We start from the raw sequence: 576,716 nt of genomic DNA on the forward strand, positions 1-576,716 counted from the left end.
AATATTATATTGACAGATGGAATAATATTTTGGTCAATGTATAAAATTGTATTATTTATAAACCTATCAGGGGATTCGTTACATATTTAGAGCAATTAATGAAGAGTAAAGAGTGAAATTAGCCTGGATATATATATATATATATATATATATAGAGAGAGAGAGAGAGAGAGAGAAAGATTACATGTGAAAGGAAAAGTTATAACAAAACAAGCTCGTTGTTTATGAAGTTCTTCAAGTAGATCCATGCACATATAAACAAATTTCTTGTTTAGTTGGAAGAATTTAATGGAAAACAATGGATATAGATTTCATGCTAGTTGGCAGTTGTCGCCAAGGCGCGTTTCCAATGACACTCTTGGAGTTCAATTTCATAACATCCAATGTTATGATAATATATATTCACAACTGACCTGTCTGAATGTCTATACTATTATCCGTGACTGGTTACAAAATAATGTTTTGTTTTTTAATTGAATTCTATCGATTTCTTAACAATATGACTAACTTACTTACTTACGCCTGTTACTCCCAATGGAGCATAGGCCGCCGAACAGCATTCTCCAACTCACTCTGTCCTCGGCCTTCTTTTCTAATTCCATCCAGTTCTTGTTCATTTTTCTCATGTCTATCTCCATTTCCCGACGTAATGTGTTCTTTGATCTTCCTCTTTTCCTTTGGCCTTGAGGATTCCATGTGAGGGCTTGTCTTGTGACGCAGTTGGGTGCTTTCCTCAATGTGTGTTCTATCCACTTCCAGCGCTTCTTCCTGATTTCTTCCTCCGCTGGGATCTGGTTTGTTCTCTCCTACAGTACGTTGTTTCTAATAGTGTCCGGCCAACAGATCTGAAGTATTTTGATTTGATATTATATGAATCAGAAATTAATGTTATGTAGCTTAAATTATTTAGAAAGAAGCTATAAATACAGTTTTTATACCCGTAAAAATCATCCACCTGAGCTACAAATCTTCTCCACCAGTATATCTTTGAATAAGTATAATTTACAACATGATAGAAAGATACTATCATCCATTTAGATTAGAAACCTGTTCCCTACTACTATTATTAAGTATGATATCATTATGTAAGTTATCTTGTCTCTTATCGTTCAAACTATATATACTTTTGCCTTAATTATAACTGGAAACTTATACAGTTACGTAAGAAAGAAAAAAGTGAGAAATTTTCATGTTCTACTTATCTATGGCATGATTTATATATTTTTTTTTTAAAAAAAAGAAAAAGATCGATGAAAAATGAGTTCTTTAATACTTTCTACTCAAAATAGAATCATTATGGCATTTTGTTATATTCATTTGGGGTTTTATTTTTATTTTACCTTCCCCCCCTCCTCCACCGAAAGATAAATTTGTATCAACTTTGTTAAAATTTTCTCATTCAGTCATTCTTTGAGATTTTCATTTTGCCTTAAATATTTCAGAACTAATTTTGAGCAGATTAATCTTTATATATCTGTGGAAAAATAAATGTAGTACACGGTGTAATTCGTTACTGTATCATTCATGTGTGTGTGTGTTTTGTTTGTTTGTTTATATAAATTGTCGAAGAAGGGTGAAGTGTAGTATGGTCTGATATGATAGAACTAAACAGAATAAGAAGTGGATAGAAATAATATAGATATAGATGTGAAATATGTCAAGTCTATAAGTGACATTTCTGTGACTAAAAGACAAGAGATGTAATACGTGTAACCTTTGTATTTAAATATTTTGTATAGTTTAAAGTTAGTATAAGACAATGATACAAGGAAAATTGAACTTTTGAATGTTCAACTTGGTGTTCCATATTTTTAAAGTGACATATAATTCCCATTTAAACATTAAAAACACAACGTTCAGCGAAGGAATTTCTTTCCAACAAATATGTTATGAAGCTGTTCAATCGTATATATTGTATATGTAAAAATTTTGTTAATTATTAATTCCATTAGGACATAAGAACAAAGAGGTGAGACTATAATTTATGGACGATCTTGAGAATGTTCACCTACTTACTAGAGCTAAATGGGGGTTATAAATCAGTTTGAAGAATAAGGATTATAATTTACAGTTGACGGTTAGGGTTAGGAATTAGATTTAGGGTTTTCATCATGAACTGACATCAGCTATAATGTCAAGACTCTATTTCACCAAATGGGTGAATGAATTTTGTGCCAATATCTCAGACCTGTTATCGTAAGTCTGATTGGTTCGTCCATAAATTATAGTCTCGCCGAACAAAGAATATATTTATATATGTTTTGACTTCGTACACACTATTAACTGTCTATATAGTAGATCAGTTAAGTGAAACATGAAGGCCCAAGTGTGTTTTAAAAGATGCGAATAACTCTAGTTTAGCAGTAAGAGAGATCACCTTTCAGAGCTAAACCATTTCACTATCTCTAACAATAAGACAGATAGAAAAACGTTTTAGAAAAAAAGCAGTGAATGGATAATAAAGACTAAAAAGTATGTCCTTTTGAGTGATTATCTATCTCTCCGAGTAGATGTAAGAGTAATTATTTTATAGAGGTTACTGCTGTTATACATTATTCTACAAATTATCCATTAATTTGACTACAAAAATTTCTGATTGTTTTGAGGATGTCATCTTCAGTCGACCATAGATTTAACAATAACGATATTACATATTGTATCTTAAGCAGATATCTAGGTTAATGTTTAACACGGGGCCGAATCCATCAGGGGACATCAGTTCCCTCAAGATTACAAGTAAACCTAGTTGACGAATGACAAGTAGCACGAAACCCGGGTCCAAGGTTTCCTGTTGACTACCTCCAACCACCATGTCATCTCAACATAATGCACGCAGTGTCGAGTCACCTAGACTGGTGACCACATTGCATCATGGTCGATAGCATTCGATCTGGACTAATAAAGACTTGACACACATGACATTGATCACCACCCAGTGATCAATCAATTGTGATTACATCTCATTCCCACAGGAGGTCGGTCGCGGAGATCCCGGATAGCTCAGTGGTGACGTCTCTGACTATGAAGCTGGGTGACACGGGATCGAATCCGTCGGGGAGCACCGGTTTCCTCAAGATTACAGGTACACCTTGCTGACGAATGCCAAGTAGCACGAAACCCGGATCCATGGTTTCATGTCGACCACCTCCAACCATCATCTAATTACTCGACACTCTACAACATAATAGTCACTAATAACCATACATAAAATTATTGCCATTTAAACAAGGATCTATTTTAACTTTGAAGTTAAACTTCTTTGACTAAATACTATTCAGTACCGAATAATTTTCAATATCAATTTAAACTCAAGTTTAATTTTATTATTACCAAAAACATAAGTGATTGATTACAGTCAAATTCAATAAAATATAAACATATATATTCACCTTTGATTATCATTGAAATTGATAGATTAGTCTTGATTGTTGACCACTATGCATCAGTAGCCTGTCTTTATTTAATTGAATTTGGAGACTAGATCTTTTTTCTTTGATTTGGTTGTTTGATAAAAGTTTAAAATAAAACAATTTTTGTAGTCTATTTCACCTGTTAAAATTGATTAATGGACAAGCGATTCAGTGAAATTGGTACTATAATCAATAATATACATTTTTATTTTTCCTTTGTATTTTGATCAAAGTGAAAAATGATTATCATTACCAAATTTTCAAGAATATGTATATTTCTCTTTGGTACTTAGAATTCTGAAAGGAATAGGAAAAGAAGACGAACAAAAAACACAATGTGTCGGGGATAAAAAGCAGACATCAAAAAAATGAATGGCAACTGGAAACAACTGGTAAGGATTGCCGAGGACAGATTTTGTTGAAGAATTATGATGGTAGGCTTATGCTCCTCCGTGAATGGTAACAAGGGTAAGTATATATATATAAGCCGTAAGAATTAGAAACGATAGAGATTTGTATATTTGGTATATATTTCTGTTGGTGTTGAAAACTTTAAGTTGAATTGTTTGATTCTAACACTTTCACATTATTGTTCTGAGTAACATGATCAGTATGTATATCAAAAGGCAGCAAAAAATCAATGATTTAGTTCAAAATATGATATTTTAATTACTCGAAGGGTACTTCATGTAAATCTTTGTTGAAACATGTAATTTGTTAACCATATAAGAATTTATTAGAGGAATAGAGTTTAAAGAAAGTTTAATCACAGTTAGAAGTAATTATTTTCAATAACAACCTTCAAGGGACTAATGCTGTCCCTATAAAATTAATTACAGGTTTCCTCGAAATTAAGATTATCACTGGGAAACTTAGGGATCAATTTAACTACTTACAAGATTGATATTTTTAACCTGGTCGTTAACTTTTAGTGGCCCGGGATCTGACTCCAATTAGATCGTATGAATGATTGCTATTGAAATATATATGTCACCTATCCTTGTATATAATCATCGACTTAAATCGCGTTAGTCAATAACGGAATTAAATAGGTCAAACACGAGAATGAATTTCAAATACGTGTATTTCATACGATCGTTGATCCAGACAAAATTTCGGAGAAGCGAAGAGAAAAGAGCGGAGCGAAATGATGCGAAGTGGAGAAGGCATGTGAGCCAACTCCATTTACTCAAGCGTTAATCAATATTTAGTCACACAGAAGTAAGTTACAAACATGTGGTGAGTAGTATGGGAAGTGTATACATATATATGCGCTCATATAAAAACAGTCAAGGTTGATAAATGAATAATTAACAAGGTCAAGATGTGACTCAAGTATAATGAATAGATTGGCCTGTCCGAAAGCTAGAATAAGGTGTATGGGATTAGCATAATAACCGACTCTACAAACTGTGTAATGGGAATCAGTATCTTGTTATTTCAGCCTAGGTTCCGATAAAATTCCATCTATACTTGGTTAATGAGTCCTACTCAGTACGGAACCTAGTTTGAGAGTTTATAGTCAATTATTTCTATCCTTTCAACACACATGATGATCGAGGTCCTTTTACTCATTGGCTATACAGTAACTTGACGTATAAAATTCAATCATTACAAAGCGCTAGATAGTATCCAACTGGTTACTACCGAACAGTGAAGAATTAGTGTGTATTCAACCAAATATATTGCGTAATCCCATGACTACGTAGCCTAACACCTAACATCTTCATTGAAAAGAGGTCACATTCAATACCTAATGAAATACATTATTATTGACATTTATTGTTTTACTAATCATGATTTAGTTAGTAGTGATGTGGTGTGCACTAGTTATACAGACAGACGTATGTAGTATGTAACAGGAATTGGAGATGAAATGCTTACCAGCAGAACTGTGAAATAGACGAGAAATGAAAACGAAGAGCGATCAGAATAACAACAGATTTGAAAGAATAATGAAGTATGTAAAGGTCAACTCAAAAAAGATATACAAATGTTGTATTTAATGTATGATTTTCCAATTTTACAAAAACATTGTGTAAATATATATAAGAATAAAATACTGATTTTCTCCACAAAGTTTTCGTTCACTACAGTGATATGGATTAATTATACTTCCCCATTATAACATAAACTAATATCAAGTTCAAATATTAAGTTTGCAATCGAGCAAAAAACCTTTACAAATAATTATTTCAATGGTTGAGATCATGAATCAATTGAAGCTAGACCAACATAAAATACCTGGAAGCATTGGACGACCGTTTCGTCCTATTGTGGGACTCCTCATCAGTGATGAAACGGCCGTCCAGTGCTTCCAGGTTTTCCATGGTAGTCTAGCTTCAATTGACTCATGATCTCAACCACTGAAATGACTATAATATCCACAAAACCCTTCTGATATAAATAATTATTTCTTGACATATCTAGCAAAATCAATTTTCGAAATGATGAATAACAACAAAAGAAAATATGCTTATTGCATGAGAAGTATGCGTACATCATCATTTAGATTAATATGACATTTATCTTATTATTTATAAGTACGACTTGAACAGAGTAATACTCGGTGTTGCATGCCAATAATAATTAAGCAACCATATAAGATATTATTATTATTATTATTAATGTTTAAGAAAATGAGTGATGACTGAAATGACTGAGCAAGCTTAACTAGGTAATCGGAAACGTTTTGAATAGGTATTGTACAAATGAACAATAAATATGACTGTTTCCCTGAGAACAATAAATTTCATTGAACTATGAAATATTAGAAGACAAATGTGGTCTGTGACTAAGGGAAGTACATGTTTTAAAGAAAAATACCATTTTTTTATAATTTAAAGTCACTTTGTAATGATTATTAAATACAATGAATGTCATACTGAATTAGGTTTTGAATGATTGAGAAAATTTGTAACTCAAATGGATGTTGTTTAGTTGTGTTGTGTTCTTCAAGTTGGATGTGAAGCGTTTGTTATCGTTCTAGACAACAACATTAGCGCTTATTTCAAGTAAGTGTGAGTTGTTTAACTAATCCGCGAGTGCTAAATCATCAGCAAACTGTTCTGATGGTCTTGTCTGGGAACGATTTATTTCAGTAGCTTTGTTAGCATTAATCGTCTCTGTATTTCTGTTAAACTCTGACCATATGATTTGTTGACACTTACCGTACAGATTCCATGTTGATATGCTGACTACTTAAATTTTGACCTAGATGCTATGCTTCCAGAGGTTTTCTAGTATTTTTTAAAGTTCTCTTGATTCTGAATTTTAATGTTTTCCCAATAGAATTCTTGTCCGGAGACGAACAATCAATATTTCCACTGTTGAAACAAACAAGACATAATAATCTATCCGTTTCACCAAATCATGTTCATTTCTTGTTGAATATTTCTATCATAAATCTCTTCTGTCATTTGTATGTTATTTTTCTCTTTTTCCTCATCTGCATAACTGAACTGGATATTCACATATTTATAATCACGTAATTTAATTATTATAACTATAATACTATGGATTAACATCACAAACTTGTTGCGTTTTGGCAACTAATGAAAGTCAGGATTCATTGGAAAAGTGTTTCGTCTCGGTATGAGGCTCCTCAGCATTATGTATCCATGACCCCGTTGTTGATCAAATCCAAAACATTTAGGATTTATGGCTAATGTTCAACGGTTAGATTACCGAGTTGTTATTCAGTAACTCACCTTTCTAACTTTAATCACTTCACGGTATTTTCCAACTATTTTTCAATGTCATTTTGGGAGGAGCTTTACAATTAAGATCTGACCGTGATGTAAACTATTATCTTAATGTTCATTTTCTTAAGTTCTAACCGATTTCCTATGTTAGTGTATACAAGTTCATGTTTTCATGCTGTTGATGAGTTGTAAACTTAGTACTACACCTGTCATCTAATAAACATTTTGTACTTTTTACTTATTATGATAATATTTTGTTTATTATTATCATTGATGATTCACTGAAATTACCTTGATTGGTTTAACATATAACATAAATGAACGTGAATTTCATTGTATAATTCACAGTGAATTCTGATGAAGATTTGAAGGAAAGCAATATTGTTCAATACATGTTGTTCCAACTACTTTATTTACATAACTTAATAGTATTATTTTTGATTTTGTTAGCCGGTTCGGTTTGATTCATCATTTTAGAGATTTTCGTTTAGTATTACTTTTTCTGTTTTTTATAAATAATCATGAATTAAATCAAGGATTGATTTTAGTTACATCGTCATTGGAAATCGGGAAGCACTGGGCTGTCATTTCATCCTGGTATGAAACTCTTCAACAGTGTGCATTTGAGATGTTCGGTCTCATGCCCAAAAGCTTAGACTATAAACCAATAATTTGAAATCTAATAGTGTACCTACCGAACTTTAACCAAGTTACGATATTGTTAGACCGCCTTTCATTGTCTCATACCCGAAATGGTTGCACTCCATAAGTCACAGCTTCATATCAGAATTCCTGTAATTGCAACTAAACTTTAGTCACTATTGAGCATAAGATTATTACTAATATTATGATTCAAGCTTAGTAGTTTGTAGAATAAGGATTCATATCTGAAACCGGAAGGCCTGTGTTCAATCTCCAGTAGTGAAATCGTTGCTGCACACTGACGGTGGATCTGGTGAAAGGTAGAAACTGTTACTCGATCCTTTCAGGCTTTCAATGGTGTTTAACGCCAAGTATTATATTAATACAGTATTACATAAGCGATTTCGTCGTGTATTACTCCTGAATTATTAACTATGAATTTTCATATCCCTCTTCAATTTTTTCCTATAGTAATCAGATATTATTCATACTGTGTAATAAAACTGTTGATTTGCCTACTTTCTTACACAGTGATGATTCATTATAATCATGAAAACAATATCATCTTTAATGTGAAAAATTGAATTTCAAAGTGATATTGTCTTGAAAATAAATGTAATATAATGGTAGTACAACTTACTATTTGTTCAATACAATAGTGAATCAGCATAACTATTATGATTATTATAGTTAAAATACCTGTTTAGTTCATTATACACAATAATTACAGTATTAATGAGGATATAAAATGAAATAACTAATGTGTTTAATGCAAATTTATCATAGCAGTAAGTTATTACTTAAAATTTGTAATTGCATCTGAAAGTATAAGTCCCATTAGTCCAATTAGTAAATATATCTGTTAATGAAAAATACCTTAGTGAACGAGAATACAAGTGATGACAACCAAAAAACTCATGAATTAGAAATAATTTTGATTGAAAATTTACTACAAGGATATTAATAATGTAAAGTGAAGAATGCCCCCAAATGCCCTGGTATGGCCGGGAGTGGGGTGGACTCGCCCTCCCTCTCAAAATGCTCTCACATGGCCACCCGTTTATAGCCTCTGCCAGGGAAGTCCTACTCACTGCCTTCTCGTGGCGGGAGTATTGTTTACGAAAATGAGAGGACTAAAAGCGAATGTCCGGCGCTTTAACCGGATTCCAAACCAATGGTGCACATGGGCTCCAGTATCCTGCGGGAACAAATGGAGTACGAACCAATCGTTGGTCACCGGCTACCATGGGACTCCATCTCCTCACGATGCTCCACTGCCTTGTGGGTCAGACTTTTAGGTCGAAGGCTCGGGGTGTGGCCCCCTAAGAAAACCACCTGCTTCGGTCTGGGCACCCGGGCAGTATCCCAGCCCGCACACAAATTGAATGATTCATGTGGCGCATATCTATTTGGTGCCTCCTTGTACCAGTGTTTATGTGTTTAAATAAAATAATGATAAAATAAAGTAACTAATGGAGACAAACAAATAATCTCTGGTAATAGAATTCCAGAGTACAGAATTGTTATCAGAGCAAATATCTTCAGTCTTGTAAGAACAGTATACAGTATCACCATCAGCAACGGCGTACTGTAGTAGAGAACAAACCAACTTCTAACTGAAGGAAAAATTAGGGAAAGACGTTGGAGGTGGATAGGATGTACATAATCAAACTGCATCATGAAGCAAGCGCTAACTTAGAATCGTGAAGCGAAACGGAAAAGTGGAAAACTAAGGAACACATTGCGTCGAGAATTGGAAACAAATATGGAAAGAATTAGTGGCGACTGGAAAGAACTGAAAAGGATTGTCGAAGACAGAGTTGTTTGGAGAATGCTGATGGTCTGCGTATTCTCGTCGACGAGGGATAACAGGCGTAACTAGGCAAGGAAGGAATTATAATGAAATAACACTCATGTAATTGGGCTGAAGGAAATGGAGTATGATGATATTTTGTAAGCGTCATACCAGCGACGTAACAGAGATACATATAACAATACAATAATGAATCAGCATCATCCAATATAGGAGTTGAAGAAATTTAGCAACAGTCAAACTCAAATTTGTCCTTAGTTCATTATGATACTGTTTATTAGATTAAAGCATGTAGATAAGTTTAGACAACCTGGTTAGGATGAGCACAAATATCATAAATAGCGGTTGGAGACTTTGAATGACATTAATCAAAATCCTCTTGAACGACGAAGAAACATTCATCTGTTATCTTCCGTTAGTCGCTGAATCCGAAAGCCTTCCTATACCTTTTCCATTTTTCCTTTATCTAATATTTCTCACTTTCAACACTAATACTATTGAGATTGTTATTATTTATACTACTCTTTCATTAACGAAACCTCACTCAGTCTCTAATAACAATTTAATTTTGTATTTTGAAAAAGATTTATTCATGCAAAGAAAGAAGTAATGATGGGAACGCCGAAACACAGAATTTAATAATTCTGTTTTATTTATTAAAGAAAGCATCTTCAGGTCAAAATTTGGTTGACAGAGCCATTATTATTATTATTATTGTTATTATTATCATTATCATTAAACCCGATTATAACGGTAAACGATCACACTTTAATGATAGTAAGTTTTGTTTGCGATCACATTTATAGTACTTTTTTAAATAAATATCTTGCGAAATTCGAAAGACAATTTATTGGTACGGTTCTATTAAAATATAAACACTTCAAGAACATTTTGATATCAAGACAAGTTGTTTACGTTCAGAACTATAAAATCGGTGATATGTTTGTTGTCTAACATGGGTTAGTCCATGACATAAAACAACAAATTCAACAATTTTTACAATGCTGTTATTTATTAACTATTGGCATATTCTGAAGAATATTCACCGGAATCCTAGTTACAAAACATAAACAGTGAAGTTTAGCAACTTAGAACGTTAGATAAACTTCGGCAGTTACAAATGATAAACATCCAGCTACATCGTGAAATGACTTAAGTTAGAAATGTAACTCAATGAATACCAACTAAGTAGTCAGTAAGCCAAGCACTTGCCCACAATACCTGAAATTCCTGGGTTCGATCCCCGGTGGGATTGTGGTTATTCACCATTGGGGAATTGCCTACTAAGATGGGACAACTAATCAGTACTTCTTGATTTTCTAAGGTTTTATAGAAGTGTCAGTTCGTGATGGAAAACTTCAAATTCTACAATCTTCATAATGCCTTGTAGTAACAATGAATCTTTCTTCCTATATAATACTCATGAACTTGATATATCTGCGTCCAAATGTTAGTGTCTACACTGTGACCTGATATCAGTACTTATCGTTTTAAATGCTCAGTAAATCCCAGAGGTCATATAGTAATGAACTTATCTAATACATCTGATTGCATTAATTAGGTTTTGTAAGTTCTTGCTGTAGTTTATAGCAACTCACGTGCAATTGAGTTTGTTCTCATCTAATTCGGTTAAGCGCTTTTGTTAACTTATTTAGTGGACAAAGTCATCCATACTATAACAATTTATTGTACCTTTATTATTGTTGTGCTTGTTTGAAATTTGTATGCTTGAACATTGCTTACCGCCTTCTCATATATCCATTCTGCTAGCTTTATTATTAGCTGCTTAATTGATTCGATGATCCATTCATTTCCCTATATATATACATTTACATTTACACTCTACACACTCTACACTCTCGGTTCGCTGACTCACTCATTCGTCTCACGGTTTTGTGATCTGAGTTATCTGCTAATAAAACTGTAGTCGCTGCTTCTCTTTTCTTTCTGATTTCAAACACCGTTGAGGATTATATGATAACGGTTACGAGGGTGATTGGCCAACGAAGCACAACCACTACAAGTTAACCTTCAAGACTGTACATGATTAGTGTTCACTAGTAACCGACAAAGGTATTTCCACAACTTCAGAACACAGTCCTAATTAATCAAATTTATTTTCGAATTATTTTTAATCCTACAATTTAAAATTCTCATTATAAATCTTTACTTTTAATTAAATAATTAATAAACAATATTGATTTTTGTTGTTGCAAAAAAGAGAAAAATTAAATAATTTTTTTCTCATCTTTCTATCTGGAAATAAAAATTGGGAAACAAACAAATTATATAATATGAAAATTAAATTAAATCTCGTTAATCCTTTCTCATGTATAATACAATTTACTTATGATGTAAACGACTTAGTAACAAGCCAGGAACATACATACATACATACATACATACATACATACATACATACACACATTCACATACACTCATCAAAACACACACACAAATATACATATGTATACAGACAGTAAATTATTCAATTTGTTCAATTTTTTTCACAAAAGTGTCATGTACATCTTCAATTTTTCAATTATTCCATTTTCATTCCCTAACAATTAATAAAGTTGAATATTTTTTTCCTCATTTGATTGAGCATGATAAAATAATTGACTTTTTTTAATAAAAATAAAAAAAGAGAAAAAACAAGAGAAAATATTGATAAAAACTGATTATAATGAATATTTCAATGGTTGAGATCATGAGTCATTTGAAACCTTAAACCAGATTTTCCATGATGGTCTAGCTTCAATGGACTCATGATCTCAACCATTAAAATGACTACAATATCCACAAAGCCCCTCATGATATAATATACGTTAAGAAAATTCAACGGTTAGTATCAAACATATTTGAGCGCCTGGAGCAAGACTGATTGGTCCTGGGTTCGAATCCCGCGAGGCGGGGTCGTGGATGCCCACTGTTGAGGAGTCTCACAATAAGACGAAACAGCCATCCAGTGCTTCCAGGTTCTCCATGGTGTTCTAGCTTCAATTGACTTATAATCTCAACTGTTCAAACATATTTGTTTGGGAATCTTTTATTATTAATATTATTATTATAGAAACTATCTATTACCAATTAGAACTGTATAATTTCAGGAATATGTCAATGTTTTAAATGAAGTTTTAATCTTATTAAACATTTAAACACTTACTTATATGATAAATAGAAATCGTTTAAAGGTAAATCAGATAGGTTCTTTGACAAATCTTATCAATACTTGTTAATCTTTTAATTCTTTTATCTTTTAAATGATCAGTACTTGAAAAATAGTGAAAATTTATTTGTAAATTATAAGGAATCATTGAAATGAATGAATTAGAGATTTCGTTTTCTTTCTTTCTCTTCTTTTTTTAATAGTCATGAATACGAATAAATTAGTGTAGAAGACCAATAACTCGGTCTTTATAGTGTTGTACAAAAGTATAAAGGGGCATATACTAAGGCTTATCGGTCTTAATCATAGGAAAATTCATACCTCCTCTGTATATTCAAAAACAGTTTGTTCTCACCTTAAATCTATCCTGATAATATAAACTTGTTATCCAGAGTGATGAGGTCTCAAATTGTTTTCACATTATTTTCTTTATGATCCTTTTCACCTATTGCCCTTCATTTCCAGTCTAGTTGATCTTTTATTTTCATATATAAATGTTCTTAACAAGTATATGTGTGATCAGATTGTTCGAAATGTTTTTGATTGAGATCATGAACAAATTGATGTTAGACTACCATTGGAAACCTGAAAGCACTGGATGGCCATTTCATTCTAGTTTGGGACTCCACAGTAGTGCACATCCACCATCCTGCCTGCGCGAATCAAACCCGGAACCTTAGATCTCGTGAACGTTTAAATTATAGACCACTAAGCCAGCATTCAACGGTGTTGGTGTCCAACTTCAATCAATCCACAAAATTTCGCGATCATCTTCCATTGTACTGAGGTAGATACCTGTTTCTACCTGACATGGAGTAGGTCAACTAGTCATGGCTTCTCATTAGAACTCTGAGGAATCCCTGATGAAGCTAGTCACTAGTGAGTACATGGTGATTATCAGTATGGGGTTGTGGAGATTATTAAGTTTTTGACTGAGATCATGAACCGATTACCATTGAAAACCTAGAGGCGCTAGACGACCGTTTCATCCTATTGATTTTAATTATCGACTTTTGATTTAAACCACACACAAAAACAAAGCGAATTTTCATTGATAGTTTATTTATTAATGATAAGGAACCAACTAAATAATTTATTCGAAGATGAATCCGTTACTAAAGAAATTTTCCATCCAATTGATTTTTTCTTCATTACAGATCATCTAAATGTATATTAATGGTATACTTAATATTGACTAGATCTGAAGTGAATTTATGCTAAGTTTAATTGAAGAAACCAAGTTGTTAAAAGTTATCCATAATTCCTTTAAAATATTTTGTGAAGCCTGAAAAACTCTAAAAAAATTACTTCGACTAACTAGTATTATTTTGAAATTCACGAGTAATTTATAAATAACAATCGATCATATTTTCAATTCCGGATCGCATGATTATTGATTTTGTTATCAATGTTAACACCCATTTCAAGGGGTTTCTTAAGTCTCGGCGTCAGATATACATGTTAGTTAAGTGTAAACTAATCTGCGATACAAGGATTATACTACACCTCCAACCATTTCTTGTTCAAATTTGAAGAGTAGTAGATTTCTAGGGAGAAGAGAAATAGAAAACGACTAAGAAGTCAGTGTTTATACATTCATCTAATATCTGAATTAGTGTTATACTTGTGATGATGTAGGTTTAATCTAATTTACAGTTATCAGTGTACACTGCTACGCAGCTCCAAACTAAAGTTAAACAGATAATCCTGGTTTTTAGTTCTTCTTTAATTAATACCAGTCTTTGGTGGAAATCAGCTTTAAGTCACTACAAACTACATATACTTTAATATAAATATCCAGATGGTGAAATTTAACAAATAAAGTATTCATTATGATAGTTAAAAAATGCAATAATATGCCCTGGGTAGTTAATTTTCTAGAATATTGAATAGTGTTGTTTGTGTAAATGCAAAGTAAATAATTGATTGTCTACATATAAAAAAGAAAATAGATACAATTATCAGCACATGTAGTAGACATCACTATACTATCAATTAAGTACTTACATTCTATCTTCAGTCACCTAATGTTATTATTTTTTCTACCTCCATGATATGTACATTATAATTAGAAAAAAAGTACAAAATATTCTAGTCGACTTGTTACCATAGCGATTCGACATGAATAAAGTATTGATTAAAAAAAGATTGTTATTAAAAACGCATTAATCATTGTATTGTTAGGTAATTGAATATAATCAGCAGGAGCTCCTGGATCTATAATACATTATTAATTAGCCAAACAATACCTCACCATCAAATTATTCAATCAGTAATTCTTCATCTATAAAAATGAAATATTTCTACTTATTAATCAATAAGTAGTAGATAGTCAATATGAATTAAATAGTTAAAATCTATACATGATTATATTCATTTAATAGTTGAATTCATAAATCAGTTGAAGCTAGATCATCATGGAAAACCTGGAAGCACTGAACGGCTATTTTATCCTAGTGTGGGACTCCTCAATAGTGTACATTCGCTATCCAACCCCACTAGATTTAAACCAAGGACCTATTGGTCTCGCGAGCAAATGCTTCAATTGACTCATGAATTCAACTATTAAATTACCAGAATCTCTACAAAACCCTTACCGGATTACGTTTATTTGTCAGTTTATTCACTGTACACTTGACTAATTAATAGAATCCAGTTATTTATTTAGTTCATTATGTTGGTATTAATAATAAATTTTTTATGTAATGAAGATTTCATTGTTATGTAATCGATAAAATTTGATCAGATCTAAAGAATAGACAAATATAATATTTATTTATTCCTTAGTGAGTAATCATTTTATTTCGAAGGAACAGGGTTTACATTTGCGTAATATGCTATTTGTAATAGGTCTGTAATAAATTAAAACTAATTAAAATTATAAATATATTAACACCATTGAAATCAAGTCGAAACAAATTACGTAATATTACCCTACAAATAAATTATGTAAATTTCTAGACTAGATATGAAATAACAAGATATTTGATCTTCCACAGAAAACACTTTTGTGAAATATGCGGATGATCTCACTGTATGTATGCCTATCTCTTCCTCTTTACATCCCATAGAAATGAATGAGTTTTGTCTGGTATTTATTGCTGGTCTGTTGGTAATGGTCTTATACTTAATCCGTCTAAGTGTCAAGCTGTTAACTTTAGCATGAGACATGAACGGAATCTAAACACCATTTTGAGATCCCACAATGTTTGTGCCATTGCAGACTCTTTGATAAACACAGTGTCGAAGGTCAGTTATCTCGGTGTTACCTTTTCCTCTGATCTCTCTTGGTCTTCTTATGTTTTATTGTCATCGAAGAAGGTTTTCCGTCGGACCTACTACATAAAGAGATTGCATGCTCTTGGAATTACTCGTCATTTACTCTTACAATTTGTCAATTCTTGTATATTACCTATCATTCTTCACTGTTCTCCATTATTCTTTCCCAGGCTTTTGAGAAAAGACTTTACTGTATTGCGGAGAGTGCTGAAGGCAGTTAGCAAGATGTGTGGTGAATCTTTCGAGGCCATAATTAATATGTTTGTGGATAGACATCTTGGTTTTACTAAAAAAAAAACAAAATTAGTCTTAATATATATAGCTGTACAACACTAGGGAAGGTCTTCATTGTATGACTGTGGTTATTATTATCATAAGAGTGGTTGAATTGAAATTTAGAAACTAGTTTGTAAAAATAAATAACTATATCCGCTGTATTTTAATGATGAAGACTTGAGAATGTAAAGTTTTTTTTCCTCCACATGACATTGTAAAATCTTCAACTCGAGAGTGTTTTCGGATATGATTGATTTATACTTATGTCATTAAAAATAAATCAGTTCTACCCCAATGGATGCTCCGATACTGTAAGATATTTATTCAAGCACATTATATTCATTTCATTGATTGTAAAGATGAATGATCCCCTGTGTAAACGTAACCATTACTTACACCATCTACGCAACTTAGTGTCTCTTTAAATAACGTTCAAATCAAATTGTAAAATCAAGTGAAACCATTACATTCTCAATATGCTAGACTAGACTGTACACACTACATACTGTCACAGAATTATATAGTAGGTGGATAGTGTAATTATGGGCGAGTTATTATAAATAAATCACTTATTTACCCAATCGTGGCCATTGTCTGGAAAAGTTCAGTGAATGATGCAAATAGGTATGAGTTATATATGTAATTGCTTAGATACACCAATAAGGTTTCACAAGTATTCTTCCCGTTCTCTCCTCGTATATCGGACTGGTAAAACTACTGGGAGACTGTATTAGTGACTTAATCGAATTGAAGAATATAATAATCCCATCTAGTAATTTTTTGTAAATATGAAACTATTCAGATCGTATAAGTCAAAATTAATCCAACAGATTGGTACATAATGTTTAAGCAGATAATTATCCTAATCTGATTGAAATGATTTTCGAAGCTAATCATTTAAGCATAAATTTAATGTTAACAGAATAAATTTATATATCGACTTGTACATTCGAAACGATCCACACTTAGACAATTCATTATTTTATGAAGATACTAGATGACAATAGAGGCATATCACAAATCATTTAAAGTTGACAAAACATAAATCGTTATTGATTCCGGAAGTTTTGAGTGATGACTCTAGTGCTGTGAAGAATTCCAGCTTTGAGGCGTCGCTTGTATTGTAGTTTAATCTTTTTTGGAGTAGGTGTTCTTCCGTATTTATTAGTGGTTGTTTTGACAGATTGATCACGCAGTTGTTTGTGTTTTCTTCCATGGGTGGTTTTGAGATCTTGATTAGTTTTTTCTTTAAGGTGTTTCTTCTTTGTTCTCTATGTCGTTTGCATGATATCTCGATGGCTGTTGTCAAGATTTCCAAATGTTCTGACGTGAATGTCCTTTGTAGCTTCATCTTTTGATCGTTAATTGACAACTGTATCATAATGGAATTATACTCTTAGTAATACTAATATTTTTGCTATCTAATCACTTGATATATTATAGGTGTGGGAGATTTTTAGAACTAGAACTAAACATCTATTCCATATATATTATTCGATTATAGACATTTATAATGAACTGAATGTACTATCTCATTATATGAAACGATAATCACTGATAGAGTTGATCATCTTCTCATTGCTCTATTGAAATTTATGAAAAAAAAGGGACTAATTACTTTAAAGATAATCACTGAGGAGAAGAAAGTTATCCTTAATTTATTAAAATATTTTAGCTTTATATTATACAGTTGATTGGTTTAATATCATTTTTCTATTTTCTTCTATATAGTTTTGTATATGAAAAGTTTTTACCGCACATACAACAAGAAAAAAGAAGAAAAAATATGGATATAAATGAGAAATTTGATCATATCTATATTTTGTTCATTCTGTTGTTGTAACCATTGTTTCATCTTAATTCTAATCCAATCGAGAGAATATTTTTAAAAATGACCAATTTAATTACTATCCTTTTTGTTCATATCATAAACCCTGTTTACAATACACTGACAATCTGATTTATTCCATATGCATTGATGTGTGTTTTTGTGAGGGTGTACGTATGTGTGTATGTGTGTTTGTATGTGTAGGCACAGTGACACATGTATGAATAACTATACAAACAGCTTTAAATGTACATACTGTTTTATTTTTCTTAGGGGATAATATTAGTGAAGTCTTGACATCATACTTGTTTGGAATTACACCATGAAATGTATACACACCTATATATATATATATATATATATATATATATATATATACAGATAAATGTAGCCATTACTATTCAATTGAACAACTTAACAAAAGGTTAAAAGATAACTTTTTTAGACCGACATATGAACACAACTACTTATGCAACAAATCTTTAATAAAATGAAACCACATTACCTAAACAGAATTTTTATTCAGAGTTTTAGTGTGGTTGCTCTAGTACAAACATACAAAAATACACACACATATTAAATTCTGTTGAAAGTAGTACAAACCGCCATTACTTCTTCTTACCATAATCATCATCATCATCATCAACATTATTATCATCATTTATTGTATTACCTAGCTATCACAATCGTAAAAAGACATAGGAAAAGATAACAACTTTATTTATATTATGGATAACTATTCACATCATTAAATAATTATCTTTAACAGTGAAATTAATCAAAACTTGACTTGTTTTCTTTTTCTTCTTTTTTAAAGAAAAAAGAAAAAAGAAAAGAAAAACAACAAACAAGCACATATTAAGCAAGACAAATAGACGATTAACACCATAGACTATTTATATTGAGCAAAACTATCTCAATTATTACTAACAGAGACTAAAAGTGTATTACATAGTTAATTGAACATTAAATAATTAAAACACAAACGAACAAACAAACAAACAAAGATTCTATCCTAATGATGACTGTTTCTAACGGATTAAATATGGAATTATTTATTTCATAATGATCAATAAACAATTTTTTTAAAAAAAAATAGTTTAAAGGAACATAAAAATATTCTATTTTCTAATTAACCTATTCAAGTCAAGTAAGTATTGAAGTCAGTATTGGAATAAGTTTTATGCATGTAAAATAAATTTTATTCATTTATATTTACTACTGATAAATGCTACTAATTATAATGATAATAGATAGTAATGATAATGTATTTCGATAATGTAATGAGAAGATGAAGTTTATTAGAATTATGTGATATATTTGCATAATACATTTTGCTGATTGAAATCATAAGTCAATTGAAGCTAGGCCACCATCGAAAACCTGGAAGCACCAGTGGAGTTCAACTAGGTCTGTTGTAAGATATCAACTCACTGAAAACAATGATGTACGGTTGAGCAATTTCGTGGATTGGTTGAAATTAGACATTAACACCGTTGAATGGCGGTTGGCTCAGTGGTCTAGTTGGTTAAGCGCTTAGCGCGAGACTGATAGGTTCTGGGTTCGAGTCTCGCGGGGTGCGGGGCCGTGGATGCGCACTGCTAAGGAGTCCCATACTAGGACGAGACGGCCAGCTGTCCAGTGCTTCCAAGTTTTCCATGGTGGTCTGGCTTCAATTGACTCATGACTACAATCAGTGAAATTTATAAAATCTCCACAAAGCCTTTCTGACAATACATTTTGAACAATCTGATCACACATAATATACTTGTACGGACGGCTTACCTTTAAACTGTCTAGTTGACCTTTAAATTTTCATATAAAAATATCTTAAGAAGTATATTATATGTGATCAGATTGTTTGAAATGTATTGTTGAAATAGATCACATCATTTTGGTAATCATCGTCTTCTTATTACACTATCGAAATTTATCAAAGGGACTAATTGTTTTAAATAATGTAGTTCATTTCAATCTAATTATTTAAATTCACTTGGTATTGATGTTTAGGGCAACTACTGATCAGTCACTTATTGGCATATATGTATCGCATACGGTTTATCTCGATATTGTCTTAAGTCACAAGCATTATCCATCTTTGCTTATAATTTTTGTGAATTAAGACAATATGTAGACAATACACACAGTAGACACATATGCCAATAAGAGATTGATCAATAGTAGTCGTAAACATCAATCGGAAGATTGAAGTAAACAATACTAAGTGAATTTAAAATTCCCCATCGTTACACAAGCTAGTGGCTGTCAGAACTTGATAGCTAATTGGATAACACCATGAAGTTTGAAGCAAACGGTACTGAGTTCGAGTCTCAGAGTGAACTTCAACTTTGAGATGTAGGTATATCCAACTGGCGAATCCCAAATAGGATGAGACGCGAGTCCTGGATTACACTGTTAGCTACTAACTATCTTTGTTTATACGCTAATTATTTGTTTTCAACTGTCTCAGTCAACTATTTTAAGTGTATAGATAAATTAGACAAAAAATGGCTCTATATATGTCAGGTTTAAAATAAATTAATGGGAATATTTAATTTTCTGATTACTGATTCATGAATAAGCATTTATGTCATACTGTCTAATCTCTTAATGAAAAATAATGCCAAGAGAACAAAATTGACAGTATAGCATAAATTCACTGTCTTTTTTTTAAAGCTTCTCATCAGTTACAAAAGGGGATATCACAAAGGTGTATAAAATAATTGGAAATCAGTGAACACTGCTTTTACTTCACTTTGCTGAAACCATTGCCAGTAAACATTTTTGACTTGACTTATGTATAGAGAAATAAAGTGTGACATAACCCTCCTTTCCATGGTAAAATGATCATATTATTTCATAATACTAGTCAATTTTAAAAAATCTCACTGACATTCACTCATGAAGTTAACTTTAATTTTGTCAGTCAGGTGTATGGATCACTGGTCCTTTAATAAAAATCTTTCCATGGATAGTCTCTTTATTATTATTATTATTTCACCATCATTCCCTATTTTATTTGATATTATAATTGCCATATAAATACTCAATAATCTTATCTATTATTGAAACCATGAAGTAATCTAAGTTAAACAATCATCGAAAACATGAAGATACTGGACGACCGTTTTGTATTAGCATGCGAATCATCGAAATTTTATATCCACTACTTTGTGACCGATTTTCAATGGTTGTCTTACATAGATCAGTTCATGATTTCAATTAAACTCAATAATTTATAGATATTCATGTCAAGGTTGAATTTGATAGTTTTAAATAAATTGAACATTGACTAGAAAGTTAACAATAAATATAATTTATTTTGTTATATACCAACGAATAGAGAAATTGTGATTATTACATTTCGTCACTTAATGTACGCCACTTCTTCAGGATAAATAAACAACTGAATTAAATGAACATAAGTTTAAATAGTACTAGGAAAATAACATTGGAATAGAAGAAAAAAAATATTTTTTTTATAAATTCAACAGTTTGTACAGCCATATAGTGACAATTTAACTGTTACGTTTAATATGTTGTTTCTTCTCACTTATTATTTCTTATGTTTTTTATCTGTATCGTTTTGAACTCAACTTTATTGATTAAAGCATGCAAATGTATGTTTACAATAGTATAACTAATTATAGCCTTAGGTTGTTTGGAATTGATGAGAAGCATTGAAATGATATAAGCGATTCTTGTTATTTCTGAAAATGTTGTACTTTTCGCTTTATTTTGAATGTTATTCATCAGTAAATAATTTATTTTCAGAATGAGTTTTGTGGAGATTTTAGGAAATTTCACAGGTTGAAATCATAAGTCAGTTGAAGTTGGACATTAACACCGTTGGATGCCGGCTCAGTGGTCTAGTGGTTAAGTGCTCGCACGCGAAGCCAGTAGGTCCTGGGTTCGAATCCCGCGGGGGCGGGTTCGTGGATGCGCACTGCCAAGGAGTCCCATACTAGGACGAAATAGCCGTCCAGTGCTTCCAGGTTTTCAATGGTGGTCTAGCTTCAACTGACTCATGATTTCAACCTGTGAAATAATTTATGTTTTATCGAAATCCGATGAAGTTGTCTTTTGAACGTTTAGGAATTAAATGTTAACTAAGGATTTCTTGCATATCCAATTAGTAAGTGACGAAAGGGTGTTTTAATTATATATATATATATATATATATATATATATATATATATGACTAGTACTGAGACTTTGCTCTAATATGTAGTTCTATTTATGGGGATACATAAATAATTATTGAAACCAGTAAAGGGAATCTGTGACTTATAGATCATACTGGTGTAGATTATGTAATTAGTCATGATTGTGAACAAATAAAAACTTATAGTTTAAATGATAGCGAATATTTACAAATTCAGTGGTTCCTTTTAATACTTCTACAATCTCTAGGCTTGGTAGTTTGGTTGATGAAATCTATGTTAGTATGTCTACCGATTACTGATTAGTATGAACAACGGTTGTAGTGTCAGATTACTTCCAGAAGCATAGTCACATTAGGTGTTATTGACTAGTATTATGAAAACAGGGAACAAAAATAAAAACTAATTAACTTCAATTTATCACGTAGCTACTAAATTTAATGATGTTTTTGCTTACAATTTAAGTAAACACATGTTACCTCAAATATCAGGAAATTATTGATTAGGTCGGTAAGTCACCGTAATCATCAGTTTGCAGATGGAATTTCTTGGATATGATCATATGACAACAGAAACTATCAAGATCCAGTCCCGAGTATTTGTGATAAGAAAATGTAAAGAGCTTTACATGGAAATAATTATTTTGCAGATTTATTTATTTTGTGTTGCATATTGAAAAAGTCTACTAAAAACGTTTATAAAGACAAATTTCTCTATTCGAAAAGAAACAAGTTTTTTTGTTTGTTGTAGAAGTAGACGAAAAATACATGTTTTATTTTTTTAAACAGTTTAAAACAGTTCAACTGACTTATGATCTCAACTATTGAAATTACTATAATATCCATAAAAATCCCTTCTGATACTAATCAGTATATGCTCACTAGTGACAGGCTTCTAGAGGTATTTCCTGGGGTTCTAGTGAGAAGTAGAGACAAGTGGAGTTCAATCGGGTCTGTTGTGAGATAGTAACTCACTGAAGATATTAGTGGATGTGTCGCTCAATTTCATGGATTAGTTGAAGTTAAACATTAAAATCATTCGATGCCGGCTGGCTCAGTGGTCTAGTGATTAAGTGCTCGCGCGCGAGACTGATAGGTCATGGGTAAGAATCTCACGAGACGGGATTGTGTATGCTCACTGCTAAGGAGTCCCACAATAAGACGAAACAGCCATCCAGTGCTTCCAGGTTTTCTACTCTTGTCTAGCTTCAATTTACTCAACTAATCTCAACTAATAAAATTACTATAATATCCACATTGTAATTAGTTTGAATGTCAATCTGTAGAGGCTGGTACAATTCAGGCCCACATAGGTCAAACTAGCCTCTGGACAGACCAATCTTTTGATTCTTCTCAAGCCACATTTTTACCCTGTCACTTGTTCTCTTATTAATCCTGACTGTTTTTTTATATGATCGTATGTGTGTTAATTACTTAACCTACTCATTACATATCTGTAACTTATTTTTATTCATTCATAAACATAGATTCACACTTAGTTAAATTTAGTTGGTTCACTCTCCTCCATTGATCATCATTTTGTTTTGCTTCGCTTTCCGACCAACGATTGTACGGAATATACGTGTTCAAAAATCCATTCTCGTATTCGACTTATTTAATTCCGTTATTCATTAACACGATTTAAGTTGAAAATTACATACTAGTGGCATGTATATTTCGATAACCCGATGACAATCCAACTGAATTCAGATATAGAGCCACTAAAGCTCTATTCTAATGTAAAATTTCTTCATGGTTATCACAATCCCATACACTGATCTCATATTACCATTATTTTGTTTAATTTGTCACGAGACGATTATCTTAAACGATAAAGCATAGTTTTAACAATAATATGCTCTGAAAACATCATAGTTTGAATGTCGGATGTAATGTCCATAGACAAATGTGAAAATAGTATTATGGTTGAGTTAAATGTTTAAACTCAGTTGAGTTTGATTCATTTTGGATAGTCAACTAGTTATTACTAGATTTTAAAAACAAAAGAAATAATGACTGATAAAGGAATACATAGATTTGTACTTGGTTAATGAATTAAACAATCGAGTTTTTATTACATTTTTACAACTGAATATTTTATATAGGTTTACAAACACTATCTGTATACATTTAATCAATTAAAAAAAGCAAAAAATATGGTTATACCCTTACCTGTAACAAACTAAGTTAATTCGTGAAATACTATAGAGAATCCATGAACATTGGCATTCATATGAGGCAAACATAACCAATGACAATGTAAGTCATATGAGACAACGAATTAACTGAAGTTATCAATGTGAATCATTGGATACTAACTCAGTGGTCTGAAGGTGAAGTACTATCCGCTAGGTCTGACTATTCTGAATTCTATCACTGATGGAATCGTGGATGTACACTGTTGAGAAAGTGTTTTCAAAGATGAGAAAGTTGTACAATACTTCCTGGCTTTTAAGAATCCTTTAAATAAAGTTATTCAATAATATAAAACTAAAAGGAAAGTTTGCTTATCAATTCACTTACAATCATTTATGGGATTATTGCACAGTTATTTAAATAAGCAAGTTTTGTAATTAGGTAGTATTTCTTCCCCAAATGAATATTATCTGTATTCTATACAATACTAATTATTATAATTACTACTATGATATTCATTACTTCTGTTTTATTATTTATCTACATAATTTTAAAGAGAAAAATTAGTCAGCTGTTCATTTTTCATTACTAAATGATTTCCTATAGTTATCTTTTACGGATTTTTTTTCTCTATTCCACTAAAAATAATGCTGTTTCACACGTATTTCAAACATGAATATGCGCATATAATTCCTGTTCCTCTTCGTTCGTTTTGTTTTAATATTTAAAAAGAAAAAATATTTGATGTGACTCAATAATTTTTAGTTTACTACTAATGAATCTAAACTGTAGACTGTACTTGTTACAAACCATTCTCAGATAAAGTATTATCGAGGACTAAGAAAGATTGAACTACTGTTTCGTCCCAGTATGGGACACTTCAGCAGTTTTCGTCCATAATTAAATGAGGGATCGAACCGAGGACATTTAGATCGATGTCTAGAACGACTTGAACCGATCACTGAAGTTGATTATATATTGGATAATGTTTAGTAGTAAGAAGAATCAAGTACGTTTCTTCCAGTTAAGAATTGTTAGCTGAATATATTACCATTCCTCAGTTTATATTTATTCTGAAACTTGGAATATTTCAAACATTGATGAGTGATTCATTAGATTGATGAATTCAGATAGTTAGTAACTTATTTAACGGATTCGATACTTATTATTATTTATAAGCATTTGCCAATAATTTATGTCAAACTGTCAGTTTCAACTTTTTTCATCGGAACTCCATATCAACACTTTTATCAACTACAAATAGACGTGAATACAGTAGAAATGTTATTAGAAATGACCATATATCTACAAAACACTTTATCTAAAGCTAATCTCGTGTATTATTACTAATTTAGAAGTGAACCTTAGTGATATTATTATTCTGTTACAAAAATTAGGATTATGTTCAATTATATTGTTGATTAGTAAACTACACTATTTAGTAGATTAAAAGTGTTTACAAAGTTGAAGTCTTCAAGATGACTCAACCTTATTCTGAATGTTATACAGTTAAAAAGTTATCTTCTTTAAGTTCACAATACAAATCCCTTTATTAGTTTGCGTCATGAACCGATATTAATTGGGAAAAAAAATCATTGAAACTCAAAAAGTATTGGTCGTCTATTTGTAGTTCAGAAATCAATTCAACAATATGTACTTACAAATGTATACACACGATCGATTCAATAAACTGTAAACTTTATAAGCCAGAATAAAATTGTACGAATATTAAACTTTAATCAGATTTTATGACGTAGTGAAATATTTTCATAACAGCATACTAATATCGATTAAACAATTACTGAAAATGTATAAATCTCTTCACAAAACCTTTTAGTAAATGAATATCAAAAGTGGTACTTGCCATTCACTTTTTAGAAAACTTATGTCTGTTTAATACAGTGCTTTACCTAGAGCTTAAACATCTTTGCATGAAAATGTAGACTTTATAGGATACAGTGGAACATAATGATTAGACTTATCAGATAGTTAGAAATAAAGTACGTTTTTGAGTATTCTCTATCTCCATCCACATAGTGAGTTTCAACCTGTATGAAGTCGAGGTCTAGGATATCTTATCAATTGCCTACAACTATTTAACATCAAAATATAGCACAGGTGTTGTGAAGTCACTTAAACTAGTGATCACACTGAAACCTGATCGATACAATTCCGTCAACATGAAATAAATAGGCGAAAATTATTCTGATCCCTGCTCATTGATCAATTAATTTAACTTATATGCTTAAATTTGATTTGCATGATAGTATAAGCGGTTGGAGTTTTGTGTATCCGCTTAATTTATATCTATTAATCTTATCATTTCCGATAAGTCATGGAAAACAATCTAATTGTCTTCAATTACAAAGTCTTAATTAATTTAGTCCCAAGAAAGGCTAACTGTTGAGATGGTGGAGAAGATTTGTAGCTCAGGTGGATGGTTTTGATGAATTTTTGTTCTTTGAGCTGGATATTTTGGTTGTGAACTTTTGATCATTCTTCTGAACTAAATAATCAGCACAAACTTCAGGTAGAAGTGAAGTGTCCGAATTTTTCCACATATGGCTCACAGTTTACTCTATCGACCTCGATGATGATTGGTTCTTGTTGACCTCTACGACCAAATCACCCAGCTCAGAGAACAAAACTCTATCAAGACAAACTGATTTTTTCTACTAATCTTTCATTGAAATAAACAATTTTAGGTTAGCTGGTTAATAATCTTGTATGACCATCAAGTTAATAACTTATCTGAGCACTTGATACTAGTAGGAATAAAGATAATTAAGAATTGAATCTCGGTTATTGAAAATTGTGATAATTCGTTTTTGATTTACAATCTGACATATTTTTATTATCACCAAGACAATTACTCATAGTTTCGAGTTCTTATAACTAATCTGTATCTATCAAGCTTACGGATAAATCGAATACCTGAAAATTTACTCAAAAATCGTTTCATTAAGTAATAACAATACATAATGCTTATTGAATATTAGAAATCAGTTTAAACTTTAAATGTACCACGTTTTCATTTTTAATTTAATTAGCAGTTGACCTAGCTTACATTCTTCATAAGGCATTCACTTATCGATTCATCTATTATTTTCAGTATTTTCGACCATTCTTTTCATGCATTTACCTGGTGAGTACTAGATGTCATAGTGTAATTCTCATCAGGGGGTTAATTTCAAACAACTTGATTTATCTTCTACTGTCTTTCCTAAATCTATCAGTAAAGCACAATCAAATATACTAGATGAAAAACATAATTATTGTTAAAGTTAGAGATTACAACGAAATATATTATATTACTTTCTAATGCTAAACCTACATTATAGCGACGACTTTTGGGTAACTAATGAAATTTAAGGTAGTGCCTGTGAAATTTCGCGAAAAATCGAAAACTCTGTGTAAGATGGCATCTACCTTAATAAAAAATAGATGCAACTCATATTTAATTTGTTTCTAAAGTGCTTAAACCGGTTATAACTGAATTTTGTGCATCCATGTAGGGAATTTGTTATAGTACGCAAGCTCAATTACAGAAATGTATATCGACTGTACCTAAGTGTGAATGATATGTTTCAGGGTATAATTGGTGATATTTTTGTGATTAAAACATGTTCTCTAACTTTAACAACACATATTCTTACTTCAATACTACTAACCCTCACATCTTAAACCTGACACTCCCATTCCAAATTTTTAAGTAATAACAAATCTAACCCTGACTTCTAAGCTAAATTTCTTACACTAACCGGATTTCTAATCCCTAACCATAACCTTTATTTGTCTATTTATCATATGGAAACTATTTGCCCACTATAATATTACTGTACTTTTTTTAATTAAAAAATTGTTTCATAACCAAATACTCTTTTCTAATTGGATGATACACCTTCCAGGTTTGTTCCTGACATATAGACTTACTCTTTTTCTCATGAAACATCCATCCAAAATTACTAGAGAAAGTGTTAACATTAAACATTGAAAACAGTATAATTATTTTTAGCTATTTATTCTGTGTTATTAATTTATCTACTAACAGGTGAATACTTATTATTATTATTGTTAGATGGTGGTTGGAGGTAGTCGACAGGAAACCCTGGACCCGGGTTTCGTGCTACTTGGCATTCGTCAGCAAGGTGTACCTGTAATCTTGAAGGAACCGGTGCTCCCCGACGGATTCGATCCCGTGTCACCCAGCTTCATAGTCAGAGACGTCACCACTGAGCTATCCGGGCGGTGACTGACCTCCTGTGGGAATGAGATGTAATCACAATTGATTGATTACTGGGTGGTGATCAATGTCATATGTGTCAAGTCCTCATTCAGTGCAGATCGAATGCTATCCCTCAAGATTACGGGTACATCTTACTGACGAATGACAAGTAGCACGAAACTCGGGTCCAGGGTTCCCTGTTGACTACCTTCAACTACCATCTAATCTCAAAATAGTACACGCAGTGTCGAGTCACCTAGACTAATGGCCACACTGCAACATGGTCGATAGCATTTGATCTGCACTAAATAAGGACTTGACACACATTTCATTGATCACCACACAGTGATCAATCAATTGTGATTATTATTATTGTTATTGACGTGTATATCACTATCAGTAATAATACATTTAACCAATAACTCTTATTCGCATTGATTTCATTCCTTTTTTCAATTCAAATCCATTTTTAGTATCTAACGTCATATTTAAAATGTATCAAATTAACTCATTTATTATACACTTACTACATAGTAACATGGTCAGGTATTGATTTAATGATAAATATAAAAATGCACAATCTTACTTTGATTGTTTGTTGTGATTTTGTTGTTGTTTATTTTTGTTGTTGTTGTTGCAAATATTTCCTTTTTATGAGTAAATGGAAAAAAGTAGAAGTGAGTCTTTGAAGAAAAAAAGAAAGAAATTTATTGTGTTTTTTTAAAATTTTTTATTAACAAGAAATATTTTATGGTATACCGAAGAAATATGTCTGTTTAGATTTAGAATATCGGCATGCAAAATTAATGAATATTGATGAAATAATCTGATGTTTGTATTGGTATTATGTTCAATGAATTAGATTATTGAATTCAAAAAGACTTTGAATAAGATTATCAATGTCGAGTTTTTAGGGGGGTCCTCTACTTTGTCGTCATTTAGGTTGAACGATGTTGTCGAAAGGACTCTCCACTTTAGTGGCCCAAGATCTGACTCCAATTAGATCGTAATGAATGTTTGTTATTGCTTATCCTCGTATATAATCATCGACTTAAATCACGTTAGTCAATAACGAAATTAAATAAGTCAAATAAGGAGAATGGAATTTTGAATACATATATTTTGTATATAAAGTGAATGGAATAGAAAGAAGAGAAACGAAGCAGAGTGGAGATGGCTGGTAAACCAACTCCCATTTAACCAAGCGTTAATCAATATTTATAGTTACACAAAAGTAAGTTACAGACATGTGATGAGTAATGGGATAAGAGATGTACACACACCTACGCGCTCATATAAAAACAGTGAAGATTGATAAGTGAATAAATAACAAGGTGAGAATGTGACTCAAGTAGAATGAAAAGAATGGGTTGTTCGAAAGCTAGAATAAGGTATATGGGCTTAACATAATAACCGACACTACAAATTTAACGAAATTAAATCTTTTATTAATATTATTATTGAAATCAGGAATCGATCACTATTAGATCACCATTGAAAACTATAAAGACTATTGAAATTAGATATTAAAACTGTTGGATATTGGTTTAATGATCTGGAAGTTAGACGTTCGCATGAGATTGAAGATTCTGAGTTCAAATCTCGAGTGCAAGATCATGGATGCGCACTACTGGGGAGTTCAAAATGAAACGGTCGTCCATTTATTCCAGAGTTTCAAAAGTGATTCAAAATTGATCGATTCATAATTTTAATGAAATTTAACAATTTACACAACCCGAAGCTGAAGATTTAATTTTACTTAGACTGATAATATTGTTCAGAATGATAATAAAAATTTCATAGTTAACTTGATCCTGATTAATAAACATAACACTGGCAAAATATTATCTGTTTTAGTTATAAATCTTCTTTATCATTTCAATAAGTTATTTTATTCGATTTAAGATTTACTAGAACACAATTACGTTAATCATTTTAGTCAAACTAAACGGCTAAGATGGTGGTAGGAGGTAGTCGACCTAGGAACTAGGTTTCGTGCTACTCGACACTCGTTAGCAAGGTGCACATGTAATCTTAAGAGAACTGATGCTGTTTATTTGCGATGTCAGACATTGAATTTGGAATAGGCAGACAAATAGTTTCTTTGTTGAGAACATCTATTAAATCGATCATATGTGGGACATTTATTTTTACAAAATATTTGTTAAATATAGAATTGTAACAGTTAAATTCATAAATCTGTCTAAGATAGACTACCATTAAAAACTTTGGAGAAGCACTGAACGGTCATTTTGTCCTGGTATGAGACTGCTGTGCAGTACACATCCACAATCCCGCACACGGGACTCGGACTCAGGACCTTCGGCCTCGCACGAACGCCTAACCTCTAGACCACTGGGCCGGCATACAGCGGTGTTAATGCCTCACTTTGATCTATCCATGATTTTACGCAACCCTTCATCTATTATCTGAGGTGGATAACTGTTTCCATCCAATACGGATTGGACTCCGCTGGTCACGGCTTCTAACTAGAACTTCAGGAAATCCATCTTGAAACTAGTCACTAGTGAGAACATGATTGTTATCAGTATGGGAATTTGTGGAGATTATAGTATTGTAACATTAGAATTCTTGAATATCATTCATAATACGATCATAAAAACTATTTTTAAATTTATTATTCTAATCATTTCTATACTTATTTTAATGGTGATATATTTTTTTTTACTTTATAAATCCAAACTTATTTGAAACAACTAGTCAGAACTTACTGTAGATAGATGATAAACTAAAATTAAACTGGTAACAAAGGTTTTCAGAAATTCTCTGACTGCAATCAATCCGTGATATAAACGGACTTCATACATGAGTTCCCATTAGTATTAGCTCATATAGCAATCAAACGACAAATGAATTATCATGACTTTATTTGTACTCATTACATAAAACATTTCGAATTAACCATTAATAATGTTGGACATCAGTAAATTATATTTTGAATATTAAAATATCCTTATAAAAATACAGATTATTGCTGTAAAATTGAAAAATCTATGATATACCAGACATAGTGAGGTTGATTAAGTCTTTTAATATAAAGCTAATTGGCATTTCTTGTTTGAAAATCGTTCTTCAAAGCATACATTCCTGTAATATGAATGTGTTATCTTTTGGGGGGTGAGGTGGGGTGGGGAGGGGAGGGTAAATCTAGAAAATTCCTGGGTCTTAACACGCTAGGCTTGCACTTGAGACAAGTACACTTTACATGTATACCGGTAATATATATAGATTTATACTGTCACAAAGTAGTTACAACGTATCTTATTGAATAATTTTCAGTTATATTTTAGGAAGTTCACATATTTTTAAATTATTTGTTTTTTTATCCTATTTCAGTTTATAAAGTAGGGTAGGGAGCTAAGGGAATCAATTAGAGAATTTATGCTTTAAGTTGTCAAATTATCCATAGATTAGTAACACGTAAAACTGAAATGTGAACAGTAAAATTCGCTCGTCTAGACGAAGTATTTTAATAGAATGTTCTAATCATTGTGAACAATTTTAGGGAATTGAATCTGACTCAATAATTCAATTATACAGAAATATATATAATCTTTTTAATATTACTGAAAAATTATGATAAATTCCAAGAAACTTAAAAAGGTAACAAGAAATGATACATTTTAAAAACATTATTTAAAACAATCAGTCCCTTTGATAAATTTGGATATTGTGATGAGAAGATGAAGGTTATCAGAATTATGTAATATATTTGCGCAATACATTTCGAACAAACTTGGTGGGGTTTTGATTTGTGAGCTGGATGGTTTGGTTGTAGAACATTCATTGTTCTTCTGAATAATATCATTAGCACAAACTTCAGGTAGAAGTGAAGTGTTCGAATTCCTACACATATGGCTTACAATTTGTCCCGTAGACCTTGATTTTGATTGGTTATTATTATTTTTTAACCTGTCATTATCTACTTCTTTATTTTGATTGTATTTTCCATTAATTTGATTCTCGGTCACATATTTGTCCATGAGTTTTCTGATTAGTTGATAGATTGGATCGATCAAAGCTCCATGGATAAATCATCTAGCTCAGAGACCAAAACTTCATCAAAATCATCTAGATGGGATTCAAATCTCTATCAATTCGAGCAATCTAATCACATATATATTTGTACTTATTATCTCACATACTTATATTAAATGCTGATAATGTTGCCTACAAAACAATAAAAACTTTTTGAATAAACTATTTAATTCAGAAAACAAAATACCTTCAAAAATCTTCATCTTGTAGTATTATTTGAGACTGATAAGTCCTGGGTTCGAATCTCGTAAGCGGCGAGGTCGTGAGTGCGCACAGCTGAGGAGTCCCATACTATGAAAAAACGGCTTTCCAGTGCTTCCAGGTTTTCCATGGTGGTCTAGCTTCAATCAGCTAATGATCTCAACTGTTTAAATTACTACAATCTCCACAAAACCCCTTCTTATTTATGTTTATTGGATTGAAATCAATCAGATAACCAATATTAACTACAATTCTATGGTTAATTGTTTACTTAATAAATTCAAATCTATAAACTATGTTGACATATACACCTGATAGGATAGAATATTTCTATTTTCAAATTAATATCACAACATTATTCTTTTATTGATTTACATTACACTTATATTGCAGTTAACTTGTAGTTGTTTCCATATAAATAAAGTAGAATAATGTATATTTATTGATTTTATAGGGTATCTTCAGTTGCTCATATTTTGATGGAGTTTTGTTCTCTGAGCTTCATGGTTTTGTCGTGGAGCTTTCATCGTTCTTCTGAACAACATCATCTTTCTGAAGTTTGTACTGATAATGTCGTTCAGAAGAACGATGAAAGCTCCACAACCAAACCATCCAGCTCAAAGAATAAAACTCTATCAAAATCATCCACCTGAGCTACAAATCTTCTCCACCATCTAAATAGATATGAATATTAACTTATTGAAATCATTTAGAATAATCAATAAATTAAAAGTTTTCAATTTATTTCACTTTCTTGAAGGTATTACCACAGAAAGATTTAAAATTTAATTTCTATATCTAAAAAGGAATAACTTACTTTGTTTTTATTGATTTCAGTTTAAAGAACTCATTATGTAATACTTTACCTCCGGCCATCATTATGATTTCTTATTTCATATTTGGGTTCTACTCAGTTCCTTTTTTTTCTAAAAAAAATATAAAGAACTGCTCAAACCATGAAATCAATTTTCCATTTGTGAAAAAGAAAAAGGTTTCGTTTACATGCTCCTCATAATTTTCTTTTTGTGTTACTCTAGAGCATTTATTTGTAGTTTACTTGTCAACAGAGAATCATTTGAGTAGTTCTTTTTTGTTGTTGTTGTTGAATACTCCCAAATTAATTTAAGCCAAACTTAACCAAGAAGGAATCTCGCGGGGTGCGGGATCGTGGATGCGCACTGCTGAGGAGTCCTGTACTAGGACGAAACAGCCGTCCAGTGCTTCCAGATTTTCCATGGTGGTCTAGTTTTAATTGACTCATGATTTCAACTATTGAAATTTCTTAAATCTACACAAGACCCCTTCTGATAAAGAATAAATATTATAGCAAAATAACATGAATTCATTTATTTTATGAATTCTCTTTAGTTGCTTACAACGTAGAACCAAAGGATTATTCATTGAAAAGACTATAAATTGACATATTTTATATCAGAACTATTTAGAATAAACTGAGTTAAAATGTGGAGACAGAATAATCTTAAGAGACTGTAGTATGGAAGAATTCGAATTGTTCAAATGTTCACTTATATATCGGTTAAATATTGGAATATTCTAGAAGAGTATGGAAACAGAAGATAGATTATGTAATATAGACTAGTTCAGTCAACCTCAAAAGTAAGGATTAAGTTTCTAGAATATTGATTAAATTTTATGAAAAAATAAAAAACATAGTTCTAGGTAATAATCTCACAGAAATAAGATCATCAGGGTAAAATGAGATTTTTTGGGATACATGAACTTAGTTTAAATCAACTTATTGTAATAATTTCTATAAAGTGTAACAGTTTAGGATTCTTTTGTTTATTAATTGTTTGGAAAGATCTCTTAACTTCAACAATATACCCGCTATTGAGCAAAATGATGAGCAATTGCACTGTTAAAAGTCTATCGGTATAGTTTCAACTTTTGTGAAATATGTTAGGAGATGCAAACACAAGCTCTCCTTTCTGTTCTTTCAATGTATGTGCTTTGACATGTACACATAAACTGGTGAATATAATTATAGTTAATATAAGACTGATATTTGTTCATATTTGGTTTGGTATAAGAACACCAACTTGGTCTTGGGATGTTTTTTTAAACAGTATCTCCTTTAGTTTAAAATCAGTCCTTCCAGCTAATTTATTACCTTTGAAAGCAAGTTTTAAGAAGACAAGCTTTCTTTTTGAGATTGTAGAATATCCCATTTCCTTTATTATAATCATTTCGTATTTACTTTAACCATACATTTCTGATATTCAGTATATATATATACCAATATTCTTACATTTTAATCAAATGAAGTGAATCAACGAAATGCCTAAATTCATCTCATTGTTCCGGTAAAATCATGGTTACTGATTTAATCTGTATGAAAGAAAAATTGCTTTTAACACTAAACAAATCTAAGTGAATTATTTGTTTAAAAGTAATGATTGTGTATACTTATTTGAAATTAGTTCAAAGAAGTCAATGAATTCAAGAATGAGATATATATCACTGATAATGATAACAAATGTTTATTGTACTATATAACATTTTAAATTATGTAGTTGGTTTGATTACATCCAATATTGTTATTATGTATCGTTGATTAGTCCAATAATTTAAAAAATGTCTGTTGTGAGGCAGTTACTCATTGAAGGCAATAATAGACGGTGGAGTAATATTGTGGAATGGTTGAAGTTAGACATTAACGCCATTGTATGTCTGCTAGCTCAGTGGCCTAGAGGTTAAGAGTTTGTGGACGACATTGAAGGTCATGTGGGTTTGAGTCCCATGTGTGGGATCATGGATGTGCACTGTTGAAGAGTCTAATAGTAGGACAAGACGGCCGCACGGTGGATCCAGATTTTCAATGGTCGTCAAACATTGATCCATTCATGATATCAATCTAAAGTAAAATATCTGTCTGATTCTCTTCAGCTTTTATAGTTCCTTCAAGTGATATTAATCCTTGCTAGAGGTTATTTCTAGACAATTAATTTTAGAATTTATTTATTAATGAATTCGCTTGATTGTTGCTTCCTGATGTTGGGACAATAGATCTACTATATAAACTTTAGAAATAGCATTTTGTAAACTATGGTAAACATGATAATGAATATGAGAGAGAGAAAATTTATAACTCAGATGGACTCTTTCAGTGGGGTCTTATTCTCTGAGTTAGATGGCCTAATCATGAAACTTTCAATTTCTAAAGATATACTATCTGAAAAATTGGCCTCCTTGTTCAGATTCATCTCCTTGAACATCAGCTAGCTATCAAACTTTACAATTTATGTTTGTTTATATTAATTGACGTCGATAATTGTGGATAGATATTTGGTTGCGAATGAGTTGAAATATTTGACAGTATAAAAAGGAGCAGTGAATTTTTGGAAGCCTAGCACTCGTATCAACCACCGCTTCATTCAGTTTATCAATCGATTCGAAAAACCATGTGCAAATGTTAAGACAAAAACTAACCCCAAAAAGATGACAATCAAATTAGATATTTAGACAGGATAATGATCAACAATAACGACCAATAGAGACCTAGGTAAACGGAACGAGCTATCGATTGTATGTGAAGATATTTGAATAGCTTATTTCTATCTGAAGTTTGTGATAATATTATCATGAAGAACAATGAAAGTTTCAAGAATAAACCACCAAGATCGAAGAATGAAACTCTACTAAAATCTTTGTACATTGGTTACAAACTATTGGAGTAGGTTTTAATGTATATTACTAACAACAACCCATAGTCTGAATTAAAAAATTCTTGTTTTATCCACCAATTATAAATGAACTAGTAAAATTTACGATTAATTTATTATGATGTTCTTAGCTATACTTTTCATATTGATTTAATCAGAAGTAAAGTTATGACAATTTAGTTATTGTTCCTGTTGTAACGTGTGGACTGCAGGTTAGATGCGCAGCGTATTTATCGACCGATTCAGTGACACGTAAACACGTAATGAACGACTTAGAGTCCCGATTGGCCCTGTTTTCCTGTCTAGCCCAGCTAGTTGAGTCCAGAACACAAGTCACAGCCTTTGAGATATGAATCATTATATATCAGATATACTCTATTTATATACCAAACAAACAAACCACATCGTACCATAAAATAGAAAACAACATTTACACAATATTTAAGAAGTGAAACAAATATCGACCAATAGGGAGTGTATATTTAAAGTCCAAGGTCACCGTTAGACTTAACATGATAATTATTGGTATATTCCTCTGCATCCCTAACAGTTCCAACAAACTAGAAACACAGATAGGGACAACCAACAAAATTACAGAACCTGTTGCTAAAATATAAAAGCCATACACTGAATACTTTATTTACACATTTCTATCGTTTATCCATCACATTATGTTTAATTCTTTTCTATTTTTCTCTTCCATTCTCTTCAACATGATCTAATTAGCCTTCTACTGTCAGATTTTCCTCTTCTGATTAATGTTACATACTACTTATGTCAATAGACATAAGTAGCACATATCATATTACCATTAAAATTACAGAATATTTTTCTTTAAATCATTGTAGTTAATGAATTTATTCAATATAATTTCCTGATATTTAGAAATTTTCTCTCATTTCATTGCACACAAATTTTTTATTCATACACCTTGAATGCTTTATTTAATAATCAATAGACATGATTTTGCGGATAACAAATTCAAAGCGGCATAATTGATTTGAAGTGAAATCATAAAGTTGGTCTACTAATATGTTGAATACTCTCATTGTTACTTGTAAATCATCGTATCCACGGTGGATGAGATATAATAATAATAATAATAATAATGATAGTAATAATAATAGTAATAATAGTATTATAATTCATAGCAATAAGAATTAAAGTTGTTCCTGTTTGTTTTATTATCTTCTATTTATTTTAAATTAGTTACAACAAACAACAGGAAATTGTATGTATGTATGTGTGTGTTTCACTCAACCAGGTACTCCATTCAAATCAATATCAATTTCTCAAAATTGAGAATAAAACAAAATAAATAAATGTATCACATCAAATATCATACAACAATGTATAACCACTGTTTGTTGAAATTACTAAGAGAGAAAATTTATATTCCCCTTAATCATAACTTATATGTATATAATTGTATATATAAAACTTATATCTGTAATACAATTGATTCATGATTTCAATCAGTGAAATTTCTAAAATCTCCACAAAACCCTTACGGATAATAATCATTTGCTAACTAGTGACTGACTTCAAGAGATACTCCTGGAGTTCTACCAGTGGAGTTCAACCAGGTCTGTTGTGAGATAGTAACTCACTGAAGGCAATGGTGTACGGTGGGGCAACTTCGTGGATTGGTTGAAGTTAGACATTAACACCGTTGAATGTCGGCTGGTTCGGTGGTCTAGTTGGTTAAGCGCCTGGCGCGAGACTGATAGATCCTAAGTTCGGATCTCGCGGGGTGCGGGATGATGGATACGCACTCCTGAGGAGTCCCATACTAGAACAAAACAGCTGTCCAGTTCTTCCAAGTTTTCCATAGTGGTCTAGCTTCAATTAACTCGTGATTTCAATCAGTGGCATATAGAATACTAAATATGGAAGGATATTTATCTTTTCAAAAGCTTTTGTCTTCTTACATTGACTGATATCAGTTAAAACAAGTAATTATATTGATCAACAGTGAATTAAAACGATAATTTGTAAAAATCGTAAAAAGAAAAGAAAGTGATTACCACGATTCTTTATGTAACAAAAAAGAGGTTTTTTAAACCTAGTTGTCTGTTTATGTATTCATTTGCTTCCTTTTAATCCTTTTGGCAAAGTTTGTTAATTTACATCAACTCATTTTAATGAATAGGTGATTACTGCATATATGTATGTATGTATGGTTGTATGTGCATTTAAACTTTCCTTTCAACTAATATGTATATATAAATATAATAGTAACGTTACTCTATATTTTAACACAGCACCATTTTTCTTCATTTAATTGAGGATAAAAAGCAACTATATTGATTAGGGATGATATATAATAAGTATACTTATTAATTTATAAGAGTAAATTATCTAGAGGACATTCTTTTTTGAAAAAAGGATAATATTAAAATGGATATTACTAAAGAAAGGAGAAAAACATTATCAGTACTGGCTCACAGATTGTGTCTCTCTGTGTGTGTATGTGTGTGTACAAAAACTCACCAATGCTATTGTTTCTGACTTAGTGTCATTACTAATGATACTGTGGTGCATGCTATTTATATTGATATAAGTAGTATATGACACGAGTCAGCAATGTAATGTCTGGCAGCGGAAGATGGGGACGATCAAGAGAGGAAGAGCGGGAATAGAAAGCAATTAGTATGGAAATGCAAGAACAACGAAGTTCAAGACAATTATTGAACATTTTGCAAATTAAGTATTATAGTATGATTTTTCTATTGTACCAAGTAACTCCGTAATTTTGTGCTAAATATAATCCGCTTGTCCTCACCCGTGTTCTCCTTCACAGATTGTGTCTGTGTGTGTGTGTACACAGACTCACCAACGCCATTATTTCTGACTTAGTGTCATTACTAATGATACTACTATTAATAGTATTGTTCGAGTGACTTTTTTCATTTTTGTTTACAATGATATTCATTATGTAATCATTCGTATTGTTTCAGAGTTAAAGTGTCTGATAAAAACTATTTGCATGAATGTAAACAGTGATTATTAGTTAATTAATTCCTTAATAATAACATTAATGACCATAATCACTATTATGTGCTTATTATTATTGTTATTAATGGCTTTATTCAATATTATATTTTTGGTAAAATATAGAATTCTCAGTGCAAATTATTTTAACAAGTTTCCTTTCCTTGTTTCATTATCGATAATGACGATAAATATTGAGTGATTTCCAGTTAGTTGTTAGCAGTTCAGTAATCAACGTCTAAATAATGTTCATTTATTTTAATGTACATTGCCATGCATCACGATGTCTCTGATTGTACTTTTCATAAACGCACTTGAATAGATTATGCGATTAATAGATATAATGATGTGTTAAAATAAACATGAAAACAGATAACTTTTTGAAATATCTAAGAACAGGTAGCCCAGATATTCAAGCAGGTCGACCAAAGTTCTCTAAGTATCGATGAATATAAATATAACAAAGATTTTTAAAACAATTAGCCGATAATTTTCTTTCTATGGATGAAATTTGAATATGTACCTTTTCATCGATTTTCAGAATGTTCATAAATTTGTAACATTTTGCTCTAAACATAATGGATACATTGGATTTATGTTGATATTGTTCATTTCATTAGCATACTTTTAGACGTAATCTAGTATGAAATCTCATTTCTATCATAAAAATGATCAAGGCTTTATTTGAATGATATCACATTATGAAAAATATTCACCTAATAGTTAATAGAACATTGTCATCAGAAGGGGTTTTGTGGATATTATAGTAATTTCAACAGTTGAGATCATGAATCAATTGAAGCTAGACCACTATGGAAAACCTGGAAGCACTGGACGGCCGTTTCGTTCTAGTATGGGATTCATGAGCAGTGCACATCCATGACTCCGAATACGGGACTGGAACCCATGACATTCGATCTCACATGAACGGTTAATATCTAGACCACTGAGTCTGGATCTAATGGTGGTGATGTTTAACGAAACGGCCGTCCATCACTTCTAGGTCTTCAATGGAGGTCTAACATCGGTCGGTTCATGATCTTAATTAAAACTCAACGATCTCCACAACCTTATACTTTTAACTAATATGTTATCTGGGATGTAGTAAAACTTAAGAAAACAGATTCAATACGGTTTTTATAATTTTTTCAGTGATAACCCTAACAAATTTCAATTAATTTCAATGCTTATAAAGAATGACACAAAAATTTTAATTAAACACATTAGATTGTAATTACAACTGATTTTTTTAAAACAAAAGAGAGGTCAAAATGTCTATTTCACATCTATTACCAATGTAGTTGAAAGTTGAATACTGATTTCTTTTAAGTACAGAAGACCAAGTCAAAGTCTTCTTACTAAAGTAGCTTCTACAAATTTTATTCAAAGAAAGAGTTTGATTAATTGTCCACTACTTCGAATACATTCACTTCAACCACATTATACCCCATGTCAAATATGTGATGTAACAATGAACTAAGAAATTCATTTTTTCCACAAAGGATTAGGATCTTAAGAATATGTATTCAGTAGAACAAATAAAAGTTCACTTTTCTGTCATCCCACTGTATATCTGGCTGCGTTTATTAGAACCAGTTTCAGTGAAAATAATATTTCATTTTCAATGCTATTTTTATACGTCGTTGATTAATTTTAATCATTGTAATTTTTAATCATTATCTAATTTCAATGATTGAGATCATGAGTCAATTGAAGCTAGACCACCATGGAAAACTTAAAAGCACTGAACGACCGTTTCATCCTAGTGTGGGACTCCTCAGCAGTTCGCATCCATGATCCCGCTCCCCCCGAGATTCGAACCCATGATGGTCTAGCCTCAACTGATTCATGATCTCAACCATTGAAATGACTATAATATCCACAAAACCCCTCCTGACATTATTTAATTGTCAATTATAGAAAAGAAAAACATGTTCATTTTCGAGTTTGTAAAACTTCCATCTCCAAAAACAAATGTATACAAGTGAAGAGAAAGCAATGAGATTGTAGTGTCGGTTATTATGTTAAGCCCATATACCTTATTCTAGCTTTCGAACAACCCATTCTTTTCATTCTACTTGAGTCACATTCTCACCTTGTTATTTATTCACTTATCAATCTTCACTGTTTTTATATGAGCGCGTAGGTGTGTGTACATCTCTTATCCCATTACTCATCACATGTCTGTAACTTACTTTTGTGTAACTATAAATATTGATTAACGCTTGGTTAAATGGGAGTTGGTTTACCAGCCATCTCCACTCTGCTTCGTTTCTCTTCTTTCTATTCCATTCACTTTATATACAAAATATATGTATTCAAAATTCCATTCTCCTTATTTGACTTATTTAATTTCGTTATTGACTAACGTGATTTAAGTCGATGATTATATACGAGGATAAGCAATAACAAACATTCATTACGATCTAATTGGAGTCAGATCTTGGGCCACTAAAGTGGAGAGCCCTTTCGACAACATCATCCGATCTAAACAACGACAAAATTCACGGACCTTCACAAGATACATCATAAAAAAAACATATTTTCTCTCAAATATTGCCTTTCTTGGCTTATTTCACAAAAAAAGAACAGTCATCATCTTAGAAATCTAGTTTCTATGTTATTCATCATTCCCTTATCTATAGAAATCTTTAAAAAAACTTGTATTAAATAAAGAGCATGATTTAACTACATTACTGTACATTTGGATGTTTCTTTTCTTTACTGTTTAAGAAGAGAAAATAAAAGTTTCAAAACAGTAATTTTTGGCATTTCGAAAAAAAAAATTTTTTTTAAATTTTTATTTATTTATTTATTTGGGGGTTTAATTCATTAAATTGATTAAATTTAACTAATTTACAATAAACATGCTTATGATTGAGTCAATAAAACCATTTTTCCAAACAAACAAATAAACAAAAAATACCCATTGAGTTTTATGCTTCAAATGACAAATAATTTTATTTTAATTGGTCAAAATTAATAATGAAGAAGGAAAATAGATTAATTTGATCAGTGATAAATGATAATAATAATAATGATAATACAATTTGAGGGAATCTAAAAAATAGCATTGATTTTATTCATATTCAACTAAACTATGATTAGTTGAGATCATGAGTCCATTGAAACTAGACCACCATTGAAAACCTGGAAGAACTGGACAGCTGTTTCGTTCTAGTATGGGACTCCTCAGCAGTGAGCATCCACGATCCCGCACACCTCGAGATTCGAACCCAGAACCTTCAGTCTCGCATTAAGCGCTTAACCAACTAGACCACTGAGCCAGCCGGCATCTAACGGTGTTAATATCTAACTTCAACCAATCCACGAAGTTGCTCCACCGTACATCATTCTCTTCAGTAAGTTGATATCTCACAACAGACCTGGTTGAACTCCACTGGTAACGGCTTCTCACTAGAACTCCAGGAGTATCTCCTGAAGTCAGTCACTAGTGAGCAGATGATTATTATCCGTAGGGGTTTTGTGGAGATTTGGTTGATGTTAGACATTAACACCGTTGGATGCCGGCTCAGTTGTCTAGTGGTTAAGTGCTCACGCGTGAAACCAGTAGGTCCTGGGTTCGAATCCCGTGGGGTGCGGGATCGTGGATTTCAACCTATAAACTATGATTAATTGAGAGCATGAGTCCATTGAAATTAGACCACCACTGAAAACCTGGAAGCACTGGACGGATGTTTCGTCCTATTGTGGGACTCCGCAGCAGTGCGTATTTATGACTGATAGGTTTTAGGTTCGAATCTCGAGAGGTGGGGTCGTGGATGCACACTGTTGAGGAGTCCCACGATGGGACGAAACGCCCGTCCAGTGCTTCCAGGTTTTCCGTGATGGTCTAGTTTTAATTGACTCATGATCTCAACTGTTAAAATTACTATAATATCTACAAAACCTCTTGTGAAATATGATTAATTATTTATTTGTAGTTTATCTGCATTAAAAGTTTTTTGGATTGATTTACTTACCTTCAGTCTTAGCATTTCGCTTGGTGCATCACATCTGAATTGTAAGCGTATATACAGAGGCTATTTTATTCACAGTTAGGCAATCTCTATGCTCTCTTTTATTGGCTATGTTTTTATTGATAAATATCTCATGATATACATTTTCTTTCACGGTCGTGTATAATTCCTATGTTACATCTTCGACTGAATCTAGAGAGCATATGGTCTTCATTCTGTGATGCAATGTCTTAATAATTTTCATTTTGTATTGCAGAGGAAGAAAACTGAGCAAGTTTGTATATTGGTCCATCCAAGTAGTTTTCTTGTTTATGTTTCTTCTTATTGATCCGATTTTTCTCCTTGTAAATAGAACATCCAGAAAGACTATTCTACCACACATTTTCCTTCTCACATGTGAATTTTATGGACGAGTGAACTGTATTGAATCGCTCAAGTGTTTCATAGAAACATAACTCTGTATATTATTATTAGAAAGTTAGAAGAACTAAATATAAAGGATGTTGAAAGTACAAAATAGAATAAAAAGTTTTGAAATTGTGTCATTGATTAGTCATGATGATAAAGAGACAGAATTTTTAAAAACTTAATAGGAATGGTAATCAAATAAAAATACGGAGGATGTAAGAAATACTATTCGCACAAAAAGTAGATTAATTAGTAGGCTGGTAAAGTAAATTCAGCAATATTATTTTAAGGGAAACCACTAAGTTATTGGTCGTGGTTAACACTTATGCTTACGACTGTTATATCTCGTAGAATATAGGTAGCCGACCAAAGTTCTCCAACCAATTCTGTCCTGAATAATCCTTTCCAGTTTCTACTTGCTCTCTTGATGTCTGCTCCCAATTCTCGACGCGATTTGTTTCCTAGTCCTGCTCTTTTCCTTTCCCCTACAGGATTTCAAGTTAGGGTATGATTCGTGATGCAGTTTAATGATTTGTATGATACATGCTCCATCCACCTCTTATGCCTCTTCCTAATTTCCCCTTCAGCTGGAAGTTGGTTTGTTCTCTCCCACAGTAGATTGTTGTAGATGGTATTTTGCCAATGAATCTGAAGTATCCCGTGTGGACAATCGTTCATAAATGCCTATACTTTTCTGATGATAGTTGTTGTAGTTCTTAAAGTTTCATCTCCGTATAGAACTGTTTTGACATTAATATTGAAGATTCTGACTTTGATATTAGTTGACAGTTGTTTTGAGTTCCAGTGTCGCATTTGCTTTGCCAATCCTCGCCTTTACGTCTTCATCAGATCTTCCATGTTCATCGATGATGCTCCTAACCAGATACGGGTAAAATCCCTCATCTTCCAGAGCTTCTCCATCAAGTGTGGTTGAGTTATTTTTCTCCGTGTTGTATATAAAGATCTTGCATTTTCCCTTGCATGTTGAGGCCCTTTTGCTGTAGAGGTTTCTGCTACACTAATTGTCTTCATCTGCATTTGTTGGTGTGTATGGGATGGAAGAGCTAGATCATCTGTGAAGTCCAAATCATCTAGTTGCATCCAACTTGTCCATTGTATTCCGTGCTCCTCGTCATATGTAGAGGTCTTCGTAATCCAGTAAACCAACAGAAGGAAAAACAAAAGTTGGGAAAGAGTAAGCATTCTTGTCTGACTCCAGTTCTCACTTACAATGCGTTTGTCAGCTGTCCTCCATGAACGATTTTGCACTGTAGCCCGTCGCATGAATTCCGCATGATGTTGACGATCTTCTCAGGTACACTATAGTGTTGAAGAAGGTTCTATAAGATTTTTCTATCCACGTTGTTAGACACTTTCTCATAGTCAAGGAAGTTGACGTATAGTGACGAGTTCAATTCAAGTGATTGAGCATCAATGATCCGTAATGTCACGATTTGGTCTGTGCACGACCAATCCTTATGAAATCTAGCCTGTTGACCTCGAAGTTGAGTGTCTACCGAATCTTTCATTCGGATCAGCAACACTCTGTTGAAAACTTTGCCTGGTACTGATAGTAATGAAATATATCTGTAGTCTCACATTTGCTGAGATTTCCTTTCTTTGGTATCTTAATGAGGTATCCTTCTTTTCAGTCTGCCTATACGTGCTTTTCTCCCCCAACCTCCATGAATAGAACGTGGAGCATCTTGGCAGTTACTTCTGTGTCTGACTTTAGTGCTTCAGCTGATATGTTATCTGATCCTGATGCATTCCCACTCTTGATTTATCTGATAACCATGTTGAAAGTTTCGATCTTTGGTGGAGTGACATCTATATGAAGGTCTGTATGTGCTGCTTCGGTATCCGGTGGTGGATTCATTAAAGCTAGTCTATTTAAGAGTTCCTCAAAATACCCTTCCCGCATACTTTGCTGTTCAAATATGATTAATTCGGTTCTGTGTAGTGTGATCCGGTGAGACCCATGTAGCTTTGCGCATGCGTTTATGGGGAAATGTTGTGCCGCCTATATTCATTTTGTAGAATACATATAAGTTTGCAAATTTGTCACCATTCTCGTTCCCTTCTCCTGTTCAGTTCATATCGTACCATGATATCCTCATTCCCAGCGTTTTCCATTCTGACTTTAGCGTTTAGAACTCCCTGAAGGACGGTAAGGTCCTTTCCTGAGCACTTCGCTATGATCAATTTCAGCCTCTCGTAAAACTGGTCTTTATCGTCGTCACTGCTATAATTGGTGGGTTCATAACACTGGATAACATTCATTGTGATTCCCTCCTTCTTTATTTTGAAAGATGCTTCGATGATTGCGAATTCATGGATCTAATCTATGCTGTCATGCGTGAGTTCGATGGGTTTCACTTGTTCCGGGCACCGCCACGTTATTTCGTTTCATCTTCACTGCCATCTGGATGGTCCTCACGATTTCATAAATTACGCAGAGATAATGTTTACCTATTTTCATTGTTGCTCTGGTTGTCAGAAGGAGTATCGGCCTCGTGACTTCCAAAGAACCCATGCTTTCACCATGAGGTGTCATATAGATGGAGACCTTTCAGCTAAAAGGACAGCACTTATGTAGTTTGAATTATTATTCTGGTTGGCGTTATTATAAAGGTTCTTTATTAAGGGATGGGATTTCTAACCCTATGTCCAACCCTCCTTCTTTATTCGGTCTTGAGATAATCCGTAACCGTAGAAGGGCTGCAGGAGGAGTTTGGTTAACGGGTTAGTTTAATAAGTCAGACGAAATGCTACAAGACGATTCATTTTTTCTTAACTTTATTGTTCAAGGCTTGCTATCAATTAGTGGTTGAAAGACATGTTGTCTTCTAATTAGATGGAATGTAATTTACTTGCAAGACTAGTCTGAAAGTGTAGCAGTTTTCATAGGAATATATTCCATGTTCAGCTGATATACATTTTTCAGATAATTCCATACTCACAAAATCTGGAAGATCATATAAGTAGTTATTTGTCGTACAAAACAAAACTGAATTTTCACACTTTTAGTTAACTTTTTGATAACTTATCACTTTTAATTGATGAATATCAATTAAACGAAGTAATAGTTAGTTGGAGGATTTGATATCATCCTATAAAGTCTTTGTCTGTTAGATGGAGTCGTACTTTTACGCTTCTGATATTCATAACCAATCGATAAGACATTCGGATTTTATGACTCAGAATCTGTGAAAATGGTGCAATTACGTTCACTATAATCTCTTCCCTCTGATTTTCACTTTCTAAGTCATCTTGGGCTGTTATATCCTAGTGAAGAATACATTACGAGTAACGTCTGAGACTTATTAATGGACTAATATTATTTATATATTCTCACGGTATAAATATTCAGTAACTAGATTATGTATATCTATATTCCCCTTGTTATAAGCTTTATTCAGACCTATTTATCATTATTGTACTTTTTACTGTTCTTAAGCTATGTTCAGTTTATTGACTACGGCCTCTCACGTTCACAGCCACTTTTGGCTTTATTGTGTATGAATGTTATTTCCTATTTTATGGTACGTTGCGATCTGTTTGGTTGATAATATAAACTCAGTATGTCTGAAATAAATTATTCGGTTCGCATAGTGGGAGCTGTTGTTAGTGTTCTGGACTCAAGTGGACGAGCTAGGCGGACATAGGACCAATAAGGACGCTAGGCTGCTCATACGGGTCGAACGTCGTTGGTTTGACACAGTGCTAAGATTGTATAAGTCGTATTTTGATCGGCGGATAAATCATGTGATAACTAGCCGGACATAAAGTCATAACATGTGCTTCTTTTACTCTTGGACTTTATCAATTCTTAAATCATATTTTGTCTATACCTAATCTTTTCTACTACCACTGATATGTTTACAACTGCTTCTTTAACATCTGCTTTAATATTAAGGTTTTCATTGTGCTGATCTAATAAGGTGACTTGAATCAATGCACATATATGCCAGGTTCAATGTTACTGACGACTGACTAACTAATACTATAGTTTAGTTGTTAAAAAACTATAAAACTGACCATAGATTAGTTATTTATCTAGCCCGTATCAAATGTTCTTAACAGAGGAAGAAACTAAAAATCGCTCACATTGGACACAGTGAATTTAATATTACCCACTGCTAAATATTAACACTGAGAACAATTTTTTATTTTTGTGTAGTCTATAAACTAAGCCAATTGTTCAATAAACAAACTTTAATATTTACTCTTTTTTTCTCATTTTATCAAAATATCCAAATTTTAGGATGGTTATTAGAAAATCCTGGATTTAAGTTCCTTGATAATAAGCACTAGTCACAAGTTATATCAAGTTGTTCAGTGCTAATGTCGCAGTTTTGTAACTTGAATTTAAATTTCAGTGTCTTCAAGGTTCCTTGTACGCTTTTTTGAACAGTACTAGATAGCAAGACATCTGTATCTATGATTTTCAACTAGACTACATTTAGCCATATAACTTCTCAGAATACTACAAGCATCTTTGAATCATTTAGACTAATGAACAGATTTCAAACTTTCAGTAAGAGATAAAGCTGTATTAAATAATGAATATACATAATCATGGTCATTGTTTAATATTTAGTTAATTTCAATAGTTGAAATCATTAGTCGGTTGAGGCTAGACCACCATGGAAAACCTGAAAGCACTGGACGGCCGTTTCGTCCTAGTATGGGACTCCTCAGCAGTGCGCATTCACCCGCGAACTTCGAACCCAGGACCTATTAGTTAAATAATTGTAAAATCTAAGAATTTCCTTACATACTTTTATCATATTAATATTTTTAATGTTACTATTTTCAGTTCAACTAAAAAGAAAACATCTATAGTACCATTTTAACCGTCTTCAAATGAAAATTAATTGTTTAAAAGTGAAAAAAAAACGACAGAAGGGAATATAGTAGTAACAACTTGATATATGTGCTGATAAAAATTGACATGTTTGTATGAACAATTCAACCCAATTACTTGTCATAGTTTTGAAATGTAAATGAAAAATTCCTTCTTTTTACAATGACATAAATCGTAATTAACAACTTGATATATTTACCATATAGAACATATTGAAAAACTACCTACCCATCTATCCACATATCTATCTATCTACCTATATATATATATATATTACTTGGTTAATTATAATTAATTACTTGGTCAATTGATTAATTAGTTAATAAGTAAATAGGTAAGAGTAATATTACCTTTTAAAGTGAATTAGTTAGTAAAGTAAGCAACTAGATAAAGTTATCAGTTTACTTTTTCATTGATTCTTTTTCTCTTTCTTGAATTGCCAAAAATAAAAAAAAACAAAAAGAAAAATCCCTATATAGATTGAATGTATAATATAAATAAATATATAAGTAGTATATTTTAACTTTCAAAGTTGATAATGAAAAGTATTCATGAAATGGAACCCCCCCCCCGAAAAAAAGCATAACGGATCCATGGAAAGTCAAAAATCAAGGATCAGTATGATTATTTATTTCTAAGTCAATATGATGGAAAAATACTAAATTCGTATTTTTAAAAAAAAATTTAAAAAATAAAAAAATAAAAACAGACAGAGATTATTAATAATTCATATGGTTACGTAAGGAGACAATGAAAATAATGACAAAACTGAATGAGTTAAAATCACTAGACCGGTAAGAAATAAGAAAAAAAAGGAATGGAACTACGTAATGTATGTATATATATGTAATTAATTCTGACTTCCGTTATCAAGACCATGAAATTTCATCAAGGTTCGTTTTTTTTTCATTTATATTCTGTATGGATCACATTAATAAAAAGGTTATGGTGGTAGCTTATAGGAAGCAACTGTTAAACAAAAAAACAACAACTCGATTTTCTATTTAGATTAATCTGATTCAAATGATATTATGATTTCACATACTAACTGTACTAGTAAAAGGTTCGCATTACTTCACTTAGAAATTCTTAAAGTCTTAGTAAATTGTAAAGATATTTATTCATAATCTTGTACAACACTTCATCTATTGTCTGAAATGGATAACTGTCTATATCCGACACAGATTGAACTACATTAGTTATATCTTCTCACTAGAACTCCATGAAATCTATCTTGAATCTGGTCATTAGTGAGCACATGATTATTTATCAGAATGGGAATTTGTGAAGTGTGTAGTATTTTAAAAGTTGAATTCATGAGTCGATTCAAGTCAGACCATTGTTGAAAACCTAGAAACACTGGATGGTAAATTTGTTTTAGTATAGGACTCCTAAACATTGCGCATCCACGATCCAGGACATAGAACTAGAAGCCAGGACATTTAATCTCCTACTAGAACGGTCATCCAGTGCTTCCAAGTTCTAGGTGTTTGTTTAGCTGAGATCTACTCATGAACCCAATTATTAAAATTACTACAATCTCCACAAATCCCCATCCTGAAAATACGTTTGTGTATATCTGAAGATGTTATAATTATTCTACTAATGAATTTCTTATAAGATCAAACATTAATTATTTTCATATATCATGATAAGTCAAATTTCAATAGTTTTCTTCAAAATCTTATCACTATCAGTTTCATTCTTATCTGGATATGTAGCAATTCATGTGCAATTGGATTTGTTCTCATTTAACTCAGTTAAGCCCTTTTGTTAACTTATTTAGCAGACAAAGTCATCCATACTATAACAACTTATTGTACCTTTATTATTGTTGTGCTTTTATGAAATATGTATGCTTGAACATTGCTTACCACCTACGTATATATTCATTCTGCTAGCTTTATTATTAACTGCTTAATTGATTCGATGATCCATTCATTTCTCTCTCTCTCTCTCTCTCTCTCTCTCTCTCTATATATATATATATATATATATATATATATATATATATATATATATATATATATATATATATATTTACATTTACACTCTACACACTCTACACTCTCGGTTCGCTGATTCACTTATTCGTCTCACGGTTTTGTGATCTGAGTTATCTGCTTCTCTTTGCTTTCTGATTTCAAACGCCGTTGAGGATTATATGATAACGGTTACGAGGGTGATTGGTCAACGAAGCACAACCACTACAGATATTGCTTTATTTTGTTAATCTATCATATCTTATAATAGTTTCGTTAAACTAAAATTTTCTATATTTATGACATCTATCAATGTTAACATACCCTACTCATCAGTTTGATATCCTCATTAAATCAATAAATCCTTAATTGATCAATCAATAATCAATAGTGTGGTTTTAAACTTGAATAATTTAATAATAAATGTCAAATTTTTATTAAAAGTGAAATGTTTCATAATTGTTTGTTTGTTCAACCTTTCCATGTCCATAAATGGATGAAATGCACTTTTTTTTAAATTCCACTGTTAGCTACTATTATTATTATCATTATTATTACTATTGATTTGTGGTAAAATCTTTGTTTCGTTTTTTTTAATGGGATTCGGGTCAAAGAAAAATTTAGCGAGGTAACAAGAAAGGAGAAAAAAAAACTGACATTCAATGTTTTATTAAATTATTATCTCAACAGATTGATTATTTCTCTCTAATACATTTGGCATATATGATGTGTGTGTGTGTGTGCGTTCTTTTTAGGAGGGAGGGGATCAATACGTGTTTATGTAATAGAAGTGGAATTGTAATAATAAGCTTTCCAGTGAAAACATTTTATAGTAGTAATATAGACATTTGAATAAACTTTTGACATCCTATAAGTAATGCAATCTACTTTGCCTTTATACATAATTATTTTATTATATTATACTATAGATTATTTTTTCTGGTTAGCGTTTTTAATAATAACAACTAATATCAAAGTGAGAATTTTCAATACCAACATCAAGGCAGTTCTACTGTATGGAGCTGAAACTTGAAGAAATGCAACAACCATCATCAAGATGCTACAGGTATTTATAAATAGCTGTCTACGTAAGATACTCAACATCCATTGACCGGATACCATAAGCAACAGCTTACTGTTGGAAGGAACAAACCAACTTCCAGCTGAAAAGGAAATTAGGAAAAGACATTGGAAATGGATAGGACATACATTGCGGAAATAGTCAAACTGCATCTCGAGGCAAGCCCTAAATTGGATTTCTGAAGGGAAGCGGAAAAGAGGAAACCCAAAGAACATTACGGGAAATAGAAGCAGATATGAAAAATATGAATAACAACTGGAAGGAGCTGGACAGGATTGCCCAGTACAGGGTTGGATGGAGAGAGCTGGTGAGCGGCCTATGCTCCTTCACGAAGAGTAACAGGCGTAAGTAAATAACACTATAAATTAAATTGTTGTTAGAGAATTAAAACCAGAGTAAACTGACTAACTATCTAGGCAATAGGTGATGCTTTTCAATCATATGGAACAATGAACCGGAATATTTAAATCTCGAATGTGTTACATTTCTTGACATTTCTTTCATAACAGTCAATCGTTTATTCGAAATCAGTATATTTCGTTACAGCTGTGCCAGGAATAGAAATAAAATTTAAAAAAGGGAACTGATTTTTAATCTTGATTATCTTTCTAGTGAATAAACATGGAAAGAACATTAAATTTCAAATGAATAGTCTAACAGTAATAACTAGTATGAAAACTTTTCATTTAAATGTTAAATGAGTTTAGTGATGATTAATTGTAATAAGTCTTGGATAAAAATAAGGAATTATAATAGTTGAGTTCATGAGTCGATCTAAGTTCGTCACTAACACCATCAGATGCAGGCTCAGTGGTCTAGAATTTAAGCGTTCGTGCCAGATCGGAGGTCTTGAGTTCGAGTACCGTGTGCGGGATCATGGATGTGCAATGTTCAGGAGTCCTATATTAAAACGAAACTATCATCCAGTGTTTCTAGATTTTCAACAGGGTTCTAGACTAGAATGATTCATGAACCCAACTATTAAAATTACTTCAATCTCCACAAAGCCTCATTCTGATAATAAAGAATGATTTAAGTATTTTATAATAATTCTAAAACACGTACTTTCTGGTGTTCACTCTAATTTACTCTTAGACTTTCGATAATCGACAATTGATAATGAAAAATAACTTTCAGTGATTTTGATATAAATCCTAAAATTTTGATAAAACAAAATCATTTTGATTTTTACTAGTTTCGATTTATGATCATCGTGTTCAGCTAGAGGATCTCTTTTCAATTGATTTCTTATCATGCTGTTCAATCATATATATATCTTTTGGTGGAGACTTTTTCTCTCAGCTGGATGGTTTGGTTGTGGAGCTTTCATCATTCTTCTGAATGACATCATTAGCACAAACTTCAAGTAGAAGTGAACTGTTTTGAAATTCTCCTCATATTACTCACAGCTTGTCCTGCAGACCTTGATCTTGATTGTTTATTGTTGATCATTAACCTGTTATTGTTTATTTCTCTATTTTGATTATATTTCCCATTGATTTGATTCTTGGTCCCATATTTGCCCATAAGTTTTCTGATTAGTTGATTGACTGCATCGATTTCAATGTATTTGTTGATTTCTGATTGATCTAAGTGCCAAGCCTCTAAAACTTCTTTGGTGATTTTAAAATCTCTTCTATCCAAGATCTTAATATTTTTTCAGTCGAACGTATGTTAACAGTTGTTCACATGCATTCGCTATAAGCGAGGATATGTGATAGTGCTTGACCGCTAATTGATTTCTGTGCAGGTGAAAATGAAGAAGGCGTCCACTTTGTCCGATGTAGTGCTTTTCTCAGTTGGAACAATTTATTTTGTAGATGATGTTCGGTTTTTATTCTTTTGTCATTTCATTCTTTGGTTTGCATAGGATTGATTAAAATGATTTTGTTGGTTTGTGTGCTACACCTATTCCAGATAGCTCCACCATCTATATATTCATTGGTAAATTGTCTTTTATTCCAAACTTATCCATATTTTTTACGGGATAAAAATATAGTTGAAGTATGTACAACAGATGATAATTATCACTGATGATGAAAGTACAGCTTAAATTGTGCTTTTTATAACTTGTTATTCAAACATCTGTATGTTGATAATTATAAAAATTAATGAAATAAGTTACCTGATTAAAAGATTTTAAAGTTTGGATATTTTCAAGTCTTATGTAAATATTAAATACTATTGATGGAGATCATGAATCGATCACCCCCATTGAAAACTTGAAATCACTGAATCGCCGTTTCATTCTAGTATGGTATTGAAGGTTTCGGGTTCGAATTATACGTACAAGGTCATGGATGTGCACTGCTCAGGAGTCCCATACAAAGATGAAACAGCCATCTAGTGATTCTAGGTTTTCCATGATAGTCTAACATTGGTCAATTTATGATCTTAATCAAAAACTTAACGATCTTCACAAGACCATACTGTTAAATTATTATTCATTGAACACAAATAACATAGAGTTAATGAAATTGAAATTTCGAAAACTAAAAAACCATCGTTATGATTAAACTGTATTATATCAAATTCTTTAGATATATGTAGCGGTTTGTATTATCATAAAAATGATACATTACCTGGTAATTTTGCTGTATGTTAAGACAATAAATTATATAGGGGACTTACTAATTCCTATGATTAGTTATTGCAAAAATGTCTTTAATAATACACTAAAAAATAGACTCAATTCTTCTTTAATACCAGCTGACAAACTGACCAGTTTAGTTGTTTCTTTTTTTCCCAACTATAAAATAACATTAAGTTAAATCCCATATACCCGATTAAGTTACTGAAATTTGATGATATGGTCTACTGATGAATACTACTTTGTATAAGCGTGAGATTAAACTTGTCTTCTAATTGTGTACGATTGTCTAACATGGAATACCTGGAAGCACCGGACGGCCATTTCGTCCTAGAATGGGATTCCTCAGCAGTCACGATCCCGCCTCACGAGATTCGAACCCATGACCTATTGGTCTGGAGCCCGAACACTTAATCTCTAGACCACTAAGCCGGCATCCAACGGTGTTGATGTCTAACTTCAACCAATCCAAGAAATTGTTTTCCGTCCACCGTTGTCTTTAGTGAGTTACTATCTCGCAACAGACCCTGTTGAACTCCACTGGTCACTGCTTATCACTAGAACTCCAGGAAATACATCTTGAAGCCAGTCACTAGTGACTGAAGAATAAATTTACAGCTTATGAATATGATGATGTTTAATCGTGGTGCTAGATGCTCTTTCATATATCAGGTGTTGTTCTAGAATCTCAGAGCTCAAGAGAAAATAGACATATGTGTTAATTGTGAATTCTTATTTATTACAAATTAAACAGTGTCCAAGTTTATTTTAAGTAGATGGTAGTAGTATCCACTATAGATTTTTATGAGCGTTTCAAAAGAATTATATTTCTAAAATAATTATCAGTATAAGGTCGTGGAGATTGTTAAATTTTATTAAAATCATGAACCGATCTAAATTAAACAATCATCAGAAAATTGGAATCACTGAGTGACCTAGGGGTTAAGCGTTTGCGCGCAAAACCAAAAGTCCTGGGTTGGACTTTTGGTTGGAGGCTCTTAATTACACCCTGGTGATGAGTCTCATACTGTGACGAAACTGCCATCTAGAGCTTCCAGGTTTTTAAAGGTTGTCCAACATTGATCCATAATTTCAATGAAATTAAAAGGATCGATTTAATTATTTCACTTCAGCTTAAAGACTGTGAAAATTGTTGGTTTATTCATTAAATTATGTTGACGCTAGTTTTTATCTTTTAACTGATATACCTTTGGAGCAATATTAGCGAGTTAGTATCTGTAAAGAACATTTTCTATAGATTCATTACTACATTATATTATTAATCAGTTCGTTTCGTCATCTATATATACACGTTTATAATTTATGAAGTAAACAATCAGTGATATTAGTTAGTTGCAGTAGTATTCCAGTTCAACTAAGTAGGTGATTACTTTTGGCCCTTCGGGAATAGAGAAGAACCTTGTAAGGAAAGTGTGACTGAAGCACTGGAGAGAGTAATGTCAACGGACACGTTACAGTTCACTCTGCATTTTTTAAAAAGTGGGATTGGGGATTCTCGATATCGGTGATTGTAGACAGACAAGTTACAGTCTAAACTTTACAACCAATTTCGAAAACTTGTAAAACATCCTAAATACGTTTAAAGCCATAATGAATACACCCGTATAGAACCTTGAATTGAGAGTGCGATATTAGTTAGTACAATAATGTAATATAAAAAGTGAGTAGCTTAATTTGTACGTAATAATTTCATTTTAGACATCTTTTTACTGATAATATAAGGTTTTGATGTCATTTGTAACTTAACATTCAACATGACATCTCTGATTTCTCCCATATCTTTAATATAAAACTTCAGGTAACATATGATATAATATAATCATCTATCTACACCACATACTTCACTCACTTGGTTCCTTTTACGAATTCGAATAAAATTAAAGCAGTAGCTGAGGCAGAATATAATATGAATTCATCATGTTTTGTAGTTTCTCAGCTGTTTATAGCCATATATGTATTGAAACGTAACATTGAGGTAAAATATAATGTGAAGTAATTGACATTGATGACTGAAAAGATTAGAACAGCGAATACTATCAATATTGATTAAATGTATATTTGTAAGAATAGGTGTGAGATCATTTGGAGATAGAATTCAGAAACAGGGGGGCAGGTCAGATGGTAATAAACTTCAAGCCTAGAAACAGATAAGATAGATTGTGTGAAGAAGTTGCAAACAGTTTACATAAGTTTCAAATCACTTGAAAATTGACATAAAAGATATAAAGTTATGAGTTGAAAATTGTCTAGAATTAGAAATTGATAAAACGGGTTACGTAACAATTAAACATGATTTGAAAATAAATAAGAACTTTCATCTAAATTTGATGGAATAGTTTCACAGTGTTTGGGTGCCGAGTTAATCTGAGTCTGATGAAGACCACAAAATAAAGACTAATAAAATGATAATAATAACAATAAAATAATAGATTACATATACTGAATGTGCTAAAGTGTTCAGTGTTATGCTTACAGCACAATGAGTATGGATCACCATCCTTCCTGTAAATACACTTATTATATTATTTGTTCATCAAGGGATTTTGTTATCTCAGACAGATTCATCGAATTTTTTAACACACCATGATTGTAAGTTACAGATTTTCTCTATGGATAGTTATGTTATCAAACAAAGAACAACTATTCACAAATGTATATTCATGCTTAAATTCATACGGTTTTTCTTTTAGTACATTTGTATATGTATATAGTTACCTATCGATCTGCCATTTATCATACTATCATTTTTAAAGTGGCCTTTTATGTATAAACATTATTGTAGCTCCATAATAAATTATAATAGTTTTCACTTTTCTGGTTAAAGAGTTCATCGGTTGCTGACTATGGGCAGTAAATAATAGTCTGGATTTAGTTGCTATAATCTTTTATGTTATCTACCACTCATTTCTTGTAATAGAATAATAAGGAGTATCATTTCAACTTAGCACTTTTATAAATGACATCAATTGTTAAATAGTGTGACTGGAAGGTGGTTGTACAATACCACAAGTTAGACTTGTAAATCATTGGATGTTGGTTTAATGATTCTCGATTCGATCCTCGAAATAGTTGTTTATAAACATTGTCGGGGAGCCCCATACTAGAACGAAACAGCTGTCCATTGTTTTCTGGGTTTTAATGGTTTTCCATTTTTAATCATTCCGTGAATTGTTACTGATAAAGATTAATTTCAACCCGATAGTGTAAATTACTAGATCATTACCAAAACAAAGATCTGATTTTAGTTGATATTTTGATTATTCGAATACATTCATGTTTTATGATGAATCGAATCAGGAAATGTCACAATCTTGTCATTATATTAGTTTCCAATGGCTCACATGCAAAGAATACCATTTATTTGTTTAAAAGGTGGTTAGATTATGTAAAACATTTGTATTCGCTTATAATTGTTCAAATAGTATTTGAGGTTACCAGGTCATAATAAATCAAAGATGTTTCCCAGTAAAACAACATTTGTAGTTGCCTGTACATTAAATTATTAGGAAGAATAAGTAATTTAATGAATCGTTCAAGACGATGAAAACCATATACGTAAAATTTATTAGTATGCTGTTGTCAAAATTATGGAATATTGTTGAGGTCACGAACCGATGGATTAGAAAAATATTAAAAACCAGGAAAAACTGGACGATCATTTCGTTCTAGTATGGGAACTCTCAGTAATGCTCATTAGTAACCCTATCACGGGAGACCAGGCTCAGGACGCTGGTTTTTGTGTGCAAACGTTTAACTTCTAGACCAGTGATCTTTGACAAGTGAAGTTCAAACAAGTCGAGTGTAAGAAAGGCACCCACTGAAGACGACGGATAGAATTGAATTAAACTTGAACACTATTAAATTCCAACTCGGTCGTTTATAGGTTAAGCTCTGGCAAGTGAGACTGAATTTCCTGGGTTTGATCACCTGTGATAGGGTTTTGAAAAGTCTGATTCCAGGATGAAACAACTGTTCAGTTCTTCTTGGTTTTCAATAGTTTTCTAAGATTGGTCGGTTTATAATCTCAACAGTATACGTAGTAACGTGACTTGAACAGATATTTTAATATTTAAGCATCGAAATGTAAACTATAACCAAAAACACTAAATCATCTCAATAATTATGAAATAAAATGATAAAGACAAAGAATCATATTCAATTCATCAAATAAAGTTTTTTTTATTCTTTTGATATTAACTCATATCGAATGATTCAAGTGTTTTGTATTATTAAGTTGATGATTAACTACTTCCATGAATTTGGTGTTCATCCTGTTGTGCTAATTAGGTATGACAACTTGAACTGATGCACATATGTGCCTAGTCCTACTTTGTAGCTGATTGACTGACTGACTTGAAGAGGATCTAAAATAGTTCTGTCAAACTATACAACTCCAAAAGATATTTTTAAAAAAATCTGGAGAGATTTTTCTAGTTTCGAAATTCTTCACATATTACATTCATAACTCTACATAAGATCAAAAACATGAACTTCTTCTTGTTCTCTCGAATAGTTAGATCTAAATTCAACAGTTTATGCTTACAATATTCACATTAAGACAATTGTGTCGGATATCAAAGTTGTTAATTGTCTTAATTTAGACTTTAATAAATCAATAATAATATTATAATTACTAAGTGAAAATCTATAAGATCCATTTTTTAATAAGTTGTTACTATGCTCATTTCATAGTGAATGATTTCTATGAAGTTTATTCAGTTTATTATGAAAATTTCTAATTATAAATCTCTAATCAATATTAATCCATGATGAAAATGTTTAATCATATAATGTAAATTCATTCAATTTATTATGTAACCATTAGTTAGAAGTACTTAATACTACTACTATATTCCTATTAGTATTATTATTGTTTCAGTTAAATACAAACAATTCTATACGGACAAAAGGTTTCATTTGTTTGTCACTCAAAGAAACCAGAATAGACTATATATATACATATGTGAGTAAGTAATGAATGAAATGGATTGTTTAGGCAGGCAGGTAGGTAGGTAGATAGGTAGGAAATTCGGAAGATTGAATGCACAGTATCTTATCAGTAATACAGAAGAGAAAGAGAGAGAGGAAAGGAACATTAAATTATAAAACCTCAATTCATCCGTCCTTCAATATTATCATGAAATTATGTCAGAATTTATCAATCAAGAATTTAAAACAAAATGAAGAAGAAGAAAAAAAAGAAGAGATGAGACCAAATCAGTCTCATTTTAGAAATCACGAACAACAATCTAGTGGAACGGTGAAAGAAGCAATATATATTCGTCTTATTTTTTTTATATCATTTTGATAAATGAAATTGATTAAATGTAGATTAGATAAGAAATGAGGATTGCGTAACAAATACTTATGAATGAGGTCACCATAATTGAAGATTGTTTAAATGATAATGGTTACTTTTGAGAATTTATAATCAAGTATGAGAAGATAAAAGTGAAGAAAATGGAATATGCTTTGATTGAGAAGTCTGTCGTCTTAAGAATTCGTTTCAAGGGTGGTGAAATAGCTGGAAAGATTGATTTCAGATTAAAGGATATCATGAAAAGGATGGATCCAGCTACAAAGCTGATTTCTTTGTATTATACAAATTACTCATGTATGGGTAAATTTCCTTCTAAATATTACCTCCAATTGTATCTACCAGTTTATATCTATTTCCCAAAGCCAATAGGTCAGGAGAATAGAAAAGAAGGATAGTGTCCGGATCTCTACAGAAGTTCGGGCTAAGAGGACAACACGTTTTCAGTATTGCAATTGCACACCGTCTGCTTCACCGTGGATATTGTGTTAATACCTCAAAGTCCTTCGAGATAATTAATTGACAAAGAAGACTGAACTTACTATAGTTAGCTGAAGTGAATGCCATAAAAGATTCAAGCCAAGTATATGCATCTAACAGGATCCAGTTGTCAATCTTGGTTTGCCGTGGTGACCTCATTCATAAATGTTTGTAACGCAATTATTTGAATGACACATCCTCACTTCTTGTCTGATCTGTACTCAGTCAATCAATTTTGTCTTGAAGGTTATATAACTGAAACGTTAAAATCTACTTTTCATTTATACATATATAAATCTAAATAATAAATACATGAAATATACGACTGTATATAGCTCAATGTATCGATGAAAACAATGAATATATTTGATGTTCTCCACTGTCGATTGCCGATTCATCATCTAAATGATTACTGATAAATGGGACTTAGGGAAACCGCCCATACGCATGATTCCAAAAAAATCGTTTGATATTGAAAATAATTTTACATGAAAATTGTTCCAAAATTGCTAACAGCTGATAAAAAGTTGAGTATGTTAGACCGATTTTACAAATATGATCTTGAGGTGAAATCTATAGAACGTAAACTAAATGATAAAATGTGAAATGATAAGATATTCGAAGAGACCCATTTTTAAGAACTTTCAGGTATGTATTGAACAATTGCAACAGAATGAGACAATCATATTGTTGAGAAATATGAATTGATGAACATTTATTTTTTTATAGAAATTTTCTGACCTTCATGTATTTATTAGAATAACTATCAACTCCATTAAAGAATACGTACAGATTCCTGATCATTACGCAATTAAAGGATCATTTAATCACAGTAAATAAATGTACAAATATCAAGTTGTTCCTGTAACAACTAATTAATTAGTCGTTTAGTTGAATATATTATCGAATAATAGATGATTATGCAAGTGACCATCATTGAACGCTAACCTCATTTTTGACTTGATCTGTAAGAATTACAGGTCATAGTTTGCCATCAGAATTCTAGGATTTCTGCATTAAACATTAATAGGTCATTAATAGATACTTCAATATTATTTAGTGTAGCAATTTCTGTGCATAATCGTTTAATATAGAAAAAACTATCACTGTTAACAATTTAATTTGATTGAATACAATTATTAACCTGATAAACGCATAAATGAACGAAGTTTAGAAGTCATATGATAATCTCACTAAAATCTGAGAACCATATGGTAAATCGTTAATTTGCAAACTATCAATCCATCATCTCAAACTCGACCGTTCCTATTGCAAGCATCAATCCATTGTCTTAGATTTTATTGTCCATGCGTTTTCATACCAACTGCTTTCCGTTTCCGTTCTTTTTTCATCGAACTTCTACTGAAATACATTTTATGCCTGATATAAGTAACCCACACCACAGTATCATATAGTTACATTTTGTATCAGACAATCAGTTATCATCAACGTTGGACCTGGAATAAGCGTGTATCGGTTCGTGTTAGAACAAATGGTATAAATAAGTAAGGTAGAGTAAATTAGTAAGATGAGATGAAAAGGAGATAAGTAGATCTTAATCACAACGGAAACATTTTATAGAAGCCTTTCATTCTGATTGAAACCTATCTACATCCCAGTGCTAAGTAACACTAAAACTTTAACACAGTCTCTATCAGTTCAAACCTCAAGGCGTTATCCACAAAGCTTATGAGTTACAGCGAACATAAACTCATTCAGTGGTCAGTCAGTCAGCTATATATATAAAGCAATTTTAATCTAAAGGTTTAAGGGAAGACAGGGAGTGTATACACCGACGCCATTGTGATCGATTCTGAGCCATGTCACCAAGTCTCCAACCATTGGTTACGACAGCTGCGCGGACCCCAACCAAGTAGTTTGCATTTACCAACATGGCTCAGATCATAAGGTAGCGACTTCAAGTACCGATGCCACGTTTTGGTTTGGCCACCCCTAACTTTCTTCCAACCATCCCCTACATCAGTCAGCATTGTGCGTCGTGGTAATCGGTGTTCAGGCATACGTAACACGTGGCCCAGCCACCCCAGTCGATGAAGATTCACAACCTCATCAACTGATTTACCATCACTCCCTAATACCCTAAGTCTAACCTCACTATTACTTACCCGGTGATCCCCGCAGATGCGAGCAATATTTCTAAGACATCTGTGGTCAAATACTAGTGGCCTACGAGTATCTTCTAATCTTAATGGTCACATTTCGAAACCGTAAAGTAGAACAGAACGAACTGCCGCACAGTATGCTTGTCCCTTAATTGATAGACTGATATCTCGCCTTCGCCATAGGTGACGTAAGTTGACGAAGGCCAAACGAGCTTTTCGAATCCGTGCTGAGATTTCGTCAGACACCAACACATTAGGGCTGATCAGACTTTGTCAACGCGTTCGAGTATTTCATTCCCTATCCTTAGTTCCGATGTTGACGCAGACCAGTCCTGAAGCAACAACTCGCATTTAGAGGGAGAGAAGCTCATTACAAACATTCTGGCATTGTTGTTCAGTGCTACCAAAAGACTGCATTTTATCAGTGTCTTCACCAAACAGGACTATATCATCTGAGTATTCTTAACCGATAAGTGGACTTCCTGGAAGGAGATCAACATCCGAGAATTCAGTCGACGAGAGCGTTATTTCCATCAATAGGTCTATGATGAAGTTAAACAGGAATGGTGATAGTGGATAGCCTTGACGGACACCACTTGACGTTGCAAAATGAGATGATAGTTCGCCATAAGCTCCGACTCAACTTGTAGTGTTCGAGTAAAGAGCCTTCACAATGTCTACGTACTTCTGAGGTATGCCTTTCTATGACAGACACTGCCATAGAACCTCTCGGTCTACGGAATCAAACGCTGCTTTTTAATCAAGAAAAACTATCATTGTCGGACGCTGACAAGCATGCCTGTGTTCTAGAACCTGACGAATGGTGAATATGTGGTCGATGTAACCTCGACCAGTTCTGAAGCCAGTCTGATTCTCTCGTGTACGCAGTTCACAAGTCCTCACTAGGCGGCCGATAACTATCGATGCTAGTATTTTAGAAGCTATATTAGCTAAAGTAATCCACCTATGGTTGTAACAGGATGATCTCGATCTTTTCTTATATATTGGGATGATAAGTGATTGTGACCAGTCAGATGGGATAACGTCCAACTCGCAGATTTTGGCTAAAATATTAGTCAACCTAATAGCTAAAACTGGACTATCATACTTAAAGACCCCTAGAGCCAATCCATCTGGACCAGCTGCTCTTGCTCGGTTCAGACTAGCTAGAGTCGAAAGACCTACTTCAATTTTCCATTCAGCTTGTTTGGGAATGGTGGGCGGTAGTTGTAGAGTAGCTCATGGCCAGCTGAACTGCTATTTAAAGTGTTCCGCAAATCGTTTCAAACGTCTGGGCTGAGAGCAGATAAGTGTGTCGTCTTTTTCCGAGATCGTCTCACTTACATTTGACTTCTTAATTCCGGTTTTTTTATTAGTCAGAAAAGCTGTCTGGTGTTCCCTACAGCCACTGCCTCTTCCATCTCTTTTGCTTTCGATGCCCACCACTGCTCACGGTCGTTCCTTAGACTTCTGATTAACCTAGATCTGATTTGTTTTCGTTCTTCATCGTGTTCAGAGCCTGATGAGATGAGTTTATAAGAATCCATCAGTGCAATAGACTTAGCAGAAATTTACTGGTTCTTCTTAACCCTGTGGTTCAAATCACTAATAGATGTCGCTGCTGTTTCCGCAGCCGTTTGTGTAACTTTCCAAGTAACATCTGGGTCAGCCTGGTTTTCAGAACTGCCCGTATGTGTGTTTTGGAGACACAGCATACATCAATGGCAAGAGATTCTAGGGTCTTCTCTAAGGAGGCCTACTGGCCGATTTGACATGGGGTGCGTGCGTTGAAGGCTTCAATGTGTAGTTTGGAGCAAGGTTTCAGTAGGACCGGGGCAGTGTTTCACTCACTAGAATCGTTTAGAGTTGAAAGTCGATCTAGGGGGGATATTAAGAATTGAAGAGGGAGATTGATTATGAATACAGTGAGCTTGAGTGTTGTTAGGGGTATGAGGGCCGTTATCACTTTCCGGCTGCCCACACCGTGAAAGGGTTCTTCTAGAAATACCTGAAAAGGAAATTGGGTAAGGGTTGGTTTTAGTGACCGCAGTGCCCAAGGGCTGGTCACATACGACTTTTTGTAGATAATTTTTATGTTAACTCCGTACAAATATTGATTACAAGTAGTGGCTTGGCTCTATCTAGGAATACTAATCGTACAGATTCTTATGTAACTTCAGTGAATAATCAAAAGTCTTTAATAGATGAAATGAGCTATTAATTTTTTTGTGCATGAATAATTGTAAATTTCATTTTAAACTGGTCCAAATTAAGAATAAAAGGCATAAATGGTATTCTCATTTCTCCAACGCATAAAGTCTTGATAAGTTCTTTTCCACACATTATTCAATATTAAGATACAGTGAGACTCATATATTCTGAACCATTTTCTTCTCCATTCCTAACAACTTTTTAAAAAATAATGGAAATGAACAAGAAAAAGAGGAAACAGTCACGTGTCATGAAGTAACTTGCAAAATATTCGTAATACTAGTGATGATTAGCTTAAAAGTTGTCTTATTACATTTCTCTCTCTGTCTCTCTCAAACGACCACATACACACACACACACACACACTATTTATCGTCAGTATTAGCTTTGTTAGTTTATTACCTTGTACTAACATTTTTTCTCTTCATCTTATGGTTATTGTCTCTTCATTGTGTTCCTTTTCTTTCTCCTTTCTGTTCTAAATAATAAAGATATGAAAATAATACTTCAGTGAATAGTAATGACATCATTACTATTACCACTACTAGTACTACTGATAATAATAATAATAATGGCAATAGTAATGGCAATAGTAATGGTAGTGATAATAGTAACAATCTTTACATATATACATATATATATATCATGACAGCTACAAAATTAACAAGTAAGATAGAGAATTCGAAAGAAATGAAAAATACAGTAGTCTAAAGTATGAAAGCAAAAGGGGAGAAAAAGAAGAAAAAGAAAGAAAAGAAAAAAAAGAATGTTTAGTTTTGATAAACATTTATCAAAATATTCATATTTGCAACTAATTGAAGTGGTAATGTAGTACAAAACCATTATATTGCATAGAATCTTGTTAATTTTTTTGTCAGCTTATCAATCCATTATTGGATAGTCTTATTGTAGATTATACATAAAATACATGTGAATATATATGTATATATAGGCGACTAAGGGTATACTGTATAACATTATCTTTACTTTTTCTTTAACATTTTATTTTCGTTAAAACATTTTTCAAAGCTAAATGTCGAATATTTCAGGCAGAAATGTTTTATTCAATGGCTTACTTTAGTATAAAGATATATTATTTGTCTAGGTAAAGATATACGTAAGTTGTATTATTATTAGGTGAATGTACTCTTATTTTTTTATTGTGATCATTAATCGATGAATGTTAGACCATTATTGATGATCTGGAAGCACTGGATGGCCGTTTTAGCTCAGCTAGACATTAACACTATTGGATGTCGGTCTAGCGGTTTAGAGGTAAAGCGTTCATGCTCGAGACCGAAGGTTTTGGGTTTGAATCCCGTGTGTTGGATCGTAGACGTGTACTGATGACGAATCTCATACCAGGACGAAACGGCCGTTCAGTGATTCAAGGTTTTCAAAGGTGGTCTAACATCCATCAATTCATGAACTCAATCAAAAATTTAACAATATCCACAACCCCACACTGTTACTCTAATTTTTTAAACCATAAATGTCCTTGTGATTAATTACAATCGGAACATAAATATAATCTAACGATAATAAATAGTTTGCGTATGATTATTATAAAAGATGTATAGAATTTATTGAGTTTTGTACTTTAGATCATTCACTAATTTGAAGTAAGAAATTACTGAAGACCGGAAAATATATTACGCTCGTTTCGTCCTAGCTGGTGACGCCTCATCAATGAACACACACGATCTGATTATGGATCGGACACAATGACTTTATAATTAGCTAAAGCAAATGATACCTTTAAACCTCTGAGTTTGGTATTAATTGGTTTCATTTTCAAATTACATTAAATGAATATACCATACAATTAATATCTAATGCCTTCCATAACTGTTATTTTACTCCCGGTTTGGCTGAACCTTATCGACTACGGATTTCCACAAGAAATTTAGGAATTCCTCCTGAAGTTATATAATTATATATTTATATATATCAAAAGTATTTAGCATATTTTCCCCCTACTTAATTATTGTAACCATGAATAAAATTCTACATTATTACCATGCTGAGAATCAAAATAAATTCGTTCTAAGCTTATTGACATTAATGTACAATTTTGACTGACCTCCCTGCATGAAAGTGTATATATATGAAAACAGTATGTCGTCCGTTAGTGAAGCACTCTAAAAGAACAATCACTTACTTATCATCACATGATAAACATTTCACTAACGGTTATTTTTCTGTCAAGTTTGTATAAGTTATGTAAATCTTAATTTAAATATATCGTGGTGAGAGATACACAAAATGAAATAACATATTTGTTTGTAGATGGTGGAGAAGATTTGTAGCTTCAGATAGAAGTTTGTGCTGATGATGTCGTTCAGAAGAACGATGAAAGCTCCACGACCAAACCATCCAGCTCAGAGAACAAAACACCACCAAATATTTGTTTGTAATTGATTTTTATTATTAATCAATAATTGTCGGTTAAACAAAATGAGAACCAGAGGGTATTGTTTTTGACTTATCTTTTAATCTATAATGAAACATTTCAGTATAGTACACTTTTCTTATCTCACACAAGATTGAACTTATAACTTTCAGTTCATGTTGCAAGAACGATGAATTGGAAATTAATGATCCACACATCATCTATAGTATAGTCAGATTACTATCTATTTTGTAATGAAAATTATATTTCTTTTTAGCGATTTGTATCTAGCCAAAGAATAGTTTGTGCACCAGGGGAGTATTCTGAGTGGCGGGAATAAACAGAGCTGGAAAAGAGAAGAACAAAAGAAAAGATCAGTAGACGATCCAGTAAATGTACACACTGTATTTACATTTACTACAGGAAGCGATAGACAACAGTCAGTATTAATACAAGCCTCTGATTAAAACAATATTGTAATCGTAACTAGAAACCCTCTACGTATTGACAAAACCAAACAAATCAATGATGATGAATCGATAAAGTGTATTTAAGAATAATGATTATGTACAAAATAATACCTTATACTAACATATCATAGTAATATATTGATGTAATTGTTTTTATTTCATACATAATGTCGTAATAAACATTATGATTCTTTACAAAGAAATCAATATACTTCTTTTTTTTCTTCTTCTTCTCCTTCTCCTTCTTCTTCCTCTTCCTCATAAATATTCCTTGACCGGTTTTCTACATAAACATTAGTTGGTTGTAAAATAAATGTAATGCAAGACAATAAAAAGCAATTGCATCTATTATATTTTCCTATAGAAACTGATAATAAAAAAAACATTTTTCTTTTATCATAAATTACAACGTTCTAAATCTTTTATTTGCATGTGTACTAGTAGTCAGTGATGGTTGTTTATAGGTTCAATGTTTATTCATTGTTCAATTTCACAATAAGCATCATTATTTAGATGTGTTATAATAAAAAGAAAAAAGTGGGATGAACAAAGTGATGATTTGGTTCTGAAACAATAATATGATTAGGAATTCAAGATTTACTTTTAATGTTTTTCGTTACTAGATCTTTGTCTTGTTATTGGCTGATAGTTTTTTTGATAAACTGATTTGAATAATAGCTGAATTCATAAGTCGATATAAGCTAGAACACTATGGAAAACCAGATAGCACTGAATGGCTATTTCATCCTTGCATGGGACACTTCATTAGTACGTATTTATGATACCACACATTGGATTCGAACCCAGGACCTTTGGTTTCGCACGCGATCGTAGATACTCACTACTGAGGAGTCCCACATTAGAGACTAGATTACATCGAATCATGAATTCAGCTAATAAAATCACTACAATCTCCACAAACTCTCATTTTAATAATCTGATTAACTCAGTTAATTTTTTATATTCTCTTAGACTAATCTTATCTTAGAACTAAATGTATTCTGAAAAGAGAAATGAGACGTATGATACAGAAGTTTAGAGAATAAATTTATTTAATGCATCACGAATCAATGGATTAAATTTGAGAACCTATGGAAACAGTGTACGTCGTTAATTCATGTCATAAATAAAAAATCGACTACATTATCCAAACATTCAGTCAAATATTCAAATGTGTATTAAAACAATATTTACCATCTTTTTCTGGAATATCATGATGTTATTTGCTAAAGGTTAAAATCCATAGTACTAACTAATACCAAAATATAAATTTAAATATATTTTAGTTCAGTCTTGCATTATCACACTATATGAATGCCGAAAGTCTATAATGAACTAGCCTGAACTGAAATTGCTCAGTTATGTTTACTGACCAATTGTCTTTCAAACAAGATACTTTATATAAGCAATGATGAATAGTGGCTAGCAGTGGAATCCAGGACGCGCGTTTCGTCCTATTTGAGACTTGTCAGCTTGATGTACTTGCACCTCGGAGTTGATGTTCACTCTGGGACTCGAACCCAGTACCATTCGCTTCAAACACCATCGGGTTATCCACTCAGCTACTGAGTCCTGATAGCCACTTGCTTGTGCAATGGGGTGAATTTAGACTCACTTGATATTGTTTGGCTTGTATCTTCCCATTGAGGTTTAAGACTGCAATTGATCAGTCTGTTATTGGCACATGTGTATACTGTGCGTATGCTTCGATATTGCCTTAATTCACAAGCTATTTGTAAGAAATGATGGATAGTCGCTAGCAGTGGAATCCAGGACGCGCGTTTCGTCCTATCTGGGACTCGTCAACTTGATATATCTGCATCCAAGAGTTAATGTACACTCCAGGACTCGAATTCAGTAACATTCACTTCAAACACCATCACATTATCCATTTAGATACTGAGTCCAAATAGTCATTAACTTGTACAATCGGATGATGTTTAACTCATTTTTTTATTGGTTATTTGAATTTTCTCAGTCTAAAGACTGGGATAAAACAACTATCCATTAATAATATATCTCTACTATAATGAACATTTTGTAAAGTCTTTATTAATAAAATAGAAATAATAATATTGAATTAATTATTCGTCAGTAAGTGTTATTGTTTAACATTAATAGATAATTATGGTAATAAACTTTCATTTTTATCATGGTATATATGTGAATAAATATGTAGATACTACTTATAAGTTGATTAGTCCACCTACTTACACATAAACTGATTTATTATGATTATTTATCATCTCAAGCATTGTAAATCACAAGTTGAATTATTTACTTTATACCTTCATGGTATATGACAATAAATGATAGTATTATTTATGTATTGTTTCTTTTAAATGTGCCAACGAAATTTCATGTTAACTATATTGAAACAGTTTTACAATGTTATAGTTTTCATTTATTAATAGGGTTTATGTTACATTTCTATGAAATGGCTAGTAAAGATAATTTTGCATTTTGTCATACATGAGTGAAAAGATGTTGTAAGGTAATTTAGGCTTACTAATTCAAAGGTTAAATGTTTGTCTGTGAGACCCAAGCTCTTGAGTTCGAGTCCCGAGTACTAGGTCGTGAAGACCCAGTGCTGAGTAGTTTCATACTGGAACGAATTGGCACACAATGTTTCTATGTTTAGATGGTGAACCAGCTAAGAGAAATTGGTGATTTAGAATATGAAAACTCGTGACGCAATAAACATATTCGAGCAGGATATAAAATAATCATTGAGTTTGAAGAAATGATTCCAAGTCACCTGAGTAACAGATCACTATTTATCTTGTTCGGTGCCAATTCACCAGACATATATTTATTGACCCAGTTAAGAACAACAAATTTCCAAATTATTTCGATATGAAAAGATTGTTAATACTAAAGAAGACACAACTTTTTTGTTAGATTTCTGAAAGTTATTTCTAGGCAACACTAAACCTAAGTTTTATTCTAGTTGGTAATCATCAACGGTACATATTTACAATCTCAGGGCAGCTGAAACTTCTCATATAAGTCAAATAAGAATTATCCAATATTGTAGTCACAGAAACCGTTAGTCTCTTGTCGAATATGGATGTTAACATTAATTTTTCACTGAATGTTTTTCAATATGATTGTGATCTTGACCTTATTACTGATCGAATTCTATCTATTAGAGCATTTAATTTGGTTTATGTTAGTCTTTTGTAAAACATAGGGTATACGTTTTAATTGTTTCTGATCACTTATTATCAAACAAAACGTATTGAAATGTTAAATTACTTAGACTAGTATTTATATTGTAAATTAACCTGTTGAATTCATATGCACATAAGTTTAAACAGACATTACATTTTTTAAAAATTATACTTAGTAAAAGATTGAGCCATTGAAAACAAACACCTTTCAAGTTCGAGTTCAGTAATCATTACTTATCATGGTATATGTTACTATACTTGTCTATGTAAATACGTCACGCTAGCCTATATATATATATATATATAAGTAGTTGATTATTATTCTGTATTTCGAGAGATTCGAAAATTTATTTTGAAGGATATTAGTTCTACCGAAATCGATTTTATCTGTACTTCCTCCTAATAATAGTATCAAACTGCCTAGAGTTTACTGAAAATTTAGAAATATGTTTTTTTGGATGGAATCAGCAATAAGCTACAAATAGAGAGAATCGCATTAGTTTTAATAATTGAATTTGTAGTGGCTGTGCTTTGTCGACCAATCACCCTCGTAACCGTTACCATATAATCCTCAACGGTGTTTGAAATCAGAAGGCAAAGAGAAGCAGCGACTACAGTTTTATTAGCAGATAACTCAGACCATAAAGCAGAGAGGCAAATGAACCAGTCAAAGAACCGAGAGTGTAGAGTGTTAAGTGTACATGTATATATATAGAAAAATGAATGGATCATCGAATCAATTAAGCAATTAATAATAAAGCTAGCAGAATGAATATATACGTAGGTGGTAAGCAATGTTCAAGCATACATATTTCATAAAAGCACAACAATAATAAAGGTACAATAAGTTGTTATAGTATGGATGACTTTGTCTGCTAAATAAGTTAACAAAAGGGCTTAACTGAGTTAAATGAGAACAAACTCAATTGCACTTGAGTTGCTATAAATTCATGAGTTGATTGAAGCTAGACCACCACTCCAAACCTGGGCGCGCTGGACTGCTATTTGGTCCTATAGTATTAGCCATCCAGCGCTTCCAGGTTTTCCATAGTGGTCTATCTTTAATCGACTCATGAATTCAACTATTAGAAATTACTACAATATCTACAGACCCCATCCTGATAATTATATTATTATTTATACTTTTGACTTGTCATTTGATCAATTCGAACTGTTATTATTGTTTAGAATGGATGGAGTTTAGTAGCCATGAAATACAGGATGCCAATTTCATCTTGTTTGAGACTTGTCATATCTTTATTCATGTTAATGTTAAATTTCAATCCATATAAATTGTTTGTTTAGATCCTCTTGGTGATGCACTGGACTGCAATTAATTAGTCTCTTTCTGGTATATTTACATCTTGTATGGATTGCTTCAGTACTGTCATTAAGTTACAAGCATTGTATGAAGAGATGAATTGTAGCTAGCACGCCATCATTCATCTTTGCTTAAAATGTTTGAGTGACTTAACTGGTTTATTGAGGCAATCCGCATAGAATGCAAATATGTCAATAAGAAGGTGATCATTTTCCGCCTTAAACATCAATAGGAAGATCTAAATAACCTATGTATATTACTTAAAACATATAAACAGTTTTCAATTAAGCTATTAAAATCCGATAATTACTAGCTTGTTTTATGAGTATAATGCTAAGATCAGTATCATTAGAAGTTTGAGTTATCCGATTGTAAATTTTTAATCAATACTAGAATGCACATACATCCAGCTGGTTAGTCGAAAAATCCATCTTTTCGACAGAGTCCTGACAGTATAAACATATTTATTTATATAAAGATTAGTCATAATTCAGTCTTGACTAAAAACTTAAGAATAACTCTCAAACCCTTACTACTCTTGATACATTGTTAACAATATTAGTAGTATATAAATATATTTTTTTAAAAACCCCACCGAAAATCATTAATAAAATCGTCACAGTAACAAATTTTAAGGCATTCAAAGAAAAAAATCCACACTATTGTCATTATGACTGTTGTTTTTTATTCAAGGGAGAAAAAAAAGAAGCGAAAGAAAGAGAATAAACGTTCATTATCTGTTCGAATTTTTCAAATAATGAAATATTGACATGACAAATAAATTTGAACGGTATTTTATCCGTTTGTTTGTTCGTTTCTTTTTTTCTTTTCTTTTTTCTTTCTTTTTTTTTGAAAGTGAAAACAAAATAGATTCATTCATGTCATAAGTTTAATTAAACTTAAAATAAAGAAAGAAGGAAAGTTTTAAATTATTGTATGTAAATTATAATTTATGAAATTAAAACAAATGTACTCTAGTTTTCTACTTTTCTGTCTATATCATCTATCGTTTTTTTTCTTTTCTCTGTTTTGTTTTCTTTCATTCACTAAGTTACTACACTTAATAGAAAGTTCTTTAGAGGTATCAAACTCTTATATTTAGATAGAATCATCTAAGTAGACGTGTTTAAAATGAACATTTGAAAAGGTTAGAAAAAAAATAATAAATTTATTTTGCATAAAGAAAAAAAATATAAATGAAAACAAAACTAATGAAGAAAGGTTAAGTTCATTGGATTTTCTTTTTCTTTTTTTTCTCGTTTTTCTTGGTTTCTTCTTAGAATAAACATGAAAGTTGTGAAAATATCAAGATAAATCGGAAAATAGATAATAAGCCATTACAGACAAATTTGTACTTTACATTTAAGATGTATGTATGTATGTATGTATGTATATGTGTGTGCTCATGTGTATCAGCCAAGATCTTCCATAGACATAGATGTGATGATGTGTGTATATGTGTGTGTTCGTGTTCGAGTTTGTGGTTATGTATCATTGTGAAAATAGTGTATTCTGAATGTTTGTCAAGAAAATGGAAATATTGTTATAATGTGTATTTCATAATATAGACAATATTGGTTTGTGTATGTGCGTGTGTATATATATGTGTGTGTGTAAAAAGTATATGTAGAATAAGGATAAAACTACCTAGAAAAAAAATGACAATAATTAATCATAAATAATGTTTTATTCACTTAGAATTTTCTAGGTTACTGTTACACTGTTTACTCTTTAATTTCTCTAATATTATTTACATAGCCATTTCTATTTGCATGGGAAACAATAATGTAAATTCTGATAAATATTAAACTAACACAAAAGCAAATGAATGGTATTTAATATATAAATATATGTAAATATGGTAGCAATGGAAATTTATTTAAGTTATCTGAATGTAAGAGTACACTGTGCTTTGAATTTTAGCGATCAGTGAAGTCCAGAACCCATGTTAAGTCCTACTTAGAACTCATCAGCTAGATATATCATTTTCCATATTTTGATATTCGTAACAAAAATAAAAACCAGAATCTATTATCGTAAGTACCAATACATAAACACAAATTTGATCGGTAAATATATAGTATTCACTATTTATAAGTGTTTGTGCTTTCCTGTTGTTTTTACCCAGTAATGAGTTTATGTTAGGCATAGTCATCAAATGAGCTTTTTGGGTTATCATCTTAATATTTCATAAAGTTACAAATTTTATTTTGGACTTGTATTGCACCATGACTAAATGTAATACCGAGTCAATCACTTAAGTAGGATGCATGCCAAATAACACTGAACACAATTCATTCATAAAAACTAACAACAGGAAATTGTTCTTGTTTCCAGTGAGTTTCGCTATAAACACTCAATGCTTTTATTGAGAACTAATTACCATGAAGATGATTTATATTTTAAAAAACACTGTTTAAGTTGAAAACGAAGTACTGTTATCTTTAAAGAAAAGTAATATGTCTTCTAAAAGATTATGTAAACTACAAAAAAATTGACATTTTTTTTCTTTGAAGATGAACTAGATAATCAATAGGTTTACAAGGAATTATTTTTTATATAAACATTAATATTTCTGTAGATAGTTGCCAGGACTAATATAAACCCTACATATTGAATAGACAGTATATTCACATTTGAAAAACGTTTCAATGCATTCAGATAGATCAAAGCATAAAACATATACACAACATTGAGATTATTTTCTATTAAACTTCATTTAAATGTTTATTTGAATTTATCAAACTATATTTAATATTTTTGGATTGAGATCATGAACCGATTGGTGTTAGACCACCATTGAAAACCTGGAAGCACTGGACGGACGTTTCGTCTTATTGTAGGACTCTTCAGCAGTGCGTATCTACGATCCCAGGGCCTTCAGTCTCGCGCGCGAGTGCTTAACCGGTTCATGATCTCAATGAAAAACCTAAAAATCTCCACAACCCCTAGACTGATATATTTAATATTACTACGTCGGTGGTCTAGAGGTTAATCGTTAGTGTATGTGACCGGTAGGACCTGGGATTGAATCTCATGGAGCGGAATCATGAATACACACTATTGAAGAGTTCAACATTAGGACAAAACAGTTATCTCATGCTTCTTGATTTTCCATGGTGGTGATCTATTTTCAATGGACTCACAAACTTAACTATTAAAATACTATAATATCTACAAAAATAACCCCTTGCTGTTAAATATTACATAATTATCAACAACAAAAATCAATAAATACCAATTTTTAATTCACCTTCAATGATACATAGAACTTGTGCTTATTAAAGTACTTACATTTTAAAATCATAAACTTTCTTTTGAAAAAATACACTAAGTTTAACAGTTGATAATATAAGTATACAAGTTGAACTATTTTTAAATAAGCATTAGAATTATCAATTCAGTCTATTATATAACAATATTCTTATGATGACTAGATTATCTTCAGCTGTTTTTCTTTTCAATTATTTTTTTCTCTCTCTTTTTTCACTATCCATTATAATGGAATCACTTAAAAGAAGAAGAAAAAGAAAAAGAAGAAGAAAGAAAATAAAAATAAATTTACTAGATTTGTTCAACTATATGTTCATAATCAATCACTTAATTTTATGTAGACTAAATTAAGTAGTTAGGGTTGTTTCTGTTTCGTTTTGTTTTTGTTTTTTGTCTTTTTTTGCTTGTTTTGTTTGTTCGTTTTCAATATTCAATATTACATTTCATAATGGTATTATAAATATCACTAGCTTCATTATTGATACTGTGAAGTGGAGTAAAACTACTTTCTATTATGACTATAGTTTTAAGTGTTTATTTTTTTTTTAAGTAGACAATAGGATTGTATTCATTTATTTCCTGTCTATTAGACAAGTTGTAATTTGGATTAACTAAAATAAAATAATTTTACTATTAAAAGGGTTGTGGAGATTATTGAGTTTATGACTGAGATCATGAACCGATTGATGTTAGACCACCTTTGGAAATCTGGAAGCACTTGACGGCTGTTTCGTCTTATTGTGAGACTTCTCAGCAGTGCGCATCCACGATCCCAATCAAAAACTTAATAATCTCCACAAACCCATATACTAGTAATTAACATGTGCTCACTAGTGACTAGCTTCGTGAGGGAATTCTCGGAGTTCAAGTGAGAAGCCGCGACCAGTGGAGCTAATCCATGTCGGGTAGAGACAGGTATCTACCTCAGTACAATGGAAGATGGTCGCGCGATTTCGTGGATTGGTTGATGCTAGGCAATGTCGCCACTGGATACCATCTCAATGGTCCAGTAGGTTAAGCGTTCGCGCGCGGGACTAAAGGCTCTGGGTTTGAATCCCGCGAGTGGGATCATGGATGCGCACTGCTGAGGAGTCCCACAATAGGACGATTTGGCCGTCCAGTGCTTCCAGGTTTTCAATGGTGGTCTAACATCAATCGGTTCATGGTCCTAATCAAAAAATAATTTTATGATTATTTCATTTTTTTAATAATTAAATAATTTATGAATGAATTAATCAGGTATAAGATAATAGGTCATGGATTTTGGTGTAAAATTCACTCATAGAGTTCTGGTATTAGAGTTGATGTTAGTTCGTGATGAAAATCTTAAATGTAATTCTTAATCTTAACCATTAATTGTAAATCATAATTTTAATTCTTTACACACGTTTATGACCCTCATTTGGTACTGGTTGTTAGGTAGACACTCTCAAGGTCACTTGAACGTCGTTTAAAGGACGTCCATAAATTAGTTTCATTGACATGTTTAGTAAATATATGAAATGATCTATGGATATTTATGATTGAACTTAAGATCTTTCGAAAAATCCATTTTATTGAAGATTGATTATTACTCTTCGTGAAGGAGCATAGGCCGCTCACCAGCTCTCTCCATCCAACCCTGTACTGGGCAATCCTGTCCAGCTCCTTCCAGTTGTTATTCATATTTTTCATATCTGCTTCTATTTCCCGTAATGTTCTTTGGGTTTCCTCTTTTCCGCTTCCCTTCAGAAATCCAATTTAGGGCTTGCCTCGAGATGCAGTTTGACTATTTCCGCAATGTATGTCCTATCCATTTCCAATGTCTTTTCCTAATTTCCTTTTCAGCTGGAAGTTGGTTTGTTCCTTCCAACAGTAAGCTGTTGCTTATGGTATCCGGTCAATGGATGTTGAGTATCTTACGTAGACAGCTATTTATAAATACCTGTACCATCTTGATGATGGTTGTTGTAGTTCTCCAAGTTTCAGCTCCGTACAGTTGAACTGTCTTGACGTTCGTATGAACGTAGTTATGGATAATATGGAAGGGAAGAAATAATATAATATTGTTAATAGATAGATTCTACAATGATATTCACTGACATTTTTCTGGTTCACAAGTTATTCAATACTTTTAAAATAGCGTTGTTTTAGTTATTTTAAGCGATTGTTATTATAGTGCATATTTTCCCTAATTCTGACCTACTTCTTATACTGAAACATTGATCTGCTACTTGTACACCTGACAACTTATCAATAATTTGGACTTTTTATTTAATTATGCAGCCTTTTTCATTTTTTTCATTAAAACCTAAACTGCCTAGATTGATTTTTTTTCATATTTTCATATATGGATATAAATATATACTAGAGAGAAGTTGAATTAATATCTAATTTCAAAAGGGGTCTTCGTGGATAATATAGCAATTTCAATAATTGAGATCATGAGTCAATTGAAGCTAGACCACTATGGAAACCCTGGAAGCACTGGACGGCCGTTTCGTCTTATTGCGGGACTCCTCAGCAGTGCGCAACCACGACCCCACCTCGCAGGATTCGAACCCAGGGCCTATCAGTCTCGCACCAGGCGCTTAACCAACTAGGCCACTGAACCAGCCGGCATCAAACGGTGCTAATGTCTAACTTCAACTTATCCACGAAATTGAGCGACACGTATATTTACTATAATAATAGCCTCTATTAATAACCTTATGGTATTTATTATCTTAGTCAGTTATATCTGTGTGTATAAATTAAATATGTATATAGATTTAGAAAAAATATATACCCATATTGGCGAACCATTCCTGGGTTTACGGAATAATTATAGAGGGGGGGGCTTCTTTTTTGTAAAGAAAAAATTCATTATTTTTTTCTGAATAACAAAGATATGAAAAAGGAATAAAAAAAATTATGATTGATTTGTTCTTATATTTTTATCTGAAAAATATCGTAATGATAGTAATAATAATAATAATAATAAATATTATTATTATTATTATGTAATGAATGTGGTATGTGTACAGGCTTCCGATTTATTCTCTATATGATTTGTCCATAGAAAACAAACTAGTAAGAAAAGTACACCAAATATGTATATTGATAGATTGGAATTTATCTTCGGTAATTTTCAATATTGTTAATATAATGCAATTACTCAAGAAATCAGTTTATGATTGAATTGTAATTACAACTGATTTATAACTGATAATGTATAGAATAGTTTGTTTAAAAATATACTAGAAATTGATGAAATATAGTTTGCATATTTATGCATTCACATGCATAGAAGTTCAGTTTTGTAATGTATTTCATGTAGTTATATGTATGTATGTTTGTTGAAGTCTCATTTTCTTTTCCCTTTTTTTTAAATAATAAATTTCCATCAATGTATAACATAAAGATAAATCCTCAGTAGGAAATGTATCTGATCGACGGATGAATAAAATGTTTGTTTATACTTGTATAAACACATATATTTACATAATTGGAAGGAATTTCGGCATTTTTCGTAATATTCACCATATATATATATATATATATATATATATATATATATATATATATATATATATATATATATGAAGTTAATAATTACCGCTGATTGAGTACTGAATAGTAACCAATGTTTGTCTAGTTTTTTTTAGTACTGATTAAATCATATCAATCAAGTTCCTTTTTGACCTTTAGTCTAAGATAATTGACATCGTGAGTAATATTTTATGATATTATATTGGTTATAGATTGTCTTCAGAAAATACTAGTTTCGTGCAAGTTAGCATTCGTCAGTAAGGTATATCTGTTATGTTGAAAGGGATCAATTTTATCTGTGGAATATGGAACCATCTCAGCCTGGTGCATTATTACTGAGCATTTGTTAATTATGTAGTATATATCTTCTTGCATAGTTTTGAGTGTACTGAAATGAATTATTATTGTTATAACTGATTATTTGGTATTATAATTTGAAATAAATCACCGAATTCTAATACAATTTTTACTTGTTTCGTGTTATTCGTTTGTTTCTATTGTGACTTCATTTTCATCAGTCTTGGTTAGTACAGATTTACAACTTGTTTAGACTTTGTAATTATAGCGATTATTGTTATATCCCGATAAGAATAATGAATGGTAACTTTTGGGATCCATTTATGGACCAATACTATGAGTATATTGTTATCGTGTAATTGTTATGTAACTAAACTGTTCATATTCATGTTGCTCATATTATAAACTTTAATTTGACCCATAGACTATTATTATACGATTTACCATTCATGAGTTATAGCCTGTCTATTAATTACTATCTCCCTCATTCACAGCCACATTTGGCTAATTCTTGTACAAATGTTGTTTCATATTTTATGGTACATTGTGGTCTGTCTGGTTGGTAAATAAAGCGAGTATGTTTGAAATAAATGATTCATGTCGCAGAGGCTGAGATTGGTGTTCTGGACTCAACTGGCTGGGTTAGGAGGAAAGCGGGGGCGATCAGGACTCTAGGTTGCTCGCACGTGTTTTATGCGTCACTGGTTCGACCCATAATTCGCTGCTCTCTGATTGGCAGTATCGTTGATTTGTACAATAAACAGGGCACACAGGTTCACAAGTTATAACAATTATGTGACAAGTTAAGATTTGTTCATCAGTTGAATCCAGGACATGCGTTTCATTCTATATGGACCTACTTGGATAGATCTACCTACTTAATAAACTTGTTGTTTACTCCAAGTTTTCAACCCATTATCTTTAGCATAGAACTTTCAAAGTGTTATCCACATCCATCTGACAAATATTAAATAGAACAGAACTTGCATTTTTGGATTTTATCGCCAATCACTTTCCATCTAATCCATTTTCTTGCTAGTTTCAATTGTTTTAGAAAAAAAAACAGATGATATATACTACTACTACTACTACTACTACTACTACTAGATATACTACCAGTTTTGTATTCAAAATTCCTTATTGAACCGAATGTGAATAATATTTTTTTGATACGAAATAACAGTTATCACAAATCTATTTGGTGTTGTTTACTTACATCTTCTCATTGTTATTTATGCATGCTATTGATCAATCTCTTGCTGGTATATGTGCATCCTGTGCGAACTGCCTCGATATTGCCTGAAGTCACAAGCTTTATAAACAAAGATAGATAGTGGCTAGCAGTGGAATCCAACACATGAACTTCGTCCTATCTAAGACTCATAATCTAAATGTACCTGAATCTCAGAGTTAATGTTCATATAGGGACTCATAATTCACTAAATTTAATAGATTACATAGATTACGTAATTTCAAATATTTTTAATGTAAGATTTACACTTCATATAAATATGTATATAATCTCTTGATGATTTAAGTTTTTATTTCCTCTTTATGTATTCAAATAAATCTGTCATGAAATACTTCTTTAATGTTACAACATCAAACTTAATTTATTTTACAGATTGACTATACATGTTAAATGTTGCTTTAATTTACTTAGATTAGCAAATCAGTTAAAATCAAATTTATTTATTCATAGAATTTTATATCATTAAGACAAAAAGAAATTCATTGATGAAAGATATTCAATCAGAATAGGGATTTGTAGTAATTTCTAATAGTTGAATTCATGAATCGATCTAATTTGGACCACGGTTAAGAACTTGGAAACACTGAACGACCGCTTCATTTTAGTATAGAACTCTTGAGCATCCATGACCCTGCACAACTAAGGAGTTTCATACTAGGATGAAACGGTCGTCCAGTGATTCCAAGTCCATAGTGGTGGTTTAGCTTGTATCGACTCATGAATTCAACTATTTATTAAAAAAAATATTTTTAATCTTACAATTTAACATATCATATTTGTACAAGATCTATTCACATTCAACTAAACTGAATAAAAAAATTCTTGAAGAAGATCTATTCTGATTATATAAGACATTTTATTTCAATTTATTCATATAAGTATTTTAGCAACAATAACCATTTAAAGCAATTAGTCCCCTGGTAATATTGACTTATTATCCAGAGTGATTAGGTTTCGAATTGTGTTCACATTATTATTACTCTTATTGTTATCCTTATCTCCTCTTACCCCACTTCCAGTCATAACAAGTATATGTGTGATCAGACTGTTTGAAATGTATTGCGTTAATATATCACATAATTCTGATAATCTTCGTCTTCTTATTACATTATCGAAACAATAACCATATTAATTTATCTGAATATAGTTGAAAATTCTTAGAAAAATTGTCATAGCAACTATCCTACAACCAATTTCGATTATGGTTAATTTTGATTAATCCCTTGTATTAGCATACTTAATAGACAATATTATTTGAATAATAACAATTCGCATATTTTTTTGTACCGTTATGATCACCACAGCATATGACAGACTCTACGTAAAATGTTAATTGTTTAAATATCACTCAATGATTCATCCATCTCCCCATATGTATATATGTACTCAAATCATATTATTAGCTTTTGCTTTGCCTTGCTATACCCTTATGTGATTTGACTATAAATTTGCCTATGTAACTGCTCTCATATACTTATTCACCTCTCCGCTCAAAATCCGCTCGATGTGCTTACAGCTGCGTAATCTGCCCTATCCGCTAATAAACTGTAGTTGTCGCTTCTCATTGCCTTCTGATTTGAAACACCGTTGAGGTTTATATATTATAACGTTGTCGAAATGATCGATTAATGAAGCAAAGGCACTACATTTTTTAAAAATCAATATTTTATCTGAAAACATTTCGGACTACTGAAGTATACTACTACTATTACTACTTAAAAAGTAGTAAATAATAGTTACTTCAATTTAAATTTCTATGGTTTGTGTTTAATTTAGTTTATATAACATAACATATTATGTAATATATTATGGTAAATGAAATATTTCAATGTTATATATTTGTTTATTCTAGTTAGCGTTTTGTTTTAGCAAAATTGTTTCCTATGAGATGTGGTTGCCGACACCACGCCCAACCCTTTTCCTTTATCCGGGATTGAGACCGGCAGTAGCCCTAGAAGAGCTACTGGAGAAGTTATATGTTATATATACACAAATGTAAACGTACTCGCATCTCATTTTATACGATAAGAATAGAATATACCAATCATTAGGATGTATCCGTCTAGGCATTGTAATGATTAACGCGTTAACATATAAATTGTAAGCTGTTTGTAAAATCACATGACTAAATGATGTAGTTATTAAGCTTTGAATAAGTAGTTAGAATAAATCGGAAATGCTAAAACTGTTGTAATATTGACACAGTCAGAGAATAGTTAAACCAGTCTCAGTTGTAAGTTTTAGAATTAATCACATGGAAAAGAAAGTAAAGTAGATGAAAGGGAGGTGTCGTTAAAATGATTTTATAATATTCAAAGGCCACAATAATAAATATATATAACTTACTATAACTACATTATAAATGATGTAAAGTGTAGTGTGTAATAGTAATTTTCATTATGGACTGACTTTAACTGGACAAAAAGGAATGGATAACTATTATATTCTGTCCTAGTACTGATAAAAAATAATAACAATAATGTACTAGTGATTGAACTAAAGGAAAATGACCATAGTTCTAATGAAAACTCATAATTTTTACACTTGATTCATGTCGAAAGTGAGACAATTCTTATCGATAACAGTGGATGATGGTTCTACAATCTCACGAACTGACTAAAGTCTAAAGATTCTGGATTTGGATCTCTGATTATGTCATATGTGAAAATTGTTAAAGATTCCACAACAATATATCAATTAACCAATGTTCTTTGGTTATCAATGATTTTCTAGTTAACATCAGTCCTCAAAAAGATCATTTTAATTTACGAGTATACTTTTGTTCTTAAATATTTTATTATGTAATTCACTAAATAAATTATAATTCGGAAAAAATATCCAACCTGTTAAACAAAAGTATCAGTGAAACAAATCTATAAAATAGATTGAATGATGCTTTAGTAGGGCCCGTAATTTTGTCCTCATTTAGATCAAATGATGTTGATGAAAGGGCTCTCCACTTTAGTGGCCCGTGGATCTGACTCCAAGATGATCGTATGAGTGATTGTTATCGCCTATCCTCGTATATAATCATCGACTTAAATCGCGTTAGTGAACAACGGAATTAAATAAATTAAATAACGAGAATGGAATTTCGAATACATATATTTTGTATATAAAGTGAATGGAATAGAAAGAAGAGAAACGAAGCAGAGTGGAGATGGCTGGTAAACCAACTCCCATTTAACAAAGCGTTAATCAATAATTATAGTTACACAAAAGTAAGTTACAGATATGTGATGAGTAATGGGATAAGAGATGTACACACATCTACGCGTTCATATAAAAACAGTGAAGATTGATAAGTGAATAAATAACAAGGTGAGAATGTGACTCAAGTAGAATGAATAGAATGGGTTGTTCGAAAGCTAGAATAAGGTATATGGGCTTAACATAATAATCGACACTACAATGCTACTATTTACAATGAAATAATTATCTATACTATATAGAGTAAAAAATATCTATTAGTTGAATTCCAGAGTTGATTAAAGCTAAACGATCATGAAAAACCTGAAATCACTGAACATCCGTTTCGTCCTAATGTTGAACTCCTCAGCAGTGCTCATCCACGATCTTGCTCTCTGAATTTGAATCAAAACCTTCCAACTCGCACATAAGCTCTTAACCTCTAGACCAATCAGACGGCATCCAGTAGTGTTAATGCCTAAATTCAACTAATTCCCGATATTGCACCACCGTACAGTGATACTAGGTTTTTCAATGTACTTACTTACTTAATTACGCCGCTGACCAACATTCCCCACCCTTTCTGTTCTGAACCTACCTTTCTAGTTCTATCCAATTGTTGTTCATTCTTCCTATATCTATCTCCATTTCTTGGTGTAAATTGTTCTATGATGTTCCCCTTTTCCTTTCACCTTAAGGATTCCAATTGAGTGCTTACCTTATGACATAATTAGATGTTTTTTTTTTACAAGATGGTCTAACTTTAATCAACTCATGAATTCAACTATTAAATATTACTATGATCTCTACAAACTATTTATTTTTAAAAACAGAAAAACAAAACAAAATTATTCACAAATCACTTTCTTTTTGTTTAAATGAACACAAACAAATATTTTATTAAATTGAACATGGATCCATTATAATTGTCACTAATATAATTCCATTGCATAAATATATATGAATTTGTTTTGTTTATTTGCTTATTTTTGATTATCTACCGAATTTCATAATTAATCGGTTTGTTTATTTATGAATAAAATTCAAAGTAGATTATTATTATGTAGATGATGTGCGTGGTTCTTTTGTTTGTTCGTTGTTGTTGTCTTGTTTTGTTTAACTATTCTGTTTACTTTGTGACAGTATATCATATTTGTTTGCATCTTCTTCTTCTTCTTCTTCATGTCATGAATTAGTTCATAACAGTTGAGACTATATTTTGTTTTACTTTAATGTTTAAATTTGATTGTTTTGGATAAGGGTTTATAATCAGTGATCGATTTCAAATAAGTATGAACCATAAATTGGTATCATTAAACAGAATAATAATAATGATAATCTCGTTATCTGAGATTTACATAAATATACAAGATTGAATGAAGATAGTTTTATTAGCTATAAAAAGGATTGGATAGTTATTTAACCTAAGATACATATTTTATGAGTATTTAACCACGGTAACAAATCGAACATACAACATTTTAAAAAATCAACCGAAATTTTTGAAATAAATCTTTAGATGGTAAACATAAAACAAACTTGAATTGTATTAGTTAAGAATAGATAGTATTTGATAATAATTCATCATAACTTTGCTGAATAAGTTAGATAGTTTGGTGTAAGTTGGATGTGTGTTTTTTTTAGTGCAATGGTATGCAATCTTGATACGTGGTAAATTATTATAAGCAATGATGGTTAGTGGCTAGCAGTGGAATCCAGGACGCGCGTTTCGTTTTAGTTGGGACTCGTCAGCTGGATGTACCTACATCTCAGAGTTGTTGTTCACTCTGGGACTCGAACCCAGTACCATTCGCTTCAAACACCATCGCGTTATCCACTCAGCTACTGAGTCCTGATAGCCACTTGCTTGTGCAATGGGGGGTGAATTTAAATTCACTTGATATTGTTTAGCTTGTATCTTCCCATTGATCAATTGCAGTCTTAAACCTCAAATAGCACGAAACCCGCGTCCTGGATTCCACTGCTAGCGACTATCCATCATTTCTTACAAATAGCTTGTGAATTAAGGCAATATCGAGGCATACAAACAGTATGCACATATGCCAATAACAGACTGATCAATTGCAGTCTTAAACCTCAATGGGAAGATACAAGCCAAACAATACCAAGTGAATTTAGTAAATTATTGGTAATTGCATTATAATGGTGAGCTTGAAAGAGGGATTCCGGTGATGAAATTAAGAGTTATATACCCTTTGTTAACTGATAAGTACATAGGGAATCAAAATTAATGATTTATTGTATGAAAAATCTAATAGAATCTCTGTGTATTTGATGGTTTCATTTAGATCAAAAACGTTTGCCTAGTAAAAATGAACCAGGGCAGTTCAGTTATTCCCATACTGATTTTTAGTTATTACTTATAATTAAAACAAATGATTCCCGGGTTCTTATTACAGATATCATTGTCATTATCATATATACTGTCTAAAGAAATCTTCAATAATCAACTTTTCCATTTTGTAAAATTATTCAATGAAACAATTCTTTCATTTTGAATCATATTCACCATGATTAAGCTGTTTCACTGTCTGTGATACTACTACTATCACTTATTTTACCACTACTCTAGTACTCTTAATAAATTCATCTCAGTAAGATGATGTTGTATAGTTAGTCGCATTGATGAACATATGTACAAGGTTTAATACTGTTTATGACTGACCTCTTGACTCTCATGAATTGACCATATTAATCGAATAATAATAATATGTAAACCATTTGTATCTTTATTATATCCTTATAAGCTGGATAATATTTCAATAAATACGATAAACAAAACTGTTCATCAGGACACTAATTTCCATTGTGACGAATGAGAACACAAGTGAGGACAATCGAATGTATTTGAACACAAAATTACAGAACTTTTTAGTAAAATCTGAGAACCATATAGTAAATACTTTATCTGCAAAATGTCAGTCGATCGTCTTAGATTTCACTTTTCTTTCATTTTCACAACAATCATTCTCTTTTCTCACTCTCTTTTCTCCGATCTTCTTAACCTTCTGCTTCCATGCTTTTCAATTTTGACTGATGACATATATTATTTATATTTTTCGAGATCAGTAACACACCACATCATCTTAAATAAAACAGCACTTTCATAAAAAAGCTATCAATTACTAGATCAATAGATTGAAGTTATTCTCGTTTCTTTTTTCATTTCAAATACGAGACAAACAACACTTGTAAATATTTATCTACATTATGATTTATCAACCAACAAATAAACAAGTTATAATTGAAAACTATGTTAGACATAGAGCTTTCGAGTTAGGCAGGTAAATTATGTGTAGAGAGATAAAGGATGGTGTAGATTATTGAATTTGATTGGTATCACAAACCGATTAAAGTTAGGGATCCGTTTAAAGCTGGGAAGCACTAGACAGCTGTTGCGTTCTAATATGGGGATCTTAAGCAGTGTACTGAGCCCTTTCGCACGGGCGTTCAAATGCCACTGAGTTCCGGCTCAGTGGTCTAAGGAAAGGAAAATAATTTGCGATAAAATTTCGAGAAGTATTCATTGTGATGGACAATATGTAAGCTGTTATTAACAGCTTTTTTTTCCATATCTATAAATGAGAAATTATCAATTTCCTACTGAAAATAAAAAAGACAGTTTTATTAATATCAAACTTAATTTTTGTTGCTCTTACGGCAGGACTACAATTCATGGACGAACTTAAAGATAGTAAGTCCTAGATTTTCGGCGAAATTCATTTATTCTTATGATTGAATAGTAGTCTAACATTATAGCTAATAACAATTCGTGATTAAAATCTTAACTCGTATTCCTAACGCTGACTTATAATTTTCATTTCTAATCCTAATTCTTCACACTAATTTATAACCCTGCTTAGACCGTAGTAAGTAGGCAAGTTTTCTCAAGATCACTATGAAGTCACTTGAATTATTATTTTCTGATTAGCGTTTTTTTAGCGAGTTAGTTTTCTACAGAATGGGGTCGCTAACCCTATGCCCAACCCTCCTCGTTTATCTGGGCTTGGTACCTGCAGCGGCCACATAGAGGCTCCAGGTTGAGTTGAGGTCACTTAAAAGTTGTCGATAAATTAAAAAGGTGTTGTTCACTCCAAGTTTGTAATATAAACTTTTGTTTCTGATAAAAATACTTTAATTTGAATTACGGATTATCTTATTTATGAAGATTGTTGAATATGGCAGTATTAATGTTATCAAATCGAGCTTAATTTGATAAGCTTTGAAAATTGGGAAAATGTCCAGTGCTTCGTGATTTTTAATAGTTGTCTAACTTTAATCGGTGATGTAAACTGTGTTAGATTATTCTTTAATACAATGAAGAGTTTAAAATTTGAACGGTTTATTTACCTTTGTTGTATCCTTTCACCTTTCAAAAACGGTAACACACCAATAAGCAGAGATAAGTGGTAGCTAGCAGGCGAATCTAGGACACACGTTTCATCCCACTTGGGACTATTCAGTTGAATTTATCTGCATCCCAAAGTTCTAGATTCCAGTGCAAGCCACCATTTATCCATGTTTATAATACTTGTGACTTAAGGCAATATTGAGACAATCCGTACAGCATGCACATATGTCAATAAGAGACTAATTAGTTGCAGTTCTAAACATCAACAGAAAGATTTAAACAACCAATACAAAAATGAATTAGGTTACACACCTATTGTGTACACTTCTTTCACAGTATTTAGTATATTTATCCAATTCATCATAAGTTGATAACTAATAAGCACTTGTTCAACTCAGATTTATTTTGATGAAGTTTTGTTCTCTGAGCTGAATGGTTTGATCATGGAACTTTCATCGTTCTTCTGAACGACATCATCAGCATAAACTTCAGGTAGATTTATTTCAGTTTGTTATAAATCAGGTAAATTCAAGTCACACAATATATATTAATGTCAACACTACGTTTCTCAGTGATTTTAATCGAATCTATTTTAGTAAGATCTCTCCAAAAATTGTTTGTTTGCATTTGTTTATTTAAGTTAATCAAGATTTGGGGATTTATGACATTTCACTATGTTTAAATTATAGTAACAGTCCAAACTTTCATATAACTGTCAGAGTTGATTGTCTTAGTTCAGGTTATTATGTAATTCTTTATGATTCGACAGCATTTCTTCTTTTCGTTTATTGTACTTTTTTTAAACAAAAATGTAAGATAACTGTATACCTTTGGGTACTTGTGACAGATTGAACATATACTCAGAAAACATACGCCTAGAAAAGTGATAGTGAACTTTTCAACACATTCCTTTATTATGAATTGTAATATACACTTCTCATAGGATTTTAATGCCTTCATTGTAGAATACAATGCCAATAAAACTGTTCTCCTAAACTTTAAGTCATCACCGTCATTATAATGTACTTCTCAATATCGTTGTGTATTATAGGTACTATGGGACAATCAAAGTACGTTGACTAAAATTATCATTATTATTATTATCTGCTTTATTCAATATTATATTTTTGGTACAATATAAAATTCTCAGCGCATAGTATTTCAACAAGTTTCCGTTTCTTTCTTCTTGGTCGGTCCTGGCGATAAATACTGAGTGATCGCCAGTTAGACGTTAGCACTTCAGTGAATGAACATCTGAATAATGTACATTCTTTTCGTTGTATATTGCCAGCAACCACATTGTCTCTTATTGAGCTTTTTGTAAGTTTGACAACGAAAGGTTGTACACTTTTCAGAAACGCAGCAGGATAAGTTATGCGATTCATAAACATAATGATATATTAAAACAAACAAAAATCTATAACTTGTTGAAATATCAAGATGGGAGGAACAGGTAGCCCAGATGCTCAAGCAAGCCGCCTATACAAACTGACTTTTTTCCTTACTTACTAAACACTTGCGCTAATTTTAATTTGGTTATTTATTTTATCTGAAGAACTGACTTATACTGAGTCACGAAACGTCGGAAAATCTAATTTTTCTACATATTGGGATATTAGAAATATATAATTTTTGTTAATAACGATCTACTCAATTTAATAGTTGAATTCATGAGTCAACTGGAGTTAGATCAGCCTGAAAAACCTAGAAGCATGGGACAGCCACATTGTCCTAGTACGGGACTCCTCAGCAGTGCGCATCTACAATCACACTTCGCGAGATCTGAACCCAGGCCCTATCAGTCTTGCGCGAGAGTGCCTAACCACTAGACCAATGAGCCTGTATCCGATGGTGTGAATGTCTAACTTCAACTAATTCACAAAGTTGCGCCACCGTCCACCATTGTCGTCAGTGAGTTACAACAGACCCGGTTAAACTCCACTGGTCACTACTTCTCACTAGAACTCCAAGAAATACCTCTTAAAGACCGTCATACTATGACGAAGTGGCCGTTCAGTGCTTTCAGGTTTTCCATGATGGTCTAGCTCCAAATGACTCATGAATTCAACTTTTATATTGCTATAATATCCATAAAATCCTTCTCTGATTATGTTGAAGATGTTAGATCCCCAGAACTCACCTGGAAAAGAATCTAATTTTGTAATTTTATTTAGAAAATTTGAATTTCTTTGTTTTTACGCCAAAGGCGCTCTTTTCACCTTCATGTCGCATTTCCCACTTGGGAGAATGTTAAATGCCATTGGTTCGTTGTGTCTTATAATATGCTATTTTGTAACTCTGCCCAAGGACGGTTTTGTGCTGTATATATACGTTTTGATTTGTGTCTGTTGTTATCGCTCGTTTCTGGTTGTTTGCAGAATATACTTCCCCATTCCCAGCTCGGACTTCTTCCTCTACTTAGCTGGTCTGGAACGCATCGAATAGCTAACTTTTCGGTTTGTGATCACCGAGTATTTATTTCATTCGTAGTCTAAGTGAACTCATAACCACTTCAAACCTAGCAAATTATAATCTATTCAATGTTCAATTTATTCGAAATCATCAAGTCAAACCTTAGTAATGATACTTATTCTTCTATATTATTTAAAATTTAAAGTATATTCATCATATTTTTTTAGAATTATTGTTATTTTAACTTCTTATGACAATTAGAGGTCAGTTATTATATTATTTGATGTTTACGGCCAATGGAACCTTCATGTATTATCTTTTACAAATATCTTCATACTATAAAATATGAAAAGGGTAAAATAACATTCTTCTTGTTAAGGGTAACTATGCCTATTTCAAGAAGAAAAAAAAGATTATTCTTTTCAACAATCAAGTGACCTTAACATATTAAAAGTAATACTTAATAATCTTTTCCTCAATTTAGTACATTAATTTTAATCGTTAAAATTATGAGTTAATTAAAGCTAAATCACCATGCAAAACCTGGAAAAACTGAATGATTGTTTCGTCTTAGTATGAGATTCCTCAACAGGGCACATCCACGATTCAAACCCAGGACCTTCAGTTTCTTAGTTTTTAATAAACTTTAAATAATTTACCTAAACATAAATTCGATGTTGCATTCCCTATGTAGTTAGAAATGTTTAACAGCAAGTTATAGAAATACGTTTCGTGCTAGTTGAAACTCATCAGTAAAGTGTATCTGAAACGCCAAAAGAAAATATTCCGCATAGGTTTATACTAAGTACTAATAGGAGACCATATCACTGAGTTTTTTGAATTAAGACTGACTTTTATTAGCAATAAAATGTTGGCTCTTTGCATTTGTTTATATCTGCACTACAGTTTAGTTTATATTATGAATCCTTAATTTTAATACTAAATCGTTTATTAGGATGTTATTCAATTACTATAGTTTACATGATGTTAGAATATTTGTTAATGATTATGATAAGCTTTTATATTAAAACTGATAATGTATTTCAAACAAAATGGTGCCAGATTAGTATGAATATATAGTGTTACAGTACAATTCAGTGGATTCTATTGAACAAACTGAACAATTGCATCGGAGAATATTTATGTTAATGTGTTATCTAACCAATTCGTGATTATATTTCCTTATACCACTATGAATAGTGTGTTTAAGAATACTGATGTTCTTGATTTTTATTAACTGTATGCTATAGTCCTTCATGTTCACCAAATGTATATATATTGTACACACCACCCGTCGCTACTACCGATTGAATGGTTTGGTGAGGTCGTTGGATTGATGTCGTTGTAGTGACTTTGCTTCTCAACTGATGCTGAGAAGATGGTCTAATTTGACTAGTTAGAGGAAATAAAATTCGTTAAAAGGTTTACGTAGGTGAACCTGTGGAAAGATCATTATCATGACCCAAAAATATATGAAAGAGCATACACCTGGCTTCGTGCTGGACTGCATGTACGCTGGCTTAGTGGTATTTACTATAGGCTTCAGCGCTTATTAACTAATATGTATATAATTATCCAAGAGGGATAACTAGCATAAGGCACAAATCTAATTCTTCATATCGATTGTTTCTGATAATCAAACACAGGAAGAACAGGCAATCTACTGGAGAATTTAATAAAGTCTATGACTTATTTATTTTATTATATATTAATGATTTGGTTTACCACTACAACTAGTGATTTTGGTGGAGTTTTGTTCTCTGATCTGGGTGGTTTGGTTGTGAAGCTTTCATCGTTCTTCTGAAAGACATCATTAGCATAAACCTGAAGTTTGTGCTGAGCTACAAATCTTCCCCATCACAACAAGTGATATACTAATACTAAGATTAAATAATATCAATGTCATAAATAAGAGGACCTCAAGTGCTGTCAGAGGTATGAAAAGTCACCACTTATTCGCGAAATGAGAATGACGTACAGTTGTATTCTCAGGTACATCATTCTCATTTCGCGAATAAGTGGTGACTTTTCATACCTCTGACACCACTTGAGATCCTCTTATTCATGGCAATTCATTCTATCAACGGTCAGTCAAATCCGGATCACTCAATAACAATATCAATGTCAACAAATTGCAGATATTCATGTTTAATTACATTTTCTATGTAAATATTGCATCACTAATCTTTACAATAATACAGCTATTCACCAGTATAAACTATAGTTTAATATTATTTGTACAGAGTTTCTATTTTCCTATTTGCATTATTAGGGACTATAGTTGATCAGTCTGTTTTAGCATAAGTAAATCATGAACAAGATTACTGGATTATATCATTTAGTCACAAGTTTATTTTTAGTTATGTTCAACAGTGACTAACAGTATCTCCATACTCACTGAATACATTAATGATTATCTAGATTCAATAAATCTAGAAATAATCAGTTGGTGTTGGGAGGACAATGTACTGTGCCTGAGTTTTAGTGTGAACATCAACACACTCTCTCTGTTTTTTTTTTTTTCAATGAGAAAATAGCTTTCATGAGTGTAATTCGAATAGTGTTAAAAAGTATACATCCTATAAAGAATAAAGTTTATTTATTACAGTTTTATTTGGATTGGCTACTATGACGTTACCTCATGTTAGTAACTAATTAGTTGTTAAATGAATTAAATCGATAAAACAAACTCTTCTAGGTTTTTCATGGTGGTCTAGCTTCAATTGACTCATGATCTCAACTGTTGAAACTCTTAAGTTTTGGACTGTTTAATTACCTCATCAACAATCATAATTTTGCACATCCTAAATCTTAAAGAAAGAGAAAATTATAACAGTAGTATGATGAACGCTTTAATTAGTAATTAGTTGTTAGTTTGATTAAAAGGGAAATTGAAGTCATAAAGGGTTTAACAAAAAATAGACGGAACTATATTATAATACAAAAGACTAATAGGGATAAAGATAGCAGGTTTTAGCAGTTTCTTCGAAACAGAAAAAAAATACTGACTGGCATTTGCCTTATGAATGTCATCAATTAATTAAAATTAAACATTTAAACTACTGGCTTTTTAATCTGTAGTCCAAAGATTAATAAGCTCATACCCAAAATTTCTAAATTCGATTCCTAGTGAGATCGTGGCTGCAAACTGTTGAAGGGTTCAACACTGAGATGAAACCAATATTCTATGGTTTCTAGTCCTTAATGATTGAAAAACTAACATTATTCCATTATTATAGCCACAGAAAATTGTACAGGACACCTTTGTTAAGTGTTCAAATCACTTCAAATCGATAAGGAACTATTTATGAACACGAAATGAAAGTGACATGATGTGGAAGGGGGGGGATTGAACTAAACATCTATTCCTTATCACGTAGGTTTTTACCGATAACAAATTTTTTAAGATCTCGTCCCTTTTGGTTTCAGTGATAGAAAACTCTCAATAAAATGATATCATTACTGACATTTTTATTAAGTAATACTTTCCTTTTTTATGTATTTCTTAGGAAAGTCAGTAATTACATTTGCATGGTTTTAAGATCCTTATCTTATGACACTGTTTCCCTCACCTTTGAAAACGGTTCTGCATATAAATATCATGAAGCTCTTGAGTAATTTATTATCAAAGTATTTATAGTATGGCTTGTGCTACTGATGTCAACAGATACGAGTAGTGTGTATCGTCAATCGAAAGTGAAAAAATTAAGAAGATCGAAGAAAAGAGAACGAGGAAAGCGAATGATTGGTATGGAAACGAAAGAATAGACGATTGATCAAAATTTTCAAAATGAAGTATTTACCATATGGTTCTCAGATTTTACTAATATGTTCTGTAATTTTTTATTCAACTATGGTTGATTGTCCCGACTGATGTTCTCGTTCACTAAAATAGTTCATAAAGGGCCCAAACATGAATCAATCTTTTAGGTGAATGAGCTTTCAGTAAAAACTAATCCGTAACCTCACAAATCTTGTTACTTGAAATTGTCATTTGACGGCAAAATCTTGATTTTAATTATATGAGCATTCATTAGCTAATGTATGACATAAAACTGTAAAGATTATTTCCAGTGTTTCTAGATAGTATTCTGAAGTTCTACTAAAGATGATCCATTTTATGAAGAATATAGATATATGAATTGTTTCTTTAAACAAATTATATACTTTAGCAATAAAATCAAGTTTTAGTCATTTTAAACAGTATCAAATGATTCATTCACCAATGGGTTATATAATAGTATTTTATCATTCATAATTTTTTCACCGCTATTTGAATGGTCCTTCACGTCTCTCTTATATTGTCCAGACATTCTATACATCTACGATAATTATTGTTCTGGCTGTGAAATGGAATGTCAGTTTTATTACTTCCAAAGAATCTCAGCTTACATCATAAGATCTTTTATATGAAGGTCTCTTAACTCTCAGTGCAGAGTTTAAATGGATTTTTAGTGGCTTGGGATCTGAATTCAGTTATATTGTATGAATGATTGCTCTCGAAATATATATATCGTCAATCCTCGTATATAACTCGCATTAGTGAGTAACGGAATTAAATAAGTCAAATACGAAAATGTATGTTTCAATACGTATATTTTGTACAGTCTTTGATTGGAACAGGCAATCAAAGAATCGTAGCGAATGAGGTGAAGAAGAGAGAGCAAAGTGAAACAAAAAGACGCACAGTGGAGAAGGCATGTAAGCCAACTCCATTTAATCAAGCGTTAATTAATATTTATAGCCAGTTAAATATAGATAACAGACATGTGATGAATAGGATAAGATGTACACACGCATACGCTCATACAAAAACAGTCAGGGTTGATAAATGAATAATTAACAAGGTCAAAACGTGACTCAAGAAGAATGAATAAATTGTCCTGTCTATAAGTTAGAATAAGTTATATGGACTTAACATAGTAACCGACACTATAGATTAGGAAATACTTTTTATGTTCTTCATATTGAAAATAAAATGAATCAATGAAATGCAGAAGAATAGTCCCTTTTTTTATTGGTTTTTTTCAAAAGATAAAACGGCTTATTCTTGAACTTTTTACAGAACTCAAGTAACATACTTACTTACACCTATTACTCCCAATGGAGCATAGGCCACCAACCAGCATTCTCCAACCCACTCTGTCCTGGACCTTCCTTTCTAGTTCCATCCAATTCTTGTTCATTTTTCTCATGTCTATCTCCGTTTTCCGGCGTAATGTGTTCGTTGATCTTCCTCTTTTCCTTTGGCCTTGAGGATTCCATGTGAGGGCTTGTCTTGTGACGCAGTTGGGTGCTTTCCTCAATGTGTGTCCTATCCACTTCCAGCGCTTCTTCTTGATTTCTTCCTCCACTGGGATCTGGTTTGTTCTTTCCCACAGTTGGTTGTTGCTAATATTGTCCGGTCAATAAATCCGAACTCCGCCTGGAGTCCCTCCGGGGGCTTCTGCTGGTCCCAAACCCGGATAAAGGGGAGTTTGGCATGAGGTTAGCGACCCCATCTCGTAGAAAACTAACTCGCTAAAAATACGCTTACCAGAAAAAATTATTCCAGTAACATAGTATTATCATTATTATTACTATTATTATTATTGGTGTTATATCTAGAGCTTATATTCTTGATATACCCCGTATAACTTGAGCATTTGAACGCTGGGACCCTTCTAAGTTGCAAATGAGAAGACAGATGGGAAGTGAAAGGAATGTTATTGCAAACAGTGTCAAATTGTTATTATTATACTTTTGTACTATATAACGTAATTGTCACAATGTATATACTAGTTGTGTTTTTTTTGTAAATTGTTGACATTGAAGAAATAAAACGTAACCGTATGAAGCTGTTAAATAATGAAATTTCTTTAAATAGTAGTCAGTAGTTTAGTTTTTCTTACAAAAAAAACAAACAAACGTAAGGTCACCCTGTCAATGAAGTGATTTTATTTAATTTTTTTTTAAAAAATAAACAGTTGCGTTTCTTTTTCTTTTATTAAAAGAGTCTAAAGTCAAATATCTATTGTTATAATCTTTTTATACAAATTTACATTGAGTGTATTAAGAAATGTCGGTAAGTAACCATGGAAACCATGGAAAGGTTAATAATGTTTAGTCAATCAGTACTTTTTTGAAAAAATTTTAGAAATCATGTTTTGTTTTTGTTTTGTTTTTCAAATCAAATTAATCTAACCTACAATTCACCGCGAATTACAACTGTATTCATATTAAAGTGTAACATATGGAGACACAATATAACATAAAGTTATGAACATTTGTAACGGAGAGAATTGGAAAAACAGTGATTGTCAGAAATTACAATATATATATATGGATGTGTTAGGTCATTTCAAAATGAAACTTAAAAACATGTGGAGAGGTTAATGCAATGATTGTTCGGTGTCCTGAAACTGATTAGATGAATTTTTCAATAATCGTAGAAGATTTGAGTAATTTGTATAAATTTAAGATCATTTGAAAATAGACATAAAGGTGTCATATGGTAATTATGTAGAATTCAAAGTAGATATGATGGAATAGGTTATAATAATTCTTATTATATTAACAATAATAATGAGGAATTTGATCTGTTTTTATTAAGTTATGCTAGTTGTTTTTGAATGGAGCGAAGAAAATGTCACATTGAATGATCTACTTACCTTATAGTTAATTAGTTAAGACAAATTGTCTTTCATATGATGACCTATAAGATTAAGGTTATAGTGGGCTGTTTGAAAATACTCTAAACGAATTTGCTTATATCATTCTCTTCAAAATGATAAATAACTGATAATTACCATGTGCTCACTAGTGACTAGCTTTGTGAGAAAATCCTCGGAGTTCTGGAGAGAAGCCATAACCAGTGGAGCTAATCCGTGTCGGGTAGAAACAGGTGTCTACCTCAGTACAATGGAAGATGGTCGCGCGATTTCGTGGATTGGTTGAGGTTAGACATTAACACCTTGGGATGCCAGCTGGCTCAGTGGTCTAGTTGGTTGAGCGCCTGGCGCGAGACTGATAGATCCTGGGTTCGAATCTCGCGGGGTGTGGGATCGTGGATGCTCACTGCTGAGGAGTCCCATACTAGGATGAAACGACCAGCTGTCCAGTGCTTCCAGGTTTTCCATGGTGGTCTAGCTTCAAGTGGCTCATGATTTCAAACAAAAAATAAATAACCTTCAAAATTATATTTCTTTTGATTGTAGTGCAACTCAGTGATTAAATGTCAATATAATATTCATAGTATGTTTGGATAATTCATTTTGAATATGTATTTGTACAGTTGAGGAAAGTTTATATCACTAACAAGATTTCGGTTGACAACTATTCAGAACCAAAGATTAGTAGATATATATATATATATATATATATATATATATATATATATATATTTCATATTTGATTATAACTCGTCAATAGTGCTCATTTATGTCTCAGGTCAAATAGGATTAGTTTATCATCCAGTTTACATTTTACTCAAAATTTATATTTTCCATTTTCTTTTGAAATATCTTTTCTAAATATAACAACAACAACAACAACAACAAAACATCAATATTATAATTATGATACTTACTTATCTACTATTTTCGTAACCGGGTCTACATTCAAATTTTCCTTCCTTAGAAATAATATACAGATATCATTCATATTTGAAAATTCATTATTTCGATAAATATCCGAGAAAAGAGACAAGAAACTATATTATTATTATTATTATTACTATTATCGTTGGTAGTAGTATTAGTGGTAGTATTAAACGTATTATTCTTGTAAAAATTTGAGTAATTTATCCATTTTTTGTAGCGTGAACAAAGTAATTTTATTGGAAACAAATAAATAAATAGATAAAGAAATATTATATGAAGATACCGGTAGGTTATTGTTAGTTTTTTTTCGTTTTTAGTATCTGACTAGTTTACCCGAACGTCCATACAAATAAGCATACACATATGTATGTATGTATGTATGTATGTATGTGTATAGGTTTCTTAATACAATGATTATAAAGTGCTGGTGTATTTTATATTCTAGTAGAGTAAAACCTTTTCTTGTTTTGTTTTTCTTTATAAGAAAGGAAAAAATAGGAAATAATTTGATTAAATTAATATTGAAAATGTTCATTAGATGTAATATTACTCTTATTAAACAAAATAAAAGTATAGGGAAGTTAAAAATGAGTATCATTTTCAATGTGCTCGTCTGGTGTGTGTGTGTTTCGGGGTCTGTGTGTGTGTGAGTTTATTGGTGTTTTAACTAAATCATTTCTAAATTTAACTTATCTTACTTGTACTACTTCATCAGTGAAATGTTAATATATTCAACATCCTCAAATTTGAATTTGTTTTTCGTGATATTTCAAAACTTGACACTTAAGATATTCTGTCAGCTACAAATTCATTCTTGTTTTCAACCAAAAAAAGAGAAAAAAAAAGAAAAGAAAAGCACACAACTTTAAATGATTTGAAGTTAGTTGTTGAATAGCTTTTTCTTTATTTTAAATAACAAATTTAAAGATCTTATGTAATCAGCTCTTTTTTTTACGAGTCCCAAATAAGAAGAAACGCGCGTCCTGGATTCCACTGCTAGCCACCATCCATCATTGCTTACAAATAGCTTGTGAATTAAGGTAATATCGAGACATACGCACAGTATGCACATATGCCAATAACAGACTGATCAATTGCAGTCTTAAACCTCAATGGGAAGATACAAGCCAAACAATACCAAGTGAATTCAAAATCAATTTAGTTATATAAATTAAAGTAGGATCAAATTATTTACTTAACGTTTAAAATGGTCTGTTTTTTAAAATTCATTGAATTTAAGAAATGATCTAAGTTAGATAATCAATGATAATCAAGAAGAACTGAATGGCTATTTCGTTCTAGTACAGAATTTCTTGGAAGTTTACAACTGCCAACTCCATTTTAGAGGATCGAAACCAGAACATTGATTTTTATGGGCGAACACTTAAACTCGAGATCATTGAGCCTTGACAAGTTAGGTTTAGTTGTGTCGAGTTTATGGAAGGTATCTTTTGAAGACAATGAAAGGTCTCCTCACAGTATTGTGATTTGACTAGAGTACTTATTGTAAACCGTCAGATTCTGGTTCAGTGGTTCGGTTGTTGAGTGTTCGCACATTAGATCGATTGTGGGGTTTTGGGTATGCACTATCAAGTAGTTTCACACTACGATGGGATGGCCATCCAGTTCCTCCTGGTTCTCAGCACTTGACTAATCTAGTCCGAATCTTCATTTTGAGCTATTTCTATTCATTTGTATGACTGCACTTAGTACATATTGTCAATAGACTACAAAAACAAAGGGCGTACTTCATTTTGAAATAAATGTGAATTATTCATTGTATAGGATCCCTCCTCGTTATTGTCAATAAAAAAAGGTTTTAAAAGTTCCCACTCTTGAGAAAAGCACAACTTTAGCTCAGGAATATTTTTTTTCCAGTTAAAATCACGAGTCCATTTAAGCTAGACCACTATTGAATACCTGAATGCACTAAACGGCCGTTTCATCCTATTTTGAAACCCCTCTGCAATGCTCATCCACAATCCTGCACTTGAGAAATAGAGAAAATTGAGAACGTCAGAACAAGTTCAAACTCTATACAACTTAGTACTGTAAAAGCATCAATGCATTTCAGATTTATTCATTTTTTTTTTACAATTGAGATGTACCAGTAAAATAAACTAAGATTGTCAACTGTTAACTGTATGGAGTAATAATCGATAGCAATGATTGTATATGATCACAAGTACTTTGTATTAACACTGAAATCACTCTTCAATACACTAATTAACATAGTAATCCAGCTTTCTATGAAAGAAAATACAAGTTCCCAGCCTGTGCTTCACATTATTATTTATTTATTTATTATTAGCATTATAATCCTTGTGATAAATGTATTTCCTTTCAAAACAATTCATATATCATATCTTTTTAAACAATTTAACCATATTCCATGTAACATTCCATCCTGTATCAACTTTACTAAGATTGTCTTATGACTACTAATAAAATCCAGGATGTGCAATTTATTTTACATGGAACTTACAGGTTCGACGTATCTGAAGTAATAAATCAAATCCACTACCTTTATCTACAAACATCTAATGTGTTACTCATTAACCTACTGAATTCAGATAGACATTAACTTATTCAATCGATGGAGATTGATCAGCTACAGTCATTAACATAAAAATATGGAAACTCAAACCCTTAAATGTATCCCAATTTTATATCCATTGTCGATTGCATTTAAAGATAACAGTTATGAACATTTTACTTTTCTTTAAGGATAGGCCTTTTGAAGGAATGTATTTTACAAGTAAAAGAGTTGTTGAATGAAATCTGTTTTTGTTATAACTTGTGGCCTGTGTGCCCTGTTAATGTATAACGTAATGATACCTCCAATTAGGGAACAGTGAATTATCGACCAGGCCAATGACGCATGAAACTTGTACGAGCAGTCTAGTGTCCATATCGGTCCTGCTTCCTAACTAGCCCAGTCTGTTAAGTCCAGAACGCCAATCTCAGCCTGTGCGACATGAATCATTTATGTCAAACATACTCAGTTTATTTACCAACCATACAGATCACATCGTACCATAAAATAGGAAACAACATTTGTACAAGAATTAGCCAAATGTGGCTGTGAACAAGAGAGGTAGTAATCGATAGACAGGGCATAACTCAAGAATGGTAAATCGTATAATAATAGTTCATAGATCAAAATAAAGCTTATAATGAGAGTAACACGAATATGCATAGTTGAGTCATTTATCAACTATACGATAAAAATATACTCATAGTATTGGTCCATAAATGAATCCCAAAATTTACCATTCATTATTCTTATCCGGATATAACAATTTTATTCTGTAAATCTTGTTGTTTAGGCTTAATTAAAAATTACTTGTTATTTAGAGTAAAATTCGATGAGACTATAATTTATGAACGACGTTTGAGCGAAGCTAAAATAAACTTCCGAATTTTCACCTACTAACTAGAATCAAATGATGGTTATAAACCAGTGTGAGGAATTAGAATGATGATTTACAGTTGATGATTAGTGTTGAAAAATAGATTTAGAGTTTTCACGAAATGATATCGATCAAAATGCCAAAATGCTATTTAGCCAAATGGATGAATAAATTTCGTGCCAAAAACCCAAGATCTGTTTGTTGTGAACGAGAACAAAAATGGGGACAATTGGATTATTTTAATGCCACATTACAGAATTTCTTAGTAAAATCTGAGAACCATACGGTAAATATTTCATTTGTAAATTGTTTCAGACTTCATTGTTCCTTCATTTCCATAGCATTCATTCTCTGTTCTTGTTCTCTTTTCCCTGATCTTCTTAATCTTCTATCGTCAGGTGGTTCACTTTTGATTAGTGATAATGACTACTTATATCTATCGACATCAGTAGCACACACCACAATGTTATCTTAAATCTTATTGGTTCATCAATAATTTATAGTCTCATCTAAAATTTTATATACATGATATTAATTCATTGTTGTCTACTATTCTCTTTCAAACTTAAATACATTTTTCCACTAAATATACGTAACTAACTATCTAACTATTTTGATTGAGATCATGAACCGATTGATGTTAGACTACCCTTGAAAACCCGGAAGCACTGGGCGGCCATTTCGTCCCATTGTGGGACTCTTCGGCAGTGAGCATCCACGATCCCACTCGCGTGATTCAAACCCAGGGCCTTCGGTCTCTCACGCGAACGCTCAACCTACTGGACCACTGAGCCGGCATCTAATGGTGTTAATGTCGGTTCATGATCTCAATTAAGAACTTAACAATCTCCACAACCACTATACTGATAGTTACTATGTGCTCACTAGTGACTAGCTTCGTGAGAAAATCCTCGGAGTTCTGATGAGAAGCTGTAATCAGTGGAGCTAATCCATGTCGGGTAAAAACGAGTGTCTACCTCAGTACAATGGAAGATGGTCGAGCGATTTCGTGGATTGGTTGGGGTTATACATTAACACCATTGGATGCCAGCTGGCTCAGTGGTCCAGTAGGTTAAGCGTTTGCGCGCGAGACTGAAGGCTCTGGTTTCGAATCCCGTATGCGGGATCATCGATTTGCACTGCTAAGGAGTCCCACAATAGAACGAAACCGTCATCCAGTGCTTCCAGGTTTTCAATGGTAGTCTAACATCTATCGGTTCATGATCTTCATTATTAAAAAAAACTTCTTTTGTTCTCTACACTTATTCATTCATTTTTCATCAGAAATTCCTTGTTGATACTTTTCTAGTTTGTTTATTTTGTTTCTAATCTAACTTGAAAAGAGCAATGATTAACACATAGATACAATGGAAAATAATAAAGTAGAAATGTGTTTTTTTTCACATGAAAATGTCATTACTGAAATAACATTTGTAAAGTAGTAAAGAAAATTCTTATTGAGTTTAATTTACATAACAATATCTGATATAAATTATGTATTTTGATTAGAATAAAACAAGAACAGAAACAAAAAGAAACTTTAGATCAGTTATATTAAACACTTTGGTATCTTTTACAAGTACATAATGTCATGTATACCTTTATATATGTCTGTATATGTTTATATGTATATTCAATTACTGTGTATGTAAATGGGATTATGGGTCGGAATCCATTTTTTTGGGAATCTTCTTTTTATAAATAGCTTGATTATTTGTAAGTACATGTAGTTAATGAATGATGTTTATATATTTCTGTGTACTATTAAATAGATGTAGATTATAGTGTACGTGAATGTCTTTAATATATTCACTTGGAATGATTAGATCATACTATTTATATGTAATATGATATTTATATGGTTAGGTAATATGATATGTATTAGAAAATTGCTTTATTCTTCAAAGTTGGATATTCATTTGTATGATGATTAGGGATGGGGTTTCGTCTTTCTCTTTTTTGGAATAAGTCAGCTGGATGTATCTGGGTTCATGTTGATATCTACTTTGGGACTCGTATCCAAGTATCTTTTGCTTCAAACATCTATAACTTGTAACTGTATTGCGCTATTAAGCCAATCCTCTAGGGATGCCAATAAACATAAAAAGACTAATTAGTTGAAGTGCTTAATTTAAACGACGGATAGATTCAAACTATCATAAAGTCATTTCATACTGTTTTAACACTATTCGTTATGAAACCAAAGAATATTCAGATTTATTAACATTTGATAATACATTATTTAAAGTAGGTATTATTCATATGTGACTATAAGATTATTGTTTCTTTCTCGAATTTCATAGAAAGTGCTCTGTTGAATGAAAGAAAAAAATTTAAATAGCAATGTAGTATTTTTGAGTTGTTTTGTTTGGCGGCCTGCTTGAATATCTGGGTTACTTGTTCCTACCATTTAGATATTTCAGTAAGTTTTAATATATCATTAAGTTTATTAATATACTAACCTATTCCGGTGCGTTTCTGAAAAATGTACAATCTTTCATTGTATAAGTTACAAAAGGCCCAATTAGAGATATCATGGTTGCTAGCAATATGCATCGAAAAAAATTTACATTATTTCGATGTCGATTTACTAGACTGTTAACATCTAACTGGTAACCAATCAATGTTTATCGTCAGTATCGACCAAGAAGTACTTTGTGCTGAGAATTCTATATTGTACCAAGAATATAATATTAAATAAAGCCGCTAATAATAATTAAAAAAAATAATGAATCGATAAAATATCGATCACCAGACAAGACAATAACATAAAATTGGTTCCTACATTCATGAAGACACTTAATCATTACATATCTAATTCAACGTTAATCTCCTTGACTGTAACACCAAATGACATAATTTGAAATAGACTGAGGAGTTCTAGTTCCCTAAAGATTAAAGATAAGTGTATTTTTGACAAGTACTCACTGGTACCCAATCTATGTCTAAATCTTCTTGCTAGATTGTTTAAACTGTCTAACACTAGTATTATATTTGGACTAACATTTTTTAATTTTTAGAATTTTGCTACCCATACTTACTAATATGCTTGAATTTATCCTTTCTTATAAGTGCTCAAATAACATTTTTGACATTGAGAAGAGGTGTAAAATAAAGTTTGATTCTGAATTACTTTCTTACTATATTAATTTTTTCGTAAAATCAACTTCACTAACTACTAAAACAAACAAAATCTTCGTAAGAAATGTTTTAATGTGTAACAGATTAAACAAATTTGGGTTACCATTAAAAACTAGGGAGCAAAGAACACCTATTTTGTTCTAATATGATACTTCTCATTAATGTGTACCCGCGACCATGGAATAGATTAGACCAAAGATCTTTTTATCTCACTACGAGTGCTTAACTATTCAAACTACTGAGTTGACGTCCACTGGTACACTTCCAACTTCGGAAAATTTACGAAGGAGCAAAACTGTTATTCACTATTTAGTTGAAGATAGCTGTTTCTCTTATCGTATAACAGAACTTCACTAGTCACAATTTCATACCAAAATTTCAGAAACATCTTAAAATAAGTCAATAATTAGTTAACTATTATCGTTTCAGAAGGGGTTTTGTGGAGATTGTAGTAATTTCAACAGCGAGGCGGGGTCGTGGATGCGCACTGCTGGGGAGTACCACAATAGGATGAAACGGCCATCCAGTGCTTCCAGGTTTTCCATAGTGGTCTAGCTTCAATTGACTCATGATCTCAACTGTTGATATTATCGTTTCGTGGAAGAGATTTTGTGAGGACTGGTTTCATTTGATCATTGTATTCGAAGTTAATAACCGATCAGTGTTGAACCGTCATTGAAAAGAAAATCTGAAAGCATTGAACGGACATTTCATCTTAGTATCGGACATCTAACAAGTGTACATCCATAATCCCATAAGAACAACTCAAACACAAAACATTCAGTCTAATATGAGAACTTTTAAACTCTAAACCACTGAACCAACATTCAACTGTATTAATGTTTAACTTCAAACTGTTATGTCCCGACAAGAATAATGAATGGTAACTTTTGAGATCTATCATTATTATTATTAGCTTTATTCAATATTATATTTTTGGTACAATATAGAATTCTCAGCGCATAGTATTTCAACAAGTTTCCGTTTCTTTCTTCTTGGTCGGTCCTGGCGATAAATACTGAGTGATCTCCAGTTAGACGTTAGCACTTCAGTGAATGAACATCTGAATAATGTACATTCTTTTCGTTGTATATTGCCAGCAACCACATTGTCTCTTATTGAGCTTTTTGTAAGTTTGACAACGAAAGGTTGTACACTTTTCAGAAACGCAGCAGGATAAGTTATGCGATTCATAAACATAATGATATATTAAAACAAACAAAAATCTATAACTTGTTGAAATATCAAGATGGGAGGAACAGGTAGCCCAGATGCTCAAGTAGGCCGCCTTGATGGACCAATACGAAAAGTAGATTTCTATTTTATAATTATTAAGTAACTAACCTATGCATATTCATATTCCTCTTATTATAAGCTTTATTTTGACCCATAAACTATTATTATACGTTTTACCGTTCTTGAGTTATACGCAGTATATTAATTACTACCTCCCTAATTCACAGCCACATTTGGCTAATTCTTGTACAAATGTTGTTTCATATTTTATTAGTACGTTAAGGTCTGTTTGATTGGTATATAAACTCAGTATATTTGAAATATAATGATCCATATTACAGAGGCTGAGACTGGGGTTCTAGACTTAACAGACTGGGCTAGGCGGAAAGCAGGACTAATCAGGACTCTAGGCTGCTCGCTCGTGTTTTACGCGTCCTTGGTCCGATCGATAAGTCACTGCCCTCTAATCGGCGGTCACAAGTTATAACACAATCAATCTACAATACTATACGATGATCTTCTATTGTCTTCAGTGTATAACTGCTTTACATCTAACATAGTTGAACTTAATTAATCACAGATTCTCACTAGAACTTTAAGAATTCCTCTTTGAATCTAATCATTAGTAAGCATATAGTTATTATTAGTGCAAGCTTATTTAGTTTATTAAAGTTCATTAAAACTTAGATCAGTTTATCATTTTAATGAAATTCAATAAAAGAACATACATAACAACAATCACTAACTGAATTGTCAGTTAACATTTGTTTTTCTAACATTGAAGAAGTCTAATATTTAGAATAAAATTGAAGTTGGATACAGATAAAGCAGATAATTTTAATAAAATTTATTTATTATTTTAATAGAATTATTGAAGAAAAAGAAGAAAAAAAAGAAAACTTACTTGTTAACACCAACTGTGATAATTGTTTCGTTTTTTTGTTGCTTTTTTTAATGGACAATGAATGAAAACGAATGTTTGAACAGAGAAGAAAGGTATTGAATTGATTGAATAATGTACTATGTGTTCAGTCATGATATGGAAATGTTAATCGAAGTAATGTATATCTTCATTCATTGTACTTTGTATCAAGTTTAAAAAATATCCGAAAAACTAGGAACTATCAGAATGAGAACTTGTGAAGATTGTAGTAATTTTAATAGTTGAATTCATGAGTTGATGTAAACTAGATCATCATTGAACATCTGAAAGCATTGGACAACTATCTTGTCCCAGTATGAAACTCTTCAACAGTGTACGTTCACAATCTCGCACTCGGGATTCGAACCCAGTACATTCGATCTCGCTATAAGTCAGTCAGCTACAACATAGGAACAGGTACATATATTCATCGGTCAAAGTCACCATACTTCATTAGCACAACAAGATGAACACCAAATTCATAGAAGTAGTCACTTCAATGATAGTCTTGCAAGCAAACGTTTGACCTTTAAACTACTGAACCGGTATTCAACGATGTTGATTTCCAATGTTCATCGATCCATGAATGACTGCGCAACCATTCATCCATTGTTTGAGGTAGATACCTGTCTCTATCCTACGCGGATTGAACTCCACTGGTCAAGGTCATGAATTCAATTATTAAAATATTAATTATAAATTATTTCCTGTCATACATTATATCAATATTTATGTGCTCATGTAAAAAGCAATTAGGTGGACTGAAATTATGTTAACACTAATATACAAAATAAAGACTACATCAAGCATATTCTCGTCAAAGTACTTCTCAATTATCTCAAGATATTCATCGTTCAAATATTTTCTTCGAAATTTACAAAAGTCATTTTATTTCTTCATTTCATGTTTTATTGTTCAGCATATTATCCTGATAGGATTATTAGCTGGATAAAAATAAGTTATCAATATCAAATTGACTCAAGCCTCTATTGGTTTTCAGTTTTGTTTAGTCTATAACTAAGAAAGTTGATAGTTGTATCTATGGAAAAGATATATATACACAATAGTGCATCTTTCATTATCTTCCTGAACAGAGTTATTAGCTCCTACAAATTCTAGTTGAAGTAGACTGTGGGAAGTTTTTCTATACAACTTTTTATCAAATGAAGCAGTTGCAAATGTTAAGTACTTAGTGTGGACACCTCTGAAACGTTCGAAAGGATTAACAACAAACGGTGTACAGCAATTACACTCATTATTGTTTCAGTTAATGAGAGTAAATTTTTTTGACATGATCATAGTGTAAAAAAGGAAAGTATGATAAAATCCTTTTTATCGGAAGGGGTTTTGTAGAGATTTCTAGGAATTTCAGTGGTTGAAACCATGGGTCAATTGAAGCTAGATCACCATGGAAAACCTGGAAGCACTGTACGACCGTTTCGTTTTAGTATGGGACTTCTCAGCAGTGCGCATCCACGATCTCACCTCCCGCGAGATTCGAACCCGGAACCTCGCGCGCCAGAGCTTAACCAATAAACCACTGAGCCGGCCGGCATCCAACGGTGTTAATGTCTAGCTTCAACCAATTCATAAAGATTTTCAGCTAGTACATATGCTATCAGGCTGTTCGAAATCTAGTATGCTACTATATCATATAGTTCTGATAACCTTCAATGTCCAAATACATTAAAGGGAATATTTGTCTTATTTTTTGACAACGATTACGTAACGCGTTCTTTTCATTATAATTATCAAGGTCTATCTTCTATTTCGTATGACCGGATGTTTACTTACTTTCGGAACATAAATATGGATCGGTCTTAACTATATTTAATACTATATCAAGTGTCTGTTACTTTTTAATGATGATTTTTACTTCCGTATCGATTACCCATTTCAACTTTACTATATAAAGTGTTACAAACGTTTACTTTGGGAATGTTGACTATTTTAACTTTAAACTGTTAACATCTGATGAAAGGCCAAGAAATAGGATGAATTCATTTTATTCTGTAAACTGTGTTCAAATTCATTAAAGGGAAAAAAACTATATAAAATTTACGTGAAGTCATTCAAACTACTTAATAGTAGTTTAAAACACATTTTAAGACTGGGTTCTTGAAAGCTAGATGATATAACGTAATTGCCTCGGGGTAGGTCTTTAGCGAATGGGCGCGTGCTTTTTCCACAAAAATAACTGAAAATTACATCATGTTTGGAAATAATAAATGACACGAATTATCCTTTTTTTTTGTTTTTTAAGTCAAACAAAGTTCCGTTAGGATATTTGTTAAATAATCTATAGTAATCAGTTATCCAGAGGTTTTACATGGTCGTAAATGATCTTCTTAGCTTTAATCACACTTTTGAAACTCTCAGTTTGCATAGTTTATAGTACACGGTCCGGTTTGTTTCTTATTATGGTTCAGAATTTCGGCTAAGTAAATATCCAGGAGAAAATCAAGTCTATGGTGGAAGTTTCGTTTTCACAAGTTGATTAATAAGTGTTTATAACTCTTCATATATTTAGGCTACCAAACTGAGAAGAATACACATATATATAATAGCGTAACTTTGCTTTCTTTTTAATACGGTATTAAGAAAGAATGTCACCCTTCCGGATTTGGTCGACATATTATAATCCTACAATGAAAATTAACGAAATGTATGGCGTTTACTCCCACATTCTGAATGCAGATAATCAGTTGTATAAGCTTTAAACAATATTGTGTTTAAAATATGATACATTCGTTGTAATTTTTGCTTTATACAGAATAATACATTCAATTAGTTTGAAGTGTTAACACGTTACTAAGAAATTAAGAAATGAACAATACTTTAGTGGATAGTAAATTATTTAAATTTCGTGTTAACAATTTGACGGTGTAATTACTTACTTACTCCTGTTACTCCTCATGGAAGAGCATAGGCCACCCACTAGCACTCGTCATCCAAACCTGTCCCGGGCAATCCTTTCCAGCTCTTGTAATTACATATAGTTAGGATAAAATGATTGTATTACCCAATACGAAAAAGGTTTGGTAAAAATATTGGAAGATAAGATAGTAGGACGCACTTTGTATTAAACTATCTGTATTAATATCATAATTACTTTAAGAATGGAATTTAAACATTGCTCACATTGGTCATTTATGTTACCAGTGAAGTAGGACGGTAGAGATTGACAAATATAAACGTCGGATTTTAGTTTTTTGATTGTTATAGCCTCAAAGAATCTGCTTTAAAGTCGATTTGGACTTATTGGAATATTTCACGGTTTATATTAAAATTTTGTATAAGTGAAAAATATATTTATTAATGAAGCATACGATTAGTATAGGGTTGTAGTGACTAGTTTTGAGAGGTAATTCTAGGAGTCCTTGTGAGAATCTGTGATTAGTCAAGTTTAACCTTATCGGATGTGAAGCATTTATTCACTGAAGGTAATAGAGGATCATCGTACAATATCGTAAATTGATTGAAGTTAAACATTAACACAGTTGAATGTTGGTTCAGTGGCTTAAAAATTAAGAGTTCTGATGTGAGACTGAATGTTCTGTGTTTGAGTTGTTCTTATTGGATCATGGATGTGCACTTGTTATGTATCCCATACTAGGATGAAATGTCCATCAAATACATCGTATAGAGAGCTAAATATTGAGATCACTTAGTAGACATCCGATGGTTTGGATGTTTATCTTCAATCAATTCTAGTGCTTTACAACCATCTCTCAATGTCACTGGCAAGTCACTGTCTCATATTCGACATGGTTGATCGTCACTAGTCACGGCTTCTAACTAGATTTCTCTGAACCTCTTCTCGACGGTAGTTACCTGTGAATACATAATTATTATTAGTGTAATGAGTTTGTAAAGTCCAATACTAGGACGAAATAAGTATCTTGTACTTCCTGGATTTCACGAGGTATCTAACTAAGTTTACATCTGTATATTGACCTTTTTTGTCCAATTTTTACTGACCTATGGATTTTATTAATTGATAACAGTTATTTCTCTAAATTATTTAAAACATCTTCTAAATTACTGATACAAATCTAGTAAAATCGCCTTAAGGACTGAATGTTTATGTGAAATATAATCTTCAACTTTGTCATCTTATTAGGTTGTCTTAAAGATTGTACCTCATTATTAACCTTCTAAGCCATTTCATATCAAGACTGTATTTACTTTCAAATTGTATTGGTTAATGTTTTTTCAAATAAAATTAGAAGGCAACTCTGTAATAGAATTAATTTACCAAATTGATTTTATAATCAATCAAGAACATTGATACGCAACAGTTATCTTGAACAAAAAAGTAGAATAAAGGCACTCTTTATAAAAACAAAACATCAATTTTAGTCCATTTAAATAGAGAAAACAAGCTTTAATAGTCTTTAGATAAGCCGAAACTGTAAAAGAAGCCAACCATAAACAAATAAGTAGTTTCAAGTTTTCAGTCACGAAAACACCATTAGATACTCAACTGTTAATGAGTTCAATATTTAGGGTCCATACTCAGAATATGGGTGCATAAAAACGAAGTGTAAATTATAATCCTAATCCTAAATCCTAAAATTTTCACTCTAATTCTAACTTATAGTTCTTGGATAATAAACTGTTCATTTATTTTTGTTATTCTCTGATTAGTTGAACAGAGTCACTCAAGTTCATTTTCATAGTTCATGCTCTATATGCATTTGGATAGATGATCCATTTGTTATTCTTTTGGACGTAACATATGATTAATAAGTATTTCATTAACACAACTCAGTTACCACTGACATATTAAACTTGTTAAGATAGGAATGTTTTTTTTTCAGGTTAAATGTCTAAATATAGAATGTTAGATTCCGAAAAAATCTTTAAATTATTTATATGATTCTGACTACTTATTAATTAATCAATAAGCAGATAAATTTACCAAAACTTTGACGCCATTAGAATAATAAAATAATTCAGACGTAATTGTTTTATGATTATGATTTTTTTAAAAAGATCTTTGCGGTAAATAAATAATCACCAACTAGAGTAAAATATAAGTTTGTTGCTTGATTTCAGCAACGTATTTATCCGAAGTGGCCTAGTAATTATAGTAATGATAATAATAATAATAGTATAATGGTAATAATAATAATAATAATAATAATAATAATAATAATAATAATAAGAAGAAGAAGAAGAAGAAGAAGAAGAAGGACAGGAGCAAGAACAAGAACGAGGAGAGGAATAGAAATATTTCATCACAGTATATAACATGGAATTCTTCATAAATGAATGTTGAAAAAACCTCTTTCACTTCAATTTAACAACAAAATATTCTCAGTTTAGGGGTTATGCAGATTGTGACGTTTTTTTATTGAGATCATGAACCGATCGATGTCAGACCACTACTGAAAACCTGGAAGCACTCAACGGACAACTCGTCCTATTGTGGGACTTCTCAGCAGTGAGCATCCACGATCCCATACCCCGCGAGATTCGAACCCAGGACCCAGCAGTCTCGTGCCAGGCGCTCAACCAACTAGACCACTGAGCCAGCCGGCATCCAATGGCGTTAATGTCTAACCTCAACCAATCCACGAAATCGCGCGAGCATCTTCCATTGTACTGAGGTAGACACCTGTTTCTACCCGACACGGATTAGCTCCACTGGTTATGGCTTCTCTCCAGAACTCCGAGGATTTTCTCACAAAGCTAGTGACTAGTGAGATTTTTAAGTTTTTTTCATTGAGATCATGAACTAATTGATGTTAGACCCGCGAGCAGGATCGTTGATGCACACTGCTGAGGAGTCCCGTACTAGGACGAAACAGTCGTCCAGTACTTCCAGGTTTTCAATGGTCGTCTAACATCAATCGGTTCATGATCTCAATAAAAAAACAAAATATTCAAGTGTAAAATTCAATCATCATAGAAAAGTTTGTCGGATAAAATTCAATTTACATTTCATTCTTTTCTTTAAAGACAGAATTATTATTACAAATAATTATGTAAATGAAGTCATAAGTAAAGATAAACCTTTTTTTGAAGGATTTCCCTGTAACAATTTTGAAATTCATTTACAAAAATAAAAATAATATTCTACAATGGCAAGAATAAAAAAAAGGGATCCATGGACATACTTATCATTATTAGATTATTCAACTTTTGATTGTAATCTAGACCATCATTGAAAACCTAAAAGTATTAGATGGTTATTTCATCCTGTTTTTGAGACTGTTGAAGAGTGCATATAGACGATCCAGGACTTGGGATTTAATTATAATATAATGATAATTTATTGTAAGCACTAATTTTCCATAATGCTGTCATTTATTTGATACACATTTTAATAAGGTTGAATGGTCATAATTTACTGTTTGTTCTAATAAAATGCACATATTAATTTGTTGATTTGTATGATGGTTTGTAGTTCCATTAAGCAACTACTCATATTTGTAACTGTTGACAAAATCATTTATGCAGAAAATAAATACAAAACTTTGTATTGCTAAGGAGTCACACAATAGTACGAGAAGGCAGTCTAGTGCTTTCAGGTTTTTCATGGTGGTCTAGCTTCAATTGACTCATGATCTCAACTATTGAAAACATTCTTGATAAAGAAACCAAATAAAACTTACTGGTATTTATAGTTGGTCAAATTGGTTCAAAAACTAATAGGTCGTTAGTGATCCTGATTATGTGAATAATCTGCTAACATCAGGCCACCTACAATTTTACCTCATTTATCATACTGTTATGAGATATCACTGAATATGCTTGGTTTATTTCGAAATATAATCATCATGTGCCAGAATGTTACTAACTTCGAGAGGTAATTCTCGAAGTTCTAGTGAAAACCCGTGGTCATTCAAGTTTAACTGTTGTATGTGAAGCAGTTATTCACTAAAAACAATAGAAGATCATCGTACAGAATTGTAGATTGATTGAAGTTAAACACTAACACAGTTGAATGTTGGTTCAATGGTTTAAAGTTTAAGAGTTCTCATTTGAAATTAAATATTCTGTGTTTGAGTTGTTCCTATGGGATTATGGATATACACTTATTATGCGTCCTATACTAGGATGAAATGGCCATCCAATGCTTCTAGATTTCCTTTCAATAATCGTTTAATACTGGTTGGTTCATGATGTGGTTGGATCGTAATACTCTTTATAAACCATTATTAATATTCTATATTCATATTCTACATCAGTATGTGTAACAATTTGACTTATGTTGACTCATTATTTCACTGCCCCAAATATATATATAATATGGCATTTCATTATCAATCTGGGAAAAATCAAAACTTAATAAAAGGTTCGACTAGTCAGTGTATTAAGAAATGATTGATCAATAAATCAAAACTATCCCCTTGAGCAATATAACCAGGAGCAAAATGTTTCTTTTTTTTAATGCTTATGAATCACTTTTATTGTTATTGAATAGTCATTATGTTCTCTTTAAGATGATGAGGACTAGTGACCAAAAGATAAATAATTTTAGGTCAGGACAGTTGTCAGATGGTAATCAGTTCATAGATGATAATGTTATTAATCATTCACTCAGTGAAAGATTAATGAATTATTGTATTAAAATTAGGTCAAATGTTTTATAAATGTTGACTAGTTCGATACTTACTTACTTACTTACTTACTTACGCCTGTTACTCCCAATGGAGCATAGGCCACCAACCAGCATTCTCCAACCCACTCTGTCCTGGGCCTTCCTTTCTAGTTCCATCCAATTCTTGTTCATTTTTCTCATGTCTATCTCCGTTTTCCGGCGTAATGTGTTCGTTGATCTTCTTCTTTTCCTTTGGTCTTGAGGACTCCATGTGAGGGCTTGTCTTGTGACGCAGTTGGGTGTGACTAATTCGTTAGCTACTGACAAATTTATTTAGTAGTATAAAATTGTGAATAATGTTATCCCTATGGTAATTTGTTAACAATATCTCAATAATGTTTATTTCTTGTCTCCCCATTGATTATAATTAATTGCCTAACTATTTACTTTCATACAACATTTCTTTCCTTCAATTCATGTAATAGAATACTGGAAGGTGTATTGATAAATACCTAGTCGATGCCAAATCTATAGTCGATGTGGCTTTCTGTACAGAAGCAGATGAACTGATTGATATGCATAAATGTAATTCTACTGAAAAACTTTTAACTCCTTCATATACAAAATGAATTTCAGTGTATCACTAGTGTAATTTATTATTTAGCTAAGTAAAACACTTTCATAATCATTTCTTAATTATATCCGTTGTTTAATCCATTTTAAATTTTAAAAAGGGTAATGAATTATTCAAATATAGACATAAATTAATTGAATAAAATAACAAACCTATCGGTAACTCGTACAATGATCAATCTTTGTTGTTTACATGTTTTATTATTAAGTTACTTTTGATCATTTAGTTATCAAACCTTGGATCATTCAGATGTAAATCAATCTAATCATATACATAATCATGAACAGATAAATATGTTTTATAGTTGAATTCATGAGTCAGTTGAAGCTAGATCACCATGGAAAGTCTGGAAGCACTGGATGGCCGCTTCGTCCTAGTGTGGAACTCCCTCTTGACAGTGTGCATCCCCGATCCCGCTCCACGAGATTCGAACCCAGAACCTAGGGGTTAGCCGTTCGCGCGTGCAAGACTAATAGGTCCTGGATTCAAATCTCGCGACACGGGATCATGGATACGTATGTTTTCCATGGTGATCTAGCTTCAATTCACTCATGAATTCAATTATTAAGTCATTAAAATCTTCACGAAACCCCTTCTGATAAATATTTCACTTGTCAAAAAATGGTAAGAGTTAACATTGAATGAGAATAGGACTTTACCAAGAGTTTAAACACTCTTAAAAATACTTTCGATCAATTCAAATACAAAATGATCGAATTTATACAGTTACTTCTTAACAATTGTGAATTGTTCGTTAAAGTATAGAAATATTCAATTACATTCAAAACACAAGGATTCCGTTTAATTCAATCTGTTTTAGGTTTATGAATTATTAAGAATTACAATGAATCAATGAATTATCAATCATAATTGATGTTATTATTATTTTGATCTCTGAGCTGAATGGTTTGGTTGTCACGACCACGATCAAACCATCCAGATCAGAGAACAAAACTCCATCCAAATCATCCACTTGAGCTATAAATCTTCTCCACCATCTCAAAACCATATGAGTTATTCTTATTTGTATATTTATTTTATTACTATCATTACTGGCTTCATTCAATATTATTTTTCTTTTTTGGTACAATATAGAATTCTCAGCACAAAGTATTTCAGCAAGTCCCCGTTTCTTATTGTTTGATCGATATTGATGATAAATATCGAGTGATTTCTGCATGCGGCAATTTGGAAGACCCTCACGGTCTCCCACATTTTACGAGTAATCCATGTACCTAAGTAAATGGTTGCTCTGGTTGTCAGAAGGGGCATCAGCCTCATGGCTTCCGAAGGAACTCGGCCTTCATCATGAGGCTCATAACTCTCCCAAATGAAGACCCTCTGACTCCCAGGGCAGAGTTTAAGTAGTTTGAATAATTTTTTTCTGGTTAGTGTCTTTTTAGCGAGTTAGTTTTCTACGGGATGGGGTCGCTGATCCCATGCCCAACCCCCTTCCTTTATCCGGGCTTGGGACTGGCAGTAGCCTCACAGAAGCTTCAAGTGGAGTTATTGAGTGATTACTAGTTAGTTATTAGCATTTTAAAAGTCGACATCTGAATTATATTCATTCTTTTCAAAGAATATTGTCAGCCATTACGACATCGCCGATAGTATATTTTTGTAACTCATACAATGAAAGGTCATAAACTCCTCACAAATGCACCGGAATAGTTTATGCAATTAATTGATATAATGATCTGTTAAAACAAAAAAGGAAAACAGATAACTTGTTAAAATATCTAGATGGCGGGAACAGGTAGCTCAGATATTCAAGCAGGCCGCCTTAGATTATTATTATTATTACATTCACGATGTGTATAACTTAATATAATCAACACAAGTGTATACAACAATCTTAATGTTATGTTACTTTCTTTTTATCTTTTCTATCAGATATAAAGTGCACAATAAAGTAAATTCACTTGGATTAATTAACATCTATTATCATATATAGACTTATATAAATACTGATTATTAGACGGTAAGTCATATTCTGATTAATTGTTTCTTCTACAATGGATAATTTTGTTCAGAATGTCTGCAAAAATGTTCTAAGTTAATATAAAACTAGAAAAGTTAAATTACTGTACTCAAGTATTGCATAACAATTTTAAAATTATTTAAGTATATATGTTTATATGTGAGGGAGAGTGAGTGAGTGAGTAAGTAAGTAAGTAAGTAAGGAAAAGAATAGATGAAATCAAGCTTTATGAAAAGCATTAGTACTTCAGACTTTCGATCTCAGCTTCTACTTGTTTTCTTACTTCGTCACTCCACACCTCTTTCTCTCTCTTTCTCCCTCACACACACACACACTCATTTTTTCTGTTTTAGAATGAAGTAAAACAAATAATTAGCATTAAAAAAAATCGAGGATGTTGTATTCCATTCTGTTTCATCCTCTTTTTATTTCATTTAGAAGTATAAATTCACCGAAACAAATTTCCATTATTTTTTTCTGTTACTATTATTATTACTTGATAATTGGGATTAAAGAAAAGAGACAAAGTGAGACAGTACGAGAAAGTTAAAAGTAAAAATAGACTACACTTCTTATTTGTCTACCTGTTGACGTTGTTGTTTGTTTGTGTTTCCACCCTCACAATCATAGAAACTAAATAAATCCAGATAGAATTGATGTTTGTGATTGTATTTATTCAAAGCACAATTTTTAGTCAACTCAGTAATATTGATATTAATAGATTGGTTTATTTATTAAAGAATTTATGTGTTTACATACAAAACTGATCCTTCAATGAAAAGAAACGAAATACGCTTATTCAAAATGTCAATTGTGTATTTAATATCAGAAGGGTTTTTGTGGATATTATAGTAATTTCAATAGTTGAGATCATAAGTCAATTGAAGCTAGAGCACCATGGAAAACCTGAAAGCACTGGACGGCCGTTTCATCCTAGTATGGGACTTCTCAGCAGTGCGCATCCACGATCCCACCTCTCGAGATTGAACCCAGGACTTATCAACTTCGCGCATGAGCGCCTAACCACTAGATCACTGAGCCGGCCATCATACATTGGTGATAATGTCTAACTTTAACCAATCCAAGAATCCCTTTTCGGATTATTTTGTAAAAGTTAATTATTGTTTAATTAGGATTAATTAAGTGACATAGATTGTTATGCATAAACTTTTATGCAAATATGTAGGACGAAGGTTATTGATTAATGTGGATAATGATTTAACAACATGCAGAATAGAGAGGAAATCCGATTCTAGACTAAACATGCTTTTTAGATTTTGTTATGAAAAAATCTTTAATAAACAGGAACATCAAAAAATTCAGTAAGAATTAACAATTTATTTGGAACTAACGGAAATGTGTTATCAGTATAGGGTTGTGGAGATTGTTGAATTTTGATTAAGATCATGGATTGATCAATGTTAGATCATCATTGAAAATTTGAAAGTGATGGATGGTCGTTTCGCCCTAATATGGGACTGTGATATTTGCTACTTATATCGACATATGTAATATATAAAGTAAGTCAGGACTAGAATTTCTGGCATCAGAAGATTCAAAAAATCAAGAAGGGAACAACAGGAACAGAACGTAATTGGAATGGAAATGTAGGAACAATAAAGTCTGTGACAATTAATGAACAGTTTGCAAATGAAGTATTAGAGTACGATTTTTCAATTTTTTTTCAAGTAACTGTGTAGTTTTTTTTGTGCTAGATATGATCGATTATCCTCACCTTTGTTCTCCTTCACTACAAATCTACTTCATCTTACAATACATAAACATTATCAAACCATGAAGAGTATAGTCTACTGAGAAATTTTTGAAGTAACACAAAACAGTTACTCTTCAATTATCAACTCTTATCTAACTAAGATTATTTTGTAAAGTAAAAACAATTCAGGTCATTCACTACAACTATCATCATTCATTATCCTATATACAATATTATAACACTTTGTATGTTTATTAAATGGATATTTAAATGCGAATCATCACAATTTTCTTATGACAAAAAAAGGAAACAAGTTGTAAATATTATCTAATTAGATTTGCTATTGGCATTAATAATTCAGACTGATATTATCTCTAAGTTATGAATTAAAGATGAGAATCTCTGACTCATTAGATGATTACATTTGAGATATGTATATTAGACAAATAGATGGACAGATATCCCTAAGGTTATATTAAATTGAGTAATATGAGTCACCAAGATAAACTGTTGTATCTGACATTTTGTGATAATAATCTGTTAAAATAAAATGAACAGATTACTAATTAAATAGTTGAATTCATGAAACAATTGAAGCTAGATCATTATGGAAAACCTGGAAGAATTGGACGGCCGTTTCGTCCTAGTATGGGACTTTTCAGCAGTGTGCATCCATGACCCCACCCCTCGAGATTTGAACCCAGGACCTATCAACCTCGCATGCGAGCGATTAACTACTGGAAAATTTAAAGGAAGTTTGGGATCATGTTAGAGTGAATGACTGAACCTGTGATTGTGTACATAGAAATCAGGCTTTAATTCTCTGGATTGCTTTAGTCTCTAAGTTATACAAAGATTTTACTACACATGTTGAGTCTGTCTTTATGAAAGTATAGGTTCTTTTCACAAGGCCGAATAGACTTGTAGATACACAATGAGGTAACTTTAACAGGGGGTTCATCCTTTAAATATCTACGAAGCGGGAGCTTGATGGGGAAGCTAATACCAATTTTGGTAAGACAGAACATTTTTCCGAAAGATCTTGAAAGTTTAGTCATAATGATCTCAATCTCAATATCTCCTTTAAGTTTAATGTCCAAAAATATCTTATATGATGCTCCAGGGATTCTTCCATGTTATCGTTTTGACTTCACAGTTTTTTCTATATCCCTTGGAGGAAATTAATTGTCTACAATCACTTGTTAAATTCTACTTAGTTCGTCATCAATTGTGCCACCGGTGGATATTCACCTATTCCTCTAAGTTATAAAGTGGATGTAAATTTCTGATACCACCTAGTAAAACATAGCTTTAGAAGTTTTTACACTGTTTTGTTTTCTAAGTTGCCTTTCCGTAGAATAACTTTAGCATGAAACAATTTACCCCCGTCAAAAATTAAGATTTCAAGTTTAACTTTAATTTTAGTATGAACTTTCTTGATTGGTAACAAACATACAAAACATATACACACAATGGAAAGTCAGTATATTTCCTTCTCTTATTATTGATATCTATCAGATTTATTAATACACGTTTTTAAAGTACTTATATCAGTAGTCTGTGCAATCTTGTTACAATTTGTAACACTTACATTTAAAAATCGTTATCATTTTTTACTGATTGATGATGACACAGTGAAATAATTAACCAACGAAAATATTCAGTAAAAAAAGAAACAGACAAACCTACTTTTGTCTATTGATGACTTAGGAAAATCACATGTTTACTACTGAAAAAATAATAAGTAGTATTCCTTGGAATGTTTGAAATAATATCGATAAAAAAGAACTTGTTTTCATCATCTCTATCAGATGTATCAAATGTAATTAGTTAACATCAAATATTCATTGATGGCAAATTATTAGTTGTTAGCGCGATTTTTTTTAAAAATCGTTTATCAACCGACATCATGTCTGAAAGTGTAATACATACTTGCCAGATAGATTTTAAAAGCAAAAAAGAAAAAAAACTAGAACAGATCACGTTGCATTGATTTGACGTTTTGTAGGAGATTTACTTATAATGGATAGTTACTGTTGATGAATCTTAAGATAAGGACAACAACCGTCTTTAGTACTTAGTGATTTTCGATTATTCTGATGTGATTCAACGAGGGTTTTTTTAATTGACAACTGATCTAAAACTTAAACTGACCGAAAAATCTAAATAAGAATACAGATTGTTTTAATGTTCCAATATATTTGACCTGATACAACAAGATAGAACATGTTGTATAATGAAATGTAATTACATTGTATTGTTTTCTACAATCTGATAAAATTCAATAAACATACGATTGTTTGATGACAAAAGACAAAACAAACAAACAACCAAATCAATCCATTACATTATTTATTTCAACTATAATTCTTAATAAAATAACGAGTAATGTAAAGTTTAGGACAGTTTTAATTTAACTGTGATCTCTCAATAATGTAACACAAATTGAAGTCTAGAATGTCAGTTATTATTACTGTAGTGAACGAGAACACAATGGGAGGCAACCAAGTTTATTTGTACACATTGATGCATTCACAGAGTTAATTGGTAAAATGTGAATACCATACGTTCAATTCTTGATTTACAAAATGTTCATCAATTGTCTCAGACTTTGTTGTTCCTTCATTTCTATACTAATCACTCTCTAGTCCTATTCTCTTCTATTAGATCTTTTGAAACGTCTGCTGCCAGACACTTCAATTTCTATTGGTGTTACATACTACTTATATCTGTTGATATAAGTAGCATATATCACACTACTAATATTATCATCATCAGTATTGTTTGTTAAGATTATTCCGTGCCGATTAATTTCAACGTTGACTTTCTTCCTAACTCATATTTTTATTTTCCATGTTCAGTACTAATAATAAATATTAAAGAATAAATATTGACTTGTATTTATTGCGATCATAGCCGCTATCATGGTTGTGGTTGTCATTATCGTCAAGATAATTTAATATGCTTGTCTTCCCTTCAAAGCTTTCTCTCTAGTTTATCAATAAACATTATTGTCTTATAATAGTCTCTAATCGTCATTTCCTTTGTTACTTATCATATTCTGTTCGTTCAAGTCAATGAAATCAACTCACATATGGATATATTGGCATGCATATATGTTGTAGAAAAATTTGAATTATTTCTAAGAATGAAATTCACGACCCATATTTTATCCTAATTGAGATTTATTAACCTACTTCCCAGGGTTCACATTAACATTAAGAGTGGATTGATTTCAATTCATAATACCAGCAATGACATAACTCAAATCGTTGTATTCATAATTAGAAATAATCTACATATAAATATATAAAGAGAATGTTTGTGAACTCACGTAGCAAATAGATAATAATATGATTTCGCAATTCATCTGAAACAATTGACATGATTAAAAGTCGTTCAGAGTTCATTTTTATCGTAATTTTTGGTTATATGCACATATATATTTATTCACTTAGAGAATTAAAATAGTCTCGTTATACAGATATGTAAGTAGACTATCACTAAAAACCTGAAAAGCACTGGACAGCCTTTTTTTCTTGGTATGGGCCTCTTCAGCAGCGCTCATCCACAATCCTGCGCGCGGGCTCAAACACATGACCTTTGGTCTCACGTGCGGACACTCAACCTTTAGATTACTGAACCACCATCTAACGGTGTTAATTTCCAACTTCAACCGACCCACGAAATTGTGCGAACACCTTCCATTGTTTGAGGTAGATACCTGTCTATACCCGACACGGATCAAACTTCGCTGGTTATGGTTTGTCACTAGAACTCCGAGAATTACTTCTCGAATCCAGTCACTAGTGAGCACATGTAAATTATCAGTATGCGGTTGGCGGATTTGGGTCGGTTCAAGTTAGACGTTAATATCGTTACATGCTGACTCAGTGCCCTACAGTTTAAACGTTCACTCGCGAGACTAACGTTTTTGTGTTAAAATCCCGTGTGCGTGATCGTTAATGATCACTGATCAAGAAACCCATACTAGGACGAAATGGCCGTCCAATGTTTCCATTTTTTAATGACGGTCTAACATTGATCGATTTATGATCTCAATCTATAATTGAACAATCTCCACAACCCCATACTGATTTTCTCTGTGTGTTACAAGATTTAAAAAATGACAAACAAATACATACAAATAGTTAGGTGGAAGTGGTAAAAGTATTCAAGATATTTAAAATAAAACTACAAAACATATACCAATGTATTCTTTCAGCTATTTATGATTCACCTTTATTATTTGGAGGGGAATATTTTCTATTTTATTTTCAGTATTGTATACTACTATTGTAAATACTACTTGTAAATTATATATTAGTAACTATATTATCATTATTATCATGTTTATTCTTTTTGTTTTACAGTGTTTATTTATACATCTACTGTTATTGTTATTGACATTATTGATAATCCTGACCAATGAATGAATTCATCATGAAGTATAGATTTCTCTGTCAATCAGGATACGATTTAATTTTTAATTTCCTAATTAGTCAATTATTCTTATTTAATTGTTTATAGTTTATTGTTTATTATTATTACTATACTAATAATAACATTATAAGTAGTAATGATAATAATAATAATAATAATGGTAATACGTAGTATTAATATGATTATCAACAGTTGTTACTAAAGCGATTATAGATAAATTATTTTGTCATTGCTAGGGATTTGAATAAATATTGATAAAGTAGTTTATTAAAATGATTATTTATATTTCACAGGTTGAAATCATGAGTCAATTGAACCTAGACCACCATGGAAAACCTGCAAGCACTGGACGGCCGTTTCGTTCTAGTATAGGACTCCTTAGCCCGCGAAACCAGTAGGTACTGGGGTTCGAATCCCGCGGGGTGCGAGATCGTGGATGCGCACTGCTGAGGATTCCCATACTAGGATGAAACAGCCGTCGAATGCTTCCAGGTTTTCCATGGTAGTCTAGCTCCATTTGATGCATAATTTCAACCTGTGAAATTTCTATAAAAAAATCTCCACAAAACCCATTCTGATTATTTATATGTTAAAATAGATAATCAATAATTACTACTGAAAAATATACAAGTAGTTTAGCAACAATAATGATATGAATAATAAGTGATTTGTACGATTTGTTAGTTATTGTATGTTGTTTTACATCAACAATTAATAGCAGATGAAGAAATGTTTGGAAATTTGAAGTCAGCGTAGAACTACTTCATAATGATTTGATATTCTCAACGGTTTCCGTGTAGGGATTGAAACCATAATCTATGTATAGATAATAATAATAATAATAATAATAAAATCAACTAATGTTTCATTTCGTTTTTGGGATTGTTGAACAATACCTGTTCGTGGTTAAAACTTTAATGATTTGTTTTCAGATCGATAATCTGAAAATAAACACTCTCTTTGTTCAGTCTGAATATTATGGATTTGAGAAAGAGAACAAAATTTTGTCAACATGAAAAAAGAAATCTACATTGGATTCAACAATGAAGAACATTTGTAAAGTGAAATAACGTGTTGAATACAAAGTCCTAGAGTAAATATCAACTCTGCAATGCAGGTACATTCAGCTGACAAGTCCCAAGTAGGAAGAAACGCTAGTCCTGAATTCCACTTCTAGCTACCATCTATCTCTATATATGATTCAAGGCAATATTGAACAAATCCACACAGGATGTATAAATGGTTGCAGTCCTAAACATCAGTGGGAAGATTCAAACAAACAATATAAAAAACAAAGCAGCAGGTTAACTTTTATCGAAATTTATCATTATGAATGGAGAAGACTACTTACTGCTTAGTATGGATTTAAAGTTTATTTTATATTGTCACATGCTCACTAGTGGATAGCTTCGGGTTGCGATTCCTGGAGTTCTAATGTGCAGCTGTGAACAATAGAGTTCAGCCACGTTCGGTTTAAGATGGTTATCTACGGAAAACAATAAAAGAATAGTATGTAGTATCATAAAATTGATTAAACTTAGACGCATAGACCTTCGGATGCCGGCTCGGCGGTCTAGAGATTAAATATTCGTACACAAGATCGACATTTCTGTGTTCCATCTTATGTGGAATACTTTTGAGTCTCCAATTGTAGTCTAGCTAAGAACAGTTTGTATATTCCTTCAAAAAAATAAAATTTCTAAAGCAGTCACTTGGTACAAAACATTGAAACACGTAGATTTAGAATAAAATAGTTTACTGCCAACTTCACCTATCTGAAATATGGAAAATTATATCCACTTTAAATATCTGTAACTGTAACCTAAAACGAATACAAATAGTTGTTAATTAAGTTAAAATTGAGAAATTTAAAGTTTTATGAAAAAGCCTTTCCAAATGAGTGATATGAATATGGTTTGTAATACTTGTGAATAGTTTTTATACAGTAATTATCTTTTAAGTTGAATGATTCATTGAAATTCTGAAAAATTTCATCAGTACATATGATTAATGCTGAATTGAACTTTGTCCAGTAAGACAATTATAGATTCATCGTTGAGCAATGTAGTGTGAAGGACGTGACATTATGAAATAATTGGTAATGTTTAATAATAGTAATAATAATAATAATAATAATAAGGTTGAAGAAGCTACTGAAATCAGCAGAGGTATGAACCATTAGAGGAAGAGAACATAATGTTTTATACACACATCAACAAACAAATCAACACAAATAGTCACTCATATATCTCAAGGTTAAATTCTAGAAAATACAAAAATGGAATTACAGTGAAAAATTCACTATTCAATTATTTCTCCCTATTATTGTTATTATTATTATTATTATTATTATTAAAAGTATTAGTAGCTTGAAACACAGACATTTCACTGAAACGAATAACATTAAACTAGGATACATCATGATGGTCATGAGAAAATTGAACATATTTTTTTAAGAGCAAAAAGGAAAACAAAGTAAGAGTCATGACATACCCTTTAATAAACATATAGAACAAAGCACATCTCATTGAAGCTATGTTGACATATATTCACTATATATATATATATATATATATATATATATATATATATATATATATATATATGTCCGTTTGATGTCATTGTTGAATTGTGGCTTTTCGACATCATATCAGACCTGTGATGTTCTTGCTTGTTTGTTATTCTTGTTTCTTTTTTCTCCAATTTGATCTGTGATGTATGTATGTATGCCTGTTTGTTTGTCTATGAATATTACTTAAAAGAGTATATAAATACTCCCTTTGTTCTTCATCTTTTATCGTTATCATTTTTATTGTTGTTGTGTGTATTTTCTCTCATTTTTTTTTGGGTGAAATTCAATATAAGTGAGTTAGTTGTGTTTTTCAACTTGTGCTCCTGTCTTTCCACTATTGAGTACTTTGTTATATTTCATCATACTCATCTTTTCTTGTTCAACTTATCTCTCAAAATAAACAAGAAACAGATATATATATCTATACAGAAACACACAAGTACCAAATACATTCTGGGAAATGAACCGTGATATAGATGAACAGACAGATAGACAGACAGACAGATATATGCATTATCATACATAGGACAAATATGATTTACAGACATACTTTTATTAGACATATAGATTTACTTATTCAATTTCCTAAAAATAAATGTCAGAATTAAAAATGAAATGGTTTTTATATGTATTGAAATTTATTTATCATTTACATTATTATAAAAAAGATAAATAATCATAACAATATGGAATACCATTTCTTTCATATGAATAATTGGTATTATGATAGAATTTTTATTTAACCAGGTGGAAACTATTATCATTATCCATTGCCTATCTCATTCATAATAAACAGAATCCTTGTTATATTCATTGATCATCTATGAAATTGGATTATTAAAAGAGAAGAAAAGACTGGAATAGTTCAGTACAAAAAAATTTGATCAGTCAACTCTAATTCTTTCAATATTAGTGAATGAAATAAGAGAAAGAAAGAAAGAAAAAAAAAAAGATAATTCCATTTGACTATTTTCTTATTATCATAGAAACTGTCCATTTTATTATCCTTTTTTTAAGTGATAAAGAAATTGTAACAGATATAACTATTACCACAAGAAAAGAATTGGGTTTAGACAATACTGGAACGTTTACTATTACTATTATTATTATTACTATTTTATCGAATCATTTTATGTACTGTGATCTCCTATTTATAAATATCTATTATCATATCCTATGTATCCAATGGTTATTAATCTAGTTTATTCAAATTTATTGATTTCATTGATTGATTGGAATTATAAACGACAAATCAATTTAAATGAATGCAATATTACATAATCATCATCATTACTTTGATATTATACATAACAACATAATCTATTATCATTAACATTAATTTCTATATTTTTAATAGTATTATATGAATAGGCGAATTCTTGTTGTTGTTGTTGTTGACAATTATGATCTCTTAATTGATTTTAATGGATAATTATTGTTTATAAGTAGTATATGATGCATTTATTCATTTCCGATCCATACAAATTCAATTTTTCAAATGTGTATTCATAAGAAATTTCCATATATATAGTTCCTTTTCTCACAAATCAAAGAACATTCATTTGTATGAAAAAAGGTTTTCATGTTAAATAGATCAATGTTATCTTGGTATAAACCGTTTAATCATCAAGTATTACTTATATTTCAAAAGATTACATAGAAGAAACAAGCAAACAACCAACAAACAAACAAAACATTATTACATAATAAATAATAGCAGAAATCCGGCTTCCTCTAATACAAATAATAATAATAATAATAATAAAGTGATTTTACATCATAATATTTGTATTAAATTAAATGATCATCTTATTCAAACGGACAATATTTGTGGTATTATCATTATCCATTGTTAATATCTATGCAGATTGTTACAATTAGATCAATATAGGTTTACTGAATTGATCGGATTTCCTACTACATTCTAAATAATAATCATAAGAAGAAGAAGAAGAAGGAGAATAACAAAAAAGAAAACAGATAATCAAAAAAGGGACCCAACACTTTACTAAACAAACGGATTCTTTATCCTAAGTGTTTACTGACTTATTATATTATATGATTTATACAGTTAGTTTTCTTTGGATTATATCATATTAAAGAGAATAATACAATAGAAATATAATATTAATATATAAAAATTATATACATAATAATTATCAATGGCACGTGGAGCTGGTGGTTTATTAGATGGTGGATTTGTATTTAAATTAGGCAGATTATTTAAAACTCCATATGGTGGAGAAGGTGTTGATTTTATTGATCAATTAAATTATCAATTTACTGGTGGACTAATGGTTATATTTATAGCAATTATCAGTTTTCGACAATATGTTGGTAAGTGATTTTATTCCCCCTTATTTTTTGTATTTCTTTGATAAATATATTACAATTATGATGATATTGATGGATACATGTTTTCTTTTTTATATTCATTCCAAAACTCAATTTCTTTTTCGGTAATATGAATGTTTCTTTTTTTCAGCGGGGGTGGAGGAATGAAACAGTCTATAGTTTTTAAATACAAATATAATATGATATGAAAATAGAATACAAAATTTTTTTGTAAATTTAATTACTCGTTTAAAGATCCCCATCATATTAAAAGACTAATATTTGAACGAAGAATATTCTTTTCGATAAATTCTTCAGTTTCTTCATTTGGATGACTACTGACAAGGTTTGACCTTATAAATAATTGAAAAAAGATTGGTTTATACTGACACTATGATCAGTTTGTATCAAATGGGTCAATATTGAGCTGTTCACTTTCTTCATCAAACCTTTGTTTAACCACGTTGGGAGGTGTTCACGAACACGAAAATGTAAATTCCTAGATCTTCAACCAATATAACTCGCTCCACAGGAGCAGGCAAACTGATAAATACATTTGACTGAATTGTAATTGCAGTATTACTTCTCTCACCCTATTTGACTCATATTTATTCTGATCATGGATCTTGAACTTCACTTAACATATATCCAGATTCAAGTTAACATTCTATCTGAGTCATATTAACATTAACAATTTTATTGTAGTTTGTTTATCACAATCCTAAATTCATATACTTTAAACGATGTATTTGGCCTAAACCTGGGCATTCTTCGGATTATTAATTTGGATACAGAATTGTAGAACCTGAAGAGAATTTATCGAAAAGAATATTCTTCGTTCAAATTTAGGTACTACTGACATATGCTAATTCATTCACTTTCCTATTTTCTTTTTATTCTTGATAACGTTTAAAGAAACTTGTTTCCTTTTTTTACACTTTTAATGAAACTTACATTCAGTAAAATATTGAGATAATTTTATTTGGTATTTATTTTTTATCTCAAACAAACATCCAGCTTCAATTTTCATAAAATGATCACTATTTGCTAACAGTTAATCCCTATTTAAACATTAAAAACACGATGTTCAGCAAAGGGATCTCTTTTCAACGAATTTATTATCAAGCTGTACACAATCGTACATATACGAATACGAGAACATGTCCTAGTTTGATTCTACATGAGTGAAAGGAAAACAGTTAGGAGTTCTATACTTGAACACTGTAATCATTTTACGGATTCGCATTTTGATTTTACGGTTGTTTATATGACTCGTTTAAATCTACCTAGATTTCTTCGAATCCAACTCTTAAAAGTAGCCGATCATGAGCTCAAACCAAAATTATGCGTACAAAAAAAGTACGTCTTATCGTTATCGTTACTTTAGCCTTAATTAATATTACTATTATTACTGCATTCCCCTTGTATTCTCATTATTTTATCCATAAATACTCATCATATCTCCTTGTTTATTTCTACACCCTTATGACCTTTAATTATTGTAACAAAAACATCTTAATCATCTTATTATATCCACTAAATCGAATGTTATTTTTCGTATTACGTACTCTAGTATAATAATCATTCTATTACATTATCTTGGTTATTCGTGTTCACATTTCCTCATGGAATTAGTACTTTAACAAATAAAAATATTGTCATATATATACAATTGTACAGCTTGATAATAAATTCGTTGAAAAGAGATCCCTTCGCTGAACTTCGTGTTTTTAAACTTACTATTTATGATTTTAACTGAAAGTACTGTCTTAATGATTAATAAATAGTAACAATAATACTGATAATAATAATAGTAATAATAATAATAATTATTATTATTCTATATGACTTTGGTCAGTAATAAAAGAAAGTTGGTTAGGTATACTTTAATTCACTTTAAATGTTTTTTTCTTTTCTTTTTACAAAAGAATAAACATATTTTATACATTTAATTGACATTTACTTACAATAAACCTATATAATTCATAATAAATAACTCTAATCGATCACTATCAATCACTTGGAAACAGGATGTAATCTTCCTTTTAAGTAAAAAATAAACAGGGACTAAGTGAACGAGTAAATGAATGAATAAGTGAATGAATGAATGAATGAATAAACGAATGAATAAACTGAATAAATTAGTATACACGCAAAACACTGGGGAAAAAATGATTGGGAATATAGATGAGTTTTATCAGTATTATTATTATATTCTTTTTTTCTATCTAAAAATAAACAAATTTTCTTTTCTTCATGAAGGATATTTCTGGAACAAGAAAAACTAAAAAAATGTTTCTAAAATACTTTAAATTAAATGGATTGAAAAAAAAGAATCAGTATTCGTTTTTTGTGTGGGGGGGGAGGAGGGAAATAAATTAAAACCCTAAGGAATGAACATCATCCATTCATTGGTATATAAATATATGATACGATTAATACCTTGGTTTATGTATTTATTCAACATTTTACAATACATGACATATAGATATATATCATATATTATATTAGTGATTATAATAATAAAATTCTAATATAAAGTATCAAATAAATTAATGGACATATACCGACAAAAGAATTGAACATATATCTTGAATTATTATTATTACTGATACTAATACTATCTATTTTGTTAAGAGATTTTCATGGATGGTTACAAAATTGATCTAAATTTTGGATTTATTATGGAAAGATAATATTTTGTCCTCCCCCTCTCTCTCTCTCTCTATATATATATATATATATATATATATATTGATTTTTGTTTACCGAATCAAAGATAGTGTGATAATTTAAAGTGAGTTGTTATGTAGATAACTGAACAAGTGTTTATTTATTTATTTGTTTGTTTATTGTTTCAATTACATTCGAGCTGTCCATTTACCATTTTTACTTAAAATAGTAACAAGGACAATAAAAATTATTGACTGAAGTTGTATTTTTTTTGGGGGGGGGAGTTCAAACAGTTTACTTAACTTTTTAAAAAAATCATAGTTTCATTGGTATGATTAGATGAGTTGTTGAGTTCAATAACTTTTGATAACAAAAATTAATTCTAAAATTGATTAGTTGTGGCTTAAATACTTCAATGGTAACATTTAAGTTATGAAGCTGAATGACATTGATTGATATCTTACACAAGCATCAGTTCAATTAAAATTATGCGGTTGCATTGATGTAATTAGTTTAAATGAGCATGGAACCTAGTCTTAGGGACTGATATTAGTCATTTTCAATCATCTGATGTATATAATATAAATTTACAAATATTTTATCACACATTTATCTATCTAGTAAAAGTTACATAATTACTATGAATATGAGTTAATAAATGTGGTGAGTATAGAGGCACAAGACAGTCACTGAGATTGTGGATTGTTTGATCAGTTTCATCTCCCAATAAACTGATAGTTAAAACAATCCGAAATTCATCATCTCTTATAGAAATTAACTGTTTTGAATAGTTTAAATGACATATTTAAACAACTTTTTACACGTGAAACTTCTGGTATAGCATTCTATACATAGATTTACATACAGTTGTTGTCATAGTGACCAATATATATATACGTTTATATAACTTGAAGGAGAGACAAAATGTTTAATAAAGTTTTACTTTCATTGTACCAATAAGTTGGTTAACCAAAAAGAATCATGTTCAACTTATGGTTGACTTGTTTAAATGTAAAGGATGAATGATTAACCTACTACAATAAAACTTATTACCTTTTCAATATATATGTATATATATCCCTACTTAAACTGATCAATCAGATATTTTAAAATGAAGCACTGAAATTGATGAAATGTTTCCATGTCATCTAAATAGATATTTTATTGAACTAAAATTTGGACGAAAACAAACTGTATTGTTTTATAGATTAGAAAATCAGTAATAAAAATTCCCACTCTGACTAGGTATATTGTAATCCTTCAACTTTATGTTTATTTGTTTGCCAATTACTCGTTATATAGTAAAACAAATAAGTGACTGATTGGTTTATACGTTGAAGAATTTTATTCATTGGTGAAATCGATCAATTTCCAACTAGTGGATAACGGTTTCGAGTTCTGTTCTTCTTGTTTTTGGTTTCCACTAGCGTAAAGTTATGTATTAGCACCAGCTGTAGCATAAAAAACATTAAGGTATAAAACTGGGTGCATCATTATGTACTTTATGAATTAGTTACGATGAGCTACATTATTCCCTATTTTATATAGGAATAAATATTTTCAATTTGTTATTTGATAATCTAATAAGTTAGTGATTTTTCTTTTCAGTACTTAACACAATCAGTTAAACAAATGGATAAATTACCAAGAAACTTCAATTTATACATAGAAAACTATAGTGTGGCTATATATTATACTGTAGTGAACGAGGTCTTAGTGGGGATAGCCAACTGAATGCTTAATGAAAAATTACACTATGAGTTTGTAAAATATGAAAATTCTACATTAAATACATATCTTCCTTCAGTTGTCCTTTACCTACTCCACTATTTTTCTAATTCTGTTGTTATTTGATTGCTCCCCAAGTTCCTTTCTGTTCTTTCCAATTCAATCTTCAGTTGACAGGCATTCCATTACCGATTGCTGCTAAATACTATTTATATCTGTCAGCGTAAGCAGCACACACTACAATACCACTGAATCCATCCAACTCCGAATAGTACCTTTTAGTGTTCTGCACCAATATCCGATAAGTACTGCCAGCTGATATTGATTCTATCACGAACTTTATAGTAGGAACTTTCATTTAGAGTTTAAATCATCAAAGATCATACCATTTTATAGTGTTAATGGTACTGTAAGGAAGCTAAATCGCGTGAAACATTTGTTTCTTTTAATATAAATCATGTCATTATTTTTATATTGAATAATAAGCACGGTTATGTTAAACGAATTATTTATCAATTACATGTATTATAAATCACTGCCTTACAATGTTATTCCACTAACATTTAAAGGAGTCTATATTTATCAAATATATGAAGTTTGTTTATGAATACCCATAGGATTTTTAATTTTTACTAATAATTATGTCGAATGAATAAGTATTTTCAAAAAGCGGTTTTGAGGAGATTGTAATAATTTAATGGTTGAATTCATGAGTTAATTAAAGTTAGACCAACATTGGAAACCTGAAAGTATTGGATGGCCGTTTCGTTCTAGTATGGAACTCTTCAGCAATGTGTATCCACGATCCAGCACGCTGGACTTAAACCTAGGACCTTCACTCTTGCAAGCGAAGACCACGGTATTAATGTCTAACATTAACCAATCCATGAAATTACGCCATCGTATTCGTTCCGGAAAAAAATTCATGGCTTAATAAAAAGAAAAATCGAACAACTTTTCAGCTAAGTATAATAATCATGTATACTTAATTTGCATCAATAATATTTATTGATTTATTCAGTAACTTAACCTTCTATGTACTCACTCATTAGTTAATGAAAAGCACTAAAAGCTCAAGATTATTCTCCAGCTTCATTTAAACAGCTTTATTGTAGCAATTAGTTATACCGAAATTATTTTTAATCATTATAAAAAGCAATCGATAATAAAAGTGGCTGATAGAGGATATCGTATAATGTGATCGAGTTTGTTTTTAAGCGAAGAAAAATTGTATACTTCTTGACTAATATTAAAACTTAATAATGATCTTATGCAAAACTTAGTTTGCCCTGTACTGATCATGACAATATTCTTCTTTGGTAGGATACTATATAATAATGTATTCAATTTGATTCGAGGAAGATTACAAATGTGGTCAGATGATGACTTGTTCAATATCAGAACTGGATTCTTGCATCAACCTAATATGTTTACTTTTATCTTGATTCAATTCATATTAATCAATAGTGTTAATGAGAGTAGATGACAAGTTAGTCGGATCATACGAGTGAAATCAACAGTTTATTACTAAACATCGGTCATTCAAATGATACCATATTAAAGATCAAAGTGTCTCTCATCTCCATTTTTAACAAAATTATGAATTATATTTAACCATCTCTGAATCGTTAACACAGTTGTTTTGTACTATTAGTGCATCTGACCTGAATCCAAAGGAGTCAGTCGTAAATTAAAACAAGCTGACTATCTAGTACTTTATTGTTTTTGGTTTGTAAGATTAGAATCTCTGAGCTGAGTAATTGCTCAGTTTAATCAGAGAAATTAATTTGATTAAAATTGTCTTCTTGAATGAAAAGTATGTTTTTCCATCCCAGTTATCTCTTATTTTCAGTGAATCAGCCCAACTGACTTAGGTGTAGTGTAAGAATTATTTTTTTTAAAAAGGAATTCATAATGGTATAGTAAGCTCAACCTTTCTTATCATCTGACAAGTCACTTATATATATATATACTTTGCTTCTATATGCATACTAACATACAAACACACACGTACAGACGTACGTTAGTCATTTCGTTAAGAGGATTTTTCCTTTCAACAACTTAAAAGTGTTTTAACATACCGTTTCTTTTTCACTTAAGTAATTTACTAGTTAACCGGCTGATCAGAGTGTAGATAATATTTATAATAAAAGCAATAATAACTGATGTATCCCTAATACTTTTAATACTGATCGTTATTAGACTGTGAGTTTAGTATTGTTATGAGTTAGTTATCAAAGAAGAATAAAGTTACTTTGACTAAACATTAGCACCTCTGGACGCTGAATCAGCAGTTTAGAGGTTAAAGGTTTACTCGTAAGATCCAAGGTTCTAGGTTCATAACTCGTTGTCGGGGTTGTAGATTCTGGCTGACGTGGTGTCTCACAATAGAACGAAATGGTCATTCAGTGCTTCCTGGTACTCAATGGTGGTTTAATTAAAATCGATTCGTGGTTTAGATCAAAGGAAATTCTACAATATCCACAATCTCTTTACACTGAGAATAAATTCACGAAAGACCAATAGATTATATTTATACTGATAATTGGTTTATGAAATTACTCATGGAATTCAGGAATTAGGACGAAACTGTCGTCCAGTGCTTCCAGGTTTTGAATGGTGGTCTAACATTGATCGATACACGGTCTCAATCAATAAGAACTTATCGTTCAAAAAAAGTGCAAATATTATTTAAAAATGGACTAAATTAGATTTTAAATGGTTGATGAACCTTACAAGATCTATAATCAACTCATTTATTCTTTATAATAAAATATGGTCAATGGATGTGAATATGTCGCTCAATTTCATGGATTAGTTGAAGTTAGACATTAATACCGTTGGATGCCAGCTCAGTAGTCTAGTGGTCAAGCGTTCGCGCGCGAATTTGATAAGTCCTAGGTTCGAATCTCGAGAGGTGGGGTGGTGGATGCGCACTGATGAGGAGTCCCATACTAGGATGAAACGGCCGTTCAGTGCTTTTAGGTTTTCCATGGTGGTCTAGCTTCAATTGACTCATGATATCAACTATTCAAATTACTGCGATCTCCACAAAATCATATTTTAGGCTATTTATACAATGGAATTTGTACGATCTATCACCTTTTAAAAAGATTAGAGGTCACTAATATATAATTATGAATATCGATCATATATCATAGAACAACTGACTGAACAATATTGTGGTTATACGTAGGATAGTTGATAAGTAATTTAAGAACCGATTAATAAAATAAATAAATCTTCATTGACTGAATTGATTATTAACTGTCTACCTAAACATGCATTGTTGACTAGTGTAGAAGTGAGTTGAAAGAAAACTTATGATGGTCAATCTAATATATGACAATGGTTTAGAGTGTCCTTCCTGTATTTATTCTTTACAATATATATATATTGCTTATTGTGTACATTGTTTCTTATATTTCATGCCATTCATTTGACTGACAAATAATCAAAACCTAAAAGTTATTTACTTCATCATGATAGTTTTCTTTGTCTATGAATATGTCTATGGCTTATTGTATGTTTATATGAACCATGTGAAGTGATTACTTAAATTTTATATGTCTGTTATTATTTTTCTTTTTTAGTTGATTGAAATTTTGTTGATTTTACTTGATAGAAGTTTGTTTAACAACTAAAACTCCAACCAACTTAGGGTATGCGTATGCACATATGGGCACATAAATTATCCATTTAAACAATTGACAAGTAAAAAGAAAAACCTTCACAAAATAAAGAGCCATTTGAATGTCAACTTTAACAATGATTTTCATTTGGGATCGCTTTTTTCTTTTTTAGTTTAAAAAAGGGTGGTATATTAATGACAATCAGATTTAGTTAATTAATGGATGAAAACATAGATTGGTGAGACTATAATTTTTGGAAGACCTTGGAGAGACGCTAAAGTGACCTTCAGAATGTCCACCTAATAACTAGGATCAAATGAGAGTTATAAACCTGTGTGAGGAATTAGAATTATGATTTACAGTTGATGGTTAGTTTTAAGAATTAGATTTGTGTTTTCATCACGAACTAACATCAGCTATAATGCCAAAACTCTATTTAGTCAAATAGGTGAATGAAGTTCTCGCCAAAATCTGAGACCTGTTATCTTATACCTGATTGGTTCGTCCATAAATTATAGTCTCGTATATAAATTACTTCAGAATGTTTTTCCTCGTAGTTTTATTGACTGATAGCAATATTATCATTGATAATAATATTACCAGTAATGTTTTCTAACTTTATTGTAACATGAATATAATTACAGTTAAAGATGTAATACTCAGTGAGTCAACATTTTGTTACATAGTGTCTTCGTAAAATACAAAAATCATACATGAAATACATTATTTGCACATCTTCTTTCAGTTGTCCATTACCTACTTTATGATTCTTCCAATTCTGTTGTTATTACAATTATTCTTCAATTTCTTTCCTGATCTCTTCAATTCAATCTTCAACTGATTGGCATTCCACTATCGATTGCGGTCAAATACTACTTAAATCTGTCATCATAAGTAGCATACACTACAATAGTATTATACTTAGAATTATCACGATTTAATCAGATTATTTTCATCACGAAATAATAACAATTAAAGTGTTGTACTCATAATTATGAAAAATTGACTAGGTGTCCTGTTATAAGAAATTCTAGATTTCTTATTAATGCCTTAAAATAAACCATTCTAGAGCGTCTAAAATTGAGTCAAGTTGAAAATGTATATTCAATCCATCAGATTTCAACCAACCAACTCAGTAGTGATATGTTTGTGGTTATATGTTGAGATAGTCAATTATTATCTTTAGTGTTGATCATGAATAGTAATAAGCCAAGTTGAAATAGTAATAAGTTTGAGTTTATAATTTACTATTGTTGATATCTAAGACCTCTGTCATAAAACGGAAACCGTAAACACACATTAATATCTACATACTTGTTGAACAAATTAGTAGCTATCTAAACTCATATAGTTCAGTGAATAACGCGTTAGACATTTAAAGTGAAAGATAGTGAGTTCAAGCTTCAGTGTGAACATAAACAACATAGATATAATTGCACCCAGTTGACGAGTTCCAAACAAGGAGATATGCATGTACTGGATTTTGGTGGAGTTTTGTTCTCTGAGCTGGATGGTTTGGTCGTAGAGCTTTCATCGTTCTTCTGAACGACATCATCAGCACAAACTTGAGATAGATTGGATTTTACCACTAGCTCCTTATCAATATACTAAGATGAAACCGTTGTTTACTATTCTCTGGACTTTTTTTATTATGTTTAATAATGCACTAGTTAATGGTTAGTTTATTGCTAGTTAATTTTAGATATGTTTTTTTAATTTCTCAATGTGTCAAATTGGAAATCCAGAAATGATAGATTAGTATATCATCGAATTAACAATACAGCAATCTAACAAGTTAAAAGTAGGAAAATCGATGTACAACACCAATACAGACAACTGTAGTCACGTACAAACATCGCCAACACACACCCACACATACACAATTACTTAAACTATACACTTTTACGGATATAAAAGTCGATTTTTTAAAATATTTTTGTCAAAACAGCTATGTTTTTTTATTCATTATCACCTAGACAGAATTGATAACAACTTAATAACAAATGTTTCCGGGTTTTATGCGTTAATAATAAAATACCTTTTATTTAACAATTTTATAGTACATAACCCCCTATTAGTATTGGTAATAGTTAAAGAATGAATGACAAAAAATGATCTAACAAGTGACTTATTTTGTATGTATATATAAGTCATAAATGCTTACAAGTATAAGTCATCATACGTACAGATGCATAATCAGAAGTTCCTTATAATAGTTCATTACCAAAGATATTTACATTTTTGTATAATATTGTCATGATGGATCAGCGTAAATGCAAAAAAAAACAACTTGTAATATGTCGGAAATAGGCTATGGCTATTTAGTTTAAGAGTTATCTATTTTATTTACTCTGAAAAACTTTTGAGAAGCTAAAATATATTCCAATTTATTTGTAACCAATCAACGTTCCTAGAAGGTTCTCTAATTTGATTGGTCAATTTTTGCCATCTTTTCTAAAGGTTTTTAAAATATCAAGGTCATCGGTAACCTTATAAGTACCTTTTGTTTTCTACTGCTAAATATATCCTGAAAGTAAAACTCTTTTTGTATTTCCACCTTTTTCTCTCACTTTTCATCGACTGTTAAAATCTGGAAATGTTTTAAATGAGAATCGAAATAAAGGTTTTCAGTGCAATATAATGTGAAGTCATGATTGCATGCATTACTGAGGAAGCACGAGTTAAAACTAGATAATAATCTAGTGGTCCCTAGTCTTTTTGTACTTCACCAAATCACGTTAATGTATTATGGAAATCAACTACAAAATAGTACAGAAATATACTGATCTACAAATGCTTATTAAATTGTTTACGATTAAGTGGTTTTATGAACTGTAAGAAAGGTGTGCTAATTGAGGTGAACAATACAACTGTGAGTGTTACGTATAATTACAATGAAGATGGCATTTAAAAAATTATAAACACTAATTCTGCTATCTAAACGATCTCTTAATAAATAGGAATCAAATAGAAAATGTAAATATTTTTCTTAATGTAACAGAAAAGGGAAACAGTAAACAAACAAAATCCAATTATGACTGTAATAAAAAGCAAGAGTGAGAAAGATCTATTAAAATGTTTTTGCGTATATAAATTGTGGATAACTGATGGTTCTATAGTGTCAAATAGGTTTCAGTGTTTACTATCTAAAATCTTTAATTGAATTTTGTGATTAATATCAAAGAATAATTGTGAAACTTTATGTCCTAGATTCATTGGATGCTGAAGAATTAAAGAAGTGATTGATTTGTATTGTCAAATCATACTAGTGGATACTATCGAAATACGACAAAATATTAGTTTAAACGAATGACCTATATAGCTCCAGAGAAGTTGGTAAACTTGTAAATAAACAGCAAACTGATTGGTTATTGTAATTAGTCTTTTACAATGAAGGCTTATAAGAGGCCGGCGGTAGTAAATTATATGAAAATCTTACTGACAATATCTTCCTTGAACCTAATATTCACAAACAGTGTACTTGCTAAATGAAAGATGCCTTAATGATGGATATTTCGATTCTGTGTTAGTAGATCAGAGTCATTTTAATGTAACACGTACATAAATAAACAGTCTAATGGATAAACAGTCCTAAATCATTATGATCCTTCAGTCTCCAAAACACTATAAAAGAAGTAATTTTAACTTAAGCATAGCTTATTTGAAAATCATGAATTTCATAATAGTTGCGTAAGATATAATTTAAGCTAAAAAAGCAAAGCGATACTTTTCCTCAATTGATGAATGTCTTTTAACTCTAAACATACATTGTGACTATTTAAAAAGAAACTTATTTCAGGTCAACATTGTTGATGTAGGCTTATAAGTAATGACAATTGGAGGAAAATAATAAAAAAATAAATTGATCAACATACATAATTATAAATACGTAATTAAAACAATAAGAGATCAAAATTGACTAAAGTTGAGAATGTCAACTATTTTACTCCGACTCGGTTGATTTAAAGTGAATATGTTCATTACAACATCTGAAATTACAAGTCATTGATTCTATCTTGATTTGGAGTAATGAGTGTTTAATGTTGGGAAATAATTAAATTAGAATATAACGGTTGTTCAAACATCTTTTCTTTAAATGAATGTTAGCTTATGGGAAAAACTATCGTCAACTCAATTGCATACCTATGAAATATAACATTTACTTACTTACGTACGACTGTTACCCCTCCTCGAGGAGCACAGACTGCCCACCAGTATTCTTCAACCAACTCTGTCCTCGACAATCCTCCCCAGTTGTTTCCAGTTGCTATTCATACTTTTGATGTCTGCTTCCAATTTCCGATGCAGTATGTCCTTTGGCCTTCCTGTTTTCTCTTTCCATTCACGATTCCAAGTTAGCACTTGCTTCGTGATGCAGTTTGGTGATTTCCGTAATGTATGTCTTGTCCATTTCCAACGTCTCCTAATTTCTTATTCAGGTGGAAGCTAATGTGTTCTCTGCCACAGTAAATTGACACTGATGATATCTGATCAACGGACATTGAGTATTTTGTGCGGACAATGTTAAATAGTAATAATCTTCAGTTAAAAAATAACTGACATTAAGAAAAACAAATATTTATTGAATAGTTGAATTCATGAGTCGATTGAAGCTAGACCACCATGGAAAACCTGGAGGCACTAGACAACCATTTCGTCCGATTGTGAGACACCTCAACAGTGCCCATCTACGATCCCGCCCCACGAGATTCAAACCCAGGACCTACCGGTCTCACGCGCGAACGCTTAACATGTAGACTACTGGGCCCGCATCCAACGATATTAATGTCTAACTTCAACCAGTCCACGAAATTGAGCCACCATCCACCATTGTCTTCTGTAAGTTACTATCTCACAACAGACCTGGTTTCTTGTTGGTTATCAAATGATATAGATTTAACTTACTTTATTGATTTTTAACGAATTTATGTAACAAAAGACTTTTACTCACTAAGGAAATTTTTAAAAAATCCAGTAAGAAAGAAATTTCAGTTTGATACATTGAAACTTTAAGATAATATTATAATTGATGCTTGATTAGTTTCAAAAAAAACTATTTAGGGTTATACAGAATACATAACATTTACTTAACTGAGAAGTAATATATGAATATAACTATTATATCCCGACGAGAATAATGAAAGGTAACTGTTGGGATCTGTCCATAGACTGATATTATATGTATATTTCTATTGTATGGCTATATTATGTGTGTATTTATGTTCCTTTGGTTGTAAGCTTTTATTTGACTTATTAACTAGTATCATACGATTTACTATTCTTGAGATACTTCCAATTTATTAGTAACAGCTTCTCACAATCACAGCCACTTTTGGCTTGTTATTTTCTATTTTATAGTATGATGTGATCTGATTGATTTTTATATAAGCCCAATACGTTTGAAATAGATGATTCGTATCTCGGAAGCTGAGATTAGTTTTCTGGACTTAACAGGTAGGGCTAGGCGGATAAAGGATAAATCGGGATTCTAGGCTATTTATGCGTCATTTGTTGGTCATATAAGTCAGTGTATCTAAATTTAGTAATCGTATTTTTCCAATAATCATATAGCTAAGGAAATAACAATGACGCCAGTATAAATCCTTATTACATTTATTCTGTTTTCAAATGTAACCAGCCTTTAAATCAAACAGATTTAGTTTTAAATACACTATCTTCTTTGGAACAAGGTAAAAGGAATTAAAGGACTACATAATTTAAAATTGGATTATTTTTCTATTTAGCCAAATCATAATCACTTATAAACTAATTATGTTAAACTTATAAATGGATTGTTGTTTATTGACTCTATATTTGACTCCAGTTTGATCGTGTAATTATTGCATGAATGAAGGTTATTGAAATACACATATTGTTAACCCTCATATATAGTTATCAGCTTAACTTGCTTTCGTAAATAACAGAATTAAAATAAGTCAAATACGAAAATGTACAATCCGTTGATCAGAACAGACAATCAGAGAGACGGAGCGAAGGAAGTGAGGAGAAGAGAGCGAAGCGAAATGATGCGCAGTGGAGGAGGCATATAAGCCAACTTGATTTAATCAAGAATGAATCGATATTCATAGTCAGACAAAAATAAGCTGCAGTCATGTGATGAGTAAGATAAGACATACATACACATACGCTTGCAGAACAACAGTCAAGGTTGATAAGCGAATGGTTAACAAGATCAAAATGTCACTTAAGAAGAATGAATAAGTTGACTTTTCCAGAAGCTGGAATAAGCCATGTGGGCTTGATGTAGTACCAGTTCCTACAGTACTGAGATTTTTGTAAATGAGAAAAGTACCTCACTTTTTTATGTCATTTTGATTTTTAAGAGAAATGTCTACTTGAGTATCGAGTTATTACTATAATCTATCGTATTTCTCGCATTTATTTGTTTTTTCTCTTGTTGTGTTCCCTAGGTGAAAAAAACAGTTTAATTATGAAACTTTTCATTATTATTCTGAGCTAGCCTTCTCAAAACCACTTCAAATAAACTACAACAGTCAGCTAACTTGTCACATAATTTAAAATCTTCTTGAATTTCTAATGCGAATTCAAGACTAGTAGAGTTCAAAGATGCTGAGATTGAAATAATCGTCATCAATGGAATTGAATGATTATACTGTAAAATAACTGAACTTGAAATTACACTAATAAACTACGACCTTCTGATTTTAATGGTTAAGCGTTCACAAAAAGAAATTAAGGTTTTCAATTCATGAATGTATACTACTTAAAAGTATCATATTAGAATGAAACATCCATTCAGTACTCTCTATTGACTAACCCAAGAAAAACGTATTAAGCTGATATTAATTAGAATATACTTACTTACTTACTTACTTACGCCTGCTACTCCCAATGGAGCATAGGCCGCTGACCAGCATTCTCCAACCCACTCTATCCTAGGCCTTCTTTTCTAGTTCCATCCAATTCTTGTTCATTTTTCTCATGTCCATCTCCATTTCTCGGCGTAATGTGTTCTTTGGTCTTCCTCTTTTCCTTTAACCTTCAGGATTCCATGTGAGGGCTTGTCTTGTGACGTAGTTGGGTGCTTTCCTCAATGTGTGTCCTATCCACTTCCAGCGCTTCTTCCTGATTTCTTCCTCCACTGGGATCTGGTTTGTTCTCTCCCACAGTACGTTGTTGCTAATAGTGTCCGGCCAATGGATCTGAAGTATTTTGCGTAGACAATTGTTAATAAATACCTGTATTTTCTGGATGATGGCTTTTGTAGTTCTCCAGGTTTCTGCCCCATACAGTAGAACTGTCTTGACATTTGTATTGAAAATCCTGACCTTGGTGTTGGTTGACAGTTGCTTTGAGTTCCAGATGTTCCTCAGTTGTAAATATGCTGCTCTTGCTTTGCCGATCCGCGCCTTCACATCTGCATCAGATCCACCGTGTTCATCAATGATGCTGCCCAAATACGTAAAGGTTTTTACATCTTTCAAATCTTCTCCGTCAATTGTGATTGGATTGGTGCATTCCGTGTTGTATCGGAGAATCCTGCTTTTCCCTTTGTGTATATTGAGACCTATTGCTGCTGAGGCTGCTGCCACACTGTTTGTCTTCTCCTGCATCTGTTGTTGCGTTTGGGATAGAAGGGCCAGATCGTCTGCGAAGTCTAGATCATCCAACTGCATCTTAGATGTCCATTGTATCCCGCGCTTTCCTTCAGACGTTGACGTCTTCATGATCCAGTCGATCACCAGGAGAAAGAGAAAGAGTGAGAGTAAGCAACCTTGCCTAACACCGGTCTTCACTTTGAACGACTTTGTCAACTGTCCTCCATGCACGATTTTGCAGTGTAATCCATCATATGAGTTCTGTATGATATTGACTATCTTCTGAGGCACGCCGTAGTGTCGAAGAAGTTTCCATAGTGTTGTTCTGTCCACGCTATCAAATGCCTTTTCGTAGTCAATGAAGTTGATGTAGAGTGATGAATTCCATTCAATTGATTGTTCCACAATTATCCGTAGAGTTGTGATTTGGTCTGTACACGATCTATCCTTACGGAATCCTGCCTGTTGGTCACGAAGTTGGGCGTCTACGCAGTCCTTCATTCTGTTTAACAATACCCTTTTGAAGACTTTTCCCGGTATTGAGAGAAGAGTGATGCCCCTGTAGTTATCACACTTGCTGAGATCGCCTTTCTTCGGTATTTTGATCAGAAGTCCTTCTTTCCAGTCTGTTGGTACTTGTTCCTCATCCCAAATCTTATTGAAGAGAATGTGGAGTATCCTTGCAGTTGCCGCTACGTCTGCTTTTAGTGCCTCTGTTGGGATGTTGTCCGGTCCTGCTGCTTTGCCACTCTTGATTTGTCTGATGGTCATGTTGATTTCTTCAATTGTTGGGGGCCAACACTGATTGGGAGGTCCGTGGGTGCTGCTTCGATGTTGGGTGGGTTCAGTGGAGCTGGTCGATTCAAGAGTTCCTTGAAGTGTTCTACCCACCTGTTTTGTTGCTCTTCAATGTTGATGATTACCTCGCCTTCCTTGCTTTTCACTGGTCGTTCTGGTTTGCGGCGATTTCCAGAGAGTTTCTTTGTCGTGTCATACAATTGTCTCATGTTTCCTTCTCTTGCAGCCTTTTTCGCCGTCGTTGCTAAATCTACATATTTACGTTTGTCATTTCTGATGCTCCTCTTCACTTGTTTGTTTACTTCTGTGTATTCAGCTTGTGCCTTGACTTTTTCTGCTCTTGTTCGGCTGGTATTGATCGCTGCCTTCTTGTTCCTCCTTTCTAGAATCTTATCCAGTGTATCAACAGTGATCCATTCCTTGAGATGGTGCTTCTTGTGACCCAGGACCTCATGACATGTTGAAGTGATTGCCTCTTTGACCCCCTTCCAGTTGCTCTCCACAGTAGTTCCTTCTCCATTGAGTAGATCATGAAAGGCCTGGAACTTGTCGCTGAGGACTATCTTGAATTCGTTGAGTTTGTTAGTATCCTGAAGAAAGGCCGTATTGAACTTTTGTGATACTGTCTGCCCCGTTGTCCAGTGCTTCTTGAGTTCCGATTTCATCTTGGCGACCAGTAAGTGATGATCTGATGCTATATCAGCTCCTCTCTTGGTTCTCCCGTCCTCTATAGTCCTCCTGAACGTTTTGTTGATGCAAATATGGTCGATTTGGTTTTGTGTAGAGTGATCCGGTGAAGTTCATGTGGTTTTGTGTATGCGTTTATGTGGGAATATGGTGCCGCCTATGACCAGCTTATTGAAGGCACATAGATTTGCAAATCTCTCACCATTTTCGTTCCTTTCTCCCAGTCCGTGTCGTCCCATGATGTCTTCATATCCAGTGTTGTCCGTTCCAACCTTGGCGTTGAAATCTCCCATCAGAATGGTCAGGTCCTTTGTTGGGCACTTCTCGACTATTGACTGCAGCCTATTGTAGAATTGATCTTTAGCGTCTTCATTGTAGTCGTTGGTAGGCGCATAGCATTGGATGATGTTCATTGAAATGCCCTCTTTCTTTGTTTTAAACGAGGCTTTGATGATCCTTGGTCCATGAGATTCCCATCCTATAAGTGCATTTTGCGCTTGTTTGGACAGCATCAATGCAACTCCTTGTGTATGTGGTGCATTTTCTTCTTCATGGCCGGAGTATAACAGGAACTCTCCTGTAGTTAGTCGCTGTTGTCCAACTTGTGTCCAATGTGTTTCACTGATCCCAAGTACCTCTAAGTTGTATCTTCTCATTTCTGCAGCAATCTGGAAGGCTCTTCCGGTGTCCCACATTGTACGAACATTCCATGTACCTAAATAAATGGTCTCTCTGGTTGTCAGAAGGGGCATCGGCCTCGTAACTTCCGAAGGGATTCGGCTTTCATCATGAGGCGTCATAATTCTTCTAAATGAAGATCTTCTGACTCCCAGGGCGGAGTTTAAAAGGTTTGAATAATTTTTTCTGGTTAGCGTTTTTTTAGCGAGTTAGTTTTCTACGGGATGGGGACGCTAACCCCATGCCCAACCCTCCTCCTTTATCCGGGCTTGGGACCGGCAGTAGCCCCCGGAAGGACTCCAGGCGGAGTTATATATAAGTTAGTGTTAATTTTATTATTAAAAAGACATAACCATAATTTACATGATCCACTAAACCTTAAACTAATGTTAATATTGTCCATGGAGTTACACTGTGAAGTGTTTGTATAGAATTTACAATGAATTTCACTATCTTGTTATTCAGTTTAAGAAAATTTTGTTCACTTTAATTAATAGGTGAATTCTTATTATGAACTGACATAAGTTTGAATAAAGGATACACATTAAATGAGTAGAAATCTGTTTCGTCTTAATTCGGAACACTCATCAATGTAATAGGTGATTGTTACAAATAAATTATTATAATATGTAATTATTGTATAACAAATAAAAATGAGTAATGTAACTATAAACTATTGGATAAACTTAATTAATAATATTCACTTGATGTTGTTTACTTGTATCTGTCTATTGTTATTTAGGATTGTAACTGATCAGTCTCTTATTGGCATATGTGCACCCTATGAGGACTGCCTCGATATTACCTTCAGCCATGAGCATTATAAGCATAGATGGATGGTGGCTAACAGTGGAATACAAAACGCGCATTTCTTTCTATTTGGGAATCGTCATCTGTATGTATTTGCAACCCACAGTTGATTTTCACTCAGATACTGGAATCTAGTACCGTTCACTTCAAATGTCATCACGTTATCCACTTGGCACTGAGTCCTGGGATGCAGGTACATACAGCTGACGAATTCCAATTGGGGAGAAACATCTGTCCTAAACTTCACTACTAGTCACCATCCATCTTTGCTTTCCGTTTCTGATTAAATTATTCTATTATTTATTTTTTACATCCTATTTATTGATAAATTATTACCATACAGTATTAGAGAACATCACAAATGTATAGTTACATCCTATTACTATTTATAGTAGTAGTAGTTGTTGTTGTAATGGTGTTTTCCTGATGTAAATCAACTTTTCTAGTAAAATCAACCAAATGGAAAAAAACAAACAGAATAAATGCACAAACAAACTAAGAAATAAATCTATAACATCAAAAATAATGGCAGAACCAATAAATGGTAATATAACACAGAAATAATGTTACTTTTCAGTAATATAAGTATACTGGGAAGCATGTCATGTTTATGTTTATATATATATGCGCACTTGTGCATTTGTGTCCTTGTACGTATTTGTACTGGTTTATTTATGCTTTTGTCCACTATCTAGTTATATTGATTTCTACTAGATTGAATGAGCTGGACATATGAACAATAGCCGTAACATTACTACTAGTACTCCTACTAAAGATAGTAATAATAATGGTAGAGTATTGTACAAGAAATTAGGTGGGGAATACCAATTTATTGTTTTATGCAAAATCACAGAGTGCCTTGGTAAAATATGAAAACTAAACAATAAATACATTGATTGCACATCTTCCTTTAGCTGTCCTTTACATACTTCATGATTCTTCTAATCCTGTTGTTATTCCAGTTACTCTCCGATTTTCTTCCTGTTCTCTGCAACTGAATCTTCAGCTGATAGGCATTGTACTTCCAACTGATACTACCTACTACTTATATCTGTCAGTATAAGTAGCATACTCAATAGTAATAATAATAATAATAACATTCATACTGATAATCAGTCTTTCCACATTATTTCTGATACGAAAATTAAGGCTTATATGTGACTGTTTATGTTGTTTGTTATTTGTTTGCTCTTGTTGTTACTATTAGTCATTAAGTTCATTTATTAAAAAGGCTAACGTCATAATTTCCCTGAATTGGAGATTTTAAATACAAAATGACAGTATCAGAAGGGGTTTTGTGGAGATTGTAGTAATTTCAATAGTTTAAATCATGAGTCAATTGAAGCTAGACCACAAGGAAAAACCTGGAGGCACTGGACGGCCGTTTCTTCCTATTGTGGGACTTCTCAGCAGTGCGCATCCAGGACCCTGCCATGACAGATAGGAATCAGTATAGTGAAACGTTATTAAATAGTTGGATTGTGTGTCACACCGTTTAGTGATGATAATAATAGTAATAATGCATTTATTTTTCATTTTTTAGTCAATATGTTTAATTAAATTATTTTCAGTACTCAAATGGCTTATTTGTAATTTAGTGTCAGCTATGAAGCCATGTCGATTAGATTTTTTTCTACAGTTCCTATCAGTCGAATTTAGTATGAATGTTTTGTTAACAAATTCATATCTATCATAGTAGTAATAGTAATGTCAATATGGGGTTGTGGAGATTATTAAGATCACGAACTGATTCATGTTAGACCACCATTGAAAACCTGGAAGTGTTGGATGACCGTTTCGTTCTAGTATGGGTCTTCTGACCAGTGTGCACCTACAATCCCAATCATGGAACTTGAACCCAGGACCTTCGGTTTCACTTGTGAACGCTTAACCTGTAGACCATTGAACCGGTATTCATCAGTGTTAATATCAGTCAAAATTATATCATTCATTTCAACTTATCCAACCAACTACTATCAGTTGGTCAGTTGGTGTGTATACGACAACTGTTATATAATTTATTAACTTTATGTTGTTTATGTTCTACAATTAAAAACAAAATCATCATTGTCCAATAGAAAAACAACAGCAACAACAACATAGGAACAGTTAAATTATACAATGAAAATTAAAATATCCAAGTTAATCTTAGTTCCTATTTAATAAGATTTACTGATTCATCACTTGATTTCAGTAACCTTATTGATTGACAGGGAAAAAAAGTGTCTTTGTATATATATATATATATATATATATATATATATATATATATATATATATATATATATATATGAAACAGTAGGAGATATTGTGTTAGTCTTATTTCTTTCTCTATTTCATGAATTCGTTTACAATATTTTTTTGTTAATTTTACAAGTATATTGTAATTATGGTTACAGAAAATAAAATAAATTTAATTATTAATCAACTAACATGTGGTGGTGGATTATAAGAAGGAAAAAACACATTTTATTCTGTTATGTTTCTATGATAAACAAACCTTTTCGCTTCACTTTCTTTTTCTTGTTACTGTAGCTTTACATTTAAATTATACAATTGAGTGTATAATATTAATCGATATAAAAGGTCAGTATATGCAATAAGATGATATGACATAAGTTAAAAGAGAATTGACATAAAGGATATCATAAAACATGTTCCATTTCCTCGATATAGCGATAAAACGAAGAAAGGATGGCACAGTTCAACGCTCAGTTTATAAGAAAGACACATGGAATGTTATTTATCTCAATTTCAACAGCTTTTGTCCAATCAATTATAAAAAGGCGCTTGTCAAAACACTGTTTCATAGAACAGAAAGAATATGCACTGCCGATACAATAGAAGAGGAAATTATGAATGTTAAAAAGTGTTTAAGAAATAACGGATACCCATTGAAATTCATTGAGAAATATGGAAAACGTGAAGATAAAATACCCAAAGAAACTACAGTAAATAAAAAACCTGTTTTTATTCAACTCAAGTTCAAAGGCGATAATGTCACAGGGTCAATCAATATGAGACTAAAAACTGCACTGACAAAAACATATCCTGCAGCTAAATTGATTGTCCTGTCCAAAACGACATGTTCTTTGACACAATCAAAGGTCGACAAGTATCCCTTTCATGTTACCATTAACTGTGTATACAAATTTACATGTATCTGCCAAAGCAGTTACATTGGTAGAACAGAAAGGAGAGCCTACGTCCTATTCAAAGAACATATTCCGAACAGTTTGAGATCGAACGGACTAAAAGCATTTAGCAGCGCTGTCGCAAGACATCTCCTTGACACAGGACACGAAGTCGATATACTGAAGTCCTTCAAGGTGATTAACAAACAATCAAATTCAAACCTTTTGAAATTCGCGGAAGCAATAGCAATCAAACGTTTAAAACCAGATCTTTGTATACAAAAAGAAACAGTAATAAATCTTTCTTTGCCCTGGTAACATTCACCCCACCCCCTTTTATTTTATTTATTTTTATTACGTCATTTCAACTTTTTCTGAATTTCATAATTACATCACTCATAACTGACCAATTTCAATTCATATCTCTCTTTATTAGCATTAATCTATTTTCAGTTACTTCATTACATAATCGTCTAATGTGTTTTAATCCCATGATTTCTAATCACTATTTCAATTTTCTGGAACCTTCCCTCCTAAACTCTATATATTCGAAACAAAAATTTTATGACCTCATTAACTCTAACGAAATCTTTACCACATTATGTTACACATATTCATCCTTCATCGCCCTCTGTTGTATAAGTATGTCAATATCTATAATAACGTTGAATTTCAAATATTTTAGGTTGTAAGCAGCTGATGAGAACCTAACGAAATAAAATGAATTCATATTATTCTGCACCAACCTTTGTTCTTACTCTCTTTAAAATAATAAAGGGAACTATGTGTATGAAAAAAACAGAGACTGTTGTTCAATTATATTTTCTTAGACTTATATCTTATCAACAAAAGGATTGCTGAAGGATCTCATATGTATTTATAATTCTAATCATATTAAAAATGACTTAATAAATTACTGAGCATATTGAATAAGATAGTGGATTAGATTATATTGACTAAAACTGAAAATGTGAACCATATAATTTTAACTAACTACTTCGATGATATCTTGTATATAGTGTTGTGGCGGTAAATAAATCCCCAAAATAAATAGCTCTGTAGGTTTTCGACATTGGATGCTGACCACATTAGTTTTAATGGACTCACCTAGCTGAAAGCGCTCGGTCATGCATCCGCACCAGATCACGAGTGGAAACTCCGTGCTCAACATCTACTGCAACTGCTAGCCAGATTAGATCAGACGATTCTGGATATATTGATAGTCATCAAATATATCTCCCAATCTCCTCGACTCTGTCTTTTGATTTCTGTTGGTGGGTACGAGTTATATTAGAAGGTGTTACTGGTGTGATATAAAGATTCTGAGTTCAATCCCAGGTGGGATTATTATTGAACACTCTTGGGAAATCAAGAATCAAGATGAAATAACTCTCGAGTACTTTAATGATTGATCATAAAAAATTTAGTATAGTTAAGTGAACTTGTTCAAAAAGGATAATAGAGTAATATGTATTCTGAGCACCTTTATGATGATTTGTTTAGGTTTAGTTGTGAACAATGTAAATTCCAACCAACAATACGATATTGTTAATACTGTTTTATGATAATAAATGTTATTTCACATGGAATATATCAAAAAGGATCTTTATAAGAAGATTTCTCAAGTCAGTAGAGGAGAATTACAGTTTCATAAAATCTGTCATACAAACCATGGTGTTTTTTTATATTATAGTGACATTCATTTTCCCATTTGTGATCATGATATTTCTCATTACCCTGATATAATATAATATTCAAAATTATTATTTTTATTTCGTGTCTGGTTAGTCTTACGATTGGTTATAGTGTTTGTCTTTACGAATAACCTAATCAGTGACATAAAATAATCATCTGTTCATTTGTTCATCAGTAGTTTGACTGTGGAGAATTTTTACACCAGATATATTTTGTTAACTTTTTATACATACTGAGGTTGTAGTGATTGTTGAACTTTACTGATATAATAAGTAAATCCAGGTTAAACAGCCACTGAACTCTTGGAAGCACTGGACAGCTGTTCAGTTCTAGTATGGGACTACTCAGCATCATATAACCACCATCTCGTCATAAAGAATCGAATCGAGTACATTTGATCCTGTGAAAAAATACTTAACCTTCAAACCACCGAGATAGAATTCAGTAGTTCATATAATCTAATTTCAATCAATTTTAACGATGTTGTGTAACCATTTGCAATTGTCTTCGATGAGTAACTTTCTCACATCCGGTACAGTTAAATTCCACTGGTCATTCCGGGTATTCCTCAATCAACAGTGAGCCTATGAATAATTAAACAAAACCACAACCATAATTACTAATTACGATACACTCAGACGACTTGATAATGTGGAGTTTATCTCTAGCCATGTAAATAAATATTTACAATATTGTACAATTAAGCATCTGTAATTGTTTTTAAAACGTGAATACATGTCGTACACGACTGGAAAGAGATTAGCCTCATATATCATTCGCACTCCAAATGATCAAACTGTTACCATATCAATTGTATGTCAACATAGTGAACCTTTTGTATTAATTACTGATTAAATACATCTCAGAGTTGATGATCAATCTGGGACCCAAAGCCAATACTGTTCACTACTAACATCATCACGTTATCTACTTAGCTACTGAGTCCTGATAGCCACTTGCTTGTGCGATGGGATGAAGTTTAAACTTTCTTACACTAAATCATTCAACGTAACTAAAAAAAACACATAGTAATAAGTTCACTTGTAGAAGTACAAATTTCTTTTATCTTAATTTTCTTTAATAGCTAATTGATTTTCTTTAAATATAACTGCCAACTATATTTGAAGGATATGTTACGATAGAAATAATCAGTAGACAGTCGTGTTCTTTTCCTTTCTATTCAGCGAAATTCCACCCCTTACTTATTAATTCTATGTCTCTTGCTCATTGAATATCTCCCTAATATTTATAATGAGTTACTAGATAAATTTGTATCCAAACAAAAAAATTTATAAAATATAGGGGAGTTTTTAATGGACGTCATTTTTACTTATCGTCTGGATTTTAACGATACAAAAAATATAATGCATTCTATCTGTCACAGTCAATCTAAACTAGACCACCATTGAAAACCTTGAAACATTCGATAGCTATTTCATCCTAGTATCGGTCTCCTCATCAGTGTACATCTATTATTCCAACATATAAGACTCAAACTCATAAATTCTTAAAATAACCCATAATGTTATTGAATAAGAAAAAGAGAATTCAGCTGATTTGAAAAAAAATGGTCTTGGATATTCACGTTTGTCTATACAACTTCTCAGAAAATTGATTCTAGTATTCACTATGGCAAACTTGACAGAAAAACCAAGAAACCCACTGAGTTCCTATAACTATCACAGGATCTTTGCAGCTCTTCAGATAATTAAAATAACCTGTAATGGTACTGAATTCTCTTTTTCTTACTCAAAAATTATATTGTTACAATACTACAATCTCCATACACCCCCCATTCTGATAAAAGACTATCATTAGTTGTTTTCTAAATATATTTCTATTAAAAAAGTGTATTGTACAAATGAATAGTTCAACTTTGAATAGCCCATAGAGAAAAAATGGGATAATATCGATACCAATAACCTCTTATTCATTTCCTTTCATTAAGATGCATGACATGTACACACACACACACGTACACCTAGATATTATTAATATACATGTATATTTATATTCACATACATTATGTTGATTGGTTGATCTCTATTATAGAGATCATCTATATTTCTGTTATCATACAATAACTTGTTCAATATTAAAATAAAGCATTAAACAAACAATTGTCAAGTAAAAAAATTAAAAAAAAATAAAAAAAAGTGAATGGCAATCATTGAAAACTAATTGACCTGAAAGAAAAATTTAGAGAAGAAAAAACAAACAAACAAACCAATAAAAATAAAAATAAAGAAAAGATGTTATCGTTGATTAATGAATAGGGAAACAAAAATGTGTAATTATGTTTAAATTAAAGTGTACTTAAGCAAATTGATAATGTAGGTCATCATCATCAACTAGTTATCTGTATATATAGAATATTGTTGTCTGATTTTCTTTCTTTTCTTTTTCTTTTTACTAAGGCCTCTACCAATAATACTGAACAAGATTCTTAATGATTGATTATATAAAGAGTTTTAAATAGGTTCATTATATTTAGAAATTAAATGATAATTAAAGAGTGAAAGTGTTAAGGTTTTGTCAATTGTTAAATATTTCGACTTGAGATAATTATGGATACATCAATTGTGAAATTGTGTACAGATGTAATGTGGAATATGAGTGATTCGAATAGATTGATGAATGATAAAAATGAACTAATCATATGATACTTTAATAGAGTATTATTCTTTTACAGATTGAAATCATGAGTCGATTGAAGCTAGACCACCATGGAAAACCTGGAAGCACTCGACGGCCGTTTCGTCTTAGTATGGGACTCCTCAGCAGTGCATATCCACGACCCCACCCCCTGCGAGATCCGAACCCATGACCTACAGGTTTCGCGAGCGAGCACTTAACCAATAGACCACTGAGCCGGCATCCAACGGTGTGAATGTCTAACTTCAACCAATCCACAAAGTTGCGCCACTGTACACCATTGTCTTCAGTGAGTTGATATCTCACAACCGACCTGGTTGAACTCAACGGGTAACGGCTTTTCACTAGAACTCCAGGAGTATCTCTTGAAGTCAGTCACTAGTGAGCAGATGATTATTATCAGAAGGGGTGGATGCGCACTGCTGAGGAGTCCCATGCTAGGACGAAACGGCCGTCCAGTGCTTCCAGGTTTTTTTATGGTGGTCTAGCTTCAGTTAACTCATGACTTCAATCTGTGAAATTTCTAAAATCTCCACAAACCACTTCTGATATTATTGCTTTAGTTGATTGGTATCATTGCAGAGATTTTGTTAGTGTTTTGAGAATTTTGATTATGATTTGTTACTTTTGGAAGTTATGCTGCCTTCTTGTGCATTTATTTTCTCACAAGTTGGGTTTTTTTGGATTTATCTTTGTGCATGAAATTATTGAAACCTGGATGAATCTAGATCGATTAACCTTTTGATCGTGGTTAAGCCTTGAATTTCGCTAACCTTTTTAGAGCTTCATTTTTTAAGAATCAACAAATTTTCTACAGCTCAGAGTTTTTCATAGGGAATGATGTGATTGACAATTTATATATTTATTTAACCTTCAAAATATGCTCATAGATTTGTAGGTAGAGAGACGTTCAGTGTGACAAATTTATTGCTTCTCACATTTATAAATTATGTTTAACCTGTCTTCATTGGTTGCTTTCCGTTGATTTGCATCAAGCGTCGGTATTTTCTCATATAAATTTACTATTCTTTATGATGCTATTAAAATTGCATGATTCAAATATTATCTACTTTAACCTGAACGTTGGGTTCTAGTTGACTTAGTTAAATCATCTAACGTCAGAACAAAGTGCGTTATGATTTCAAGTCATTTAGTCTAGTATAAACCTCCGAATTCGATCGATAGAACTGAATTAGCCTTAGTAACTAAATAATATAATACTCATTAATTCACACAAACTGATTATGCATTTTAGCTTTACAAGAGTTTGGTCGCGAATTAAATAGCTTGGTGATACTGTTTTTATTGAGATCACGAAGTAATCTAAGTCAAACAACTACTAAAAACCTTTAAAAACTAGACGGTCGTTTAGTTTTAGTGTAGGATTACCCAGAACTGTACATCTGCCATCGCGTCACAAGGAGTCGAATCGAGTACATTCGGTCCTGTGAGTGAACATTTAAGCTCCAAACCACTGAAGTGGAATCCAGTAGTACGTATCATCTCATTTCAATCAATCCCATTTTTTCGCCGAGTAACTTTCTAACACCCCATTATTTACGGCTTCTCATTAAAACTCTAGAATTTTCCCCCAAATCTAATCACTAGTGAGTATATGACAATTTTCAGTATGGATTATGAAAACTGTTGAATCTCATTAAAATCATGATTCCATTTAAGTTTTCAACTGTGATATGAGTTCATATTCAATCAATAATTCAGTTCCATTTTATTAACAAGTACCAACTAACATGAAACCTTGGTTAGTTTTTAAACTGAATATACTTTTTCCATTAACATCTATTTATTTCAAATGAAGTTTAGTCACTATATCTTTTCTCTGCTCTCTTTTGTATTAAATAGATTGAATTAAAAGTAACTTATAAACTTATTTGAATAAACCGATTACTTCAATATTATTGGAACAATGAATTGTTACCTCATAATTAATTGATTCAATTACTCTAATTAAGTCTAATTGCAATCAATAAAATTCAATAATCAATTAGGAAATAATATCGATTAATAATAAGAAGTCACCTGTTTTAATCAGATCTTGATATTTATATGTTTATCGATAATTACATGGATTTTATAGACTAAAATGTAGAGAATACATTCTAACACAATAACCGATTGTTTCATCTATGAATGTTGATAATAGATGAATACACATATAGAATCACTATAACAATGTTCAGGTAGAAATATCTGATTATACTACTTAAATATTTCTTGAAATCTGTTTAAATGTCAGATTGTTGAATAGAATCTTGATAAGTTTTATTATTACTATCATTAGTAGTATACTTGTCTTCTTAATATCATTTTATACTTTTCATTTGATTATATGTAATTATATAATCTTTTATGATATGATTATTGACTCATAAATTGACTTGATTGGTATATATTATTTACATTTACCCATATAAATATTCATGTATTTACCAGTTGGTGTACATAATACGGATTGTAATCAGTAAAATGAACATAGATTACGATTAATTGATTAATTAGTGTATGAACATTAAATTTCTACAGAGAAATGTATATAATTATGAAATCTTTCAATAGAAAATCTGATCTTTTATCAACAAAGTATGTTTATGCTCTTGAAGAAATGAATGCGAGTTGTATTCTGTCTATTAGTATTAAGAATTAGTCAAAAAGATATTGGAATCAATCAAGTGATCATTATAGATAGATAGATAGATAGATAGATAGATAGATAGATAGATAGATAGATAGATAGATAGATAGATAGATAGATAGATAGATAGATAGATAGATAGATAGATAGATAGATAGATAGATAGATAGATAGATAGATAGATAGATAGATAGATAGATAGATAGATAGATAGATAGATAGATAGATAGATAGATAGATAGATAGATAGATAGATAGATAGATAGATAGATAGATAGATAGATAGATAGATAGATAGATAGATAGATAGATAGATAGATAGATAGATAGATAGATAGATAGATAGATAGATAGATAGATAGATAGATAGATAGATAGATAGAAATATATGAACAAGACACATTCAGATTTTACCGAAATTTCATCATAAAATTTAGTAAAATTATACAATTTTACAGTATATTACTAAGTATGAGTTAGTTGTACAAACAATTGTGGTTTGCCGGAAGCTGTCAACACCTATCGCTTGTGAAGTTGACAATATTTGAAACAATTCTCGCTTTCTTTGAAGTTGAAACTTAGAATTTTTGTTAGCTTCTATCAATAATTGAACATTCAAAATATAATTATCTGTGAAAATTCTAACTTGATAGTACCTTGTTCGTTAAAAAACATAAACTTTCTGAATTAGTTCTAATATGCGTTTGTAGCTACTTACTAGTTATAAATTCTGTACTAGGGCGAAACAGTTATCTCTAACTGATATCATTGTGACGAGGAATTGAACAAATCTTTTAAGATTAAATAAGTAAATAATATTAATTATACTAATATTGATCTTCAGTACATAGTGTTATGATACGAAGTAACGGTAGTAAAATACTATACTGACGTTCTAGAGTAGACCAGTCACAATTGAGATGGAGCCAGATATAATTTTCCACTAAATTGTAAGCTTATTAACAAATAGCTTGTATTTTCATATGAACTAAGAGAAAATTGAAAATGTTTAGTTCATAAACTGCTTGTAATCGACAAATATATCTATTATGAATCCAATCAATCAATATGACATGGTACTTAAGCTAAATTACAAAAACTACAGATTGTATGCTAGAGTATGTGGTATGATTCAATGCATACTTAATGATATCTGTTTAGTTTGATAATATTCCCCTACTTACTCTTAACTTTTTTTTTTAATTTCATAAACAAATGAGTGATAAAGCTTCAATTCATGACGAAATATTTAATCTTAATTCACAATTCGAAATCACTACTCTGGCTTAAAACTTGATTCCTAATTTTAATCTTTTGCACTATAGCTGATATCAATTGATTGAGACCATCCCTATAAAGTTATAACCTTAACGTATAACACTACTCTGACTCCTAATATGTACACTTAACCTTCTCATTTTATTATAATAATGAATAATTCAACATGTAACAGTTAATTAATCCTATCAAACCTAATGTTTCACTGTAATTCTACTTCATCACTTTGGTTAATTATTAAATAATTAAAAACTGCCTCCTGATTGGTTAATACATCGCCCAAGGTCGTTAAGACAGTATACTTTTAATGAGGTAAATTGTCACAAGGACATTTCAAAGATTAAAAGTGCCTGATTAAGAAAAAGCATGTTATCTGATTACCTGTAATACGTTAATGAAATGTACTTGCTATGAAATGTGAAATCTGAGAAATATTCTTTTCTTTTTTACACACTATTATTCTATATTTGGATTCTACGTCAATACAAGTATAATTGTCTCATTGAAAAAGATGTGGGAATTTTAGCTTAGAAATTTCTCTGATCAATTTTCCTAAAACTTTCAGTGATTAAATCAAGGAAAGTTTCACTATCATCGATTTGTCAAAGTATTTTGAACTAACGTAAAGCAGATTATCATCAATAATTTATGTTAATGATTAGAGCTAGTTGACGAGAAATCGTAGACCAAGGTTTCTTAATATTTGTCAATCACCAGCATGATGTATCTGTAACTGTTGCTTTCTGTTGGATTCGATACCATGTCGTCCAACTTCCTAGTCAGATAGATTACCACCAACCTATTCAGGCCTCGACTGACCTACTGTAGGATTAAGGTATATTTACAATTGATTGATTGCTGATTAGTAATGACTAATGTCATTTATGTCAAGTGCTTTTTAGTGCTGATCAAATTCTACCGATCAATTCGACTTACTTAAACCAGTGGCCACATTACAATCAATTGAACATTTTTTTACAGAAGTCCAAACCAAGTTCTAATTTAATGGTTTGGAAACGTTTTGAGCATTTCGTAAATCATATTTATTATTATTAAAGATTCGTATCTTCCAATGAGTGGAAAATTGTTTACATTGACGTTTCACTATTCAGTGAGAATAGCTTTATCAAAGTATTACTGCTTAAAGGGGATTTAGAATGAGTATCTGTGAATTTTTAGCGCAGTTACTTTTCAATGATCATTAAGTAAGTGGATCCTGAATAAAAAAACATAATTTTCACTAGTTTTTTTCATTTCATCTTCTAAATTCACTTTATTTGCCGATGTTACTTTTTCATTCGATAAGTTACGATACGCTACTCCGTCGTATTCACAGAAGACACGTCTAGATAGTTTAAGATTATTGAAATAAAATTCACTCATGCATATAGTACTGACCCATTTAAGCGAATGAGAAAAATTCATTTCGTATGGTTTGTTTGATTCTTCTCATTGATCTTTAGGATTGTAATTGTTCAGTCTCATATTGGCAGATGTGCATTCTTTACGGATAGCCTCGATATTGCCTTAAGTCACAAGTATTATAAGCGAACGGTTTTTGGTTCGAGTCCCGGAGTGAACACCAACTCTGGGATGCAGATACATCCAGATAATGAGTCCTAAATAGGACGAAACGTGCATCCTGGATTCTACTGCTAGCTACCATCCATCTTTGTTAGATATTACACTTCTATTAAACATTGATAAAAGATTGGTTATCCTCATACCTTATTAGATTGTAATTCATATTTTGCATTCCATATACGCGGGTGGTACTTTTCACTTATTATCTAATATTATATTAAGTTATAACATATTAAGTTCATAATAAGACAGTAAGTTATATCAATGGGTCAATGGTTTAATTCCTAATTTTAGCTATTCATAATGAACAAATAGATTGAACACATAAAGAAATAGCTGAAATGCTTTTGTAATTGTGAGTTTTATTTTCACTATTATTTTTCAAAGTAAACTGATGTTGTTAACCTTCTTGGTTGTATGATCTAATTATCTCTCAGTTATTATTATTATTATCTGTGTTAGTATTCTGTTTCCTCCATTCGCTTTCGTTCAGCATAAAATTTGAATCTAATTATCCACATTATCAGGCAATATTGATAATTAAACTAATAAATTTGATAACAAAATGAAAGATATACACACATACGTAACATAGGTAACAATGTTTTTTGACCTGTTTTGATGCTTCTGCTCTATTACGTCTTCTTCTTCTTCTTCTTCTCCTTCTCCGTTTTCTTTCTGTTCTGACTATTTCTACATTTATTCACTTCTTGGTTGCAAATTTCTGTCCTCAGTTTGCTTTTTCGCATTTTCTTTTGTCTGTTCACCTCTTGTTCTATTTCTTTCAACATTTTATCACTCTCTTTCTTATTGTGTATAGCCTTTTGCTATTTTGTTTGCTCGCTAGTTCACTCACTCACTGGCATCAGTAACATATGCCTTGTTGATTATTCCAGAAAACATACACACATATGTATGTATATACTCACACACATACGTATACCTGAATAAGCATGAAAAGAAAGTGATTACATTCTAAATAATTATTCTGACTTCCTTCTTGAAAGCTACGAAATTATGAATAATAATAATAATAATAATAATAATAATAATAGTAATAACTGTGATAAAGTCAAGTGAAGTAAACAGTATAGTAACAGCATAAGTAATAATAATAACTTTGCTACTGTTTTAAGCTACTAAAAAGAGATTAAACTGAATTATCAGGCTGACCATGTAACTTATTTAATCGCTCAAATAACTGAACAAGTGAACCACTGAATGAAATATGCGTGTTATACATATTTGACCTAAGAATGTATGAAATAACCAGAGGCAGAAATACGATATAAAAGAAACATGAATAAATTTAACGAATAGGTAAATAAACCTAACGAAGAAAATACTTAGAGAACAAGTTGCCACAATGATCAATTAACTAATCGACTAACTAAATAGATAAACAGATATATGTCATGGGAATTAACAGGGTAATCCCAAGAGTACTTTCTATAGTATCCTTCAAACAAGTATTGTCCTAGCAACCCAATCACCACCCTATCTACTGTAATGATTATTTTTGTCTCTTTTTCGGTTGTATGATTATTGTTCATTTGTATTTTCTTGTTTATCGATTAACTCTGAGTATTCTCTTAATTGTTGATGCTTACTGCGTAATTTCTCTACGTAGTTAATTCATTATTTATGTAAATACTTGATGAAAACAATCTAAAAATTAAACTAATCTTCACTAAAAGCACTTTAGCTAAACTATAATATTCAAATAATTTGTCACTTCCTTCAAGACGACTTTTAAACTAGTGGAGGACAACTATGTTAGGAGTAAAACAATTGCCACTAATGTCAGTAGATAATCGTCTTGCTTGATTACAAATGGATTAAAGTTAGTACTAAGCCATTTGTCACTAACTTAGTAGTTATAATGGTTAGAGATGCTCCGTGAGATCTGAAAGGCTTGATTTCAATCCCTAATGTTTGTGTACTGTTGAATAGTCTCATACTAGAACGAAATGAGCATTCAATGCTTCCAAATTTTCAATGGTGGTTTATTTAAGATCGATTCGTGATTTTAGTGGTAAAAACATAGAATTAACATATTTGAAATAGGTTGAAATCATGAGTCAATTGAAGCTAGACCAACATGGAAAACCTGGAAGCACTCGACGGCCGTTTCGTCTTAGTATAGGACATCTAAGCAGTGCGCATCTACGATCCTGCACCCCGTAAAACTCGAACCCAGGACCTATCAGTCTCGTACCAGGCGCTTAACCAACTAGACCACTGAGCCGGTCGGCATTCAACAGTGTTAATGTCTAACTTCAACCAATCCACAAAGTTGCGCCACCGTACACCATTGTCTTCAGTGAGCTGATATCTTACAACAGACCTGGTTGAACTCTACCGGTAACGGCTTCGCGGGGTGCGGGGTCGTGGATGTGCACTGATGAGGAGTCCCATACTAGGACGAAACGGTCGTCCAGTGCTTCCAGGTTTTCCGTAGTGGTCTAGCTTCAATTGACTCATGATTTCAACTTGTGAAACTTCTAAAAATCTCCACAAAACCCATTCTGATATTTGAAATAATCAATTCAATAGTTATTTATTTATAAAATCTTAGGATTATTTTGATATTTCTATGCTAACCTCATTAACTCAGTTGATCCTTTTTCCTTAATTGATGAGTGATTATGACAGATTTGATTATTTTATCAAGTTTTATTTAATTTAAAATCAGATAAACAAATAGGCTATTTCATTATCAGTTTAGAAAAAAAGAACAAGTGTATCTTACAATCATTGATTCTTATAGATGATTCTTATCATGAAATGACTTTAGTTAGGCATACATAAAGTGAAACTTCTCTTAGTAGTGAATACCTCATGAACAATCTACCGAATGAACTTAGGACATTCAGGTCTTATAGAAAGAGTTTTATTATCAGATCAATAGGTCACCATCTTGTAATATAGTTTTCTTTTAATCTTAATTAATCGACTTTATTTTATTACTATAATTATTATTAATATTAATACTAGTATAGTTAATTTCACATTCCCTATCACTCGTAATTCATGTCACGACTGTTTTATTTTGTTACCCAGTCTTATCCTAAATGTAAACTCATTTATATCTTTCTTTTTACATGGTATCAATTAGGTAATTCACAACCTACTGCTTTTTATATACCTTAAAAGAGAGAGAGATAAATCAATAGAGTCGTATATCTACATTTTTATATTTCTTAAAGAAATTCAAATCGTTTATGTAAACCTGTGATTAATGAGGAAATTCAGAGATTCTTTTAGTTCCTCTCATATTTTAACACATACATACATGCAAACATAGATACATACATCCACTTACTCGCTCTTTTTTGCCTTTAGCACTTCTTTTCATATAAGTATTCTTGTTTGTCTCAAGCGGAAAAACAAGAGATATAGTGGATATGAAGATGAGAGAAAGCATAAGAGAAGTAGGGAAGAATGTAACTTTCATCTTAGAAAAATATGCTGATACTACTACTACTACCACTAGTACTCTAAGGGTAAGACAAAATGAAATTATTTTATTGAGTGACTGAAGAGGAAATATTATGTGACATGGGATGGGAAGCAAGTAATTCGATTACATAATTTAATATCATTTTCCATTGTATTTTTTTTCTCAAAGCTTCAATGGGTTTGGAAAATGAGATGACACAATTTATTGCATAATGTATAATTTACTGTTCGTATTATTATCATTATTTTTTTAGTAAAAATGGTGACATAGAAATTAGGTATATGAGAGGGGGATAGGTAAAAATGACATATACGTATGTGGTATATTGTTCTATAGTCCTGTTTTATACTGTTTGTTTTAACTGATCTGTCATTTATCCCTAGAAACTTTTTTTTCGGTTTACATATTCTTACAATGCCAACTAATAAACTTACAGTTGTGCAAATTTTCTGAATCCAGATACATTAGTTTCTTTATAAAAGGAAACTATATATATATCGCACAAATAACATTATTTATATACGACAGTATGGTGTTCGAAGTTCTGAGGTAAATTGCTTTTTTGTTGGAAAGATATGTAGATGGTAAAATGGATTAATTGAAGAATACACTACGAAATAATGGCTGTTCAAATAATTTCTCTAAAAATTATCTATCAAAATGGAAAACAGGACAAAGTCCGACATGGGTGGTAAGAAAACTGCTTGTTTAAAACATAGATTTTACGAAGAACATATAGAGTGACATTTTAACATGTCAATATTAACGATCTGTTGAAAGTAGTATTTAATGCCATCAAGTTACATTTCATCTTCTCAAATGAAGTAATAATTATAAGATAAATCAACGATAGGTCACCGATAATGAAATCTTCCATATATGTATACCAATTCAAGTGCTGCTGTTTGGCTAGTTGTATAGGTTGTACTCGAAGGGCTTTATCCTTGAATGCTTGTGTAAATGTACCAGGATGGTTAAGAAGAGGTATTGTGGTGTGTGCTACTTATATCGACATAAGTAGTATACGATGTTAGTCGTGAACAGAAGGATCGAACAGTAAAGCATGGAAACAGTGTACAATTTGTATGAAAATGCAAGAATAATGAAGTCTGAGTCATTTTGAGACAATTGGTGAACATTTTGCCAATTAAGCGTTTAATTTATGACTGTTAGGTTTTATTAACAAGTCCTGTAATTTTGTGTTAAAAACATTCGATGTTCACTACAGTATTAACAAATCTATGAATAACGCCGTTCCTTCTCACTTGGTAGATAGTGAGTATTATATTAAATCGGATGAAGCTTTCTCTGTTTTGTATCAAGTTTCAGACAATCTACCTAAATGAGCTAGATTACGACTGCTCTGCATAACTGAAGCTATCTAAATCAACTCCAGATACCCAACTTATGCGCTCAAAAGTGGTATGTTCAGCCTCGGTGTTTACCACGGTCCACGAATGTCACCCTATAGCTAAGCTGGATATTACCAAACTCACATCCCCAATCCCTTTTGTGTTCATATCTGTCATGGCTAAACATTTATCTCTCCCAAATCACATGGAACTCTTATCACGATTGTGTTAACAACAACTCTGTTTTAAATTACCATACTCACGACGGTATTATTATTACTCTTATTATAGTTATCTCAGTTATTCAGATGATTTTAATGATTTATTATTATAACATTGATAATAACTTTACACCTTACAATAAATCATCCTAACTTTTCGTAAAGGATCTTTCTAACTTACAAATTACACAATTTTGAAGTATATATGTCGTAACTGATGCAAACGTTCATACTACGCACTGAATCATTTTCAATTGGACTTTAATTCAGGTGTTATACTTTCTCACTGAAGTTTCTAGAATTTATTTTGAAACAAGTTGCTAATGAGCACATAATTACTTTTTTCTGATTAAGAAGTTTTGTAGAGGTTAGTCTAATGTAATAGACACACTAGAATAAATCAACTGTCTGGTTCCTTTTTGATTTCTTATCATATTAGAACTAGTATTTCTGTAAGATTTCTTGAGAATTGAACAGTATGGATTCTCAAATGATCCAAGATTGAATTGATGATTTTCAGATGACTTTATTATTGTGTACATTGTTTAGAAATAGGGTAGAACTATGTTGAATTTCAATAGTTGAAATCATAAGTCAATTGAAACTAAACCACCATGGAAAACTTCGAGGCAATGGACAGCCGTTTCGTCCTATTGTGGGACTCCTCAGCAGTGCTCATCCACAACCCCGCTTCGCAAGATTCGAACCTATGATCTCAACTATTGAAATTATTACAATCTTCACAAAACCCCTACGGATATTATGTTGAATTATTTATTTAATCAAGAAAATGATCGTGTTGCATATATTTGTGAATTTTTTAAAAATTCACTTCAGGAATGAAAGGCATTATTATCATTATAATCAAATACTGTAGTAGTGTAACGTATGATTCAAACTTTATTTTTTTACTCTTTTCATTCAAATTATGTGTTTTACTAACTTGTGTAATATATTGTCTTCATGATATAACATCACCATCATTATCATCAACAACAACTTGTTCGTTTCGTCTAATTCAACCTGTCTATTTTTGTACAGAAATACTAGAAATAGGAGACATACAAACGTTAACGTGTAAACCATATACCCTCTCTCTCTTTACCTACCTACCTACCTACCTACCTATCTATCTATCTATCTATCTTTCATATTTACATCATTTCCTTAAATATTGTCTATTTTATTTTTAAGAATCATCGAATCTGTTGTGTGTTTTTCTTTGCAAATCGAGAGACAAATGAGATATCGAAACAAAATAGTAACATTTATATACAGTATAATCAATCTTTTATAGAGTTTCTTTTCAATCTATGTAATCGTGAAAAAAAGATAGTTATTATCATTTAGTGATAGACAATTATTCAGTGTAACTACTAAGATAAAATAACGCATTTATAAAGTGTCACTTAGTTATCACATTCATTTCATTGTAGAACACGTATTTGCATAGGATACAAGATTTAACTGGACATTGTACAACAAGAAGAAGAAAAGAAATGAAAAGAAATAACTTTGAAACAAGTACAGTAAAAGAAAACCAACATATAGACATGTGATGATGATGTTTTAGTAATAACAGAAAATAACCCAATATAGTCAACTTGTAGGGTATGATGATTAAAATAGTATTATACCTAGTGATAAGTAATTTGAATTTGGAAAACAGTTGAAAGTTATTTTTAGTTGTGAATAGGAAAGGATTGGGTTTCACGTGAAACTAGTTAAAATATTCAGTTATTATTACTTTGTTTTACTTAATCAGTTCTTTGTTGGGTTTTTTCCCCTAATTGGAACAACTTTTATTTTATGCAATTGGTTCCCTTTATGAATTTAAATAGAGCAAGAACAAACATTGATGCAGAATAGTATGAATTCATATTATTTCGAGGTTTCTCGTCAGCTGCTTACAAACCAAAATTGTGATAGAATTTTACATGGAGATAGTGTGAAACAATTGACATTTATACTCCCCCCTATTACCTAATTCTTAAAATAAATTTTATTCACACATTTCCGTCACCTGATCCTCTTAAATCATCTTAACTTTCCAAACCCTATTTAATTATTATTACGTAATCTACCTTATCATTATTTAATTCCATTAATCTCTACAATTATCACACAATTTATGAACTTCACTAAATTATTACACCACCCACCCTGGATTAACCCCCCTCTTTTGACCTCTGACCTGTTTCTAGCATATATATATAGTTATTATTGTAATCACGTTATTTACACTCATTTATGTCAATTGTTTCACACTATCTCCATGTAAAAATTCTATCACAATTTTGGTTTGTAAGCAGCTGACGAGAAACCTCGAAATAATATGAATTCATACTATTCTGCATCAATGTTTGTTCTTGCTCTATTTACTTTTATTTTAATTGATTATCATGTGGTAATCACATTGTTGTGGATAATTTAGTTTTATTTTTTCTCAAAAAAAAAAAAAAAAGAAATCTGTTGTTAATGTTCATTGTGACCATAGATCATTTGATAAACTTGCAAGAATCATGGGTTTATTTGATAGGAGAGAATAAACCAGCTTCCATCTGAAAAAGAAATTAAGAAATGACATTTGAAATGGACGGGACATATATTAAGGAAATCACCAAACTACATCACGAAGTAAGCATTAACTTAGAATCCTGAAGAGAAACAAAAAAGTGGAAAGCTAAAGAACACACTGCATCGAGAATTGGAAGTGGACATGAAAAGTATGAATGGCAACTGGAAAGGATTATCTAGGAAAAAGTTGAATGAGGAATGCTGGTGGGCGGCCTATGTTTCTATACGAGGGGTAACAGGAATAAAAAAACCCTACTGTTTTACGCACAATTGAATCTGTGATATTCACGTTTTCATAGAGTTCATGATAACATGTATGCTACACACTGGGAATGACCTTGACCCAATAAAAAACCACCTAAATTAACATAATAAAAGTTTATAACTTAAATGGTTTATGAAAATTTTATCAATTTCATAGTTAACATCATAGAATGATCTTAAATAAACAACCACTGAAAACCAGAAAGCATTGAACAATCATTTCGTAACAGTGTAGACCTATTAAGTAGTGGGAAAATGTTTCCACGATACTACGAATAAATCGAAATGAAACATGCAAAAAATTGAATGGCGACTCAGTAGTTTAGAGGTTAAACGATCCTACACAGGATCGAAAGGCTTAGTTTCTTTTTCTGGTGAGGTTATAAATACACACTGCTGATTAATTCAATTATAGAGTAAAACAGCAGTCCAATGCTTTCAGATTTTTAGCGGTTGTTTAAGATCATTCCGTGATTTTAACGATGAAGTTTGAATCGTTGGACTTTTGTTTTTGAATCTTATAAAATTAGATAAAACTTTTCCATTCTGTAAAAGTGACTCATAAATATTTGATAGGACCTTGGTTATTTCACAGTGTGCTATTTTCTAATGTAATAATACTTCTCTATTGTTTTAACTAATGGTGTATAGTCATATTGGATACAATTGTTATGTTGGTAATTCTTTTATGAGTTTGTGCGACAATTTTCTATGAAATCTTTAAACTTTTGCGTTTCCCCTAGCAATTAAACAAAATATTTAGGTTTCTATATTATTAATTAGAGAAATTTGTTCTCACTTTTTTTGTTTGAAACAAAAGAGTTATATACAACTATTCAGTATCTTCATTTTATATGATAATTAACATCAAACACTTCAGAGATAAGTTATGGTTCCAAACAATTAGTCATTTCTTCATTGAATATGGTCACTACTCAATGATATTAATTGGCATTCTTCATTCATTTCTCACTGAATCGATTAGATTTTGCCATGAATTTGTAAGAATTATTAATCCACTAAGGTCTTTAGGACGTGTGTAGTTGCTCCGCACGATTGAGTTGTTCTGTCCAGATTGTAGTGCAAAAGCCTGTATAACATCTGATTCACATGGAAACCAATGTAAGATTACCCCCTTGCAGAGTATATTTATATAAATGTAATTGTAAATTGTAACATAATCATTTCTGAATTACTGATTTATAAACATCAAATTTGTATTGGCTTAAATAGTGTAGGAGTTGATCATAAATAAATGTTAGTAGTCTTCATTAGAAGTTTCCTTTAACAAATCAACAACTAATTACATATTCCTGTGTAATAGAGGTGATCTTCAAATCAAAGTTGGAAAATCTAATTAATTCAGAATTTCCATAAATTGATAATGTAACGGTTAATGATGTCGACTTCTATTCACTACATTCCCTGATCAAACCTAGCACTTACTTACAATGAATAAAACAATCTAGTAGAATCTTTTCTGTTTATAGTTAAAGATCTAATCTAGCACAGTTCTGCTTGTTTTTATGCTAATTATGAGTCAGTCAGTCATAAACAACGTAGAATTAGGCATATTTGTACATTACATTGACATAGTGGAGATGAATTTATCAAGACAAATCCCAGAATGATATAAATAGTTAAAAAGATTATAAAACAGTTTTAAAACCTGTGATCCTAGAGGAGAAAAGGACTTAATGCATTTCAACCATTGGGTTCAATTCTAAATCATGTCACCTATTGTCTTCAACCATTAGTCACGAAAATCATATAAATCTTAAAATGATAATCTGTATCTACCTAAATAATTTAGCTCAATAGCTAATGAATCCATAGATTGGTAACCCTCTTTGATTTGATCACAAAAATATAAAACTGCTATTCAATACTATACTGGTATAATTATCAATGTTTTGTATAAATATTCTACATTACACATTTTTGGCTTCAATAGGATTAGATTTATTTTTAACATACTCAATTCGAGGTCATCATCATTAATAGGATAGACAGAGAGAGTATGAGTGTGTGAAGGAGAGAGAGACAATCTAAATAACTGCCATTTAAATAAATAGACTTTAGGGAATAAGAAGAATGAAATAAAGATTTTTCTTCAATTTATTATGAAATCAATCCATCACTCAAATACACATATATATATATATATATATATATATATATTGCTGTAACATTCAGATACGTCTATGTTTATTTTAGTTAAAATTGATTACAATTAGCAGGACAGAGATAAGATATGAACAATTTATGAGGTACTCATACTTTTATGACAGTTTTACCTTTAAATTATGAATAATTAAGTTGTTAAGATGTTCTTAATTGTATATATATAGTTGCATTGATATCTGTCAATATTAGTTAGTTAATTATTTATGCCAATCATATAAAAGAATATATACATAAGTGAAGAATAATCAATCGAGATTAGCGAAGAGTTAGCGTACAGGTTAACTATAAGTTCTTTTTCTCAAACGTAATAGTTGAATCGACTAATCGTAAATAATATTACAAAAGGTGGTAGACTATCATTGTTCTGACTGTACTGGGATCCACTGATCTATCGGTATTAATGATTTACCTTCCTATAAAATTACTCATTAGTTTATAGTTATTATGTTTATAATTGTACTTAAATCCAAGCACCCACTTTGTCAACAAACGATTAGGGATAGTTAGAAAATAAATTACTTGTGAGTAAGGAGTATCTACATGTTCATATGGGTATTATTTTCTATCGACATATCACGACTATAGCAAGGAATAGACCAGAGGAATATTTGAGAAGAAGTGCTATAAATATGCACAAACATCTTTATCGGATATCTAGGGATTTAATGACAATGGAGAAGATGTGTGTGTGTGAGAGAGAGGAAACATTAAGTGCAGCGAGTTGGACATACATTTCATTGACAATAACCAGCATGACATACGTATTTACGCAAGGAATTTGATATGATGATTTCAAAAATGTTTTTCAGTCAGTAACGACAACTATACAGACTGAATCAAAACCACACAAAAAAGAGTATTAATAAGAATCATTTACAAATGAAGTTCAAGTTGATAGCTGATACATAATATGAGTATTATTGGCTATTCTCAGTTTTTACATATACTCAATCATAGCCAAATTAATTAACTCTACACTATGTAATATTCGGTTGCGATTTTCAGAAATTAATTCAATCTGCTCATTAAACTGCTTAACTGAACTGCTTAAATTAACGTCTCTCTTCTGTGTTGAAGAAAGCAGCAAACTCGAACAGTCTCTTGAACATTGTCGTTTCGAATTATTGTTCAAATAGGTTCTGATGAGTCTTATTGGTGAAAATCATCTATGCACATAGAATGTTTGACAAACATTTGAGAAAGTTATTTGCTAAAGTTATTTCAAACTTGCTGACACTTAACAAGAAAAGTTGAAGAAAACTAGAAAAATTTTGTTCATACTGTAGTGACCAAAACACGTGTGAGGACAACCAAATGTATTTAGCACAAAATTACAGACTTACTTCATAAAATAGGAAAACACTATTGTAAATCGTCAGTTTGCAAAATATAAATCCATCGTATCAAACCGGACAGTTCCTGTTACAATCATCAATCCATTGTCTCACATTTCATTGTTCATGCGTTTTCTTACAAATTGCATTGTGCTCTCGCCCTTCCTTTCTTGATCTTCCCCCACGTTCTGCTGCCAGACATTACGTTTTTAACTCGCGTGATATACTAGTTACATCATTATGAGTAGCACGCACCACAATACTTCTGACTAATTTAAAAGAGCGATACATTATTGTTTTATAACCAAGAAATTGAACCTGATTGTTACTAACAATATATTAGACAACAGAAACAGAGATAGGATAAAGGTATTGTCAAATAAACAAATCAGGATTATATAGAGAAAATGTTTTAAAAAATAAACATTTTAGAACAGTTTGTTTATTGACTCAATAGATTTTGAATTTCATAACAGCATAAACACTTTAAGTAGAGGCTAGCGTTGGAATCAAGGATGCATATTTCGTTCTGTTCGGATCTCGTCAACTGGATACCCCTGTATCCCTCAGTTGATGTCCGCTCAGGTATTCGAACCCAATATCGTTCGTTTCAAACATCAAATAGTTACTAGCTTATGGTAATATAGAGAAATTTAATTCATCTTATATTGGTTGTTGGAATCTTTTTATTGACGTTTAGGATAGCAACTAACCAGTTCCTTTTTTTATAAGTGATTTGTTCATACAACATTTTAAGAATACATTACTATTTGAATAATAATCATTTTAAAAGTGACCATGTTATGACTAATACAACTGGTTACATTTCTTTATGATTTATTAAGGAACAATATTTTCCTATTACTGTTTTTCATTTATCCTTCTATTACAGTATTGTGTTAATCTTCAAAATTAATCGATTTTATTTTCTGTAGAAGAAAATTCGCTTAACTAATGAAAGTAGAATAATAGAAAAGATTCTGTATATAAGAAGCATGTTATCGTTATATGGAAATGTATGTATAAATGTATACATTCAATGATTCAGCCTGTCAAACTAGCAAGAATTAAATTTGTAATGCATTAAAATGCAGGTTATAGATTCCAGTGTTTTAGTGAATAATTGAATGTGAAAGATATATATATATATATATATATATATATATATATATATATATATAGGTGTGGATAGATAAATATGTTAATGAATCTGCCGTAAAATAAAGTAAGCTGTACTATGATCTGATTTTGATTAGTAACCAACTTAATTAGATAATGAAAGAAAACAACTGAATAGTTTGAAGATAAAGCGTTCGCTGAAAAACCTGAAGATCCTCGGACTGATCATTGGACAGTCCCTAGATGTACATTGTTAAATAGGATGAAACAGTTGTTGAATCTCGATTAGTTTTCAATCAGTGTCTAACCACATTCAATCTGTGATTTAAAACAGGGAACTCTATCATAGAATAATTACTGTTAAGATTTATGCGTATTTGTAATTATTGGTTAAATCAACAGTTCAGTTACTCATTTGTAACTTGTCCATTCTTATGATTTAACTTTTTTTACAACTCTATCACATCGTATCACTTATTAAGACTTAATATTTTAGTAAAAACGATAAATATTACCGAACAATCTAGTTTAATATCAGTTAAACAAGCTAAGTAATATGTTAGGTGGTTCATGATACTCTGGACATATGTTTCAGTCTAGTAGACATTCACCAACATAACTTAGCTGCAATATCTCAACACAATGTATACAATATCTAGTCACTTTGACCACTAAACATATTGCAACTCTAAGAAGAACTGAACAAACATAACGTTGGTCACTACTTCCCGATCAATCAGTTGTCAACACTATTACATCATGAATAAGTATTTTTATTGTTTGTTGGGTATTTTTTTTCTGATTAGTGAATTATGTATGTTTTGGATTGAAATCATGAATCGATTGATGTTAGACCACCGTTGAAAACCTATTTTGGGACTCATCAGCAGTGCGCAACCCAAAACCTCTTTGCTGATAATTATGTATGTATTTTTTTATCGGTCATAATCATTGTTGATCAATAGTAAACTGCCAGTATGTTGATGATTTAATAAAATCATGGGTGGTGTATATATTTTTTCACTTCTCACTTTCTCCATATTAATTCTAAAAATTAAAACTATTTTGTTCACTTTCACTCACTGGGTTATTTTTTCCCCCAAAAATTTATTAAAAACCATATTGGTAAATTAAGGGATTGAAATTTTCTCCCCCTTTTCATTTTTATGTCACCTTATTATTATTATTGTTGCTAAGATAACTGTGGTTTCTTATGCATAATTAATTTTTTTAAAAATATACGTCTCAGTATAGGGATTTGTGAAGATTATTGAATTTTATTGATATCATGGATAATTAAAGAGAACCACGAAGTCCAGGAGAATGATTTCATATTTAATATTAAACCCTTACCAGTGTGTATCCATGATACAACCAGGGATCGAACTCAGGAACTTCAAGTACCACGGTCAGCTCTTAAACTTTGAACCACTGACCAGGAATCTAGTGGTGTACATGTCTAGTTTTAAATAACTCGTGATTTATACAACTACCTACTATTGTTGTTAATTGGTAACCGTCTTACAACTGAACAATATCTCTTGATTTTTAATGTTTTTATATATTTGAATTATGTACTTTATTGGTGATATGTTCCTTAAGAGCTAAGTGACTTATTGATAAAACTTTTACTATTGTTTTGAATGATTATCCTGTTTAATGATTATGATCTTAGCAAAAGCATCTATCTAAGCTAAAAAAATTACATCAATATTATGAATAGTACATGAAAAGTCCATAGTATTGGATGATATTAAAGAATGAAACACACAGAGTTAAAAATCCTAGGGTATTCTATGATTGGACAAAACATCTAGTTACCATAAGCGGAGATGAATGGTAGCTAGCATTGGAATTCAAGATCCAAGTTTCGTCCTGTTCGGATCTCATCAGTTGGATGTACCTTTATTCCAGAACTTATGCTCACTCACAGACTCGAACTCAACATCATTCACTTCAAACATCGTCTCATTATCCATTTAACTACCGAGTTCAGATAGTTATTAACCTGTGCTATGTGATGGAATTTAATTCATCTTATATTGGTTGTTTGAATATTTCCATTGGTTTGCTATCCTACTTAGTATTTCCATCGCGAATGGTTCTTCTAATGATTTTTATTTACTGATAAAAATAGTTTTCTGCTTAGATAAATAAAAAAATTTTCACTGGTTGAAATCATAAGTCAATTGAAGCTAGACCACCATGGAAAACCTGGAAGCACTCGACGGCCGTTTCGTCCCAGTATGGGACTCCTCAACAGTGCGTATCTACGATCCCACCCCACGAGATTCAAACCCAGGACGTATCGGTTCCACGCGCGAACACTTAACCAACTATACCACTGAGCCGGTATCTAACGCTGTTAATGTCTAACTTCAACCAATCCACGAAGTAGCTTCAAATGACTCATGATTTCAACCAGTGAAATTTCAAAAAATCTCCACAAAACCCATTCTGATAAAAATAAAAATAAAAACCCGAATCAATTAAGCTTCACACTATTCATTATCAAAGATTACACCCTTTTTATTCTACACCTACCTTGATACACCTTCAAAACCTCATTTATATTGTAACTTCAAATAATTATTTAAAAAAATAAGTATAATTCTGATAATAAGATCACATATTCATTTAATATTATTATCAACTTTAGAAATAAATTAATTAAATGAAATCCTGTTCCTTTTTTGATAAAAAAAACAATCCAAGAAGATCAGTTTACCATTTAGTTCATACATATTTGATGAGTTCACAGAAACTATAACTACTATTCAAATGTGTATGTATGTATGCATGTATTTATATGTGCATGTTTGTTTCTATGTGTTATATAAAAGTAGATATTCAAATACATACATAGGTAATTAAATAGGTGAGTAAATTGATGAACAAATCAACAGAATACTCTCTAGTGTATTCTTCTTTCAACTCATCTTTCTTATGGTATATATATATATATATATATATATATATATATATATATATATAGCTTTCCTCTATCATTCCGTTTTCTCTGTTCATTCTTATTCACTCTGTTTTTATTATTGTCAATTTTTGTTGTTGGTTGAAAGTGAACATTTATGTTGTATTAAATAAAAAGCGAGCTGTCCAGAAAAATTACAGAAAATTATATATTTCCCAGGAAAAAGAAATAGCATTAATAATAAAAAAAATTAAAGCATAAACATAATAAGACAACAACAATAACAAAAAAACACAGAGAAAGAAAAGGAGAGGGAGAGAGCATATAACGGTGAGGAGCAATAAACACTGAACATATTCAGTTAAATATCTGTCGTATACGGTTATCACTATTACCACTCACACTACTACTACTACTACTACTACTACTAATGCGGATACTAATGATAATACTACTTCTTATACTAATATCAGTAATATTCCTAATATTACTGTCTATTCTGCTGCAAGTACCTGTAGAAACAGCTTGTCATTTCAACTAATCTGGTCAGTATATCTTCGAATGTAAGCAAATCTTTCTTAAAATAAATTAAACGCCACACTTAGAAATGTTCCTTTTTTTATATTTGTCAGAAATTGGAGTGATGTAGATGAAAACAGATAGGTGAGAATTTTTTATTCGTTTATTTTTCTGGACTTCATATTCTCATCTCAGTTCATTTAAATGATTGGTAAAGTCTACTTCTTTTCTACCTGTTTGTTACCAATCCTATTTTTTTAAAATCTTTTGTTGTTGTCTTTTTACTAGCTTCTATATTTAGCTTTAACATATTCGAAAAGAATGAGAGATGAAAAGAAGTAGGGAGCAGAATAAGATGAAGATGAAAATATCTTTTCAAAAAAATGAGAGAACAGAGTAAATAAAACAGCAACTCGTCAGAATGTTAAATAATTAGTCAAGCATGATGTATTCATACTATTTTTTTAATCCGTAAGCTTAAAAGGTAGAAGGACGAATTCCACTTAGGTGGAGGAAACTAATTTGTTGTTTAATATAAAATTACAGAGTGCCTTAGTAAAATACGAAAACTATGCACTAAATACATTATTTGTATATCTTTCATCGTTTGTCCTTTACATACTTCATGATTCTTTCAATTCTGTTATCATTACAGTTATTCTATGTTTACATTCCTTTTCTAGTAGTAGTAGTAGTAGTAGCAATAGTAGTAGTAGTAGTAGTAGTAGTAGTAGTAGTAGTAGTAGTAGTAGAAGTAGTAGTAGTAGAAGTAGTAGTAGTAGAAGTAGTAGTAGTAGTAGTAGTAGTAGAAGTAGTGGTAGGAATACCAATAATAGTGACAGAATTAATGGTGGTGATCAATACCATTATTAAAATACTAATAATGTAATAAGCATGACATTAAAATATATATTATGCATTAATATTATTCATACTATGCTTGATTGATTGACTGTGTAAATAATGTGCATTTATATATGGTTCACATCATCTACTATTATATTTTTCCATCTCATTTCTGTCTCATATATAGGTATCCATCTGAATAGTTATCAATATTATATAGATATAGTAGAGATCCCTTTATATTTAACTACAAGTAGCCAATGGTTTGTACTAGAATGGGAACAATCATTTTAAACATCCCCTGTCATTAATTCTATCGTTATTGTAGTTAAAGGGTATTCACAAATTTAAACTTCGTAAAATCTTGATTTTATACCTAGTTATCATTAACAGTTATTATTGGAAGTCACTTTTACTCTTCTCTATCCTATTCACGTTATCACCATTTTATCATTAATACCATTCTTTCAACTTGTCAAATTGGTCTTGATTGATTATAAATATTAAAGAAAGTCATCTTATTATTTCATTCAATTCACTATAATCTATTCTTTATTGTCTTATCGCCACTGATAATATCAGTCAATAGTATGATTGGAAGATATATAACCATTTGTTAGTGTTAAAATGAAAAATATGATTAATTTTATGCCAAAGATATAAAGTTGACTTTATTTTATTTGTCACACAGTTGAATCGTGTTATTTATTTTATTTTATTTGAACACATATATATTGATACAAAGGGGCATGGAATACATATGCACCACACAACTCACTTGATTTGTATGTGGAGTGTGATACTGCCCGGGAACCTAGAATGAATTAGGTGGTTTTCATAGGAGACCACACCTGGAGCCTTGGACCTAAAGGTCTGATCCACAAGGTAGTAGAGCATCGTAAGGAGATGCAGTCCCATGGTAGCCGGTGATCAACAATTGGTTCATACACCATTTGTTACTTCAGGATACTGGAGCCCATGTGCACCATTGGTTTGGAATCAGGATTTTCCGACTCCTCTAGGTGGGTCCTCCAAATCCATCAACCTGGGTAAAACGCCGGATATTCGCTTTTCGTTCTCTCAATTTCGTAAACAACGGTAATGTCACGAGAAGGCAGTGAGTAAGACTTCCATGGTAGTGGCTGTATACGCGTGGCCATGTGAGAGCATTTGGAGAGAGAGAGAGCGGACTCTACCCACTCTCGGCCGTAACAGGACATTCGGGGGCAATATTATTCGCCTTCAATAATGGAAAAGATGAAAAATTATTCAAATTCATAGGTTAATTTATATCTTTATTCAGTGTAAAATATTAAGCAAACAATGAAATTATCTGTAAAAACAAAAAAATAAAAATTGAAAATTCAAGCTTAAAAATAAAATTCTACTTGAATTTTGACATGATATGTCAGTTATGGCATAGAAATGATAATGTTAATCTATTTATCTAAATGAAAGTATACAGTTTTGACAGTTCATTTTATATCATTCTATGTGTATAAAGTATAGATAGTGATACCTTTCATTAGTGAAAGTCCAAGGTTTCATTTTTAGAGAGATTACAAGTAAACAATTCTGAGAAGTAGTAAAATAGAATGATAAGACTATAATTTATGAACGGACCAATCACATTTACAATAACAGGTCTTGAATTTTGGCGCGAATTCATTCATTTAGCTAAATAGAATTTTGGCATTATAACTGATATCAGTCTGTGATGAAAACTCTAAATCTAATTCCTAACCTCAACTATCAACTGTAAATATTAATCCTAATTCTTCACACTGGTTTATAACCCTCATTTATTCGTAGTATGTAGGTAGACACTCTCAAGGTCTTTCTAGCGTCACTGAAAGGTCGTCCATAAATTATAGTCTCACCAAATAGAATTTTTTTTATAAATGCTCTCCAGGTCTCTCTCTTTTTTTTTCAAAAGTTTCTCGATCGATATAATTTTTTTCAATACAACTGAATAACAGCATAAATTAATCTCTATAATCAAAAAATTTTAATCAGATGTAAATATGTTACATTTTATTGGTATTTAGTAACTATCATATAAAGTTTATGTACTGAGAAAAATGAGCTTATTTTCGATCTGATATTAAAACAGAGAACTTCAGTTTAAATAACGAGTATGAAACACAGTTACACATACGCACACACACACACTTAATCAATAACCAATCCTGTCATTAACTATCTATAAACATCGTATAAGGTTGATTCATTTGTATTTTGTTGATAAAGTCACTACAAAAGACACCAGTTTTACACTTACTATGTTAAATCATTCAATATATGTATATGCCAAATATCACAGTGTTTTTGAGTTAAGAAAAAAATCTTAGCAGTTTATAGATCGGACACTTCAAGTTCTCTTTCTTGCTATTAGTTACAGAACTGACTGATTTATGTCGTTTTGTTTGTCATTAGTTGAGTATTGAGTGAGTAATGTAGCAAAAAAATATGGCAAAAACGAAATCAAAGAGGAGAAAATGTGAGAAGTATAAAAGATAGATGAAAGAGAGATTAGAGAGGAAGATTATCTAAAACAGTCACTTACCTAATTGACATAATGTAAAATGGACAGTGCATTTTACATGATGTACAATGAACACATAATTTTTAAAGATTTTTATGGGGCGGATTGAAAGTGTGATCGTATTATTACAAGATCAAGTTTGAGAATATAAAGTAATCGACATTATATAGTGGTATTCGGTTACATTCTGGTTGGTAATACCAATGACCTCATTTCAATTACTCATCTGACCACTTGTTGCTTTCAATTTACATCACTCAGTATTGGATATGAACAATCACTCCTTCAATAATTCACAATTTTTAGTCTCAATCACACATCATGTGATATATTTCAAAACGTTACGTTTTGAGGGTAGAAGCATCCAAACGTGATTATGGTTCACTCGTGTTGTTCAACTCCATCCACTCAGATATTTACACATCACTCCACTCTTGTATGTCATAAACAATCTGACATACTCATCTCAACATTAATTAAACCACAACATCAACCGATTGCTTCGAATGTTTATTCACAATCGGTTCACCCAAATAAGTGGATATTGATATTCAGATGTGTGAACTACGTGTTCGTTCAGTAAGCTAATTCACAATCTGTAATGTGAATTTCATCATTGGTCAATGTCCACTAACAGACAAACCACACATAACATGTTATCACATCAAACCAACACTCACATTCCACTCAATCTGATACTCCACGTGGAAAATCATTGTACGAACATAAATCTATATAGAATGTGTGATATGAGGAATCCACTAGATTGAATTGTTCACTAACACGGCCGGTAGATAATATCTGACATTTCACCATTCAACAATCACTCAATTGGTAAACTGCAGATTCTAGTACATGTCGATTTTAATTCTTCAAAACAATATATCACACACTAACATGTATTCACAACCTCTATTCACACTTCTACACAACATGAGATACTTGAAGTATCATTGATTTGATGTGTTGTTTTGTTCCCTTTGAAAATCAATTTCTAACTTAGTTCATGTTACCATTCAAATTAATTAATTATTTTTGTTTGTATCAAAGTCTTTTAAAACATAAATCAATCGAATTACTGTCACGCACATATATGTATGTATATATACCAACTTTCAGATCACATCACATTCATTCTATCCCTCATTCTATTTCTTTATTATCATCTTCTTTAAATGCTTTCCTTTGAATAAGAAGAAGAAAAAATAGATGACCTTAACAAAGTATATGATAGAAATCATGAAAAAGCTTGGATTTGATTTATGAAATAGTTTTCTTTCTTTTTTTTTGAAATCAATTAAAACAATAAATTATTGATAGAAACTTGATTGATTAAAGATTGTTGATAGTTATGGAAACAATTTTACCAATCATATTTTAAATGAAAATCAAAGTTTCGCATGGTTATGTTTTTTAATTTCTGATGTTTAGTTGTGAAGCCTCTATTCTTCTTCTTTTTCTTTTTCTTGCTATTATTCAATATAGCATCATAAGTATATATCTCAACTAAAAATGTCACCTAGATAGGTTATAAATATTCTCCATATCTGTTTCATACTTTTATTGAAAAGAGCATATTATCATTGATTCTAAATGATATATAACATTTGGATTAGGCAAATTTTCTCTTACCATTTATACTTTATAGTTTAAATCATAAACTGATCTTACATAACCATTGAAAATTAAAATTTACTAGACAACCGTTTTGTAGTAGTATGGGATTTTCAAGCATTGTGTTGTAACATGTGGCTGCAGACTTAGATAGCAGCATTTTACCGATCGGATTAATGACACGTAAACACGTAAGGACGACCTAGCAGCCTAGAGTCCTGATTGGCCCTGTTTCGCTGTCTAGCCCAGCCAGTTGAGCCCAGAACAAAAGTCTCAGCCTCTGAGTTATGAATCATTATATTTCAGACAAACTCTGTTTATATACCAATCAAACAAACCACATCGTACCATAAAATAGAAAACAACATTTGTACAATATTTAACAAGTGAAGTAAACATTGACCAATAGGAAATGTCCATTTAACGTCCAAGGACACCATTAGACTTAACATGATAATTATTGGTATATTTTTCTGCACATCCTAACATATTGCACATTTGTCACTCTGTCACAAAGAACCGAACCTATGAACTTAGGTCTCGCGAATGAATGCTTAATCTCAAGATCATGAAATCGTTGCCCCCCAAATACCCTGGTATGGCCGAGATTGGGGAGAGTTCGCTCTCCATCTCCAAATGCTCTCACATGGCCACGCGTATATAGCCTCTGCCAGGAAAGTCCTACTCGTTGCCTTCTCGTGGCGGGGGTATTGTTTACGAAATTGAGAGGACGAAAAGCGAATGTTCGGCGCTTTAAGCGGGTTGATGGACATGGAGAGTCCATCTAGGGGAGTTGGGAAACCCTGATTCCAAACCAATGGTGCACATGGGCTCCAGTATCCTGAAGTAACAAATGGTGTATGAACCAATTGTTGATCACCGGCTACCATGGGACTGCATCTCCTTACGATGCTCCACTGCCTTGTGGATCAAACCTTCAGGTCGAAGGCTCCAGGTGTGGCCCCCTAAGGAAACCACCTGCTTCGGTTTGGGCACACGGGCAGTACCACAGTCCTCACACATATCAAATGAGATTTGTGTGGCGCATATGTATTTGGTGCTTCCTTGTACCAATATCTATGTGTTAAAATAAATATAATAAATAATGGAATCGTTATACAATGATTTACATGTCACGATATTGCATGGCCAACTTTCGTCACATGTGAGGAATAAGTGTCTCACACTCAACATGATTAATTTCCATTGGTTGAGACTTCTCACTAGAACCCTAGGAATTGTATTTTGAAGCTAATCACTCTGTGAAGGTACATGATTATTATCCGTGTAGGGTCGCTCATTATAATGAATTGAGTGGATATTGACTCATTACTGTTAGTTAACACCTCAATGGTTTAGAGGTTAAGTCTTCGCCTGGGAAATCAAAGGTCCTGGGCTCGATCCCTGGATGCGGACTTGTGAGTACGCACTGATGAATAGTCCAATACTGGGACGAAACAGCTGTTCAGTGTTTCTTGGTTCTCAATAGTGGCCTAAGTAAGATCAATTATTTATATAAACTATCGAAATTCTACAAGTTCCACAAAATGCTTTGTTGATTTATATTTTATACTTAAAACTAAATATTTATAGCTTCATAAACTTTTTAATCGACTTAAGTAGTAAATCTTTTATAGTGATAAAATGCGTATTGCTTCATGGAGTAGGCTATGAATAACAACTATACTGAGAACAATTCAGTCACTTAACTTCATACCGATGGTTAATTAAGTGAAAAGAACTGGTTAGTCAGTAAGTCCTAAGTTTATTATTTAACCAGTAAATGATGTAAATATTGTTTGTAAAAGGATTTTAAGTGAAATCATAATTACAATGTATCTAAGCTATAATTATTAAGTATAAATAAATTCATTCTTTAGATAACAATCTTTTTTCTTCACTTCCTGTTTTAGGTTTTAACATTATAATAAACAAGACATTTATAACTTTTTTCCCAAGACTTAAAACTCCTTAATTGAATTATTGAAACTATGTGACTGTATCTAATATCTTACCATTGTATACTATATTATATTTTAATTAAAACAATGGGACGAGATTTCTATATTGACATATTGTTAAATTTCATTATGAATTCCTAAATCGATTCTTAAAATGGAATATTTCATTTATTATGAGTATAGGGTCGTAGAGATTGTCAAGTTTTTAATTGAGATCATCAACCAATTAATGTTCGATCACCACTGAAAACCTGAAAGCACCGGACGGCCGTTTAATTCTAGTATGACTAGTGAAGCTAATCTGTGTCGGATGTGAGGCAATTACTCACCGAAGACAATGGAAGATGGACGCGCAATTTTGTGGATTGGTTGATGTTAGACATAAACACCGTTGGATGCCGGTCCAGTGGTCTAGAGGTTAGGCATTGACACGTGAGACCGAAAATCCTGGGTTTGAATTCTACGTGCCGGACCGTGGGTGCTCACTGCTGAGAAGTTCCGCTCTAGGACGAGACGGCTGTCCAGTGCTTCCAGGTTTTCAGTGGTGGTCTAACATTGATCCATTCATAACCACAATTCTATTTATTTCATGTTTTTTGGCAACAAGAAGAATAATAATCACTTGAAACTTTATTCACAAGATATTTTAAAAAATAACTTATCCAATCTTTTTATCGATGGCCAATAAAGCGACTTATGTCATTATAATAGAATAAGATACTTGGCTTCACTTAAAGTTCATATGTTTTTTAAATAATTATTACCAGATGTATGTTAATTTAAAGCAATAATGCTCCAGTATGCAATTCTATCGATTGAAATGTAGGACAGTTGAATAATGATCGAATCCCTAAACTTATATCTATTCGGCACTTGGTCTAAATGTCACTTAAAAGTTATTCAATTAGGTAAGAGAGTGAAATCACTATTCTTTGCACAAAGTATACAGCTTGAATTCGAATATGTAAAATTCTATTTGATAAATAAATGACGTAAGTCACTTAAAATTAATTATGAGAAAATGGTCTTCTTATAGCTTAAGATATGTGGTGAAAGAGTACTCTACTGACGGATCAATTAAATTTAAGATAGTGGTTGTTGAGTTTTTCTACCAAATTCAAAACAAGATTATGGATAATGTATATCTTATTAAAGGTTCAATGAATAATACTAACATTTAGTTGCTAACTTGGTTAGAATTGGTAGAAAGTAAGAAGATTAAACAACAGAAACTATGATTTATAAAGTTTAAAGATAACTTAAGAGTCACAATTGATTGATCACTGGGTGGCGATCAATGTCATGCGTGTCTAGTCCTTATTAGTGCAGATCGAATGCTATCGATCATGTTGCAATGTGGCCACCAGTCTAGGTGACTCGACATTGTGGGCACTATGTATATACCTCCAACCACCATCTAATCTCAATATACAGTTCCCGCAATGTTGAGTCACCTAGACTGGTGGCCACATTGCAACATGGTCGATAGCATCGGATCTGCACTAATAGGGACTAGATACCCATGACATTGATCGCCACCCAGTGATCAATCAATTGTGATTACACCTCAGTCCTACAGGAGGTCGGTCGCGGCTCGGATAGCTCAGTGGTAACGTCTCTGACTGTGAAGCTGGGTGACACGAGATCGAATCCGACGGGAAGCACCAGTTCCCTAAAGATTACAGGTACACCTTGCTGACGAGTGCCAAGTAGCACGAAACCCGGGTCCAGGGTTTCCTGTCGACTAACTCTAGCCACCATATAACTTAAGAGTTCTTGATTCTAAAAATGCCATAACTAACTACGTAAGTATTCAACATTACTTTTTCTGGTTAGTGTTTTTTTAACGAGCTGATTTTCTACGGGATGAGGTCAATAACCTTATCCCCAACCCTCCTCCTTTACCCGGGCTTGGGACCGGCAGTAACTTCAAAAGAGATACAGGCGGAGTTAAGTATTCAACATATGGAACTTTAAATTATTCATCAACTCGACTTCTTTTCACTACTTCTAATCGTCAATGCAATACTTTCATAATAGTCTTAACCCAGACATAACTTTCATGTACTTTCTTGTAATAAATTACTCATGAATATCAAGTTCATTTTGAGTTGTTGAAAATCCGATTAATTTGTGAAGGCTATTGTAAAATCTTTAAAGATTACATGTTTAGTTTATTCAACCATATACATTAATATATATATATCTTCTAATTTTACAATATTCACTATTATAAACTGATTGGTTCGACTAATGACTTTTAATAGAACAATAAACTGATTACAATCGAAATGAATCTTCGATTTCATTAAACATAAACTGGTATTTTATTAATTGAATTCATGAGTCAATTGAAGCTAGACCACCATGGAAAACCTGTAAGCACTAGATGGCCATTTCATTCTAGTATGGGACTCCTCAGAAGTTCGCATCCACGATCCCGCCTAGCGAGATTCGAGCCCAAGAGCTATCAGTCTCATTCGCGAACGCTTAACTTCTAGACCACTGAGCCGTCATCCATCAGTGTTAATGTCTAACTTCAACCAGTCCACAAAATTACACCACCGTCCACCATTGTCATCAGTGAGCTACTATCTCACAACAGATCCGATTGAACTCCACTGGTCACTGCTTCTCACTAGAACTCCAGGAAATAACCCTTGGAGACAGTTACTATTGAGCATATGATGATGATGATGATCAGAGAGGGATTTCATGAACATTGTATTAATTAAATAATTGAATTCATGAGTCAATAAACTGATATCTATCAATCACTTAATCTATTTATGAATTGAATATTCACTTAAATTGTATTTAATCATAAGTAAAAATTTCAAGTCACTTCAAGTTATTCATTAACGTTTCACTATATTTTCAAAGAAACTCTTTTTTTTTTAAATAATAAATTAAAACATTAATCCATTCATGATATCAATCAAAATTTAATTAAAGTAAATGTGTTTCTATCTTTTATACCTTAAAAGTACAATCAAATAAATTTAACTAAACATAAAGACAATTTGAACCTCAATGGAATTCATGTGTCTTAAATATGTTATTGTTCTATGGAAACATCCAAAAACACAAACACACACACAAAAGAAGAAAAAGAAAAGAAAGGACAAAAGTTAGAAAGAGAGGAATGAAGAGAACTGGAAAAAAGAAGAACAAAGACTCACAAAACAATAGAAAATAAACAAAATAAAGAATTCGCGAGAAAAATATATATATATATATATATACAAGCGATTTGTTATATAACGATGAAAAATAATAAATCATTCCCAGTTGATAATGATAATGAAAACGAGTACAAGTATTCGTGGTTGTAAATAGGTTCGCACACGCACAAAAGAATGTGTAATAACACATGTTGAAAAACTCTTACTACTCACTAGTAAACAATTAAAACAAATATGTTTAGTAAACCTCAAATAGGCATGAAACACATATACATAGTAACTGAGATGTACAATACAACGTACTATTTAACATCTTAATGAGAAGAAAAAATGATTTAAAATTTCTCAATTCTTTATTTATTTTGTTCTAATGAATGCCTCATTAATAATTGTAGTTCTTTTTTCATATACAGATATTTATTATTTTAATTTGTTTTCCCTTGTAAACGAAAGTACATCTTTTGGGGCATGTACTTATGTTTATTGTTATCAACTTTTAATGAAGTAATATATTTTTGCGGGGGGAGGGGGGAATTTTATTGAAACATCATTTGTTTTAAGTAACAGATTCATAATCTATATTAATAGTGGAATTCATGTGTCGATTGAAGCTAGACCATCATGGAAAACCTGCAAGTACTGGATTGCTGTTTCATCCTAGTATGGGATTCTTCAGGAGTGCTCATCCACGATCCCACCTCGCAAGATTCGAAGCGTTGGCGCTTTACCTCTAGACCACTGAGCTGGCATCTAATGGTGTTAATGTCTAACTTCAAACCAGCTAGTAGAATTACTGTAATATCCACAAAACCCCTCTCTGATCACAATTTATCGTTTTTTTAAAATTGTGTTTAATTTAAAGTATTTTTAATAAGGTGATATAAGTTGTTCACTCATAACTTATTTCAAGACAAGTTTTTGAAGTTCTTTTGAAAAATTATGATAAATGGAGTTCAACATAATTAATAATGAAGTAGTTGCTACCATTGTGTTATATCATGAATTGATCAATAAAATTTTTATCATTATACATCATTGTATTGTCTGATGGTAAAGCATTCACCATGAAACTTAAAAGCTCTAATATCGCCGGTAGGCTTTTCTAAATCACCATGCACTGGTATAAAATAGCTGTCCAATCGTCCATGGTTTGGGATGATAATCAAGGGAGATCGATCCATAATGAATATCACTAGAAGACTTAAAATTAAATAATTACAATATTCCATCTAATAATTTGCCTGGAATCCTTGTTTAGGACTACTCAGAATTGGATACTCACGACCCCATATGAGATCGGAATTGAGATTATCTGAATTCGAAATTAACACAAAACAGTTCTTGTCTGTTGGTTTTCATTTTTAACTGTAATCAGCTTGTGATATGACATAACTCTCATCTAATATTATCCATTTCATTTCAGATATTTTTCAAATCTACTTACTGGTTGGCGTTTTTTTAGCGAGTTAGTTTTCTACGGGATGGGGTCGCTAACCCCATGCCCTACGCTCCTCCTTTATCCGGGCTTGCGCCCGGCAGTAGCCCCCGGAGGGACTCCAGGCGGAGTTATTTTTGAAATTTACCAACCACAAATTTACATTAAGATTTCAATATTCTATTTTAGAGTTGATAATTTGTCAGCATAATATTAGTACTAATCTAAGATTTGGAACCACTGAATTATTATATTATTATATTTACTAACAGATTTCAAGGTACTATGTTTAACTAAATGTGTATGGTTATAAGTGAATACCAGATTAGAACTCTTAAACTGGAACAAAACAACTGACCAATTATACAATTGACATCTCTTTGTAATGATGACCAGGATCACATTGATATATCTCTACAAACAAGTTCCTTATCTTAATGAACGTTTTTATATTACAAGTAAGGGGTGGTAGAAGTAGTGGTGTGAGTGGTAATAATAATAATCATAGAAAGAAATGTGTATTTCAACTATTTAGGAAGTACTGAATTAAATTACTATTAACTGAAATAACATTACAATCACAATTCATTTCTAATTCCTTTAAATTGTTTTTTTTTTTTAGGTAAACCAATTCAATGTTGGGTACCACAAGAATTTACTAAATCATGGGAAGAATATGCTGAAAATTTATGTTGGGTATCAAACACATATTTTTTATTACCTAATGAAGAAATACCAACAGATCAAGTAGATTATGAAAAAGTTAAATTTATTGGTTATTATCAATGGGTTGCAATAGTTTTAGCTGGTCAAGCTATGATGTCATGGGTTCCACATTTATTATGGCGTGTTGGTTCAAGACGTTTACCATTATTATTAAAATCAGCAAGAGAAGCCGCTATACCAGATCGTGAATTACGTTTAAAAGCGGTATCATGTTTAGTAGCTACATTAGAAGAACAAGCTGAATCTCAATCAAGATTTCGACGAATTAAATCAATATTAACTCGTTGTTTATGTGGTGTTACACCAAATGCACGTTTAACTATGTTATTTTTATTTGTAAGAGCATTATTTGTAGCTAATTCAGTTGGACAAATTTATTTAATGAAACGTTTTACCGGTTTTAATAGTACCGTATTTGGATTAAGATTATTACAAGATTTATCAGCTGGTGTTGAATGGGAACGAACTGGACATTTTCCCCGTGTTACATATTGTACTATAAAAGTTCGTAAAATGGGTCAAACTAAACCAGCAAGGTAAGTTATATGTATATATATATTTAATACTTTATAAATTGATTCTAGTTTTATGCATAAATACATCATTTATCAGTTTTCTTTTGTTTATTATTGAATATTGAATTTTGATAAGAATGCATCTCTTGTATCTATCATAATCTAAAGATATGTATGAATGAATACCTAATAGGTAGATTTATTAAACGGGATTCTGATAGTTGCCATAAAATTCTAGATAGTTTACGACAGTCTAAAGGTTCATTTTTTTATTATAAACAAACAAACAAACTAGAATTGGTTTTATTAATGATCTTGACTTGAAAATTATTATATTGTCTATAAAACTCTTTGTTGAACTGAAGATAAATAAGAATCATACATCTAAAGAATTAAAACTTCAATCTTCATCCCATAATTTGTCAGTTTTAGACATAAAGTATCGATATTTTTTTATGAAACAACATGATCTCCTAGTTACTGTTAACTTACTTCATTACTTAACCTATTCAAAATTGACTTTTTGGATATGATAATTATAAAATATTGTTCTAGAAAGTTCCCCTCTATTTAGAATTGTCAGGTTAATCTTATATTCTCTTCAACTATCTTATACTATTTGTTACTATCTGATTAAGTCAACTTATTATTTTCTTTTTCAATTCAAAAATCTTCAGTAACTTTGCTTTAACGATCTCTTTAATCTTTTTTATTTTTATTTTTCAAAATGTAATTAATCGATAATGTTCTTTTTCAAGTTTCCTATTGATCATCATGTCTAGGTAAATCATTTTATTTATAGGATCTCTTATAGGATCAATCTAGTTTTGCCTTTTTTCTTTTCTTTGAATACCTAATCTAATCAATATTATGTAATCCATTTTTAACATGATGTTCCAATTCTTTTTTAATTTTATTATGGATTGATTGAAATTAGACATTAATATCTTTGAATGCCAACCCACTCAGTGGTCTAGTTGGTTAGGCGCCTGGTGCAAGACTGATAAGTCCTGGGTTCGAATGTCTCGAGCTGGGGTCGTGGATGTGCACTGCTGAGGAGTCCCATACTAGGACGAAACGGCCGTCCAGTGCTTCCAGATTTCCATGGTGGTCTAGCTTCAATTGACTCATGATTTCATTTAGTGTACTACAGAAATCTTTGAATTCTATAATTATTCTTTTTTGACCCCCCCCTCTTTCTCTATAAAGATCCAACAAGAAAAATTAGTTAGAAATGGGAAAATTATTTTTGAACTTATTCATAAGATCAATAATGATTCTTTTTATACATAGATAGGTATACTGAAAATATAAATGTATGTATATGTTTATCTTTCATATAAAACATATTTGTAGGTGTGAAGAGATTTAAGTTGTATAGTGATTATTCTATAAATTATAAGTTGTAATTAGACATAGAAAAAGAATATTCTTACCAATAATTAATTAGGAGAATAGTTTCTTACTATTATTTTTTTTTCATTGTTTCACATTTAATTATAACTAAGATGAAAGCTTACAAGTAAACTATACTTGAAGACCAACATGACAAATGAATGATTAGAAGGAAGGGGGGGAAAAGATTTACAGTATATATTCATATAATATGAGTATGTTTAGATTTAGACTTTAGTATATTTCATTCTGAATAAAGAATATTGTCTTTAATGAATGATTAAATCGCCAAGGTATATTTAATTATTCATGAAATCTATGGAAGATTATATTAGAAAATAAATGTGTTGTTATAAGTTTATAATGTATAAATGAAATTTTGAAGAACAAATGTGAAGAGATAGGATATTGATATTTAAGTGTGTGGTCGGTACAAAGTTGTATTATAGTGAATAAGAAAACCAGTGAGGACAACGAAGATGTATTTTAATACAAAACTACAGAACATCTTTGTAAAATCTGAGAATTATACAGTAAATACAAGATGTCTACTAATTATCTCAGACTTTGTTGTTCCTTCATTTCTATACCAATTATTCTCTGTTCTCGTTGTCTTCTGTTTTAACCTTTTCAACCTTCTTCTCCCAGGCATTCCATTTTTGATTGGTGATACATACAACTTATATCTGTCGACATCAGTAGCACACACTACAATATCATTTGAAAATAAAGTAAACCAAAGAAAATCGTCTCTATTTTAGAAAAACAAAATTAAACTAATTGAATCTTGTTCTAATGAAGTGGTTGTGATATGCATGGATTGTGTAACATGTTACCAAAACAAAATTTGAAACTTACTTACTTACGCCTGTTACTCATCGTGAAGGAGCATAGGCCGCTCACCAGCATTCTCCATCCAACCCTGTCCTGGGCAATCCTTTCTAGCTCCGTCCAGTTGTAATTCATCCTTTTCATATCTGCTTCTATTATCCGACGCAATGTGTTCTTTGGCCTTCCTCTTTTTCGCTTCCCTTCAGGATTCCAGGTTAGGGCTTGCCTCGTGATGCAGTTTGACGATTTGCGTAATGTATGTCCTATCCATTTCCATCGTCTTTTCCTAATTTCTTCTTCAGCTGGAAGTTGGTTTGTTCCCTCCCACAGAAGGCTATTGCTGATGGTATCCGGCCAATCGATGTTGAGTATCTTGCGTAGACAGCTATTTATAAATACTTGTACTTTCTTGATTGTGGTTGTTGTAGTTCTCCAAGTTTCAGCTCCATACAGTAGAATTGCCTTGACGTTCGTATTGAAGATTCTCACTTTGATATTGGTTGAAAGTTGTTTTGAGTCCCATATGTTCTTCAATTGTAGGAATGCGACCCTTGCTTTGCCGATCTTCGCCTTTACGTCTGCATCTGAACCTCCTTATTCATGGATGATGCTTCCTAGGTATGTAAAGGACTCTACATCTTCCGGAGTTTCGCCATCAAGAGTGATTGGATTGCTGTTTTCCGCTTTGAATTTGAGGACCTTGGTTTTCCCTTTGTGTATGCTGAGGCCTACTGATGCAGAGACTGCTGCTACACTGGCTGTCTTCGTCTGCATCTGTTCGTGTGTACGTGATAGGACTAACTAATGAATGATGGACGCTAACTCAGTGGTTTAGAAGTTAAGCGTTCGCGTGTGAGATTGATAGGTCCTGGTTTCGAATTTCACGGGGTGGGATCGTGGATGCGCACTGCTAAGGAGTCACACACTAGGAATAAACGGCCGTTCAGTGCTTCCAGGTTTTCCATGTTGGTCTAGTTTCAATTGACTCATGAACTCAACTAGTAAATTACTATAATATCCATAAAACCACTTTCTAATAATAATGAATGAGTGACTAAATATTTAAATAAAGACTATAGAAATCGACAAAATATTATAATCCATTGTTTGTCCGTTCTTTATTATTAAGTAAAACTTGTGGAATAGAACTGAGTCTAAAATTCTGAAAGAAAATAAAGATGGTATTTTACCATAGTTACTAGTATTCACATCAACGTATATGGTTTCTAAGGTACAATTCACAATCTCTGAGTGTAAAATCAATGTATTCAACTTATTATATTTGAAATAATCTTAGCGATTGAAATTTAAATAATTCCAACGTTTTGACTGGATTGTTACCCTTGAAGAAGTTCAGAAAAGTATACTGGACAAAACGAAACGATTTCAAATTTCAATCGATGAGATTATCTCAAATATAATTTTGACATATAATGACTTCTTTATACTTGGCCCCCAACTTTCGTCAAACTATTCATTCTAATTATCAGAATGGGTTTTGTGGAGATTTTTAGACATTTCATTGGTTGAAATCATGAATCAATTGAAGCTAGACCAACATGGAAAACCTGAAGGCAATGTACGGCCGTTTCGTCCTAGTATGGGACTCCTCAGCATTGCGCATCCACGATCTCGCCCACCGCGAGATTCGAACCCAGTGATTCCAGGTTTTCCATGGTGGTCTAACTTCAATTGACTCATGATTTCAACCAGTGAAAGATTCACTCGAATATTGATGAATATTCATATAAATTTATTCACCATACTATGAAGATACTTTTAAATCATGAGATAGATTTTCACAAGTTTGATATGATTTATATAATCAGTTAGGTAAGAAATGAGGTTAGATATTTAATACATTATGGTTTGACTATAAAATTGACAAATAAACTACATTAAATTCTTATTTTATTGACTATACAGTATTTTATTCATTGAAGTCATCTTGATTTCCTCGATCTTTCACTAATATAAACTTATTCATTGATATTACAATAACATTAAAACAGTTCACTGTGACGCATAGTTTAAATTCTGTGATCCAACTTTTTAAAACAACAATAATATCTGTATTTGTTCAAACATTCAGCTTAGAGACTGTGACATCACTAGAAAAATTAATCCCTTGAAGTTTCATGGGTAAATTAAAACTACCATTCATTAATAGCCAACTTACAAAGCTTTCTTATATATGTCCTACTTGAGTTAGGAAAAATTTTATCAAATCTATCTTAGATTATATACAAGAATAGTACAAAACTAGATAATATAAGTTATATTTTCATTACTTCAAAAGGTCATTAATTTTTCTTATTATATATCTTCATAATAAACAAAGGGTGAGTGGGTGGGGGGAATATATTTCAAGGTCATTTATGGAAATGAAACAACAACAACAACAGCAACAAAAAAATATGGTTAGCTGAAAGTTAGGCCAAATCTGATGATAACAAGTCATATAGAAAATGTTTACCTTAAATGTAATTTTCCTTGAAAGAAAAAAAACTAAAAAAAAAACCCCACTTTAATCAAATTGATTATCTTTTACAATAAATAAATAAAAAAAATTTTTTAAAAAAGAAAATTTCACAAAAATAAAAATTCCTTCATAGAAATAGTCTATTTACCTCTTAAAATTATGGATGAATGAATGATCAAAATCTTTTCTCTATTTTTTTCTTTCTTTCTTTTGTTATTCAATATTGACAATGAAAGTTTATGATAAAGTACAATATAAAAGTTTAAGATGAAAAGTTTTTTCGTTTGTTGTTTCTTTTTAGCTACCGTTTTTGATTGTACACTTAGATATATTCATTCATAGTAACACATACATACAACTTATGTTATAGGATATATATATATACACATATGGGATATATATAGGGTATATAGATAGATAGATAGATAGATATTAAATGAAATAAAATTCAAGATTATATCTTTCTTATGAAGCAGAACTGAAGACCTATTTCTATCAGTAACCTTGGTAGTGTAACGTTTGTAAAAATTGTGAATTTGATACAAATTTAAGATATATATAAATGGGAGAGTGAAATAGAATAAGAGTTGATCACAAACCTGTACTTTTCTCATCAAGTAATTTTAAGGGCCATAGAGGTCATATCATTTCTGTTTTTTCTTTTTTATGAAAAGAAAATATTTAAAGTATGATCATAACAACAACAAAAAAAAATAGAATGAGGGATAGAATGAATGTGATGTAATCTGAAAGTTGGTATATATACATACATATATGTGCGTGACAGTAATTCGATTGATTTATGTTTTAAAAGACTTTGATACAAACAAAAATAATTAATTAATTTGAATGGTAACATGAACTAAGTTAGAAATTGATTTTCAAAGGGAACAAAACAACACATCAAATCAATGATACTTCAAGTATCTCATGTTGTGTAGAAGTGTGAATAGAGGTTGTGAATACATGTTAGTGTGTGATAAATTGTTTTGAAGAATTAAAATCGACATGTACTAGAATCTGCAGTTTTACCAATTGAGTGATTGTTGAATGGTGAAATGTCAGATATTATCTACACCAATCAAACACAGTATAGTTATGATTGTTAAAAAGCTATATATTTCCCTGATGATTTTGTTTTTGATTATTACCCTGAAGAAGTTCAGACAAGTTAGCTGGACGAAACGTTGAAATTATTTAAATTTTAATCACTGAGATTATTTCAATTATAATTTTCGCATATAAAGACTTCTCTTTACTCGGCGCTCAATTGCTGTCAAACTATTCGTTCTGATCTGGACGAATATTCGTATAAAATGCAGGGCATTTTTAAAATATAAATTATGTTAATGAGTGTAGTCATAATTGTTTGACTATATTAATTGTCATTGTTAGTGATGAAGAAACTTGTCGACACGAATATTTTAAGTAATATCAGTAATATTCGACTGTTGAACAGTTCTCAATTTAATATTCAGTTTTTTTACAATGTGGTCATTAAGAGTATATTCAATTCGATAGTATAAAGTTTTGGGAAAACAGTAGGATTTACATACTTCAAATAACAAAGTGATTTTAGATAAACCACTAATAAATTCAAGAGATCACCACAATTCATCAAGTTCCAGTGAGAAACGATGAACAATGTAGGTCAACTATGTTGAGTGTGAGACAGTTATCCCTCATAGTTTAATGGGAGTTGATCATATGATGTCGTGAATTGGTTGATATTGGAGATGTACACTATTAAATAATGGTTCAGTGATCTAGACGTTAAATTCTCGCACATGAGATTTTAGGCCCTTAGTTCGGTTCCTGACTGAAGGTCATACATATGCACTGGTGCGTTATTCTTATACTATAATGAAACTTTTCAAAATTGTCTGATTTTCAATGTTGATTTAATCTGAATCAGTTCATGATTTACAACTATTAACATTAAACTTAATTCTCTTATGTAGATTGTGATTAAGACAACAAACAAGTTATTTACACAACATTTTCAAGGATTATGACATGGCTAATAATCAAAGTAGGTGTAATATTTGGTAAATATTTAACAGAACAGTAATAGATTAAAAACTAGTTATAAAGTAAATGTTTCTTTAAATTTAAACATTATCTTCCCCATATTATTATTGATGTTTGTGTTAACTTATGGTCAATTTTCAGTTCTGAAAATGATCAAGTTCTGTTAGAATTTTCGTTTTTAGAAATAATAAGTAGTATCAGTTTAATAGTTTGATGGCTATAACCTTTCAAGAGTCCCGATGATAAAACTTTTTTATTTGTTAAAACAATGGCTAATGAATACAATCACTCTCAATATGTACATCTAACATTAGACAATGACACGTTCTAAATAATATAGAACAAGCATTTGAAATTCTGCTGTAAATTAAAGTGATACTATAATTTATGGACAACCTTCGAGTGACGCTAAATTGACCTTGAAAAAATCCATCTACTTACCAGAACTAACTAAAAATTATAAACCAATATGAGGAGTTAGAATGATGATTTATAGTTGATGCTTAGGGTTAAGAATTAGATTTAAGACTTTCATTATGAACTGACATCAAGTAAAATGCTAAAATTCTATTTAGCCAAATGGATGAATTAATTTCGCGCCAAAATCCCAAACCTATTATCTTATATCTGATTGGTTCGTCCATAAATTATAATCTTGCCTAAATTAATATATAAAATATTCATATATATATCTGTATAGTATTTTTTAAATAAAAAGAACACCTAGAACCTTATTCCGACAACTTTCCATATCAACATTAATTTAGAATCATTTCAACTTATTTTAGCTTTATTTTAATCAATAAATAGAGAGAAAGTGAAAAACGGCTATCAACTTTAAAAGTTTTCATTGATTTATTTTTTTTTTATTTTTTTAAATCGTTTCCAACTAAACTAATCGGTTAACTGACAATAGATTAAGTTTATATTCTTTATTAGTGGTTTTTCATTTGCTATAATTGCATTAACTAATAAGTATGTGTACTCTTTATTAAAATCTTGTTAAATCTCAGTTATTTTGATGGAGTTTTGTTTTCTGAGCTGGACAAAACAAACATCATCTACAAAATAAATTGTGCCAACTACGAAAAACACTACATCGGACAGAGTGGATGCCCCCTTCGCCTACATGAACATCAATTAGCAGTCAAACGCCATGATACTTCCTCACCTATATCAATACACGTGGACAATTGCGGACACTCATTCGATTGGAAAAATGTGGAAATCTTAGACAGAGGAAATTCCAAAAACACTAGAGAATTTTTAGAAGCCAGGCATTCAGCTCAATCAGCAATCAATAAACATATTGAAATCGATCCAACTTATCAACCAATCAGGAAAATTATGCACAAATATAGGAACAAAAATCAAACCGATGGGAGACACAACCAAAACAAAGGAGTAAACAATGACAAATTTAAGGTCAATAAAAACTAATCAACGTCGAGGTGTACAGAACAAGCTGTGAAACGCATATGGAGAAATTCGAACACTTCACTTCTATCTGAAGTTTGTGCTGATGATGTCGTTCAGAAGAACGATGAAAGCTCCACGACCAAACCATCCAGCTCAGAGAACAAAACCCCGTCAAAATCATCCGCCTGAGCTGCAAATCTTCTCCAATATCTCTAAATCTCAGTTAATGAGGTGATTAATTAATTAACCGGGTAAGTAATAGTGAGGTTAGACGCAGGGTATTAGGGAATGATGGTAAATCAGTTGATGAGGTTATGAATCTTCATCGACTGAGATGGTTGGGCTACGTGTTACGTATGCCCAAACACCGACTACCACGACGTGCAATGCTATCCGGTATTGGAGATGGTTGGAAGAAAGTTAGGGGCGGCCAAACCAAAACGTGGCATCAGTGCTTGAAGACACTAACTTCTAGTCTGAGCCATGTTGGTAGATGCAGACTACTTGGTTGGTGTCCGCGTGACTTTCGTAACCAATGGTTGGAGACTCTTGGTGACATGGCACAGAGTCGATCACAGTGGCGTCGGTGTATACACTATTTGTCTTCCCTTAAACTAAGAGATTAAAATCACTTCATATCTTTCTTTCTACGAACCAATTCTTTCTTCTTGTACTATATCTCTATATGCAATCTTTCTCTTATATATTACCACCTTTGACCTAACCACTGCTATGAATCCGGTGTTCATCTTGTTGTGCTGATGCGGTATTCCAACCTGGACCGATGCACATATGTGCCTGGTCCTACGTTGTAGCTGACTGACTGACTGACTGAATTGATTAAACAACGATACATTTTACCAATCCTAATAATGGTAATAATAACGATAGTAATAATAATACTAATAGTAATAATGATAATGATAATAATAATAATAATAATAGATTGTTGTCCAACATTTCTGTTGAAATTTATTCCACTTGTCATTTAGAGAAAGAAAAAATAATACGAAGTATGTTTGTAATTCCTAACCGTATAGGATGTTTACTAGACATGTATATGTCTAAGTACATAAATGTATATTCATACAATATGCACTTTAAATAGCAACGGTTTAATTTAATGTTGAATATTTCATTTTCCAATAAGTTATTTTCTTTGGTATTTGTAATCCTTGTTTGTTTGTTTTTCTTCTGTTATTGTAATTGTTATCACTGTACAAAGAGAGTGGAACTTTTGGGGTTGATCAACAAAGACTACATTAATATTAAAAATGACAATAATATCTCAGTAATATATATATATATATATATATATATATATATATTCGGTTGTCGCTGATTGCTGTGCCGGAAAACGCTGATCACTTATATTCGGAACGAGGGACCTCGGCAATTCCCACAATGCGAAAGTAAAAATACAGGACTGGTATAAGTGAAGATTTATTAGCCCCAAACACTATGACGACGACGAATCAAAATAGTCTAAAATACACTCATTTATATATTGATTGTACACCCATTTTGATTAATAATTAGGATTAAATCACATACTCAGTTATAACAAATCATTTACTGAGCATAGTTCATGTCAAGTGAATACAAGAATATCGCATATTATACAGAATAAAATATCGTACGAGAGAACAAAACATACTACATTGAGTAATCATTACATTAAATCAAAACGGATGTAATGTTGAATAAAACTCATAATGAGTAATTCAATCGAAAATTGACTTTTCTTTCCATTATATCACATTCACTATCTAAACTGATTAATTTATATTAGTTACCTTGTCATCAAATATTAATGACTATTTTTCATTTTTCCACATTAATCAATAGATAATCTATGTTTGGTTCTGTCAATATCATCCAGTAATCTCTTCCATGTATTATTTGTATTTTATTCTACTAAGACAACAAATTTATTAATATCATTCTTTATTACATAATTTATGTATGTACTGTAAAAACAAAAGGTAATTGAAAAATTTTTTTTCACAGATTGTAATCATGAGTCAATTGAAGCTAGACCAACATGGAAAACCTGGAAGCACTCGACGGCCGTTTCGTCTTAGTATGGGACACCTCGGCAGTGCGCATCCACGATCCCGCACCCCGCAAGATCCGAACCCAAGACCTATCAGTCTCGCGCCAGGCGCTTAACCAACTAGACCACTGAGCCGGTCGGCATTCAACGGTGTTAATGTCTAACTTCAACCAATCCACAAAGTTGCGCCACCGTAAACCATTGTCTTCAGTGAGCTGATATCTCACAACAGACCTGGTTGAACTCCACTGGTAACGGCTTCTCACTAGAACTTCAGGAGTATCTCCTGAAGTCAGTCACTAGTGGGCAGATGACTTTTATCAGAAGGGGTTTGTGGGTTCGAATCTCGCGGGGCGCGGGATCGTAGATGCGCACTGCTAAGGAGTCCCGTACTAGGACGAAACGGCCGTCCAGTGCTTCCAGGTTTTCCATGTTGGTCTAGCTTCGATTGACTCATGATTTCAATCTGTGAAATTTCTAAAATCTCTACAAACCCCTTCTGATAAAAATTTTTTCCTTAAATTACTGTATAGTATACAATAGCATACACTAGACTAAAAAATAGTCATGTTTAGTGGATCCTTTTAATTATATAAAATAGAGTTATGTTGAAAGTTAAAGCAGTAAGCTTCAATTCACTTATTTGATAGTTTGATTGGTAATCTTCTTTGTTCAGGTTAGATATCCCGACAGTAGTACTTAGCATAATACACAAACAAAATATGGAGTTTTTGACAGAGTACACAGGATTGTGGTTAGTCATAATAATAATAGCAATAATTCGATAGAACAGAGAATGATTTCTGTAGAAATGAAGGAACCGTAAGGTCTGAGACAACTGATTGACATTTTGCAAATTGAGTATTTACTGCATGATTCTCAGATTTTATTAAGATGCTCTGTAATTTCTTATTAGAATATATTTGGTTATTCCTACCTTTGTTGTTCACCACAATAATGAATAACAACACTGAGTTCGAGTTTCGGTGTATACATCAACACTGGGATCTAGGCATTTGAAACTGATAAGTCTTAAACGGAACAAAACATAGATTCTGTATCTCACTGTTGACCAATTATCAAATATTTAAATGAAGATACAGTTTGTCATATGGATTGATTTTAGCTGAACAGTTATTGAAATTAACAGGGCATTTAATAGCTGTCTCACTCTCGTGTGCATATTGGCCAAAGTTTTATATCTGATTTCTTCACGATGAAATGAAATGAACAAAATAGATAACAAATGAATAAAAATAATAACGAGATAATCCATTTAGTGATAAAAGAAAATGATACTGTCAAACAAACGCTCAACATCTAGATCACTGAATCATCATTCAGCGGTTTACATAGTTAATGTCAATCAATTCATGATATCAAATGATTAACTCTAATTGATTATGAGGATAAACTGTCTCAGATTCAACATGGTTGACCTATATTATTCACAGTGTCTCACTAGAACTTGAAGAATTGTAGTGATTTTTTGAATGTATTGGTGATTTAGCTAAAATCCTTTTTAATAGTTGATATCATGAATTGATGTAAACTAGACCACCATTGAAAACCTGGAAGCAATGGATAGCCCATACTAGAACGAAACAGCCATCCACTACTTCCAAGTTATAAATGGTGATCTAGCTAGCTTGCATCGACTCATGAATTCATCCATTAAAACTACTGCAATCTATACATAAACTATCATTCTAATAATAAAATCCTTTTATTATTTGAAGTATGTAAATCCTACTATTTCCATAAAATCTTATATTGATATGATATATTTTAACAAAAACTTGAAAATAAACACCGGTTCTCTGTTTGTTTGTTTTTTCATAGAATCTTCATGATTTTATATCCGCGGTTTTTTTTCTCGTTTTGTATAACAAAAATATTCACTATACAAACTCATACATATAAATAAACATCTGACAATATGTCATATTTCTGAAGTATTTCTTTGAATAAGCTTCGTATTTAATCCTTTCAAAAGTTAATAACAGGTAAACACATCAAGTTTATCAAAATCTTTCTTTTCAACTTTTCACTTTACTGACTCAATGTATCTATGTACGTGTGTGTGTGTGTGTTTGTGGATTAGCGCAATGACAAATTTTCTCAATGAAAATTATAAAGTTAAGCCTTAGGGGGTCGGTTGTTTTTTTTCCTGTAAGAATTTTTAATCTAAATACAGTTATTAATTTAATTTGAATGAAAGTTAATTGAGCATCATAAGTCGATAATAATGATAATAATAATAATAATAATAATAAACAATGTGCCAATTTCCAAGTTATTAAACATTCATCAGTATAAGGGTTGTGGAGACTATTAAGTTTTTGATTGAGATTGTGAACCGATTGATGTTAGACCACCGTTAGAAACCTGGAAGTACTGGACGGCCGTTTCGTCCTATTTTAGGTTTCATCGGCAGTGAGCATCCATGGTCCCGCTCGCGGGATTCAAACACAGGATCTCAGTCCACAACCCTATACTGATTATTGACATGTATGCTCATTAGTGACTAGCTTCGTGAGGGAATTCTTGGAGTTCTAGTGAGAAGCCGTGACCGTTGGAGCTAATCCGTGTCGAGTAGAGACAGGTATCTACCTCAGTACAATAGAAAGTGGTCGCGCAATTTCGTTGATCGGTTGATGTTAGACACTAACACCGTTAACTGCTCAGTGTTCCAGTAGGTTAAGCGTTCGCGCGCGAGACCGAAGGCTCCGGGTTCGAATCCCGCGAGTGGGATCGTGGATGCGTACTGCTGATGGGTCACAAAATAGGACGAAACGGCCGCCCAGTGCTTCCAGGTTTCCAAAGGTGATCTAACATCAATCGGTTCATGATCTCAATCAAAAACTTATTCAATATTTATGTGTTTGTTGTTTGAAGTTAGTTGACATTAAACTTTGGATTTAGATTATTTTTTCTACTGGTTAGAACACATTAGCGTGGTGTACCTGCAGTTTTAATAGACTAGTGCTTCCTGTAAGATTCAAATTTGATTTATTCGATTTCACAGTCTAAGATGTTTATCACTGAGTTATTCTGGCTGCTACTGTTCTATGTTTACATTGAGAAGACAAAATATCAATGAAGTTATATAAGAACTCAAATGAATGTTATTTGGTTCGAAGTTGTTATACTTCAAATTAACACAACAAAATAAGAAAGTAATAAGTAATAATAATAGTAATAATAGCATTATCAGTGATAGTAAGAAGAAAAGCGTAGAGGATAATAAATATCATTTAAAGAAAACAAATGAAATGAACCATTTAAATGTCTTCAAACTGAGAATATATAAACAGTTGAATAGTGAATGGATTTGTGCACTACTTTGACTGATCAGTTCAATAGTCAGCTTTTATCGATGTGAGAATATAACACTTGATAACAAAAGTTGACAGATATCCATCTATTGTTTTCCCAATTGTATGAATTTGGAACACAATATATTCTATGTGGGATTTGAGGCTCCAAGCTTTTATATCATATAGAATCATGAATGTGGACACTGTAGTTTAATATTTTCTGCTTTACAATGAATATCAATCCTTACTCTCTTTTCATTTATAAAAAAACAGGTATTTATTTCAAATTAAATTAAGATCTTAGATCTTAGACCGTTAAAAAACCGGAAACACTGGATGGTTCTGGGTTTGATTTTCGCATGTGGGGTCGTGGAGAACACCACTGAGGAGGCTCATAGTAGGACAAAACGGCCCTCCAGTGCTTCTAAGTTTCCAATAGTGATCTGTCATTGATCGGTTAATGCTTTATCCCATTCAACAATCTCTACATCCCTATACTAAAATTTATGCATACCTTTCTTGACTATGCCATCACATCATTGCACTTAACCGTTTGTTTAGTCAAAAAAATTTGCTGCTGATTTCAATGAGTTGTCACTTTTATTCTTATTATGAGCGTGACTATTGTGTTATAACTTGTGGTCTTAGTGCCCTGTTGATGTATAACGTAATGAAACCGCCAATCAGAGGGCAGTGAATTATCGACCGGACCATTGGCGCGTAAAACACGTGCGAGCAGTCTAGATTCCTGATTGGTCCTGCTTTCCGCCTAACCTAACCGGTTAAGTCCAGAACACCAATCTCAGCCTCTGCAATGTGAATCATTTATTTCAAACATACTGGGTTTATATACCAATCAAACAGACCACGTCGTGTCATAAAATGGGAAATAACATTTGTACAATATTTGGCCAAAAGTGGTTGTGAATGAGGGAGGTAGTGATTAACAGACAGGGCGTAATTCAAGAATGGTAAATCGTATAATAATAGTCCATAGGTCAAAATAAAGCTTATGATAAGAGGGATATGAATATGAATAGTTTACTTACATAACAATTATACGATAAAAATGTACATGTAATATTGATCTATAAATGGATCCCAAAAGTTACCATTCATTATGCTTATCGGGACATAACATACTGCATGACATTTTCTCTGAATCTATTAAACATCAGTTGTCCAAGATCCTGTGGTTATTATTATTATGTCATGTTGTTTAAGCAATTAAAATCAATGTCACACGAACGAGTAGTTAGAAAATAACCAGTTTCATTCTGCAAAGTTTTAATATAGCCACGTTTTGAGTCAATACAACAGTGAAGTACATGTTAATTAATATTCAGAGAATAAACATAGTTAACGCAGACTTCTTGTTTGCTATTACTTGACGTAGTTTGTATAATTAATTTAGTACAAACGTTTTTTATTACAGTGATTAGTGGAATAGGTACCAGTACGAGTTTTTTTCTTTATGTTGGGTAATTAAAGGTAATCAACAGGGAACCCTAAATCTAATTTTCATGCTAGCTGAACCAAAATCATCCAGTCACACAATCTTAGACATTATCACCGACCCATTCATTTTAATGACTGGCCTCCTATAAAACTGAGTTATTTACACTGATTGATCACTACTATGTAATATACCATTGATGACAGTAGGCTAATTACAGTTTTTGATTTCAACATTATAAATTGATTAGATCAATGTTAATAATTGATCACAGTTCTATTTTGTTGGTTAAACATTCATCAAAACGGAAGTCTGTTTGCATCATATTAGAGAATTGTCTCCAAGGGCAATTCAAACCATCTAATCGAATTAGTTAATGCCATAGTAACAACTATATATTCTGTTTGTCTAATTCTTAATTTTAATTGAAGTCTTAGTTACAAAAAAAAAGAAAAACCTTTAGAAAGTTTAACACTACTCTGAATTTTATTCTGATGTAAGATGGTTTGAGACAATATTTAAAATTGTAATTAGTTCTTAGAATTACGTCATTACAATGAATTTAAATCTTCATTTTGATGAATCTTAAAAATGAAAACATAAAGGTACTTTTTCTTTGCTAAAAATTTAAAAAAAATACTTTATTTCTTAACTTATTCTTCACTTATATATTTATCGTTTAAAATGAAATGACAATTTAATTATACTACTGAATTATTGAAATTTTCAATAGTATAAATCTTTGTTTTGAAATTGGTTCAATTCAATGGTTTAATTGGGTTGGTGTTTTGTTTTAGCAAGATTTTTTTCTATAGGATAAGGTTGTCGACCCCATGTCCAACTCTCCTCCTTTACCCGAGCTTGGGACCAACAGTAAATCTAGAAGTGCTACAAGTGGAGTTTACTCAAGTCAACAATAATAATAATAATACATTATATTACATAGATGACTTGGTTGTTCAAACATATGATGCTCCACTATTGAGTATCAAATTTTCATATTGTTAAGCTTAATATAGTCTAAACAATTGGATATTTTCATTAGAATATCCCAGAAACACTGATTCTATAAGCATATATTTGGTTAAGAAACCATATAATGTTAGTCATTTCAAACATAGTGGAAAACGAGGTGAATTTTTGGAATACCGACTAGAAGTACTGAATTATTTTTTTAAAGATAATTCTGTGAAGAATATATTCTTTTTTTATGTTACCATTTATTAAACCTTTGGTCAACATGGTTGTTTAAGTTGAATATTAAGTGGTCAGTAATTATACTATAGAACACTTTGTAACCTCTGGTCTTTTTAGGAACATTTTAAAAATCTTTCTATAAGATTAGACAATCTAGCTCAAAAGGAATACATAATGTAAACCTGTTCACAGAAGAAACTTTGATAGTTCATCAATTCAAACCTGATTTTTTCTAACGACATATCCAAACTGTAATTTTACCTCGGTCTTAAAATTGGATAGTAATAATACTTTGTAGGTTTTGTGGAGATTGTTCGATCTGATAACTTACATTACGGACTAACTTCAGCCAGGAACTATCAGACATCTAACTTCGCCTAGTACAAGACTTCTCAAAACTATGCACTCACGAACTAGAACCTTCAGTTCTCCTGACGAGAGCTTGACCCTTAAACAAGTGGTTGACCACCCAATGATTTAAATTCCTAACTTCAATCACTTCGCTTCATTAAGTAACCATTTTCAAATGTCATTATTAGTTAATGTAAACAGTTTACGAATATACCCCGACAAAGTCCTGGAAAAGGCTGGAATTGTTTTATACAGTTAACATTGAGTAAAAGCTCCGAAAGATCTAGAAAAGTGAAGGATTATTTGTCCCATCATCAATGGATAATTATCTACATTGTTAATACATTTAAATGTACCTCCAGAAGCTATTAGATGACCAACATCACGTAAAGCTTTATGAGTACACTCAATTCTTTTCGTCAATAACCTTAGATTAAAGTTCTTACTCAGATTCATGGCCTTTAAAAATATTCTCAGGTTATAGAAAGCAGTTAGAAAATCAATAACAGGCATTCAAGTAAACAGACTTATCAAGCAGCTAACATAGTTAAACACAACTGGTTCAGTGCTTTCTAGTTTTAAATCATTATCTGATCAATATGAATTCGTGATATATGAACAATAGTATATTCCTTCTAATTTTAGTTGCTATTGTCTCATTCTTAATATGGTGCAAATGAATAATTTATCTTTCATTTATAATCTAGTTTCATATTACCCCTCAATCTGTTACGTAACTTTTTGTTCAGCCTACTTGAAATCACTTGAAATCATCTTTTAAATGATGTAATATCTACTGATCTATCAAGCTCTGTCTTATATATAAACATATATACATACTTACTTAACTATAAATACAATTGTGCAGCTTAAGTAAATAACATTGTTGAATAGAGGAAAAAATTCAACAACAAAAAAACATTCTCTTCACGAAATTATTTTAATTTCTGGTCTTATAAAAAAAATAGAAAAATTAATTAAACAGATTGAAACAGTATGCAAAGCAAATGAATATAAGAAATAGGGGACATCATTCGTTCTATATATATATATAGACAACATCAGGAAATGTAGTTTTCCCAAGTTGCTGTAATTGTCGTCGTCAACAATTATAATAATAATAGTGGTGATGGTGGTGGTGGTGATCAGAATCATCATCATGTTAGCATGATCAAAAGTGTGTGTATGCGCGCGTGTGTGTGTGTGTATGTGTATCCGATTGTGTTAACTTAACTAAATTAAGAAATGAAAGGATAGAAGAAGGAGGAAAAAAAGAAAAAGAAAACAAAACGGAAGTTCCCTTGAACATCATTTTCACTCGATTTAATTTTGTTTAGTGTTATTTATTTTATTTTATTTGCTGTTGTTGTTGTTGTTCATTTGATTCATAGGAGTGAAATGATGATTAATTGTTTGCTTTCTACTCTTTTTTTTGAAAAGAAATTATTTCCTGCGTTCAGTTGATTTAAATAATAATATTAGAAAATACTAATGATAGTACTAATAATGAGATGGTGGAGAAGATTTGTAGCTTAGGTGGATAATTTTGGTGGAGTTTTGTTCTCTGAGCTGGATGGTTTGATCGTGGAGCTCTCATTGATGAGCTTTCAACGATGAAAGCTCCACGACCAAACCATTCAGCTCAGAGAACAAAACTCCACCAAAAAGTACTAATATTATTTTCTCGATTGAATAACATATAATTATTAAGTAGTAATTGAATTACATAAATCGACTTATGAATACAACTATCAAAACTACAACAATCTCCACAAATTCATATGCTGATAATCATAAAAAATATTGTACTCACTAATGACTGGCTTCAAGGTGATTTCTTAGAGTTTTAGTGCGAAACCGTGATTAGTAGAGTTCAACCATGTCAGGTATGAGATAGTTATACACTTTAAACAATGGATGAAGAGTTTCGCAACATTATGAATAGATTGAAGTTATACATCAATATATATTGGATGCTGGTTCACTAGTTTAGAGATTGGAGTCCGTTTGGTGAAGGATCGTGGATGAGCACTGCTCAGGAGTCCCATACTAGGACTTCCAGGTGGTCTAACTAAAAGTGACTCATCAATTCGACTATTAAACTACTATGCTCTCCACAAACCCTCATTCTGATAATACATATTATATTTTTAAGGGACATTTTTAATTTAAGTTTGTTACTCAGTTGAATGACTTAATTGAATGAATTGATTTAAGATGAGTTTTCTTCTTTAATTGGGTAGTATTTCAGTGAGAGGCTAGATTAGAATATGAATTAAAATTAATTAGATGACCAGTGAAAACCAGGAAGAACTAGATAGTTTTTATGTCCTGATATGAGATTCCATCAGTCAGTCAGTCAGTCCGTAATAACGTAGAACTTCGTACATACGTACATCAGTTCGAGTTGCCACACCACCTTAGCACAGAGATGCACTTGTCGATTCAAATCCCGTAGTGGTAGAGGTAGCAAGAGTATAAGCAGTAATAGGGTAGATTAGGGTTTGGAGATGTTATTTAAAGAGTATAATCCAGTGAAATAAATTTGGAAAGAGGAAAAAAGGGACATGAAGAATTCAGAAGATTAGAATTTGAGAGAACACAAAGAGTGGATGCACCTGCGCCATTGCAAACGATTTTGAGCCATGTCATTCAGGGTCTCTAACCATCGGTTGCTATCATCTCGCGGTCCCCAACAGGGTAGTCTACACCTACCGACATGGCTCAGTCCACTTGTCAGTGACTTCATAGAGTTGCGCCATGTTTTGGTCAGGCCGCCCCTTGCTTTCTTCCAGCCTACTCTTACACCACTAAACATCGCACGTCGAGGCAGTCGGTGGTTGTGTTGGGCATACGTAACACGTGTCCCAGCCATCTCAACTGATCAAGTTTCACTACTTCATCAATTGATTTGCCTTGACTTACATGTCTTATGATAAGCTTTTCACCTTCAGATTACTGAGCGCGTATCTAGTGGTTTACTTGTGTAAATTCAATGAATTCGCGTTACTACATAATCATTTTCGAACACAATCTAGCAATGACTTTGAAATATATGAATATTATACATTCACGATCAAATCAGTGATCTCCGCACCCCCACCTCCTACTTTAACGTTGATTTTACGCATGATTGAATAATTTTGAGATTAGTTACTGAAATGCCATAGTAGTCCCTGATGAAGTTCATTTATGTAAAATGTGTAACAAATCAAGTTGATAACAATGGACAATCGACCTGTTCTATTACAAATAAAGAATGAAATCAGTAAATATATAGAACAGTGAATTCCAAACTAGTAATCTAATGGTAAAAGCTTTTAATTTTCTAGTTTTTTAATCTTGTTTGGGGTTATGGTTAACCAATTTCAGTTTCAGAAGGACAGGAGGCTAGATATTCTTAGGGATGAGGTCCCTTAGTTGATCTAACTTTCCTTAGATGAGTCAACAAATAGAGCTTCACTAAGTTATCAGGATAGGTAGTCCTTCTAGCCGATAATTCAATGGTAAAGTCAGTAGTTAGCTGACAAGTAACCGGTCCTGGGTTTGTTGACCTTATTGGAGTTAGCTGCGAGATTAATGCCTGGTAGCTTGAAAACAATGATTAAGTCACCTCTAATTTTTTTATGACGCGGGAAATAGATTTAGTTTGGCCAGTATTCAATCATGCAACAGCTTAGGGGTCCCAGTAATCTGCCTAGTCGGGGTATTTTTAATTTCATCAGTCAGGGGCTGCCTTTGTGCATGTAGTACTCGAGTTTTAGTTGAGCGAACATCTAACACATTTCATAGTGCCTTAATATCTGCGTGGCTGAAGAATTTACATGATGATCACAGAGTCCTAGAACTCTTAAGTCTCAAGTCTTGACTAATAATAAATTTCAGATCATTGTGTGACTAGACGGCGTGTATTTCAGGCTTAATCATCGTTGATGCTCTCATACTTTGGTAGCTAATATACATCATAATGCACTTGAAAACAGTAATTGACAACTTCCAAATACTAGACACGTCAGATAACCTGTTCACGCTTTTCTGAATGTAGAAGCTATCCTCTCTGTGTTACATCGCTCTACGTATTTTAATATTGTCGGTTTATAACTAGACCAATGATGATGAGAGACTATTATGGTCACCTACATACAAGAGGAATAATACTTGTTATAAAAATATACTCTAAGCTACTGTTTTTCAGTTAGACAACTTGATGTGAACCCCTACCGTTTGTTGACATCCAGCAATGAAGATCATTTTTCCACATAAACTAAATACCTCTGATCCCTGGTGAAAAAAACTTTAGGATAAAGGGAACTATTCAATGTTTCCTGATATTCTTCAATAGTTCATTAATTTAGTCTCAATTCATAATAAAAGTTAACATCCAAATATATATATATATATATATATATATATATATATATATATATATTAAGATCAATATCCAAAATCCTCCTGCTTTAATACAAACAATTTCTTTGTTTGTTTTTTTCGCTTAATAATCATGAAGATTTGGAACTATACACCTCTTCAATAACAACAACAAACGAACAAACAAACAAACTTGCATTAGTTTTCTAACTTTATTCACATTTCTTTTCATTTTAAGCCTAAGTTAAAATCTAAACTCATTAGAAAAACAAAAGCTGAACTAATCAAGCAGGAAATGACCTATTTATTAGAAACCATTTGAACTTATTCAATTAATAATCAGTATTTTTAGTTGTACAGTTAGATACCGAGTTATACAAGAGTATATATATATATATATATATATATATATATATATATATATATTCGTTGTTGGCAACCGTTACTATGTATGGTACAATAGAAGTGCCGGGATTTAGTTAATCAATAAATTTTAATACTTTACCAATGTATTTTATCTGATGAAATCAATTAGAAATGTGAAAAGGGAAACTTTATATTATTTAGACTATTATTGTTATTATTATTATTATCATAAATAACATTGTTATCTATTATGATCCTAATTGGCACTTGAAGTTTAGTGATTTCTTTAAAATCTTTCAAAATAAATAAAAATTACGCTAGTTTAAACAAAAAGACCATTTATTATGAATTGTACTGCTAATAAAATAAAGTTTTATACAGTTAAACTAGAAAATGTTACTGTAATGAACGAGAATGCAAGAGAAAACGGCCAGTGTAGCAGCAGCCTCAGCAGCAATAGGTCTCAATATACACAAAGGGAAAAGCAAGATTCTCCCATACAATACAGCATGCACCAATCCAGTCACACTTGACGGAGAAGATTTGGAAGATGTAAAAACCTTTACATATTTGGGCAGCATCATTGATGAACACGGTGGATCTGATGCAGACGTGAAGGCGCGGATCGGCAAAGCAAGAGCAGCATATTTACAACTGAGGAACATCTGGAACTCAAAGCAACTGTCAACCAACACCAAGGTCAGGATTTTCAATACAAATGTCAAGACAGTTCTACTGTATGGGGCAGAAACCTGGAGGACTATGAAAGCCATCATTCAGAAAATACAGGTGTTTATTAACAGTTGTCTACGCGAAATACTTCGGATCCTTTGCCTGGACACTATTAGCAACAACCTACTGTAGGAAAGAACAAACCAGATCCCAGAGGAGGAAGAAATTAGGAAGAAGCACTGGAAGTGGATAGGACACACATTGAGGAAAGCACCCAACTGCGCCACAAGACAAGCCCTTACATGGAATCCTCAATGCCAAGGGAGGAGAGGAAGACCAAAGAACACATTACGCCAGGAAATGGAGATAGACGTGAGAAAAATGAACAAGAATTGGATGGAACTAGAAAGGAAGGAGTAGGTCAGAATGGGTTGAGGAATGCTGGTCGGCGGCCTATGCTCCATTAGGAGTAACAGGCATAGGTAAGTAATGAACGAGAATAAAAGTGGAGACAACCAATTTAGTTTAATACAAAATTACAGAATATCTTGATAAAATATAAGAACAATACATTAAATACTTCATTTGTAAGTTTCAGTCATTTATCTTTTACATTCTATATAATTTACCTGATTCACAATTTCTTTCTCGTTTCATTCCTGTTCTCTTCAAGTCAACCTTTGTAAACTTCTACTGCTAGGGTTTTCATTTTCGACTGGTGTTACATACTACTTATGTGGACAGATATATCATTATTCTAAAAGTTAGTGTTTGATAATATCAACTTACAGGGCAATGAAAATCATTTGAAAATTTCTTATTTCACATGCAAATCATGGTAAATGTAGTTAAACCTATATTTTACATATTTAGATTGACCCTAATAATTTAAAGTAGAAATTTGTAAGAAATATGGGATCATGAATATTTGATTTATGGAGAAAACAGTAGAATGTAGAATAATTTCAAACTTGATCAATGTATTACGAACAACTTATAAAATATCCAAACTTCCAATAGTAATATCCATCATCTATAATGGTATGCTTGAAATATAAATTTGTAAATTGTAGGCGTCACAGACTGATCTCAATCAGAATACTATTGAAAAGCGGAAGAAACTGGACAACTATTTCTACTTCAAATAGAACATCCATTTAGTACGTAATCATAACCCCTTCATTGATCAAACCCAGGATCTAGAATTCTCAAGCAGAACTTTTAGACATTAATAACGTCTGAGTCGGTATCTAATGGTTTAACCCCAAGTTCAACCAATTTACAATATAACGTATCGATTATTCAATGTTCTCGGTGACGAGTAGTATTAGTCTATGACTAATACAACCTACAAATTAAATCATTCTGTACAAAACCACTCCAGAAATTTCTAACTACAAGATATGAATGTCATCTATACTTTAAAATATAAGGAACAATCCTGATAGGTTTTTAAATATATTGCTTACTTTTGATGATTACACGTCTAACTAAATCGTCTTGGACTACACGAACAAACGGATATGAACGTATAAATATGCAATTAATATTGCATAAAATTTAACTAAACGATTTTGCTAATATTTGAAATTAATACTTGTATTTTGTCAGTACTATGTTGTTTTATTTTACTGGATCTTCAAATTAATTGTAATTCGTTATCATTACTCCATGATCTTTAAGGACCTTCTAACTGATATTAGTTTCAAGTTAGAATCACTTTGAATTTATACAAAATTTATTTCTGTACAAAATAAACATGGTTAAAATGTAACTAGTCAGTATATCCATTGGAGACCTTTAAAGTAAACAATATTCGATTAGTATGTGCCTATTAATGACTATTATCGAGAGGTAACTCCTGGAGTTTTAATAAGATTTTGTGACGATTAACAATCTTCATAATATCCTATAATGAGAAAATGTTTGATTGTTAACATTTCATTTTTTAAAAAAAACCGTTCTCATCGGGACAATCAAAAGTAGAATATTTCATAAACATAGTTCCCTTTATCATCTAGTAAGAGGACAGGAACAAAGATTTAAGTAGAATAACATGAGTTCATTTCATTTCATTTGGTTCTCATCAGTTGCTTATAACCTGTAATATTTAAAGATCACAATAGTCAAAATGGGTTCAAAGTCATTCTTATGGTTTAATTGTTTCATTCAGTTTATTTCTACATTTTCGCATTTAGCATTCCGTTCATTTTTCTAGTTTGTTAGTCTTAAGTTTAGGGTTAATTTGTAAGTTTGTGTGTATGTATGTATGTGTGTGTGTGTGTGTGGTAATGTTAAGTTCTTCGTTAACCCTGCTTTATTTATATAATCACATGACAGAAACAGTGATAAATGGCTTTAAATTAATTTTTATCTTACATTGAAATATAGAGGAGGTAAATAAAAAAGAACTGATTAACACTGTTATAAGATACATAAGAATGATTATTGTATAGTTCATAGGTCGAAAATCAATAAATAATCTAATCGATCATCCAATTTTGTACTTTTGTGTTAATGAAGAAAATATTCCATATTCATTTTGATTACCATCACAGTAAGAGAGAAGTAGATGTGGTTTTGATAAGAAGTCTCTTACTATTCCTAGATGTTAAAATTTGGAACAGCTAATCTGTTTACATGGTAGCAACGATGACCTTGTGGAGAAATAGCTAGGTAACAAATTAGAAAAGAAAGTAATCAATCAGAGTGCACACCGCTGAGGAGTCCCACATTAGAACGAAACGGCCATCCAGTGTTTCCAAGTTTTCCATGATGACCTAGCTTCAAATCACTCATGAATTCAACTATTAAATCAGAGAATAGATTAGATAAGCTTAATAATTAGTCAATTTAAGTTATCATCAACCTGTTTACTTGCCATTTCTGCAGATTATTAACAAAATGGATAATTTGAGGTCTGCTTAGCAATACTTTTTGAATAAGACAAGAACATTGTCATGAACATTGTCACACTTTAGCATGACAATATACATTCGTAGAGAATTAGGATGTATTTCGAACAATAATCAAGAAATTTTTTCATTTATGCTGATGGTAATAAACTTTCGAAATAGACATTTAATCAGGTATAGGATCGAACAACTGACTATACAAGTAGGTAACATTTTACTTCTCTTGAAGGAATTAAAACATTCATTGAATAAGAAATAAAATTCATAATGTTAAAATGATCTAGTTTTTCAGAATTATATCGATTTCTTTTATAAACAAACTCTCAACATTTCAAAGAACTAACCATCAAAACTTACTAAATGTTAGCAACATCTCTTATTTAATAAATTCTCATTCATAGTAAGAGTTACATATCCAATTTAGAAAGCAGAGATTAAGCTAGACTTAAGTGTATTTTATCCCTGTTAGCTATATTTGTATACCATCATGCATACAGAAGAGCACTTCTTTGTCCATCACGATATTATTATGCTTTTTTTATTATCTAAACCTGAATATCGTCTTGACTCCTTCTATGGTAGCTAGTTCATAATTTAAACATTTAGTTCTTTCCTTTAAAATTGACTTACAAGTAACAACACTTGACATTATTTAAAAATTAAATAGAATTTTGTATAATAAGCAAAGATGGATAGTATCTAGCAACTTGTCAGCTAGATGTACATATATCCCATAGTTGATGTTTACTCCGGGACTCGAACTCAGTGCTATTCATTTCAAACGCTATCATGTTATCCATTTACCTACCAAATTCTGATAACCACTTGATTATGCAATTTTGTAACGAGACATTTTAATTATATAAAAAAAAGTGTTCGCTAGGTTGGAGAAAAAACCTTTTTTTTAAAATGAAGAATGAAATTGTTTAAAGAATGATAAATGTGTATAGTCATTAAACAAGAAGGAAGTAAAGGAGACAAGTTTTATCCCATCGTAACAACATAAATAAATAAAATGCATAACAAATGAGTTAAATTCAGACTTACTATTCAATGGTTGGTTCATTCATTCAAGGTCATTGACTTGATTATTGATTTACTTTAACTAACTTGAGAAAACTTCATTATCTTATCAGACAATTGACATAATCATACATGAATGTAGGTGGAATTGATCAGGAAGTATTCAGGGCAGGAAAATTGAGCTTGTTAGATGGGAAAATTAATGTATTTTTAAGTCTATTAGAAAATTGAGCCAACTTGTGGTTGTCTGAATTTAGAGAGGGGAAAAAAACCCAGCTAATTGATTCTGTTGTAATCGACCATGCTTGATCGAAATTATTAATAATAATAGTAATAATAATAATAATAAAGAAACATGAGTTTTTATTATTCAGTCTATTAATCACCACAGTTAGTTATTTTTAACGAAGTTGTTTGGTTAGTTGAATCGACATTTTAACATAGTAGAGTTAAACTAATCAATTAAATGTCCATTGTTGTTTCAATGAGAACTTACACTTTAAATTAAATAAATATCTAGAAACCAAGTAGATATTCAATGATAGTACTAACTTGTTTTGGTAGAACCTTATTGATCAATCGATTGATCAATCAAGTTGGTGAGAATGCTGATCCTAATTATTGATTACCAAATAATTACCAGAGGACATTCCTAGTTTACCGAAGCTGATTAATATCGACTGCTGGGTTGCAACTAAGTAATTGGATGGTATTGTACCTGTTTCAAGAGTTGGAGCTTGAGTTCTATCATACATTGGATGGGAACGAGTAGGCTCTTTAGTACTGTATAGTTGGTAGATAAAGACTACTTGGTTAGGGTCCGCGTGACTATCGTAACCAATCGTTGGAGACTCTTAGTGACATGACTCAGAATCTATCACAATGGCGTCGGTGTATACACTATTTGTCTTCCTTTAAACTATGAGCTTAAAATCACATCATATCTTTCTTTCTACGAACGAATTCTTTCTTCCTATACTATATCCTTATATGAAATCTTTCTTTTATATATTACCATCTCTGAATTAACTACTTTTATGAATCTGGTGTTCATCTTGTCGTGTTAATGAGGTATGGAAAATTGAACCGATGCATATATGTGCCTGATCCTACCTTGTAGCTGACTGACTGACTGAGTTTTCTACGACTGAGTGGTCCCTGATAGAAATCAACCACCTCAAACCATCTCTTATCTGCACATAAGAATTTTAAGAAGTCTAAAGTAAGTCAGTAATCGTTTGGAAACTTTCCCAAAAGACAACTAATGATAAAATGTTCCCTTATTGTAAAAACAAGTCTATAATCGTAACGAGAACTGTAATCTTGAGAAATTGAAGCCCTCTTCATCATCACTCAATATAATAATAGAAATGTTACCATAGAAATGTTTTTATGGTAAATAACTCCTCAAAGCAATAAATAGCAAGAGCTAAACGGATAGTATTATTATGATCACCTAACATTATTTTATTTTTGTTCACTCTACTATTCCAATTTCAGACAGATGATTAATCAACACGTAATTCAATAATTTTACATACTGAATTATCATTTTTATGTTAATAAAACTTCGACTTCCTTGAAATGAAGCATCTAAATATATTTCTAAGTTATTATAATCCTTTTTTGTATACTTCACCCATATAGCTAACTAAATCATTTATGATTAACTTGTATTAAAACTCTCCTGGAAGATGTAACCTCTTTTAACTACAATGTATGTTTACTATTTAATGATGGTGATGATGAATCACTAGGGAAACTATTGATCATTGAAATATCAAATGTTAATTTATCTATCGGAATCCGTCAATACAATTTAGCTATAAAGGATCATATTTCTTAAACGTATGTATGGGTATGTTTATTTGTTCATTAATATGTTTATGACAGATAGATTGAGAAAAGTCAGTACTAAGCTAATATTACCGCCTACCCAATAAACAGATATTTGGCATAGATAAACAATAATCATTGTAAACACACATTTATGCTGATGTTTTTTAAAATTTTTTTATTCTTTGGAAAAGAAGATAAATAAGGTCAGATTAATTTAGATGAAAGATTCACTTTGTGAACTTTGAGATTATATGCTAATTATAGTTATCATTCTCTCTTTCCCTCTCTCTTCCTACCTTTGGTCATATAAAACAAGAAAATATAATTAAGAAAATGAAAGTTTTTAGTTAAAATCTATAAATATTCATTACAGATAATGATTGTTGCATTATGACATGATATGATTGAAGTCTATGTTATAACTTGTGAACCTGTGTGCCCTGTATATAGGATAACGCAACGATACCGCCAATCAAAGAGTAGCGAATTATCAATCGGATCAATGACGCATAAAGCACGTGTGAGCAACCTAGAGTCAAGATTAGTCTCGCTTCCTGTCTAGTCCAGCCAATTAAGTCCAAAACACCAATCTCAGCCTCTGCAATGTGAATCATTTATTTCAAACATACTGGGTTTATATACCAATCAAACAGACCACGTCGTGTCATAAAATAGAAAATAACATTTATACAATATTTGGCCAAAAGTGGTTGTGAATGAGGGAGGTAGTGATTAACAGACAGGGCGTAATTCAAGCATGGTAAATCGTATAATAATAGTTCATAAGTCAAAATAAAACTCATAATAAGAGGGACATGAATATGAACAGTTCAGTTACATAACAATTACACGATAAAAATATACTCATAGTATTGGTCCATAAATGGATCCCAAAAGTTACCATTCATTATTCTTATAGGGATATAACAGTCTAAAAAATGTATTACTTGATGCCAATATGGTGGCTAAGTGATTAAACGTTCGCTGTAAACTTGAACATCTTAAGTTCAATCCCTGATAAGATATAGGTGATTATTACTGAATAGTCATATACTAGAACAAAGTAGCTATTCAATGCTTCCTAGTTTTTAATAGTGTCTCAATAAATAAATCTTTACAAAACACCTTCGACTGAAATATTTGCTGTAATTTCAATAAATATGTTCATTTAAAACTTAACAAATCCATTTTGACGACTAATTTTGGTATAGATGTATGATTTTAAGAAGGGGGTAACAAATAAACATTTTATTTTAGAAGGCATCATTTGATTTAAAGAGATGTGGTATGATACAAAGAAAAATGATAGATATTGATTTTTTTCTTTTTAAACACAATAGATTGAATTCTGATTAGTTCGTTATTTGTGAACACGGTGGAAGCTTTAAAGAGTTTCATTGTTATGTGAACCCGTCCAATTTATAATTTTGCATCGAAGTGATGAAATTTGCATAACAGTAGAATATATAACATATGTTCCTTGTTATTTGAAACTTATCATCCGGATGTACTTGCATCATAGGAATGATGTTTATTCTAGGGTTACAATATTAGATGATGGTTGGAGGTAGTCGACAGGAAACCCTGGACCCGGGTCTCATGCTACTTGGCACTCGTCAGCAGGTTGTACCTGTAATATTGAGGGAACTGGTGCGCCCTGGCGGATTCGAATTCGTGTCACCCAGCTTCACAGTCAGAGACGTTACCACCGAGCTATCCGAGCTACGGCTCGGGTTGGTGAACTTTTATGAATCTATATGTATATTTGTATTGTAGTGTACTGTTATTAAAGATTAGTTATGTGATAAAGTTTCGGTAATGAGCTACCAATCGATATGCATTTTTTAAATGTCGCAATGTACTAAAAGTGGTAGATTTCTCAGTGGGATATTCACAACTTGACTGATTAAATTACTTTGAATAATGTAGATCTTCATCTACAGCTAATTAATAGAAGCTTATTCAATAAATAGATAGACGAACAAACTAAATTATACAATATATCTAATGATTGTTAGCAATAATAAAATTAATTTAACACCTGTTCGATAATACACAGTAAATTAATCTGCATTTTATACGAGATTATGTTAGTTGGCTAAATTTAGTTGACAAGGGACCGTGATAAGTGTTCGAGTCCTATAGGAGTGCAGGTACATCCTAATGATAACTCCAAACTACCTTATAACCTCGATGTAGGGTTTCTTCTCAACTACTTTCAACCACCTAACATCAAAACACAGTGTACACTAGATTTAAATCACTTAGATTGATGACCACATGATAAGTTGATCAACAGAATTCTATCATCACTAAGAACCAGATAAGTATGACATTAATCACAGTACAGTAATGAATCAATACATGATAACTTAATATTTATGTTACTAACATGTGAAACAAGCATAAAAACAAAAAGTGTAAAGGATCTTTTAATGAAGTAAACAACATTGAAGTAAACATTTTTTGAAATTTTTATAGGTAACTTATCCAATACCAAATTTCATACACATAGTTCCCTTTATCATTTTGAAAAGAGCAAGAACAAACATTCTAGCAGAATAGCATGAATTCATTATTATTTCGTTGGTTCTCGTCAGCTGCTTACAACCTGTGATATTTAAAATCATAATTAATGGGTTTAAATTACTTACCAAATTAATAAGACTCAAGTATAATTTGAACAAATGAACTCAACTACTGAGGAGTTCCACAATAGGATGAAACGTCCGTCCAACACTTCCAGGTTTTCCATAGTGGTCTAACTTCAATTGACTCAAGATCACAACTATTGAAAAGATTCAACAAATGTCAATCTTTTACTAATTATATTTCAAATTATTAATATCAGTATAAAACTAGGAGTCACAGCTAATCAACTCTCTAGTTTAAAAGATAAAAAAGGATCATTTCAAATCATAGAATAAATCCAAGTTATAAGAGGATAATAATAATAATAAGTCAGGTTAATTGTTTTCTAATTGCCTAAAAAAAATGTTGTTCTCTATCTTTGATGTATATTTAATTAATAAATAGAATTATATTTTGAGTGGCTTTTTATTTAGATCTATCGTATTACTAAAATCTCTTAGACTTTAATAATAATAATAATAATAATAATAATAATAATAATGATAGTAAACATAATGTGGTTTATTTTTAATTGAATTTACTGTCATGATCAGAAGTTTAATATTTCAATCCTTAGTGCTGTCTACCACAATATAAATTATCTGCTTATTTCCGTATGTATGAGAGGGTGTATATATATATATATATATATATATATATATATATATATATATATATATATATATATATATGTGTGTGCGTGTAAGAGTATCACTTTTACTCAAATCTAAGCTTACACATAGATACGTACGCATCATACTTCTCTTATCAAAGCTGACTACTTCCAATCTAATAACCTATATATATATATATATATATATATATATATATATATATATATATATATATATATATATATATATATATCGCAGTCTATAATACAATTAAAATATATATGACCACAATTAACCTAAATTCTATACGTGTATACGAATATGTATGTGTATCAATGACTGTGCATCGTGTGTATGAGAGGGAGAGAAGGAAGAGGAGGAGGAGGAGGAGGAGGAGGAGGAGGAGGAGGAAAGGGAAAATATCAATGCTATTTAATTTCCATTCAACTGAAATAATTTTACAAAAACTCATTCATTCATAACTAATGATAGGTGTACATCAATTCATTCATAATTATTATCATCCTAATCATCATTATCAATAACTAATCTCTGTGTGCTAAATCAAGCTTCTCTAAGAATTATCAGACTATTTCCTTTTTTTTCCAAAAATTTTCACTTTAAGCTGTCTTATTGTAAATCATTGTTATTTATCAGAATATATATATATATTTTGATTGTGAAATATATTTGATTAGAAGAGGTTTAATTAATCATGTAAGGAAATTGTAATAAGAAAGTTAGTTGAACTAAATATTATCAGTTTAAAGTTTTGTGATGATAGTTATCATGGATATTAAATCACAAACCGATCTTAATTAGACCACTATTAGAAACTATTAAGGTTTGAACAGTCGTTTTGTTCTAGTATGAAACTGCTAAGTAGTGTGAAACCATACTCCTGTCGTTGAGAATCAAACCCATGACCTTTGATTTAGCATCCGGATGCTTAACTTCTAGACCGCTGAGTTGGTATCCAGTTGTGTACATATCTAAATTCGATTAATTCACGACATTGCATGACCATCTTCCATTGTATCTGGTAGATAACCGTTTCAAACCCGAAGTGATTGAACTCAATTGACCACGACTTATTAATAGAATTCTGAAAATTGTATCTTGAAGTTAGTCGTAAGCGAGCACATGATAATTATCAGAATAAGGTATTCATGGAGATTGTGGCAGTGCGTAGATCCGAATCTCTTATGTGGAGTCATTGATGTGCATTACTGAGGACTTATCATGGAATTCTTATCAGCCCTAGTGGGTTGGTGTCTGGCGAAATCTCAGCACGGATTCGAAGAGCTCGTTTAGCTTTTGCCAACTTACATCACCTATGGCGAAGGCGAGATATCTGTCTATTAATAAAAGAACAAGTATACTTAGCGGCAGTACGTTCTGTTCTACTTTACAGCTGCGAAACATGGCCATTAAGAGTAGACGATACTCGTGAATTACTAGTATTTGATCACATATGTCTCAGAAATATTGTTTCCATCTACTGGGATCACCGGGTAAGTAATAGTGAGGTTAGACACAGGGTATCAGAGAATGGTGGTGAGTCAGTTGATGAGGTTGTGAATCTTCATCGACCGAGACGGTCGGGCCACGTGCTACGTGTGCCTGAACACCGATTACTACTAGGTGCAATACTGACTAGTGTTGGAGGCGGCTGGTAGAAAGTTAGGGGCGGCCAAACCAAAACATGTCACCAGTCCACAATGTCACTAACTCCTAGTCTGAGCCATGTTAGTAGATGCGGACTACTTGGTTGGGGTCCGTGTGACTAACGTGACCAATGGTTGAAGACTGGGTGACATGGCTTAGAATCGACCACATTCTTAGTCTTCCCTTGAACTATGAGATTAAAATTATTTTATACGAACTAATTCTTTCGTCCTGTATTATACCCTTGTACACAATCTTTATTTAATATATTACTACCACTGAAATAACTGCTTATATGAACGTGGTATTCTTCTTGTTCTGCTAATGAGGTATGGCAACTTGGACTGAAGCACATATGTGCCTGGTTCTACATTGTACTTGACTGACTACTGAGGACTCCCATACTAGAACAAAACAGCTATCCAACGATTCTTGGTTTTTAATAACGGTCTAACTATGATCAGTTCATGATAAGAAATTCATGTAAAAACTAGATTTCATTAAGATAAGAAACTGTCACTTATTATTGTGGAAGGTTTGTGGAGATACCAGTTTACATCACGACTGATGTCATGCAAATAATCATGTGAAAAATGAAAAACCACAACTGTTTCATCATAATTTCGGACTTTATAACTGTGCACACCTAAGACGCATTCAGCAATTCAATAGCTTGGTACCTTTAGAGTATACGACAATCATCTTACCCTCAAATAAATAATTTGGTATAAAAAAACTAATCCACGTCCATTACTATGGGTGATGTCTATGTCACACTCAATATAGAATATAGATCATAGATAACGACTAAGTCACTGAGTAAATCTAAAAGTTTCCAGGTGATTGTATTTCTTATCACAGAGATTAGTTTTATACTAAGTAAAAAATGGAATTCAATAAGGTTTCTAGGAAATCTTAATATATTGAAATAAAAAAATGTATGTTAAGTGAGTAAAATTTTAATGAATTCATCGTATATTACTGACAAATAACAGTAGTTTTTTGGTTATTAGATAGTAATATATATATATATACATAGATAGAACTTCATAAAACAGAAAAAAAATCATCTTACGTAATGAATAGAGTGAATGGTTTGTATGTAGTGTCAATCGATTAAATTATTTCATTATTATTAGTCCTATAGACGGTTTGGTGAGGTTACTAAGTTTAATAGTTTACTAGTAATAATAATCACATACCTATTAGTTACCAACTTTAAAGGGTAATTCTCTCAGCCCCAATATAGAAAAAAGTATATGAACAGTGGAATTAAATCATGTCGGGACTAAAGACAGTTATCAATCAACGAAATCAGATAATGATCATGCAATCTCATTAACATTGACAAAGTTTAAAAATGTCAATTCAATAGTCTAAATGTTAAGCACTCATTACTTGACTGAAATGTATTGGGTTTGATCTTTAGTTGGTTTGTGGATATGAGTTACTGAGAAGAGTGTCATACTAGAATGATACATTTATCCATTGTTTCGCAATTGTTTTATTAATTATTCAACTACAGTCCATGTATAATGTAGATAACTGTAATTCAGTAATTATATCATTTAATTAGACTTCAATATCATCTTTACATTGTTGTGTGTTTTTTTATTATAAAGGAAATAACTCACTGTCTGAAACACTAACTAATTAATATATACATAGTAATTTTTACTGTTATAATGACATCCGATATGATGTTATTAATTAGTGACTGGATCTATACTCAATCTTCTTTACATAATTCATATTATATTCTCTTATTCATATTGATATTAGTATAGGGGTTGTGGAGATTATTAAGTTTTTGATTGAGATCATGAACCGATTGATGTTAGACCACCACCTTTGGAAACCTGGAAGCACTGGACGGCCGTTTCGTCTTATTGTGGGACTCATCAGCAATGAGCATCCACGATCCCGCTCGCGGGATTCGGAGGCCCTGGGTTCGATATTGTCAGTTTATTATAAATAATGTACTCTTCACTTTATCATATAGTTTAATATTCCAAAATTTAATAATCACCATGACGACGAATATCTACCAAATTCTTTTTGATTTAATACACACCAAAAACTATATTCATCAATAGAAAATTCAATATTTAATATTTTACGACTTAGTGTACGCTACTACTGTAATGAACATACAATCAGATGGGGGACAATCAATGTATTTTAATATAAAATTGCATAGTTCTTTCATTAAATGTGAAAACCAAATGTTCAATACTTCATTTACAAATCGTTTATCAATTTTCTCAAACTTTATTGTTATTACAATTACTGTCTGTTTCCGTTCTCTCTGATTTGATCGTCTCAACCTTCTGCTGCCAAGCATTCCACTTCTAACTAGTGTTATATACTACTTACGTCAATATAAGTAGCATACATCACACTTCAGACTAAATAAGTAGGAAATACATTATGTTATGAAATATCAGAAATCTAATTTCCGTGTCGAGTAAGAGACTGTCATCCACCTCGGATAATGGATGAACGGTTGCGCAAGATCATGGATAGATTGAATTTAGGCACTAACACCGTTGAGTGCCGGTTCATCAACATCAAAGGTATTGGGTTCGAGTCCCTATGATACAGGATCGTGAATGAGCACTGCTCAGAAGTCCCATACTAATACGGAACGGCCGTCCAGCGCTTCCAGGTTTTCAATGGTGGTCTAGCTTACAAAGACTCATGAATTCAACCATTAAAATCACTACAATCTCCACAAATCCCCATTCTGTTAAATTAATTTACTTAATGAATGATTTCAATAATTTTAAATAATTAGACGAAAATAGAAACAACTAGTTATGATAAAGAAAGAAAACCAATTTACATTTGTTGAAGAGAACTGGGAAATGTTCCTTGGGATACATAAACAATGAACTACACATTCTGTTATGCGGAAAATAAAAAACCAGACACAATGACCCTTTGGTAATAAATAATTTACGTTCATAATCAAAGAAATCAAATGTCTGTGTTCATAGTACATTTAAACAAAGTTCATCTTGTACAAATTTATAAATTTTACTAAAGTTGTATTTGATTCAGAGTGAAAACGAAACGAAACAAAATAAACAGAAGTAGTGATAATAATAATAATAAGGCAATATCGAGGTCATACGCACAGTATGCACATATGCCAATAAGAGACTGATCAACTGTAGTCCTAAACATCAATGGGAAGATTCAAACAAACAGTGCCAAGTGAATTTGATAATAATAATATTAACAATAGTAATAATAATTATAATAATAATTATTATTGTAGTACTAGTCAGTTTCGATAATGCAATGAGAAGACGAAGTTTATCAGAAATATGCGATATATTTGCGCATTACATTTCGAACAATCTGATCACACATTACATACTTGTTAAGACATTTTTATATGAAAATTAAAAGGTCAATTAAACAGCTTAAAGGTTAGGTGTAATAAACAAAAATAATGATAATAAAGTACACAAAAACAATGTGATTACCACTCTGGATAATAAATCAGTATTACCAGGGTAGGTTAAGGGTAAGGACAAATTGTTTTTGAACGCATAAAGGGGGCTTCAATAAACTTTAGTATATGACTTTGGAGACTTTTGTATAACACTACAAATTCTGACTTGATGTCGACCTTATAACCAGTCTCAATCAAATGTTTCACAATGGAGGTTGATGTCTGTCTATCCTGTGATCTTATTTGACCATTGGTAAATATTCGTAATTACAACTATGTAAGTAATGATATTTAAGGCAGAATTAGTGCTTGTAATACTAAGGGCGAGATTGAGAAAATTGATCAGTCAACTGTTTGTATAACTACCGACTTTGGTAAAACAAACCCAACTTAAGTAACCACGTATTTCAAGATTTTTAATTTAAACTATACTGTTTGTTGAATTATCAATAGAATTTTGTAAACTTATAACAGATGGTTTTCATCAGTTATTTTTTGTTTCTGAAATTATTTTATTTATTCATTGCAAGTTATTTTGTTGATAGGATGGTGGGGGAACTTTTTTCCTGTAATCACTGAGGTCCGTGTTTCACTGTTTGATATATTTTTTTAATCAGAATGGGGGTTTGTGAGTATTGTAGTAATTTGAATAGTTGGATTTATGAGTCAATGTAATCTAGGCCAACATTGAGAACCTGGAAGTACTAAACAATCGTTTCGTCTTAGTATGGGACTTCTGAGCAGTACGCATTCATGATCCCATACCAAAGAGACTCGAACCCAGGAACTTCGGTCTCTCATACTAGGACGAAACGGCCGTCTAGTGCTTCATTTGTAATTACTATTTACTGTAAAAAGTTAATTAGACAAAATTGTAGTTGTAACCAATTATTATTTGATAGCGAACATGAAAATTCAATGATACTTTTAACATTAAGGAGTTGTAAAGATCGTTGAATTAGTTGTTTACTAATAGCAATCATATTCTAACTAATTAGTAAACTTTAATTGTAATTCGAGGAGTTCTAGTGTTAAGCTCTGATCAGTAGGTTAAAATTCACATTGAGAATGAGATAGAATATTGGTCACAAAATTACAAATTTAAGCTATTGATTTACAACTCAGAGCTTTAATGATAAGTACTTAATTTTTGACTTAAGTTTGAGCCTAGGCGACGTTGTGAATACACATTATTGAGGATTGTCATACTATGACAAAACGACAGTTCAGTTCTTCATTATTTTCAACGATTGTCTAAAGTTTAAAATCAATCTATAATGTTATGCTGAAAAAGACTATATTAAATGAACTGATAAAACTTATACGCTGCTAAATACCGTATTTTAATGTATAGATTTAACACAATATACTTATTGAAACATGTCAAATATTATAGCTTGAAAAGTGTATGGAGATTCTGAAGCTTCATTAACTACTAACCGACAGTACGATTAATACTCTGAACTTTAATATAGTTCTTCTTCATCATAAAAATAATCCTCGATAAAGGTGAGCTATACCACTAAACGACCTTGAAATATCAACCCAGGTTAACTAATCCAAAGACAAAAAAGTTTGATAAATGACTTGTTATACATTGACTATAAATTAAAATATGCCGTCTTAGGATCTTTGCATTATAGCGATTGTCAATTTGTGATTAAAACCTAAATGCTAACTTATAATCCTGATTTCTAACTGTAGTTTGATTCATTTGCCTTAATCTTGAGGCCGTCTCTACGTTTAGTAGCTGATACTCGTCAGAAAGATCAGTAATATTCACTTCTCTTACTATAGGACTAAGAGACCTTAGTTCGAATCCTATGCTTTGGTGATCAGTGCCAACTAGTATAAAACCTTGATCTATAGTTACTTCACAATTATTCCCAACCATGTAACACAAACTCATGTTAATCTATACTAAATATTATTTTTACAAAAATCTTCATAAAACCCACTTGAGTAAAGTGATGTTGAAATAATTCTTACAGATTGAAATCATGAGTCAACTGAAGCTAGACCACCATGGAAAACCTGGAAGCATGTTTCAGCATGTTTCCCTTGTAGTATTCATAACAATTCATAGCTTCTTTTTATGTGAGAGAAGAATTCAGTTGTAACATGAGGATAAGTAGTTAATTGTGGAACCATGATCTACTATTGGCTTTAATAGTGTTTTCAAAATTTTAAAGAGGAAGTTTGGGGGTGAAGATAGAAACTTCCTGTTGTACAATTATCAAATGATTTATGGTGATTATTTTTTAGCATTTAATTGAAATAACGAAAGATAGACAGTAATTTATTAAATAAAATACTTTGCTCATTATAAGTTACATTTACATTCACGATATCGGTTGAAGTTAAAAATTAACACTGTTAGATACCGGCTTACTGGTCTAGGGGTTAAGTGTTCGCGCGTGACACTAAAACTCCTGGGTTCGAGTCCAGCGTGTGGGATCGTGGGTACACAATTTTGAGGACCGCCATACTAGGACGAAACGACCATTCAGTGCTTTCAAGTTTTCAATGGTGATCAAACATTGATCGATGCATGATCTTACTCAAAACTCAACAATCTCCACAACCCTATACAGATGGTTATTAGGAACTAGACAATATGATTTATTTGTAACATTGATAATTATATAGTTCTACATCATGAACTGATCTTTGTTAGAGAACTATTGAGAATCTACTAAATAAATGTACATTTATCATCCCACTAAAGAGTAAACTCAGTAACTTTAAAGTATAACGATTAGACCATTGAGTAGATGAAATTTTTGAAGAAACTCATGTTCCCTATAGGATTCAATTTGTTATCAATCAACTTCAAAATCTTACATGTTACTACTAAAGTAAGAAAGAAAGATTAGTTCAGCGAAGAGTTCTCTTTTCGGCGAATTCATTTTCAAAGCTGTACAATCGCAAATATATATATACTTATTTTTACAGGGTGATAATAATACTGATAATAAACTTCTGTTATACATGGTGACAGTGAGGTTAAATAAATAAAGGTATTAGAAAAAAATTTTTTAAAACAAGAAAAGTTTGATAGTTAATGGCTTAAGTATTCATCGGGTATGGATGGCTCAGCATGATAAAATAACATAAAATGTTGAAACAGAGATGAAATGTAATCGGAATGATCGTGGAAATAAAAACAAACCGGTTGGGGGTAGAAGATTTGAAGGGAAGATGGAAGGTGAAGCAGGTGGCTGTAAAAGAACAAGAGTATGAAGAAAGAAAAAAATTTTTTTAATACATTAAGACCATGGTAAAAGAAGAGGTTGTACCAGTCTCTTTTGTACACATAATTCTGGTTTTTCAAAATGTATGGCTATTGCCTCGGCAATGCAAAGAAGATGCAGTCTAATTGTCTTAGGAAGGCTTCTACTTACCTTGTAGATGACTTTGAACGCAGAGTCTGTCTTGATTGAGTGACCTGTGTTCACAAGGTGTTCGATTATAGAACTTCTTATTGAGCCGTTGTCTCCTACTAAAGTATTTGAGATATTTATAAAGAGTAAACAGGGTTTTTTTCCCAGTAAAACAAAGAAAAAAAGAACCTTTTTTACAAACCTTATTTACCACGTTTAAGATTTCAACATTTATAATATGAATATGATTGAAATTCTTCAAAGATCTTTTTTTATATCTATGTATTGTATTCCTTTTTTTTTATCTACGACTGTTATCATGGTAATAATAATAATAATGTATAGAAAGAAAAACCACAACCACTGGTTTGTCGTTGAGTTTATCTCAATATTTTGTTTCTTCACTATGTATGTATGTATGTATGCATGTAGGTAGGTAGGTAGGTAGGTATGTACGTGTATAGTGGTTATGGCTGGGGTATTTTTTTGTTTTGTTTCATCTTGATCCCTTTGTTTTACTGGAACACCTGTTTTTCCATATACCTATTTCATCATTATCACTCAGCCTTTCTTAATATATAGGATTGTATATATATATATATATATGGGACAGTGTGTATGTGTGTTTATGTGTACAAATTCCTTAATCCTACAGTATGGTTATTTACAATCATTTTCTTATCAAGTATCTAAGCTGATTTTGAACTATCTCAATCGATAACATTCATTTAGTTTAAGGTTAGTTAGTCAGTTAATTAATTAGATCTAATAAACTGGGAGTTGACCAAAATATTCACTTTATTCTTAATCTCTTTATTTATGTTATCCTTAAATTTTTATAAAAGAAATATGATAATATTTATTAACATCATGAATATATCTACTTATATGAGAATAAACTTAACACATTTATGATGGTTCATCGTAACTGCAGAGTTAATAGGCTTAATCATTTCATAAGAATATTTCATAATTAATTTATAAGTCTTGTTTTGAAATTTTTTTATTAGTGAGACTATACCTGAAAACATGTTATGCTGGTGTACAGTTTACTGTACACATATATTGTACTCATATTGTATATAAATGTGTTTATACAATAACCATAACAATATAATTTCAATGGTTGAGATCATGAGTCAATTGAAGCTAGACTACCATAGAAAACCTGAAAACACTGGACGGACGTTTTCTACAATTGTGGGGACTCCTACATGATCCCGCCTCGCGAGATTCAAACCCAGGACTAATCAGTCTTGCACGCAAGCGCCTAGCCACTAGACCACTGAGTCAGCCGGCATTCAATGGTGTTAGTGTCTAACTTCAGACATAATGTCTTGCTTTTTACAACAAATAGGATATTACAAATATCGATTTTTTTTAACCATAAGGTGTTCAAATAATTATTCACTTAAGAAATTAGAAAAATTATTACAGAAATAAACATGATCAGGAATGCACACCCACGATCCCGCCTCGCGAAATTCGAACCCAGTACATATGGATCTCGTGCGTGAACGCTTAACATCTAGAACATTGAGCCAGCATCCAATGGTGTTAATGTCTAACTTCAGCATATGCTTACTAGTGACTGGTTTCAAGTGGTATTTCCTGGAGTCCTAGTGAGAAGCAGTGACTAATGGAGTTCAACCAGGTCTGGTTTGAGATAGTAACTCGCTGAAGACAATGGTGGACAGTGGCGCAATTTCGTAGATTAGTTGAACCTCATAAGGCGGGATCGTGGATTGCATTTCTAGGTTGTCCTACTATAGGACAGAATGGCTATCGAATGCTTCCAGGTTTTCCATGCTGGTCTAGATTCAATTGACTCATTATCCCAACTATTGGAATTATCAGAATTGTTTAACTGCCGTTATCAAACCCTACATTATAGGGAGGCAAGTTGAAATAGTTTCGATTGTTCAATGGTTGATAACTGTTGCTTTGCTATTTAATTGAAGCATGATATTGATTTTTCGATCATTTGCACTAAACTCTGATTACTATTGTTTCTTTTTTTCAAGTCGCTGATCGTTTTAAGTATTTAAACTTCTATAGTTTAGGTCAGGAAGTTCGTTAGGTGATCCACTTCTGAAAACCAAGAGGCGACAGAGAGCTATTTCGTTGTAGCATGGGACTGCCTAGCAGTGCCCATCTACGGATTGGTCAAAGAGGGTTTGGGACCAGGACTTTCAGTTTCCTCATGAACGTGTAATCTTTGGACCTATGAGGTGGCATTTGAACTCTAGGTATTGTATCTTGAAGTCAGTCACTAGTGGGAATATGATGATTACTAGCATGGAGAGATTGGTGGACTTTGTAGGATTTCCTTACCTTAAATCATGGACTGATTTTATTTAAACTTCTTTCTAAGTAGTCATAGATACTGTTATAAGTAATAGTGTAGAAGATTGGTCAATTTGTAGTCTATATAACAGGTTGGTTGTAGCTAGACAACCATGGAGAACTATGATCCATCGTTTCATCTTAGTATGTGACTTTTTAACAGCTCGCACTCTGCAACGTTATCAGGGATCGAGCACTAAACCTTTTAATCTCATAGAGTCTGTTGTCTGTCGAGCTACTAAGATGATGTTCTTTAATTAACTCTCATGGATTCTATTAAATTTTAGATATGTATTATCAATGACAGTTAATCATTAACACTTCAAATGACGGAATGATCAAAGTGTGATATTTTGATCTTTAGGTCGTTGAAACATTGATTTATGAAATCTTGTATATAAAAATTTGTAAAGTATTAAACCATAATGAAATTGTTATCTAATTTCTTTTTGATTTGTGATCTTTCCTCTTTTTTTAAAAAAATAAAATTTATGTGTATATTACATAATATTACATTTCAAAATCCTATGACTAACAAATTACATATACCAATAGACCATTAACACATATTTCGTAATAGTTGAATTCATGAGTCGATGTAAGCTAGACCACCATGGAAAACCCGGAAGTACTGGACGACCGTTTCGTCCTAGTATGGGAATCCTGAACAGTGCGCATCCATGATCCCATAGCAAAGAGACTCTAACCCAGGACCTTCGATCTCACACGTGAACACAACTTCTTGACCACTGAGCCGGCATCCAACGGTTTTGATGTCTAACTTCAACCAACACATGATATTGAGTGACAGTCCATCATTGTCTTCAGTGAGTAACTACCTCACAAATCATTTTTATATCGATCAAATATCAAGTTGAAGTAACCATTTTACTTAAGCTAACATACACTTGATTTTTGAATGTAAAGTCTTTTAATTAAGAATATAACACTATTGTAGTTTCATGAAGTTGTTAGCTGAGTATTTTATAACAGCCTTGGAATGCAGTCATTTTACTGGCTAGTGACTGAAAAAAAACTATCCAAATATTTTGACTTAAAGTCTATACTTTTAAACCTACATGATTTTAGCTGTCAATACTTCTTACTACGCTTATCAATTGAATCTGTAAAGACATTTGAAGATTTAAGTTTCCAACCTGATTAAATTAAACATCTAACCATTTTATATAAATCGCTTTCTGAACTTTAATTTCATTGAGCTTTGTCCGATTTTAAACAAAACGATCTGATGTAAAAAAGTCAAAATTATTCTTTTTCATATGTTGGTCGTGTGAAATAAACAAGCCTAGGTAATCTGTAGACTGTTGTCTGCGATTCTATTCTTTTTTTCAGTACTTTTACACTTACTTAAGTGTTTTAGCAATATTAGATAATAGAATATTTTATTGCTCATTCATAAGTTCCACGGAGAAGTAACCGCTTCAAGGTTTAACTGATAAGATTGCTTTTTTTCCAAAGTCATTAAGTTGTATATGAAGAGTAATTGGAAATTCCTATTTCTTATCCTGTCAATTCAGTACTTTTGTCCACCATTTTGAGAAACGTTTTGTTATTTTCGTCTTATTACTCATGAGTAGCTAAACGTTTTATTAAACAAAATGACATGGCTAGTGTTCAGTTAAAGTAGAACTATATTCGAAAGATAATCAGTAACTGTTCTTATAAAGTTCTTTCTTGGTTCACTTTACTGCTTAATTAATCAAGTGTCATTTGTATGGGACACTAAAGCATCTCAAAAATGACGAAACCGTTGATGCAATGGTTACAGTAATATGTTTACATGATTTACATGATTCACTTGAAAGGTGAATGCTTATAAGCCATAGGATTCGTAAATAATCACTTGATATTTGACTGATAGCCCTATTTCGTGTGTGAGGTCTTGTGATACCCAAGTTAGGGTTTGGGCCTAAAACCTCTTGATTGAAAGTCGAACACTTATGATATTAATCCAGCATTCTGGAAACCGTTCGCATCAATTAGCAGTATTATTTAAATCGCAGATCGATCAATGTTAGACAACCACTGGAAACTTAGAATCAGGGGATGGCTATTTCGTCTCAGCATGGGATTCCTCAAAGGTGAGTGTCCACAACCCCTTATGCAGAAATCGAACCCAATACCGTCGGTTTCGTTCATGAACGTCCAACCTTTGGAGCACTGAGTTGGCATCCGGTGATGTTCGAGTGCAACGTTAATCGGTCCACGATAGTGCACGATTATCTCCTAATGTATTTGGTGGGAGCATTCCTCACATGCGATACAGTTTAGCTCAACTGGTAGCGTGCTATCTTGGAATGATTGAATTTATAATAGAAACAATTAGATGCCCCCTCAGTAGTTTGGAGTTTAAACGCTTCCATACAAGGCTGAAAGTCATGGGTTCGGTTACCGCTTGCGGAGTCGTAGATGTGCACCTCTAAACGGTCCTACAATACGATGGGACATCAGTCCAGTCCTTCTAGGTTTTCAATAGTGGTTTGACATTGATCGATTTGTGGTTTCAACTCAATTTAACAATCTCCACAGACAAATTTTGTATTTGTCTATACAGAACAACTTTTAAATGGACAGGTTATCAAACAGAATAGTTTATTGTTGTAATCATAAGTGAAAGATTCATATCATAAAAATTATTATTACTATTATTATCGCTACCATATCTGAAAACTTTTGAAAGTTAATCGACTGAAGAAGTTATATGGAATAACTTTACGCAATACAAGTAAGAAGACTCAAATTTAAAAAGTATCTCGGAATTTTCAAGATCAGTGAATTGGTCTTTCCTTCACTAACATTGTCGACACATGTAGTCGTTATCCACCTTGGATACCGCATTTTGTTTGGTAAGGGAGATTTCAGTCTCATTATAGCTACATGATTTAATGTTATGTCTGTTGAGATTTATCATTAGTGAGTATACAATTACAAAGGCTCAAACTCTTGTCACATACATATACCATTTGACATAGTAGTATCAAGTTTTTTGATTAACAGAAATTCATATTTTCACCTACATCAAGGGCATATATAAACCATGGTGATAATAGATAAAAAGTAAGAGGCTTACATATAAGGTTTTTTAAACGTATATTTCTAAACATCTAATGAAACGATTCTTATAATCGCTTATTCATTTATCTGGTTATTTTCGTCAGTAACTTAATGAAGCTCATAAGTAGAGTGAAAACAAAATTGAAGGTCTTAATCAAGCTGACTACTACTTTGACACTTCACAAAACAACTGTGACTATGTTGGAATTAATTGTATAGTAGGTTTTAATTTAATAGAAGCATAAATGTCATCTAATCAACTTAATGTTCAGTGGTCATGACTATACTCTATTAACAAATTATTTAGTTATCATTATAATTCTCTTTATGCAATTATATATCATTCAAAAGATTTAATGGGTCTGCATTGATAGGGTGATTAAAATCACTGTAATAAGGAATATTTGCTCTAATACTCTGAAAACTACTTACGATGATGTGTGAACGTAAAATTTAGCTATCAGTCTTGAAGAATAGGTCAAAATGCTATAATAGAATGGATGGAGTGTGTTTAGCAATCGAATCTAGGACACACGTTTAGTTCTGTTTGAGTCTCGTCGGCTACATATACGTCCATCCTAGAGTTGATGTTCACTTCGGAACTCAAACCCAGTAACAAATGGTGCTGAGTCAAAATCCCGGAATAAACATTGACACTTCTTTGCAGGTACATCTAGCTGACGAGTCTCAAATAGAACGAAACACGTGTCGTGCATTCCACTGTTAGTCACATTACATCTATTCTATATTAACTTATGTTATAGTGGCTATTATCGAAGCAATGCTCAATGAATGCCCGTATACCAACCAAGACTGATCAAATTTTAGACAAATTACCAACAACTGGATTATTCAAAGCATTTTAAATTGAGCTAAGAAGTTGTTAATTTGTGATAATATTTCATTTCTTTTGAAAATTTAGTTGCATATACTCAACAATTCAATCATTATTAACTTATTTATATTCCTTTTTTTTAATTTTCTGTTTTACAGCTATACCCTACAATGTGTTTTGCCAATTAATAATTTCACAGAGAAAATCTACGTATTTCTATGGTTTTGGTTTGCAATACTTGGTTTATTAACTACATTGAATACATTACAATGGGCATTAAATACAATATTACCATCACGTCGTGTACGATATATTAAACAATATTTAAAAGCATTAAGACTTATATCTAGTACAGAAGAACGTGATTGTGCACGTTTTGTAAATAATAATTTAGGCGCTGATGGTGTATTTATACTTCATGTTGTTTCAAAAATAGCTAGTGATCTTATTGCATTAGATGTAACAGCAACATTATGGAAAAATTATCGACAAGCTAAAATTACAGGAACAGAAGAAGATGTTAATCGATTACTTGAAACAGTGAATCGTGGTTCTTCTGTTGTCTGACCATAATGTGGACGTCGATTTGTTGAATTAATATCATAGACATCAATTTGAAAAAATCAATGAATCAATATTATCATTATTGAGGAAAAAAACAAACAAAAGTGAACATATACATGAACACACGTACATACATATGTTTATCAAAAAAAAAAATTCAAGTTTATTAATCTCAGTACTCATTAGATCGGCGTCCACATTTAAAAATAAATAAACAAATGAAACTCCAAATAACATTTTGATTATATCTGTCTTTCCTAATTCATAGTTTATTATATGTGGCCAATATTATTACTAATAGAATTATACTACTTATTAATGTAATATGTAGTATATATATATATATTGAATATTTTTTTGAGTAATCCATGAGATTTATTTACAAAATCGACTACAGATTTTCAAAATATTAATATATATATGAGGACCAAATTCAAACCCCCTCTCAATTCATGCTTATATATATATACATATATATATAATCATTTGAAACACTGATCTATTCAACACTGTTAATTAGTAATTTTTAATCTTTCAGAATTCATGTTTTTCAACAACAACAAATAACAACTAATGGTTTCTTCATCTCTATCACATTTTGAATGTTTCCATATTATCTATTAAAAGTAACTAAGTGGATACATGGATTAGAAAAAAAATTAACAATATAACTGAACTTTTAATTAAATTTTATGTAAGTAGAAGTTATTTACAAAATAGATTTATTGAAAAAAAAAGAATTCAAAAAGATTGATAGGTAGACAGACAAGTAACCAGTCAGACAGATAGATAGACAGACAGTTAGATAGATAGAAAAATGAACAGATTAACAATAGAAACAGATTAGTATATGAGCAGATCAATAGAAATGGAAAAAAAGGAAATGAACACACACACACACACAGAGAGAGAGAGGGAGGCAGAAAAAAGTTACACAATAAAGTGGAATGAAATCTGATTTGATTTTTTTATACTTTTCTTTCTTCTGTCCTTATTTCTTGATTTTTGGTTACATTTTATTTTATCAATAATTTTTTTTCTCTCCTTTTTGATCTGCTGTACAGAAAAATGGAGACCACTTGTAATAAAAATGTTTTGCCTTTCAAAAAACGGATCATTCTTATATCATTATTATTATGACCTTACACAATATACATTATCTCTTACTTCCTCTTTTATTAGTTTGTTTGGTTAGTTGTTTTTTCTCCTTGTTATTTATTGTTTGTTTTTATTAGAATAATGAAATTGGAAATGATTAATTTTATATTCTATGTAGTATATAATCATATATATATGTCCATATATGTACATGTATTCCTTCTCTCTCTCTCTCTCTCTCTCCCATGCATGTACTAATGATTTAGTTAATATTCAAATTCTTTTTTGTTTTTGTTTGAAAATTCAATGTGATAAACAAAAGATCATAATCACATATTGAAGAGTTTCTAATATCATCGCCACAATTACACCACCATTAACAACAACAATGGCATAGATATTAGAGATTGTTTTCTTATAAGAGTTCAGAATTATAATGAATAAGATGAAAGATAATATTAACAGAAAGTATTCACTCATATACACATTATTGATAAATAAGAAAATGAAAGTTTAGCTGTGGATTTTGTCATGTTGATATTCATTTTCCCCACTTCTTATCATCCTTTGTTTTTTTTATATTATCTCTTATTCCTCATGTACGAATTGTTCTTGTTTAAATGGTAAGATGTGTATGTGTGTGATTATGAAGTGTTAAGTATTTCAGATTGTGTCTGTCCGTCTGTCTGTCTGTCTGTCTATCTATCTATTTGAGTCTGTGGCTGTGTACATATCTGTCTGTATGAAATGATAATATTAATATTATTTATTATATCATTAAACCAACACTTACATATAAACAGATCAAATCAAATACTCACCTTTACTTTCATACATACCTTCCTAATTACCGATATGATTATTGTCTATGAATGTTATCTATTTCTTTGTTCATATTGAATAATGAGTTGTTTTTTTTTTCACACTAAGGTTGTGTAGGGAAGAAAGAGGAAATAATTCTTTTTCCGTAAATTTTTACATACATTACTTACTTTCCTTTAGATATTACTCTCAAGTTATTATATACATATATATATATATATATACATTTAGAAATGTTTTTATAAACTGAAGATAAAAAAATCCACATTCCAAATGATCATATTTCATAACTAAAAATAAGTGTGTTGTGAGAATTAGTCCAGATGTACACATAGGCACACAAACACACACATATATATATATGTGTGTGTGAATAGGATATATATACAAATTGAGAAGACTGGATTGTAAAATGTATGATTAAATCAGGAAAATTAAGGGACCAGTTCCTTAGTGTTACAAGTTATATACAGTTCAAATGAATTTAGATTGTTGTTAACAGTGTATACATATGCATACACATACAACATAACAAAAGGAATCAACAAAAACAACATATACACACTCTATTTGTAGCAATCTAAATCAAATTTGAATATAATATACATTCATCCTTCTCTTTCTCTTTCTCTTTATATATATAATTATGTACAATCACATATTCATAAATATATAGCTACGGATACATATGTAACTAATTTATATTGAAACCGTTATTTGATAGATTCGTTTGACAATCCTTTTCATCTTGAATCTCTTACTTCTATTGAGTGTTTTACCTAAAAATTGACAAAACGTATGAGATAAAATGAGAAATAATAGAATAAGTGAGCAACGATAAGAACGGAGTAATGGTAGTGGATAGAAGACAGTCGAACTACTATATAAAGCACCAATGTTTCCTTTTTATTGATGACTTTTTTTCTATAAAATAGTTTCTCATTCACATGCTCTTTCTCTTTCTGTCTCGTATTTCTCACATACATGTCTTTATGTTAATTTGAGATTTTGTTCTTCAATAGTTTTTTTAATACCTCCCTATCTTGAACATATTGTAAATTACTGGAGTTATCTTTATTTATTTATTTCTCATTAAGTCCATTAATTTACTTGAGCGATATATATATATATATATATATATATATATATATATATATATATATATATATATATATATATATATATATATATATATATATATTGGAATCATACCAGATATATAAGCAAATATAGTAATCACTAATATCTATACGACGAATATATATCTACCATTTATTATGATGATAATTCTTATCAAGAACACCAATACTACTGACAGTAATAATAGTCAATATAATTCTGTGTAGTGTATTTTCTATAACAGAAAATGAATTTCCTTTACCTAAGGGTCCATCATTTAAAGAATTCGTTTCTTTTTTTCTACTGAATTACTAATATTTGTCGTTATGGTCGTTATTATTGTTATATAACATTCCTTTTATACTGTCAATAGCATTGTGTTGTTATGTGAACCATCTCAGTCTTTTTTAAATAGCAGGTTCATTTTCATGTTAGTGATATATACATACAGACACCCACACACATACATGTATACATGTATTTACACATATATGTACATGTTTTGAATTGATTCAACCATTTAATTCTTTTATTTAGCAAAGTATATTATCTAGGTTCACAATTTTAACACACGTCCATATATATGCGTACAAAGTCAATTTCAACCATAGTGAATCAGTTTAAAAATATCATTGTTCTTTCACCCTTCTTTTCCTACCTCTTTCTTTCTATCTTAGCACACATACTTTTATTCAGTTCAAATGTCAGATTGTTATTTAGTTTGAGAATGATCTCCAACCACTGACCATTCATTCCTGTTAGCTCTATTTTGTTGCTGTTTTTCTTTTCTTACAATAACAAAAAACTACTAAAACAAACGACAACAACAACTAACCAGAGTGACAACGACGTCGATAACAGCAATGATAACAGTGATTAAAACGACCACAATTAACAACGAAGAAGACATAGAATAAGATTCGGAAGAAGAAGAGACGATAAACAAGAGAATTTATGTTGTCAGCATTTTATTTTTTTCCCGTGTATGATATTGTACAAATATTCTCTATCCATTTTTTCTTCTTTTGTTCTTTCATGTTTCGTTTGTTTATTTTATTGCTCAAGAAAATAAACAATATTATGATAGTAATAATGATATTAATAATAATAATAATATTAATAATAATAATATGATTATTACTAGTAATGCTACTAATAATCGAGTAGTGGCAACTATGTCATCTATTTGTTTGGTCTGTTTGCTGATTATTTTAAACAGGGTGGAGTATATAATTCTGAGCAGAAGTATTCAAGTTATATTTGAAGAGTCTCTGGTAATCTGATGCATCTGGTTGTGTACGTATGTATGTATATATGTATGCATGCATGTATGTATGTAAGTGTGTATGTATGTATGCGTGTGTGTTAGTGTATTTTTGTGCTTGGATTCATTAACAGAATAAGATTAAACTATAACCGGTTATTGTAAGCAAAGATGGACAGTGGAATCCAGGACACGCGTTTCGTCCTGTTTGGGACTCGTCAGCTGGATGTATTTGCATCTCAGAGTTGATGTTCACTCTGGGACTTGAACTCAGTGCCGTTCGCTTCAAACGCCATCGCGTTATCCACTTAGCTACTGAGTCCTGATATCCACTTGCTTGTGCAATGGGGTGAAGATTATAACCGGAGATAATTAAAATGTTATTGATACTGTTTTGATAACATTTTAATTTATATTAATAAGCATTTAACCCTGACAGTATTAGATTGGTATTTCATCATCATTTTGGACTCTTTAACAATATGTAATAGTGACTACACATATGCCATACACATTTTTAAAATCAGTAGTATTTTTATACATTGATTCAAATATTTTGGTGTCCATCATAGCATCTAAAGGTTAGTGTTGAATACTATTGAGTGGTTCAGAATTAAGTGAAAACAGATTTCAATGACTTGTTAGTTTTCAAATGTCTTTCAATTGACATCAATTGGTAATAGGAAAATCATTTTAAATATAAACAGAAATGTTTAGAAAATTTATACCTACCTGAAAAATTAACCATTGGTTTTACATAATTACGTAGTCCATAAAAATTACCTTATGTAAATAATTCACATAGAAAGGAAATGGTTAGACTTGTTTTTCGTCTAAAAAAGTGATATATCTTGTAGTTGAACGTTTAAACATTGACTTTTTAACCTCTTCTTGAGCCTACAGGATTTGAAAGCTTTTATTTGGGGGTCAGTTTGTTTATAAAAATTGCTGTTAAGTACACTGTTGTATGTGACCGTGAGCTTCTGACAACTTTTAGAAAGCACAGTCCTATCAGAATGAGTAAAGTGTAATCAGTCGCTTGTTAGGTTTCTCTCATAAAATTTTGACGAACATTGATCATTTAATGTATTTTAAATATTCTCCTAACTTCTGATAACCTTTTGAAACAATTATCGAAGGATCTTCGCAAGAAAATGTTATACATTTCAAAGAATTAAGTTTTATAATATAGAAGATACACTGAATTAGATAAGGATACTTTTTGTTGTTATTACTGTTAGCTATATAAAACAGATTTTGCCTAAAATTCTTTGCTAATGTGTATATGAAAACTTATAAGCTCAATTAATCCTATAACTTTTTGTACAAAAAGATATCTATCTATCTATCTATCTATCTATCTACTTTGTAACCTTCACGTTTAGCCTTGGTTATCCAGTAAGTAATCAATAGCCACTAAGATTTCGGTGAATTATTTTATATATTTAATAATATCAGAAGGGGTTTTGTGGAAATTTTAGAAATTTTCACTGATTGAAATCATGAGTCAATTGAAACTAGACCACCGTGGAAAACCTTCAAGCACTGGACGACCGTTTCGTCCTAGTATGGGACTCCTCAGCAGTGCGCATCCACGATCCTGCCACCAGCGAGATTCAAACTCAGGACCTATCGTTCTCGTGCCAGGCGCCTAATCAACTAGACCAGTGAGCCGGCTTCCAATGGTGTTAATGTCTAACTTCAACCAATTCACGAAGTTGCGCCACCGTACAACATTGTCATCAGTGAGCTGATATCTCACAACAGACCTGGTTGAACTCCACTAGTCATTGCTTTTCATTAGAACTCCATGAAATACCTCTTGAAGCTGGTCACTAGTGAACATATAATGATTATAATCAATGCTGGGAGGGTCCCATACTGGGATGAAACGGCCGTCCAGTGCTTCCAGTTTTTCCATGGTGATCTAGATTCAATGGACTCATGATTTCAATCAGTGAATTTTTAATAACAGCCTACAACCCTTAATAGACATTTATAAATTTTCTCTATAGACTGGTATTTCAATACCCTGCTTAAATGGAATTTGTGACAAATTATTAATCGTATCCAGCTAGTTGCATTGTACTGAAATTATTAATTAATTGTTTACAATTACTTGCTTACTTATGCCTGTTACCCTCCGTGGAGGAGCATAGGCCAAACACAAGCATTCTCCATCAAACCTTGCCCTAGGCCATCCTTTCTTTTTCATGTCTACTTCCAATTCCCAACGTAGTGTGTTCTTCGGCCTTCCTCTTTTCCGTTTCCCTTCAGGATTCCAGGTTAGCGCTTGTCTCGTGATGCAGTTTGATGATTTCCATAATGTATGATCTATCCACTTCCATCGTCTTTTCCTAATTTCCTCTTCAATTAGAAGCTAGTTTGTCCTCTCTCACAGTACGCTGAATTATTTACAATTAGTAAGAGCGATTTCGATTTATGTCTTAAAGTATTTGAGATTTTTTTAAAAAAAAAACTGTAAATGGTTAATATTTAGAAACATAACACTTTCTTCATCTAATCTATAACTCATCACATAAATAATAACAACATCATTAAGAACAGAACTCATTGTTTCCAGGTCTAAATCAGTTTTTGATGAATGATTTTTAACTGAATAAAGTTTTTCTATTCCTTATTTTTCTCAACTAATTATGACTGATAATAAATGTAAGTTCTTATTATACTGATTGAGTTTTATTAATGAATTTTCATTATAAATTATTATCAACTATCAAAACTCACTGATTGGTAGATATTGGATAATTGTTTCATTTTATTCTAAGATTTGTCAGTACAATAGTCATTTATCAACACATTTTCATGATTAAGTATAAAGGTATTCAAGCTTTATATTGAATAGTTAGTTGAATGTTTATTAACTTGGATTTGTACTCCAGTTGATGTTAATCTCAAATGAAACGTTTTTTTCATTTGAAATTCATCTTCGCACATCACAACCAGGTCAATTGTGAGATAGTAACTCACTGGAGAAAATGGTGGATGTGTCGCTCGATTTCGTGAATTACTTGAAGTTATTTGTTAAAACCGTTGGCTGCTGGCTCAAAGGTCTAATGGTTAAGCGCTCGCGCACGAGACCGATAGGTCCTGGATCCGAATCCCGCGAGTGGGATCGTGGATGCGCATTGCTGATGCGTCCCATAATAGGACGAAACGGCCATCCAGTACTTTCAGGCTTTTCACGGTGGTCTAGTTTCATTTTACTCATGATCTCGACTATTGAAATTAATGATTCTTTGTTTAACTAGATAGGATAGAGGAAACTTCAGTAAATTTTTAGTTGAAAAAGAAATATTTATATTTTGTCTTATTTAAACGTTATTTTACAGTTTTTGACCAGATTTGTCTGTCATTCTTTGCTTGAGTGTTGCATATGAACTATGAATTTTCAATGAAATTTCCATTTTAAGTCTCTAAAATTATCGGAAATTGTTCATAATTAAATTAGACACGATAGATGAAAAGACAAATACTATAAAAGTTAGAGCTTCAAATGAAATATGTAATATGCTAGGATGGCTTTGAATAACATGATAAAGCCTCCAGAGGCTCTAAAGGAGCCGAGGACATTCTGTTTAGCTGGAACCTGATAGAGCCTTCTAGAATACTTACGTGACATGCTACGATTGGACAATAGCATAGCTTGCCTTCATGTGCATTGGCTGAATTATAATGATGGTATAGCCAATACTAATAACTGTAAATACCAATGATTTTCTGTACATTTTTGATTATTGCTCAATAATCACTTCCCCTGCTTCTTCCATATTCTGAATTGAGACTGTGAGGCTCTACACTTTCGAGTGCCATTAGTTGTATATCGTATTCTGTCGTAATCAAGTAGAGGACGTAAAATAATATACAGCATTTACTCACTAAATGAACGGATAACTAACCGAAAGTACTAGGCAAGATGTACTTCATAAGTACTAAACACTGACTTAACAGTGAATAATTATTAAACTCTCAGTTTTTGGCAATGAAAACGTGGTAAATACATTTTTGTGAATAGTCATTAAAACTTTTAAGTTAAACGGAGTCTTTTCTGATATTTATCAATGAGGTTTATCATCACATAACCACGAGAAAGTTATCACTGTATACAATTTTTCAACTAAATAAACCTATACTAATGAGTTGTAGCTAAGATTCAGATCAAATAATTGTTGGTTCAAGTATTTGTGACAAAACAAAATAAATTTCATTACCTCAATCAAAGTTTTGTGCATTGAATAATAGGGAATATTATATTAATGTAGTCAAGTCCGTGGAAATTGTTGAATCTTATAGTTTACACCAAAACTACCTCTAGTTAAACAGTTATTGGAAGACACAAGGGACTGGATAACTGTTCCAAATTAGTATGGAACTCTTCATGGGTGTGCATCCATGACACCACCAGGGATAGAATCCAAGATCTGCAGATCTAGTGGCTAGCGCTTTAAGTTTCGATCGGTGAGGCAGTACCCAGTAGTTTAAACGTCTAACTTCAATCAATGCACGATACTGCACAATCTTCTTTAAACTCTGTAGAAAGATAACTACCCCACTCGTCGCAAGGTTGAAGCCCATTGATCACAGTTCTTCACTAGAACTCAGATGCTTCTTGATTTTCAATGGATATCTAACTTGAACCAGTTATTGATTTAAAATATGCACGAGGTTTCTATGGATGTCTGTAGAGATTGTCGAATTATTGAAGATTACGTCACAAGAAGCTAATGAAATCCAATACCTACCGAACAGTTGTTTCGTCCTAATGTAAGGCCCATTAACTCTGGCCGCAAGATGTCGAGGCACTAGGTCAGATCCTCAGTAGGGTTCTGAATGCGTAATGCGAAGCAATTTCACACTGGGATAAAACAGCTCTCCAGTTTTTCCTGACATCCAATGATTACTTAACGAATATTACCACTTAATATTGACTGAAAGAATAGATTTTCATGCTTATTAAACATGATACTACTTAATATTATTTATAAGTAGTTCATATTATGTCAAACAGTTTATACACAACATTGCAGTGAGTCATATGTTCTTTTCTCTACGAGTCACCTATTCAAATTCATTTGAATTTCTATTTCGATATCTGATGTCTTGCTATAAACGCCTAATCATTTACAATTGTTTGTGCACATGAGTGTCTGAAACTATGAAGAGTTTATCTACTTTTTAGATAATATCTAATTTATTTCTGTTCCCCGTTTGTTGAAATTCCCATTTAAATAGGTTTTAGACGACGTAATCGTCTGTCTTACAAACCACGGTATTAAAGTTTCATTGTTTTGTCTTTTATTCTGCACAATCTGATTGTATCTTCCGACAATGTTCATTTTGTGATCTTGAGGTTTTAGACTCAGTTCTATCAAAATCTATACCCAGTTCAACCAAAAGTTGCATTAATTTTGTCTATTTATATAGACTGAAAAACTTCATATTCAGTTTCATCGATATTCATCTTCCTTCACCAAAATTTATCATGAGATATTAACCTCTTGCATAATCATTAAATTAGGCGTGAAATCTTTGAATTGATACAATAATTAGACTTACTTCAGGTTCATTCAAGGGTTAATTTGTGTCACTTAATCATTTCATTCCAGATATAAATGTTAGGAATGACTCTGAATAATGGCACCTCTACAGTGAGGGTTGATTGAAGAGTGGATTAGTGAATTCCGACTCATCTGAATGAATGTAAGTAGTTCAGTGCCGGATCTAAGAATTTTGGATCCCATTCATAGTTAGTTTTACGCTGGACGTTGTAACCAGGTTTCATACTACAATATGAAAGAGATCTAGGGCTCCCTAGTTTTAAATAGTTATCTAACTGAACTCATCTAACAATGGACATAATCTCAGAAAATTAAATGCAACATTTTCAAAATCTGCCCAGAAAAGATATGATAAAATATTTTACACATTTGTTCTTACAAACTTTAAAAGGCATTAAAAAACAGAGATTCTGATATAAGCAAAGATGGATGGTGGTTACCAGTGGAATCTGGGATGCGCGTTTCGTCGTATTTGGGACTCATCGGCCGGATTCCACAGCTAGTCAACATCCATCTCTGCCTACAATGCTTGGGACTCAAAGCGATATCGAGATAATCTTCACAGGATGCACATATGCCAATAACAGACTGATCAATCACAGTCCTAAATATCAATGAGGAGACTTAAATAAACAATACAAAATGAATTTATAGATTTCGATGTATCTGTAGGATGAAAGCTGTTTTTCGTCTTCATTTTAATAATACGATGACACTATGAACCTAACTACTTGAAATCTCTCCGAATAAATAATGCTTTGAATTACGTGAGATACAGAGCGAAAAGCAGATTTCTAGCACTCATTACTCTAGTTAAAACGAAGAACTAATTATTAGCGAGGAAGAAGAGTAGAGTTTTGCTAACTAGGCCAATAAAGCTAACGAGAAATAGATTACTTACCTAATTACATACGCTTATAACTCCTCATGGAGGAGCATGAGCCGAAACCAGCATTCTTCATACAAGTCTGTCCTTGAAATTCCTTTTCAGTTCTTTCTAGTTGCTGTTCATCTTTCTCATTTCCGCTCCCAAGTTCTGACGTAGTGTGTTTCTTGGTCTGCCACTTTTTTCTATTCTCTCAGGATTCCAAATTAGCGTTTCTCTCGTGATGCAGTTTAGTGATTTCTGTAATGTATGTCCTATCCACTTTCAACGTCTTTTCCTAATTTTCTCTTCAGTTGGAAGCTTGTTTTTCCTTTCCCATAATACGCTGTTTCTGATGATACCCGGCCAATAGATGTTAAGTATCTTGCGCAGATAACTATTCATAAATACTTGTACCTTCTTGATAATGGTTGTAGTAGTTCTCCACTTTTCAGTTCCGTACAATAGGGCAGTCTTGACGTTCGTATTGAAGATTGTGACTTTGATATTGGTTGAAAGTTGTTTTGAGTTCCATATGTTCTTCAATTGTGGGAATCCTGTCTTTGGTTTGCCAATCCTTGCGTTTATGTCTGCATCAGACGCTCCTTTTTCATCAATGATGCTTGCAAGGTACGTGAAAGTTTCGACCTCTCCCAAAGCTTCTCCATCAGGTGTGATTGGTTTGGTGTTCTCCATCTTGCATTTGAAGGTGTTGCTTCCTCCACTATGTATGTTAAGGTCCAGTGCTTCAGAGGCTGCTGTTACACCGTTTATTTTCATCTTCATTCGTTGGTGTGTGTGTATGTATGTATGTGATAGAAGGGTCAGATCATCTGTGAAGTCCTAGTTGATCTCAATCTGTCCATTGCATTCCGTGATTCCTCTCAGATGTGGAGACCTTCATAATCCAGTCAAACACCAAAAGAAAAAGAGAGAGGGAGAGTAGGAAACCATGTCTGGCACTGGTCCTCACTTGAAATGCATTTGTCAGCTGTCCTCCATGCACGACTTTGCACTGTAGTCCGTCGTATGAATTCCGTATGATGTTGACGTTTCTCTCAGCTACTCAAACCATGCTGTCTAAGAAAGTTTCATAATGTTCCCCTATACACACTGTCAAACGCCTTATCATAGTCAAGCAAGTTGATGTATGATAACGAGTTCCATTCAATTGGTTGTTCAACGATGATCCATAGTAAATAATTTACTTGTCGAATGTAACTACTTGGTGTTGTTTAAGTAGTATAATTATTTTAAACAAATATGCACTCACGTAACTAGCCTAACCAATTTTATCATTAAATAAACAATAAATATAATTTATAGAAGGAAATTTTCCTTTCCGATGACGTCATTCACTTATGCTGCACAGTCATATTTGATGTTCATTTAATAGAAATATCCTTCTATAAGAGAATGGAAAGAAATTACAATGTAAACTGTTCGGAAATTTCAATTATAAGATGTTTGAATAATAATTTAGATATCAACGGTGAATAAATAGAAAGACTAAAGCAATTTAAGTAAGTTAATTTTCCATTTGAAACATATGAGGGGGAAATGGAGAACATGAATGTGATAGTAACGACTGAATAGTAGTTCTGAAAAAAATTATTAAACAGCGATAATAACTGAGTATTAATTAAAAAGTGAAATTAACTTATTTTGATGGAGTTTTGTTCTCAGAGCTGAGAACAAAACTCCATCAAAATCATCCACCAGAGCTAAAAATCTTCTCTACCATCTCAAAATCAACTTATACTAAAAATGTTTTATGCATAACATTGAAAATATATTGGAAAAGTGTATTAGGTCTACAGAAGTATGACAGGTTTTGTACGCAGAGTTCAGACTTGAATTGGCAAATAACCAAAGCATTTGCAGTACACAATTCTTTGATTTGACTTCCCATCAATTTTAGTCGTTTGGGTATGTAATTGATTTCTAATGGTGATTGATGTAGAGTAACCCACTGAAATTTGACAAGATTCTCTTGTATTAGGCAATTGATTATTTTGCATCCTTCTTTTAAAAGTTACTTAGGATAATTTTATCAGATACGTTTAAAAATTGTTCACTTTTTGTGACTAATGTAATTTGCTCCAGAAGAGCAAGCAAACAGATAGATGCCTATTGATATAATTGGTATTTCTAACCGATAACTTATTTTCGATGCTCTATTCTTCCTTAACCAGTAGACAATTACTCAATCTTCTTTCGGTCATTGAAATGTCTGCACAATTTATGATGTAGTCTCTTTCGGTTCATCATTATAATTACAAATTGTACGCTTCTAAAAACATATATCTTCGAAAACAAAAAATTCCTTCAGTGAACTATCTTTATTCCTTATTAAATAAGTAGTCATTATAGACCATTTTTTAGATGTTAAAGTTTTATAAATATATAAAGAGAATTCAGCGAAGAAAACTTTTCTTTTCTACGAAATCATTTAAACATTCATATTTATGGTTATATGGAAAATATATGTCTACAGAAGAATAGAAAAGATTGCATCATAGATTGATACGAGACTCTTATGATCAAACGAGGTTACGCAATAATCGAGGAACATTTAATCGACTATGAACACATTGGTTCGAAAGAATTTTCCTTTAAAGAAATCTACACAGTCAAAGGAACTGGATCGAAGGGAAGTCGAATCAAAATCTTATATGGTGCTGAGGCAGTGGCAATCCACCAACACAAGCCCGAACATTGAGGTCAAAAATGATTCGTACAACCTCTCGTCCTTCCTTGTCTCTAATTCCCTTTAGTGGTATGCTTCGGTTTTTTCTTCCTTTTTTCATTTTTATTTGATTGTTATTGGCTTATTTAAATTAGTGTTTAGTAATTGTAAATTGTAATCAGTTATTATTGTTACTACCTAAAACAGATTAACTTGATTATTATTCAGCTTTTATTATTATGATCTTTATGTTTATCGTTTTTCTTCATATCTGTCAATTGTACAATTATCAGAAGGGGGTTTTGTGGAGATTTTTTAGTAATTTAATAGTTGAATTCATGGGTCAATTAAAAGTAGACTACCATGGAAAACCTGGAAGCATTGGACGACCGTTTCGTTCTAGTATGGGATTCCTCAGCATCGCGCATCCGCGATCCCGTTCACTAAATTCAAACTCAGAACCTGTCGATCTCGCGTTCGAACGTTTCACCTATAGACCACTGGTTCGGTCAGTACCCAACGGTGTTGATGTTTAACTTTAACCAATCCACAAAATTGCGCTCACTAGTGACTGACTTCAAGAGGTATTTCCTGGAGTTCTAATGAAAAGCTGTTGTGATGTGAGCTACTTATATACACAGAAAGCAGTTGGTATGAATATACAGGAACAATTAAATCTGAGATGATTAACTGATATTTGCAAAAGAGACAGGGAAGTTTGAGACAGTGGATTGATATATTCGCAAATTAAGTATTTACCGTATGGTTTTCCGATTTTAGTTAGATATTCTTTGATTTCGTTTTCAAATACTTCCGTTGTCCTCACCTGTGTTCTCCATCACTACATCGTTACCAGTGGTGTTCAACCGGGTCTGTTGTGAGATTGTTACTCACTGAAGATTATAATGGATGTGTCGCTCGATTTCGTGGATTGGTTGAAGTTAACCATTAACACCATTTGATGAAGGTCGGCTCAGTGGTCTAGAGGTTAAGTGTTCGTGCGTGAGACCGATAGGTTCTGAGTTCGAATCTCGTGAGTTGGGATCGTGGATGCGCAGTGCTGAGGAGTCCCGTACTAAGATGAAACGGCGGTCGAGTGCTTGTAGGTTTTCCATATTTGTCTTGCTTTAATTGACTCGTGAACTCAACTATTAAATTGGACAATTATCTGACCCGTAAATTATTGTCACCATTATTTTATTTCCTTACCGTTTGATTATCGCGTAATAGTCCCAAATCAATTTATGATACAATCTTTTCTATCCTTCTATAGACATATATTTTCCAAATAACTATAAACACGAATGTACAGCTTAAGTAAATGATTTCATCGAGAAGAAAAATTTGCTTCGCTGAATTCTCTTTGTTTTTATTCAATGACACATTGGATTACTTCAATTATACATATATCTATTACTTAAGTAAGTCTATAATCAATAATCGCAGCGATTGAAATTTAAAATAATTTCAACGTTTTGTCCAGTATACTTTTCTGGACTTCTTCAAGGGTAACAATTCAGTCAAGTTTACTGGACAAAATGGTGGAATTATTTAAATTTCAATCGCTAAGATTATTTCAAATATAATAAGTTGAATACACTGATTTTACACTCAGAGATTGTGAATCGTACCTTAGAAACCATATACGTTGATGTGAATACTAGTAACTATGGTAAAATACCATCTTCTATTCCACTAGTTTTAGCTAATAATAAAGAACAAACAAACAACGGATTATATTTTTGTCGATTTCTATAGTCTTTATTTAAATATTTAATCATTCATTGATTATTATCATAAAGTGGTTATGTGCATATTATAGTAATTTACTAGTTGAGTTCATGAGTCAATTAAAATTAGACCAACATGGAAAATCTGAACGCACTGAACGGCCGTTTCATCCTATAGTGTAAGACTCCTCAACACCGCTTATCCACGATCAATATTATCACAGAAAATTAAAAACACTTAACAATTTTATAATATACTAAATGACATTTATCAATTCTGAATGAGCTTTATGCATTTAGAAAAAAACAATTGAAACATTTATCATTGTATTTAATTACCTTTTAAATTTATGGATTCGAAACAACAACAACAACAAAAAAGGTTACTAATGTTAAGTGAATTAATATCCAATATGGATAAATGTTAAAATTATAAAATTAATTCTCTTGTTCATGTATCCAACGTTCCTTTCTAAGAGATAAAAAAGAATGTTTGTCTGATTTAAGATATTTATTCTATTTGTGTTTTTAAAATACTAAAATCTCCCTCTATACAATTTTATAATTTGAAATTGGAAATGTTTTACTGTTTTTTTTGTTTTTTGTTTTTTGTTTTTGGAATTTAAATCGTATTTACGATTGGCGGCCTGTTTGAGCATCTGGGCTACCTGTTCCTGCCATCTAGATATTTCAACAAGTTATCTATTTTTGTTTGTTTTAATATATCATTATGTCTATTAATCGCATAAGCTATCCTGATGCATTTCTGAAAAGTGTACAACCATTCGTTGTCAAAGTTACAAAAAGTCCAATAAGAGATAATGTGGTTGCTGGCAATACACAACGAAAAGAATGCACATTATCCAGATGTTCATTTACTGGACTGCTAACATCTAACTGGCGATCACTCAATATTTATCGTCAGGACCAACCAAGAAGAAAGAAACGAAAACCTGTTGAAATACTTTGTGCTGAGAATTCTATATTGTACCAAAAATATGATATTGAATAAAGCTAATAATAATAATTATTATTATATGTGAAAATTATTATTAGAAATAATCTCAGTGATTGAAATTAGAATAATTCCAACGTTTCGTCCAGCTAATTTATCTGGACTTCTTCACGGTAATAATCAAAATCAAAACCATCAAAGAAATATAGAGCTTATTCAAAATTCCAATCGCTGAGATTATTTCAAATATAATTTTCACATATAATAACTTCTCTTTACTTGGCACCCAATTTCTGTCGAACCATTCATTCTAATCTCGACAAATATTCGTATAAATTAAATAAACAATGTTTAAACGAATGTTCAAACAAAATTAGAAATGATCAGTTTTACTAATGAATTTTTAAATATCATGGTTTTATTGTGTCTATTGAATAGTCTGTAAAAGTATAATATAAAGATGAACTTTATATAACTGCAATGAATTTCCAGTTAATTTCTAGCTAATCAGAAAACATGAAGTTCAACAAAGGGATCTCTTTACAACGAATTTATTATCAAACTGAATAATCGTATATAAATATCAAATTTTTTGTCAAAGTACTAGTTCCGTAAGAAAATGTGAACAGGAATAACCAAGATGATGTAATGGATGGATTACAATAATAGATTACATAATATGAATAACAACAATAGACTTAGTAAGTTATTAGTAAGTTTGTTAAAGGAAGGCAGTTAGGAGTTTTCTACTTGAATACTTAATCGACTGTAATCATTCTACGGATCTACAATTTGATTTTAAGATTGTATATATGATTCGTTTAAATCTACCTAGATTTCTTCGTATCCAACTCTTAAAAATAGCCGAAGCTTTTAACATCCATGACCTCAAGCCACAACTATACGTACAAAAGAAGAATGTTCTATCGTTATCATCATATTGGCCTTAAATTATTATTATTATTATTATTACTTCATTTCTCCCTTTACTTATGTCACATATTCTTATTATTTTATTCATAATTGCTCATGATATCACTTTATTTATATTTTACACCTCCATGACCTTTAACGACCTTTAAATATTGTAACGAAGACGTTTTAGTGATCTTACTACATTCACGTTATAATTCGTTACTAACCTACTAAATCTATTGTTATTATTCATATTACGTAATATAGTATTATCATCCTTCAATTGCGTCATCTTGGTTATTCGTGTTCACATTTCCTCACGGAACTAGTACTTTAACAAAAACATTATATATATATACGATAGTACACCTTCATAATAAATTCGTTGAAAAGAGATCCCTTCGTTGAACATCGTGTCATTAATTTTTAATGCTTAAATGGAAATTCTCTGTTAATAATCAGAAAACGAATTTTATAAATGGATAGTTTATAGAAAGGAGAATAATAATATTGTAAAGTATAAACCGATTTTACACAATTAATAGCTTTTACAGGTTAATCTATTGGCTAATTGAGAAAATAATGTTACAACCTCGTTCTAATGGATATAGATTGCCCATCTTTTCAAACTCTTAATAGGATTGAAACAAAGATTCAGAAGTCATATCACTGTTTTGATTAGAGTTAGGTGTTTAGAGTTACAGGGTTAACATTTTCATCATAAATTGATATGTTCTATAGTAAAATGATTGAATTACTGCCGTTAAGAAATAATAGAGATACATTTTGATTACTTCGTTCTTTAAATTTAGTACCACCAGGTTGATGTTTGCTTCGGATTTAGGATTTGAATTAACATTATGAGTTAGTGTAGATTTACCTGTTAGATTTAACTTACAGATATACGATTAAGTATTTCATTCATTGCACACCATCTATTTTAATCTATGACTATAATAAATAAATTTTTGCAATTATTTTAAACGTTCTAAGAAGTCTACAGTTCATTACACTTGATATTTGAACATAAAATGAATATTTTCTGTTATGATTGACTTGTCTCTAGGATATAATTTTACCAAATAGTTAAATCTCATTAAAATAACACACTCATAACTATGTGGTGCGTGCTACTTATATTGATATAAGTAGTATATCATGCGAGTCAGGAATGTAATGTCTGGCAGCAGAAGATGGGGAAGATCAAGAAAGAAAGAGCGGGAATAGAAAGCAATTAGTATGGAAATACAAGAACAATGAAGTTCAAGACAATTATTGAACATTTTGCAAATTAAGTATTATAGTATGATTTTTCTATTTTACCAAGTAACTCTGTAATGTTGTGCTGAATATAATTCGATTGTCCCAACCCGTGTTCTGTTCACTACAACTATTTCAGTAGCATATTCATATCAATTGTCAGGATTCAACCTAAATTAGAACCAACCTTTAAGTGAATACCAAGGGTTCTTTTTTAAAAAAATCTCTCAATCATTTGTATATACAAACATGTGTGTCTTTTGATAAGTTTTGCCCAAATGAATTCCTAATACTACTTCCAATAACATATACAAATCATTAAGTTTTCATTTCCAGTTTATCACCCAAAAGTTGATTATACACTGAATTCATTTCATATTAATAACAAAAATGATTTTCCTAATGAATAATATCTAACAGAATATTTATTTATTTACAAATAGGGAAAACTATCACACACACATACATATTAGATTGTAAATCTTTTTGTTTAGGTTAGTAGTTTGAAAATAAATATTGGTTCCATATTGTTTCTCACTTTATGGAATTAAATCAATTGTAAAATTAAGGATATGTGCTTATCCAAGCACACATATACACAAAAGTAAACAAATACAAAATTAAATAAATATATTTATCAATAGTTGAGATCATGAGTCAGTTGAAACTAGATCAACATGGATGACTATTGAAATGACTAAAATTTCCACAAAAACCCCTTCTGATAGTAATCAGTATGTGCTCACTGGTGACTAGCTTCAAGAAGTATTTCATGGAGTTCTAGTGAAAAGTAGTGATTAGTCGAGTTCAAACAGGTCTGTTATGAGATAGTTACTCACTGAAGATTATGATGGATGTGTCACTCAGTTTCATGGATTGGTTGAAGTTAAACATTAACACCGTTTGATGACGGTCGGCTCAGTGGTCTAGAGGTTAATTGTTCGTGCGTGAGATCGATAGGTCTTGGGTTCGAATCTCGCTAGGCGGGATCATGGATGCGTACTGCTGAGGAGTCCCGTACTAAGATGAAACGGCCGTCGAGTGCTTTGAGGTTTTCCATGTTTGTTTAGCTTAAATTGACTCATGATTTCAACTATTGAAATGACTAAAATCTCCACAAAAATCCCTTCTGATACAAATATATATGTATATAAATAATTGTTATTATTACTATTATTATTATTAATGGCTTTATTCAATATTATATTTTGGGTACATTATGGAGTTCTCAGCACAAAGTATTTCAACAAGTTTCCTTTTTCTTATTTCTTCATCGATCCTTGCGATAAATACTGAGTGTTCGCCGGTTAGATGTTAGCAGTTCAGGAATCGACATCTGAATAATGTATATTCTTTTTGATGCATATTGCCAGAAATCACGATGTCACTGATTGGGCTCTTTTGTAAGTTGTACAGATAAATGTCGTAAACTTTTCACAAACGCATCTGAATAGATTATGTGACTAATAGACATAATGTTGTGTTAAAACAAACAAGAAAACAGATAACTTGTTGTAATATTCAGATGGCAGGAACAAGTAGTTCAGATATTTAGGCAGGTCGTCTATCAAGTTAGTGAAAAGTTAATTTAATTTTTTTCACATGGTTACAAGCTCAAACAACTTGAAGTTGAATAGGACATATTTATAAATGTTAAAACAGAAAGCAAAATAAAATAAATGATATTTACTAACAACTATATCTATCTTGATATGGTTTCATAGAGTTCAATATTGAATGATAGCGAATCAATGAAACTGTACACTTATATTGGAGAACCAATCCAATTTGTATAAAAGAGAATTTTAGACCTGAGCTGGGGATTGGAAAAAAAGCCTACACTAATAATCAATCATTTATATAGAAGATACTTTAATGGATGAAGTGTATTTTATTGAGCTACTATTATTTGGAAATGACGTTGTAAATGTGTACAATGTTTAAATATTTCAATTTATTTTTATTACCAGTGTGAATTAATAAAAAAAATAATTATGATGTTAGAGAGAGAGAGGGAGAGATAATCGATAAAAGGCAGAACAAGTTTTTGTCTGATTACTAACCACTTTTCTCTTCACTTTATTATGTCAACTCTATGAAGATTGTTTACATGCTAATAATATAGAAAATATTTACATTAATCGATTTGTATGAGCTCATATGCCAAAGATATTTTAGTATATAGAATAAAGAGATAATTTAGTGGGGCCCGTTATTCTGTCGTCATTTAGATCGGACGATGTTGTCGAACGGGCTCTCTAATTTAGTGGCCCAAGATCTGACTCCAATTAGATCGTATGAATGTTTGTTATTGAAATATATCTGTCGCCTATCCTCGTATATAATCATCGACTTTAATCGCGTTAGTCAATAACGGATTTAGATAAGTCAAATAAGGAGAATGGAATTTTGAATACACATATTTTGTATATGAAGCGAATAGAATAGAGAGAAGAGAAACGACGCAGAGTGGAGATGGTTGGTAAGCCATCTTCCATTTAACCAAGCGTTAATCAATAATTATAGTTACACAAAAGTAAGTTACAGATATGTGATGAGTAATGGGATAAGAAATGTACGCACACCTACGCGCTCATATAAAAACAGTCAAGATTGATAAGCGAATAAATAACAAGATCAAAATGTGACTCAAGTAGAATGAACAGATTGAGATTGAGCTAGAATAAGGTATATGGGCTTAACATAATAGCTGACACTACAATAATTATCAACTATGGAACATAAAACTTTGTACATGTTAAAATTCTATTATATTTTCTTGGAATAATTTCTTATCGGAACTATTGAAATTTATCATAGAGACTAATTACTTTAAATAGTTTCTTAGTTTAACTTATATGTATATTCATTTGTATATAATGTAGTACGAAAATCTCAGGGATACTTCAGTTTATCGCATAGTTACATCATTATCTTACTGTTTATCAATCAATGGATTCTTTTAACATAAATTATTTTGTTCTTAGTTTTTATCTCCAACATTTAAACTGCAACTCCCCTCTCTCTCTCTCTCTCTATATATATATATATATATATATATATATATATCAGCAGTGTTAATTAAACAACCTTCCATAGTAAATCATACCATAGTACATTTTATTATTTATTTGAATGATATTGTGATATGAGCTACTGATATCCACATAAATAGTATATAACAATATTCAGAAATAGAATATATTTCAATAGGAGATCGAGAAAGAAACAATGGGAACAGAAAGCAATGAATACGAAAATACAGGAACAATAAAATCTAAGATGATGGACTGATATTTACAAAAGAGACCGTGATGTTTGAGACAATGGATTGATATATTCGCAAATTAATAATTTACTATATGGTTCTCAAATTATAGTGAGATATTCTATAATTTCGTGTTCATATGCATTCGATTGCTCCCAGCTGTGTTTTTGTTCGCTACAATATTCGTAATCACTATGTGATTGAATCATTTATATACATAAAATTATTATGAGATGTTTTCTGAAAGAACAAGTTACAAAATGTCTCGTTTCTACACTTAAATATATGCACAATACTAACTCTTGTTTTTTGATAATATCAATATAGAAATCCAAAGTTATTAACATAATTTACTGATTTAATTAACTAAGTATAAGTTGTTAAATAACAACCGTAAGATTTTGTTCAATATTAAATTTGACATTAATTTAAACAAATCATGGAATACTATATACTACTTACTAGTAAGAGATATTATCTCTCCAATAAATCACATATTATTGAGTAATAACACAATAATATCAAACCAGTAAAATCACAAGAGGAAAGCTTTCTTGTTTTGTTCTTTTTTCATGAATGTCATCATTATTACATTGATTCTGTTTATCACATAAAGAAAAATGTATTTGTAGTAGTAGTAGTAGTAGTTGTTGTTGTTGTTGTTGTTGTTGTTCTTGATAGATTCAACATATGTTTTAACTTTTTATAAAATATTAATATACTATAATAAACAGTTGTATTATGTTAATCCTATTTAGTGTTAACCATAAATAAATCTTATTTAAATAAGAATACTGTTAATTGCATTAAGCTGATTCATCATTTCTTAATCTTATGAATTTCAAAACATCCTACAGTATTTAATAGTTGAATTCATAAGTCGAATAAAGCTAGATCACTATGGAAAATCTGGAAGTACTGGACGACCATTTTGTCCTAGTATGGGACACCTCAACAGTGTGCATTCACGATCCCACACCAAAGGGATTCTAACCAAGGACTTTCGATCTCGCACACGAACGCTTAACCTCTAGACCAGTAAGCTGGCATCCAACGGTGTTAAAGTCTAACTTCAACCGCGCCACCGTCCACCATTGTCTTCAGTGAGTAATTGCCTCACAACAGACCCGTTTGATCACTGGTCACTGCTTCTCACTAGAACTTCAGGAAATACCTCTTGAAGCTAGTCACTAGTGAGCAAATGATTATTATTAGAATGGGGTTTGTGGAGATTGTAGTAATTTAATAATTGAATTCATGATTTCATATTTTCAGTATGGGTTTTGTGGAGATTTTTAGAAATTTCACAGGTTGAAATCATGAGTCAATTGAAGCTCCTGGAAGCAGTGCTTCCAGGTTTTCCATGGTGGTCTAGCTTCAATTGACTCATGATTTCAACCTGTGAGATTTCATATTTATTGATTTATTGATTCATCGTATATATATATATATATATATATATATATATATATATATATATAAACGGATTAGTTTAGATAGTTAAGCACTCGATCACAGTTATCCTCAATTCTCAGAACAATACTTCCTATAATAACAATCTTTAGCGAAAATCATCGCTCTCTTTCTCTAGGATGAGATGAGAATGATATCTCAGTAAAACTGTCTTGTGAACAAGTTTCTCACTAGAGAAAAATATCTAGCAAATATATCTAGTAAAGATCGATATGTCTTTTAAATATTTACGAATAAAATGTAGATTAAGTGGAATATATTGCAATATTTTACAGTTTATGTTTACAATTCCCTATTGTATTCAAATATTTAGTACTGATGAAAACGATTATTATTATTATCATTATTACTATTAATTTCAACTCATTTCACCATCTGTATCATAATCACCACGAAACTTCAAAATGTGAAATTCGATCCCACGAGACAGTGCGTTGATACACACGTAGTTAAAACTATCCTCAACATTGCACTAATCATTAGTCCAGTCTTCCTATTTTTGTATCTTACACTTGTTGGTAGAACATACTGAAGAAGACACAGCTCAAAGAACAAAACTCCATCAAAAATCTTCCTATTTTTAAATATCTGTCATATTTCCAGTTGCATCGATTAAATTTTTGTTTCTTATAACCTGGGGATAAAAGCAATAATATTGATATCGACTAAATTAAATGGACACTTTATGTACAGTTTAATAAAAATTATTACAACCAAACAACTACATAATTTATTATTTATCATTTTAGGGATCAAATTCAAGTGTGGAAATTCGAAATCACATGCTACCAACTGTCCCTTTTTAACTTAAATAAGAAAAACTGGATTTTTATATGATTAACTGTGATTTTATTAAACGAGAAATTGATGACATTTTTCTTTGGAAATATTCAATTGGATCTGGACAAATAAGCATCCTCTTTTTAATGTTCAGTAAAAATATAATAATTTAATAGTTGAATTCATGAGTCAATTAAAGCTAGACAAACATGGAAAACCTGGAAGCACTCGATGGCTGTTTCGTCCTAGTATGGGACTCTTCAGCAGTGCGCACCCACCAACATGCCTAGCGACCTATCAATCTCGCGCGCGAACGTTTAACCTCTAGACCAACGAGCTGACTGACATCCAACGATGTCAATGTCTAACTTCAATTAATCCACAAAATTCAGCAACACATTCATCATTGTCTTCAGTGAGTCACTATCTCACAACAGACCCGGTTGAACTCCACCGGTCACGGCTTCAATTGACTCATGAATTTAACTACTATAATATCCACAAAAAACCCCTCTCTGATCATAAAAATCTAATGCCCAGCATTTCTGAGAGTATTTCTATTCATTTGATATGTTGATGCTGTATATAAGAGTGTAAATGTCACTGGTTTTATTTGAAGCATTCCAAGAAATCAACACACGCTATTGTGGTATATCCCAACTTCCTGGATGAAAATAACAAGTAAATTGTAAATTAGAACTTCAAATGAAATCCTCAATAACAGCTACGATTTTACAAACATCATTCACTGTTCTAATAAATAAAAAAAACACTAGGTGTTGTATAAACGTTGAAAATTGATCAATAGATGCTTTACAAATTCACGGACATGTACCTTAAATCGACTGACACAAAACTTATTAATACTAATCAGCATATGCTCACAAGCGATTGTCTTCAAGAGGTACTTCATGGAGTTCTAGTGAAAAGTAGTGACTAGTAAAGTTCAATCAGGTTTGTTGTGAGATAGTTACTCACTAAAAACAATGGTTGATGTGTCATTCAATTTCATGGATTGGTTGAAGTTAAACATTAACACCGTTTGATGATGGTCGACTCAGTGATCTAGAGGTTAAGTGTTCGCGCGTGAGATCGATAGGTCTTGAGTTCCAATCTCGCTAGGCGGGATCATGGATGCGTACTGCTGAGGAGTCCCGTACTAAGATGAAACGGCCGTCGAGTGCTTTGAGGTTTTCCATGTTTGTTTAGCTTAAATTGACTCATGATCTCAACTACTAAAATAACAAAACTTATTAACTGCGTACAATAGAATGTTATTGTAGTGGTAAAAAATGCGTGTTATGGGATTATACTTGCACAGTTAATTAGCTTGTAAACATGTAATGGCTTCTCAGGAAGATTAAAATTATTTATACACAGTTTCTAACTGAACTGAAAATCAAAGATATAATAATGATGTACGAAATAATTAATATGCAAGTAGGCATCACAAGAAATTATTCGTACTATTTTTTTACGTTTATAGAATTAATATCTCCGTAAGTCACTCATTTCTGACATTGTCTGCAACCTTTTCAATGTTCAATAAGTAAATTGTATCCAACAGTTTCGATCATTCTTTTGTTTATTTAATGGGCAAGTACTGCATACTGAAGAGTAATTTTCACTAAGGAATTCAATCTTTTTGAGGTATCTGTAACTGTATACTCTGAGTACATCCATGTAGCGCAACTCAGCAATCCAGTTGAAAAATAAATTTCGAGTAAAGCACGGCCTAGATTAAAATCTCTAGTGAAAATTACCTTTTAAAATCCAACAGTCACCTACTACATCAATGGGAAAAATGACCGGAAATTCTGGATGTAACACATTTATTGAACCTTAATGGTATTAAGGATAAACTCTGTCGTCACTCATAAATCAGTGAAATATACAAATGACAATGTGGTCATACCTATTGTACACCGAAATCGTAATCACTAATGTCATAAATATTGTTAGGGATATGAGAAAAGAGTGAAAAAACAAACAGTGTTTGACAGTAGTTTGTTATTAGTTCAGACTCTTTAGTCAAAAACTCTTCTAATCCCATGCACAGTTAAATCCAAAATTTATCATCTGGTATTGTCTAACTAAATATCTAAAATCTATACAATCATATTTTATCCCATTAACTGAGTGATAGCCTATTTTACATCATGTAACTAAAAGATTATTATTCTATATTCTATAATATGATGAATGTGTCCTACTCAAGAGTTCCAAATTAAGATATAACCACTTTTTTTAGTCTCATATGGTTTCCAATATTGGACCCCTATGTTTTTTAAGGTACAATAATATAAATCTTCGAGATGAATAAATAACCTTCATTTATTATTCACTATTTATTACTCCCTTCTAGGCTTTTTTCCACTGATATAAGCACATGTGTGTATATATCATTCCCGATATAGGCAAAGTATTCTTCCTTTGAAAATTACTTCCTCATGCATTTGAATGTGTAATTATGCATGTATGTGCGTATATTTATATGTGTGTATGCATGTAAAACCATGTGAGCAATTATGAAACAGAGTAGTCGTGTTTATAAACAAAATCCCGATGTTTCGGTCAATATATTTTATATTAGTTAGTCAGTAACTAGGTAAAAAAAGGTTATTACATCACCAATTGTTTAAAATTTTATGATCAATCAAAAATGTTTATTCCTCTTAGTATTTAGCACTTTCAACTAACATTAACATTTAACCAATAGAGTTGACAAGGTGATCAGAACCTGACAAAATTTGTTTTATAAGAATACAAATTAATAATGAATGTAAAAAATATAGCCACTTATTCTGAATAAAGACTATTTTTAAACATCAGTAAAGATAGTGTCTGAAGATAAGCTCAACTAGGATGACTGGATAACTCATTTGTCTTATAAATATATATATCATGGACATGCTGATGGAAACAACGTACTCGTCGACTTAATTTTCAGGAATTGATCTCCTTCCAGGAGTTCCGCTTATCGACTTAGAATACGCAGATGATATAGTCCTATTTGGTGAAGACGCTGACAAAATGCAGTCCTTTGATAGCATTGAGCAACAATATCAAAATGTTTTAAATGCGTTTCTTTCCCTCTACATGCAAATTGTTGCTTCAGGACTGGTTTGTGTCAACATCGGAACTAAGGATAGAGAGTGAAGTAGTCGAACGCGTTGGCAACTTCACTTATCTTGGAAGTCTGGTGTCTGACGAAATCTCAGCACGGATTCGAAAAGCTCGCTTGGATTATGCCAACTTACGTCACCTATGGCGGAGGCGAGGTATACGTCTATCAATAAAAGGACGAGTATACTGCACGGCAGTCCGTTCTCTTTTAATTTACGGCAGCGAAACATGGCCATTAAGAGTAGAAGACACTCGTAAGCTACTAGTATTTGACCACAGATGCCTTAGAAATATTTCTGGCGTCTGCTGGGATCACCGGGTAAGTAATAGTGAGGTTAGACGCAGGGTATTAGGGAATGATGGTAAATCAGTAGATGAGGTTGTAAATCTTCATCGACTGAATTGGTTGGGCCACGTGTTACGTATACCCGAACACCGTTTATCACGACGCCTAATGCACTGCTCAGAAGTCCCATACATGGACAAAATTGTCGTCCAGTGATTCCAGGTTTTCAATGGTGGTTTAATATTCATTCATTCATGATATTAATCTAAATTCAGCAATCTTCACAATCCTATACTAATAATTATTATATGCTCACTAGTGAATAGCTTCAAGATGGATTTATTAGAAAATGGTAAATTACTTGAATATTAAGATTCTAATCGGATTATAACTGAAGATTTAGAAAAGTTTTTTTAATTTTTAGATAAATAATAGTGGTGATAATTTCAAAGTGTTGAATAAAGTAAAATGTTTGCTACTTATTATGATACTTTTCTCTGAAAATCTTCAATTTAAACTTGGTTAGTAGTTCATATTTCAGATAATTCACTGTTACTTTTTATCGGATGAATAATTTAGTAATTAATTTACCTAAGTATGTTACAATTCATTAAGTTTATTAACTTGTAGTGTAGTCAACAGAACACGGGTGGGGGCAATCGAATGTATTTGATACAAAATTACAGAGCATCTCAATCAATCAATCAATCAGTCAGTCAGTCTGCTACTACGTAGGACCAGGCACATATATGCATCTCAATAAGATCTGAGAACTATATATTATGTTTTTGATTGAGATCATGAACCGATTGATGTTAGACCATCACAATTGAAAACCTGGAAGCACTGGACGGCCGTTTCGTCCTATTGTGGGACTCCTCAGCAGTGCGCACCCACGACCCCGCTCGCGGGATTCGAACCCAGGGCCTTCGGTCTCTCACGCGAACGCTTAACCAACTGGACCACTGAGCCGGCATCCAATGGTGATAGTTTCTAACATCAACCAATCCACGAAATTGGGTTCAAATCCCGCGAGCGGGATCGTGGATGCGCACTGCTGAAGAGTTCATTGCTTCCAGGTTTTCAATTGTGGTGGTCTAACATCAATCGGTTCATGATCTCAGTCAAAAACTTAATAATCTCCCCTATCATTAATTTGCAAAATGTCCACCAATTGTCTCAAAATGCCTCAGACTTCGTTGTTCTTACATTTTCATACAAATTGAATTCTATTCCCGCTCTTGCTTTCTTGATCTTCCCTCATCTTCTGCTGCCAGACATCACATTCCTAACCCGCATAATATACTACTTATATCAATATAAGTAGCACGCACCATAGTAGCTACATATGAAAAGTGTGACAAACTACAGTGAATAAACTGTAAATACTGAAAGGATTATTTTCTAATGGATATAATTAGTACTGTAAATTGTTTGTAACATAGATTTCAAAATAACTTAAATAGATCAAACTCAGTGATGTAATAAGTGCAAGGAAGAGTTAGAGAAAAAAAGTTGCAAAAAAATGCAACGAAGGAAAATTTATCACCAAGGTAAGGAAAGATTAGTAACTATCTCCTTTTGAACATATAAGTCAGGTTTTTGATGCTTGATAGCAACTTACTTACGCTTGTTATTCCCAATGGAGCATAGGCCGCCGGCCAGCATACTCAAATCCACTCTGTCTTGAGCCTTCCCTCCCAGTTCTATCCATTTGTTGTTCATCCTTCTCATGTCTGTCTCCATTTCTCGGCGTAATGTATCCTCTGTTCTTCCTCTCCTCCTTTGGCCTTGAGGATTCCATGTGAGGGCTTGCCTTGTGACACAGTTGAGTGCTTTCCTTAATGTGTGCCCTATCCACTTCCAGCGCTTCTTTCTGACTTCTTCCTCCGCTGAAATCTGGTTTGTTCTCTCCCACAGTAGGTTGTTGCTGATAGTGTATGACCGACGGATCCGAAGTATTTTGCGTAGACAGCTGTTAATAAACACTTGTATCTTCTGGATGATGACTTTCGTGGTTCTCCAAGTTTCCTCCCCATATAGTAGAACTGTCTCGACATTTGTATTGAAAATCCTGACTTTGGTGTTCGGTGATAGTTGTTTTTAGTTCCAGATGTTCTTCAATTGTAAATATAATACTGTTGCCTTTCCGATCCGCGCCTTCATATCTACGTCAGATTCTGATAGAAACGGCTTCAGTAAGCTTCAAAAGACTGGAGTTTGGCTGCTTACTAATCACCTTGAAAGATTGCATGGTATCGACCTGATGTCCTGTATTCAAGAGATGTTTAGTGTTTGCACTGTTTAGAGTCTTTCTTTCTCTTATTCTGAGGTCTTTTAGAACATGTTTAAAAAAATCTAGGATATGCTTTCCTTTCTGTTTGGCTAATGTAGCTATTTGATAGGTACACGTAAATTTATAAATACAGTTGATGGTAACATAAAAGGTGTGCTTATCAACCTTTGATTGAGTTATTGAATATGTTTTATACAGTACTTTACTTGATAAGGTTTTCGAGAATTTTCCTGGTAAATCGAAGTACCTGAAGAGAGTATTCTTTACTCATATATATTTATGTGTGTTTAAAATGTCAATTTAAGTTATAGTTGAGAAAATTAGTAAATTAGAAAGAATAAACACTAAACTATAATTCAGTTGTTTAAATTAAATTTTATATTAAAGTGTAAAAATTCAAAAATCATAACCATATTAGTTAGTTTTATTTATGGTTAAATTCATAATCGCCATACGTTCTTGCTTCATTTCCCTTTTCCTCACCCCTTGTGAAATGAATGATTTATTGAAACAGGTGGTTTAAATCATTCAATTGTAAATAGTTGTCAGCCATCAACTATCTGTAATATCGACAAATGATCAATCTAAAAAAACAGGATTTATATCTATGTATGTATGTATGTATGTATGTATGTTTGAATTAAGTAATTTTATATATCCATTCATTACTATGCAGACAAAATGTTTAGTTTGATATTGAAATATCCATCGACTGAATACACTGTTGAATGATAGCTATTGATGAACTCAGTGGCCATGATGATGATGATGATGATGATGATGATGATGATGATGATCTCGAATTCAGTCTCTCTAATGGATCAACAATTAATTTCATTGATAAATTACAACTTCAGTTTTATGAATCTCTTCTTGCTCTATATATGTATATTGTGTATGTTTGTGTATATGTATTACAGATGAAGTAATGTGAATAGAAACATGTCCTATACATATTTACACATTATTGTGTAATATAGTCGATAAGAAAAAAGTGGTATCCTAACAACAAATGGATGAATTAAGATATTGCTTTTAGGTTTAACATGTCGGACAAAAAAAGAGGGGTAAATTCATTTGCTTGTCAAAAAAAGATGTTTTCATAAATACATACATGTTATTATATGTATATCAGACAAGTAGGAATCGATAATAGATGAGAAACAAAGAAACTAAGATTAAGCCCATCGATTACATAGTTATAGTGATACAAAATAAAAATAAACATTTTACTATTTATTGTTTTATCTCGTACAAATTGGGAAATCATTTTTATTTTTTTTGGTTGAGATCATGAATTAATTGATGTTAGACCACCGTTGGAAACCTGGAAGCACTGGACGGCCGTTTCGTCCTAGTATGGGACTTCTCAGCAGTGCGCATCCACGATCCCGTACCCCGTGGGATTCGAACCCAGGGCCTACTGGCTTCGAGCCTGAGCACTTAACCATTAGACTACTGAGCCGGCATCCAATGGTGTTAGTGTCTAACATCAACCAATCCACGAAATTGCGCGACCACCTTCCATTGTACTGAGGTAGATACCTGTCTCTACCCGACACGGATTAGCTCCACTGGTCACGACTTCTCATATGAAGAATTAAACGTGTTACTAATCTTGATAAACTTAATATTTGTGTGTATTAAGAATTATATGAAATTTTAATGGATGAATCGTACAAACTGAGAAAAAAGAAATGAACAACCGATGTTGGTGTGCTACAAATGAGGGAGTGGTGGTTGTAGTTTTAGAAATAAATTGAAATAAACTATGATTGGTTTGAAACAGACAATTTTTGTTATATAATGTTAAATAAGAATAAAGACAGTTTAACAATATAATTGAATTAAACATGGAAATATCTCATTGAAAGAGCTTGAATCAGATTGCCAGGCGAAACGTTGGATCTGCTTCAAACTCTTTCGCTGAGATTTTACAAATACATTCTTCTTCTTTAAATAACTTACTGGATTTTTAGAGATTGGTGAACTTTCATACTTTTTATCATGGTCTGATCTTAGTTAGACAATCATTGAGAACGTGAAAGCACTAGATGAATGTTTCGTCCTAGTAAGGGATTACTTAATAATGCATTAAAAAGCCCGCAACTGGGAATGGAATCTAGAACCTTAGATCTTGTGCACTAACGATTAACCTCTAGATCACTGAGCCGGCATCCATCTAACTTCGATCAATTTGGAATACTGGACGACAAACTTATGTCATTTTAATTAGGTATCTTTTTCACATCAGAGACAGTAGAACTTCTTTGATCACGGTTTCTTACTAGGAGTTCGTACTAGGACTAAATGGCCGTCCAATGTCTCAAGATTTCCCATATTTATCTAAGTTGGATCGGCTCATGATTTCAATAAAGTTAATATATTGACTGAAATTATAGTCAGTTGATTATGAACTTTGACGATATCGAGTATAGACTTACATTTCAATTGATTTTTAAGTTATCAAAGTCAATGATGATCTCTTGTAAAAGTATGTAGGAATCAATAAAAAAACGCTGGTCAAAATGCTTAACCAGTAAGCATATTCTTGAAATTTTCTATGCACAGTTCACAAAACTAAATAATATGTTTATAAAATCTTATGATTGAGATCATGGATCGATCAATGCTAGACCACCATTAAGAACCTGGGAGTACTGGACGACCGTTTCGTCCTAGTGTGGGACTCCTGAGCAGTGAGCATCCAGGACCTTCGGTCACGCTCGTGAACGCTTAAACTCTAGACAACTGAACCGGCATTCAACAGTGTTAATGTCCACGAAAATGTTAATTGGACAATTCACAAACTCATCGACAATTCTAATGTCTATCACCAGAGGTTCTAGAACTTCAAGGTGATAGTAATCTTATAAATTCGCTTATTTTCTGCATATAATCTTATTTTTCGAATATAACTTATTCTATAATTCCGGCTTTATATTTTTGTTTATATTTCAAGAGTCAAAGACTTTGGAAGACTACGAAGTAGTCAGGAATTCAGTTTTTCAGGTGCTTACAATACAGGACGTGTTAAACTTAAAAAGCTTTCTTTCATGAAATTGATCTTAAATTTGTAAATTAAAAAACTACCCATGGCTATATTATATTTTTATAAAAGATATTTATTGATAACATTTGTTGAAATCACTTTAATTACGGTCAAAAACGAGAGAATAATCAGTGTTTTATTGGTTTAACTAAATTTTATTACAGAATGTCTATCGATGAAGTCGGGAATGACTAAAATGAACGGATTTATTGAATGATCACCTAACCATCTATTACTTTAACATAGTGCATGTTATTTTTGAGTCAGTAATATTAGCGATCTTATTGCAACTTTATTGATATAGTTCGACTATCAATAAAAATTTAAACAAAGACCAAATATGTTACTACCTAGTGACTAATCAAGCATTATTGCACACCATTCCTGCAGGATGTTGGCTGCGGCACATTAGGCTCAGTGACAATGTCTGAGACTGTCAAACTAGATGACATAGCTTCGAATTCTATAAAGAGGAGCAATTTCTCTCAAGATTTTATGCATACCTTGATGATAAGTGCCAACTAAATGCGGGAACTCAGTCTAGGATTTTGTACTAACGACTTCCAACCACATCAAGAACTTTTTTATTATTATACAGTGTATTATTCCATTCTTCATAACATTCAAGTTATGTGGAGTAAAGTTATTGAAGAGTGAGGTTTAATTTTTGTTAAGAACTAATGGCTGAAGATAATCGACTTGAAGACTTAGATCTATTTCTTACTTAAGGGCTTCCTGTTCATACCTTTCATTCAAGCCGTCAAAAATGTATAGATTTGTTCATAAATCATTGTATGAGATTTTATTTACCTCATTCAGTTGCCGAAAATGTCACCCAATTCTCCTTGACGTTAGAATCATTCATCAGATGACAGTCTACATAATAATGGTCATCTTTTCTACTTATTGTTAATATCAGCTTTCAAAAACTAATTTTATTTCTTACTTCTACAGTAAAACTTTCCCTCTTGTATCAACTCAAAAAATCTTTCATAAAGAAGAAAAGATATATTAGACGAAAACAATGGAATAATGATGACATTTTAAATGCCCCTGTTTTTCTCCCCATAAAATGTATGCACATAAATGTTGATAATATTGACATGATAAGAAAAAAAGGGGAGCCCTAGTGTTGTGTGCGTATATGTGTATTTTCGCTTTGTTTTGTGTCAACAATCAAAAGTTCATTCTATATTCGACCTGGTTTAATTTGAAATTCAAATTAGTAAGTAAAAGAGTTTATTATTTAATTTATTCGTTTTCTTAAAAGGAAAAAACATCCCCTAAATAATCCCTTTCTCTTTTTTATTTGTTTATTTGTTTATTAACAATATCCTATATTCTGTTTACTAATAACCTTGTCAGTGTGAAATAAAAATTTCCATTCTTCTTACCTCTCCTCTTAGTCTTTTTCTCCTTTTCCATTAAACCTTTATTGTTGTTATTTAAAGCAACCATGCTGTGATAGTGGTGGTGGTGGTAGTAGGGTAGAACAGGGTTAGGGCGGTTACTGACGAAAGCAATTACATGAAGCTTTTAAAATATTCTACATACAGTGGATGTAAGCAATCAATAAAGGAAATGTATCTTATTCATTGTCATTTGCTTACTCGATAGAACTTTCAGGTGTTACATTATCAGTGATGTGGAAAAACAGTTTAAATCGATAGCATACAAATGCATTTCTATACGGAGAAATAATAATAAATATTTAATCATAACTTTACTCAAACTTGTTGATCATGAAAGCGAAATAAATACGGTTATTATTAATAAAGGGTTCTGTGGAGGTCATAGGATTTTCATAGATTTTAATTCATAAACTAATCTTCGTTAGATCATTATTGAAAACCTGGAAGCATTGGACGGGCATTTCATTCTAGTACGGGGTTTCTTAACAGTGTGATCACTAGGGCATAGTTTGTAAGTGTAATTCCAGATGTTATAGTGAAAAAAAACATGACCAGTGAAGTTCAACTATGTCAAGTGCAATGCAGTTATCAAGCTTGTACGTTATTGGATACCCAGTCAGTGGTATAGAGGTTAGGTGTTCGTGTTCGAGATCAAATGTTCTGGGTTGGATCTATGAGTAAGCCATCTTGAATGGGCGAAACAACCGTTCAGTGCTCCCAGGTTTTCAACAGTTATCTGATTAAGATCATTTAGTGATTAAAAACGGATCTCTATGGGAAATTACTAAGCACAGTATATAACTTATTTCATGGTAATTCTACAAAATCCGTATATAATATGATTGGGAACGAGGGAAGGAAAATGAAAAAAAAAACACGAATGATAATTATTCTTTGATAAATTGATTTTACATTTATTATGGTGAATATTTTTTAAACAGTTGTTTGATATTTCGCAGAGTTCTAACTGCAAGCCATTTTTTAACTAGATCATTTATATTTATTCCTATTTTGTTCATCATGCACTATATTCAGCCAACTACATATTGAAATTAAGGCACGTTGTGACCGTCCGTTTTGTCCATATATAATCACGTGAATAATGAGTTTACCCAATATAAAAATAATGCTTGTGAATAACTTTCAGCAATCTTTAAGTTGTTCTTATTACAGGTTTATGAATGCGATTAAGTGGAGTTGGGGTTGAGGAGAAATCCAGTAGCGTTTTGACCATACGACAAAGACCATTATCAGAGTTAATGACGTACATCATGTCACAGTATATATATTTCTGAAATTTAATCAATCTACATTTTGATGAATTCCATTTATTCTGAGAAATCTTACACTTTATTTAATCACTATACTTAATTGTAACGAGTTTAAGATGATAGTTGAATAGATGAATTTATGACACGGGTTCAGTTGTTGTTATTTGTTTAATTGTCTACTGGAAGAAGAATAAATTCGACGTGTTATGACTTACATATTTGGCACTGGTGAGACTATAATTTATAGACGATCTTTGAGCAACTCTAGACTGACCTTGAGAGTGTGCACCTAATAACTAGGACTAAATGAGGGTTATAAACCAGTATGAGGAATCGGAATTATGATTTACAGTTGATGGTTGAGGTTAGGAATCAGATTTAGGGTTTTCACCACAAACTAACATCAGATATAATGCCAAAACTCTATTTAGCCAAATGGATCAATGAATTTCGCGCTAAAATCCGAGACCTGTTATCTTATACCTGATTAGGTCGTCCATAAATTTTAGTCTCGTCTTAGCACCTTATATGAGAGGTTTTCACACAGAATAATAAATTCATTCCATTCCTACTCTGTTCTTATTGATTTTGCTTCACTTTGAATTCACAATTATTTTCTATGGTTTGAATCACTAACTGATCTTGGACAAACCACAACAGAAAACTGAGAAGTGCTACTCGACTGTTTCATTCTATTATGGGACTCTTTATCAATGCATAAGCCCAACTCTACACCTGAGAATTAAACCCAGGACCTAGAGTCTCGTGAGCGAGCACTTAACCTCGAGATCACTTTCCTGGCATAAAACGGTGTTTATTTCTAGCTTCAACCAAGTTACAGTATTTCGAGGCTACCTTTTATTGTCTGTGATGGATAAAAAAAATAGGTCAAATATTAACAACAGTAATTACGTAAACAGATGCGTTGGAAATAGTTATATAGGCATAAATGAGGTAGTAAGAACAATTTGTAAGTGAAGTTGATAGATTATTTGCAAATTATTAATATATTAAGAAATATATATCAAGTGAAAATATAAGCTGTGTTGATGAACGAAATAGTAAGAGTGAATGTATACGTATTTCGTTTTGTAAACAAAGATTCATTTTTGTATTAGTTACTTGAATCTTGTCATTGATATTTAGGATCGCAATTGATCAGTCTCTTATTGGCATATGTGCGTCGATATTGCCTTCAGTAACAAGCATTATAAACTGAGTCCCGGAGTGAACATCAACTCTTGGGTGCAGGTACATCCAGCTGACGAATTTAAAATAGGACGAAAAACACACGTCCTGGGTTGCTAGTCACCATCATTTCATTTTATAAACAAAGATTCAGTTTGTTAAAAATAGATGCCAATGATTTCAGTAGTATTGAGTAAACATCGAATATAAACTTTGTTTTTACAATTGACTGATCACACAATTAAGAGCAATGACATGTTTATCGAGTCATTATTTAAAAGTGATTGAATTCTACCGATCATACTGCAATGTGGATATTAGTCTAAGTGCTTAGACTGATTACATCAATTGCTTTGTTCGAGTTTATTTAATGTTCTATATTTATCAAATGAAACAGTTTACAATTCTTAATTATTCTTTACTTTATTATGAAGAATAATGTTGATGAGCTTGATATTAGATTATTGATCCCCATCTTTAACATATTTCTTCATTAAATTGTTTGTTCTTAATAATAATCGACCACTTATTACAAAACAACAATCTATAATCACTGAAAGTGATATGAATGAAATGAAAAAGAGTTCTTTATTAAGTAGATTCATGAAGTGTATTGATTTCTTGTAGAAAGTAAAAGAAAATAATTAATTATTAAATAAATGAACAGTTTAACAATACACAAAATTTTTCTATTGAATCAAATTAATTTTTGCAAAATTACATAATATTACTTAAATCGAAAAATAAGTAGCACTCTCTGAATGAATGTTAAGTATATTTACATATGAAAGTAATAATAAATTGTATACATTACTTGGATACATTTTACTCCTAGTGAGATATGTGTACTATCGCTGATCAATTGCGATTATTATTATTATTATTATCATTATTATTATTATTACTGTTATCATTGTTAAACCTTTAATGGATCAATATGTATATAGTGATGGACAAATACACAAATACACATACATATAAATGTACGCTTGTAAATAAGCAACGAAACAATTTAGTAATGTATATGAGAACATAGAAAATAATGATTAAATAGATGAGCATTCATGTCTGAAATCTAATTTACGGACTAAAAGATTTAGTCGTTTCTCTAAAGTTTTTATATTATTTATTAATTTCTACAAATATTTGTTTGTTGATATGTTAATCTATAAAAATAAACTAAAGATTTAATCAGTGTACACTTGACGATGTATGTGTGTATTTGTTTAAATGAATCTTCTATATGTATATGTTTATGTATAGATGTAAACACAGTGAGTTGGATTCAAATTTCATTTATTTAATTATAACTTCACTTTTCAATAAGTGTTTAAGGCTTAGTTTACTTCCTGTTTTGTAATCAAAAATAGTTTCCATGATGTAAAACAAATAGTTTTATCAATAAATAAATGTCCATTATTAGGTATGAATTTGTATTCGGTACAATTGACTAACTAAAAAACTATTAGTAAAGAATTGTGAAGATTGTCGAGTCTACATTGACATCATGAATAGATCTATGTTAGGCCACTATTAGAAACCTGGAAATACTGGACGGCCGTTTCGTCCTAGCACGGAATTACTCTTCAGAGCTCATCGGCGAACTCGTAACTAAAGGGACTCCAACGAAGGTCTCACGCGCCAATGCTTAACCTTCAGGCCAGTGAGCCGTCATCCAACGGCGTTAATGTCTAGCTTAAACCAATTCACTCGGCGTCTGCTTCGAGTAATCTAACGAGATTCTATCAGTTTATTAAAGTTGGTGATTCTACACAACATGGTACACATTCCAACATATAACTCTTTAAAATGTACTGAAAGTATAAATTTCGAGACCCAAATAGTATTTAAGTCTTTTTAAATTTTCAGTTGGTTCTTCATTCTGTATTTTCTTATTTATCATCTCCCATTCAGTTCATTTTATTTTGAATACCTTTTGCAATCTCTGTTAATTCTGATTACGAATGGGAGCCATTCGTTTCGTATTATTATTCGAGGAACTCCTGAATAGGCCGGCTCCAATGAATCCACCGAACATCGAAGCAGCACACACAGATCTTCCTATAGATGTCAACTCACCAACTACGGAAGAAATTAGAATGGCCGTCAGACAAATCAAGACCGGGAAAGCAGCAGGACCCGACAACATACCAGCTGAAGCACTGAAATCAGACGTCGAAGTAACCACAAGCATGCTTTATCTTCTATTCAAAAAGATTTGGGAGGAGGAACAAGTGCCGATGGACTGGAAAGAAGGACACCTCATCAAGATTGCAAAGAAAGGAGATCTGAGCAAATGTGAAAACTACAGAGGCATTACACTACTGTCAATACCAGGGAAAGTCTTCAACAGATTGTTGCTGAACCGGATGAAGGATGCAGTAGATGCCCAACTTCGAGATCAACAAGCTGGATTCCGAAAGGATCGGTCGTGCACAGACCAAATTGCAACACTACGGATCATCGTCGAACAATCAGTTGAGTGGAACTCATCACTATACATCAACTTCATTGATTATGAAAAGGCATTCGACAGTGTAGATAGGAAGACATTATGGAAACTTCTTCGACACTACGGAGTTCCTGAGAAGATTGTCAATATTATCCGGAACTCATACGACGGACTACAGTGCAAAGTAGTGCATGGAGGACAGCTGACAGATGCATTCCAAGTAAGGACGGGAGTCAGACAAGGCTGTTTACTCTCTCCCTTCCTCTTTCTTCTGGTGGTCGACTGGATTATGAGGACCTCGACATCTGAAGGAAAACACGGAATACAATGGACAGCTCAGAACCAATTAGACGATTTGGACTTCGCAGATGACCTAGCCCTCCTATCACGTACACGTGAACAGATTCAGATAAAGACAGCCAGTGTAGCAGCAGTCTCTGCATCAGTATGCCTCAGCATACACAAAGGGAAAACCAAGGTCCTCAAATTCAAAGCGGAGAACAGCAATCCAATCACACTTGATGGCGAAACTCTGGAAGATGTAGAATCCTTCACATATCTGGGAAGCATCGTCGATAGACATGGAGGTTCAGATGCAGACGTAAAGGCGAGGATTGGCAAAGCAAGGGCCGCATTCCTACAATTGAAGAACATATGGAACTCAAAACAACTTTCAACCAATATCAAAGTGAGAATCTTCAATACGAACGTCAAGGCAATTCTACTGTATGGAGCTGAAACTTTGAGAACTACAACAACCACAATCAAGAAAGTACAAGTATTTATAAATAGCTGTCTTCTCAAGATACTCAACATCGATTGGCCGGATACCATCAGCAATAGCCTTGTGTGGGAGAGAACAAACCAACTTCCAGCTGAAGAGGAAATTAGGAAAAGACGATGGAAATGGATAGGACATACATTACGCAAATCGTCAAACTGCATCACGAGGCAAGCTCTAACTTGGAATCCTGAAGGGAAGCGGAAAAGAGGAAGACCAAAGAACACATTACGTCGGATAATAGAAGTAGATATGAAAAGGATGAATTACAACTGGAAGGAGCTGGAAAGGATTGCCCAGGACAGGGTTGGATGGAGAATGCTGGTGAGCGACCTATGCTCCTTCACGAGGAGTAACAGGTGTAAGTAAGTAAGTAAGTAAGTAAGTAAGTAAGTAAGTAAGTAAGTAAGTAAGTAAGTAATTGATATTGCCTAGATTAAGTTCATCATAATTAGTTGATGAATGGGAGGTATTCTAACTTATTAAAATCTGAAATATATTTACATATGAGTATCAATTTAATTTAATCATATGGTACATTAATGAAAGATTTTAGTCCAGAAACCAAATGAAATAAAATAGACCACTCTTAAATACCTTGATGGTATCAATCCAAATTATTTAACTGAACTGAATTCAGGATTATGAAATCCTAAAGCTACTATGTTATACTTTATCTATGGTACAATAAAAACCATTATCATTCCTCTTATTACAACCCAGTTACTCCCATTGCTTGATAGTCTTGGACACCAATTCACTGAACAAGTCCCCAAATCAAAACATAGTTCAACAGGAACGAAATTATATTCCAAATAACAAGGGTAGATGCAGGTAGAAATTACAATGAGAAAAACGTTAGTTTATTTATAGTTTTTACTCAAGAAGACTCTCGAGTCTTCTCGATGAGACTATAATTTATGGAAGACATTTGAGAGACGCTAAAGTGACCTTGAGAGTGTTCACCTACTTACTAGGGCTAAATGGGCGTTATAAAGCACTTTGAAGAATAAGGATTATGATTTACAGTTGATGGTTAGGGCCAGGAATTAGCGTTGGGGTTTTTATCCCGAACTTACATGTTATAATGCCAAGACCCTATTTAGCCAAATTGGTGAATGAATTTCGCGCCAGAATCCAACACCTGTTATCATCAATCTGATTGATCCGTCAATAAATTATAGTCTCTCAGTCTTCTCCAAGTATCCACTAGAGCTGGTTGGTTAAGAAATAGTCAATCAGAGTGCTCAAACATAATCCTACACGGAACGTGCTTTAATCCAATATATATTCCGCTAACAAAAATAATACTTTAAAATTTACAATTCTAAATGATAGATGAAGGTTTGGAAGATGTATTCCTTGAGCAGAAAGATTTAGTCGTGAAGCTTTCATTGTAGTCCTAAGATGACGTTATCAGAACATACTTTAAAGAGAAGTTAATTATTAAAATTTCTCCACAACTGAACAATAGCTTGTTCTGTTAACCTTGGATATCGTTAATTACTATGCATAACTGTATAACCGTTAGTCCTATTTCATGATAAATCATTTTCAGTCCTAAACCATATCAACAGAAATTCGTTCTTAATTATTTCCGTTTTGTTTTGTTTATTTTAAATATGATAAAAAACTGATTTATGTCTCAATTCGTATAGAAAGATGAAGACTATGGACGAACGATTTAGTATAAACCAAAACATAATTCAAAAATATCTCTGAATAAACTGAGTTACATATTGAATTCGCTTATTTAGTCAATAATCAAATCTGGATAAATTGAACTCAGTGGTTATTTACTTACTTACGCCTGTTACCCTTCGTGGAAGAGCACAGTCAGACCACCAGCATTCTCCACCCAACTCTGTTCCAAGCAATTCTTTACACTTGTTTCCAGTTGCTATTTATTCTTCCCATGTCTGCTTCCAACTCCCGATCCAGTATGTCCTATGCTTTCCCAGTTTTCCGCTTCCATTTAGGATTCCAAGTTAGTGCTTTCCTCGTGATGCAGTTTGGTGATTTCTTCAATGTATTTCCTATCCATTTCGAGCGTCTTTTCCTAATTTTCTCTTCAGATGGAAACTGGTTTGTCCGTCCCACACTAGGCTGTTACCGATTGCATCCGGTCAATGGACACTGAGTATCTTGCGAAGACAATTATTTATAAATACTTGTACTTTCTTTATGATGGTTGTAGTGGCCTTACCAGTAATAGATGACAATAATAAATCAATAACTTAGTGTCTAAATACAATTCACAAATATTATAAAATTTAACTGCCATAACTAACTGATTTATTTGATTCAATATTTATGATAGCCTTCCCAGCTCTGTTTAATTGGATTCGCCTGCACACATTTTATATAAGGGATCATCATGAGAAGTTAGTTGTCCCTCTTCGTAGCATTTTCCATTCTAGTCCACATCAAGAAAGAAAAAATAATAAACAAACAGACAAATACAGAAAAACTTTTAATACACATATTGGTCATTTAGCCTTGTTAAAGTGGAAGGATAGATTTATCGTGAATATGTACAGTATAAATGATATAATATTTGAATTTTGTTCTCATTAACCATTATTTATTAACTTTTAGAACATGGAAAAATATCAAACTGAAAAATTTCCTGAATAATCATTTAAGTATTAAATTAAATTACACGAAAAAAAAGTCAATCATTCACTTACTAGTTCATTTTCGTATTGCTTGTTTGAATCTTCCCATTGATGTTTAACCCTGCAGTTGATCCGTCCCTTATTTGAATATGTGTATCCTTTGCGGACTGCCTCGATATTTTCTTTAAGTCACAAGCATTATAAACAGAAATGGATGGTGACTAGGAGTGAATTCCAGGATGCGCACTTCAAGTCATGGTGGGAACATCAACTCTTAGATGCAGATAGATTCAGCTAGAGTCCCAAATGAGACGAAACGCACGTCCTGGATTCTATTAATAGTCACCAACTATCTCTGCTTATAATTTACTTACTAATTTAAAATATGAGTGGTATTTTTTACCTTCTCTGTGAGATATTTTTAAAACTAGTGTTTATTGTATATAAGGGAATCTTGTAAAGTGTAATAACTAAGTTGACAATTTTCACTGAGACCACATTAAAACAGTGACAATGTAATGATCTTTCTGCTTTTACGTGAGATGTCTATGAATAAATATTTTACTATCATTATTTTAGCACAATGAATCTGGCTTAATAATAATTCATTTCTTAAGTTGAATAGTATAGTGTTTACATGAAAGACTCCTATATCAATCATAGTTTTTGACAAGAGTGCATTTAACATGAAGTCATTTGTCGATAACATTCGCTGCTGTATTTTCACTTACTTTGAAACAAACTATTTTTTATAAACATAACGTCTTATCATGGTTAGAGATGCTACCATTGAGCTATCCCCCCGGGGGGGGGGTTCGAGCGACGAACTTAATGAATAATTGTGATATTGATATTGAGTTTTTACTAAGTGCTAATCAGTTTCCTATTTGTTTAGACACAAGGTGATTCACATTGAATCCTACAAAAAGCAATATTTCCTTAAGATTATAGAAGCACCTTACTAAGTGGTTCCAGCTTGTGCAAAATCTGGTTTTTAGGTTTCTGTTGGTCAGCCCAAACCTCATCACATCAAGGATTTCAAGTTGCATCTGTCGTTATATTCAACAATGAGGTTAAATATAATTCAATTCCACACACCAACTAATAAATAAATGTGGTAATAATTCACAATGTTTTTTACTGAAATTCAAAGTGTTGAAAAAAATTCTCTAGAACTATCCATTCAACTTCAGTAATGTATAGTAGACCTGAACTTCTGTCGATTTTTGGAAATATAAATCCATTACCAGTTTTAGTTTATTTGACATGTGACTAGTAGTGGAATTCAAGGCATGGAGGTCATGCTGTTTAGGATACACCAGTTGAATATACCTGCATCCCAGTGTTGTCATTGACACTAATACTGGGACATATTGTCTATTCTTTCAAATCCCACTAAGCTATTGAATCCAGATATTCACTAAATTATTTAACGGTTATGATATGTTCTATGATTATTGTTATTAATAACTGGATTTCTATTGGTCTATATCCCTAGAATCAAGCTAGATCCAGTTAATGATTTACAACTAGGGTGAAATACTCATACTGTGTTTTACTACTAGCCACAATGCAACTTTGTCAAAATTCGTAACAAAAAAGACTGTATCGAGACAATTCACTTGGGTTTTACTGTTGTTTGATCACTGAGTAATGACCAGTGTCATTTATGTTAAGTTCCTCTTACTGTTGATAAAATTCTGTCGATCAAGTTGCACTATGGTCACTAGTCTAATTGATTCGATATCACGTGCAATACGTTCAGATGCAAAGTCGTGGTTAACGGTGATCGACAGGAAATCCTGAAGTTATATTTCATACTATTTGGCATTCATCAGCAAGGTGTAGCCATAATCTCAAGAAGATTAATGCTCTTCGATGAATTCGATCTGGTATCACCCAGCTTCATAGTCAAAGACATTGCCATGACCCGAATAGCTCAGTCATAACACCTCTAAATATGAAACTTGGTGTCGACGGAACGATTCCAGCAAGGAGCATCATTTCCCTAAAGACTAAAGGTATACCTTGCTGATAAATATTAAATAACATGAAACCTAGGTCCAGGATTCCCTATTCACTACCTCCAACCACCACTTTAAATCTGCTTAGTATACATATATGACAACAAAGACTAATTAACTTCAGTTTGATAATTAACAATGGGAAATTTCAAACGATTATTAAATCCAATACACAAATATATAGTTGGATTATTACTATATCATTATAATCATTGTGCATCATCATCATCATCACATGAATATCTGCATAATAATTGCCTTTGTTTGCTTGTGGATTTATTTGAATATTAAGCATAGCTATATTATATATGTATATTAGCCTGTTCACAATTGTACAATTGGATTGTCTGGTCATCATTTAAATGATACCTACTATAGTTTCTTTTCTTTTCTTTACTTTACTTTTCTTTTTTCTTTTAATAATCCAAAATATAAACGAATCAGATTACAGACAGGTCATTTTACATAGATAGTTATACAGACAGGTCAATTAAGTAAAAACCAGTCAGCATCATTTAATAATAAATAGAATAGATTGGTTGTTGAAAATGAGGATTTATCCCTCTATTATAAAACACAAACTTTTTTAAATCTTAAATATACTAAATTCATATTAGTGTAATGATCACTGTTATTATCATTACTGATGACCATACTCATATGATGAGCATTGTTACTAAATGACAATTATTTCAATGAAACACTAGTGTATTTCTATAAACTGAATAGATAATAATAATGATAATGTTGATAATGTCCACTTACCCTATGGATCATTAAATATATATATTAAATTTATCCATCAGTATTATTATAACACTTAAATATTTTAGACAACATTTAGAATCAAGGGAAAAAAATAAATAAACAAATGAATTTACTGTAATATTCTTTAGTTTCTATGATGAAAAATATAAAAAACGATAACAACAACAATAGCAACACACACACACACACAAGCACACACACAATCTATTTCGAGTAATATTTACTTGTTAAAATGATAAATCAATGTTGGGTATCAAAAATATCATGATCTTTATTTATTAAAAAAAAAAGAAAAAAAAGAAAGAAACTAAATAAATAAAATAATTATCATATTCTATACAAACTTTCAATGTATACTACTTACAAAGATTGATCTTTTAAAAAATCTTTTGTGGACATTAAAGAGTCATTAATTTTAACAAATTGAGATTTGTAATTATATCCTATTCTGCATTTTCTACTTGAGTACGCACACACACACTTACATACACCCATACTCGTATATACAATAATATCTATTTCTTTTTTAATTGGATTTATTAATTATTAGCCTCTAAAACGACCAGCATCTCAATGCTTGGTCGTTTGATGTGGCGATGACCCGAGGTGAGAAAAAAAAGTTAAAATTTCTTATTTGATTATATATTTTGTTTTTAGCTAGGGACATTTTATGAATAACCGTCAATTGTTATATATATATATATTATAGTTGAGTTCATGAGTCAATTAAAGTTAGACCACCATGAAAAACCTTGAAGCACTAGACGGTCATTTCGTCCTAGTACGGGACCCTTCAGTAACTTTAATTGACTCATGAATTCAACCATTAAACTACTACAATCTTCACAAAAAAACCCTCTTCTGAAATATATAATTAGTTGTCGACTAAATAATAAATATTTATCTCTAGGTGTGGTTGATATTGACTGTAGAAATATGAACCATTGTAATATTCAAGGTCGTTTTTCAAGGCTATTTTTTACTTCACATGCATTGTGTTTTCTTTTTTGTTCACTTCATTAAAGTATAGAGTAAAACTAATTTACATTAACATATGGTATTTTAATATCTTGGAAAAAAATAATTTCTTATTCCAAGTGAATGATGTCAGTTAGTTGTTAAATACTAATATCTCTATATACTCAGTAGAAGTTTCATGCCATTTCATTATATTATAATAGTAATAATAGTTATAATGGTAAAGATAATAATTATGCTACTGGAAAGAACTTGTGATTATAACAATTGTATGGGAATTTTTCTGTAGTTTAGCATATATTTAAGTATATTAATAAAGGAAAAACATACCATTTTGATCAAACAAACTACTTATATAGTGTCTTAACGAAAATGTGTAGCCAAAGCATAAAAATTCATGGATTTGAATATTGTGTTAACTTGAGATGTTTAACAATGTTTTGCAGAAAATCATTAAACTAGGTAAAAATAACTCTTTACTTGTTATGTATGTATTAAATAGACATTTGGGAAAATTACTCAACAAACAGTATTGTTAAATATACCTTAGATCAACTCATGAATTAAACTATGAGAATACTACAATCTCTACAAATCTCCATCCTGATAATAATCATCATGTGCTCACTAATGACTGGCTTCAAGATGGATTAACTGGAGTTCTAGTAAGAAGCCATGACGAGTGGAGTTCAACCGTTTCGGTTGTGAGACGGTTTCCCACTTCAGACAATAGATGAAGGCTTGAGCAAGATCATTGATTGGTTGAAGTTGGACATTAATACTGTCTCCACAAATACCCATTCTGATAATTTGATATACTGAATGAATGATTTCGATAATTTTAAATAATTAAACGAAAACAGAAACAACTAGTTATGATAAAGAAAGAAAACCAATTTACATTTGTTCAAAAGAACTGGGAAATTTTCCATGGGATATATAAGCAACGAACTATACATTCCATTATGCGGAAAATAAAAAACCAGACACAATGACCCTTTGGTAATAAATGATTTACGTTCATAATCAAAGAAATCAAGTATCTGTGTTTGTAGTAAATATTTCTTAGTGGTTGAATTCATGAGTCGATCCAAGCTAGACAACTATTGGAAACTTATAAGTGCTGTACAACCGTTTGGTCTTAGTATGGGACTCCTGAATAGTTTTCACTTAATATCCCTCACAGTGGACTCGAGCTCAGAGCATCCGGTCTCATATACCAACACCTAATCTCTAGATCACTGAGCTGTCCAGTATCCAACGGTGTCAATGTCTAACTTCAACCAATCCACGGTATTGCGCGACCATCCTTCATTGTCTTTGGTGGTTAATGTCCTTACACCTGACACTATTGAACTGAACTGGTCACGACTTCTCACTAGAACTCAGGTAATTATCTCTCGAAGCTGGTCAGTAGTAAGTATATAATATTTGTCAGTATCTTGAGCGTGAGGCCGAAAGTCCTAGGTTCCAGTCACGTTCCCAAGTTTTCAATAGTGGTCTAACATTGATTAATTCATGATCCCAATTGAAACTCAGCAATCTCTACATTCCTATACCGACTATGATTCATTATCAGAAATCTCTTTTTACACAGCCTTATGCATATAAATAGATAGACAGATACAGTCAAATTTATTATTATTGGTCAGTTTAAATAACAAAAACGTAGATATTTGTGTTGCCGATATGTTTACAATGAAGTTTGATCATAGCATTAAAGATGGTGACATCAGCTGTTATTATTATTATTGTTATTATTATTATTATTACACATAATAAATAGATAGGAAGAAATAACAAAAAGCAATCGTTAATCGTTTAACATTAAAATTATTTTTAGGCAAATCAACGTAGCCAAATTTTATCTTTGCATAGATTTTTTTCGGATGAATAGCCCTTATTGGCTCGTATTCTCTTGTTTATGTCATCCTGACAAAATTTCACCCACTTTCAATTTTCAGAAATAACATTTCACTGGAAAGTGATTTAATAACACGATGTGACGATTATGAATAGAGGTTGTTATCTAAAGAAGGCTGGTTGTTGGCTTTTCTGAGATAATGGGAAAAAATTTACAATTCAAGTGGTAGAGTTGTCTTATTTGAGTTGGATAGTTAGGATTACATACAGCTTAACTTTCATGTGTTCACTAGCCACCAGCTTCAAGGTCCAATCCCTGGAGTTCTAGTGAGAATCCATGATCAGTGGAGTTCAACCGTGTCGGGTGTGAGGCAGTTACTCCCCGAAGATAATCAAAGATGGTAGCATACTATCATGGAATGATTAAAATTAGGCTCTTAAATCACTGGATTCCGGCATGATAATTTACGGGTTAACCGTTAGCACACAAGACCAAAGGTCTTGAGCTCAATTACCATTTTCAGGATTGTGGATACAAACTTCCGAGTAGTTCTATACTGGGATTAAATAGCTGTCTAGTGCTTCTAAGTTCACACTGATGGTCTAACTTTGATCAGTTTATGATTTCAGTGAAATTCAATAAAGTCTACAACCCCATACTGTCAAACATTAAAATGTTTTATCAGGATTAGAAGTTACCTAATTTTGTTATGTTTTACCTAACAGTAATATGCCATAAATTCAAATAACATTAAATCAATAGTAGTTTAAATTCATTATTGATAACAGCCTTCTGAGTGACAAATAATTCTTCATGTCCCTACAAAATTTATCACTAGGGGTATAGAAAAATAAATCACAGTCGTTTTAATATCGGTCAACAAACCGCGTACACAGATTTCTTTTAATAAATATTTTCTAAAGGAAAAAAACGAGTATTGTGAAATGTTCAGCCATGAGAGTTGATAAAGCCGTTTCAGGAACCTGATTAGCACATTTGGATAATGTTTACTTACTTTAGCGGTACATATACTGGGATTCATTATAGATTTTCAGTAGGGAACCATTTGATATTTAAACCCCAATGTACGGTTAGTTGGACTTATGTTTGCAAGTATGTGTTTTATACATACATGTCAGAAATACACAACTCCAAGATTTTTGCACTCTTGGCAAGCATATAAGTATAACTGCCATGATTAAGAGGATAAAATGATATCCACTCGCTTGATTTGTTATCACATCATCTGTTTATTTTAACAATTAAACGTTAAGTACATACGTAAAATACACAAGTCAGGGACTTCATAGTATATATATATGATCATAGATCCACCCAGTGTATCCGGAGCGAGTATATATTTTTAATCCTTTTTCTTGATACAATTAGTAGATTAGACTGGTCACCACTGAGCCATTCATGTTGGTTCATAAGATGACTTCAACTATTACCCCGAACACTATGAGTAGGTGAAAGTTGAATTTTATACCCTAAAGTATTATATATCATATAATCTTCCATATACACAATGAGAAAAATAGTTTGTACATGTAATTTTGTATGAAATATGCAGTAAATAAGTTTTATAAACAGATCAAATTTAATTCATATTTTGAAATATGACAAACAAACAAAAAAAAAGAGAAAATTTCAGGTCATGACGTAATCAATCAAAAGACCAATATATTCAAATTATTTATTTATTAAAATGACCGCGTATATGAAATATTTTGATGGATACAAAATTAAACAATTAAGATATTTATATCAGATGGGTTTTTTGGAGATTGTAGTAATTTCAATGGTTAAGATCATGAGTCAATTGAAGCCAGACCACCATGGAAAACCTGGAAGCACTGGATGACCGTTTCGTCCTATTGTGAGGCTCCTCAGCTGTGTGCATCCACGACCTCACCTCCTGTGAGATTCGAACCCAGGACCTACTGGTTCCGCGCATGAGCACTTAACCACTAGACCACTGAGCCGGCATCCAACGGTGTTAATGTCTAACTTCAACTAATCCACGAAATTGAGCGACAAATCCACCATTGTCTTCAGCGAGTTACTGTCTCACAACAGACCTGATTAAGATATTTCACTAAGCAATATTCGATTTTTTTTCCTTAGTTTTATGAGGGAAAAAAATCTATTTTTTTATTCGAGAAATGAAATAAATATTTTTTTCCAAAAAAATCTTTAATAAAAGAATTAAATGGTGAGACTATAATTTATGGACAACTTTTGAGTGGTACTAAACTGACCTTGAGAGTGTTCACTTAGTAACCAGGACCAAATAAGGGTTATGAACTTTTGTGAGGAGTTATAATTATAATTTATAGTAGGTGATTAAGATTAGGAATTAGATTTCGAGTTTCCACCACGAACTGACATCATTTATAATGCCAAAACTATATTTATCCAAAAAGATGAGTAAATTTCGCGCAAAACATCCGAGACCTGTTATCTTATACCTGATTGGTCCGTCCGTAAATTATAGTCTTGCTTACAAATGTACTTTTTATGTATATTTCAAAATATCTCATTCATGAATCCATGAAGTAATTTACATATTGACTAATACTTTTTTTATTAAAAACAAACAAACATGCAAACTTGGAAAATAAAAATTATTTCATGAGCTCAGTGTGAATTTAAAAGGATTTTTGTAGAATTTAATTAAATCTGAAGATTTTGCTTCATCACAGATTGATCTCATTCGAAGTAAAACTGAAAATCAGAGGGTATCGGATATCTGTTTCATTCTAATATGGAATGATTCGGCAGTGCTCATCCACTAGTCCACTAAAGATCGATTCAATGACTTTTAGGTTTCACAGCGAACTCTTAACCATTAAAATTACTATGTAGGTGATTTATGATGCAATTCCACCTGTAAACAATTCACAATATGACACATCGATCATCCAATGTCATTGATGTATTTATTGTTAAGTAGATAGTTTTGTAGAAACGTTTTCATGATGTACAAGAAAACATTATTTTCTATTATTAATTAAAACCAATCGAAAATTTATTGAAAATGAAGAAACAGTGGAATAGCCAGTTGATTTATGCTTAAGACTTCATACCACCGTTCACTGATAATTTAAAACAAGGCATCAAACTTCAACTTGTTTCTTTCTGAGTGCGACTTGAATGATCCTGTTTGTAATACTGTGTTTTTGGTTATTTCATAAGGTTCCAAATTATTTTTTTTAAAAGCGGTGGAATGACAGCTTATAAGAACGTACAGTTCATGAGAAGTCGTTTTACTGTTTTAATATCATAGGGATCTTTTAGGCCTTCAAAGCCAATATTTACAACAATAAATGTGGTGTCATTTTGATAAATATCAATCCTTATGGGTTAATTTCCGGCAAAACCTTTGCATAAATACAGAAAGCTCGATTGACCTTTGGTAACTTGTACCAGTTTACTAACTAGAAACAGTTTTCTCTGTTCTACTTAATAGGTGTTAAACATGGATACTAAGAAAAGATTATATTCGTAGATCACTATTATTCGATTACGAGTGTCTTCCAAACATCAGACGTGCATTTTTGGGCCAACAAATGAGCGATTCTAAGGTACTAGGTAAAGATGGTAAACTAACTAAGGAAGCAGTGAATATTTGTCAATTGAGATGGTTGGGACATATATTATACATGACCGGCCATCAACTACCTCGATATGCCATGTTTGCTGGTATAGGATTGAGCTATAAGAAAGTCAGAGCTGATCAAACTAAGACATGACTGAAGTCTATTATGTTACTGATGAGTGAACTAATCCATGTAGTTAGGTGTAGACTACCTGGTTAGGGTCAACATATTTATCATGGTCAATGGTTAGAGACTTTGAGTGACATGGTTAATAATCGTTAGCAATGGTCCAGGTGTATTCACTTTTTGTTTTCTATTAGAACCTTAATCAGGAAATCTCCTAATACCTTGGTTTTTCCCCTTGCAATACCTAATCTTTTTCTCCCTTACTAATACCGTTGCTACTTCTACTAAGAACTCCAAGATTTATCTTGAAATACTTGTACTAATGTGGTATGGAAACTTGAACCAATGTATATATGTGTTAAATGTTACACTAAATATGACTGATTAACTGACTCAATGGTATTGTAGTGAGTGCGACTGATGTCGATAGATATAAGTAGTATGTAACATCAGTTGAAAGTGAGATGCTTGGTAACAGATATTTGAGAAGATTAAATAGAAGAGAACGAGAACATAAAATGAATAATATGGAAACGAAGGAACAATAAAGTCTTAGACAATTGATGGATATTTTGCAAATGAAGTGTTTACTTTATAGTTCTCAGCTTTTACTACGATATTTTATAATGTATCAAAATACATTTGGTTGTTAGCGTTTATGTTCTCGTTCACTGAAGCATAAACATTCACCTAGTTTCAATAATCCGAAAGCATTTCTTTATGAAAAGTTAATTTATTTGAGAATATAATTACTTACATTATATGACATGGGTTCGAATCCCGATTTGAAAGTACCAATTCCATCTATAAAAAAATATTATTTAATTGAAGGAAATTTATCACAACTTCATTTTACATTTGTTCATCTTTGAAAAATAAATTTAGAAAATATTATTTCTAATAATAACAACATTATACAGCGTTTTCTACACCAATTATGACCCTAAAATGTACTTTCACCTTAATCATTTTTTTGTATGTGATTAATATTCTTTTCAAAGTTATTATCATTAGCCTCATTCTCTTTTTCTCCCTATTTATTTCGACCTTCATTATATTGGCTTTCTTCTTTATTTTTTTCTTCTTCGAATTCCTTTATCTCTTGGATTGCTTTTTATTTATTAACTGTTTCTTTTTTTTATAAACAACCTTTCGCCCCCCTCCCTCTTTATTTTTTTGCTCCTCTGTCTTCTTTTTACGTTTTTTTCCCCTAGTTTTATACATTATCCCATTCATTACACTTCATCTATGACCTTTCTTTTAAACAAAAATTTAATGATTATCAAATCAATTCTAGTCAGCTTTTGTTGTTTGCTTGTTTGTTTGTTCTCAATTTCAAGGTCTATCTAATCGATTATTCTGTTTTTCTATTAGTTATTCTTCGGTTATAAATAATTAATTAATGAATAGAAATCCATAATTTAGATTCATTTTTATTATGGAAATTATTTCAATCTATAGAAAGTGCTTGTCATGGATTGATCTCATATCACAAGTTACCTTTGGGGATGAACTGCTGTAAGTCTGAGTTTATATATGTATGGAGTGAGATACTTTTTACTAAAAGCAATGTATTTCGATATATTACAAAATATCTTGGTAACATCTGAGAACCATACAGTAAACAATTCATTAGCAAAATATCTAACAATTGTTTCAAACTTTATTGTTCCTTCGTTTCTATATCAAACACTCTTTGTTCTCGTTCTCTTCTCTTCAATTCCCTTAACTTTCTGTCTTTAGGCATTTCACTTGACAATACATAGTACTTATATCTGTCGACATCAGTAGCACATCTCACAGTATTAGTAACTTTAAGCTCCTGTAAGATATTTTGCAAATATTAATAAAAACTGGCCTTAAACTAAGGAACTTTAAACAAAAATTTCCGTCAGTATTATACATTTCCTAAACACGTCTTAATAATAGTATAATATAAACATATCTACTTAAAGTGATTACAACTTAATGGTAATATCAAGGCGATTCACACAGGATGAATATATATAAATACTAATGGGCGAGTCCAGACAACCAATATATATGAATATATGCATAATATTGTAGTAAACGAAAACACAAACGGGGACAACTAAACGTATATGAGTATAAAATTACAGTATCTCTTCATAAAATCTGATAAACATATAGTAGACACTTCATTTGCAAAATATCCATCAATTGTCTCAAACTTTATTGTTTCTTTGTTTCCATTTTAATCACTTTGTGTTCTCGTTCTCTTCTCTTCAATCTTTTCAACCTTCTGTTGCCAGATATTTCAATTTCGATTGGTGATACATACTACTCATATCTGTCGACATCAGTAGCACACACCACAATATTACCATATATGAGTTCAATTAAATAACAAAACTCATTTTAAACTATTTAATTTTCAAATTGATGTAGACCAATTCTGATTACCAATTTAAATTATTCTTCAACATTTTTTTTTTCAAAACTTTTTCTTTATCTAATCTTATAAAGTTAATTTTATAAGATGATACTGAATGATCCAAGATGGGATATGTAGTTGACCGGTGTTATTATTGAACGAAGGATGTCTTCTATTCACATATTTAAATATGCCTAGCTAGATATTGCAACATTCAAAAGAGAAATTAAAAAAAACGACAAATGATTTTAGTTATAAGTTTTAAACAGGAAATTAAACAAAAGTCAATAAACGGGAGAAAACTAATTTGAGTAGCTGATTTGTTCCACATTTTATTGGATTGTAAAGATAGTGTAACTTATTCCATTTGTAAAATTTACTTAGGTGAAATGTTTTATTTTTAATTATTAAAAGTAAACATAATAAACTGATCAATCATTGAATATTGATTAATGTTGATGAGTTTGTGGTGGGTGGTAATTCAATATAATCCTTAAACTTCGTATACTGTTCGTTCTGATAACCGTCACTAGATAACGTCCCAAGGGTGTATTGATCAGAAGGTGAATACAAAGTGTTGATCACGTTTATTATTGCATCATGCACAGATAATCAAAATTACAGGCACACTAAGTATGAAAGAGTAATGCTGAAAAGCAAGCGGGTGAGTGAGAGTGCGAGTCAAATGAGCGAGTCGGAGAGTCAATGTACAGGATTAAAATGTACATATATATACGTAGTGAATCATCGAATCAATTAAGCGACTAATAGTAAGGCTAGCAGAATGAATATATACGTTAGACAGTAAACAATGCTCAAGCATACATATTCATACAAGTACAACAATGACAGCTACAGTAGTATAAATAAGTTGCTATTGTACCCATGACTCTGTCCGTTAAATAAGTTAACAAAAAGGCTTAACCAAATTAAATGTGAACAAACTCAATTGCACGCGAGCTGCTATAAGTTTTACGCCAGCATGTTCTACCAATAAGTTTTACATTTTATCAATTTATCTAACTGACTAGATTTATGAAGGTGTTGTGATGTATTCATGTATTTAAGATGTGCCATAGTTTGTCTTCTCGTCTAATCCATATTTTTACATGAGTGACACTAGTAGTAAAAATTATTTTAATCAATAAGGGAATTTCTATTGATGACTTTTTAAAAACTTTGAGCACAACGAGATAATATCAATTATAAATGGGTTGCCAATATAGTATACTGTCAGTGAGTGAGTCCATTTGAATTTTACTTATAAAACTCACTTTTTTTAACAGTATCACGTACGTACCTCAAATTACGAAATGATTTTAACTAGAGTGCCATCGAAAACCAGAAATCATAAGACAGCTATTTCTTCCTAGTATAGGACTCCTCAATAATACACACACTACACCAACACCACCGCAGATCGTGCCAAGTATTTTCGGTCTCCAGCCACGAATACTTCAATTCTAGAGCATTAAACCGGTAACTATCTTTCTTAAACAATGTAGTATTAGTATAGTAATAATTGGAAAAAAATCGTTTATTCAAAGTTTATCAAAGAGACTGTAAAACAGAAGGAAATTCAACTTTTCTGTATATCTATTTATTACTTATTATTATAATTGAATATCTTACACTTGCCTTATTTCTATTGAATAAAATGAGTTGATAAGAGAGACTAAAAACTGATAAATTTAATAATTCTTATCGGCAATTAAAATTGGTGAAGTCTACATGTATGTGTTTATCTGTGATCTTTTTTATTCATTAGCACAAAGATATGGATATATCTTATAACTAATAACACATACATGAATATACACTAAGAAATTTACATAAATACATAGAGCTAAGTAGTTTTGCTTAAGATAAGAGCGTTTACGACGTTTCAATTTATATATATTTAACTAATATTAATGGGATTAAGACCTAATAGTTGCCATTTGCTCACAAATTAACATATCAGATAGTCAGGCAGGTATGTTAAAAAACATAAGAGTATATAAGATTCTAAAGAAAACGGCTACTAGTTAGCCTTTGTGATCTTATGAATCTAACAATAATATAGTGGATTAATCAAAAGTCGCAAAATGAGAAGGTTATGTCGAGCCAATCAAAAATCTTGTAATTGACGAGTGCATGTTATCCACCAAGAAATTACTTCATTTTCTAAGTAGTATATATATATATATATATATATATATATATATATATATATATATATATATATATATATATATGATTGTGCATTTAATTCGGTTCAACCCGATTAACCTCCTCTTTCACTGTTGGTCTTTGCACTCAGTTCGGGGCTTGTAAATAGGAATTTTGTGTATCAATATCAGGCTTGGACACCACATTTCATTACAAATACCACTCCAACTATTATTACTATTGTTATCAATGCTTATCTCCAATACGAGCGAACAGATAATCACTAATATTACCATTGTCATTCTTATAACTCTAACGTACACTAATACAAGACAATGATGATAGTGATAATGATGGCAGCGTTGTCAGTGTTATTTTTGGTATTGAAATTCACAAAAGTTATATAAATGAAGGAATAACTGACTAAATAAATAAAATTATTGAATGTTTTCACGCATGTTATACAATTAATAACAAAAATAAAATGGAAAATAACAATTTTATGTAGCATTTTTAATACACAAAAAAAGAAGAAAGCAATAATCCAACACATAACTCAAGCCGTAAAAGCAACAGTAGTAAAAGAATATCTATGAGGCAATGAAATATATAGGGGGGAGAATGCTGTAGTAGTCTTTATTATTATTGTTAATATTATTATTACTGTTATCCTCGAATATCTTCACTTCTGCATAACTTCTCTCTCCCGTTTCATTATCAACAAATGTGGTGTTTTCAGTTTTATGATATATATATGCCAAAATGTAGATCAATACGTTTGCGTGTATGAGTGTTGTTTGATTCCATCTACCGGGAGTTGCGACATTTTTACTAATGGAGTCGAATGATAATAATAATAATAATGAAACTTATATATACTTGTAAAGATAAAATGAACAACTATTGTATATTTTTATTGTTGTATTCTCAACCTGAAATGTGAGAAATTTTTCTGTTCAATATTCAATCTTTTTCAATTTAGAGATCAAGCATTAGTAGAAGTGAACAAAAAATAATAAATTAATGTAAAACCTTATCTTATATGTCAATAATCCACATCTAATTGAAAATGTAATGGTTAAGACCACCTCCAACTATTGAACTCAAGACCTTCGGTCTTGTACGCGAATACTTGAAGTCTAAAGTACTCAGTTTGCATCCAACTGCGCTAGCGTGTAACTCTAATCAATCCATAATATTACAAGATAATGTTTGATTGTGTTTGGTAGGTAACTGTCTCACACTCGATATAGTTTAGCTCCACTAGTTCAGAAATTTCCCCTCGAAGCTAGTTACTAGTAAGCATAAAACAATTGTAAATATAGCACTTTTAATTCAATAATCTCTACAACCCTACACTTACAAATTTCATAAATATTTGTCTTGTATTGTTGATTTGTACTACTAGTGTATAGTTAAGTAAACCAAAAAAAACTTTTCCTACTGTTATCTGAATTTATTTTCTGGCTGAAAATTTTCTAACTGATATTTAATTTAATGGTTGAATTCACGAGTCAATTAATGCTTGACCACAATGGAAAACCTGGGAGTACCGTTTCGTCTCAGTACGGGACTCCTCGGCAGTGAGCATCCACGAAGCTGTGATCAGTGGAGTTCAACCAGGTCTGTTGTGAGATAGTAACTTACTGAAGTCAATGGTGGACGGAGGCACAATTTCATGGTTTGCTTGAAGTTAAACACTAACACCACTGGATGTCAGTTCAGTAGTCTAGAGGTAAAGCGTTCATGCGTGAGACCGATAGGTCCTGGATTCAAATCCTGCGTGTGGGATCGTGGGTGCACGCTGCTGAGGAGTCTCACAATAAAACGAAACGAAGTTAGAAACTCAAATTTGAAATTGATGATAAAATATTTAGGAATTCAATGAATTAATTAATGAATTAAGTATCCTCTAACTTACGTTTAAAGAAAGATAACACAACATTATTGTATTGTTTATTTGAATAAACTAGTGAAAAGTCGAAGGTAGTATTTTTAACAAAGAATAGAATAAGATGATATATATCCTTAGAATATATATATATATAATTGTATTTTAGAGCGTTTAGAGTTGGTATTGATAGAGAAAATTATAAATACCGTCCAACAGAATGGTTAATTAATTTTAAAGGAAAACTTGATATACAACTGTAAGATAACAGGCTGTTTAAAACATTCACTTGTTTTCGTATAATTATCTTAGGTAATTAAAATTAGTGGGCCGAAGGTCATTCATATAGGTTTCATTCTAATTGGTACTCATTGACAAGCTTTACCTAAGATTTCGGGAGAAACTGATGGTCTCTATGAGATTTTAATCCCATTCATTCAGCTTCATAGTTTGAAATGTTTCCATTGAACTATATAGGCTGCAGCTGACTGTCTGTAGTACTGAACTGACTGATCATTGAGTAGTGAACAATGTCATGTTTCCTTAGTCCTTTAGTATTGGCCTAATTCTATTGATAAGATCACAATGTTACCAGTTGTTTGGGTAAACTGATACTAACCATAAAAACATAACACTAATCAATATTTAAGAGTTAATTAGTTTTGTATGAACATTTATACCGACCAATTTATTAAACAATTAATTCAACAAATAAAATTCAATCAACGTCCAATTTTGTTTACTTTCATTGCTTAGATCAAGTGACTAAAGACATTCAGAACGTAATCTTAGATGTAAGTTTTGTGCTCGTTATCACTTGTTACTCACATAAAAATCAGTAGCATATGTTTTAATTGTGCTTTTCTGATTGTGACTAATCCACTGGATTGATATTCTTATACATACACACACACAGAGGGAGAGAGACAGACAGACAGATACGAATCAATTAAATAAAAATAGACACTATCACGTCTTATAGTTCTTGTTGCTAATAGGATTTTAAAAATCAAGTCCAAAGTTCACTATCAATCGTTCCCAACCAATTAATATCAAGAAAACAAATTCAAAATAATTTTGAAATGATGCAAAATACATCCTATTATGTTGAATCATTCAAACTAATAGCCACCATTCAATATGATCGATAGAATTTGGATAAACATACAAGACTAAACAGATTGGTATCTGGTTTATAATAAGTGATTAGTCAACGCACAAATCTGAACACATAATCAACATCTTTTTCATAATATTTCATTTTCATTCTCAATTGTTTGTTGCTTATAAAAAAGAAGCGTCCTAAGTTATTTATAATCTTTTTGTTTGTTTGTTTTTGGTCTCGTAAAATAATAACCACAACTTGTGTACATAGATTTCATTATAGACCAGTCAGTTTACTAAATTTATGTTCACTATGTGAGATAGATAGTAACAGCTGACTTTTATCAATATAACTGATAACATATGACATTACTAGCCCATGGTGTTATGTGATATATATATATATATATATATTATTGGGAAAATTTCCTAAATCAGGTTCATAAACAAATATAATCTGGTTGAAAAACGAAAAATAAAACAACAAACCACATTTTTGTTGACAGGAGCATGTTTACTTTCATTTATGATAATATAGAAACACAAAATAAACAAAATAATTTAATGTATAGTTAGTCATATATTCAATCACTTTAAGATAAAATTGATAAATTGTAAACAAGGCTCGGAGTGAAATAAATTTACATTAAACAGTTTCTATCAACAGAATTATTCAAGAATAAATTATCAACAGAGATTGTTATATTATTACTAATGTTATTTGTATACAATAATAAAAACTCAGAGTTATCCTTTGTGAAGAAAACACTTTTTTTCTCCACAAATCTTTATTTTTGGTATAGGAGGGACTTTTAGCACTTTCATACTTCAAACCACGAACCGATCTTAGTTAGACCAACACAGAAAACATGAAGCATTGAAAGATTGTTTCATTTTAGTATGGGATTCCCCATTAGTACGCATCCACGATCCCGCGTCAAGAAGTCGAACCAAGGACCTTTGTGATTGAATTATGAAAATTCTGAAATTTCTATAAATTCTCAATGCTAATAGTGATTATGTGTTCACCAGAAACTAGAGTCAAGATGCGACTTATGCAGTTCTAGTGAGAAGCCGTGATCAGAGTAGTTCAGCCATATCAGGCGTGAGGTAGTTATTTGCCACAGGTAATAGATGACGGTTTTACAATATTGTGGATTGAAGAACGTTAGTTAAGTATAAAATTAGATGCTAACTCACTACTCTAGAGACTGTGTTCACACTCAAGAACAAAGGTCCTGGGTGTAATTATTTGTGATGCGCTTGTGAATATGTGCTACTGAAGAGTCCCATAATAGAATAAAACAACTGTGAAGTGATCCCAAATTTTTCATCGTGGATATTTGCACTTGATATGGGAATCCTCAGCTGTCATTACTCACTGTACAATCGTACCTTGAACCCACGCCTTTCTTGGACAACATTTTTGTGTAAATCATCATGGTCCTCTATAATCCTTTCGGTATTATGCTCGTGCTGTAATATAGTCACCAAATGAAGCACATTAACGGTGGATGAGCTATTTGTTGACCACATTTGATCTTCATGTAGAAGATTTTTATGGCAAATGTTAGCATGTACTCAAATGATTGACAAATCTATTGACTAAAACTATTCAACGTAAAATTTGTATAGATTCTTTTTAGGGATGAGTTAAAATCTAGCTTTGTATGAGTCCATAACTTATTTCCATTACATTTCTTTTGTTATTACTATTCTTAGCATAATGTTACACATTTTCTAAGAGTGAAAAATAATCAATTTATTTAATATATATACCCATACACGTACACGCACACATACGCACACATACATACACATAAAGCCTATGCATTAATAATAATAATAATAATAATAATGGTCAACTATTCAATTTCCCCCATCTCATTCCATTTCGACATGATTGTTTATTGGACAGAATAAATTGCTTTTATATATTGATGTCTGCCGTCCCTCCCCACCCTTTTTTCTATCTATATCCTATTCATAAACAAATAGTTGTTCTTCCATAATCATATTGGTAACAATAATTATAATGGTGAAAAAATCTTACAAAAATAACAACAACAGTGATAAAGGTAGAGGTTTGGCCAGTGACCTCAAATGAGAGAAAAATAGTGGGAATAACTAATTGATTAGATTAGGTAGGGAATAAACGAACAAAGGGAACTCACCAGTATGGGGTTGTGGAGATTGTTGAATTTTTGATTGAGATCATAAATCGATGGATGTTAGACTACTATTGAACACCTGGAAGCATTGAACGACCGTTTCATCCTAGTATGGGACTCCTTAGAAGTGCGCATCCACGATCTTGTACGTGAGATTCGAACCCAGGGCCTTGTGTCTCACGCACGAACGCTCAAACTCTAGACCACCCAGCAGGCATGAGACCAAAGGCCCTGGGTTCGAATCCCACATCCGGGATCCTGGATACACACTTCTCAGAAGTCCCATATAAGGACGAAATGGCCATCCGATGCTTCCGGGTTTTCAATGGTGGTTTAACATTGGTCTGTTCATGATCTCAATTAAAGTGAACTCAGTTAATTTTCTACTGTTATCATTGTTGATTGTGCTAATATCGTTATTATCATTTTTATTGAGTTTATGATAATAATAATATTCTTATTAATGAAGTAAAGTAAGCATATGTGGTCAGGTAGTTCACGACATTGGGTGTTAACCACCGATATTTTCGTTATTTATTGTCTTATAGTACTGATAGTGATTTAAGAATATTGATGGAATTGAATATTTAAAAACAGTACAGTCGGTGATGTTAATGATTCACATTCTATAATTATTATTACTTTTATTAATATTATTATTGTTATTCTTATTATTACCATTATTGTTAGCTAAAATGGCAGTAAACAAGTACCAAGTTTCTTGTTAAAAAGTTTTCATCCTGATTCTCAACAAATATATAAGACAAAATAGGTATCTTAGTCTAACACAAGTTTAATTATCTTATATTGAACTGGTCATTTGTAAACGTTATCTTTGACTGCATGACGCTAGCTGAAAATCTCACTGGGGTCACCTATCCCCTCTAAGTTTTAAACAAGTTTTATTGACTACTATGAAACTATGGGCCAGAATTTACCACTCATCAAATTATGAGAGAAAATCTGAGCGAGATCATGGATTGATTGAAGTTAGACATTAAATCCGTCGGCTGCCAGTTTAATGGTCTAGAGGTTAGGCGTTCACATGCGAGACCGAAGGTATCGCGTTTGAGTCCCGTGTGCGGGATCATAGATGCGCACTAATCACAAGCCTCTTGTCAGGACGAAATAGCTATCCAGTGCTTCCAAGTTGTTGATGGTACTCTAGCTTAGACTGACTCGCAATTCCAGCTGTTAAAATACCATATTCTTCACATATCTTCCATACTATTTAATTAACTTGTTTGTCCATTATTGATGATATATAGATGATAACGATTGAATTTCGTGAAATATTGATAATCATGAAAAGTTTTATCAATATTTTTTACTCAAGCTAACTGAATCGCCCAAAAACTTTCTGTCATTAAAGCATAAATAGATGTATGAATGAAGATTATTCTTTCCAATAACGATTCGTTAATGAATTCATTTTGTTCATTTCACTGCATATAAAATCTAATATTTATAGAGTCTATTCAATTTGAATGAACAAATCAACTATACCTGTCCATCAAATAAATTTCTAAAGGGAAATTATTATTATTACGAGCGTTTGCGTAGATCGTTGAACTTCATAGTTTGCATCACCGATTTGTTCTTTTTAGACAACCGCTGTAAACCAAAGAAAAAAAACACTGTAAAGCTGTTTTGTCCTTAGTGTGGGACTTCTAGGTAGTTTACATCTAGAATTGAAAACCAAGACGCCCAGAGCTGTTAGTGATTACTTAGACTGTATACCACTGCGTTGACGTTCAATTATTTACATATTCAACTTCAATTAATCCACAATATTGAGGAACTATTATTTATTGCCATTGGTGATTTTTATTTTACACAAGACATGGTTAAACTCCAGTAGTCATGATTTCTCAAATTATCCATGTTTGTCTTCTGAATATGAACCCTATTTTGTAAAAATAATAAGTGATGAAAAATTTGAAAAGTGTATGGATTAAATTAAATATATATCACCAATATCTTGACTAAACTTCAAAAGTAGTTATCGCTTCAATTCAATTCTCAATGATTTCGAATTATTCCACGAATGTAACTACTGTCAATATTCTATCTATTCTACATTATTAATTTCAAAAGTTGAAATCATAAGTCAGTTGAAGCTAGACCAACATGGAAAACATGGAAGTATAGGGCTTCTCAACGGTACGTATCCACGATCCCACCACCCACGAGATTCGAACCCAGGACATATCATTTTCGCGCACGAGCGTTTAACCATTAGACCACTGAGCCGGCATCCAACGGTGTTAATGTCTAACTTCAACCAATCCACGAAATCGCTCCAGCGTACACCATTGTCTTCAGTGAGCTGATATCTCACAACAGACCTGGTTGAACTCCACTGGTCACGGCTTCCAGGTTTGCTATGGTGGTTTAGCTTCAATTGACTCATGATTTCAACTATTGAAATTTCTAAAATCTCCACAAAACCCCGTCTGATAATTATTATTTTGTCAAAAAACTGTCCGTTTACCGACATGAAATGTAGATTATCAGATTTTTGCCAAGCCTTGTAAACAATTTTAATTGTTTGGAGTGTTAGATTTATTCTGTGATGTTTGTTTGAATCTTCCCATCGGTGTTGAGGACTGCAATTATTCAATCATTTATTGGTATATGTACATCCTGTGCGGATTGCCTCAATATTGCTTTAAGTCACGAGCATTATATACAAAGATGGATAGTGACTAACAGTGGAATCCAGGATGCGCGTTTCGCTCCATTTAGAACTCATCAGCTGGATGTATCTGCATCCCACAGTTGATGTTCACATCAATCGGAAGATTCAAAGAAGCAATATAAATTGAATATAAACTTCACCCCATTGCAAATACTGTTGGCTATCAGGATCCAGTAGTTAAGTGGATAACGTGATAGCGTTTGAAGTGAACAGTACTGGGTTCGAGTTTTAGAGTAAACATCAACTGTGGGACACAGGTATAATATCTAGTCGACGTGTCTTAAATAGAACGAGACGCGCATATTAGATTCGACTGCTAGTCATCATGCATCTTTGTTTATAATGTTTCTAGTGTTGTTTATATCCATTGCTTTTTTCACATTATTCAATGATTATTTTAATTATGACTTAAAGATTTGCATAATTTTATATTTTAACCAGAACATTGTAATCCATTAAATAAAGATTATTAGTTATTAATGAATAGTTTTTATACCATGTTAGTTACCGGCGTTAGTGATAATACGGATTAGTCCGTAATTATTAACTTTAAAAAATATCTAAAAACTTTTTTTCTTGTACTATTCATTCTCTTAACATCAAACAATTCATTGCTAAATAGCTTTGAAGAAGCGATATATATGCATGGAATGGTTTTTATATACTAAAATAATATGTCCGATAGAATTCCCAAAGTAACAGTTAAAAATTATTTCAATTTAATTAATTATTTATTTTGCATAACTTAATCAAATAGGTCGGTATTTCAATCTATTGTTTTATTCTTTAAATCTTGGAATAGTTAATTATTATTAACTCTTTAATGTTTAAACGCACTGACTACTTAACAACCGATATCATCCTTAAAATTACTTTAAACTAAAGAGACATTGAAAGGAATGTGTTATTTTGAACTTTAACTAGCTTATGTTTGTGTGTGAATGTGTGTATGTGCTCACAAATCTTGTCTATATGAAGCTGTTAACTGAGAAAATTCTTTATGATTCAGATTATCCATCTTTTAACTCGTCTACACATCTATCAACATTGTGGCTCAAAAGTTGAGTTATACAAATACTTATCAATATAGGGTTGTTGTAGAAGTCTTCTACCTGAGGTTTGTGCTGACGATGTCGTTCAGAAGAACGATGAAAGCTCTTCGACCAAACCATCCAGCTCAGAGAATAAAACTCCATCAAAAAAGAGTTGTTGTGATTGTTGAATGTCACTAATTTAACGAACTGATCAAATTCAAACAACCATTGAAAATCTGGGAGTACTAAACAACTTTTTCGTTCCTGTATGCTACTATTCAGCAGTGCACGTTCACGACCATCGTCAGCTATTGAACTTAAGACCTTCGGTTTCGTGCACAAATGTTTAAATTCTACACTATTGAGTTGACATCTAACTGTTTTAGAGTCTAATTCCAATCAATCCATGATATTAAAAGACCGTGTTTGATTGTGTTGTCACGATCGATTGTCACGACTTCAGATTGGAAGTACAGAAATTTCCCTTCGAATTTTAGTCAATACTGAGTACATGATCGTTGAATTTTATTGAAAACATGAGCAGATCAAAGTTAGTTACCTAAACCACTTTATCATTAAGTTTCCCGGTAAGAATAAAATATCCCTATGATATCAGTTCAAATTCAATGTTTTTAAATTAGAAAAATAGATAATCTAAGATAGTATCTTGGGAAAATTGATTTTTATCCTTTTTATCAAGAATAAAATAGCATTTGATTCATGTTGTAGTAAAAGATGAGTTAATTTGAATTTGGATAAATAATCTGTACTACCATTGTTTTTGAAGATGAGATTGTGTCAGTTTCACCAGTCATAAGTAAATGTGTTGACGTAGAATTTAAATAAACGCAATTTACATCTCATAAAGAATCATGTTAATTTGACGAACTTTGTAGAATATTCAAAAAAGAAAAAAAGAATAATGAAACAAACAGTTTATTTTTTGTTCAGGTTTGAAATTTCCCACCATTGTTCAGTGTTATAGTTGATCAGTCTCTGTTGTTATATGTGAACCCTATAAAAATTGATTTAATGTAAAGTTACGTCACAAGTTTTTTAATAAATCTATTTGGCCACTGGTAATGGAATCCATGAGGCTCATTTCGTCCCTTTTGCGACTCCTCAACTGCATGTATTTGCATCCCAGTATTGATGTTATATTATGTCTCATACATATAGCAAGGCTCTGTATACTCGTTCACTAACCAATTGTAGGTCATAGTTACATTAATGACACATGTCCCTATACTTAACACAGTATATTGTACATGGAAAGCAATTCCTTTTTTCCTCACTGTTTTATTAGAAAACTAGTTGAAAAATATTAGGAAATTTCAGAAATTAACCATTCTGTTTTTTAAAGTCATGCGAAATTACTTTGGAGTTATTCGAAGTACTCGGTAAATGATTAGTCTTAATGAATTTATTACATGAAATTGAAACCCTACTATACTATTTAATGTTCGAAGGATTAATGGGTTTAGACGGGAAATATTACTTAACTTACTAAATTGTATATTCAGCACTTTTTAATGTAGGACATTGTGATTACTGAGTCTTATAGTTCTTAATTAAAGATAGATCTCAATTGAGGTACTATTAAAAACTAGGAACATTTGGACAGGCATTATAATCTATAGTAGAACTATCTGGAAGTGCGTAACAAAAACTCCACCACAGATCAAATTAAGGTCTTTGGGTTTTGTGTTGATCACTTTACTCCAATGAGGTTCAAACCAAGCTAGGCTTAAAAAATAATCATCAGTGGCACTCAACTGAAGTTAGCATTATCTGCCATTTATTGTCAGGTAAATGATTTACGAGTTAAGCAGTCGAGATGTGATCTAAAGGTGCCGGGTTTGATCTTTAGTGGGGTCATGGATACGTACTAATAAGGAGTGAAAAACTAGAACATAATAGCTATAGAGTATCTAACGGTTAACTACATTTGTCTTCTAAGACTAGTCCTTAATGTGGAACTGCAAAATATACTTGTTTTAATTTCAAATGTTTAGGGTAACTAATTTGAAAAATAATAAACATTGGAAAATTTCAAAAACTAACATTGTGATTTATTTTTTGACTTCTGAAATTGGAAAACATACATAGGTATACAATATATTATGACCTTGCAAATAGAATTCATATGCTAAAATGTATTTACAAATGAACTCTTGGTTACTGAGTCTAATGAAAGATAACTATTTACTGAAATTTTATTGATCAAATGTCTAGCAATTATTGTTACATAATGTCTACTATATTTTTTGTAACATATTAGGTTTTGTTTTTCTTCATCTAAATATTATTTCATTCTTCTATCATTAGATAGACACAAGAAAATAAGTATACGCAGAGCTATCATATACTATTTAACATAGATATTTTATATCCAAGTGTCTAAATACACTAACAACTTTTAAACGGCGCCAAAATTATTGGGAATGGTAGAAAAAAGACTGTTTAGCAGTTTCATCTCTCTCTCTCTCTTTATTTTTTAAAAATTATTAACATTCCCATAATCAACACAATATCTCCTCATAGATATGATTATCAGAACAGATAAATATATATTTTAAATGTAACTATCAGTCGTATTGATTGTTCTCAACAAAATATGTATCTTAAATCGTAAATTTTCAAACAGTTTCTAAGTTAAATCCGTGTTGCTGAGTTACATCTGGACTGAATATGATTATATCGATTAGTTCAAACGTGATATGTTAGTTATTTAACTGATTATAACATTGAATGAATTGAAAATGGAATTTCTAACTATTCTCTTCATGTTTAGATTAATAAAATGTTCGTCATTGAAATAAGAAGGATAATTTAAATAAAATCAAAACAACTAGAGGTTCTGTACTTCTCCAGTTGAGGTAAAAACACTTGGATGTTAATCAGATTTCAATTCAATCTCATTAGTGTGTTTAACATAGTTGATTTATTCTAGTTTAAGCTAAAAAATGATGTTTAAATCAATCAACATTTAACCAAATAGGTCACATATTCAAACTCTACTCTAGTTGCTACTTGTGTTTGGGCAACAGTGTACTATTGCAAGTTCTAACTCAACTAAAGTGTGACTTAATACTTGATTTCTAAGTTTGTACACAGTAAATTAGATATTACTGGATTGAAAATAGTTTAAATGAAACTGAATTAGGTAGACGAAACAAATTGTGAAATCAATAGACTTACACTGAATCTTAGCCAAATTGTCCATCGTACTAACGTATTCTTAACTTAGAAGACTGATTACTGGATGTTAAACAGTTGATGACAAATCGTCAAGGTCAATGACAACTAACTCAGACTGATTAATTTACACCATGAAAAAAGGATATGTGACAAACTAGTTACAACGTGTACGTATTATCTCTGCTTAACCTGTTATTTCAAAAATACATCATCTTTCTGGTAAGTTGTTATCTATTCTGTATGTATGCAAAAGAAACAGGATAGCCTGATCGTCAGATTAGGGTAGGTCAGGATTAACAGTCATTTAATAATATCGCTTCGACCCAAGACTAAAATAATTTGATCAGTCATATTATTCCGTTAAGCTAAAAGGATTGACTATCTGTCGAACAACTTAAATAAGTGAATTGTATCGACTGTAGTTTAAACATCTACGTAGCAAATAATATATAGTAAAAACTTTAAACATATGGTTATTCGCTCACACGTACACAATTTTTTTTTCTTTTCAAACACTCACCTTATTTATATCAATTGATCACTGATTTAATTTCTTTTTCTTTTTTTCTGTCGTTACATTTTTATGGGAAATCATTTACTAAACGTGACACATTCTTTGATATAGTCTCAATAAATTCACAGATAAAATTTATTTTATATATTTTGAAGGGGAGGGATTGTTTCAAATAAGAAAATGGCAAATATTTAATACTGATGAATAACAAAAAGGAAGCGAGTAAATAATAGATTTCAATTATAATCTCCTGTCATTTGTTTTCTTAACAAATACCCCAATAGGCGAATTTAAAAGTTTTTATTTGATAAATTGATTTTTTTTCGAAATAAACAATCAACTACAGGCATAGATGAATGGTAGCTAACAGTGGAATCTAGGATGCGTGTTTCATCCTATTTAAGACTCATCATCTGGATGTACCTACATCTCACAGTTGATATTCATCCAATACTGTTCGTTTCAAAGGCTATCACGTTGTCCACTTAGCTACTGAGTCCTGATAACCACTAACTTGTGCAAATGAATTAAATAATAAATATTAAATTTGGTACTAATAAGTAGACAATGAGAAATTGTTTTGTGTTATTACCGAAGAATAATAAAAAAAGGATCACTGTTACCTATTTATGTAATGAAACAACTTTGGGTTATTTTAGAAATGAAAGTTCTTAGATTTATATCAGTATGATTATGTGTCAAATTGCTTGAATATCACCTTATACAGAGATAATTTATTTTGAGGTTTATAGTGCATTTTCATTAGTACTAGTGTATAGTTAGTAATGTCAGATAAGTATTTCCAAATAATTTTCAATCAATTACAAAATTAAACTTTTGATGTTTCAGTAAAGTAACAGACTATCATTAATTTGCAAGGATAAAATCCATTAGTTTACAATTTCGAATGAATACTGTAACAGGAAAAGAAATAACTCCTAAAGTTACCTGACAGACGAAAATATCTAGCTACTGAAATCCTAGAACTCACTTTTTCGGTCGCAGATATCTTCCAAACATTGCTCGTATTCTGAAATTAAACTCAGTGTACTAGATGAAGATGGCAAATTGATTGATGCAGTATTCAATTTTTGTTGACTGAGATGCTTAGGACATACTTATTACTTATATTCAACCACCGACTACATCAAGGGGCGGTGTTTTCTGGTGAAGAAGTAATTTGGAGTAACGCTATTAGAAGCCTAACCAAAAATTAGGATCGGTCAGCGAAGTTACTGACTGCTGAACTGAGCAGTGTACATAGGTCTAGACTATACGGTTGGGAACTTCATGACTATCGCAATCAATGGTCAGAGACTGGATGATATTACAGGTCTGTAAACTCTTCATCCTCCATTAGATCTTAATTTTCGGAATTGTTTTCTAAAAACGTTTTTACCACCTCAATAACCTATATTTTCTTCTCGACTCATATTTCCTATCGCTAATTCCTTTTAACTGTCAGCAATACATTTAATCTTTCCACTACTCTAATATTCGTTTTGACAATGTTATCTTGATGTGATCACAGGAAGTAGCAAGTTGAATCGATGCATACATGTACCGAGTACTATGTTGCGTATAGCTGTTATTGCGTAAATACTACAACTATTGTACATTATTTTACTCACTATACACGCCATGCTCACACTATTGTAAAGATCATTAGGAATGGATACCCAACGAAATTCATCAACAAACACATGGAAAAAATGAAAAGAAGATCAAATATATATACCGTTCTTCAGGGAGTACTGTTCTTAAAACTACGATTCCTAAATGATTCTACTGAGGAAATTGCGACTTAGTGGTTAATAAAGGTGGCACAGAAAACAACCGCCCCATAATAACAACCGTTAATAAAGACAGATTGTCTAAATTCGTCAAATCCATGTGCATTTACCAAGTTAACTGCTTCTGGGGAGCCATTTATATAGAGTCCATAATTCGGCAAGTCCGCCACCGCATAACAGGACACCATCCGTTGTGGCTGAGTAAAGAACATGTAAGAATGGTTAAGAGTTTTATTTTCGCTCAGTTGGTGGAAACAGGTCATCAAATTGAATTGAATAAAGCTTTTAAGGTTACCCACCGTATTCCATCAAATTTGCCGCATGGATTACGAGTTCGTCTTTTGTACATCTCTGAAGCCATTGGAATCCATGTTCACAAACCAAATTTTTACATCCAGAAGAAGTTTGCACAACTACTCACACTAACTTGACCATCAGTATAGAAGTGAATTTGTAGCCGAACTTTGATGAAACCCTTTCCTTCAAAAGTAATTAAATTATTTTCTAATTTCTTCCACTTTTATATTTTACATACTCTCAACATTCGTCCCTTTATTCTTACGAAACTACTATAATATTAACAAATCACTGTTCTAGATACAACTTTCAACATACACTTCTTAAGTTCACGCAACCAAATTATATTTGAAGAGAAATATATTGCAGTATTCCATCCAATCAAACAGTGGTCACACAATTATGGACGAAAACTAACCAACTTCCAGGATAACAGAACAAATTGTTAGTTTATTGTGGAAAAACCTAGTAGCTCGAGATAACCATGCGAGCTTCACGACCAAACCATCCAGTCCAGAGGATGCAACACCTTGAAGAAGTACTGTTTGTAAATGATAGGTAATTTTTAGGACTTTATGTGCGGTAATTCTATAATATCAAAAGATAATACTGTAGAACTATAAGAGATGGGTATTTGGATGGTTAAATGTTACACTTGTGTCCACTAGTAGACTAGTCATAGAGACATAGCTGTAATTGATATCGGTTGGAGCACTACTGAGAAACTTGTAAGTTCTACCAAATACCCGAAATCGCACAAGGGACGGAACCTAGGAACTTTAGGTTTCTCGGTGACCTTATGATTAGTCAACTTACGGGGCGGCCTACATGAACATCTGGGATACCTCTTCTTACCATCTAAGAATTTAAATAAGTCATCTATTTCTGTTTGTTTTGGCACATTATGTCCATTAATCACATCACCCAATTCAGGCGCGTTTATGAAAAGTTTAAGACCTTTTGCTGTACAGGTTACAAAAAAATACAATCAGCAACATCGTAGTGGCTGGTATTAATAAAAATGAACATTATTTCGACGTCGATTCCTGAGCTGCTTACATTTAACTGGCGATCACTCAATATTCATCGACAAGATAAATCAAGAAATAAAAAAAGTAACTTGTTGAAATATTTTGTGCTTAAAATCGCATATTGTACCAAAATACAATACTGAATAAAGCCATTATTAATAATGATAACTTCATAGTCGAGATCTAGTTATTCATCTGTCAAACTTCGGTCAATTTGCTCTATTACTCGGCTATCACTGAATATCTCTGGTGGTTAACCACCACAATATTAACATAAGTTAATTCCATCAGATTTGATTTTCTTAACTAAGTTTTCAAGAACTTCTCTTTAAATCAGTCAATTATGAAATACCCACTAATGTTTATTTGATAGAATTGTAAAGATTTGTTTGAATCAAATCAATAATAGTTTTTGATAACATATTTTCTACAAAGAAATTGTTTCAAGTCAAACTTGGTATTTACTATTCTCATATAATATAAATACTGAATACCTGGTGTGTAATTTCTGTCGGGAAAAAATCATTGTTGTTTTAGAATTAAAAACCAGACACACACATCTATATAACTAATGTTTATTTCCTCTTTTGTCAATCATATTCAAAGTAACAATCAAGGTATGTGAACGATATGTTGCATTATGTAAGTAATATTTACTTATCTTTTCTTCTGTTTACCGACGAACACACATATATACAAATGGTAACAAACAGATAGACACTAATACGAATCTAGTATGGACACAATATTCTAGTCCATATTTCATGCATTATTTACAAATTCCAAATGGGAAAAATCCAACTGTTTTGTCGGATTATTGAGATGTTGTTTTGAAAGTTTAAAATCGATATAGATTCAAACTTAATCACTATTCGACAATAATTTCTCTTATGTTAGTTAGATTTTAATTCAAGCAATTATATCTATCGGTGCATTTGCTTGAATCAATCGATCAATTAAGGAAGTAATCTGTTGTTTTGATTTGACTTATATTTTTATTGTGGGAGAAGAAAAATAATATCTAGTCGATAATTAATGTTACGATTAACTGTTGGATTGGAATTTTTATTCTCAGTGGTTGAGAAAGTAGAAAATATTGCTTTTAGTGGTGTTGTGTTCTTTGAGCTAGATAGTTTGACTGGACAGTTTTCATTGTCGTTCTTGTAATTTAAATTAAGATTTCGAATGAATCAATGCTAGACCACCATTGAAAACCTGGAAGTACTGGATGGCCGTTCCGTCCTACTATGGGACTCCTCAACAGTGCGCATTCACTATCCCGCCCGTGGGATCAGAACCTCTAGACCACTGGGTTGGCCGGTATCTAATGGTGTTAATGTCATACTTTAACTAATCCACGAAATCGAGCCACCGTCCCCCATTATTTTCAATGAGTAACTATCTCACAACAGACCTGGTTGAACTCCGCTAATCAGTGCTTCTCATTAGAACTCCATGTAATACCTCTTGAAACCAGTAACTAGTGAGTACATGATAATTATCATTATTGGGTTGTGGAGAGTTTAGAGTTTAGATCGACATCATGAATGGATCAGTGTCAAACCATGCATCAAACGTTGAATCGAGACATTCCTAGGGACATTTGTTTAAACTGCCAATCAAACCAAAGAGGAAATCTTTCATAATCTGGTACTGTTCTAAAAATAAATAAATGGAATCGAATAATCACTTACCATGCTATTAACCGTCAATACTTTTTTAAATTGTTTATTTAAACTAGGACAGTGAAGTGGTGAACAGATTATAACTTTTCAATTTTCCTCCGAAATCCCCGTCGCCAATTTTTATAACTTTTCAGTTGAATGCTGCTTGTTTGTTTTGGTCGTCGCTGATTGTTGTGTCGGGAACTCTGATCACTTATACTCGAAACGAAGGACCTCTGCAATTCCCACGACGCGAAAGTAAGAACACGAAGACTGGTATAAGTGAAGATTTATTAACCCCAAAACACGACGACCGTAGTCGAAAATACACTCATTTATATATTGATCGTACACCCATTTTGATTAATAATTAGGATGAAATCACATACTGAGCATAGTTCATGTCAATGGAATACAAGAATATCGCATATTATACAGAATAAAATATCGTACGAGAGGACAAAACATACTACATTGAGTAATCGTTACATTGAGTCAAAATGGATGTAATGTTGAATAAAACTCATAATGAGTAAATCAATCGAAAATTGACTGTTCGTTCCATCATAACAATATTTTAATTAAAAGTTATGAAAATAAGGTTTAATCGATCACGTTAGATTTTTTAATATTAAGAGCTTAGTTCATTGAAAGTGAAATTATTCTTTCTTTCAATGATCTTATCGGTTGATGAAATTTTTGTAGAGATTGTTTAAATCGATAGATTGTTTACGACACAGATCGATCTCAGTTAAATTACTATTGGGGTCCACGTGACAATCGTAACCAATGGTTGGGGACTAGATAACATGGTTCATAATCGTTCACAATGGCGTAGGTGTATACATTCTTTGTCTTCCCCTTAGACTGTGAGATTGAATTTACTTTATACCTTTCTTTCTACAGACTAATTCTTTCTTCCTGTCTTATATCATTATATACAATCCTTTTTTTAAATATCACAACCATTAAAGTAATTACTTCTATGAATTTGGTGTTCATTTTGTTGTGCCGATGAGGTGTGGCAACTTGAACCGATGTATATACGTGCCTAGTCCTACGTTGTAACTGACTGACTATTGAAAACTAGGAAACTTTAGACAGTTATTTCATTCTGATATGGGACTCTTCAGTAGCACATACCCAGTAGAGACCATTATAAAGCAATTGATTGATCACTAGGTGGTAATCAATGTTATATGTGTCAAGTCCTTATTTAGTGCAGATCGAATGCTATCGACCAAGTTGCAATGTGGCCACCAGTCTAGGAGACTCGACACTGCGTGCACTATATATTGAGATTAGATGGTGGTTGGAGGTAGCCGGCAGGAAACCCTGGACCCGAGTTTCGTGCTACTTGGAACTCGTCAGCAAGGTGTACCTATAATCTTGGGGGAACTGGTGCTCCCTGACAGGTTCGATCCCGTGTCACCCAGCTTCACAGTCAGAGACGTTACCACTGAGCTATCCGGGCTGCCAAGTAGCACGAAACCCGGGTCCAGGGTTTCCTGTCGAATACCTCCAACCACCGTCTAATATCAATATAAAGATTATGATTGTTGAACTTTCACCAGTAAACTCAAAGATTCTCGATTTGATTCCTGATAGTATCGTAGATAGTTACCTAGCTACTTTTAGTCCATGATATAAATCTCTAAAGTTTAACATCTTTCATAGCATCATGGAAATAACAATAAATAAGGTTTTTTTTTTAAAAAAATCGTTATAATTCTCTATATTTAGTAAATTTAACTAGGCTATTCTTTATTTCATCGAAGTTATTATCCTCATCTCTTAAACAACAATAATAATAATAATAACTAATCAAATTAGTGAGTTGAAATAATCAGTAAGAAAAAAAAAGGCTATACGACTAGATTAATAATTTAAAAAGTGAATAAAAAACAAGGTCACAACTTCAGCTTACTCACATGCATTTAAACTTTCTCTTACCATCCCCCACTCCATCCCATCCCCAACTCCCAACCCCCACAAAAAAATAGAAAGAAAATAAAACCAAACGAAATATTTATTTTTCTTTTGACTATTTTAATGAAAGAATTTTAAAGTGAACTTATTTCTAATTAATATAGGTCATCAATGATACTGAGTTCAATTAGTTGCTTGTTTGTTTGTTTGTTTTCTTTTCAAATTTCTACAAATAATTGTCATAAATATATATGTTGCTTTTTATCTTGTAAATTCACTAAATTTATTCAATATAGATTGATTGATTCTTATTTGGATAGTTAAAATGTTATATGTTCCCAATTTCCATGTTTATAGAGTTTTAAATTAAAGTGAAACATCAGAAGGGAATTGTGGAGATTTTAGAAATTTCATAGATTGAAATCATGATTTAGTTGTAGCTAGACCACTATGGAAAACCTGGAAGCACTGAATAGCCGTTTCTTGAAGTCAGTCACTAATGAGCAGATGATTATTATCAGAAGGGGTTCGAATCTCGCGGGGTGCGGGATCGTGGATGCGCATTTCTGAGGAGTTCCATACTAAGACGAAACGGTCGTCCAGTGCTTCCAGGTTTTCCATGGTGGTCTAGCTTCAAATGACTCATGATTTCAATCTGTAAAATGAAACAGTTGTTCAAGAATTTATCTGATATTGATATTTGAACAGAAAAGATTGTCTTTAACTGAAAGGAATAATTGTAAATTAATAATGATCTAATTTAGAACTGATATAATTTATTAAATGTAGTCGATTTTAAATAATATGCTTACTTTATTATGTGCTTATGCCTGTTACATTCGCGAGATTCGAACCTTTTCTGATATTAGTCAACATATGCTCACTAGCGACTAAATTCAAGAGGTATTTCATGGAGTTCTAATGAAAAGCAATGATTAGTGGAGTTCAACTACGTCTGTTGTGAGACAGTTACTCACTGAAGACAATGATGGACGGTCGCACAATGTTGTGGATTGGTTGAAGTTAAACATTAACACTGTTGGATGCCGTTCAGCTCACTGGTCTAGAGAATAAGCGTTGTTTGGTGACAGCAGAGGTCCTGAGTTGGAGTCCGTTTTGATGCGAGATTGTGAATACGCAGTGTTGAGAAGTCTTATAGTAGGACGGAACGGCCATCCAGCACTTCCAGGTTTTCCATGGTGTTCGAGCTTCAATTGACTCATGATCTCAACTGATAAAGAGGAATGGTTTAGCTTTTTGAAATTATCCATGTCAGAAATGAATTCTGGATAAAAATGGAAATGATTTATGTAATTCAATCACAATAATTTATATTCTGTATAAAATATTATCTGAGTAGTCGAGAATTGTGTTCTTAGTATGTTGTTAGCATGTATTTGTTCATTTTATGCCTGGTTGAAATTTCTATTGATCCACGTATCATTTGTGGATGAGGTAAAATCACTTGATGAACTGTTGATTTGTTCAGTTCTTATTATTCTTGCTTGTCTAGTGAGTACTAAGTCATGTTGTATTCAAAGTTATCGAACATTTAATCATATCAGTAGTATACGTCGTACACCTTAGTTTATGATTTAAATATTTTGGTTTCTGAAAGACGAAATCATGAAATTCTACGAAATATGCTCTATGTAGATTTTATTTGGGATTATTTATTCTGCAAATATTTGTTATGGTTACTTACTAGTATAAATATGTATGTACAAGAGGTATATTGAAGGTAATTAAACAAAACCTGAAACGATGTTTTATTAGGGAGTAAAATCAACTAGAGCAGCATTGTAAACTATGGAGAAATGATAGATACCTTAATCTTGCTTTGGGATTCATCGGTGTTGAACTCACTATGTATGATCTAATTTGGAAGTAACTAAGGAACTTTTAAACCATTCAGTTTAAGAACTAACAGTTAATGCTCTTTTTTTACCTCAGTCAAGTGGCAATTTAGCATGATTGTTGTTCGATATCATACATCAGTTACTATCTCAGTTTCTCTACACGGTTAAACTTTATGTGTCAAATGTCTCCACAACAAAACCCATGAATATATAACTTGAATTCGCGTATTATTATGTATATGATTACGATTATAATATATTTTGTAGATATTTCTTTGTCGAATTCTTAAAACTAAACTGTAACCCAATGCTTTTCATGCTAACCTCAATCAGTTTCTATAAGATTTCATAACCATCTTCCAATGTACTTGGTGGTTAACTACCTCACACTCAATGCTACTTGGTTTTCAACAATTATTTATCTGAAATTGTTCCATAATGTTAATTAAATAAAGACTTCATAAATCTCTATAGTAATTAAAATACCAGTCAATCATGACTATTATTATTATTATTATTATTATTATTATTATTATTATTATTAGTAGTAGTAGTAGTAGTAGTAGTAGTAGTAGTAGTAGTAGTAATCAATGCAATCTCAGTACTCATTGCACAAATCTGGATGTATCTATAGATAGTCACAGTGTTGCATAGGTATTTGTTTTAAAAAAAAAAGATTATTTTTTTTCATTTAAAAATGAATTTCATACCGGAAACTAGTTTAGTTCTAATATTAACATTTATATTTCTCATAATCAGCGTATATCCAATGAGGGAAAAAAGGAAACAAATCACTAATTCTTTCACAACTAATAATGATAAATAATCAATCATAATCTATAAAACTTGTAATTTATTATGAACCTTTGCATAAATTGATTTGTCTTGCTTTTTTTTTTATTGTTTCAGTAATTTTCTTTTTGTTGCTAATATAAAGTAACTTTCTCGTCTGATTATGTCTAATTGCTTTTCGCTTAAACTTATGTAGATAAGTGTGTTTTACGTTTTGTTTGAAGATAACTGTAGTTATCAAAATTTACTTAAGTATCATATATATAACTGAGTGATAAACGCTTATTAGTGGATATCATTCTTCATTTATTCCGCACAATTACTAAAAAAAGTGTTTTCAATTCAAACCCATCCCTTAGTTTATAAATACAAGCAATCGGGGAAGCAGCAATGGTAGTAGTAGTAGTAGTAGTAGTAGTAGTAGTAGTAGTAGTAGTAGTAGTACTAGTAGTAGTAGTAGTGTGATGAACGAGAACACCAATGGGGATAACTAAACGCATTACAGAATATCTTGGTAGAATCTGAGAACCATACAGTAAACAGTTCATTTGCAACATATCCATCAATTGTCTCAGACTTTGTTATTCCTTCGTTTCCATATCAAACACTCTGTTCTCGTTCTCTTCTCTTCAATTTCCTCAACCTTCTGTTGCCAGGCATTTCACTTTTGATTGGTGATACATACTACCTATATCTGTCGACATCAGTAGCACACACTACAGTAGTGTTGCAGTGATATTAATGTGAGTAGTATTACTTGTCGTAGTAGTAGTGTAGTGAACGAACACGCAGGTGGAGATCAATATATTGTTTTGTATAAAATTACATTGCCGTGATAAATTATGAAGACCATGAGCCAAATGCTTTATTTGAACATCCCCCATCAGTCTTCCTTTACATTACTGATGATTCTGCTAGGTCTCAGTTCCTATCTGTTTCATCTTCTGTTTTCTTCAGTTCAATCTTCCTTTGACAGGTAGGTATACTACTTCTGACTTGTGTTAAATACTACTTACATCTGTCAACATAGGTAGCATATACCACAGTAGTAGTATTAGTATCAGATTGTATGGACAAACGGTTTTATATATTTCATAAATTTCTATCTCGTCCTGTGTCTCTTGTCTTCTGTATATTTATGAAGCTAATATTGGACGATATTACTTGGTAAAATGGGCGTATTCTTTATACTACATTTTAACACTTTATCATTCAATGATAAGTCATTGAAGCTGATAATAATTTATTCTTTCTGATCTGGATTCATAGTCGATGATTCTTTAAACAAACATTCTTGTAGATTTATTTTCTGAGAGATTACTTCTTTTTTTCATGGCAATTAAAGAGCCATTGAGGAATGAAGAGCATTTAGATTGACGTTTTTTCTAAATTATAGTTTATAATTTATTATCAGTGCATATACATATATACATATGTGCATGATCTCATAAGTTTACATCGGATGAAAAATGTAAGTTCGTTTTCATGATTGCAGATAAAATCAAATGTTGTTAAACCGAGTCATACCAATAATTCCCATGAAAAAAATTAATTGAAATTCATGACAAATTTCATTTGGTTCTTGAATTACAACGAATTGATTACTGAGTATTGATCAAGGTAATATTTGTGTTAATAGAATTCTATCTATGAAATTACAATCTAGTCCCTAGTCTAGGTGATAAAAACATCGGGTAGGCTATATTAAAATATGAAATTTTAAGAGGTTGTTTATACGATACCCTGAACATAAGCATCATATCAGTTGACACTCATCAATATACGTATATAGAGTCTTGAAAGAGTTGATGATACCAGATTAGTTCCAAACCAAATAATCCAGCTTCTCAATGCGAAACATTACCAGTGTGCTGATCACGTTACAATTGACCTTTTGAGAGGTAGGCTTGAACCTTTCAGACACCATCGATCCTTTAAAGATACCAAGAACGTGTACTGAAAAGTGCTAAGCAAAACGAAACATGGATCTAGCAGTGATTATATTTCTAATTTCAACCGTCTAACAACTCTACATAACGTATACTATGTGACTACAATGCAACTTGATCAACTGAATGTGATAAGCACAACATTAATCACTACTCAGTGTCCAACTAATCATACATATCATATATCACATATTCAAGACAAACTATCAGTTATTTATAAAAATATTTCCATAGGCAATTTCGTTCTGTTTGTAATATTATTTCGGATGTCGTTGTATAGCAAAAAGATTGTAAAACACTACAAGTGAATAAAACATCATCAGTCTCATTATGAATTCCAAATACCTTCATTCACTAATTTATTTATGTCGTTCGAGTAACTACATGTATAGTGAGATAGAAACCAAAGATAAGTATTTTCTTTATTCACTACATAAGATAAAACATTTAACAAAAGCTGATGAAGGAATTTTCGTTGTGAAGATTGTAAAAACTTTCATATTTTATATTGCTTACTTACTTACACCTGTTACTCCTAACGGAGCATAGGCCGCCGACCAGCATTCTCCAACCCACTCTGTCCTAGGACTTCTTTTCTAATTCCATTCAATTCTTGTTCATTTTTCTTATGTCTATCTCCATTTCCCGGCGTAATCTGTTCTTTGGTCTTCCTCTTTTCCTTTGGCCTTGAGGATTCCATTTGAGAGTTTGTTAGAAGTTAGGCACCGGCTTACAAGGAGTAACAGGCATAAGTACATTAGTAAGTAAGTAAATAAGTTAAAAGAAGACATTATTTGTGATAATTATATTTGAAATGATTTCAATATTCAAATCAGATCTATAATTTGATTGATAATTTTGATTAGGATTATTATCATGAAGAAGTTCAAATAAAGTTTGCTAGTGAAAATGTTGAAATTAATAAAAAATTTCAATCGTTGAGATTATTCCAAATATAATTTTCATAAATTACATTCTCTTAGTTTACATCATAAATTGATTTTAATTCTTTAAGGAAAACCATAAAGTACTGGTTTAATGATGTAAATGTTAAACGTTCTCGCTCAAATCTAAAAGTTCTAGATTTAGTCCCTAATGATACAGTGTTGAATATACACTATTGATAAGTTCAAAATTGACATGAACACAATTGTCTAATGCTTTCTAGTTTTTATGATCAGTGTATGACGTGACCTATAAAATGTTGAATAAACAAAATAAGTGATGTTTTTCTTTTTTTTAATACAAAATACCAATACTAACAACAAAAGATCAATTATTTTTCTTAGGAACTCATACAATATTAATAATATTTCGATAGTTGAGATCATGAGTCAATTGAAGCTAAACCAACATGGAAAACCTGGATGCACTCGATAGCCGTTTCGTCCTAGTATAGGACTCCTCAGCAGTGCGCATCCACGACCGCGCTCCCCCGCGAGATTCGAACCCAGGACATATTAGTCTCGCGCACGAGCGCTTAACCATTAGACCACTGAGTCGTTCAGTGCTTCCAGGTTTTCCATGGTGGTCTAGCTTCAATTGACTCACGATCTCAACTATTGAAATTACTAAAATCTCCACAAAACCCCTTCTGATATTAATACTTGTTCCATAAATTAATAAAATGTCATGTAATTAAAGTGAAATAAATAAATAAACAAATTCAATGAATCATTTTAAATATATATAGTTACATTATGAAACATTTATGTAAACAAATCGAAATGTTGGTCTATGTTCATGTGTGTATTTTTATTAGTAAGTTACTGAATTAATTATTGACTCATAATTAAATAAATAGGGATTCATTAAAATTGAAACCACAATCAAAATAGTTTCACAGTATTTGAGCGCCGAGTTAATGTGAGACATTAAAGAGGAAGAATGTACTTGTAAAATCTCAGAGAAAGAACTTGAAGTAAATCCAACGTTTCGCCTGGCAATCTGGTCCAAGCCTTTTCAAGGAAATATCTCCTTAAAATATTTGGAATATTTCTTTGAAAAAGCTTGGACCAGATTGCCAGGCGAAACGCTGGATTTACTTCAAATTCTTCCTCTGAGATTTTACAAATACATTCTTCCTTTTTAACGCAATGAAAATAATTATCATTATTACATAATTTAAATAATTATTTCTTAATAGTTGAATTCATGAGTCAATTGAAGCTGGACCACCATAGGAAACCTAGAAGCATTGGACAACCGTTTCATCCTTGTATGGGACCCTCTCAGCGTTGATTATAATCATTATATGCTGACTAGTGACTAGCTTCAAGAGGCATTACATGGAGTTCTAATGAAAAGCAATAACTAGTGGAGTTCAACCAGGTCTGTTTTGAGATAGTTACTCACTGAAAACAATGGTGGATGGTAGCTCAATTTCGTGGATTAGTTGAAGTAAGACATTAACAGCGTTGGGTGTCGTTCAGCTCAATGGTCTAGAGGTTAGGCGTTCATGTGCTAGACCGATGGGTTCTAGGTTTGAGTCCCGCGGGCGAGATCGTGGATGCGGACTGCTGAGGAGTCCTTATGCTAGGACGGAACGGCCATCCAGTGCCTCCAGGTTTTCCTTGGTGGTCTAGTTGCAATTGACTCATGAATTCAAGTATCAAAAATTACTACAATATCCACAAAATCCCTCTCTGATTAAATAATTATATTATAAATACTTTATTAATGAAATTAAGATAAAAATAATAATTAAATTAAACATGACATGCATATTTGTGGACTCATTACTAGAAATAAACAATTAACTAGGAAACAATCATAATAGACTACTGCAATGTTTATCATCGATATTAAGTGTATGTTGATATTGTTTAATACTTAAGTGAAAACAATCTATTTGAAGAAAACTCATATTATGGACTAATCGCAGTTAAACAACTATTGACCTAGTGAAGAATTGGTAATTGAAAATTAAGATAGGTATTGAGTAGACAGTGAATCATCCGTTTGATTACTAATTAAGCCGTATTATACATGGTTGAGGAATTGTGCACTAGAACAAAACTGGTTTTTCAGTACTTTTATCTGTTTGACTGTTGGCTTGCGCTGTAATCAGTCCATGATTTGAATTTTTTTACGAAAATTAAATACCCCCATAATTCTCTCATCCGGAAAAATACAGAAACTTAGAAAATAAAGTCATTTTAAGGTCTAAATATTTTCGAATAACTGTAAATTTACATATATTTATCCGTTAAAATCCAATTATCTCTCCTTATGGTACAATACAACACGGTTCATATGTCTGACTTCAATTGATCCATGATATTATACGACCATCTTTGATTGTCTTCGGTGGGTAATCGACCCACATCCTACACGATTGGAATGTACTGATCTTGAATTCTCAATAGAACTCAGGAAACGTCTTCTCACAGCCAGTTACTAACGAGCACTTCATGACTGTCAGTAAGGAGTTGTGAAGTTCTGGTGAAAATCCGTGATCAGTGGAGCTTATCCGTATCGGGTGTGATGCAGTTACTTACCAAAGACAATAGAAGATAGTCATACAGTGTTGTGGATTGATGAAAGTTAGACATTAACATTGTTAGATTCCAACTCAGGGGTTAAGAGGCCAAGCGTTCTCTCGAGAAACTTAAGGTCCTGGGTTTGGGCCCCTATTTCGGATCCTAAGTGCGCATTGCCGAGGAGTTCCATGCTAGGACGAAACGGCTTTTCAATACTCCTAGGTTTTACAATGGCGGTCTAACACTAACCTATTCATGCTACCAATCTAAAATCAACCATGTGTTTATTAAGAGGTATACTTGAGTTCGATTTTACTGTGTTCTAGTTGTGGTTCATCGGGATTCTTGATTGTTGTGTGGTTGAGTGATAGGATTGAACTGTGCTGTTCACATAATGTAAAGGCTTGGATGGCGTCTAGTTCTCCTGAAAACCGATATAAAATTACCCTCTTCCATGTCATGATCACAAGCACGTGTGTGATGCTTAAGTTAAAAAGTATTGTGTACAGACTTCTAAATATTTCTAAAAATGAAGATAGTTCGCATCACAAGCTGACAACCTTAAGAAAACTATTCAAAGTAGGGTAGTCTTGGGCAGGTATTTCTTTTTCTTATCATACAACTTTATGATCAAGTGTACTTATAATAAAATAGGAAGTTGTATCTTGAAATGAAATGTCTTGCGATAAGTGGGATGTATGTTTAAATTATTCAGGTCCAATCCATTAGCGGTGAAGGTTAGTTAGTTTTTAATGGTTATGAAAAAAAGAAACTGGGTTAAAAGCGGTTTTACTGACCTATAGGTGTGACCACACGGTTCAAGAGAAAACTGCTCGGCGTCAAGTACAAATGAACTTATTCCCAGAAGGTTTATGATGTGTTAGCTCCGTATTTCAGAACGTCTCATCACCGGATATGTAAATCAGAGGGTTAAAATTAAGTGCAACATTTTAGGGGTTGATATTTTTAAACCCTTCCTTTCGTTGTAATAAGGCAGTATCGCTGCAGCTGCTGGTTACCTGAGAGAAGCACTTTATTTCTGTCACTCCTGTTTACAATCAGCAGTACAACTTTACCCTGTTATTGTTAGCCTTGCCATTTCCCAACTGATCTGTCTGGTAATGTTAGGACTTAAAGGAACACATGTTTCAGGTAATATAGTTCGATTGGGTCAATACAATGATTAAGCTCAAGCGACATGTCAAGGTAGTAGCTATAGTCTAAAGCAGTGAGAGTAAACAAAACTGAAGCGTACCATACTAAGGCAAAGTGTATAAAAAATATCTGAATAAAAGGTGTTCGTGTATAGTATTGTTCTTGAAATAACAAACAAAATATTTAAACTACTGATTAGTTAAACATTGAAAAATATAGAAAAAATATCAATAATTTAGTAAAATAATTAAATTATTTTAGATCTAATATTTGAATTCATGAGTTAATTAGAGCTAGACTACCATTGAAAACCTGGAAGTACTGGATGGCCGTTCCGTCCTACTATGGGACTCCTCAACAGTGCGCATTCACTATCCCGCCCGTGGGATCAGAACCTCTAGACCACTGGGCTGGCAGGTATCCAATGGTGTTAATGTAGAACTTCAACCAATCCACGAAACTGAACCACTGTCCACCATTGTTTTCAGTGAGTAACTATCTCACAACAGACCTGGTTGAACCCCACTAATCAGTGTTTTTCATTAGAACTCCGTGTAATACCTCTTGAAGTTAGTCACTAGTGAGCAGATGATGATTATTATCAGAAGAATGTTTTGTGAAGATTTTAGCAATTTAATAATTGAATTCATGAGTCAAATTTGTAATCGATAATACAAACGGCAACATAAAATTATTATCAAAATAATGTTAGATGAATTTAATCGATATCGAAATCAAATTATTAAAGTAAAACGAAACGGTTCATTTAAACACTGATATTATTGATATTTGAATACATATTACTATCTATATATGAATGCTTGCCTAATATTAAGATATTCAGGATTACATTTAACTTTTTTTCCTTTCATTAATGGAGTTTATTTTCGTTACAGTCAATAAAATTAACCATATCAATCTATATACTGCTGAATTGTAGGTCATATTGAATAAATGAATTTAAGTTGTTTCATGTATCTATCGTTTCCTTTGTTAGTATTATGTTTTCATTTACTTTTAGTGATATACATACATCCATACCTGACCTTAGTTTAACTAATTAAGGTCTATTACTTACTTAATTGGTTGATTAAATTAGTGTGAGTGTTACAAATAGAGACAGGATACGATGAAAATAAACAAGGGAACATAGTTTATAAGTTTCATGAATCTATACGTGTTTGTTTATTTGATTATCAAGTTATCGAGATATTTTGACGTTTAGTTTGTTACTTAGTAGCAGATTAATAGTATAATAATTTATTTCATTACACACGTAAACATTAATGCAAAGGGGTGTCTAAATATACATGTACCACAAAAATCATTGAATTTGTTTGTGCTCTGGGATACTAACCGGAGCAAAGGGTTTCATTAGGAGTCCACTTCCAAAGCTTATGACCTGAAGATCTAATCCACAAGACAGTGGAGCAGAGTTAAAATATGCGACACATGGTAACTGATGACCAGGACAAGGTTCATATGCCATTTGTCCCCTCAGGATCCTGGAGCTCGTGTGACCACTGGTTTGAGATCAGGGTTTTCCAAATCATCTGGATGGATCTCCGGTACTGATCAACTTGACTTAAGCACCAAACACTGACTTTCCATTCTCTCAACTTCTTGAGCAAAATCACTGACATAAGAAGGCAGTGAGTAGGACATCCTTGACAGTGGCCATAGACGCGTGGCCATATGAGAGCATTTCGAAAGGGAGAGAGGACTCTTCCCACCATTCACTTTATTTGAAATTAAAATCAGGGAGACAGAAAAGGTAGATTGGGGAGAGGATTTGTAATTTAAAAAGAGATTTGTTGAAAAAAATAAAATGAATATTTTTCATGATTGTCATCGAAGTAGGCTTCCATTGTACTGAGGTAGATACCTGTCTCTAGCCGACATAGATTAGCTCCACTGGTCACATTTTCTTACTAGAACTCCGAGAATTCCCTCACGAAGTTAGTCACTAGTGAGCATATGGTAATTATCAGTGTTTCCAGGTTTTCAATGGTGGTCTAACATCAATTGATTCTGGATCTCAATCAAATACAATAACACTTTAAAACATGATATAATGAAAAGGAATTTTTAAAAAAAGTAAATATAATGTAAATATAGATAGCTCAGTTTCATGTTTGTAAACTGGATAAAATAATTGAAGTTAGTTTCACATCATCAACTAACTGTGAAACATTCATTCTCCTCTTCTTTCTGAATTGAATGTCTAATTCTTCCATAAGTTTATTGGATATAATCAATCTCCATTAAATAATATTTCTACTGATAAACCTTAGTTAACATGTTGAAGCTGAATACGATGTAACTATTTACCTGAACAACTATGAATGATTAGAAAGAAATAATAAACAATGTTAAATTATATACAAGAATTATTAATTGCTTTTATGTATCTGTAGTTAAGGTTAATACATATTGTGTATAATGTTCCTTGTTATATCTTTATTGAATGAAAGCTTCATAAATATGGATATTTTATAAATGATATTAAACATAGATACAATATAATTGTGATTGATAGACAATTTTTTTTTAATTTTACACTGTTTAAAGTTGTCATAGTTTATTGTTTTTTTTAAGACTATAATCTGGGTTTAAATCAAACAACCATTTGATTCCCTTCAATTTTCAATGTTAACTTAAGTGATACTAATTGATGAATATAAAAAATTTATTTTAAAAGTTTTTCTACGATATTTTCATTAAATCAATATAGTAAATTATTGACTGATTTAATTATTGTATTAATTAGATTTAAATAGACGAATTGTTGGAAATTAAGAATCTATGTGAAAACAAACCCAGCAATCTGACATATATATATATTAGTGGTCTTGAGTGCTGTTCGAGGTATGAGGGCCTTTATCACTTCCCGGTCGCTCACACTATGAAAGGGTTCTTCTAGAGGTACCTGAAGAGCTTTAGTGACTTAAGAGCGTAATCGCAGTGCCAAAGTGTTGGGGACGTTAGATCCCCAGAACTCGCTTAGGAAAGGACCTAATTTTGTAGTTTCATTTAGAAAATTTCAATTTCTTTATTTTCGCGCCAAAGGCGCTCTTGTCACCTTCATGTCGTATTTCCCACTGGGAAATATCTTAAATGCTATTGGTCCGTTGCGTCTTTTAGTATGCTGTTTGGTAACTCCCCCCAAGGACGGTTTTGTACGTTTTGAATTGCGATTGTTGTTATCGCTCGTTTCTGGCTGTTCGCAGAATATACTTTCCCATTCCAAGCTTGGAATTCCTCTAGTTAGCGGAGCTCGGACGCATCAAATAGCTAGATTATTGGTCTTGGTCACTGAGTCTTTGTTCTCGTTCGCAGATAAAGTGAACTCATGTTAGCTTCAAACCTGACACAAAGGGACAACTACTTGAAGCCAGTCGCATACGACCTTTCTGTGGGTTATATATATAGTGGTATGTCATAGATCGACTCGTGAATTCAATTATGAAAATACTACAATCTCCAAAAATCCCCATACTGATTATAAAAATATGTTAATGATAATAAAGGACTAATGACAAAGTGATGTGAGCAATTTAGAAAAACTGTAATTATCGAATGGAACTTTATAGTAAAGATAAACAATAAAACATCTACCTTAAGTTTGTGCTGATGATGTCGTTCAAAATAACGATGAAAGTTCCACGACCAAACCATCCAGCTCAGAGAATAAAACTTCATCAAAAACATATCATAGTTTATAATGACTCTGTATCAAATTGTTAATCAGTAGAATTTGAATAAAAAATATTTGCGATTCGAGATTTTCATAGGTTGTATATGGACATACAACTATTAAATGATCAATCGAAGTATTTTCAATGACAAATACTTTATTATATTGAACATGTCTTATCATTCAAATGAATTTAAGCACAGCTATATTACTACCTTATTTCGTATAAGATTTCGATTGTTTTAATGATTAGCATGTTTAAATTACAATAAACAATCAAACGTTTTTGTTGTTGTTGTTGCGTGGAATAAATGACTTATGACTAATGCTTGAAGTGAATGATACCTGATTCGAGTCCTAAAGAAAACATCAACACTCGGTTCACAGCTAAGTTCTGTTGACTTGTTTCACTTTTAGTCATCTATTTTATGAAAAAAAATATTATGATAAAATGACCGTATCGATGTGATCTCTAGGGAACACACATAGACCAGTTAATATTGATTAAGATAATGATAAGAAAAAATAATAATTAGCTGTCCCGTAAATTGATTTATATTTTTTTCATTATGTTAGTTTTAATATAATTTTGCTAAGATCATTATTTAGGAATCTGTTTATTTTTTTTTGTACAATGATTTTTTTCTTGCCGTACTGTGAAATCTCTAAAAAAAAAATCAATTACCACTTGTTTATCTTTATTGTAGATATTAGTGTTGACTTGTATGATTAATAAATAATAGTTGACATGGAGACAAAGAGTAAAATTATAGAAAAATAAATAAACCTAACATTTAAATTGATGTGTTTTAAAATTCTTCATGACAATGTACTATCTATTCGCTAAGTAATATAGTATAATTTGTATTGAGATGGTGGAGAAGATTTGTAGCTCAGATGGATGATTTTGATGGAGTTTTGTTCTCTGATCTAGATGGATAGATATCTGAAGTTTTTGCTGATGATGTCGTTCAAAAGAATGATGAAAGCTCCACGAATAAACTATTTAGCTCAGAGAATAAAACTCCATTAAATTAATTTGTATTGATTTATGATACCAAATTCTTATTATGAATTGAGTCTAGTTAAATATTTATATGCTGTGACTTCATTTTATGTATATGAAAAAATCATTAAGATTTGATAGTGTTATATCTAGAGCTTAGATTCTTAATATGCCGTGTATGAGCACTTGAACGTTAGAATCTTTCAAGTCGCAAATAAGAAGACGGAAGAAGACTGGAGGATGTGCTTGTTGGACAAGAATCAAAATGTACAGAAAATCATGGGTATTTATAGATATTAGCATTTGTTAAATCAACTTTATAATTTAACCTATCCGCAAAGAGGTATATTGTGCTATTGACCAGTAGTAGCATGCCACGGTGACATTCTAGAAAACTTCATTGCGTTCCGACTGGATAGAACTCTTTGGATCTTCTAGGGCCTATAGAGGCTCCTTTGTAGTTCTTGGAAGCCGTCCCAACAGATAGTATATTCAATAAATAGTTTCTCAATTAGTTCGATATAATTTAATATTTCATTCAGACTATTTTATTATTATTTTTGCTGTATATTGAGATAGATTAATGAGTTATGGAAGAAGAAATCTATCAACTCTTAATTTTGTTATGATGAAATATTTAAGGTGAATAAATTGATTCATCAATTATTTATTATATTGATTCTTGGATTTCAAAGAGATAAACTGATATATATGATCGATATGGGGATTTGTGGAGATTATAGTATTTTCACAGTTGAATTCACTAGCTCATTTAAGTTAAATCACTATCGAAGACCTTTTTCTTAGTAGCGTTTTAGAGAAGAGCTTGTAGGGTGTATGAAAAACTAAGTGACCAGAGAGAAGTGATCATGAAATGGATATAAGTAAATGATGATTAATCTCATTTACTTCAAAATAGTATGTGAAAAAGTTATCGAATAATCAGTGAACAAATTTTTTTTATATCAATGTGGGTGTAAGAATAAAGTAACGAATTATTGTACAGTTATGCGAAGTAATTGGTTATGGTTGGCACAAACTGAAGAATAAACGGTAGCATAATTACTAAGAGTGGTAGTAGTAGTAATACTAGAAGTGCTTACAATACACACACGTTCTCGCAGTCACGTTGCTATTGAAACCAAGGTGTTTGGAGTTTTAGTTGATATGACACTTTAGACCTAGGTTTCGTGCTAGATGACACTGACCAACAAGGTGTATTTGGAATCGGAAAGCAACTGATGTCTTATGTCCAATTCAAAGTTACATGAGGTCACTAACGATCTTAGCAATTTATTGTTAATGCCTTTGAATGTCACTATGTTTATGGTCGCTCACTAGTGAACGCCAGTAACGTTATACATGATCTTTAGTCTTTGGATTCAAAACCAAAGCATAGATTCGAAGTTTTTTAATTTAAGTGAAATCTCAAATTGAAACAATCATTGTTTTATAATAATTTTTAATTGTGTCTTAGTTGAACTCCTAAATAGCGGATTATTTTATCATAAAATTCCGGGCAATCATATCATACTACATAACTCATTCCTGTCTATCCAATTACGAGTTCCAACTTATTCACAGGATACACTATGTTTTACAATAATACTTTTGTGAAAATAGAAGTTTACCGTAAATTTCGCCTACAGATTATTCACTTATAATAAATCTAATGATTGTGACTAGTAGTGGAATCCAAAAAATTTGATTCGCACTGTTCGAGTACTTGTCATTTATTTACTTAGCCATAAAGTTCAGACCAGTATGAACTTATTCAACAGATATAGTATTATTTGTAAAGATTAGTATATTCCTTTTATCAGTGAAATTCATTAATCGATCTAGTCAACTTCTGTAATACCAGCATATGCACATTCTAAATGTGCATTGCTGAAAAGTTCCGCACTAAAACAAAACAGATGTGTTCAGTGTTGCCTGATTTTCAGTGGTCATCGAACTAGAGTAAATTGTGATGCAAATCGTGAACATTTTACAGTCGCTACTAAACTTCTATACTAATAATAATCTTGCCCTCATTACTGGCTAACTTTTATAGACGATTCCAGGAGTTCTAATCCGATTCAATGATCAGAGGATGTCAACCATATCAGATATAACACACTTATCCAGTTATCCATTGCAGCCAATTAGAGATGATCACGCGATATCGTGAACCGATTAAAGTTGAAAATATACACCATTAAATTCTGGCTTATTTGTCTAAAATTAAATAATCTCATACGAGACAGATGGTTCTGGATTTGATCTCTTGTGGTAAGCTTCTCACTACTCAGAAGTCTCATGCTACGATGAAACAGTTGCTCAGTATCTCCTGGTTTTTAACAGTTGTCAAGCTAAGATCAGTCAGTGATGAAAATTATAAGAATATGTATAATCCTATTGTTGATAATGTTCATAACTTCACTGAATTAGTCTCTCTGTTACAACTGTATACATTCTTAGTAGATGCCATGATATTACGTATAATTTAAAACTATTTCCCATGTAAAAACGAATTAACTTTATTTTTCTAAAGTTAAAAGATAAATCTCTTTCTGTCTTCTCTACAAAAAAAGACTAATTTTGCATAAATTATTCAAAAGAAAAAAAGTTATAACATGAAGGTGAATAGTTCATCTGTGATAACAACAACAACAACAATACACCAATCCAATTACATATCATCACAAGTTAACAAGTAAATACATAGATTTTCTATTGAATACAAAAGAAATAATTGTAATGATAAACTGTTTAACTGACTGATGGATTGATAAATATTCACACTATAGTTAGTACCAATAATAATAATAATAACTGGTATACTTTTGCTTTCCGGAAACGAGAAACAACACCCTTGGTTTTATCACCTTTTTTTGAAAAAACAATTTTCTTTACTGACCTGATTATTGAATTTTGAATTGAAATAGTTCTTTTATTTCTCTTGATTTTTTTCCATCTAAGTTTAACTGTTACAAATTCAATGTTAAATTTAGAATTGGTATGTTTTAAACAAAGGAATAAATGATAATAAGTGTTTTAATCTATATTCATTTGTTACTATGAGGTGATATTTATGTATTGTGTTATTATTATTTTCTTTTTAATAGTAATATATATCAAATTGAACATAGAAGTGGCATATATATATAGTGTTCTCGTCTTTTTGTGTACATTATCGTTTTAATTAATAGGTAAACAGAGTTACAAAATCAGAATGGACAGATAGGGTGGAGTGAAATATGATCTATATCTATTTAATTATTTGTTATTAATAAAATATTTTTTATATGGGTGTATACCATTTATTTAGTTTCTTTTTTTCAAAAAGTGATTTATGTTAAAAGTACAATTATGTATGTACACAATCATGTTAATATATGTATGTAGTTTTTATTTCACCAGTGTGGTCCAGTGTTTAAGCGCTCACACGCGCGACTGATAGGTTCTGGGTTCGAATCTCGCGAGGCCAGATTGTGGATGCGCACTGCTAAGGAGTCCCACAATAAGACGAAACGGCCGTCCAGTGCTTCCAGGTTTTTCATGTTGCTCTAGCTTCCATTGGCTCATGATCTCAATCATTGAAATTACTATAATATCTACAAAAAACCTTCCGGATATTATATAGTTGTTGTTTAGTTAGTGGTTTGGCTTCTATGTCAGTCAGTCAGTAACAACGTAGAACTTCGTACGTACGTACATCAGTTCGAGTTGTCATGCCACATTAGCACAGAGATGCAGTTGTCGATTCAAATCCCGTAGTGGTAGAGGTAGTAAGAGTATAAGCAGTAGTCGAAAACACTAAGGTTCGAAGATGTTATTCAAGGAGTATAATCCAGTGAAATAAATTTGGGAAGAGAAAAAACAAGACAAGGAGGAGTCAGGGGATTAGAATTTGGGAGAACACAAAGAGTGGATGCACCTGCGCCATTGCAAACGATTTTGAGCCATATCATTCAGGGTTTCTAACCATCGGTTGCTATCATCTCGCGGTCCCCAACCAGGTAGTCTACACCTACCAACATGGCTCAGTCCACTTGTCAGTGACTTCATAGAGTTGTGCCATGTTTTGGTCTGGCCGCCCCTAGCTTCCTTCCAGCCTACTCTTACACCACTGAACATCTCACGTCGAGGCAGTTGGTGGTTGGGCATACGTAACACGTGTCCCAGCCATCTCAACTGATGAAGTTTCACTACTTCATCAATGGACTTGCCATCCTTACCTAGTGCCCGTTTCCTAACAACTGCGTTACTTACTCGGTGTTCCCGGGATATACGAGCAATGTTTCGAAGACACCTATGATCAAATACTAGTAACGTACGAATATCATCTACTCTTACTAGCCATGTTTCACTGCCATAAACATGGCTTCTATGTGAATATTATGGAAATGGATAAATGTGGTTGCATATTAATTTTGATAGGATAACTTGAAAAAGATGTTACATTTTATTTACAAGTAGAAAATTTATTAACGTCCAAATGCATATTGTTTTTATTTTGTCAAATGAAATATAATCACATGAGATGACAAAATTTAGTAATAATGATAATGTTAATCTATACTGGTTAATTTTAAGTAGTTCTTTTGGAAACTATTCAATATACATAGGCATTCATTTGGAATCCAATTGAAGTATTCTGATTTCAGATATTAGTATTTTCCGTTAAATAGTGGTTATTACGATCATATATTTGCTCAAGTTGATGAAAGTCTAAGGGAAGATAGATGATGTTCAGGTATATCCTCAATTTCAATTTTCTCTAGAATAGTACTTAGACAATAAACTATTGAAAATGGATATGAAACTATATGTACTATTATATATGACTTGTATTAAATAATTGTTTGAATAAAGAATAATACACCTACTGAGATAGAAACAATTCTACTATAAAATGATTCGAATGAATTTCGCCAATCAATTTTCTCCTCAATACATTTAAACACTTTAAAGCCATGAAATTTACATTGAATATTTAATGAACCACTTAATAGTTGTAACTATCTTTTATTGTATAAAGCAATTTGGAAAATGTTTGCATATTTGAAAGATTTTTATGAACCTAAAAGTTGGAAATGCTTAATGAAGTACTGTTGTTAAGATAATTTTGAGTTTTGAATTTAAATACCACATATTTTGTTTTGTAACAATTGAATATTGTGGCAACGTTTATTTCAAATTCTAGATGTACACTATTAAATTGTCTCACTTTAAGTAATAAAAAGCGTTATATCCCGATGAGAATTATGAATGGAAACTCTTGAGAACTATTTATAGATCAATACGATACAAATATTTTTATTACATAATTCTTAAGTGGTTAAACTATGCATATTCATGTTCCTTTTATTATAAGCTTTATTTTAACACATAGACTATTTTTATACGATTTACCGTTCTTGACTTCTGCCCAATCTATTAATTGCAGTCTCCCGCATTCACAGACACTTTTGGCTAGATCTTGTACAAAAGTTAATTTCTATTTAGTGGTAAGATGTGGTCTGTTCGGCTTATATATAAACACAGTATGTTTGGAATACATGATTCGTATTGCAGAGGCTGAGATTGGTGCTCTGGACTCAACAGTCAGGGCTAAGAAGGAAGAAGGACCGATAAGAACTGTAGAATGCTCGTACAGGTTTACGCGTCATTGGTCCGATCGATAAATCACTGTTCTTTAATTGGCGTTATATATTAATAGGGCACAAGGCTACAAGTTATAAAAAAAACTACACTTGTATTACTGAATACAACTAGTTAACTCAGACATATAATTATCGAAACAACAGATTACTGTTGAAATTTTGATTTATTCTGACAGATAGTTTGAAATATCTGTTAGAATGTAGTAGAACATGATCTAAAATGAAAGAAAATTACTATATCCAAAGAATAAAATTCCCTATCTTATAATCCAAATTGATAAAAAAACATTCAGAAAATAATTTTGTCTATGAAAGAATAAAACAAAGGTATATGTTCACTTGATGTTGTTTTACTTGTAAGTTCTCATTGTTACTTAGGACTGCAACTGATCAGTCTCATGTTGGCATCCTGTGCGGATTGCCTCGATAAAGCCCTAAGTAAAATAACACCAAGTGAATTTAAACTTCACCCTATTACACAAGTAGGTGGCTCTCAGGACTCAGTAGCTAAGTGGATATCGCGATGGTATTTGAACCGAGTCCTGGAGTGAACACGAACTTTGGGATGCAGGTACATCAAGCTGACGAGTCCCAAATAGAACGAAACGCGCGTCCTGGATTCCACTACTAGCCACTATCCATCTTTGCTTAAAAAGGTTTATATTATGACATTGTATGTCGATGAGCTGATTTCATTGAAAAGCATAATCATGATGTATGTAGATTGAAGAAGGGAATTTTAACTAATTAAAAAATTGAAAAATATCTAAAAAGTTGGGTAGAATTTAAATTATAGTCATATATTATAAAATGTCAGAGAATATAAAGGATGGCAAACAATCCTTACATAGTGAGTGATTAATTCCTAGAGTCCAACATTATTTCATCTAGCTTTTAATGTTGATCAATTTATACCAAATAGATTACAAATGAAATTACTAGTGTAAAATCTAGGTGTGTGTTTTCTTTTCTGTTCTCATGTCAAATAATTGGAAACAGTCATCAGGCGACTCTTTGTCTACGTTTCATATTAATCGACAATGATCAGTAAAATATATCTGTCGTTTTAAATTGACTTTCACTAATCATAAAATTTGGACGCATCTCACTTAGTATTCAAGTTGAATTAGGTTTATACAAAATAGTATGAAAATCATGAGATATAATTTAATACTATATATATATATATATATATATATATATATATATATATATATATATATATATAATGGTATTTCCAATATCCGGTTGACTATTATTCATTTATTTACAAAGACTATAACCATTGACTAACTGACGAAATTATCTGTTCAAATCAATCTATTTTCATTTATCATTATCCATAGAGTATCAAAAAAACAAAACAAATAACAGTCAACATACAAATGAATATAATAGTAGTATTGATATGATAGTTATATAAAATAATTAATCAACTATTTTCATTCATTCATTCATTCATAGTTACTTCCTATTTCTTTCATTTCATTCTTTATTATATGACTAAAAAAATTATTTATTATTCATTCATAATTTAGATTTACTCAATTCTCATACGTTTACAATAGGCATTCATATTGTTGGTTACTTTTTCTTAATGTCTGTTATGAAATCTAAAAACAGACAAACAAACAAGCAAACAATCTGGACATTTTTTCAAAAATAAATAATTTCCTGAATCCCATGAAGATTTTATTAAGCCAAACGAAAAAAAAAACAAAAAAAAGAGAAAACGGATCATAAATAATGATCAACATAATAATACGCAATAAATAAATAAACAATTTCCTGAAAAGAAAAATAATCATGTTTTTTGGTGGAGTTTTGTTCCCTGAGCTGGATGGTTTGGTCAGAGAACAAAAACTCCACCAAAATCATCCACCTGAGCTACAAATTTTCTCTACCATCTCAAAATCATGTTTTTTTCTTAATAAAAAAATGTACTGTGAAATGCAAATTAATATACAATTATATTAGTCTTTTTCAATCCCCTATTATGGTTAGACCTATACCTTCATCATTATTGACTGATTTTTTTAAAAAATATTTCTGAAATGATGTAAGATGTAAAATACTTTTAATGTTATTATTAGTTTATAAGGTTATTGTCCGATAGAACTTCATTGATAAAGGTTTAATTTGTTAAAGAGAACATGAATGAAGATTGATGCAGAATAATATGAATTCTATTCTGTTTCATTAGGTTCTCATCAGTGGCTTACAATATTGTGAAATCAACGTTCTTGCAGATATTGATATACTTATATATACGAAGGTAATTAAAGATGAATATGTGTATTATAATGAGGTGAAGGTTTCAATATAGTTAATAAGACCATAAAAAGTTTTGTTTCGGATAAATAAAGCTTGAGAAGGAAAGTTCCAGAACATTCAAATAGTGATTAGTAATAGAAGCGGTAGTTCCTAGATAGTTTCAAGCTATGTGTATACATCTTTTCAATGCTATTGTTCTTATTTCAAGCATTTTACATGACTGAAATTATTTAGTTTGGCTTACTATTCATAGGCTTTTTTTCCAGAGTGTACACAACTTTGTGTTGGCTTTCATATACATTAGTTTAACAGGTGATACATTAACTTACAGTATTATTCATTCGAGAAACCGATTTATGGGACTACTAACGTAAAATTATATCATTGTTATATCACACTATTGGACATTATTTGACGTTTATTCAAATAGAACATTATCTCACATTCAAATAATATACTAGTTTTTAAACCTCTGTGATCACATTTTATATTATTCATATTATAATAATTCTTATCCAAAGATCTAGTTTTCATGGTGCAAATTACACAATACTTTCACACAAAAAATTTGAACTTATTGTCTATTTTTGTCAGTTTCCAAATAGTCCAATTAACAAATTCGATTTAATAATTCAATATACATCAGATTTTATTTTACCAGTTAGCTTGTAATATTTGAAAATCTTTTAATGAATAATAAACAAATTAAATCTATTGTAACTTAACAGTTTAGTGCATAACAATATGACTTTTAACATGTAAGAATTACGTTGAAATTTTGATGAGAACACCTACAGTACTGGAATGTAAGTGGACCCAGCTGAATAGCAAAATGATAAGTATTCTATATTCTAATATTAGCAACTAATGTGAACAATAATAATATGCTACTTAGTCACTTACGCTTGTTAACCCTCAAGGAGGAGCATGAGCCGTTCATCAACATTCTCCATTCATCTCTGTCCTGGACGATCCTTTCGATTTGTTCCCGGTTACTACTTCTTCTCTCGATGTCTGTTTCCAGTTCTCAGAGTAGTGTGTTCCTTGGTCTCCCTTTTTTCCGCTTCCCTTCACGATTCCAAGATAGAACTTGCCTCATGATGCAGTTGGATGATTTACTCAATGTCCTATCCACTTCCAACGTCTTTCTCTAATTTCCTCTTCAGATGGAAGCTGGTTTGTTTCCTCCCATGGTATTCGGTCAACGGATATTGAGTATCTTGAAAAGACAGTTATTTATGAATGCTTGTACACTTCCGATTATGAATGTATTAGTTCTCAAAGTTTCCACTCCATACAACAGAACTATCTTGATGTTCGTATTGGAGATTCTGACTGATGTTGAATGACAGTTGTTTTGAGTTGCATATGTTCTTCAACTTTCCCGGACTGAACACTGTCTCTGTGGTTCAGGTATGTCCAGTGCATACAGGGTTCCACCGTTAGCCACCATCCAGCTCTAGTCAAAATCTGTTATATTTTATACGCCTCAGATTTGAATATATTAGCGAACTGTTTCGGTAAGTTATTTGTGTTCTTATGTATTATTAGTTAGTCAAAGAATAACTTTCACTAGTATATATATATTTTTCACATGAATGAGTTCCGATAATAAACGTTAAAGTTTTGCTTTTAGTATAAAATAAACCGTATTTTCTATTTCATTTTCTCCCAACAGGTGATCATCGTAGATCCGGAGGGCACGATTATCGTCGTCACACATCTGGACATATACATTCATCTGATTCACATCCACGTACATTTAGCGGAGGTGCAACACATAGTGAAGTTGGTGAAGGCGGTGTAGGCGGTCTTGTTGGTGATAGTCACGGTGGTCATTCATTCGGTGGTCACGAACAAGGCGGAGTAATGGATGCTACATTCATCTGGAAATTAACTAAGCTTGGAAGAATTGGATCATCACGGCTACGATTTGATGATGATTTTGCTGATAGACTTAACTATCAGTATACTGGGGTATTGATGTTTCTTTTCATTGGTCTTATTGGGATTCGACAATATGTTGGTAAGTAAATCTATTTTATATAACTGAGTTTATGGGTCATTTTTAAACCCTCTTTTTTACTTACAATGAAATCTGTAACTAAAAATCGATACCAGTTGTGATAATGAGTAAAAATAAAATTATTGCTAATTCAAAAGTATTTATGAAAATTATGGTTAATGGTTAAGGTACTATTAGTACGGGGTTGAGGAGATTATTAAGTTTTTGACTGAGATCATGAGCTAATTGATTTTGGACCACCATTAAAAACCTGGAAGCACTGGACAGCCGTGTCGCCGTATTGTGGGACTCCTCAGCAGTGCGCGTCCACGATTAATTAAATTATTGAGAATTAGGTAGTTATAATATTCAAGAATGTTAACCAATAAGTGAATGAGTTAAAATACATGTATTACATAATATCCAGTTGTGTAACAAGAGAGAGAGAGCGATGTTTTAGTTAACCAAGAAGGGGAATTTGTTTTATCGATTCATCATTGTGACATAGATAAAGTCTGTTACGATAAATGCAGTCCATTTCAGCTGTATAGAAAATGAATGTACATAAACCGTAGATTGATTCTAATGAAATACCATGGATAACTTGAAAAACCTCAGTCACATTCATTTGATGCTTTCTGTAAATCCACTGAGCTGGTATAGACCTCGTAATTATTATTAATTGTTCTGCACTGATGTAAGTTGGATGGTATTCAATAATTCCCTAATAGGTTTATCTAATTATTTATTCAATATGACTAGACTTAATAGGAGCAAATAACTTGTGAAATAGACAAACTTTATCTTCATCTTTATTTATATGTATGTAAAATAAATTATCTTAATATAAATATTTCAAATTCATAATTATCTATATGATTAGTAACGAATAATTACAGGAGTCATTCAAAGATTAAAGACAATATGCCAGTTTTAATGTACTAAAGATAATTCCACTAATTAAAGCTCTCATTCCCAAAAAAAACATTATTTATGTCTAATGCTAAGCTTTGTATACAACTATTATCTGCTTTTGTTAATAACAAAATATATGATATTTTGAACAGTTTAATATAATTTACATTCCACAGGTTGAAATCATGAGTCAACTGAAGCTAGACCAACATGGAAAACCTGGAAGTACTGAACGGCCGTTTCGTCCTAGTATGGGACTCCTAAGCAGTGCACATCCACGATCTGCGCGAAACCAGTAGATCCTGGGTTCGAATCCCGTGGGGTGCGGGATCGTGGATACACACTGCTGAGGAGTCCCATACTAGGACGAAACGGCCGTCCAGTACTTCCAGGTTTTCCATGGTGGTCTAGCTTCAAATGACTCATGATTTCAACCTGTGAAATTTCTAAAAAATCTCCACAAACCCATTCTGATAATAATTTGCATTCATGAATTTAAATTTTCATAATCAAATTAGAGTACCATGAAATGAAGTAAAATCATTTCTTTTTGTACGTTCGTACTTAATAAGACAATTGATGGATAAAATGTTTTAAAAATGTCATTTTAGTGTGTAACATTTATAAATTCATTTAGTTTCATAGTGAAAAATATAGATGAACGAATTGAGCACGAGAGAGCGAGAGAGGGGGAGACCATCACGTAATCGTGAACAAGAAACGGGTAGAATTTGTAATGACTGAATCTCTATATTCCGAGTTATAACCATATTTCAATGAATTCATCTAGTTCAAAATAAATTTTTAGTATGTATCCGTCTACTGAGTCATTTCAGATTGCATTAAAAGTATTTACTTAATGTCTTTTTAAAATCATTTACATTGCTTATCACTTGTATTAACAGATCCGTTATTGTCATTGTATACTAGAGAATTGTAAATTTACAATATTTAACAAACAAATTTCATTCTGTTTTCACAACATTCAGAGTATTTTGTAAAAACGACTAACTGTTTATTTGCTGGTAGTATAACCACACTTATTATAAAGTGTTTAAGTCCTTTTGTCCGTTAAGCCTAACATATTATTACACAAATAGATAACTTTCTCATCACAAATGTAACACTTGATGTAACTTTGAGTGTAAATGTTTTAATTTATTCATCTACAGTTATTCATAACGTTTTCGGGGTTTACTAATTGTGTCATATACACCATTTTGTGTAATTTCTCAGTTTGTTTATTGCATAGTTGCTGAATATTTTAAAAATTGTAATGCATATTTGATTTTAAGCTCTGAAGTTTATTATATTACAGTTTTCATCCACCTTATCAGTATGCATTACATCGAACATGTTCACAAGTGACATAGGCGGGACCCACTAAATTTTTGAAATGAAATCTTTAGTGGAAATTACACTATAATATGCACGGATTCTCTTCGCTAAATAAAAAGAAATATGACGTAAAGTGTCAAGTTCGATATCATTCGTGAACATTACAAAACGTTTTAGATAATTACAGGTTTACTGAACATTAGTTTATATATTTAAATTCATCGCCAATTAGTTGTCAATCAATCAGATTACAGCAAAGATAAATACATAAAAGGAAACAGAATAATACATTATTCTAAGACAAAAGTCAACAAGCCAATTCCAAAATTCTAGAAAAGCATAAAAACAAGTTCCATTTTTTCAAAATAGAAGATGATGGACAAACAATGTTTAAAATGAAATCTAGTTGATCCCCAAAAACATAGTAACTATATATGTATTGCCGGTTACTTGACATCATTAACAAGTCAGAGAGAGAGAGAGAGAAGAAACTAACAATCAGTCGGATTCCTGTTTTGTAAATAAATAACAAATAACTGGAGAAAATTAAAAAGACAGTCAAATAAAGTACCGTTTTACTACTAATTTTAAATGAGAAGTAATACTTTAACATTAATTTTAACTCTTTCTTTTTAAAAAAATGACCTGATATTTTTCACTCCGTGATCTCACTGAATAAATTTTACCATAGTAAAGCTAACAATATCGGTGTTGGTTGTTAAGTGATATAAAAAGGATAAATCATTAATAATCATGTTGGTGTACTGAAATATTTGATAGAAAGAAATGAATAGAACGAGAGAGAGGGAGATAGAGAGAGAGAAAGAGGTAAAGTGAGTGAATAATTTGATATGAAATTGTAAATTAACTTGTTTTTTTTTCTTTATCTAACATATTTGTTACATTCAAAAGGAATGTATGTTAGTATTTTATAAAAAGAGAATAATTAGTCGTTACCATCATTATTATTACTATCATTATTATTACTATTACTATTAATATGAGTATTATTATTTTCTTAATATGAAAAGTCAAGCGTGAAAAATTGTTTGATTTAGAAAGAATAAATCTTATTCATTTCAATTTATTGAGAATATAAATCATCGGTTGTATAGACAGATAGATAGGTAGGTAGATATTGTTTTCTGTTTAGTACATTCTATTCATTTGTCATTAATTTGAAATGATTTAGATACATATATATGTGTATATATAGTTATGAAAACGTTGAGTAACAAAAGAAAAGAATGACAGAGACAGAACTAAGCTATACAGTATTGATATAAATATTTTGAAATTTATTTTATGCATGCATAGTTTTAATACATTTGAAAATGAAGAGACGTTGAGAAAAATGTTGAAGCTTAGCCTTAGAATCGTCAACAAGGTCTATCTAGACGTAAAATGTATTGAGGTTAAATAGATGAAGACAATTGACATAAAAGTCTAAAGATTAGTTAGTACAGTGTGTCTATAGAAATGAAAGGATATGTACTCTTTTCAATGAGTTCAATTGATTGCACTGGTTCAGAGACATTACATTTCACATTGTTAACTGAAATCTGTATCAGTGTTAGTACGTCACTTATTCGTAGAGCATATTCACGTCCTCACCTTCAGGTTTCGTCATGATTCATGGGCATTTAAACGACTTACTTGGAATTCAAAAGTTTACATGTCGAAATTCAATCATTTTGTAATATTGAGTGACTGTCTTCCATTGCCTAAGGTGGACGCAATTCCAGAAGTTCTAGTGAGAAGCTGTGACTAGTAAAGCTTAACCATGTGAGTAATTCACTTCAAGTATAGAGGTTAAGATCTAAGCGTCCTGAGTTTGGTCCACTATGCTGGAGTCATGGATGTGCTCCACTAAACTGTCCCACACTTGAATAAAATAGCAGTTCCATATTTCCTGGTTTTAAATAGTTGTCTAACTATGATCATGCTGTGCTGTAAATTAAAAAAAATTTGAGAGATCTATTCTGAAATGCATGTACATAAGAAAACATTATGGAAACTTCTACGACACTGGAGTTCCTGAGAAGATTGTCAACACTATCTGGAACTCACACGACTTACTACAGTGCAAAGTGGTGCATGGAGGAGGCCTGACTGATGCATTCCAATTAAGGCTCTGAGTCAGAAAACGCCGTCTACTCTCTCTCTTCCTCTTTCTTCTGGTGGTCGACTGGATTATGGAAACCTCGACATCTGAAGGGGAAACACGGAATGCAATGGACAGCTCAGAACCAATTAGACGATTTAGACATCACAGATGACCTAGCTCTCTTATCCCATACACACAAAGAAATGTAGATGAAGACAAGTAGTGTAGCAGCAGCCTCTGCATCAGTAGGCTCCAGCATACACAAAGGAAGAACCGAAATCCCCAAATGTAACACGGAGAACACTAACCCAATCACACTTAATGACGAAACTCTGGAAGATGTAAAATCCTTCACATACCTGGGAAGCATCATCGATGAACAAGGAGGATCAGATGCAGACGTAAAGCCAAGGATTGGCAAACCAAAGACAGCATTCTTACAACTGAAGAACATATGCAACTCAAAACAACTGTCTGTCAACCGATATCAAATGTCACAATCTTCAATACGAACGTCAACACAGTCAGTTCTACAGTACGGAGCTCAGACTTGCAAAGCCACTACAACCATCATCAAGAAAGTACAAGTATTTATCAAAAATTGTCTACCCAAGATACTCAACATCCATTGGCCGGATACCATCAGTAACAGCCTACTGTGGGAGAGAAAAACCAGCTTCCAGCTGAAGAGGAAATTAGGAAAAGACGATGGAAATGGATAGGACATACATTTCGGGAATCACTAAACTGCATCACGAAACAAGCCCTAACTTAGAATCCCGAATGCAAGCGGAAAACAGAAAGGCCAAATAACACATTACGTTGGAAAGTAGAAGCAGGTATGGAAAGAATGAATAACAACTGGAAAGAGCTGGAAAGGATTCCCCAGGAAAGGGTTGGATGGAGAGTGCTAGTGTTCGGCTTATGCTCCTCCATGAGGAGTAATAGGCGTAAGTAAGTGATGCTGAAATAATTACTTAAAAACCTAAATTTCGTGGAAAACCGATACTAATTAAGAAATCATTTTAGAAATTAAAAAGTCGACATGGAGATGACATATATACATTTTATACAAGTTTTAAAACATATTAATTTTTTTAAGAAAAATGATTAAAATTTTATAAGCTACGTACCGTTGTTTAGCAAATGTATCTTTTAAGATGAATAGTTTCATTATAAATTTTCCCGCTGTCTATATTTTCTCCACAACATGTTTGTGCCATATTCTATTGATATAAAATGAAACTGATGATTTTTATGTACAGAAAATTATTCATGTATTACAGAATTAATGAATTGTGGTTAGCAATGGAATTTAGTAGGTACATTTCCCTTTATCTGGTACTTGTCAGTTGAATATACCTGAATCTAAATGTTGATGTTTACTTTGAGACTTCAACTCTGTACACAAATATCAACCTTTTCTTCACTAAACTACTGAGTTGAAATTATCATTAACAACGAGATAATTCATGTGTCATTCGAATTCATTGATAAAATTCACTTAGGTACTAAATGATACACAATGTAGTTTAAGATACTTTAATTTAAGAATTATTTACTCGTGTTGAAAAGTTTTATAAATCAATCAAACAGACTAAATGTTTCATGCACATGAAACAACTGTATATCAGAATGTTATGTACACCACTGAAGTTGACAGATATAAGTGGTATGAAACAGCAGTCAGGAATGGAATGCTTGTCAAAAGGCGATTGGGAAGATTGAAAAGGACCAAAAGCGGGACAGAAAACAACTGGAATGAAAAGAGAATTAGAAGAATCATTAAGAATGTAAATGACAAGTTATGGAAGATGCACAAATGAAGTGATTAATGTATAGCTTACATAATTTACAAAAACATTCTGTAGTTTTGAACTAAATAATAAATTGGTTACACCACCAGTCTTCGTTCACTTCAAGATAACTTCAAACATGATGCAAAGAAATAATTCATTTATAAACTTCAAAGAAGTGAAATACTATGAGGAGTAAAAAGCAGTCTAAATCTTCTAAAAAATCACTTGGTCTCTAGTTTTTTTTATATATGTGTATAAGTTAAACCATGATATCACGAAGATTACTAATTTCAAGTTTGATTTGTTTCAATTGCACAAGAATATGTAAATCATATTAAATTCACTTTGTGTTGTTTATTTGAATCTTTCCATCGATGTTGAGGACTGCAATTATTCAATCATTTATTGGCATATGTACATCCTGTGCGGATTGCCTCAATATTGCTTTAAGTCACGAGCATTATATGCAAAGATGGATAGTGGCTAGCAGTGGAATCCAGGATGCCCATTTCGCTCCATTTAGGACTCGTCAGCCGGATGTATCTACATCCCACAGTTGATGTTCACATCAATCGGAAGATCTAAAGAAACAATACAAAATGAATATAAACTTCACCCCATTGCAAATACTGTTGGCTATCAGGATCCAGTAGTTAAGTGGATAACGTGATAGAGTTTGAAGTGAACAGTACTGGGTTCGAGTTTCAGAGTGAACATCAACTGTGGGATACAGGTACAATATCTAGTTGATGTGTCTCAAATAGAACGAAACGCGCATTTTAGATTCGACTGCTTGTAAATCATATTATTTTTCTATTTATGAAATATAACCATTTATGCTTCTTTGGTATTATTTTATTTTACTAAAGAAGCCACAGTTATTGATTGGAATTGCGAAAAAAACTTTTTAACCATGATTTTAAGAATCCAGTTGTTTGTAATTGAATTTAGGTTAGATTGATCAAGTTTCTCATTATGAGATAAAATGAAGTTTCTATTTTAATATTAATTTTATTTTACCTTTTTTTAAAAAAAATTGGTTGAATGAAAGTTAGCGTGTTGTTAACCTTAAATAAAATTGGTTTTTTTCTTTTTTTAAAGTTAATTAATGTAGGAGAGGACTTTAATCATACATTTTCTTTCACCTTTTTTTATTGTAAAGAAATGTACTTTTTCATGGATAAGACACGCATCTACTTAAATTTATATCAGTATTTGTATATTGATGCTTGAAACTGAATTCATCTGATAGTTAATTGGATAATCAGTAACATTGATTAAGTGTACTGTTCTAATTTGAGACACTTTACGAGTACACATTCATACATCTACTCATCTATTGAACAAAAATGTATATTTTTGCGTTTTGTTCTAATTTGTGTAACATTATGAAACATATTTGTAATTATCAAAAGGGGTTTTGTGGAGATTTTAGTAATTTCAATAGTTGAAATCATGAATCAATTGAAGCTAGACCAACATGGAAAACCTGGAAGTACTGGACGGCCGTTTCGTTCTAGTATGAAACTCCTCAGCAGTACGCATCCACGATCCTGCCCACCACGAGATTCGAACCCAGGACATATCAGTCTCACGCACGAGCGCTTAACCATTAGACCGCTGAGCCGGTATCCAACGGTGTTAATGTCTAACTTCAACCAACCCACGGAATTAAGCCACTGTACACCATTGTCTTCAGTGAGCTGATATCTGACAACAGACCTGGTTGAACTCCACTGGTCACGGCTTCTCACTAGAACTCCAGGAAATGTCTCTTGGAGTCAGCCACTAGTGAGCAGATGATTATTATCAGAAAGGGTTCGAAGTTCGCGGGGGTAGGATGCGCACTGCTGAGGAGTCTCACAATAGAACGAAACGGCCGTCTAGTACTTCCAGGTTTTCCATGGTGGTCTAGCTTCGATTAACTCATGATTTCAACTATTGATGCTTGTAACTGACTAATTCAGGTTTATAGTCTCAATTAGATTTTTGGTATATGTTGATTATCACCCGGATAAATTCTTTCTTGTTTAACAACTTTTGATCAGTGTAGTTGAATCAATTTGAAATAAATCAGAATGATAATAGTTTAGAAACTGAATGTAATGGAAACAAGCCGGAACGATAATGTACTGTAACTAAAGCATACACATAACTTCTAGTTTCTTCTTGATTCATTGTCAAAACCTGATTGGTTAACAATGGATTAATCGATGTATTTGTATTTAATTGGACATTAACTTTGTTATCGTTAGAACTTTAATCCTCCTAAAATAACTTCACATTACTGGCTAATGACTAATTCACACTTGACTAATTCTACGGTACTTACTTTTTCAATAGAACTAATGAGATGTAGCGAACTAAGAAGACATAGTAATATGACAATCTTTGGTTTATCATTGATTTTCTACCTGATATTATTTTATAGCAATAAAAATTACTTTAAAAACATACATATTTTTACATAATTTAATAGGAAATAATTTTATGAGATTTCAAAGTAAAGTAAATTGTTGCAATAAAATCTATTTATAGCTAATAACAATTTAACTTTAATGCCCATTCCATGAAGTTATTGACTTTTGAAATAAGCCATATTGGTAGATATAGACTAACTTGTTGGGGTTAGCATGATTGTCGTAAGTAATGGTTGAACACGTTGGATAACATGTCCAAATTTATTCACTCTTTGTTTTACCTTGAAGTTCGAGTTTAAAAATCGTCTTAGAATCCTCGATTTATGTGAATTTATTAATCGAAATATTCTGATGAGTGCTATAACTTTCTTTTCGGTATTATTAACGGTGAGGTAGTGACTCATTGAAGACAATAGGGGATGTGTCACTCAATTTCGTGGATTAGTTGAAGTTAGACATTAACACCGTTGGATACCGGCTCAGTGGTCTATTTGGTTAAGCACCTGGCATGAGACTGATAGGTTCTGGGTTCGAATCTCGTGGTGGGCGGGATCGTGGATGCGTACTGCTGAGGAGTTTCATACTAGGACGAAACGGCCATCGAGTGCTCCCAGGTTTTCCATGTTGGTCTAGCTTCAATTGACTCATTATCTCAATCGATGAAAAATTTGTTAATGCAAAACATGAATAGTTTGGGATGAGACAGAACTCAACTGAAGAGTTGTACATGGAAAAAATTATCTTTCTGAATTCCACTTAGTCACAATCAGTTTATTTTTTCAAAAATTAATTTGAAGTTTCATTCCATTTCTTATCATTGATTACCCGTGTATTTAAGAGACCATGGAAAAATTCATAGGAGTTAAGAAAATGAGAATATAAAAAAATGTAAACTTTATTATTGTATAAACTAGTTATCCATTATTGATTAGTCAGTGAAATAACCGATGTCATAGTTGTCTTGTTCTTTATGTTACTGATTGTGCTCTATTGGTGAAATTGAAATATAGTCACTACTCTAACCGAACAACCTCGGCCGCACTATGTTATGATATAAGTTGGTGGTTGTAGGTAGTCAATGGGTAACATTGAACTAATGCTCCCTGCAAATTAGAGATCTTCAGCAAGATGAAGCTGTGAACGTGACATAGAGCTCCTTTAAATCATTACTGTTGATGTCATCTGACGAAAATATTACCTGGAATGATACTAAATTTAAAAAACACATGTCAACATCCACAAGCAACCCAAAACGATGCTTAACTTTATCCAAAAAATTATTAAGAACATGATTTGAAATATACTATGCTAATGAAGCAAACCAAAACGTTTATAAGAAGCACAAGACCAAAATTCATTACGTCAAACAAAAGTACATCGGATTATAAAATATATATGAGGGTATATCAATTCATCAATACCATCATCATCATCATCATCATCGTCATCTAATATTAAATTACACTCTATTATCAACTATCAATTCATTACTCCATGTCAATTATACACCCACAGTAAACAATACATATAACAATAATAACAATAATAATAATGTTGTTATTATTATTATTAATTTATAGAAAGCAGAAAACGCCACTCCATCGATCACATTCCTCAAGAGAATTTATCATGATTATCATCTCTGAATAAATCATTTTCACTCCATCTAACACATCTCAATTATACAATGTAAACTGGTTGGTTGGTTGGTTGGTTGATAAACAGTAATTAATTGAAGCTTCTCAATTTCACAACAATTGGTTGACTGATCACTTGTAACCAAGCAACCAACTTGTAAGCAACATCTGAAACACCAACAACGGCAATAACAATAACAATAATGATAACAACGACAGCAAAACAACGAGAAGAAAAAGAGAAATTTTCAAATACAAGGTGGAATTATGTGTGTGTATGTGTGTGGAAAGTTTGGTGTGTGTATTTGTAGATGGGAGCTGGATTTGAGCATAACTGGGGCATTGAGGAGAGTGAGGAGTGGTAAACTGATTGAATGTCATTCTTTCACCTATCCCTCCTTCTCTTCACCTCCCACCTATTCACTCTTTCAATTGGAATTCATTTGCATTTTTTTATTGAATGAATCGGGAGGTGTTTGTTTTTCTGTTTATTTTCATGGATGAGTAAGTTGGCTCACTGATCTCCGAAATAAATATCTTTAAAACAGTTTTCTTTAAGTTATCTATTAGTTTTAATCGATCTATTTTAAAACGTTATCTTTTACTTTAATTACCAAAACGATGTCAACCTAGTCATTATCATAGAATGACAGTCAAGTATTATACTAGATAAATTGTAATATTTCTGAAGCGTTACGAAATTTGCATTTGATTTTTCCCCAATAATTAATATAAATTATGTTACAGTCAGCGACTCATTATCAATAACTTTATCGATAAGGTAAGGTTGGAGTTTCTCGAATATTGTCAAGAACCTAATTAAATTTCATATGAGAAAATAATTTATTGTTGATTAAAACACTTCTGTTTCCTAAACAATCAAAGGATTAATGGAAATCAGATATGTTGGAAAGTAATTCAGTGTACGAATGACTTCCGTATGGAGCACGAAAGAATACCAGGTGCCACTACATACGTTTTGCTTTGTAATTCAATAATCGTCACTCTCATGGTTTCAGTACTATACCTAAGAGTGAATCAAGAAATATTACATCTAGGAGTCAGTACAGCACAATTTAGACACTGAATAGATGAACAGACTTCCACATTTATGGCTTCATTCAGTTGGAGATTATTTACAAACACGAAGCTGTTTACTTACTGCTAATGACTAATCTGATCGAAATTTTCGTTCTAAACTGTTTATTTCGGAGATCAGTGAGCCAACTTACTCATCCATGAAAATAAACAGAAAAACAAACACCTCCCGATTCATTCAATAAAAAAATGCAAATGAATTCCAATTGAAAGAGTGAATAGGTGGGAGGTGAAGAGAAGGAGGGATAGGTGAAAGAATGACATTCAATCAGTTTACCACTCCTCACTCTCCTCAATGCCCCAGTTATGCTCAAATCCAGCTCCCATCTACAAATACACACACCAAACTTTCCACACACATACACACACATAATTCCACCTTGTATTTGAAAATTTCTCTTTTTCTTCTCGTTGTTTTGCTGTCGTTGTTATCATTATTGTTATTGTTATTGCCGTTGTTGGTGTTTCAGATGTTGCTTACAAGTTGGTTGCTTGGTTACAAGTGATCAGTCAACCAATTGTTGTGAAATTGAGAAGCTTCAATTAATTACTGTTTATCAACCAACCAACCAACCAACCAGTTTACATTGTATAATTGAGATGTGTTAGATGGAGTGAAAATGATTTATTCAGAGATGATAATCATGATAAATTCTCTTGAGGAATGTGATCGATGGAGTGGCGTTTTCTGCTTTCTATAAATTAATAATAATAATAACAACATTATTATTATTGTTATTATTGTTATATGTATTGTTTACTGTGGGTGTATAATTGACATGGAGTAATGAATTGATAGTTGATAATAGAGTGTAATTTAATATTAGATGACGATGATGATGATGATGATGATGGTATTGATGAATTGATATACCCTCATATATGTGTTGTAATGCAAAGTGATTTTATTTTGTTTACTCAAATGTTAATTTTGTTATTTAACTTATCTATTAGCCTCGGAGGCAAATATATTTGTTTCATTAATGAAAACTATATCATTTTTATGTAAATTATATTCTAGATATTTATGCAATTTTCCCCAGTTTTTTTTTCTATTCAGGTCAAATACAATAATAATTTGATTATAATATGAGGTTATATAACAAATAAATTGTTCATCTATATATATGGATGAATCAGTCAGTTTTCGCTAATTCAATAAAGTTTGTTTGACTGTTTATTTTCTTGATATAACTATTTTCCTACAGCGACATTCTGAATAGGACTGGGTTAACGGTTGTTTACTTATTTCTAAACAATTCTAATCTGTCATATCTTATATAGGATCTGTGAAATTTAATTGATATATTTACATTCAGTAAGCTGTGTTCCTTGTTGATAGTATTCAATACTAATGTGATAGAATAAGGAGTTTTTCTAATAGTGTCGAATAATTCTACAAGTTCTTTTTATTTAAAATGTTTTAATAATCATTTAGTAAGAGTTTGTAATTTTTTGTTGTTGATATTCTCAACCGAAATTTATTAGTTTATACTGTTATATATTCATTCTGAATGGATTGTTTTTATAAAGAGTTTAGTAGAAAGCTTATAGTGATATTTACTATTTAACTAACAGTAGAATGAAGTACTCGTGTTTCATTCTGTTTAGGATTGTTCTGATGGACATTTTTGGATTCCAGTGTTGATGTTTACACAGATACCTAAACCTAGTACATATCGCTTCAAATAAAATGATGTTCTCTACTGATCTAATGAGTTTCGAAAGCGGAAGTTACTGGGTTCAAAATTTACTGTGAACATCAATACAAGGATCTAAGCGGGAGTCACAAGTAGTATTAAACATACATTGTGAACTTTATTGTTGGCATTATACCAAAAATTTATTTATTTCGATATAAATTGTGCTCATCTGATGTTGTTTTTAGATGAATAATGAAATGGTCGTAATTTACTTATGAAGCTTACAGAAAACGTCAACAGTGAATGTTGTCTCTACTTCGAATTTAAAATTACTACCATGACTGTTTAGTTTGTCTTATTGTTACTGTTGTTCTCTTTCGTTTATAGGTTACTGATGTTTCATGTGTGAAACGAAGAGAACAACACTTTAGTTCTAATCATTAAAACAATCATTAGTTTGTTTTAATTTTTTACTGATAAACAAGACTGACTAAACAAAACTACTACTAGAATGTATGAAATCTATTCTTTACTTACCATAGTTCGCTTATGCAGTAGAGTAAGCATCGAAAGCTTCAAGTAACCTTTAATAATAAACCATTACCATAAAGCATAGTGAATATGCAAGGGAAGGTTGTGTTCCTGAGTAAATATCTTTGTGTTACAGTCAATTAACACGAATTAGAGTGCAACAATCATGAACACTTACATGGACAAAAATATCACCACATTGGTAAATTTAATAATTTGAGTATTGTTACCAATGTAATAACTATAATATCAAAGGAATAACTATTAAACACCATGGGCTATTAATCACTTAGATGGTATATATAAATTTCTGTTAGTCTCTACAATAGTTCTTAAAAACAAATTTTTAGCCTAATGTTGTTTCATACCCTTTCTTCATTCCTTTAGAATACGTATTCCTCGTATTCAGTTTCTTACTGCAGCTAATATGGCGTCTTTAAACTACTCTTCCCATTTTACATTATGTTAATATTATTCTCTGAATGTACCAAGTGAATGTATGACAGCTTAAACCAACACTTATATGTTATAGGTTTTTTGTTCTTTATGATTAAAGATTGACTATACGAAATATGTATCATCAAATGTCTACACAATTTTATGATCAATCACCTTCTACTTTAATTCGTACAATCTTGACTGATAAAGTAGTTTGAATGAAAGGTAACTAAAGATTGCCAAATGATGATCTGACATAAAATGATTGAATATTGCGTTAAGTTTTGTCTATAAGTGTCCACTACTTGGTTTCGGTACATCTAATGGTTTTGATTAACCATTAAAATACTTATTTGACATGATTCAAAAGCGATTAGCTTAACGTAGATTCATTCATCTGTTTTTATTCTTTTGAATCTTAAGTTTCAATATTATACTACTTAACCGATTCCCTTACAATACAACTTGTTAACTAGTTGTTCATATTTGATAATACTAGCCATTTTGAATTCTCTCTTATTCATATTTATTCAAAATAAGAAACTATTACATAGCAATAGTTAGCCGTTAATTTTAAGCTTAAATTTATCATGAATATAAAAATAGTGTTTTGCTTACGATATATATCTGTATATATATATATATATTTCGATTACTTTCTTATACAATCATATGATGAACGGAATTTTGAATGAATTTCATAGAAACCACCACATAAATTCTAGTCTGAAATAAATATAATTTATTCGTAACAACTGTAGTTGTGTTTATTAAAAGTTATGTCAAATTGTAATCTGATTATGTGACATTTCTACTTAAATATTACGAAATAAATCCGAGTTTACTTGACCGATTTAAGTTATTCGTTTATCATTTTTTGTTGTTGTTGTTGCGTATTAAAATTGTCATGAATCGTTGTGTTTTTATTAAGAACTTTCGAACTGTTACAAGACATTGCCAGTTCAATGCTGTTAGAAGATAAATAGTATAAGGAGACTATTTTATATATTGTCAATTGTGTAATAGTTAACACGATAAACTCTTTTCTTTTTTCAAAGTTTGTATTTGAGAAAAAAAGGTAATACGATACGTGTCTGTGAATTTTTAACGCATTTATTTCACCCTGTTCAGCATTTGTTCATTATCTATCATCTTTTCGTTCATTCATTCATTCAGTAAGTAAATATTACTTGTCAGAGCATAGATTTTACTGAGGATTTCATTTCAAGAACTGATTTTCACATCGTTTGCTTTTTTTCCCCTAGCAAACCGAGATTCACCACAATGGCGTATTCACAGATAACATACATAGATAATTTTAGATGATTGGAGTTAAGTCCCTTATAAAATCTGAATTCATATCTACTAATAATCCAATAAATAAACGTTAAAAAATGTTTGAAAATGCTAGATAGTGTATTTTTATTGAACGTTAAAAAAGGATGATTATCCTAATACCAAATTCATTTCAAGTTAGAAAAATTGATAATTTTGTCATCAGATTAGTCAAAATACAAGTAATTCACATTAACCATTATAAAATTAGGTATAGGCTAGTATAATATTAATGAAATAAATGAAAAAGAAAAACACATTTCGCGAACCAATTTTAAAAGGCATAAGTGAATTCATCCCTGGATTTATTTATTTATTAAAAACTGACTCTATCTATCATCAAAATGGTAAACAATATTATTATTCTTCCTTAAGAAGAGCTTAATCTATATCTGATGAAACTTGGTAAACGATTAAACAGAATGCCAGAGATTACCTTTTCACATTTATCAAAGAGAAAATGTGTAAGTTGATGTGTAAGATTGTTTCTTCGAAGTAAATAATTCACTGTCTTAAGCAATCAGTGTACCGAGTGTATCAGAGACTGCAAGAATTCTAGACCTACACTTCATGCGAGGTGACACTCATTAGCATAGTTTACCTGCTATATTGAACTGTGAAGCTTGGTGATGAAGGTTCGAATCTCAAAGAGAGCATCAGTTACTTTAAAATTACGAGTGTACACTGCTGACGAGTTCCAGGTAGCATGAGTCCAAAACTACTAGTCAACTACCTACAGCTGCCAGATTACATTTTAACATAAGTCGATGTTGAGTCAGTTAAAGTGATGACCACATTTCAGCTTGACCGATGGGACTCAATCAGTACTACATAGAACTAAGTAAATATAAAACTGGTGACTACTCACTTATCGATCAGTTGTATTCAAGTATGTCTGTTGCATGGTTAATTATAAATGGCAAACAAAAATATCAGAATACTACTGTCACAATTGCAGTTCATTAAATAAGATAGCTATAAAAGCTTTTTTTATCAGAAGTTCAAACCGACTTATGATTTTTGTCTGGCTTTCACCATACAGTGAAAGGAAAATAAGACATCAAATATACTCATTGTAAACGGTTTAGTTATACTATTTGAGAATATTATTTTACATCTGTGATTGATTGGACCGATCAATCAGAAATAGAGGTGAGAATAATTATAAATAGTAAAAATGTCTCTTTGAAAGAATAACAACAAACTAATGATTTTCATTTGAAAAATATTAGATTGTAATTAGATTTTTATAATTTGTTAGATATCATAAATAGTGATGGACTAGCTCTAAAACACAAAAACCCTGGCCTCGGTCTCTAGGGGGTTATGGGTGAGTATTAATGAAGAATCCTATCATATGACGAAAGAGCTTTCAGACAATTGTTTCATAATTTCCAATTGTTGTTTATGTAACATAGGTTCATGATATAAACTATTATCTAAAGATTGATCACAGTGCATAATCTCATAAACATCCCTGATTGTATTACGTGATATGAAAATGTTATGGTGTAATGGTGGTATTTAATATATGATTAGTGGTCCGAAACAATAAACAAATACAAAAATTACTAACCATTAAGTAGTTCTACTCTATTTATTGGTCCTGTTAACAGCGAAATCTGTTCGAATAGTTAATTTTAGGTGAAATTATTGTTAAATTAGTAACCAAGATAAGTCAACTTAATAAGTTAAACTCACCTTAATTTATAACATCAATGCATCTAGCAAGAGGTTTTTGTAATGATCTTAGGATTCAGAAAGCCAAGTTGGCCTTGATCAGACTACGTTGTGGGGATTCGGGTGGTTATTGTGAGCGATTATTAGAGATCTTGAACGAAATGGCTCGAAATCGTTTACAATAAAGCACTTGCATCCATTCTTTGTGTTCTCTCAAATCCTGAGATTTTAAGTTCCTCATAATTCATTTTTGGTTTTATTCCACTAACTTATATTCTGTATTCGAGTCGTAGTTTAAATGCTCAAACTTTTCAATTACCACTGATACTGTTACCACCTCCACTATCATGGATTTCAGCCTGAAGGCTTCTTAGCGGTATGCCGATGAGATATGACAACTTGAACCGATGTAAATACGCACAGTTTGTTTCTTGTGACTAACTGACTGACTATTTAAATTCAGTGGTTTATCATGTAAAATGACAATGTTTGATCGAAGGATATTGATCATGAATCTTAAAGTGATCATTAACGCTCAGAACCTAAGTACCTAAGTTACACAAATGTTTTTTTGTTATTTCACTGATTTACATTTTCTTCGCGAATCGTATCTTGGATATCTAATTTTTCCTACTACCACTGACACTGATATCAACTGTATTATGCTGGGATTCGCCCTGACAATTTTGATTCGTGGTGCTAATGGAACACAGCAATTTGAACTATTGTACACATATGCCAGACTCTACATTGAGTAAGACTGACTGACGGACTAGAAATTAGTCACTTTATTGAAATGGTTACAAACTACTTATTCCATCCAGAAGTAGTAGTTTTTCTACTGATCAGTTGTATTTTTTTAATAAATTATCTTTCACTGATATTGGTTGTCATTGAAATTGCACAAGAGATTTATGTCTCTTCTCTTCATAATTTTTGGCAACCTTAATACTACTACTACTAATAATAATAATAGAAGTAATAATCATTGCAACGAACAAGCGTATGTGTGTACGTCATATGCAATTAGATAAGTATCTCTTTCTCCTCTTTTTCTTCTTCGATTATATCAGTTTATTGAACAGTATTAAGGTAATATTGTCTGCTAGCTGTCATGATAACAGTTAATTCGCTTCATTTTGTTTGATCTGCATCAAAAATATAGATAAAAAGTGGAATAGATATTTTTCTAATAGGATGTAATAAGGGGGAATTGATCAAATTGACATTATCATTATCACTATCATCATCAATATCACTATCGGTAACAACAACTATAATGTTATTCAAAATAAAAACAATTCACTTGCTTTTTGTCTTTTATGTGATGCTTTCTCTCCCTGTCACTTTTTCGCCTTCCCACTCACTGATTCACTACTTCGCTTGCTCTCCATCTCTCTGAATCTCCACCTATTCACCCGTAACCAACATAAGCTTACCTTCATTCACCGTATGTTGCTCAACTGATATGCATAATAAAATGTTGAAAATAGGATGAGTTTTTTCACGCAACACAGAAAAAAATGAACTCAGCATCGACAACAAAAAAAGAAAGATGATAGATGGATAAGTGCGCTCTGGTAGCAGCGAAAAAGAGAAAAAAATCTAGGATAAAATCTGAGTGTGTATTTCTGTTCATTAGCTTCTTTTTTATTCTGCTCTCTGAAAGTATGCAATAATAATCACCATAATGTTTTTTAAAGGGGAATAATAACAGCTGACTTTAAAACAACTATTATTTTCTTTCCTTAGCTCAATAAATGAATTTTAAGAGTATGATGGTGTGAGGCAGTGACCCATCAAAGACTATGGGAGGTGGTCGCGCAATATCGTGAATTGGTTGAAGTTAGATATTAACACCATCTGATGAAGGCTCAGTGGTCTAGAGGTTAAGCGCTCTCACGCGAGATCGAATGTTCTGGGTCCGAATCCCGCGGGCGGGATCGTGGATGCACTGCTGAGGAATCCCATACTGTTCAGTATTTCCAGGTTTTCATTGGTAGTCTAACGTAGATCGACTCGTGGATTCAACCGCGAAAATACTACACTCTCTACAGATACCCATACTGCATGTTATGCAAAAACAACGGAAAACATTTATAGCTTATCGTTTATGAATAAGCATATAAACATGTATGTGCGTACATGTAATTCGTTGGACCAATTTTTGTTTGCTTCTTTCTAGAATCGGTGAACAGACTACAGACTTTAGTAATAAGGATAGTGGATTGATTTATTTGTTAATCTTCAAGATACGTGTTCGCAGCGAAAACCCAGTTTCTCTCTAAAAGTGCATCATTTATTTAGCCGGTACGGCGTTCCAGCCGTCGATAAGAAAATACTCAATACCACTTCAAGTTTATTTAGTTAGTTTCGAAATTATTGAAGATTATTTTTTGGACGTTTCGACAAATGTAAATGAAAATGAAGAAATAGTAATTAGTAGTTTTTTACATTTGATATAGAATTTCTTTAATAATTCATAAGTATTTTTTTTCGTTTTGCATACAAATAAAAACGTTTTATTAATTGTATTGAAATCTCCTTTTGTATGGGTAAACGTTACGAGTATAAAAGAACTATATGATTAGATCTACATACCTATACACTACAACAGAACCTGAGTTGATATAAGATCAATTACACAGTAATAATGGGTGTTATATTGTCTTGACCTCAATAATGATTGATTTTTCTATAGTTTTGAAATGTGGCTATTAGTCTGGGTGGCTAGATATAACAGTACACTTTGTTTGACCCTTGCTTGGTAGACGTATTGGTAAGACACGGTGAACTTAGAAATGAAACGATTCACGTTTAAGTGTTAAGACCCTATAACCAGAGATCGAATAACAACCTAATAGATCAGCGCTGAGGATTAGAAAATGTGATATTAACTACTATAAGGTGATCAAATAATACAATTGATGCATTTTAGCTCTATGGGATTTGACACTTACATGAAATTCAAATTCAAATCATCTGAATGATTTCTGACATGTTCAAATTCTCTATTTGAACTGTTATGCATTTGTTGTATTGAGAAACATATAATGAAATAAACAAATGACTGATAAGAATTTACCATTACTCCTCGTTAAGAGAAGAATAAAAACAATTGTTAATATCATGTATGTTGGTGAGCTCGACAAATAAAACTACATTTTTTGATTCTCAAAAGTGCTCATCTACTACCCTGCAAGTGGGAATCGAACGCATGACCTTCGGTTTCACTCTCAAATGCTTGGCTACCATACCATTAGGTCGGCATGCAATGGTCTTAGTATCTAACCTTAATAATATATCATTTTGACTAGTTACACTTCAATTCGACAAACAGAAAGTCAAATCAATATTCTGTCAACAAAATGGCTAAAATTTATTGAGAAACTGTTTGCTGACAAGTCATGGGAAGCAACGGTTAAATTTGTCCTTAATTTCAAATTATGTTTCGTTCAATAGAGTTTAATGTGGTTAAACATCTTAGTTTTGCCAATTTTTCGTTTCGTTTTTTTTAAAGGTAAACCTATTCAATGTTGGATTCCACAAGAGTTTACACGTGGTTGGGAAGAATATGCTGAGAATTATTGCTGGGTATCTAATACTTATTTTGCTCCATTACAGCATAGTTTACCTCCAGCCCCGGATAGAGAGATGTTACTTATTGGTTACTATCAATGGGCACCAATTGTAATGGCTATACAAGCTATGTTATTTTATTTACCATGTCTTATATGGCGTTTATTTATGGCTCAGTCGGGTTTCAACGTTAGACGTATTCTACAAATGTCATGTGATTCTAATGTTCTACTACCAGAGCATACAATGAAAAATGTACGCTTTATAGCTCGTTATATGGAAGGTTGTATTTATAGACAAAGAGATTACAGGAAAAGAAAATTATCAACAGTTTTAGGATTTTCTCCTACAAGTTACACTGGTCTTGGACAATCACCTCATATACATGTTCATCAACACTATTCACCCTCTTATCCTCCTCATCTTCATCAACAACAACAACCACATTCACATCTGCACCATCCCCCTCCACCACCACCACCTCATTCACATACCCAATCACCACCATATATGCCTACAAGTCAGTTTCATCAGCAATTAACAACAGTTAATTCAAGACAATCACCTATAGGCGGTGATGAAAATCGTTACAATAATGATCATCAAATAGAATCCACATTGATTACATCACCACGTCGTGATTCTAATACATCATTATTCGATAAAATTAGACATAGTTTCTCTATAGATGATAATAATAAAAAAAGTAAAAAACGATTACCATCTGTTACAGAAGAAGCTAATACATTAGTTACAACAATGGAAACATTAAATTCTAGAAATAGTGGTGATTATCATCCAATGCTTGGACGTTTAAAAATTGATGATAGTCATACTCAACAAAATATAACAACAAATGTGAATACAACAAATTCATATCGTTCTATTCATACATTATCACCTACATTATATAAATCACAAGAAAAATCATCATTAAATTTACATAAGAAACAACATCTACATTATTGTTGTACATGTTTTTGTGGTAAACGTCAGGGAAATTTTTTAGTTCTCTTATATTTTTTCACTAAATTCTTATATTTAACAAATATTATTGGACAATTATTTATGATGGAAAAATTTGTTGGTAATGATAGTACATTTTATGGATTTCGTGTATTATATGATTTATTAAAAGGACGTGAATGGTTTCATTCGGGTAATTTTCCACGTGTAACATTTTGTGATTTTGAAGCGAAAAAACTTGGAAAAAATCATAAGTAAGTTGATTTTTTTATTTTTATTTTATTGATTTCTTGTGTAGTGAACAAAGACTCAATTGGGGAAGACCAATTAGTTATCTTATGCATAATTGTATAGTGCCATCGTAAAATATGAAAATCATACACTAAATCCATTATTTGCATATCTTCCATCGGTTGTCCTTTACATACTTCATGATCCTTTTAATTCTGTTATCATTATAGTTATTCTATTTTTATATTCCTTTTCTCTTCAGTTCGATCTTCTCACTCTTCTGCTGCCAGGGATTTTACATCTGATTGATGTTACACACTACTTGTTTCTGTCAACATAAGTAGCATACACCACAGTTGTACATCTAAAATAACAGGAAATCGTAATTCATTAAACTTGATTGAATAGATTGAAACAGTAATATTTTTAGCACCATTAGATTATTTAAATTTATTTATGGTAGGGTAGAAATAGGTTAAAATAATGCGATTTTAATTGATTGCTTGATTAAAACACTTTTTGTTAGGATGAAACCAAAGTGAATCAAATTTCAGTAATGAAATGTCTGTATAGTGTTTGACAATTGAGATAGATTTATATATATGTTTTTATTAAAGGACTAGTGATTATTACGTAATTAAGAACTTTGATTTTAGTAGTTGAATAAACTATACTCATTTGGTTCCATACAGATTGGTCTCAACAGAAATATTCGAGTCATAATCTATGTAATGATGAATAGAAATATGGAAACAGATAAACGGATAAAAATTTATATGACACCAAAACTATAGATTGAAAATTCTATTTCAGAATATTAATTTCCACAAAATCCTCTTTATTTTTGAATGCTGGTTAAATCGTGAACAAAATTTCACTAATTTGCATTCATCAGTAATTAATTTATGTGTAGTTGAAGTAAATTCATCCGGTCATAAAAACATTATATGTTACACCGAAAAAAACGGTGTTTAGCTATAGCTGTTAACATCTACCGTTTATACATTTAAAAGGTCAACCTGATATGAACATCTTATTTAATCATACTTATTTAGAACTTAACTTTTCCGAAGTTCTTATCTGTTAGTTTACCTGGGTGAAAATCATGTTGATTTTTCATTTGACATCGATGTCTTGTACTTGTACATTTAAAAGTAAGATGGTGAATTAACAAATCAAAGAATCTGGTTTTTAGTTCTTTTTTCAATTAATTATTCTTATTCTTATTATTAGTTCAATGGAGTTTGAATAATGATGGATTTTCGTATCTTACAGTAGTAAGCACAGCTACTTTAAGAAATTACTCCCATTAAATTGAAAAGAAAACAGTCTAGATTGAACAATTTCGTGCATGCAAATAAGGTAATAAAAGTAAAATGTATTCTGTTCTAGAAAAAGTCATTGGAACCATAAACTAATCTCTGTTAGACAACCACTGACGACCATTTCGTCCTAAGGTCGGACTCTTCAGAAGATTACATCTACGATTAGCTCCGAGAAGAAATTTCGAGACTTCAAATGAGAAGCCATGATCAGTGGGACTAATTCCTGTTGAGTGTGAGACAGTTGCTCAATGAAGGCAATGAAAGATGGTCGCGCAATATCGTGGGTTGGTTGAATTCAGAAATTAACACCATGGGATCCCGACTTGGCTATCTAGAGGTCAGGCGTTCGCGCACGAGAGCAAAGTTCCTAGTTTAAGATTGCTTGCGGGGTCGTGAACGAGGACCATTCAAGAGCCCAATGGTAAGACGAAACGCTCATTCAGTGCTTCCAGGTTTTCAAAGGCCGATTAATATGGACCGGTTCATGATTTCAAAGAAATTTAACAATCTACACAACACTTTATTAAGGAAAATAGTTTGATAAGATAAAAAATTAAGTTCACCAAGTTCTGTAGAAATCGATTTGACACAGACCGATTTTCTTTGGTGTACCACTGGAGAGCACTGAAGTTTTTCCTCCCCAGTATAGGACTTCTTAGCGGTGTACAGCCACGAACCCACCAGGGTTTGAATCCATGGCATTCAAGATTACCGGAACCATAATGAATTGCTGTTAAAATAGGTTTAAATAAAACGGTATCTAATCAAATCACATTTAGTTTTATATTACTATCAATAAAATCCCATTCTTCAGTGTTTCAGTCTACAATACCAGAGTAAATTTTAACTGAAACTTGTTCATCATAAACCGCTTTGAAATAATTCACTAGTTGTCATAAAACGTTAAATAATAAAATTGTAAAATGAACGACGTGGTTGATTGTTTTAAGTTTGATCTTATTCAAGTTTTGCGTAAATCTATCTGTCTGTATGTATGTGTGTGTGTGTGTGTGAAATGTCCGTAAAGTAGATTTTCAGACTTCATTACAGTTATCCAATAATTTTACATTTATAACTGGATGGAAAAGAAAGTAGAATTAAATTATATACTAAACAGAAAAACAACATATTTTAAATACACTAACATAAGTGAATTTAATGATTATAAGATAGAGGTTAAGATGATAATGAACTCAAGGAAATAAGCATACGCACTTCATGCATAAATGCCAACCTGTATGCATTCAACATGTATATAATATTTCATGATTATTTCTTTTACAAACCAGAAAAAAACTCGAGTTACATGTGCATTGATTGTATGCAACTTTTCATCTTTCTTCAATCATTATAATCTGAAATATAATTTTATTACCATCCGGTGTAGTAATACATATGTGTATCTATGTGTGTGTCTGTGCATGTATCCATATGCACTTCATACAGAATCACCTATACATACACTTACATTTTACAGAACACACAAAATCTAAGACCTATCTAAAAAGATGTAAAAAAGAATTGTTTTCTAGAAAAGAAAGTCAGTAGACGGTTTCCCTTTTTATTTAGTCGAATATTTAAATCAGAAATGAATTATGTGTCTGTTATTAATATCACCTAGCATAAAACATTTTGAAAAATTTCATACTCATTGTCTATTTCTACATTCAGAGTTTTATCAGAAGGGGTTTGTGGAGATTTTAGAAATTTTCACAGATTGAAATCATGAGTCAGTTGAAGCTAGACCACCATTGAAAACCTGGAAGCACTGGACGGCCGTTTCATCTTAGTATGAGACTCCTCAGCAGTGAGCATTCACGATCCCGCCCCCGCGAGATTCGAACCCAGGACCTAAAAGTCTCGCACGCGAGCACTTGTTTTGTTAAAAAAAATAAATTCGATGAATGTAATCATTAACTATCTGTTCGATATATAGAGGATTTATAATCGTAAATTGGTAATGTCTACACCAAGTAAAGGAGACGATGAGTTCATACTTAAAAATTGGTGCGCATTACTAAGGTGTTTCATACTAAGCACAAAACACCTGTTCAGTGCTTTCCGGTCTATCGTCCTTCCCTTACTGGTATCAGCTCGCGTGGTCGACTACAAAACTGACTTTTTGGTTTCATCGTTGTATTCTTTATTATATATATATATATATATATATATATATATATATATATATATATATGACTACACATTCCTAAAGGAATTGTAATCGTACACTGTAAGATTTCATGTTGTTTGAAATGCTTGATCAGAATGACTGACATATGGTGGACATAGTATGTGACATATCAACCAATAAACAACTGAATACCGATTTGCTCATATTTTTCATGATATATATGACATAATTTTGTTTGGCGCTTATCAATTATAATATGAAATTTAACTGTTATAGTATGATGTAATTGTTTTGAGTTTAACAATCTCCTGGTAGTCAAACGTAGCTTCAATTAGACAATAATGCTTCTAGTATAGATTGGCTCCAGCTTATGGATCACTGAAAACTTTAGGGGACAGGACATTTGTGTCGTCCTGGTACAATGCACTTCAAAGATCAAACCCAAGATCTAAGGTCTTGCATGTGAACGTTTAACCTATAGGCTACTGAGCCTGAATTCAGTGGTTTTTATATCTAACTTCAACAGATTAGCGATATAACTCAAACAAATTCTATCGCCTAATTTGGAAGTTATTCCGGAAGTTCTACTAAGAAGCCATGACTAGTGAAGTTCGTCAGTGTCGGATAAGTGACAGTTATCGACCTCATGCATTAAAAGTTAATCACCCAATACATAAAGTTGATTGAACTTAGACGTGTACACCTTTGGATACTGGCTTATTGGGCTAAAGGTTAATTAGTCTCCATGAGAGCAGAAGGTCTTCGGTTCGATCCGGTCGAAGTAGTTTTTGTTTACTGCTAAGAAATCTCTAGTTTTCAATAACTGTCTAAAATAGATGCCTGACAGAAAACATAGAATTGTCATTGGAAACCACTTTACTGGAATATAATGTTCAGGTTGTAAACAGTCGTAATTGTTACACAGTTTCACTAACCAAAACAGGTCAACTAACTAATAAATGATTTAAATCAAATGGTTGAAATGTCAGTCAAATTAAAATTGAATTCAATAAACTAACATCAGTCTACAGACATAACTTGCACAATCTAAATGAAGTGTGATCAAATACAATCTATGTAATACAGCGATCTAGAATATTATTTACTATCTTTGTTTCAAGTATTATCTAAGTTATATTATTTACAGTCAAATCTTTGCATTCATATATACAATCATTCCATATGTAATGAAACTTTCACAGGATGTAATATTCTTTTACGTAAAACGATAATCGTACTGACATTGAAAAATTTACATTTAATACCATAAGATAATGGTTTGTTCAACTCTTCTTATTTCTCTTTATCTCTGTCGTCTTTGTAGTGTATGTGTGTGTTCACATTACATGTATGTACACCTACCTGTTGTACATTACTGGTACCGATTCTTAGATTGTCATGAGCTTAATGTAACAGAGATCTACAGTAAAGCATAAAGATTTATTTACCTTCTACAAAATTATTTCCAGGTAGACTTACGAGGAAGTCAGAAAAAACGCCTAAGTAAACTTTAATGGTGCATATTTTTACTGGAGTTTCTTATCATTTCGTTTTCATACTGTTTTTATGTCGATGAGAATAAACAATATAGTGTCCATATCTACAAATTAGACTGAAAAAAAGTAATGATTACGGAGTAATTAATTAATCATTAATGATTAGTTGATTATTTCCTTATATTTTTAAAGTACTTACTACTACTGTTAGTAGCAATAGCAAGTTACCAGATGATTGTTTCAAAGAAATTGAAATGTGATACAGAAAGAGCGAAAAACAAAAAATACAGAGAAAGGGAACTTATCAAAGTGAAAGAAGGGTATAAAATGAAAAATATAGGATAAAAAGCCATCTATAGATTCTGTTGTAGTTATAGACGATAATTTTAAAATATGAAAAATTCCCATCACTCATAGAGTGTAATTACTAAACAAAACTTAGAAATGATGCACAAAGATGACATTGAAAACCTTAAATTCTGTGCAATTATAATGACAATACTTAAAACATTTTCATAATCTAATTTATACAATATATTTTACAAAAAAATCCTTACGATGTACTTTGTACCTACTATTATTAGTAAGGATTTGAGTTATCTCGCTGTAGATATTCAGGACTTAATTGTGATTAATCTTTATTTGAATTTAAGTGTCCTGTGCTGATTGCTTTGATATAATCATGATGCCACAAGATATTCAGAATAAATGGATTATAGCTAACAATGAAGTTCACGTCGTTTGTTTTGTCTTGTTTGGGCTCTATCAGCTAGGTGTACCTCAATTTTGTTCAAATTGGGACTTGAACCCAGTATACGAACATATTGGCTCAGTGAACAACACTTTGGGCAGTTGAAGTGAAAAGCACTGGATTTGTATCTTAATGTGAAAATCAATAATGAAATACAGGTACTTAAATCTGAGGAGTCATAAATAGGATGAAATACCAGTCCTGGATTTCAGCACCAACTGCGATCTACCTATTTTAAGCACTATGTACTTGTTACACAATTAAAATAAGAAACTTATCCTAACATTCATAAAGTTTAAATAATGACATAAAATTCACAATTATATGACGTTTTTATCTGTAGAATAATTTGGTTAACAACAGACAAAAGGAAGCATAAAAAGTTTTGATAACACAATACAAACATGTTAGAAGGAATTCATATTGATAAAAACTGTATATATAGGGTTTTGAACCAAAAACGTAGATAAGAGGAAAGTAGTTCTTACTTTATAATTCCATGTTTTGCATGTAGTCATAGTATTTTATTTTATAATGAGTTCATTTCTCACTTGTCTCCAAGACAAAAGCAGTAAACATATTAAATCACTTTTAAAATCCTTCCTGAATACTTTCATCTGTGTTATAATAAAAACATTCAAATATAAACCAATCAACTTCATTTCTATGAACAGTCATAAATGTTTTGTTAACATATAATTCTGAGATGATGTAGAATATTTCTAACTCTGTGTGATAATTTTTATGGTGCTGTATTCCCTAAACTTCATAATTAGTACATAAAGCTTTCGTTATCTCCCCTAACAACATTATCAACACATACTCCATGAAGAATTCAGCTCAAACAGATTAACTATTATTCTAAAATGACAAAAGTTGATTTTCTTATATTAAATTTGTTTATCTATCTGTAGGTAGCCTAAACTACTATAATATAAAAAATATTTTTATAATTAAATTTTTAGGAAAAAAAACATCCCAGTTATTTCTTTGTCATATTCGTAATTTTCTCCTTCCTTATTTGTTATTCAACGGTTTTATTTTATAGTTTTACTGATTAACACGTTTTATTACACACGTGATATACGCTACGTCGTTTGTAAGCCTGCCTACTGGGGATTAAGCATATGATTAGAAAATTCGGAATATCATAGAGAGAAATGGTTAAATCAGTTGATAGTAATAATAATGATAACGATAATAATAATAATAATAATTGTTAACATATAATCAACATCATCTTTCCTTATCTCCCCACCCACAGTATTTGACCAAGAACTAGTTCAAGGTTAGAAATTCATTTGCATCATGGTAACATTGTTTTGGTGTGTGAAACGATCTGTGTAGATATACTGATGTACGTTAGAAATAGGATAATTTATATTCGGATAAAGAAATTCGAAATGAATGCATTCATATACTATCATTGTTATTATTATTACTATTCTTAGTTTTCTATGTGAGCCATAAAAATTACTCATCAGTGTTGTACAGATTTTCTAGCTTCATATTTTTTTAATGGTACAAAACCACTCAGCTCAGAGAATGAAACCTCACTAAAATCATTCGTCTGAGCTACAAATCTTTTCCTTTGTAGTGGCTGGACCTATATCAAGCCCACATAGGCTACTCTAGCTTCCAGATAGACCAATTTATTTACTCTTCTTCAGTCAACATTTTCACATTTCCTACTACTCCTTCATCGACCTTGATTGTTTTCATGTGGTCGTATGTGTGTATTGCTTGCTCTATTTATAACATGTCTGTAGCTTATTTTTGTCTGACTATAAATTTTAGATCAAGCTAGATCAAAATGAGTTGACTCACTCGCCTTCTTTATTGCACGCCACTTCGCTTCGTTTTGTTTCTCTGATTGCCTATCCGAACAAACGAGTATATGAAATATACATATTCTCTGTGCGCAGAGAAAAAAACTCCATCAAAATCATCCACCTGATCTACAAATCTTCTCCACCATCACTAAATCATAATCTTGAAATGTTATAGATTCGACTGTGTATACATTTATGTAATCATAATTCTATACTACTAAGTACAGTCAATAAATATACCAGTGCAACTAACAATCCAAGCAAGTATTCTTGACTTTATCTTTTTGAGTCAAATTTATGGCAATATTATTTCCAAATAATAATAGCAATTAATTATTATTATCTCGTGGATTTTCTTTTTTCTTTTCGTTATTTTTTTGAAAATTTTTTTTAACTAAATGTTAATTGAAGTGATTTTTCACTTTCTAAGAAAAATAAATTTATTCAAGTACTTTACACAGATCATTTTAACTATTTAATAGTTCAACCAGGTCTGTTGTGAGATATCAGCTCACTGAAGACAATGGTGTACAGTGGCGCAATTTCGTGGATTGGTTGAAGTTAGACATTAACACCGCTGGATGCCGGCTCAGTGATCTAGTGGTAAACTGCTCGCGCGCGAAACCAGTAGGTCCTGGGTTCGAATCTCGCGGGACGCGGGATCGTGGATGCGCACTGCTGAGGAGTCTCATACTAGGACGAAACGGCCGTCCAGTGCTTCCAGGTTTTCCATGATGGTCTAGCTTCAATTGACGCATGATTTCAACCTGTGAAATTTCTAAAAATCTCCACAAAACCCATTCTGATAAAAATAAATTTATCCAAGTATTTTACACAGATCATTTTAACTCTTTAAGAATTGGTAACATTCACCTCTTATTATATCACACAGAAGTAAAACACCATGCATATTTTAAGTGATATTAATAATAATAATAATAACAATGATTCTTCAGTCAACTTGTTACAATGTTTCATTATTTTGGAAAAAAATGATTGTATTTTGTTGTTAGGCTGTTCAGAATTGTTATTTGATTGTTTTTTAGTTGTTTGGTTGATAAAAAAAGATGCCGAGTAAAACTACCTGATTTTTTCTAGTTACTTGTTTATTTATAAAAGATGTGTTTATACGCATAACTGAATAAATGAGTTATAGGTTGGCTTTATAGTCCAATTTATGGACTAGATTGTAAAATATGGAGGGAGAACAATAATAAGCGAAAGGAAATGTAGGGTGTGTGTGGGAGAGAAAGAGAGCGAACGCGGGAAAACAGAAATATCTGAGAGTATACTTTGTATATGAGAGAAATTGACAGTATATAAACTTATAAGTAACTAGGGGAAAATTTTGTTTTTAAAATAGTTTAATACTTATTACCATTATTCTGTGTTAAATGTTGACAACTAAACTCTTGTGTTTTCCGAACATACAAGGCACCCCATAATTTGCATGTGTGTGTGTATGAGAACGTTACAGTCTCTCCCTTTAATCTGATTTGAAAACATTGTAACTTTACTATTCAAGTCAGTAGTGCTCATCATGAAGTAATAATACATAATACATGCTATGTGACTAAATAATATGAGACCAATACAAGAACTAATTATTTTTCGAATGTTTTCTTACAAGTAATAAAACGACAATGTATGCTACATATATCATTGAGTGAAAAAACAAGAGATTGGTAGTATTCGAGCAAATAATCGTCATCAACGTTGTTAAAAATCAAATGTTTCTACTTAAGTTGATATTAACTAATCTTTTGATTTTCCTGGTATTTAAGAATTAAGTGTTGATTTATTTTTCAAATAATTTAAATCAGTCATTGATTTGAAGCATGAAGAATATCATTTACTCTCTTGATTTAGGTAATCTTTAATTTAGCCCGAGGCGTATATATATATATTATAACTGACCTGATACAGGTCAATTATCTTTTCTAAACTTTCAGAAATGATATTTTTATATTCAACCATGAATTAGTTATTATTATTATCATGTATTTATTGTGATAGAAAAAAAGAATCCTTTATACATAATCAACAGTTACATTGAACTTGTTTTGTAAACATTCCTCTAAACAGCCTTATGGATGAATTGGATAGTTGAGATGAATTCCCCTTGGGTAATCACATAATGGTAAATAAATATGAATTGAAATGTAAAATTTATGGGAAATTCAGTTTTATTTTTCAGATTTGTAAACAACTCAACAAGACTATTCTTGATACAGCGAGATATTTAATCTAAGGCTGAGGTTCTGTAGAGTTGTGTTTACAATTGAGTGATCATTGGATAGTGAATCATGTCATTTTTATCTGGCTCTCTAATGATAGTAGAAGTCTGTCTATCAAGTTGAAGTGTAACCACGGGTCTCAATGGCTGGACATCGTGTGCTGCAACCGACGCATGTCAAACAGCATTCGTGGTCTAGAGTTGAGTCAATCTAACCATCATCTTACATTTCAGCATGTCACTTAGATTAATGTCCATATTTCATACTGATCGACAGAATTCGTTTTGCACAAAAAAGGACTTGATATACATGACTACTACCCAGTTCTCTAATCTCTTATTAATTAACATAACTGCGAATCACTGTAAACTCTCTAAACGCTTAACATGAGAATGATGAATTTTTATCTTTTTGACGATAACTTAGCAATACGCATATGATGGATATAACTCAGATGTGATGAAATTTCTTGGTGAACAAAAAATATCTTACAAAAACAAATAAACAAACGGAGCCTGAAAACGAAAACTGTCTTTTCAAAGTTAATCATTAATTTTCAATTCAATCTTAGTAATAACAATTTATTTGGAGTTTAAAGGAGAAATAACTGCAGTGATATTGAAAAATTAAATATTAAAATTATTGAAAAAGGCATCGCATTCAAGTGTTGTATTCTCTAGCAGATACCTGATATAAGGATGTGCCAAAGATAAACCGCTGTTCTTAATCACTTCACAGTGCATCTACTGTTTTTTCCATTGTTATGAACCACCTTTTTCGGCCGCATAAATTGTGCTATTTCCAAGTGCATAACTGAACACTAACCAGAATGTTTTGCTAACATAACATCCAAATCAGTTAGTCATTCTAACATTAAACAGTTCAGGTCATCTACTATAAGTCAGAATCTTTATTTAAAATTGTTTACAAAATCACCCACACTGATCCCAAAAGAAGATGGATAAAAACACTTTTTAATAAATGAATGGGATTTTTCTTGAATGTAAGACGATAGGTTGTTGAATAGTTTAAATAAAATGATCATGAACTGAAGTTATTTCATAGAAAAGTCTTCAAAGAAATGGAACACCAAAATAGTTCGTTATAATTTATACCATGTGATAACAATATCCTAGTTAGTAGAAACATAAATCCTTTAATAATCAGTAACACTGTGAAAGTTGATTCTTCCACAGAAACTGGTCATGTATATATTACACCTGAAACCCAGAAATTTATATTCAGAGTAACGTTTTAGTCTATTATTTATGTCTGTCCTAGTCCAATCCAATTTCATGAAGAAACTGTAGAACTGTGAAAAAATTCAAATGTTTTAAATGTTTCTTGATAAAATCACATTGTATTTTAGGGATAGATATTAAAAATAGATGCCTGCCTAGTTTATTCTTTTCTTTACAGACATACAAGCGTCTTTTCTTCACATACACATACACTCCCATCCAACTTCTATTTTAACCTAAACAAAAAAATTGATTGACATTCTGGCCGTTTCCATTGAAAAATAAATTGCCCAGATTCATTTCATTAATTCATTCAACTAAGCATCTAGCTAACTAACTAACTAGGTAGGTAGGTAAGTATTTATGACCTTAACAAAAAAGGTTCTTTTTTTCACATTCAATTATTATATTATGCATTTATTTATTTATTTGTGTACTGATACTTTTCTCTTCCATTTTTCTTTATTTTTTAACCATTTTTTGTTAATTTATCAGGTAGAAAAAAAATGTTACGAAAGTTTAACTTTGATTACGTTTTCTGGTCTCCTGATTTCTTCTCTCTCTCTCTCTCTCTCTCTATATATATATATATATATATATATATATATATATATATATATTCACCTATTCAGTTATTCATCCATACAATCAATCAGATAACACAGGAATTTTACCAGCTAACTAACTCAGTCATTCACTTACTAAATAATAGAGAAAAGTTAGGCTAATTCTCTTATATGAAGTTTGTCTAAATTTCTACACAAATTTCTCGTCTTTTTCTATTGTTTGACCTCATTACAACTTGATTATTATTATTATTATTATTATTACTATTATTATTAGTGTATTATCGTCATCATTGTGATAACTACAAATAATATAGGTAATAATAATAACAGTACTTATTATTATTATTATTATTATTATCAGTAATAATAGTATTGTGTTGGCTAAGACTGAATAGATAGTTTAGATGAAAAATAAATATGACCTCGTCTTCGTCTATTATATTTTTTGTCAAAAAGATTGATGAGAACGTTTCAGATATTTTCATTATTTCAGTACTGATCACTGGTTTTGCTTCGAGCAAGGCATTTTTCTTGGAAGTATGAATATATACATATATATAAATTCAATAGACTAGCATTCAACCCTTATTTCAATCAAATAAGAAATGAAATTAAAACAGTTCAGTGAATAAATAAATAAATATTTATAATTTTATTAGGAAAATATCTAAACAGAAGTCTTATTTGGGTTAAAGTCTAGGCGTTAATTATTGCAAGAGAATGGGAAAATAAGATACTTAAAGGTGTATGAGGTTATATATAAATCTAATTTATTCACAATGCAAGATAATCTTAGAATGAAGAAGAATTGGGCAAAAAATCCTAACACCAAGTTGATGACTATATTTTTTAAAATGTTATATATATTACACTTTAACTAAATTCGTTTGTAATATTACTTGTTTAAACGCATAACCTTTCGTTAATATTATCTATATGAAAATTATTGATACTATCCGAATTTAAGTCAGCTGAATGATAAACAATATAGAATCTGACATATATGCATAAATTTACTTTGCTATATAATATCAACGGACTGAGATGAAATTACTAAAGCGAATGTTATGTTGGTAGAAGTTGTAATAGGATTAGTGGTAATAGAAAAGATGCATGCATGAGGGGGGAACAAACAATATGAGTCGTGAAGGAGGAATGAACTAGTGAGACAAAATGTATGAAACAATTTTAAAATTCAAGATTTAAAGGAAGACAAAGGTAAATATCACTGAATGTCGTCAACTATTCACCCGCTATTATTGTATGGACCATTACAAAGTAGCTTATTCTTACCACTACAACTCACTCCAATAGTCAGTGTCTTTATGAATTAATAACATAGCCTAGTCCTGCCAAGTTATTGATATACCAGTAAACATTAAGTGTTGGGGACTATCCGAGCCTATAACATACTAATTGGAAGTCAGTTGTTTACACCATTAACTACTGTATCATGTACAATATGTAATAATCATATACTAACTGAAAACATTATACAATCCAAGTGCATTCGATTTTGTTTTTACTTTAAAATAACTAACAAACAATTTGTTATATCAGTTATCACTCAATCATTTTACTTATACATGATGTTTACATAGTGTGTATTGTATATTGGTTTTTTCTGTTTTTAGTTACACTTCCATATAATCTTATAAATGTGATTGTTTTATTTTTAATCAAATCTATTGTACTATACTGTTAATTGTGAAACTTGTGATCTTATTAACATCAGCTTTGTATATTCTGCTAATTGTTAACATTGATACATCATATTCACAAATGAAATTATTCATTAAAAAAATGTATATGGAAATAAGAAAGACTAGCTATCAACATTCCACAAATGAATATCAGTGGTAGATAATCATTGTTTAAAGGAAATTTTAAAATAAAATATCATGAATTCATTTATTTCATGGATTCTCCTCCGTTGTTTATAATCTAGAACCAAAGTATTAATCATGAAAAAGAAATAACTTTACAGATTTTATATCAGAACCGTCTAGAATAAACTGAGTCAAAATGTAAAGACAAAAGAACTACAACTGTTCAAACATTCGCTTATTTATTGATTAAATAGTTGAATATTGTAGAAAAGCATAGAGACAGTAGATTATGTAATATAGACTAGTTTACTTAAGCTCAGAAGTAAGTATTAGCATACTAGAATTTTGATTACATTTTATGAAAAAATAAAAACAAAGTCCTACATAATATTTTTTTGATTGAGACCATGAACCGACTGATGTTATACCACCTTTGGGAACTTGGAAGCACTGGACGGCCGTTTCGTCCTATCGTGGGACTTCTCAGCAGTGCGCATCAACGATCCCGCTCGCGGGATTCGAACCCAGAGTCTTCGGTCTTGCGCGCAAACGCTTAACCTACTGAACCACTGAGCCGGCATCCAATGGTGATAATGTCTAACATCAACCAATCCACGAAATTGCGCGACCATCTTCAATTGTAATGAGATAGATACCTGTCTCTACCCGACATGGATTAGCCCCACTGGTCACATAATAATCTCACAGAAATAAAATCATCAGGGTAAAATATGATGTCTAATTGTTTCTTTATGGATACATGAATTAGGTTTAAATTGTTTGATTGTAATAGATTTGGTAAAGTGTAACAGTTTAGGATTCCTTTGTTTATTGATTATTTTGAAAGATTTCACAATTTACACACAACACAAATAGGAAAAGTTGTATAAAACATTTTATTTGTTTTTCTTTTTTAATAGTTACTAGTTAAGTACTTAGGAATTAAAGAATTTCGCATAGTTTGTACGGAAAATTCTTAATTGTATTTAAACATACATGGTGTTGAATAGGGAGAGTTTTATTATATTTTTGCCATTTAAGGGATTAAAATGGAAAAGAAATGAAATTTATGAAATAGGTTTTGATTAATTGCAATAAAGATTCAAAGACATTTTTCAAATTAACTATGTGTGAAGAAATAATATCATTTCTACTCTTGGATTATTGACTTATCGAGTGTAAATTATAATAAAATTTTATCCACTTTTTAGAAGTTGTTAACAAACAAGCCTATGTGAATCAGATAGAATGGATAACTATTACTATAGAGAAGTAAAAAACTGAAAAACTTTGGAAAATTGCAAAATACCGAAATTGTATTGAAACTAATTTTTATATAGTGACAGCTATGACCTTGTAACTTAATAAAACTAAAAAACTAAAGGCGAAAGTAGCCAATCAGGTTACACAGAAAGAGGTCAATGAGATGGTGTAGTTTCGAGAAGGCCATCAAGGACCTTCTTGTATTAATAATTATTTGGGAGGTAGAAAAGTAGGTCATTTGAGACTTTACCAATACTGATATCAATCCCGCTCCAAGACAATCCAATATATTAACTTTTTAAAATACAAAATCCCATGTCTTATCTAAGTAAATAATGTAGTATGATGTTTACTCTTAAGAAAAACTATTACTACTGAAGCCAACACTTATTGATTCCTAACCTGTGTCACATAGATACGATTATATATGCACACAAGAACATTAATTAGTTAGAAGCAGTCACTGAGATATTGATGTTGTGATCCATAACAACAATCCATAGACTTAATGATAACTGATACTCTGCCTCTTTCAGTGTCCCGAACAATATAGTGAACGAGAAATCAAGTGGGGAAGAACAATTTATTGTTTAATGAACAATCACACAGTGCTTTAGTAAAACGTGAAAATCCTTCATCAAATACATAATCTGCATATCTTTCAGCTGTCCTTTGCATCCCTCATGATTCTTCCAATTCTGCTTTAATTCCAATTCCTTTCTTGACAAGTATCCCACTTCCCATTGATGTTACATACTACTGATGTCTGTCGACATGAGTAGCACAAATCACGGTGTCATTATTTATTGTTTCATTCAGGTCGTGGATGCGCACTGCTGAGGAGTCGCACAATAGGACGAAACGGCCATCTAGTGCTTCCAGGTTTTCCATGGTGGTCTAGCTTCAATTGACTCATGATCTCAACCACTGGAATTACTATAATATCCACAAAACGCTTCTGATATGAATCATTTAGATATATTTTCACATTGCTATTAAATCAGTATCCTAGTTCACTAAAGTTATAATGATAATATCCTTATAAACAATATAAAGAATTTGAAATTACTTCGGTAATAAATTATGTTTGGACTGTTTGATCTGATTCTCTATGATTGTTTTTATATACGTTTAATATTGAACTGCGAAATCTAACCTATTTTATAAATGTTAATGAAACTGATTAACAATTCATACCATAGACTTGAGTTTTAACGAAATAAATAAATTTAGGTTTTTGAAATCTGTAATGAGATAAACTTAATAGTCAGTTGATTATCGTATAGTGTTCACATTTGATAGTTTCTTCTATCTACACTTTGACAGTACATATAAACTGATAAATTTCTATTGGAAAACAATATGAAATTATGTTAAGTTGTGGATTTTCAACAAAAAAACTATTCAACCAGAGCTGAGACTATTATTATTATTATTATTATTATTATTATTATTATTATTATTGCCATCATCATTATTACCGTTCAACTTTCACTAATATGAAACAGTCACTTTAAATGTCAGGCAATCATTCCGCTTCATTTTGTGTCTGTATAACAATACGATTCGCTTTGTATATCTATCCTTGATTTCAAATCAGCTTATATATATAAAGTTTAACTTATTATTATTACTATTTTTTTACTAAATAAAATGGTGTTACTATCTCTATAACCCATTTCAATACCCTAAGAGTAGTTAGTAAGTTAGAAGCAAGCTATTGAATAATAATTTGTTGTTGTTTTTTTCACGAGAATTTTTATTTCATCCCTGTTAAACTTGGTGGGATTTCTCTTATCCCTTTTCTTTTTGTTCGAAACATTTTGTAAGAGAAGTAATAATCTTAAAAAACAACACAAAGATAACTGAAAACAAAATGGATTTTAAAAAAAGGTAACAAATAGTCTATGATACATAAAGCAACAAAGATAAGTTCTATTCAAATATTCTAATCCACTTAAATTACAATTTATACTATGAGAAAATTAGTAGATTACTATGTGTTTCCATATTGGTGTTTTGTGAATAATTTTTTCTTGTTGTTGATGTTGTTGTTGTTGTTGTTGAAAAATTCCAATACTTCAACTTCAAAATTATAATCCTTATACATATTGCTCTTTTTTCTGCTAGTTCTTCTTCGTCATTGTCTTGCCAATAGAAATGATATTTTTCTTGTTATTTCTCTATTTTCCATATATATGTTGACGGAAAAAGAAATGACTATTTAAATTTAAACAGTAATCCGTTTAGGGAATATCATCATGAATCTAAGTTGCAGTTCGATCTTTGAGCAAGTTTTTTTTTAGAAAAAAAACGGTTGAATGTAGAGTAGAATATGTTTGAAATCTACTTTCTTAATACTTACGTAATGATTTTAGTAATGTGCAATAAAATATTAAGATCAAGGTATTACATTTGATGTGATCAGGTTGTTAATAATTTTCTCTTGAATACTGATTGATCTCTGAATGGTAACGATTGATATAGCTATTTATCCCATAGACATGATTGAATTCTATCAAGCTAAAATGTGGTATTGGTCTAAATGATTCAACATCATTTATGCTAAGTTATTTGATGGCTATCAGTGAGAAGCTATGTACTTTGAGGGCTGATGGTTTTACATTAAATTAATCATCGGAGGTATGTGGTGGTACAAATAATCTAATGGGATTAGTGAAAATGAACGACTAGGGTTTATATTTCACGATAAGCATCAGTATTTTCAAGGCAGCAGTGACCTCTTGTTGATATCTTTCATTTAACACAAAACCTAGTTTTAGGATTTTCTGTTAATAGCCTACAGCCATAGTGGGATTAAAATGAGCACTGGTAAACAGTCTTATACAATCCTTTCTGATTTTCAATGGTTTTCTTTAACGACTTCCAGTCTTCGGTTTATGAGTCAATAAATTTAAATAAGTGACTTTATAGTTCTAAATCTCGACAGTAAATCTCAACATTTTAGGAATAAATTCATGACATAATACAGATATTTTGATCGATTCATGTTAACACTGACAAATTAGTGTTTATTTGAGTAGAAGAATTAGGAAATAAGTAGTATTCATGGTTCTATTACGTTTAAATATTTTGTTCTATGATAACAACAGTTTGAATTATATACTTACTATTGATTTCTCTGTTTTTGTGCTTTTTTTTCCCGAAAACAATAAAAATTGTATTTTTTAGATATACTCTACAATGTGTCCTTCCATTGAATATGTTCCTAGAGAAAATCTACATATTTCTATGGTTTTGGCATTGTTTAGTTGGTATAATTACATTGAGTAGTTTTATTATTTGGTTCTATCGTATGGGATCATCTAAATGTCGTATCAAATTCATTCGAAAATATTTAAAAATTATGTCAGTTATGCGTGATACAGATAAAGCGGCAACTAGTAAATTTGTTGAAAATTATTTACGTCCAGATGGTGTTTTTTTAATACGTTTAATATCAATAAATGTTGGTGATTTAATGGCTGGTGATTTAACTTGTGAATTATGGCATATTTATCGACATAAACGTTTACATGAAACTATGGAAGAACAAAAATATCTTGATGCATTTAGTAATACACCAGGCGATTATTTGATTAATAATAATAATAACAATAACAATAATAATGGTTCCAGTTATATTGGTGAAACAAATGATTTAATATTAGGCACAACTATACCATCTTCAAGATATTCAAATAAAAATCATTCACCAACTGCACCACCTAGTCAAAATGCAATCATTAGTACAACTTCAAATGTTACAGTATCTGGAACAAATATCAATAATACAATGAATCATAGTTCTAGTAATAATGATGATAGTATTGTTTAATTGTATCCATTGAATCATATATATATTTTTTTTCTTTAATAAACGATCAATAATTTGTAAAATGATGAATACTTATTACATATATATATATAATTCTGTATATGCACGCTAACATTTATCGCTTGTTTATATATATATATATATATATATATATATATATATATATATAGTTAGCATTTTCTTACGTCATTTATCGATTTAAGTTATATCTGTCAATTTTTAAATCAATAATTTGAACAGGTGCATTTCTAAAATGAATATCGATTATCATTATTATTATCATTATTATTATTACTATTATTATTATTCATAGACTACACGTGTTATTTTCATTTCACTAATAAGAGAATTTAAACTATTGATTTATTTTAAAAATTTAAATTTATTCAGTTAGTGATTAGTTGTTCACCATTTTTTGTTGTTGTTGTTGTTTTGAAAAAATCAATAATTAAGTAACTAAATAAGTAAATAGTATTCTAAGCATTGATGATAAACATGGCTGTGTTGTTTGTATTACAATACTAAAAAGGGATCAGGTTAAATTATATTTATCATACTATTTAATATCTTATTGTGTAGTATAAATATTATTTTATCATGTAAAATATATATTCAATCATATTTACTAGTTTAATCAATTAGAAACAAAACTAATTAATATTATTAGTAAATATATGTAAAGGAATTTAGTTTTCTAAAGAAAAAAAACAAAAATATTTGCATTTTTGTTTGTTGTTTCTGTTTTTTCTCTTCATTGAATAACAAGTGTAATATTATTTATTCATTTGAAGTTTGATTTTATTCTCTTGAAATTTTTTGATCATTTTGCTTGTGAAGTTGTATATTGAGAAAAATTATGTGTAAAAAATTACATTGAATTTTATAAATGAAGAATGTCGGTAACAAGTGTGAATTGATGATGGTGATGGTAAGAATTTACATCTTTTTAAGTAAAACATATAATCAATATTAACATGGAATTCATTTTTGATGTAGGCATCTTATCTATTTTAATTTTAATCCAGCTCTTTTACATTAGAGAAAGAGTTTGGTGTCAAATAATATAGGTGAACATGCACATTCTATATATATATATATATATATATATATATATATATATATATATATATATATATACAAAGCGTTTCGTACATGGTATATGTACATTTCTTTTTCATAATGGAAACTCATAAAGTTCACAATGTTAATTTGTATAATGAAACCGATCAGGTGAATAAACACATGTAACTCATTCCTGTTTTACTCTTTGCACATCATTTTTATGGTTTCTCACCACTTTTTTGTTAAAATGTTTAATTCAGCGTAATTACATTATATGTAAAACAAAACTCATTCTCATTCAAAAATCTAGTCCTGATTTAACAAAAATTTTATTGTTAGTACAAATGAATTATACATATAACGTAAACAAAGTTTTTTGCTTTTCCACAAAAAAAATCACACACACGTATACATTTACATGTACACATATAACCATTAAATCCCGGATAAATATAGAGTTTAAAACCAAAGAAATCTATTTCATTCTATATGCATTTATGTATTACAAATTATAAGGGTACCAAAAATACAATGATCAATTAACGAAATAAGTAGAATATCATAAAACTCTACCAGAGGAAAATAGCATGTTTACTGAGAAAGGCAGAAAGACTATCTACTATTTTATGTAAACAATTCGTTCTCATTAATCATTCATTTCTGTTTACAATGAATTTTTACATATATAAATTAATTGAAGAAAACAATTCATTCAATTTGTATACATTGTTTGAAGCAAGCAACCAATTAATCAGTCATTCATCAGTTCAGTTGTCCTTGATTATGTCTTCTCTTCAGATATCTTTTCTTGTTACTCTGTTTGTTATTTTCTTACTTTTGATTGTTTCTTCCCACCCCTACAACAGTCAATATCATTAACACATCATTATTACTGAAATCGAAAAAAATACAAGTAGTGGTGGAAAAGAGAAATGTCTTGCGTTTGTGACTTCTCTCTCTCTCTCTTTCTCTTTATATTTTTGTTTATTTTCTATATCTATATACATACAGAGTTATATGAAATGAATACAAACATTTATCCGTAAAACTACAAAATACCTATACAATGAAGGCAAAATGAAAACACTGTTTAGTTGAGCGTAAAAGTAAAACCATTTTCGTGATTCTTTGAATGAAAACAACAAAGACAACAACAACAAAAACTGGAAGTTAATTTATCTGGAATGGGATACTGAATGAAAAAAATATATATTTATATTATAAATAAATATACAAACGCTTTTTTTTAAAATGTAAAGTCTTGATACAATTTATTGATCAATCAACTGATCCATTGATCAATCAGACATAGAAAACATACTCACCCACTCACTCACTCAATCACTCATTCACTCACCCACCCAATCACTGACATATGGTGCACATTATTTAAGACTAAGTATAAGATTTTTTTTTTAGAAACAAATATTCCATATATATATATATATCCATATGTTTACTATGATTAATATTTGACTAAAGTCAAATACAATTTACAGAAAAATATAAAAAAATTTAGTACTATCAATGTTCTTTTATTTTGTTCAACGTGTTCAATTCAGTTCTCTATTTTTTTTGAAAATGTATCTCATATTTTATATATACAGAGAAGATTGAGAATAGGAATTAGTTATTATTTGTTGTCAGATCTAATACAAATGTGTACAATCTTAAGTTTTGAACAGTGTGGTGAATGGGAACATCAATGGAGACAGCCAATTTGTATTTCAATACAATATAACAGAATAACTTGGTAAAATCTAAGAATCATACAGTAAATACTTCATTTGCAAAATATCCATCAGTTGTCTTAGATTTTCTGTTCTCGTTCTCTTCTCCTCGGTTTTCTCAACCTTCTGCCGCTAAGCATTCTACTTACAATTGATGATCCATACTACTTATATCTGTCAACATCAGTAGCACATATCACAATAGTACACATTAATATACAAAGAAGAAAGGTACTTAGAATATGAGGAATGAATGTAGTGTGAAAAAAGTAAATGAGGCTGATAAATAACAATCGTGAAACAGTGACAAAAGTTACAGAAAGAACTCAGGATCTAGAATAAGATGATGAAAATAATTGAATTGATCTGAACAAGTACAACCGAGTTTGATCTTTAACCATTGAATGCAATTATTGCAGAAAGTCTAATCATCAAGTTTATACCTCTTGATATATACTATATTCAACAGTTATTATCCTGATCATCCGGTATCATATTCTGGCTTGGCTCAATTTTTCCCAGTCTACTTCTTTGCTGACCATATTTTTATTAATGACATTTTGTACGAAGTCCCTATTCTTTGTTCAAGTAGATTTAAAAACCAAACAAATCATGTAACTGTTGGAGAGTTCCAAAGTATTGCTCAAAAATGTCCATAAGGGCTTAGAAAGGGTTTGAAAACACTCGATCTAATCAGCGTTGAATGGAAAGTTCCCAGAAACATCTAGAAATCGGAGTCACGTTACGTTTCTGTTTACATATTTACCTAGACTTCTATATTTAGTGTGGTTCCAGCAATTTCCAGAATTCGAATTGTGTATAACTCTATAAATCATAAACTAACCTTAAGGTCAAAGGTTTTTTACATAACTCTCGCCTTCTCTCTTACGTTATATTTGACGTAATTAAGAGCGACCAGGAAATTAGATTGAGCGTTCGGGTAGATTTTAAGACCAGAAAAATCATATAATATTTAAGTCATTTTGGTGTTATTAGTTATTTTTTGCATACTCGTAGGTTAAACTACGAATTTTAATGTACATTTTCATAAGTTTGTGTTTGTGAGTACCTGTATTATCCACTTATCTCATTAACTGTTTTGACCTGTATAAATTGGGTCACTAATTCATATGCTGATTGATTTCTCCGATCAACCCAAATACGTGAGATTTGATTGGAGTCAAGTCCACGTTATATCTGTTTATTCATTCTTAAGGGTATTTTGTTGATCGATATGCATGAAATACGACATTTCTCAATGAATTTCTTTTGAGAATTCTTAATATCTAATTTATAATGTAAGGATGGTCACAACTGTTCAAGTCTAAATAATGTATATGAATTAAAATCCCAGAAATCGATAAATTAGTGTTAGGTAAAATTATTAGGGAGTGACTGTACATATGCAACAAATGTCTCAGCTGGATCATTCCAAATCACATCCTCAAACATGATGTATATCTATATATAAGTGATGGTAAAGAGCCCTGATCGATCATTTGGTATAATAATAAAATAAGTCTTCATTTTCAAGACTATACAGAACTTTCACTAATCAGTTTACTCTTTAATTAGATATTATTCATAGACTGAGATTAAAAACCAAGGAGAAATTGAAAGATTCTTTGTAATAATATAAGATTATAAGCAACGATTGATTATGACCTCAACAGAAATTGAACTCAGAACTTACACATTGTTTGATCAATACTTAGCCATTAAACACAATTGAATTATCATTCAACTATGTATATTCTCAACTTCATTCAACATAATTTTCATTTCACATTGATACATTTAACGTAAGTTAATGTTGTAATAATCCTACTGAATCATTTCCAGATAAAATCAAAACTTTATTATTATTATTATTATTATTATTATTATTATTATCATTATCATTATCATTATTATTATTATTATTAGCACTGTTTCTATTCACAGCAGAACAACTGACATACATTTTCAACGTCAATACAAAAACATAAATTGTCATATCTATCAGATAATACATTCAATAAATTTACTTGACATGAACAAGTATCAAGTAAAGAAAAGAATTAACTAGGAAATAAAACATAAAAGGAAATAAGTCGTGAAAATATGTATCTATGAAAGGAGTATTTCTCTTTCTTTTTTTCTTGGGATGTTTTGAAATAATAATATCCAATATTTTTGATTGCTTTAAAACGAATACTGAATGGTATTATATTCAATTTACGGAAATGTTATTAGTGATATAACTAAATCAAATGAATTAAATAAAAATGTTGTATATACGATGGTGTAGTTTATAACTAATTATAGAATTTCACATAGTCATTTAAGAAAGTTAACAAAATACAAGGAGTTATGTATATTCATCATAATATATATAGTGGGGTATAGTTTCTTATATTACTTTCGGTAACCATGTAAATGTTCGAATAGATCAGAATTGATATCTGATTTATCGTTCGCTAATCTTTGAATTTCTATCAGTTTTTTTTTGTTAGTTCAGTATGCTTGTTTCCACATTTCAAAGGAGTTTCTTTGAAAGATCTGTTTGAATTTGATAGTTTAGAGGACAATTTAACAAAGATACCTTGGTTGTTTATTTGAATAATACCAGTACAGTTAATCTGGTGAATTAACACTAAATCTTCTAATCTCAGAAGTTTCAGCAGTTATCATTTCTGTTCTGTTGGTCGTAATCGTCTAATTGTTGATGTTGCGTTTGTGTCTTAATAAGTGATAGGCTGGCTCAATCAGACATAGAACAAAGGTAAATGAGAATTGATGACCGGAGTACTCTATTGATGGGAAATATGACTTCATTATCTGAGGAAATCGACACAAGGTATTGATCGAAAATATGATTTCATTTTCTGAAAGATATATATATATATATCTGTGGATGGGTTATCTATATATTCGCCATTTGATTAATCAACAAAGGTTTTCTCTCACTGTTGGCTTTCTTGCTGCATTAGTTAGTCGAGATCTCATATAGAATGCTTATACATCACTGTCAGTCTCAGACAACCACACAACATAACAGCTGCAGTCATTTACGCCTGTTTTGAACTGTTTAAAACTGTTTTAGAAATAGGGATAAATTTCTTTATCAAGCGAATTAAATATTGAAGCTGAATATTTGTGTTGACTTTGCTATGATTTGAAACTTTAACTGAAATCATGTGCTGAACTCATCAATCGAAATTCCAATTATTAGTTTCTTCTATCCTGTGTCTATTATTCCTTCTATAGCCTAGCGTCCTAGATGTAAGCATTTAAACTTTCAGACCTGCACAGTTAACCCTGAACCAACGCAAACCACATTCGTATTGGCCCTCTACCCACAAGTTGTTGTCTACACTCTGTCTTGAGTCCGAAGAGAAATCAGTAACCAGATCCCGCCATAATTACATGATTAATAACTCATCCCAGCCAATAACTGTCTCAAACATCCATTAGTTTTATATACACAAAGTATCAAACCTCACAGTACACCAGGTGGAAAGTCATACTTTAAATACAATCAAACCATTACAGGTAGAGAGCCGAGCAAACAGTCCATGATTAATTAGCAATAAATAATGAGTGGTAAAATTTATAACGACAACTAGAAGTTTACAATGATGACATCTTATAAATACAATAGTACAGCTCTCCACTAGTTATACAACAGACATATAAGTAGGAATGATACTGAAAAGTATTCCAAAGGTTTCAACTTATCCAATATTCGTCTAGTACCAACAGATTTACTAAGGGTAAGATAAACGTGAGTTTATAGATTCTCCTCATCCGCTTACATATTAACTCAATAATAATAATAAATTTGGGAAGTTTTTGAGGACTACATACCACGTCTACCGAAAAGTACTGGTCAAATTTGCAAATAACATAAATATGGAAGAATTATAAGCAATAGATGTTAAAAAAATTTACAAGTATCAATCATGAGGTTGAGTTGTTATGAGACAATCAGATACTTAGTTGCTCAAGGGAAAATTGTCTAATCAGCTGATTCTAAAAATTAGTTATGTAAGACTTAGGACTGGGTAGAAAATATGAAACTAAGTATTTATATGTTATGAGATAATTTGTGATTACTAAACACCAAGAAATTCCGCCTGTAGCACTTCTAGGTTTACTGTCGGGTAAAAAAGGAGGATTGTGCATAGATTCAGCGACCCCATCCCATTGGACACAACCTTGCTAAAAAAAACGCTAACCAGATTAAACAAATTAAATTATTCAAACTGTGCCCACCGAGTTGAAAGAAGAATTATGAAGCCTCATGATGAAAGCCAAGATTCTTCAAAAGTCACGAGACCGATGCTCCTAACAACCAGAGCCACAACCAGGATAGCTATATGGAGTGTTCGGACAATGTAGGAGACTGGAGGGATCAATCAAATAACTGTGGAAATGAGAACATACTGTAGTGTTAGACATTAGTTTTAGCCCATAATATATCTTATTCTAGTTTCCGGACATTCCAATCTATTCATTCTACTTGAGTCATGTTTTGACCTTGTTAATTATTCGCTTATTAGCCTTGACTGTTTTCATATGAGCGTATATGTGTGTACACTACATGTCCCATGACTCATCACATGTCTGTAGTTTATTTTGTCTGCCTATAAATATTAAGTAATGACCGGCTTGAAATGGAGTTGGCTTCCCAGCCATCTTCCATACGTGTCATTTTTGCTTTGCTATGTTTCATTCGCTTCATGTACGAAATATATGTATTCTCAAGTCAATTCTCGTTATTCGACTTATTTAATTCCCTTATTGGATAACGCGATTTAAGTCGACGACGATATACGAGAAAAGGCGATAACAAACGTCCTTACTTACTTACTTACTTACTTACTTACTTACTTACTTACGCCTGTTACTCCTCGTGAAGGAGCATAGGCCGCTCACCAGCATTCTCCATCCAACCCTGTCCTGGGCAATCCTTTCTAGCTCCGTCCAGTTGTAATTCATCGCTTTCATATCTGCTTCTATTATCCGACGCAATGTGTTCTTTGGCCTTCCTCTTTTTCGCTTCCCTTCAAGATTCCAAGTTAGGGCTTGCCTCGTGATGCAGTTTGACGATTTGCGTAATGTATGTCCTATCCATTTCCATCGTCTTTTCCTAATTTCTTCTTCAGCTGGAAGTTGGTTTGTTCTCTCCCACAGAAGGCTATTGCTGATGGTATCCAGCCAATGGATGTTGAGTATCTTGCGTAGACAGTTATTTATAAATACTTGTACTTTCTTGATTGTGGTTGTTGTAGTTCTCCAAGTTTCAGCTCCATACAGTAGAACTGCCTTGACGTTCGTATTGAAGATTCTCACTTTGATATTGGTTGAAAGTTGTTTTGATTTCCATATGTTCTTTAATTGTAGGAATGCGACCCTTGCTTTGCCGATCCTCGCCTTTACGTCTGCATCGGATCCTCCTTGTTCATCGATGATGCTTCCCAGGTATGTGAAGGACTCTACATCTTCCAGAGTTTCGCCATCAAGTGTGATTGGATTGCTGTTCTCCGCTTTGAATTTGAGGACCTTAGTTTTCCCTTTGTGTATGCTGAGGCCTACTGATGCAGAGACTGCTGCTACACTGGCTGTCTTCATCTGCATCTGTTCGTGTGTACGTGATAGGAGGGCTAGGTCATCTGCGAAGTCCAAATCGTCTAATTGATTCTGAGCTGTCCATTGTATTCCGTGTTTTCCTTCAGATGTCGAGGTCTTCATAATCCAGTCGACCACCAGAAGAAAGAGGAAGGGAGAGAGTAAACAGCCTTGTCTGACTCCGGTCCTTACTTGGAATGCATCTGTCAGCTGTCCTCCATGCACTACTTTGCACTGTAGTCCGTCGTATGAGTTCCGGATAATATTGACAATCTTCTCAGGAACTCCGTAGTGTCGAAGAAGTTTCCATAATGTCTTCCTATCTACACTGTCGAATGCCTTTCATAATCAATGAAGTTGATGTATAGTGATGAGTTCCACTCAACTGATTGTTCGACGATGATCCGTAGTGTTGCAATTTGGTCTGTGCACGACCGATCCTTTCGGAATCCAGCTTGTTGATCTCGAAGTTGGGCGTCTACTGCATCCTTCATCCGGTTCAGCAACAATCTGTTGAAGACTTTCCCTGGTATTGACAGTAGTGTTATGCCTATGTAGTTTTCACATTTGCTCAGATCTCCTTTCTTTGCAATCTTGACGAGGTGTCCCTCTTTCCAGTCCATCGGCACTTGTTCCTCCTCCCAAATCTTTTTGAATAGAAGATAAAGCATGCTTGTGATTGCTTCGATGTCTGATTTCAGTGCTTCAGCTGGTATGTTGTCGGGTCCCGCTGCTTTCCCGTTCTTGATTTGTCTGACGGCCATTCTAATATCTTCCGTAGTTGGTGGATTGACATCTATAGGAAGATCTATGTGTGCTGCTTCGATGTTCGGTGGATTCATTGGAGCCGGCCTATTCAGGAGTTCCTCGAAGTATTCTACCCATCTGTTACGCTGTTGTTGAATTTCGGTGATTGGCTTGCCTTCTTTGTCTTTGACCGGCCTCTCTGGTTTACTGTATTTCCCTGATAGTTTCTTCGTTGTATCGTAAAGCTGTTTCATATTTCCTTCTCTAGCAGCTTTTTCTGCCGTCGTTGCTAGTTCTTCCACGTATTTCTTCTTGTCGGCTCTAATGCTCCTCTTCACTTGTTTGTTTGCTTCTATGTATTCAGCTTGTGCTTGGACTTTCTCTGTTCGTGTTCGGCTGTTGTTTATTGCTTCCTTCTTGTTCTTCCTTTCTTTGATCTTGTCCAGTGTTTCTGTAGAGATCCATTCCTTATGATGGTGCTTCTTTAGACCGAGAACCTCTTGACACGTTGAAGTTAGTGCTTCCTTGATGCCTTTCCAGTTGTCCTCCATAGTAGTTTCTTCTTCTTTCAGTAGATCTTGTAAGGCTTGGAACCTGTTGTTGAGAGCTATCTTGAATTCATTGAGTTTGACAGTATCTCGAAGGAAGGCTGTATTGAACCTTTGTATTGCTGTTTGTCCACTTGTCCAGTTCTTTTTTAGCTTCAGTTTCAAATTGGCTACAACTAGGTGATGATCTGAAGCTACGTCAGCACCTCTCCTGGTTCTCACATCTTCCATTGTCCTTCGGAATTTTTTTGATGCAAATATGATCTATTTGGTTCTCTGTAGTGTGGTCCGGTGAGATCCATGTAGCCTTGTGTATACGCTTGTGTGGAAATATTGTGCCTCCTATGACCAATTTGTTGAATGCACATAGATTTGCAAATCTTTCTCCATTTTCGTTTCTTTCTCCCAGTCCATGTCGTCCCATAATATCTTCATATCCAGTGTTGTCTATTCCGACTTTGGCATTTAGATCTCCCATCAGAATAGTTAGGTCCTTTCTTGGGCATTTCTCAATGATTGACTGCAGCCGCTCGTAGAACTGATCTTTAATTTCGTCGTTGCTATCATTGGTGGGTGCATAACATTGGATAATATTCATTAAGATCCCCTCCTTCTTTGTTTTGAATGATGCTTTGATGATTCTGGATCCGTGAGATTCCCATCCTACAAGTGCATTTCGTGCTACTTTGGACAGCATAAGAGCGACTCCCTGAGTGTGTGGAGCATTTTTCATTTCGTGACCGGAGTATAGCAGCATCTCTCCCGTAGCTAGCCTTTTCTGTCCAGTTTGGGTCCAGTGGGTTTCGCTGATTCCCAGTACTGCTAAGTTGTATCTCCTCATTTCCATTGATATTTGACTGATCTTCCCGGTTTCCCACATTGTTCGAACGTTCCATGTACCTATAAAAATGTTTGTTCTGGTTGTTAGAAGGGGCATCGGCCTCGTGGCTTCCAAAGGAATTCGGCTTTCACCATGAAGCGTCATAATTCTTCTAAATGAAGACCTTCTAACTCACAGGGCAGAGTTAAAATGGTTTGAATTATTTTTTCTGGTAAGCGTTTTTTTAGCGAGTTAGTTTTCTACGGGATGGGGACGCTAACCCCATGCCCAACCCTCCTCCTTTACCCGGGCTTGGGACCGGCAGTAACCCTATAAGAGCTACAGGCGGAGTTAACAAACGTCCATACAATCTAAAATGGAGTCGAGAACCACGGGCCACTAAAATACAAGTTGGTGGTGCTCGAAATCAGTGAAACCTATTGGAAACAAAATGGACAGAAAAGGATAGACTCAGGAGAGATGCTTCTGTATTCTGGTCATGAACTAGAAAAATGCTCCACACACTCGGGGAGTTGTTCTAATATTGTCCAAAGAAACGCATATAGCACTTATAAGATAGGATTCTTGTAGGGGCTGACCCTATGTCGAACCCAAATAGCTTATTCTAGCCTTCAAACAGGCCAATCTATTCATTCTTCTTGAGTCACATTTGACCTTTTCAACTATTCACTTCTCAACCTTGACTGTTTTTATGTAAGCATGTGTGCATTTCCCACCTTACTCAACAAATGCCTGTAAATTATTTTTGGCCTGACTATAAATATTGATTATCGCTTGGCTAAAATGAGTTGGCTCACTCGCCTTCTCCATTGCGCGTCAGTTTGTTTTGATTCACTTTCCGATAAATGATTGCATAAAAAACATATTTGAAATTCACCCTCGTATTCAATCAACAGGCTGGAATCCGTAAGCACCAGTCATGTACCAACCAAATTACAACACTTAGAGTCAATATTGAGCAATCAGTTGAGTGGAATTCATCACTATACATCAACATCCTTGAACATGAGAAAGCATTTGACAGTGTAGATCTAAGAATCTTATGGAAATTTTATTCGACACTATGGCGTGAGTAGTTTGTATGATCGTCAACATCATGCGGAATTCGTACGACGGACTACACTGCAAAGTGGTGTGTGAAGTACCGCTGACAGATACATTGCTAAGTCAGTTTCACTTCTTTTCGCAAATATTTTTATCGTTTTCTTAAAATTATTGTCTACTCTATGATAATTGTTTACTGTGAAGGAATTTTTCAAACTCATCCCTACAAGAAAAATATTTACCGAGTTTTTAGTATTCAAGTGTTTGTCAAATTATTATTATCCATTAAGTATCGGACGTTATGGTGATTTAATGTCGAAAAATCGATACAATCTGAATGCAACGTAATGTTCTGAGATATTTGCGATATTGGATTTCATATATTATATTATTCAGTAAGAAATAAAAAACCTCTTACGACAAGGACAACTCACTGGCAGAATAAATCAGTAGCAACAATGAAAAATGTTAAACCACATGATACAGGTTCAAATCTTACACAGTGTTCTCTGGCAATCATAAGAATAGCATACTGATAAATATGCGATCCCAATACAAAACCTAGTTCCCGGGATATCCGCCAATTATAATCAATGGATTAACATGAATAAAATAAAATATCTAATGTCAGATTACTTAGACTCGTGATCATATTGTAACACGATTGTTAGAAATCAAGCATTACTAAGTATTAATCATGTATAAAATTGATCATGACTGTCTGACAGATCGGTGCTACGACAACATGTCACTTCTAACAGCTCTGTATCATAAAATTGGTATAGTTCAGAAGTGTTTATTACTGTTTAGCTTATACAAAAATCTGACAATTAATCGAAGATGTTCATATTTACTGATTCACACATTATTATCACTATGCTGTCTTAAAATGTGACAAATTACTTACAATGTTATTAAATGGAACTAGAAAATAATAAAGATTTATCTAGAAATACCGAATTAAAATTCATTTTTAGTACACGTTTTTGTGAAAGCTCGTCATTTAGAAACTTCACATCATGGACTATATTTGCCTAGACGATCATTCGAAACCAGGAAGCAGTTGATAGTTATTTCACCTTGGTATGACACTTTTTATCGCCAGGCATCCATCAACTCATTTGGGATCGAACCCTAGAACTTCAGACCTCCGAGAGAGGGCTGAATTTTTAGACATCTGAATTAGTATTACTGGTCTACATGCCGAATTTCAATCAATTTGTGGCCATCATCCTTTTCTATTGATGTTATGTGTTCCATTTCCTTCACATTTAAATTTCACTGGTCATCTTTTACCATTAGTATGCTCACGAAGATTATTATTATTATAGTGTCACGACGATTGTTAAACACAAAGTTTAACATTACTTACTGACCTGGCCAGACAAATACATTTTATTCATTCATTCAAAAATGTTAGTAAAATTCCTATGTCGACTGAGTTGTAATGTATTACACAATAATAATTTTTAAATTGTTTAGCGCCCTATTCCTTAAGAGAAGTAACAGGGTAGAGTAAGTAAACATGTAATTAAGTTTACTAATAGATCCAATTAATTTACCTAAATTACATACCTAATATTTTGGTTGATATCATGAATGGATCAACGCTAGACCACCACTGAAAACCTCAAAGTATTGGGCAGTCGTTTCGTTCTAGTGTGGAACTCCCGAGCGGTGCACACCATAGGGACTCGAACCCTGGACCCTCGGTTTTGCGCGCGAATGCTCAACCTCTAGACTTCTGAGCCGGCATCCAACAGTGTTAATATCTAACCCCAACCAATCCACGACCATCTTCCATTGTACTGAGGTAGATAACTGTCTCTACCCGACACGGATTAGCCCCATTGGTCACGGCCTCTCACTAGAACTCTGAGAAATCCCTCACGAAGCTAGTTACTAGTGAGCACACGGTAGTTATCAGTGTGAGGTCGTGGATGCCCAATGCTGAGAAGTCCCGCAATAGGACGAAACGACCGTCCAGTGCTTCCAGGTTCTCAGTATTATTCTAACACCAATCGGTTCATGATCTCAATCAAAAGAAAATATAATTAAAATAACAATTATTATTATCAGTGTACGACAGAAGAATTACAATCGATATTAAAAACGTACAAAGTTAAAGCTTTCCATACACATACACACACACACACACACCTAATTTCATCCCCACTACTTCATACTACAGATGCATACATTTCTCATATCCACACTCTGATGCACCAATTAACACAGTGACAGTTCATACAAATACATCTTGACCAAGAATAACTTAACATTGACATATTCAGACCTATTATAATTTTGACTGTACCAAAAATATTCTACATTGTTTCCTTTGCTTTATTTAAACTTGTGTTAATTTGATTTCGGTTACTTATTTACTCTGAAGAAGTGGCTTACATGAGGTCACAAAACGTCAGTAATACAATTTTTCTACTCATTTGGACGTGACGAAAAAAGATATATTTATCATTAACTGTCTACCCAATGTCCAATCTATTTCAAACTATCAAGTCAAACCCTCATATTGATACCTATAAATCATTATTATTATCATTATTACCATTATTCAAATACTTATTAAATTCATTGATACCTTGCAAAGTTATTAAATTTGCATATAAATGGGCAAGGAATATATCATTTTGGGATTATATATTTTTTTCATTCTTATATCTTGTCCTACCATCCTTATTTCATTGTCCCATGGGTGTTTATTGATCGCTTGATGGTAATAATACTAGTAACAATAACAATAATAATTATTATTATTGTTATTATTAGTATTATTATCACTGTTGCTGTTTTCGTAAACTCATCGATATTGAATTCATTAACATTTCTTATTTGAATGGTGGAACAAACGGAATTACTTACTTACTTACTTACGCCTGTTGCTCCCAATGGAGCATAGGCCGCCGACCAGCATTCTCCAACCCACTCTGTTCTGGGCCCTCTTTTCTAGTTCCATCCAATTCTTGTTCATTTTTCTCATGTCTATTTCCATTTCCCGGCGTAATGTGTTCTTTGGTCTTCCTCTCCTCCCTTGGCATTGAGGATTCCATGTAAGGGCCTGTCTTGTGACGCAGTTGGGTGCTTTCCTCAATGTGCGTTCTATCCACTTCCAGCGCTTCTTCCTGATTTCTTCCTCCTCTGAGATCTGGTTTGTTCTCTCCCACAGTACGTTGTTGCTAATAGTGTCCGGCCAATGGATCTGAAGTATTTTGTATAGACAACTGTTAATAAACACCTGTATCTTCTGGATGATGGCTTTTGTAGTTCTCCAGGTTTCTGCCCCATACAGTAGAAGTGTCTTGACATTTGTATTGAAAATCCTGACCTTGGTGTTGGTTGACAGTTGCTTTGAGTTCCAGATGTTCCTCAGTTGTAAATATGCTGCTCTTGCTTTGCCGATCCGCGCCTTCACATCTGCATCAGATCCACCCTGTTCATCAATGATGCTGCCCAAATATGTAAAGGTTTTTACACCTTCCATATCTTCTCCGTCAAAGGGAAAGCTATTACTATTTCGAATGAACAATTACTTTGAACAGGATCTAAAAATTTATTGTAAGGATAAGGTTATAACAAATACAACCAATATTTTATTCTTACTTGCTTACTTACGCCTGTTACTCCTCGTGAAGGAGCATAGGCCGCTCACCAGCATTCTCCATCCAACCCTGTCCTGGGCAATCCTTTCTAGCTCCGTCCAGTTGTAATTCATCGCTTTCATATCTGCTTCTATTATCCGACGCAATGTGTTCTTTGGCCTTCCTCTTTTTCGCTTCCCTTCAAGATTCCAAGTTAGGGCTTGCCTCGTGATGCAGTTTGACGATTTGCGTAATGTATGTCCTATCCATTTCCATCGTCTTTTCCTAATTTCTTCTTCAGCTGGAAGTTGGTTTGTTCTCTCCCACAGAAGGCTATTGCTGATGGTATCCAGCCAATGGATGTTGAGTATCTTGCGTAGACAGCTATTTATAAATACTTGTACTTTCTTGATTGTGGTTGTTGTAGTTCTCCAAGTGAATATTTTAACCAGTTCTTAGTTAATTAGGAAATAGCGTTTTATAAATCCCTAGTTTCTGGGAAAAAAATTATGAAATTACAAAATTTAAGTAATTTATACATCGATTAATACAGTCTTCTATAGATCACTTATTTATTTATTCCTGTTACTCCTGGTAGAGGAGCATAGGCCGCTCACCAGCTTCTATAGATTAGCCTACCTGTGATTCAGATAATGTTGAGTAAACTGTTCTGTACATTATACGGAGAAGAAATAATTTACTTGGTATGTTCAACGCAATCATTTTCATTCTGTGGTGGAAAAAAACGTTTTAAGCACCATGTAAAGGTATTTCTACTGCGCGTTATGCATGATATTTAAATTTCTAATACAAAACCTAAAACTTGCATTGTTGACTATGATTCGCATATCTTTAAACGATACTTTTACTAAACAGGGAACCATTTTGAGATGGTGGAGAACAACCATTTTGATTTGCAGTACGCAAAGAAGAAGAAACAATTGATTTCAGAAAAAGATGCATTTCATCCTACAATATAATTCAACTACTTTAACCAAAATATACTCATTTATATATTGATTTTATCCAAACATGATAAGTAACTGAAAAATACCGCATATATGTATCCTTAGCGAATACCCCTGATATTGCCGCTACGTCATAAGTATTTTAAATAAATATGTATAGTGGATAACGCAGGCCAGTGGGTATCTGGACTTAATGATTCAGTGGATAATGTGTTGAATGTCTGGAGTGAAAGGTATTGGGTTCGATTCCTTAAATAAAGATCAACACTTAAAAGTAGGCACATTCAACTGATTAGTCCCAAACAGAACGAAAAACGCATCATGGATTCCACTGATAACCATCATTTATCTTTACATAAAGTGGGGGATAGTGAAAGTCATATTATGATTAACGGTACTTAAAAGTAGTAATTAAATCGTGATTGCAACTTCGTGATAAAATTAGAGTTTGATGATGTGATTGGGAAAAATCGATTAAAAGGATACAAACATTTTATTTATGCAAATTAGATGATAAAATTTAAGATATAAGAGAAACAATCTATGGGAAACTGTTTGTGTGCTCTTTTAAAAAAGAATGAAGTGTGAAAAATTTATAGATATCTATTTTTCGAGATAGGATTGGTGATAGTATTCAATGTTTATTTTGTATCACAGACTATTGATGTCGTCTAGTCAACCATAGAGCATCATGAACAATTAAAATGAACCTAATTTAAGACATTTTTTATCAGATGACAATATTGAGTCTCAAACAATTTGGTACTCTTTGATTGTGTTAGATTGGGAAAGTGATAACTTCTGGAGAAATCTTTAGAACCATGATTGTTTGTATTTTTATCGTGTAATTATCAGACCCTTAGATTCTTGTGTTCTGATATTGTAAGCTATATTCTTTTTGTGCATAAACTGCTATTGTTTGTAATATCTTCCCTGAGTTATTGTTAGCTAATTATGGACTTGTTTCTTAGTTTCTCCGTCAGCTAAGATGTAGTTTTGCGGACATTTCAATATTTTATTTATGGTAATGAGTGGTCAGGAATTTACTCTTTTTTACTACAGGGGTTCTGTGTTATAAGAAGAGTAACACAATGAAGGTTTCTGGTTGCTAGCTTTGTTCTCTAATCGGTAACTGGGTTGGGAAGGAGATTGAGGATCAATAGGGATTCAGATCTTGGTGTTTAACCATTAGTCACTGTGTTATTGAGAAAATAATAATTCATCAGTCCTACAGACAATACAGGGTGGTAAATTGGTAATTGAAATAAATAATACAACTATCCCCATAATAAACTCCCTTATTACAGGGGCCCCAGCACAATTCATGTTTACGTTCTTCTTGAGGATGAAGAAGATTTTGAATAAACATCCAACTGATATTAGAATGCGATGAAAACTAACTTTCAACTGAAAACTCTTCTCATAAACTTCTGATCCAAATTTTTACTAATGTGGTAACTAGGATGTTTATTTCTTGAAGTAACCGAAGTCAGAGCCTTCATCTTCCTCCTGTTTCTCGTCAAATTCTCCTTTAACAAATAACACTTTTTCACATTGTTAAAGACATTCTAGATGTTCATAGTTTAAGTCAATACTCGTTTTTAGCTGGACCATTATTGAAGACTAGGAAGCATTGAAGAGCCATTTCATTCTAGTATGCGACTACTCAGTGATGAGCATCTATGATATCAAACCTGAGAACGTCGGTCTCACACGCGAACGTTTAACTCCAGACTAGGCATCCGATGGTGTACGTGCCTAACTTCAATCAGTTCACAATACTGCCCGATTATCTTACATTGTATTTAGAGGATATTCGTCTTACAGCCTAAAGCAGTGGAAGATCGTTGTGCACTATCGTACATCACTGGATGCTCAGTCAGTGTTTTAGAGGTTCTACAATCTCCACAAAACCCTATAGTGATAGTACTCCATATTTGTCATCCATGTTTGTTCTCAAAGTAACTGCGACTGAAAATCTCCCCTCTAATTTTTGTACAAAATGTTTAGTTAGGTCCATATGAATGAGACAACAAAAACACCTCATGATCTGAATAATATAGAGAAAAGCATTGGTCCTAAAACTGTCATAAGTAAACAGAAAAAATATAATATTCAAATTCTTTGATATGATAGAAATAGTTCTTGCTGTAAAATCTAGAATTCGAGGGGTTACATTATAGTTGTGCCATTGATTTTTTTCAGTTATTCCATCCCAAGTTCAAATAGTTCAAAAAGACGATTATAGCCAATAAGTTCTCTTTGATAATGTGATAAAATATACAAAAAGAAACAGAAAAAGTACTACTTGGAGAAATGCAAATAGAAACCAAACTAACTATACCTGAAAAATACTTTATTCAACAGATACAGATACCATTTATAATAACACTTAGTAAAATACAATTGTCACAGTAACAAAATATTCCTACCAGTTAAGGAACAACAGTCTATCTAAAGAAATAGGATAAGTTTATTCGATTTTCTCTAAAGTTGAACAATCAACTATAAAATAAGTAACCCAATGTCATGTGATCGATTCTCAGTTACAGAGTCGTTAACAAACACTGTTAAGTAGTCCAATACCATAATAAAACGACTGTTCAACGATCCCAGGTTCTCAATGCTTATCTACCTGAGATCCGTTCGTGATTTAAATGATATAAGTAATAATTATACAAGAAATATGAAAAATTACTAAACAAATTATTGATTATCAAGAGTAAACGTTCGTGAAGAACACGAAATGCGCTTTAGTCACATATATATAGAATGCGACCAGTCATCTCACATAGCAATCAATGTACAGTCATCCAAGATGGTAACCGTCAAAAAGTAATGTTAAGTTAAACAAAGATGTCACAGTTATTTTTAAAAAAACTCACAACACCAAAGATTTAGTCGATTTCAAAATCTGTGGGCGCTATAATAATATGATAACTCCAAACACATAAAACAATATGGATGTAATATATATAAATAACGTGAGCAACAGGAGAAGCATTACATACAAAGGGAAACAAAAAATATCACTATATAAAATGCATCCATGGGGATTTCTACACATTTATAAGCACACACACACACACAAGAAAACTCTTATATATTAAGGGATCTGTTTAAAATGATGAAATCTAACTATAAATATTACATAAATCCGAATGATTCATTAATACAGTCATCTCAACGACGTGATCTTAATATCATCATAGCATTGGTAGCTTTTTTTACAAAATAAAATGTTTAATTAATATTGATCATTAGTTCTTTCATATACAACCTATTTAAGTGTGCAAAAAAAATTGCCCTATAAGTTCCTGTCACTTAAATGTGATAATTTTACCAACATTAACAGAAGATATAGAAATTAAGATTGAAACCAGTTTATATCTAAAAGGTTGATGTGTAAATTCAGTGAAATAATATTTGGTTCTAAACAAATTCTTTCATCATACGTAACGCCTCATTGTCTTATGGAACTAGCCAAGGTCATAAATAGCCAATGCTAATCATTAAACAGTTGAATTTGGGAACCGTTAATATTGGAAGCTTTGTCTCAAGTTTTCTTTTATCTCACTAAATATGAATTTACCAAGTAACCTTATAGTTATTATTTAGATCATAAGCGTGAGAATCAATTGTAGAACAGGCTAAATAGCTATAAAATTCATTCCTATCACTTAAAGATGCATAAGTTTAGCATATGCGCAGTTTCACTTTGTTTGAACAGTGGTCGAGATTATTAAATGAATGATGTAGGTATACTCATTACGTCACCCATTGACCTGCACACAAGTCTACCATACTGAATCATGAAGCGCTGAATTTCCGCACCAAAACAGCTTTGATCTTGGAGAGGATAATGGCTTTTGGCAAGAATTACTACAGACCATTTAACCCTCTATCTTAAAGTCTTCATACTATCCATTATTATTTATGTGAAATATTCATTTACCCTAGTTGTATTAAGTTGTTTTATCATAACAATTACATATGGACATTTATTATACAATAATTTGATTATTTTGTGGTTATATTTATACTTGTATAAATATAACGGTGATTATTGATGAGATACATCAACCGTTACAAGTTACTATTCTGATAATAAAAAAAGGTTTTTCATCAATAAACCACTTTCATAAAATATTCTTTCCTCTTAAACTATTTTATAATGAAGGAAATTGCTTTCGTAGCCTAGCAACGAAAAACTATCAGATTTGTCTTGTTGTATATCTCTTTTTCACCAATGCTCTTTATGTTTTGTGTGTGTGTCTTAAAACTACATAATACCGACTGGCGTCAGAAACGAACATATCCTAAATTTAACTAATTTCAAAGACTAGGGAAATATAAACAAAAAGGAAATATGTGTGTATGAACTCATATCATGTTGTTATAGTATTGAATTAAAAAGAGAATTATTCAATTAAAAGCGAACAAAAAATGTAGTTACAACGACAATACACATATATCTTTAAATTTATGAATATTTTTGTTTATCAGAATATATTACTGAAATACTAATAAGCTTCCTAAAGAATAACCATATGTTATGGTTTATGTGATTACAGATTTACACGTAAAATCAGTGATAAAAAAATAATAATGAATGAATGAATTACTGTAATGAATGATGACAGATGTTTACAAAATATTTGCCTTCGTTTTTCTAAGTATTAATCTGATACACGTCGGTAAACATTAATTTTGGATTGTGGATAGGATACTCAAGAGTTCAATGCGTACGAGGATTAGTTGACAGTTGTTTTGAGTTCCATGTGTTATTCAATTGTAGAAATACTGTCCTTAATTTGTCAATTCTTGACCTCACACATGCATCGGATCCTCGTTGTTCATCGATGACGTTGCCGTCCAGGTACGTGAACGTTTCCACATCTACCAGGGTTCCTCCATCAAATGTAATTGAGTTAGTGTTCTGCGTGTTGTATTTGAAGATCTTGTTAGTTCCCTTATACATGTTGAGGCTTACTACTGCAGAGATTTCTTCTACAGTGGTTGTCATGACCTGCATTTGTTGGTGTGTACTGGATAGAAGAGCCAAATCATCTTCAAAGTCCAAATCATCTAGTTGCATCCAACCTGTTCACTGTATTCTAGGCTTCCCCTCAGATATGGGGGTCTTTATAACTCAATAGGCCACTATAAAGAAGAGAAACAGAGAGCAAGCACCCATGTTTGGCACCATTCTTTACATGGAATATGTCTGTCCTTCCTGCAAAATTTTCCAATGTATTGTGTCAACCGAATTCCATATGATCTTGACGATATTCCAAGCTCTTCTTTTAATGTGTCGAAAAAAGTTTTCACAAGGTTCTCTCGTCCACTCTGTTCAATGCTTTCTCATGGTCAAGAATGTTGATGTATAGTGATGAATTCCATTCAACTGATCACTCAACGATGATCAGTAATGCTGCGATTTGGTCTGTGGACGATCGATCCTTAAGGAATCCGGTCTGTTGATCTCAAAGCTGGATATCCACTGAATCTCCCATACAGTTTATCAACGCGGTTGTAAACTTTTCCTGGTACCAATAGTAGTGTGATGCTTCTGTAATTCTCACATTTGCTCATATCTCTTTTGTTAGGTGTCCTTATGAGATGTCCTTCTTTCCAGTCCATTTGCACTTGTTCTTACTCCTAAATCTTCCTGAATTGGACGTGGAGTATGTTTGTAGATACTTCTATGTTTGACTTCAGTGCTTGAGCTGGTATACTGTCAGGTCAAGCTGCTTTCCCACTGTTGATTTGTCTGATGGCATTCTTGATTTCTCCGACCATAGCTAGGAAGTTCTGCGTGTGTTGCTTCGATATCCGGTGAATTCAATGGAGTTGGTCTATTCAAGAGCTCCTAGAAGTGTTCCATCCATAAGTTCCTGTGTCCTTGAATTCCAGTGATTGACTTGCTTTCTTTGTTCTTGACCAGTTCCTCTAGTTTACCATATTTCCCTGCCAGTTTCTCCGTCGTGTCATTTAGTTGTTTCGTATTTCCTTCTGTTGCAGCTTTTTCCACTTCCGTTGCTAGCTCTTCCTAGTATTTCTGCTTGTTTGCTTCTGACTATCTGATTTCGAATTTCAAATACAATACAATCGTTCGTGCTCACCTAGTTCTTTGTGTTGTAAATTGCACTATTTCGAGAATTCCTATTTCGAATACTCTCAATTATCACAGCTTTTCCGCTCTCGTTCGACCGTTGGTAATTACTATCTCCTTGTCCTTCCTTTCTTGAATCTTGTCTAGGGTTTCCATAGAGATCTATTCCCTATGACGATGCTTGTTGCGTTTCAGCACCACCTAACACGTTGAGATTAGCGCTTCATTGATTCCTCTCGAAGTACCCTACATAGTAGTCTCTAATTCTGTGAGTAGACCTTACAAGACTTGAAACCTGTTGTTGAGAGCTTTCTTGAATTCTTTGAGTTTGCCAGTATGTTGAGAGAGGGCTGTATTGAACCTATGTAATGTTGTTTCCTTAATCGTCCAGTGTTTCTTTAGCTTCAGTTTCATGTTAACAACCACCAGTTGGTGGTGATCTGAAGCCGCGTCAGCTCCTCTCTTTGTTATCATGTCTTCTATGAGTGTTTTGAATTTTTATTGATGCAATTATGATCGATCTGTTTCTGTGTAGCGTGACCAGGTGAGACCCATGTAGCTAGCCTGTGCATGTGTTTGTGGAGAATATTGTGCCACCGGTATTCATTATGCTGAATCCACATACATTTGCGAAATTCTTGTACATCCTGTTTTCTACTACTAATCACCACTCAACTCTACTTGAAGAATTTTTATTAATATTTATGATATACTTAAAAGTAAAATCCTTTTGCTAAATTTTAGAATTAGTTCTATACAACCAGTTAAAGTCAATTGAAAAAAATATGTAATACCGGTGAAAAGTAGACAATTTTCTTTGTTCATGACCGTTTATAAAACAATGAATTTAAGTCAAAGAGCTCTAGGTCTTACAGTTAATATACTATGATCTAGACCTGTCGATTGAAACTCACTAGTTTATACTAACAGCTTTGGTAACATTCATCTGATATCTACTCCTAATAACTACTTCATTTTCATTATGGATGATAATTGTAATATCTAATTAATTGACTTAAAGTGAATATTTAAACCGTTTTATTTTCTATCAATAGTTTGAATGTATGATGGTTAAAATGATACATGAATACTAACTTACTTACACCTGTTACTCCCCATGGAGCATAGACCACTAACCAGCATTCTCCAACCCACTCCTCCTGGAGTCCCTCCGGGGGCTACTGCCGGTCCCAAGCCCGGATAAAGGAGGAGGGTTGGGCATGGGGTTAGCGACCCCATCCTGTAGAAAACTAACTCGCTAAAAAACGCTAACTAGAAAAAATTATTCAAACCTTTTAAACTCTGCCCTGGGAATCAGAAGGTCTTCATTCAAAAGAGTTATGAAAGCCGAGTTCCTTAGGAAGTCACAAGGCCGACGCCCCTTCTGACAACCAGAGCAACCATTTATTTAGGTACATGGAATGCTCGATACATGAACAACTGGTTTCAATGTTTAACCCTATAATAAATGTGTTTTATTGAGGAATGAAGAAGAAAACCATTATGAAACTACAGTTATTTACTAGTTGGAGCATACTTTTGTCTATCTAAGCTTTATCCAATAAACAATTTCAAAATTCATTTACATATCTTAGATGCGTGAGTTACTCAAATTTTTATCTCCTTATATATATATATATATATATATATATATATATATATATATATATATATATATATATATATATATATATATATATATATATTATTAATCTATGGATTTTCACGACCAACTGAACAGCCTTTAACAAACTCCATTCAAGTCTATTTAGTTCTTAATTTTGATTTTATCTCATTAGGATCCCTATACATAATGACTAGTTCATTTGGCCAATTAAAACTGTTCAGTTCCCATTTTCTCTTTGTTAAAGAAAACATTGAATAATTAAAAAAACAAACAATTTAAAGGCATAAACAAATTGACTGAAGCAAAAATATTGTTTATTCATCTTCTTTTATATTTTCTTCTCTAAAAAATCAGAGTAAAAGATAATTAGAATATTGACAAAGAATTTATATAATGATCTTTCTATTTCTCATTGTTTACTTTACGGAATAACTTTAGTCAAAATAGAAGTGAAAACCAGGTAAAGCTTGATACCTGTCCTCTTTTAATGTGAGACTATACAGCAGTATACATCCACGATCACACCACATTGAACTGAACCCAATACCTTTATATCTTGCGACGAGTGCCTAGTCTTTAGAACATTGATTGGCCATCTAACAGTTTACATGCCTAACTTTAATCATGTTATGACATTACCTATTCACCTTTCAGTGTTAATGGCGTGTAACTCTATCATACCTTGCATGGTTGAACTACACGGGAAATATTTTATCAGTGAAACTTCGGGAATCACCTCTTTAAATTTGTTACTAGTATGATATATTTTCTTCTCAGACCTTTCAGGGTAGGTATGTGAACTCACAGCTCCGATTCCATAATTTGATGCATCTGCTACGACCACAATTGGAAGGCTTGGATCATAGTGTGTAAGAAGAAGGTTTGATGATAGAAACTGTGTTATTTATAGGAATGCTTCTTGGCATTCTGTTGACCAGACCCATTTGGTATCCTTTTTCAGTAACCAAGTTAGAGGGGCATGGAGATGATGCAGATTTGGGGTTAATAAATCTTCACTTGTATCAGTCTTTGTCTTCTCACTTTCGCATCGTGGGAATTGCAGTGGTTCCTCGCTTTACAAGTATAAGTGATAAGTGATTCCGACATAACAATCAGTGACAACCATATATAACAATTGGTGACGCAGTCATAACAGTCGATCACCAGTCGTAACACACTGATTACACAGACGTTATTTTTTATTAATAACGATTCCCAGGTACACTTTTTTTATCAGTACCAAATCTTGTCATATGCAATGCAATAAGAATTTAATTAAACTTAATTAAACTCCATACACATAGTTCCCTTTATTATCTTAAAGAGAGCAAGAACAAAGATTGGTGCAGAATAATATGAATTCATTTTATTTCGTTAGGTTCTCATCAGCTGCTCTCTTTAATTAAACTCATCACCCTTGATAGACGGAGAAATTGTAGTTTAAGTATAAATATGGTTTCTGTTTTTGTAGACTTTCATCATGTGTACCACAAACAAGATGCCCATCTTGTCTATTAAAAAAGAATTACTGAATACCAAATTGGTTTGTGTTAATTCATGTTCGTAAATTATATCTTTAGAAGGTTCCTAGTATCTGAACACAGAAATTTTTAAACATTTTTTCCCATATATCACAATCAGTTGGTGAGACTGTAGTTAAAAGTAATATACTAAGTTAATGAAACGGGGCACATGGTAAATTGAGATCGAGCCAGACCACCATTCTGATGATAATCATGTGCTCACTAGTGAATATCTTCAAGATCGATTTCCTAGAGTCCTAGTGAGAAGCCAAGACCAATGGAGTCCAATCTGTGTCGGATGGAGAGAGTTATCTACCTCAGACAATGAATAAAGGCTTGCGCAAGATCACGGTTTGATTGAGATTAGACATTAACACCGTTGGATGCCGGACCAGTGGTCTAGAGGTTAGTAGTTTGTACGCGAGGTCGAAGGTCTCGGATTCGAGCCTCGTGCTGGGACCGTGGATGCGCACTGACCACGAGTTCTATACTGAGACGAAATGGCCGACCAGTGGTTTCAGGTTTTCAATGGTGGTCTGACTTACATGGACTCATAAATTCAACTATTAAAATTACTACAATCTTCACAAATCCCCTAACTGAGATGTCTCAGTTATGTAGATATATATCCAGCTACTACTTACAAAGACATATCATGCCAGCCAATAATAGTATGGGTTAGAAAGAGTATATGTCAATGACGTTAATATCTGACAATTTCAATCATTTTTTAAAGATTTAATTGTCATAATTCAGCACTATAAGGTAATTTTAACCTGTGACTCGAAACTTTCAGTTAAAAGTATCAAGATCAGTTTAGGTAATGAAATAACTATACTTGTACATATTCTGTGGGGACGGCTCACGGTGAACTCAAGGAAGCTCTAAAAGGCTCTGAAAGAGCCGAAGACATTCCATTCAATCATTTGTAAGAACATTCCAGAATCATTTAGTTTATTTACTAAAACCAAAATCATGATTAATTTTTCTAACTTTCTCTTCATGATTTCATTAGTCCTTTTACTCTCTCTCTCTCTCTCCCTCTCTCTCCGAAACAATGGATAGTAATTTTAGCAAGATATTGAATCGTTTATTACCAAGATGATCACACAAAAAACTGAACTATTTGCAGATATAAACAAGTTTAAAGTATTTAACTTTTGGTAGGTTGGCGGCAATACAAAATGAAAATAAGTTGTTGAGTCTTGTAATTAATCTGAATGAAATTTACAATTAATAAGGATGTGTAATATATCTAGAAATACCAATAAAATCTATAATGGTTGAGCAGAAATAAGCTGTTTTGTTGGTCACTACTGGCTTACGTTACTCGTAATTCGAGAAAAAATTAATGCTAATGTGTCACCTTTACGTAAGAATAATAAAATTGTTATAAAATGTTTGTTAAATAACCATGTGAATAATGATACGTCAATGTTCAATAATATGGCGCTACAATAAATATATTCAATACATTATCCAGATGTATGACAGAAAATAACTGTTGTAGTAATTAACACTCTAGGCTATTAGTTAATTAGATTTTAATGTTTCTTTATTTACATTTTGATTGATGCTGTTACATTGTAGTGTAGGTTGTTATGTCAAGCCTACAAAGCTTATTCTAGCTTTCGGACAAGCCAATTTATTCATTATTCTTGAGTCATATTTCGATCTTGTTAATTATTCACTTCGCCTCGATTCGATTTGACTATCAATATTGAGTAACGCTTAATTAGAATGAATTGGCTAACATGCCTTCTCCAATCCGTATCGCTTCGCTTCTTTCGATCCCTCTCTCTGATTGTCTATCCTGATCAACAGTACTACAAAAATATACGTATACAAAACTTCATTTTCGTATTTGACTTATTTAATTCCGTTATTCACTAACACGAGTTCAGTTGATAATTATATGCGAGGATTGGCGACATGTAAAAGTCGGTACCCATAATCACACGATCCAATTGGAGTCAGATAAAGCAGGGCCACTAAAACATAGTCTGGACAATCCTATTGGTAAATTTATCCTACTGTTGATTCGATCACATTAAATTATCCAATTATGTCTCTGGTGTATTTTTAAAATAGTTATCAGAATGTACATGCAAAGTGGTAGTTTTTAGTGGCCCTGTATTTAACTCTAGTTAGATAGTATGATGATTGTTATTGAAATATGCGGCCAACCCTCATATATTTTTTGTGACTTAATTCAAGTTAGAGATGAACAGGATAAAATAAACCAAATATGAGAATGAATTTTGAATACGTATATTTCATACACTCGTTTGCCCGGACAGACAATCAGAGAAACAAAACGAAGCGAAGGGACGCGCAGTAAAGAATGCGAGCAAGTCAACTCATTTTGATCAAGCTTGAACTAATATTTATAGTCAAACAAAAATAAGCCACAGACACATATTAAACAGATCAAGCAATACACACATACGACCACATGAAAACAGTCAAGGCTGATGGAGGAGTAATTGGAATGGTGAGAATGTTGACTGAAGAAGAGTAAATAAATTGGTCTATCTGGAAGCTAGAGTAACCTATGCGGGTTTGACTTAGGGTCATTCATCACAATTTTACCTGATATTAATTCTTCTCTATCCCAAGTTAACTAATGTATGTATATCTTCTGTTTAGTTAAGTATAAATATATTGAGGTTAACAATTACTACTTTCGTTGAACAAATTCTGACAAACCGAGGCTTAGCATTAGGTTACAAATTCACTGATTTTTGAACTAATGCATCTTGATAATTACAGGCAGCTTGATTTCTGTAATAATAGATGTGACGAATATGATCGGTGGCTAGGGATAATAGATTATACAAAATGAAATCAATCACAATTACTTAAGTGTATTTAAACTTTATCTTCTTCGAGATCTAGTGTTTCATAATTCATTTATAAACATTATTTCATTTCTTCTTTTCAAACAATCTTTTCACTGCTTAAACCTTCACACTATCATAGCTACTGCTATTGGATTGTATGATACTTATGCTGATGGATATAAGTAGTATACAGCAGTAGTCGAAAGTGGAATGCCTGCGGTCAGAAGATTTAGTTCAAGATAATAGGAAGGGAAACAGGGAGAAATTGGAATAACGACAAAACTGGAAGAATCATCAAGTATGTAAAGGACAACCCAAGAAAAATATACAAATGATGTATTTAGTGTATGATTTTCAGATTTTACGAATGTACTGTGCAATTTTGCATAAAACAATAAAACAGTTGAACATATCTGAGTTCTCTTTCGCTTCACTATTACTTCAGCTCTCTTATTATTCACTTTGTTCATCTGATCTTGTCTTGTTAATGTGGTATGGTAATTTGAGCTAACGCAAATTTATATCAAGATGTTTGTTGATTATGAATGAATAAGCTATTTAAGTATTGTCTAACCTCATGTAGAACTTTGATATACTCATTAAACGACCACTCATTCTATGCAAGTATACATAAATTTACAGAAATAAAAATGATTCAAACAACTACTGAAAATGAATTAAACCCCCACACAAACTAGTAGCCATTTTAATTCAGTAGCTAAGTGTATAACGCGAAAGCGTTTGAAGCGAACGGTACTAGGTTCAAGTCTCAGTGTGGACAACAACTCTAGGATGCAAATACACTCAGCTGACGAGTCCTAAAAAGGACGAAGAGCACATCCTGAACTTCACTGTTAGCCACTACCCACCTCTGTTTATAATGCTTATGACTTAATAGTAATCCTCACATGATGTATATATGCCATATAGAGACTGATAAACTGCTATCCAAAACGTCAATGAGAAAATTCAAGCAATCATTATAAATGAATGATTAACTTTGTTTGGTTTAAAAAAACATTACCAAACGATGTCATAAAACAGTTCTAATCTATTAAGATAATTTTTTAGTAAAATAATGGTTTATATCCAGTTCAATGGACTTCTCACTTAGCCTATTGACGAGGACTAGTTGTTTGTATATTATATTTAAAGAAAAAACTTGTAACTTTAAAGCATAGAATTGTCATGTCACTCACGAAACAGACTCATAAATTCCAGATGTACCTTGAGTCATATATGCTTTGAATTTATGAGTCCGTTTCGTGAATGACATGAAAGTTTAAATGAAAAACCATAGAAAAAAATAATTGTCTTGTAACACATAACCCTTTGTTGTTTACTGATGTGTATGTGTTACAAGACAATATATATATGCAATAAAAACACCGATCAGGTTATTAAATGTGTTAATAAATTTTTTCTTTGAAAAAAAATTCGATGGAACAAATGAAAAGACGGAGTTGATCTGAAAAATGTGCTATAAATTTCGAACAATCTGGTCACACATATACTTGTCAGGGTATTTTATATGAAAATTAATAAAGGTCAAGTAAAAAAGTAACAAAGGGGGTGAGAAATAATTTTACATCGTATAGAAAGAATAAGAAATAGTCGGGTTATCCTAGGCCATAGAATGACTTAAGGATTACCAAGGTAAATTCAAACTCCGCCTGTAGCTCTTATAGGGTTACTGCCGGTCCCAAGCCCGGGTAAAGGAGGAGGGTTGGGCATGGGGTTAGCGTCCCCATCCCGTAGAAAACTAACTCGCTAAAAAAACGCTTACCAGAAAAAATAATTCAAACCATTTTAACTCTGCCCTGTGAGTTAGAAGGTCTTCATTTAGAAGAATTATGACGCTTCATGGTGAAAGCCGAATTCCTTTGGAAGCCACGAGGCCGATGCCCCTTCTAACAACCAGAACAAACATTTTTATAGGTACATGGAACGTTCGAACAATGTGGGAAACCGGGAAGATCAGTCAAATATCAATGGAAATGAGGAGATACAACTTAGCAGTACTGGGAATCAGCGAAACCCACTGGACCCAAACTGGACAGAAAAGGCTAGCTACGGGAGAGATGCTGCTATACTCCGGTCACGAAATGAAAAATGCTCCACACACTCAGGGAGTCGCTCTTATGCTGTCCAAAGTAGCACGAAATGCACTTGTAGGATGGGAATCTCACGGATCCAGAATCATCAAAGCATCATTCAAAACAAAGAAGGAGGGGATCTTAATGAATATTATCCAATGTTATGCACCCACCAATGATAGCAACGACGAAATTAAAGATCAGTTCTACGAGCGGCTGCAGTCAATCATTGAGAAATGCCCAAGAAAGGACCTAACTATTCTGATGGGAGATCTAAATGCCAAAGTCGGAATAGACAACACTGGATATGAAGATATTATGGGACGACATGGACTGGGAGAAAGAAACGAAAATGGAGAAAGATTTGCAAATCTATGTGCATTCAACAAATTGGTCATAGGAGGCACAATATTTCCACACAAGCGTATACACAAGGCTACATGGATCTCACCGGACCACACTACAGAGAACCAAATAGATCATATTTGCATCAAAAAAATTCCGAAGGACAATGGAAGATGTGAGAACCAGGAGAGGTGCTGACGTAGCTTCAGATCATCACCTAGTTGTAGCCAATTTGAAACTGAAGCTAAAAAAGAACTGGACAAGTGGACAAACAGCAATACAAAGGTTCAATACAGCCTTCCTTCGAGATACTGTCAAACTCAATGAATTCAAGATAGCTCTCAACAACAGGTTCCAAGCCTTACAAGATCTACTGAAAGAAGAAGAAACTACTATGGAGGACAACTGGAAAGGCATCAAGGAAGCACTAACTTCAACGTGTCAAGAGGTTCTCGGTCTAAAGAAGCACCATCATAAGGAATGGATCTCTACAGAAACACTGGACAAGATCAAAGAAAGGAAGAACAAGAAGGAAGCAATAAACAACAGCCGAACACGAACAGAGAAAGTCCAAGCACAAGCTGAATACATAGAAGCAAACAAACAAGTGAAGAGGAGCATTAGAGCCGACAAGAAGAAATACGTGGAAGAACTAGCAACGACGGCAGAAAAAGCTGCTAGAGAAGGAAATATGAAACAGCTTTACGATACAACGAAGAAACTATCAGGGAAATACAGTAAACCAGAGAGGCCGGTCAAAGACAAAGAAGGCAAGCCAATCACCGAAATTCAACAACAGCGTAACAGATGGGTAGAATACTTCGAGGAACTCCTGAATAGGCCGGCTCCAATGAATCCACCGAACATCGAAGCAGCACACATAGATCTTCCTATAGATGTCAATCCACCAACTACGGAAGATATTAGAATGGCCGTCAGACAAATCAAGAACGGGAAAGCAGCGGGACCCGACAACATACCAGCTGAAGCACTGAAATCAGACATCGAAGCAATCACAAGCATGCTTTATCTTCTATTCAAAAAGATTTGGGAGGAGGAACAAGTGCCGATGGACTGGAAAGAGGGACACCTCGTCAAGATTGCAAAGAAAGGAGATCTGAGCAAATGTGAAAACTACATAGGCATAACACTACTGTCAATACCAGGGAAAGTCTTCAACAGATTGTTGCTGAACCGGATGAAGGATGCAGTAGACGCCCAACTTCGAGATCAACAAGCTGGATTCCGAAAGGATCGGTCGTGCACAGACCAAATTGCAACACTACGGATCATCGTCGAACAATCAGTTGAGTGGAACTCATCACTATACATCAACTTCATTGATTATGAAAAGGCATTCGACAGTGTAGATAGGAGGACATTATGGAAACTTCTTCGACACTACGGAGTTCCTGAGAAGATTGTCAATATTATCCGGAACTCATACGACGGACTACAGTGCAAAGTAGTGCATGGAGGACAGCTGACAGATGCATTCCAAGTAAGGACCGGAGTCAGACAAGGCTGTTTACTCTCTCCCTTCCTCTTTCTTCTGGTGGTCGACTGGATTATGAAGACCTCGACATCTGAAGGAAAACACGGAATACAATGGACAGCTCAGAATCAATTAGACGATTTGGACTTCGCAGATGACCTAGCCCTCCTATCACGTACACACGAACAGATGCAGATGAAGACAGCCAGTGTAGCAGCAGTCTCTGCATCAGTAGGCCTCAGCATACACAAAGGGAAAACTAAGGTCCTCAAATTCAAAGCGGAGAACAGCAATCCAATCACACTTGATGGCGAAACTCTGGAAGATGTAGAGTCCTTCACAAACCAACTTCCAGCTGAAGAAGAAATTAGGAAAAGACGATGGAAATGGATAGGACATACATTACGCAAATCGTCAAACTGCATCACGAGGCAAGCCCTAACTTGGAATCCTGAAGGGAAGCGAAAAAGAGGAAGGCCAAAGAACACATTGCGTCGGATAATAGAAGCAGATATGAAAACGATGAATTACAACTGGACGGAGCTAGAAAGGATTGCCCAGGACAGGGTTGGATGGAGAATGCTGGTGAGCGGCCTATGCTCCTTCACGAGGAGTAACAGGCGTAAGTAAGTAAGTAAGGTAAATTCAAGGGTACGACACATAAGGAGGGGTTAAATTTACGAATAGCCAAGGCTTCAATAAACTTAGGAATTCGTCCTTGACAATTTCTATACCACGTTCTAAAAGCTGTATTAATGTCAATTTTGTGCCCCGTTTCAATTATATGTTTCGCTATCGGTGAACTTGATTTTCTACCTCCCACGTTGATCGGATCATTTGACACACATTGGAAGCCATCTAGGCATATGTTCAATGACCCTTGAATGCATTGTTTGATAACTCCTCCCTATGTATGTGTGTCCACACAACAACAAAAAATTATCGATAAAATTTTTCAAGTGACGGAATGTTTTTTTCTCAAATTACAATTCGACATCAGTTAATTGATTAGTAAAAATCGGAAATAAAAAAACAGACAAACAGAAGTCTGTGAAGATAATTTGTAGTTGAAATCACGAATTGATAATAATTAAACAACCATTGAAAAGAGTTTTGACAGACTAGAATGTTTGTTCTTACTCTTTTTAAAATAATTAAAGGGAACTATATGTATAAAACTAAACAAAAATTGAAAACTACGAAATATTAAAAGTGTTTCGTCCCAGTATGGAATACGCTGGTAATGGACACCAAAACTCTATTAAAGCTCACATTCAAATTACCAATTACAATCAGCTTATAAATGCGCTGGTAGAGCCATCAAATGCTCTGGTATGACCGAGAGTGGTGAGAGTCTGCTCTCCCTCCTGAAATGCTCTTACATGGCCACGTGTACACAACAACTGTCAGGGAAGTCCTACTCCCTGACTTCTCGCGGCATTTCTGTGGTTTACGAAATCGGAAGGACAAAAAGTGAGTATCCGGCGCTTTAACCGGGTTGGTGAACTCGGAGAGTCCACCTATGGGAGTTGGAAAACCCTGATTTCAAACCAATGGTGCACATGGGCTGCAGTATCCTGAAGGAACAAATGTCGTATGAACCTATTGTTGGTCACTGGCTACCATGGAACTGCATCTCCTGACGTTGCTTCACTGCCTTGTGGATCAGACCTTTAGGTCGAAGGCTCCGGGTGTGGCTTCCTAAAAACACCACCTGCTTCGGTTTGAGAACCCTGGCAGTATCCCAGCCCTCACAGAAGTCGAATGATTTATGTGGCGCATATCTATTTGGTTCTACTAATACAATTAAATTAATTTTACAAATTCTTATTAAATTCCTCCGTCGACCACAATTTAACTTTGATAAAGACTTGTGACTAAAGGTTCAGTAGAAACAACTCCTTCAAGATTTATATATGCCAATAAAGATACATCAATAGTACTACTTAGTATGAACAATGGGAAACTGTAAGCACGAATTAGCTGAACATAACTTATAATTTCTGAACTAATGGCTTTTTCTTTCAGTACAATTATTTCTAAAACTCAATGTGCATGATGAGAAAATAAGTATAACTGTAGGTCTACTCTTGATAAAAATAGGCGTTATCCAATTACCAGATTAATAAATTTAAAAGATATACTAGTATTTATCAAATATTTTACTACTGCTAACAAATAAGTAACCTACCCGATATAAATAGTAAGTAGACTGCAGTACTTAAAAATATCAATTATACATCAATTATCAATATTATAACAAATAGTAATTTACATAACGTAAGGATACGTAGTCTAGTATCATATCAAGTCTACATACGTTATTCTAGCTTCCAGATAGACCAATTTATTTACTTCCTTCAGTCGATATTTTCACCATTCCAATTACTCCTCCATCGACCTTGACTGTTTTCATGTGGTCGTATGTGTGTATTGCTTGATCTGTTTAATATGTGTCTGTGGCTTATTTTTGTTTGACTATAAATATTAGTTCAAGCTTGATCAAAATGAGTTGACTCATTCGCATTCTCTGCTCCGCCTAGGTCTGTTTTTCATTTTTCGGACGACAGTTTACACTTCTCATCGCTTTCCCATATATATGTAGGTGCTTGAATCTTAATAATTGATTTGACTCTATTTGCCTCTGTGTTTGCTCACTCGTGGTCATTAGCCTTTCTGCTTGAATTTGGTTGGTGTGCTTGTGGCTTATTGATCTGTGCTATTCGGTAATAGACTGTGGTCTGGGCTTCGTGTTGCTGTCTGAGTTCATACAGCGTTGGGATTTATTTAATATCGCTTATCAGGGCGATTAATAAACGAAACCTAAAGAATTTTCTCAAAGTCAATCCATCACAAAAGTACACCATTAGTAATAAGGATAATGACAAGGCTAACTTTGCAGCATTTATCAACTGCAATGGATGCAGGTTGTAAAATATCAATCAACTCGACGGTCTAAATGTAACTTATTCATCAAGGATGATATGTATATCACGAGTTCGTTTAGATGATGAGATTGTAAATCAATGTAACTGAAGTGTCTCAAACTGAAACAAAAATACCATACAGCATACAACACACTTGATTTTAAGCATTATTTGTTTTTCATCAACTTTTCATATGTGTAGCTAAGTAGTAGTGACTAATACTTCCGTGAAGTAGGGTATAAACGTTCGGTAATTGTTAGGTTCGTTAACTTGAATGCTATTACTGATTCGTCTTACTCGAACGGAACGAAGGATCAATGATTCAGAGACTCGATAACTATCCTGGTCCGTTGTCCCCGACTCAGATAACTCGGTCAAGAAGTCTGGGTGAGGTGTAGAAAGTGTATTCTACAGGCAAACAGCAGATTACAAGTCAGGTCAGGTCAAGCACACAAAACAAGCGTATTTATACAAATATTTACAATCGATATTGCCATGGGAAATTTTTAAACATTAATCAATAAGTTCGTCAATTGACCGCTATTTAACATTTAATCGATAGTTCATCAATTGACTGCCATTCAAACATTTAATCGATTAGTTAATCAATTGACCCCCATACAAATATTTAAACATTTAATCGATAAGTTAATCGATAAGATAAAATTAAAAAATATGGGTTTCGGGGATCTATCGTCCCCCAACACTCCCCCCTTTTTAATAGCAGGCTTTCCTGAGGTTAACTTGCATATTGACTGTAGCTCGCCGCTGTCGAAGAGGCCACAGTCTGGAACGGGTTTCAGTTTGCTGTTGAGGTTTTTCTTGTGGTGAGGTTGCCGGTAATTCGAATGTGTCTAGCAGGAGGTCAAAAGGAATATTTGCTTCGGTTGATGGGTGGTCTGGGGCTAACCATTTGCGTAACTGATTCCGATGGCGTTGCCACCTGTCGTCGCCTACCTCAACTTCGCACGTGACTCGGCCAACTCTTCTGACCACTCGCGCTTCCGTCCATGGACCATGGGTTGGTCTGTAGTCACGAGCAAACACAGGACATCCCACTTCGTACGTGGATTGCTTTTCAAACTTTTTCCGTACTGGTGTCGGTGCATTACTTGGATGCATCAGGCTGTGGATCGTCCCCAGAACTCACTTGGAAAAGGATCTAATTTTTAATTTTATTTAGAAAATTTGAATTTCTTTGTTTTCGCGCCAAAAGCGCTCCTTTCACCTTCATGTCATATTTCTCACTTGGGCGAATCTTAAACGCTATTGGTCCGTCCTGTCTTTTAATATGCTATTTTGTAATCTTTCCCAAGGACATTTTTGTGCTGTATATATACTTTTTGATTTGTGTCTGTTGTTATCACTCGTGCTTCTGGCTTTTTGCGGAATATACATCCCCGTTTAGACTTCGACTTGTCTCTCTAGTTAACGGAGCTGGGACGCAATAGAATAACTAGTTTATTGGTCTTTGGTCACAAGTCTTTGTTCCGTTCGCTTTCTAAGTGATCGCTTCAAACCTAACAAATTCGGCGACAGAGTTGGCGCAAACATGGATCCTTCAAAAGTAGAATTATTGCTCGAGCAGCAGATAAAACTAATGCAAATGTTAGCAGATGCTAAGCTTACGCCTAACACTCAACCAAGCACTTCTAATACTAATACTAATACTACTACTACTACTGCACCGTCAGTGAATGGTGGTGCGATTAGTATCTCAGAGTTTCATTATGATCCTGATTCCAATGTCACATCTGATATGTGGTTTCAAAGTCATGAAGACTTATTCAAATTTGACTTCGCTAATCAGAATGATGCTTGAAAAGTCCGCTTGCTGCTTCGAAAACTGGGTCCTAGTGAATTAGATAGTTATTGTAACTTAATTCTGCCTCTAAACCCACGTGACCGCACATTCTCGGACACCGTCCAGTCATTCAGCCTACAGTATGAAGATAACTCTTCACTGTTCAACGCGCGTTATCGATGTTTGAAGCTGACTATGATTTTCTCACACATGTGAGTATCGTCAACCGCGAATGCGAGCGCTTCCGGTTGAAGTCGCTGACTGAAGATCAATTCAAACCCATTATTCTAATCTGCAGTCTCCAATCGCAGAAGTTTAGTGATATCAGAACACGGCTGCTTAGTCGGTTAGACCAAGACCCCAAACTGACACTCAATGATATTACAAATGAATATCAACGTCTAATGAGTCTGCAGCGTGACACTACGATGGTCAAGCGTGATGGTTTAGATCGTACTATAAAATGGGAAATAACATTTGTACAAGATTTATCCACAAGTGGCTGTGAATGTGGAAGGTAGTAATTAATAAAATAGGCATAATTCAAGAATGGTAAATCGTATAATAATAGTTCATAGGTCAAAATAAAGCTCATAATAAGAAGGGCATGAATATGAACAGTTTAGTTACATAACAATTATACGATAGAAATATTCTCATAATATTGGTCCATAAATGGATCCCAATAGTTACCATTCATTATTCTTATTGGGACATAACATAAACTTAATCTGATTTAACAATTTACACAAATTTTATTAACTCATCTGATATTAATCAACATATGCTCACTAGTGAATGGCTTCAAGAGGTATATCCTGGAGTTCTAGTGAGAAGTAGTGACTAGTGCACTTCAACCAGGTCTGTTGTGAGATAATAACTCACTAAAGATAATAGTAAGTGTATCGCTCAATTTCGTGGATTAGTTGAAGTTAGACATTAACACCATTAGATGCCGGCTCAATGGTCTAGTGGTTAAGTGCTCGCGTGCGAAACCAGTAAATCCCGGGTTCGAATCTCTCAGGGGGCGAGGTCGTAGATGCACACTGCTGAGGAGTCCCACCATGGGCGAACCGGCCGTCCAGTGCTCCCACGTTTCCCATGGTGGTCTAGCTTCAACTGACTCGTGATCTTAACCATTGAAATTACTACAATCTCCACAAAACCCATCTGATATTAATTATTTTTGTCCAATAATTAAAAGTAGTTTTAAATAACGTAAAATGCATCATTGTATTTTTAGTTGCAAACCTCTTTATTAATAAACAATATTCTGTCATTCAATAACATAGAAAAAGAAACATCAATTGCATTTACTAATACAAAGATCACAATCTATCTAATTGTGAAAATTAGAAAAATGTGTTATTTTTTTGAGACAGACAAACAAAATACAAACAAACAATCAATACTTTATACGAATATTTGTCAAAATTAGAACGAATAGTTTGACAGTAATTGAGCGCCGAGTATAGAGAAGTCATTATATGTGAAAATTATATTTGAAATATTCTCAGCGATTGAAATATAACTAATTCCAACGTTTCGTCCAGCTAACTTGTCTGGACTTCTTCAGGGTAATAATCAAAATCAATACGCATACATATACATAAAAGATGTGAGACACATATGGTCGATGATATTTTATAGTTCATTTTACCGTAGGCAACAATTAAGTAATAAGAACTAAGTATGAATTGACATGTGTAATAATTTGTAGTAGACTTAGATTAATACACTCAAAAAGAAATAAAGAGTATATAAATAAAGGGAAAGAGAAATGTCGTGTTGTAATTTAAGTAAATATGGATGTAAATTAGTTACTGTCAGTAAGAAAAGTCACATGGTTTACCAATCGTTATCCATACTACTAGTATACTTTTTGCACCCGCTTGTCATTCAGTTTACATTTTAAACAACAGTAGAAACACAAGTGATCATAAAATAAATATTAGTGTTTGTAGTAGGAGTAGTAGTAGTAGTAGTAGTAGTAGTAGTAGTAGTAGTAGTAGTAGTAGTAGTAGTAGTAGTAGTAGTAGTAGTAGTAGTAGTAGTAGTAGTAGTAGTAGTAGTAGTAGTAGTAGTAGTAGTAGTAGTAGTAGTAGTAGTAGTAGTAGTAGTAGTAGTAGTAGTAGTAGTAGTAGTAGTAGTAGTAGTAGTAGTAGTAGTAGTAGTAGTAGTAGTAGTAGTAGTAGTAGTAGTAGTAGTAGTAGTAGTAGTAGTAGTAGTAGTAGTAGTAGTAGTAGTAGTAGTAGTAGTAGTAGTAGTAGTAGTAGTAGTAGTGAGTAGTAGTAGTAGTAGTAGTAGTAGTAGTAGAGTAGAGTAGTAGTAGTAGTAGTAGTAGTAGTAGTAGTAGTAGTAGTAGTAGTAGTAGTAGTAGTAGTAGTAGAGTAGTAGAGTAGTAGAGTAGAGAGTAGAGTAGTAGTAGTAGTAGTAGTAGTAGTAGTAGTAGTAGTAGTAGTAGTAGTAGTAGTAGTAGTAGTAGTAGTAGTAGTAGTAGTAGTAGTAGTAGTAGAGTAGTAGTAGTAGTAGTAGTAGTAGTAGTAGTAGCAGTAGCAGAGCAGAGCAGAGCAGCAGAGTAGCAGCAGCAGTAGCAGCAGAGTAGCAGCAGCAGCAGCAGCAGCAGCAGTAGTAGCAGTAGCAGTAGTAGTAGCAGCAGTAGAGTAGCAGTAGAGCAGTAGAGTAGTAGCAGTAGCAGCAGTAGCAGAGTAGAGAGAGAGAGTAGAGTAGCAGTAGTAGTAGTAGTAGAGCAGTAGAGAGAGTAGTAGAGTAGTAGCAGAGCAGTAGCAGTAGCAGTAGTAGTAGTAGTAGTAGCAGCAGTAGTAGTAGTAGTAGTAGTAGTAGTAGTAGTAGTAGTAGTAGTAGTAGTAGTAGTAGTAGTAGTAGTAGTAGTAGTAGTTTAGTAGTAGTAGTAGTTTAGTAGTAGTATTAGTATTAGTAGTAGTAATGGTAGTAATAGCAATATTAATGTTAGTGTTTTGATTGTATCAGTTACTCAATTTATTGATACCTCGTAGTTAAATGACTGTAAGATATATATTATTCCTAACAATATAGGATATTATACATAGTACAGTGATATATCTTATGACTGACAGATACTTCTGTTATGCTTTGAGATTTTGTAAATTAAAATTAATACTAATTGTAAATGTAAAATGTTATTTATTTTTAATTAAACAGTCCCCATATAAATGATTATGGGGACTGCCGCCATATTGATTAGAACTCCGCCTGTAGTTCTTCCAGAGTTACTGCCGGTCTCAAGACCAGGTAAAGGAGGAGAGTCTGGTTAAACTACAAGATACATAAATTAGGTGAAACTCGTTCGTATGGTGTTGAGAATTTATCGAATTGATGATTTTGAAATGATAATAGAAGTATCTGTTTTGAAAATTTCTAACAGGTATATCACTCTGAACTAATTTACAAACAGAAATATCTGAATAGCGATTAAAAATAAAAATGTAGCATAATCAACTCTATCAATCTTGTCTTAAATTAAGTGAGAAAATAATGACCTTCAGTCAATTTCCATTGTTACCTTATAATCATGTTTATACAGCAAAAGACCATTTATGTATAAATAAACAATTATTTTACTTATCAATGATTATGTCTTTCAATATTCATTTATATAGTGGGAGGAGTTATATATCTGATAAGTCTTGTCGATTGAACGCTATATTCGATTCCTGAGCTATCCTGGTAACCCGCACGCTAGAACTACACAGCGACCTGAACACCAGAGAGAAGACGCAAAGTATGAGAGAAATACTTTACTCCAAGGTTCTTTCTTGTACAGAAAACATGGGTATTTATAGATGTTAAAGTTTGTTAAATCAACATCATATTTCCGCCAATCCGTTAGCGACATATTATGCTACTGACCAATAGTAGCACGCCACATTGGAATTCTAGAATGCTCCATCGTGCTGTGATTGGCTGGGACTCTTCGGCTCCTTTTGGGTCTCTGAAAGCCGACTCAACAATATCTAGTCTAAATTTTCTGTACAGTCATCTGTAAACAGAATGTTTATTTTATGCATCGCTTGCCATAACACATACTTACATATGAATGCATGGTTAATTTTAAGATTGTCTAATTACTCCAGGTAAACTATTGGATTGAGTTTAACAGTGGAATACATAATCATCGTTTCGTACTATTTCAGGAGTCACTAGCTAAATGTACATTTCTCAAAAGAGACTGATCGTTTGTGGTTTACAATAATGACAACTTTGAAAACAAAAATCCGTAAGAACATTTACTCCCCCTTAGACATTTTCTACCTTAGTATATAAAAAGAATCAGTGTAAAAGTTGTACCGTAATGAATGCGAACACAATTGGGAACAACCAAATGTATTTTAATACAAAATAACAGAATAACTTGGTAAAATCTGTGAATCATACAGTAAATACTTCATTTGCAAAATATCCATCAATTATCTTAGACCTTGTTATTCCTTCGTTTCCATACCGATCACTTTCTGTTCTCGTTCTCTTCTATTCGATTTTCTCAGGCTTCTGCCGCTAGGCATTCTACTTACGATTGGTGATCCATACTACTTATGACTATCAACATCAGTAGCACACGCCACAGTACTATGTACTACAAATATAAAATGATTTAAAAAGTCCTTCGTTGACTTATTTATTCAACATGAACTAAATAATTGTTTAATAAATTATAAACATGATATTCGGAGATTGGTTCTTAAATAAAAACTACATTACAATGACCGATTGAATACAAATAATCCTTATAGACCAAGCAGTAGCTGAGCTATTAAAGTTAATAGCTGTGATATACGGGCACTTGATATTGGCTTTCTCATCTTTCATTTGAGCCCAGGAGAGAAGACAACAGGAAGTAAATATTGAAAGAACCTTTACTCCCAAATTTAGGGTACGAAAAACAAGATATAAAATAGACGGAATGTGGCTAGTGTTGTAATCTAGGAATCGGGTTTCGTCCTATTTGGGACTCGTCATCTGAATGTACCTCACAGAGATGATGTTCGTTCTGAGACTCGAACCCAAAACTGTTAGCTTCAAACGCGATCATGTTGTCCACTTAACTACTGATTTCAGACAGTCATCCGTACAACAGATATGTGAATCAATTCAATGAAAGTGTTTGGACTAACCTGTTGTTGATATTTTTGACTGAAATTTGATAAGTCTTGGTTGAGATATGGGCATCAAGTGCTATATAGAGTGAATCCTTACAAAATGCCCATATGTCAACGAAGATTGATCAAAGTCAAAAATGTCAACAATGGGATCATTCGAACAATTTTAATTTGAACAAAAAACAAGGATATTTCTAGATTTATAGATGACCTTAGTTCCGAATGTTTCAGGAAGCCTTCGGAATATTTGACAGTGAAAAATTGATAACCATACCAAATCCATCGATTTTCGAGAATTATTTGGAGAGTTTTGACAATTTCTCCAGAGAATTCTTCAGTACTACCGTCATGTCCTTTAGCTTATATAAATACCGCGAATACGATTGTCAAATTTAGATACGTGGACCTATATGACCAACAAATGACGCATACATCTGAACGAACGGTTCAGAGCCCCGATTGGTCTTTTTCTTTGCCTGTTAAGTCGAGAACACCAATCTCAGCCTCCGCGATATCAATCATGTATTTCAAAAATATTGGGTTTGTATAAAAACCAAAAAGACCATATCACACCATGATATAGAAAATGACATTCGTACAAGATCTAGCCATAAAGTGGCTGTGATTGGTGAAGGATGAATTTAATAAACTTGGCATCATATAGTAGCATTCTACAGATCAAAATAAAACTTATAATAAGAGAAATATGGATATACGTAGTTTAGTTACTTAAAAATTATGCAATGAAAGTATATGTATAGTATTATTCCATAAATAGGTCCCAACAGTTACCATTCATTATTCTCGTCAGGATATAACAACTACCACCAAAACCACTCGAATTTCAACTAATGAGTAATAAGTTATAACATTATTCAGTTTGCTTCAACTAGACCATTTGAATAGTACATCATCAGCTGTTAGAAAAATGGTGTAGCTCAAAGTCAATTTTACAAACATTATAAATGAGTTTTATTTAATTTCATTTTTAATCGACAGTTCTGTTCTTAAGAAGGAAGTCAATCATTCTTATCTAATCAAGCATCCTTAATAATTCAAATGAGGAAATTGATTCACTTGGTATTGTTTTACTTTTATATACGCATGGTGTTTGAAGCGGGCGGTACTGGGACCGAGTCCCGGAGTGAAATCAACTCTGGGATACAGGTACATCCAGCTGACGAGTCTCAAATAGGGCGATACCCACATCCTGGATTCCACTGCTAGCCACTATCCATTTTCGCTTAAAAAGAGGAAATTGACTGTTCGAAAAGATCAGATATAAAAACATAGTTATTTGATAGTTCATATTGGGATACATCATTGTATTGAAAATATAAAATATATATTTCAAATAGCTAATCAAAATATTGAATATCGACGGGAAACCTGCTTCGTTTTAGGAATATTATGTCAAATTTTAATTAAATCAGTCGAACTCCCAAAATATCCATCGTACAAGCTGATAAAATTAAACAAAATAGTAAGCTAAACTCTTCAAATTATGGAATGAAATCTCATATATATCTATCATTTAGTGAAAGTTGTTTATACATCATGAAACATGGAAATCAAGTCTGGTTTACTGTCTTTATTATTTCATCATTCATTTGTACATCGTATTATTTTCTCTTTCTATGTCTAATGTAGTGATCATTTTTATCCATCTTCCTCTCTCTCTCTCTTACTCTCACTCTCAAGTCCTTTCATTATAACACTGCATGAATCATAAAAACTTATGATAGTAACAGTCATGTTTTACAATACGAAGAGATAATTGGTAATTTTATTTAAATAAGAAAGATTGGTACAGCGAAGAGTTCTCTTTTCGGCGAATTAATTTGCAAAGCTGTACAATCGCAAATATATATACTTTTTCTCAGAATGATAATAATCACAATAATAATGATAATAGACTTCTGTTAGACATGGTGACAGTGAGGTGGAATAAACAAAGGTATTGAAAAAAAACTTTTTAACCAGGGAAACTAATAATCGTTTGATTGTTAATGGCTCCACATGTGTGTATTCCGTTTACTAAAAAATTCTATTTAAATCTTAAATATAAAATGTTGTCATCATTTTATAGCTTACGAAACTGTATCCGTTCTCATTTTTCATTGATTGCAACAAAAAACCATTTGCGTAATAACAGCAAGAAACGGCCTGCTTGCCTTAGAAACAACCATAAACAGAGAGAGAGAGAAACACATATTTTTAGCTAAATACACAACAAAAATAAATGAAGAATCTTAGTACCATCATGATCATTGTAACAATCATAATGTGGAACTACCAACCATGAATACACTTGTAGAGACTAATAAACGTCCAAAGAACACTACAGAATCCATGCCAAAATAGAACTGACAAAAACATAAGATAATAAGAAAGGAAGGAAGTAATTCTACCAGAATATTTTCAGAATACTAAACAATGAAAAAAGAAGTGTACTTTAAATCTATTCTCCTAGATGCTAAACAACAGTCGTTTTACTATGGCAACCGTTTCATGTGAAAGGTTGTGGTATGTATGCATGCGTATTTCATTTTATTTATTGTTATGGAAAAGAAATTAAAAACTATTAAACTTGACTGGACAGTTTCATAAATGTTTAGTTGAATTTTTATTTTGATAAGAAAGTGAGTATTAAGTGTAAAATTGGGCTGAAAGCGAGTTGCTATTATTATCATCTAGACAATATATCTATATTGCTAATTTATCTCATTCTATTTATATAGTTCTATTTATAAAGTTCTTCCTCTATTCACTATAATAAAGGTTACTACCAAATGAAGTTTGATGAAAATTACACTCTTATATGAAGTACTGACACATTAAATGAATGAAACAATGCTCAAAAATGCTAGATATCGTACTTCTATTAAAAGCTGTGGTGTAAAGATAGACATTCCTTTTTAGTTTCTAACAGTAGTTCATTATCTAGCATTCTTTTTTTTAGCATTCGCTCGTTCGTTTAATATGTTAGCACTCTATATAAATGTATAATTTTCACTGGGAACTTTATTTTATTCCTCTAAGGTTATCTACTTATATCTTTTGTGAATCTATTCCTGTCACAAATTCCAACTTGCCAAATGATAGAAAAATAAGTTAAAATGAAACTCAAAGTTTGAACTAGAAATTCTCACTGTAAATTATGCTTTTCATAGGCAACATTTACACAATTGAATGATCGGTAAAAAAATTGCTAGATATTGTATGTTTATTTGAATGTTAAAAAGTAAATACGCTTGAAAGTCATAGACACGTATTCTGTCCCCATAGATTTGTATGCACACTAATTTAAATTATAATTATTTTTTTAAATACACAATAGTTTTGTTTAAATATCCTATTAGTTAAATATAATTATGGTGGACGCTTATGTAGGTTGTGTACTGAAGGGAACAGCATTTATGCAGGAATTTTTATTTCTAATCTATGAATTAAAATAAATTAAATCGGTTTATTTTTGGAAAATTTATCTAGCGAATTTTTTTCACCATAAAAATTAGATTTTCCTTATAATTTGATTCGGTTTCAAGTCAGTCAGTCATAAATAATATTAGATTTAGTAACTATGTGCATTAATTTGAGTTGTCATATGATATTAATGCAATAGAATGAAATATTTAGGAAAAATACCAATGTAGTGGAAGTTTGGACAGAATCAGTAGTGATATTAGAAAACTCTAGTCATGGATGATATGATTAGAGAAGAAACAAAAAAAACGGTTTAGTGAAAACAAAAAGTAGATATACCTGTTTCATTGTGATCAATTCTGAGAAATGTCATCTAAAGTTTCCAACTATTACCGGTGATCTCAATCCGATAGTCCCTGCCTATCAATACAGCTTAGTTCAGTAGTCAGTAACTTTATGAACTGATGTTACAGCTTGAAATGACTATCCTTAGCTTTCTTCTAATCAACTACTACATAAACACAAGGTAGTTAATATACATTACAGACTAATATTCACAAGAAAATTCGTTGAATACTTAGGGAGAATTAAATAATTACTGACGGAAAAGAACAAGTTTTAATAAATAAGTTATCACTTCATATGTTGGGAAATGACCTAAGAAATCTCGTTTATTGTTACATCCAGCATTTTGCATACAAAAAAATGTAATTTTGCTACAAAGCACAACTATGGTTACGTAATAGTAATAAAACTGAAACAATAATGGAAAGCTGTACTTCATTTCCATAATCTCTAGAAACTATGCTTTGAGATGAGATTTTTTTCTCTGTTCCTCTGAGTTGGACCAACAACTCCGTTATAGTTAGCGACATTTCAATTCCTTATTGTACAATGAGTGTTTGACTAAATAAAGTTTTTTTTCAAAGTAGAGTATACATTTAATTTAATAATTATTAGGAAGAGGAAGGAGAATAAGGAAAATCTGAAAGTTAAAAAGTATTTATTACATAAAATATTCCATGTTGTTTTCTGTAATCTAAATACAACATTCCTACGATCGAACAACATATGCGACGCAAAACAACTGTCTGTCAACCAATATCAAAGTCACAATCTTCAATACGAACGTCAACACAGTCAGTTCTACAGTACGGAGCTCAAACTTGCAAAGCCACTACAACCATCATCAAGAAAGTACAAGCATTTATCGACAATTGTCTACTCAAGATACTCAATGTCCATTGTTGACTGGATACCATCAGTAACAACCTATTGTGGGGGAGAACAAACTAGCTTCCATGTGAAGAAGAAATTAGGAAAAGATTATGGAGGTGGATATGACACACCACCAAATTGCATCATGAAGCATGCACTAACTTTGAATTGTGAATGGAGAAGAGGAAAAGAGTAAGGCCAAAGAACACATTGAGTCGAAAATTGGAAGCAGACATGAAGAGGATGAATAGCAACTGGAATGAACTGTAAAGGATTGTCCAGAATAGAGTTTGATGGGGAATGCTGGTGTGTTATCTATATTCCTCCACAAGGGGTGATAGACGTAACGTCGTCTTCGGATAGCCGTCTAACATTCAATTATAATTTTTTAAATGTGTTTCAGTTCTTTCAACCTATAATTCGTAAAACATATCAGTCGACCAGTTCAACCATATATCAATAAACTGTAACGATGAGAAGGCCTATACACTATGTACAATGACTTCAAATAACATTTTTGAGTATAATACACGTCAGACAAAAAAAACAAAGCGATTTTTTTAAACATAGCCAAATAATCAATATATTATTTCATTCCCAGGTAAAGATAGCCTCCTTTGTACCTGCCTGATTTGTTTATCTAAAACGATAGAGTAACGCTTTGTTTCAATATTGTTATATATATATGAATGGACCATATGGTTTTAGTACAATTCAGTTTATAAATCAGATGAATAGCTTATTTCACATGCCAATCAAAGTAACTTTAATTTATTTGTTCTCATTTGAATAAAAGAATAAATTACAAATTTGATAATAACAATAATAATATTATTATTAGTAATTCTATGTAGAAAATAGAAAAAAGTGAATACAATCGCATATTCGACTTTTTTGGGGGGAAGCGAAGTATTTTCGAAAAAAATATAATTAGTGTTAAACTCCTTTGGATTTGAAACAGCTTCGCTGGTTACACTAAGTTATATACACAAAATAAAGTTCACTTGCAAATACTTTTTAAATCTTCCCGTTATGGTAAGTAAGGACTGTACCCTGTCTTTTTTGTTAATATGTGCATCCTAATCAAACTGCCACAATAATATCATTAGGTCACAAGCACTTTAAACACAGTTGAATATTGACTAGTAGTGGAGTCCAGGACACGCGTTCATCTCTATCTCGGACTTATCAGCTTGATGTTTATTCATTCCACTTTTAATATTCATGCCGAGACTTGAACATGGTTCCTTTCGCATTAAACGCCTAGAGCCTTAATCTCCTTTACATTAACCACTGGCAATTTGGACTCAGCAGCTCAACGAGTTAGGCATTGTAAAGCAAAAGGTTCACGGCTCAAGTCGCAACATGAACATACATTCATACATTCAGTCCTTTATACTCAGTCTTATGATCGCTGCAACTCAAATGGATTTATTTAAAGACGTGCTCCATTGAAAGAACGAACCTGTATTGTTTAGCTTTTGAAAATTTTCCGCTTGTATGAATAGATGTTGAGCAAATCTACGACCCACTTTGATCTAATATTAGTAATGAGTAGAAGTGCTGTGCACAGATTTATTTAACGATTTCGAAAGTAATTTCCCCTGAAGAAACGGCATTACTGGAGGAATCACTTAGAATCAGAAAGTAGTGGGTATGCATTTTGTTCAATTTTATCTTAGATCACTTATAACTGAACACACTTAATCAAGCTCAAAGTGTAAAAATATCTCGAGATGAGCAGTAAGTCATTTTAGTAATCTATTAGAACTAATTAATTCAAATTCCTAATTTTAATCAATTCACAAAATAGCAAGATTTTATTGCGTTCATTTAATCAAAAATTTATTCCCTTTCTTTCAAATGAATAAGTTTCACAGATGACAAAATTTCACTGAAATTGTAGGCAAAGATGCATGGTGGCTATCAGTTGAATCTAGCATACGCGTTTCGTCTTATTTGGGACTTGTTAGCTGGATGTATCTGCATTCCAAAGTTGATGTTGACTCCGGAACTCGAACTCAGTACCGTTCATGTCTTGGATTTCACTATTAGTCACTATCCATCTTTGCTTATAGTACTTGTTACTTAAAGAAATATCGAGACAATCCGAACAGGCTGCATATATACCAATAAAAGACGGATCAATTGCAGACTTAAACATCAATGGGACGATTCAAATAAATTATACAAAATGATTCCCACTAAGATATTGAATAATTCATATTATAACTACTTATCAATGAACACATAGTTCTTATTTACTAAATTGTATTTTTTTTTGTTTACAAAAAATAAATCAATTTGATGAGGTTTGTAAACAACTAAAGAAACTAATTAATTCAAATGGAATAAATTAAGAAAATCTTAAAGATGAGAAAAATTGATTGATGCGCAAATTTTCTTACCCTGTTTTCAAATGATCTTATCATCTATTCATGATCTTAACTGAAAATCTTTTTGAAACTTTCTTCTTATTTTCCTCTTGAAAAAAAAGAAAAGAATAGAGAATAATTTAGGGGTAAATAATTGTTTAATTTAATTTAATTTAATTATTCATGTGTGGACAGAAACTCACGAATTTAATTTTACTTCAATTCTTATTGTTTACATGGAAATATATTCTTGTCGAGCAAATTTTCCACATTTACTATCTTAAAAACATCTTGATAAGTTTTCTTTGTTTTGTTTTGTTTTTTTTTCGTTTTTTTTTGTATCAATTATTGAAAAAGAAGATGTTTAAATTTGTAAATAAAATAGGGGGTTAAGTGTTTTTATTTTATATCTCAGTAAATATCAGAAAATGAGGTCAATTAGTAAGTATCTCCCTCATCCCACCCTACGCCCAAAAAAATAATTACTTTTATTATGTCTAATTAACATACAGCTTGGTTTTAGTAACTCATAATCCATAGAATTGGTAAATTTATTAGAAATAAAATTAGAAAATTAACTTATATCAGATGGGTTTTGTGGATATTATAGTAACTCCAATGGTTAAGATCATGAATCAGTTACTATAATGTCCACAAAACCCGTCTGATATTAATCAACATATGCTCACTAGTGAATGGCTTCAAGAGGTATATCCTGGAGTTCTAGTGAGAAGTAGTGACTAGTGCACTTCAACCAGGTCTGTTGTGAGATAATAACTCACTAAAGATAATAGTAAGTGTATCGCTCAATTTCGTGGATTAGTTGAAGTTAGACATTAACACCATTAGATGCCGGCTCAATGGTCTAGTGGTTAAGTGCTCGCGTGCGAAACCAGTAAATCCCGGGTTCGAATCTCTCAGGGGGCGAGGTCGTAGATGCACACTGCTGAGGAGTCCCACCATGGGCGAAACGGCCGTCCAGTGCTCCCACGTTTCCCATGGTGGTCTAGCTTCAACTGACTCGTGATCTTAACCATTAAAATTAACTTATATATAAATTATCAAGAGATTACATATTTGTCACCCCTATGATGACAAAACCAGTTATAGCATTTATGAAGAATTGTTGAAGGAACTTTTGATAGTAATATTCCACAATCATTTTCATTTATGAATAATAACGTGATAAGTGATTCCATTTAATCCATATGGGGATTGTGAAAATTGTCGTATGTTATTAAAGTCACAAACCTATCTAATTAGGACAGCCATCGAGAACTTGAAAGCATTGGACTAACGTTTAGTATGAGTATGGGATAGCCCAACAATAAGTACCTAGTATTCCACCGGGGGCCAAACCTTGGACTCTTAATCTCATGCCCCAACATTTATTATTTAAACCACTGACCCAGTATTTTATGGTGTGCAAGTCTAACTCCAATGAACCTAAACTATTTCACCAGGTGGATAATTCAACTACTTTACGGTTACAAACAGACCAGAATAAGTAAGACACGTGTAAATTGATCACACCAAAAATCCCAGACATAAGTGATACATATCAAAATAACTTACCGTTCTAAACGACTGTCATCTTCATAAGGCGACGTAAAAATCAATAAAGGCTAGTCTTCATAAGACACATAGCTTCACCTATATCGCCTTTACTGACTTCCGAAGCTGCACAATATCGAGTACGGGTTGTCTCATTATAGCCAGAAGAGTTCTATCGATAGTATATTAGAAGAAAAACACTTGGCGGTAATGTGTAAATTACTACAGAATATTACAAATTTATTGTGTGGAGGGATAATTTTAAAATCTTTGCAGGACACTACAGTGACATAGCTAGATATTCATGGGAAGATTCGAACAACCAATACACATAATTGAGACGTTTATATAATTTCATCAGTAGACTTGGGAATAATATACCAATCTCTCTGGCGATACCTTTTTTCCTAACTACTCATTATGAAGATTACTATAGGGAAATCATTAAAAGTGCACAATCAAATTGTATGTTGGAGTAGTAAATGGGTGGGTTGTGCAAAAACAAGTAGGATGATTTTCTGAGTATCAATATAACTAAAAGCCTTTTTTTCGGTTAATGATTAGATTTCTGTAAACAATGAATAAATTTAATTCTCAATTATCATTGCCTTTGCAAATTTAATTAGATTTGAATGATTCTGTCAACTTATGTTTTTAAGTAACAACAGCTGAAAGCTTGGCTGTACCAGATAACAGAATTCCTAAAGTATTTTTCTCACTTGATGTATATTATCGAAAATTTCGCACAATTCAACCTGTCTATTCTTCTAATAAACGTACATTAAAAATTAAAATTTGTTCTGTAAAGAAAAATAATTCTGATAATAATCATGTGCTCACTAGTGACTAGCTTCAAAATCGATTTTAAGCAGTTCTATTGAGAAGCCACGATCAATGGAGTCCAATCCATGTCGGATAGAAATAGTTATCTACCTCAAACAATGGATAAAAGGTTGCGTAAGATCATGGATCGATTGGAGTTAGGCATTAACACTGTTGATCAGTAGTCTAGAGGTTAAGTGTTCTCGCACGAGTTCGCGGGTCCTGGGTTCGAGTCCTATGTTCAGGATCGTAGAGTCTCATTGCTCACGAGTCCCATACTAGGACGAAACGACCGTCCAGTTTTTACGGGTATCGGTGGTAGCCTAGCTTACGTCGACTCATGAATTCAACCATTATAAATAATATTAATTGAAGCGCTGTCAGATTTATAATCTAACAGTAATAATACAAACTGATATCAGTTTGTCGAAACATAATAACTTATATGAGTAAAAGTATATTTATGAATTATAAATTTTCCAAGATTTTATTTACCCTATAAGTGACTTTGAACACAGTCTCCTTTGAGCAAATTATCCTTGCTTGTAATCCTGATGAATATCTAAGAGAATTCAATAATAATATTCAGGTTGTTTGAAAAGTGATGGAAATGAGTCAATAAGTCACCACATGATCGACCATCTTTTGAAATAGAGTCATTCAGTCAAAACAGACTCAGAGTTTAATTGGAAATTTATCTGTTATAAATGTAATCCATTGACAAAATTCACGGAAAGTAATCGTTTTTTTTTAATTTAATGCAAAGTTGAACGCGACTATATCATTGAATAGCAGTAAATATCCTTATAAATAATACAGTTTGAATACTCGTTAAATACCTAATATGATATTTATTTGATAGTTAATTGAACAATGAATTTATCTAAGAAAACAACAAGTGATCATTAAAGAAAAATGGAAAATTAAAATGTATTTTCCCATTCTTTTCGATAATGATTTACACCAACTTGTGAAGTATTGGAAAACAAGTATTGAGGAGACATTTTATTTTAATTTGGAACTTGTTATCAAAGAATATACTGGAATGTATACACACGAGAATTCATAAATTCTGTTAAACATTGCATTAATCAAGAAACTGTTTGATTAAGCCCAAGGAATTCAATGAGTTACAGTTTTCTACTTCATTTTAATTTGTCATGTAAAGAACTAATGTCCAATGTTATTAATGAATATCTGCCTCTATCACAGCTTAACTAAATTCATAGATCTTACGTACCGTTTCACATGGGTTTGCAAGTACAATACCAATAGTCGATGATTATTCGATAAAGCCTGATGTTAGTTTGTGAAGAAAACTGTTTTAAAAGAATCTGTTTACATTTTTATCGATTTCGTCACCCAAGTCAATGCATATAGAGGCTTAAAATGAATATGTATCGTTGGTAATAACAGATGTGTTGATGAGTATCAATGTTCTGAAGTAAGAATTTCTGAGTTCAGTTATGGTTATAGAAGCAAATTAAATAAGCTTACAACGTACTCAATCCCTTTAAGAAAATGTCTTCATTTTTGTAGATAAATAATTAATGTCTAAGATGATAATATATATTTAATGGCTGTACTGAAAATCCACTGATTTGCACTGTAGAAATACATGGTAACAGTCATGAATTTTTATATCTTTATTCAACTATAATCTTCCTGATACATTACTTAAGGTCATCTATGGATTCCTTCCTCGTAGCTAATATTTCATAACTTTATCACAATATTAAGGGTATTCACAAAAATATAACCGATTGATAGTTGATCGATTTAACCAAATTGATACACAGCCGGAAACGAAAAAATTCGGTTTGTAATTTCATATATATTTATTCTCTAGAATACTTTGAATTAGATAACATTTCCGTTTCTTGTCTGGAGAAAATATCAAATCAGAAACACTAGTTTTGTGTAATTTTTAATATTTGAAAATCGAACTATCTAGATTAAATACTCGGTTTATTAAAATAATCATAGATGTCTGAAAATATTGATTGTCATGGGCTTATTTTCGTAAAAGTATAATTATATACTAAACAATACAAATGATTATTTACTTAGTAACTTCCTTACGCCTGATGACCCTCGTGGAGGAACATAGATAACACACCAGCATTCCCCATCAAACTCTATTCTGGACAATCCTTTACAGTTCATTCCAGTTGCTATTCATCCTCTTCATGTCTGCTTCCAATTTTCGACTCAATGTGTTCTTTGGCCTTACTCTTTTCCTCTTCTCCATTCACAATTCAAAGTTAGTGCATGCTTCATGATGCAATTTGGTGGTGTGTCATATCCACCTCCATAATCTTTTCCTAATTTCTTCTTCACATGGAAGCTAGTTTGTTCTCCCCCACAATAGGTTGTTACTGATGGTATCCAGTCAACAATGGACATTGAGTATCTTGAGTAGACAATTGTCGATAAATGCTTGTACTTTCTTGATGATGGTTGTAGTGGCTTTGCAAGTTTGAGCTCCGTACTGTAGAACTGACTGTGTTGACGTTCGTATTGAAGATTGTGACTTCGATATTGGTTGACAGACAGTTGTTTTGAGTTGAATATGTTCTTTAATTGTAAGAATGTTGTCTTTGGTCTTCCAATCCTTGACTTTACGTCTATATCGGATCCTCCTTATTCGTCAATGACGCTGTGTAGGTAGGTACGTGAAATTTTTCACATGTTCCACAGCTTCTCCACCAAGTGTGATTGGGTTGATGTTCTCTGTGTTGTATTTGAGGATGTTGCTATTTCCCTTGTGTATGTTGAGGCCTAATCCTGGGGAGGCTGCCGCTACAGTGTTTATCTTCATATGCAATTTTCAGTGTGTATCGGACGGAAGAGTTAGGGGATCTGTAAAGTCCAAAACATCTAGTTGCATCCAACCTGTCCACTGTATTCCGTGCTTTCCCTCAGATGTGGGGGTCTTTACAATTCAGTCGGCCACTATAAAGAAGAGGAACAGAGAATAAGCATCCACGTTTGGCACGTCTGTCTCTCATGCACAACTTTGCAATGTATTCTGTATCCTGTCCATTGGATTCCGTGCTTCCCGCCAGACGCGCAAGTCTTCATATTCCAGTTAACCACCAGAAGAAATAGAAAAGTATAGAGTAGGAAGCTTTTTCTGATACCATTACTCACTTGGAATGCGTCGGTCAGCTGTCATAGAATACTCAATTACCTTGTAAACTAATTATTTTTTGTTAATTATAAAAACCAGGCTTAAATGATAAGTCTCTGTACTACTTGTAAATTAAATGAGTAACGTGTAATGACATTCTTTGAATTTATAACCAGATGTATCCGATTAAAACCGTATTTAACTAGGTAATTTTTAGTTTACTGCTTGCCACACTTTCCATATTTACCAGACTTTTGCATCTGTTAGCATACGAATACATTAAAATAGTGTCATTTGTAAATTAGTAAGTTTATTTACAAATGGTTAATATGATTGGTCATAAGGTGTCAAGTTATAATCAATGTAATAAACATAAAATGTATCATGTGAATGAAATATATAATATGAGAATTTTGTCTAATTAATGGAAATAATAATAACAATGATAATAGTAATAACGTCTAGTGAATATAGTATTTTAAGTGCTTTTAAGGAAACTATAAGAAGAAATTAATGTGAATTGGGAAAGATAGATGTTATCAGCACAGGGTTGTGGAGATTGTTGAGTTTCACTGAAATTATAAACCGACCAATGTTAGACCACCATTGAGAATCTGCATGCAATAAATGGCTATTACGTTCTAGTATGGGACTACTCAGAAGTGTGCATCAACACGGGAACAGAACCCAGGATCTACGGTCTCGAGAACAAACGCCTAACCTCTAGACCACTAGGCGGGCATCCGAAAAAGGTGATGTCTAACATCAGTCCATGTATGGTGTTACGAGATCGTCTTCCAGTGTTTACGGTAGGTAACTGCCTGACACCCGATACGGTTTGACTCCATTACGGGATCGTGGATGGATACTGCCGAGGAGTCCCATACTAGAATGAAACGACCATTCATTACTTCTAGATTCCCAATGGTGGTCTAACTTTGGTTGGTTTGTAATTTCAGTGAAACTCAACAATCTCCATAGCCCTATATTGATAATTATCATGTGCTCTCTGGTGAATAGCTTCGAGAGGTAGTTTTCGGAGATCTAGTGAGAAACCATGACCAGAGAAGGCATTGCAGGTATGAACATAAAGGTAACTGAGAAGGGGTTCGAAATATATAATCTAGGTATACGGTGACATAGTTGGGGACCAAGGTAAACGAAGAAGTTGAACATACCTCTTCTGTATACATCAACTGGGTCTTTTACAGTTGATCCCACTCCGTTTATCTCTATAAATAAAACTGTACTACACCATTGCGCACTTTGAAAAAACTGGTTTAACTTAAACATTTCGTCTAGTATGTAGAGAAATGCATTTCGTATTTATCTCAGCACCTGTATTTAATGTATATTGAATGGCAATGCTTCATAGTTTATAGTTAACAAATATTAAGCCTCACCCTATAAGTGACAATTATTGACAGTGAACTGTAAGAATTGCATAGAAAACTGTTCTTATTTTAACTAATCACAGGTATTCTTGTTCAATACCTCAGTCATCGATTATATTTTATAGATATACTAGCCAGCAATAAAGTTAAAAGAGTATTGATCGTTGTCCAACTATTGTTTGCTTCTTAGTTAGACCATATATTCTCTTTACAACATTTACTTAAATTTTCGTTTGCTCGTTGCTAGTAGTAACAATTAAATATTTCATATACAATGATTTTTACTCATAGTTGTTTCAGTTAAAAAGGGGAAATTTTTTCATAATTTAAATTGCAAACTGATCTTAGACCATCATTGAAAACCAGGAAGCAATGGATATCTACTTCATCCTTGTATGGAACTAATCAACAGGGCTTTCTACGAGCCTAGTTAATTTACTAAAATGTCGACCGACTGAAGCTTATCAACACTATGCCTTAGAAAATGTGTCATTGTTTGCTAATTAATAAATGAATAATATACAAGTAGACCGACGAGTCAACCATGAAACACATAATAAGCAATTCTAGGTGATCCCAATACATGAAATCATTTAAAAAATTGCTTATAATTTTTTGAATAGTCCTTGAGTAGTAACCATCTTCATGTTTGTCTGGTTCTTAGGTCTTATCAGATTTTACTAATCGATTTGTAATGTGTTGGAGAGATTCAGAAAATTCCTCGAAAAAAGCCAAAAAAGGCTCTGGAAACTCTGAAAACATCTTATCCAATCAGTATTCAATAGAAGTTTTGCCAGAAACATCTACAAAGTAAGGTCACATGTTGCGTTTCTGATTGGATGATTACCTATACTGCTACTATGCTCAGTAGCGTTCCGGAATTTTCCGGAAGTCCGAGACCATCCAAAATGTTATAAAAACCCTAGATTTTCTGTACATTAACGGTCCTTGGAGTAAAGCGTTTCTTTCATATTTCGCACCTTTTCTCTCATGTTCAAGTCGCCGTGTAGATTTAGCCTTAGGGCTATCAGAAGAGTTTAGAAACAGAATCTAGCATTCCATTAGAAGAATTATCATAACGTAAACACTATCTAAATTGATTTGACATCATCTTTACAATGTTTTAATGTTATATTAGTTGAAGGTAGTCTGGAGGAAGCTTTGGCAGCAAAACATACCTTCAATCTTGAGTAGACTGATCCTCTCTGTAGAATTCAAACTTGAGTTAAACAATTCCAACGTTTGAGGTATTGCCACTGAGCTGTAGAAGCTACGATTGACCTCCTGAAATGACAGAAAATGACTGATCAATGAGTAGTGACCAATGCCATATTGATCTAATCCTTAACTCTGATCGATTTACGCTGATCGACTTATATATAAACTATATGAACCTAAGTTTTGATAGCACTGATTTTCCTTTAGCCAGAAAATAATAAGCTTGTAAATGGATCTGATATAAGATATATATAGTTATATGATATGACCTTGTGGGCCAGGGTTATTTTACATTGGTTTTCAGGAGAACCGGACACCATCTGGACTTTCACGTGACAACCCAAACAATACAGCTCAACTCCGTTTAGCAGGGGAACCAGACACCGTGTAGGCTTTAACGCTACAATCTGAATAGTACAGCTCAATCCTGTGGCGCAACCACACAGGTACCAAGCACCCTGGTGGACCAATGATATAAAATAGAATATCAGAATCATTAACGATCCATTATTTTCTTAATATTATTAGACTAGTTACTACAAAAACTATCATTAATGTACAATAAATTATTTCTGTACAAGGATTGTTCTATTTGAAATAAAGTTTTAATCTAATGTTCAGTAAATTCTTTTTTTCTGTATATTTTACCCGAAATTATGTTAAGATTATTAAATCAATTCAATATGATAAAACTGTCTTTTAGTTAATCTCCTTTTTTTCTGTATTTGTTTGTAATAAATAAACAGCTTGTTCAATATACAGCCACTTAATTCAATTACCTCTTATAGATTCATATATCTACAAAACATCCTATTCTTTATCCTATCATTACTACTATTTACACATACTATGCATTATTTCAGTATTAAAAAAATGTGTTCAAACTGTAGAGAATTTTTCAAGATACCTGAGGATATAAACATTGGAAATAAGTGGGCAAATCTCTATCATACTCATCCTCTCTCTCTCTATCTTACATACACTTATTACCATTTATTTTTTTCGAATTTCTCATCTTTTTTTTAGCAAGTTGTAATCCTATTTTGATATTTTAGAAAATATTTATTAAGATTAGCATTAGAAATATGTAATATGAAAGGTAAGCAGATGGATACAATGAAGAAAAAAAAATGGTATTAAACAGATAGTATATAGGCTCAAATGAACAATTGTTTTGTGATAATTTATTTTTTACTCACTGAAAATTATTTTCGTTTTTACTCTAATAATCCTAAAAATGAAAACATCCCAACAGATAGTTGAACAAACATATAAACCAATGATTGAAATCATGAGTCAATTGAAGCGAGACCACCATGGAAAACCTAGAAGCAGTGGACGGCCGTTTCATCCTAGTATGGGACTCCTCAGCAGTGCGCATTCACGATCCCGCACCCCGTGATATTCGAACCCAGGACCTATTAGTCCCGCGCCAGGCGCTTAACCAACTAGACCACTGATCCGGCATCCAACGGCCGTCCAGTGCTTTCAGGTTTTCCATGGTGGTCTAGCTTCAATTGACTCATGATTTCAATCAGTGAAATTTCTAAAATCTCCACAAAACCCCTTCTGATATAAACCAATATACAGATAAACAATGAGCATTAAAATATATGAATCAATGAAGACATTCAAACAAGTTACATAAATTTGTACAGAAAAAAACATAGTTATTCAAGGCTTACAGGTATAAAGTGATGAAGCCTTGAAAACTAACTAGATCACCAAAACTGTTATTATTATTGAATTTTGTTGTTGTGGTTGTCGTTGTCATGTGTGTCGATATTAATCGAAAGAAACACTGGAAACTGAAAACTACTAGACAATTGTCTCGTCTTTGTATGCGATTCCTCAGTAATGTCTGGTGTGAAATAAAGAATAAGTAAGTAATGACAAGCAATGAAAGGTATTTCTCTACATCATCTCCCGTAATTAGAATTATGTAAAGTGATAACACTTAGTTTATGCCTGTTTTATTCCATGAAGCATCAGTTTTTGTTTAATCTGTAAACCATTGTCATATTTCCTCTACTCCAAAACTACTGTAGTTTAAACATAATCCTTCGGTTCCCTCTTATTTTACTCTGATGTTTTAGTTTGGACATAAGTTATTTTTCACATGACTTATGCTTTGTGTTCTTGTTAGTTATATTTTTATTCGTGTACCTTTGTTGAGTTAGTTGAATCAGTGGTAAAACGGATGGATGGTTCCAGATAAATCTTCTCTCTTGGCTTACCAAATAACTTAGTCGTTACTTACTTACTTACTTACGCCTGTTACTCCTCGTGAAGGAGCATAGGCCGCTCACCAGCATTCTCCATCCAACACTGTCCTGGGCAATCCTTTCTAGCTCCGTCCAGTTGTAATTCATCCTTTTCATGTCTACTTCTATTATCCGACGCAATGTGTTCTTTGGCCTTCCTCTTTTTCGCTTCCCTTCAAGATTCCAAGTTAGGGCTTGCCTCGTGATGCAGTTTGACGATTTGCGTAATGTATGTCCTATCCATTTCCATCGTCTTTTCCTAATTTCTTCTTCAGCTGGAAGTTGGTTTGTTCTCTCCCACAGAAGGCTATTGCTGATGGTATCCGGCCAATGGATGTTGAGTATCTTGCGTAGACAGCTATTTATAAATACTTGTACCTTCTTGATGATGGTTGTTGTAGTTCTCCAAGTTTCAGCTCCATACAGTAGAACTGCCTTGACGTTCGTATTGAGGATTCTCACTTTGATATTGGTTGAAAGTTGTTTTGAGTTCCATATGTTCTTCAATTGTAGGAATGCGACCCTTGCTTTGCCGATCCTCGCCTTTACGTCTGCATCGGATCCTCCTTGTTCATCGATGATGCTTCCCAGGTATGTGAAGGACTCTACATCTTCCAGAGTTTCGCCATCAAGTGTGATTGGATTGCTGTTCTCCGCTTTGAATTTGAGGACCTTAGTTTTCCCTTTGTGTATGCTGAGGCATACTGATGCAGAGACTGCTGCTACACTGGCTGTCTTCATCTGCATCTGTTCGTGTGTACGTGATAGGAGGGCTAGGTCATCTGCGAAGTCCAAATCGTCTAATTGGTTCTGAGCTGTCCATTGTATTCCGTGTTTTCCTTCAGATGTCGAGGTCCTCATAATCCAGTCGACCACCAGAAGAAAGAGGAAGGGAGAGAGTAAACAGCCTTGTCTGACTCCGGTCCTTACTTACAATGCATCTGTCAGCTGTCCTCCATGCACTACTTTGCACTGTAGTCCGTCGTATGAGTTCCGGATAATATTGACAATCTTCTCAGGAACTCCGTAGTGTCGAAGAAGTTTCCATAACGTCCTCCTATCTACACTGTCGAATGCCTTTTCATAATCAATGAAGTTGATGTATAGTGATGAGAACTTAGTCGTAGGTCAGTGATAAAATAGTTTTCTTTTCAATCTCCCTTCAAGATCGTTCAGTTAGAAGATAGACTCATCCGCTACAAGTCTCAAGGTCATGTTAAGTAACCTAGGGCATTAAGGTCGTAAACTAGCTCTAGAAAGCTCTCTCCTCCTGCACATCGAACACAGACCAGTTAACAATTGAATCTAGGTCGTAACGATGCACAATATATCATTGGATCCCAAATCATTGTTACAAAAATGATATGTCCCCCATCAGGTGTGAAGGTCTCGAGTTCAACCTCTGGAAAATTTGTGGGTGCGAACCACTGAGTAAGTAAATGGAAATACAAAGCAGTTGTACAGTGCTCCATGGTTTCAAACAGTTCACCAGTCTATTCTACAGTCAGTTCATTATCAAACCATTCCTCAACATGCTACAAATATGATTTCAATACTACTTTTAAAATATTAACAAGAAATATATGGAATCAGCTTCAAGACATCTTTGTCGTACAGAAGGTCGGCCGATGTATGAATAACCTCATAGCAACATTTTCTCTGTGATATTGTGTGGTATAGATTCGAATGCTATAGACTACATCAGTTTTTTCGACAATTAATGTGCCATTTCTTCGTGATTTGCAGAGATTGTTGATTTTTATAAGATCATCATTTATAAGATCATCAACCGATGTAAGTTAGACAACAATTGAAAACCTGGAATCACTGGACAGCAGTTTCGTCTTAGTATGGAAATCTGTATTGGCTTAGCTTCGTTAATCAATCACTTTGATAACCGTTCTTACATAAATCTGAACGTTGTTTAAAATCATGAAGTAATAAGAAGTGACGACCACAGTTCACTAGCGGTTGGCACAGACAACGAAGCTCAAAGCGCATATAGGGGATTTGAAGTGGTTAATTGATCATTCAACATTATTCGCAAAACCCTTTCTGGAGTTGTGATATAATTAGAGAATACCGCCATTACTACTACCACTTATAAAACTTGTAGACAAACTTTAGTGTACGGTCGTTATGGTAAATTAATTTAAATAAAATACTTCTCACTTCGATTCAGTTTTTACTAATTGTGTAATTATTTCTGCAAACTTTTCAATAACTGCTTTATCGATATTTATTTAGGTAAGTAGGGTAGTTTTTTAAAGAAACAAATCGTAACAGTTTGTCGGAATTTCTTTAAATATTATCTCAAAAGATTGTTATTACAATTCTGTGGAATCAATTATCCTTATAGAGTATAATAAAATATAAAGAATTGTTATTTATAAGATATTGTTGAATATATATAACTGTTAATTAATTGGAGATAGTGAGAAAGAAACCTTAACTGACCTAGGTGCCTTGAAATTTAGCACTAGTCAATAAGATGTACGTGCAATCTTGATGGGAGCTGAGTCTGAACGTGGGACCCGAAATCTGCGTGATATAGCTCTACAGTGTAAGACGCTACTGGGGTCTGCTAATGGCCTATTTCAAAATGACTGATTAAGAAGTAGCAACCAGTGTCATGTATGTCAGATCCTTCTTAATGTAGACCGAGTTGTATCAATTAAGTCACTAGTTCAAGTGACTTAATATCGTGTGTCTTAAGTTAAGTGTTAAATGAATAAAGTTGAATGAGATGTCACGTTACTCAGACTAGTAATCAACCTGCAACCTGATCAACAGTATTCAATCACCTCTAAGAACTGGATAAAAGTGACATATATCACTACGCGATGATCGATCAATTGTAAACAGTTGTAGCTCGTACAACTGTAAATTTAAATGACATTGTATTCTTTGATGTGAATAGTTTGAATCATGAAATATTTTTATTAAATACCTTACTGGACACAACCAACAATGGAAATATCATTATAAGATTTAATACGGGAGTTGATCAGGATAACTTTTTAAGAATTGATTGGTGAATTAACCGGCAACGACCAATCCTCTCCCCTATTGACACTTTTGAAGAAATTATGATTATTCACAGCTATTCGTGATATTTCTATCAATCATTCCGTCAAAGAAAGATTATTAAAGACTCATAAAGTTATACTATCCAGGTGAAACAATATCAAACCATAAAAAATATTTTTAAAAAAGAGATCCGTTAAGTCAATGAATAAAAAGAAGGCACTTCAGAGAGAGAAAGATTTCTTCCTAACGATATCATTTACTTAAACTGTACAATAGTATTTATAGTTAATAGTGATAATCCATATGTATCACTGAAAGGTTCTGCATCATTTAACTGTCTTTAAAATATCATTAAAAGTTTTCAGATAACAAGTATGAGTTAAGCAATAATAAGGTGGGTAATGGAAATGATAGTTTAATTAATAATTAATATATATATACATATTCGGAGAATAATAATTACAGAATTCAGCCAGTTTACAGGCATGATCAATTTGATATAAATAGTAACATTAGGTGTACAGAACAAACATGTGATATAAGATAGTTTTAAGTATACTAGTTCAGTAATTGGTTAGGTCGTGCAGGTATTACAGAGATCCAATGCATCAGCCGGGAATTTATAATATTTCTTAAATGGACAGCCCGTTGATTTATGAACGGTGTAATTAAGGTCATTTCGTGTGCCAGATCGAATTAATGATAATTATCTACAACTAGAGAAATTAAAACTAAAACAGAAAGCACGGAACAACAAAGCAGTAATTACCAAAATATATCAATCAGGTCTACCTAAATGCATGTGTCATGTGACCCGGTGATGTACTGTCGATGTTAGATATTATTCAAACTAGTTAAACTTGCTAGGGACATTGTTAACATAAAGTGACAGCAAGTAGGTGGTTTTACCTAGGGAATGCACTAATAAAAATGGCTAAACATTTAAACTTCCTATAATATCACTTGTGGAATGAGGTACACTTACAGGTGCTAGAATGTTTAATGCATTTTCAGAGGAGCAGTATGCATCAATGCAGCGAACAAATAATGGGAGTGACTTCATCGTACGGATAGATTGTGGTAGGTTATTCCAGAGTTTAGAAAATTTACAGGTAAAATAATTTATATAGAGAGATGATTTAGAATGAGTTTGTTTCACTAGTGACAAGGAATTACGGATGTCGTAGTGAGAAGTTTCTGCATATTGAATCACGTGATTGGATGTAAAGGATAGTTTATTAAAAAGTTTGAAGAAAAAGATAAGATCTAGTTTGAGTCTCGTCTTCCATAAAGGGTCTAGCCCAAGTTTATTACATCTAGAATTATAAGTTAAGGTACAATCAGTTCCAAGAATAGGAAGTGTAAAACAAAAGCCAGCCCTTCGCAGCTTTCTTCCATGCTACGACACCACGTCATATACTGACCACCTCTCCGCTTCTTCCAACCAGTCCCAGAGTCGGCAAATAATGCACGACGTGGAATTCTCTGGCACGACATTCGGAGAACATGTCCAAGCCACCGAAGTCGGTGTTTCAAGATGGTGACATCGATTGCATTATCATCTCTGTGCCCGAACACACGATGCCGAACCTCTGCATTATTAACATGGTATTGCCACTGGATGTCAGCAATCCTTCGGAGACAACGATGGTCAAACACAGAGAGTCGTCTAACATCCTCAACTCGGAGAGGCCAGGTTTCACAAGCATAGAGCAAAACTGCTCTCATCGACGCGTTGTAGATCCGACCTTTTACAGTCAGACTAACATCATGAAAGCGCCGAAGATGGCCCAGATTGTTACAAGCTGCTCTGGCTTTCACTATACGTGCATTGATCTCATCACTCACACCCCCACCAGCACTTATGCAGCTACCCAGATACACGAACTTCTCGACTACGTCTATCTGCTCACCATCCAGGGTGAGTACAGGATTAGAATCCTGCCAGTCTTGTAGGAGTACTTTGCACTTCGAAGGTGCAAAGCACATACCATACCTACGGACACTGATTGCCAACTGATTAAGTGCGGATTGCATGCCTCGGGCATTATCGCACAGTAAAACAGTATCATCCGCATACTCAAGGTCGAGAAGTCTTTCTCCAGGCAACAGATCCACACCACCATTACTTACATTCATCAGAGCTGTTTCCAGAATTTCATCGATGGCAAAGTTGAAGAGGAATGTTGGGATTGGGCAACCCTGTCTAACCCCACTGCTTGAATGGAACAATGGAGAGAGGTGGTTGTATGCCCCCACTCTGCCTGAGGTGTTTGTATATAGGGCTTTTAGGATGTTAATAAACTTCTCAGGCACATCCTTCTTCAATAGACAATTCCAGAGAACAGTCCTATCCAACGAATCGAAGGCAGCCCTGTTGGTCTTTGATAAGTATGACGGTGTTCTAACATTTGGCGGAGGGTGAAGATATGATCAATACATCCTCGACCAGAACGAAACCCGGCCTGCTCCTCGCGAGTCAATCTTTCTCGAGTTTTGAACAACCTACGAAGTATTACGGAAGCCAATAACTTGGGTGCAATCGGAAGTAGACTAATCCCCCGATAGTGGTTACAGGAACAATGTGAACCCTTTTTAAAGATAGGGACAACTATCGACTCATTCCATGACGTTGATACATTCTCTAGCCCCCACACCTTTGTAAACAACGTCGTCAGTCCCTTAGTCAGAAAGTCACCACCATCTTTAAAAAGAGTCGGAGGTAAGTCATCTGGGCCAGGTGATTTGTAACGCTTCAAGAGTTGGAGTTTTTTGCGGACTTCCGCCTCATTTGGTGGATCAGTCGTCACCGGCCATGGAGGGCACGACAGTCTGACCGATGCTGCCGGAGCAGCAGGCCAGTTGAACTGCCCTTCGAAAAATTCTGCCCATCGTCCAAGACGTCGATGGATGATAGTGATTGGCGTTCCGTCATCCCCGCAGATTGTTACGCAAGCTTTGCCCAATTTCCTTACGTAACATCCTTCGTTTGTGGTCAAACTCACGGTCACCCGGAGTAGACCGGCGGGCTTCAGTGAGTTGTAAGGAGCCTGAAGAAACCCAATACTTATAAGCAGGACGTTTTGCGAAACCGCAAGCGGCTTTACTTGCCATTTTCATGGCGTCATGCAATTGCAACCAATGCTCATCTATGCTTTTCGGTGGAATGGTAACTAGCCTAGAAGCTAGCTCGATTGGATACTTACTAGCAACAGAAGTTGCAACCAGCTTGCTGATATCAATCCCTTGGTGGCGGTCACTTCGTTGGCCACTGAAGACTAAAGCAAGATTGACGCAGACCAGGGCATGATCAGGGTCCAGATAGGTACTCCAAAAGGAGCGGCAGTCTTGTACACAACCACACCAGCGGTAGCTAATCGTGATGTGATCAATCCGAGTCCAGGTTTGGGATGCAGAGGGAGGACGCCAGGTGGCACATCGGCGATGACTGTGCCGAAAGTTAGTGCTAGCCAGAAACAGGTTGTGGTCTGTGCACAGTTGCAGTAGATAGTCCCCGTTATCTGTCCTGCGACCAACAAGTCCCCATCGGCCACCTAAATGACTCTCTTCTGTGCCTAGACGCCCGACCTGAGCATTCAAGTCTCCGGCTAGTACTACAATATCTGTCGAACGCACTTTCTGGAGAAGAACAGATAACTGGTGGTAAAACTCATCCTTGATTGCATCCGGGCTGCAATCTGTCGGGGCATAGGCGGAGATGACGAAAAGACATCGTTTCTCATACCGATTTCTTCTCACTTTGATGGAACTTCCTAATCTAACAGCACATAACCAACCGACTGTTAATGGGGATCCAATCGATTAGTGCTGCCTCAACTCTAGCGCTTAGTGTGACACCAACTACAAAGACATAGCCAGCCCTATCTGTTGTCCAACCTGCATAAGTGTGCGAACATTGAAGGCAGCCAGTTTGAATGGTGCATTTGGTTTCGGAAAAACTGCTTCAGTATTCGTATTTGGCAGTAGCATACAATTTTCAACCAGGCAGTGACTCGAGAACGTTTAGATAGAACCGAGTTTCCACCATAGGCGAGCCGCTGTATAAGTCGAAAAATAAGGATAGACAGAGTGGGAATAAAAGCGAGTGAATAAATGACGTAAACAAAAATAATAATAGTAATAATAATAATGTGAATCGTTTGATTGTTAATCGAAGCAAGACAAGTGTTTTCCATAAATATCAACATTTCATCATATTTGTGTGCCTGGATGCCCAGATCGAAGCAGGTGGTTTGCTTAGGGGGACACATCCGGAGCCTTCGACCTAAAGGTCTGATTCACAGGGTAGTGGAGCAACGTCAGGAGATGCAGTCCCATGGTAGCCGGTGGCCAACGATTGGTTCATACGCCATTTGTTCCCTCAGGATACTGGAGTCCATGTGCACCATTGGTTTGGAATCAGGGTTTTCCAACTCCCCTAGGTGGACCCTCCGAGTTCACCAACCCGGTTAAAGCGCCGGATATTCACTTTTTGTCCTTCCGATTTCGTAAACCACAGAAATGCCGCGAGAAGTCAGTGAGTAGGACTTCCCTGGCAGAGGCTGTATACGCGTGGCCGTGTAAGAGCATTTCGGGATGGAGAGCGGGCCCACCCCACTCTCGGCCATACCAGGGCATTTGGTGGCAATCACAATTTGTTTTAATGTTATTCCATTATCTAATTATTTTCTTCACTTAAAAGTCAATAAACTTTTTTTATGTGTTTAGTGTAATTTCTTTTAACTTTGTTTCTGTCAACTAATTGTGGTAATTACAGAGTAGCACATAAATACGTTGTTATGTTCTCTTGTTTTTTTGGTTCCAAATGAAAAGCAAAATAACAACTCAACCATTAAATTGTTGTTTTTCAAAAGAGAAAAATCAGCCAGTTCTCATTAATATACCCCTGCCTTCTTCAACCATCATCAATTCCATCTCTTTCGCATAAAAAAAAAGAAATTTTTAAAAACAAATAAATAAATAACAATATTATTCAGTGCAATTAATATCTATGTGGTATGTATGTGTATCTATTTGTGTAGTTGTTTATCTCAAACAGTTCACTATGTCTTTTCTTTTATTTATTTACATTTTACACAGTTAAGTTTTTCGTGAGAACATCACATTTCATAAATATTCTCTTTACTCAACTTGTAAAATAATTCAATATGTATATGTACATCATTATTATCATGAAAGGGGTTTCTATGTGGATGAACAGAACACCTAAAAGCAACTTATATTTTCCTAGTTTTGACAATCATTTCAATGTAGTAAATAGTCAAAGAAATAATTATAATTATTTATGTAATAAATTCTATGTTCATTTATTGTTTCTGAGTGTTGTAATGTGTATTTATATGTTTGTGTGTTTGTATTTACTGTTTGTGTTTTCTTGTTGTTGATTTTAACAGTTGAATTCAAAGTTTTTCATATTTAATTATTATTATTATTATTATTATTGTTCTTTTTAGTACTTCTTCCCTCGTATTCTCTTTTCTTCATTCCTTTCTCTTTTGTATATTTTCTTTCAGCTGGATTTTTCTTTCGATTGTTTCTTATTCAATCTAACACAAATGCATTAAAACAATATTGAGTCATCTAATAAGTAAATAGAATAAATAAACAAATAAATAGTATCAGAAGGGGTTTGTGGAGATTTTAGAAATTTTTCACAGATTGAAATCATGAGTCAGTTGAAGCTAGACCACCATTGAAAACCTGGAAGCACTGGACGGCCGTTTCGTCCTAGTATGGGACTGGTATATGGTGGCGCAACTTCGTGGATTGGTTGAAGTTAGACATTAACACCGTTGGGTGCCGGCCCAGTGGTCTAATGGTTAAGTGCTCGCGCGCGGAGCCAGTAGGTCCTAGGTTCGAATCCCGCGGGGTGTGAGCTCGTGGGTGCACACTGCTGAGGAGTCCCACGCTAGGACGAAACGGCCATCCAGTGCTTCCAGGTTTTCCATGGTGGCCTAGCTTCGATTGACTCATAATTTCAATCTGTGAAAAATAACTAGTAAACAATTTGTTTGTAATTACAATTAAATGAATATAGTTTTTAAACATTTTTCTGGTTAAATATTATTTTATAATATACTAAAGTGAACTGATATGTATATGAACATTATTGTAATAGGATAGATTAAACTGGACCGAACGGATTTTAAAAACAGTAAACTATTGACATTAAAGAGGAAGAATGTATTTGTAAAATCTCAGCGAAAGAATTTGAAGTAAATCCAATGTTTCGCCTGATAATCTAGCCCAAGCTCTTTCAAGGAAAATATAATCAAGCAACAAAATAATCGAATATAAATAGGTACATGGTTCTCTGGTTTACTGTATACTGAATAAGTCATCCAATCAACGTGAACAATGTTTAAAGTATGTATTTACATTAATGTGTAAGAGATATGTGGTATGAAACGAAAAGTGTTAAGATAACAGATTGTGTGTATACGTAAGTGATGTGAGAAGAAATTTCATTCAACTATATGCTGTCTTCGGTCTGTGAATATTAAGAGAAAGCATATTTTATATATGATATGAATCAAAAATGTCACAGCATGCATTAAATGAAGATAAATAAGCAAGGTTAGTAAACAAGATAAAAGACTGAATTCAGAGAGGAGTGTATTTGTAATTGAAAGTTTGTGTTATTTTAATGTTCCAGTCAATTGTTTAAGATATTCAGATAAGATAACTGATTTGAACCGTTGAATGTATTATCTATTGATTAGTTAATATGATATAGATAGCTAGAATGGAATAAAGAGTTCAGGTTTACTTATTAATTATTATCTGCCATGGGACAGCTAGTTGTATTCCATCTCTCCTATTAATACTGTTTGGATTAGCCCATACATGTAGGGCATCGGCTGTTAGTCGTTCTTTATAAGAATTAAAGCCTTTCTGAATGATTCTTGCTCCATTGAAATAAATTGTATGACCCGATTCAATCGAGTATAATGCTATCGCTGATTTGTTCTCAAGTTTTCTTACATCATCTGAGGATTTAGGAATGTGTTTTAAGCACAGTTCGTGTTTCTTCACCCTCACACTCAGTATACGCATACATACAATCTGTTATCTTAACACTTTTCGTTTCATACCACATATCTCTTACACATTAATGTAAATACATACTTTAAACATTGTTCACGTTGATTGGATGACTTATTCAGTATACAGTAAACCAGAGAACCATGTACCTATTTATATTCGATTATTTTGTTGCTTGATTATATTTTCCTTGAAAGAGCTTGGGCTAGATTATCAGGCGAAACATTGGATTTACTTCAAATTCTTTCGCTGAGATTTTACAAATACATTCTTCCTCTTTAATGTCTTATATTAACTTGGCGCCCAAATATTGTGAAACTATTCGTTCGAATTTAGACGAAAGTTCTTATTTAGTAAACTATTGAATTAACGACTCAATCTAAGCGACACCACCACTGAAAACCTGAAAGCATTGGACGGAGTAAGATTAATGATCGATTGAAGTTAGACATTAGCACAGTTGTATGTTGGCTCGGTGGTCTAGAGGTTAAGTGTTCGCGCATGAGGCTGACGTTCTTGGGTTTGAGTCTTGCACGCAGGATCGTGAATGATCACTGCTGAAGAGCGATTGTCCAATGGTTTCAGGTTTTCAATGATGGTCTAGCTAAGATTAACTCGTGAACTGTTAAAATACTATAATCTCCAGAAATCCCCATACTGATAATAAACTATTGTTTTGTTGTCTTGAAGTTGTGTTCCATAACTTTTAGTGACTGAGTCATGATTAGTCACTTTTATTCTTTGTTGAATCATCAATTTGCCAATAAATGGTAAACTAGATTATTTGTATATTCATAAATGTTTGTATTTTCTTGTTATTGATATTCACTTTTGAAATTTTTTCAACTTCCTAATTTCAAAGGCAAAAAAATACAAGCACTCATAAATCATATATATTATATTCGTTGAATAATTCAATGGCTATCTACAGCTTAGTGGATCATAAATTCGTTTCTGAAGTGTGAACTCAGACATATCTAGCTAACAAGTTCAAAACAGAACAATACACCTGTCCTGAATTTCTCTGCAAATCACATATGAAACGTATTCTTTGCGAAATATTTAACAGATTGGCAGCATTTATACCATATATGTAATTTAAACAAAGTTCTAATTTGGATAAGCGGTTTTTTTGTTGTTGAGCTTTTTCAAATGCCTTCCAAAGGTACTTTACATTACGAATTAATATCCTCATGAGAACCATTTAAATTTATACTATACTGAAAAACTGTTTCATCTTATCAATATCACTATCAAAGTTGAACTTGATGGTTTCAAATAAATTGAGCATTAGGTAGAAAGTTAATAATAAACACATATTTTTTGTTGTCTTTTTACTACTTAAACTTGTGTCAGTTTTATTCAGTCATTTATTTACTCTGAAGAAATGGCTTACTTATAGTGACGAAACGTCAGAAATGCAATTTTTCTACTTATTAGGATATAACAAAATAAAATGTATTTATTACTATTTCATCTTAGCCTAAGATCTCTTATCAGTATATACATTTTTGGAATATTCACGAGGTAAATCATCAAAAAAGCAAGATATCACTGTACATTTCAATATTATGTTGTCTATAATGCTTCTAGTAATGAATTTGTTCGAACAAAAACTATTGTTAAGAGAGCAATAATTCAGATCAATAAAGCCCCATTCAGACAATGGTTTTAAGCTCACTATTTAAAAGAACTCGTTTGCCGTAAAGTCTTTAGTAAAAAAAAGACACACAGCCACACAGAAAACCCCAGAAAAAGATATTTTGTTGAACCAACGAAGCAAGTGAGCCTTGAAAAAGTAACAATAACTTTCCAATCAGTTTCACCTTCATCTCCCATTGCCGATTAACCTAATACTTTGACAGGTATTATTGAACCAGAAGGCCAAATTTTCGAACCTATTTCACAAACCTCAATAGGATCGTTATCTCATTTAGCTTTGGTCGTCCAGTGCTTCCAGGTTTTTCATGATATTCTAGCTTCATATGACTCATGAATTCAACTTTTAACTTACTATAATATCCACGAAACCCCTCTATGATTATAAATATTATATGTTAAGACTTCATTACTGTAAATAAATACATGATGTCGTACAAAGCTACCGTCAGTATTCTATTCAGCTGACTCAGTGTTTCAACGCAAAATAACAGTGTAACAAATATTACATGGTGTATTTATCTTCAATTTATTAATAAATAGTTAATTTGAATATATAAGTAAAATTAATAAATAGTCTAACTTAATTAGATAATCGACAAAACCCCTTCGGATAATAATCATCTGCTCAGTAGTAACTGACTTCAAGAGATACTCCTGGAATTCTAGTGAAAAGTCGTTACCAGTGGAGTTCAACCAGGTCTGTTGTGAGATATCAACTTACTGAAGACAATGGTGTACGGTGGCTCAACTTTGTGGATTTGTTGAAGTTAGACATCAACACCGTTGGCTGGCTCAGTGGTCTATTTGGTTAAGCACCTGGCACGAGACTGATAGGTCCTGTGTTCGAATCATGCGCGGTGCGGGATCGTGGACGCGCACAACTGAGGAGTCTTATACTAGGATGAAACTGCCGTCCAGTGCTTCCAAGTTTTCCATGGTGGTCTAGCTTCAACTGACTCATGATTTTAATCAATGAAATCAAGCTGAATTGAATTTTCGATTTTTGTTTGCCATGGAAATAAAATTCTGTAGTTTTATTGTTTATTGTTTAACAATTACAAAGAACTTCCTATTCTCTATTACATTATAAATGTGTGTTATCAAAACTTATCACAGATCTAAACTGAATTTTAGTAATAAGCTTAGTGCAATTATGATGACAACAATCCAGTTACTTAACGGTGATACTGAATAAAGATTATTCTATATTACAAATTTTTTTAAGATTAAAAAAATAAACGGTTCGATTAAGATATAGTGATTGAATGAAATATTGATCGCTGAAACATTCGTAAGTCATGAGTTCAAGTAATAATCAATAATTTATGCTACATACTTAACTTAGGCCAAAAACATAGATAATACTTGATTAAAGGTTTCAAATCATTAGTACAGAGATATGAGAATATCAACATCAAAAATTACTTCCGATCGCTATGAATAAACTTAATTAGATGATTACTAGTATAGGGGTTGTGGAGATTATTAAGTTTTTGATTGAGATCATGAACCGATTGATGATCGAATCCCGCTCGCGGGATCGTGGATGCGCACTGCTGAGGAGTCCCACAGTAGGACGGAACGGCCGTCCAGTGCTTCCAGGTTTTCAATTGTGATGGTCTAACATCAATCGGTTCATGATCTCAATCAAAAAACTTAATTAGATGATATTTGATTTTTAAAAAATCTTATTTATTTGGACAATTCAAGATGAAAGAAAGATGTCAAAAATGTTTTTTCTAAATATTGTTTCTTTTTCTTTGAGAATATATCGGCTAAACTCCTTAGTTTTGAAATTATTAAGAACATAAGTTTCTTATGATTGATGAAATCCTACAATTTTACTTACTCACTTTGAATATCTTTAAGTGCTCCCAAATGCCCTGGTATAGTCGAGGGTGGTGGAAGCCCGTCGTCTTACCCTAAAGTGCTCTCACATGGCCACATGTATACAACCATTTTCAGGGAAGTCCTGCTCACTGCCTTCTCGTGGTGTTACCGTGTTTTGCAAAATCGAGAGAATGAAAAGCAAATAGCCGGTGTTTTAACCGAGTTAGTGGATATGGAGGATCCACCCAGGGGAGATGGAAAACCTTGATTCCAAACCAATGGTGCACACGGGCTCCAGTATCGTAAGGAAACCAATGGTGTACGAACCAATTATTGGTCACCGGCCACCATGTGACTGCATCTCCTGACGTTGCTCCACCACCTTGTAAATCAGACCTTTAGGTCGAAGGCTCCTGATGTGGCCTCCTAATTAAATCATCTGCTCCGATCTGGGCACCAGAGCAGTATCACATCCCGCAGACAAATCAAATGACTTGTGTGGCACATATGTATTTGGTCCCCGTTTGTACCAATATTTATGTGTTCAAATAAAAAAGATTAAAAACAAATAAATATCGTCAAGTAACAAATATGCACTTTATGAAAAGAAAATATATCACCATTTTGAACACCAGTTCTTGCTTTAAACTATGAACATTTAAGAATTTCCACGAGTCTTTGTACACTAATAGTAACTGTATGTTCATTAGTGAGTAGCTTTAAGATACAACCAATTCAGTGTTAGTAAAAAGCCATGATTAATGGAGTTATCCAGCTGTGATAATTAGGATTATTTGAATTATACTATGAACTAAGAATCCCAGAAATAACGCAATTGGATCAAGGAGTACAAGTCAAGTACGAACGAATGTACTGTATTTGAAATTCGAAATCGAGCATTCAACGAGTACAAAGGAATCATCAGTTCATTCAAACACCAGCCAATTGAAGATGATCAAATAATATGGTGAATTGATTGAAGTTAGATATATACTTCACTGAATATCTGGTCAGTGGTCTGGAGGTTAAGCGTCCACTCGCAGAAAACGAAGGTCCTGGGTTCAATTCCCATATGCATGGTCGTGAATAAATTTTGTTGAGGAGTCCCATACTAGCACGGAACGGCCGTCTAATGTTTCCAGATATTCAATGGTCATCTAACTTAAATTGGTTCACGATCTCAATTAATCGACATTATAAATTTCTCTAAGCGCTTTATCTTATAGAGGTGAATTTCATATTTTTGTGATTAACGTGTTATAGTGAACAAATGACGAACAGGATACTGATGGACAGAAGGTCTATAATTATTTAAATGTGACCAACCGATAAAGTTTGAGAATAACCACTCTTTTCTAATGTTCAACTAAAATTAGATGTTTGGCATTTCCGAGCATCTTTTCGTTCATTTAGTGCGTTTGCGCTGCATATAAGAATATGATTTCCATTAAGGATTTCATTTTATTCATTCAAAGCTACTTACATATGTCTTTTGTGAACACACCACTACAGCGCATCCTCACTCGACAGATGAAAGGAAGTAAAAAAAGTGAAACCTGAGGCTTAAACTGAAATTTTCAATAAAAATTATGCTTTTATATTCAGCATTCACTTACTAAATCAACGGAAAAATTATAGATAAGGCAGAAACATTGAACAGTGAATAGCAAATGTATTACAAGTTCACGGACATATATTCTACTCCTTGATAAACGCTGATAAAATTTAACTGTTTAGGCATAAGCTTCCAAATGAACTAATGTTACATAATAACACATTTACTCAGCAAAGATAATTTTTAAAATGAGATTTTATGGGTCATTTACTCATCAACGAAAAATTAATATTCAGCTGTTGAGTTTATTTAGCTCTTTTTTCTTAATATCATTTGATTTATGGATGTGAACCACTGAGTAAGTAAATGGAAATACAAAACAATTATACAGTGCTCCATGGTTTAAAACAGTTTACCAGTCTATTCTCCAGTCAATTCATTATGTAATCATTCCTCAAGATGCTACAAATAGGATTTCAATACTACTTTTAAAATTGTGGTGGACCAGACGATATATAAACGCAAAAAGTATCAACAAAGTTAATAAAAATCAATAGTAATATTAATATATACCAGTTAAATGTTACAAATACAATAAAAATGGGACTTTACTTAAGTTCACCCAAAATGATGCGTGTTCAGCTTTAATCTGGTACAACAAATCCACAATTATAGATGCTTGGTAATTCCAAACGTATCGATGATCTCTTCAGTGGTGTAATCCAAAGTGAGGTATGGTGTATTCGCTCTCACAGTCTATGGATGTAAATAATATTTGTTTTAGATCTCAGTTAACTCAATCTCGAATGAAAACAGAACGAGGAATGTGTGAGAAGCAGTGTATTTGTTAGCCAGCAACGGTATGTCACGCTATGTTAGAATCACAACGGAAAAAGTCTTCAAGGTCATTTACTAAAACAACAGGTACAATCATTTAATGATAAATGTACATGCGATGAGGAATTGACAAAATAAATACAAATAATATTAAAAACTATTTACAAAATAAGCTTGTCAGACCTATCTCCACAAAATATTAACAAGAAATATATGGAATCAGCCTCAACATTTATTAATATCTAGAAAACATGACATTAAGTCAATTGATGTAAAGCATCTTTGTCGTGCAGAAGGTCGGCCGATGTATGAATAACCTCATAGCAACATTTTCTCTGTGATATTGTGTGGTATAGATTCGAATGCTATAGACTACATCAGTTTTTTCGACAATTAATGTGCCATTTCTTCGTGATTTGCAGAGATTGTTGATTTTTATAAGATCATCATTTATAAGATCATCAACCGATGTAAGTTAGACAACAATTGAAAACCTGGAATCACTGGACAGCAGTTTCGTCTTAGTATGGAAATCTGTATTGGCTTAGCTTCGTTAATCAATCACTTTGATAACCGTTCTTACATAAATCTGAACGTTGTTTAAAATCATGAAGTAATAAGAAGTGACGACCACAGTTTATTAGCGGACGGCACAAATAACTAATCTACAAGTACGTCAAGCGGATTTGTAGTAGAGAGGCGAATATATGTGTGTAAGCGAATACATATTCAAACTTCTAACCAAATGAAATAAGGCGCAGCTAGGTAAGGCTAAGGTTAATGATAGTATTTGAGTACATATATACATAGGAAAGCGAATAACTCATCGAGATCGGCATAGATATAATGTTATTTAAAATATGAACAATTTTTGGATAAAGATTTTGTAGGTCATTTACTCATCCATGCAAAATTAATATTTAACTATGGAGTTTGTTTCGCCTTTATTTCTTTTTGTCTTATTGTCATTTAAAACTATTAACATACAGAATAGTCCAATTGTTATAACTATAGATTAAAATAAATGATCAGATTAATTTTAAATATACCAGATGGGTTTTCTGGATATTATAGTAATTTCAATGGTTAAGATCATGAGTCAGTTGAAGCTAGACCACCATGGAAAACCTGGAAGCACTAGACGGCCGTTTTGTCCAGGACCTAGGCCCTTGGTTCGAATCTCGCAGGGGTCGAGGTCGTGGATGCGCACTGCTGAGGAGTCCCACAATAGGACGAAACGGCGGTTCAGTGCTTCAAGGTTTTCCATGATGGTCTAACTTCAACTGACTCATGATCTCAATCATTGAAATTAATTCTAAATGTTTACGAAAAATTTATTTTGTATGGAGAAAAGAAAACAATCAATAGAGAAACAAACAATGACGTGACCTTGTGACCAATATACGTGTACATATATTTTAAGTTACCTTGTTTTATGTAAAAAACAAACAAAAATAAATGAATACATAGTTTTTGATGGAGTTTTGTTCTTTGAGCTGGATGGTTTGGTCGTGGAGCTTTCATCGTTCTTCTGAACAATATCATCAGCACAAACTTCAGGTATAAAGTAGAACGATGAAAGCTTTACTACCAATTCATCCAGCTGAGAGAACAAAACTCCATCAAAATTATCTATCTGAGCTACAAATCGTCACCACCATCTCGAATAGATAATTTATTATATTAAAGTGAGCTCATTACTCTCAAGTTCAAGTTTTTTAGTATTATTGATAATTACAATCATGACAATGAATGAGTAGATATTTTTTCTCGGTTCCTATCGATTCTTTACGAGATAAGACTTGATAAATACTTTATCCCCAACCTTAAAACTTTGGACATTAGGATTTGGTCCATGCTCATCTACTGTTTTGGGTGACAATGTAATAAATGTACTATTGATTATTAATTTTGTCTCTTTTTAAATATACGTCAACACATCAAACGTCGTTTTTCACCCTTTTTTCTAAATCATTTATATTTGCTCATACATTAACAACTAACTAAGAATTGATTATCCACTTTCAATCTAATTCACTAATAAAACGATCTCTTTTATTTAAATGATTAAAAGGTAAAAATGAAAATGTAGAAGAATAGAAAACAGAGGAAAATAAAAAGAAGAAGCAAAAGGTGGATAGAGTGAATGAGAGAAAAGATGTAAACCAACTATTAATAATAACAACAACAAATAGAAAAAAATAAAGGTCATTAGAAAAATTTCTATATTGCATTATTCATTTGTTTGTAATGGAAATATGGATTGAATGTAAATTTATACTCTCTATCTGTTATGTCCCGACAAGAATAATGAATGGTAACTTTTGGAACCTAGTGATGGATCAATACTAAACGTATATTTCTATTGTATAATTATTAAGTAACTATACTATGCATATTCATATTCCTCTTATTGTAAGCTTTATTTTGACCTATGAACTATTACTATACATTTTACCATTCTTAAGTTATACCCAGTATATTAATCACTACTTCCCTCATTCACAGCCACATCTGGCTAATTCTTGTACAAATGTTGTTTCTTATTTTATTGGTACGTTGTGGTCTGTTTGATTGGTATATAAACTCAGTATGTTTGAAATATAAAGATTCATATCGCCGAGGCTGAGACTTGTGTTCTGAACTTAACTTGCTGGGCTAAGCAGGAAGCAGGGCCAATCAGGACTCTAGGCTGCTTATATGGGTTTACGCGTTTTTGATCTGATCGATACGTCACTGTTCTCTAATCGGTGGTCACAAGTTATAACACTATCAGTAAGAATAAACGATCAGGTATAGGTTGTACTGTTTTCTTATTCAATATATAGTTTAGTAGAGAATATATAGTTTGCTTAGTGGAATACGTTTTATAACTGAAGATATGAAGTCGAATGAATTCGAGTGAGAACACACAACCAGTAGAGATAATCTAAATGGAATCTACTTTTTAATAAAAAAGAAAATCTAACTTAGATAGAATTTTATGAAAGAGAAAAAAACCCCACAGTTTATTCGATTAAATAATAGTAAACAGGATGAAATCCTCAGTCTTGATTTTATTGAAATCTATTCATCAATTATATAAGACTTCTATTCATTTAAAGCAATTAGTCCACTTGATAAATTCCGATAATGTAATAAGATGAAGATTATCAGAACTATGTAATAATAAGACTGCTACATTCAATCATACAGAATAACAAATAATAATAGTTTATGAACATGATCTTAATTTGATCAACATTAAGTTCTTTAGACAAAAGAATAAAATCAAATATAAAGTACTGTTATATACATATATACAAAACATGATGAAGGATCTGGGATAAGCTTTAAATCGAACTAAATTGTTACATCACATTATAATAATGGCAGAAAATGAATAAGATTCACAGAAAATTAGCTGAAGTAATAATACTGTATAGAATTGTAAAAACGATTAAGTATTAAAAATAAGGTTAGAAGAGAATGAATGGATGGATGAATGAATGAGTACAATGTAAATTATGAAATAAGTATTGAAAATCAAAATATATGAGAAGATAAAGCGTGAATATCTTCACCTTAATGATCAGACACAAAGTATTCAATAGTTAATTATGATTATAGTATGAGCTACTACTAGGAAATCTGTACCCTTTCACATGATTTAATCCAAAAATCAATAACTTTGTGGATTTATTCTATGTCTTGGTTTGTAAGCTTTCAATATTATCCACACTAAATAATATTCTAGTTAATTTTATTTAACAGAGTAAGTGATCGCTGAACATTTATAAGAAATTTGTTACTTAACTCAACCGACAGAAACTTTTGGTCTCATAAGCCAACTTTTGTTTTTGCCAAATGTCATACATCTTATCCTGTGGTCTCTATCTCAATTGTTTCAACAGATACCACCAGTGCTTCCAGAATATACATGGTCAAACACGAGTAACCAGTGAATCTCCTCTATCTTTAAAGGTTATATTTTGCAAATAAGAAGTGGTGCAAATTGGAGTAATGAACAGTAAGGTTACTTTTTGCAGGAAATGGGTATTATGTCTACATATCAAATGGTAAAAATGAGCAAAAGTCAATTGCCTAATATATATATATATATATATATATATATATATATATATATATATATCGCAAAAAACGTCGGAAATGGTACTGTATATGTGTCTCTTAGACTTTCATTTTAAGTCAGTTGGCCTAAACTGTATAATCCACATAGATTATATCTATAGGGATGTGGCTATTGAAATATAATAGTATCACTGATTCACCTCACAATCTGGTATGTGGTTTTGCAGAGAAGGCATCAAAAATACAATGATCAAAAATTCATCAAATTAAATACAATTTTACACCAAACGATTATTGGATAACTGTTTTCTTTTCTAAATGATTCCTACCCGGAAGTTTCATGTTCATCTATTTCTTATAAAATAATATTTCAACAAACCATTTACAATGTCATTGTTACACTTGTGGGTAGTTATTAAATAATAATTACCGTTAGATAAATTGGGTGATATACAACTCAAATTTCAAGAGGAATTACAAAATTTAACAATACAGGGACAAAAGGATAATAATAGATCTGTTGTACACTTTCATATATATATAAATTCACAGAGGGTGCACAAAGTGGGGATACTTGCTATAGTTAACTAACTAATAGGTATATTGATTATATTGAATTTCTCTGAATTTTAGAGATACTACTAAGTAAATATTACTAAAACACATGGGATTATTTTGATCGAACGATCGAAATAATCAAAAAGTTTATGAATTTATCTATTTTTGTTTTACATTTTTTCTTCTCTAGTCATAATTTTCTCATCATAAGAAAATATGTGTAGTATTATGTAACTCGTGTTGTTATGTAATTGCATTTTAACTTAGTATGTAAGCACTCAATACAGGGAGAACTTTCAATTTCTCCGTCTTATTACACAACTAGTCACTTCAGGCTATAGTTTGCAAACATGATCAGTATTAAAATTTTTCCACGGTAAACTTGCCAAGAAATTGAAGCAAATCAATGTACTACTTACATATTTACAAGTAGATAAACTATTTCACTATGAAAAACGTTTTAGGCAGATAACTGGAAAAATTCAAATTGAGCAGAAAAATATGATATTCAAATCATCACCACGGGTTTACACTAATGTATTTATATGTACATTTTACAGTTTATAGTGAAGCACGAAAAGAGTCGATACCGGGCTAATTAGGATGTATTTCTGTTTTAAAAATACAGGAGCAGAATGACTACACAGAAAAAAAATAAAAGGTAAGAGCATGTTTAAATATAGAGAATAAGCAATAAAATACACTTTGTTTTTATTAAAAAGTACATTATGTCGTTTTTAGAATGCAGAAATAAAAATCACGGTAGGTTGTTAATAAACTTTTATTATAGTATATGTCTGAGTTGTTCCCTTTAAAGCCTTCTTCAGATTTTAACTTAACACTATTACTTTTCATTTCACAGTATTAAATGTCAAAAAAACTGAATAACACTTAGTCATTTTTTCGATACACTTTCGAAATAAAAAAATAATGTACTGTATAGATGCACCTGAGAAGAAGACACTGAAATCGTTCTTTTTTTTCAAGATGACAGGAACTATTTATCAAACGGCTGTCCATTGTTTCCAGGTTCTCCATGGTGGTCTAGCTTTCACTGACTCATGAATTCAACTATTAAACTCCACCTATCCCAAGTATTTTCACAAACAACACACACTTTTACTTAGACCTTACATTTGACTATTCATACCATGTCCATTAGACTGCATTTACAATACTTAAAATAAACGTAGTATCTATACGAATAACCTAATGAAAGTTGTCCATAATAGCATGTAAGTCTTCTGAAATTCGAATTTCTCAGTATAAACAGTTAATGTCTTCCTTTTAAGGAAGCCAAATACTCTCTCATTGCACAATCAAGGGATAACAGAATGAAAACAACCTTTTTTTTATTGTTTTACAATCATTCACATGGTTTAGTGATAAAAAGCAAATTAACTAAAAAAAATCCTTACGTCTAGTCATTGGAACAGAAATTTTTCTACTCTAAATTCTAATTCATCCTACCATATGGTAGTAAAAGACTTATTGAGCTTTCTACTCTATTGCTGAATTAATCAATACCAATCTTTTGTTTTTCATCTCAATTTTACATGACTCAAATGTATATATCCATCTATAAATGGGTGACATTCTTACTAAATAATTATTTCTTCATAGTTACAGATAACACTTTGTTTTCTATTATTTCAGTTATATAGTTCATAAGTTGACAATCATATTTCAGTAGTATAAATTCATACACGTTTTCATTATCATATCAAATGTGAATAGTTATATCATGTGTTAGTGTTATCATTATTATTACCATTATTATTATTATTATTATTATTATTATTATTATTATTATTATTATTATTATTATTATTATTATTAGATCAGAACAGACAAGTTCTTTATTTACGTGTAAACAATGAACTAAAAATTATGTCAAAACAAAATGATAATTTTTACTTGTAATAGATGATTAAATTTTTTCACTGTCGTTAAGGTATTGCGTTGTAAAGATCTGATTTTTTTTGTATATTATCATTGATAGACTAAATCTGTATACATACATGTAAATATACAAGTGTTTTAGTGGAGGCCCGTTATTTTAGTCGTCATTTAGATCAGACGATGTTGTCGAAAGGACTCTCCACTTTAGTGGCCAGTGGATCTGACTCCAAGGAGATCGTATGAATGTTTGTTATCGACTATTCTCGTATACAATCATCGACTTAAATCACGTTAGTCAATAACGGAATTAAATAAGTCGAATAACGAGAATGGACTTGTGAATACATATATTTTGTAATATAAAGCGAGTGGAATAGAGAGAAGAGAAGCAACGCACAGTGGAGATGGCGGGTAAGCCAACTCCCCTTTAACCGAGCGTTAATCAATATTTATAGTTACACAAAAATAGGTTACAGACATGTGATGAGTAATGGAATAAAAAGTGTACACACACCTACGCGTTCATATAAAAACAGTCAAGATTGATAAGCGAATAAATAACAAGGTCAGAGTGTGATTCAAGTAGGATGAATAGAATGGGCTGTCCGAATGCTAGAATAAGGTATATGGGCTTAACATAATAGCCGACACTACAGTATAACAACTATAATATTCTACAATTTATAGTATAGAGTGAGTATAGTTAGATAATCAGCGAAAACTGGGAAACAATCAACAGCTGTTTCGTCCTATTAAGGAACTTTTCAACTGTGCACATTCATTATCACAACAAGAATGAAACTTAGAAAATGAAAAGTCTTCGGGTTTTTGATTAATTATTTAATTAAAGTCAGACCGTTATGCAAACTAAAAAAATAATTCCATAAATCATAGCAACTATTTGATACTGATAAGTATAGTATCATGAAACTGTCAACATTTTAAGAATCTAGCATTCTATGAAGTAGTGAATAATACATTATGATTAGGTTAAAACTAAAGAACATCCTAGTGATATTACATACTTTAGAAAAATAAAGTACATGAAGTGAGACTGAAGTTAATGATTGAAAGAAGAATAATTTAATCTCCTGCTAATCTAATTTCCAGTTTGTTTAGGGCAACCCTTTCTAAATCAATAATAAATTATGAATTTAAATCCACAAGAGTAATACTCCACTAAAACCAGTGGTAGACTTTACAAATTCACCGACTTACAATCTAGCTAAATATTTAGCTAAGATACTCAAACCATATGAAAAACTGATTAATCATGGAATTAAAACTCTATGGAATTCAAGAACTCGATTGATACCAACGATATAAAAGAGGATGAAATAATGGCAAGTTTTGACGTATCTTCCTTATTCACTAATGTACCTATCAATCGAGCTTTGGATATTATCAATGATTGTTTAGAATTTGATTTAGATTTGAATTTACGTTGCCCATTAGATCAACCGGAGGTTATCAAATGCATAGAATTATGTTTAAGATCTACCTTATTCATATTTCGAGGTCACCTTTACAAACAGAAAGAGGGTATAGCAATCGGCTCACCGGTTTCTCCGATTGTGGCGAATTTATTCATGCATACCCTAGAAACTAGTGCAATCGCAAGAAGTGTATATCCATCAAAGTTATGGTTACGGTATGTAGACGATATTTTTATTATCAATAAACGGGATGGTTTGGAAGAACTATTTAACAATGTAAACATCATTTCAGAAAGCACTGAGCTAACGAAGGAATTAGAATCAGTTGACCACAAACTAGCATTTCTAGACTTCTTATTTGAACGTAGACACAATAATAATAAGTCGAAAATAAATGTTTACAGGAAATCAACACATTCCGAGAGATACTTAGATTTTGATTCAGCCCATGCACGGTGCACGAAAATTAATGTTGTAAAAAAATTTAATGAACAAAAGTACTAAGCTTGTTACAGATAAGGAAGACCAACGGACTGAATTAAATAAAGTATTTTCTACTCTTGGGGATAACAACTACCCAAAAGAGTCTTTAAAGAAGATTATTAAAAATGGAAGAAAAACTAAACTAGAATGTGTACGAAACGTGTGGAAGTACACCATAGTCATACCATACCGTAGTGAAACATCAGAAGAAATCAAGCGGATTCTAAACAAACATGATATAAGAGCGTATTTTAGAGCGCATAACACCTTAAGATCGATATTAGTGAAAGTTAAGGACAGGTTACCAAAGGAAGAACAACAGAATATTGTGTATGAGACCAACTCTCATGATTGTGAAGCAGCCTATGTTGGAGAAACATCTAGACAATTGAATGTAAGATTGAAGGAACACAAACAATGTTTGAAAAATGTTCCCAAATCCTCGGTTGATTTGAAGAAACTTGAGAATAGGTCTGCGATAGCGTTAAATGCATTAGAAACAGGACACAAGATTAATTTTGAAGGGACCAAAATACTTCAGAAAGTTTTAAACACCCATAAAGATTGACAGCAGAAGCGCTGTATATATGGGAGAACAAGAACAACCTGAACAGAAAAGATGATATTCAACTGGCGACTACCTGGAAAATTTCGTTATGACAAGTAATCTGAACCCTATCTTTATTCAACCTGTTTATTTCACATGCATCGTTATTTTTGACTGATTTCAATGAGTTTTTTAGCAATACAATTTAGGTATTTGTTTGACATGTACATCGATGATTCATTACCAATTTTATCAACCTTGAACTTGAACTTTTATTTACTCATACCTTCATAGATCACACATCAACACAGAACATCAATAATTAATCTCACACATAAATACATATCTACATACTCACACACATACAATTTGTTGTTTCGGTTAATTATTTCCATGTAGTTGAATTTTTCACATGAATTGTAGTTAACTGACTCATTTTATCCTATTTTACAAAAAATCAACATCCAAATATGATTGGTGTAACACAGTATAGTTTCGATTGTTAAAAGTTATATATTTCTCTGATGATTTTGATTTTGATTATCACCCTGAAGAAGTCCAGACAAGTTAGCTGGACGAAACGTTGGAGTTATTTTGAATTTCAATCGCTGAGATTATTTCAAATAATAATTTTCACATAAAATGAATTATGAATTTAAAAGTTGTTAAAATTAAAATTAACAATAAATTCAATGTGTAAATAACTTTCTTCTGATGATTTCTGTTCCTTTCTATGATTTATAAACGTACCAATTATTTCCATTGAAGTTAAATAATGGCTAGCAACGGAATCCAGGACGTCTGTTCCATTCTATTTGAGGCGCGTCAGCTAGATGTACTTTAATTTCAGTACTAATTTTGACATAGAGACTTGAACCCAATACTATTTCCATCAAACGTCAACCACTTTATCCACTGAGCTACTAAGTTTAAGCAGTCAACGTTAATGAAAACTTTTGATTATATCACGATATCACAAAACAATTAGTTCAGGATGAACATATATGTCAACAGAGACTGATCATTTTTTATTCCTTGACATCAACAAAAGTTATTGACTACTTTTACTTAAATATTAAAATTAATCAGAGCATAAATTCATTTTAATGAACCGATTAATGCAAAAGTTTACTAAACTTTATCAAATTTTATTAGACAATGATTTGATAATTTTATTTTGTCTTCCAATCATCCATATTTAGAGATGATCAAACCTATTCAAGAAGAAAATATTTATGAACCTATCCTTAGTTCATAGAATAATCTTAACTTGGATATATAGCCTTAAGAACATAGTGTGACTTGATTAATTTTGTAAAGCATATTATACCTTATTAGTTAGTGTTCAGTGATTTTTTAAGCTAAAATAAATTAATGATGAAAATTATATTCAAAATAGATAAACTTCCCAAAAATATAACAAATGAATAAGTTTATAACCATAACTGACATGCAAAATATTTTTTTTTCTGAGAGATATACAAAAACAAACGGTATTATACTATTATTATTTTTTGTAAAATGGAAGATGGTCGTTCAATACTAATATCCGTTTATCGTTTTAATGAAATTAACATTTATGATCAGTTTAGTGTAACATATGCTCACTAGTGACTGGCTTCACGAGGTATATCCTGGAGTTCTAGTGAGAAGTAGTGACCAGTGGAGTTCAACCAGGTCTGTTGTGAGATAGTAACTGACTGATGACAATGGTGGATGTGTCGCTCAATTTTGTGGATTGGTTGAAGTTAGACATTAACACCGTTGGATGTCGACTCAGTGGTCTAGTGGTTAACTGCTCGCGCGCGAAACCAGTAGGTCCTGGGTTTGAGTCTCGCAGGGGACGAGGTTGTGGATGCGCACTACTGAGGAGTCCCACAATAGGACGAAATGGACGTCCAGTGCTTCCAGGTTTTCCATGGTGGTCTAGCTTCAACTGACTCATGATCTTAACCATTGAGATCAACATTACTAATTACCTACTGAATTACATATCTATTTACTTACTTACTTACTTATGCCTGTTTACTCTCATGATACACAAGATACTGACCAGGATTAACCAACGTTTTCTTTCCTGGGCTTTTGTTTCCAGTTATTTCCAATTACTTTACATTTTTTTGGTGCCACCACCTGATTTACAAGCAATATGTTTGTTGGGAAGATCCAGAAAACCCCTTGAAAAAAGTCAAGAAAAACTTTGAAAACAATGAAAAGCATCTTATTCAATCAGCGTTCACTAGAAGTTTTGCCAGAAATATCAAGAAAGTGAAAAGTCACATGTAAAGTTTCTGACTGGATGAATACTACACTGCTACTGTGTTTGGTAGCATTCCAGAATTTTCAGAAAACCCAAGGATATCTAAAATACTATAAAAACCCTATATTTTCTGTACATAAATGAACCTTTGGAGAAAAGTGTTTCTTATATATTTTGCACCTTCTCTCTCGTGTTCAGGTCATTTTGTAGTTCTAGCCTGGGAGTTACTAGGAGAGCTTAGGAAATAAATGTAGCGTGTTCAATTAGTAAGACTTATTAATGTTATTTAATCTTCCTCTCTTACTTGTCCATTCAGGATTTCAAGTTAGCGCTTGCCTCATGATGCAGTTTGATGATCTCCGAAATATACTTTCTATCCAATCACAACGTATTTTCCTAGTTTCCTCTTCAACTGGGATTTGGGTTGTTCTCTCCCACAGTAGGCTGTTACTGATGGTATCCGGTCAACAATGGACATTGAGTATCTTGAGTAGACAATTGTCGATAAATGCTTGTACTTTCTTGATGATGGTTGTAGTGGCTTTGCAAGTTTGAGCTCCGTACTGTAGAACTGACTGTGTTGACGTTCGTATTGAAGATTGTGACTTTGATATTGGTTGACAGACAGTTGTTTTGAGTTGCATATGTTCTTCAATTGTAAGAATGCTGTCTTTGGTTTGCCAATTCTTGACTTTACGTCTATATCGGATCCTCCTTATTCGTCAATGACGCTGTGTAGGTAGGTACGTGAAATTTTTCACATGTTCCACAGCTTCTCCACCAAGTGTGATTGGGTTGATGTTCTCTGTGTTGTATTTGAGGATGTTGCTATTTCCCTTGTGTATGTTGAGGCCTACTGCTTCTGAAGCTGCTGCTACAGTGGTTGTCTTGACCTGCATTTGTGGGTGTGGGTGTGTGAGAGATAGAAGAGCCAAGTCATCTGCAAAGTCCAAATCATCTAGTTACATCCAACCTGTTCACTGTATTCTGGGCTTCCCCTCATATGTGGGGGTCTTTATAATTCAGTCGGCCACTATAAAGAAGAGAAACAGAGAGTTAGCACCCATGTTTGGCACTGTTCCTTATATGGAATACGTTTGTCCTTCCTGCATAACTTTGAAATGTATTCTGTCAACCGAATTCCATATGATGTTGACGATATCCCAAGCTGTTCTTTCAATGTGTCGAAAAAAGTTTTCACAAGGTTCTCTCGTCCACGCTGTCCAATGCTTTCTCATGGTCAAGGATGTTGATATATAGTGATGAATTCCATTCAACTGATCACTCAACGATGATCAGTAATGCTGCGATTTGGTCTGTGGACGATCGATCCTTAAGGAATCCGGTCTGTTGATCTCAAAGCTGGATATCCACTGAATCTCCCATACAGTTTATCAACGCGGTTGTAAACTTTTCCTGGTACCAATAGTAGTGTAATTCTTCTGTAATTCTCACATTTGCTCATATCTCTTTTGTTAGGTGTCCTTATGAGAGGTCCTTCTTTCCAGTCCATTTGCACTTGTTCTTACTCCTAAATCTTCCTGAATTGGACGTGGAGTATGTTTGTAGATACTTCTATGTTTGACTTCAGTGCTTGAGCTGGTATACTGTCAGGTCAAGCTGCTTTCCCACTGTTGAGTTGTCTGATGGCTTTGTTGATTTATTTTATTGTTGATGGAGTGACATCTATAAGAAGGTCTGTGTGTGCTGCTTCAATGTCCGGTGAATTCAATGGAGCTGGTATATTTAAGAGCTTTCTACTTACCTATTCTTCTATTCCAGAATCTCAGTGATTGGATTACCTTCTTTGTCCTTGACCGGTCTTTCTGGTTTACTATATCTCCCTGCTAGTTTCTTCTTCGGGTCATTAAGTTGTCTCGTACTGAACCTTTGTAATGCTGTTTCTACAGTTTTTCGGTGCTTCTTTAGTTTTTGTTTCATCTTAGCAACCACCGGTTGTCCGTGATCTCAAGTCATGTCAGCTCCTCTTCCGGTTCTCGAGTCCTTAAATGACCTTCTGAAATTTCTAGTGAGGCAAATATAGTCGATCTGATTCTGTGTAGTGTGATCCGGTGAGACTCATGTAGCTAGCTTGTGTATGCGTTTGTAGGGAATATAGTGCCAGTTATATCCATTTTGTTAAATGAGCATGAATGTGCTAATATCTCCCCATGTTCATTCTTTCTCCCAGTCAGTTCATGTCGTCCCATAATATCTTCATATCCGGTTTTGTCCATTCCGAATTCGGCATTTAAGTCTCCGATCAGAATGGTCACGTTTTTTCCTGAACATTTCCCAATGATTGATTTCAACTTCTGGTAATACTAATCTTTATGGTCGTCGTTGCTATCATTCATGGCTACTTAACACTTTATAACATTCATTATGGGTCCATTCTTCTTTGTTTTGAATGATGCTTTGATGATCCTAGATCCATGAGGTTCCCACCAAATAACAGCATTTTGTGCTCGAACCCCATACCTAACTCTCCTTCACCTGGACTTGGGACTAGCGATGACTCTAGAAGGTATACAGGCTTAGTTTGTAACATTACTAACCATGTAGTTATTCTCTTATAAATTGATGGAATAATAAACATAATCATAAGTTACGAATCGTAAACTCACTTTAGTTAGGCAAACCTTAATGATCAGAACTCACTGATAGCATCACTGATCAAACCCAGGACTTTCGAGCTCCACGACGAGCTGTTAACTTCCAGGACACAGAGTTATTACCTGATGGTTTGCATTTCTAAATTCAATCAGTTCGTGATATGACGCGACCACCAACCATTATTATTTGTAATATCTATCCTGCACCTAACATGATTGTACTCCACTGGTTCTGGTTTCAGGAATACCGGGAATTACTTTATGATAATTCATGGTCTCATGGATGAACATTGACGAGAAATCCTATACTAGTATGAAATAGCTGTTTGGTTGTTCTTGTTTCTCGATGATTGTTTGACTGAAGTAGTTTTTGATATCAAACTTTGGATACGATGGTCATCTCAAGAACTAAGCATAACCATGAAACAATGTGAAAGCGTCTAAACTCAGATTTACGAGTTTAATTGCAATCAAATGCTAAGATTAATTCCACTCATACAGTAGTGTTTACTAGCACTTTCAACTAGTTGATCATTCAGCAAATTTTATGCCGTAAAATTGTCCATTAAAATAATTTATTTAATCAGCAGTGGTCTAGAAGTTAAGCGTTCGCGCAAGGCCGAATGTTCTGCGTTTGAATCCCGTGTGCGGGATCGTAGATTAGCACTGCTGAGGGGTTACATACTAGGAAGAAATGGCCACCCAGTGCTTCCAGTTTTTCGGTGGCGGTCTAATGTTGATCGGTTCATGATCTCAATTAAAACTCAATAATCTCCGCAACCCTATACTCATAATCATCATGTGCTCACTAGTGACAAGCTTCGAGATGCAATCCTCGGAGTCCTAGTGGGAAGTCGTGAGCAGCGAAGTGTGAGGCATTTACCCGTCGAAGACAATGGAAGATGGTCGCGCAATATCGTAGAGAATAATATTTACCAGAAGATTTAGCTCAACTAGATTAGATATTGTCCATTTAGAATAAACAACTTACATATAATAAAGAGTGCAGTAGAAAACTACAGAACAGTTAGTAACTTCTAACTTGACCTTATAAAAGTTTTTATTAGACATACGGTGTAAATCTATCGTATTTTAAGTAAATGTGAAACCAGGCAGATAATTTGACAGATGAATCATCCTAATCTATTTAGTTATTTTGTACACCATATATGTATTCTTGTAATCAGATTACCCATTTTGTGCTGATTATAATTTTTTTTTTCGCAAATATGTGTTTCTGCACATAAATGGCTGAATATCTATTTATTGTACAAGATCGGAAGCTATATAAATTGAATCACTAATTAACACGTTGATTTTGCAATCAATCCATGTAGCACAAAACTCATTCATCTTCTTCATTCTTGGCTTATCTGGTTATATGAATCCCTGAAATATACGTATCCGCTATATAATTAGTATTTGACTTCTAATATCACATTGTTCAAACAAGATTAGTCAAAGTATCAAATACGAAATTAATTGGGGTCAATATTTTACTGAAACCAAACTCTCTACCATCAACTGATGAAGCTGATGGCTCAAAGCTACCATAAATTATGCCTGTTAGTATTTTAAATTACTGTATAATATGTACAACTACAGTTAGTCAGTGATGACGGAATAGCAGATGACAGTCCCATACAGTTATCCATCATTTTACTTTTATTTGTTATAAACGGACTACTTTTGCCATTTATCCATTGACTTTTAGAGTCATTTGAAGCGACTCAAATAAAATGGGTAAACCATATTCAAGCCACTGAACTTGGTGTTCATTATGACGACACATTAAATCCTGATGTCTATTATGCTCATATACATGAGACATATCATCCGAAATCTCTAAACATTAGTTACGATAATCACCTGGGCCTACTAACATAATTCAGTTCAACAATCAGTATATTAATGGACTGATGCCATGTCTTGGTTAAAATCCAATTGACCATCTTAAAACAACATTAACTGGTCTAAGTGTTTCATAGAATGTCCTCAGCCTTAAAAATCCAACACTCAAAACTTCTTACAAGAAAACATTGTTACTAGACTGATTTAATCGTCAAACTGTCGTCGTATTGACGTTTAAAATGGGCCCATATTTTTACAAGACTCTTTAGCGTTCACTACGTACAGATTTTCCTCGCATGTGATACTATTTGCAACATTCACAAAGCTGCCCACATATATACAAACATTTAGACTATATCTAATGGTTTGTCAGGAAGGATGACTACAGTCCTGTGGAATTACTTGATGGTTGAAGGATTCAAAGTGTATCTCATACTTCCAAACTTGAATTTCTAGATAAGGACGCACGACTTAGATAATTTACATATCGGTCACTAGATATTAAGGTAATATCATACACATACTAGTGTAACAGATCTATTCCGTCAACATGTGCTTAATTTCGAACAGATCAATGTCAACTTCATTATATAATACTCTGGTTTGTTGTACGTGATTTCCTACTTCTTATACCAATCAACAGTAGTCCCTAATTATACTATTGTTGCTGACTCACAGTTGATTACTCAGTGAAATCTATACAACTCGTTTTTTTAAGTTAGCCAAACTTTCATTTTGAACAGTGAATATCTTATCTCTATTGATTAATATACCATAATATTGATAAGCTACAAACGTAGAACAAGAAGAAAACTCATTTAATAACTGCTATGTTTGAAGAGATTAGATTACCTAAAAACCGGCGAATGGAACTAAGGATCAGCAACACAACGACAAGACAGCTAAATTATTCAAATACGTCCTAGCCCCTCTAACTAGAGGGAGAAGCCCAGGTTCAGATGGGGGAAAGTCTATTCCATAAGCAGCCAGAAGCGTGAACAACAACAGGCACACAACTCAAGTGTATATATACAGCATAAAAATGTCCTTAAAAAACGTCACGAAATAGCATCTTAAAAGAGGAAACCAATCAATGACGTGTAGTGTCCTTTCAAGTGGGAAATACAATCTGAAGGTAAGTAATAAAGTTACAACAATAAGACGTTTACCAAGTGATTTCTAAGAATTTAGCATCCCGAACAATAACACAAATATTTAATTGATGCCACTCTACTACTCATAGATTATGTGATTTTTATTACTCATACAATGTTTCTATCTGTTTGCTGAATGTATCATGTGTTTATGAATATAGAGCATGTTCTATACTCATGAGTTTGTGTATAATGACTTCACATGACATAGGATAGATAGGGTTAAAATGATAGTAACACATACTCTGGTAAATAATCATCATATATTTAAATCTATGTATTTATATTTACACGTATATAATTACTACAAGTCAGTTTCTATGGTAATGAAACATGTGATTACGTAATACATAACAAATTATTATTGACATAAAAAATTATTTGATTGTTGTAAACAATTCATCTGGCTTAAGTTTGATACAAATATGAGTAGTGAAATTATTGTCATGTTCTGGATTTCAATCATATTTAGTATTACAAACTTCTTATACTTACATTTCACTATTGGTTGAGTGAAGCTGATGACAAATGTAATGCATTCTATAGAGTATTTCTCTAAATAATGTCAAGTTTTAATGTTACACCTTTTAAACGATAAACACTAAATGATGTAAAGTTCTGGTAAGACGAAATTACGATCTACTCTTATATATAAGTATATCTATAGTTAATTAAGTGGCCAATCTATTCATAGGTATTCAACTGGAAAAAAATATTTCATTAATCTTTGATGGAATTTTGTTCTCTGAGTTGGATGGTTTGGTCGTGGAGTTTTCGTCGTTCTTCTGAACGACATCATCAACACAAATTTCACGACCAAACCAACCAACTTAGAGAACAAAATTTCATCAAAATCATCCACCTGAGCTACAAATTTTCTATACCACCTCAAAATTTCATCAATCTCGATAGAATAATCCACTAGATAATCCTTTAAATATATATATTACACTTGGGTTGAATGGTTTTGTAGAGACTAAAAATCAAAAAAATAATGATCAGTTGTCTGGAGTCTCTTCAGTGTACACCCCCACTTCCGTACACTATATTGATTGAAACACATTCTGATCTCCTAGTGAGCAAGTTACTATTTTATTCACTTAGTCGCAAATTTCAAAAAGTCCACATTTTCTACTTCAGTGGAAACGAGACGAGATAGGCTGAGCTTTAGTCAATATCATTAATGAGTTAATGTCACAGTGTTGGCTTAGCTGGCATCGTAGCTGGTGAATTCTTACGAATAATATGATGTATAAATATATTGGTTATGGTATTATTGTATAAATAATTCATGATAATAGATCTATTTATTGATCTTTTTTTCTGTAAATTACCGTAAAAGTCGCGGAAATTTTTTTTAATATAAATACAAGCTAGTAGTAGTACACTTTCATAAATTCAATTCACGATTCTGACATGACGAATTATTGGATCCTAGCTCAGTCATCTAAAGGTTAGGCATTTATGTGTAAAACTGAAAGTCCTGGGTTCGATTTCGTGTGGTTAGGATGTGGATGAATATTACTGAGTTGTTTCATGGTAGAATGAAACAGTAGTCTGATGCTACTTTAGTGATGGTCTAGTTAAGATCATTTCATGATTTAAAAAATGAAAATTGTCAATTTCATAAAAATATATTTCCACTTTTATATTAGTAACAATTACACAAATAAACTTATCATTTTATAAATGATGAGAATACACAATCTGATCGATATAATCAAGTCTAAAAACATTTATCACCCTTTCATTTAGTTGAGTAGAATGAATGAATACACTAACAACATCTAAATAGTACACTGAAGATCAATAAACAAAATAATTGTCTAGTTATTAGATTAAAATAACCAACTGTGATAGGACAGGGGGGAAAAAGAAAAGTATTGATCGCTTTCGATATAGATCTTTTATCTTTTGAATCTAATAATTCAGTAATAATAGTAATAATAATAATAATAATTATTATTATTATTATTATTATTATAACAGCTTGATTGTTTTTGATACAAAAAAGTCTTTATTTAGTGATAATCTCAATTAAGTTAATTGATCAATAAAATATGAGCATACTATCTGTCAACCCGCTTAAGACATTCTATTATTTTCGCACAAACCAACTGAATTGCCATATAACGTACAAACCATCAAACCTCTTGACAACTGTATCATTTATAATATCTAAATAGTTTGAAATTTTACAGTATTGATAATGTGAAAATAAATTAGTTGGTTTGTTATAACTTCTATGCTCCTTCACGAGGAGTAACAGGTGTAAGTAAGTAAGTAAAGTTGTTATAACTTGTGAACCTGTGTGCCCTGTTTATTGTATAACGTAACGATATTGCCAATTAGAGAACAGTGAATTATTGATCGGACCAGTGATGCGATAAACACGTGCGAGCAGTCTAGAGTCCTGATTAGTCCTGCTTTACGCCTAACCCAGCCAGTTAAGTCCAGAACACCGATCTCAGCCTCTCCAATATGAATCATTTATTTCAAGCATACTGGGTTTATATACCAACCAGACAGACCACAACATATCATAAAATATGAAACAACATTTATACAACAATTAGCCAGATGTGACTGTGAATGAGGGAGGTAGCGATTAACAGACAGGGAATAATTCATGAATGGTAAATCGTATAATAATAGTTCATAGGTCAAAATAAAGCTCATAATAAGAAGGGCATGAATATGAACAGTTTAGTTACATAACAATTATACGATAGAAATACTCTCATAATATTGGTCCATAAATGGATCCCAAAAGCTACCATTCATTATTCGTATCGGGATATAATATGGTTTGAGTTCAGTAAGTTAATTTCTCTTGATAATTTAGAAAAAAAGTTTTGCGAATACAATTCAGACTAGAACATTTTTGCTTTGAATTTCCAGTAACAACTTTTCTATATATCAAAAAGAAATCTGATCATATCGATGAGAGTCTATTTTTCAACTACCAATATGTTATTGACTCGGTATTCTGCATTTTTAAAAAATTAACTTTGAAGGTAAACTAATTATAATGAATATGGTCAATGATCGGGATTTAAGTGAAGTGAAAACAGTTAAGAGAAGGAAATCCTCTTTTTGAAGATCACATTCACCGAAGCTAAACAATAATATTTATAGTTAACTTTACATATATTAATCTATCGTAAACTAGAGAGGTATTATAACATCAACTAAATTGATGAAACTATAATTTATGGATAAATCAATCAGATAATAGGTCTTGGATTTTAGCGCAAAATTCAGTCATTCATTTGGCTAAATAACATTTTGACATTTTAGCTGGTGTCAGTTCCTAACCCTAACCATCACAATTCGAATTCCTCACACTGCTTTATAACCCTTATTTAGTCCCATTTAGTTAGTGGATATTCTCAAGATCACTTTAACGTTACTCAAATGTCATTCATAAATTATAGTCTCATTACTAAGTTATTAAAATTTTATCAGAAATTTCCGATAGTCAAATAATGAAACACAATAAGATAGAAAATAAAAAAGATAATCACTTACTAAGTAGAATATAAATAAGTAAAGAATAAGTAACTAATTACAAATAACAAATTGTGCGATTAGAATAGTTGCTAAGATCATCTTTTAAACAACAAAGCAAAGCTTGAATTGATAAACTGTTAAAACTTCTACAGTGTATATATTTCTAAACCATACCCCCCTTTGAACTAAACATTTTAATTCGATAGATAATCTCCAATGATGATTTAACTGATGGTACGTGTCTAAAGTTGACTAAATATAAAAGAATAGATCTATAAGGCAGATGTTCATTCACTTTTAAACAATTTATATAGATGGGTTTTTGTGGAGATTGTAGTAATTTCAATGGTTAAGATCATGAGTCGATTGAAGCTAGACCACCATGGAAAACCTGGAAGCACTAGACGGCCGTTTCGTCCTATTGTGGGACTCCTCAGCAGTGCGCATCCACGGCCTCGCCCCCTGAGAGATTCGAACCCAGGACCTACTGGTTTCGCGCCCGAGCACTTAAACACTAGACCACTGAGCCGACATACAACGGTGTTAATGCCTAACTTCAACTAATCCACGAAATTGAGCGACACATATGCTCACTAGTGACTGGCTTCACGAGGTATATCCTGGAGTTCTAGTGAGGACTAGTGACTAATGCACTTCCACCAGGTCTGTTGTGAGATAGTAACTCACTGATGACAATGGTGGATGTGTCGCTCAATTTTGTGGATTGGTTGAAGTTAGACATTAACACCGTTGGATGACGGCTCAGTGGTCTAGTGGTTAACTGCTCGCGCGCGAAGCCAGTAGGTCCTGGATTCGAATCTCGCAGGGGGCGGGTTCGTGGATGCGCACTGATGAGGAGTCCCACAGTATGACGAAACGGCCGTCCACTGCTTCCAGGTTTTCCATGGTGGTCTAGCTTCAACTGACTCATGATCTTAACCATTGAAATTTATATATAGTAATGGTCTGTTATGCTTTTTTGGATAAAGTGCATATTGTTTAATGTTGAAAAATATAGATTTTGTTTATAAATCACAGTTTATTGTTTAGGTCAAAGGTTAAAATAATCTGAGAAACTACTCAGTTCAAAAATAATTCCTTTTTCCAGTTAAAGTATCTTAAGATTCTGCTAAAAAAAAGGAATATAACCTTAAATGGTATATTCACAGAAAGCTTATTTCAAAAGTTATATGATGCATTACAATTTCCTAGTAACTTTATATAAATATTATGTCAAGATAAGAATGAGGTACAATTCGCAAATCAATTTTCTTTCAGGAGTTTACTTCCTTAGTCGGCTTTATTGGAGTGAATAACAGTAGAAAGCGTCGACTAATGACTGAGACAGGAAGTACCTCCCTAAGAAATGATTCCTATTGTTAGGATGTGCAGAAAAATATACCAATAATTGTCACGTTAAGTCTAATGGTGTCCTTGGACTTTAAATGGACTTTTCCTATTGGTCAATATTTATTTCACTTGTCAAATATTGTACAAATGTCGCTTCCTATTTTATGATACGATATGGTCTGGTTGATTGGTATATAAATAGAGTATGTCTGAAATACAATGATTCATAACTCAGAGGCTGAGATTTGTGTTCTGGACTCAGCTGGCTAGGATAGACAGCGAAGCAGGGCCAATCGGGGCTCTAGGTCGTTTGTACGTGTTTTTCGTTTCATTGGATCGGTCGATAAATACGCTGTCCTCTAATCTGCCCTCACGTCACAACACCTATATATTAAGAAGAAAATTTCACAGGGATGAATGTAATCTATTATTACTACATTTTGAAACAACGCTTAAGACGTTCAGTCAAGATATCATCATGGGCCCGGATTTGTAATATTAATTGAATCAAGTATCTTAAAATGAAGTGTATAAAATTGTAGACAAAAATACTAAGTCAGACACCTTTAAGATAGAACCGCTGAATTTAAAAGTGTTTTGAAACCATTCTATCCTATTAAAACTTAACAAGTTTAGTAACATAGGTGGGTTCCATCTTCGAATAATCACAACATCAGCAGTAAAGCATAACATTGATAATGATGTTGTTTAGTTTGTTTCTGAGTTAGTGAAAACTCAAAAATTGTCATAAGTATGGTATTATCACTCTGTTCCACAAGACAGGGTATATTCATCTGATAACAAATTACTGGTGAGTAATATAAACAGATCGTAAAATGCCATTGATAATCCATGAGTTCAGTATATATAGAGCATGAAGCTGTCAATGTATTTCATATTTATAACAAAAACAACATATCTTTCAAAGTAAGGAATCAAAGTGATTCATGGACCTATAGGTTCATGATCTTAACTAAGACTCAGCAATCTCCACAACCCTATACTGACTCATCTTAATACTGATTTACTAATATTACCTCTCGTGGGATATAGGCGTCCAACGAAGAATCTACAAACAATAATATCCTACTACCACTTTCACAGTTTTACCACCAGTGCTACTCATGCTTTTTGTTGAGTCGGCTTTCGGAAAACTTCAACGGTGCCTCCAGAGGCCCAAAAGGAGCCGAAGAGTTCTAGCCAATCAGAGCATGACGGAGCATTCTAGAATTCCAATGTGGCATGCTACTATTGGTCAGTAGCATAATATGTCGTTAACGGATTGGACGAAATATGATGTTGATTTAACAAACGTTAACATCCATAAATACCCATGTTTTCTGTACAAAAACGAACCTTGGAGTAAAGTGTCTCTCTCATACTTCTTTCTGGTGTTTAGGTCGCTGTATAGTTCTAGCGTGCGGGTTATCAGAATAGCTTAGGAACGAATATAGCGTCCAATCAGCAAGACTTAACACTTTTGATATATCCCTCCCACTCCTAATGTCATCTAATCTTTAGTCAACCTTCTCACTTTCTTACATCAGAACTACATGTTAAGACTTCCTTTGCGAAGTAGTTCGATGAGTTCTGAAATGTGTGTCCTATCCATCTCCAACGTCTTTTTCTAATTTACTACTCAAATGACACCTGATCTGTTCTTTACCACAGTCGATTATCGATGATGGTCTCTGGTCAATAGATCTGGAGAATATTGTCTAGAAAGCTGTTTATAGATAACTGCACCTCTCCGATGATGGTTGTAATAGCTTTCGAAGTTTCAGCTCCGTATAGTAGAACTGTCTTAACGTTCGTATTAAAGATTCTGACTTTGACGTTGTCTGACAGCTGTTTTAAGTTCAGATATTCTTCAAATGTAGAAATACCACCCTTACTTTGCTAATCCGTTCGTTCACATCTGCATCAGATCCTCCTTGTTTATCGATGATGCTGTGCAGGTAGGTAAATGTTTCCACCTCTTGCAGAGCTTGTTCATCATGTGTGATTGAGTTGACGTTCCGTATGTTGTATTTTAAGATCTTACTCTTCCTTTTTATGGATGTTTAGTCTTGCTGTTGTACAGGCTGCTGCCACACTGGCTATCTTCACCTGCATTTGTTCGTGTGTATGGGACAGAAGAGTTAGGTCATCTGTGAATCCAAGCTGTCCATTGTAATCGGTACTTCTCCTCAGATATGGAAGTCTTCATAATCCAATCAACTACCAGAATTAAGAGAAATAAACAGAGGTAAGCGACCACAGAAAAAAACCTTACTGAGAAAGCGCTAACCAGAATATTGTGTTACATACATGCACACAAATATATTAATTTAAATTGTTAGAGCATGACGTTTTTGCTTTCTATTCTATATTCATTCATCTCAAATGAAAACAATGAACTCTTTACATAAACAACCCTTACTAAGATACACTTATACAACACTGAATTCCAAAAAAATAAACACAAGTTTTCATTTTATCGTGAAGACAATACAAATATGATGTCTGGCAAGTACTGCTATTTAGTTTCGCAGAGATTGTTTTTGTGATTCTTTTTATGTCTGATATTTTTGGTGAATTACAATGCCTTTAGTTCATATAAGTTATCTGAAGTAATTCTAATCATAAAAAAATGTGTCTTTATAAGACTTTCTGATCGATTAAACCATGTGATAAGCAAGTGAGTCAGAGTAAGTTAACTAAAAGAAAATTATATTGGAAAATTAGATGATTTCAAGCATCCTTCTTGACATAAAACAGATGGAATGTGTTTAGCAGTGGAAACCAGGATGAGCGCCTCGTCTCATTTGGGACTCATCAGTTAGATGTACTTGCATCCGAGAGTTGATGTTTACTCCGAGACTTGAACCCGGTACACGTTGCTTCAAGCACCATAGCGTCATCCACTTGGCTAACGAGTTCAGATAGCCACCCTCCTTAAAGGTTATAAAATTGAACTGGACTGTTTTTAATTATATATATAACCACTGGGTCAATATAGAAAGGTAGAATTCCAATTCCAAACAACCTGTGACGAACAAAACCTACAATTCGAATAGATACTTAAGATCCATCATTTTCAGATTACCAGTGGATTTCTTCGAGTTATTCCTTACGTTCCAGTAAGAAGTGTAGACTGGTAGGGCTGAGAAATGTCGGAAGCAAAAGTGTTGTCCCCACTGACACTTATCGATCGTTAAGCTATGTCAAAATTTGACCAGAGTTGAAATTGTATTACAGAATGCTGACCCAGTGGTTTTAATAGTTAATTATTCCACTCAAGACTTATAAGTCCTGCCTCCAATCTGTGGGGAAGTCATTGATGAGTACTGCTGAACAGTCTCCTACTAATATGGAATAGCTCTCCAGTACTCTGTGATCCTTAATATAACCCTAAGTGCTGTTCGTCACATTGATGAATACAACCTACCAATTTGAATTCCACATAGATAATATCGGTGTTAAAACAACTGTAAACCAGAACAAATGAAAATTTTGATGATAAAATAAAGAATTGATTATTTTCTTCTTTGATTTTTATCAAACCAATAACAAATATTATATACTTCTTGAAATTCCGAAGCGAAACCGTGATATATGAAGACAAGATGAGAGAAAGTAACTCATCAAACGAAATGGACAATGATTGATATCCACACAATACCGACTGACTAAACTTGAAAAACTCCAAGTAAAATCTTTGAATAATATCATACTTATTCCAAAATTTGAACTGATTCGAATTGATACCATAGATATACATTGTTAAGGATAAAATAGATGTTCAATATTGTTAGATTTTTAAGGATTCCAAATGAGAACATTTCAAGATGATAACATACCATGAAATTATTAAGGAGAAAACAAATATATATTTAATTCAATGATGAGTTATATTTCTCAGATAAGATAGTTAATTTATTTATTTTGTATATTATAAACACAATTAAAATAATGTATTAATGTCAACTAATTCTAATTCATTACATTTAAAGCTGACGTCAACATCTGAGGGAAAACATGGGATACAGTGGATATCTAGGATGCAGCTGGATGATCTAGACTTTGCAGATGATCTGGTTCTTCTATCGCACACGCAACAACAAATGCAGGAGAAGACAACTAATGTAGCAGCAGCCTCAGCACCACTAGGTCTCAACATACACAAAGGGAAAAGCAAGATTCTCCGACACAACACAGCATGCAACAATAGAATCACGATTGGCGGAGAAGATTTGGAAGATGTAAAAACCTTTACATATCTAGCAACATCATTGATGAGTACGGTGGATCTGATCCAGATGTGAAGGCGCAAATCGGCAAAGCAAGAGCAGTATATCTACGACTAAAGAACATCTAGAACTCAAAACAACTGTCAACCAACGCCGAAGTCAGAATTTTCAATACAAATATCAAAACAGTTCTACTGTATGGAGTGGAAACCTGGGGGGCTACGAAAGCCATCATCCAGAAGACACAAGTGTTTATTAACAGCTGTCTACGCAAAATACTTCGGATCCATTGGCCAGACACTATCAGCAACAACCTACTGTGGGAGAGAACAAACCAGATCCCAGCGGAGGAAGAAATCAGGAAGTGGATAGGACACACATTGAGGAAAGCACCCAACTGCATCATAAGGCAAGCCCCCACATGGAATCTTCAATGTGAAATGAAAAGAGGAAGATCAAAGAACACATTACGCCGAGAAATGGAGACTGACATGATAAGAATGAACAAAAATTAGATAGAACTGGAAAGGAAGGCCCAGAACAGAGTGGGTTGAAGAATGCTGGTCGTCGGCTTATGCTCCTTTGGGAGTAACAGCCGTAAGTAAGTAAGTAATATTTAAAACTCTATTGAGTGAACAAATAAAATGACATGTATTTCACTAATAATATTATCATTATTACTAATGTCGTTTTACCTAACGGTCGGTGAATAAATAAGTCTTCCTCTATGATCTTGATTTTGTTCCTTGCAATCGGTAACAAATAGCAGTTCATCCGTAGCCGTACCAATACAGCCATATTAATAACAATGATCAGTATTTATTTCGAATCATAACAGAAATTTGATCCAGATTTCCAATAAAATTCATTTACTTACATACAATTATTACGATAAATAATTTTCTGGATGATTTCAATGATCGTCATATATTGGTTATCTTTATTTAGAACATTAAAAACAAGAATACGAATATTAAGCAATGCAAGTAAATTAGTTTGTGCAACTGTGATATATTCTATATATGTTGACAAACATAAGTAGTATGCACCACCAATCGGAAGTAAAAAACCTGGTATCAGAAAGCTATTGAGGTTGATTTGAAGAAAACAGAAAGAGAGTTTGAAAAGAGTTATGGGTGAGATTATAATTTATGGACGACCTTTGAGCAACTCTAGATTGACCTTGAGAGTGTCCACCTAATAACTAGGACTAAATGAGGGTTATAAACTTGTATGTATAATTCGAATTATGATTTACAGTTGGTGATTAAGGTTAGGAATTAGATTTAGGGTTTTCATCACGAACTGACATCAGCCATAATGCCAAAATTCTATTCAGCCAAATAGATGAGTGAATTTTGCGCCAAAATCCGAGACCTGTTATCTTATACGTGATTGGTCCGTCCATAAATTATAGTCTCGCCGAATTATGAATCGAAAGATTCACACAGAATATGAAAGACAAATGATGAAAATATGCAAATGAACTACTTATCGTATGGTTCTCATATTTTACTAAGCCACTGTTAATTTACGTTACAATACAGTTGGTTGTCCCAGTATGTGTTTTTGATCACAACACAACATTCAACGCATATAATTCATCGTTATTATTTTTCTGCCAGTATAAGTGGTTTTCTAAGTAAACAGAATATACCACATTAAGAAATAAAATAAGAAAGATTAATTAAGTGAAAAGTTCTCCCTTTTTCGAAGAATTGTTTTTCCAAGCCATACAATCACAAGTATGTATGCTTATTGGGATCACGAACTGATCGATGTTAGACCATCACTGTAAACCTGAAAGAACTGGACGGCCGTTTCGTCCTAGTATGAAACTACTCAACAGCGCTCATCAAAGATCCCGCGCGCAGGATTCGAACCCAGAACCTTTGGTTACGTGTGCAGGATCCAGCTTTCTTTTGAAAGCGTCAACAGATAGAGCTTCAATCACGTCCTGAAGTAATGAATTTCACTCGTTGATGATTACATGGAAATGTCGATAGTCAGCTGATAAGTTATTTGTTCTGGGGTTGTCAATAATTTTAGTGTCCTCGTAAATTCTCTGTTTTGGAAGACAAGAAAAGTGAGGGTATATCATATGTGAATTTATCATTAAGCAACTGTGACCAAGTCACCTCTGGCTCCTCCGAATCGCAAGGGAAATAGATACAGTTTAGCCAACCGAGCATCATACGGGAGCTTTGCGATTCTGGCATTCAGCTTAGTTGCAGTTCTTCGAATCTTTTCCAACAACTCACTATCTCTTATTAGGCAGGAGCTATTTGCTTGTGTGCAATATTCGAGTTTAGGACGGACGAACACTGTATACAAAGTCAAAAGCGAGCTTTTGAGCATTGACATAACTAAACGCTCTACGTATATGGTTCTAAAAACTTCGGCGGTTATCGCACGGTAGTGTTCAGTGGTTTTCAAGTTTTGGCTAGCGATCACTTCTAAGTAATTATGAGTCTGGTTAACAGGTGACCAATATGCAACATAGTGCACTGGGAAGCATTAATTAGTAATTGCCAAATTCCAGACTATTAGGATAATTTCTCCAGGTCAGTTTGAAGCTCCAAACTATCCCCTTCACATTTTATCGCTCTCCATATCTTCACATCGTCAGCATATAACAAGACCGATGATGATGGGAGACTAGGAAGATCACTTACATACAGGAAGAACAACACTGGCCCAAAAACTGTACCTTGAGGCATTCTCCTAACCACAGTTTCCTAGCCATACAACTTCGAGTCCACCCGAACCGTTTGCTCACGCCCAACTAGGAAGTCTTTATCCACATTATTAAATTGCCTTTATTCACAATATTACATAACTGAGATAACAGTCGTTTGTGAAGAACTTTATCGAAAGCCGTAATGAAGTCAATCTAGGCTACGTCTATAGGTAACTTTTGATCTGTAAGAGCTCAGCATTTTTCACGGGCTACTAATATGTTAGTGAGACATTAATAATCTATTCAAAAGCCATGATGCCTTTCAGAAAGAATCCGGATTTTGTTTAAATACTCAAATAACTCCTTCGCAATAGTGTTTTCTTTATTTTGACAACCATACTGGTAAGGCTTACGAGTCGATAGTCCTCATGTCCGTGTCTTGTATCAGTCTTAAAGTCGGTATTTACTATGATGTTCCTCCAGTCTTTTGGTAATCGACCGTGGGTTACAGATAGATTAAAACATATGCCTGAGGGATTCGCTGTGAAATTTATCAATTCCTTTAGTAACCCAGTATGGATTTCATCGAGTTTCATGAATTTGACTATATGAGGGTCACTTAGCAGACCAAGGATATTGGGTTCTTTAATGGTCACAATGTACATAGTGAGATTTTATGAAATGAATAAATGGTCTAAATGAATAAACCCAGAGGTAAAAGTTTGTCACTTTGAGTTACACGAGTTCGAATCTTCGAGACAGACACAGTGTTATACAGATAACTGTCGATCTATATTTTAGAAACTCTTTTGGACTTGTCATATTTATTCAGTAATCACTACAGAAAATACTATTTTGTTGAATATCCTCTTTATTTTTACCATTTAATCTCATTTTTTGCCTTCATATGTATATCATTTTTTATATTAATGGTTGATTGACACCATACTTGAAATTGGAATTATTTATTGAGTCGCTAAAAGTATAGTATACTAACGGTCTTGAGTTAATCATTCAGTACTGGAATAACGCTTCATGTATTTTATGCGAGATCTTATGTGTAGTAATAAGTAACTTTTAAATTATTATCAGCTAGGTGAAAATTGGTAATAATTGATTCCTAGTGTGCTTGGAATCAATAAAAATGTTTGTTACGTAACCAAACAGAGAATCTTGGATTGTACTTAAGCTAAAATATAAAACATACCTGCTCCTAAAGTAGATTGTGTGTTAAAATGCTTGATGTAATTCATTGTGTAGTCAAGACTGTTTAGTGAATCTGGAAAATATTCTCTCATTCTAACTCTTATTCCATATCTCAACCCTCAGATTTTTAAGTTTGTAAACAGAAGGGTAGCAAGACACTACATTATAGCTGATATCACTTCGTGACGAAAACCTTAGCCCTAACTTTTTGACTGAACTCATAACCGTAGCTTTACTCCCAATACCTAACCCTAACGTTTTTGCATTATAACTGTTGTCACTTGGTGACAAAAACACTATGGGATTGTGACTTAAATTTACAATACTAACCTGACTCCTAATGTAAGAAGGCAACAGGCAGGAGGAAGGTATCCTTAATACTAGAAGTCACAAAGTACTTACATAACACATTTGCATAGTCTTCAATCGTACATTTTCATCTTCCGTTGTGTCCCGCTATCTGAACTGTCTTCTCGACTGACCTCACAGTGTTCAGCCAACTCCGTACTTTTGATACACTGAAATCCTCCACTCTATCCCATAACTGTTGCAAATTTGACGTCACATTCCGCTACACACTACTTACAAAAATACTTGTGAGTAGCGTTCACTACACTTAAACTTGACAATTTCACTTCGCTATAAGCAATAATGCAACATAAAATGGTGAATCATTCGTGCCAAAGCTATTATTCCACTGTTATTTTGCTAGATCTTGTCGCCAATTGTATTATAACTAGGGCACAAATACATATGAAAAAGAGAATCAACAGATGAAGTCTTTAAGTAATGGACGATGACCTGTGTTGAGTAAACAATTATTTTATTATACTATGTGAAGTCACATACTACATTTGTAAAATATGGAGACAGCACATTGAATACAACATTTCCACATCTTCCTAGGATGCCATTCCTGCTGCTACTCTGAATGCCTTTGTTTTTCTTTCTCTTCTCCCCATTTTTCTCCTGACACACACTACTTATATCTGTCTGTATAAGTAGCACACACTACAATTGCTATCACTGAAAAGATTCAAACTATTATAAAATTAAAATAATTCCCATTGTTCGGACTTAGTAGCCCAATGTGAATATCAATACTGGAATGAACGCAAACTCAAATAATGAGTCCTAAATAGAATGAAATACCAATCCTGTACTCCACTATTAGTCACTATCCAACTTTACTTGAATATAATAAAAAAATAATTGTCACTGGTTGAAATCATGAGTCAATTGAAGCTAAACCACCATGGAAAACCTGGAAGCACTGGACGGCCGTTTCGTCCTGGTATGGGACTCCTCAGCAGTGAGCATCCACGATCCCGAACCCCACGTGCTTCGAACCCAGGACCTACTGGTTTCGCGCGCGAACATTTAACCATTAGCCCACTGAGTTGAACGGCATCCAACGGTGTTAATGTCTAGCTTCAACCAATCCACGAAATTGCGCCACTGTACACCATTGCCTTCAGTGAGCTGATATCTCACAACAGACCTGGTTGTGTTGGAAACAATTTACTAATTTCATAAACTTTTTTTTAACTTTTATTTTAAGGTTAATATATAGTAGTACACTAAAACTTATTTACAAAACATTTTACTGTTAAGAAAAATAATTTACATTATTTGTGTACACATAATTTACATAATCTGATATTTATTCGTTATGGCAAATGACCTTGAAATAACTAATTAAAAAACAATAATAATTAAAATACTTAAATCCATACTGATCAGTACAATAACAACTAGTATATTTGTACATTATCCACTACTATTCTATGCTATAAGTAGTTATAGTTAAATAAGCTTTAAAGAATAACAGATGCCTAAATCTACATTATTGCTGATCAATTTTTTTGATAGATCCTGGGTTCGAATCTCGAGAGGCGGGATCGTGGATGTGCACTGCTGAAAGGTCCCACAATAGGACGAAACGGCCATCGGGTGCTTCAAGGTTTTCCATATTGGTCTAGCTTCAATTGACTCATGATCTCAACCATTGAAATCACTATATTATCCATAAAAACCCCTCTGAAATAGAAAAAATAATTAAACTACTTAAATCCATACTGATCAGTACAATAACAACTAGTATATTTGTACATTATTCACTGCTATTCTATGCTATAAGTAGTTATAGTTAAATAAGCTTTAAAGAATAACAGATGCTTAAATCTACATTGATGCTGATCAATTTTCTGATTTTTAATTCACATTGTAAAATCTAAATGAGATAGCTGAAATTTATTTCTCTATTTATCAAAGCTTTGTCTTCTGACTTAGATAGTTTCATTGGATTTTTTTACTTGTCATTTTAGACAACATTATTCATGCCTAGTCTAAGTAGTAGGCTTGCTGTTATATTCCGACGAGAATAATGAATAATAATTGTTGGGATCTATTCATGGACCAAAAATATACACATATTTTGATTGTATAATTGTTAAGTAACTAGATTATGTATATTCATATTACTCTTATTATAAGCTTTATTTTGACCTATAGACTATTATTATATGATTTACTATTTTTAAGTTATGCCTAGTCTATTAATTAGTCTCCCACACTCATAGCCACTTTTGGCTAGATCTTGTACAAATATAATTTCTTATTTTATAGTGTGATGTGATCTGTTTAGCTTGTATATAAACCAGGTATATTTGGAATGAATGATTCGTATAGTGGAAGCTGGTATTAGTGTTCTGGACTTAACTGGCTGGGCTAGGAGGGAAAAGGATAAATAAGGACGCTAAGCTGCTCATACCGGTCGATACGTCATTCGTTTGACACAGTGCTAAGATTGGATACGTTGTGTTCCCATTGGGTAATACGTCACGTGATAATTGACCGGGCTAAAAGTCACGACACTTGCTTAAATCAAATACAACATTTGTCACTTATGAGGATCCTTCATTCCAATGGTACAGGGAAAAACATCAATGTATTCTGTGATTATGTAAGAACAAGCCGGTTAGTATAATTTAACATCGTACAACTACCACGAAATATCAAACATATTTGTTTATCCTAATATAAATTACTCTTTAATTAGTTTTGATAAAAGAATGATAAAGTGTATACTGGAATACCATGAAGTGAGTGAAAAATGATATGAGTAAGTTATACTCCTGATCGAATTTAGTTAAGTGGTCTTAGTCATTAAGTTATGATAGGAGTCAATAATTATAAACTATTTGATGAAACTGGTTAAGAAGTTCTTATTAAAAATATTATACATTGAACATTATGGTACTATATGAATGAACTATTACAAACTGATTAGAGCATTCTTTTGAATTGGATTCTTTTGAACTGGTCGATCATTTAGGTAATATTAATATCAAGGAAAAGACAATGTATTCATTTGATGTGAATTCCTTGTTTACAAATGTACCTTTGAAAAAAATCATTGATATATTATGCGATTACATATCTCTAAACAATCTTAAATTATGTGTCCCTTTAAAAATTCTTAAAGATTTACTCTTATTATGTACTGACAAAGTTCAGTTCACTTTTGAAGGTGAATACTTTCGTCAGATTGATGGAGTTGCTATGGGTAGTCCACTAGGACCATTATTAGTAGATGCGTTCATGGCACATGTTGAAAATCAGACTGATGACCTAATCGGAAACATGTCACTTTATAAGAGATATGTGAGAGAAAAGAGGATATGTAGTGTTTATTAAATAAACTTAACACTCTCCAAAACCATATTAGTCTCTCATGTGAAGAGGAGAAGAACGATCAGCTTCCCTTCCTAGATATACTTCTGAGTAGACGAGAAGATGGCTCAGTCAAGCGACCTATTTTTAGAAAACCAACGTGGACAGGTCAATATCTTAGTTATTATAGTTATTGCCCTGTGCAATACAAACGTGGTTTGATAAGGTGTCTTTTCAACAGACTCGATCGTATTTGTACAAACGACGCCATTGATGATGACGGTAAGTTGTTAAATAAAACGTTAATAGAAAATGGCTATCCTCTGAAATTCATAAACAGATGGAAAGTCCATGGTACAGCGAGACCTACTGTAGCCTCGGTAGAGAAAAAGCCTGTCTACATCACTTTACCGTTCAGAGGTGAAACAAAGACTTAAATCAGTCATCAATAAAACGTATTGCGTAGCAAAGGTCATCATCAAAGAAAGAACAAGGTGCATGCTTCATTCAAAACCTAAAAGACATGAAAACGATTGTGTCACATCCCACTGTGTTTACCAATTCAAATGTTAGTGTGGTCACACAAAGATAGGGAGGAGTAATCGTGATCTCAATATTAGAGTGAGTGGACATGTACCCAAATGGCTGCAGAAACAAATACCATCAGGTGACCCAATAAGAGCAGAGGATAAACATCCATCATCCTCTATTGCTAAACATATAATTGAAACAGGTCACAAGATTGATCTAAATTCAGCTTTTGTAGTGTTGTATAAAAGTGTAAAAGGGCGTATACTAAGGTTTATTGAAGCCTCAGCCATACGAAAATTCAAACCCCCTTTGTGTGTTCAAAAACAGTTTGTTCTTACCTTAAACCTACCATGGTAATATTGACTTATTATCCGGAGTGATTAGGTTTCGAATTGTGTGCACATTATTATTATTACTCTTACCATTATCCTTATCTCCTCTTACCCCGTTTCCAGTCTAGTTGACCTTTTATTTTTATATATAAATGCTCTTAACAAGTATATGTATGAGTCAATTGAAGCTAGACCACCATGGAAAACCTGGAAGCACTGGACGGCCGTTTCGTCCTAGTATGTGACTCCTCAGCAGTGCGCATCCACGAACCCGCTTCCAGGTTATCCATGGTGGTCTAGCTTCAACTGACTCATGATTTCAACCAGTGACAATTTCTAAAATCTCCACAAACCCCTTCTGATAAGTATATGTGTGATCAGATTGTTCGAAATGCATTGCGCTAATATATTACATAGTTCCGACCATCTTCGTTTTCTAATTACATTATCGGAATTTATCAAAGGGACTAATTGTTTTAAATAATAACTAATTTATAAGTTAAAATTCTTAATCATTTAATCATTATTACACATTCAAGTCAGTCAGTCAGTCAGCTACAACGTAGGACCAGGCACATATGTGCATCGGTCCAGGTTGCCATACCGCATCAGCACAACAAGATGAACACCGGATTCATAGCAGTGATTAGGTCAAAGGTGGTAATATATAGGAGAAAGATTGCATATAAGGATACAGTACAGGAAGAAAGAATTAGTTAGTAGAAAGAAAGATATGAAGTGATTTTAATCTCTTAGTTTAAGGGAAGACAGGGAGTGTATACACCGACGCCATTGTGATCGATTCTGAGCCATGTCACCAAGAGTCTCCAACCATTGGTTACGATAGTCACGCGGACCCCAACCAAGTAGTCTGCATCTACCAACATGGCTCAGACTAGAAGTTAGTGACTTCAAGCACTGATGCCACGTTTTGGTTTGGCCGCCCCTAACTTTCTTCCAACCATTTCCAATACCGGATAGTATTGCACGTCGTGGTAGTCGGTGTTCAGGCATACGTGACACGTGGCCCAACCATCTCAGTCGATGAAGATTCATAACCTCATCAACTGATTTACCATCATTACCTAATACCCTGCGTTTAACCTCACTATTACTTACCCGGTGATCCCAGCAGATGCCAGCAATATTTCTAAGGCATCTGTGGTCAAATACTAATAGCTTACGAGTGTCTTCTACTCTTAATGGCCATGTTTCGCTGCCGTAAATTAAAACAGAACGGACTGCCGCGCAGGATACTCGTCCTTTTATTAATAGACGGATATCTCGCCTTCGCCAAAGGTGACGCAAGTTGGCAAAAGCCAAGCGAGCTTTTCGAATCCGTGCTGAGATTTCGTCAGACACCAACCCATTAGAGCTGATCAGACTTCCAAGATAAGTGAAGTTGTCAACGCGTTCGACTACTTCACTCCCTATCTTTAGTTCAGGTGTTGACGCAGACCAGTCCAGAAACAACAACTTGCATTTAGAGGGAGAGAAGCGCATTCCAAACATCCTGGCATTGTTGCTCAGTGCTACCAGAAGACTCTGCATTTTGTCAGCGTCTTCACCAAACAGGACTATGTCGTCTGCGTATTCTAAGTCGATAAGTGGACCTCCTGGTAGGAGATCAATACCCGAGAACTCAGTCGACGAGAAAGTTATTTCCATCAGTAGATCTATGATGAAGTTAAACAAAAATGGGAAAGTGGACAGCCTTGACGGACACCACTTGAGGTTGCAAAAGTAGATGACAGTTCGCCATAAGCTCTGACTCAACTAGTAGTGTTCGAGTAAAGAGCTTTTACAAGGTTTATGTACTTCTGGGGTACGCCTTTCAATGACAGACACTGCCACAGAATCTCGCGGTCTACAGAGTCAAATGCTGCTTTTAAGTCGAGAAAGACCACCGTTGTCGGACGCCGATAAGTATGCCTGTGTTCTAGAATCTGACGAATGGTGAATATGTGGTCGATGCAGCCACGACCAGGTCTAAAGCCAGCTTGGTTCTCTCGTGTTTGCAGTTCACGAGTCTTAGTTAGGCGTCTGATAATTATCGAGGCTAGTATTTTAGATATTATATTAGTTAAACTAATCCCTCTGTGGTTGTCACAGGATGATTTTGACCCTTTCTTATATATTGGGACGATAAGTGATTGTGACCAGTCAGATGGGATAACGTCTAACTCCCAGATCCTAGCTAAAATATTAGTCAACCTAATCGCTAAAATTGGACCACCATCCTTAAAGACCTCTAGAGCCAGTCCATCTGGACCAGCTGCTCTTCCTCGTTTCGGATTAACTATAGCCTTTTGAACTTCAGCAAGAGTTGGGGGACCTACTTCAATGTTCCATTCACACTGTCTGGGAATGGAGGGTAGTTGTAGAGTAGCTGAAGGCCAGTTCAACTGTTCTCTGAAATGTTCCGCCCATCGTTCTAAACGTCTGGACTGGGAGCAGATGAGAGTATCGTCTTTTTCCTATATAATCTCACTTACACTTGACTTATTAATTCCAGTTTCTTTTATTAGTCTGTAAAGCTGTCTTGTGTTCCCTATAGTCGCCGCCTTTTCCATCTCTTTTGCTTTCACTGCCCACCACTGCTCACGGTCGTTTCTTAGACTTTTTCTTAACCTAGATCTGATTTGGTGTCGCTCTTCATCATGTTCGGAACCTGATGGGACGAGTTTGCGAGAATCCATCAGTGTGATAGACTTTGAAGACATCCATTGGTTCTGTTATGGCTTTAAGTTGCGGTCGATTTTTACCCTGTGCTAATTGTTGTGTCCTTGACTGGAAAAATTAGAGAGCAGCGTATTTATCGATCGATCCAATGGCACGTAAACACGTACGGACGGCCTAGAGTTTCGATTGGTCCCGCTTCTCTGTCTAGCCCAGTCAGTTGAGTCCAGAACACAAGTCACAACCTCTGAGATATGAATCATTATATTTCAAACATACTTTGTTTATATACCAATCGAGCATACCACATCGTACCATAAAATAGAAGACAACATTTTGTACAATATTCAACAAGTGAACAGACATCGACCAATAGGAAATGTCCATTTAAAGTCCAAGGACACCGTTGGACTTAACATGATAATTATTGGTCTATTCCTCCGCATCCACAACAGGTTCTTTGTAACCCTTTGGTTTAAATCACTGATAGATGTCACTGCTGTTTCCACAGCTGTTTGTATGGCTTTCCAAGCAACAACTGGGTCAACCTCGTTTTCAGAACTACCTAATCGTGACCTCAGTTGTTCCTGGAACCTACTTTTGGTTTCCTCGCTACTCAGTTCGGTTCTAATGGGTCTTTTTACTGTGGCTTTTTTGCGTCCAGTGAGGCGCAAGCAGATGCGTGCCCGTATTAGGGCGTGGTCGGAGTCCAAGAAGGTACTCCAGAATGAGCGACAATCTTCTACCGACCCTCTCCAACACATTCAAGATGGATTCAAAAATCAGCTGTTTTTTAAAACTCATCAAGAGTTGATAGAAGTTGAAGAACCATTAGGCTGCATAGGTTATCTGTCTTTTTTCTTAGTTTGTGGATACTCAATACTCAAGAATTTAGTTTTTTTTAATAAATGAGAAAGACCTATTGAGTAAGAAATTATCAAATAAAAGAGATCTTTTCGTTGAACTACATACATGCTACCTCATAAATAACGTATTCTTAGCTGTGCTCAAAGAGGGACTGGTTATCTCGTTTCAATCGTTTTGTTATTCTAGGTCTTCTTGTTTCAATGAGAATTGATATATAATATAATGCACTGAAAGTAATTTTGCCCAATCGATCTATGAGTTAATCAATAGTTGAACCGTTCTTTTTTTGTTAACGTAAATATATATTTAATCACTTCAAAAATATTATTAGACAAAGTATGTAGGTGAGGTCACTTACAATGAATTGTAATAAATCTCAGTCTGTGTATATTCATCTGATTTCATAACATTTGGCAATGTTTTACCTGTTATATAAACCTAATCAATAGAGAAATGAATAGAGACTGAGAAAATCTACAGGTAAATAGACTGTAGAAGTCATTTTTAGTTGCTATAGTTACTTACAAGTTGTGATATTGATTACTGCTGGAGTTCGATGGAGAATGCTGGTAGCTGGCCTATGCTCCACCACGAGGAGTAACAGGCGTAAGTAAGTAAATACTTCTACTTAATTAAACATAATAATATGAGTTCATTCCATTTGAACATGGTGTTGTCAACTAATGATAACTTGTATTATTTCAATGTTGATATTACACGATTTAATTCACGAAATTTTAGTCATTCACCAGATAATGTAAGCAAGTATCATCATAGTATTTCAATAATTAACAATTGGTAAAATATTTCTCCTATGTATTGGAACTTATTTTATTTGAATTATATCAAGGAGTAGAATTCAAGACGAGTATTTTGTTGTGTTTGAGAGTCGTCACCTGAATGTGTCTGCATCACAGTGTTGATATTCATACTGAGACATGAAATAACAACCTATGTTTTCCAAACAGAATGTATCACCCATTAAGCTATTGTGTTTGCTAAGAACATTAAAGCCTCACGAAAAATAACCTGACGTTCAAGTAGGAAGAAGTTACTTACTTACTTCTTACTAACGCCTGTTAATCCTTGTGTTGTAGCATAGGCCGAACACCAGCATTCTCCATCAAACTCGATTCTGGACAATTCTTTCCAGTTGTTCTCAGCTGCTATTCATTATTTTCATGTCTGCTTCGAATTCTCGGCTCAGTGTATTCTTTGGCCTTCCTCTTTTCCCCTTCTCCACTCAGGATTCCAATTTATCGCTTGTATTTGAGGATCTCGCTTTTTCCATGTAGCATGTAGCTCTTCTAGAGTTACTGCCGGTCCCACAACTAGGTAAATTAGGAGGTCCGAGGATGGGGTCATCAACATCATCCGTAGAGAACAATCCTGCTATAAAACACTGACCAGGAAGCAGTGAGCTCTTAATCCAATCATTCTGAGGACTTTAACAGGGATTCACAGGTAACGTTGGATGAAGACCGCACTATATTTTAAGTTGAATCAGTTTAAATTATTGATCACGGCACATCCATTCAGTGACTGAATAGTACCAAAGTCTTTGATATTATTAAAGATCCTGAGTTCATTCGAATTTGAAGCTGTGAATTGCATTGCTAATTGATCCAAAATTTCAATGAAATATTTATCCTTTCTGACTTTTAATACTTTTTAAGATTGTATGAATAGTGAAAATAGCCTTTGAATGTTATTAATGTTATGAAAAACAAAAGTAAACACTTAGAAAATTGAACAACTTCATAACTTCTCTTTATGTCATAAATTCGATCATGGATGAAGTTGAGGTTAATTATTTTTCAACTATTTCAGTAAAGAACAATTATTTATCTTAAAATATGAAAGATTTTCATTTTGAAAATTAGAACAACACACATAAGCAAACAGTATTGTCGATTTAATTGAAAACAATATTATTCACTTATATGCCTTTTTTTCTGATTTGTTATTCTTTTCCTAATTCTCCACATGATATCACTGTTCAATGCAAACAGATCAATTAAATCTTCACAGAACCTGATCATCTGAAAAATCATTCAATATTTGTTGTAATAATTTAAAATTATACAAACTAACTTTATATATAAAGTTTTAGCATGAAATTAACAAACTTTCAGAAATTCTTTTTGTCAAAATTGAGTTTAATATTTAGTTTAATATTCTGGTTATTCGAATTATTCACTTGGTAGAAATACCCTTAGGGATAAGACAAATAGTACGATTATTATTGATAAGAGGAGGATTCATTGCATCTCGATCACAATACCATTCGAAATATATACATATATTACCAATTCACTGAAGTTGGAATCGTATCAATAGAAATCAATGTTTAGGAGTTCGCTAAGAGACCTGAAGGTTCCGGGCTCGATCCTCACAGGGTTAGTAGGTCTACACTGCTTACAAGTTGTATATTGTGACAAGATAGTTGTTCAGTGCTCCTCGGTTTTTTATTAGTATCACAACTTAGACTAATTTGTGTAGAAAACAGCCTACAAATTAAACTAATCAACACAACATTCCTTCAGCTAAATATATAATTATTATTTAATGATTTAATAAATGTATTATAAACTAATGAAATTACAATCGAGGTCAATCATTGATTGATTGACCACTTAGTATCTAATACTCATTCCCTAACACTGGATGACACACAAAAAAGTTATTGAATTATGGTTCGAAAAATCAAATCAAAACAACTCGCGTTGTCCTAATTTATTTTCAGTTACTACACATAAAAAAATCTTATCATAATAATGGGTCAAAAACTACACAACAAATAACAAAATGAGAAAAACTATGATGAATTAGAACAGAGAAATCATATTGTAATGAATCGATAGCAGTTATTTACTTACTTACAAACGCAGGACATAGGCGTCCAACGAAGAATCTACAAACAACAATATCCTACTCCCGCTTTCACAGTTTCACCACCAGTGTTATTCATGTTTTTGATATATCCCTCCCACTCTTCATGTCATCTAATCTTTAGTCAACCTTCTCACTTTCTTACATCAGAACTACATGTTAAGACTTCCTTTGCGAAGTAGTTCGATGAGTTCTGAAATGTGTGTCCTATCCATCTCCAACGTCTTTTTCTAATTTACTACTCAAATGACACCTGATCTGTTCTTTACCACAGTCGATTATCGATGATGGTCTCTGGTCAATAGATCTGGAGAATATTGTCTAGAAAGCTGTTTATAGATAACTGCACCTCTCCGATGATGGTTGTAATAGCTTTCGAAGTTTCAGCTCCGTGTAGCAGAACTGTCTTGACAGTTGTTTTGAGTCCCAGATATATTCTTCAAATGTAGGAATACCACCCTTACTTTGCTAATCCGTTCGTTCACATCTGCATCAGATCCTCCTTGTTTATCGATAATGCTGTGCAGGTAGGTAAATGTTTTCACCTCTTGCAGAGCTCGTCTATCAAGTATGAATGGATTGATGTTTTCTATGTTGTATTTTAGTATCTTGCTTATCTCTTCGGTATACCAATTATCATATCATTAAAAATACAGTATAACTGGATAGGTGTTTTTCCTAGTCTGTGACTTCTCAGTATTGGACTCCCATTGCTCTACCAGCGATCGAACTCAAGACCTCCAGTCTTTGAGGTGATGGTAAAGCTTTTAAACCACGTTTATAAAATACTTAACTGATAGTTTAATTATTTCAGTTCAAATGCTTCTGCAAACCAAATTTATCAAAGGGATTAATTGACTTAAACCAGATTTCACTTTCTTTGTTTAATCATTACTTCTATCAGCCTATTACTTAAGACTGCAGTGTAATATCCAGTTATAATCCTTAAGAATCCATTCAATGATAGTGTGCAAAATTTATATAATCTAAATGTCTATGTATGAATACTGCTATACAGACGATCTCTGACACCTAACTGATCGATCAACGCTCTTAGCAAATAAGAAACCTTTCATTTTTGCACAACACTTTCTACATCTATTCAATGCTTATTTCAGTATTTTAAATTATTACAATTAACTATGACTTCAGATAATTATATGTATTGTTCAATTGTTGGATTACAGTAGAATATGAGATGGTGGAGAAGACTTGTAGCTCAGGTGGATGATTTTGATGAAGTTTTGTTCTCTGAGCTCAGAGAACACCAGTAGTTTGGAATCAGGGTTTTACAACTCCCCTAGGTGGATCCTCCATATCCACCAACCCGGTTAAAATGCCGGATATTCACTTTTTATCCTCTCAATTTTGTAAGCCATAGTAATGCCGCGAGAAGGCGGTGAGCAGGACTTTCCTGACAGTTGTTGCATACGCGTGGCCATGTGAGAACATTTTGATGAGGAAGACGGACTCTCCCCACCCTCAGCCATAGCAGGACATTCGGGGAAAGACCATACAGACACACTCAGAGTTAAAACCTAACACTAAATATGATAATCATAACTTCAGATTCATAGACTGAAGAATTTTTTCCCCTAAAATTACTTGTCTTCTCTTATAGAATGTAATGAAACTAGAAGAGAAAGAAAGGTTGGACTATTGTTGTTAGTTCTCTCAAATTCATTACAACATAGAAAGAATTCTTTACAGAAAGTAATTTCAACAGGATTTTAGCTAATTGCAAAACTCAGTAAAACTGGAAAACTGGAAAAATATTTTCTTTTCTGTCTGAAATAAATTAGGTAAATTATATATATATATATATATATATATATATATATATATATATATTGAAGAGATTATTTTGAGTAAATTAACCAAAATAAATAACGATTATGTATCTATGAGATTCAGTACAGAAGAACAGCGTAATATCGTATTGGTGTTTGATGATAAGAGATTTAAAGCATGTATACAATTAGAAAAAACGGATAGATCCAAATAAACAAAATAAAACGGGCTCCAAGGAGTAGTCAAAAAATTTCAGTAATCAATTTTTTAAGAACCGGAAAAAATTACGGGTATAATTATCGTAGTAATTATGAACAAATTGTTTCCACATGGCATACAAATAGCAAATCATAGGCCAAGTTGGATCATAAACCATTGTTATTAATAGTTATATATATATATATATATATATATATATATATATATATATATATATATATATATATATATATATATATATATATATATAGTCAGGTCTCTTCATACACTCAGATTTGTTGGTAGCCACCACTGCCACTGCTTCCACTGATATTCCGATTACGTCGACTTGTGATAATGAATGCGATCAGCGCAACGATAATCATTACCGCTAACGATATACCAATGACAATTGGAACAACTCTATCTAAATGATAGTCGAGTAAGCACTGAACCACTAATTGGAAGAAAATTTTCGAAAACAAAAACATTCAATGGTTAGTTGAAAGAAACAAAAACGAAAATCAAAGCACAAACGATCCGCTACTTAAAAATCAAATAGGTTAAAATAATGAAGCCAGATGAAGAACCATGTACCGTACTATGAGATACAAGGATAGTATGATGTACAGAAATGGTTATTAAATTTGTTATAATGGAGGAGAATTATAGGATTTTTTTATTGTGGAATCAATTGTCTGAATTGATGTGAATGGTGGCTAAGTGAGGATTACTTACGCAAACTAAACAACTGATCCAGTTTAAAAATGAACAGATATCAAACGATAAAACAAATGGTCGGCAGAGTTATTTTATATGACAAAATGAAACACTAATCAGCAATATGGTTGACACAAAAATTAACATGACTGAATATCCATTTAAACACCGGGACACTGGGAAGACCAATTAAATAGATGTGGAAATGAAGAGACACAACCTGATAGTGCTCGCAATCAATGAAGCCTATTGAACCAAATTTGGACAGAAAAGGATAGGTTTGGGAGAGATGCTTTTGTACTCCGATCACGAGGAATAAAATGATCCATACACTCAGGGAGTTACTCCGATTTTGTTCAAACAAGCACAAAATGCACTTATTTGGTGGCAATCTCATGGATCTAGGATCATCAAAGCATCATCCAAAACAAAGGAGGGAGACACAATCAATGTTATACACCCTACAATAATGGAAAAGATGACGATAAAGATTTACGAGGCTGCCATCAACCGTAGTGAAGTGCTTAGGAAAGGACCTGACCATCTTGATGGGAGACCTAAACTCAAAAGTCGGATTGAACAACATCGGATATGAAGATATCATGGGGTGACATGAACTGACTGGGAGAAGGGAACGAGAAAGGCGACAGATTCGCACATTTATGTGCACTCAACAAAATGGTTATAGGCGGCACAATATTCCCACGTAAACAAAGATCTGAACAAATGTGAGAACTACAGAGGCATTGCACCAGGAAAAGTTTGCAAGTGTTGCTGAACTGGATGAAACATTCAGTAGACGTCCAGCTTCGAAATCAACAGAACGGATTCCGTCAGAATCGGTCATCCACAAACCAAATCGCGACACTACCAATCATCGTTGGACAATCTACTGAATGCAACTCGTCACTATACATCAACTTCCTTGATTATGAGGAATATGGAAAGAATATCATGGAAACTTCTTCGACACTATGGTGTGCCTGAGAAAATTGTCAACATCATACGAAATTCATACGACGGACTACAGTGAGAAGTTGTGCATGGAGGACAGCTGACAGACGCGTTGCAATAGAGGACCGAAGTCAGACAAGGCCTCCTACTCTCCCCTTCCTTCTTCTTCTGATGGTTGACTGGATTATGAATACCTTCACATCTAAGGGGAAGCACAGAATACAGTGGACATGTTGGATGCAACTAGATGGTTTGGACTTTGCAGATGACCTGGTTCTTCTATCTCTCCCTCTCACACATACACCAACAAATGCAGGTCAAAACAAACAGTGTAGCAGCAGCCTCTCCAGAAGTAGGTCTCAATATACACAAAGGAAAAAGCAACATCCTCAAATACAACGCAGAGAACACCAACCTGGTCACAATTGATGGAGAAGCTCTGGAACATATGCAAACTTTCACGTACCTACCTACACAGCGTCATCGACGAATAAGGAGGATCTCATCCAGACATAAAGCCAAGGATTGACAAACCAAAGACAGCATTCTTACAATTGAAGAACATATGCAACTCAAAACAACTGTCTGTCAACCAATATCGAAGTCACAATCTTCAATACGAACGTCAACACAGTCAGTTCTACAGTACGGAGCTCAAACTTGCAAAGCCACTACAACCATCATCAAGAAAGTACAAGCATTTATCGACAATTGTCTACTCAAGATACTGAATGTCCATTGTTGACCGGATACCATCAGTAACAGCCTACTGTGGGAGAGAACAACCCAAATCCCAGTTGAAGAGGAAACTAGGAAAATACGTTGTGAGTGGATAGGACATACACTTCGGAGATCATCAAACTGCATCATGAGGCAAGCGCGAACTTGGAATCCTGAATGTTTAAGTGAGAATTATGTGTCAACCCGAGGTAAAGAAAGGACAATGTCCGAAGTCCTGGTCAAATGACCAGGTTTTGAAACTGTACTTAATCCAGTAACTGAATTATACGTTGTACCAGTCAAGTGATTACTTTCCTTAGATGATAATGATTGAGGTCGCGATCAGACTGGATAAAGACAAAGGTGATCAGTCATTCATTAGCGGTAAATTTTACGAAATAACAGAGGAATCCCCACCTTTCACTTTGAAATCAAAGGAAAGTCATGTAAACGGTACTCTTGAAACTTTAAATCAGCGAACACAATAGTGGACGCCTGTTAAACAGCTGCATTCAACAGGCTTGACAAAGAGATCTTGTGGTAGTCTGCCCCTTGAATGTTCACCCAAGTTAGTCAACCTACCAAAGGCTTTCCACTCGAACCCCATTAGTCGGGTCAAAGCTTATTTATTTATCAGGACTGTCGAGATTCCTTTGAAAAAACTCTGAAACACAAACAATAACTTCCATAAAGTGAAATATAATTGATTTTCCACTAATGTACGGTTTAGAACTGCTATAGTTGATGACAACATTAATCCAAAAGCATACTGGATAACTCTCAGGTTTTGCTGTAATAAAAAACATAGAATCTTCCCAAGCATGAACGAAAACCTAAAACATTCAACAAATCAAAAGAAGTCCTACATGATCGGCCTTTAACAAACTATCATTAGGCCTAAATAAAAGGGAAATTGTGATGTATAAACTATAGTGAACTGTCAGTATTGTTACCATGTCTATATAACCGAAGTAGATACTGATAGGTTATATACCCTATGAATCGTGTTGCACATAAGTTTATTTAACAACAAAAACAACCCCTGTTTGTTGCTTGAAAATAAAGATAATAAATAACAAATATAGTGAATCGAATCACCACCGAACGACCATTATTCGTAAACGACAAACGGTACATAGCTAATAAACCTTTACATCAATAAATAATAAACTTATATAGTATTAAGGAAAACTTACTGATACCATTAAATTCAGGCTCTAAACCATGTCTGAATGCTTGAACTCTCAACTGAGACAAAGTTAGTTTAACAGTTACAGGATTCGGTGTGGAATGATTTAAAACTATGTTCTGTTCAGCTTGACAAGAATAGTATGAACCGATTGTAACGGAAAATAGTGAACGGTTATTTGATGCATATCTTAAACCTAAATGTAAAAACAGAATCAAAATTTGTAAAGTTGGACTGTTAAATGTTTAAAGAGAAGCAACAGGTCTAAAAAAATATTGCTGGAAACCTCTTTTAAAAACTAATGACAGAAACATCGATCAACAAATTCATGTCAAATATTGGGTCTTTAGGGCTGATACATAATAGGCAAGTGACACTAACTCATACAAGGAATTATTTACAGCAATTAAAATAAGTAACTCTAAGAATAAAAAATAAGAAATATGAATTACCAACCCGGCAAATCATCCAGTTCATAAAGTAAGCTAATTCCACTGAGGTTGTAACTATTTTCAGACTTGGCGAATTGAAATGTAAGGTTCCAAGTACTGTTTGACCAATCTGTTTTCCAAGATAAGTCCAAACTTTCTATCTCCTTTTCGAAATAACCCGAAACTTGAAATCCTCCCTGAGTTGCCGAATCAATTGAAACTACAACAGGTGGTTTTTGAACCTACATGCATCGAAGTCAGGAAGTGAAGAAAAAAATGAAGTTAACCGGAATGTTTTATAGTTTTTTAAGCAAATTTAAGAAGTAGAGGAGTGGTTGCACACAAAAACTTCCATTTTGTGATGAAGTATTAAGGTGACTACCAACGTTTTGATATTAAACAGAGGCATAGTATGATGGTCTAAGTAGCCGGTCGTTTGTTATTTGTGGTGGAAACTAAAGGAACTTCATAAAATGACTGGACAGACAAGCAATATATTAAGTATCCTTGTTATGTGAGTGTTTCCCAGTCTTGAATATAAATTTGTAAAGGATCACTGAACTGCATTAATTTTCCTATGGTTATGCCTTAAGTGGTCTCAGATAAAGACTGATATTCCACGAATAAGATCAAAATATATTTTGCTCGTAGTCTTCGTACATCCACACATACAAAACATTACTGAATAGTATCCGCACTATATATAACGATTATGCAAAGAACATACAAGTGGTCTAGTTTGGGGAATAACACCGTTTGTTTCGTTAGTCAGAAAAGCTTAGAACACTGCTGTGATACTGTGAATACTTCTACCTTGTCATTAGGTCTGATGTATGTCTCCCAACTTTTTCCACAAGACTAAAACTTATGGACAAACGAACGAAATTTAGGATAACAGGTCTCAGTCATGTACTTGAATAATATTTTGCCATAATAGCTAATGTCAGTTCGCGATGAAAACCCTTACTTGAATTCCAAACCTTAAGTTCTAACTATATATCCTAATTATAATTCTAATTAACTTATAACACTCCTTTGACCATGGTAAGTGAATTATCTTGAGGTCACTAACGACCTTAGGGTTGACCATAAATTACGGTTCGTCCAGTTTTGCAAATCAAATGTATGAAAGTGAAATTGGATCCTAACCTTTGTGTAAGCCAAAGTTATATTTATATAGCCTTGCAATAGTATGTTTGAATCATTTGAGCCAATTCGAAAAGTAGCAGGTGATGTGACAGGACCCACGCCAAAGCATACGATCTGATCCAAACCTATGATCTCAAAGCATTATGAAGTAATTATTACATGCAACAATTAACGCCGAGAGAACTACGAACATGGCTGCGATAGGATTTCCGAACAGGTTGGGAAGTTTCCAGTCGTAAACAGGTTTGTGCTCAGTCTTCAGGTATATTGTTGTTAGGAATCGATGGACAGTGAAATTAGACTTGGTGATGGTAGTTCCCTTAACCTATTACCTAGAAAAGAGATGAAAAACAGTTAATCAGGCCCATATGTGCTTCAAGCATACAACAAATACTCACTTACTCCTAAATATGGTAGCACTTAACAGTTAACAAGTGTTAAGTTAAAACTTGAATAAGCATACCCGTAGCGTCCTTGAAGTCACAAATCAATTCCGTTTGTTTTTCCTCCAACTTCGACCTTGGTCGGATAGAAACGACGAATTTACTGTGCCTTGTTATACCTTATTATGTGTAAAGACTCAGAAACATTGGCTTCAAAAGTACTTCAATGTTCACTTTTCTGGAAAAACTTCTTGTAGTTGTTGCAAAGTAAAATAGACCCCCCAAAATGAATAGTTCTGTATGTCTTCATCATTGATGAATATTTTATCTATTAGATACACCCTAGATGAATGCGCTCGGCCACCCATCCGCACCAGTTCACGAGTAGCTACCCCGCGCATTCCTGCTAGCCAGCTTAGACTAAACGCTTCTCGATGTATCAATAGATTCCCGAACATATCTTCCATTTCTTTCATTTCTGACCTCTGATTTCATTGGGTTGGTATCCTTCGATTAACAAAGTGTTGTAGCGGTAAATAAATCCCCAAAATAAATAACTCTGTAGGTTTTCGACATTGGATGCTGACCACATTGGTTTTAATGGACTCACCTAGCTGAAGGCGCTCGGTCATGCATCCGCACCAGATCACGAGTGAGAACGCCGTGCTCAACAACCCCTGCAATCGCTAGCTGGATTAGATCAGACGATCCTCGATACATTGATAGTCTATCAAATATATCTTCGAACCTCCTCACTTCTGTCATTTGATTTCACTAGGTGGGTACGCTTCATATTTGATGTTACTGGTTAAAGCGTTGTCAAAATCCGAATACCTGTGGCATCTTCAGTGTCACGTCTAAGTGTGTTGTGAAACTCGGAATACGGTAAATGAATCTTCCCAATGTATTCGATACTGACCTCGTCAGTCTTACTAAACATACTGATTATGCCAAATCACTCACTCGAACCAGATCGCCTTAGGTCATGCCATGCAACTCATCCTTCTCAACAACTGGTCAAATTGGACCACACACTCCTTAACATACCGAATATCTCACAAATATGTCTTTAATCTCTTACGTTTCTGACTTCTGGTTTGACAAAGTTTTTGAGATTCGATTATATATGTGTTATGGAAATAGGTTTTTCAAGCCTTAAATATCCATGACGCATTATTGCTTGTTTTTTTATCTATGTCTTGGTATTAAAAAAGGATTCTTAACTCTAGAGAGACATAACTCTTGCTTAACTCATTTAAAACTCCTTTGTGCGTAGGCATAATGTAGATCACCAACATAGATGATCTATGTCGAATGATTGTAGGCCTACTCGAGTTAGGCGGGAATGGTGTGACGAACCAGCTAACGTCGAAGTCACACCTCGCGGTCAGCACCTTACGTGGATTATCCTATTGACGTATCAAGATACTATAGACGCATTGAAGACTGCACAACACAGAGGACTTTATTGTAGAAATATATCAGTTAAAGTAGATACAAGCGAAGGTAATACCACTGTCGCATGAGCCCAAAACTATACCTTGAGGCATTCTCCTAACCACAGTTTCCTAGCCATACAACTTCGAGTCCACCCGAACCGTTTGCTTACGCCCAACTAGGAAGTCTTTATCCACATTATTAAATTGCCTTTATTCACAATATTACATAACTGAGATAACAGTCGTTTGTGAAGAACTTTATCGAAAGCCGTAATGAAGTCAATCTAGGCTACGTCTATAGGTAACTTTTGATCTGTAAGAGCTCAGCATTTTTCACGGGCTACTAATATGTTAGTGAGACATTAATAATCTATTCAAAAGCCATGATGCCTTTCAGAAAGAATCCGGATTTTGTTTAAATACTCAAATAACTCCTTCGCAATAGTGTTTTCTTTATTTTGACAACCATACTGGTAAGGCTTACGAGTCGATAGTCCTCATGTCCGTGTCTTGTATCAGTCTTAAAGTCGGTATTTACTATGATGTTCCTCCAGTCTTTTGGTAATCGACCGTGGGTTACAGATAGATTAAAACATATGCCTGAGGGATTCGCTGTGAAATTTATCAATTCCTTTAGTAACCCAGTATGGATTTCATCGAGTTTCATGAATTTGACTATATGAGGGTCACTTAGCAGACCAAGGATATTGGGTTCTTTAGTGGTCGTAGTGTACGGTGCGTGTGTGCGTTATATGAATTAAAGGGTAGGGTAAATACATCGATAAAGTAATTTTAGAATTCCTGTCTTTACAATATTCCTCCCCACCAATCGTTAGTACTGCTGTCTTTCCGTAATATTGGGATGTTATCATTTCTCTTAATCCTTTGACTTATGTTCAGTTTCAATGACAATTCGACTGTCTTCGTGCTGCACCCAGAGTGGTTTCAGCGTCATTCTCTATCAAAGACTGATCGCCTTAAAGTTTTTAACTCTAAGGTCCTTCTCGCCAGCATTTAATCTTAGTTTTACTTCTCCTTCAGCTTTTTGTCTTTTCGCACGGTCCGCGAGCGGCAAGTCTTTGCGAACACAAACTCCTAGCCCCCTTAATTAACGTCCATTCTGTAGTGCCAAAGTCCTTTCATTTAGAGACGTATTTAACACTTTTACCAGCCCGGTTTTGATTCTCTTTCAAGTTCTTTTGTCTATACAGAACAAAAACTTCCGACTTAATGACCTCACGGATGTCTTGAGGCAATAGGTGGTCAAGTATATCTTTTATCAACTCAATATCATTGACGATACCACAGGTATTCGGATTTTGACAACGCTTTAACCAGTAACATCAAATATGAAGCGTACCCACCTAGTGAAATCAAATGACAGAAGTGAGGAGGTTCGAAGATATATTTGATAGACTATCAATGTATCGAGGATCGTCTGATCTAATCCAGCTAGCGATTGCAGGGGTTGTTGAGCACGGCGTTCTCACTCGTGATCTGGTGCGGATGCATGACCGAGCGCCTTCAGCTAGGTGAGTCCATTAAAACCAATGTGGTCAGCATCCAATGTCGAAAACCTACAGAGTTATTTATTTTGGGGATTTATTTACCGCTTCATCATGCTCAAAACGAGTTTTGGATTTTGAGCTTCTTCTCTCCTTGTTCCTATGAGAGACGACTGGAATGTCATGATGATCAGCCTTTGATTCCTCAGTTAATGTTTGAGGAGATTGTGTTTTCTTCAATGACCTAAGGTCGTTTTTATTCTTGGTTTGAACGCTTTCGTCAGTTTTTGCTGGAGTAGTGATTACAGTCGCGTTACACACCCTGTGAGATCCTGGGTGGTTGTTTATGACTTGGGTAGTCAGATCGTTAAAGACTCAGCTGTATCACTAGGTTTTCTAGTCGTCTCCTGCCTACTGCCGTTGAAAGAGAGGGGGATAGAAGAAACCTGTTCTCTTGAGCTCTTATTCCTAAGAGATCTCTTTGACGTCGGTCTTTCTTCCTATGGTTCATGTAATGCCAAGGACTCTGTGATTAGTTGGGATGGCTCAACACCCGTTTATTTACCAACAGAGCGAGTACTATTTGAATTATCTCGATTACACTTGCCAATACTCCTTTTAGCAGTGTTCACCATGGCTTTGGATAGCAAGATTTTTGCGACCGAGCAGAATTTCTGATTCAACCACACGTAACTATTTTTACTAAACCGTTTAAAAGCCAGAGGAGTTAGATTCATGATATCGCTGTGATGTCATCATTTGCACTCATCTCACTGAATGCAACTTTCCACTAAATATCAGAAACCCAAACATTTACAGCTTCATTTTTTAGCAATAGTCAGTCATCAATCAGAGGTTTCCGAATAAATTAGACACGAAAACGCAGTGAGACAAAACGTGATAACCAGAAGAAAAAGCGGAACCGTTAGAGTCAAAAGTGCAACAAACAGAAATCCAAGATACTCAAAAGTACATCTGATAAATTAACTTCGGAAAAGCGATACTCTTGGTATTACTTCAACTGAAATAAATTCAGTTAAAGAGAAGGTTGTAGTCTTAATGCGTAATAAACAACCAAAACTGTAAAATCAACTCAACGAGGAAAAATACCACTATCCTTTTTAAATAGCGCTTCTATTACAACACGATGTGGTTAAAAATCATTTAGTGGATGCATTCGAAAGAAGGCTAAGTAAATTGAAAGACATAATCACTAGCGTTAACATGGAATTTGCAATCATGCGCTTTCAAACTGCTATTACTTTCCCCAAAACGACACCTTTGGTAAGTATAGTCAGCGTGAATTGTGGTGCCAGGTGAGAGTATTTCGCGTGACAATTAAGCATTCTGACACTTAAACCTGTCTATAGCTGGTTACAATGCATCTGGTAGGTATCTTGATCTACACCTTGTTAATTACAGCGCAAATTTGGGTTTTGCCGCGCACTTCAGGATATTGCGCGAGGTCGGGCACGTTAGTTGAAGTCGTAAAGTGCTAGGGTTTTATCGTTGGGTCTCAAATGTCTGATTACGCTGCATTCCAAACTTTGTTGTTACAACTTCAAAGCTCGGATAACGAATCTCGTACACGTTCTGAGGTAAATCAGAGTTTTGCTTTCATTGTTATTTTAGACGGCGTACGATGCCATTACACCAACAACTCGATTCACTCTGCTCCTCCAAGTGTTAAATGACAAGAGTATTGTCTCTCAGGTTAGTTCTGAGTGTGTTATATTTTGGCGTCCGTAGTCAAATGTCTGTTACGTGGCTATACTTTACCATGGGTGTCAGAATCCCTGTTTGTGTACCTTTGATAATTTGTGTTACCCAAGTATTTATCGCCTGTTAGTTTTTCGCAGATGAGAGAAGTTAGGACTAAATTTTAAATATTACAACTACCCTTCAGTTTATGCCTATCTTGTTATGCTTGTTATATTTCATATCCCAGTGATTGATGACCTAACAGAATTGCTTCCTTTCGACCACCCCAGATTAACTGACATTTAATTTTATCCGCTAAATCAGATATGCTTAATAGCGACCCACGCAACGATGTATAGACCTTTGTATCAAGGTATGGATAGTCACAACTGCTGTACGTGAACTTTTCTAGAACTTAACCGGGAATGATTTGGTGCTGGTATCAAACAACTTTTCGCAGACATTGATGTGGCCACATTGAATTAATTGTAGCGAAGTTTGCAACATGATATCGTGCAGCCAACTACTCGTAACCAGACTAACTATAAGATTACGTCTAAGTTATCACAGTGTTCACAAGGTCCTTATGACTGACAAGGTATTATCATAATCGGAGTTAATATCTCTGAATGATAAACATAAGTTGCACTATTATGAACTCTGATGAGAGTAATCAATCATACCCAATCCCACCACGACTTGGGAACAGTAGGGTGAGTTATTGTATTTCCCGACCTTTCAATGTAATTCGTTTACTAAGTTTTGTTTCATGTCTGAGCTCTTGATATTACTAAATCCAGACAAAAGCGTCCAAACTTACAAAAGAGCTGAACACAATCCCATTTGACTAGTGTCTATTGCTGGTAATCCCAGTTTGTAAGAAAGGACGCAAGTCCTTTTGTGATAACCGCAGCAAAATTAATTAAACTATTATGGTGTCTAAAATACTAGCCTTTATAATCACTTGACACTTAGCTAAGACCTGTGAAAAGCAAGCTGGTTTTGGACCAGGGCGTGTACATGTTGACCAAATGTCTTGGAAACGAACATACCAGCGCCTGACCATAATTGTATTTCTTGACCTTAAGGTAACATTTAAATCAGTTGATCATCAGGTTGTGTCAACATGTATTATTGGGAGATGTATCAATGAATTACTTCAACCTTGCAAAGGTTCTCTTTTACAGTATTTGTCGAGTCAGCTTATGAAGTATCACCACGGTTGTCGACCTTCAAATATTGTTCGTCATAGATGTCTTAGAAACAACACCTAACTTCAGGGGCTGGTCTACTAGGAGGTTCACTTCGGATCCACAGGTGCTACCTCTGTCTAATGATGCTAATAAAATAAAAGTTTCATGATCTTGAGCAGAAATGCTAGCGTGTTCAGAACGCATTCTTCTCCCTCTAAGTACGAAACGTTTATTCAGGACTCGTCTGTTTTGTTGTCTGAATTAATGATAGGGAATCAGGTGGTTGAGTGTGCCGACCGCTTCACTCGTCTTGGGAGTGTAATCAGTCCTACTTAGATGGCGTCTGTCGGTAACTTGGTCCTCATTTGCCGACTTGCGTCACTTGTGGCGCAGATGAGATGTCCATCTGCTAAGTAACATGTGTGCTGCTCAGCAGTCTGCCCTTTCACGTTATGATTGCAAGATATGGTCCATGAAAGCAAAAGACATCCATGGATAGCAGGTTTTTGCTCATGGATATCTCCAAAGTATTTCATACGCTTTGTGGAGCGACCAAGTGAGCAATACTGATGTCAAGCATTGAATACTGGGAAAAAATGAAAAATCGATTGGTGAGGTTTTAAACATCCATTAGCTGTAGTAATTAAGACGTGCTACTTATGTTCACCCACCTGGATGAGCAATGTTTTCTATCAAAGTAACCACATGATGGGTTCTATATATAAGTCTGTATCAAATTAATGTGCTTCAGTATGTGATTTACTATCGTTTTCTAGATAATAGATGATTGGCTCTGTGTTAAAACGTAGGCTAATCAGTTATTAATTTAGAAGAATTGTATCGTCTTTCCTACTTCAATAATCGTTTCTATAACAAACACCAAGTTACTATGACATGTGAACAAACCAAAATTAGTCTTGTGTGTCGGCGATCAGGTCACGCTTTTTGTCCCCAAGTTCCTGTCCTGCAGATGTTACAAACTTCCTAAATACTATCACATTAGTGTCTATTTGGTCCGTCATGACTGTTTTAAGACTGAAAAATTTATGTAAACATAATACTGGTCAAAACCATCTTGTTTGTAATTGTAGTACTACATATTAAAAAGTGTGGGGTTGGGTCACACCTTAATTGCTGTGATGTTATTCACTTTCGAAATAATTTTTTGTTAATTTTTAAATTTCTGGATTGTCAGTCTCGACATATGGCTGCGATTCTCGCACGCCGGCTACTAGTCAATGATTATGGTTCAGCATTCTTGCCTCTTCCAGTCGAAGCAAAAAATTCAGCTAAGCAACAGCTAGTTTTAATTTTAGTTCATGAAAGAGAACAATTAATGCGCAGAAAAGTAGCTGATCTGATCTCCGAACTGGTTCGAATGCAATCCGGTAGGTTTATTTATCGCTCTCTTGAATTTCTTCGTTTTAAGTGACTATTATTTGGTGCTCATGCTCAAAATGTGTATATAATTCAAGTCAAGAAGTAGATAGGTGTTTATTAAGAACAATGTTATTATCTGTTGTAAGACTTTATGAGAGGGGATTTTCACATGTTTATGAAAATATATTTGTTCAAATATCCTAGGTATTCCAAAATATGATTAGTACATTTTAGTGCTATGGGCTTATATAGGTAGAGTATATTGTTTCGAAATGTGCTGTGATTGTACGGTTTAATTCGTGTATTTGAAAATGAACATCCAGTGTTATATTTCAGTATGCTTCAATTTACTAGTCTAGAAGCAGAAATCATTTACAACTAGATTGTATTATTAGAATTAGGTTAACTCATTCACCAGCCACCGGAATATGTCACACCCTAGTTTTAAGCGCTTATGAGAAAACCCGGTTATCCATATCGAAGTAGTTGGATCGGGTTTCAAATTCCAAAAGTCGAATACCTTAACCACTAAACCACCATTCCACGCAACTAGAATGATGATCAAGTAGTTCATCAGTTTGAAAGGAGCAAAATTCTATCTGTTAGTATTAGTAAACGCAATTCTTTTCGCTGCAATATTAACAATATGATTTTGAACATTTATACAGATGATGATGGTAATTCTGAATGGCCAGAATTCACTTCCATTTTGCTTGAATGGTCAAATTCACCTGATTCCGGGTTACGCGAAATCGCCTGCCACATTTTTGGATCAGTCCCATCACTATTTGGAAACCAACAGGCACAGAGCATAGGGATTATTGGTCAGTTTCTGGTCAGGGCTATTTCTGACCCTTCAAGTTCAGAGCTTAGAGCTGCAGGGCTACGTGCCTTAGCTGCCTTTACTGTTCAAAATGCAACTGAAGACTCTGTACTTCAATCTCTCCGAGAATTGGTTCCCGTTGCACTACAGGTATAGTTGTTTAGAATTTACCCATATTTCATCGTAATTAATATCAGGAACTTGTCTAACATAAAGATGTCGACTATTAAAATTCAGTTGCTTTCTCTCCCCAGTTTTAGTTATTTGTAACTCATACATGAGAGTTATTATTCTCCACGTAGTAACAATCTAATTTGATGGTTCGCTGTATTATGGCTGTTCTTTTGTATATTGAGGCAGAAAATATTGTGTTTTTCATTCTTATTTACTAAATTGTATCAGAAATCATTGATAATGATGAACTATCGTTCATCATTTTGGTTCATCTATCATCTTATTAAATAGATTATATTTTGTTGGTTTTCATAATTTCCATCTGATAAAAAAGGTTTACCGTAAGTTTTTGTTTCTCACTTATTTGATGTATCAATCTAATTTGTATTCCTTGTTTCAGGCTATTGCTACTGCTATCCAAACAGATTCAGAAGATGATACACCTCTAAAAGCTTTAGTTGACATTGCAGATGCTGCGCATAAATACTTAAGACCTTATCTAGCGCCTACATTGGAGTTATGCTATAAGGTATGTTACGAATACATTATTTTTTTCTTGCTTTTTATTGGTTTCTTCCATATATATAATTCGCTTTTTCGCACTTATTGCTTTAAACCCAGTTTTAAAGTCTATACAGCCAGTTTTATTTTTACATACTAAACTTTTACAACCAACATATATTCAATGAAATCTTAAGTGGAAATCCTTATTTTAGTAAACAGTAAACACGTTCATTTTTCACGGGTCTGTTTACAAGGCTTTGCATCAAACTGGGAGACGAGCTGAATCGCCACAAAAATAAAATGAAATCACTAAGTAGGCAAAACAAAGTTTGAACATGTGAAACGATAATTAAAAGTTCAGAATGTAATAAACCACTATTTTAAATAGACAAAATAAGGGTGACAAATTTATAACACTAGACGGCTTACTGTCAGAATATGCTATCGGCCGGAAAACTGGTAAGTGTTGCCATTCATACCCACTATACAAATATACAATGCTTAGAAAGCGTAACATTGTGCGGAAAAACATCAACTATTTTTAATTGGTCTAAACACATTAGTCTTATGCATTAAGTGCTTGCTACAGATAAATCTTCATTACTTTATAATTTGAGTACATAAAATGATTTTTATTGTAATAATGGGCATTCACTAATTGCATGTCACTAGATGAAAAATTTATTATGTGAATTGTTATGTATGTTTATTAGTTTTACAAGTGATCACTTTAATCGATATAGTCACTTTTCCAAACTTAATTGTCATTCACTGTACATTGAATTATAAATCCTTACGTGTTTTAACACCAAAATATTCTGAAATTATTTTTCTTTTTCTTTTTTAAAAATCATATTCAATCTCAAAGTTTTTCAAAACAAAATGCTAAACCAAATTTTAATAGTTCAAATTTAACCATTATAAATTATTCGTCATAGAACAAGTTCACAAATTGATTATTTGTAGACTTTTTTGTCACAGGTAGTAACTTACTGATTGTACTTGTTCAAACTTTAAACAGAAACGATTGTTTTTTTTTACTTTGAATCAACCAAGTTACATTATTAAATGGAAATTTGAATGGACACTTGTATTATCTCAGATTTATTCTTTGTAGTTATAAAGCCACTCCTTGTCCAATGATCATTAACAAGTAATTAGACTCTATCTCCATGCAACCTATTTATTTCACATACATCGTTATTCTAACAGGAATTAATTGGGGTATTTTACCACTACAATTATGTATTTGATGGTCCTCATTTTACATACACATCGACGTTTCAAAAAACATTTTCACTTTGCATTTTTGATTTCTACTTCCAACGAAAACAAATTAACACCTAATATCAACTATTAATAACTCAAACTTACACACAATCATTTATTTGTTTATCTTCATATTGTGAAATTTTCACATGATTCGCATGTAACTGATTCATGTTATCCTTCTTACTAAAGTCAACATCTGGATATGATTGGATAAACACAGTAAAGTTTTGATTTGATTGTTAAACATAATATATTTCTTTGATAGTTTTAATTTCAATAGTTACCCTGAAGAAGTCCAGACAATTTTGCTGGACGAAACGTTGAAATCATTTAGATTTCAATTTCTGAGACTATTTCAAATATGGTTTTCACAAATAACTATCTGAAAATTTCAACTGCTAGTTAGTTATCGTTTATTCCATTCATGACATCTTGTTAAGGTCTTTGTCTTGCATTCAAAATTTATATGCATAAGGTAGATTGCAATCCTGAGGCTTTTTAAGAGCACAATCTTTTTGACCACTCGAATTTTTTAAATCATTCTATCTTGAACCGTATTTTTTTTAACACAATACTTTTTTTATGTAGATATTGTGTAACGAAGAGCTTGAGGAAACACAAAGACATCTAGCCTTGGAAGTGATTGTTACACTAGCAGAAAATATACCAGCAGGTGTACGAAAGTCAGCCAGTTTAATCGAGTCTCTTGTCGGAACATTGCTCAACATGATGTCAGAAGTTGATGAAGAACCTGACTGGGCTGATGCTGACACTGCAGAAGAGGAGGATGACAGTAGTAATGCTCTCACGGCGGAACTTGCGCTTGACAGGTTATCATGTGCTGTAGGTGGTCAACATATCTTAAATGAAATCCGTCGATCTGTCCCAAATATGCTGCAAAACGGTAATTCATGAATTTTTAGTTTTTCCCTAATTTTACGGGTTAAGTAACTAACAGTTTTTACACAAAATCTGCATTTCCTTAGTCAACGTACAAATATATCTATACTATTTCGAAGAAAAGATATTAGTTTGGTTTTTAGTAGTCCTATATTCCGTGAAATTGTGATCCTTAACTAATTTGTTAATCTTACTGGGTATTTTGATAGTTATTCATCAAATAAGTTCTGTTTGAAACTTATTGTTTTATATGCAAAGATGAATAGTGGCTAGCAGTGGAATCCAGGACGCACGTTTCGTCTTATTTACTAGCCACTATCCGTCTTTGCATATAATACTTGTAAATTAAGGCTATATCGAGACAATACGCACAGTATGCACATATGCCAAACCAAAACGTGGCATCAGTCCTTGAAGTCGCTAACTTCTAGTCTTAGCCATGTTGGTAGATGGAAACTACTCGGTTGGGGTCCGCGCGACCATCGCAACCAATGGTTTGAGACTAGGTGACTTGGCTCAGAATCGATCACGATGGTGTAGGTATATACACTCTTTGTCTTCCCTTAAACTATGAGATTAAAATTATTTCATGTATTTCTTTCTGTACTATATCCTTACATAAAACCTTTCCTTTATACATTACACCATTGAGTTAACTGCTTCTATGAATCCGGTGTTCGTCTTGCTGTGCTAATGAGGTGTGGCAACTTGAACCGATGTACGTATGTGCCTGGTCCTACGTTGTAACTGACTGACTGATACCAATAATAGACTGATCAATTGCAGTTCTAAACATCAATGGGAAGATTCAAACAAACAATACCAAGTGAATATTATTGTTTTGTTTACAGCTGACTGGAAGCGACGGTATGCTGGATTAATGGCAATTTCCGCATGCAGTGAAGGGAGCAGCAAACAGATGGAGACTATGCTTGGTTCTATATTAGATGCCGTCCTCCCTCGTCTTAGTGATCCGCATCCACGTGTTCGATATGCAGCTTGCAATTCTGTTGGACAAATGGCAACGGATTTTGGTCCAAAACTACAGAAAACTCATCACAGTACTGTGCTCCCAGCATTAGTCCAATCACTTAACGATACAGTGCCTAGAGTACAAGCCAATGCTGGGGCTGCTCTAGTCAATTTCTGTGAGAAAGTACCACAGGTTTGTGAACAGAATATTTCTATCGGTGTAGTTTTTTCGTAATCATTAACATGCAATAATTTTAACTCACTAGTTGGATTATATTCGTTCCTTATGAAAGCCACCATGTATTTTATAAAAACGACTTCAACAATTACCTTTAACTTTGCATCTATCCGCATAATTAGACTTTGGTTCAATTCTGTTGCTATCATCTACGGTCCGATTTAGCTACCAATACAAGCTTCTAACTCTTGATCACCATAACAAAAAAAGCCCCCAAATGCCCTGGCATGGCTGAGGGTGAGGAGAGGGTTTTCTCCATCGAAATGCTCTCACATGGCCACACGTATACAGCCACTGCCAGAAAAGTCCTACTCACTGACTTCTCGCGGCATTACTGTTGTTTACAAAATTGAGAGGACGAAGAGCGAATGTCCGACGCTTTAACCGGGTTGGTGAACTTGGAGGGTCCACCGAGGGAAGTTAGAAAACCCTGGTTCCAAACCAATGGTGCACATGGGTTCTAGGATCCTAAGGAAACAAATGGCGTACGAGCCAATTACTGGTCACCGACTACCATGTGACTGCATCTCCTTACGTTGCTCCACTACCTTGTGGATCAGACCTTTAAGTCGAAGGCTCCAGATGTGGCCTAAGAAACCATCTACTTCGATCTGGGCACCCTAGCAGTATCACAGGCCACAAACAAATCAAGTGACTTATGTGGCGCATATGTATTCAGGGCTCCGTTTTATCAATATATATGTGTTAAATAAATAGAATACACCTATGGTGGAGAAGATTTGTAGCTCAGGTGGATGATTTTGATGGAGTTTTGTTCTCTGAGCTGGATGGTTTGGTCGTGGAGCTTTCATCGTTCTTCTGAACGACATCATCAGCACAAACTTCAGATAGAAGTGAAGTGTTCGAATTTCTCCATATGTGTTTCACAGCTTGTTCTGTGCACCTCGATGTTGATTGGTTCTTGTTGACCTTAAATTTATCATTGTTTACTTCTTTGTTTTGGTTGTGTCTCCCATTGGTTTGATTTTTGTTCCCATATTTATGCATGATTTTTCTGATTGGTTGGTAAATTGGATTGATCTCAATATGCTTGTTGATTGCTGATTGACCTGAGTGCCAGGCTTCTAGAAATTCTCTGGTGTTTTTGGAGTTTCCTCTGTCTAAGATTTCCACATTTTCCCAATCGAATGAGTGTCCGTAGTTATCCACGTGTATTGAAATAAGTGAAGAAATATCATGGCGTTTGACTGCTAATTGATGTTCATGTAGGCGTAGGTGGAGGGGACGTCCGCTTTGTCCGATGTAGTGTTTGTCGCAGTTGGTACAGTTTATTTTGTAGATAATGTTTGATTTGTTCTCCTTTGTTATTTCATCTTTTGGTTTGCATAAGATTGATTGTAGTGATTTTGTTGGTTTGTGTGCCACACCTATCCCGAAGGTTTTCAGCAGTCTCGTTGCAGTTTCTGATATTCCTTGTATGTACGGTAGGGTGATCCTTTTACTGATTTTTGTGCCTGACTTGGGTTGTGATGCTGTGTGCCGTTGGTGCTTTTTGATAAAGTTGATTGGGTAGCCGTTCTTTTGAAATATGTCCTTCAGGTATTTCTCTTCATTTCTTCGTGCTGCCAACACAATTCTTGGACCAAATTAGGGACATTCAAATCAACAACGACGAACTCATGATATCCTTCGACGTAACTGCACTGTTCACCTCAATTGAACCACAGTTAGCAAAAGAAACTATATCCCTACTACTCAACAACGACACAAATCTCACCAAATACACGACGCTTCAAATTCAAAGTCTACTGGAGCTCATCGATTTATGCCTAACAACATATTTTCAATTCAACAACAAAATCTACGAACAAATAAAAGGGACACCAATGGGATCACCAATATCAGAACTGATCGCAGAGGCAGTGATTCAAAGACTAGAAGCCGCGATACTACCGGTGATCAAGCCAAAAATTTGGATTCGCTATGTAGACGACACCTTCGTCATCTTCAAAAAGAATGAGCTGGAAAACACATACAAACTGATCAACAACGTTTTCAATGACATCAAGTTCACAATGGAACAGGAGTCAAACAACCAACTAGCATTTTTGGATATATTGATCACTAGAACTGATACAGGAAAACTGGAAACTCAAGTATATAGGAAACCAACCCATACAGATCAAATTCTCAACTACAACAGCAACAACCCAAGGGCTCACAAAATCAACTGCGTACACACATTGTTCAAGAGGGCGAGGACACACTGCAGCACACTGGCAGCACGAAGAAATGAAGAGAAATACCTGAAGGACATATTTCAAAAGAACGGCTACCCAATCAACTTTATCAAAAAGCACCAACGGCACACAGCATCACAACCCAAGTCAGGCACAAAAATCAGTAAAAGGATCACCCTACCGTACATACAAGGAATATCAGAAACTGCAACGAGACTGCTGAAAACCTTCGGGATAGGTGTGGCACACAAACCAACAAAATCACTACAATCAATCTTATGCAAACCAAAAGATGAAATAACAAAGGAGAACAAATCAAACATTATCTACAAAATAAACTGTACCAACTGCGACAAACACTACATCGGACAAAGCGGACGTCCCCTCCACCTACGCCTACATGAACATCAATTAGCAGTCAAACGCCATGATATTTCTTCACTTATTTCAATACACGTGGATAACTACGGACACTCATTCGATTGGGAAAATGTGGAAATCTTAGACAGAGGAAACTCCAAAAACACCAGAGAATTTCTAGAAGCCTGGCACTCAGGTCAATCAGCAATCAACAAGCATATTGAGATCAATCCAATTTACCAACCAATCAGAAAAATCATGCATAAATATGGGAACAAAAATCAAACCAATGGGAGACACAACCAAAACAAAGAAGTAAACAATGATAAATTTAAGGTCAACAAGAACCAATCAACATCGAGGTGCACAGAACAAGCTGTGAAACACATATGGAGAAATTCGAACACTTCACTTCTATCTGAAGTTTGTGCTGATGATGTCGTTCAGAAGAACGATGAAAGCTCCACGACCAAACCATCCAGCTCAGAGAACAAAACTCCATCAGAATACACCTATAAATCACGTATTCTTATGATTAGGCAAGCTGATAACTTCATGAACATTTGGACGGTGATGTGGGATTTTCAAACAATGTGGTTTTTACAAATCACCTGGACATCCACCTGACTTATCATACAACCTTGAGATGATTGCGCAAATATGTTTCTTCACTCAATTTACCACTCAATTATGTGACTTTCGGTCACTAGGTTGTAATTTTAGTGTTATTGAGATGATATTCACTTGTGTATAATTAATGTATTGGTCAGTCTAATAATCGAGTTTGTGTTATAACTTAGTTCTCTAAATTAAGTGGAACTAAATGTAAATGAAGTATTCTTATCATGAAAAATAATCCCCAACTAAACAATAAGAGAAATAAAATGTTTAATTCCACAAATTAAGAAAAATTGACTACATTTACTTACGTTAGCGCATCGTGCAAACAAATAATTATTTGTCATGTTTTAATTCGTTATTATACATGCTCATATATTCCATTTTTCAGCACATTCTGGTAAATTACTTGGATGATCTGGTCTCCAAACTCGAACAAATAATGAATTCCAAGTTTCAGGAGATGGTGGAGCATGGTCGCAAGTTAGTGCTCATGCAAATAGTAACAACTGTGGCATCTGTTGCTGATGCAGCTGAAAAGAAGTTCTTACCGTATTATGATCGGTGCGTTTACTTTGTATATATCGATTTCCAGTTTTAGACTATAATAAACCTTCAAACTGTGGTATGACGTTTTAACTTTTTTCATGTGTCCTTAGTTGTGAAGTATATTTGAAATATTTAAAGTCGTTTATGAAGACTCAACAACTTACTTTATGGATTGTACAATTAATTGTTCCTAAGCCTGCACAATCTTTTATTAAGTAGAAAAAAATAATCGGTCAATCTGTACGCATCTTGCTCATTTATTTTCTTTCTACGTTTTGTAACTAACACTACATGACTACATTCAGTGTCTCACTGCATTTCATTCATCAACATAGTTATCCAATATAATAATTATTATTGTCATTATTTGAGCACGTAAATATTGGTACAAGGGGGGGGCACCAAATGTATATGCGCCACGCAAAACAATGAGAATGGGGAGAGAAGAAAAAAGGAAGGTAAGGAGCGCAAAAGAAAAAAAGAAGAGAAATAATAACGACCAGATTAGTGTAAGGTAGTGTTATAATGCTAATAATAATGGAGAAAACGGAAAGGTACAACCAGTTAAGGAAGATACGGCCACTTTTTATGAAGAAAGTAAATGAAGGTTACAGCAGGATCGCCACTGACTTCTATTCTGATCCATATCTGATGACGTCTCTAGCCACTGTCGCACCGTCTCTCGAACCCCAGCCAAGGAGTCGTGAAGTACTAACAGTCCTTTGCAGCTTTCTTTCATACCTCTACACCATGTCATACACTGACCACCTCTCCGCTTTTTCCAACTAGTCCCAGCGTTGGCAAATAATGCACGACATGGAATTCTCTGGGACGACATTCGTAGAACATGTCCAAGCCATCGAAGTCGATGTTTCAAGATGGTGAATGAATGAAAATGACAATATCCAATATAAATGTTTTATCGATCGTGTATTCATAACGATGATCGTATGTTGTTCATTCCTTTCTTAAACAATATCGGAGCAAATTGTTACCTAATTTATGTCAGGCTGATCAGGTTCAACGGCTGTATTACGTAAGATCTCGACCTTATTTTCATTCACCACATTACATTTCCATGTCGATCAAAATGTAAAAATACCAGAGTCTCTGTAGTTAAAAACAAATAAACCGTCATCAGGTGCTCCACCAACTAATTTGATAAAACCGATAATCGAATTAAATCAATTTAAAAGTAACATTTTCCATTTAAGGAGGTAGGAAAAAGATTCTGTCTTTTTTCTTGTCTTTGACAGACTCAAGTCATGTAAATAATCTGATTGCGAAATCTTTTAGTAAGAAAATGAATGTCAAAATGGATAAAACCACTTCAGGTTGTATGTCTATGACAAGATTGGATAAGAATAGGTATTAAAATATGTAGGGCTGAAATAAATTATTTATATTATCGGATACTGTCTTGGGCAATGTAATTTTCCTGTCTATCTCCCGGCGAACTCAAGGGAGCTCGGAGACATTCCATCTAATCATCTTTTGGAAGGACTTTCCAGAATTTCGACGTGTAGCTTCCCGATTGAACAAATGCTAAAAACCACTGCACACGAATCGAATGATTGTGATAATGGTTTCGTTTGTACTAAAAACTATAAATACCTGAGTGTTTTGTACCATATTCGACACTTTGGAATAAGTTTCTTTCCCACTCGTCTTCTATCTTCTAATTTGCGACTTGGACGGTTCTAGCGTTCGAGTACTCAAGTTGTACGCTGTATAGCAAAAGTCTAAGTTTTAAATGTAACACTCCCAATGTGACAGGAATGATTAACTGCATACCTTGAGCCATATAAATCCTAACGTTATTATTATCACTATTATTAGAGAGGTAATCTTACAATTTGTATATTTCCCGATTTTCATTTCGCTTTTGTTACTAGAAACTATGACTTAGACCTACTTTATCTCTTGAATCAAGATTCTGTGTCATTTTATCTACCTCACACCGTAGTCATTCGTTAACTAATATAGAAATGATTAGTGCTAATTAATTGTACATTTATCAAAAGCGCTGCAGGCCTACTTAACAGTCATTACTTCTTAGCTATTTACTAATTAGGTAGATTGTTTAGAAAATAAACCATATTTTATTAATTTGAGTATTCATCATCTTATATATTAGCTATGTTAATTTTAATTTTATGTTTACTTTGTCTACAGTTTTATGCCAGTTCTAAAGTATATAATGGAAAATGCTATACACAAAGATTTACGTCTATTGCGTGGTAAAACTATTGAGTGTATAAGTCTTATTGGATTGGCTGTTGGAAAAGAAAAGTTTATTCAGGATGTCGGTCCGGTAATGAATCTATTACTTCAAACTCAAACGGATTCTGAATCATCAGATGAAGATGATCCTCAAGTAAGTCTTCATTATATAGTATTCAGGAATGTGTTTGCATCTACTGTTATTCTTTTGATTCATGATTATAATTTCTAATTCCTAGGCTTCTTATATGATTAGCGCTTGGGCACGAATCTGCAAGCTATTGGGTCGTGATTTCGAAAGTTATCTTCCTGTTGTTATGCCACAAGTATTACGCTCTGCCTGTGTAAAACCTGAGATATGTATCCTCGACAATGATGAAGCAGACGATGTAGAATCGGATGTTGATTGGCAAGTTGTCAAATTGGGAGAGGACCGTAATTATGCAATTCGTACAAGGTTAGTTGGAAATATGAAGATTATTTTATTGTTAGCTTAAGTTAGTTCAAACCCTAATTGTTGATAAAATTATTTATTTTTCTTTAGTGGACTAGAAGACAAAGCAACAGCTTGTCAGATGCTGGTTTGTTATGCACGTGAAATGAAGGAGAGTTTTGCTCCTTATTGTCAACAAGTTTTGGATATTATGGTCCCGTTGCTTGACTTCTATTTTAATGATGAAGTAAGTTATAATCAGTTCTATTTAATTAATCAGTTGATAGATTTTTTCTTAAAGACATGTTCTGTAAATTATTTGACATTTTAAAGTCTTATAACCAACTTAACAACATGAATATACCTCCTCCCTTAAGTAATTAATGATTACTACATTCGGTGGCTAAGTGATATGGGAAGGAAAAATTACGCCTAGTAGTTAGGTCTCAATCGAGTAAAAGCGTGATTGAACTACAAACTGTGATTCCTTGCAGTAGCTTATGACATTTTATGGTATTGTTTTTCGTACTAATATTTCATACACAAAAGTGTCATTTTATTAAATTAAGAAATTAATTATTGTGGCTAGTGGTCTTGTCTTTGGTTTTAAATCGCTCGACAGCTTATGTCAACAATTCGGTCTCGTGAGCAGCCACTACTCTCAAATACTCTTTGTGTCACTGTATATCACTGATTGATCATCATTTATACTCATTGATTTTAACAATTGAAAATTCGTTTATGGAATTAGAAAATCGTAGTTCTCAACTTTAATTTTCCGGTATTATAATTTTAACTAATTCTGTTAATAGCAAATACGAAGCTCCCAAGTCACTAATACTTCAGTGTTTTTTAAAGATTTCAGTGATTGTATTTATTCTAAAGCACCATACTCATATACGGAAGATTAAATCTGTGCAGAGATAAAAGTCAAAGGGAGCAAGACCATAGTTATCCATCGACTAAGAGGACCTCTACGACACGAAAACTTGATCAATGAAAATACTGACATCCACTAGGTGTCGGGGGTTACCCCATATAACTATTCTTACTTTATGATATTTATCAATAGAAGTTTTTTCTTGTTGTATTTGTACACACTACATCAACCATGCATTTCTTGACGTTTTTCTTCAAACAAATAGGTTCGTAGTGCTGCTGCCGAATGCTTACCTTTTCTTCTTAGTAGTATGAAGGTTAAGCAACCAGAATTGGTGAAAGCTGCCTGGGAACGTGTACACAAAAGTCTTATACGAGCAGTAACCAGCGAACCTGAACGTGATGTTGTAGCAGATCATCTACAAGCACTTGCAAATTCTATCGAAGCAGTTGGAAAGACTTACGTGACAAGTGATCAATTAGCTGAAATTCGAAAACTGTTAGATCATTTGTTTCATGAACATTTTGAAAAAAGTGACGAACGTCTTGCACAACGACAGGTAAGTTGCATTCAGTTTACATTGTTCTTGTAATGTTCATAAAAAGTCACTATTACACAGAAGTATTAAAACACAAAATACGCTCTTATTAATTTAGATTTAACGATTTCTGGTGATAAATAAACCTCGCAAACATATTACACTTTTCGTTCTTTTATATGGGACACTGGATCTGTCATTAAGTTAATTACCACCCCCCACACACAATTCCTGAACCAAATTAAGGACATTCAAATCAACAACGACGAACTAATGATATCCTTCCATGTAACAGCACTATTCACTTCAATTGAACCAAAATTAGCAAAAGAAAATATCCCTGCTGCTCAACAACGACACAAATCTCACTAAATACACGAAGCTTCAAATTCAAAGTACTAGAACTCATCGATTTATGTCTAACAACATATTTTCAATTCAACAACAAAATCTACGAACAAATAAAAGGGACACCAATGGGATCACCAATATCAGAACTGATCGCAGAGGCAGTGATTCAAAGACTAGAAGCCGCGATACTACCGGTGATCAAGCCAAAAATTTGGATTCGCTATGTAGACGACACCTTCGTCATCTTCAAAAAGAATGAGCTGGAAAACACATACAAACTGATCAACAACGTTTTCAATGACATCAAGTTCACAATGGAACAGGAGTCAAACAACCAACTAGCATTTTTGGATATATTGATCACTAGAACTGATACAGGAAAACTGGAAACTCAAGTATATAGGAAACCAACCCATACAGATCAAATTCTCAACTACAACAGCAACAACCCAAGGGCTCACAAAATCAACTGCGTACACACATTGTTCAAGAGGGCGAGGACACACTGCAGCACACTGGCAGCACGAAGAAATGAAGAGAAATACCTGAAGGACATATTTCAAAAGAACGGCTACCCAATCAACTTTATCAAAAAGCACCAACGGCACACAGCATCACAACCCAAGTCAGGCACAAAAATCAGTAAAAGGATCACCCTACCGTACATACAAGGAATATCAGAAACTGCAACGAGACTGCTGAAAACCTTCGGGATAGGTGTGGCACACAAACCAACAAAATCACTACAATCAATCTTATGCAAACCAAAAGATGAAATAACAAAGGAGAACAAATCAAACATTATCTACAAAATAAACTGTACCAACTGCGACAAACACTACATCGGACAAAGCGGACGTCCCCTCCACCTACGCCTACATGAACATCAATTAGCAGTCAAACGCCATGATATTTCTTCACTTATTTCAATACACGTGGATAACTACGGACACTCATTCGATTGGGAAAATGTGGAAATCTTAGACAGAGGAAACTCCAAAAACACCAGAGAATTTCTAGAAGCCTGGCACTCAGGTCAATCAGCAATCAACAAGCATATTGAGATCAATCCAATTTACCAACCAATCAGAAAAATCATGCATAAATATGGGAACAAAAATCAAACCAATGGGAGACACAACCAAAACAAAGAAGTAAACAATGATAAATTTAAGGTCAACAAGAACCAATCAACATCGAGGTGCACAGAACAAGCTGTGAAACACATATGGAGAAATTCGAACACTTCACTTCTATCTGAAGTTTGTGCTGATGATGTCGTTCAGAAGAACGATGAAAGCTCCACGACCAAACCATCCAGCTCAGAGAACAAAACCCCACCAAAATGGTATATATGTTTATTATCTTTTGTAATGTATCTTCAGTTAACTAAATAGACAAATGGAACATAAACAAAAAATATTAAATATTTTAATTTTATTCATAGGTACAATAAACTCGACTATCTGCCTATTTTACTCACTTTTTTGATGATAAAGTATGTATATTATGATGTATTTCACTCATGTTTAAGGAAGAGTTTCACTTAACCATTATAAGCGTGACATTATTATATAGATTTGCAAAACACATTTATTCAAAACATGTTATAACATTTTTCTACTTTGCCCAGAATGAAGATTATGATGAATTCGAAGAAGAACGCCTGTTAAGTGAAAAAGATGAAGATGAATATGTTTTATCAAAAATGTGTGATATTGTTCATTCCATTTTTGCTGCTTTTGGTGTTGAAGCACTTCCTTTCTTTCAACAACTTATGGTCTTCTGTGTCAAACTCCTGGTATGTGTTTATTTACTATTTATTTGTTTATTTATTTATATGAACAAACATTGATACAAAGGTAAACCAAAATATATTTACACCATTTCCCCCCAGGATCTTAAAGCCCACATGCACCATTGGTTTGAAATCAGGGTTTTCCAATTCTCCTAGGTGGATTCTCTGTACCCAACCATCAAACCAGTTTAAGCTCCGGATATCCACTGTTAACTGAAATATTTATATCACTCTTTTCAATAGGTTGTTTTTTAGTTTTAATCATTCTCTTTCTTCGCCCTGCATAGGCTGCAAGTTCTTTTTTTATATGGATCTTCATAGCATTACTCGCACACCGTAAAATGACCGAGTGAGCAATATTAATGTCAGTCATTAAGTACTAAACATCGGTGATGTTGTAAACCTTCATCAACTGTAATAATTACGACGTGCTACTTATGTCCATCTAATGTGAGAGTAAGTTTGAAGAAAGTTGGGCATGGCCAAACCAACACATGATATCAATCCATGAAGTCACTGACTGTTGGTAGATGTACAATGTCTGATTGGTGTCCACTTGATGACCATGATCAACGATTAGAGACATTTGTGCTACATGATTGAGAATCGTTCATATTGACGCATACGGCACTACTCTTTATCTCCCTCTCTATTTTGAGTTGCAGTATTCCTTTATATGTACCTTTTCATTCTGTCTTTTCGAATAATCTCAATGTTTAATCTCTGGTTATTATTACTGCTACTTTATTTCGACTCTACTATTTATCTCATCTCATCCCGATATGGTATGACTTGTGCCTACACACATCTGTATCTGGCTCTACTTTGATTACGGATGAATGAAGATACTGTGAAAAGCAGTCGAATTTGGATTGGTTTTGATAGGGAAAATAGATTAAACTATCTACACATCGTTCAGTTATCTGCTTTAGTGCACCAAGTGTAAATACAAATCCAATTATACATTCCACTACAGTACACCATTTCAAATCGCTCACCCCACAGATTGTTGTAATAAAAATGAGGGATTTCTACGGTTAATTAAAGGCAATGTCTGTTTAGTATAATTATTCCTTATCATAAATCTTGAAAGCATTTGATCTGAACAAGTTTTAACATAGTGCGTTTGTAGACTAGTTAGAAGTATTCCATCTATTCATTCATATTCTCATATTTGTTTTAACCCGGTTTTTTTCATAGGAACAAAATCGTCCTTGGTCAGATTTGCAGTGGGGCATCTGTTTATGGGATGAGGTAATTGAATTTACTGGAACACAGAGTTGGCAATTTCATCAATTCTTCTTGCCTACATTTGTCCAAGCTGTACATCACCAGCAGCCGGATGTTCGCCAAGCTGTTGTTTATGGGATCGGTGTAGCTGCTATAAAAGGCGGTCCTGAGTATAATCAAATATTGTCTGATTTTGTTGGACCACTTATACAGCTTATTGAAGCCCCAGATTCAAAGTCTGAAGAAAACAATTTATGCACCGAAAACGCAATTAGCGCTGTCACAAAGGTGCGTTTCAATAATTTTCAAATGCATTTTTCTGCACAATTTGTGCCATTCGTTGTCTGTTTTTGCATTCCATTGCGATGTGAGCTCTTAGTGATAATTACCTAATTTATTTGTCTAATGGTTACGGTAGCTCTGATTGAACTGAACTTGTCTATTCATTTTGTTTACTAATATTCCTTAATTTATATAGCAATCAATAATTTACATTTTCAACAACATTAATGTTTTTATTGAACAGATTATGAAATATCGACCTGAATGTTTACCGCCAGCACTAGGAGGTATTGACGCTTTGATCGTTCGATGGTTAGGTTGGCTTCCTATATGTGATGATACTGTAGAGACTGAACATGTATACGGCTATCTATGTGATCTTATTGAAGCCAACAATCCTGTTGTTATTGGGCCGGATAATTCCAACCTACCCCGTATCGTTCGTGCTATCGCTGAATCTATGTCTACTGGCGGCTTGTTTGATACAAATGCTGAAGAAAATCGATCGAAATTGGAAACGGTTAATGAGACCAGTGGTTTCAATCAGCAAAACGGTTTGGAAAAACCTTCCGCTTATCAACGATGTGTATCCATACTGCGCCACATACAAGTAAGCCACTTGAGTTTAATTCACATTTTCGAAACATGAGTTTGTGCTAATAACTAAGATAAACGCTTCAAGATCAACCCACACAGCTTAGAAGACTCGATTTCATCAATAAACATATTTTCACCTTCCCACTAGATATGTCTCACACATTACACATTATGCGTACAGAATTACCGTCTGTTAGGCAGTTATTCTTCAGAAATGTCTGTGAATATTAAGGATTAAAAGTGAAAAAATCCCTAACCTGTCTTTTACTTTTGAATTAGTTTGTTACTCTATGATCTGTATATATCTTTCATTTTGAACATAAAAACTAAGACACCTTTCTTCTCATCTCGTTAGTAATAAATTTACTAAATCTTTTACACACACAATGGGAACTTCAAGAAATCATGAACAACACAAGATTTATTGGAAATATGCATACACCCAAATTACTAACACTTGACGCCGATACAGTAGGAAAGGAGATTAGAGAAATGGAAATAAAAAGAGGAAAATACCGACAGCTATTTCAGTGAAAAATTTAGCCTAAAATACAACTGAAATAGATCAATGACAATTAAACAATCAAAGGTGGAACAAAACTAAGGAGTGGGCAAGTGTTATTCTCATTGATTTCGACCTATTTCATCCAATGTCTTTAGAATTTCTTTTTTTTTAAGCTGTAATCAAAGAGAATTTTGTAGTCCATGTTCCACTTAGTGTGACAATCATTTCATAATTCTTGGATGATGTTTGTACTATAGTTTGGTAAAAAATAACTTTGATTATTATAGTCTTCTTTATAGACTCGTATTTTCAACAATTAGAATGATGAATGTTTCAACTCAAGTCAAAAAATGATAATCTACTGTTGAATAAGATTTTTTTTTATTGTGACCATCCACTTGTAAATATGTTACAGGTAGAAGAGAGAAGCATCAATCTCTTTGAATAGTATCAATGAAAAATGTTTAAACTCTATTTTATTTTTAAATTTTAGTCACCTTAAACTTTTAATAAAATTTTCTTCATGTAAATATCTTTTGTTTTATTATTATTTTCTTCTTCTTTTAGTCTAATTCATCTTTGGTAGAGGTTTGTGTCAGTCAATTAAATGAAGAACAACGTAAAGCTCTTGGAATTGCTTTAATGGGTCATTAATATGAATAAGATAGACCATTTCATAAAATTAATTTTATGCCTATTCTGATTGTTTATAGACGTGGATAAATTTAATTTATCATTCTAATTAATATCTTTACTATTTCCCTCTTTATAGAGAAGTATACTACATTACTTTATTAATGTTTTGTAGATCTTGTAAATTATTCCAAAAAGTGTAGAATAAGCACTTCCTATTTGAAAAGAAAATATTTTTTTTCTCTCTCTTCTATCTGCATGGATATTTCAGTTTTTTGCCTACTTTGTTATGGTCTTCTATAAACTAAATTGTATGCGTACCACCGAAATCTTTTTTTTAAAAAAATTAAACTAATCAGATTCAAATTATGACATTGTTTGACCCTTAATATGTATCGTATATGTTCATATATGTATTGGTATCTGTTTCAGTGTTTTTCTGAATAACTTTTCTCATGTGCTTTCCTCATATAGATTTTCCCTTGGATCAGGATAATAAATGTAACATATGTGGTTTAATTTAATTAACCGTTTTCATTTCAGTCAGTACTTCAATATTCATGTATGTTTTAATCTGATGCTGTTAGTCATAAATAAAGTAAGCTTAGCTGGTTGGTTATCCATTAATTGGCATCTCGTAAATTTAAAAGTTTACAGGAGGAAAATTTATTTGTTCATTTCTATGTAACAGCATTGTTAAATACAAAATGTCTATCTCGTCTCCCTGTTACTAACAATAGTGGTATTGAGCCTGTCATTAATTTTTTTCCAAAGAAGAACAAGTCTTAAGTTAGTTCTAGTTACATCGAAACTGTAATGTATGTCGTAGTTCAGAGGGACCAAGCATATTTGTTGTTAAAGGTGACTTCAAAATTTTAGAATTAATGAACAGTTTTCAATTGTTTAAAATGAAGCATTAATTGAAAGGATTATACATTTATTTGATTCAGCTGAACTTTCAGAAGATAATGTATTCAAAGATAATATTTTCGAAGCACCAATTACTCAGTACACAATGCTCCATTCCGAAATAAAATTAATTTTCTCTCTCGATAGTTATAGCACTTATTTCTTATTGTTCAGTGAGCATCAACAGTGAAATTGCGTTCCGTGTTGATTTTTATTTATGATAATCATCAAATATTCCGATTTCAATCGTTGAGTTTCAGTAAATTGTAACATTCAAGACGAACAAAATAATCTCATACACTTAAGAATTCATTAAATAGTAATAGCTAAGCAAATTATTCCACATTATATTCAATGTATTCCAGGCACTACTAATTAAAAAATGGCACCAGTCAATCTTGAAGTGAAAAACTTATGTAAGCACATTACTCTGTAGTTTGTAGCATTTTTGAAGTCCAGTGTGAAGGGAATTATGTTTTACGAGTACATAACTTATATCCGGATTATTCAGCCATAGTAAACGTAGTACTCAGCAAAAATTGTCATCGGCTCGGGTTGTCACTCTAAATCAGGACAATGATCTAGTGGACTGATAAAAATCTAATGATCAGTGCATGTATTTGGCCAGTAAGTGGTTTAATTTTCTAAGGAATAAACGTGTGTAAATGATTGCTTATGTATGCACAGTGCGTTCTAAAGTCATTATTAGTCTGTTAGACTAAATAAACAGTGCCTTAAACGTCTGAACTTTACTGCAGATACTGTTCCATTAACTGATAAGCTTGTTTCCGCATGATTGAGACGTTGCCATGTCAACTCAATCCAGGTAAACAAAACTACCTGTTACTCAAAGTACTGTCACTGGACTTTGTTGCAGTTTACCTAATTTTCACGTCTATCATTTTAAATATTTACGAGTTAATTTAACAAGTGCTCAGCAGTACTTAAAGTTACAATTGATTTGTGTGTGTTCACTGAACAAAGTTGTTGCGAATTAAATTTCTGTATGCTCACCTAATTGAATCACTAGCTTATCTAATTCACAAATAAACAGTTTCTCGTAAGTTAAATGACATCAGTGACCAGCAACAGCCGGATATCGTATGTTTTATTGGCCCGCTCAGATTTTTCTATCCCCAATAAGAACTTTGGAAAAATATACCAACTTATGTTATTATTATGACTGAAAAACATGGTAATGCGTATCGCTTACTTAACCACAATGTGTCACTATCCTGTTCATAACTATGCCTTTCTCGGTACGAAGTGATTAATAAGTATGTAATAATTAACTGTAACCTATGAACTGTTATACCGACGGTTAGTTAGTTTACAATTATGGCTGTATTGAAATACCATAAACCACATATTTATTATCTACACAATAAAAATATGCATACTCACTAGAATGTCCCTAATGATTAAAAATCTTTCGGAGTCAAGACCGTTCTAGACTGATCTATCACAGCACTTATCAAAGAGATAGTGGCTTAGTAGTTAGTAGACAGATGTCGTCCTTATGACGTTGGGGTAAGACTTCACTTCGTTTGAGTACTTATTTGCTATCAAGCTGAAAGTGTACTCCAAGGCTGATTTCACAAACTAGTATTTGGTTTCCAAGTTATGTTGAGCAGAATAAAATGTTGGTCGATTTGTGATAACTTTGGTGATTGTTGTCAGCAAAAATGTAACGTAAAAAAATTCCGCCCTTGGAATCTCTGAGATTACATTACAGTATCCTGTCTCACTACCTCATAATGAGTTCAACGAATAAAATACTGCAGAATAGACAAGGTGATATCTGATCACAATTACTGTTTATTTAATGACATTTCATTGTACAATATATAAACTAAATAAAATCTACTATAATTTAACTAGTTCAAACAAGTTCCTGCTACCAATTTTTTAAATATAGTATAATGATAATTATTTGGTATAACATGATTGCCAAAATACAGTCGTGTTTTAATAGATGAATTCATGAGTCAATTAATGCTACACCACCATAGAAAACCTGAATGGCCGTTTCGTCCTAGTATGCGACTCCTCGGCATTACGCATCCCGCGGGATCATGGACCGCACTGCTGAGGAGTTCCATACTGGGACGAAACGACCATCCAGTGCCTACAGGTTTTTTATGGTGGTCTAGCTTCAACTGACTCATGAGTTTAACTATTAAATTACTAAGATCTCAACAAAACCCCCTTCTAATTAAAACCGTATGTGTAGAATTATTCACAAGACAATCGCAGACTGTTTTGATTGATTATCATGGGTACTATAGCTTGTAAAGTCTTGTGCATAATATATTTTTGCTGATAAATGTGGGATTTTTTGTTAGAATATAACTTCAACTACCTATTAGGCATGAAGAATTACGGTTAACATTTAGGGTTAAGCTTCTGATATCAAATATAATGTAAGAATGCCTTTTAGTAATGTGAATGAGTTTCGTGCGATAAAATCCCAAGAGGCACTATCTTTAATCTAATTGGTTCGTCCATAACTTGTAGATCTGCTGAATTTCCTAAATATCAATTTCTAATAAATTGAAAAAAGAATATTACCATGATATAGAATACTCAGTCAAATTGTCTACATTTTAACATTCATTTATTGGATTCTATAAAACAGAAAAACAAATCTTGAGCATAGATAGTTCAACTTATATACAATAGAATCTAGTGTTGCATTATTTTTATTCACTTTACCCAATGCAATGACCGAAAACAGGTTGAGGGGACCAAATATACTTGGATACAAAATTACAAAATCTCTTAATATAATCTGTGTACCATACAGTAAATATTTCATTTGCACAATGTTTAACAATTGTTTTAGACTTCATTGGTTCTTCATTTAAATACCAGTCATTCTTTTATCTTTTTCTCTTCCCTTCGATCTTCTCAACCTTTTGTGTCCAGGCATTCCACTTTCAACTGGTGTATATACTACTTATATCTGTCGACATCATTAGCACACACGAACTTCAGATATAGCAATAATTTCTCAATTCTGAGCGTTTCACAATTGATTGATCACTGGGTGGTGATCAATGTCATACCTGTCAAGTCCTCCTTAGTGCAGATCGAATGCTGTCGACAAAGTTTTACTAACCTTTTTACCTTTTAAAATTAAAAAAGTATTGTTAATGAATCCATATATTCGGTTGCAATTCTATTTCAGTGATGAGAAATAAATCAATAATCATTCAGAAAGTGAATTACATACTCAACGATTACGTCAATGCATCGTTAAACTGTCACAACGTAAAATGTATTGACTTGTTGGTTTTGCAACTTTATGAAGCAAACAATGAAATTGATTGATAATTGATTAAAATTAATTTTTTAATTGTAAAATACATGACTTTACTTTTACCACTGTGTCAAACATTATTATTATTATCATTGGTTTCTACAATTATGCGTTTGTGTTTAAGATCACTTAAATTCATGTCAACACATCTGTAAATTTACCAACTCGGTTTTATGCTTGCTACTCAAACTATGAATGATAGGAAGTAAAATCAAAATAGCAAGAGGTAACCGAAGCTACCAAACCCAGTAAATTCAATTTTTAATCCAACCTAAATGTTTTGATGATGTAATCTCTTTCCACTTCAGTATACCTTACTCTAAAATATCATCAGAATATTTATGTGTGTGTTGGGATACTATCCGAGTACTGAAATGGAAATAAGTATTTTTCTTAAGGGGCAATTCGCTGAGCCATTAATCTAAAGGTCTAGTCCGTAGGACAATGGGGTACGTCAGGAGATACTGTCCCATGTCAACCAGTGGCTAAAAATATGTTCGTACACCATTCGTTCTCTATAGATCCAGGGGCGCGTAAGCACCTTAGTCTCGAATTAGAGTCTTCCGAATCTCCCAGGTATATCCTGAGTATTTACCAACATAGTCAATTGATGGACATTTGTTTTTCATTCACTCACTTGTGTAAATAAAACTCCTTCAACGAGGAGATGCTGAGAAAACCTTCACAGGCAGTGGGCAGTATTTCAAAAGGGAGAATGGACTATCTCCATCCTCTGTCGTGTCAGAGCAATTGATATGCATAACTTCTATTATTGACATCATATACAATTCATTTAGTTTATTTGAAACTTTCTCACATGTGACAGAGAATGATGGTGAGAAATTCGCATTCAGTGATTATTTTATTATGGAAAAATAAGAATATGATTCAATCAAGAAATTTCAAGAGAATTTTCCTTTGTTTTGATATGTTGCTTATTTTCATAATATGTGTAACTCTATTATTTGACTTAATTTCATAATTATTATATTCTATCCAGTCTTTGTAATAATCCTAATTCAGTTTTGATTCGACCACTAAATACAAATAACAAAGTTGATTGTTTATATTTATTACTATGTTCAATAAGTCGTTATATATATAACTAAATCACTGGGAAGAGTTCACTTCACTGAATCACATTTTTGTTTCTCATGTATCATTATAGATATTTGGGGGGGGGTATTCAAGATTAATTCAATGTGACAACAGAGCACATATTTCACTTTTTATTAATTTTTTATATAAAGGGTCAATAATATGTCATTGGATCATTGGAAATTCCTGTTGTATCCCGATAAGAATAATGAATGATAATTTTTGGGATCCATTTATGAACCAATATTATGAGTATATTTTTATCGTATAATTGTCATGTAACTAAACTGTTCATATTCATGCCCCTTTTATTGTGAGCTTTATTTTGACCTATGAACTATTATTATACGATTTACCATTCATGAATTATTCCCTGTCTGTTAATCGCTACCTCCCTCATTCACAGTCACATCTGGCTAATTGTTGTACAAATGTTGTTTCATATTTTATTGGTACGTTGTGGTCGGTTTCTTTGGTATATGAACTCAGTATCCTTGAAATATAATGATTCATATCTCAGAGGCTGAGACTTGTGTTCTGGACTCAACTGGCTGGGCTAGACAGGGAAGCAGGGCCAATCGGGACTCTTGGTCGTTCTTACGTGTTTTACATGTCTTTGGTCCGATCGATAATACCCTGCGCTCTAATCCACAGTCACAAGCTATAACAATTCCCAATTTCCATTTACTTGATTTTGTACAGATTTCATTGAATGACTAATTCATGAAGTTACAGTTCATGAAATAATATTTTATCGAACTAATAACTTTAGTCATATTTATCATGATCATTTAGTTGGTTTGATCAAAAACAATGCTGGAATGATCAAGTCAATACTTTGCTCTTGAAACTGATCATCAACTGAGAATACTTGTCCGAAGACTACAACTAATGACCAACAAATTCACTGTCCTAATAATTAATCAAAGCTATCAGTATGTAAATCTCATCGCTCAATGAATAAAAACAGAAATTAAAAAAAATAACCAATGAGATTTAATTTCACTCTACATTATTAGTAATAATCATTACTGTTTGAAGGCTTGATATAAACTTATATATATATATATATATATATATATATATATATATATATATATATATATATACGGAATCGTGAAGGGAAATGGGAATCGGAAGCAGACATGAATAGCAACTGAAAAGGATTGCCCAGGACACGGTTGGATGGAGAGTGCTGGTGGTCGACCTATACTCCTCCACGAAAGGTAACAGGCGTAAGTAACATATATATATGTATATATATCATATTATTTAGCGATATAATGGCGTATTACAACACCCTTGTAGTTGATAATCTCTCTACAAAGACAATTTTATTATACTAATTATCAATCAATTGGATCATCTATTTCTCACATTTAAATGTGAATATAACAAATTGTGTTAGTCTGTAACTATTTTTTTATTGATAAGAAATTATGTCATAATAGTTATGTATATTTTTATATCGTCAATCAAAACATGAACGACATCCATCATAGACATTTAGATGCTAATTAAATAATAGGTTTATATTCGTTTTGTAAATTATCGATTTATATTTGATAGTGTACATAGATTTATAGTATGATTGATGAACATCGAAAAATTACTGTCATTTTTTGTGATGTCATCACATTATTGTTAAACACTGATTTGACCTCAGATTTATAGTAGAGTGAAAAAACTTATTTAGCATTATCAATTATAGGATTTAGTAATATATACTATGAGTTATATAGCGCCGTGTACATGATGTTTTATTAGAAAATTATAGATTGGAGAGAGTTAACTCTCCCTCTCAAAATGCTGTTACATGGCCACACATATACAATCATTTTCAGGGAAGTCCTACTCACTGACTTCTCACGATAAGGGTGTTTTTTTTATGAAATTGTGAAGACAAAAAGCGAATGTCCGACGCTTTAACCGAGTTGGTGGACACGGAGGGTCCATCTAGGGGAGATGGAAAACCCTGATTCCAAATCAATGGTGCATATGAGCTCCAGTATCCTGAGGGAACAAATGATGTATGAACCAATCACTGGTCACCGACTACCATGTGACTTCATCTCCTTAAGTTGCTCCGTCACCTTTTAGATTAGACCTTTAGGTCGCAGGCTCCAGATGTAGCCCCCTAGAAAAAACACCTGCTTCGATTTGGGCACCCGAGCAGTATCCCAGCCCTAACAAAAATCGAGTGATTTATGTGGCACATATCTATTTGGTGCTACTAATGCAATGAACTTAATTTTGCAAACTCTTATTAATATAATTAAAATAACCCTTGTGTCATTGATGCAATCTTTTCTATCCTGCTATAGACATATATTTACCATGCAACTGTAAATACGAATATACAGTTTAAGTAAGTGATTTCGCCGAGAACGAAATCTCCGCTGAATACTTACCAATATTGTGGTGAATGAGAACAAAAATGACAATAACCAAAAATATTTGTAACAAAATTACAGAATCTATTGTTAAAATGTGAATACTACATGTTCAACATTTCATTTGCAAAATATCAATTAATCGTCTCAAACTTCGTTGATCCTCTAGTTCCATACCAATCGCTCTTTTCTTCGATCTTCTCAACCTTCTGCCTCCAGGCACTCAGCTTTCGACTAGCGATATATACTACTTATATCTGTCCACATCAGTAGCAAACACCACAATATACTTGCTAGTAAGACTTTTTATATATTTCTCATGAAACATAATTCAACAAATAATTCTTGACATTTTTTGGTTTGTTTTATAAGTCTTGGTTGATAATATCATTCTTATATCTTATTATTAGTGAACTATTTAGAAATCAGTTGTGTTTTTTTCCAATATTGATAGCAATCAGTAATAGATGATTTTTCTACATTGACACAAAAATCAACTGTAGTTAATTCATTTTTTGTTTAAATTACTTTCCTATTCATTGTCCATTGAAGCATCCTGCATATTAGTCAGACAAGTAAGAATTAAAGAATTGTTTTCACAAATTAATGCAAGTAACTGTTTTGTTTTAGTGAGATTATAATTTATGGATGATCTATGAGCGACGCCAAATTGACTTTGAGAGTGTTCGTCTAATAACTAACTATCACTAAATGAGGGTTATAAACCAGTATGAGGAATTGAAATTATGTTTTACAGTTGATAGTTAGGGTTCGGAATTAGATTTTGGGTTTGCATCACAAACTGACATCAGCTATAATGCCAAAAAACTCTATTTAACCAAATGGATGAGTGAATTTCACGCCAAAAATCTGAGATCTGTTCTCTTATAGCTGATTAGATCGTCCATAAATTATAGTCTCGCCGTTTCTTTTTTTTTGTGCTTTAGTCTGTTGTCACAATTCGAATATGCATATATTATTACTAAATTTCACACGGTCAACGGATTAAATTGAAGAAAATAAATCAATAAAAATTGCTTATTGATTCTCTAAAAAAATAAAATTGAATTACCATTGTACACTTTTCATTGAAACTTAGAACTTAATGGTTAAATGATCAACTAACTCATGGTTTATTTGTTCAAATAACCTATGAAAATAATACTACAATATAGTCACTGAATATTGAAAATAATTGAGGGGTGGGGGTTTCCAGGACATAGAAACATTGTATAAACTAGTAAGTAATTTAAAAACTCTTTTTAAACTTGGGACTTGTAGGTAACTAACGACAAAATTACCAAACAACTAATCCTACCCTACAAGAAGAACATCTTTCAGATCACAAACAGATTATTAAGGTTGCTAAGATTAGATTTAGCCTACAAATTCTTCTTATTCAACAGGATTTTAACCAGAAAATAAAATAACAAAAAGGTGATAAGCAAAATATTATCCAAAACACAAATTGTAACAACTAGAAACACTATATCAAATAAAGTAACTACTGTCTCCGCCTACTTATATGTAAACACCAGATAGATGTTAAATACTAAAATGGTTTCGTTTATATCGATGCTTATGAACAACTTTTGGATGTGAATTCAATTAAGAAAACGTTGATGTAATGGATAGAAGAAATATAAAGGAAGCTAGAGGACTTTTAAAATTAAATAATCAATAAACATATAGAAACTAATTCAAATTATTAATCAATAGAAAAAAAGGGTTAATGAACCCAAGGTCAGAGATCAGGCCACGGAAGAAACAATCAAAAGTAAGTGTTCTAATAACGAAAACATAGTTATAGATAATGATCAAATAAATTCCAAGTCTTTTGATTGAGATAATAAACCGATGAATGTTAGACCACCGTTGAAAACATGGAAGCACTGGATGACCATCTCAGTGGTCTAAAGGTTAAGTGTTAGTTCACATGACCGGAGGTCCTGGGTTCAATTTCTGAGTGCGGGTTCGTGGATGAACACTGTTGAAGAGTCCCATACTAGGGCGAAACTCCGTTCAGTGCTTCCAGGTTTTCAACGGTGGTCTAACATTCATCGATTCACGACCTCGATCAAAAAACTTAACAATCTCCAAAACCTCATACTGAAAATTCTTAGTCGATGAAAAAACTGCTTGTCAATTTTAGGGAAAATCTAATAGTACACTACTCTTCAAAGTATATGTTAATGGTTTTGTCTAAAACGACAGTGAAATCCATAAGAATAAACCATATAACTCAGCGAAAGTAACATTTCAGAAATTACCTAGTAAATTTGGTTACAAGAATATTTCACTACCTCATTCAATGATTTGAGTGCTATATCAATTTGCTCAATCAATACTTGACTTTTATTATTCTGTATTATATGAAAGACCATGGAAATTTTTGACTACAATTCATTGATGTGAAGTGATATATCTCTAAGGAATAATTGAACTATTTGTCTATAATACAGATTTCATTCCACTGTTTCCAGAATTAATGTTAAAATTAACCAATATATTTAATTGTTAACATTCTTCTGACTGAAATCAATAGTGTGATGAAATAAGCCAGTTTAATTAATACTCATTAATAATATCAAACTGATTTATTTATTTTGTAATATTAATGTTGTATCTTTTGGTCTTGTGTCCTATTAATATATAACGTGATGATACGTCAATTAGAGAACAGTATGACTTACCGCCTCGATCAATGAAGCATAAAACTGTACGAACAACCTAGAGTTCGTATTGGTCCTTTGAGAAAGCAGCTTTTCATCTAACCCAACCTGTTGAGTTTAGAACACAAATCTCAGTCTCCATTATATCGAAGCATATATTTCAGACATACTTCAATTATATACAAGTAAATCAGACTACATTACACCATAAAAATAGAAAATAACATTTGTAGAAGATCTAACCAAAAAATGGTTGTGATTGTGAGAAACTGTGACTAATAGATTGAGAATAACTTGGAAATAGTAAATCATATAATAGTAACCACTAGGTCAATTAAGAGATTAGAACAAGAGGAACATCAATATATATATAGTTTGGTTTCTTAATAGTTATATAATAAAAATACATGTATAAAATTAATCCATAAATAATTATTAGCGATTACCATTCATTTATTCTCATCCACACACTACATCCACACAATTTTCAAGTCATCTTAACATATATAATACAGGGAATGTGGAAACTTAGTACTATCATTTGGAACCTAATCTATTATAATCTTTTTTTATTGTACAGTTAGACAATTATGTATGAACTAATCACCATAGTGAGATATATACTTATGAGACTACTTAAAACGCTTAAATTTTACTATGAAAAACAGAAAAACAAAATAGACTTTATCATCCATTCTTTCAAATATGATAAAGTGTAAAAGTATGTGAAGTAATTATTTACTTATTCTACAACAAGTTTTGCTTAGAGTGGAAATTCCAAGCGAAGAAAGGTATGAACTACAAAGAAAATTGTCAGAATAAGAAAGGTAAACAGTAATGGAAAATAAAGAATGTTTGAGTGAACAGTTGTTTTTGATAATCTCTTCATCGGGTTCTACAGTTATAAGTCCATAATTCTTATATTATCATGGCCAAAATAATAAGGAATAAATGGCGAAGCATATTAAACAATGTTATACTTACATTAAAAATAATAAACTTGGCATCGGTTACGGCTTGGATACATCCTAATTGTATCGTTTTTAGGTTTTCAAGGTCATTTAAGAAAAGGAATAGAAAAATTCATTGTGTGATGTCAGATCATTATCAGTATAATAATATTAGGACACAACAGCTGTCCAATGCTTCCTGATTTTCAGCATTGGTCTGACAATAATAATGTTGATGATACTATGATAACAAAACAAATTATATGACACTGAAAAACAAATCCAATAGTTAATCATTACATTTCACTTTATCTCATTTACTTCCACTTCCTTACATCCCTAACTTAAAGATCCTTTTTAACCGTTGAGTCGGAAAAAAAATAATTCCTCGGTTAGGTTGTATCAGGGCCTGAATGAATAAGTCGTAGTTACATGAAAACAACTGTATGATCTTTCACTAGTTCGATTATCGATGAGTTTGCTTATATTTCCAGAAGAACCGGTGACGTTCTTCTAAAGAAATGACTAGCTAACCAATAAACTATATTCAATATTTTAACGTTTATCCCTCCAAGAACACCCACTAACCCGAAACGAAGGTTGAAATAACGTCAGTTCCCCATTGTAATCAATTCGGATTGTATACTCATGTAATGATAACATAAAACGTCTGAAAACACAGCAACAGAATTAAGAAATCACAAATTGCATACAATTTGTAGTGAATGAGAACCCAAGTAGGGGCAACCAGCGAATTCTTGACATGAATTTAAAGAATATCTTCATAATATATGAGAACTATAAACTGAATACATCATTTGTCAATTTCCATCATTTGTCCTTCACATTCTGTATGATTCTTTCAGTTCACAATTCCTTTCTAATTCCCTTTATATTCTCTTCAAATTGATCTTCTTAGCTTTCTGTTGCCAGTGTTACCACTTCCGATCGATGTTACATACAACTTATATCTATCGACTTAAGTAGCATACACCACAACTTGAGTCATAACTAATAAAAAGATGGGGCACTAGAGAACTGATTAATTAATACTAAATCTGGAAGATTAAGACTATATGACAAAGATTTATGAATCAAACGAATGTTTGAAAATAGGAGAATATAAAAATACAACAGTTCAACTGTCCACTAGTTACACGATAAAAATAAAAATAATAGTCCTTCGATTAATACTCTCAGGAGCTCTACTTTTACATTACTTGTCTTATGATTATCAATCTTGTTCAGAGTTTTACCGAATAGTATAATTTTATCAGTTATATTTAACAATAAATGTCACTTTGGAATTTTTCCTTCAAATCTCAATTCAATTCTTTGTAGCTTCTATTGTCTAAATGTATAGGAGATTTGAACAGAATGAAATTACTCTCTGGTAATATATAGGGACAGGGTTGGATAGAGAATGCTGGTGGGCGGACTATGCTCTTTCACTAGGAGTAACAGGTGTAAGTAAGTAATACACATAACTTTCATTGTTACTTTCTTCTTAAAGTATATATATTTGATTGAAATCATGAGTCAATTGAGGCTAGACTACCATGGAAAACCTGGAAGCACTGGACGGCCGTTTCATCCTAGTATGGGACTCCTCAGAAGTGTGCATCCATGATCCCGCACCCTGCGAGATTTGAACCCAGGACCTCTCGGTCTCGCGCTAGGCGCTTAACCAACTAGACCACTGAGCCGGCATTCAACGGTGTTAATGTCTAACTTTAACTAATCCACGAATTTGCGCCACCATACACCATTATCTTCAGTGAGCTGATATATATGGTGTTAATGTCTAACCTCATCCAATATATATATATATATATATATATATATATATATATATATATCTTATCTAGATTATTTACAAATTTCTAGTCAAAGAATAAATACTAATCATGTCAAAAGTAGTTTTTCTCCATGTAATACAGCGATAGACTTATCAATCAATCAATTACTATCATACTGATAGAAAGTTGTTACTTAACATGACACTAATGATAGTGATTATTTTTCGGATATTAAACGGCTATTTGGATTGATTATCTTATTATTTTTTTGAAAGTCACAATTTAGGAGTTAATTCCAGACGGAAAAAATGAGTCAATTGTATTGTATGATAAGTTCATAGGCTTCAGAATTCAAATGTGTCAAATCCTAGCGAAGATTGAATTAGGGATAACTTCTCAGAACTACTAATAGATAGTTATTATACATATATTCTTATTGTATAACTACTGAGTAGCTAAATTATGTATATTCGTATTCCTCTTATTATAAGCTTTATGTTGACCTACAGATTATTGTTATACGAATAACTATTCTTATGTTATTCCCGGCTTATTAATTACAGTCTCCCATAATCACAGACACGTTTTGGCTTGATCTTGTATAAACGTCATTTTCTACTTTTATGGTGCGATGTTTAAAATACATGATTCATATCCTGGAGGCTGAGATTAATGTTCTGAATTAAACAGGCAGAAAGCAGGACCGATAAAAAGTCTAGACTGCTCGTACTAGTCAATACGTCATTGGTGGTACAGTGTTAAGATCGTATAAGTCGTATTCTGATTGGCTACCTTATCACGTGATATATTAACCGTGCAAAAGTCACAACAAAAAGAGTTATATGTTTTTTTAACGAATAATTATTTTTTCTTGTTTCTATGTTTTACAACTAAATCTACAGTTTACTTAATGGTTCGAAGTTAATATTTCTATAATCTGATAATTAACTATCTATCTTTTGTACACCATATACAAATGACCATGAATGCCAAAATTAAAAACGTTATACTAGAAATAATCATTCTATGATATTCATAGGGCATAAATCCATCAAGTGAGTGTTCGTTAATCTGAGTCCTATTGATAAGTTCAGGCTTACCGTTTAAGGCTCGTGTAAATAGTCACAATCAATTGTTGATGTTGTATCATATGGTCTAAATTCGATTACAGTGCCACAAATGCATTTATTTTCTATCTTACTGTAAATATTGAATTAGGTTTCATTTTTTATAGAATGTATCTGCTCATTTATTCTTATGCTCAACATATAAATTGACCGGATAGCCGTTATTATGAAAATTCCCTACGGTGTACTATCTTCATAAAGAGAAATAAAGTAGTCAGAATAATTTATTTTAGGTATGACTGAAATGATACTACTAATAAGCAACCTACTAGAGAGGAAAAAGAAATGAATTAATATTTAGCATGGTAATAAATGAATGTAAGAGTCATTATTTGTTAAATATGTAAATGGATATTTTAAGCAATTAATGTTGAAGTGAAGTAAATATGTAGGCGTATACAAGCATCAACTCATTCATACTCATTCGTATAACAGTACATATGTGAAGGTTAATTACATGGAAATGTAGTTGAATTATTAAGAATTAAAGTAACATTGTCAAAATAAAGTGTACTAGTGATTATCAGTGGAATTTAGGATGTGCTTCTTATTTTGTTTGAAACTTATCAGCCAGTTCAACCTCTATCTTAGCGTTGATGTTCATACAGAGACTTCAACCTAGTATCTTTCACACCAAACGCCAGACAGTTAATCCACAATCAAAAATTTAATTAAAAATGACTTCAGCTTAATGGACGTATTTTAACAATTCGTTCGTAACTCACGTATGCCAACCATAGGAAGGTTCAAACATTTACAAATGAGTTAAAATAACATTGTTTGTCTACCAGATAGGTTAATCTGAAGGTTTATTTGGCCTGTGTATACGTAAAAGTACCATACATCGACTAGATTTTTTCCCTGTGAAATATATCCTTATGTTTAGATTTCCATTAAGGCTAATATTATTTCCTCTATTCTATTAATCACTTTGTTAATTTCTTCATTTCCTATAACAACAAGAATTGACGCATATTCGTCGCAGATTCTATATAAACAATGATTGGGAGTGATTTTTAAGAAAAAACTAGCCATTATTTTTTATGTGCAAAATATGGAGAATTATAGAAACTATTTGTAACTCAGATTGTAGGTGTTTCACTTAGGGTTCAGCTATTTGAAAATGTCGGGATACAACAACTTCTTGACTTGATAATGTTTATCGGGCGCTACTTTTATTCCATAGGTTGACTCTATTTGTTGATATCGCTTGTGGCGTAGACGAGATGTCCATCTGCTCACTAAGTAGCGTATATACTGCTCAACAGTCTATTATTTCACGTTATGAATGCAAAACATGGTCTATGAAAGTAAAAGACATTCATACGCAGCAGGTTTTTGTTCATGGATATCTTTGAAGTATTCCTTACGTTTTGTGGAGCAAGCAAGTGAACAATACTGATGTCGAGCATGGAACACTAGGGAAAGTTGACGAATCAGTTGGTGAGGTTGTAATTCTTCGTCGGCTATAGTAATTATGACATGCTACCTATGTCCAACTATCGCCTACCTCGATGGGCAATGTTTTCTAATATGGGAGTAAGTATGAATAAAGTTAGGCGTGACCGAACTAACCCATGACATCAGTTCATGTAGTCACTGACTTTTGATCCGAGTTGTGTTGGTAGATATACACTATATGGTTGGTGTGCACTTGATGACCGTGATCAATGATTGAAGATATTTGTGTTACATGGTCGAGAATTGTTCACGATATTGGTATAGATGCATTCATTCTACATATTCTTTCTGATCTTCAATTCCAGTATTTTTCCACATATACATTTCCACTTCCATCTTTTCATATCAAATTGATAAGTTTCGATTTTTTTTTCAATTTCTTCATCATTATTACTATGTCACTTCAATCTTTTCTTTATTATTTTCCTGTAATAGTACTAATATGTGTTACACTGACTTAAGCTAATGCACATCTGTTGTAGTCTCCATTTTGATAAAATCTCTTTGTCTGTCTATCTGTTTGTTAATAAGATCAGTAGTATGAAAATCAAAATATTTCAGATGAGATCGGAACAATATCATGATAAAATTTTGTTATAGAATTACATCCAACATAGTCAAAGAAATGATGACTTTTGAAAAATAGATATACTTATAACTTAAATCAACGTTTTATGTGGTTGTTAAATGATATGAATTTAACTATTGGCGCCATTTTTACTCTGTTAACATTTTGACTTGGCTACTAATATTGGTATATTTCACGTGTTTAGTTTTTCTTTGTTAAACCACCGATATTTTATGTTTCTTTGCTTCTGAAATGCCTGTTTGTTCACAGGACTTTGAAATAAGTTTCATGTGCTTTGTTCTCGACGTCAATCTTTGCTATTTATGCAATTACTATATATATATATATAGCTGACGTACTGTTTATTTGTGCATTTTGTTAAAGGTTATGTATACGATATTTGAAGTTATAGTTATACAGTCTTTATTCGTTGAAATACTTGCATTTAAATCTATTATAATATAAAATTATTTACATTTATGGAGTTCTAGTGAGAAGCAGTAACCAATGTAGTTCAACCATGTCTGTTGTGAGATAGGAACTCACTGAAGACAATGGTAGGTGTGTCACTCAATCTCGTGGATTAATTGGAGTTAGACATTAACACCGTTGGATGCCGGCTCAGTTGTGAAGTGTTTAGGCGCTCGTGCGCTAGACTGATAAGTCCTGGGTTCGAATCTCGCAGGGCGGGACCTTGGATGCACACTGCTGATGAGTCCCACAGTAGGACGAAACGGCCGTCTAGTGCTTCCAGGTTTTCAATGGTGGTCTAGCTTCAATTGAATCATGATCTCAACCAGTGAAATTATATTTATTAGTTAAATTAAATGAACTTTTTTCAATGATACTTATTTTAAGTCAAATGAAATGTTTATATCTTTCATGAAATGATTTCACGTTATAGATGGGGTAGCTCGGAATGAAGGAAACGATCATGCTTGATCAAGTTAGACTTTGTATTCTCAAAGTATTATCATTACTAGAAGAATGACACAGTATACTTTTATCTACTGTCAAATGATTACCTTATAGTTTCAAAGCTACGAGTTACTAGCATTATTCTGTTATCAATTTAGAAAATAATGAATTCACTGATATAATGAGTCAATTACAAATCGACCAGATTAGAGGCGCACACTTTTGGCCGAAAAATGGCTTACATTCCCGAGGAATGAGATATACTATAGGCGGCTCAATTTTATCAGGGAATTATACATATTTATATTTCGGTTAGTCGTAAAATGTCCTTCATGATTTCGTCTTTTCATTCAAGTAGCCAGTTTGGTTAACGTACAGGGATATTGCGTATCAGTGTGAAACATCTCACATTACAATCTTCATGGCAAATTAACTTCATGTTGTATAAAATGGGAAGTGATGTTATACCAGTGTCATGTATCTAACAATAAGGCAAAGGAAGGAAGTTACTGTTTCGGCTTACTGAATGTGCAATTACTCTGAGCTTATATAATGCAGCCATCTGATATTTCATAAACTTTTGTTGATACGCTATGTGATCCATACTAAAAAAACATCTGAAACAAATATTAATTACATAATTAGTTAGTTTTCTAGTACTATGAATGATGCTCTTTCAAGGACATATCCATGCGGAAGGATCTCAATCCATTCAAGGATTAAGATTTTTACTAGCAATATCGATTAGGCTGACCTGTCCTTTATCGCTGGAGACGACTGATTCACCCGACGAGATAGAAGTCTTCTAGAAACTCCAACTTCTGGAGTGCCACAAATCTCCAGGTCTAGACGTCTTACCTTCGATTCTTTTTAAGGATGGTGACAACCTCTATTAATCAGACTGAGTTGTTTGCAAACGTTTGGAAATTATAGAATGCTACAAAATCCCATGATAAGACGATAACTGCCCCTATTTTTTGTGTCACTTAGGCATTAAATATCGGGGAATAAGTCTACTTCCAATTGAGTTCACAATATTGGCTCCTGTCACGTTTCCCATACTAGTCAAAACCAGTGATAAATTGACTTGCGAGTAACAGACTGGTTTTCTTTCTAGTTAGGGATATATTGATCATATTCACAATCGCCACCATCTGTTATAACACTGCCATACTTACTGCAGGCTGACAACCGTTGTTTCTTGATATAGGGCCCACCGGTGATTCGCTGGACAGGACTGTTCTCTCGAACTGTCTGTCGAAGAAGCTTGTGTGTAGGAAGTTTGGTAACATTTTAAAGGCCCTAAATACGAACAGTTCACACAGATTGAGGGCATGTAATTACCTCTCCATTATTCCACTCAAGCAGTATGATTAAGTAAGGTAGGATAGCGTCACTATCCTTCTTCAACTTTGCCATCGATGACGTTCTGAGAACAGCTCTGATGGAAGAAGCTCATTTTTGTATGGAGTTATTACCTGAAGAAAGACTTTCCGGCCTTGAGTATAGGGATGATATTGTCTTGTTATGCAATGATACCCAATTCGTGCAACTTAAACTAAATCAGTTGGCAATTAGATTTGATAGGTATGATATGTGATTTGCATCTTATAAGTACAATGTTTTTAAAAGCAAGAGCTAGTGGTAGCGTGAGCGATGGGATCATTCCATGTATAATGAAGGCCAAAAAAGCCTACGCCAATCTGAGCCATCTTTGGCACCTTTACGATATTAGTCTGGCTACAAAAGGTTGGTTCTACAGTGCGTCACCAAGACAAGTCCTGCTCTCAAATTCTCACCCAATGAAATAAATGTACTGTTTATTGTGAAACATAGAGACCTCGATCTATGACCAATTAGCAAACATTGTTCATTGGTTTCCAGTTTTTTTTTCCCCAGTTAACGTCAATCGTCCTACAAATGACCTAGAAACTGTTCAGAATTTCCGAAAAATTACCTCTTCGACGAAAAACATAATGTGATGAACGTAAGCAGTGCAATCATGGTCCGTGGTAAAATATGACTGTCTTACTTCAAGATTATTCAGTAATACTATTTAAAAAAAAAGGAAAACTGCGACTTATTTATTTGTTTTTAATCCTGAAATAATCATATTAGTCAGATTCCGATTTGTCCGGATGGGTAAAGACTATGTAGCAATTGGCTAATGTATAATGACAAGAATAGCGTTCTTCATATTCACATAAAAATATGATGGGTTTTTTTGGGGGGGATGATTAACTTACGTTACATATCTTATACGATTAATGCAATATGATGATATGGATAGAAAATTAAGCATAATGGTATCATCTTAATTTTACTAGTGTGTAATTGACTTACAAACCCTATCTATCCTTTGACTGTTCATATTTTTGAAATGAAGCTTAATTTCCAATTCCTATGTTAATATTTCTGTACATAAATGTGTCATTTATTTAGATATCAGTTTTGATATGAGTTCACTCGAAGTGAGAAGTTAACCAATCGAACACATTTAAGATTTACTGACTAGGATTCCATTTATTTTAAACAAGTAAAATGTATTCATCATAAACCTAGAAAACTTCCATCTACAACATAATACTAAGTCCTGTTAAATAGTTTTTGGTCAATTTAATCACTTAGCGTAAGCTATTCTTAATGCATCTCGTTATATTTGTCTTTTTGAAGTACATTATTCCTAATTGTCCGCCCTCAAATGCCCTGGTACGGTCGAAAGTGAAGAGAGTCCGCTCTCCATCTCGAAATGCTCTCACATGGTCACGCGTATATAACCTCTGTCAGGGAAGTCCTACTCACTGGCTTCTCACGGCATCACTGTTGTTTACGAAGTTGAGAGGACAAAAAGCAAATGTCCGGCGCTTTAGCCGGATTAGTGAACTCGGAGAGTCCACCTAGGGGAGTTGGAAAACCCTCATTCCAAACCAATGGTGCACATGGGTCCCAGTATCCTGAAGGAACAAACGGCCTATGAACCAATCGTCGGTCACCGGCTTCCATGGGACTGCATCTCCTTACGATGCTCCACCGCCTTGTGGATCAGACCTTTAGATAGAAGGTTCGGGGTGTGTCCCCCTAAGCAAACCACCTGCTTCGATTTGGGCACCCGGGCAGTATCACAGCCCTCACACAAATCAAATGAGATTTGTGCGGAGCACATGTATCTGGTGCACCCTTGTACTAATATCTATGTGTTTAAATAAATAATAAAATTCCTAATTGTATAGCTCACTGAAATATCAAGCACTATTTGGCGTTATTTGTTAAGCTATGTAACAATAATACTTGTTACTAATAAGGTATCTAAAATATTAACCTCAATAATTATCGGACGCTTAACAAAGACTCGTGAACTGCGAACACGTGAAAATTAGGCTGGCTTTAGACTTGGTCGTGGCTGCGTCAACCAAATATTCACCATTCATCAGGTTTTAGAACACAGGCATGATTATCGGCGTCCGACAATGGTGGTCTTTTTGACTTAAAAGCAGCATTTGACTCTGTAAACCGAGAGGTTCTGTGGCAGTGTTTGTCATTGAAAGAGGTACCTCAGAAGTACATAAACCTTGTGAAAGCTCTTTACTCAAACACTACTAGCCGAATCAGAGCTTATGGTGAACTGCCATCTCATTTTGCAACCTCAAGTGGTGTCCGGTAAGGCTGTCCACTATCTCCGTTTTTGTTCAACTTTATAAGACACACTGGTGGAAAAATGTTCTCGTCGAGTGAATTTTCGGGCATCGATTTTCTACTAGGAGGTCCACTTATCGACTACTACTCAGATGACATAGTCTGGTTTGGTGAAGAAGCTGATAAAATGCAGTCTGTTGTTAGCACTAAGCAAGAATGCCGGGATGATTGAGATGCGTTCCACCTTCTAAATGCGAGTTGTTGCTTCAGAAATGGGCTGTGTCAACACCTAAACTAAGGATAAAGAGTGATGTAGTAGACCGCGTTAACTTCACTTATCTTGGAAGTCTGATCAGCCCTGATGGGTTGGTGTCTGACATCTCAGCACGGATTCAGAAAACTCGTTTGGCTTTTGCCAACTTACGTCACCTATGGCGAAATATCCGTCTATCAATTAAGGGACGAATATACTGCGCGGCAGTTCGTTCTGTTCTTCTTTACGGTTGCGAAACGTGGCTATTAACAGTAGAAGATATTTGTAAGCTACTAATATTTGACCACAGATGCCCTCGAAATATTGCTGGCGTCTGCTGGGATCACCGGGTAAGTAATAGTGAGGTTAGACGCAGGATATTAGCGAATGATGGCAAATCAATTGGTAAGGTTGTGAATCTTCATCGACTGAGATGGTTGGGCCACGTGTCACGTATGCCTGAACACCGATTACAACGACGCGCAATGCTGACTAATGTTGGGGATGGTAGGAAGAAAGTTAGGGGTGGCCAAACCAAAACGTGGCATCAGACCACAAAGTCACTAACGTCTAGTCTCAACTATGTTGGTAGATGCAAACTGCTTGGTTGAGGTCCACGTGACTATCGTTGCCGATAGTTGGAAACTGAGTAACATGACTCAGAATCGATCACAATGGCGTCGGTGTATGCATCCTTTGTCTTCCCTTAAACTGTGAGATTAAAATTAAGTTAAACCTTTCTTTCTACCAACTAATTCTTCCCCTCTATTATATCCTTAAATGCAATCTCTCTTTTGTATACCACTACCATTGGAGCAACTAGTTCTATGAATTTGGTGTTCACCTTGTTGTGCCAATGAAGTGCGATATCTTGGATCGAAGCATATATATATATCCCTGGCCCTACGGTGTAGCTAACTGAATACTTGCATTGACAATCTATTCCAAGATTAATAGAAAAAGACGACGATAACACTAAGATTCCTCAAGATATCACGAGATGGAAGCTTGAAAAGTTTACTGCCATTAAACGTTTAAGGCTTGTAATACCACCAGGATCTAAACATGAATGCGGAAATATTTCTGTGAAGATTCAATAGACTTCATCAAAAAATCCGGAAAAATCATGGAAATATAGCATGCACTATTTGGGAATTGTCAGTTATGCTTATGACTAAACCGATTAATTGTGCTTTACTTTTAAATGACCACCACCATAGTGTTCGTTATTTATGACTATCAATGGATGCAGTGTGTTGGTCTTATAAGCATGACTTTTATCCGTAACAAATCATTTCTCACACTTCTTATTTCTTTTCGGTATGTATAACTTATTCTCTTTTGCTGATGGACTAGAGTTCATATCTATCTGTATTGCGTATGAGCTGATTCATACTGAAATTTGTTGAGTTTGCTGTTATGGATTCTGATGTACCATAAAGACTTATATGAAGACAAAAAACACTGTGAAAACGGGTTTGTATATTTTCTATATAATCGAATAATATATTGTAAGTGTTGGTAACTTAAAAATACCGATAAACTTCTGAACCATTAAATGAAGTAAAGCTAAGTAAATCGCGCACTACATCTTCACTGTACATCAAACTACTGTCGTGAAAGAAAAATACAGATTCTCAGTTAATGAATGTGTAATAAAACAAGTATAAAACAGCGTAATACAGAATATCAATAATACACAGAAATAAATACAACACTTAACATGAAATCTTGATCTCTGATGGATTATTCATTGAGGTAATGCACAGTTAAGCTACAGTAGTGATTCTTGTTCGTCCAATATTAACTTGCCAAACATTAAGATCTTCATATGCTTCAATGACCTCATTAAGCTGGGAAAAAAACCAACATAAAGATTTGATTACTATCTTAAATGAAAACTACAACCACAATTGATTATCTGTGCCCTTAAAGATAGTGTCGGATTAGTTTGTTGGACAATACTAGATATTTTGAGTCTTTTAAAAATCTGTCGAATCAATTCCTTACAGGCTTTGCTAGCGCTGTAGAGGGAAATAGCTCAAGTTATTTTTCAGTGTAAAATAAAAAGTTTCATCTGAATCAAGTATCATCGTGATATTAGTCATGGTTGTTAAATGTTTGCAAACATTGTACTAGAAAAAGAGAATTCGGCGAAATTTTTCTTCGCCGAATTCTCTTATTGAATGACACTATGGGTTATTTTAATTGTACTAGAAGTTTTATTTCACATTTGCTGAATCATGTCAACTCTTATGTTCGTGAAACCAAAATGGATTAAGCTCATCATGAGTACAGCTCAAAATTGAAAACAGTTAAAGACATGTTAAAATTTTCCCAACTTATGATTAAATATCAATAATGTAAAAACAAACAAACGTTTAGAGAATGAATTCAGCGTAAATATTTCTTCCCAGTAGCTAACTGTACAGTTCCTTAGTTTTATACCTTGTGCATACACGAGTCCTTTCGTAACGCAACAATAAATAAATATCTTATCACCAATTAGGATTACAATAACAATCTAAAAAAACTAACGATTGAAATGATGAAGAAGATTCTTAGCCTAGATTGATGCCTTTAGTTGCGTTACGTTCTCTGAGTTGGCTGGTTTATTTGTGTAGTCTTCATTACCATTTTAGACACTATCATAAGCACTTACTTCACGTGAAAGCGTACTGTTTGATTAATTTACAAGTGTTAATTAACCTTAACTCCGCCTGGAGTCCCTCCGGGGGCTTCTGCCAGTCCCAAGCCTGGATAAAGGAGGATGGTTGGGCATGGGGTTAGAGACCCCATCCCGTAGAAAACTAACTCGCTAAAAAAACGCTAACCAGAAAAAATTATTCAAACCTTTTAAACTCTGCCCTGGGAGTCAGAAGGTCTTCGTTTAGAAGAATTATGACGCCTCATGGTGAAAGCCGAATTCCTTCGGAAGTTACGAGGCCGATGCCCCTTCTGACAACCAGAGCAACCATTTATTTAGGTACATGGAATGTTCGTACAATGTGGGACACCGGGATAGCCTTCCAAATCGCTGCAGAAATGAGGAGATACAACCTAGAAGTGCTTGGGATCAGTGAAACACATTGGACACAAGTTGGACAACAACGACTAACTACAGGAGAGTTCCTGTTATACTCCGACCATGAAGAAGAAAATGCTCCACGTACACAAGGAGTTGCATTGATGCTGTACAAACAAACACAAAATGCACTTATAGGATGGGAATCTCATAGACCAAGGATCATCAAAGCCTCGCTCAAAACAAAGAAAGAGGGCATTTCAATGAACATCATCCAATGCTATGCGCCTACCAACAACTACAATGAAGACGCTAAAGATCAATTCTACAATAGGCTGCAGTCAACCATCGAGAAGTGCCCAACAAAGGACCTGACCATTCTGATGGGTTGGAACGGACAACACTGGATATGAAGACATCATGGGACGACACGGACTAGGAGAAAGGAACGAAAATGGTGAGAGGTTTGCAAACCTATGTGCCTTCAATAAACTGGTCACAGGCGGCACCATATCCCCACATAAACGCATACACAAAACCACATGGACTTCACCGGATCACTCTACACAAAACCAAATCGACCATATCTGCATCAACAAAAAGTTCAGGAGGACGATGGAAGACGTGAGAACCAAGAGAGGAGCTGATATAGCATCAAATCATCACTTGCTGGTCGCCAAGATGAAATCGGAACTCAAGAAGCACTGGACAATGGGGTGGACAATATCACAAAAGTTCAATACGGCCTTTCTTCAGGATACTGACAAACTCAACAAATTCAAGATAGTCCTCAGCAATAAGTTCCAGGCCTTTCATGATCTACTCAATGGAGAAGGAACTACTATGGAGAGCAACTGGAAGGGGATCAAAGAGGCAATCACTCCAACATGTCATGAGGTCCTGGGCCACAAGAAGCACCATCACAAGTAATGGATCACTGTTGATACACTGGATAAGATTCAAGAAAGGAGGAACAAGAAGGCAGCAATCAATACCAGCCGAACAAGAGCAGAAAAAGTCAAGGCACAAGCTGAATACACAGAAGTAAACAAACAAGTGAAGAGGAGCATCAGAAATGACAAACGTAAATATGTAGATTTAGCAACGACGGCGAAAAAGGCTGCAAGAGAAGGAAACATGAGACAATTGTATGACACGACGAAGAGACTCTCTGGAAATCACCGTAAACCGGAGCGACCAGTGAAAAGCAAGGAAGGCAAGGTTTTCACCAACATTGAAGAACAACGAAACATGTGGGTATAACACTTCAAAGAACTCTTGAGTCGACCAGCCCCACTGAACCCACCCAACATCCAAGCAGCACCCACGGACCTCCCAATCGATGTTGGCCCACCAACAATTGAAGAATTCAGCATGACCATCAGACAAATCAAGGGTGGCAAAGCGGCAGGACCAAACAACATTCCAACAGAGGCACTAAAAGCAGACGTAGCGGCAACTGCAAGGATACTCCACATTCTCTTCAATAAGATTTGGGATGAGGAACAAGTACCAAAAGACTGGAAAGAAGGACTCCTGATCAAAATACCGAAGAAAGGCGATCTCAGCAAGTGTGATAACTACAGGGGCATCACTCTTCTCTCAATACCGGGAAAAGTCTTCAAAAGGGTATTGTTAAACAGAATGAAGGACTCCGTAGACGCTCAACTTCGAGACCAACAGGCAGGATTCTGTAAGGATAGATCGTGTACAGACCAAATCGCAACTCTACTGATCATTGTGGAACAATCAACTGAATGTAATTCATCATTCTACATCAACTTCATTGACTAAGAAAAAGCATTTGATAGCGTGGACAGAACAACACTATGGAAGCTTCTTCGATACTACGGCGTGCCTCAGAAGATAGTCAATATCATACAGAATTCATATGATGGATTAAACTGCAAAATCGTGCATGGAGGACAGTTGACAAAGTCGTTCGAAATAAAGACTGGTGTCAGGCAAGGTTGCTTACTCTCACCCTTTCTCTTTCTCCTGGTGATCGACTGGATCATGAAGACGTCAACATCTGAAAGGAAACACGGGGTACAGTGGACATCTATGATGCAGTTAGACGATCTAGACTTCGCAGATGATCTGGCCCTTCTATCCCAAGCGCAACAACAAATGCAGAAGACGACTAGTGTAGCAGCAGCCTCAGCACCAATAGGTCTCAACATACACAAAGGGAAAAGCAAGATTCTCCGATACAACACAGCATGCACCAATCCAGTCACAATTGACAGAGAAGATCTGGAAGATGTAAAAACCTTTACGTATTTGGGCAGCATCATTGATGAACACGGTGGATCTGATGCAGATGTGAAGGCGCGGATCGGCAAAGCAAGAGCAGCATATTTGCAATTGAAGAACATCTGGAACTCAAAGCGACTGTCAACCAACATCAAGGTCAGGATTGTCAATACAAATGTCAAGACAGTTCTACTGTCTACTGGGGCGGAAACCTGGAGAACTACGAAAGCCATCATCCAGAAAATACAGGTGTTTATTAACAGTTTTCTACGCAAAATACTTGGGATCCGTTGGTCGGACACTATCAGCAACAACCAACTGTGGGAGAGAACAAACCAGATCCCAGAGGAGGAAGAAATCAGGAAGAAGCGCTGGAAGTGGATAGGACACACATTGAGGAAAGCACCCAACTGCGTCACAAGACAAGCCCCTTACACGGAATCCTCAAGGCCAAAGGAAAAGAGGAAGACCAAAGAACACATTACGCCGGGAAATGGAAATGAGAAAAATGAACAAGAATTGGATGGAACTAGAAAAGAGGGCCCAGAACAGAGTAGGCTGGAGAATGCTGGTCTGCGGCCTATGCTCCATTAGGAGTAACAAGCGTAAGTAAGGAATTAACTTTGTCAGTGAATAGTCATCTTAAACGGTTTTTACAGTTTTATTTGCGTCTGCATTTCTATTGACCTCTGACCACATGAATGGTTGACCTTTTCCGTATATACTGGTCAATAAGATCTATGTTGATATGCTTGTTGATCGTAGACTGACTTGAATGTTGTTTCCAGAAACTCTTTCTGGCATTCTCTAAATTTCCACGATAAAGAATTTTAATGTTTTGCATATCGAATTCACGTTTATGTTCGTCTGTGTAGATTGATATGATTCATAATGTCATTTTGTTCCGATTATAGTTAGTGTTCCTCTATGTGCAAACCAAGCATAGATAATGTATGGAATGACAATCAAAGTTTTACAATTAAACTATCCAGTTCGCAGAAAAAATTAAGATCAAAAACACTCGGAGCTTTTCCAATAGTCTTAGAGACAGATTAATGAATTATAAGAATGTTTCTTAAATACACGATTTTGTAATGTAGGCTTGATACATGGAAAGTAACTTGGTAATGAAGTATATATGTACTGAGATAGTAACAATGTAGAATGAATTTCCCAACCAAAAAGAGATGCTAAGTTTATTCACAAATTGCAACATATCTTTTATGACATAAACTTATTTAATCAAACTACCTGAGCTGGTGTATATCCTTTAGTTGCACAACGTTCAAGGATATCAGCAATTCGTGCTGTCCCGTCACCGGCAGCAGTTAACTCACGAACAATATGGTAAATTACATCTTTGTACGACTGAGGACTGGAAAAACGAAAAAAGCGGAGAAAAAACTAATTGATGTGTTATTAATTTGCTTTGTTGTATAAAAAAATAGAATCCTCCTGAAACGACATGGAACAATATTTGGCGAGAAGAGTATATAACTTAGCAAATTAGTTATATTTATTGGTTATAGAACTTTAGTCATATTATATTGTAAATTGTGTTTATGTATCAAGTTATTTATTAGTGTCAAGTGTTATTCAGTACAGTCAGCTACAACGTAGGACCAGGCACATATATGCATCGGTCCAGGTTGCCATACCTCATTAGCACAGCAAGATGAACACCGGATTCATAGGAGTGGTTAGGTCAAAGGTGGTAATATATAGGAGAAAGATTGCATATAAGGATACAGTACAGGAAGAAAGAATTAGTTAGTAGAAAGAAAGATATGAAACGATTTTAATCTCTTAGTTTAAGGGAAGACAGGGAATGTATACATTGACGCCAATGTGATCGATTCTGAGCCATGTCACCAAGAGTCTCCAACCATCGGTTACGAAAGTCACGCGGACCCCAACCAAGTACTCTGCATCTACCAACATGGCTCAGACTAGAGGTTAGTGTCTTCGAGCACTGATGCCACGTTCTGGTTTGGCCGCCCCTAATTCTCTTCCAACCATCTCTGACACCCGTTAGCATTGCACGACGTGGTAATCGGTGTTCAGGCATACGTAACACGTGGCCCAACCATCTCAGTCGATGAAGATTAACAACCTCATCAACTGATTTACCATCATTCCCTAATACCCTGCGTCTAACCTCACTATTACTTACCCGGTGATCCCAGCAGACGCCAGCAATATTTCCAAGGTATCTGTGGTCAAATACTAGTAGCTTACGGGTGTCTTCTACTGCATGTTTAATCAGTGTAACCAGACATAGCCTTTGATCTATTTCAATGTCGAATCAATCCTCATGTCATCATCTCAGATTTTTTTCATGCGTCAATGATTCGCATCAGTTTTCATTCAACTATAACATGAACAGCGAGTGGAAACAAATATAGAATAATGAATGATATGCTAGAGCTATTGTACTGGTACTATGGAGCAAAAATTTCAAGTTATATTAGGAAAAAACAATAAATAGTTTCAATTCATTTATATCGGCTGTTTGAACCCCATTGATGTTTAGGACTGCAATTGTTCAGTCTTTTATTGGCTCGATATTCCCGTTCACACAAGATGCGCAATTCGCCAAAAAATATTGATCAAATGTAGTCCTAAACATCAATGGGATAGTTCATACTACTAATAAAAATTAATTAAATTTAACCCCATAGCACAAGCCAGTGACTATCTGGATTCAGTAGCTGAATGGATAACGCGATCGCGCTTGAAGCGAACGGTACTGGGAAGGGTTCCGGAATAAACATTAGTCCTGTGGTGCGAGTGCACCCAACTCACGATTCCCGAATAAGACAAAACGAGCATCCTGTATTTCACTACTAACCACCATCCACCTCCACCTATGAGAATGTTTTGCAGAAAACTATTTATGGTTCATCTACGTAATAGATCTCTTGCAAAAAAATTATACGAGTACACTTGCTTTCAATGGAATAAATGTGACTTCAGAAATATATGTTATTTTGAGTTTTAGAAACTCACTTACCAAACTTATTATGGGTAACCAGATACAGGTGGAAATGTTTGCATAGTCAACCTTTACGACCGATTCCTTAAGCAGAAATTAAGTATCATTATTGGGAATAGTATTTTCTCAGAGAAGCATTACCATTTTCAAACTGTTTACAGTCACAGGCAAACAATCCAGCTACGTCATGGTTAGGAACAGACAAGAATAAGTAAGACAAGTGTAAATTGACCACACCAAAAATCCCAAACATAAATTATACACATCAAAATAACTTACCGTCCTGAACGATTGGAATCGTCGTAAGACGTAAGAATTGATGAACGGCTAGCTTCCATAAGACGCATAGCTTCATCTATATCGCCTTTACTAACCTCCGAAGCTGCGCGAAGTCGAGCACGGGCTGTAGACAATCTCATTATAGCCAGAAGAGTTCTGTCAATAGCGTATGAGAAAAAACACTTCACAATGATGGGCGAAGTACTATAGAAGGCTAGTATAATTTACAAATTTTTCCAGGGCACAACTATGACAAAGCTAACGATAAAAAATTAACTTAAGAACCCATTAATTGATAATTAAAAGAAGTTTAGACATAACGAACATAAAATCTAATAACTAAATGCCAAAACACACATTCTTATATGCACAAAAACACTTTACCTATTGAACAGCTGGAACAAAAGCACTAACTTACATATGTGGTGAATAATATTATAAGACAAGTAAACTTCTTACTCACAATAGCTACGGACAAGATACTCAATTAATTGTTACGTGAATATTCACCCGTAAAAGCGCTTGAATATGTTGTGTTCTAAAAAAATTAGATAACGTCCATCTGATTTTATTTGAGGAGTTTAGTGATATGTCTTGTGATTCTTTGCATAGAAAATTTGTTATACTAAGCGTTAACAACAGGTTAATACATATTGAAATGCGTTGTAACATTATCAATCAGCAGTTAGTCAGTGGAGAAAGCCACCTTATAGAATTAGAGATATAACTATAGGTTACTGTTTTTTCTTGAAGGTAAATCAGATGTAAGAAGTGGAGAGAGAATGAATAAATTTAAAAAGTTGAGTTGTCCAATTTTACACAGTAAGATTAATAATACTTACCTTGCACTTGTATAAGTCATTTCTTTGTTTGCACGTGCTTCTTTCCTCATTTCTACATAAGCACCGACTAGATAATCGGCCAAATGAGCAGGGACAGCTGGAGCGGGTTGAGCTTTGGCAACAGCGATAAGACGACGGAGTTCTGGTAGTGATAGCAATTGTTGATGATTCGTACTTGAAGTTGAATCAATCTGTGAGTCAGTAGCTGATGGAGCAGATCCATGCATATGCACAAAAGTAATGTGTTGTGCCAATCTAAGATCATGTTCCCTAAAATGAAAAGTGATCTGTCACAACATTTAAATTACAAAATGAGCAAAAAACTATGAAAATTGTACAATATTCATATTCATACTAACAGTACAAATATGATAACGAGTGACTAGATTTAAAATGTAATTCTTGGAGTTGTGACCAGTAGAATTCAATCAAGTAGGATGGAATATTTATCTTGGTGGAGTTTTGTTCTCTGAGCTGGATGGAATATCTATCTACCACAGGCAATGGATTAAGGTTGGGCAATATCGTGAAGTGATTGAAGTTAGATATGAACACTGTTGTCTTTTGCCCCTGTAAATTATCACGTGACGTAATCGTCAATCACAATATCAACTTTCATGACCTTTTCTCTGTGCTAAACCAATGACATGTCAACCAGCGCTAACAGACATTCGTTAACTCTGAACCCCTATTGGTCCCCAACATAGCAGCTTCTCGCCTAGCCCTGACCGTTGAGTCCGCCACACAATATCAACCTCCGCTAATATGAATCGTTTATTTCAGACATACGTAGTTTATGTACAGGCAGACTAAATCGCATCAAACCACAGAATGAGAAATAATAATTATACAAATCAAGCCAAAAGTGGCTGAGTGTATGGGAAACTGTAACCAATAGATGAGAAATAAATTAAGAAAGGTAAGTCGTATATTAATAACTAATAGGTCAGCTGAAAGCTTATGATAAAAGGAATATGAATATACGTATAATATAGTTTATTAATAATCATACAATAAGAATATATAAATAATAACAGTCTATAAATAGTTACCGGAAGTTACACATAATTCAAACTTCCTCGGATACACCATCAGTCAATCAGTCAGTAACAACGTAGAACTTCGTACGTACGTACATCAGTTCGAGTTGCCATACCACATTAGCACAGAGATACGGTTGTCGATTCAAATCCCGTAGTGGTAGAGGTTTTGTGACTCGTAGATCTGACTCCATGATCGTATAAATGGTTGTTATCACCTATTCTCGTTTATCATCGTCGACTTAAATCGCGTTATCCAATAACGGAATTAAATAAGTCGAATAACGAGAATTGACTTGTGAATGCATATATTTTGCATATGAATTGAATGAAACAGAGCCAAGTAAAATGACGCACAGGGAGAATGGCTGGGAAGCCAACTCCATTTTAATTAAGTGTTACTCAGTATTTATAGGCAGACAAAATAAGCTACAGACATATGATGAATCATGGGACATGAAATGTACACACATATACGCTCATGTGAAAACAGTCAAGGCTAATAAGCGAATAATTGACAAGGTCAAAATATGGCTCAAGTAAAATGAATAAAATAGGATGTCCGGAAGTTAGAATAAGGTATATGGGCTTGCCATAATAACTGACACTACAGAGGTAGCAAGAGTATAAGCAGTAATCGGGAAGATTAGGGTTTGGAGATGTTATTTAAAGAGTATAATCCAGTGAAATAAATTTGGAAAGAGGAAAAAAGGGACATGAAGAATTCAGAAGATTAGAATTCGGGAGAACACAGAGAGTGGATGCACCTGCGCCATTGCAAACGATTTTGAGCCATGTCATTCAGGGTCTCTAACCATCGGTTGCTATCATCTCGCGGTCCCCAACCAGGTAGTCTACACCTACCAACATGACTCAGTTCACTTGTCAGTGACTTCATGGATTTGTGCCATGTTTTGGTTTGGCCGCCCCTAGCTTTCTTCCAATCTACTCCTATACCACTGAACATCGCACGTCGAGGCAGTCGGTCGTTGGGCATACGTAACACGTGTCCCAGCCATCTCAACTGATGAAGTTTCACTACTTCATCAATTGATTTGCCATCCTTACCTAGTACCCGTTTCCTAACAACTGTGTTACTTACTCGATGGTCCCATGATATACGAGCAATGTTTCGAAGACACCTATGGTCAAATACTAGTAGCCTACGGATATCCTCTACTCTTGCCGGCCATGTTTCACTGCCATAAAGTAGGACGGAACGAACTGCTGCGCAGTAAACACGTCCTTTGGTTGATAGACGGATATCTCGCCTACGCCATAAATGACGCAAGTTGGCAAAAGCTAGTCGAGCCTTCTGTATCCGCGCTGAGATTTCGTCACACACTAAACCACAAGGGCTGATGAGACTTCCAAGATAAGTGAAGCGGTCGACACACTCAACTACTTCACTCCCTATCACTAGTTCGGGTGTCGATGTAACCCAATCCTGAAGCAACATTTTGCATTTCGAGGGAGAGAATCGCATCCCGAACATGCTTGCATTGTTGCTTAGAGTGGTCAGAAGACTGCATTTTGTCAGCGTCTTCACCAAATAAAACTATGTCATCTGCATATTCTAAGTCAACAAGTGAACCTCCCGGTAAAAGTTCAACCCCTGGAAATTTAGATGAGGAGAGTGTTATCTCTAAAAGTACGTCGACCACAAAGTTGAACAAGAATGGGGAGAGTGGACAGCCCTGACGAACACCACTTGAGGTAATCAATTCTGATGACAGTTCGCCATAAGCTCTCACTCGACCAGTTGTGTTCGAGTAGAGAGCCTTTATAAGGTTAATGTACTTCTTTGGTACTCCTTTCAGTGACATACACCAGTAACATACACCATTAGATGCTAGCTCAGTGGTTTAGAGGTCAAGCGTTCATGCGCGACCGTAGGTCCTGGGTTCAGTTTTCAAATGCGAGATCGTGGATGTCCACTGTTGAGTCCCATACTAGAACGGAACTGTTGTGCAGTACTTATGGGTTCCAAATGAAAGTTTACACAAGACCAAGTGATCTAAACTATGAAAATATGATAATGTTTATGAACACGTTCGATAGGGAACATCTATAGTTGCCACTGACTTAGCATACGAATTATTCCATCATAAAATGATTAAGATCTACAGAGGGTTAGTAAAACACTGATACTACATAGATGCATAAGTTAAAATAACTCAAAATCAAATTCAGTCTATTAAACTGGAATAACATCACTAAATTTGTTGGTCCAGTGTTTTAGGATAAGATTCTGTAGTTATTTTGTATCACAATTATAAAAGAACAAAATGGATAAAAATAAAATGTACCTACCGGTCAGGTTTATCTTGAATCAACCACAATAAATCAAAACGAGAAAGCAAGGCTGCAGGCAGGTCTACATTTTGTTCTACACTTTTATTAGGATTATAACGTCCATAAGCTGGATTAGCTGCAGCAAGGATTGCAACTCGTGCATTCAGTGTTGTGAGTATACCAGCTTTAGCTATACTGATGGTTTGCTGTTCCATTACTTCATGTATCGCTGTGCTGCAATATTCATTACAAATAAGACCAAATATTAATTTCCAAAATATTAAAGCAACTCAATAGAAACATAAATACTTCGGTTTATAGGGTAGATGTAAACGAATCGCGAAGCTACTAGTTTTACACAATGAAGATGATTAGTTTAATCTAACTGTTTGATAAATTGTACGATGAGCTACAAAACACTGAAATCACATAAATACTAATATTACCCTGTTGTCTATGTTGAAATAGATGTAGTGAATTAGTAACTATAAATCGAATACCTAGGACTACTAAACCACTTTTATTAAGTGGTGTGTAAGATCAAAATTGTCAGATAACATTGCATATTCACAATAGCGGAAAAAGGCCTTACTAGAAATCGTTAGTTTAGTTGTTAGGTCAGACGAGTAAAATAATGGAGAGTATTATTAACGGTCGTCAAGTCGATTGCTGCAAAGCTTTATCTGTTTAGTTCATATGATTGATATTGGGTGCTTGGGGTGTCCCGTTATTTTTTATAATAAATGTCTACCAAATATCTAACATATAAACTGATAAGTGGTCGCCTAGTGAAGTAACACGATGATACTAAGTTATAACGACTCGAGAAACGGCTATTTACTGGCTGCTTCCCAGTCAATAAACAATTAGGGAATACATATACATCTTTACTCTTAATTCGATTTTAATGCACCTAGCCAGAGAGAGCCCCTAAGAAAACCACTTGCTTCAGTTTGGGCACCAAAGCAGCCTAAACACAAATTTGATAACTATTTTGTGTGTCATATATATTTTTTGATGCCCCCTTGAATCAATGTGTTCAAATGAATAAATAAATGGTCAGAGAGGATTTGATTGGTAAGATGGTCATTATGTTGGAGAACCCGTGCAATGGTAAGAATTGAACATTTTGATTTGTGACTTACAAATGGAAACAGTACTTTATTAGTGAGAGTTTTGCTGTCTTATGCCTTTTTCTTTTCACTAACTTTTATTTTATGGTTTGATTTCGTAACCATCATTATTCTTGCTCGTTCTCTTTGTTGATCTGTATGCACGGAGTGTCAACTTGTATTAGTTCTTACCGCACCAGTTCTGGGTCATATTTTATTTGTGAAACGATTTTTATAGATGCTGTTTAAAGTTTTTTATGGATCACCTGTACAATAGAGTGAACAGCTCAGCTATGGATTTGTGGAACATAGGTTATTCTTTTATAAACTAGGTTATAGTAAGGAGAAATTAAACTACTGAAACTACAATAAATCTTTTGTCTGCATCTGAATCAAAGAAACGTTACTTAACATTCTTGATAAGAAATTGACCTCTGTCCTATCTAAATAATATTAGTGTAACTCAGTATCCGGTTTCAGAATATGAGGCAGGAAACTATTAGTACTCACCGATCAAATTCCGTCATTTTATCGAATTCGTCAATGCAACATACTCCTTGGTCCGCTAATACCAAAGCTCCCCCTTCTAAAGTCATTTCACCTGGAAAATGAAGGGATTACAGAATAGGGAATCAGTCACCGCAAAAAAGAAATGAAACCTTAAGACCGCAGTATCCGTAAAGAGAACAAGCGCAAAGACAGAAACCTCTATATAGGTTTGTTGGGTTATTCATCATAGACTAATTATTAGTCAAGTCACTGAAGTAGCGAATACCTTGCTAACACTAGATAAGTGAGGAAATAGATTACGAACCAAACAATTATCTGATAATCCGATTTTTGTTATTAGGATATGGAATATCTACGACTGGCACAAAGAATCTCGTGTACGATCTGCTGTGGGTCAACGTAAACGAAATAACGGACTAGGTGGTTCCCAGTATGTGGTAAACTTTAGGAAATAAATCAAAGATCGATATGAATTTTCCGCTTAATTAGAATATACTTGAACTATATTTGTAATACTAATGTACAGAATATTAATCTCCTTTTGGATTAATGTAGTGTTGCAGTGACGTAGTTCTAGATATACTCTAGTTAATAAATAGTCAACTGCTTTTATTGAGGTTGGGTGAGATGTATATATATAGTAACAGAATAGATGTATGGTTTTGCACCGATGGACAATGATATTTCCATAATGCTTTTTAAAATGCTAAAATATGCTTAACGACTATTTGTTTCGGTCCATAGCAGAAATTAGCTGTCTAGTCATTTTAACTGTTAGTTAGCCAATGTGAAGCATATCTACAGAGTTATTCTAATGAAGAATTATGATTGCATTATTCATAAAGTGAATAAAAAATGAAGTGAATACAAATCAAACGTTGTACTAATAAATTGAAGATATAAACAGGAAACGATCAGATGTTTTATGACTGAGTAACACGTGATCTATAAGCTACGGGAGGAAGCAACTCACAAACATAAAAAATAAATTACCTGTTAATGGATCCTTCATGACTGAAGCTGTTAAACCTACTCCAGAACTACCTCGGCCAGTCGTATACTGTGATCTAGGGCTAAGGCGATCAACAAATCCCAGTAGTTGAGACTTGGCGACTCCTGGGTCACCCATTAAACAGATGTTTAAATTCCCTCTAATTCGAAGTCCTTCTTTAGGAGCTAACTCCACACCACCAACCAGCAATAGAAGTAAAGCCTTCTTTACATCTTCGTGGCCATAAATTTCAGGAGCTAGTGATTGAGCCATTAGCGAGTAGAACTCGAGATCTGTAAAAGAACCCAATTCAATTAAAATAAAGTATCCAGTATAAGGATTATTTGTGAAAATTTAGATATCAAACAAGCAGTCCCGAACTAAGTATTTAGCTTCTGGTTTGCATACACGTGACATACGAATTATTCCATGGAAAACTATGCTAAAAGCATATCCCAGTGATAAACAAAATGAAAGACCTTTGTCACCTATGACCTAAGACATTAGAAGAAATCATCTTAACTAACCCCGTAAGCGTTCTATTTCCTCTTCACTTGGTTCGTTGGCATCCGTAACATCATCTGTCTTACTCAGTAGTTGTACACTGTGACCTTCCAAATAAGTGTCAGTTAGTAAACCACCAGAGGCAGTATTCAAAGATGCCGAAGCTTGATTTGTTCTACCGCTACCAGAAAAGCTTGCTCCGCGTACACTTGGCAGAAAGACACCTGTAAGAAGAATATGATCGCCAGGTTGAGCTGCCCGAGTGTTTTCACCTCGAAGATAAATGGTCAATGCGCGAGGAATATGACCAACAGGCACCTGCAATTTGATTTTACAAACAATATCGACTTTGAGTTGATAAGACAAACAACTGCACAAGAGCACAAGTCTGAATAGTCAAGTAGCTAAGTAACTAAAATACAGTTCATAATATCTGAACAAATAATCAGAAACAATCATTTTACCAACCTTTCTTGAACATATTCTTAGAGCGTTTTCTTCAATAGAAATCACATGATTTTAACAACAATACCACTGTGGTGGACGGTACTCACAAGATTGCGTTATAAGTGGTATGCAGTGGAGTGTCGCATAGAAGCTGCAACATTCGATAACCAAGGACAAGTCTCGGGAAGCTAAAATCCCGACGAGTTAGGAATACATGTGAGACCGGAAGAGAAACTATAGAAAACAGTCTACAGCTAGCTTGAGTAGCGGAACACACAACAGATCCAAATGGAAGATTGAAAAGTGTATATATTTCATAAACAATCTAAGTTCCCTTTAAGTTAATACATATTCCATCTGGGCTGAACTTGCTTGTACATCACGATACGAGATAGTTTAAATAACGGCGTTACCAACATTCCATTTAGTTAGATATATTCCACTATTAATGAGTATAATAGAAATTACAATCCGTCCGTCACAGTTTATATTGAGATGTCTGAAAATACGATTCTCTTTCCCATTCCCATAACTTAAAATTCGATTATTGAACTGTTTTCCAGAGAAATATAATACGTTTTTCTATATATTTGTTTCAAAGCTCAATACTAATCAAGGTCTTCGAGGAAATACATTCATAATTGTGATGAAGTCTCCTTTATCATACTCCGAGACTCGTTTAGATAAACCTTCTGGCATTTAATGGCTTACTAGTAGTTACATAAACTAGCTAGCTCTTTGGTTTTTCGTCCTAGATTTATTTTCTAACTTCATTACTCGTTTTGAAGAGGACTGAAGAATATGCTCCACTGAGTGTCTAGCTGATTCCTCCTCAGATAACCTTGAATATCTCAACGAGGTTCGAAAAATCTTCCTATTCCCAGTTTTCGGGTCTGAAATTGGATGTGTGCTATTGAAGAAAAGCTACTTTTTATCTGACCTCTTTTAATGGTAGTCGATGTGTTTATCATTGACACGATGTTAGAGTTTCATGTAAAATGATCAATTTTTAAGAAACTGGTAGTCTCTAGAAACCAACAAATGTTTGAATATACTTCTCTACAAAGTGAGCTGAGATACAGAAAGACTCACGGATTTAATTAAGCCTACCTACGCGAGCGTTAAATTACCAACAAGTATCGTTCGAACCTTGACGTTTATGGAAACCAGAAATCTATTGACAGAATCTATTCGTTGTCTCAACTGAGGAACAGTAGGTGAGACAGAAGACACTCCAAACAGGCAGTGGTATGTTTTTTTATTTATTTATTTGGACACATAAATTTTACTACAAAGGGGCACCGAATACATATGCGCCACACAGGTTACTTGATTTCTGTGAGGGCCAAAGTAGGTGGTTTTCTTAGGGGGTCACACCCCGAGCCTTCGACCTGAAAGTCTGATCCACAAGGCAGTGGAGCATCGTAAGGAGATGCGGTCCCATGGAAGCCGGTGACTAACAATGGGTTCACACGCCATTTGTTTCCTTAGGATCCTAGAGTCCATGTGCACCAGTGGTTTGGAACCGGGGTTTTCTAACCCCCCTCGGTGGACCCTCCGAGCTCACCAACCCGGTTAAAGCGCCGGATATTCGCTTTTTGTCCTCTCAACTTCGTAAACAACAGTGATGCCGTGAGAAGGCAGGGAGTAGGACTTCCCTGACAGTGGTTGTATACACGTTGCCATGTGAGCATTTTGAGAGAGTTGACTCTCCCCACCCTCGGCTGTACCAGGGCATTTGGGGGCTATCTTTTTGGCTTCTTGAAATTATATTCAATCGCATAGTGAATAGGCGGTGATTGACGAAGACCCAGTTTACGACGAAATGTCCAGCTTTCAAGCATCTGAGACCAAGAAGTCACTAATGAGTCACCAGATAAGCGGAAGGTGAACCTTTCCGGTCGCCCGTACTGATTAGACGAAGTCACGTGACCGACTACACTTGGAATCTTTATGTGGCTCTCGAAGACAAGGAATTCGAGTCTTAACTTGTATAGTGTGTTCTTATTTGGTTGAGTTAAAACAGTGAAAATCCAAAACCCCAAATGCCCTGGTACGGTCGAGAGTGGGGAGAGTCCGCTCTCCATCTCGAAATGCTCTCACATGGTCACGCGTATATAACCTCTGTCAGGGAAGTCCTACTCACTGGCTTCTCACGGCATCACTGTTGTTTACGAAGTTGAGAGGACAAAAAGCAAATGTCCGGCGCTTTAGCCGGATTGGTGAACTCGGAGAGTCCACCTAGGGGAGTTGGAAAACCCTCATTCCAAACCAATGGTGCACATGGGTCCCAGTATCCTGAAGGAACAAACGGCCTATGAACCAATCGTCGGTCACCGGCTTCCATGGGACTGCATCTCCTTACGATGCTCCACTGCCTTGTGGATCAGACCTTTAGATCGAAGGCTCGGGGTGTGGCCTCCTAAGTAAACCACCTGCTTCGATTTGGGCACCCGGGCAGTATCACAGCCCTCACACAAATCAAATGAGATTTGTGTGGCCCATATGCATTTGATGCCTCCTTGTACCAATATCTATGTGTTCAAATAAACAAATAAAATAATTCAGTAGACCAGTAATGGTATCTCGTAAACCTATATTGTTAGCTGATGTACGTACGAAGTTCTACGTTGTTACTGACTGATTGTTAGCAGTGGTTGAATATGAAGGTGAAAGTGATTGGTATTTGCCAGATGCCAAAATCGTGGGAAATAACTACAAAGAAAAAACCAGTGATAGTCAAGCTACATTTTCCAACGTCTAGGTACCTGATTGTTTGGGGAACTTAGAATGGTCAAGTTTAAAATATTATACATAAAATGCTTATTGAAATCAAATACACGCTCATGTACTCGACTGTTAGATACGTACATATAAAGACTACGAATATTATTCAAATAAAGCCGATATTATACACCGTAGTTGAATAAACACGGTTCTACAAACTGTTAGACTACGCCTTTGCAACAAAATAAAACGAAACCAGTGCGCTTGCATGAAATCTGCTTAGTATCTCCTTGGGGTGTATTAAAAATATTCTACTGAAAAGAGGATCTGTCCTGATAAAAACTTACTTGATCAGATAATTCCTGGATACGAATCTCTTGGAATTTAAGGAACTTGGATCCCCGTGTCTGCATATGTAGTCGACCACCACCACCCGGTCCGGCATTTTTACACGCAGCGGTACCACAAACAGTAAGTGGCATGAACGTTGGGTTATTTATTTCCTGTAAATAAAAAGTCAAGTGTATTAACCCGCATTATAGACAATAGACTGATCAGTCAGTTATAACCAACATTGAACCTGGCACAAGCGCTCATAAGTCCAAGTTGCTAAGCTAAATCAAAACAACCAAATACAATTAACAAAATGGATGATAAAGGAGTTGAAGTGTGGTAATGATGAATCGGTTACTAAATATTGAGAATAAGGTACAAAGATACAGAAAAGCCAGTCAGTCACAGCGTAGAACCTGTACGTATGTACATCGGTTCAAGTTGTTATACTCCATTAGCACACCGATATGAAATTGTCAGGCCGAAATTCCCTAATAGTAGGTGGTAACAGTATCAGTGGAATTAGAAAAGATTAGGCATCCAGGATACGACTCAAAAACAAAATATAAATTAGCGAAACGAAAAAAAAGTTGTAAGGAATTTGGGACCTCAGGATTTGCGGGAACACAAAGAATGGATGCACCAGCACCATTGCAGACGATTTTGGGCTATATCATTCGGCCTTCAACCACCAGTTACGATAATCATGCAGACCCCAACCACCTGTCAGTGACTTCATGGACTGACACTGTGTTTTGGTTTGGCTACCCCTACCTTCCTTTCAGCCTATTCCTGCACCAGAAAACATTACCCGTCGAGGTAGATGGTGGTTGGGCATACTCAACACATGTCCCAACCACCTCAGTTGAAGAGTTACTAACTCACTAATCGATTTCCCATATTTACCCAATACCCTATTCCTAACTTAGGTATTGTTTACTCCGTGGTTCCAAAATACATGAGCAATGCTTCGTAGAAACCTATGACCACATATCAGCAACCAACGAATATCCCCTACTTTTAATGGCCATTTCACATCCGTAGAGTAAAACGGAGCGAACTGTTGCTCAGTAAACTTTCCCTTTGGTTGACAGACGGACATCTTCCCCACGCCACATGTGACACGAGCTGACAAAAGCCAATCGAACCTTCTGAATCCGTGCCGCCATTTCGTCAGGCACCAGACCATCAGTACAGATTAGATTCCCAAAATAAGTGAAGTCGTTGGTAGGTTCAACTACTTCACTTCCTATCACTAACTCAGGCAATGATCCAAGCCAATCTTGAAGTAAAATTTTACCTTTGGAGGGAGAGAACTGCATCACAGAAATGCTTTTATTGTTCCTTAAGGTGGTCAGAAGACTGAATTTTATCGGCGTCTTCACCACACAAAACTATATCACCTATATATTCTGAGTCAACAAATGAATCTCCCGGTAGATCAACTCGTGAAAAGTCAGACGATGGAAGCATTATCTCTAAAAGTACGTCCATGTCAAAGTTAAATAAAAATGAAACGGACAGTCGTGATGAACACCACTTGAAGTAACCGATTTCGACGACAGTTGGCCATAAGCTCTCATTCGGCCAGATGTGTTCGAGTAGAGAGCCTGAACAAGGTTAATGTACTTCTTTTGTACGCCTTTCAACGAGACACTGCTACAGAACCTCACGATCAACAAAGTTGAATGCTGCCTTAAGTTCAAATAATACGACTATAACAGAACATCGAGAAGTGTGTCTATGTTCCAGCATCTGCCGAAGGGTGAATTTCTGGCCTATGCATCCACGTACAGGTCAGAAACCAGTCTGGTTTTCTCGTGTTCGCGAGTTCTAGTTAGACGTCGAAATATAATTGATATTAATATTTTAGATACCATGTAGGTAAAATTGATCTCCGTGATTATCATTACGAGGATCTCTGTCCTTGTTTATACACTCGAACGAACAGTGATTGAGACCAGTTGAATGGGATTATGTCCAGTCCCCAGATTTTAGTTAAAGTTTCAGTGATTCTGGCTGTCAAAACTGGACCGTTATTCTTTAACTTCTCAGAGGTTAGTCTATTAACTTTTGCTGCTCTCTCTCGCTTTAGAACACTCATAGCCTTCTCGACCTCGTTGAGAGTTAGGAGAATTGCATCAGTTCGCCATCCACGTTGCTTGGAAATAGTGGATAAATGAACCGTGGTTTAAGGCCAGTTGAATTGCTCCTTAATGTTCTGCCCATCAGTTCAATCGCCTGAATTGAGAGTGAATAACGGTTCGGTATGTTTCCGAAATAATTCCACTAACAGCCGTATTGTCAACGAACACTTCTTTTATAAGCCTGGACAACTCGCGCGCTCTATTTAAAAGGACAGTGGTATTCTTTCTCGTTGAGTTAATTAACTGTTTTGATCGTAAATTACGCATCAAAACTCTGTTTACACTTTAATTGCATCTACCCCAGTTAAAGTGATATTTTATTGAGTTTTTCGATTTTACTTCTGTGTATTTATTGCATCGAAGCATACTTGGTCGACTTTTACTTGGTTTATTTAGTTAAGGTTTGAAAATCCTTCTACATATCCTGTTTTTGTCACCGTTCTAGTTGATTTTCAAGATGGCTAAGTCTACTCATAAATGTGGACAACCATACTGCTTATTTCCCGTGGATGAAGGGATGCAATGTGATGAGTGTAATAAGTGGTTCCATAAGATGTGCACCCGATTAAGCCCCACTGCATATAAAAGGTGTTCAAAGCCCAACTCTCATTGGCTTTGTAGTTTTTGTTGCTCGAGCAAAACATTGCTTATCCAGGAAGCAATTAGTCTCCTGGTGTCGGCTAATAAGAAGGTTGATGAGGGCTGTTCTGATAACATTGGTACTGATTGCAAAGATTGCGTTAGTGTCGTAAGTGCTATCACGGCGCAAGCCAGACATCTACCTGTGCAACCCGCAGTTAAACGTTCTCCCCCGAAACGATCAGTGAGTGACACGTCATTAGACGTTGGTGGCCATATTGCTACAGCAGCAACCGGTGACCCAGATAAAACAATTACTGTCACGAGTTGTTCTAAAGTAGACGTTTCGACTGATGGAAAATGGATGACGCGAAAACGCAGAAGAGTAGGAAAGATAGCTAAAACTAATGACTGTTTACTTGGTAAGTCCTTGGTGGACTCTCAGACCAATCCGCCAAAGTCCCATAGTAAAGCTTCGTCTGATATTGTTGTGAGTCATTCGCTTGACTCCCAGGACTCTGTTAAAATAAAAACTAATCGTAAGATACCAGTAGTTAAAATACAGGATCTAACGTCACGGTCGAAAGCTGTGAACACAGTTTCAAAAGAAGCTAAACCCATCCCTAGTTTAATTATTTGGAATCTAGAGGAGTCGAAAGACAACGACCCTGCTAAAAGACATGCACATGACCTGTAGTTAGTGGAGTCTGTGGTAAGGAATGTACTACCTGAAGAGGTTTCAGGGGTACATATTACAAAAGTAATACGACTTGGTAAATGGGTTGGAGGCGAGACCCAACCAAGGAGGATCCTGAAGCTGGTTCTCGGGAGTTTCGAAGAAAGAGACATATTATTGAAAAGCGCACTAAAAACTCGTGCCTCAAATATCCGTATTCGACCAGATTGGCCGCTTGAGGATCGAATCAAGTGGAAGAATGCTCTTACGGAGTTGAGGACTCGCAAATTAAATCGCGAAAATAACCTTACCATTAAGGGTTTTCGGGTAGTCAGGTCTTGGAAGCCAATGCTTCCGAGGCCTGTATGGGTAGAACGATTGATTTCCAAAACACCTTAAGTGTGTGCTACACGAACGCTCGTAGTCTTAGAAATAAAACGTCCGAGCTAAGTCTGATGGTGCAAGAATTATGTCCCGATATAATCGTTGTTACAGAAACTTGGTTCACCGTTGATATAGACCGTTCTCCGTTCATTGCTGGTTATATCTGTATCAGAAGTGATAGAGTTTCAAGTCGCAAAGGGGGAGGTATAATATTACACGTTAGGGATCACTTTCGTATGCAATCAACCATATCGGAGGCTCATATCAGTGGCACATGTGAGGTTGCATGTTGTAAGATTAAATCTAGAAATGGGTTAGTGACTATAGGGGGAATATACCGTAGTCCGTCTTGTCTTGCTGACGACTTTATCCTAAGACACATCTGTTCTTGGAGTATGGCAGAATGTTGTCTCATCATTGGGGACTTCAACGCACCGCATATCAACTGGATAGAGCTTACAGCTCCAGGTAGTGGTTTCGATAGCGACCTTTTATCTACCGTTATTCAGTGTGCACTTGTACAATGTATCACAAAACCGACACATATTGATTTGCAATATGTTCCGTCACTGCTGGACCTCGCCCTCACCCACCACTGTGAGGATGTCTTTGATATCCAGCACCTTCCTCCACTAGTGGACAGTGATCACGTTGTAATTCACCTTAAGTTTAGGACACATGGTATACAATTCGTATCTGCTCCACCCCGTCCCAATATCTGGCGAGCTAATATTCCGGAAATCAGAAACTGTGCTATCTCGACCGATTGGTCGGTCGACGCGGATGGATTGATCGAAGAGGAATGGAATAAGTTTAAGGCTACATTCGAGTCCGTAACGTCGCCGTTTATCCCATGGTCAGCACGTAAGCTATCACATTGCCCTCCATAGATTAATAAGGAAACCCGGAAGCTGTTAAAGCGTAGGAAACATTTCTGGGACTTATTCTTGTTGACAGGTCATGCACCATTTAAGCGTGAGTACCAAAAATACCGTAATATCTGTAAGGAAACCATAGCGAAATCCCGTACCACTTACGAACGACAATTAGTATATGATAGCCGTACTTGTCCGAAACGATTGTTTTCGTATGTTAAACGGCAAATGAAACGTAGTGATGGTATTCCCCCGTTGCTGTTACACGAAAATTCAGAATTACTAGCTGAATCAGATCGAGCAAAAGCTGAGACTTTTTCAGATTATTTTAGCGAAGTCTTCTCTACGTTTATTGTAACAAATACTTGTCCCACTCACACCGAGATACCAACCATTGAATCTGTACAGCTGACTGAGGAAACTGTCCTTTCGTTGATAACTAACCTCAAACCTGGTAAGATACCGGGCCCTGACGGGTTACATCCACGGTTGCTGTCATCTCTTGCGGACATTATTTCAAAACCGCTTGCGACACTCTTCAACATGTCCCTCTCACTCGCTCAACGCCCTGGAGATTGGAAGGACGCTATAGTTAGTCCTATATTTAAGGACGGTCAGCGACAGATAGTATCTAACTACCGGCCTGTCAGTCTAACTAGCATAGTCGTTAAGTTACTCGAAAAGATAATTCGGGTTAGGTTGCTAAGCCACATAGATTTACACAATCTGTTAGCTCCTGAGCAACACGGATTTCGTAACAAGCGTTCATGCTTGACTAACTTACTTATTGCGAGGGAGGATTGGACAGCAGCCCTAGACCACGGTCTGTCTGTCGACGTGATATTCATAGATTTTAGCAAAGCGTTTGACAATGTTTCACACGTAGGTCTTATGCAGAAGCTCACGAGCTTCGGAATAACAGGTACTGTACATGAGTGGATAGGAAATGTCTTATGTGACCGCAGACAGAGTTAGGGTCAATGGAACGCTATCTGATTGGAAACCGGTCAAAAGTGGTGTACCCCAAGGCACCATCTTAGGCCCTCTGCTCTTCCTTCTCTACGTTAATGAGTTACCACTGTTACTTAGGTCGTCGACATTATTGTTTGCGGATGATGTAAAAATCTGGAGAACAATAAAAAGTGCGGCTGATCATCTGGATCTTCAAGCCGACTTAGACGATTTAGTTAGATGGGCTCGAGAGTGGGGCTTAGAAATCAATGCTAGGAAGAGTGTACTAATGCACGCCGGTCACGGTAATAGTTACCGTTACACTATTGAGGGTAAACCTCTTCCATGCGTTCAAGAGCATAAGGACTTAGGAGTAATATTAAGTCATGATTTAAAAATAACTGCGCATTGCAAAGCAGCCGCTGTCAAAGGTTTTCGTACGTTATGGTCACTTCGCCGAGCGTTCAAATCTTTTGACGAGGAAACGTTTCGAATTTTATATCCAATACATGTTAGACCACATTTAGAGTACTGTATCCAAGCAGCTAGCCCGTGTCTGGTAAAGGATACTAACTCCCTTGAGCGTGTCCAGCGTGTGGGAACGAAATTAGTGAAGGGTCTTTCTAGACTCCCTTACGATGAGCGCTTAAAACGCCTAAATCTTTTCCCCTTGTCGTATCGTAGGACACGAGGTGACCTTATACTGGCATTTCGTATCTTTAATTATGATTTGGGTGTTAATACGTCTTATCTTTTTGCTCCCTCCAGCACTAATAATCTCCGAGGTCATAGCAAGAAGGTTCATAAACCACGATCTAATAAACTTAAAGTGGGGTCCCGTTTTTCTCATCGAGTAGTCAATCATTGGAACGCCTTACCCGAACAAGTGGTATCAGCCCCATCAGTGAATACTTTCAAGGAAAAGCTGGACCTTCACTGGAAAGCAATGTGTCAGGATTAACACAGGTTCATCAACCTACTATCCTTATTACTGAAGACTGAAGTTGTCTGATGTTACCTGGCTACTACAGACATATTTGCACTTTACTATAGAGGTTGCACAATGCGCTACCGTATTTCTCGGCTGCTCAGGCACTAACCTTGACACCAAAAGAAAGCATTTTAGGGGTTATTTTCAGCTGTAGTTATCATAGGATATGTCAAGAGACATTACGGGGAGTTATTAGCATGACAGAAATTAAAACACCAGTAGTAACAAACACCCATGTAGTGTTGGATATTTTCTTAACATCTTACCTGATATGTCTCAGCACCACAACGATCACAAGTGTATGTCGCCGTTGTTATGAGAGGTTTGACTTCGGTTGCGCGTGTAACGACTCCACGAACCTGAATAAGATGCCCAATGCTGGAAGCCAACACATTCCGAACACACAATGGCTTCGTATCTGACCTGCCACAGAAGTAAACCTCACTGAAAGGTAATCCACATCTGATTTAACTTACAAACGTCGTAGAAGCTCAGGTGGGAACCTGGACCGAACTTCCGCCATATTCACAGGTTCAGGATCGCGGGACACAGCACGTGGGGCTGTCTCCGCATCTGCAGCTCTGATTCGCTGTTCCATTCTGATTCTGTGGTCAATAAATATGTCCAGGACATCTTGGGGAACAAACTATAACGAAGTAGTCAAATACTGTTTTCGTAACATACATCAACAGTTCGAAAATCAGGTAGTAAGTCGTCAATAACCTCGGCAAATATCTTTGTGTAACGAACAGCGTTGCATTCTATCGCATTAGCTAAGTCGCTAGAGTGTTCAGCTACATCGTCTAGAGAAATATAAAGCACCGATTGTTCACGATTTGCAATGCGAGTCTTTCAAACAGTAAAAATAAAGCGAAGAACATACCAGCTGTTCGCTATAAACAAAGTGCTTATTCCCACAACTATCCATTTTGCTATAAAAACGTAGGAACTGGTCACAAGCCTTCTTATCCTCATCATAATTCCTTACAGCTGACAAGGCCATCACAAACTTTCAACTTATATGTCGCTCTTGTTACAATTGAAAGTTAGTCAGTGCAAACAAAGTATTCACAAATAAAAACAAAACTCTGAAAACTGTGTGGATTCGTGGTATCAAAAATTTTATATCAACTTTGAAATACGATAGCCGATTTCTAACGGAAAGGTTTAATGTTGGTGTTGATTTCCGGATTCATTTAGTCTGTGATTAACCGGGTATTCACAGCATACGTCGTACTACATGGTACCGCAGCAAATCTATATAGGTTTCCATGTTGAAACATATTTTGTAAATCAGAATTTTTCACTCGCCATTTGACTCTATGCTGAGAGCTTAAAATTGTAACGAAACCCCTGGATTCATTCAGGAGCACATTACCATGATCGGACAGCGATATCTTTTTCTTGCAGAAAAACTCCCCGTGTCGGCTGTTTCTTTGTTCCAAATGGTTGAGATGGTCATGGATGGGATAGAAGATTTAGGTTAATCACCTTCCAAGACTAGTAGAGACGGGTCTCATGTCTCTTGGCGATGACCTATGTATTCTAAACAAACAGAAGTGGAGGTAGTGTCAACAAATAACTATGATATGGTGTTCCCGTCTTTTAGGAAACAAAACAGTTTTGTTTTCGAAACTAACAGAATCATCTCAAGTTTTAGTGATTTCCGAGGCTTGACTTCTCATGACAAATGACTATGGTCAAATTTATTGTACCGTCACTTAGATCTGAGTACTTTTCTTGAAGCCCATCCTGGAAGTGAACATTGTAGGGTCTTCCAAACGATACTCAGTGTCACTTAAGACGCTATAAGTCACTGAAAGATTCCACCTGGCTAGCCCAGTTTCTCGAAGTTAACGATTCAGTGATTTAAGGTGTTCCTCCTAAGGCTTGAGTTTGAGTCCATGAACTGACTTTGTGGTTCGTCCTTGGATACGGTTTAGAGTATTTTTACTTTGCTTTTTTCCCACATCAGCCAAGTCGAATTCAGTTTTAATATTAATAGTACCGAAAGTAGGTTTGAAAGATTCATATAAGGACAGCTATCACGTTGGACTTTGTTCTATCATGAACCTTGGTCCACTGTTGACGTTCGTATAGTCACTGTGGAGAGGTAAGGAGGTAGCACGGGAGTTAGACCAATCAGACCGATTTCCCCATTAGTTATTCTGTAATAATTTGAACTCCCTAAATATAACCATGTAGAGATGGAAGTCGTGTGTAGATTGGTTATCATTTATAGTCAGTAACAAGTGTTGCTGCAGAAGTGAAGTTTAGTGAGTAATCAGCTGGATTGTTTCACTACGCTCAGATGGCTTATATTTGCTAACAGAAATTGAGTACCAGTCGATCATTTTACCAGTAAGGTTATAACTGACGGTTCGTTTGTTCTGTTTTTTGTAGCGTTAATTAGATTCTGTGTTGACCCTGGACTTCTTGTTCCGAAGTTTCCCCGATTTTTCAGTATATAACAACAGAAAGATTTCAAAGGATTCTAAAACTACACGGAATTAAGGAACATCGAAAGCAACTAATAACCTTCAGAATACCTTAGTTTGTATAAAGGATAAAATCTACTTTGTGTGAACACACAATTACGTCCACAAATTAGGACATATCGATTGTGATCCATTCTAGATTGAAGATCTCATAAAATATCGACTCAAGCAAGAAAATTTCTTGGGTACATAAAACTCACCTAATAATCCAGTAAACTTGAAAAACTACAAAGGGAATCGGCGACAGCAATGCATGTCAGCCTTAGTAACCATTAAGCAGACACAAAACATCAAAGTGATCCGAAAAGGCTTGCCAAACTGCCAAAAAGGCGAGCAGCTGAAACTTTCCATATATTAAAAAACCTACTGCCCTCAATAGAAAATAAACCCTTACCGCCCTTTCAACTTGGACCACAATCCAGGCTTTCATGTCTGATTCTAATAACATGTCAAACGATCATCATACACACGAACCTAATTCTGCCTTTTCACGCTAATAATGTCACATTTTTACAACCACCAACGTAGAAATACACAAAAAATATTTCACAAAACTCGCTTTGACTGGAATGACATGATATTGACTTGGCCAGACATCCTTTTGATTGTTCCTTCGCACTGTTTGGGCTTGGAGTGATTCAGCTTATTCACTTATTTGTTCCTTCGAGAAGTGGCCTATGTTGAGTCACAGAGCGTCAGAAAATTTGACTTTTTATTTGCTGGGATATAAGAATTATACTGTTTTTGTTATAATATGCTCGAAGGGAAACTAATGACATTTAAACCCCTGGATATAAGGAATTCAGTACAGAGGAAAATAAACAGTCTGAAGTGACTTTTAACCTACCTCATCAAACACCTGTCACTGGTTGAACATAAGAAAAACCCAAAGACAGAAGAACAGCCCGAATCACGTCTAGAAACTGTCTGTAATATTTAAGTTTTTGGCCGGTATTATCGTCTCTGACTATTATGCTAGAATAATAGACCTAATCGAACATTGTGGACTGACGACGATATTACTATATAATCTGTAAGATTGCGTGTCGAAGTCAAATATTTCTCAATACTGACTTGCCCTATAAGACAGTCATTAGTGTACTTTTGACAAACATTTGAAGAACACATTTGAGTTGGGTGTACAATAATGTTTTAAGTATAAAAAACAAATGGTAACATAGAGTAACCCTGGCAGCATGACCGAGCCATACCATCCCGACTAATTGTTTCTCTGAATTTTGATTCCAGCTTTCTCCTCATTTTTAACGACCAATGTGAATCTCATTCATAATTGTGTGTGCCTAAGAATAAATCTCGCTACAGTACTCTTCATTAAAATCAACGTGAAGCTCATTCAATACCAAACCAAATTATATGAACGCTCGCAAGAGGTTCTCGAGAGTTCAATAAGTATCCTCCGTTTTGTAACAAAATAAAATAAACTAGAAAAGGAGCCGCAGCAAGTGATTCGGAAATAAATTTAATAATTTTAAGACTTTTGGTTTTATTCTCAACATGTACTAAACGAATATTTAAGTATAGATTATCTGAGAGTTGAAAGAAATGAAATTGTGATAATGCAGGGGGTTTTAGCGTAAAGATATGTTAACAGGTCATATTGGAATGCATAACAATGATCGATTATTCAAAGCTTGGTATATGAACTATGGAAGTATTTGTGCTCAGACTAATAATAAACAAAAAGAACAGTCAATGTAGCAGAAATATTTACATTGGCACCATTTTCGGTTTGAACTAGAAATTCATTTAAAATTTATTCTGGTATGCTTTTGATTTTCAATTACTTCTAAATTAGTAAGCTTACTGTAGGAACAGACGTATACTTATATGAAAGAACTCCAACTAGTGTTGCAGTCGGTTTGTCGAGTTTAATAAAGTTTATTTATTTGCGGGGAGGTTTTCTCAGCTTTATTACTGTCTAATGTCACAACAAATATTACGAACGCTTCTAATGCACAAGATATCAGGAAATCAGTTTGGATCTGATGTATTCTCTATTTTCTTCCGGCAAGATAAGATAGATTCGGAGGACATAGCAACGAGAATGAACTGCGAAGAATGAGTAAAATAGTCATAACATACGAGCCCTACCACGAAGTAAACAACTCTTAAGACTAACAAATCCTAGTAGTGTAGAAATATGGTCTAGTTCGTATTTAGTACTACTATAATATTAGACCTAACCACATAGTTGCAGACATATCATTATGTGACTACCTAATCTATAAGATCTTATATGGAGGTCACGTCATTTTCTCCACGGACTCATCGTACTGTAACAATAAACAATACTTAGTACTTCTGGAGAACACATTTGGGCTTAGGATAGAATGATGTATTTAATGTGAATAGTAATAATAACAATAATAATAAGTAATTATAATTGATTCTCAAGTAACAGTTTATTACATGAGGCATACAAGTTTACAGGCAAGATCAAATTGTTACAAAAGACACAATTTTCACAGTAGTGAATTACTCAGCTGTGTTAATATTTTATAAGATATGAATGTAAATGGTTTTAGTGAGAATCGTTTTGTCAGTATCACAGTTGGAGCGCCTTATGAAGGTTGAGTTGCGACATGCAACTGATGATCGAGAATAGATCCATGTGAAGTTGGGAGCTTCTAGAAACCGCAACCTTATATCCCTCTGGAATATCTGAGGCTTCAATGATGGTGAAGGCGAAGTCACCGGTTCCATATCTGTTTTCGGTGGCATATCTCAAGGGAGCTGAGAAGGGTGTAGAAAAAGAGAGGAAGAGAAACAGAGCAGACAATGTTTATGGAGGAGTAGTTAAGGTATGACCACACAGTCTAATTCTCTTTTACAAAGGTACTTATTAAGCAAGAGCATTCTAATACGTTGAGGGAAATAAGTGTGAACAAGGTATGAGTGGATAAAGAACTGTATAAATGAAGGTGGTTCAGAAAGAAGCTGAGAGTATGGGATTATGTGTTAATTGTCACGGCACGATGAGTCAGCATAAACAGTGGTTTATATTCAACATTTAACACATGTGTAAGGTCAGTAGTGGTGGACGCGGGAACATTCAGTTATTCAATCGGATGGCACGGATCAGCTTTGAAAACGTGGTTATTATGTGTAATCTATTACAGAACATTTTGTTTAATTACGACTCATTATGGTCTAGTGGAATGTCACAAACCAATGGTATTGATGCTGATTTATTATGCAAAATACCTCCTTAAATCGTGTTCAGAACGCTGAATTGGTTTCACTTCCCACCGAGTAATCCCACTGAAAGTAAACTAGAAAATTCAACTAAAAACGAAGCCTGCTCAACACACTATGAAATCTACAAAAATGGGCCCAAATAGTTTCCACAAAAAAGGGAGGCAGTCATCTGTGTATCATAATACTGTTTTCAGCACTATATTTTATATTTACACATAACTGAATGTTCCCGCGTCCACCACTGCTGACCTTACACATGTGTTAAATGTTGAATATAAACCACTGTTTATGCTGACTCATCGTGCCGTGACAATTAACACATAATCCCATACTCTCAGCTTCTTTCTGAACCACCTTCATTTATACAGTTCTTTATCCACTCATACCTTGTTCACACTTATTTCCCTCAACGTATTAGAATGCTCTTGCTTAATAAGTACCTTAGTAAAAGAGAATTAGACTGTGTGGTCATACCTTAACTACTCCTCCATAAACATTGTCTGCTCTGTTTCTCTTCCTCTCTTTTTCTACACCCTTCTCAGCTCCCTTGAGATATGCCACCGAAAACAGATATGGAACCGGTGACTTCGCCTTCACCATCATTGAAGCCTCAGATATTCCAGAGGGATATAAGGTTGCGGTTTCTAGAAGCTCCCAACTTCACATGGATCTATTCTCGAT

The 576,716-nt window shown here is 33.1% G+C and overlaps 6 protein-coding genes across 7 annotated transcripts; 3 read left to right on the forward strand and 3 right to left on the reverse strand.

The window, feature by feature from the left end:
• The first annotated feature begins 18,540 nt into the window (after positions 1-18,540).
• On the forward strand, positions 18,541-376,729 carry MS3_00004531 (uncharacterized protein). Its single transcript, XM_051212462.1, has 5 exons — positions 18,541-19,271; positions 116,677-116,764; positions 333,585-333,932; positions 354,373-355,651; positions 373,495-376,729. The coding sequence occupies exons 3-5, from the start codon at positions 333,776-333,778 to the stop codon at positions 374,138-374,140; spliced, it is 2,082 nt and encodes a 693-aa protein (XP_051072647.1). The 5' UTR covers positions 18,541-19,271; positions 116,677-116,764; positions 333,585-333,775; the 3' UTR covers positions 374,141-376,729.
• Positions 31,850-37,313, reverse strand: MS3_00004532 (uncharacterized protein). The gene is made up of 2 exons (XM_051212463.1): positions 32,807-37,313; positions 31,850-32,772 (listed from the first exon to the last, which is right to left on the reverse strand). The coding sequence occupies exon 2, from the start codon at positions 32,646-32,648 to the stop codon at positions 32,298-32,300; it is 351 nt and encodes a 116-aa protein (XP_051072648.1). The 5' UTR covers positions 32,649-32,772; positions 32,807-37,313; the 3' UTR covers positions 31,850-32,297.
• Positions 127,656-234,507, forward strand: UNC7_1 (Innexin unc-7; the record flags this gene model as incomplete). The annotated part of the gene is made up of 3 exons (XM_012937784.3): positions 127,656-127,830; positions 187,586-188,225; positions 234,099-234,507. 3 exons carry the CDS (start codon positions 127,656-127,658, stop codon positions 234,505-234,507), a joined length of 1,224 nt encoding a protein of 407 aa, XP_012793238.2.
• A 111,553-nt stretch (positions 376,730-488,282) lies between the features above and the next one.
• LAMP2_2 (Lysosomal-associated membrane protein 2) lies at positions 488,283-498,152 on the reverse strand (the record flags this gene model as incomplete). 2 transcript variants are annotated; one of them, XM_051212464.1, is made up of 6 exons in its annotated part: positions 497,960-498,152; positions 497,734-497,906; positions 497,575-497,699; positions 496,451-496,667; positions 492,671-496,190; positions 488,283-492,602 (listed from the first exon to the last, which is right to left on the reverse strand). In XM_051212464.1, exons 2-5 carry the CDS (start codon positions 497,765-497,767, stop codon positions 495,961-495,963), a joined length of 606 nt encoding a protein of 201 aa, XP_051072649.1. In that variant the 5' UTR covers positions 497,768-497,906; positions 497,960-498,152. The 2 variants fall into 2 exon arrangements, with proteins under 2 accessions (XP_051072649.1, XP_012793235.2); XM_012937781.3 differs by lacking the exon at positions 488,283-492,602 and having other exon boundaries at positions 492,702-492,868; positions 496,002-496,190; positions 497,977-498,152.
• Positions 498,153-502,223: 4,071 nt separating this feature from the next.
• Positions 502,224-529,480, forward strand: IPO5 (Importin-5). The gene is made up of 17 exons (XM_051212465.1): positions 502,224-502,499; positions 502,534-502,614; positions 504,991-505,183; positions 505,844-506,148; positions 506,573-506,701; positions 508,537-508,852; positions 509,700-510,013; positions 513,629-513,801; positions 515,962-516,163; positions 516,249-516,466; positions 516,554-516,689; positions 517,588-517,881; positions 519,845-520,012; positions 521,210-521,527; positions 521,766-522,131; positions 523,191-524,792; positions 527,094-529,480. The coding sequence occupies exons 1-16, from the start codon at positions 502,422-502,424 to the stop codon at positions 523,275-523,277; spliced, it is 3,378 nt and encodes a 1,125-aa protein (XP_051072650.1). The 5' UTR covers positions 502,224-502,421; the 3' UTR covers positions 523,278-524,792; positions 527,094-529,480.
• A 15,932-nt stretch (positions 529,481-545,412) lies between these two features.
• Positions 545,413-571,845, reverse strand: MCM7 (Mcm2-7 hexameric complex component). Its single transcript, XM_051212466.1, has 14 exons — positions 571,451-571,845; positions 571,202-571,413; positions 571,003-571,167; positions 570,795-570,964; positions 570,585-570,762; positions 563,730-563,885; positions 560,232-560,526; positions 559,707-559,997; positions 558,714-558,804; positions 557,110-557,325; positions 553,757-554,026; positions 552,915-553,070; positions 550,892-551,015; positions 545,413-546,212 (listed from the first exon to the last, which is right to left on the reverse strand). Exons 2-14 carry the CDS (start codon positions 571,319-571,321, stop codon positions 546,129-546,131), a joined length of 2,316 nt encoding a protein of 771 aa, XP_051072651.1. The 5' UTR covers positions 571,322-571,413; positions 571,451-571,845; the 3' UTR covers positions 545,413-546,128.
• Positions 571,846-576,716: the final 4,871 nt, after the last annotated feature.

This window comes from Schistosoma haematobium, chromosome ZW, assembly GCF_000699445.3.
Source record: "Schistosoma haematobium chromosome ZW, whole genome shotgun sequence".
Taxonomy (NCBI): domain Eukaryota; kingdom Metazoa; phylum Platyhelminthes; class Trematoda; order Strigeidida; family Schistosomatidae; genus Schistosoma; species Schistosoma haematobium.

Bases quoted from the DNA above. Each gene is read 5' to 3' on its own strand.
- MS3_00004532 (XM_051212463.1), bottom strand. From the start codon at position 32,648: ATGGACAAATATGTGACCGAGAATCAAATTAATGGAAAATACAATCAA.
- MS3_00004531 (XM_051212462.1), top strand. From the start codon at position 333,776: ATGGATGCTACATTCATCTGGAAATTAACTAAGCTTGGAAGAATTGGA. The intron at 333,933-354,372 runs GTAAGTAAATCT...TTTTTTTTAAAG, and splicing joins TGGGATTCGACAATATGTTG to GTAAACCTATTCAATGTTGG. The intron at 355,652-373,494 runs GTAAGTTGATTT...TGTATTTTTTAG, and splicing joins AAACTTGGAAAAAATCATAA to ATATACTCTACAATGTGTCC.
- IPO5 (XM_051212465.1), top strand. From the start codon at position 502,422: ATGTCTGATTACGCTGCATTCCAAACTTTGTTGTTACAACTTCAAAGC. The intron at 505,184-505,843 runs GTAGGTTTATTT...ACATTTATACAG, and splicing joins ACTGGTTCGAATGCAATCCG to ATGATGATGGTAATTCTGAA. The intron at 516,467-516,553 runs GTTAGTTGGAAA...ATTTTTCTTTAG, and splicing joins AATTATGCAATTCGTACAAG to TGGACTAGAAGACAAAGCAA.
- MCM7 (XM_051212466.1), bottom strand. From the start codon at position 571,321: ATGGCCTTGTCAGCTGTAAGGAATTATGATGAGGATAAGAAGGCTTGT. The intron at 559,998-560,231 runs GTTAGTTAAGAT...GTTCTTTTACAG, and splicing joins GGAAATAGAACGCTTACGGG to ATCTCGAGTTCTACTCGCTA. The intron at 558,805-559,706 runs GTAATTTATTTT...TTCATTTTCCAG, and splicing joins CATGAAGGATCCATTAACAG to GTGAAATGACTTTAGAAGGG.